Below are 576,716 nucleotides of genomic sequence, written 5' to 3'. Positions count from 1 at the left end.
CAACCATATCTAAACCTAATCACTTTCCAAAGCACCAACTCTAAATGCCATAGTTTAATGACGTTTCCACCCTCTTAATACCATTAACACAAGATTTGGGGATTGCACTCCTGTAAATTCAAGGGGGAAGGGGCACAAACCATATTCAAACCATGGCATGTGCTATTTAAAGATGATCTTTTTTATGTGTGCCTTAAAGGGATTACTTTGAAGATTTTAATTTAGCCAAGATGTGGAGTTTTGGTTTAGAGGTTATGAAGTTTATGGACGTAATTGAAGTCAGGATTCTCAAGGCACTTTGCAGACATTGGAGAACACAGTGCTTTCTGGCCTTTCTTTCTTTTCTTAGTCCCCATTGGAAGGTGCTGCTGCCTGGAGGTTAACCTGTTAATCCAGAGTGCGGACACCTGCAGTGAGGTGCTATGGGCAGAGGCAGTGCCACAGTCTTTACACCAGTTATGGCTTCTGCATTTGATAGGAAGACTATTCTGATGTCTCAGGTAATAGGAATAGAGTTCCCTACTTCATTTTTTACTTATCTGTGAGTGATATGGGCATGTGGATGTGACTCAAGATTAGAGTTTAGCTGCCCCAAACCTTCTTGCTTCCTTGAAATAAATGCAAGCGGATTTTAAAATGTTAGGATTATGGCAATAAAGTCCAACCTGTCCAACACCCAGGAAAAACCAACTTCTCTGAATAGCTAATGGGTAACTATCATAATGTCAGGTGGTGGTTGTTGATTTTTTTTTCTCCCAACCCATTTGGATGAAAGCTGATGTAAGGGCACCAAATCTAAGAATATCCCTTCCACAATGACTGCAACAATCACAATGATTGCTAACATCCAATGAGGATGAATCTCCTGTTGCACACAGACTAACGCAGGAATACTGTTATTAACACATCAATTTGACAATGAGGAAACTGAGGCACAGAGGATAATTTCAGTCACTTGTGTAAGAGTTCAGCTTGGGCAAGGGGTGGACCTGGTCTGGAGCATTGCTCATATCTATCACACTGGACAGCATCCTGCGGTCAGCCTGGGAGCCCAGGGGCTGCTATGAGGATATGAGTTCTCTCACCTGCCTGGCCCCAAGGCCCCTGTGGCCCTGGCCATCTTTCAAAAGAAAAATCCCATGATCCTGTTCTCCTAGAAAAAATTATGATTTTAAGAAAAGCAAATAAATTCCATCCTTGTGAGGGGTTGCAGTATCTACTTAGAGTCAAAGCCAGTGGACAATACTCTCAGATGCATAGGATATCCATTTTGGATGCTTGGAAATATTTTTGACATAGAACCTAATTCTCAGTCCTGTCCCCAACAAAGCAGAGAGCCTATGCTAACTGCACTTTCATTCAGTGCTCCTCTCATTGAATGTAGCTTTTTATGAATGTTCTCACTACACAATCCGAAACCTCAAGTGACTGAAAAGATTCGGGGTTTGCCAATATGTGGCTGCAGATGACCCAAGTATAAGCCCCGCCCCCACTCAGAGGTTCCTTTCCTTGAGGTCCTCTGCCCACTTCTCAGACTCCTGGGTGGGACCACCTGTGCTCCTAAATTCTCCAGACCTACAGGCCCAGGCTCATTTCTTTTTGGCCAGGAGCCCTTCTGGAGATTCCCAGGCACTCCCAAACCTTTCCCCAGGACACATACTCTGTACATGCAGGGAGGGGTATCTCCAAAGTCTCAGACAGACTGGGCACGGTTTTGTCTGCAGTCTCCTTGGCACACAGATTGGGCGCCTAGCTCTGATTTCAATAGGTAATTTATCTTCCACCCATTCCATATTTTGGAGGGAGTCCTAGTTTTTTTCTCTGGCATATGATACTGTTACCTGGATCCAGGGACTGTTCTTTTTTACCTTGTCTGGAAACTGGTGAGATCCATCTCTGTGACCTGTGGCCCCTTGGTTGAAAGCGCAGGGTGTTTAGCTGGTCAGCCTGCAGAGCCTGGCCTATACCTCTCCCCAACCAGGTAATGCAGACAATGGCTCTCCACCTTGGCTGCAAAGGAAAACTCTTGCAAATTTCTAAAAATACTGATGTACGAGCCTAGCGAGATGCTTTTACAACCTCCCAAGTCCTCTACTATCAGGCAGGGATGGAAACCCCAGACCTGAGATGTCAGCTGATCTCCATTAGCACAGGAACCAGAGGTTGTCAGCCTGTCCAGCCTGGGGTGTAAATGGGACTGTGGAGGTAAGGCTGACTCTCAAGCTTGTCCTGCCACCTCCTCAAGGAGGACAAACATCCTTCCCAAGTACAGTTTCTCTCGGCTCTACCAGAAGCTACTCTACCACCAATGTGCAGAGACTTGTGTTGTCAAAGCCAGAGAGGACCTTGACAGAATTGAGATCAGACAACTGGAGGTCAGGGAGCACGCCATCCACACATGTGTCAAATGCATAGAGCTTCCCTTGGAGCTTAGGACCTGGCCTCCTGAATCTCTGGGTTCAGCAAGGAAAAGAACCCTCAGGGGTGCCTGACTCTACTCATCACCCACAGAGAAGCAGGCCTCTGTGGAATGGGGTGATTAAGGACTCTTCTCCCAGGCTCAGCCTGGAGTTATCTGAGAAGAAGGAGAAATATGGCCTCAAAGGCCACAAAGATGACTCACCCCTAAGCATTGCTCTTGTAAAGGGACTTACCAATCCTTCCTTCTCCAGTAGCCAGATGGGAGGGAATGTCCATAGACATGGTGAGTGCAGAGGCCCTGAGCCTTACCTACATCCTGCCTTCCTTGCCTTCTCCACCAGTGCTCTCATTTGGGGCCCTGTGGTCCATACACCTCCATGACTTTGCACAAGACATTGTAGATTCTTGCCTGTCAAGGTTTTCTATAGCCTCCTCCTCAAACAGGACTTTGATCCCACTTGTCAGTCCCTCTAGTGTATCTGTATGACTGTCTGCTCTCCCTTGATGCTGAGTTCCAAGACAGGGTCTGGTATTAATGAATTTTAGAGCCATTCAGTTCCTGGAACCAGGCTTCTCCCACAGAAAGTGGTCATGAGAGTTTGCTGTGTTAAGGGACACACACAGTCTCCAGGGGACAGGGAAAGACAGTCATCAGCAACAGAGACATACGTGCAGTGTTATCACTGAGGCGAAGTCCTGTGGGGCTCCGCCTCCAGGAGAGACCCAGCAAAGCAGGAGGAGCTTCTTAGTCCTTCTGACATAGGAACTGACCCTGACTGTGCCCACAAAGGGCAGAACCAGTGAGCCAACAGGCCTGCCCAAGTGTGGAACACACTACAAAGGCAGCCCCGCATGGGGTCCTTACACTGGCAACTGCTGCTCCTACAGGGGAAGCTGTCACCATAGCTCCTCAGCCTTTTGGCTAAGATTGAGTGTAATATCTGTTCTTATCAGTTTAATATCTGATATGACCCCTATCCCAGGATAATATATTAAATGGACTTTTGGAAATAGGAGATAGATCCAGGCACAGTGGCACATACCTGAAATCCCAGTGGCTTGGGAGGCTGAGACTGGAAGATAGCAATATCAAAGCCAGCCTCAGCAACTTAGTGAGGCCCTAAGCAACTGAGAGAGACCATGTCTCAAAACAAAAAATAAAAATCAAACTGGGGATGTGGCTTAGTGGTTAAGCACCTCTGAGTTCAATCCTAGTATCAAAAAAAAAAAAAAAAGAAAGAAAAAGTTGGGTAGAGTGGGCACCAGAACACTCCACTCCATCACTAGGAAGATGCTTGTCAGAACTGGAAGCAGCTTCATCTATCTATCTTTAAAATGTAATGATCATTTCCACTTCTCTGGTTCATTTGGGAAAAATATTAAAGGAAAATGAAGATGATGTCCATATATCCTAAGGTCACATAATGTCTATGAAACAGAAACAAATAAAATTCTATTTAAGAAAAAAGAATCACTGTGAAATGTTATGTGGTGAAGATGCATTTTTCTTTGCTTACTTAGCCTTGTTTCCATCTACCAAAATTATTTAATTTTTACATCTGAGCATTTTTCTGTGATAGAAGTTATGGACTTTCCACCTGACTCCATCCATTTCTCTTCCCTGTTTTCTCACAGTCCTGTGCCAAAAAAATAATAGTTAAGCCCATTACTGTGCTTCTTTTGTCAGCCAGTATATTTTATAAGGACATCTAAAGGTCAGATGTTGTCATATTTTACAGTCTGAATAACCAGAGAGCTGCTAAAATTTGAGAGAGGAAACACCAGTGTTCCTAAGCACAGAGCTAAATGGAAGACTCCCTGGGGGAGAGGAGTGGGTGTCTTTTACTTACCTTTGCCTTTGTTCTCCTTTGTTCTCTTTTTACAAGTCTCTTTTCCAAGTCTGTCTTCCTCTGTATTCTCCTTTTCTTCTTATCCCTTTCCCCTCTCCATCCTGCCCTCTTCTCTGTGACTGCTTTTCTTTCTTTGTCTTTTCCTTCTGTATCCATTCTGTACCATTGTCATCCCTTATAATTGAAACTTGATACTTGCATCAATCAGTTTTCCATTACTGTGACAAAATGCCTGAGATAATCAACTTAAAAGAGGGATATGTTATTTTGGTTCAAAGTTTGAGAGGTTCCAGTTCATGGTCACTTGACTCTATTGTCTTTGAACCAGTGGTGAGGCAGAAAATCATGATGGGGAGTACATGGTGGAAGAGGCTGCTCACTTCATGGCAGCTGGGAGCAAAGAGAGAAAGCAGAAAGTACTGGGGTACCAATATCCTGTTCAAGAGAACACCTCCAATGATATAAATTCCTTTCACTAAGTCCCACTTCCTAAAGGTTTCCCACTTCCTAATAGCACTACAGGATGGGAACCAAGACTTTAAGACATGGACTTTTGAGGTATATTTATCCAAACTACAGCAGTACCCCTAGTTTTTTGTTTGTTTGTTTGTTTTTGGCTTAGTTCTTTGTTTTTATTTTGCTGTTGTTGCTTTGTTCTGTTTTGCCTTTTATATTTGCTCCAATTTCTCTATAGTTTTGAAAATTTTTTACCTTGTGTTTTTAAATGACAGCTTAATTATACAAATTTATGGACTATAATGTAATGTTTTGACATATGTACACATTATAAATGTTCAAATCAGGGTAATTAGCATAGCCATCATCTCACACATTTATCATTTTTTCGTGGTGAGAACATTTGGAATCCTCTCTTCTGTTATTTTGAAATATACACTACAACAGTGTGTAACAGTAGTCTGCCTACTGAGCTAGATTGTACTAGAATTGGTTTCTCCTGTTTAAGTGTCATTTTGTACCCATTGCCCAATTATGCTCATGAATTTTAAAATGAACTCCCTGAGGTGCCTGCCTGCGGTGTCCATCACATTCAGTGTGATATGACCAGACCTGCCAACCCTCCAGGAACTGTCAGGTGACCAGATTCCACCTTCATGGTGCTCTCCATTCTAAGCCCAGGGTTTGTAGCTTGTTGTCCCTCATCCAACAGTTTCCTCACTTGCTCTGTGTACAAAGATAGGGGAGGGCTGTATCAAGAAGCTCTCTGTGTGAGATTTGTTCCAGGACCTTTCATATACCAAATTCATGGTTGCTCAAGTCCCTCATATAAAATGTTGTAGTAGTCACACATAACATATGCACACCCATGTCCTTGAAATCATCCCTGGAATGAGATACCTAATTCAATGCAAATGCCATGTGAATAGTTGTTATTCTTTATTGTTTGGGAGACAAGGACAAGTATAACAAGTGTATATATGTTCAATATAGATAAGATTTTTTAAAATATTTTGCAACATGTGGTTGGTTGAATCCATGTGTATGGAACCCACGGATAGGCAGGGCTGACTGTATGCTACAAAATATGCAAAAAGGAGGGAGCAAATCCAGAAAGAGTATTAGTAGTGTGCTGGTAAGCCAGATCCCCATCACTGCAAAAAGTACTGATGTGTAGCAATTGCCAATATGTATGTTACAAATACTCCCACCATGACTGCCTGTGATTATGGTTTGCAAAACTCTCAAATATTTAGTCATAAACTTTGGAGAAAAGATGGAAGGTGGCGCCTATGTAGAGTCCAGAAAATAAGAATCTTGTGGGAGGATTGGGGGTGTAGCTCATTCACTCTTATCATGTGAGATGCCCTGGATTCAATTTCTACCACCAAAAACAAATAAACAAAAGATTCTTGCATGGAATGACAGCTATCCCATGGACCAAGGGGCAGCCAGTCCAAGTTGGAGCAGGTGGATGTAGATTTCCAAGATGGGTTTCCAAGAGCATATAGCAGAAAATGAAATATCAGGCTGAGCATTTTGAGGAAGAAGAAAAAGAGCTTAGACACAAAGAAAATCTAGGCTATGTAAAGATCCATTAAAAATTTCAGGGGGAAATGTAAAAGAAAACTATGGAACATCCACTGCTTAGGTTAAGAGGGAATGACATTTGCATGGATGCAAAATGCTAAGATTAGTCAATGATTTAACTTAACAATGGACACAAAAGCACTGGGGCAGCAGGGGAGAGGCAATGTGTGCTTGCTGGGGAGGTGGCAGGCACAGCAGCCAAAGCCAAGTCCATGTTCATCATGGGAAATATCAATATGGTCTGAACTTGGTAAGCCCAGAGGTATCCATATAAGAAAAGTTTTTGGAAATATGGAAATGAATGCCAGAAAAAAATTGTTAAAAGAACAGAAAGATATTGCTTCAAAGAAAGTGAAGTAAGAAGTGCAGGGCAAGAGATAACCCTGTGTCTTCATAAAGCTATTTACTGGCACTTAATTTTTGGTTAAGCACAAGTTTGTAACACCTTCATACTATTTTAAAATTTATTTTTTATTTTTCTTGTTTTGATTCTTTTTTTATTTGTTCTTTTTAGATATACATGACAGTACAGTGTATTTTGACCCATTATACATACATGGAGTATAACTTATTCTAGTTATACCCACTCTTGCGGTTATATAAGATGTAGAGTTTCACTTGTGGTATATTCATATATGAATATAGAAAAGTTATGTCCAATTTATTCTACTGTAAAATTTTATTTTTAACTGTTCACATAAAAACATTCTTTCTTATATTCTACTAAAAACTCAAAATAGGCAACATACTGTAGCCTTCCTATTTGGACCATAATTATTTGATATTTTCCCTACCTGGCCTCCCTTCCTCCCTCTTTGTTCTTTCTTTCTAATCCTGGAATTCTGAATGCCTTTCTTTGGTGTGTGAAGAGAGGAGACAAGGACAGGGAAGAAACATGCCAACTCTAAATTTTTCCCATCTTTTATTCTCTGGATTGCTAAGAATTCACTGAGGTCCATTGACTTCAGATTAGTATTCATATGTGTTCATGACTTTTTCACCTAGCATTTTATTTTGATTGGAAAAAAAAAAAAACTTTCTTTTTGTCTTTTCCTTTGCACCTTTATCTTATTTTCAAGTTCTTCCAATCCGTCAAGTCCACCATCCATTCTTTGGGGTCCTACATCCCTGGAGATCCCCTTCCAGAGCCAACAGCCCTTGTAGCATTTCCTTCCTGAATCCAGTCTTTTCCTCTTCCACTTTGGGATACATCTTTGGGGACCTCTTGAAGAAGCAGGTGTGAGTCCTTAAATGTATCTAAGATCGTCATGCACCCTCAAACTTGATTGGCAGTGTCTGTGAACATAGAATTTGAAAGGATTTTTCCTTCAGAACTTTGGAATTGTTTTCATTGCTTTCTGACATTCCAAACTGGCAATGCCAGCGTGATGTCAATTATATTCTTCATATTGGTTACTTTTTTCCTCTCTGGAAGATTTTTCCATCTCTTCTTCATACCCAGTGTTCTGAAATAACACCATAATATGCAAATGTAATAATTAAATAAATTTAAATATGGGAAGTACCTGAAACAGTGTCTGGAACATAGTAAAGTGTTCGGTATAGTTGGTGGCTGTGGTGAGGGAGATAGTGGTTACGGTAGTAGTAGCGATGGTGGTGATGGCAAAGACGGTGATGGTGGTAGTGGTGATGGGGAAAAAAAAGAGGTAAATCATTCATTGGCTCTTAAAATTTCTACCTAGAAGTGACCTACATCATTTCTGCCCACCTTTTAACAAAAACAGATCACAGGGTGATATGTGACCTCCAGTGGTCTGGATGAAGTACAACCCCTATTGTGTCCAAGAGGAAAACTGGTAAATGCCCATTCTCTTCAGTCATATTCCTGTGAAATGATTCCACCCAACTCCGCATCTGCCATGGAAACTCACACCTATGCCCCTCTGTCAGTGGGAATGTAACATTCTCCTGCTCCTATGCCTTCTTCAAGGTTCTGGCACCTTGTCATCTTTCAAGTGAGAATTGGGCATGAGACAGGTTGCTCCAAATGCTGAGGTCACATGTAGAGTTCTCCCAGGGACCCTGAAACTGCCCTTCTTTTGGCTGGTAGGTAGAGTTATACAGAAAGACCTCATTGGTTCCCTATGAAGGGGAACAAATAAACAGTAGAGTCCTTTCCCCTTATCCACTGGGGGGACATTCCAAGACCCACAGTGGGTACCTGAAGTCACAGATAGCACTAAACCTTATATTTACTAAAGTTTAAATATCCATAATAAAGTTCAATTTATAAATTGGGCACAGCAATAGATTAATACTAATAATAAAATAGAATGATTATAACAATATACTATAATAAAAATTATGTGGATGTTCTCTCTCTCAAAATATGGAATATTTCATAATTTTCAGAACAGAGCTGACCACATGTAAGAATAGAAAGTGAAACAAACAATAGTTTCATTCATCTACCTGGAGCTGGATGGTAAGTTGTCTCCATACAGGTTTCACAGTTGTGGTCTTTTGCCTACTTCTTTCAGCCTTTGAGCATCTCTATTTGGACATGAAGACTCATTTATTAGAAGGGATTAGAATTTTCAACTTGTCTCTTTCAAGAAGTCTCTAGAATCTTTGAATATAATTGAATCTGAATCTATTATCACCTTCACCAGGCAAATTCCAGATTCAACATAATAGTTCTTCCTTAAGTGACAAACACATATACATAGGCATACATCATACATTTTAAAAACCTCACCTCATCAGATCTTCCACCCACCTCATGATTTTAGAAGAGTGCTCCCAGGGTGACATAGAAGTTGACTTGGCAGGAGAGACTGGATGCTAAGGGTCTAAAAGAAAATTGAAGTTACCCTTGTAAGAAATTATGAAGGTATGAACTGCATATTGGAAGCAATCAGAAGAGAGAAGATAAAGAAAAACAAGAGGGTCAGGATTTCTTTGTCCTTCTCATGGTATATTTAAAATTGCAAATCTATAGAAAAAAAAATATATATATACACATATATGGATATAAACTACAAGGTAATAATAAAAATATAAAAATTTTTTACATTGTGCATTGGTAGTATTCTGAGCATTCCACCACCCTGAATTCTTTTAGATTATTAGAGAATAAATAAGGCAAAATGTCATTTGAGGGGTTAAGGAAAAGAAACCTTTTGAAGGAAGCTAAGGGGGTTCAAGGTCTCAGGCAGCAAAGCTAAGCAATTTATGATTCCTGAAAATGTATCTGGTTCCAAGTTTTCTGGCACTTAAAGTCAAAGGAGACCCCAGGTTACAGAGATTTAAATTTTTGACAACAGAAAACAGATGCCTCCAATTGTAAAGACTAAATATTTCCTGAAATGGAACTTGCTGAAGAATTTATTGCAAGGCTCCTTGTAGTAGACAATAAATTCCACCACAATTTTACATGAAATATTATTGAACATCTTCGTACAGAACTCCATATGTGCAGAGGACGTGCCAGGGAACTCTGCTCAGTGGTGTCTTTAGTGACCTCAGCTCTGGGAATTCTCACGAGGTTGATGAATCTGAGAGTCTCAGGAGCAGGCAGGAATGTTCCCGCTAACACAGGTCTGTCCAATCTAGCACCGCAGAGTTCAGCTCATACCCAGAGAGGAAACCTTCAAAGGACTTTCTTTATTCAACATGTGAGGAAGCCTGTGCTTTTCCTAAATGAGATGGAAAGTCATCCAACCATTTTAATTAGAGAAAAGATAGGATCAGACTTGTGTTTTAGGAGGATCTCTGGTTGTACTGCAGATTAGTAATTAGGGTAGGAGGTGGAAACTAGAGGGAGAGAAACCAGAAAAGCAACTTTTAAAAGATGGGAGAAGAGATGGTAAGAGAAGTCTGAACTGAGGTAGAGCAGAGTGGATGGATTTGAACAGAATGCAGGAAATAAAGTCAACAGAGCAGAATCTAGCAACCAATTGGAGGAGTAGATGATGGAGTCAGAGTAGACAAACGACTCTGGTCTAGGCCCCTGGGTGACATGTGTGGTCTACAGAGAAAGGCACAAGCAGTCACAATAAGGGGATGAGAAATGCCAACAGTGTTGAACTTGAACACTGAGGTTTAGGAAAGAGACTGGGGCTGGAAATCAGTTCCAATCTGCAACCTTATCTAGCAGGTGATGGGGCAGCCTTGGGAGCAGGTAGTAGGGGCATCCTGGGCACCTGTGGAGAGTGAAAAGAGCCTGTGGAGGGAAACCCGTCTAGGGGAAGAGATGTGAGAGCCAACAGAAGAGCCACTAGACCCGCAGCCCCAACCCAGGTGAGACTGGTGTCCCAACCTTTAGGAAGACTGAGTCTCAGGAAAGAGAAAACACATTCCAGATGACTCAACAAGGACTGCAAAGTGGCCGGGGTATCCTCCCAAGGACAGACCCCCAGCAGCTTCCAGATCTAGGCCATGGGAGAGACATGGCACTGCATCTCAGTTGGTCAGGATTTAGGGCCCTCCCCACCGCCATCGCTTCCCAGTCACGTCCTCCAGAACTTGACAGCCCGGGACTCAGCTCCTCCCAAGCCTCCCCTTCCAATTTGCCTGGACTTAATCTTTCCATTTTCCAAAATCTACTCCCACCCAATGGCAAAAGGACAAATAAGCTGAGAAGCATAAAATTATTTTAACAGATTAGTTCTTGGAAATGACTCATTTAAAATATTCTAATAACTAGCCAGGCTCCATGGCACATGCCTAGAATTCCAGCAACTCCCACATTTGAGGCAGGAGGATGGCCAGTAGGAGGCCAGCCTCAGCAACTTAGCCAGACCCTATCCCAAAATAAAAAAAATTAAAAGGAGTGGGGGATAAATCAGAATATATATTTTTAATGATTTAAATTTTTTAATGATTTAAATTTTTAAATGATTTTTTTCTTTGAAAAAAAGAAACTGAGGTGTTAGGACTTTCAAAATTTGAAATGAAGGTGAAAATTCTAAGACAAAATTTTGTTTTTGTACTTATGAGCTTTCTATAATAAGACTTGCTAAAAATATCCAAAGAAAAATAACTACGAAAGAGCACTCCTTCCATTAAAACACACCCTGCTTTTTGCTTTTTTTTTTATAATAAGGACCAGCATTGTGAATTTTCTAAAAGTCATAAATTGTTTTGATATTTTTAGCAATGCAATAACCACATGTTTAATATGAGTAAAATATGACTGAAAAAATTATGTGTTGCTCTTGGAAAAAACTTGATTTTTCTCCCTGTGTCTAATATAAACCAGTGTATTTTTCTAATATAAAATGCAAAAAGGTCACATTTAATGGTACAAAATTACATAGCAAAAATATAAGTAAATAATTTTATCTTTTGTCTTAAAAACATTTCACATTTAAGAGCTCTGTAGAAACTAAATTAGGTTCAAAGAAAGCCAGTTAATCTTCAAGCATTATAGAAGGGTGCACAAAAAGCACAAGCCAGCTATTTCCATCTGGCCTGCAGGCCTGCGCTACTGCTCAGGAAACCTCACACCAGGAGTCTGCAGTTCTGGCCACTGGGAGTTCTTGAGTGTCATGATGCTGGAAAGTTCACACATTTTAAAAGCCATTCTCTCAAAAAGTTTAATGTAAGAAATAACGGATGACTTGTGAGTTAGTTGGTAGCACATCTTTTAAAAATGGTTTTGAAGATAGAATAACAGAGAGAGAGGTCAATGTTATTTTCTTAAATAAAAATAGAATTTTTAAATTAGATTATATGATCCCTTAGATTATAGTGGTTTGGAGATTTTACATGACAAGGGAAATGTGTCTTTAAATTTAATTGATCAAAAAACTCAGATAAACAGAATTTCAGAAGTGTTCTCCAATTATAATTTAAGGAAAGGAAATGAAATGAAGTTTTGTTTAAATTTGGACTGGGTACCAGAAACCTGTCTATTAATTCTCAAAACAACTCTATAAGGTAGGGATTAGTGGTCCCGTATTACAAATGAAAAACACATACAGAGAGTCAAAGTAGGCTTTTTATTTTAACTAAAACAATTTATTTACCTAAAATAACTAAATATATAGTTAATGTACATAAATGACAAATAACTAATATATAACTAATAACAAATAGAACTATAGGTAGTTATGGTTTACACAGTTAAGTTACTAATTTTTAATCATACTATAATTATATTTCATGTTTATATAAAGTATCAGTAATTATAAAGCTAACTATATTCACAATAGAGCTACAAGACACATTAACAATCATCTGGTCTAATTTTCTCTCTCTCTCTCTCTCTTTTACATTCATCTCACAAATGGAACTAAATGTCTACCATGTGTCCGATATTTCTACATGCACTATAATAAGAAACTCTTAAAATCCTACCTGATGTCTGACAATACCAAGTTTTGGGGCAGATGAGAAGGATTTGAGAAATAAACCAGCGCAACAATTTCACAAACAGTTTAGCATTATCTTTTTGGGGTAATAAAACATCTCATCTGAGGTGTCATAGTCAGAAGTCTAAGCAGACCATTGGAACCAGGGTAGCATTGTGTCTAAAATCCATCATCCAAAGGAACCCAAGTGTCTACCAACAATAAAATGGATAAATAGAAAGGGGCATATGCATGCAATATAGTCTACTGTCATGAGAATGAATGAACCACATTCATAGACATGGATGAATTCATCTTCCAAACAAAATTCAGCAAAAGACTCTAGAATAGGGGGGTTCTGTATATAAATAGGTGAGTTTTATTACTATAAATTTCAAAAAATAAGCTAAACTAAACTGTTTAGGGATACCTATGTGACTAGGAAACTACAAAGAAAAACAAAAAGATAGCATTCAAAAATCAGGATGGTGGTTGCTGCTGGGTCAAGAGTTGGGGAGGCTGAGGCAGGAGGATCACAAGTTCGAAGCCAACCTCGATCATTTAGCAAGACCCTAAGCAACTTAGCGAGACTCTATCTCAAAATAAAATATAAAAAGGTCTGGGGATGTGGCTCAGTGGTAGAGCACCCTTGGGTTCAATCTCCAGTACCAAAAAGAAAAAGCAAATGGGGAGGCAGTTCAAAAGAAACTGTCCCAGCAGGTCTTTGGTGATACTGATAGTTTCCTGGGATTTGCATGATTATTTGTTCAGTCACACATCTTATGTTTACACATTATTTGTGTTTTATTTCACAACAAGAAGATTAATAAAAATGCTAATTTCATCCCAAATGTATATGTATGTACCTTATGAGTATATGTATACATATATATGCATATATATAATTATATATATTATATATATAATTTGTGTTCAATAATTACTTGTGGGTATAGATATTATATATAATTTTTGCTTTTGGTTCTTTAATTTCAATGGTTACCAAATTTTCCACAATAAACTATATAATAGTGACTGCTAAAAATGAAGGAAAATAGGCCTATCTTGAACTGGCCTGGCTCATGGTGGCCCTCAGGCTGGGATACTGAAGCTGGGATGCTGAAATTGAGGAAAAGAGGTGAAGGAAGGCCAACATTCCTAGGGAAGATTTATGACTTTGGCTGGACTAATAAAACTACCTAGTGACTTGCTCCTGGCCCGGGACTAGCTTTTGTGTCCTGGGATAGTTGAGGAATGTTCGCTATGTTTTGACAACCATGAGAACCCAGCAGGCAGAGGGACACCAGAAGGCTGCAGAACAGGAGCTCTTTGTGTGTCCCCTGCCCAGCACCAGGAGGCCTTTCTCATCTCTCTTCTGATTGTTTGGAATCCTTTTAGGACAGTGCCTGGATCCAGCCACAGCTTCCTGGAGTTCCTGAGACTTATCCCTTCTTTCTCCCAGTCCCAATGACCTCAAGATCATGCAAGCAAAAGATGCCTGGATGGGTCTGAGGAAGCCAGTGACACTAAGGCTAGGTTACTCAGTTGTGAAGAGGAAAAACAGGACACTAGGACCACAACTTTATTCTAAGACAAACAAGTATTTAAGGGAAACTTCAAAGTTTAGTTCAAGTATTAAATTATGAGCAAGTGTGTTTATTAGAAATCATTTCTCAAATCACCCCAAAATAAGCTTCATAAAATTGTCAGTAATTAACCACATATTTTATAGTGAAGTCACCAGTTAAAATGTACCAAATGGTGGTCTCTATACATACTTGTGCACCAACTGCCAAAAAGAAAAAAAACAAAAAACTATGTCCTTTCAAGAATGACATTTATTTCTATAAATATTTACAAAAGAGTTATTGTCTTCTCTGGCCAGGATCTATTGACTTTAATCATATTTTTAAATATTTTCAGACAATACATTCTTAAAATATCCCTGTCCAGGAAAGAAAGGAAAAGGAAAATGAAGAAAATAAATTGAGAATGTCATCAAGATGGCAACGTAGGAAGTTCCAGTTCCAGTTCTCCCGCCTCCATAGAAACACGGATGTAACAACAAAATTGTTATAAATTACTTAAGAGAAATTCAGAATCCAGCTAAAAAGTAGAAGCACCCTGAAGGAACAAATTTCACTCAAAACAGTGAAATTGATATGGGTAGGAAGAGTGATTTCACTTTGTCCACATTAGTCCCTCCCCAAACAGGCTTAACTCAGAGCCCAAGTTTGCCTCACCTGTGATTTCTCCTACAGGGTGTATGCACTGGGGTGGGAGTGAGATCTGAGGGTGCTTCTAGCTGCCTGGCCTCTCAGGGAACCCTCAGGTAGACCAGCTTCTTTTTCATTTCATACCAAGCTGAACCACCTACAGAACTCAGACCCCTGAATTAGCTAGAAACAAAGAAAAGAGAAAAGAGGCAAATGTCCTTGTACAACTGGTCTTGCTCTATGTGATCAGAGAAAAGCACAGAACTGAGGCTCTTCTTCCAGGAGGGAGGTGAGAAGGTGAAGGGAACCTTGTAGCCCAACCTTACAGTATGCTTCCCAAAGGGTTGGTCTCTGTCTCACCCCATGGCAAGCACTGAAAATGATGAGAACCTCTTCTGGTCAAAACAAGTCTAAGAGAAGTAGCTGCTTCTTTTTGTTTGTTTGTTTTGTTTCGTATTTTGCCAGATAGGGGATCGAACCCAGTGGCCCTCTACCACTTAGCTACATCCCCAGTCTTTTTTTTTTTTTATTAAGTGTCTTGCTAAGTTGCTGAGGCTATCCTCCAACTTGCAGTCCTCCTGCCTCAGTCTCTGCAGTTGCTGAGATTATAGGCATGTGGCATCATGCCTGGCAGAGCTACTGCTTACAATGCAAGAGTTCAAAAGTAGATTTGATCAAGGATTGTGAGAGTCTTAAAGGAAAAGATAAAGATAAAAAATCAGGAAGCCTACTTAAAGAAATAATTCTGAAAATTTCCCAAAATCTGGGAAGGAAAACGAACATCAAGATTCCTGAACCTGAAAGACTTCAATAGTTGAACATTAACGTATCTACATTGGATACATTTTAATCAAATTGTCAAAAGTAGAAGACAAACAATTTTGAAAGCAGCAAGGGAAAAATGACTCATTTAATACAAGGGAGCTCTCATAATACTATCAGTGGATTTCTTCGCAGAAATCTTGGAGGCAAGAAAAAATGGGAAAATATATTCAAAGTGCTTAAAGATTAAAAAAAAAAAAAAAAAACCCTGTCAACCAAGGTGTCAACCTATACTCCTCAAAGCTCAAGAAATATTAAAGAAAGTTCTTCAAAATGAAATGAAAGAATGGTAATTAGCACCATGAAAACATATTCCAGTATAAAATTCACTGACGAAGCTGAGTATTATTCAAATACAGAGTAATATGATGAGAGTGACCCACAAATCCTTTTCAACTCTAATACATAAAAGACAAAGGTATTAAAAATAACTTCAGCAATTTATTAATGGAAGCACAATACAAATTATATAAGTTGTGATTTTGCAAAACATGAGGGAGTGTTAGTCAACTTTCTGTCAGTGTGACAAAATCTGAGATAAACAACTTGTAAGAAGGAAAGATGTATTTCAGCTCACCATTTTAGAGGTTTCAGTTCATGGTCACTTAACCTAGTATTTTGGGCCCGTAGTAACACAATACACCAGTGATAACAGAAGTACAGGACAGAGAAATTTGCCCCATGGTGGCTGGGAAGCAAAAAGTGAGAGAGGAAGAAAGTGGAATCTCAGTGTCCCCTTCAAGAGATGTCCCCAGTGACCCATCTTCCTTCTACAGAAATGTACTTGACCCACTGGAGCTTTGGGCAAGCACATTTTCTCTTCTATCTCTTTCCAGGTGACAATGAATCAGTCAATATGAACTGAAGAGTCTCCTGCCCCTGGGATCTAAAACACAACTTAGGGGCATCCAGACTCTCAGACCCCTTCTCCTTGGCCATAGTACTGTATTGTGCTTCCCACAATAGACACAGATACCCTGGACCATGAGAAAGAATCTGAGTCTTTTTCACCAAGGCCTGACAAAGCCACTGCTCTAGTCAAACCCATGCTCAGGGCCTAACATGATTTCCATGGGTAGGAAACCCATCAGTAAATAACTGCACAAGACACCTCGTGGAGGGAATGTGAAGGAAAAGGCGTGCCCCACTTAGAATACAACATGCCAAGGAAAATGGATCCACAAGAGCCAATAGGGCCATGGTCCACCTCCAGTTCTAGATCCACCTCCCATTATGATCCCTTTCCTTCTGACTGTGAGCCCTTAGTTTCTTTCAAGACTGCATTTGTCCATAAGTCCAAGCCAGAAAAGTGGAATTGTAGAAAATTCTTGGAGCAGTACAAATTTAACCTCCCAGCATCTTGTAAGAGAGAGTCCAGATACCTCACAACTCTAATCAATTCTAAAAAGTTTCCAAAAACTCAACAATGACCTTACTTGCAACCTTCATAGCATTGCTTTCCTTGGCCAGATTTATGCCAAAACATCACATTTCAGGGCTCCTTGGGGAGCAGTGAGGACTTCCCCCAAAAACCATACAGATGTTATACCTCCATAAAAATTCAGAAAGTCAAAAGGGGGATCTGTGAATAAATCCAAGGGCATTCTTCAAAGGAAAATAAGCCAAGGGTGAGAAAATGGCAGAATTTGCCAAATGCTAGCAGCTAAGAAAAGGCAGAATTACAATGCAGTTCCAGGCATTTGGGGACTCATTCCATGAATTATATTTTAAAATAATTATTGGTGACAAAAATGAAATACTTTGTATAAATCTTATACAAGATTTTAAAATGTACATCTGTATATGAAGAAAATAAAATTTATGAAAACATTAAAGAATATCTGAATAAATGAAGAGATATCCCATGTTCATGGACAGTTTTTTTTTTTTTTTTTTTTTTTTTAAGATTGACAAGGAGATCAATGGAAACAGCATTTATTTGGAAAACAAAAAATTGCAAGTCAGATATGCAGAATTAGGGCAGCCCTGGATAACTTGTAAGACAAACACAGAAGTTTTTACGATAGAAATTTTCCACAGTATTTGTTTTGACTGGGAAGAATCCTAAACTATTCTGGTTTGTTTGTTAATTAGGGTACTCTTAGTAGAGAGATGTTGAAGGCTGGCAGATACTGACTTCAACTGTCTATCCAAGTCCACTGGCATACTTGGTGATTTAGTCTTTAGTAGGTGTGAGTGGAATCCTCTCCCCTACTACTTCAGAAAGTCTTACCCTTACTTTCTTCATTTCCTTTCACAATAGGGATATTTAATATTGTCAAGACATCAGTCCTTTCATACTTGAACTTTAGATACAATGCAATTTTAATAAGGAAAACCCACAAGTTAATTTGTCCATATTGACAAGTTGATTCCAAAGTCTATGAAAAAAGTTTAAAAGAAAAAAAAAAAAAAAAAAAAAAAAAACCAGAATCACAATCTGATGTTGAAGAACAAAGTTTGAGGACTGACACTACCCAACTCTAAGACTTACTATGAAATTACAATTATAAGATTGTGGTGTTAGTGAAAGAATAGACAAATAAATCAGTGGAACAGAACAAAGAATCCAGAACAGATCTTTTGTCAACAGATCTTTGACAAAAGAATAAAGATAATACATTAGAGAAATGATAATCTTTCAATAAATGATAGTGGGACAACTAGACATGCACATACAAAAAAAGAGAATCTACACAGATTGTAATCCCTTAACAAAAATCAACTCAAAATGAATCATAGTTCTAAATGTAAAACAAAATTCCTAAAAGGTAACATAGAGAAAGATCTAGATAACTTTGTCATCAAAATGACTTTCTAAATTTGATTCCAAAGTGAAAGAATGAAATGATAGGGTGGGCTTCTCTAAAATTTTAGAGTTCTGGTTTGCAAAATACAATGAGTGGGAAAAAAATCCACAGACTAGGAGAAAGTAATGGAAAACACATATCTGATAAAGAGCTGATGTCCAAAATATACAAAGAATTCTGAAAATTCCACAATAAGAAAACAACAACCCAATTAAAATGGGGATATGACGTGAATAGGCACATCGCCAAAGAAGATATATAATAAGAAGGTGTATAAAAAGATGCTCAAAACCACAAGTCATCAGGTAAATAGAAATTAAAACAACAATGACATACCAATATATACCTATGAGAACAGCTAAACCCAAATCACTGACAAAACCAAAGCTATTGAGGATGTGAAATGACAGGAATTCTCATTCATTGCTGTTGGGAATGCAAAATGGAAGAAGGTTGGTGGTTTCTTACAAAATTAAACGTATGCTTACCATATGATCCAGCAATTAAGTTTTTTAGTATTTACTTAAAAGAGTTGAAAACTTATGTCCACACAGAAACCTGCAGATAGATGTTTATATTGGTTGTATTCACAATTGTCAAATCTTGGAGGAACCAAGATGTCCCGTAGTAGCTGAATAGAGAAATAAACTATGGTACCACCAGATGATGAAATATTCAGGGGTAAAAGAAAATATACTATAAAGCTATGAAAATATTTGGAGGAAACTCAAATATATATTACTAAGTAAAAGAAGTCAACCAAATAAAGTTACATACTGTGTTATTCCAAATATGTGACATTTTTGGAAAAGGCTAAACTATGGAGACCATCAAAAGATCAGTGTTTGCTGGAGGTTTGGGGCATGAAAGGATGAAGAGGTAATGACAGGGACTTTTAGAGCAGTGAAAGTACTCTGTATAGTGCTATGATGGTGGGTACATGTCATTATACATTTGCTAAAACCAATAGAATGTACAACACAGAGTGAACTCCAATGTAAACTACGAACTTTGGGTGAGGATCAGTGGATATACAGTCTTCATTTGTAACAAATTCACTACTCTGGGCTGGGAAAATATTGAAAATAGGGGAACTGTTGAAGGGTAATTCTCTGCACTACCCACTCAATTTTTCCGTAGAACTAAAACTGTTCTAAAAACTAAAGTGTATTAAGTCAGGCATGGTGGCACACACCCATAAACCCAGCTACTCAGGAAGCTGAGGCAGCAGGATCACATGTTTGAGACAAGCCTTGGCAACTTAGCAAGAGCCTGTCTCAAAATTAAAAATTAAGAAAGAGTTGGGGTTGTAGCTCAGAGGTGGTGTGCCCCAGGGTCCAGTCCTCAGTACTGTAAAAATAAATAAATTGCTTTATTTTTTTTTTAAAGTAAAACCTAAAGACATTATATTTATTCACCCAATCCTTTCATTCATTCTTTTGTGGCAGAAATAAATTACTGATACCACTTCCTGAGGATGGGGGCTGGAGACGCCCCACTCTGGTTCAGGTACCAGCACTGAGACAACTGGTGCCTTTCAACTCAGTGCAGGGAAGGGACTCGCCCAGTTGCAGAACCATTCTTGAGGCTCTGGGATTTAAATTCCTGTTGGCAGCTCCTGTCATCAGGGAGCCTCTGTGTTTTGATCCTCACTTTGATAGGTGGGGCTAGGGAGCTTGGCTGCTGTGCAGGCAGCAGAAGGCAGGAATTTTTGGCCAGCGTGGAGGGCTACTTACGGGAAGTGCAAACAGTGCCGCATGGCTTGGGAGGTCTTTTCAAGCAAGCCTCAAGTAGGGGAAGTCCAGGTAACCTGATTCTCTCTGAGCTTGTGTGGAAGGGTCAAACTCACCCTTAAATGCAGTATCCTGGGAATTTCCTAAAATGTAAGTGGCAATTCACAGGACTCTGTAGACAAGCACTCTTCAGTCCTGTTACAGGTAAATAGATAGGGTCACTAATATCAGGACACCAGGTTATCAGACCCCATTGTCACTCAAGGAATGAAAGTCACTGGGATCACCCTGCACTATGTCCCTGACACTGGAAAAGCATAGTGTTAAGCATAATAGCTGGTTGTCTCATCAGCCTCAGACAACCGTCAGCACCTTGGAGAAGAGATAGCAAGAATATGAGATCCAGACCAAACAAGCCCTTACCTCAGTTACTTAACCTCTCAGATGTCAGTCTCTTGGTCTGGAATCTGGGTAACAGTCCCTCCAGGACACTACAGGAGTGTTGGTCAATGTGTATAGATCCATGGAGAATTCAGAGACTAGTGAAAATCATTGTTGTTCAACTTTTAACTAAAAAGCATGTATTCCCCATATAATAGTTTTATTTTCTTTGTTTTCTAGGATAATTTCAAGTAGGCAAATACTACTTCTAGAGCATATAGAACTAATTTTTGCAAGAGTGTATCAGTACCTGTTGAAAAGAGAGTGATACAGCCAGCATGAGGAATTTCCACTCATTGTCTGAAGTGCCTTGGTGAATACAGTCTGGAGTCAGAGGGGCCTGGGCCTGACACCAGATTTCTTCATACAGCAGGTCACACCACCTGCAGGGCAAGTCACACCACCTGCAGGGTCTCATTTTCCAAAAGCATAACAGGATCAAGGGGGACAGAGTCTGCAGTGATCCCAGGAGAGGACATGCACAAGTCACTCACCTCCAGAGTAGAGTCTCTCAAAGATGCCCTTTGGAGGGATGATCTCATCTTAATGGTCCCAACTCTGATGTGTCCTAGTTCCTGGGTATGGTGCTTCCCCCCTTCCCTTATACAAAAATAGACATACAATACTTGTGGTACCATGGTGTCCTCAGGGGCCACAGGACTTTTTCAAAGGAGAAAGATCAGTCCGCCTCCTCTCCTTGTTGTAACTCTCAATGCACTTGACAGAATACTGTACCCTGGGGAATGGCTGGCTTTCTTCCTTCTCTTTCTAGTCAATAGCTTCACCCTAACCTGTCTCCCTGTGAAACTATTTATATGTTGATTTCTTGTTAGTGGCATTTGGGTTTGTAGATTTTTCAATCCAAAACTCTAGATGAAGACCTGAGAACATTCATTATGCCACTAGGGAGGGAAACAATCCATGAACAGTGGACAACACAGGAAAAACAACATGGCAAAGAGCGTCCCCTGACATTCAAAGGCATCAGGAAGCTTTTGGGCTGGGACCAGTCTCACAGATTTCACCCAGGCCTGGAGTTTGCAGTGAGGGCAACGGAGCCCCAAGTTACAGCAGTGAGACACGACCTGCTGCTCATGTAACAGTCTGCTGGCAGCTATGCCAGGACTACCAACTGAGTGTCATGTTTACTGGCCAACTGGTGTTGGAGAAAAGGCAAGTTCAAGGAGGTCACTTTTATGATCCTTAGTGTTTCACAGTGCCTTGACACAAGGCTTTGTCCATGATTGTGGGGACAACCCTGCAAAGGCATCAGGGTATTTCTCTACTTGACCACTTGGCAGAGCCTTTGCTATGCCAACATGCATGACAAGGAAATCCTGACCAACAGAGTGCAGTTGTTGTTCCACACCCTGGGCGCATCCAGAGTTTAAGATTTCTGTAAATTCTGGCAATCTTGGGTTACAGTGGCAAGGCAAATGCGAAGAATTACCTCTGATTCTAGGAACCTGGATCACATCAGATACTTTTGTATATGAAAGTTCTTGTCTCCTGAGTGTGGCAGCCTGACCCACCTCTACATGCACTCATGTGCACACACACATGCATATACATGTATCTCATCCTTATAGATAACAGATTTATGAAAATGACATTGCAAAAGCACAGTCATCTTGCAGTCACATGGCAGCCCATACCAACATGATCCCTCTTGCCCTCTCCTGCACCAGCTTTCTTCCTTACCCTCCCCCTGGATTGACCCTGTGAACCCCATACTTTTCTCACTGTATCTACAGAACAAGTTCCCTCCCTGGTCCCTTCTCCCAAACTCATTTCTGGAACCACTTTCATAAACACCAGATGTTCTGCTGGGCACAGAGGCACATACCTATAATCCCAGTAGCTGGGGAGGCTGAGGCAGGAGGCTTTTGAGTTCAAGTCAGCCTCAGCAACTTAGTGAGGCTCTAAGCAACTTGGGGAGACCCTATGGCAAAATAAAAAATAAAAAAGGGCTGGGGATGTGGCTCAGTGGTTAAGCGCTCCTAGGTTCAATCCCTGGTACCAAAACATAAACAAAAACAAACAAACAAACAAACAAAAAACAGACGTTCTGCAAATTTTGGTTTGGGATCTCTTCATATTCTTAAAATTTATTAAGACCAAAAGGTGCTTCTATTTATTTGAGCTATATGTATTAGCATTTGCCATAGTAGAAAAGAAAAAAATTAAACGTAGTATATTTACTTAATTAAAACAGCTTAAAATCACTTACATGTTAACACAAGTAACAGTTTTTTTTAAAGAAGTAAACAACTACATACACCAAAACCAAACAGCATAGTGAAAGAAGTGGCATTTTTTCACATATGTGCAAATGTTTTTCTTGGAGTCAGGGGGGATATTCAATCTGCTTGTGCATTCAATCTGTCACCATATATTATTTTGATGAAATAGATAAAGAAAATCTGACCTCACACAGATAAGTCATTGGAGCATCTAATGGTATTGTGGATATTTTTCTTTGATAATGCACCAAAATTTGAAAAGCAGTAGTTTCTTAAAGTTTAATGGCAGTAGAAATCAGAATCATGTTATAAATTTTCCTAGTCTCTTACATAAAATCCATTGGCCTCTCTAGTGCTTTGAATATGTATTCTCTGATATGTGGATGCTAATTCATAATAAGGGGCAGGGGATGGGGAAGAATAGAGTTACTTTATATTAGGTAAAGGAGAGTGAAGAGAGCAGAGGGGGTATGGGGTTAAGAATGATAGTAAAGTGAAACAGACATTATTACCTCATGTATATGACTGTATGACCAATGCGATCCTACAATATGTATAATCAGAAAAATGAGAGATTACACTCCACTTATGGATGCTCTATCAAAATGCATTGTACATACTGTCATGTACAACTAATTAGAACAAAAAAAATTTTTTAATTAAAAAAAAAACGAATTTGTCACATCACCTCTAGCTCTTTGGGAAAATGTCCATTCACTGAATTAAGCATAACTTACAAGTGTTGACTCATTTCATTATTTTATAACAAAGAGAAAAATAAAACACATTTATCTCATTCTCACATCCTCATCAAGAGTCTTCACATATAGAAGCTTCTAATCTTATAGTGGAGGTTATAAAGTAACCAAAATACTAATTTTTTATTTGAAAACTTGAATGTTATTGTTATTGTCTTCAAAACATTTTCAGTTGTTTTTCTTGAACTGATAGCTTCATCAGAGCTCATCTTTGAGAAAAGGTGAACAAGACCCAAGTCTGAATAGCTATGCCCTGTCAGTCATTCCTTCCCAGAAAAGCTCAGCAACTCCAGTGCCAAAACCAGGACTGTGCAGGTGCATCTGTCTAGCCAGTCAATGCCCTTCCACAAAAAGCAGAGGTGCTTTCTGTGCCCTTCTCATTACATCACATAGAATTTTTCAATAAAGACTTGTACTCAGTAATAATGTGTACTATTTCATTAGAGACTGACTTCATAGAGGTCCTTGGCAGACACAGGCATCAACTCTATCAGTGACCATTGCTATGCACTGTTCGTGGTAATGTAAGCACAATGAAAGCAAGGGACATGGTGTACGCAATAACTCTGACTACACAGTTCCCTGGGAAGATCACTGGGACCCTGGGCAATCTGGATCCCCATACTTTGAGAACCACCATCTATGCATGACCATTGATAATCTTTCGACATCTAAAGGGTTTTGTACATGTGAGAATCCTAATCAGCATGTCTCATCAAACAGGATTAGACAAGGAGTAGATATCATTTGTTCCAGAAGTTGAAACCTAGTAAGAAAGCACTTCATAGCCACAGAGCTCTCACAAGTAGAGATAGCCAGCAATATAGAAATATACAATCCATGGTCCCTAGGGCAGGGCCAGGAGCAGTCTTCAGGGAGGGTATGCCCTAACCTTTCTATCATGCACATGAAGGGAAGAAGAGGGCCAACAGGTGACTTTAAAGAGTAATTTAGATTTGGGCCTGGTGGTTTGCACTTGTAATCCCAGTGAGGCAGGAGAATTATGATTGAGACCAACCTCAGCAACTTAGTGAGATCCTGTCTCAAAATAAAAAGGGACTGGGGACATAGCTCAGTGGTTAAGCCCCCCTGGTTTCAATCCCCAGTACCAAAAAATAAATAAAGAGTAATTTAGAGTAAGAAAGAAGTTCAAGCATATTAGAATTTTCAATTGCCTGTTAAATGGCTACAAATTCCACAAGGGCAAGTGTATCAATCAGGGTTTACCAGAGAAATAGAACTGATAGAGTATCTATAGCTGTACACACAAGATTAATTATGGAAATTGCCTAATGAGATTACGAAGACCAAAGTCCCACTATTTACAAACAGGAGAACCAGGAAAACTGATCTTATAATTCAGTTCAAGTCCAAAGGCCTAAGACCCTGGAGAACTGATATCCAAGGGCAGGAGAAGAGGATGTCTGTACCTAAATAGAATTTTCCCTTCTTCCACCTTCTTATTCTATCCATGCTCCCAATTCATTGAATGACATGCACCCACACTAGTAAGGGTGCACCTTCTTTATTCAATCTATTGATCAAAATTCTAATCTCCTCTAGAAACACCCTCAGACACACCCCCAAATAATGTTCTGCCAGCTATTGGGAGTTTCCTGAGCCCAAATTGACACATAAAATTAAATGTCTCAGATCACATCAGTTTTTCTAGCTGCTTTTTTCCTAAGCATCTAGCACTATAACTAACATAGAAAAACATTTAACATTTATTTGTGCTGTAAAATGGAAATGAAAATTTTTTCAAACATCTTGAATCAGGCCCTTTACTCAGGGGTTATGTTTCCAGTTCAAAATTCTCTACAGTTCTTGTAATCACGGGAGATATCTATGGCTGTACTCATTGAATATACGGGCACGTTGAGTCAGAATTCTCAATTTTGTTCTTTAGTGCTGGCTGTGTCTCTCTCTAAATGAATGGCCCTGTTCCAACATGTCTAGAATGTAAGGTTGGGCTGGGAATATAGCTCAGTTGGTAGAGTGCTTGCCTTGCAAGCACAAGGCCCTGGGTTCAATCCCCAGCACAACAACAAAAAAAAAAAAAAAATCATAGAATGTAAAGTTATGAGGCTTCTGGGTTATACCCCAGGGCCCAGCATAAAGCAGACCCTTAGCAGACCCAAGATTCTGCATGAACAGGAATGGAGGCTATATCTGGCTCTGGCTCTTGGGAGATGCTCTGGGTCAGTGTCATGGCTTCTCTAAGTCTCAGGGCCTCACTTTTCCTCCTCCCACAACCTCTGGGCCTTCCTTCGACCAGACCAAGTTGGCTCAGGGGAAGGTATGGGGTGGAACTTTGGGCCCCAAGGGAAGTGCCTGGCACACATTAGATGCTACATCACCAGAGCAATACAGCAAAATGGAGTTGAACAGACTGCATCAACCTACCCATCTGCTGGCTTGTTGAGCACTAAATTCAAGTTAGATAAATGGTGGAATGCCTTATTTCATTCTACCCATGCTTTTACTTGGGCTCTAAAATGCGTCCCTGCTTACAACGTTTCTCCATCCCCCACCTGTTCGTGCTTGATGGAAATGATCAATGGATATCTAGGTTTCTTTTATTTCACACGGCCACAAGTTGTTCCTAGTTACAATGGCCATTCTTCAATCTGCTTTTCCAGCTGAAGACATGGCCACCACCAAGTCCCTTTGGCTTCCCCCAGGCCTTTGTGGGATGCCCCTTTGATGTGTGCTTTCTCATTTGTTTCAACACCACCACCAGATTCCTGCAGCCTTGCAATCCAGAGACCAGCTGGGTGGCCTTGCTCTTTTATGCAGAAGTGTTGAGAAAACCCCGTCAAACCCTGGGATAATTAGCCTTTATTGTTTCTCATTAAGAGAGATTGTCACTCAGCACAGATGTGACCCGGGGGATGGGGAGGCTACTTCTCCAGCTTCTTGCATTTCTCTTACCTGGTGGGGTAGGAATTTAATTTCCATTTTCACATTCTTTAGATGAAACAGAACCATTGTTTCCCCAACAGGATAAGTTTGTGTATTTTTTTTTTCAAGAAACATAACCATAATCCAAATGTTAGATGATATGGTTTGGTTCTTTGAGGATAAGCAAATAAGCTATCGGTGGGAGGGGGGAGGTAAAATAATAATGATGAATTTATGATCCTCCCACAATCATACTGACTGGTAATGACTTTTCTTTTTAGCTTTTATTTGGAGATCATTATAGATCCACAGGAATTTGCAAAGAGAGTATAACAAGTTACCAAGAATATATCATCCAGAACAAATCCTTCCACACCCTAATATGACGTGAAAGCTGGGAGATGGGCAGTGGTCAATGTGTGTGTAGTTGTGTCTTTATGATCTCTGAAGATTTGTGTATCCACTGCCGACTCACATACAGGATGGTTCCCACTTCACGAGAATCCCCCTCCTTCTACCTCTTAAGAGGCAGGCTTCTCCCCAACCCCCGGCAACCACGAATTTGTTTCTCAAATATCACAGCAAAAGGCAAAGCAAAGGAATGCTGAGTGTAGCCAAAGGCCTGAGGAGGCAACTCACCAAAGAGGACATGAAGGTGGCAAATAAGCACATGAAAAGGTCAGTGGCATCATTGGCCATTAGGAACGTGCAAGTTAAAAAAAAAAAAAAAAAGAAAAGAAAAAAGACATGAGATGTCATTGCTCCCCTCTCAGAATGGCTAAAATGAAACAGGGAAGTCACCAAATGCTGCTGAGCATGGGGAGATACTTGACTCCTAATATATTACTGGTGGGAATGCAAAATAGTACAGCCACTCTGGAATTTACTTTTTTACTCACATAAATATTTTTAGCTTTCATTCTATCACACAAATCTCTCCAAATCCCAGGTGATGCAGCCTTACCTGTAACAAGTGCTTTTCTAGAATTAAGTGCAGTAACAAAATAAGGCCCCCACTGTCTTGACCAGTCTCACACAGATGCTATGACCCTGATGAGTCTGCGTCAGGCCTGAGCACTGTGTTCTCAGCCAACTCTGTGGGGATCCTAAGGGACAGCCAGAACTGGGACCCACAGATCCTTTCAGAAGGCCCCTCAGAAGCAGACATCACTATGACCCTCAGCATCATCCACCACCACCCTCCCTCTCCCTCACAGACAGTGTACTTTCTGGCTCTGTGCCCAACCCAAGGGGTTTGTGCTGGTCATCAAATGCCATGGCTGCTCACACTTCCATGTCTTTCTATGCTGTTCTGATACTCAAAAGTCCCAGTCCCCATTCTGGCTCCACTCCGGCCCAGCTGCCCCTGCCCAGAGAAGTGTTCTATGTCCTCTTCTACCTGCCCCAGGTCCTACCCCTTTCTCTGCCATTACATGCACCATTTTGAATTTTAGTTGCCTGTGGAAACCACTTTCTTCCCCATTTGTTTCTCAAAAGCAGGGAGCCCATTTTACAGCTCCCATGTCCCCAAACTCTGGTACACCAAAGGCTCTCAGTAATGTTGGTAGGATAAGTCCTTAGTGATCCTTCTGAGGACAACACTCCACTTGTTGAGGAAGCAAATGGAAGGGTGAAACCCAGATTCCTGACCAACACCCCATGAACATTTTTATTCTCACAAGATAATGCATGATGCCTGGGGTAGGAACCACCCCCCACCAAAAACATGACAGTGTTAAAAAAATTGACTGCTTCCTGAGTCCATCATTTCTGCTGATAATGTTGGTGCTACAACTTTCCAGATGCTTTGAACAACTTTAAATTTGCATGTTGCTATGAGAAAATGTCAAGCTTAAGCTAAGAATAAAACCAACATCCAATGAAGAAGGCAGGAACTCGAAGTTCAAGGCCAGCTGAGCCTCGCTGTAGGTGAACATTCAAGGAGAGAGAAGCTGATCTCAGGGCCGCACCTGGGCTATTCCTGCCCAGCTAGCCAATGGCCACTCTCATCTGCATTCTGACAGGCACACTGGGACTCTTGCTGATATATATATATATATATATATATTTTTTTTTTTTTTAAATGTACCCAAACTGTTTCTAGGGTGAAAATAAGAAAATTTAGGCATGTTATGGGTTAAAACATACAGAAGCTAAGGTTATTACAGATAAGAAATGAGAAATAACATCCTACAGAGTGATTTACAATCTTTGTCTATAAAGGCCAAGTAGACTTCAACCAGAGAGACTCTGTTAAAAACACTCAACCATTGTGTGAAAAAAAATATTCCATAAACAATTTGCAAACAAGTGTGACTTCGAGCCATGGAGATTCATCTTAATATGTTTTGGAAGCAGATTTAAGACACGCTAAAGAGTGAGGATGACAGCAGCAATCACCACAGTAAATTTGAGCCTAAGTTTTCCAAAACCTAAACGATGTACTAAATTTTCTGAACTAATGACTTCAATGGTACACATTCCCTATTTCCTGGAGGAGGTTTTCAGGGAACTTATATCACTTTGGTATCGCTCAGGCCTCTGCACAGAGTGGTACAGGAGAGAGACAGTTGCTTTGAGCACAGATTTCACCAAATGCAATATACTCTCTGGCCTTGGAAAGTCTCAGGAAGGGAACGTAATGTTATGAGCATAACCTTGAATGGAAAAAGAAAGAACCAGAAGATGACACAAAGGGTTCTGAGCATTTCTAGGAGGCTCCACATAAGCTCTACTAAGCAATTCATCACTGGGGGATGCATGCATTTTACGACTTATTTTTCAAGTGAAATGAAATGATAAACATAGATTTCAGGCTGGGGAACAGCTTGGGCAACTTTGGGAGCGACACTGAGTGGATGTTAGTGCCATTCACTCACAGTCACAGGTCAAGTCCTGGCTGCCTGACTTTGTTATGAGGCTATATAAGGTACATACGGTTCATGAATTACTTCCCATCCATTCCAAAATAACAGGAGGCCATATGAACCTAACTCTGTGTCATTTCTGTCAGAGGAGAAACTACCACCTGTGTCCTTGCCTTTCAAGTGACCTTTTCACTTTAAACACAGGCTACTATCCACCTCTTTTTCTATTGTGACCTTTTCCACACAGGTGCTTCCAGGAGGCCAGGTGGGCACCAAGGTCCTTGAAAAGCACACAAAAGAAAAGATCACTGCTCTGCAGCTGCTTCAAGAGAAAAACTCCACTGTGTACCAGTTTCAGAGGACAGGCAGGTGGACAGCACCTTGACATGACGACTGGTTTTTCTTGCTTGCTGCTATGTACCACTCACTCCTGCTACTTCTCTGGAAGGGGTTCCTGCACAGCCCCTGAGGCTATGTTATGGACTGAATTGTGTTCTGCCAATTGAAATCTTAAACCCCAGGACCTCAAAATGTGACTGTATTGTGGGCTGGAGATATAACTCAGTTGGTAGAGTGCTTGCCTTGCAAGCATAAGGCCCAGGGTTCAAATCCCCAGCACCGCAAAAAAAAAAAAAAAAAAAAAAAAAAAAGAATATGACTGTATTTGGAGAAAGGGTTTTCATTGATTTATTTTTTTTAATTTATTAGTGCATTATAGTTATAAAAAATGGTGGGGCTCATTTTTACATATTCATAAATTCATATAACATAGTTTTCTTCATTTCAATCCCCGTACTTCCTCTTTCCCTCCTCTCTCACTCCCCCATCCCTTTCTTCTACTCCATTTGTCTTCCTTCTATTTATTTATTTTTTCTAATTTTTTAAAATTGATGCATTATAGTTATATAAAATTAGAATGAATTTAGATATATCATGCATGCACATAGCATACTTTGGTCAACTTCATCCCTGAATTCTTTCTCTTTTTTTCCCCTCCTCCCTCTCCCTTGGTACCCATTCCCTGGGCTTCTACTCCACTGATCTCCCTTCTATTTTAGAGACCTCCTTCTTATTCCTTTTTTACTCTCTAGTTTCTGTAAATGAGAGAAAACATTTGACCCTTGACTTTCTGAGTCTGGCTTATTTCATTTAGCATAACGTTCTCCAGTTCCATTCATTCACCAGCAAATGACATGATTTCATTCCTTTTTATGACTGAGTAGAACTCCATTGTGTATATATACCACATTTTCTGTATCCATTCACCTATTGAAGGGCAATTAGACTGGTTTCATAACTCGGGCTGTGGATTGTGCTGCTGTAAACATGCATGAATCACCATAATATGCTCATTTTAGTTCTTTTGCATAAATACCAAGAATGGGATAGCTGAATCATATGGTGGTTCCATGTGTAGTCTTTTAAGAAATCTCCACTTCTTTCCAGAGTGGTGGTACTAATTTGAAGTCCCATCAACAATGTGTAAGTGTACCTTTTCCCCAATATCTTCACCAGCAATTATCATTATTTGTATTCTTGATGGCTGCCATTCTAATTGAGGTAAGAAGGAATCTCAGTGTAGCTTTGATTTGCATCTCCCTGATTGCTCAGGATGTTGAACATTTTTTCATGTATTTATTGGCCATTTGTATATCTTCTTTTGAGAAATGTCTCTTTAGATCCTTTGCCCATTTATTGAGTGGATTATTAATTGTTATGTGTTAAGTTTTTTGAGTTCTTTGTACATCTCTGGATTTTTTGGTTTGTTTGTTTATTTGTTTGTTTGTTTGTTTGTTGGGATTGAACCCAGAGGCACTTTACCACTGAGCCACATTCTCAGTCCTTTTTCTATTTTCACTTTGGGACAGGGTCCATTAAGTTGCTTAGGGCCTTGCTATATTGACCTTGAACTTGCAATCCTCCTGCCTCAGCCTCCTGAGTCACTGGGATTAGAGGCATGTGCCAGTTTACCCAGCTCAAATTCTTTATATACTCTGGTTATTAATCCCCTGTAGGAATTGTAGCTGGCAAAGATCTTCTCTTATTCTGTAGTTTCCCTCTTCACATGCTTAAATGTGTCCTTCTCTGTGCAGAAACTTTTTAATTTACTAAATGTCATTCCATTTGTTAATTGAAAACAGGATTTTTTAAAAAGGTCACTTAGGTTATTTAGGTTAAAAGGGATCATTAGCCTGGGTCCTACTCCAATAGGACTGATGTCCTTATGAGAAGAGAGGATCAGAACATATGACCACCATTTGAGGACAAAAGGAGAAAATGCCATCTATAAGCCCAAGAAAGAGGTCTCGACCCTGCCAACACCTTGATCTTAGACCTCCAGCCTCTAGGACTGTGAGAAAATAGGTTTTTGTTGTTGAAACCCTAGGTCTATCATCCTTTGTTGCAGCAGTTCCTTAGAAAACAAAGACATTCAATCACTTTTCTCTATCCTCCTATGGTCCTGGACAGACCCAAGTCATGGTTAAAAGCTAACAAGGGTTCGAATCTGTTCCTTCCACTCTCCTTCACTAGATTCCTTGAACTTCCAGTGCCTCAGTTTCCTTATCTGTAAAACTGGGATAATGTAACTGTCCTCAAGAGGATTGTTGTTAAGATTGAGTTGGTGTGAAGGTAGGATAGTGTCTGACACAGAAAAGCACTAAATAATAATGTTGGCTATCATTATTTTCAATAGAAAACTTTAATTCATTAAGCTAATATTTATTGAGCATCTACTATGCCCTAAGGACAAATTGAACTATATGACACTTTCCTGTACATTTATTGGCATTTAGTTGGGTGGGTCTAGCCATATAAAACACCTGGTCTGAAACAGTTGGTCAGTGTCCTCCTAGTTCCAGAAGCACCCAGAGGCAGGGTGCTGGTTTCACCCATCACTGCACCCAAGGGGCCTACACAGTTGCCAGTGTGCAATAGACACTCAAAACTTCCTCAGCGAATGAAAGTTGGAGGTTCATCCATATTCATTGGGTCCAGAACTTTTATCACTGTCATTCAGAGGAAGCTCAGAGCTGCTACCTTGCAGATCTGGAGTAGGGCTGGGGTGGCTCTTATTAATTTGCAACCCCTCCTTCTTCCTCAGTGCCTAGGGCTCCAAGATTTTGGTAGAGCCTTCCAGACTCACTCTTTATCACGTGAAGATACTAAAAGGCCAGCCTAGGAGAGATGAACCTCACTCCTGGACCTTGGCTATATTGATTTAACCTTGTGACTCACATTAAGGGAACATGGGCCTTGTGTTTTCTGGATGAACAGTCTTTTTCTTCTCCCACTTTGCTTTTCTGACTCCAGACTTTCTGGTCAGGCTGCTAAGTGGTGGTAGCATTCACCCAGAAAGATGGCCCTGGGAAAAGAGAAAGTGTAGCCCCCAAAGAAGAAAACCGAGTAGGTTATAGATGAAAAAAGGTATTGTGAATAACGGGCAGAGGCAAGAACAGTCACAGAGCACTTTCTGGGGAAGAAAAGAAGGATGGAATCCAAAGCTCAGGTTGCAGGATAACCTAGACAGGCCCAGTGCCAGGAGGCACCAGGAAGGAAGTCAGACACATCTGCCTGAAGGACAGGAGCAGAAGGTGTGTGAACGAAGGGGACTGCAGCTCAGAAACTGGACACTGTGTGTGCAGCGTGTGTGGCAGGTAGAGTCGTGGCCCCTGAGATGTCCATGTCCCAACCCCCACAGCCTGCGATGTTTCCCTACATGGTAAAGGAATTCTTCAGAGGTGAGGATGTGAGTTTGTGATGGGGAGAGTATCCTAAATCTGCCAGGTGGGCCCATTATGACTGTGAAGTCCTTAAAGTGGTGAGAGGAAGGCAGGGGATTCAGAGCAGCAGATGTGGCGAGGGAAGTAGAGGTGAAGGTTATGTCCCTCCAGGCTCTGAAGACGGAGGCAGGGACCACAAGCCAAGGACACAGGTGACCTCTAGAAGCTGAAAACGACAGTGACGTGGATTCTCCCTCAGAGACCCAGGAGAAACACAGCCTTGTTGACACCTTGATCTGAGCCCCATGAGACCCATTTCAGACTTCTGATCTCCAGATCTTGTCAATAGTCAACAAGTGAGCCAGGCACAGTGGTGCACATCTGTAATCTCTCCACAACTCGGGAGGCTACACTGGGAGGATCTCAAGTTCAAGGCCAGCCTAGGAAACTTAGTGAGACCCTATCTCAAAATGAAGAAAATAACAAAGTCTGGGAGTATAGCCCTGGGTTCATTCCCCAGTACCGTAAGTAAATAAATAACTAACTGTGGGATAGGATCTTAATTAGAATTAGAATACCGTGTAGGTATAAAATGTCAAAATACACTCTACTGTCATGCAGATCTAAAAAGAACAAATAAAAAAATAAATAAATGAAATTTAAAAATAAATAAATCATTAAATGTAGAATTTTTAAGCTACTAAGTCAGTGGTGGTTTGTTGCAGAAGCCACAGAAAACTAATAAAACTCCCAAGGTCAAGACCTACGGGATTAGAGAGCGCCAGCGATCTGAATTTTTAAACAAATTGCAAGTATTTCTGATGATTTATCCGGTGGAAACCCTGGGACCACTGACTGCAAGAATAAGGACATGATGAATGTCACTTTGGTGAGATGTGAAGACAGAAACCCACAAGAAAGCAAACAGTGGGAACTCACTCAGCACACTAGGGCAAGTGTCATCTTTGCTGATGACAGAAGACATTTTACTTTTTGGTCACTTTTTTTTTTGGTTACTATTCCATAATTTACTAATACCTTTGAAGAAAGAAAACAAAGGATAAAAATTGTGGTTAAACTACCTGAAATGGGATATTCTTTTTTTATCAGAATCATTGAATATGGGCATTACCCAGAGAATCAGGGTGTGTTTTTAAAACAACCATTTATATCCAGTTCTAACAACAAGTGATTAAAATGCTCAATAAAAGAAAAGGAGAAGTTATGCTTTATTTCATGTCTGGTGAAGCACACAGACACATGGAATAGGGTTTTGGGCTACAATCAAGGAATAATCGGTTTTATTAAAAATTCTCATTCTTCAGAGATGCAGTCCAGTTTGGTGGCAGGACTTGAGATGGGTGATCCCAGGCCATCCCTCTCCTGGGGGTTCAGCTCTACCCTGGAGAAATCTGGTCTTATGCTAGCCCTCAGGGAGAGGACTTGGCAGTAAGAGGATAGCTTGTAGGGCATGCTGGGGAACACTGAGGCCCCAAGAAGAGGTATCAGACACTAGATGTGAGATGCTAAAGACCCAGCTTGGGACCAAGCCCACCTGCTTCCTGCCCTTCTGCAGGAAGAACCCAGCACCTGAACTCTTGGGTGTGCTACTGAGTCTCTCCCACCCACCTCTCCATGTCCAGAACCTGCAGGAACCCAGTTTGCCCTTCAGTTCCCCACACTCTAAACTCACTTTTTAAAATTCATTCTAATTAGTTATACATGACAGTAGAATGCATTTTGACATATCACATAAATGGAGTATAACTTCTCATTCTTCTGGTTGTACATGATGTAGAGCTACACTGGTCATGTACTCCTACATGTACATAGGGTAATAATACCCGATTCATTCTACTACCCTTCCTACCCCCATACCACTTCCCCTCCCTTCACTCTCCTCTGTTTAATCCAAAGTACCTCTATTCTTCCTTAGGACGCCCCCATTGTAACTTAGCATGTGCATATCAGAGAAAACATTCAGCCTTTGGTTCTTTGAGATTGACTTTTTTCACTTAGCATGATATTCTCCAGCTCCATTCATTTACCAGCAAATGCCATAATTTCATTCTTCAATTATGTGTGTGTGTGTATGTGTGTGTATATATACATATATATATACACACACATACACACACACACATATATATATGTATATATACATATATATAACATTTTCTTTATCCATTCATCTGTTGAAGGGCACCTAGGTTGGTTGCACAGTTTAGCTATTGTGAATTGAGCTGCTATAAACATCGATGAGGTTGCCTCACTGTACTATGCTGATTGTAAGTCCTTTGGGTATAAACCTAGGAGTGGGATGACTGCATCAAATGGTGGTTCCATTCCAAAGTTTTCTGAGAAATCTCCATACTGCTTTCCATAGTGGATGCACCTATTTGCATTCTCACCAGCAATGTGTGAGTGTACCTTTTCCCCCACATACTTGCCAACATTTACTGTTGCTTGTATTCTTGATAATTGCCATTTTGATTGGAGTGAGATGGAATCTCACCATAGTTTTGATTTGCAGTTCTCTAATTACTAGAGATGTTGAATATTTTATCATATATTTGTTGAACAATTGTATTTCTTCTTCTGTAAAGTGTCTGTTCAGTTCCTTAGCCCATTTATTGATTGGGTTATTTGGTTTTTCAGGGTTAAGTTTTTTAAGTTCTTTATACATCCTGAGATTAATGTTTTATCTGAGGTACATGTGATGAAGATTTTTTTCCCATTCTGTAGACTCTATCTTCACATTATTGATTGTTCCCTTTGTAGTGACGAAGATTTTTTAGTTTGATTTCATTCCATTTATTGATTCTTGATTTTACTTCTTGCACTTTAAGAGTCTTGTTAAGGAAGCCAGTTCCTTTGGAATGGAAACACCATTTGACCCAGCTATCCCACTCCTTGGCCTATACCCAAAGGACTTAAAATCAGCATACTACAGAGATACAGCCACATCAATGTTCATTGCTGCTCAATTCACCATAGCCAGATTGTGGAACCAACCTAGATGCCCTTCAGTTGATGAATGGATAAAGAAACTGTGGCATATTTATACAATGGAATATTACTCCGCAATGAAGAATGATAAAATTATGGCATTTGTAGGCAAATGGTCGAAATTGGAGAATATCATGCTAAGTGAGATAAGCCAATCTCAAAAAACTAAAGGACGAATGATCTCGCTGATAAGCGGATGAGGACATATAATGGGGGTGGGACGGGCTAGCATTAGGTTTAGGGTTAGGTTTAGAGTTAGGCTAAGGAGAGCAGTAAGAATGAAGGAAAGAAGGACTGTGTAGAGGGAAAAGAGGGGTGGGAGGGGTGGGAGTGGTGGGGGGGAGGGGAAAATATAATAAACATCATTACCCTATGTAAACGTAAAAAAAAAATAAAAAAATTAAAAAAAAAAAAAAAAAAAAAAAAAAAAAAAAGGAAGCCAGTTCCTAATCCAATGTGGTGGAGATTTGGGTCTACTTTTTTTTCTATTATGTACAGGGTCTCTGTTCTACTGCCTAAGTTCTTGATTCACTTTGAGTTGATTTTTGTGCAGGATAAGAGGTAGGGGTTTAATTTCATTTTGCTGCATACGGATTTCCAGTTTTCTCAGCACCATTTGTTGAAGAGGCTACCTTTCCTCTAATGTGTATTTTTGGCACTTTTGTCTAGTATGAGATAACTGTATTGTGTTTGTCTCTGTGTCTTCTATTCTGAACCATTGGTCTATCTATTTTGGTGCCAATACCATGCCATTTTTGTTACTATAGCTCTGTAATATAATTTAAGGTCTGGTATTGTGATATGTTTCACTTTTCTTGCTAAGGATTGCTTTGGCTATTCTGGGTCTCTTATTTTTCCAAATGAATTTCATGACTGTTTTTTCTAGTGCTATGAGGAATGCCATAGGGGTTTTAATAGGAATTGCATTAAATCTGTCTAACATTTTTGGTTGTATGGCAATTTGATAATGTTAATTCTGCCTGACCAAGAGCATGGGAGATCTTTCCCTCCTCTAAGGTCTTCTTCAATTTTTTTCTTTAGTGTTCTGTATAAACTCACTTTTGTGTTACCAGCACTCAAAGTCCACTCACAAAGTCCATTTAGTCAAACACAATTTGAATACAGACAATTACTTGTAGTTGGAGGCAATCACATATACTTGATTTCTTTTTGCCTGGATATCCACTCACACAGATGAGCTCCTGCTGACCTCTAAGAGGGAAAGAACTGTAAAAACATGATGTGATGAAGTCTTAGGGAGGAAGTACCAGGGGAAGGACAGCAGGACCCTGTTAATACTGAAGGGGACAGAGATGTGTTCTTGAAGGGGATGTATTAAGATCAGGACCCCTCAATAAAAAAACTCTTTTTACATATCTCAGAAGCTGGAAATTTTAAGGCATCACTCTTCCTAAAATGTTTTCACAATTATCATTGGTTATGTATCATTATAAATTTGAGTTTTCTCCAGAAATAAAATAAATTCTAACAACTAAAATGCATTTTTGAAAGAAACTGAAGATGAGAAAAAATTCTTTGACATATCCTTCACCTTTCTAACTAAAAGGAAACAAGACGGAAAAATGATCTGTGGAATTGAATCTGTCAAGTTAAAGGTCCAGTCTTTTCAGACACCAGATAAAGCAACTCACACCTCATATGGTAGTGTCATTACTTGTCTTCTGAGGAATCTCCTTCCTGCTTTCCATAGTGGTTATACTAATTTACAATCCCACCAACAGTGTGAAAGAGTTCCTTTTTCCCCACATTGCCTCCAACAGTTATTATTATTACATTCATGGAGTGAGATGAAATATCAGTTGTAGTTTTGATTTGCATTTCCCTGTTTAAAATGTTAAACATTTTTCCCTGCATTTTGTTGGCCACTTGTATTTCTTCCTTTGAGAAGTGTCTACTGAATTCACTACATAGAAAAGAGCAATATTTCCCCTGTTGTGTCTGGCTTCTTTCTTGTGACAATGCCCATAAGCTCCATCCATGTTGTTACATAGATCAGTAGCTTTGCTCTTTTTCATTATTATGTATTATTATGTGGGAACGGAACAATTTATTTCCTTTTTCAATGCATTCTCCTATGGATGGACATTTGACTTGCTTCCAGTTTAGGACCGTTATGAACAAAAGTGCTGTGAACATTTGAAAAATCACAGTTAATCTACCCTTGGTGGTGCTGTAACAGAACAAGCATGTCCATCTTTCTCTAAGATTTCTGGATCATCCCTGTGAGCTGATCTCTGAGCTTGAGGGCTGAATTTCCCCACACAGCTATTATCCCTCCCCTCACAGTTGGTATCAGGGAAGTGCAAAAAGCCTCATACCCAGCACCCTCCCAGAATGCCACCAGCAAGCAAGCTGGGAAGGGGTGGGGGGATCTCTGCAGAGAGTGGATAACTTTAGGCTAGGCATATGTCCTGTTCTAGCTATTTATTTCCTGGTGACTGCAGTGTTGTCCAGAAACTTCTCCCTTTCAGACAAGGTAGATGCCAACTGCCTGTAAAAGTAGTAAAATGAAGATGAAATTTGATATAATCACCATGGTAGTGATGGTACTCCTGGGCAAGGATTCCTAGCTTGCTTTCTCTGTAATAGTGTAATGGTGAAATTTTGGAATTAAGCTATATCAACGACAGGGAAGAAGAATAAGTAAATGTGGCAATTCTTGCTAATGAAAGGCTAAGTCTTAACTAAAAATGGTCACAGTGCATGCCACCTACAATAGAGGGAAACACCCAGGATGAAATGCATGGACTGCAGACGAATGATGACCTGGGAGAAAGGATGATAAAGTGGATTCCCTAGGAAGCATGTGGAGCTGGATTCTGGGTGAACTTCGTCTCACCTAAACTTTGAGTCCAACTATTAAATTGTTCTTACCTTTAATGGAGATGGGTAGGTGTCTGTATAAAGTTCTACCTTTACACTATGCGCGTCACAGGAAAATAACAGCAGGATAAAGCTAGGCCTCCCTTACGTATTAAAATGTGAATTGTGTTGTGTATATCTGCCTGAAAAGATATATAGAAACTTTTAAAAAAATTACTCTAATATCATTTTCTCTGTAGCATTGTTTCATTGTGCAGCCCCCAAACACCCCCCGGCCCCGGGTCCTGCACGGTTGGTCTCCGTCGGTTGTAACTACGGCTAACTGCTCACTTTGCAGTCCTCCAGTGCCAGACTACTTCAGGGTCAATCAGGATCGCCCCTGGACCCTGGAAGGGGCAGAAAATCCAAGCTTTCTCTCCCGACCGGGACTGGCCCTTTGCATGGGCACACATTTCCAGTCCCCCGCTCGCAATTGCAGTCACCGAGCAGCAAAATCGGGGTCTCCTTTCCTTGGCTGGAGAGCAGGGCCCTCAGCGTGTCCACTCAAGCTACTGCTGGCTGAGGTCCGCACGAATTGAGGTGGAGGACTGAGTCGCAAGGGAGAAAGAATCCCTGAGGGGGCACAACTGGGGATGGAGATGCCACTGGGTCTGGAAAAGGAACCCAAGGGGAGATGCTACGGCAGGGGCGTGGAGGGTATGGGGGAGGAGACGCTGGTGGAGGAATGCGCAGGTCCCCCACGAGCCCCTCCGTGGGCTGCACGATGAGCGTGAACTAAAGGGAACAGGAACTACACTTGGTAGCTCCGGCTCCACAGGCTGCTAAAGCATTGTGGCCACAATGCAGGTTAGCGGGAGATACCTGCCTCGTGGGCGGGGCGAGGTGGCGTCATGGGGCTGTGTGCGCTATCCAGGCTCTGGGTAGGCTCAGGTCCTACAGGTACTTCTCTCTGGCTGTCTTGAGTTGTAAGGGCTGGGAAAAGTTGTTGACAAGGAGCCAGTTCTCAGGCGGCCTGAGAAGCTCTGGGAAGAAAGATGGGAAGGTTCGGTCTTCCAGAACTTCAAGCTGAGCAAGGACATCTTTGGTGGACGAGGGAGGGGTCCTCTAGCAGCCGCAGCTGCCGTTACCACCTACAACCAGGATCAGGAACTGAAGGCCCAGTTGGGACTAGGACTAGGGTCACCCTGGTCCAACTCAGCTAGAGAGCTGTCCCCAGCGGGGTGCCCAGTGTGTGCAGCATCTGAGACTACTCTCCTGAAGTGTAACGGCGCTTCTGCTAAGAGCCCTTAGGTACACCACCTCTGGACCGGAAAGATCCAGTATTTTCCAAACCACCCACCTTCTCTGGATGATTCTGTGTAGACGTTGGGCAGGCTCAACCTTGAGCAAAAACAGTGATTGGACTGCCTGGATTCCCCCAGGCTCTGAGCCCTTCCAGGCGTTTGAAATGCTGCCTGCATTCCTCTCAGGGGGATCGGCATTAGTTATGTGTGAGGCAGAGGGGTTTTAGTAAATCACTGACCACCTGCTTTTCCACCCAGCCATGGAATTTACATATGAGGCTGGCTTCTGAGCACCCAACCCTACACTTAAAACTGAATAACTGTGTAGTCTTTGATAAATTGCTTAACTTCTCTGAAGCTGTGTGCTCACCTGCACAGACACCCAGTGCATCTAGGAGAAAGTTAAATGCAATGGCATAACACAAAGGTACCAAGCACAGTGCTTAGTGACTGTGATCTTCCTCTCCCGTAAGTGCAGGGGAGCCTTTTCCTTAAACTCCAAATGGAAGTATCTGGAAAAACCCCAGTGAGAACCCCTATTTCCATGAAATGGGAGAGGGAGTGCACTGAACCTAGAACCACACTGCCTGCAACATTAGTTCTCTGAGGGACTCTCCTGTGTACCAAGTTCTTAATATGGCAGTGGGAATATAAAAATGAATGTTGCTTCTGCCCTCATATTGCTAATGGTCTGTGGTGGAAGAAGTTTAAAAAAAAAAAAAAACCCGGAACACAAAGAGATAAATGCAATAACAGCCAATACTTACCAAATACTTGGTGTTCAGTGTTACTTTCACTATATCATCTCAATTAATTATCCACAACAGACCTTCAAGAAATTCACAATTATTAATCCCGTCTTACAGATAAGGAAAGTAAGGCACAGAGATGTCTCAGATTCAATAGCCACTGAGCAGCAAAGTCAGCTGTAGATCAGGCCACCTTGAGCTCAGCACATGCTGTATTTGGTCTCTATCAAATGTGCTTTATGGTTCCATGACCAGTCCATCAGCCTCCAGAGGAGAAAGGTTTAATTCTACCCCACAGACTGTGCTCAAGAGAATGAAAAGGATTGTGGTGGACAGAGAGGGTGGGAAAGGTATTTCAGACAGAAGGCACAGCGTGGACAAGGGTGTAGTGGGGAGAAACTTCAAGGCCTAAGGCCTGGGCTGGAGAGAATGGGAAAATAATCAGGCCAAGGGTGAGATGGGAATAAGTGCTTCATACATCCAATTGGCTTCATTGTGGGAAAGTAAAAAATGTACACTTGAAAATGTACATTTCTGGGAAGCCAGTTCTCTCTGGCATCACAGTCCAGCCCCCAGTTCCCACACTGTCTCTGTCTAGCAGAAAAGCCCGTGCTTGCCAAGAATTCCCTAGACTTATCTTGAGCTCATGAACTAAATTTATTGGAAACAGTTTCACGTCCATAGTTGAAAGTGCAGTTTAGCCAGCCAGAGATATGGAAGCCCAGAGAGGAAAACTAATTATTCATCGTCACACAGAAAATTGGTGATGAAGATAAGAATGCAAGAGACAGAACTCCCTCAGTGCCTTCCAAGAATAGTTTGGACCCCAAGCAAAGGAAGCATTGAGAATGTTAGTACAACGCTCTCCCAACCTTTCAGGTAAGTGTGATTTTCACAGTCCGCAAAGTCATTTAAAAAAGAAAAATCCAGAATGTATAATTTGGACCCAATGAACCTCCGGTGTCTCCACCTTTGCCTTGCAGAGCAGGAGCCTTGCACAGGTTTATTGAGCTGGAAGTTTTAGAAGGCCAGGCCCCTGGCTTTTAATGCCCACAACATTCCTACACGGCAGGCATCACCCAGGAGACTTTGATGAAGGGATCAGAGTTGTGAGCAGCTAAATAAGCAGGTGCCGAGCAGGAATTAGAAGGCACATATGGGGCCCAGATTCTGTCAAGGGCACCTATTGGCCTCTCCTAAAGGAAAAAAGGAGAGAGAGAGAGAGAGAGAGAGAGAGAGAGAGAGAGAGAGAGAGAGAGAAAATCCTAGGAGGATGTGTAGGACAGACAAATCAAGCCAGCCCCCAGACCCACTTCTCCTCCCTCCTGAGGTCAGGTGGCCAGAAGCCAGTTCCCAGCAACTCATTTGCCTCTTCCCACCCCCCACTCCCGTGCTGCCCCTCATTTCCCATCATTGAGCCCTGGACTAAGACAGAGCATCTAAGCCACCTATGCAAAGGAGTCAAGAAAAGGCCAATCACCTTTTCTTAAACGTTTCAGTTCACATACCAATACTTGTACAAAATAAAATAAAATAAATTTCAAGACAAAGTGAATTATCTCAGAAAGTCAAGGGCTGTACATATATGTTTTCTCCTATGGGGAAGTTAGAGAGAAAAAAGGGAAAGTAGTGGGGGAATCTCATGAAATTTGAAGGGAATGTATATTTAAAATAGAGGAAGGGAACGGAGGGAAAGGAGGAAAAAGGAAGGAAGAGGGATTGAAGAATGAAATTGACCAAATTATGGTACGTGCATGTACGAAAATGATGCAGTGAACCCCACTATTGTGTCTAATTATAGTACACCAAAAATTTAATGCAAAAAATTTTAAAAAGAAAAAGTTGAATTAAAAACCAAAAATCTGCAAAATCCAAAATCAAATGTTTTAAATTAAATTTCTACTCTTTCAGACAATTGTAGATTTATATGCAGTTGTGAGAACTGCATATACATGGCACCATCTTGCGAAATGATCACATAACAAGCCAGTTGGGGGATTGACAGTGGAATAGTCAAGATGCAGAAGTTCCCTCACCACAGGGTCCCTGCTGTTCCTCTTCTCTAGTCACATTCTTTCCCTCCTTGCCCAAGTCCTGGCAACCACAAATCTGTTGTCCATTTCTGTAATTGTGTCATGACAAGAAATTTACAGTCTAGGCTGAAAATGAGGCAAGGAAAAAAAAAAAGCATCCAAATTGAAAAGAAAATAAAATTTTTTAAAAGATCTGTATACAGATGACACATTCCCGTCTGTGGAAATCTCTAAAGACTCCACAAAAAGACAGAACTAAAAAATTCAGTAAAATCAACAAAATCAACACACGAAAATCAGTTGCATATCTATACACTAACAATGAACTATCCAAGGAAGATATACAAATAGCCAATAAGCACATGAAAAGATGATTTCAACATCACTAATCTCTTACCATCAAAACCATGGTAAGATACTACCACACCCATTGGGACTAATCACAGTAATTGTGGTGGGGGGGACCTTTGGCAAGGATGTGGAGAAACTGGATCCCCTTGTGTATTGCTGGTGGGAATGTAAAATGTTGCAGTTGATCCATAAATTCCACTTTGTGGTAGATAAGAAAACAGGGTCCCAAACAGTAATGTGTACACCTTGCTCATAGTAACATTATTCACAATTGCCAAAAGGTGGAAACAATCCAAATGTTCACTAACAGATTAAGAGAAAAAAGGTAGTATACCCATACAATGGAATATTATGCATCCTTAAAGAAGAATGAAATTCTGACACATGCTACAGCGTGGATGTACTTTGAAGACATCATGGTAAGTGAAAGAAACCACAATAAAGGACAAGTACTGGATGAGTCCACTTATGTGAGATCCTTAGAGTAGTGAGATTCATAGGACAGAAAGTAGAATGGTGATTGTCAGGGGCTCAAAAGAGGAGAATGGAGAGTTTTTAGTCAAGGAGAACAGGTTTTCTTTTTCTTTTTTTCTTTTTTGGAGAGGGGTACTAGGTATTGAACCCAGGGGTGCTTAACCAGTGAGTCACATTCCCAGACCTTTTTTATATTTTATTTAGAGACAGGGTCTCACTGAGTTGCTTAGGGTCTCGCTAAGTTGCTGAGGCTGGCTTCAAACTTATATTCCTCCTGCCTCAGCCTCCTGAGCCACTAGGATTACAGGTGTGTGCCACCATGCCCAGGTGACGAGTTTTCATTTGTGAAGATGGATCTGGACATGGATGTTGAGGATGGTTGCTCAACAGGGTTAGTGCTACTGAACTGTCCACTTAAAAATGGTTCAAGTGGCAAATTTTAAATTATGTGTATTTTACCACAGCAAAAGAAGGACATTTCAAGAAGGCATTTGTTTTTAACTGGGAAGCAGCCTTCCACCATAGAGATGCATCCATTTATTTAACCTATTGAAGAACATCTGGGTTGTTTCCATTTTTTGACATTTACAAATCTAAAAAAGCTGCTATAAGCAATTAAATATAGGTTTTCTGTGAAATATGGCTTCATCTCTATGAGATAAATATCTCAAAATGCAGTTGCTGGGTCCTATAGTAGTGACATGTTTAGCATTAAAAGAAACTGCTGAGTTGTTTTCCCACATTCCCTGTACTGTTTAACATTCCCGTGATAGTAGACTGAGACAAACATCATTACCCTATGTAAAAGTATGATTACATGAATGGTGTGAATCTACATTTTGTACAACCATAGAAATGTAAAGCTGTACCCCATTTGTGTACAATGAATCAAAATGCAGTCTGTAAAAATAAAACTTTAGAAAAAAAAGATATTGCAGAACAGACTAGAGAATGCTTACAGTCATTTCTTATTTAAAATTCTGATATTTGAAAAGAATGAGAAGTGTTAAAGAACATCAAAGTTGGAAGGGGCTCTGGGGCTCATTGACATCATTGTTTCCCTACAGTGAGTCATTTATAAAGAAATTAAAAATTAAAATATTATAAAAAGCTTCAAATTAAAAACAAAAAAACAAAAAAAATACATGCATGAGGGTCTAGTCTGTCCACATCCTCATTAGCACCTAGTGTTGTCACTGTTTTTGTTTAACTGTAGCCATTCTGGTAGGTGTGTAGTGATAGCTCATTGTGGTCCTGATTTTCATTTCACCCATGGCTAATGACGGTGAACATCTTTCATGTGCTTATATGCCATTTGCACATCTTCTTTAGTAATGCATCTTTTCATATCTTGTGCCCATTTCCTTGGTATTGTTTATTTTTTTTTCTGTCAAGTTTTGAGAGTTCTTTATCATTTTAGATACTAGTTTTGCTTTAGGCTTTTGGTTTTATGACTATTTATTCCCAGTCTATAGTTTCTCTTTTCATCCCCTTAGCAGGAATGTTTTAATTTTGATGAAGTCAAATTATATTATCAGTGTTTTATTCTAGAGATCACACTTCTGTTATCAAGTGTAAGAACTCTTTGCCTATCCCTGGATTCCAAAGATTTTCTCCTATTATTTCTTAAAAGTTTCCTAAGGTCACATTTCATGTGTAAGTTCAGGATCTATTTTGAGGTAACCTTTGTATAAGGTATGCTATGGTTTGATATGGTTTTTGTGTGTTCCCCAGAAGTTCATGTGCTGGAAGGTTAGTCTTCAGGGTGTCAGCATTTAGGTGGAAACTTGAAGAAGTGGGGCTAGTGCACAGTAAGTCAGTCATGGAGAACTGCCCGCAGAAGGGATTCACACTGGTCTTCCACAGTGTTAGTTCTTGTGAGGGAAGGCTGCTATAAGGCAAGGCCACCTCATTTACTTGATCTCTTCTATATGCAGTCACGTTGCTTTTCCACCATGTTGTGACACAACCAGGCAGCCCTTGCCAGGATGCCAGTACCATGCCGTTTGGACCTTCCAGCAATTAAAATTATAACCAAATAAACACCTTTACTTTATAAGTTACCCAACCTCAGGTGTTTTGTTATAACATTACAAAATGGACTAAGAGAATATATGAGACTTTGGTTGGGGTTCATTTTCTTACCTAGGCATGTCCAATTTCTCCAACACTATTTGTGGAAAGGCTGTCTTCCTTCCATTGACTTGCCTTTGCACTTCATCAATAATCAGTTGGGAATATTTGTGTAGGTTTGTTTGTGTGTTCTCTATTCTGTTACATTGATCTGTGTGCCTGTACCTTCATTACTAGCACACTGTCTTGATTATAGTAGATAGTAAGTCTCAAAATTGAGTAGGCTGATACCTCTAACTTTATTGTCCTTTTCAAAATTTGTCCCTTTTCATGCAAATTTATAGTAATTTTGTCTACATCAACAGAATATCTTGCTGGGACAGGTATTGCAGTAAGCCTGTGTCTACATCTTTACTCTGTTGAATTCTTAGTCCATGAACGTTTTAGCATCTAGCCGGGTATGTTTTGTTAAAGTTATACCCCAAATATTCTTCTTTCTTTTTTTTTTGAGCCATTGTAACTGGTATTAAATTTTAAATGTTAGTTTCCATGTGTCTGTTGCTGTTATATAGAAATAAAATACTTTTTAATTGATTTTTGTTCTACAAGCTTGTTAAACCCATTGGTTATAGATGTTTTGTGGATTCCTTAGGACTTTCTATACAGATACACATGTTATCTGTTTATATGGACAGTTTTATTTCTTCTTTCCAGATATATGCCTTTTATTTCCTTTTCTTGCTTTATTGCACAGGGTCCAGCTTTTAGAACTTTTAGAGCAGTTGTTCTAACCAGTACCCAATCTTAGGGGAAAGCATTCAACCTTTCACCATTAAGTGTGATGTTATCTGTTGGTTTGTATATGCCCACCTCCTCTTCCATAGCCTCTTCCTCTGAGAGGGAAGATGCAGATAGTTGAGAAGGATAATTCCAAGGATGGTAGTCCATATCCTGAGTGAGGCAGAGTGTATGACCCAGCTGGAGAAGACAGTCCCTGAGCTCAACTATTTATATACCCAAGTTGAGTAGCTTCAGAGAACTTGCCCAAACTACTAGCTTTTTGGCTTTACAACAGCACATTCTGGTCAGGCATGGTGGCCCAGGCCTGTAATACCAGCTACACGGGAAGTTAAACAGAAATATCACAAGTTCAAATCCAACCTAGGCAATTTAGCAAGATCCTGTCTCAAAATCAAATTTTAAGAGGTCTAGGGATGTAGCTCAATGGTAGGGCTAGCATGTATGAGGCCTGGGTTCAATCCCCAGTACCACCAAAACAAAAACCAAACAAACAAAAAACAACACATTCTTAAGACTCAATAAATAATAATGTTGCTATCTTATTATAGTTACTGCTTTTACTCAAAAAGCCTAAGAGTCTCACTGCTCTGAGAATGAACAAAGACATGTGGTAGCCAGCAGCAAATTCCCACCTTGTGGGAAGTGTGTACAGGGGCCCTGGTGGCTCAGAGTGAGAGACCATCCTATCCTCCCTCTAGAGGACTGAGAGAGGCTGCATTTAAACTCAGCCCTGAAAGAGATGTAGAATGGATTGAAATTCATAGAAGACAGGAAGACCTACCGGGCAGGGGAATGGCAGCTTCAACCAAAGCAAAGAGATAGAAGACAGGGTTTGCATATCTGTGAGGCTTTCCAGGAAGCCAAGACAGGGAGTGCCCAGGTAGCTGGTGAAGGACAATCTGGGAGAAGCATCCAGAAAGATTGCTTAGTATAGCATGTTTGACAACCCAAAATGACAATTCCTATGTAATGTAAAATTGTTCTCTATTTGGTTCCCATTTTTCTTGAATAATGTACCCTGTCAGAGAACGATTGTCTAGATGTCAGTAAGAATTCTTTCACTTGCACCCAACTAAGGTCATTTTGACCCACTTCCCCTTCTGCTTATGATTTTAGATCTCATGATGTTAGTTTGTAGTTTTGAATCATAGCAACAGACACTTATGATTAATGTACTGACATGCTTTACTTATGGTATAAAAATCCCTGCAACCCTACGCTCGGGGCTGTCCTCCTAATAGCCATTTTAGGCAGGGTGAGACAGTCAGTCAGTGGCTAATAAAAACTCTTAAATTTGGACTTCTCGTGGTGATCAGTCTGTTCTTAAGTTGCACCCCACAACAACGTGTGTGGGAAACAGCATGCATAGCCAACCTGTTATGAAAATGTGTGTGTGTGCTCACATGTGCTCATGTTCATGTGTGCTGTGTGTGTGCATATGTGTGTTCATATGTGGCATGTGTGTGCCTCTGCACTCATGTGCATATGCACAGAAAGACATCAGGAGTGTGTCAGCAATTCCCTTAGGGAGACATGTTTACTGGTTTCTTATTTTTCTTATAACTTGTCCTAGTTCATTCAGGCTGCTACAACAAAATGCCATAACCCAGGTGGCTTATAAACAACAGACATTTCTCACAGTTCTGGAAGTGAGAGTCCAAGGTCAAAGTGTTGGCAGATTCAGTGTCTGGCGAGGGCCACTTCCTGGTTCATAGAAGGACAGAACTATGTCCTCACATGGGTGGAAGAGACAAGGGAGCCCTCCTGGGTCTCCTTTATGAGAGCACTGAATCCATTCATGCAGGATGAACCTTGAGAAGTCAAAGCACAGGTCACCTGGTTAGGAGGGCACCAGCCATCATGGGCATCACTGAAGGACCCTCCAAGATGGTCCCATAGCTTTTCCCTTTGTTCTGGTCTTGACAATATCTAAAGAAGGGAAAGACAGTCAGTGAGGTGGTACACACATGTAACCTCAGCAACATAGCAAGACTCTGTCTCTAAATAAAATATTAAAAAGGGCTGGGGATGTGGCTCAGTGGTTGAGTGCCCCTGGGCTCAATTCCCAGTACCACAGTGGGAGGAGAGGGGAAGAGAGGGGAGGAGGAAAAGAGGAGGAGGAGGAGGAGGAGGAGGAGAGGAGGAGGAGGAGGAGGAGGAGAGGAGAGAAGAGGGGAGGGAGGAGAAGAGGAGGAGCAGGAGGAGGAGAGGAGGAGAAGAGGAGGAGGAGGAGGAGGAGGGGAGGAGAAGAGGAGGAGGAGGAGGAGGAGGAGGAGCAGTAGTGGGGAGGACAAGGGGAAGGGGAAGGAGAAGGAAGGAGAAGAGGAAGACAGACAACTATCAAACCCAGGTAAACCCCAACCAGGGCTGAATCCACTTGCATATTGTTTTCTATAATATGTGCCTAATAAAAATACCTTCCTCACAGGTTTTTTCTCCCTCCCCCACTTCAGTTGACCACATAATAAATGTTCAATAAAATTTACATCCATAGTGACTCAGGTTAATTGAATAACCACCTCTCCTTCCTCCATTGGGTGTTAATGGCAGGACAGAGCTCCTCAGAGCAGGCATCTTTAACACACATCAACATTAGCTGTCCCAAATCCCTATTGCCCAGGCCAGTGGCCAGGGAGACACAGAAACCAGCCGAGTGGCCCAGGCAGCCAGGAGAAACAGAAAACCTGTGGTGAGAGCCTGAATGTTGGAGATGTTAGGCAAATGAATCTTCTTTTCCCTCTCATAAGAAGACATGTCCAGTCTCTTCACTTCCTCTAACAAATACTAACACCGAACCCTCCTGCTTCCAGGTTGGTGGGAAATTCAGTGTTGCCATTCTGGGGGCTCCCTTTATCCTCCTGGGCTACATTAAGGTCCTGGGAGAGTTTCCAAATGTTGTTGATAACAAACATACAGAAAAAGGCACAAAAAAATCATGAATTATCATGAAGTGGACACACCCATGTAACCAACTCCCAGGTCCAGAAGGAACATCTCAATAACTGCCCAGGACCACCCCACAGTTCTTCCATTGTCCACCCCTCCCGGTCCCCACAAACAACCATCTCCGAACCGCTGGCTCCCTCCCGAAGGTCTGACCGAGCAGCCTTTTACTGTGACTTGGTCAGGGTGCCCTTGGCATCCCATCCCGCTGCCTGGACCACCCATCCTGCCACACCCAGGAATTGAATGCTCTTGAACCGGAGATGAGAAGAGTACAACTCAGCCTAGATCCCAGCCCAGAGGTGAGGCTTGGGCCATACAGCCAGGCTTCCTCAAGGTCCCTTGGTGCAGGAACATGGGGACAGGAACCTTGCCACAGGCTTCAGGTGAACTGCATCACTGCTCCCCAAACAGGGCAAACCCTGATTCCCCAGGGAGGGAGCCTGTGAGTTCTCACACTTGAACATTCCCTGAGGCCAGGGCTGGGTTCCTGTGGGAACCTCAACAGTCCTACAATTTCACTCAAGTCCTATAATTTTCATCTATTTTAGGGACCTGTTACTCAGAATGTGGAAATGCAAACAATGTTTTACAGAGTTGCCATTTTACTCTTGTGAGTTTTGTGGGCTGTGATTAGACTCCATGGGCCCTAGGGGGTAGCTAAAGGGACTGATGGCACATTTTAGGCTTATTCACATTGATATTTATTTATTTTCAGTGTTGGCAGTCGAATACTGGGCCTTTCTCAATGCCAGATGAGACCTTTACCAATGAGCTAGATCTCCTAACCCTGGGCTTATTTTTAAACAGTAGACATTAATAAACATTCTATGCTTTTCCATTCATTTTAATTTTTCGTTTTTCACCAAAAGTAAAAATACTCTAACATTTGTAGCTGGAGTGAGAAGAAAAGGGAGATCATTGTAATAGTCAATGTTCAAGAAATGTTAGGGTGTTAGGGCGGGGTGATTGGGAAGGCTGGTCCTATCTCAAAGGAATGGCCTGGCCCATCCCCCAAACTGGGATCTTATCATATGTTAATATGCTCCCTTTCAAATAATCCCTTCAATGAAATGATTTGGTTCCAAATGGTACAGCTATCATTCAAGTAGTGCTCTAATTCATATTGTAAGTCAAGATGTTTTAGATATAATTCACTTGGTCACCAAACTCACCTGAAGTAGCTACAAAGGGTCAAGTAGGTAGCAGGTACTATAGGTGGGAAAGGCTGATTCCCTGCTCCTTCCCAGAGCTTTCTGAAGAAGGCTGATCACCATGCTCTGTGCTAGACCAGGGAGAGAAGCCAGGAATGTGGATGAGGTTAGTAAGGTCTCATGTTCTTGCTTCATCTTGTAGAGACCCCAGGCCTCTAAGCCAAGCCCCGTGGTGGGTCTCAGCTCCTCCCTTCCTATGAGTTAGGTGATCATTCAGGTGAGAAAAGGGGAGGAGAGACTACAGGAGCCTGGGGACCTGAGGAGGTTTGTGGAAGAACTGAGGTGATCCCTCTGTGTTTCAAATCCAGAGTCGAGGATATGTGGTAGATAGAGATTGTCCATGGGCTGAAATACAAGAAGTTAGAAATAAAAATTTTAAATTATGTAATAAGAGAAAAGTTATTAAACAGACTCTGCCTGTTTATTCTTTTTAGTCTCACCTGACTTGGATCTGGCTCATTTTTAAATGAAACAGCAAACACGATCATCTCCAAAGGACTTGGAATTCCCATAGAGGCCTTTGTAAATCTCTTTGAATTCCCTGAAAACTATATATGGAAAGGGCGATCACATGTTTTATTTTAAATCCCAGTTTCATCCCCTTCCAGCATGGTAAAAGTTTAAGAATAAGAAAGAAAATGTGCAGTTGCTGACTTTTAAAAAGAGAGAAGCAGCAATATTTGTGGAAAGCATTAAATACATAGAAACAAATGAAACCTCACAAGTACCCTTGGGAAAAAGCCTTATTACCCCACTTTATAGATGAGAAAATTGAACCTTGGGGATTCTAAATGACTTCCTCCAGAATGGAGAGGCATGATAGAGCTCGTATTTTGATTGAAGCAATCTGGAATCAAATCCCACACTCTTGGCTTCGACTCCCATCCCATTCTTCTCTTTCTCTTTGTTTGCATTGCTGAGGACCCAACTCAGAGCTTCACATGTGCTAGGTAAGCACTTTCCCACTGAGCTACATCCCAGCTCCTTCATTCTATCTCTTAAGTTCGTTTCTCAAACCTTTTCCCCAGAGAACCTCTAGTTACTGAGGCTCTGGGAATAGAACTGGCTATGCAATTCAGATTTGTCCAACACATGCATGAAATATTTCACATGAGTCATGGCTTATTTTATAAAATTCTTGTGAATTGGGCATCTAGGCCATCATTCACATGGGTTTATTTTGAGGTTTTATGTTGAAATGATTGTATAATAACTAGAGTTCTCCTGAGAAAAGTGGCAAACATTTAGAGGTGCCATACTGGAGCCTGCTGACTTTAGGGATTTTTTTTTTTTTTTTTTTTTTGAGGGCAGGGTGAAAGTAACAGGGTCATCTTAAGACCCAGCGTTCCGCTGAGTTACAATGAGATTGCCCAGTCATAGCCTCCTGGGGAAGAATCCTAGTTGGAGGGAGAGAGGCCCAGTGGCTGTGTGTTGTGTTGTCCAGTTTAGCCACTTGGAACTGTATAATTGTGGATGGTTGGCTTTCTGAAATTCAATTTCTGGTCTGTTAAGTGGGGCCCATTACCAGTCCCTGCCCTGCTCACATCATGAGTTTTCTTGAGAAGTCAAAATGAGATTGGTGCACATAAAAGTGTTCATGAAGATGATTTTTTTAAAATTCTTTGATTCTGACCCAGTGGAGTGTTGCTCAAGGCAGGAGACAGACCCCTCTCCTGCTGTGGAGTTGGCCCCAGACATTACCCACTGAACCTCAGGACAGCTGTCCCCAAGGTTGTTCCCAGGGTTGGCCCAGACACAGGCAGGGTGGCTGGTACCACTTCCTCACACTTACCCAGGATTAGGGTCCACATGCAGCAGCGAGGAGTAGAAGTAAATGGGACAAAAGAACAGCCTGAGAAAGACCCAGCTGAGCTGATCCCTGGTGGAAGGAAGAAGGTCAGGGATGAGCTGCCCAGGCAGAAGGCAGCGCCTGCTGAATGCCTAGTCTATTCCTAATTGTCACAGCACTACTGAGGAGGGCACTTCTGCCATCTTTAAAGCTCAGAACACACAGATGCAGAGCAGCCAGTACTTGCCCATGGCCATAAGCTACCACAGGACTAATGTGGATAGGACTCAGTTTCCTCCTCAGCTATTGGTAAAAATGGGTTTCCCCTGACAGAGCCCATGTCTAACTTCAGTGATGGAACGTGAAGTGAGGAGAAGCCTTCCTGCTACCCGGGGATCCCATCAACCGGAGGCTGCCCGCCCCTCAAGAATGGTACTTGGAAGATGAACTTGGTCCTCAACCACTTTTCCAAGGTCATTCTAGGCTTAGACAGGACTCCTTCTCCAAGTATCTGTGTGTAACCTGAGAATTTCTTGGGACCAAACCAGTTTGCTCCTCTTGGGACCTGCAGAATACCACACAGGGTGAGGCAACAGTAGCTCTAGGATTGCAGCATGGAGTGGGGGCTGAGGGTGACATTAGGACTTCCCCAGCCATCTGTGATGGGAAGTGAGGGACTCCAGCTTCAGAATAAGGGCAATGGCACTCCAGCAATCCAGAAGCACATCCGGGTCTCTGTAGGGAAATTTAGAGTGGACACTTCCTTCCCTCAATGAACTGGCATAATTATGGATGTGGAGAAAGTCTTCTTTGCTGGTAGAGAAAAACCTTCAGCTCCTGATTTAACACTCACCAAGCACTTGCAAGGTAGGGAGAGGTCACTGTGGGGACTGCAAAGACAAGATGGATGTGGTCTCCTCCTTGAAGAAGTGGTCACCCAAGGGAAAGACAGGATGCATGTCTGAGCCACCACATACAATATGCTGATTCCCCTGCATTCTTCAAGGTGACCCATGAGTTTCATTTCATATTATCATGATGAACTCATAAATTTTAAAGTAACTGAAATGCCCGGGTCTTGAGCAGTATTTTTTTCTCTTTCGATGCGATGCTCAAATTGTTCCATCTTTGGCCATGGGAAGCCTCTCCTAGTTGGATTCTGAATCCTTTGGCAAACACCTCGTACTCTGAAAGAGTGTCCTTCTTTTACTGATAGGATTAAATGTTCCAGGTTCAACTTAAGACAGGAATCAGATGTACTCTAAGGTATCGATCGTGTTCAGGGGAAATGGTAATTGAAGATTGGAGAGGACAGACTGGTTGGGCCTGGTCACTCACCACATGGAACTGGTATGGCTTGGGACCGGGAGCTTGGTCCCCACTTAAACAGTATTGAAAAGTAGTGGAACCTTTAAGAGGTGGGCCCTATGGGACCTAATTAGTTCATGGAGACTACCCTTGGAAGAGATCAAAGCCTGTCTGCAGGGAGTGGGTTAGGTTTCTTGGGACCAGATTAGTTACTCTGAGAGTGAACTGTTATAAAGCAAAGCTGACACCTCTCATAGACTGGCTCTTCTGCATGCACTGCTCACCACTACCACACACACTCCTGCCATGCAATACCATCTGCCACATTATGAGTCAGCATGGGGCCCTTACCAGATGGGACTGCTCAGGCTTGAACTTTTCAGACTTGAAATTATGTGCCAAATAAACCTCTTTTCTTCATAAATTACCCAGTTCTCATGTATTTTGTTACAGCCACAGAAATGGACTAGGACAGGAAACTACATAAATCTATGTGGAGATGATTGACACCTACAATTCTCCAAGTTTGGGGACCAGAGAGTTATAATTGGAAAACTACTTAAAATGTACATTACAGTACTCCACCTTCAAAAACTCTAATTCACAGGGTCCAGGGTCAATGCCCAGAATATATTTTAAACATATTCTTAAATAATCCTCATGGACTATCAAGAGCAATTATCTCCAGCAGAAAGAAGCCTCAGGAACCATTTAAGGCCATTAATGAGGTAGCAAGTAGGTGGATCCTGTTGGTCTTTATGAGGACCCAAAATCCCAAGACATTGCCAACAATCGCTACCTATGATATTTTAGGCTGGACCCATGAGTCAGCATTTCAAGAAATTTTCTCCCTCTTCCTTAGATAATTTTGTGTTTCCATTTCCCTGAAGTGGTGAGGAAGGTGGATATTTTACTGATTTCTTTCAAAACCCAATTTTCTCATCATCTCAAATCTCCCTAACTGTATTTCTAAATTAACTGACAATCTTCAGTTAAGAGTGCTTCAGATGTATTTCTTAAACCTCAGTACAACCTTCTCAACCAAGAAAAAAAAAAAAAATGAGGAATCTTGGCATAAAACCCATGTGTCTCTTGTGGTTTGGTTTGATGAACTCTCACTGAAACATGAAACCCACACATCAGTCTGGGTTAAGGGAGGAACACAGGACTCAATCCCTCCCAGAGTGTCCTGAGACTTTCCCATAATTCGGGTCTCTTTGGATCTGCCTGGGAAATTAGAATTTGTAGTCATTTCTGTTGTCAGTGAGTTTGTGTGTGTGTGCGTGTTTGTTCTGATTCTGGCTATTTCATAATCCAGAAACATACCAGCTTCTCTCCCTTTAGGGTGGTCTTACCCTGAGGATGAGGATGGAGACAACTGGGACCCTCTACTCATAAAACTACAATGAAATCAACAAGGTTTTCAAGACTAAAATGGACTGCCCAACAAACTGTGACTGAACCAGACTTTCACTCCTCCCATTCTTTCTCCCTCCCTAAACTTTCCCAGGGACCTGATATGTCCCAAGTTCAGGGAGGGGATAATGCTATGTGCCAGGTAGCATCTTCTCTTTTGATAATAAGAAAAGGGCAATTTTTCAGGGATTTCTGATTATAAAACAAAAGACAAAATTTTTTTAAAAATCAAAAGTGGGCTCTGAAATGATGGCTGTCTCAGGAGTGGGGTTTGGGTCCATGGTATGAGCTCCTTCAGAGCAGGGATAATGGGATTGGTCTTTGTTTTGCTATGCTTTTCTGAGCTCCAAGTGCTTTGCACAGAGCTAATGACAGCAAATAACACGAATCATAAATGTTGACGTAATTGATAACTGAATGAAAGTCTCACTTCATCTGTTTTTAAATCACTAAATAAATCTAGTCCTGGGACCTTATCACCCTATTTCTAAATGCCTCCAGATAACAAAGATACTTTATCTGTTGGTACTAGGGATTGGACCCAGGAATGCTTAACCACAGAGCCACACTCCTAGTTTTTTAAGTGTGTGTGTGTGTGTGTTTGTGTGTGTGTGTATATATATATATATATATATATATATATTTTTTTTTTTTTTTTAGTTAGAAACAGGGTCTCACTGAGTTGCTTAGGCCCTCACTAAGTTTCTGAGGCCATCTTTGAACTGGAGATCCTCCTATCTCAGCCTCCTAAACTGCTGGGATTACAGGGATATATCACTGTGCCAGGCAAAGACACTATTTTGACAGGGCACCAATGAGACAGTATTGTCAGATGAAGATGCAAAGCTGAGAAGGACCCTGCCCCAGGCCACTTGGAAGCAGCAGTGCTCACTCCTCTGTCATGGGACCATGACCTGTTTGCAGTTGTTCCCTGACTGTGTTGAGGGAAAAGAAAGCATGACCACTATTGTCCTATTATCTCTTATACTACCTGATATTGGTAATCTTTTCCTTTTGTACATCCCATGAGGTTAGCTTGTTGAGAGGAAGACCATTGTAGCATTTGTCCAAGCCAAAATCATATTGACTGACAGCCAAGTGCATGGTGTCTTGTGGCTCCCTGAACCATGGGGCCATTCTACCATGTGGACAGACTTGTGACAAAGGAGCAGAAAGGCAATTGTTGGCTTAGTGGGCACTGGGGGACACTCCATTCCCAGACTCAGGCAGGCCCTGCTCTGTCCTTGGATGCACCCATCCTCAGGTGACTGACTTGTAGAAACAAGATAGCAGTGGTCCCATGAGGAGAATAGGACTCCTTATGACCTCCTGATACTGACTATGGTGGTCTTCACCCTGTGTTCTTCCTCGTTCTCACTTGACTGGTAGACTGACAGGTAGACATAAGTTCCTTTGGAAGTCCTCTGAGGTTACTGCATGGGCAAGATGCTTCCTCATAGTCACTTCAAATTAGGTGATGTCAGGGTGCCTGAGCAGGACAGGTGTGGAATAGAGCCTTTTATTCGGGGCACAGGTCACTTAAAATCTCTCCTTTAAAAAAAAAAATGACTGGAGGCCTGGTGTAGTGGACCACACCTACAATCTGAGCAGCTCAGTAGGCTGAGGCAGGAGCATCAAGAGTTCAAAGCCAGCCTCAGCAAAAACGAGGCACTAAGCAACTCAGTGAGACTCTGTCTCTAAATAAAATACAAAATAGGGGGCGTGTGGCTCAGTGGTCAAGTGCCTATGAGTTCAATACTCAATACCGACTCCCAAAAATGACTGAAGATGTAGCTCAGTGGTACAGCACTTGCAAAGTCCTATGTTTAATCCCCAGGGCCAGAGAAAGGAAAGGAAAAAGCCCTTCTTTGAAGGGGTTGTTCTGAGATTCCAAGACTTGACCTGAGACTGAAATGCCTTGGGAAAGTTTAGGAAATGTTTTTGAACTCAGAACAATTTCCTTACCATGAGAAGAAGGTCCAGAAATGCTGTGCTTTGGGTCTTTTTATTTTCCATTGTAGATAAAGTATTTGTTCTCCACCTGAGCCTTATAACACAGGAAAACAAGCCAACAACCTCACATCCAAAAGACACTACCTAGAGATCGTTTTGAGTTGGTCCTGTGCCCTTCTCCAGACTCTTGTTGTCTTTACCATGGATGCTCAAGTTGTGATCTGCAAGCCAACAGCACTGACTTCATCTTGATGTTTATGATGCTTCACTATCTCAGGTCCCACCTCAGGTTTCCTGAATCAGAATTTACATTGTAGCAAGATTCCCCAGGGAATTTGTGTTAATGTCAAGTGCAAAAGGCCCTGCTTCAGAGGACACAGAAAGTTAGACATGGACGCCCTGGGCTTGAGTTGTGGGTCGTTCATTTTTTTTTTTTTTTTTTTTTTTTTTTTTTTTTTTTTTTTGTGGTGCTGGGGATTGAACTCAGGGCCTTGTGCTTACGAGGCAAGCACTCTACCAGCTGAGCTATCTCCCCAGCCTGGGTCGTTTACTTTTTAGCTATGTGTATTGGACATTATGACCTCTCTGAGTTTGAGTCTTATCATTAAAATAATTAGAGTACTCATCAAAAACTTTTTTTTTTGTACCAAGGATTGAACCCAGTGGTGCTTAACCACTGAGCTACATCCCCACCCCCCTTTTTTTTTTATTATTTTTTTATTTTGAGAGAGAGTCTCGCTAAGTTGCTAAGGCTGGTTTTGAACCTTACGATCCTGCTGCTTCCGCCTCCCAAATCTGGGATTACAGGCAGTGTGGGCCACTGCACCTGGCTTCATCAGAACCGTTTAAGGTAACAACAAGAGAAACAAAATTCAAACAGACATAAGCGAGGAGGGAAGTTAGCAAGATTGCAGACTAAGATGCTCCAGGTTTTGTCCCCACATAGAAACATTATAAGAACAAAAGGAGACTGGCTAAAATAACTTTATAGAAGCTCTGGGAAACATTCAGATGTCTTCAGCAACCAAGCAAATTCCCAGTCAAGAAAAAGCCACATTCAAAACAATAGGGAATTTGGTGGCATTTTAACTTGCCCTCGTTACACCCTTTCCTTGGCACGCTGTGATTGTGGAGAGCCACAGCCCAGATCCCAATTCTATCTTGCAAACCTTAGGGAGCCAAAAAGACTTTGTTGGCAGCGTTACCATTGGGAATGCCTGTGGATAGGTCTGTATGTCACTTTAGTCACCTCACTCAGAGTTCAGACAAAGGAAAGTGTTAAAATTTGGATCCCAGACTGGAAAGGGCACAGCAGGCGACAGACACTGCTCACAACAGCTTTAAGGGGGCCACACACCTGCAGGTGCATGGGGGAATGGAGGAACAGAACCAAACAGCTAAGGCTCCCAGAAAAAGCTGGAGTAGGACCTGTTAGGAAATAAAGATATATAAAAACAGACGTGTGCATGGGAAGAACAGGGAGCAAATGGCACACACACATGCCAAGAGTAGTGGTGTGCTCTGAAAAGACCTTAGAAGGTTTTATGTCTTCACCTTGGGCTGAATTCAAAGCTCAGAAACTTGCCCTGTTAATTAGCCAAAAGTCTTCCCAGTCTACAAAGACTGGGAGAGATTGAGCCCTAAAAAAAGAAGAGCTGAGCATGGTGTCACACACCCATAATCCCAGCTACTTGGGAGACTGAGGCAGGAGCTTGTCAAATCCCAGGCCTGACCTCAAAGTAAAATAAAAAGGGCTGGGGATGTATCTCAGTGTAGAGTGACCTAGGTTCAATCCCCAGTGCCAAACAGAGAGAGAGAGAGAGTGAGAGAGAGAGAGAAGTGAAAGAAGTAACTCAAAACAATAAACCTAAATTTTTATCTGAAGGGGTTAAAAAAAGAACATACCAACTTTGGATTATGAAGTGGGGAGGGAGAGGTGGGGTGGGGCGGTGAGGATGGGAAGGATGGTGGATTGAGATGGACTTTATTACCCTATATACATATATGAAAAAAATAAAGAATTTTTAAAAATAGAATTACAAAGAAAAAAAAAAAAAAAAGAACATACCAAACCCAACTTTAACAGAGGAAAGAAGGAAGGAAACAATGGAGTTCAAAGAAGAGATAAGATAGAAAATAGAAAAGGAAAATTAACAAAACTAAGAATTGGTTCTTTGAAAAGATCTACAAAAATGAGAAATCTGTCACTAAATTAAATAAGAAAAAAAGAGAAGACTTAAATAATATTAGAAATGAAAGAAGAGACTTACAACTAACTTTACAGAAATAAAAAAGATTAAAACATCAGTGAAATTAAGGACCCAGAAGGAAATTCTCACATTATAATCAAATGATTTTTAACAAGGGTCCCAAGACAATTAGACAGGGGAAAGACATTCTTTTCAAAAAGTGGTGCTGGGAAAGCTAAATATACACACAAAAAAACAATGAAGTTGGACCGGGACCTTACACCACGTACAAAAATTAACTCAAAATAGATCAAAGACCTAAACAGGAGAACTAAAACTATTAAACTTAGAAGAGAACATGGAAGAAACACTTCATGATATTGAACTTGGTAATGATTTCTTTGATACAACACCAAGACCACAGGCAACAAAAAAGAAAAATCACAAATTGGGCTTCATCGTTTTAAACTTTAGTACACCAAAGGATACCATCAACAAAGTAAAAAGCCAAGCCACAGATTGCAGAAACACTTGTAAAAATCGTGCAGTTCGGTAGCATTAAGTATATCCACATTGTTGTGTAACCATCACCACCATCATCTCCAGAACATTTTAAATTTTGCAACACCAAAACTCTACCCATTAACAGTAATTTCCCCTTTTTCCCTCCCTACACTCTAGAAACCATCATTTTACTTTCTGTTTCTATGAACTTCAGTCCTCTATGTATGATTAAGCATAATCATGTAGTATTCATCCTTTTATATATGGCTTATTTCTCTAAGCACAGTATCTTCAAAGTTCATCCATGTTGTAGTATTTTTTCAGAATTTCCTTCCTTTGTAAGGCTGAATAGTATTTCACTGCACCCATACACCGTCTTTTGTTTATTCATTCATCTGTCGAAGGACTCTTAAGAAGTTTCCATCTTTGGCTACTGTGAATAATGTTGCTAAGAATATGAACATAGTTTTGCATACATACCAAGAAGTGGAACCGATGGATTATATGGCAAGTCTAAGTTTAAGTTTTTGAGGAAACACCAAGCTGTTTTGCACAGCAGCTATACCATTTTATATTCTCATCAGCAATGCAGAAGAATTCCAATTTCTCCACATCCTCGCCAACACTTGTTATTTTCTATTTTTTAAATAATATCCATCCTAGTGAGTGTTAAGAGGTGTCTTACTGTGCTTTTGATTTGCATTTCCCTGATGATTAGTGATATTGAGCTACTTTTTGTGTGCTTAATGGAAATCTGTATATTTTCTTTGGAGAAGGTCTATTCAAGAACTTTGCCAATTTTTAAACCAGATTACTTGTTTCTTTGTTGAGTTGTAGGAATTCAATATATATTCTAGAATATATTGCCTGGGGAGGTAGCTCAGCAGTAGAGTGTCCCTGGATCTAATCCCCAGTACCAAAGCAAAAACAAAACACCAGGCATAAGCACAGAGGGGATTTGTCCCATGTCTCAGAGGAGAGGGATGCAATGAGACTGGTCTCAGGGTCTTGGGGACCCAGATGATGTCTATAACATATCCCTGTCATGCTTTTCCTTTTATCCTCATATCTTTCCTGTACCCCATCCCCAAAATATTGACTGAACAGCTCTCTGCATCATGACCACATAATGCTCCCTAGTTGTATAGTGTCTGGAGAGAAGAGGATTTTTCTTGTACAAAACATGGGTCTAAATACCCAAGAAGGAATTTTAAACAGCGGGGCACTATGATTGGAGCTCGTGTACACCATGCAATGGAAAAGGGACAGATCCCCAAATGTAAAAACAAAAGGGAGAAGAGACAAACAAAGTACAGGCAAAATCAGCAGCTTCTACAAAAGGCAAATGTGCAAATATCTACATCGTTCCTTCTCTCACCTATGACTCTGCCCAAAACTTCTAATACTCCCTTAAATAAGAGTGGTGAAAATGGACACTGATCTTAGACGAAAGTTTCAGTTTTGTCCCATTCAGTATGATATTGACTGAGAAATATATCATCAGATACTTAGCAAGATGTGTAGCACTTTTGCTATTTACTGAGTGTCACTAGAGTGCATCAGAAATTGTCCCTGTCCTCATCACCTTGAAATGAAAGAAGACAGACACAAAGAGGAAGTAGATAAACAGTAAGTAAAGAGAAAGTGCAGAGCATTAGCGTGAGACTCAGCACGACTGGAGATAAAAACCTTACCCTCAAGGGTAGGGACCAGGGGCATTACAGGAGCCTTTAGGAGGAACGTGACTGACCCCAGATTCAACCCGGGCCCAGGGAGTATAAAGTAAAATCATTCAGTTGGCTGCCCCATTATATGTCTCTGCTTTAGTCTGTGCAGAGATTTTCTAAAGAAGTGGTGTGCAAATGATCTATATTCAAACTTAATTGTATTTTAAATGGTGGAGGCATTTGGGCTCCAAGGCAGTTATCTTGGTAGTCTCTTCCATGACAGATCTAATGATCACTGTGCAACTCTGCCCTATCCACAGCTGCTGATTTCACCCCTGCAACCCTGGAGCCTGACATGGGCATGACTCACAATACCGGCTCACAAACACGTGTCTGACCAACAAAATGACCGCTGCTCTCTGAGCCTGCCTGCCTGGTTTCATGTGCTGGGGGCTCTTCAGCCGTAATCACAGCAAGGCTGTGTCATTTTCTGCAGAATCTACAGGAGAATGTCCTTTCTTTACTTGTATTCCAAGGCCCTGTTGGCTTCATGAACAATCTGTTAAGGGACAGCAGAAGTGTTCTCCAGATTTCCCCCATCCTAGTCCCACAATTTTATTTTTCCTCAAAGAGATGCTGCCAAAGGAGAGAGAATTGGTTCTATTCACATGGCCTTGGAGTACTGTCTTGCATTCCACAACACTCTCAGGTTACAGCCGGAGGTGGGGCTTCTTTCTGGGCCAAGCTGAGCAAGTGAACAGCCCATCTGGAAGTCTGAGCCATGGAGGGGGATGTCAAACCAGGCGAGGACTCAAGAAGAGCAGGGGTGAGGGGGGTGCGCGCGCACACACACACACACACACACACACACACATGCACACATGCACACACATGCTCACAAATGCACACTTATATACACTCACACTCACCCACAAATTTCACACACCTACACACTCACACATATACACATACACATATAGATACAGATACACACACAGGCATACTCATACTTGAACATACACACAGACACAGACAGACACACATACGTCAGGGGGAAAGGGGGGTCTAGACTGTGCCTGACTCTACCTCATGCCTCACATACACATCACTTCAATGTCCTGGCAGTGCTTCAAGATATGTGTTATTAGCACATATTTTGTAGTTGCAGAAGAAGCTCCAAGTCCCCAAGCTGTGAGTGACAGCCCTGGAGTTCTTCAAGCTCTCTCACCTAGCTCTCTCTTGCTTTATCAGCCACTCGAAAGTCCTGTGCTTTATGAAGTATGCTTTTGGCCAATATCCAGAGGCTCTCTGCCATTTATTCAGATGTGGGCTGCCCACTTTTATAGAGTGGCTCCTTGACGTAAAGATTATTAAGCTGGAGTCAGCACCAACCAACTCATTCCAGAAAGAATATTTTATTCATTTATTTTATTTATTTATTTTTATTTTATTTTGCAATACAGGGTATTGAAACTGGGGGCACTTTATCTCTGAACAACACTTTTTATTTTTTTATTTTGAGACAGGTTCTTGCTAAGTTGCTGAGGGTCTTGTTGAGTTGCCAATACTGGCCTCAAATTTGCAATCCTCCTGCCTCAGCCACCTGAGTCACTGGAATTACAGGCACTTGCCATACTTCCAGCAGAAAGCATACTTGTGTAATTTATGTAGAACAATTATCTTTTTGCTTTTTTTTTTTTTTTTTTTTTTTGCAGTACTGGGGATCAAACTCAGGGCCTTGTGCTTTCAAGGTAAGCACTCTACCAGGTGAGCTATCTCCCCAGCCCTAGAACAATTATCTTAACTCACAAACAGGCTTCTCTCACTGGGCAAAGGACAGAATGATCCCCACACAGTTGGGGATCTTGGGCCTGCTGCTAGACAGGGCACCAGCGTTTAGCCCCCTGCATGTCCATCACACTTGTTTTGTCAACCATGGTGCCTGCTGTTCCCCATACCTGTCCCTCCTGTCTAGCTGAGCAGAAGTATTCCTTGTTTTCTGTGCAATTCTGACCTCCTCATCTTTGTTCCTACTTTTTCATCTGCATGACTTGATGAGAAGGGGGGAGACAGAGAGGAGGAACTTTATCCAATGTCTACAGATCCTTCAGGCCTTCAGAGTTAATCCCCCGACAGCAGGTGTTCGAAGACTCTCTTGCTCCCCCTGGGAGGTGGCCTCTCCCTCTGACTAACCTCTTTTTGGGATTCAAAAATACTACCTCAGTTGGGTGCAGTGGTACATACCTATAATCCCAGCAACTGTAATCCCAGACTGAGGTAGGAGGATTTCAAGTTCAAAGCCAGTCTTAGCAACTTAATGAGGCCCTAAGCAATTTAGTGAGAGCTTGTCTCAAAATAAAAAATAAAAAAGAACTAGGGATGTGGCTCATTGGAAAGATGCCTCTAGATTCAATTCAGAGTACAAAACAAAACAAAACAAAACAAAACAAAAAACCCTACTTCCTCTGACCTGGACTGATTTTAGACAGAGTGAGTCATGGTTTATCTATGGAAAAAATTTAAATGTGCTATTAAAAAACTAAATCAAAACTTTCTTTTTCCTGGATAATTTTGAACTGTTGGACCTCAACCATTACACACACTGGACTTCCACCAACTGTCTCATGCACCTGACATCCACTATCACACAGCTGATCTCCGACTTCACACATTAGGTCTGTAGAGTCATGAACTCTATAGTTTATGTTCAGGTGCTTTAGAGGAAGAGGAGAAGAAGTAAAAGTAGAAGGAAAAGAAGGAGTAGAAGAAGGAGGAGGAAAAAGAGGAGAAGGAGGAGGAGGAGGAGTAGAAGGAGAAGGAGAAGGAGAAGAACAAATGTTACTAATTACAGGATCTAGGTAGGAGATACGAGGGCTGGGGAGATAGCTCATTGGCACAGTGCTTGCCTTATGGAGGGGTGGGGAGATAGCTCAGTTGGTAGAGTGCTTTGCCTTGCAAGCACAAGGCCCTGGGTTCATATCCCCAGCACTGCAAAAAGAAAAAGAAAAAAAAAAAAAAAAAGGAAGTTAGGTAGGAGATATGAAGTTTGTGCTATTGTTTCAGTTTCCTATACATTGGAAGACCTTCATATTTTAAAAGATGGAGGAAACTGGGCCTGTGATCCCAGTGGCTCTAGAGGCTGAAGCAGGAGGATTTCGAGTTCAAAGTCAGCCTCAGCAACTTAGCAAGAACCTCTCTCAAAATAAAAAATAAAAAGATCTGGGAATGTGGTTTGGTGGTTAAGTGCCTCAGGATTCAATCCCCAGAACCAAATATATATATGAAAGATGACTGACAAATACCTTATTATATGGATAAGGACATAAAATTCAATAGATACTGACTGATTACTCTCTTGCACTGGGCCTAGGTCTTCAAAGTTTGTTTGTTACTGGTTTCCTTCCTGAGTCATTTAAAAAGTCCTTTTGGCTTTTGATTGGAAAATTGGAGAATGCCGACCAGGCGAGGAAGGAGGTGGCAGGGCAGGCGTTGAGCAGCGAGGCCCGGTGGCCACCACATCTAGAACTCATACCACGCACATTTAAATGGAGTCCCCACCTCTAAACTTAGTTCTTTCTATTTATGAAACTTTTGAACATAGAAAAGTTGTTTTTAAACTGGCTCTTCTACGTTAGCTGGGTCTGCCCAGCCCCAAGTCTTCCAGCACAAACTCAGCCGGAGCCCGGAGGCACTCAGGCATCAGAGTGTTTCGTTCTCCTCTCAGTGACAGCCATAGCTAATGCCAAGGCAGGAGAAAGATGCATTCCACGCCACCGGCTGCCAGGGACTTGGAAAGTGTTTCTGTTTGACATGGCCTTGAAAAAAAAAAAACGGGAAAGTCTTGGCCTCTGAAGAACCAAGCGGGAATGATTCTGCTTCAGCTTCAGAATCATTTGGCGTTGCTTTTCTTGGATGACTGGCTGTGTTAAAAAGCTCCATTTCCCCTCAGACACAGTCTGTTGGTGGCAATCAGGGAGACTCAAGCAGTTGGAACTTGCTCCTGGTCCCCAGGCTGGAATGGGAGTTGCAGAAGGACGTCCCCACAGTGGAGTGGGCACCTGGCCAAGAGGAGTGAAGAGGAAGGTCCCTAGGAGTTGGCCCTCTGTGGTAAAGGCAATGGCCTGGTCTAACCTGGCTCTCACTGCCTGCACTGGGCATGTGCCCTGTCTTCTCAAAGGCCAGGCAGCTATCTCCTTGGGAAGGTGGCTACAGGCACCACAGTGGCTTTTGGTAAAATAGAAGCAACAATTCTGGGTTCTATAAGTCTCCTGTTTGTTTAAGGTTGACAATAGACTCAACCAAACACAGAAACACTGAAGGGGCCAAACCCTTTGGAAGCTGAATGTACTGGCTCTTTCTACTGTGACCCACCTCACCCAGGCTCAAGTCCCACTCCTGCCATTTTACAGCCAAATTCTTCACTCAGAAAAAAGGTGGCACTAATGTTGCCTCCTAGAGGTGGCACTTGGAGGGGGGGCAGGGTGAAAGGGGTAACTCTAGAGGTTCCTGGACAGAGTTGGGGATGTCCCTGCCTCCCTCCTCACTCCCCTAGCCTCACTTCCTTCCATCTTTCTCTCTGTCCATCCCTGGCTTGGCCCTGAGCCCTTTCCTGGGCTCCCATGCTCTGTCCAGTCTCCCCAGATCCCATCCATGGGATGGGACAACCCAACACAAACCCACAAACCACCTGCCACCCAGGCAGCCACCCCAGCTCTGGGCAATCTTGTCAGAGGCTGTCAGTCCATAAATGGCTCTCACCTCAGCTTCTCTGTGTCAAAAACAAAGGCTCTCCACCCAGTGCTGCTCCCGCAGGCCCACCCCTCACCTGGTTTTTCTCAGAGGACAAGACCTAATGACCTCACTGTCAATGTCTTTGTCATTAGCAAGATTCCAGATCGGCTATGAGGGAACAAGGCACCAGGCTCCAACATGATGGAGAGACAGCACATTCATCTTCCTTCTCAGGGACCATCGGAGACCAGTATGTGAAGTTCAGGGTCTAGAAGCACACACTCACAGGCCGCAGCAGGAAGGCCCATGGAGTTCTGTCTATGACAGTGCTGTTACCAGGGAGTATGGAAGGGGCTAAACTTATGTCACCCACGTGAAGCAGATGTGCAGAGAAGACACACCAATGCTGCCCCATGGGGAGCCCATGCAGCCCACCAAGAGAGACAGAGAAAAAGCCCCAGGTGAAAAATCATTCTACCTGAGCATTCACTTTCCTGAAGACTTTACTAGTTCTTGGAAAATGGATACCTGTTGTGGACTGAATGTGTTCCTCGAAACCCATATGTTGAAGCCTCAACCTCCTAAGTGATGGTACTGAGTTGGGGCCTCTGGAAGGTGATTGGGGTTTGATGAAGTTGTGAGGATGGTGCCTCATGATGGAATCAGTGTCCTTATAAGAGGAAGAGGAAAGAGGTCCTCAGTGACCATTTCCCTTCTATGTGAGGATACAGCAAGAAGGTGGCTATCCACAAGGTAAGAAGACACCCCCATCAGAAACCAACCATGCTATCACCTTGCTATTGGACTTCTGGCCTCCAGAATGGTGAGCAATAAATATCTGCTGTTTAAGTCAACCGTCTGTAGTATTTTGTTATGGCAGCTCAAGCTGACTAAGATCATACTTCAACACCCATCTTTTAGGCAGCAGCTGGCAGGTCTCATTTGCCAAGATGAGATGATTATACACTTAGTTAAACTACCTATTCATCCCAGAAGAGACCCTCACCCAAGACCATCATGGCTTCCTCCCTTAGCCCAGCACCCAGTCCAGGTAGTCCTAAAAGGGCTTCCCTAAGGAGCACGAATGGGGCTAGTGTCAAAGTTAATAGTAATAATAATAATAATAATGTGACTTGATGTGGTGCAGCTATGATGGCCTAGGACTGGTATGAGCATTTCACATTCATTTTCTTTTTTTGCAGTGGTACTGGGAATTAAATCTAGGGCCTCACACTTGGTAGGCAAGCACTGAGCTACATCCTCAACCCTTTTTATTTGATTTTGAGACAGGGTCTTGCTAAGTTTCCCAGGCTGGTCTCACCCTTGTGGTCTTCCTGCCTCCATCATCCAAGTTGCTGGGATTACAGGCATGCACCACCATGACCAGCATTTACTATCTTTTTGAATCCCCATCGTGACCCTAAGAAGAAGCAGTATTGTCTCTGTTTTGCAGAAGAGGAAACTAGGACACAGAGACATAAATTCTTTGTCTAAGTTCCCACAGCAAGTGTTGCCAGAAGAACCAGGTTTAATGCCCTCATGTCTCTGTCATCAAGCTAAATGCAGTGAACAAAAATCAGAGGGAAAAGTTCATTGATCAAGGTTTCATTCTTTCCTTCCTTTCTTCCTTCTTTCCTTCCTTCTTCTCTTGGAGGTGAGTTTATCACTTTTTGATGGCACTTTTGAAATAAAAAGAAGGCAAAGACGGATATTAAAAACAAACAAAGAAAGAGAAAACCAGTTTACCAGCTCAGGGGAACCAAACCTGGGGACAATGACTTGAATCTTAAGAGGTTTTGCAGAGACCATAATAATGTCACTTCCCTGTGTGGATACCAACGACCTCCCACCCACCTCACTTCTGCCCTCATAGAACTTGAGGGCTACCTCAATGTGATTTTCAAATGTTGTTAGTTAGATGCTCTGCTGTCAGAGGTCCGTGCACCTACTGGCCCCAGCAGCAGCTTCTGTCCACGTCCCCCTTATCACTCACACATACAGAGCATTTGTCCTAGATGAACTTGGAGCCCCTGGTGCCCCCCACACTGCAGCCACACAGAGGCTGCTCTGCCCCAGGCCTCAGTAACTGCACCTCGGTGTTCTCAGCCATGAAGGGGGCCAACAGGCCATGCCTTAAATACTTGTTTAAAACCAAGTAAGATCAAGGCACAATGATCCTTCAGTAAATATTTCTCTCCTTCTCTCTCTGATAAGATGAGACACCTTTTACAGACTTGCCCGGAAAGGGCTAGAGGATGTGGGGAGATGTGTATCTTTAAGATAGTCCTTTGACATAAAGGGGATTTCTGTGTGAATTCAAAGTTGAAGCCTGTTCAGTTTCACTATCGCTTTCCATGGCATTGAACACTGTTTCAGTTCCCTCCTGCACCCCCATCTTGCCTGCAGAAGCCTCTCACCTGCTGTCCCATCTTGCCCTACTCCCTTCTGTTCTTGCTAAAATATGCAGCAAGTGGGTCGCTCCTCCCACCCCTTCTTCAAATCCTTCCCATGGTTGCCCTCTGCCCTCCTCATGAAGGTCACAGCCTCCCGTGACCCAGCATGATATCAGGTAGTCCTCCTGGGTCTCCCGCTACCACAGCCTACACAATCCACCTCCCAGAAGGTCTCTCAAACTCATTCTTTTCCCAGCCCCAAGAGCCTATAAACGTGGAGGCTCCCAACTCCTATCCCAAGACAATGTCAGACTTCATCCTCAGGCTCCTATTCCACTGTGTCCCTCCCTCCTTAGGGTGTTAATCTCTCTGTGCTAGCTGTTCATTCATCTGTCTCCTAACAACTCCCCCATATGACTTCACACCATAGCTGACACTTGGTGGGTGTGCAAATAATCTGTGTAGGGAGACAGGCTAGTGAGGAATTCGCTCAGTGCCCTGCACTTGTGCCTAATGGCCAGGCTAGAGCCTGGGTTCTTGTCCCCTGTCCACACTAGAGTCCTTCACAACACTTTCCTCTTTACTAAGGATCATTGAAAAGTTCTAAGTCTCTTCACATATTAGCATAAGTGGGCAGGTGTTTACATAAGTACAGTTTGGGTGTATACTTGGCCTTGTGTGTATATTGATGGGATTTATCAAGGAGACTAGTACATTCTTGCTTCATTACGGACTACCCTGTCACTTGGTGGCTTAAAACAACAAAATGCACCGTCACATAATTTCTGTAGGTGGGGGACTCGGGGAGGCCTGGTTGGTGGTTCTGGCTCACATTCTCTCTCCTTCAACTGTCAGCTGGGGCTGCATTATCTGAAGGCTTGCTGGGGGCTGATTACCTGCTTCAAGTTCACTGATGAGGTTGTTGGCTAAAGGTCTCAGTTTCTTACCACATTGGCCTCACCATGGAGGGACTTGTGATGTATATAGCTGGCTTGTCCCAGAGTGACAATCCAAAAGAAAGAGTGATCCAGATAGAAGTCACAAGGCCATCTTAAGCCCTAGACTCCAAGTCACATACCACCACCTCTGCCTGATACAATGCTTCACAACTGAATCTAAGAGTTCATCTCCAACTTGAAGGGGAGTTGTTTTAGACAGCTTTTTCACTGCTGTGACAAAAAGACCTGACAAGAACAATTTTTAGAGACGGAAAAGTTTATCTGGGGACTCACAGTTTCAGAGGTCTCAGTCCACAGAAAACTGACTCCATTGCTCTGGGTCCAAAGTGAGGCAGAACATCACGGCAGAAGATTGTCGTAAAGGAAAGCACCTCAGGACATGGCCAGCAGGAAGCAGAGAGAGACACTCCTCACCATGGAGGAAATGTATACCCCAAAGGCATACCCCCTTGATCCCACCTCCTCCAGCCACACCCTCTCTACCTGTAGTTATCACCCAGTTAATCCCTATTAGGGGATTAATGCACTGATTAGGTTGAGGGTCTCATGACCCAACCATTTCACCTTTAAACTTTCTTGTGTTGTCTCACACGCAAGCTTTTGGGGAACACCTAATATCTAAACTACAACAGAGATGAATTAGGTTTTACCCCTTAAGGAAGGAATAACAAAGAAGTCATGGGCTAACATTTTAAATCCACAACTAGTTTTCCCAGAAAAGGAAAATGTGTGTTGAATGAAATAATGATTTCATGCATTAAATATATTGATCTTTTGCAGTATTTTATAGATTTCAAATACAAGCTTATTTTTCCCTTCATATTTGGGCACCTCTGCAATTAGGAGCCATTTTTCCAAAAACAAGCCTACTTTCAGCGAAATGTGGTATTGTACTTGGGGTTTCATGCCCAGCATTGGTGCATTTAACCATTATATCAACCCTAAAGGGAGGATATGAAGAGGGCTGTGTTGAATGTGGACCCTGGGTTTTTGTTTGAGACATTGGGTAACTTGTCTGTGTCTAATACCTGGACCAGAACAGAGCCACAGATATGACCCCAGAGGACTGACATCCATGGTCCTTAGTCTTAACACTACATTGTTATAACTTGGTGGTAAAAAAAAAAAAAAAAAAAAATGTTAAGAAGACTCCATTTCAATCACTTCTTTCCATCCTTCCCTCTCAACCTCTTTTGTGTATCTCTTCAACATTTGGACATATCCCGTTAGCTTTTTTGGCCACTTGTAAATTATTCAAATGCCAATTCCAAAATCAATGAAATCTCATCTCCCCCTTTCTTGCAATACAGATACCTGTGGCTTGAGGGATGGTGTGAGGTTGATCTTTGCCAACTTCACTAGATTGAGTAATGCCTAGAAAATTGTTAAAGCACACTTCTGGGAGCATCTGTGATGGTGTTTCCAGAGAAGATTGGTATGTAGGACACAGCATGGAAGACCTGCCCTGATTTAGGTGGCACCATCCAGTAGGCTGGGGCATGAATGGAAAGAAGAAACAGAAGAGGGAAGCTCACACACCTGCACCGCAGACTCTCCTGGAGCAGGTGTGGTTTTGCTGCGGTCATGTCCCATGGACATCAGAGACCAGATTCTTCAGCCTTTGAAGGTAGATTTGCACCAGCAGCTCTCCAGGAGGCTTCCAGACCTTCAGCCTAGAACTGGAGCTGCATCATTGGTCCCTCTTGTTCTTCCAGCTTCTAGAACTGAATGGCTACTGGTTCTTCCAGTCTTCTAGCCTGCACACTCCATGTGGGACTATTTAGCCTCTGATCATGTGAGCCAGTCTAAGGAATCCTCTATAGTAAATATCTACTATAAATATGTATATACATATGTGTGTGTGTGTGTATGAATATTTCATATTTTTTTTATTTCTGTTCCTCTGGAGAACCCTGATACAGAGGTTAAGAGGACAGGGTAAGGGGGCTGGACTTTGCTCCACCCCTGGTTCTGAAACAGCTTCTAACCACCTATGCTCTGGGTTCAGTTCTTCTAAGAATGGCAGAAGGGAGCAAATGCAAGCTCTTCAAATACCTGGACATTTGGTATTTGGGACATTTTTTTTCTCTCTCTGTTGTCAAAAACTGCATCTCTGGGTCACACCCTTGGCAACTGATTCTCCTGTTCAGATAAGTCTAAATGCTGTATCTCTCCTGCCAGTCTTTCCAAGGCCCAGTGCTTGCTCCAGGGTTCCCCCTCTCCTGGCTGACTAGCTTTTCCACAGTTGCTGGTTGCATGGCCCCTTGCTTGGAGGAGAGAGACTCATTGGCAAAGCAGAAAGCCAACTCATTTCTGCACTGCCCACCTTACATGCCACAGGTAGTCCAGGACCCTTACACACCATAGGTCAACTAGTGCAGATACAGTCCCAGTCCTAGCTGCCAGATCTCCCTGCCTAAGCACACATTCAATGTGCTCATGATGTACAGGTATCCCTTCTTCCTTCCCACCTCCTCCCCTCTGTGCGGGTCCCCCAACCCCAACCCCAGCACCTTGAAGAATGTTGTGGAAGTGGACCAGAAGCATTCCAACAATGTGGTCTCCCCAATGCTGTCTCTTCTCCCTTCCATAGTCTTCCTTGTAGACTGTTCTCCCAAACTGGGAGAACAGTCTACAAGGAAGACTCTTCTGCTTAGATGGCCTCAGAAATAGAGGAGCGGTTAATGTTCATGCCCTGGGTTTAAGACTGGGTCCATGAAGCCACTTCTTATTCCCATTTGTCATTCATGTGGCATGAGGTTGTACTGGAGTTTACTGGACAAGGATGCCGAATGGCATGAAAAGCAACCAAACCTACCAGGTAATGAACCCACCAGGCTGGGCTGCCCTAGGCAGGCCTCCTTTCTAACCCACATTGAAAGACTGTGTGGTTACAGGAGCCTGGATCCAAGGTGAGCAGCTGAGGGGTGGCTGAGGGTGATCAGGAATTTTAGGCCCTAAGCAGCAGGCTTAGTCTAGTTTCTGTTACTATAGATGAATGCCACAGAATAATTTATAAAGGAAAAGAGGGTTTATTCAGCCCATGGTTCTGAAAGGTGGAAAGTTCAAGATTAGGTGGCCACATCTGGTGAGGGAGACTGCAGCTGTTGGGTAACCGCAACTCCCCTGGCCACTGGCTCAGTTCTCACAGACCTCTCTGAACTTAGCTCTACCTTCCCTCTGCCCCTAGCCTGGGCCCCACCTTTAGCCTGCACTGACCCTTCGCTTGCCTGACTGGGAGAGCTTCAGATCAATGGGACATGTCAATCTCCGCTCTCACCCCAGCCCTGCAGGTATAGGCCTGCAGCAGGGCTGTGACCCTGACCCCCTCAATGCTGTACTCAAGTGCTAGGAAACAGAGTGGCCCTCTTATGTCTGAGCATGCCCAGTCACTTTCTGTACCCTCCCATCCCAATGGGGTCACCCACCACAATGGCAAAGCCCTGCTCAGCAGTGACATCAAGATCCCAGAGGGGAGGGAGCCAGTGTCCTTCAGCACATGCCTCTCTCTCTCACCTATGCCTCGCTTTTGTCCTCTTCTTCTCAGGGACCAGAAGGGGTGACTTTTCCTCATTCCTTTGGGTCACATCCTCCTCTGACCAAAGCACCAGAGACCAGAGCAGAGACCTCATAATGTTGGGAAAGGAAGAAGAACCACCACCCTCTAGGAAAAAGATTTCAGGGAGCACTCTCTCTATACCAAGCCCCTTTCTCCTGCCCAGGTCTCATGACTTGGCCTCATGACTATAAAGGCTGCCAAGTTACAGGGCTTCTCAGAGAATTAAATGCCATGGTTTAATATTTACACTGTGGCCCCTTTCAAACGTAGTCCATGAGGATTCAACTTTGCATAAGTATTAGTGAAACCCCTCAAGCAAGTAGGATTTAGCCCAGACTTTCCTGTTTGAGCATTAAGATGATGATTTCAGTACTAAAGGTATGGTTCAGTGGCAGAGCACTTGCTGGGCATGTGTGAGACCCTGAGTCTGATCCCCAGCACTGAAAAAAGTAAATAAATAAATGCTAGTACCAAAAAGAGAAGCTTATCATTTTGCACACTGTAAGTGCTTATGCAAGACAGACCTTGAAAATATGTAAGCAGTATAATCTAACTCATGAGCAGATCAATCTCTCCAAATCCACATGCTTATCTCTTTGTGATGATATCAGAGGAGAATCCTTTCTTTCCTTCTTTCTGTGAGGTATTCCAAATGTTCTCTGATTAGTTCTCTGATTAGCGCTCAGTTTATTTTTAAATTGGAAAAAAGAAAACCCCAACAACTTATTGAAAATGACTGCAGGAAAAATGCCCTGCACCATTTATAGGCAATTTTACAATTTAATCACCAGAACTTGGGCTGGAGGGAAAAGTCTCACTTCCTAATTTGGGGAACTCTTGCCCAGTGCCTGGAAAATGATAAGGGCTAAAAGGACATTTCCTTCCCTCTCCTCCTACCCTTTTCACCACTCCTTTCTGAATATTCATGAGCCAGCAGCAGAGGCAGGTGTTCTGAATGGAAAGAGCTGAGAGGTTGCCTGGCCACCTTCTGTTTGCACTGCAGCTTCTCTGCTACTGTCCCCCATTTCCTCAAGCCCCAGGCCTGCTTTCTCAGTCTGGCTGGCTTGTGTGTGTGGATGCTGCAAATTCCAAAGGCTGAGCCACCAGAAGAAACCAATCTATGGTGGGTCTAATGGACGCTACACGCTCCCCTGCCCATTGAGCTTCGTGGAGTCTCACTGTAGAGCCAGTCCAATGAAGCCCCCAAAGTCTTGAGAAGTTCAGCAGGGGCACATGCAACCACTAAGAAGTGCTCAGTCTGTGTCATAGGCCTGACTTCGGGGTCACGTTTTTCCTTATGTACTGCAAAGGAACACAACTTCTTTTCTAAACACCAGTCAATATTCAATTGCCACCTTCATGCCAAGACTCGTGCATTTCTTTTTCTACTCGCTATGTTATACAGTCCCTAAGACCTTGTCTTTCTATCTTTAATGTTCCCTCAATGAGCCCTTCTGGTATTCAGGCATAGTTGTGCACTCCTATATTCCAGAGACTCGAGAGGCTGAGGCTGAAGCTTCACAGGTTCAAGGCCAACCTAGGCAAATTAATGAGAAAACCCTATCTCAAAAGAAAATAGAAAGAGATGGAGATTGATGGTAGAGTGCTTGCCCAGCATTGTGCAAAGCCAGGGGCTTAATCCCCAGCACCCCTGCCCAACAAAAGGGCACCTCTGGGTCATATTTTCTTAATATCAGTGTGCTTTGTCAGTAACAACGGAGGATGGGTAGGACAAGGTGGAAAGGCTTGGACTGAAAACAACTAATTAGTTTGCCAGCTAGTATTGTACACCAGCTACCCTTGAGAATCAGAGCACAAAATGGAAGGCATCACCCAGGGGGAGCACCTGCTACCCACAATCTCAAAATGTGATCTGCAGATGTCTAGAAGCAGAGAGGAACCATCATGAGGCAGAGGAATCAGAAAACCCAAGGCAAGAGCCAGGCCACAGGAATCTCCTGTTCTGTGTACTGAGCAAGCAGGTCCCATAGGTGAGGACCAGGAGACAGGCAGAGCTATCACAACTTTTGGGGTAATAGACCAAAAGGATATGCCAGTGGAGGTGATTGGGTTGATGAAAACGTTTGGCAATAGTTTAGTCTCAGAGATGACCAACACTCACTGAGCTGAGGCAATGCTGACAGATCTGTGTGCATCACCTCATTTAATCCTCTGAGTTAGAAGATTGTGCCTCCATTTTACAGATGAGAAAAGCAAGGCTTACTGAGTTTAAAAATCACACAATGAGTTACTTGCAGGAAGAAGGAATCTCACCAGCTTCCAGTGCCAACATGCACTCCACTCCCTCACTTGTCTATGCAGAACAGACCCTGCTCCAATTAATCAAAACATTCAAAGAGAAAGAAAGAGACAATCTGGAGCAGCTCCAAGTCCTCTTACTCACAAGAATTTTGGAGGTCAGTTTGCCCAAAGCTGTGCTGTACTTTACACACATACACACACACACACACACACTTCCGAATGTATACCATATATCGGTATGCACATAAGTATATGTATAATATGCATACATGCACAGGCATACATATTGAATATATATCATACACTCTCACTTGTATATGCTCAGAAAGTTCCAGAATGATACTGAGTACTTCCAAAGGCTGACACTTCAGAAAAGACTTAGTGGGAATTTGGGTCTATCAGAGAGGAACTTCTATTTTCACTCGATATCCTTTCTGCAACTTCTGGATTTTTATTGTGTGCCTGCTCTACTTTAACAACTGTAGAATAAAAATAAAATAAGTCATAGCTCTGAACTGAAATGTGAAGGAAGAGAGAAGTGTCCCATGAGATTCACTGTCCATAATAACTTGGCAACACGTGGAACAATGTGGAGACTGGACTACAGACTATGTTCTTAGAAAGCTCCAAATAGTGACTTCATTGCTGCCTCAGAGGAGTCAGGAGTATTTCAAAAACAAATGTAAACAGTTGCTGTGAAGGCCCTTGACTTGCTTTACATTGGCCAATGAGGCCGCTCTGAGCAGATCTTTCCAATCTCTGAGATTCCTGCAGTGAGCCCGCGGAGGTCAGCCTAATGGGTAAACGAGATGAAGCAGCTGCTTTTGATTGTAGAAAATCCCCCAACCAGGTCCCAAAATGAACAGAGCTATTTTTGAAGCTGTAGTGGAGCCGGAGCTTTTCAAACTGCCGGGAGCATGCTCATGGCAGGTCAGCTTTCTGTCCCTTTGCTCCCTGTTTCCTACAGAAATTGAGCACTAAATATCCATCCTCATGAATTGCTTCTCAGGCACTTCCTGACCTCATTTGTGGAAAACAAAACAAGATGTTTTTCAGAACCTGCTAATGTTGAGAGAGAAATCTAAACCGGTCTAAAGAACTCCTGAGACTAAAAAAAAGTTAATGTAACAGTCCTTTCCTGTCCATAGTTGGTAGCTTCTGCAGTGTTTTGATCTGAAAGAGAAAGAGATTGGGAGAAAGAGAAGGTGAGGGGAGGAAGGGAGGAGAAGGCAAGAGAAAGAGAAAAAGAGACAAAGAGGACAGGAGGAAGGGAGGAAGGAAGGGGAGAGATAAAAGAGAAGGAAAAGAAGGGAAAGAAAGGGGAGGAGAACTGAAAGAAAAAAGAGAAAAAGGAATGAAGGATGGGATGGAGGATAGGAAGAAAGAGAAGAGAGGGCAGGAGGAAAAGACAACAAGAAGAGAAAAGCACACTTTGGTTTGGCAACTGGAGGTGAACTCCTCAAGCCCACAGTGTTTGAGGCACAGCTTTGCCTATCCAGCCCCCTCCTTCAGTGATATTTTTTCTGCTCAGCTCTGAATCCTCTTGACCCCTGCTTGTTCAGCTCACAGGAAATAAATCTATCCTCATCTGGGGGGATTTAAGGAGCCCTGGTCCCACCTCTGGCATTCCCCTTTAAGCCCTGCTCTTTCTGCTTCCCCTTTGCCCTCATTTGCATAAGTGGCCCATCCTGAGGCCCAGGCTTCCCACAGTGAAATTTCAACCCCACAGACCTGACTGGCTCTGCATTCTTGGAGTGGTCACCATTGCTGCCCGCCCAATGACCATCTCCTCCTTGCTAAGAGAGTCCAGTTTTGCTCAAGAAGCTGGGGTTCTGTGCCCCCAAGGAGTGGGGCTCACTCAGTCCTAGCAGGTGGCAGGTCTGGGTGGTGGGACCCGAGTTAAGGCAGCTGTGGGGAGCTTGAGGGGTGTTCTCCTCGTCCTTGCTGTGTGACCAAGAATGGGACACAACTTCTGTGACCCGTGGCCACTGTCCAGGGTGTGAAGACCAGAGCAGCTACAGGCTTCCCATGGCCCTGGGGAGCAAGCCAGGGTGTTGAGAGGAGACAGGGAGAGGACAGATCTGGCAGCGGCTGCCCCCAGAGCTCCCGGTAGGATTCCCACTCCTCAGAAAACTCAGAGAAAATCCAGTCCTTGCAACTCAAAAGGAGAAAAAAGGACTCCTCCCGTCCTTGAAAGGAAGGGAGGGAAGAAAGGAGGCAAAGAAAGGACCTTCAATCTTCACAGTTTCTACTGGTTTCCTTCCCCCGCCTCCCCATTTTCATAGCATGTTTTTGCCTTCCACATTTTAAATTGGTTCATTATAGTTGTACGTAAGGATGGGATTTGTTGTTACATATTTGTACATACACACAATATAACTATATAATTTAGTCAGTATCGCTCCTCAGCGCTGCCCCCATCCCTCCCCTCCTTCCATCCCCTGGTCCCTTTCCTCTACTGATGTCCCCTTGATTTTCATGAGATTCACCACCACCACCACCACCTCTCTTTTCTTTTTTCCTCTCATTTCCACATATGAGAGGAAACACAGGGTCATTGACCTTCTGAATCTGGTTTATTTCACTTTATGGTCTCAAGTTCCATCCATTCTCCTGCAAATTATGTAATTTTCTTTTTTTTTTTTAATTAATTTGTGTGTGTGTGTGTGTGTGTGTGTGTGTGTGTGTGTGTGTTAGTTACTGGGGATTGAATCTAGGGGCACTATACCACTGAGTTACATCCCAGGCACACTTTCTTTTTTTTGGGACCTGGTCTTGCTAGGTTGTGAGGCTGGCCTTGAACTTATGATCCTCCTGCCTCAGCCTCCCCCGTCACTGGGATTACAGGTGTGTACCAACACACCCAACTTACTTTTTCTGTTTGATACAATAAGATTTCCAGCTTTGAAAGTGGGCACGATCATGGAGGCAGGGTGGGGAAAGGAGGTTGGGACACCGGACACGTTGATACCCAATAGTAAAACCAAGAAGGCAGAGGTGAGAGTGGCCTCCTTGAACCTGAAAACCAAATTTCATCTCCTTAAAGTCTTTTTCCAGGTTTTCCACATGCTTTCTTCCAGTAATCCTCCACTTGGACAAAAACTATCTTTAAAAAAAGTCCCCAAATGGGAGGACATGGGAAGTCATTTTGCATTAAAATGGTCACAACTAAAACACCCACCAAAGAGAAGGAAATAATGGCATGCTCCCTGGTGGAGTGCTACGCCTCCTTTAAAAGGAAGTTTACAGAGAGCCCTTTTATGTAATATGAGGTGAAAAAGAAAGATTCAAAAATTAAATGATCTGGGGGGCATGTCTCAGTTGTAGAGTGGTTGCCTAACATGTGTGAGGTCCTGGATTTGATCCCTGGTACTGCAAAAACAAACAACAACAACAAAAATAAAAGTACATTACACTCAGCTTTGTCCCAGGAACTAAACCCTGATGCTCACTGAGTTTTTACCTCCATGTGGTGGGAAAGTAAGCAGTTACTATGATTTCTGCACAAGCCACATTCTCCATGACTCTCAGACATGGCAGCAGAGATTTCTGTGGAGTCTTGGGAATGAGCTGAGGAGCTCACACTGCCAGGTGGGCTTGCAAGTTAGAGATGCACCTGCGCCACTGTCCCACCTCACAGAAGAGCAAGGGTTCCTCTCCCTGGTTCCACATCTGTGCTTTTCAGGGCTCACTATCCCCATCTCTCCCTTCCTCTATTCAAACACATCAATGAATTTTTCCCCCCTAGGGAATCCTGTTACCATTTAACTACTATCTTACAATCCTTTGCCACACCCACCAATTACTAAATTAATATCTGAATCATTTGCCTATTTTTAATTTTGATATTGTGGATTAAACCTAGGGGCACTTTACCACTGAGCCACATCCCCAGTCCTTTTGAATTTAGAGGCAGGGTTTCACTAAATTGCTGAGAGTCTCTTAATTGCTGAGGCTGGCCTTGAACTTGCAGTCCTCTTGCCTCAGCCTCCCAAATCCCTGGGATTAGAGGGTACCTGGTGGATTGATTGTTTGCCTTTTGTTTTAGTCACCCTTTTTACTACAGTGACCAAAAGACCTGACAAGAACAATTTTAGAGGAGAAAAAGTTTATCTGGAACTCACAGTTTCAGAGGTCTTAATCCATAGACAACCAACTCCATTGCTCTGGGCCCAAGGTGATGCAGAACACCACGGTGGAGGAGGAAATCAGCTCAGGACAGGACAAGAAGGAAGCAGAGAAAGAGCTCTGCTCACCAGAAACCAAATATAAACCCCAAAGGCACAGCCCCAGGGACCCACCTCCTCCAACCACAGCCTACCTGCCTATATAGTTCCTACCCAGTTAATCCCCATCAGAGGATTAATCCTCTGATCAGGTTACAACTTTCATAATCTAATCACATCATCTCTGAATGGTCTTGAGTTGTTTCACACATGGACTTTGGGGAACACCTCTTATCTAAACCTAACAGCTTTTAAACAACAAACTTTCAAGCCTCAAATGTCCAGGCTTCTCTGCAGGCAGGCCCTGCTTTCTGGACTCAGCCACCGTTTTTCAGTTGGTATGTCTTCATCTCTTCGTAGTTCACTGTTTGCTGGGAATTATTCTGACAGTGACACTATAAGACATCAGAAACACCATGAGGACAGGGTTGGCAACCTTTCACCTGGGGAATGACCACTTTGAGTGTCCAGGGACTGCAAGAGTGCCTGCGTGAGACTGATCACACAGCTGCACGTCCCCGGGGCAGAACACAAGCACGGGTTCTGTGAGCACCCTCAGCGCTGTGACACCGCCGGCATGTGCAGCGCTAACTGGAACTGGCCTATGCCCAGGAAGATCCTGCAGGCAAGCCCTTGTGGGCAGGGAAGAGGCTGACTGGTACTGGCAGAGAAAGGAGGCGCCTGAGGAAATGGAGCCTGCAATGAAACTCCTCTCGATAAACAACCCCCAGCTAGGAGAGCATAACCCACGCTTCCCAACGGGAGCTGCCCTTTTCTACTGTTGTGTAATTACAAAGATGACCCAAATGTTTGGGAGAGACCACACATTGCTTTTCTGGTTGTATAAATACAAACGCAGCAGCTACCAGAGCTCCTAGGGATATAAATGAGAAGATAAGGAACAGGTCTATGCAGGGGGAGAGGGCAGCTACCCACCCCCATTAGCCCCTGCAGCCCCCCATTGGTCTCCCCACTGTTACACCCTCCCCACCCATCCCCTGTGTCTTGAGAACCATCCGAAGGCAGCACACTTGTCAGCCTAAAGTAAGCAAGGAGGCTTGGGATGGGGGTGGGGGTGGAGTCCTCTTTCCTGGCATGGGGCTTTGGAAGATTCTGATCACTAAGAAAGGATAAGACTTCTCAGGGGCACTCAACCACTGAGTCACATCCCCAGTCCTATTTTGTATTTTATTTAGAGACAGGGTCTCACTGATTTCCTTAGCACCTGACCTTTGTTGAGGTTGGCTTTGAACTCTCGATCCTCCTGCATCAGCCTCCCAAGCCGCTGGGATTACAGGCATGCACCACTGCACCAAGCCTTATATTTTTGCTTCATGTTTGTAGTTTGCAGGGATGCCATAACAAAGTACCACATTCTGCATGGCTAAAACAACGGGCATTTATTCTCTTGGAGTTCTGCAAGTTCAGAATCAAGGTGCAGGCAGGACTGATAGCTCCTGAGGCCTCTCTCCTTGGTTTATGCTTAATTAGCCACCTTCTCCCTGCGTGTTTACATAGTCACCCTCTTTTTGTTCTAATCTCCTCTTGCTTTAGGACACCAGTCAGATTGAGAGTTAGGGCCCACCCTAATGACCTAATTTAAGTTTAATTACCTCTTTAAAGATCTTATCTCAAATTCAGTCACATTCTGAGCTACCACAGTTAGAGTTTCAACACTGAAATTTGGGGAGACAGAACTCAGCCCACAGCAATATTCCAAATTTCTTTTTCTTTATAAAATACTATTGGGCTAATAATGTGGCTCATTAGTAGAGTTATTTCCTACCATGTTGGAGACCCTGGGTTCCATCCCAGTACTGAAAAAAATTAATAACAATAACAATATTGAGGGCTGGGGAGATAGCTCAGCTGGTGGAGTGTTGCCTCACAAGCACAAGGCCCTGAGTTCGATCCCCAGTACCGCAAAAAAAAAAAAACAACAATAATGATATTATTCATAGCTACATGCGATGGCACATCTTATAGGAGGCTGATGTGATGGCACAGCTTATAGGAGGCTGAGGCAGGAGAATTGCAAGTTCAAGGCCTGCCTCAGTAATGTAGTGAGGCCCTAAGCAACTCAGTGAGACCAGTTCTCCCACCCCTCATCTCTCTCTCAAACAAAATAAAATGAAACAAAATAAAACAAAAACAGCAGAAAGCAAAAAAGGAGAAAAAAAAAAGGTGGGGGATGCTTGGAATGTAGCTCATTGGTTAACACCCTTGGGCTCAATCCCTGTACACCCCCTCCAAAAAATTGTTTTCATTAAAAATATAAAGGATTGCCGGATGTGCTATCTCATGCCTATAATCCCAGCAACTCGGAAGGCTGAGGCAGGCGCATCTCAAGTTCAAGATCCACCTCAGCAATTTAGCAAGGCCCTAAGAAATTTGTGAGACCCTGTCTCAAAATAAAAAATACAAAGGGTTGAGATGTGGCTCAGTTGGTAAATGCCCGTAGATTCAATCCCTAGTACCAAAACTAAACAAAATAAAAAGGGTTGGCGATTTTATTTAGTGGTGGAATATCACTGGGTTTAATCCTCAGGACCACAAAAAGAAAAAAATACTATTTATAAATTTTAAAAGTTAATGAACATATGACTGGCAATTGAAACCTGAGGAGAAATCCCAGCCTAGCTATCCCTGTCTTAATCAGAGACACAATTTACCCATGGGTAGTAGCCATCAGACCACCACAACTATGATCAGTAGATACTGTGGCACAGACCAATCCATGTTCCTTCAGCCAGAGGACGAAAACCCAGCAGAAAGCAAGCTGACCTGCTCATTCACTGTGCTACCGTAGATGTTTCTTCTCTTACCTTTGATCTTTCTTCTATCCTACCCCACCACAGAGCCCTCTTCGTTTTCAAAACTTTGATCAGTCCTACCCACAGTTCAAAGACCCCTGACAGCACCTGGGATCCACAGAATAGGCTGCTTCCTCAATGCTACATTTAATAGTCGGAATTCTCCATCTTTGTCCCCACTATCCAAACTGTGATGGAGGGCTTCCATGCTTCTGGGTGAATCCGCACTTTAACTTCTACCAAGGCACATGCACAAAAGTACCAAGGGAATAAAAACCATTTTGCTGGAGAAATCACCTTGACTTTGCTATTCCATTGCTTCAGTAGTTTATTATTTATAACAGATGACATTTCTCAAACACATGGTGAAGATACTGTGAGGGGGCTTGGGCCTTGGGTTTTTTAAATACACGTGTGGTGGAACACTGTTTACCACTCAACCTTACAGGGCCTGACACTGTGCAGAGGGTACAGACTAAATACCATGAAGAAACCAGAAGGCTCACCCCAGAAAGGAATGTTGGCAAGAGAAATTATTTACTTAGAGGTTGACATCTAGGCTGGTTGTTGGGACTTTCCACGGTATTTCAAAGAAATTTGGCATCCCAACTATGTGGCAAGAGCTGACCAGGGTGAAAAAGCTGCTTCATGTCACTTGTTTGGAGAAATGAAATCTGTTTTGTTTGGAAACATGATCCACAGTTAAGTCAAGTAGGAGTTGGAGAAGGTTTCACAGGGATGCAAAATCCAGAGCAGTTCTTCTGTGACCTATAAGGTATGGTACTCAGAAGCTAAGTCTATAAAAATATATCACGTTCTTGCAAAACTAATATAAGCCCATATTGAAATACTAGGAAACAAAAGGAAAGCCTAACATAAAATGAACAATTAGGCCAGACACAGTGGCACACACCTGGTAATTCCAGCAGCATGGGAGGTTGAGGCAGCAGAATCACAAGTTCAAAGCCAGCCTCAGCAACTTAGTGAGGCCCTAAGCTACTTAGAGAGACACTGTCTCAGAATAAAACATAAAAATGACTGGGGATATGGCTTAGTGGATAAGTACTCCTGGTTTCAATTCCTGGTACAAAATAATAATAATAACAATTGTCTATAATCTCACCACTCAGGGAAAATTTTGGTTATCACTGATAGGACCTTTCTTGCTTCTAAGATCCCTTCTAAGCATGTTTTTATATATGCTTATATATATATATATATATGTTTTATATATGCTTTTATATATATATGTCTTTTCTGCATAACTTTAGATAGTTTGAGCAAAATCTTCCACTAAGAAGATTCTTTGAAGGGTGCTTATCATTTCAATTACATGATGACTGAGTTCATTCCCAGATTCCCCTTGAGAAACATAGACAATAATAATAGCTTCCTCAGAGGGCTATGTCAGTCCATCTGTTCTCTCACAGTTTCAGAGGCTGGGGGTCTAAGACAAAGTGCCAGTAGGTTCACTGTCTAGTGATGGGCTGATCTTTGCTTCCAAGATGGTACCTATTGCTGCATCCTCCAGAAGGGATAAATGCTGTCTTCACAAGCAGAAGATACAAAAGGAGTGAAAAGGAGGTTGAACTCCTGTCAGCCTTCTTGCAAAGGCACCTAGTCCCATTCAAAAGGGAGGAGGTCTCACGTGACTCAATCACCTCCCCAAGGCCACACCTCCCAATATTTCGGCTTGGAGGTTAAGTTTCAACATGCATTTTGGAGGGAACACCATTATAGAAACCGCAGTTGGTTATTAAGAAGATAAATGAGTTAATACCTTGAAAAAGTACACACTACTCCCTACCAATAGTACATCCTCAGGAAATGTTTACCAATTGTTACATTCTTCATAATTAGGAACCATGAACATCTTTGCTCCTAAATCTCAGGTGGTCCCTCTAATAACTTTCTTGGGATAGAATTCTAGCCTTTGTTTCATCAAGGATTCATATAAGGTCCAAAGCAGGAAATCACCTCATTCTTTTGGGGAGCCGAATGGAAACCAGGGGAGGTGGTTTAGTTCAGAAGTGAAGGTGTCAGAGGACAGACCTATATCCCTGGAGGTCACTGGCCACCTTGTGTGCGGAAGGAATCTATTTAGGAAGTGGATGAGGCTGGTTAGGTGTCTAGCCCCCTTCCCAACAATCCTGCCCTGGCTTTGGACCTCACTTTTCAATGTCCATTCCTGCCTGTTTCTGGGGCAGTTGACAACAACAGGCCCCTGCTTTGATGAGGCTTTGTCTGCTTGAGTCCCGCACTCTGTGCTGGTGAGTCCCGAATCTCTGCCTGGCATTGCCCAGTTCTCTGTTTGAATCTCTCCGGTGGCTTTGATTATCAGTCACGGAGCCCATGACCCAATCTGATAGGGTTTCAGAAAGCAGACTTCAGGATCAAAGAAGGTGATGGCCAGTGCTCCTGGAAATCCAGTTTTGCTTTTTCCATTGTATATTGCATAGAATCTGACCTAGGGCAGGCCTGAGTTCAGCCCCAGATGGCTCCTTGCTTCCTGAGGTTTTGAATAAGCTGGTGGTGAATCACATGGACTGTGAGCAAGACTTATTTTGGCAGAGGTCTCAAAAGGCAGTTCATTCATCATCATCCCCAAAGGAACATACCTAAAACCTCTTTCAGTCACTCCCTCTGGGACACCCTGTGCCTCAATTTCACCTCCACATGTCACTAAGACTCCTCTCTTATGAGGCCACTGGCAGATGGTCTCTCAGGCAGGCACAGGTGTGAATCATCTTTACATACCCAACAAACATGCTTATGCAGGTATCTCCAGGCAGGGCTGTTGGTCCCACTGTCCCAGGGAGGGGCAGGCAGCACCCACACACTATTCAATGTAAATCATATTCCTGGGGTTGGGCAACACAGATTGGCACTGATTTTAGTGCTCAATAAACTAGTTGTTAAAACAAGGTGAAATTATAGAGGGAACTCATCTTCACCTCTTACCCTTCACCTGGAGGCTGGAAGTTAAAATCTAGACCATTCAGTGCTGTGTTAAGACTACTTTCCCTTTTTTATTTTAGCCAACGCTTTTAGGTAGCCACCAAAGGTCCAAGAGCAGTTTGCCTTCGATAAGAGTCTACAGGAGTTACCACCGCATCCTTCAGAGTGGGACACTCAAAAATAACCCTAAGATTTCAAATTGTCCAGCTGCTGTTAATGCACATCAGTGGCATGCATGATACATTCACAGGACTAAACCCCAAGTAGAGAAATCACCTCAGGAAAGAGCCTGGCATAGGGGAAGGACCCGGAAAAAGAACTTGGAGCCTGCCTCTGACAAGTTACTTGTCCTATGACCCCAGTTATTTCACCCATGATTCACTTCCATGGAGCTATAAATTAGTGGTTTTAAAAAAATAGAACATTTTAATCAACCAAACTAATACATACAAGAATCTCATTATTGGATAAACAAATTGTCTTTCTTACAAATGAATGTTTGTTCAATTCAGAACACTTCTCACACTGAGGGAAGGTGAGAGCTTTAGCTGAATGCAGATGCTTGGGGAGTCCGGAGGCTGAAAGCTGTGGGCAGCTGCGATGGCTAATTCATCCCTCCATTTGGTTCTGGTGGGTAAGATTAAGAAAGATTCTTTTTTCCCCCTCTGGTGCTGGGAATGGAACCAGGGCCTTGCACATGCTAGCAAGCACCCTACAGGTTTGAGATTGTCATTATCACTTTCTGGGGTTTTCCTATGCTACATGGGAGTTCTCTACTTAAAACAGATCATGAAGCCTGCAAGGTTAGGAAGGAAGATTTATTTTAACCTGAGACCATATGATGGCTTGATGAGGACTTGTAAAGGTCCCATAGCAGCATTTTAACCATCCATGGGGAGCTGCTCAGGTGCTCCAGAGGTACATTGCTGGGACCTGCTGGATTTGGATTCCTTTGTGTTGGCCTAACTTGCTCTAGCAACCAACAGCAAGGTCAGGATTCATCTGCTATAAATTGTGATGTGTACTTGGCAGGTACCTGGCTGTGAGGAAATATTTACTGTTCTTCTTGACTGAGGCTTCGGATTGGGGAAAGGAAAGTGGGTCTGAGATGGGGGCACCATTAACTGTTATGTTTCTTCACACTGGACTCTGAAGAATTCAAAAGTGAAAGGAAAATAGTAATGGGGCTGGATTATTTATTGACTTATTTAAAAATTTGTTGACTTATTTAAGAACTCCTCCAGAGTTCTTTTAGGTTTCTTTTAGGCTGGGATTGTGGCTCAGTGGTAGAGTGCTTGCCTAGCATGTGTGAGGCACTGGGTTTAATTCTCAGCATCACATATAAATAAATGAATAAAATAAAGGTCCATCAACAACTAAAAAAAAAAAAAAGAATGCTGCCAAAAAAGCAACAATAACAAGAGTCTCCCAATTAATGACAGGATTGCCAGGAGCTTGAAGGTATATGTAGATATGGTGAGGGGGATTTAATTTGGAGTCTTCAGAGTATAAAAGCTAGCAATGGTTATATTGGAGTGATGCTATGTTTAACAAGATAGTAAATGTAAGTTTAAAATAATCTGCTCCAGGGAGCTGGGATTTCTTGGGTGAGGTTTGGCAGCCTCTGAGCAGGACCCCTGTGCTCATTCTGGCTTTCAACTTGGACAGACACTGAGGCAGAGACTAGGGAAGAGAAATATGGATCTCTTAAGTGATCCAGCAGGCGGGATCCATGGCAGCTTCTGCAGGGCCTTGCAACCTGGATCGAGCGTGGGAGGAACTCTAATGCCCTGTGTGTGGAAAGTGGATTTTTAGTGGCCTTCCTTTAAAATCTCTTTAAGCACAATACCCTGTCTTGCATTTAGTACTTTTAGTTGCATTTCAGGTCGTAAAAATATGTTCAGTCCAAAAGTTTGTGTCCAACACCCCCCTACTCCAGGCCTGTATGAAGGGGTTCTGCAGAGCAGGGGTACTTGCCCCTTAGTGCAGCCAGAGCTGGGACCTCACGGCACTTGGCCCAGCCAAGGAATTCGGCAGCAGACTGGAATTATTTCCTTAAAACTGCCAGGAATACGCTCAACTAAATTCTTGAACTAGTTTAAAATCTACAGATTTATTTTTCCCCCAATGAAAGACAGTCTTTAAATAGAAAAAGAGGCTCAGGTTAATAATGAGAGCTTCAGAATAACAAAGCACTCCTCTTAAATATATACATATTCTTTCCTCAGGTGGTAATTACAAAAACATGGAGAACCTCTTTCTTAGAGCACATTCCTGGACCCAGCCCTGGAATTTAGAGGATCTGAGCTCCAAAATCTAAACACTGAGCTGTCCCCTCCCCCAGAGTTCTTTTAGGTTTGGAATTCCACACCTGAGGCAGGAGGTGGGTTTTTTTTTTTTTTTTTTTTTTTTTTTTTGGTTTTGGGAGGAGCTGGGAGGTGAAGGTTTCATCAACGCTAAGTCAAGCAAAACTTCTTTTGCTGGGGAGACAACTTTGCTGTTCATTTTTCTTCCACAGCCCTCAGCTGAAGGGCTGTCATGCTCAGGGGAAGGCAGGCCCCTTGGGAGCAATGAGGTGGGATGGAGTCACCATGGATAGCATTTGCACAGGGCTGAACACTGTTTTAAATAGCAGGTAACTTGTATTGATGGATGTTTTATTCACAATAGCCTGATTTGGATTGGTACTATTGACCTCCCCATTTTTTTTTTTTTTTTAATAAAATAAACTGCTTAATTAGCACAGAGGTTAATCAACACGTGCCAAAGACACACAGCAAACAAGTGGGGCAGTGTGACACTTCACACCCAGGTAAGCTGCCTGACCCTAGGTTGTACATCCAATGGGCTTATTCTTAGGTGAAGAAGTCAAAGTTGTGAACATGGGTGCCCCCACCTTGGCAGAGAGCCCTGCTGGCAGAACTAAGGAAGGGTGAGGCAGGCTGCCTTTGTGGTGGGTCCACCCACTCATCCAACACAGGAAGGTTATACAGCCTCAGGACCCAGAACAAGAGGTACAGTGCCTGAAGTCAAAGAAGGGCCTCCAAGCCATCCTAATTGCTCATTGCCTTTACCCAGCCTTTCTTAGCTGGGTACCAGGTTGAGGTTTGGAAGTTGGCACATCTCTGAGTAGGTCTAGCCATGGTAGAAAAGGTTTTGGGATCCCTCCCAGGAAAACCCAGGAGTTGAGTCCTTGTCATTTTCTTTGAATGGATTGGGGAAATATGATCTGGATGAAGCTAAGTGATAATGTTTGATTGAAGGAATATTTTTAGGTCTGGGTATGTGTGGGGAAAACTTAGCTGTAGAATGGAGGGATGTAAAGTCAGTATGCTACTTACATTCCTATCAGAACAGGATCAGAGACCCCCTACCAACTATCAGTGAGAGGGCGTTGCAGGGACTTGGGCACAGGGGCAGGCATGGAAGTGGGGAAGGTGTAGCTTTTGGGATCCAGGATAACATTTCTCAACAGAAGATGGCCCTTTGTGGCCAGCTGTCATTTCAGACCACACTCAAAGTTATCCACAGTACTGCCTACCTGGCCCAGCTGGGTTTCTACCCCACCCTCATCTTGCTTGTTTTTGAGGACAGGATGCCTGAAGGCCAGAAGTTCCTCTTCAGGTGGGCTGGCCAAAACTGGTTGGATCTGAGATGCCAGAGTGACCAAGGGTGACCTCTAACTTCATCAAAATTTCATTGCCATACTAAATGGCACACACACTGGCCATCACACTGACCACTAGAGACACCAGACCACATAAAGAAGAAGAATAGATGACACCATGTTCCGAGATGTCTCTGCCTGTTCCAGGAAAAGACACAAATATTCCTCCCCCGTTGGCCTATCCACTCCTCTCATTTCTGCTGCTCTATCTGTGACTTCTCAACCCTGAGTTGGAAAGTTGATTTGAGGGATGGGTTCCAACCTCTTCATTCTTTGGCCACTGAATAAACTTGGGCTGTTGGTGTTCAACTTTGGTTCAATCACACTGAGAGGAAAAAGATTTCTTTTATGGGTTCTCTCCCTTACCAAGCAGGGTTCAAGAATTTTTTGGTAACATTCCCACCTCTGGCCAATCTCCAAGGCCCATAGGGCCAACAGCACCTCCCAAACAGCGCCACAGTCCAAGGTTGGCTGAGTTCCCTTTCGGCATCAGGCATAGTGCAAAGGTCTTCAGGATCTCAACTTATCTAGTTCTCATCAAAATCATGTGACTTGGGATTTTGCTTTTGTTTTTTTTTCTTTCCTGGTACTTGGGATTGAACTCAGGGACACTTTTCCACCAAGCTTCATCCCTAGTCCTTTTGATTTTTTACTGAGGCTGGCCTTGAACTTGTGATCCTCCTGCCTCAGTCTCCCAGATTGCTGGGATTATAGGTGTGTGTCACAGTGCCTGACTGAGCCTTGAGTTTTAACAGCCTCATTTTACAGATTAGAAAATTGAGGCCTGGTTGGTGGCATAGCTCATTGGAAAAGCATGTTCTTAGTGGCAAAGAATACATAGGGTCCTGGGTTTAATCCCCAGCAAAAATTAATTAATTAATTAATTAATTAAAACAGAGGTAATTGTGGTGTGGCTCCAATCTACTTGAATTCAAAGGACCAAGCTAAGCCAATTTATTGTCTGGTCCCTTCCTTCACATTTCTTTTGCCCCAAGCTTCGTAATGTCCAGCCTAGGCCACCAGCAGCCTCCCATGGGTGCTCACCTCCTGCTAGTTCTTTTTTTCTGTACTGCAGATTGAACCCAGGATCTCATGCATGCTGGGCAAGCACTTTACCACTGTGCTACATCCCCTCCTCTAGTTCTTGTCTCCTGCCCCATTCCCTCTGACTGCTTCCTCCCCATGCTTGCACAGGCCCAGGAACTGCCCCTTGTGCCCACACCATGCTCTGCAGGGCTCCCTGTTTGGCACTTGCAATCTGCCCTTCTTCCATTACATTCTCTCTAGGACAGCTTGCCCTGCCAACTCTTGCTTTTCAGCTGTTCCAGAGTTCTTGGGGAGATAGGTGGTGACCTCATAGTAGTATCATAACTCTCTTAGAAAGGCCTTCTTACCAAGCAGAGCCATCCCTCCATCCAGTGGGCTGATTTTCATAGAACCAGGTGATCCTCATAATTGGAAGTGGGTAAGCCAAGGTCGAGTGAGCATCAACCAGGATAATACAGGAGACAGCTAGCATTGAGGGTGGAGGTTGAGGGATTCACCAACAGGAAGATTCTGGGATCTCAGATTTACCCAGCATCACTCTCAGTGTAGTGATCCTAGAAGCTGGGGACCTTGGGGTGCCCAGAGCGAGGGCTCCATGAAGATGTGTTGAATGAACATATCAAGCCCAAGGGCCTGGTCCTCTGAATCTCAGAGTCCACTTCCCAGGGAAACAGCTGTAACTTAAAGATCCTGAAACTGTATCTGTTCAGAGGGTTCCTAGGACACACCTCTGCAGAAGTTGGTGTGTGAGTACATTTTGTGGGGGAGCAAGGTACTGCATTACGGAGAGATTTCCAGAGAAACAGAACCAACAGAACCAATATGGAGATCTATGGGATTTATTATGGAAATTGGTTCAAGTGATCATGGGGGCTGAGAAGTCCTACCACCTGCCATCTGCATCCTAGAGACTCAGGAAAGCTGCTGGTGGTTTGAGTCTGAAGATCTGAGAACCCGGCACACTGATGTCTTAGCACAGGAACAAAATGGATGTCCCAGTTCAAGAAGAGAGAGACTTTGCTCTACTTCTACATTTTTTTGTTCTATCCAGGCCCTGACAGGATTGTAGGATGCCGATCCACACTAGTAAAGGTGATCCTCTTTGCTCAGTCTACCTATCCAAGTGCCAATCTCTACCAGAATTACCCTCACAGTTGCCCAGAGATAACGATTACTGGCAACGTGGACATCTCTTAGCTAGGTCAAGTTGACACATACAATCAGCTTTGACAGGCACCATAGTTTCATAGATTCACAAGAGGTTCTGGACACAATAAAGATGAAAGGCCCCTGGCTGAACCTGGCAACTATAAAACTGAGTTGTGGGTGTTTGGGAAAGGATTTGTGAGGGTTTGTGTGTTTGGCAAAAGAGAAGGAAGAGAGGACAGAGTAAGATGTCTAGTAAGAGTCTAAGGGGGCACTGAATCTTAAGGCAAAGCCTAGGCCTGCACTCAAACACAAACCACAATTGCCTTGCAGAATGGCAGAGAAATGTAACTGCATCTTGTATAGTTTCTTCTGTCTTTCAGTTAATTTTTGGAAAATACTTTTTTTTTTTTTTTAATTACTGGGGATTGAACCCAGAGGTGCGTAAACACTGAGTCATATCCTCAACCCCATTTTTGTATTTTATTTAGAGACAGGGTCTCGCTGAATTGCTTAGAGCTTCACCAAGTTGCTGAGGTTGGCTTTGAACTCATGATCCTCCTGCCTCAACCTCCAGGGCCTCTGGAATCACAGCTGTGTGCCACCATGTACAGCTGGAAAATACTATTTTTCAGTGAAAGGAGAAAGAAATAAGAAAAATATCCAAGTTATCATTCTAGGAATACAAAATTATGAGAATTTTGTCATGGCAAAGACCATCTCAAAACAATTATGAGCTTCCAAAAAAACTTCTAGAACTCCTACTGGGGAGGAGTAAGAATGAGCTGAGGAGAGGGGCTCAGGAAGGAAGGAGTTTGGCCAGTGGATCCTGCACAGACCAGACCCCTACCCTGATGCGGGTATTGGCAGGAATGGGACATTCTTGGCAATTGGTAACTTTCTTCAGTTAAATTGGTTCTACACTTTTGTTTTCAACTTTGAGATATTTTTGGAGGTCTAAGGATGGAAAAAATGCACGATCTTTTTTTCAGATAATTGCTTATGCCCTGTTTTTGTTTAAGTTTTTGGAAACTCAAAATTGTAGGCTGTGAAGTGGGGAGGCCCTGGAACCCAGGAAGGCTCTGTGGAGGGCAGCTCTAGAAGGGTCAGGATCAGGTCATGTGTCCAGGGCTGCTTTGTTCTTACCTCTGGACAAGGTGTAGGGAATTGAGGGACCAGCCATATAGCTGAAGCACAGTACACAGGATTAACAGACTCTAACTTTTTTGTTTGTTTGTTTGTTTGGCAGGGGGACACCAATGGGGAATATAAAGGGCAGACATTGCATGCACTGTCATTCAAGTCACAGATGTTCCAGAAATAAGGGTACAGAGTCAGGGAAGTCAGCCCCATCTGGTTAACTTAGCATGGGTGGGGAAGTGGGGTTGGAAGGACCATCTGGCTTGGGTGAGGGTGGAAGATGAGATTTTAGGGGAGGATTCCTAACAGGAGGGTGGGGGGACCCCAGCATGCAGTCCTGCAGGGTCTTCTTAGTTCTTTTTAGGGATTGAACCCAGGAGAGCTCTAACAGTGAGCTACATTCCCTTTTTATTTTTTATTTCGAGATAGGGTTTTGCTAAAGTCGTCAAGGGTGGTCTTGAACAGGAATTCTCCTGCATCAGTTTCCTATGTTGCTGGGATGATAACAAGCATGAACTACTGCCCAGCTGCATCGTCTTCCCAGTTCTGGGCAAACTTACCAGCATTAGCTCCTGCAAATGGACATCTCAACACCTTATGAAATTCAAATTCCTGTAATCAATCGGCCAACATGACTGTGGCATGGTGGGAGCTGGGTAGCACACTGTTGGCTCCCAGTGGAGAGATGTTTAAGCAATGATTCAGTACAGCAGTTATAAGGAGGATGGTGCAAGCAGGCACCTGGGCAGAAATTGAAAGAAGAGTTAGAAGGCTGGATGGTCTTGGATCCTTATCAGGCTCCACCTCCAACCAGTAGGGTGACCTTGGGCAAGTTACCTAGGATTTGGGGCCACTTTTTCTTATCTATACTAAGTGGATTCGAATAGTTCTGGCCTCATCTCTGTTTCTAGGTTAGCTGATTGTGACCTATTCTCCACCTTCCCTTAAGGTGGGCTGGGGTTTCCCAGAAAGGAGGGCTGGGGTTTCCCAGAAAGGAGGGAAAATGTCTGCCTTTTTTCCTAGAGCCCAGGACTCAAAGCTCAGGAAGCCTGTGCTTCAGGAAATGAATGCCAGCTCCTTCTGGGAAGAGAAACAGTGCTACTACTTTCCAAAGCTTGAATGGGTAAGTCTTCCCAAAAAGCTGCTCTTTCACCTTCATGGCATTGGAGTAGAATTAGTGTGCTACAGGAAATGTGGGCTTGGCTGCCTGTTATTTCCTGGGACCGACTGACTCTGGATCCAAATTCTCCAGGTTTTTGATGGCTGCTTTTAAAACATACTTATAAAGGATGATAGTTTTTGCCCCTTCTCTACTATCCCCAACAAGCCTGATTTTTTCTGTTTCCCAAAGGGGCAGGGATGAGTCGAAGATCTTGGAAAGGGTTAGAGCATTCTGTTACTGAATCTGGAACAGTTCTTGATATCTTTGCTCCACACCTAGCCCTCATCATGCTCCATGTGGGATTCCAAAACCTTTGCTCCAGATGGTAGATACAATTGCTACCCCTCTTCTACAGGATGTAAGGTGGGGGGTGTTTTCCTGAACTGTCTTCTAGGTGTAAGGGGCTGTGTATCACCACAAGAAGAGTTAATGAACCTTCCTTTGTGACCTCCCTAGAGGAACAGCACTTCTAATTTCTGCAAAAGAGCATGAGTTTTATAGAGACTTTTATCAAATGGCATGGTGTCCATTCCCCAGATTTCACAAAGGGGAAACTAGGGCTAAGTGACTGAGTACCTGACCATGAATCTTGAGGATGGATAATCTGTAGCCCTTTTGCTCTTTTGAGAATCCCTCTCCTGGGAATTCTTTCTTGTGTACCTCTGGCCTGCTTAAATCCCGCTCTTTTGTCCTGGCTCATTGTAAAAAGTCATGTGACTTTTAAAGTCTTTCTTGACCCCATCCATCCATGAACTGGACCTTGGGGGGACTTCTAAATTTTCATGGGCTTTCTTGAGAAGGTTGTGCTGCTTTATGTATGCACTTCCACATTAGACTGTAAACTACAGGAGGGCAGGGCCTGGTAAGTCTTCTTCCCGGTGCGGCGGGGTGGGAGGGCTCACAATAATTACAAGTGCTCAATGAAAGAATGAACAGGTTTTGTGGGAACCAGGACTCGAATGCACCTTCCCAGGTGCGTTTCCACCGACCCAGAAATTTCTGGCCTCCTGAATAATAAGAGTCTGGGCTGTTTAGTGGGTCTATTAATTTCCATTGCCCACTACTGCCAGGGAAGAAAGGTCCTGGGGCGCATCCCTAGGAGCAGTTAGCCGGGCAGGCAGGTCCTGGAAACGCGCCACATTGTTAGGGTGATGAGGCCAGGTGACCAGCCGGGCCCTGAGAGCGGGCTGTGGCGATTGCCCGCGCCGCCTCGAGGGGGCCCTGCCGCGGGCGCGGGCCGCCAGCCAGGAGGACGGGCCCGCCCGCGCTCTGATCCGCGCCCAGCCTAGCTGCGGCCATCGCCTGGCCGGACCGCGCCGCGGGCTCGCCCAGGTACTGGGGCCGGGAGGCAGGGGAGACGCGGCCACGCGCCACCGCGCTCTTTGTTTCGGGCCCTGGCGGGTTCCTGCGCCCTGGACACCGGGACCTGGCTCTGGGCGCGCAGGGTTCTGGAGCTGGGGCGCTGGGACGCCGGGACCAGGTCAGGGACGCGCAGGCATCAGGAGCTGGGCGCAGAGACAGCTTAGGGAGCGGGGACAGAGACACAGGGGGACCGAGGCTGGGGCGTACGGGGTCCGGGACCTGGGGCGCGCAGTCACAAGGTTTGAGGCGATTAGAAGACGGGGCTTAGTTTAAGTAACAGGACAGAGCTGTGGCGCAGGCCAGCTCGGCCGGGGTCGGGAGTTCGGACCGGCTAAGCCGGGGTCGTAGGAAGCGGGCCGGCTGGGTCAGGGCCCGCGGCTCCTGGGCGCCCGCGGGCGGGGACTGATCGGCACTGTCGCGGTCGCGGCGGGTGGACTTCGCTCCCTGGGACACGTTCGGAACTCCGCGGCGAAGAGCGGCTTCTTGGGGCCGCGATGGGCAAGCTCGGGACTCTTCTCCCGCTCTTTGCAGGCAAGTGACCTGGTGCGTTTCTTTCCTTTTCGTGGTTAGAAGGTAGGGGGATCCTCCGCGCCTTTCCATCCTTCTGAAGGAGCGGGAACTGGGAGGGGGTGCCGGGTCCGGGGGCCACCTGTGGCACGCGCCTTCTGGCACGCCGGCGCTGCCTCTGACAGGCAGGAGGAGGAGGGTCCCCAGGTCGTTGGGGTTTCTGAGATGCAGTGCCGCGTTCTAACCAGCGAGCCCAGGGTTGTTTGCTTGACGTGATTTGAGAATGTGTGTGGCGGGAAGAGAACCAGGAGCTTTCTAGCCTTCTCCAGACAGTGCCAGCAGGTGACCCGGAGTCTCCAAAGTGATTGGAAAACAAAAAGCGCCCTCCAGGGTGTGGGGTCAGCGGGACCACTAACGATGGTGGTCACAACCGCTTGGGAAGATCCCCAGGGTCTATTGCAGCCCATCCACACACTTTTATTTTCTGAGATTATTTTCTCCAGTTTTTCACTACTTGAATGTATGGTGACAGAGGGCTCATAAAATGTACTGAAAAGTATGAATGCAGGTCAGATCTTGTGTTAATATCCCATAGCACTTTAGAACTAACCCTTTTGACATTTTGGTCTATTTCCATGTGGCTTTTGGTCTATGCGTATTCTTTTTTAAAAGTGCTTTTTAGTTCTTTCCCTTTTGAATGAGATTTGCCTGTCCGTATGATTTTGGTTTTGACCTATTTGGGGCCTGTGAGGTTATATTTGCAAATCAATCAACAAGTATTAAGAAAGGACTTTCTGTGCTGAGGCCTTGAGGGCCAGGAAGGGGATGGGGAGTGGCTGCAGCTGGAAGGTGGAAGAGGCAAGGCCAGTACCCAGAGCAGGACCTGCATGGAGAGGGGGAGGGGACCGCAACAGAGCTAGGTGCTCCAAAGCTTAATGGAGGAAGAGACCAAATCTTCAGGCAAAGTAATGGTGACCTCCTAAAGTAATAGAAGGTACTAATTACTTGCATTTACTAAATGCTTTGCATGCTTTTATTTCATTTTACCAAATTGACAACCCTGGGAAGGAGTTGGGATTATTATACCACTTTACAGATATGCAAACTGAGGCAAAGTAGGGTCAAATAACATCCCCAAGATTTTGAAACGTGGTGGTGCAGCTCCGAATTCCTGGACAGGACAGTGGAGTTTTTGGGCTGTTCTCCTGGCTGCTGCTGCAAGTCTGATAATTGGATTCTAATGCATGTCTGGACAGCCCTTCCTCATCTGAGGCTGCCAAAGCTATCAGCAGCAGCGGTTGAATTATTTCCTTAAATACCACCGAGAAGGTAGAAAAAAGTAGTAGCTTCAGGGAACTGCATGCTCCTAAATGCAAATTGATTGGCTTTTTACAAAGTGTTGCTCTGGCACCTAATGTTTTGAAATTGAGCTGCTTGTAAGTGTGACCCGAGCGCAAAAGGGCATGAGGTCAAAATATGTTCTTGGGCTGCAGGAGATGTTGCCCATGAGATAACAGTGACCTGGGAAGGAGGCAATGAGGCAAGTACGGTGAGTGAAAGAAGCCAAAGGGGAAGATTTCTGATCTTCTGTCTGGCAATCACAAAATGTATCTATGCAGGATTCTATACACAGGACCCATTTTACAGACCAAGCATATTTCTAAAGCCCTGGAGTCATTAGGGGGTCTGGATGAACTCAGCCCTCTGGCTCTGTGTGCTGCCTTCCTTTCTAGGATCAGCCTGGAGGAAACTCCCCACACACATATAGGGGAAGACTTTGTTCTCTCTCAGTGACTTGGTATCTGAACTTAGGTGGGAGATGATGGTTTTGTCTTTCTGAGAGCAGGAAGGCCTGTTTAGATCCCTACCACTTACCAGGCAGTCAGAGACATTTGCTGACCGAGTGCTTCAAGAGTTCAAGAGTCCCTGTAGACTTCTCAGGGAGGGGGCTCCTGTTCTGTGGGACATTTGCTCCACAAGGCAGAAACTGTGTGGGAGGATTAATGGGGTCTGGACTGAAGCTTTCCAGGAGGTGCACTGACCTGGGAACCCCTGGCCCTTTCCTGTAGGCCTCTGATAAACAGCAAAATGATGGGAGGTCATCAGCTTACCTGTACCATACAGGTGGTAAGCCAGCGCTGTCTACCAGGAGTCCTTTGTGGCCATCCCTGTTGATCTAGATTAAGGGAATCTGGTTAATTGGTTAAGTATGCATTTGATTACCTTAGAGCTACTTTGTTTCTCACAGGGTGCTAAAAACAGTCAGAGAATAAGTATTTCTTAAACCTCATGGTGAAGCCATGAGCAGAACCCTGTCCTCATCTTCACAGGAATCTCCATGCAGAAGTGGTAAATACCCTTCTGTCTTGCTGCAAGGCTTGTGCACTACATTGTAAAACACCAAGGGCTGGGGATGGAGCTCAGTGATAGAGCACTTACCTGGCCCTGGGGTTGATCTACAGTGCTGCAAAAAATAAATAAAGATAAAAAAAAAAAATGCCAGTAAAAATCACTCCAACGAAAATGCCATTGAGCATGTGTTCACTCTTAGATTCAGCAAGCATTTTGGATCCTGGAGCATATTTTATCCTTACCCAGGTCCATGTCCCATGCACAGTTCTTGGGTGCAGCTCAGGAGCAGCAACGTTGATTTCCACGATGTCTGTTTCTTATAAAAGCAAAAAAAAAAAAAAAAATAGGATCTCTGTTTCCTGAATTTTCTAGTTGAACTGTATATCAGGAATGTGTTTAATGCAGGTCCACTGTTGTGGTGTGGGACATAGTGCTGATCTGAGAGATCCCGGAGTATCCTGATGTATCCATGTGGTGTGTTTTACTTGAGGTACATCCTGCTGTCTGGCTCCTATTCTCCTGGAAAGCCTCCAGGTCCCCCTGGGGACTTTTTCTGGAGAGGAGACCAGTAAAGACAGGGTCAACAATGATCAGAGCCATCCTGATTATGTGTGAAGGACAATGCAAATTAGGAGCCCTTGGAATACCCTGTTGTGTCAGGGGAGGAGATAATTCTTGACGTTCATCATAACCACCCCTAGACTCTTAAAAAGAATTATGCTGATTTTTTCAAAAAAGTGGGTAGTAATCCAGTATTAATATGTTTTGTCCAAAGTTGGCAAAGTGAATGAGAAATTGGTGATCTAGAAATTTCTAGATCCTCTGATCAGGCTTATGAGTGCTCCCTGAAGAGACCACCCTGGGAGAGGTTCTCTTTCTGTCTCCGTCCCCTGGACTGGGCAGGAAGCTCCCAGGAGCCCTCTGCAAATGCTTGAGTACCCATGCCAGCTTGTGATGCTTTCTATCCATGATCTGATTGTTGTTCAACCATGAAAGTCATTCTAATTGTCTCCTTTTTCTGCAAGAGGCCCTGAGGGTTGGCAAGCTTGAGTAACTTGCCCATATCAAGGGATGGCAAGTCTTGAATTTGAATTCAGGTCTGCAGTGCTCAGAGCTCTTGCTGAGAAGGAGGGATTTCCCCAGTCGCTGACTCATGGCCCAGCCCCTCAAGAGCCACCTTGCCCCTACTTGAGTGGGCAGTCCCTGGTTCCAGCTCATGGCATCCGCTAGTCTCTGCAGCCCGGCTCCAGCCCCAGCTGCTTCCTCGGACACTGAGGCCAATCTTTCTTCTCTTCCTTCCTCTCTCAGCTCTAATTATGGTGTGTGTTAAGTTGCCGGCCCTTCCTCTTCCTCTTCTCTTTTTGGAGAGATAATCACATTTATACACCCTTTCCAGACCTGACTTTCATCTTCATTTTTTTTTTTTTTTTTTCTCTTTCCTTGCGGTGCTGGGGAATGAACTAGAAGACTCCTCAGAAATCCTGACTGCAGCTGCCCAAGTGGCATCCAGGAAGTTTTTTTCTTTTCTTTTTCTTTCGGTACTGGGGATTGAACCCAGGTGCACTCTGCCACTGAACTACATCCCCAGATCTTTTTTAGTTATTCTTTTGAGACAGGGTCTTGCTAAGTTGCTGAGACTTGCCTTGAACTTGTGATCCTCCTGCCTCAGGCTTGCGAGTCTCTGGGATTACAGATGTGCACCACCAAGTCTGGCACCCAAGAAGTTTTAACAAGGGCGTCCTGCTAATGATTATGAGCAGTCCTCCTTTCCAGGCCACACCCATAGCACCAGGGGACCTTTCCAGGTGGACCCAAGCGTGTCCTCTTTCAGTGTTTTTTGGCAGAAACATTGTGACTGTGGCCCCTCTTGTGTGTAGATTTTATGAAACGTCTATGAGAACCAGTTGGTTTTTATACACCAGAATGCGCTAGTTGCAAGAGTCAAAGAAAGAAATTGCTGAGGAATTGGTGGGCAGGGCCGTTCAAGGCCGTCTGCAGTTACTTCTCTTTTTACAGGATAGCCCAGCCCACTCTAGGCTCCTGGGAGTTGGTTATTTCCCACCAGAGGGTTCAGGAATCCACGTTCTCCCCATTACCTTAGAGTACAGCTGCAGTTTGCAGCATTTCACTCACTGTGGGCCGCACAATAAACTGCGCAGGCCCACATCTGGCCGGCCTGTTGGCCCTGGGGCCATGCTGGGCCATTAGCCAGGGCGTCTGAGTCTGTGCACATTCCTTCCAGAACAAAGGCCTCCCTTGGCCTGGTCCTGGCGTTCCTCTCCACTTTGTAATCCTCACCTTTCCTAGAGATTTCCCTGGTCACCCACCCCTCTCCCTACTGGCCATTTTGGAAGTAGATCAAAGGTGTGTTCAGGCTGAGAGGCAGTGAAATAGTCCAGGCTCTGGCATCTCACAAACCTGGGACAAATCCAGCCTTTGTCCCGAAGAGGCTTTGGTCATTCCTCACCTACCACCTGGGATGCACTCTGCAAGGGATCCTGACCTTGGGGTGGGAACCACAGCAGAGTGCTCTTTTGTGTGACTATGGCCCTCCCTGCTTGCTGGCTCCAACCCCAGTGCTACTTTGGTCCTACTGAATTCCCCTGGTCCCAGGGATCTGAAGAGCACCCTGCTTGCTACCAGAAAGACATCCCCTTTCTTGGAGGTGTTATCTGATTCCCATCTGGGGGGTGGGGAGGACATGTGGTGACTGGATGACACAGGGGAGGCCAGAGTGATCGATGAGTTTGTCCCAGTGATGGGACAGGTGTTTCCAGTTTGTCTCCTCTGGAAAGGCCCGCAGAGTCCAGTGGCCAGGGGCAGGGGAAAGAGACTGTATACACGTGGTGGTTGGGCTGTGTGCTCAGCTCAGGGAGGCAGGTGGAGACCCAGGCTGGTTAAGAATGTGTTTATCGCTTGTTCTATGGAGGGGGTTGGCCAAGGTTGTCATCTGTTTACTCAGGGAGTAGCAGACACTCTCAAGAAGCAAATGTATCTTTGCTTCCTAACTTGCTTTTTGACTATTTTTTCTACAAAATCTTAATAGGTGCTCACTGTAGGCCTGCAAAAGGTCAAAAAAGGCTAAGGAAGCAGGAACAACGTCCTTTAATTATCTCTGTTCACCTCCGTGTTAGTCATTTTTCCATCAATGTGATAAAATACCTGAGATAATCAACTTAAAAGAAGAGGAAGTTTGTTTTGGATCATGGATCATGGTCTTAGATATTTCAGTCCATAGTCAGTTGGCTCCACTGCTTTTGGACTTCTGGTGAGGCAGAACATTATGGCAGGAGTAGGTGGTGGAGGAGCTCCTGTGGCTGCCAGGAAGAGAAGAGAGAAAGAGGAAGGGGCTGGGGTTCCAGCATCCCCTGGAGGGCACACCCCAGTGACTTAATTCCCTCTCACTAAGCCCTATCCCTTAAAGTTTCTGCCACCTCCCAAGAGCACCACAAATTGGGATCCAAGCCTTCAACACGTGAGCTTTGGGGTGAGGGAATTTAAGATGCAAACCATAATACACCTGAGGCGATAATTTTAACTCTCTTTGCTTTTGAATTTACCAAGCTGAGATCATATGGTTTGTGTTTTTGTATCTTGCATCTTAAAAATCACTGTGGCAGCGGGGCACGGTGGGGCACGCTTGTAGTCCCAGCAGCTCAAGATGCCGAGGCAGGAGGATCACAAGTTCAAGGCCAGCCTCCGCGAAAGCGAGGCTTTAAGCAACTCAGTGAGACCCTGTCTCTAAATAAAATACAAAATAGGGCTGGGGATGTGGCTTGGTGGTTGAGTGCCCCTGAGTTCAATCCCTGGTACCAAAAAAAAAAAAAAAAAAAAAAAAAAAAATCACTGTGGCAATATGTGTCTTTCCCAATCTGTAAATAACTCTGCATAAACAGGACTGCTGGTGTCAGTATGTGGATGCACGGTAAGTACTTGTGCTTAACTATTTGTCCATGGTCATATATGTCCTGTGTCTATCACTGTGCATATTTGTCCATGGTCATATATGTCCTGTGTCTATCACTGTGCATAGATCTTTGGGCAGATACTATGTAGTCATGTTCTTAGATTTCTAGCGGGATGTTTGGGATCAAAAAAGCACATTTTTTTTTTAATTGTGGAAAACTACAAATAATGTAAAATTAGCATTTGAACCACATAAGGTTGTATAGGTTAGTTTGCTTTAAGCACATTCACATTGCTCTACAGCCATCTCCACCCTCCCTCTCCAGAACTCTTCATATTGTAGAACTATAACTGTACACACTGAACATTTAACTCCTCATTCTCACCTTGCCCTACCTCTGGCAACCCCCATTCTACTTTCTGTCTCTATAACTTTGACACCTCCATGGACCTCATATAAGTGGAATCATATAGTGTCTGTCCTTTGGTGACTGGCTTATTTCACTTGGCTTAATATCTTGAGGTTCAACCATGTCACATATGCCAGACTCTCCTTCCTTTTTAAGGCTGAATAATATTTCATCTTATGGATGTGCCACATTTTGTTAGTCTGTTCATCAGCTGAGGGACACCTGGGCAGCCTCCACCTTTTGGCTCTGGTGAACATGGTATACAAGTCCCTGCTCTCAATGTTTGTGGGCAGATACCCAGAAGTGACCACAGCTTTTTGGGATTTCCCAACATGTTCAAATTGCTCTTGAGACAGTGTGGTCACTGGATCCTCACAGTTTCACAGTGTCTGCCTAGTGTCCCTGCTAGCCCCGCTGGGTTGGTGTCCAGAGGGTAAAAACCAGGCCTGCCGGAAAAGGGAGAGGGAGATTTCTTAACCGAGCTATTTTGACAGATTGTGTAAACTCAGTGATTAATGGAATGAGAAAGCAGGAAGAATGTCTTTCATTTAAAAAAAAAAAAAAAAAGCCTTCGGGGCTGCTTGGTTTTATTTTCAATTAAAAGGGTCTGATTTTGTTTCTGGAGAATGGTTTTAATTTGGATAAATGGTTCAGTCTGGGAACCACATGCCAGAGTCTATGATCTATGAGTGCAATTACGCAGGGTTTCCTCTGCTGCTTTTCGGAGGGAACAACACAGAACCTGGCCTTGCTCTGGTTTGGCTCTGTTAATGGCGCTGGCAGCCCCTGAGCAGTTGGAGTGTGGCGGCTTTTCTGATCAGGACAAGAAGCTTTCTGGGACCAGCACTGAGCATGGCCATAACGCCCTTGGTGGCTGAATCGGGTTAATTTTTAGCCTCTAAGAATGTGTTCACAATTCCAAGTCAGGAATGTCAACAAACAGGCCCTCCTTTTTGCCCCCTTGGAACATGTTGGACCAGAGTTACTGGCATCTTTTCCAACATGGGCATTTGCAGAATTGGTCAGATTTGGAGGAATGAGGAGGAGGTAGACCCATCCTTCTATTCACTTGAGATGCCTCACAGATCCGGGCCAGGCAGGACTGGGGGCCCCGAGGAGTGGGCAGAGGGTTGCTCTATGTGGGTGGGCAGCTTGGTCTTTTTTCCAAGGGGCTGTTGGGGTGAAGAAGGTGAGGGAGTAAATCCTGGGGGATTGTGGAGTGAGAGACATCTGGGGGAGGGACAGTGAGGGCCCAGGCTGCAGGATAGCAACTACCTGGCGTGTTCCTAGAGTCCCCTTCTGCAAAGGAGATTTGCAGAAGGCAAAGGGGGAGTAGAAAGATACAAGATGGGGTGTTCCACCCTTTGTATTAGGGAAACTGAGATAGAGCCTGGGACAACTTTCTATGCAATTTGCAGCAATTATGCTTGCAGGTCTAAAACAATGCTCACTGATCCAGGGGTCCTGTTGAAGCTTAGAGTAGAGGGGGGAAAAATGAGTGATCATCTGCCTACTTGTGGAGAGGCAGGGTGGGTATCTCTTGCCCTTGACCCTCAACAAAGGGCAGTTAGTTATTAGCATAATAATGGATGGGTTTTGGGAGGGTGGGCTCTAGTACTTGGGGTCCTAACCCCTTTTCTTAAGGAAGTGGAGATACGTGGTTGTATTAGTCAGTTTTATGTTACTGTAACAAAATACCTGAGGCAGACTAGTTTTCTAAAGAAAAGAGATTTATTTTTTAATTTAATTTTATATTTTGATCTGGGGATTCAATCTAGGAGCACTTTACCACTGATTTCATCCCCAGGCTTTTTAAAATTTTTTAAATTTTGAAACAGGTTTTCCTTAAGTTACTGAGACTGACCTCGAATTTGCCATTCTCCTGCCTCAGTCTCCTGAGTAGATGGGATATAGGTGTGTGGCACTGGGACTCGCTTAAGGTAAAGAGATTTATTTAATGTACAGTTTAGGAGGCTGAAAGTCCAAGATGGAGTGGCCCCATTGGTTCAGCCTCTGATGAGGCCTAATGGAGGATGGCATCACGATGATGGGACCAGGTCGGGGAGGAGGAGGTCATATCTTGAAACAGGAAGCCAGGTTGCAATTCAGGAGTTGGGCTCCCATGACAGCTACAATTCCTTCCCAAGGTAGCTCCCCCAAGACCTCACCACCTCCTTCTGGGCCTCACTTCTTAAAAGGCCCACCAGGTCTTAGTACTGTCACACAGAGGAATGAGATTCCAGCATGGGAACCTTTTGGGGAGACATTCAAACTGTATCCAAACTATAGAGTGGGCCTCATCTCTGGAGGACCAACCTGCATTAGGATAGAATATGAGACTCATTTCCCCAAAGCTTGGCCAGTGCACCTCAATTTCCTTGTACATTTCCCAGAGACCTTTCTCATTACCCACTGGCAAGGCTGTGATTTTAACCAGATTGTACTGATGAAAAATGTGGGTGAAATGAGTAACTGATAACACAGAGAATTGATTGATCTTGTTCTTTTAACTCTTGCCCCTGTCCCCATTTAAATAAGGATAATCCAAAGTATAGGTTATCACTTTTGTTTGTTACTGGAGATAATGAAACCATGAGAATGAAGATTCTACATTTTTATTTATTTTTTACATTTTTCTACATTTTTATTGGTGCACTGTAGTTGTACATATCGATGGGATTTGTTGTTACATGTTCGTACATATATACAATATAACAATATAATTTGACCATTATCACTCCCTAGCACTTCTCCGCTCCTTCTCCTTGGTCCATTTCCTCTACTGATCTCCATTTGATTTTTAGGAGATCCACCCCTACCTTTCTTTTCCTTTTTTCTCTCTAGCTTCCGAATATGAGAGAAAACCTCTTGACATTCTGAGTTTGACTTATTTCATTTAACATGATGGTCTCTAGTTCCATTCATTTTCCTGCAAATGCCATAATTTCATTTTTCTTTATGGCTGAATAAAACTCCATTGTGTATATACACCACACTTTCTTTATCCATTCATCTGTTGATAGGCACCTAGGCTGGTTCCATAGTTTGGCTATTGTGAATTGTGCTGCTGTGAACATCGGTGTGCATGTATCACTGCAGTAAGGTGACTTTAATTCTTCAGGGTAAATACTGAGAAGTGGTATAGCTGGGTCGTTATGATGAGTTCATGCCTAGTCTTCTGAGGTGTCTCCATACTGATTTCCATGATGGTTGTACTAATTTACAGTATCACTAACTGTCTAAGGTTCTACATTTTTAAAAGGCTTACATTCTCATTGTACCAAAGCATGGGATTATTTTCCTGCTCTTGTCTAGGTGTTTGCAGTGATTCTGTGTTAGTAGCATAGTGTGTATGTAATTATCATGTGGATGATTTCCTGAATTCCATGCCCCATCCTAAGCAACTCCTGTTTCTGTGCTGTCTTCATGTGTAACCCCCAGGGTGAAGGCTAAACTCCTCTGCATGATCCCTCAACTTAGGGTTGGTGATTTTTTTGTTGGTTTCATTTTGTTCTTTTTGTTTTTTAATGCACTACTGGGGATTGAATCTAGGATCTAGTGCAAGCTGAGTAAGCACACTGCCACTGAGCTGCATCCCTAGCCCAGGTCTGGTTTTTGAGCAGCTGATACTTGTCAATGTCTCTTTCAGAAGATTCCAATTCCACATTGGCTCTGATTGGTCAGGTATCTGGGCATCTGTTTGATTTTTCCTGTACTTATGGGGTGGTCTCTGCAGCCTAATGGTGAGGTGGACCCTTTCTTGGGCCTGCAATCAATCCCTGAGGAGCTGCTTTCCTCTCCCTGCTGGACTGAGTGAGGCAGGACAGAGTGGGAGGTGCTAATGCTTCTGCTAAATCAGGTCTTCACATTCTGGCTTAGCTCTTCTGTCTACTGTGGCTCCCTGGGGCCCATGCATAAGATAAAACCCAGCAACCTATGGCAGCTGCATGCTGATGGGGCTGGATGTGCTCTGAAGCCACTTAGTGCTGACCTTGGCCTTGTGGGTGTGCATTTGTGGCCAGGACTCTTGGTGTGTGTCCAGCTGGGGCCTGTCAGTGTTGAATTCAGTACCGGCCTAACTGAGGTCCAGACAGACTAGGGCTTCAGTTTTTGGTGCCAAGATGAGCTGGACGAATGAGTGGAGCTGACAGACTTTTGGCTGACAGTCATCTCTATTGTCCTGCGTCCCTGTGACCCCTGGAATTACTGCCTGTCCTTTCATTTATACATACCGGTTGTTTCTGCTGTTTCGCCTGTCGTCAGACTCATGTGCTCTGGGGATATCAGCTCTTCCGTCTCCTATGGTGCCAGATGGTTTTGTGCAAATAAGAGGAGGACTCGACTTAGACCCTGCTGGGGACAGTGGGTCCTGCCTGTTTGCCCTGGGGGAGCAGACTTTGCAGGACAAGATGGCACTTCTGTCATGTGCTCTCCAGGTGACCCTAGGAAAGTCCCCCTACTCCTCTGAAGTAATATGAAGATGAGGGTCAGTGGGAGGGACTTCACTGAGCTGTTAGGAGTGCCCAGTAACATTGTGCACTCCAGGGTTCCTCCTGCATAAAAACTAGGGTTCATTGCTGTTGCTTTAATTGTTTTCTGTAGTTATTCACCCCTTTGAGGAGCATTGAATTCAAAAGAAGCCTTTTTTCCTTTTATTAGTGCATTCTAGGCTATACATGATGGGTTCATTTTGACATAATCATACACACATGGAATTTCATTTACTCCATTTCAGTACCTGGTGTGCCCCCTTTTCCCTCCCCTTCTCCATTCATCCATTCTCCTTACTCTTCTCCTCTGGTCTTTCTTTTGCTCATTTGCATATTTATTTTTGGTTGGTACTTCATCAATATACACAAAGATGGAATTCACTATGATATACTTTATACGTGCACATAAATTAATTGTTAAATTCATCCCACATTTTCTCCCCTTTTCCCATCCCTCCCCGCTCCTTCTTCATCTTCTCCTTTGATTCCACTGATCTTCCCTATTGTCTTTATGATATCCCAACCACCTACCCTTTTTCCCTTATTTTGCTTTAGCTTTCACATATGGGAGAAAACCTTTGACTTTTGACTTTCTCAGTTTGGCTTCTTTCACTTAGCATGATGTTCTCCATTTTCTATCCATTGGATCAGCAAATGCCATAATTTCATTCTTCTTTGTGGCTGAGTGAAACTCCATTGTGTGTGTATATATATATATATACTACATTTTCTTGATCCATTCATCTATTAATGGGCACCTGGGCTGGTTCCATAACTTTTGGCTGTTGTGAATTGTGCTGCTACAAACATTGATGTGGCTGTATCACTACAGTATGCTGATTTTAGTTCTTTTGAATATATACTGATGAGGGGATAGCTGGGTCATGTGGTTCCATCCCTAGTTTTTTGAAGAATCTCCACACTGCTTTCTAGAGTAGTTGTACTAATCTGTAGTCCCACCCAACAATGTATGAGTGTTCCTTTTTTCCCTACATCCTCACCATCATTTATTATTTGTAGTCTTGATAATTGCTTTTCTGCCTGGGGTGAGATGAAATCTTAGTGTTGTTTTGATCTGCATTGCCCTGAATGGTAGAGATGGTGAACATTATTTTCATTATTTGTTGGCTATTTTCTTTTCTTCTTTTGAAAGATGTCTGTTTATTCTTTTGTCCATTAACTGATTGGGTCTTTTTTTTTTTTTTTTTTTTGGTGTTAAGTTTTTTGAGTTCTTTATATATTCTGAATATTAATCCCCTGTCAGTGGAGTAACTGGCAAAAATTTTCATCCATTCTGAGATTCTTTCTCCAAACTCTTAATCATTTCCTTTACTGTGCAAAAGCTTTTTAATTTGATGCCATACCACTTATTGATTCTTGGTTTTATTTATTTAGGGTTAGAGGTCTTGTTAAGAAAATCGTTGCCTGCACCAATATGTTGGAATGTTGACCCTATGTTTTCTTCTAGCATTTGCAGAGTTTCTGGTTGAATTCTTAGGTCTTGGTCCACTTTGATTTGGCCTAAAGAAGGGCAAAAAGGCCCTGTACCTCCATGTCAGTTCCCCACAGACTGATAGGATGATTGGAGGACTGTCAGACCTTCTGAGCCCCTCTCAGGTCCTTGTCTCCTCCAGGTGCTCTGAGTGGCATGTTGACCATCACAGGCCCACACTCCCTGTCCTGAGTGTCAGTTAGCCACATCCTTCCTCTGCTAACATACTCTGGGTTGGGGTTGCACACAACCCCATGTTTGTTGATCTCTCTCTCCTTCAAGGATGAGAACTAAGGCTGTGGCTTCTTCTTCTTCTTTTTTTTCCCCTAGCATGATAAGAGTTTTGGAAGGAGCTTAGAGTTGCTGTGAAGGTGTTTCTTCACTCTGAGCCTCCATTCTGTCCTTCAAATGGCAGAAAATTGACCTTCCTGACTGATGTACAGCATGTTTCATGTTGGGGGAAAGGCAATGCCATGCCAAGCTGGGAACATTCTAGAAGGTGGCCTTTACTAAACACACACACACACACACACACACACACACACACATTCTAGAAGGTGGCCTTTACTAAACACACACACACATACACACATACACACAGAGGCTTCCAGATTTTCCCAGGGTTTCATTCTTAGGATTTTGCTTTGCAATATACTCCTTTAACTTTCAGGACAGAATCATTTGTGCCTCCTTTTAGAGATTTGAAAATCTAGCCCAGTGTTATGTTCTTGGAAATTAGCCATGTTTCCAGTTACCGTCTTATTGAAAGTTGATGGCAAATGCCTGGTCAGAGCCCCTGAAGGCTCCCTGGCCAACACAAAGCTGTTACTTTACCATACTTGTAGCACAAAAGAATATTCTTTCTGGACAGAGCGTGTGGTGGAGTTTCCCTGAAATACATACAGTAAAATGGGAAGAATTATTTTCTCTGCCTTGCTTTCCAAATGAATTCCAGTCTTGATACAGACCCACCGGCAATGCGTAATCTCTTGTCTAACATTTAAGGGAAGGTTTTGTTCTCATAAAAGAATGCCAGGCGTCCAGCAGACCCGTCTTGGGAAAAGAATCTTTTCTTACAATTATCTGCTCTCTGCTGAGGCTACCCAGACCATGTTTGCAAATTCTGTACTTGGGATCAAATGCACTTAAGAAACCTGTCAGATTTTGCAGGTTCCTTCATTTGATGCTTGCGAGTTCGCCAGCTAGCTGCTGGGATGAGGAACTGGTGAGCTGATGGCGGGCAGCTTTGCCAAAGCGTGGGCTTTGTTCACCAGCTGTGGTGGGGAGACAGCATGTTCAGGCACAGGCTGTTGCTCTGTCAGCTGATCCATGTCCATCCCTGGAGAGGCTGCAGCCCACTGGAGGGCCATCATATCTGTCCGCTGGCGGTTGGCCTTGGACCTGGTAGAACACACAGCACCACGTCCTGGGGTTGCAGCTCCCCACTCCCCGACATCTGCCCGAGTTTCCATAACACACTGTTCTGTTTCCAGCTGCGTGAATGAATGTGGAACAGTGGCAGCTTGTAAACCTTGGGCTGGTTGCCGTGAATAGAAGGTACGCACCCCAGGGTGGAGGCAGCGGGCAGGAACGTGGCTGGCATGAATTATTGACTGTGTGTGAGGCCCGAGCAGGGGAGGTTCATTTGTTCCTTCCTTTGTTCATTCATTCCCTCCTCACTCGTTCTTCCATGCAGCTGTGTCCCTTACAAAGCTGAAGCTCAGTGGGTTAAGGCAGCTTGCCTGTACTCCCAGGGTGGACATGCAGGCAGGGACATCCTGGGTATTGCCCTCCTGAGTCTCCTTCTCTCCACTGCGTTTTCTGTGAGCCTCTGGTCCTGCACCTCAGGGCAAGGGCACTTGTCCCAAATATCTATCACTGCTGCTTGCTACCTATTCTCCTGAGGTTTAGGTCAACCCCTGCCTCCCCTCCCCCACCACCCTGGCCCTCTGGAGTCCAAGGCTTAGGTTTTCTGACAACTGGCTCTTCTTTGAGTGAGATCAGTCGCCTGCAGCAACCCTTCTTGGGCTTGAGTCAGAGCTGCTGGTGGAAGGTGCTGGGGGTGCTGCTAAGGGTGGAGCTCTGGTGAGGTGCTTTTGGGTACGAACAGCAGCAGGAACTCTTAGGAGGAAGCTTAGATGGCAGTTGCTGCCGGCATGTGGGCTGGGGAAGCAGTGGATGCTCTGAGCTTCCTTTACTGTTTTTTGGGGCAGCCTGTAGGTGCACTCACGTTAGGTCCACTAGAAAACTAGAAAACGAAGTGTTCTGAACCCGGCATCCAGAGATTCCTGACCTTGTCTCCTCTCCTCAGAGGATCCTGCCCCTGTGGAAAGGCCCAGCATTCATGGGGGTTGAGATCTCTGCTGCATTCCTATATTCTGGCGGTGCCTTTGAATGCTGTTGGGACTGGAGGCCAGGCACTGTGTTATTGACAGATGTAGGTCGGATTGACCTGGTGCAACCCCGCCCCATGTTGCGCAGGTCCCAGATCTCCGTTACTTCAGTGAGAAAGGCAGCGTGACATTTGGACCACCAGGCTCAGAGGCAGGCCGGCTGCCTGGGTCACACCTCAGATATATCTGTCTCATTACATTGTCAGGTTTGGAGCCTGGCCCTGTCATCTGCCTTCTTGAGGTCAGCGACAGAAGGTCTGTCCTGAGCGGGGCAGGCAGGGTGGTGAGAATCAAGGGGTTGTGGACATACCTCCATTACCCAGGTTCTGGGGAGTCCCTCTATCTTGGAAGGTTCCGGGCATCCTAAAGACTGGGGTTTGGGGTCTCTCCATCACCCAAGGGGTCAGGGTGTATCCTGAGGATCGGGGGTCCCTCCATCACAATTCTCATTATACCAGTCTCACTTCCTTCCCATTCCTGGGTGCTGGATCTCTCTGGCCACTTTGTGATCCACATCACAATGCTGGAGATTGGCTTTGTTCTGGCTGAATTTAGCATTCACTGGATCTGTATTTTACCACAAAGTGAAGAGGACATTGCAGATGAAGTATAGATCAGCTTTGTGGATGGTTATAGATTGTAAACTTTTCCCTCCTGGTTTTTATTTTGGAAATTGTTCACATTTTTGGGAAAGTTGAAATATGATAATGAACTCTTTATAACCTTCATTTCTATTTGCTCAGATTTTTCTCTTTTGTCATTTTGCCACATCTACTTTATCTTTTGTGGAAACGAATTGTACACACATGAACTATATCCATAAATACTTTAGCTGCATTACCTAGGGACAAGGACATTTTCCCATATTGCTCAACCTCAAGACCATGAGCACAGAGAAAAAAAAGTTTGTTTTTTTTTGTACCAGGGATTTAACCGAGGGGCACTTAACCACTGAGCAACATTCCTAGCCCTTTTAATTTTTTTATATTGAGACAGGCTTTCACTAAATTGCTTAGGGTCTCCCTAAGTTGCCGAGGCTCGATTTCAACTTGTGACCCTTCTGCCTCAGCTGCTGGGATTACACCTCTGCACCTGGTGAGCACAGAGAAATTTAATGTTGATTGAATGGCATAAGTCACCCAGATAGCCCAATTGTACTCAAGAGTGGTTTATTGCTCTACTTTTCTTTCTTTTTTTTTTTTTTTTTTTTTTGCGGTGCTGGGGATTGAACCCGGATCTACCAACTGAGCTATATCCCCAGCCTTGTCGCTATACTTTTATCCACTCAGAATCCCATCATTGTTTACATATTGCATTGACTATGTACTTATGCTTTGAAATCTGAAACCGAGTCCCTGCTTTCTTTATTTTAATACTATTATTATTTTTTTTCATTATGCTGACTCTTTAAAATTTTTCATTTTGACACCATTTGCAGAAATGGTAAGAAATAATACAGAGAAATGCCATGTGCCCTCTACCCATTTTCTTCTAAAGGCAACATCTTGAAAAAGTATTACAATGTCACAATCAAGATATTCACATTGACATCAAGACCCAAAAAACTGTTGACGTCAAGACACAAAAAAACCTGTCACCACAAGGAGCCTTCATGTTGCATCTTTATAGCTATGCCCACTGCCCTTCCATCTCCAAACCTCTTTAATCCTGGCCACCATTAATCTGTTCATTTCTGTGACTTTGCACTTCAAGAATGGTTTATATATGGAATTCTACAGTATGGGACCTTTTAGGATTGGTGTTTTCCACTCAACATTAAGTTGTTAAAGTTCACCCAGATTGTTGTATCAGTTTGCTCCCTGGCATGGAGATACAAAGCAATTTGTTTCACCATTCACTTGTTGAAGGATATGTGTTCAATGTTGTCTTCTAATCCATGAACATGGTATGTCTCTCCAGCTATTTAGATGAGGGGAAAATGTGTGGTTTGCAACATATGAATCCTGTACATGTTTTAGTAAGATTGATACCCAAGTATTTCCTTTTTTTTTTTTTTTTGGGGGGGGGGAGTAATTTCTCTCTTTTTTTTTTTTTGGAGTGTGTTGTTTTAAATTTTGTTTCCATGTGTTTATTGCTGGTATGTAAAAATGTAATTGACCTTTGTACATTTTCTTGTTTCCTGTAATCTTGCTAAATTTTCTTATTAGGTCTAGGGGTTTTGTTTTGTAGATCTGGAATTTTCCATGTAGATAAGCATGTTGATATGAACAGAAGGACAGTCTTATTTTTTCCTTGACATTGACATCCTGAAGGTCTGGAGCCAGTTTTCTAGTAGTAGTCATGTTTGTCTGATTCTTTTCTTGTCATTAAATTCAGGGTAACTAGTTTTTGTGAAATGATTTCATCATGCAAAGTACCTCTCCTTGCTTCACATGGAGAGATGCATTGTCTGTCTCTCATGTTATTGGCCATCTAAGTTTGATCACCTGGTTAAGACTCCCAAATTCCTCAATGTCAAGGTACATTTTCCACTTTGCACTTTTGATACCCTGAATATCCTGCTTCCTAACAACTTTCACTCAAGGTTTTTAACATACAAGGATGATCTCCACCCAAATCTGTTATTTTATTGGAGGTTATGAAATGGTAGCCTTTAACTGTTTTTAAGCACTTTAGAGACGTTTATTGTTTTGCACTTAGATTGTTGCTTATCAATTCCTTCTGCCTGGCTAGGAAGATCTTCAGTCTGAAGACAGTGTTGACTAGAAGAGAATTTTATTTATTGTGTTTATTCCTAAGATGATTTGCAAATCTGGTGAAACAAAAATGCCTTCAGTTTGCCTGCCTGCCTTCCTTCCTTTCTTCCTCCTTCCTTCCTCCATCCCTTCCTCCCTCCCTTCCTCCCTCTCTCTTTTTCAGTTCTGAGGATTGCCCATGCTAAGCACCTACACTTCCACTGAAGTATATGCCCAGCCCTTTTAAAATTATTATTGTGAGACTGGGTCTCGCTGAGTTGCTCAGGCTGGCCCCAAGTGTGTTATTTTTATGCCTTAGCCTCTGTCATGCCCAGCTACCTGCCTTGTTTTAAACAATCACTAAGGTAGTAAAGGGTTTCAGGTAGCATCATGTGTAATGGACATGTTAATATAGCTGCTTTCACGTGGAACACCATGAGGATATCTGAGCAGGGTTCACCTGCCAGGTATGACAACTCTCTGGGTAGCTCTGCTATTTCGGGATATTTGTCTTAAGTAAGTGGTTCTCAAAGTGCGGTCCAAACTAACCTCAAAATGGGGACCCTTGGAAATGCCAGCTTTGTGCTCCACCCCAAGTCTCTTGCCTTAGACACTCCAGGTTGGCTTGACAAGGCTTAGAGCCACTCATCCAGGTTAATCCTTCTTCTTATGTGTGATGCTAGTCTGAAATCCCAGAGAAACAGTTACATCAGATAGCTTTAAAGTTCCATTTGGCTTTTCAGTGCTCTCTACGTATCCTGTCAGACTGGTCAATTGCTTTCCCAAAGCCTCTCAGAGAAGGTGCAGAAAGAGCTGCATTTATGGTTTTCAGACTTAAGAAAACTCCTTTCAGTTCTTTGCGTCCCCAATTTGAATCTCTGTCCAAGATTAGGAAGCCCAGCAGAACGTGGGATTGGAGAGGGAGGTTGGTGCTAACCAGGGTATATTTTGCATATATTGTGCGTATTTTTAGCATTTGTTCCTATTTGACCTTGTTCCCCACTGACTGGCTTATTTGCTTCAGGAGTGAAAAAAAAATCAATGTTTTTGGAGGTCGTGTCCTTACAGGAAGTTCAACTGGTTGAGGCTTCATTTCTATTCTTCACCCAGAAGATGTAGATTAAACTTCTTTTGTATAGGGAGAGGTTTTTGTTTTGTTTTGTTTTTTTCTTTCTTTCAGCAAAGACGAGTCAAGTTGCTGAAGTCTCAGGTGTGGTGGGCAGCCTGGTGCACATGTGGGGATACCTGGGCCTTGTTGTGGGCAGGGGATGTGTCCACAGCAGAAGGTGCTATGAGGATGAGGGTGGGCACTGGCTGGCTGAGAACTTGGTTAATAGCAGGTGTGTTAGTTGGGTTCTCTTGAGAATCGGAACCATTGGAAATATTCATACACACCTACTCCTCCACTTAATATTAGGGCTGCTTCCCAATAAACCCATTATAAATTTAAAATATTATAAGCTGAAAATATGCTTAACACACCCAACCTACTGAACATCATAGCACAGTGACACAGGGCACTGTGGATTACAGGTGGCTTCCCCTTTGATCTCATGGCCAACTGGGAACTATGGCTGGCTACCCTTGCCCAACATCAAGACAGTATTGTATCGCAGAGGCCAGGAACAGATCAAAATCCATGATTCTAAGTATGGTTTCTACTTAGTGTGTAATGCTTTCATGCCACCATAAGTCAAAAAAATCATAAATGGAACCATCCTGCTTGGGAGCCATCTGTGTACACGTAGGAGGGAATTGGTTCACGTGATTTTGAGAGCTGGCAAGTCTGAAATCTGAGGAAGACTGGAAATGCTACAAGATTTTGGAGTTACAGTCTTGAGTCTAAAGGTTACCTGGGGAAGACTTCCTTCCTCTCCTGGGAACCTCAGCCCTTTCTTGTAAGGCCTTCACCTAATTGGTGGGGCCCACCCACATTATGGAGTGTCCTTTGCTTTATTCAAAGTTTATTGACATAACTCTTAATTGTATCAAAAAAGAAAATTCCTTCACAACAATGTTGAGACTGATGTTGGAGCATCTGGGCACAATGGCCTAGCCAAGAGGATACATAAAATTAATCATCACTGCAAGGAATCTGCACTAGACATTGTGGCATTTCCACTCATTAGTGTGGGTTCTCTAGACAACTGATTTCCCTTTAGTGATGTTAGAAGTTCTTTAAGCCCAGTGACTGTTTACTGATTTATGTAACTAGAACAGACAGAAGTAGTATGGACATCAGGCTTGGTTTGATCAAGCCACTCGCACCCTGTGGTTGCCCATGAACATCTCCCTTTCCTGCCCTTTGAGTTCTTGCATCTGCTCTCAGGTGGATCTTCTCATTCCTAAAAGATGTCTGCCAACTCTTCATTGGTGCCACTTTATGTTTATTTTCTATAGCATTCTGCCAAAGTCCCAAAACAATCCTGTGTCCATAGATGCCTAGTGCTGACAGCCTTAGGCCCAGGTCACTGGTTTTCCTAGAGTCAGTGCCTGTGGCAGAGGAGAGGGGAATTTATGCCATTTGGACAATGGGGGTAGTAAAACCACCAACAGGATCCACCTTGCTTTATGGCCTCAACCCATAGCTACCATGGGTTAGCACAGTGCCTAGCATGTGACCAGTGCCAAACACAGGGGGTCAGTTCTGGAGAAGCAGTGCAAGCCTTTGTAGGTTGATTTTGAGCAGAAACTGGGTGGGAGGTAGGATTTCCTCATGTTAGGGTTTGGATCTTAAAGGTCTTCTAACAGATCTGTGTTGAAGGTCTGGTCCCAGCTGGTGGAGGCCACGGGGAGGTGGTAGGAACTTTAGGAGGTGGGCCTAGTGGGAGGACACAGGTCACTGGGAGCATGTCCTTGAAGGCTGTATCTTGTCCTCTGCTCTTCTGTGCTTCCTAGCTGCCTTTAGCTGAGCAGCTCTGCTGTAGCCTTCTGCCACAATGTTCTGCCCTGCCGCCTGCCCAGAGCAATGGAACCAGTGGACAATGGAATGCAGCTTCTGAAACCATGATCCCAAATAAGTCTTTTGTTCTCTAAGTTGAGTTTTCTCAGGTGTTTTGTCACAGTGATGGAATACTGACCTCACACCTTGGTATAGGGTTAGTGCCTTCTAGAAAGAAGGGGCTTCCGGGCAGCAGAGGCCAACCACTTGGTCTTGCTGGTGAGTCCTGCTCTGTCACTCCCTGGCCCATGATCTAGGAGCTCTTGGCTCATGAACCCATATCTTAATGCTTTTTCCCTGAAAAACCTCTAAGAAGACCTTCCAGACGCACCTTTGAGAGCGAGCACTGAATGAGCCTTTTGTAGAAACATTAGCATTCTCAGCGCCCAGATGTTGTTGAATCTTTGTCTCACTGTCCAGCTGGTGTGACTCTTGGCTTGGAACCTTGGTCCTGGCTTAGGTTTGAAAAGGAGCCCCAGGCACAGGGAGCTCTGTGTTCCTGACAGAGCCCTATGCTGCTGGCTGCTGGCCTTGCTGTGCTGCAGCTGGACTTGCCCTGGGGACCCTTGTGTGCCCTGAGACAGGTCCTGGCCAAGGTGGTGCTTGGTCCAGTTTGCTGGTCTCCGACTTGATTCACTGTTGGGGGACATGACTTGATCCATTTTCTGTTGCAAGAAGGGGTCTCCAAAGCAAAGTTATTGTGGTTTGTGGTTTGTGGTTATTGTCACAAGGTTATTGTGGTTTGTGGTGACCTAGAAGTAAGGAGTATAAACCTGGGACTGGCACAGGTTAGCAGAAGTCAGCCCTCAGGGCTGGAGTCCAAAGTCTGTCAGCATTTGTGCAGAGATGTGGTGTTCTCTGTGCTTCTGTCCTTGGTTGGGACCAGGCAGAGCAGCCTACTGGGACCCGGGACATAGATGGATGTCTTGAACAGCAGTTATAAGGGTGCTTTCTATGTTCATCTTTGCCAGCCCCAAAATCTGTGCTACAGCTCACAGACTTCTAATTCATTTTCCTAATTTAATACCCTTCCAGTTTCCCAAAATGATATGAAAAACATGTAGAATATTGAAATAGAACTCATGGCAAAGGGAAATATAGATTTGGAAAGATTGAAGCCCATGGAAGATCAGCATCCAGCGGATATGGCATAAAGTCCCGGTGGCCACAGGATTTGGCTCTGAGCTTCCTGGCAGCCAGTGTGATGAAAGCAACCATTGAATTCTCTCATGGGGTCCATACGATAAAAGCAAATGAATCATGTAAACCAGATCACAACCACAACTACGACAATAAAACCTCCCCCAAATACATGGAAAATTTATTCCAGAGAGTAGAGATGTTTCTGAGGCTGAATCTTGAGGGGATTTAGGCCCCTGCAGGGTGCTTAGCCATAGGCAGCACCACCATAGTAGAGAAGTAGTACCCAGCTGTCTCTTGGCCAAGTTCACTGGACAAAATGTACCTCACTAAGAACAGCGTTCCAAGGGACCTAAGCATCCTGTTTCACACATTCAACTCTTAGGCACAAGGGAAGAAAAAGCTTAAAATGTTGCCCTTGACCTACAGAAGGATAAGCTCGGGTTTCGTGGAGCATGTGACTGTTCCAGGCCCCCGTGGTGTTTGCCCACTTGGACTTCACACCACATTCTCTGTCTGGGCAAGGAGCTGATCTCGTGCCTCAGTTTCCTCATGGTGTTACAGTGATATCTATGTGAAGTCTCACTCGGAAGGCTCTCCGTGACTCTGATCTGGCCCTGGGGGGTCAGGGGCCAGGGACATGGGGGTCATTCTGTGGGAGCACTTGTGACCCACCTGGATGTCACACTGCATCATACGGTGTCAGTGGTGTCCCATGTGGTTACCTGGTACTGCACAGGATCATATGCTGCCCATCCCCACGCCTTACCTGAGGTAGATCTGGCTGATTTGGGTTCCTCATTATGGACATGAGGCTCAGGGGCCTTCTCGGGTCTCTCAGACAATATGGTGTACACAGCTGGATTTGCAAAGCAGGTTGCGGGGTCTGCTTTCTGACATTGCTTTTGTACTGACCACTGTTGAGAAAGAGCAGCAGGGGGTTGTTACTGTGACTGCTGCTGTTTGCTGCTGTAAGCACACCTGCAGGTCAAGGTGAAACCCCAAGGGACAGGAGGAGATGACATGAGAGCTTGTGTGGTACCCACATGTCAGGACTGGGGGTTGCTGTGTGTGTGTGCTTCCTCCTTCCAGAATCTTTCATTATGAAAATTGTCATACATTTTCTATTTTAGTGTTTACGTTACTGTCATAGAATCCTTGGGGCTGGGTAGTTTAAAAAGAAACGAAGTTTTTTCTGACTCATGGTTCTGGGTCTTGGAAGTTCAAGATTGGGTACACGGTGGAAAGTAGAAGGCAATTTGGTGTGTGCAGAGGAGACAAAACACAAGAGGCGCTCACCTCAAAGCAACACATTCCCACCGTAACTGATCTAGACAGGAAGGAAAGGCATTGATCCCTCTTGATGACTTCATTGTCTCTGACCGGCCCCACCTCCCAACTCTGCCACCTGCCCCAGTGGAGAAGCAGGGTGACCGTGAAATCCACCTTGCAGATTTAACATTTATCAGGAGTTTGCCACCTGTGCTTAGTGTCCCTCTCTTCCCTCCCCTCTCCCCCATCCTACTGTGTCTTTCCCTCTTTCCTCCCTCCCCTCTCAGCCCCCACCCCAGCCTCTTCTCCCTGTGACAACCCCAGTCAGCCTGTCTCGCCTTTCCTACTCAGGCATGTGCACTTTCTAGAAAACACAGACACTGCTCACTTAACCCCCGTGCTTTCCAGGCACCTGGACGGGAACAGTAATTCTTTGGCATGGTTACCCACTTGCCAAGTTGATCAGAAGCGTAGATTGGAGTTGATTGGTTAGAACCAGGATCTTGACAAGACCCACAGACATCTCAAATCCCTGTGGACCTTCTGTTCTACAGCAGCTCTGCCCTCGACCCCGCCAGGGCAGCCAGCACAGCGAGGGCCTGGGATGGGCTGAGGTGGGGTGGGGCAGTGGGAGTAGCCCATGCCAGGACGGGCAAGGACCCGGAGGACAGCCCCTTGGAGCCTGGGTCTGTGGAACCCCTTGACTTTGATGGGGTCCTTGGGGCAGGGAGGGCTAGGGATGGAGGTGGCCTCTTCTCCCTGTCCCTGCCTGTGCCTCCCTTCCCTATGTTCCCAGCCCTGGGATGGGTAAGGGTGATGTGCTGCAGCCAGGTACCTTTGAGCACCAGAAAGTCCTGGAGTGCATCAGGATAGATACTCCCAAGACAAAAATGTCATCAAGTCCCTCTGCCTTGTCTCTTGGGGAAAGCTCCCATCCCGTTATTAAAAACCCAAGCATGTGTCTCCGTGTCAGTCTGTCTATTTAAGTATATGTTAAACATGGGACTTGATGACAGACATGGTAAGTCCAGCACATGGAAGCTACCGGAATCCCTTCTCCTCCCAGTGCTTCTCCTTGGACTCCTCCTGGGGAGATTTGTGTTCTGGGAGATTTGCTGTAGGTTTTCTCATGCCCAGTATGTGAAGGGATCCCAGAGGTCTTGGAAGTCATGCAAACCTCTTTCCTGCTCACCATCTTGGATGGTTGGTACTTCATGTCCCAAAAGGGCTTGGTCTGGTGCCCAGAGCTGGATTTTCCTGCCACAGTGTATAGGGAAACAGCCCAGAGGGTGGCCACACGGGCAGGATGGACACTGGGGAGGAAGAGTTGGGCTTACCCAAGAGGGGAGGAGGCAATGGATGCCAGGAGGGGACGGATGAGGGGGCATCTGTGGGCAATTCTGTGTTGATTCTTCTTGTCTTTTCCCTATGTCTGAGGAAGCCATCATTGTTTGTCCCAGTTTTGTTACTGAGACACTAAGAACCTGTTGGAATTTGGATAGTGATAGAGAGGTGGGCCTCTACCCAGTCCTTAGAATGAAAACCGGTGCCCTTCCTTGTCCTCGTACTGCTGCAGGGCGGGAGGCGCTGGGTCGGCCCCTTTGAAGTCGGACTGATGGACAGGCAGGGGGAAAGTGGGGACGCCCACGCCCACCACGACTAGGGAGTGTCAGACTGGGAGCCTTGCCTCTTGCCCTTGGGTAAGAAAAGAAAACAATGCTGCAGAGGAAGCCTTCCTGGCAGGGATTACCTGGGAGGTGGCGCAGCCTCTTTGATCCTCCTGGGGACCGGGCTTGCTGCAGCCTGCTCCTATCAGTGCAGCAAATTCCCTATTTCCTTTTATGTTGGGAACCCACACGGGGCTCTGATGCTGGATGCAGTTTCCTCCTCCTTGTCTGCAGGAAGCAAGGCCACAGTGTGCAGAGCCACAGTGCCCAGCAGCCAGGGGGACAGTGGAGGGTCTCACTGATAGCAGTCTGGAGGCTCTGGTTGGATGGAGATGAATGGGTTGGGGAAATGTCTTAGGACCTGCTCATCTCTCTGCCCACCTCCCACTCAGACTCCCCGGTAGAGCAGCCTTCCTGTTCATAGACTTCTGGAGAACATTCTCTTGAATCATGCATGTGATCCCTTAGCGCTCGCGTCATGGCTCTTGGGGTGGAATAATTCTTGTTGAAGGGTTTGCTTCACGAATTGGGTAGCATTCCTACCTCCTCTCTTTAAGTGTCTGTGGCTACTGCAATCCTGTCAATAATTCAAGAGTCCTCACCTTTCCAAATGCCCCCGAGCGACTCTAATTATTAGTAAGAGGAGAAATCAGTGCTTAAAAAATGAACTAGAAAAATCCCAGAGAGCATTCAGTCAATTGCTAGCATAAATGTTTTCTGTAAAACCTTCACTATTGGTATATGTATGTGCTTTCCTGGGTTGCTAGGTAAAACGTGTATGTATATGTATAGAGATTGCTGACAAAAAGGTGTAAATGACGTTGCAGAAACATACAGCCATTTTTATCAGACACTGTGAATATTCTTTTCTTATGTTTGATAGATTAAAATATAGAGCACCTTGGGTAGAGAGGGTTAAGGTGGGTGGTTAAACAGAGAGTGTTTGGGTGAAGAGGTTCTTTTGTGAGCTGGGCACAGGCAGAAGAGAAAGTTGAGGTGGAGAAGACCTCTTGCCCCAAGAGGTCCAGTCCCCAGGTGTGGCTATGCATGTTCTCTGTCACTGTGTGCCAGTAATGAAGAAGACGAAGTCAACCCATCCCTTAAATGAGACGCTTCGGAGTTTTCCCAAACACCCTGTTGGTCTTGAGGGTCGTGCTGACTGTGGACATTTGCAGGATGTGGCCAAGGTGGTCCTGAATCTCTGGCATGTTCTGGGGTCAGGGCTGCATCACTGGTCAACAGAGATAAGAACTGAACCCTCAATGGCCTCTGTTGCTACCCAGGGCTCACTCTGCTCCTGGTTATTCTTTATGGGGGCATCACTCAGCATGACAGGAGGATGGAGGACAGGTGGTAGGTCTCAGCTGGGGCCTTGCTCTTGCCAAATGCGGACAGATCCCTGCACTGTGAAATGCCAGGCAACATCCTGCCTAGGGAGTCGAGCCCACTGCACCAAAACAGCTGTGGAGTTTTGCCATTTGGGGCTAAATGCAGTGGTTTCACCATGGGCCTGGCAGGAAGTATGGGAGTCTGCACTGCAGCCCTTCGGAAATCTCATCCTCCCACCACTGGCCAGACCTGGAAGTGGCTTGGGCATAATGGTATGCTGTGGTACTTCACTGGCCTCAGGAGGCTCCGCCCACCCAGACATGCAGCAGAGCAGAGATGCTCCACTGCCCCCAGCTGCTTCTTGGTTGCAAGGCACCATTAATAGGTTCTTGGGCCCCAGGGAGTCTCAGGATGGAGGCACTAAGATCAAACTGGAGATGTCCTTGGAATAGCTAACTTTTATTTTATTAACTAAAGAGGATTTTTTTAAAAAATCACATTTTGATGTAAAAGTGTCCCTAGAATCTCCTTCAGTTGGCATTATTTTTCACTAGACCCTCTTTCTGCCCAATAGACTGGGGTTTATAAGAGGGTCCCAGGATCCAAGGAGAATCTGAACATGTGACCCACACCTGGAACTCTACCTGTTGGCCTTTGCCATTGTGTGTGTGTGTGTGTGCATGCAAGTATATATGCACATACCCCACCCACATTTGTATGTACCTGTGTGTGTGCATATGTGTACGTGTACATACAGGTGTGCATACACAGATATGTACATGTAAGTGTGCCTCTGTATGTATGTGTGTATACACATGCACCTGTGTATGTGTGCACCTTATTGATTTCTGAAATAGAGACAGGTTGCTTCTTATTTTTTTTTTTTCTGTTTTCAGGCAAATTATTCCTCACCCTCATGCATGTGCTGAACTCTAACTGGCTTCCTGACTTGGCAAGATTGCTGTTAATGCATCCTTAAACATTTCTTTTATTTGTCAAATCCCTGTTATTTTGTTAGAGTCTATCTCTCAGCCAAAATAGCCTCAGGAGAAAAATAACGAAAGAAGAAATGAATTAGGTGTGTCAGAAGAATGTGACAGGCTGGGGGGGAATATGCAGGTAAATATGCATGGGTAACAATGCGGCCCCTTCTCAATGCCTGTTCAAATGTTTCCTTTCTCCTTATAAAAACAGGCTAACACATGAATGCATGTTTGCAGGAGGCAGAGGGCTGCTCCCAGCCCCCAGAGAGACTGCTTCCCTGTCCTTGGAGGCCCTGTCTTTATTCACAAAGATACACTGTTAAATTTCTTTGCTCCATTGTGGACGTATCATTCTGTATTTTTTTTCCTCCTGCTAACATGCCTTAGCAGAAATGGTTCCTTGTTATTTCATGGTTTCTGCAAACGTGAGGATTAAGGGTTATATAGTAGTTTGTTCCTTGCTATATAGAGAGTATGTGTGTGTGTGTGTGCGTGTGCAGTGTGATGTCAGTCATCCGACTTCACCTTTCAGTTACTGGATGTTGTTTACTTTCCGCCTTGTCACTGTGTGGGGCAACGGTCTGTCTGTGGACAGGTCTTTGGTTCAGAGTTGCAGGTGTGGAGTGAGCAGAGCCGGTGGTGTGAAGGGTCCACAGTTTTCCCTCTGCATTGCCCAGTGACTTTTCATTCAGGCATCATCCCTCAGGACCACTCCTCAACTGTGGCTCTGGACACTGGCCTGGCCCGAGGCTGCTGTGCCCCTGGTGGCTCTGTTGGACTTCCAGGACCTTTGCCCTCTGACTTTCATATCCGAGGCAGCCGAACCTGGGGCTCCCACCATGTGGTGCTTCCTGTGCACACCCTTCTCTGCATTTGCTTAGGAAACATGGTTAGTGAGACAGAATCATCCTGTCCATCACTGAGCCTTGCCAGGCCTCCACCTCCGGATTGTGCCTAGGGTCCAGCCACCATCCAGTCTCAGCCACCAGTTACCTGTCGCTTACCTGGGCACATCCGAGGACTTTTTGTTGCACTTCCCCCATTTCCTCCCACCTCTAGTTCTTGGTCACAGGCAGCCCGAGAGGAAAATTGGATTTTAAATCACATCACAGCATCAGGGCACTTCCTTGCTCAACCTTTCAGATGTTCACACTCTGCCTGAGTCATAGGCCAAGTCCTCATGTTGGCCACAGGGCTGTTGGGGGCTGACTGTGGGTCTCATCTCATGCAAAGCCCCGCTGCTCCTCCCTCCGTGTGACATGCCCCACTCCCCGCAGCAGCTTGTCCCCCTCTATGACCTTGGTGTTCTTTATGCTTCTGATGTCACTGCCTCAGCCCACCTAGATAAACTATGAAATCATCCTTGATAGAGGAGCAGCCCATCCCCCACATGCTGGGCAAGATTATCTCTCCTTTCTGCTTTGTTTTATTTTTGGGCTGTAGCTTTGGGCACGTCTTGTGTACCATCTGTGCATTTACTGTCTGTTTCCCCGCTAGAATGGAATCTCCCTGAGGACAGGTGCTTGGATTTGTTCAGGTCTGTTCTTGGTGTCCAACTGCAGGATGTGGACACTGGGCCAGTGGTGTGCCTGGGGCTTTGGATGATGTGACTTCTCTGTCTGCTGTGGGGCAGGGACCCCAAAGGCACCTATGAAAAACAAGTATCTGTGGGGAGGTAGGCACTCTGTAGAGGCCCTACATGTTTGGAGATTTTCCTGGTGCTTGGAGCTGGTCCGGTGAATGGTTTCCATTGATTCTCCCAAGAGACTGAGCCATTCCTTGTCCACTTGGTGAGTGAGTTCAGTGCTTCCCACCTGGCCCAGACCGAGGCATGAGCGCAGTCTCACCACAGCCAAAGGTCTTTGGGGCACCTGGGGGTGGGGTAAGATTGAGAATGATGCAGACTTACGTCTTCTTTTGTAAGTTTTTTGCTATGCTTTGGGCATCTTCCCTGCCAATGAATATGATCTGAACCTGAGTGTTATTTTTAATGGTTGCATGGTTTTATATTTAATGAGTCCACAGATCCATGGAGACCCTATTGTCAATTTGTGTCTGTTGTGGGATGTGGATCTCTATAGGCTGATGGTTCTCCTATCCGTCCTCATGTTTAACTGGGGCAAGGGCTCTGAGTTCACCAAGCTCTCTCCATCCATTAGTCTTACTGTGACTGTTGCTGACCATGGAACCATGGTCGGTGTCTCTGTTCCTGTTTCTCTCCTTCCTTCTTCTATCCATTCAGCAATTAGCCCCGCGGTCCTCATCATCAGTCAGGCTGGGGCATGTGGGTGGATGGGGATGACAGTGATGTGGGATATGAGTGGAGTTTTGAGACTACAGATGTTCTGATCAGTATGTGTAAGTCCTGAATAGGTCATGAAGGGGTCAGTATGCCAGGACCCATCAGAAGAGTCATTCATTCATTCATTCATTCATTCATTCATTCATTCATTCATTCGATGAATCCTTAGCCTTGATATCAGCATGTTTGAACTAGATGAATGGGGTCCCTGCCCTCTTGGAGGTGACTTTCTCTAATGCACTGACTTCAAGATATCACATTAGGTAGTGATAAGAACACCAAAGCAAGGCAAGGTCAGGTAAGTGGGGGAGGGAGGATGAGTACTGGCAGAGGTGGTTGAACTGTTTCTGTATGCATCCTGCAAGTCTCCCTTGAGGAGGTAGCATTTTGGCAGATATTTGAAGAAAGGGGCACAAGCCAGGCAAGGATCTGGGAGTGAATTATGTGCATAGGGAATAGCATGTATAAATGTCCTGCAGCAACCAGTTGAGCAGGTTGGAAAACAGAGGGAGGTAGGGGCTCGATTAAGTTGGCCTGTGCAACTATGAGAAGAACTGTGGCTTTCTTTTAAAGGCTATAGATTAAAGGTAGGAAGATTTGTGCTGGGATCTTGTCCCTTCCTGAATCCTGTCTTAAGAAGTTCCATCTGACTGGCTTGTGGACATGGAGAGACGGTCAATTTACTGATGGACCAGGATGGTGGGGGAGTTGATGAGGGAAATGGTCTTGTTTGGAGTTTATTCTGTGGGGCTTTTTGATGAACTGCATCCTAGAGGGAAAGAGAAGGAGTGCCTACGTGCAGCCCTGAGTCTATAAGGAACTGGCGCTTCTCATGCAGGCCAGGGTACAGGGGAGGAGCCCTCAGACAAAAACTCAGGAGTTCTCATTTGCAAGGTTGACTTTAATGATGATCCAGGGACAGCCAGGGTAGGTGGAAGCAGACGATTCTGCTTAGGTCAGTGGAGGAGGGTCTGAAGTGGCATGGGAGGCCATCAGCTGATGGACAGGGGACTGGAGGATAACAACTGAGCGGGGCATGCACATAAAAGAGTGTCCAAAACAGAGCCTGGGCACCCAGAAACTTGAAGGTGCCCAAGGGAACAAGGACCCTCCTCGAAAGAGACACCCGTAGGGCCAGTGAGATAGGACACGGGGTCTTGGAGACCAGATAAAGAAATTCTGTCCGGAAAGAGTATTGTCACACATCACTGGAATTGGAATATTGAGAGGAACAAGTGCCCCTTATTGGATCTGACAAGCTGTAGCAAGTTAGTGACTGATGGGTGTTTCAGTGGGGTGGGGGAAACATTTGGGTGTCCTGGATTTGGGAGCACATAGAGTCATGGGACAGTGATTCTAGGTTGCTCTTGAAGGATGTCCAGAAGGGGAGCAGAGCAATAAACCAGAAATGGGGGAGGGGCTCCCAGGGGGGTCTGGTTTTAAAGATGGGTATGTCACAGCAGGTTGTATACTGCTAGGAAAGACAATGCAGGAAGGAAGAGCTGATGTCACGAGTGGAGACCCACGCCACTCGAGGTCACAGCTTGGGCGGCTGGCGTGCACCTTGGATTAGAACCTGATGGTGCTGCTGGGTGGCCTGTAGGGGGTTACTCTGTTCTTCTGGACTCTTGTTTTGTTGGGAGGTTTGAGTTCCGGTGTGTTGGTGCACAGAGCAGCTACACACCAATAGGTAAGGACTGTGGAGGGGTCGGTTGTGGGAGGCAGTGTAGACTTGGCCATGCTGAGAACTCCTTGTGGGCAGTGAACTTGACTTGCTGTTCCTCTGACCTTCACCTTCCTGACCTCACACAGAGCAGGGGCAGAGCAGCCAGCCAGCTGATGAATACTAGGGTGGTCCCCAGTGGCCCTGTGCTCATAACAAAGGACATCCTGGAGCTAGGAGGAGCAGCTCCCTATTCCCAGGGCCACAGGTGTCCTTACTTCCTGTTCCTTTCCTCCACCTGCCCCCTGCCCCCACACCCCCACCAATTTCAGCAGAAGCAGGCCTATGCATCTTATGTCTGGATATTCAGTGCTGCAAGGATTGCTCTGATTACCCCTGGAGGCCCCCAACAGTCCCCTTGCTTTTTAAATTTTTAGATCAGCTGAAGAACCGGAAGACATCACCAGGTGCCAGTCATCCTGTGTGTCCTGGGATCAAGTTATCACCCTCAATACCTCCCTCAACCCCACCCCCAACCCCACCCACCCCACTCCACCCCCACCCCATTTGTTCACAAGCCTCTGGCCCCTGTTCTGACTAGGGCTTGTGTACAACCTCCTTCCTTCTCTTCATCAGGGAGGGACCACCGCTGCCGCCCCCTCCCCCATGGTAGGCTTATCTTGTCTCTGCCCCCTCCCTCAAATAAACTCTGGAATGCATGAATAGAGAGATGATGGGGGGTAACCAGTTAATCAGAAATTCAAAGGGCAGTTGATTAGCAGGCCCTGCATTCCAAAGGCCCAGCCCTGGGTGCGGCCTCCTAGTGACAGTCACCTTAAACCCTGGTGGCAGTCTCTGTTGATTTATACACTTGTTCATTCCATAAGCAGTGTTTGTCTAGCAACTCATGGAGCTGGTGCTGAGGGCACATGAAGAGACCAACCCTGGTCCTGGCACACACAGTGTGAGCGGGTATGGGGCCACAGTAACTGGGGACATGCCTTTCCTTGCCAACCCTGGGGGACAGTGATGGCTGGAGGTGGGACTTCAGCTGCCTTTTTTGTTTTTCTTTGTGGTGCTGGGGATTGAACCCAGGGGTGCTCTACCACTGATCCCAGTCCTTTTGAAAATTTTTTGAGATAGGATCTCACCTGTTGCCCAGGCTGGCCTCAAACTTGAGATCCTCCTGCCTCAGCCTTTCGAGTCTCTGTGATGACAGACCTGCACCATCGTGCCTGGCAACTTGAATTGCCTTTTTCTTTGCTTGAGTAACTTTTTTTTTTTTTTTTTCTTTTTTTTTAATTGTAAACAAATGGAATACATGTTGTTTCTCTGTTTGTATGCTTGAGTAACTTTTAAAAAAAATTTAACAAAGGAGAATTAAGAGGCTTGTAAGTACTGTGCTATAGACATACTTCAGTGTTATTTTTAAATTATAAGAGCAACATGACACACTTTTCAGGAAACTAGGAATAGACTCTCGGACATCATCCACAGTCACTTGGCCCCTCCATGCCGTGCCGTCTGGGGAAGGCTTTCCAGACTCCACTGAGCAGATGTGTGCGGGGCAGGCTCTGGGAAGAATGTGATGAAGTGACTTTCCTCCACTGTGTTTTCAGTCCTGGGAACTCAGTCCGGTTATGGACAGTAGAGACCATGTGAGGTGGCCGTGTGTGTTAGGGGTGCACACGATGTGAATGCTGCTCCGGAAAGGTGACAGGGAGACCACTTCAGGACACCTCAGCTCCTCTGGCCACAAAAGTGAAAGTGAAATGCCCTGATTATGGGTCAGTTCTGGGGTTCTCTGTGCTGTGTATCTGAATGTGCTGAATGGCACGAGGGTGGAAGGACCAGCATGGACCTCTCACTTGGTCCTTATCTTGACCACTGGTATTCTTGCCCTCTGTGCCTCATGTGGCCCCCTGATGTGACCAGGGCAGTGTGCCAGGTAATCAGTGACAGCCCAACTGGCTTGCCTTGAGAATCCTGAGGAGTGCGGGTGTCCGGCTGCCCCTCCGCATACTGCATCCTGTTTCATTCTGACAGTGCCTCCAGGTGGGGTCATCCTCGAGTCCTGGGAGACTGAGGCTCAGGGAGGATGCATCCTGGCTGTTCTGTGGCTACTGGCTAGGACAGACACCTCCGTGACTACTTCCCTTCTGCTTTTCAGGTATGGATAGAGATTTTGATTTCTCTTTTTTTCTGAATTAAAACATGCCATGTTTTATACTGGAGACAAGCTTTTTAGGTTTTAGAGACGTTTCAGGAATAGAGTTGGTTAAAGTAGGAGTTGTTTTAAGGCATGAGTGTCATGCTCAGGGACCAATGCATTCCCTTGATGTGGCAGTACAGGTTGGTTGCTTTTTATTGAAGTTCAGCCTGTGGCTCTCTTGGAGCACCAGCTTTGATGGGACAGGGCCAGCATGGAACTTTGCCAATAGCATTTGCAGCTTGCTTCTGTGTGGGAAGAGTGAATTTGGAATGTGGCCCTGTACCAGTGGTAGGAGCCCCAAAGGCCTTGCTCTCTTTTTGGCTTCTCCAGAGCTGAGAACACAACACCCCAGCCCTTCCCGCCTCAATCCATCCTGGAAATTCATCCTCCAATTCACAGTGGTCATAAAAACAACAACAAAAAAATTTGCTTTAACAAACAAACAAAAACCATCCACTAATTAGCTAGAACTTATTACTGTTGATGAGAAAAGCCCAATTTGGTCAGAAACCAGATACTGTTTTCTTCCCACCTAGCCCCCATCCTGCTCTGGGCTGTCCCCTTTCTGCAGGGGAAGGTAGGAAGGTTGGTGGGAATTGTACCAGAGCCCATCCATGCCACATCTAGCCTAAGCCTCACAAGAGTTGTTGCGATTTTATCATCCCCATTAACAGAGGAAGAAAACTGGCCCAGAGAGATTAATGATAAACCTGCAGACACACAGTGACCAGAGGTTGGGGTTGGAGTCTGCTGAGGCACTCTTGCTTTTGCAGTCTGTCTGGCCCACATCTCTCCAGGCCACCCCGGTATGCCCCAGGCTATGTTTCCCTGTCCCCAAGTCCCTTTGCTTTAGGCTTCTAAACCCAGCTGCAGAGGAGAAACCCATGGGGAGATTTTGAAGGAATGTTGAAGTATGGAGCCTGCCAAGCTTGTGCTTTGAACATTAGGGGTGAAGTTGATGCAATGTCAGGATATTTCTAACCAGCTTTTCCAGGGAATTTTGAGGGACAGTGTGGGTGAGTACTGCCTAACCTGACCCTAAGAGCCTTTGTGGAGTTCCAGATGTGGCCCAGCTGTCATCATTTGCTGGCCTCTGCAGGTGACTATTTTGTGCATTTTAGTCTGTAAGGGAATTGGGGAGATATGAAAGGACTGGGGCTAATTGAACAGACTTACTGAGGACACCCGTTATGGTCTGTATAGCTCTGTTGAGGGACCTACTACCAGCTGGGCCAGCATCACTGTGGTGCTGACTGGGGTATCCGAGATCAGGCTGGTTTCCTCCTGCCTGGGGAAATGGCACAGGCTTTTCCTCCTCCTCCTCCTCCTCCTCCTTTTTTGTGAGTTTTCATTTCTAATTTGAAAAAAATGGATCCAATACATAATGATCATACATGTTTATGGAGCACAATATAATTTCATGTGTATGTTTGCGTGTGTGTGTGTGTGTGTGTGTGTGTGTGTGTGTGTTGCTGAGGATTGGACTGAGGGAATCATCATGAGTGCTAGGCAAACACAATACTGCTGAGTTATACCCCAGTCTCAAAGTGATGTTTTGACGTTCCAAGTATACATTGTGTAAGAATCCAGTCAAGGTATTCATCACCTTAAACATTTGTCATTCCTTTGTGATGAGAACATTCAAAAACCTTTCTTCTACCTACTTTGAAATATGCACTGCATTGTTCTTGATTATAGTCTCCAGTACACCAAGACACCAGAACTTCTTGTTCTTATCTAACTGTAACTTTGTACTTGGCGGCCGATCCTTCCCTATCCCTCCCTACCCTCAGCCATTCTGCTCCATATGTCCACGAGATTAACTTTTTTTAAATTCCACAAATGAGCAAAATCATGCAGTAATTGTCCTTCGGTAACTGGCTTATTTCACTTAACATAATGACCTCCAGCTCCATCCTTGTTGTGGCAAATGGCAGGATCTTATTGTTTTTATGGCTGAATAGTACTTCATTGACCGTATGAGCCACATTCAGCCATTAATGGACACCTCGGTGGATTCTATCCCGTGGCTAATGGCACAGGCTTTTGAGACTAAGCTGGTTATTAATCTTCCTGGAGCCTTCCACAATCTCTGAGTCACCCAGATTTCTATGGGGGAGGAATGCAGAGGGTCCCGCCACTGCCTGATGCTTACAGACGCTCAGGGATCAGCAGCCCACACTAGGCTTGAACCACCGTCTAGTTTTTCCTTGGTGTTCTAGAAAATGCATGCTTAAGCATCTTGATATAGTATTATTTCAGTACCAACAGCAATGTCTGTTTTCTCTGCTTTCCAGAGGAAGTGAATGTCCTCTCACCATTTTCTGCTGAAAACCCCAGAATAAGCCCCGGAGTCACAGATTTTGTGGTTTTGTTTATAAGCTAAACGTAGGTCTGTCACATTTGGAGTCCCACTGATGTCAAAGAAATGCAAGGCCAAGGTGGGAAAGTAGACCGTGAACCTCCTGAGCCCACGTCTTCCCTCGATCCTGGACACGTTCCTGTTCTTTGTTTCTGGTTAGGGTTGGATCGGGCAGCTCATCTTACATGAGACAACTGATTTGCTGGAGTTTCAGGGATATCCCTCTGTCCCCTTCTTGGTTCCTCAGAGTTTGCAGATGGGGACTTGAGGGATGTGAGCTCTGGGGTTATTTAATTCTGTCACCTCAGACAAGTCACTAAGGGCCTTTCTGGCTTCTAATTCTCTTTCCCTTGCTCATTTCTATGTGCAGAGTGAACATTTTGTATATGTTTACTGTATTTTATAATTTGATATTTGTTGTTCCAGTTGCCTACCCTTTCCTGCAGATACCAGGGGAGGGTGAGACTGTATTTGGGTGGACGCCTCAGTCTATTTGGGCTGCTGGGACTCTACACCATACCCTAAGGGTGTGTCAACAATGCACATTTTGTTGGGAAGTCCAAGATGGAAGCACTTGCAGATTTGATGACGGGAGAGGACCAGCTTCCTGGCTTATAGGTCTCACCTTCTTTTTTTTAATTATTTGTTCTAATTAGTTATACATGCGAGCAGAATGCATTTTGACTCGTTATACACAAATGGAGCACAACTTTTCATTAGTGTCACCTTCTTGCCGTGTCCCTATGTGGTGGAAAGCTCCATGGGTGTCTCGCTGGGCCTCTTTTATAAGGGCACTAATCCCACTTATGAAACCTCCCTCATGACCTAATCATCCCCAAAGGCCCCACCTCCTAATACATCACCGTGGGGTCAGGATGTTGACACATGATTTTGGAGGGGACATGGACATTCTGGCCATAGAAGTGGGACCCATTTTACCTTGAAAAGGGGTGCTGTGTGCACTTGTCAGGGGTGGAGGTAGGAGCAGGAGTGTGAGAGGCAGTGAGTGGGTTTGCGTTCTTTAGGACCTTTGTGTCCCCTTGGACAGGAGCCTGGAAACCTGAAGTTTCCGTGCTGATCTCACTGGTCTGGCACCTTGACTCCCATTGAAGGTGGGGACAAAGAAGCCAAGATGCTTCTGTCTCTACCCGTCCGTCCCTCCGCGTCCTCTTCCTTTGATAAGAAGGAAGGGGCTTTATCTATGGGGCTGGCTGGGGAAGAGGAACAAAGCTGCCTGGTTGGCAGGGTGAAGGGGCACTTCACCCTTTCTTTTGCTTCTTTCTGCACGTTTTTAATGAAGCAGCTGCCCTTGTGATCCGGGAAGGGGGAAGAAGTACTAGTGGAGGCTAATTTTGTAGGGAAAGCAGTTTTTCCTCACTTCTCAAAGTCAGGGGGAAGGAAATACACCAAGGGCAAGAACAGAGGGGAAACGGAGAACAAACGCATTTCCTCCTCCAATGCTGTAAGAACACCATGCTGAGGATGTCAGCAGTCACCATCTGTTCCTTAAAAGAAGCTCCAAGATGTGACTGTCACAGAATGCCAGTTGGCATGAGCCCATCGCCCTCTGAGACATCCTGAACTTTGTAACCAGTGGAGATATTTTGGTGAAATTGGGGAAAGAGATGGCCTTGCTGGAGGCCAGTGAGCACTTTGATTCATCACAGATCCAGTGAACTCTTGTGGGAATTTTTACAAGAAATGAGATTGTGTAAGGGACAAAGCAGTGTGTGTGTGTGTGGGGGGGGGGAGCGGCTGTTGTCCTGTACCCACCCTGAATGGATAACTCCTGCTTTCAGTCCACCCTCAGGGTCAGGCACATCACACACAGCATCTTTAGTCCTTGGTACTACTTGTGTGGTGAACTCATTGTCCCTAGAATGTCCCTGGGTGATGGAATGTGCCTGCATTCCCTCTCAGGGATTGCGAAGCAGCTCTTTGGCTGTCCAGTTTTGTGGGCTCCCATTATTCCTTGAACTCCTAGGTCCTCAGGCCCCCACATGTCCTCTGCCCCCAAGTGTGCATCATCCCCCTCCTGGTATTGCCTGGGTTGCAGGATGTCTTCTGGACAGGATATATCATTTTAAGTGAATGAAGTTACCTCTGTAACACTTTTCAGAGATTCAGGGAGTCAGGGCTTATGGAAATGTGGTCAGTGTCTGGAAGGCACACTGTCCCTCTGGGTGTGGGATGGAGCACAAACTGGCTGTGCAAGGACTGGGAGGAGGAGGAAGACCCTGAGAGAAGGGATGTGCCCCACATCTGTGCTTAAGCCAGGTGCAGGAGTAAGGCCAGCACTAGAGATAGTGCCTGGGCTTCCTGCTGCCCAGCAGGCCAGCTCCCTGCTTTTGGAAAAGGAGAGAAGGTCGATCTTGGAGAGTTCTGCAGATGAGAACTGGCCATGGCTTGTTAATGTTAAACTCTTTATATTAAACACAGACTCTTTTGATACCAGACACAAAGTACTTTCAAATATACTTAAGAGGCAGGTAGAAACCCCCACTTGGGCATCATTAGCCATCCAGAAGCATGACTGGCTGGGTGTCAGATATTATGTGGATGTGCATGCAGAGGATGGGGAAGAGGCAGGTCTCCTTTGCCTAGTGTTTGGAGGCCCCAAGTGCCTGGCCACCAGTGAGGGCTAGATCCAGCCAGGGGAGGGGCTCTCTGAACTCAGGTTGGAGGGACTGAGGATTTGCACTCCATAGCCCTCCTGTTTCCTTGGCCAACCTGTGCTCATAACCTGGTTCAGGTTATACCTTTCTGCAGGAACACCCTGTGGCGACGTCATTTTCTTACCTAGGAACTGAAAGTAGCACTGATCATGGCTTGTCCCATCCAAGGCCACCACCAGCCTGACTTTTTGACTTACTCTTTTCCCCTTTTATACAGTGCTGTGAGATTATATAGATACTGTCACTAAAGAGACAGATGTTAGAATATGTCTCCTCTCTGCTTGTGATGCCTGAGTGTCTTACCCCAAGACAGTGGAAGCTGGCTTTCACTTGCCCTTGGGAACCACGCACATCCCTCCTAATCCTTTCTGGGCTCCTGCTATTCTCCTCTTCCATCCCCCCACCAGGTGGGAAGATACTCTGACACCATGTAGACTTGCATTGTGTTCCTATTTATTTATTTTTATCAGCAGGGACTTGAGGACTCATGGATTCCTATTGTGATCAATGGACTGCAATCTAATATTATCTCAATTTTGATGTTCAAGTTGTTTGATGTTTGGCCAGTGGAGCCTCTTCAGATGGGCTCTTGTGTCTGGGAGGTACCCCCTTGAGCCATTCTGTGAGTGTTCCCCTGCTTCCTGTGCAAAAGGAAGAGATTGCAGGCTCTCTGAGTGTGACTGCTGCTGTTGGGGCTGCAGCCCTAGTCCTCTACTCCACTGTGGACTGAGCTGGGAATGTCACATGTGTGCACACATGTGTGTATACCCACATGTACATCTACTTTCATTTCATTTCCCCCCACTGTACTGGGCATTGAACCCAGGGGCCCTCTACCACTGAGCTACATCCCCAGCCCTTTGTATTTTTTAATTTTGAGACAGAGTCTTGCAAAGTTGCACAGGTTGGCCTTGAACTTGCCATCTTTCCGCCTCAGCCTCCCAAGTAGCTGGGATTTCAGGCATGCACCACTGCACCTGGCTCTGCTTTCTTTTCTAAATGTACCTACTCTCGAGATGAGAAATCATGACCTACAACAGTATCTCTGATTCCTGTGCATAACATGGGTTTGTTGGAATGCTCTTATCTCTCCTCTTAGGCATCCCCTTCTCCAGCATAAGAAAGGTGGCTCCCAGTGTTCTTCATGTAAGATTCCTAACTGATAAATCCTTCTGTATGTAACCAATTTCCTGTCACCTCTTACATCCCATGGGCCCTCGAATTCCTTCAGGTTTCACAGCAATTCCAAGCCAGTTATCTGAGGGCAAACCCCCATAGTGGCTTGCACCTCGTGTTTGTCTCCACCTGTGCCCACACTCAGACTGTCCTCTGAGGCTGTCAGGTGGTCCTCCAGATTGCGAATGTGTTTGTGGCCCTTTCTTCTCTCTTCTTTCCTTCCTTCACTGGTGCATTATTTTATGTAATAGATTCATTGAAGATGCTTCTTTCTTATTACCTCCTGTTGACCTGGGGTCCAGTCTAACTCTGTTTTGGGGTCCCCTCCTTTCCTTTTACTTCCTGCTATCCTATTCACTTCCCTGGACCTTGTTCTTGAGACTGTCTGCCTTAAACGTCCGTAATACTCCCTGTGTGTTAGCCACACATGTTTCATGAACTCACCAAATATTGTGCTTGATCCATCCTGGCCTTGGCCCTTTCCTGCCCTCCATCAAGTCAAGTCAGAGCCCACTGGTTGAGTTTTTATGGGTATATCTATGTTCTCACATGGTCTGAGTTCTTACCTGTGGACACTGTTGTCCCCTGCTGTGTACAGATTGGGTGGGGAGGATAAGTCAGCCTTCACTGCTTCCCTCCAAGTTTGAGCTCACATACTGCTCAGGAAACGATTCTGTGGGTGAATGAAGCAATGGATATCTGGGAGCACTTTCCAGTTTCCAGTGACATCCTGGGGTCATGAGAGGTCCCTCGGCCCTTTCCCAGGGAACCTCATAATGGATGTTTAAGTCTGTCTCATCATGGGCATGTGTCCCCAGTTTCTTCTGGGTTTTCACCCCCAGTGGAGTGATGCAACCTCTAGGCCTGATGCCTGATTTGCTGATATCTACTTTAGCTCTGCAGGCTCCATCCTCTGGAGAAAGAACTTCATTTTGTTCCTGGGGACCAGGTATAGTCAGAAGCGAAGGTGAGGCCACCTGGCCAGTGAAAAGCACAGTGGATTGTGGCAAAGCAGAAAGAAAACTGGAAGCTGGCCAGAAATTTGATGCTCACTATTGCCCACAGAGGAAGCAAGGCGAGTCTGCAGTTCAGGTTCTGGGTGGGAATCTGTCAGTCTCTGTAGGCGTTGAGTGCTGCATGCCTACTCTGGCTGGCTTTTCCTGCATCCCCCCAATTGGTACTGCTTTTAGACCCCCATGCTTCCCAGGGTGCCAGAAGGGTGTGGCCTGAGATGGGAGGTGAGTGACCAACAAAGGACATTTTCATTCCTTCAGCAGCACTATTGCTCCTGCGCAGTGTTGTATGTGGAAAATCCCAGATGAAGATTAGGACTTGCAGACTAAAGGCACGAGACAGATGACCCCACAGAAGGGTTATGGCCCCATGTACAAGGTCTGCTTAGGAATGGGGGATGATTAACCAGTCTGGTGGGGGTGGGCAGGCAGGCGGGAGTTGACTCTTCAGCTGTGCCCAGAGAGTGGCAGTTTTCAGCTGGAAAGGAGAAGGGAAAAACTGGAGTGAGTCCCAGGGCACAGAGCAGAAGAAATCAGGAGTATAATAAGACTGAGCCTGGTGCGGAGGGTTGGTGTAGGGCCCAGGGAGAAGGGGCTGGAGGGCTCCAGCTGCTGAAGGGATGGTGGGGAAGTCCACTTGGGCTTCATTGTTCTGGACTTTGGCCGAGAGACCTTGGCTATGACTGCTGATTCTCCCTGGGATTGAGCAGTGTTGAGACAAACTAGTTTGTTGTCAACTGTGAGATGTATCACATGCATGTAATTTATTACCACTAATAAAGAGCAGGAATGTTCTAAATGGCATACTCTTTTAAATAAGTACAAATAGGCTCAGGATCCTTAGAATAAAAAGTCTCCTTCATTGTTTGCCTTCTAATAGAGTGGGCATGGGCAGCACAGTGTCTGTTTCTTTTACCACGGTTCCCGAGTGGACCTCAGAGAGTACAGAGCCTGGTACTCTTGTTCAAGGAGCTTTATCATATTTGGAGGCTGTTTATTGCTAAATTCAGATTCCTTCTGCTGGTTCCCATGGGCACTGCAGTAAGGGTGATGGCAGAATCAGCTGACTTCTGAAAGAAGTGGTTATATCGCTCATGCCCCCTGATAGGCAGCAGAATTGCATTCCTTTAGGTCAGCTAGTAGATACTGCTTTGCACCCCACCTTGGGGTTAGATGCTCAGAATCCAAAGTAAATGCAATACAGATGTGTTCTCAGGGATCCCTATCTTACCTGAAGGACAGATGTGTATGTAGGAATATGACCGAGAGAACTAAAGTTCTCTGGAAAACAGCAACAACAAACACCCTGCCTTAGCATTTTCCTTCTTTCCCTTCCAAAATATGACTAAGAGAACTATAGTTTGAATAAGCTATAGAAAAAAATGAGCAATGATGAATGAATACAGAAAACTGAATGGAGGGATAAATATAGAAAAAGAGGAATAATGATCTCATTTGATGGGTTGGGGGGATGAGAATGTTTGTGTGTCTGCCCTGTGATGATTGCATGAGAAATTAAAATCCAGAATGGTGCATTCCGGGCAAGGAGGCATCTTTGGTTTTGCTTGTTTGTAGTTGAAAGTTGAAAAGCGGTCTTTCCATTCCACCACAGAAACAGAAAGATGGATATTTAGTGCCAGAACCTGAGAGGTTGAATTGATGACTGGAATTTGCACATGTGGTAGCCATAAAGGCCCTGCCCAGCCCACCCAGACTGCTCTCCCAATCTAAGGCATTTGAACTTGCAGATCTGAAGTTAGTGTTAGATCCCCAGAGGCTGAGCTCTGGGACACAGCAGGTCATTAGAACTGCCTAAGGGCTGGGCCAAGAGCCAAGGCCAGCAGGGCCCCATTGCTAGGGCTACACACTAAGCTGGCCTGAGGCTCTGGTGCAGGGGTCTTTTCTACAGAACTCCACAGACCTCAGGGAGTGGCTTCAGCTTGAACACTTCCATCTTCAAAGCAATCTTTTACATTTGTTCTAAGTTAGACTTGCCATAGAACTTCATCTTGTGGAAGGCAGGATCTACTGCTCTGGGAAAATGTGCAGGACCACAGTCCTGTGGAAGTTGCTTAGGCACTAGAGAGGCGTTAAAAGTTTGGGGGTCTCCCTTCTTCCCTTTTCTAAGTGACCCTTGCATTTTCCAGTTTCCCAGCCTGTTTTCCCCTACCCTAGTCCTTTAACTCCAGGTTTCTAATTTCATTCTAAAATCCCAGACCTAGAATGGAAACACGGGACTTGGGTTGTACTGTGTTTTGTCTGAATTTTCTGGAGCAGGATAGCACTAGGATGGTACCCAGGAGCAAGATGACACCCCAGGGTGCAAGGCTTGGGTAGTCATTTGCTTTTGAGCTTCCTATGAAGTCCCTGCTGTCATCCTCTTCCTCAAGCAAGGCTGACCTCCTTGTTTTTCTCAGTTGAAGAGGCAAATTGTTGGGGGAAGACCCCAAATAACACCCTACCTTTGCGTTTTCCTTCTTTCCCTTCCAAAAGTACTGCTTGCTGGGTAGTATAGATTACCAGTAGATACTGCTCATTACAGATGCAGGGTTTACTGGATAATAGTCAAGATTTTAAAATGCCCAAAGCCTAAGAGCCTGCCGGTTTTTTGATTCTTTTAAGCCTCTCGGTCAGCGTGTTTAGAGAGGTCTGAAATCCTAGTAAAGCCAAACCCGGAGCCAAGCGTCGGTAATTCCAGTCAGATGGCGGCTGGCAGGCGCCCCCCTCCCCTTCCTGGAAGGCGTTTCTTCACCCACTTTTCCCGTGTCTGGCCGAGCAGCCTTCGCCTGGGCTCTCAGAGCTGCGGTCTGGGGCGGGGGAGGGAGGGCTAATTCGTGTCAGATGGAGGGACGCCGCGCGGGGCCCGGCGCTCGCTCCTGGCTTTTGTTCCCGGCGTCTGACTTCTGACGGGCAGAAGCTGCCGAGGAGGCGGTGCGCGGCACCCACCGGCTGGCGGCCACCGAGAGCCCTTTCGGGCCTCGCGGGGTCGAACTTTTCTTGGGACTCCCGCACGCCGGGAGCCTCGGAGGCATCTTCTGACTCGGACATCGGCTGGCGAGGGTCCTATCCCGCGGGCTTTACGCAGGGGCGACCATGCGGCTGCGCGCCCTGACCCCCGGGCCGCCAGCTAGGTTAGCGCGTGAGGCCGGGGCGCGTCGGCGCCGGGGCCAGGTGAGTGTGGTACTGACCTGGGGCGCCGGGTCAGAGCTGCGCATGGTGCAGCTACCTTTGGGCCGGTATGCACGTGGGCCGTGAGACTGTGCGCGCGTGCCCAGTGTGCTCGTGCCTGTGTGTGTGTGTGTGTGTGTGTGTGTGTGTGTGTGTGTGTGTGTACGCGCGCGCGCTCGTGTAATTCGTGTGCCCTTGTCAGTGTGTGTTGATCTTGATGTGCTTGTCTAGCATGGTCGTCCATGCGACCGTGCCCGTGGGAAGTTTGCGCTGGACTAGGAGAGAGGGCCAATGGGGCTTTGCCTGGTGGGGGACCGCCCTGGGGAGCCCATATCTGGGTGGGAGGCAGTTCGGGCTTAACTCTTGCTAATCAAATTGCCTTTTGAAAACGTTTCCCCGGATTCCTTTCTCCGGAATGCAACTGGGACAGTGGCCATTGCGCAGGCTCACTGCTCCGCGCGTGTTTCTTGCACAGGTAAAGGACGCCTTAGGCTTTGCGCTGATGTGCAGGTTGCACAGAGGCGCAGAAGTAGTACAAGTTCCTAGGTCCGCGTGGGTACCACCGGCGCTCTGTGGTCCATAGAACGGTTTTCGATGGCCTTTGAATTACACGGAGGAGGCCGGTAGTTCCCCACTAGGTTCTGCCGCCCCTTCTCCTGGTCTAACAATCAGGCTTTTACTTTTGTTTTCTTGGCAACTATGAGGTTCTGAGGAGTGAAAAGTTGTCAACGTGTCAGCTAGTATACTTGATCTTAGTTGTGCAGCATTCTGATTCTCAGTTTAGCAGCCAAACTCGGTTGCTCCTAAGTGTGGGAACAATGTGTGTTGTGTGCATGGAGGGGATCCCTTCTGCCCCAGGTACTGGCCCCCTGTAGAATGAGAAAAGTCTCTGAGGTCAGCTCTGCGGATGTGGGGACTGTTTATGTCTGTTTAATTTCAGAGTAAATTTGAACTGAGAATGAGCTTTTGATCTGTGTCTACTCCCTAGAATGCAATGGAGGTTTCCCAGGTAGCCAAAAGCCCACTTAAATTCTGTTTCAATGGTGGGGCTGAGTATTTCCTGAAAGGAAAGCATAGCTGGGATTGTGGGGCTGTAGCCCTGTGCTATTGCTTGTGTAACTGTTTTGCCAGGGCAACTTTTAGCCAGGAGAACATAGCAGAGAGGTCTTTGCATGTTTTTGCATTTTGGCAGAGTGAAGCATGTGTGCGGAGCTCCTCCCTGCCCAATTTTGCAGATTTTTCCTTCTCAAAAGAGACTTCACCATCAAGACCAGCACTAATTACCATGTCCCCCTCAGGGAGTCCTTGTGGAACCAGCAGCCCTGTTGCTAGTCATCCAAAGTTTGGCTCCTAACAATTAAATGCAATTTAGATTCCTGAACTGAGCCTGCTAACTGCTTCAACATTGCTGTGGCTTCTCCCCACTCTGTGGGAGAAGCGAAAACACAGTATCAGGTGAAGACAAGGGCCACCTAATCCCGTCCAGTCTCCTTTCACAAGAGAGATGTTATGTACAGATGTGCGTGAGCAGATGTTATTACACTATCTTAAATGAACTCCTCAGGGGATCCAGCAATTGAAATAGCACCACAGTGCCTCTGCTGTTTGCTTCTTTGAGGTTTCTTGCTGTGGACCAGTGGGTGAGAAAGCTGCAGGCAAACAGTGCCTCTTTCTCCCTGCTTGGAATAAAGGTATTTGTAAGGCATAAAAGGTCACAGTATCCCTCCTTGGCCCACAGACTATGGCCAATTCATTTGGCCCACAAATATTAACTGAGGGTCCATGTTTCACTCTCTGCCAGCTGGGCAGGGCCTGCAGAGAAAAAATGGGAAAGAGCCTGGTGTCCTGCTTCTATCAAATTGCCATCTACAACAGGAGAGAAGTCATATAAACAAATAACTACAAAATGAGGGAGAAAATGTATTGCCAGCTGGGGCATTACGAAGAGGGATGTGTTTGTTATGTACTTGAATGAGAACTCCTGTCTGAATGATGCAGGGGTGAAACTGGTCCAAGTACTCTGTCCCTCATCCACTGTCTGTCAGGGTCTTGCATCATTATGATGGAAGTGCTCTGCTAATGTCATGAACTTCCTCATCAGATGCACCGTTAATCTTTTGCAGGGCACTGGGTACATGGCACCTGCTATCAAAAAGGCAATAAGACAGTTTCCTTTGAAATAATTAGACACAAACATAGGAAGAGATACATAACAACAGTGCCTTAGATGGATATAAATTCTTAGAGTACAGTCTGTTATATAGAGTTGTGGTTCTCTGTCTGGCCTACATTAGAATTATCTGATGAACTTTGAAAACATTCCAGTGTTCTGGTCTCACAACCCAATAACCTGATTTAATTGGTCCACGATGAAGCCTACATAGACCAAACTGTTTCAAAAACTCTGCCCAAGTTATTCCTCTGCACTGATGTATGGTGTACATTTAGTTATTTATAGTAGCTCTGTCAGGAAGAAGGAGGGAGAAGTAAGTTTTTCCATTTTAAAGAGATTATGACTTGCCCGTGGCTACTGAGCTTGTATTGCAGGTGGCAGAGTCAATGCAAAGGCTTCTGCTTGGTTTTCAGGGCAGTTTTCTTTTTTGACAGTCTTGAGTGGATCAACATAAACACAAGGAGAAACATGGTTAAGTGACAAGACTGCTGAGGAAACTGAATTGGTCAGGAATGACTTGGAGAAGGCTGGGTCTAGAAATGGATATCATAGAAAACTACCAGTTATTAGACAACTTGAATAGCAGGGAAAGACAGGGATGGTTCCAGAGCATACTTTGAAGTCAGATGCCTCCTTGAAATCCATCCTTTGCCAGTACCACTCCTTTGGTAGTGGGCTTATGGAGTTCTCTGTAGAGAGGATTCTGGGGCCATCTGGGGATTGTAGCTGTGATTGATTAGTTATGTCTGCCATAGGTGAATGAGTAAGGAGTTGTGGTCTGTGTGGTGAGTATGTGCTTTTCCTTTGAGAGAGAAATTGTTTCTCAGGGGAGATTTTGCTCTATTAAAAATCAGAAACTAAGGTATTCATTCGAAATCTTGGGCTTGCTAGTTTTGTAGGATACCAAGAGCACGTTTTAAGTGAAATTTGGCTTAGCATTTTAAAACTGAAGATATATTTTTTAAAATATAGTAGAGAATTTATCAAATTATGCACTTAAATGTGTACAGTCTTTTTTTTTTTGTACTAGGGAGTGAACCCAGGGTTGCTTAACTACTGAGCCACATTCCCAGCCCATTTTGCATTTTATTTAGAGACAAGGTCTCACTAAGTTGCTGAGGCTGGCTTTGAACTTACTATCTTCCTGCTTCAGCCTCCAGAGCCACTGGAATTACAGATGTGTGCCACTGCACCTGACTCTTGTGCAGTCTTCATAGCTGTTTTGGCAATTTTAAGTGCTTTGCATTTATACATGCATTTTACAATCAGTTTGCTAATTTTTAAAAGAATCCTGCTGGGATTTTGATTGAGATTGTGTTGAATCTATAGATTGTTGGGGAAGAATTGCATCTTAATTGTTGAGTCTTAACAGCCTACAAACATGATATAACTCTCAAATTATTCAGCAGTGTTTGTAGTTTTCAGTTTATATGTCTTTCGTATCTTTTGTAAGATTTATTTCTATATTTAATACTTTTCATACTATCATAAGTGTTAAAAAATTTTTTTTTTCAGTACTGGAGATTGAATTCTGGGATACTTTACCACTGAGCTACATCCTCAGCCTATTTTTATTTTGAGATAGGGCTTCACTGAGTTGCTGAGGGTCTCACTAAGTTGCTGAGGCTGACCTTGAGCTTGTGATCCTCCAGCCTCAGCCTCCTGAGTTGCTGGGATTACAGGCTTGTGCCACTGCCTGGTTTAAAAGTACCTCTTTAAAGGCTTTATTTGCAAATAAAGCTGGAATTTAGGGCTTTGATCTCTAAATTTTGGGGTGGGCACAGTTCAGTTCAGAACAAGCAGTTGTGAAATTTGGACTGTATTTAGACATTTGTTTATTTCTCTTTACAGTTCTATCAGTTTTTTTTTTTTATCATCTGAATTTTTGTTATTAGATACTTACATGTTAAAGAATTATTACGTCTTCTTGATGACCCTTTAATCATTAAAAAATGACTTTATCTTTGGTATCTTTGATCTGAAATGCACTTTGTCTTGTATTAATATGGCTACCCCAAATTTTCTTTTATTAATATTAGACTGATATGTTTTTTCTTACACTTGCCTTTTTTTAAAAAACAAAATCACTTTTAACTGAGATATTTAGAGTGTTTCTATGTATATGATTATCAAAATGATGAGGTTTAAATATATCATCATATGTAATGTGGTGAGGAGATATTTGAGTCTATTAATAATCACATGTGCACCACCATGCCTGGCTTCCCTCTGCTTGCTTTCTTGTTTTCTGTTGCTCCTGTGTTTTCTTTGTTGTGTGCCTTTTTGGGGGAGGGGGCATATTTAGATAAATTAAATTATCTTAAGATTTCATTGTATTTCCTTTGTTGGCTCCTTATCTGCAATTCACTATTTTAGCTGATGCCTTTGGGTTTGTAGCACACCTTTCTAACTGATTGCAGTCTGCTTTCAAGTGATATTGTATCTCTTCGTAAGTGCTATGAGAGTCTGGAAACAGTATTATTTTCTTTTTTCCTTTCCTGAGTTTTGTGCCCTTTCCTCACATACTTTATTTCCACGTATGTTAAATATTGCATTCTGTTTTTATTTAAACAACTAATGTTTTAGCGATCCTTCAATAATAATAAATAAATCTTACATATTTAACCATGTGCTTACCTTTTCTGACGCTCTTCATTCTTTTATGTAAAAAGTTGTATTTCCATCTATCGTTTTCTTTTTTGCCAAAGGATTATCTTTATTTAACGTGTCTTCTAATATATGTGAGCTAGTGATAAATTCTTTCCACTTTTTAGTTTTTGAATATCTTAGTAAGTTTATTCTCTTTCATTTTTACTGGGCACCAAGTTCTAGATTTTCAAGACTTCTATAGTATTTTATATTGATCCACTATCTTACATTTTTTTTTTTTTTTGTACTGAAGATTTAAACCACAGGCACTTACCACTGAGCTATATCTTCAGCCCTTTTTATTTATTTTATTTTATTTTTGTTTTGTTTTTAATACAGGGTCTCACTAAGTTGCTTTGGGCTTTGCTAAGTTGTTGAGGTTGACCCCAAAGTTGTGTCCTCCTCTTTTAGTCTCTCAAAATGAGAAGTCTTCAGTTATCCTAATAGTTGGTTCCCTGCATGTCATGTGTCTTTTTCTTTCCTCTTGTTACCCTTTTTTTTTTTTTTTTTGCATACTAGAGATTGAACGCAGAATTTCACACATTCTAGGTGGGTACAGTGGTGCACGCCTGTGATCCCAGCAACTCAGAAGTCAGAGGCAGAAAGATTGCAAGTTCAAGGCCAGTCTCTGTAACTTAGTGAGATCCTGTATCAAAATAAAAAAATAAAGAGTCAGGGGGTGTAGCTCAGTGGTAGAGCACCCTATGTTCAATCTCTAGTACCAAAAAAAATTAAATAAATAAATAAAAATAAATAAAAAGGAAAGAAAGATAAAGAACCTTGCACATTTTAGGCAAGTACTCTATCATTGAGCTACATCTCCATACCCCCTTTTTAAAATTTTTTATTTTTGAGACAGGTCTTGCTAAGTTGCCCAGGCTGGCCTTGAACTTGCCATCCTTCTGCCTCAGCCTCCCTAGTAGCTGGGATTGCACATGTGCACGCCATACTGGGCTTCTCTCTGGTTGTTCTCCTTATTGCTGAGTTTGAGCAATTTGATTATCAGTTGCCTTGGTATAATTTCTATCACCTTTTTTGTGTTAAGGATTTGTTGTTTCTTGATTGTCTGGGTGTACAGTTTTCTTCCAAGTTTGGAAAAATTTTGGCCATTATTTCTTCAAATAGTCTCCCTTCTCTGCTCTTCCTCTCCTTCAGGATTCCAATTGTGTGTGTATTCTGCTATTAAAACTCTCCCACAGCTTGGAAGCTCACTTGTTTATTTATTTAGGTTCAGCCATGTCTCTTTGCTTTATTTTTGGAGGTTTTTATTGTGATGTCCTCAAGGCCACTCATCTGATTTTTACAGTGTCTATTTGGCCACTAAACACATCCAGTGTATTTTTTCACCTCAGAGTTTTATATGTTCTTCTGTGGATGTTTAACTTGGGTATTTTTATATTTTCTGAGTTTCTACTTTTTGAACACATGCAGTGCGGTTATAACAATTCTCTTAATATCCTTGTTTGCTATTTTTGACATCCCCATCAATTCCAGTTTAGTTTTGATTGATTGTTCTCATTATAAGTTATGTTTTCCTGTCTCTTCAGGTGTCTGATAACTTTTGACTGGCTACCAGAGATTGTCACTTTTACATTAGGTGCAGGAAAATTTTGTATTCCTACAAGAATTCTTGAACTTTGTTCTGGAATGTAATAAAGTTACTTGGAAAAAGTTTGATCCTTTCTGGGTAGTGCTTTTCAGAGAGGGTGGGTAAGTCAAGAGCAGTGTTCAGTCTAGAGCTAACTATTCCCCATGAGTAAGATAAAAGCTTTCTGTTTTCTATCACTGTGAATTTTGAGGTTTCCCAGTTGGGCTATGGAAGCAGGCACTATCCCCATCTCCGTGTCAGCACTGGATACTATTTCCTCTAATCCTATTTGGTAGTTCTTTCTCCAACCTTGGTAGCTAGCTGCTCGTGTGCACGCGCGCGCGCGCGCACACACACACGGTTGTCAGTATCTGGGTGAATGTTTGAGAGAGACCTTATGCAGGTGTTAGGAGTTGTGAGCAGCTCTCTGTTTCGTGCTACTCTGTCTAGCAAATTCTTGCTGCCTTGGTCATCTCAGGGAGTATACTGGGCTCAGTCTCTTTCCTCCTTTTCTTCTCCATAGCCTGGAAAATCTCTGAAGGCAGATATCTGGGGCAACCTTGGAATTTATCTCATTTATTCTTCTCCTGGAGGTGCAGTCATGTATTGCCTAACAATGAGGATACATTCTGGAAAATACTTCACATCATTAGTCAACTTCATGATTGTTTCAATATTATAGACTGTACTTACACAAATTAAGATGGTTACAGTATGACTGGATGATAGGAATTTCCCAGCTTCATTATAATCTTATGGGACCACTGTTGTATGTGAGGTGTGTGTTGACTAAGGTCTTCTTACCACTATTCCTTTTTTCTGATGTGGTGTCTTAAAAGTAGTTGTTTTGGATGTATTGTGTATTTTTTGATTATTTCAGATGTAAGGATAAATCTAGTTCCTGGTACTACTTCTGAATCAGAAGTGGAAGGGTCTACAGATTTTAAAATAACCAAAAAAAAAAAAAAAAAAATGCTATCAAATGGTTTAACCTCATCTTCGAAACTATATTGCCAACCTCTCTTTAGTACTATCTTTTTAAAATAGAACCTTTCTTAGAGATCTTTACACAGTAAAATGCCAAACTTTCAAGTACACAGTTTAAGGACTGTTATTGTGGGTTCCCTCTGTAACCACCATCCAGAGCATGAGGCTGTACTTCTTCCACCCTGAAAGTTTCCTCACGCCCTCTGCAGTCAACACACACCCCTAGAGTTGATCATTATTACTTCTGTTAACATAGACAAGTTGGCCTGTTCATGAACATTCTAGAAGTAAACCATGTTTTAGTTAGCATAATGTTTTTGATATTAAGCAGTTTTGTTATATGTATAAATAGTTTGTGCTTATGTATTCCTGAACGGTATTCTGTTACATAAATATGCTGTAGTTCCCTGTCCCCCTTTCATCTTATGGTGTGCATTCAGTTCATTTCCAATTTGGGGTGCTTTTAAATAATGCTGTCCTGACCATTCTCATACAGATCATTTTTGGAAGTAGACACTGAGATCTTTTTAGTGTATATAAGAGTGGAATTTCTGGATCATAGGGCAGGTATATGTTTGGTTATAAGACGTGGTCAAATTGTTTTCCAAATTTCTTGTATCATTTGTTTCAGGTTCTCAGTAACATTTTATTTTCATAGTAAATTTTAATTATTCTGGTGGGGGAGTAATGGCCTCAAGGGATGCATATTATCTGATAGCCTTGGATACATTAATTACTGATAGAATGCACTATTACACATCAGCAAATAGGTGTAGGATGGCATTTGGTTACTAAAGCAAACTGAATTCTTCTAATATCATCAGATACAGCTATGAGCCTTGGCTCTGCAAATATAATTTGGTGGGTGAATAGCTAATTTCCTCCTAGTACTACTTCTTGTTAACCATGTTAAGGAGGAAGGAAATGCATGTCACAAACTGGTCTTACAATTGTTTTTTCTGCAGAAGAGCAAGCACATTGATCCAGAGAGGCTCAGACACTTAACTGGTGGTGATGTTGTGGCACCTTTGAATGCCTTTGAGGAGAAAACCAGTTAGCTTCCCTTTCACATCTTTGTACTATTTGCTAATCATTTCTTTAAGAAGAAAGAGACTATGGGAATCTGTATGAATTACTTTGTCACAGAAGTAGATGATGTCAACCTCAAGTCTGGAAGGGAATGGGTTATCACATAAGCTTGTGATAAACTATGGTTCATGTCATGCTCTGGCTGCCCCCACGCAGGGATGTGCAAGTTGGATGACAGAATCGCTGTCTGGGACTCTGGGATCCAGAACACTGACTGGGTGTCTGTGACTTGCCTTGGGAAGTTTAGCATTGCTGGAATGCTTTCTTGTTCTTTGTTTGCTTGGTGAAGTCCCTGTTTTAGCTCTTTACAAACTCTGCTAGATTTATTATCTCCTGAGAAGGAAAAGGAAAAAAGATACAAACTATGAGTTGAAGTGTTGACAGTTTCTTCCTTTACTTTTTCAGCCAGAAGAATTTACCACGAGTCTGCACAGTTTTAAGAAGAAGGTCTTTAAAAAATCCAAAGCCTGTGGAGTTTGCAAACAAATCATTGATGGTCAAGGGCTTTCGTGCAGAGGTGAGTACATGCTGATGATTCACTCGCTGTTTGAACTAGAGCAAAACAGACATAGCAAAATGAAAACATTCTTCCTGGAGTTTCCAAAAGTTAAACCATGAACTTTCCCTTTGTAGTGTATGTTCACCCTCCACCTGTACTTGGTAGGGACCTACCGTATTTACACAGATATATGCTCATGAGATTTTCCCAGAAAGAGCAGTTATTCCCGTAGGATAAGAGACAGCCATTGATAATTCATGATCTACTCTTTGGTCTCCTCTGTAGTGTTTGTTGGCTCACTTTATTCAATTTGACTTTCAGACCTTTATTTTTTGGTACTAGGGATTGAACCCAGGGGTACTTAACCAAAGAGCAATATCCCCAGCCCTTTTTATTTTTTATTTTGAGACTGGTTCTTGCTAAGTTGCTGGAGCTGGCCTCAAACTTGTGATCCTCCTGCCTCAGTCTTCTGAGTTACTGGGATTTCAGATGCTCCCCACCATGCCTGGCAACTTTCGGATCTCTTACCAAAGTTTGCAAAAGAAGTTTTTCTCTTCTTTAGAGTTAGGGTTTATTGTGGTGTGGCCCCTTGCAGGCTCTTTTACAAGTCCTGTCTCTAAACAGCTACCAGCTTAGCTACTTGATGCTTAAACATCATGAAGTTAATGGAATTGACTAATTCTTTAATTAATCTGCATAATGGATGTGTGGCTTGGTGGGTTAAGTGGGGTGCATCAAACAGTGGAGACTTGGCCTTTGAAGAATGTGTAGGTCTATTCTTAGACATTACTTTTTCTGTGGGTTTGGAGATTTCTGGAAAATTTGCTAGTGGGCTTCTGTGTTGTTCTCCTTGATTCTTTCCTCCCTGAGGCACCTAGTAGAGGGTCCCTTATGGCTGCTTTGAAGCAGATAGGAGGCACACAGCAGTCAGACTCAAGGGGCTGAGGATATGACTAGGGAACTGAAAGGGTCTCTTGGGATCCTTTCCAAGTTAAAAAGTCTAAGTGTGGTTGGTTCTCCTCTCTAAACCCCATCATGTCACTCAGTGTGGAAGAGTGGGCTCAGTGTGCTCAGGGACCACTGTCTCCTCTCCCTCCTTGCACTGCTTCCCTGGACTCCCATCCCCCAGGCCTGTTGGGTGCTAATTTCCTACTGAGTCCCTCAACCTCCTCCACTTTCTGCTCTGATGTAGCTCCTGTAATTCTGCAAGGCACTTGGCTTGGACATGTCCCCAAGCTGCAGGTGACTTGGAGAAGAGTCTGACTCTGAGGTTGATTTTCCTCATCTGTGACACTGAGGAAGCCCACCTAGCAGTGGACAGATCCTCTCTACATGGGCAGGGGTGTCCTGGAGGGGACTGATTGAAGAGCAGTGGTTATGGGCAGCCACAGGAACCTGCCTGAGATGTGCTGACTGGGTGCCCTGCCCCCAGGCCTGGAGGAAAGAATGAACCAGGGAGTGGGTAGCCTTGAGAAGAACAGGGACCTCTGGTGGCCCAGCAGAGGTGACCTTGTGGGGAGGGCAACCCCACTGTCCTTTGTGACTGTGACCTCCCTCTGGAGTATCCCTGGGGCTGAATCTAACCAGAAGTCAGAGGCCAGGGAGCCATCTGAGGAATTTTCTGCTGCTGGGCAGAGAACAGGGTCTTCAGTCTGCTCCCAGCCAGCTGGTGTGACATGGGACGATGATCCAGTACTTTCTGGCCTGTGTTTGTAAGCAGTGCTGCACTTCATGATATCCTGGTCGCTCTGAGCACTTTGGCCTGCCACTGGCAATTCCTGTGCACAGCTTGTCCAAGGCAGGAGGGTCACATCGGCCATAGCACAGTGATCCTTTCTGTTTGTACATGTAAGGTGATGAGAAATGGCACTGCTGTTCTCAGAGTAGCATCTTCCTCCATCAGGCTTGCCCCAGAGTGCCTGTGAGTGAAGACAGCAGTGCCCATGTGTCTGCCCTCTAGGGTCAGTAGGGGCCCTGCCCCACTCCAGAAATATCGCAGGAGTGGGGACTCTTGAAGACTCCCCATATTGTAAATCTTATTCCAATAGAAATAGTCCTATTTTAAAATTTGGATCCCCAAATATGACTCTTTGGTATGAGAATAAGGTCAAGGAGCATCATGGTTGAATGAATATGGCAGAGGCTACATCCAAGGAAGGGATCCCCTGAACCAGCATCTACATGCTCTGTGCAATGTGGGAAGAGGTGTGATTGAGAAGCAAAGACTGAGTTCAGACAGATGGGCTGTGCACTGCTCCTGACTCCCACATGGGCAAAGTATGCTCCTATTCAGAGACTAACATGTTGGGTCCAGTATAACAATTTTACCTTGAGGGTATTACAAGGGCTAAATGAGATGGACATAAGGCCTGCAGGCAGCTTTGTGGCAATCAGTTTATTCCTACTGAACAACCCCAGTGGAAAATGCCACGGGTGGTTCCATGTGTCTGATACCCACAGAGGGCAGATCCTTATGAATGAAAAGGCCCACATCTGGAAGATAAGAGGGTCATTGCCCTTGCCTGCAGGTTTGGGGTCCAAGGGAGATTCCAATGCAGGGGGTAGGTAGAGGGCACTAGGGAGGAAATGGCAGTAGTGGGAGCTATGGGAGGCAAACACATTCTGATTTCTGGGGAAAAGGGGAGCCACAGCAAGACTGTTTACAATGCAGTGGGTGCTGTGGCCTGGGGTGTACATGCCTGGGGGGACTTGGAAACTTCTCATGTTCAAGAAATATCTGTCATCTTCTCTCCTTGGGATAGTTTTATAGGCCTTCCCCATTCTGTGGACTTTAAAATCATGTTATGAAAATCCTCAATGGATTCTTATAAGGTAAGGTCAGAATATTTGTATTCCTCCCATTTCCCCCAAATTCATGTGCTGAAATCCTCATCCCCAAGGTGACAGTAATTGAAGGCAAGTCCTTTGGAATTAGGTCATGAAGGTGCCCACAATGGATTAGTGCCCTTAGCCAAGAGACCACAGAGAGCTGCCTCACCCCTTCCACCATCTGAAGACAAAGCCAGAAGCACCATCTATGAACCAGAAGGTGGGCCCTCACCAGACACAGAATCTGCCTTGACCTGGAACTTTTAGCTTCGAGAACTCCAGAAATATATTGCTACCATTTCTAAGCCACTAAGGCTAAGGTATTATTATTATTATTATTTGTAGCATCTTTGCTTAGACATCCTATTTTTGCACATAACTGTAGTAAGTATGTTAACAAATACCTTTTTTGGAAAGCTTCAGGATTCTATGTTCTAGGAATCTTTTGGACATGGACATGATCTTTCTCCTTTTCTGATTAAATTCAGTTACCATGTGTGGCAGCTGCTGTGAAATGTTTAGTGATGATCATGGACCTACCTGCCTCACAGAGATACCATCCTCTGTTCTAGGTGGACAGAAAAAGTCATGCAGGCTGAGTTGTCTGAGCACCTATGGTTAGAGCTGTGAGAGGAGCTCAGGAAGTTCCATGGAGGAAGTGAGGTCAGCTAGGTGGATCTGGGAGACCTGGTGGAACTTCCTGCCTATGCAGAGAGGTGTGGCTCAGAGGCAGCAGGTCATAGATGAGTTAGGGGTTCACCCTGGCCTCTGACTCTGCATGCATGTGAGAGGGAGCCTTGTGCTGATAGAGACTTTGGGCTTTTAAAGGGTGCCAAGGTATAAGGGCGCCAAGGTATAAGGGCTTGAGTCTTCTGAGGTAATGCAAGCAGCAAAACTAAGATCCTGCTTGCCTCTGAGAGAGCAGAGGATTCAGCATCACTGCTGCTGATCAGAGGTGCAGGCACCCATCCTTCATAGTACCTATGACTGGGACCTGCCACTCCTAACAGGCTGTGTGACCAGGCAGTGTGATAAGACAGTCCCATTCCATGTTTTGACTCCCCAATCCTGCTGGCCGCTCTGCACTTGCCTCACTTTCCAGGAGCCTAGGTCCATCTCTGCTGCCCACAGTGCAGACCTGCACCACTGCCTCCTAATCTGGCTTCCCTGCATCTGACCTCTGCCTGCCCTGTCTGGGATACCTGTGAAGTTTGCTCCCCTCTATGCCTCACTCTCCTCTCCTGCCTGAACCAAGACAACAGCTCTGGGAAACTAAACCAACCAGCACCCACCTGCTTCCAGAATGGCCTTTGAGGCTATGCCCTCTCCTGTATGTCCACCCTAGCTCCCCTAGTCCCTTGATTTATCTCTTCCATAGGGCTTGTTCCTGGCTCTTTGCTGGTCTTGCTTCTTTGGTCAGCACCCCCACATCCTTTGTGCTGTAACCGGAATCTCAGTTCTTCAGAAAGGTACCTTGCTGCCTTGCGTTTTTTTCTCCCAACAACTGGCCTTTTCCCTCCATAACTGCAGACCCTCAGTGGGAAGCTGTTGGGACTTTGTTGGACTGGCAGTGGTCCCTGCCACAGCAGGAAGTCCAGGAGGTCTGAGTGGCCGTTTCTGCTTCAGGGACCAGGGGTCCCTGGCGCTGAGTCTGCTCTGGGCATAAGGCAGTGTGCCATCCAGGTCTGTGGTCTTTATGTGTCTTTTAACACTTTAACCCCCAATATACTTTTATTGTGTGAGTGTGATGCTGGTTTATTATGATACTTAGGGTGACTGCCACGGTTTGAACAGGGTTTGCCTCCTCCAAAACTCATGGTGGAGTTGAACCCCTATTGTGAGCTACTGAGAGGATGGAAACTTACTCCAATGGTAGTGTTTAGAGGTAGGGCCTTTGGAAATCCTGAGTATTAGTACTAAAAAGGTCATCAGGGTAGCCCCCTGTGATGGGATGACTACTGGTGGCTTGGTAAGATGAGGGAGAGAGGCTAGAGGACACACCATGTACATGCGCATGTGCACACACTCATTCCCTGTGTCTCACCATGTGATGCCCTGCACTGTCTTGGGAGTTTTCTCTTAAGACAGTCATCAACAGATGTGGCTTCTCCACCTTGGACCAGAGCTATCATGGAAATAAACTTCTTTTTAGCTTACCTAGTCTGTGGTATTGTATGAATAGACACAAAAAATAGGCTAACATGGTGACCAAGGCCCAAAAGGACTCCTTGTCTAGTGGGCAGGGTGTGGTCCCTTCATGGGAAGTGTATTTGCAGGCACAGAGGATGGGGTGGTGGTTCTAGGGTGATGGGTCAGGCAGGGTGAGGGAACATAGGATGAGTTTTGGTTGTTTACAGGTCTCTCTGCTCTTGGACTGATGGTTCTTATGATGCAGTCTGGCTTCAAGGGCGTTGTAGGTCTTAGCATAGCTCAACAAGTGCACAGGGATTGTAAATTGTATGATGAATTTGGTCAGATACAGCCCTGACTCATGGATCCTCTCTTCTCTGGCAATCCATGTGAGATAACTCCAGATGTTATTTCTAAACATCTTCTCAGAGCAATTAGTGTGGTCAACCTCACCCTGAGGCCAACCCCAACGGAACCCCCACCAAAACTCCCTCTGATTTCCCTGAAAAGCTTGCATTGCCCGGCTCAGTCCTCCTTATTGGATTTTTCCAGTCCCAAAATGATGTATGACAGAATATTCCAGAAGCACAAGCAGGAGGAGAAGGCACCCAGGTCAAATTCCACCTGATAACTCTTGGCCTGATGGTGGTTATCCACTGCAAAGTCCCTCTCTCTGAATTCTGCTTGCTGTACCCAGCACATCACCCTCTCAGCAGCCTCTGCACAGTCTTTAATCCTGGATTTTGACCGAAATCCTTCCTGTTTTCTGAATCTGCAGCTGGAAAGAAGGTCTGGACCCCTCCCAGCTGTTTCTCAGAGGTCCAGGTTGTTAGGGTTTGAGGTTCCATGTGCCAGGGACGTCTGGGTCATGTTAGTTGATTTTACAGGCGATGATTTTTAAGACTTGTTGAGTAGGGTAGCCAGGCTGATAAAGCCAAGTTTTTGTTTTGCAGTGCTGTGAATCGGATTCTTCTGGAGTCATGGGGCTGTTATTTTCCGTAGTTACTCAGGGGAGTGTGATGTTGCCGTCTGGGTACTCACGGGTTGCCTGGGCCACCACCTTGGGAAAGACTGAGTGGAGCTTGGAATGCACAGCCTTGAGGCCAGGAGGTGACAGTGCTCATCTCACTGGGTTCGCATGGGCCCCATCAGCCCTGGGAAGCCCTGCTCACAGCACAGGGTCTGAGATTTCCTCTCTGTGGGACCAGGCTGGGTTGAGAGTGTGTGGGCAGGTCCTGCTTGCCCTTGATCATCCTCTGGGTGGCTTCTTGTGGCAGGAGCTGAGGTGCTCCATGCTGGTCACTTGCACACAGATGGATCCCAGCCACCAGGATACTGGGGCAGCAAGAGACAGAGGAGTTATGGATGGTCCTAGCCACATGGGAGGGTGGTGGCTGAAGCTTTCGAGGTGACATCCCTTGGCCCTTCCTGGTTGTCTGGTGTTTATGTAGTGATGAGCAATGCCTGTAGCTGAGCTGATGTCCAGGCTGATCTGCCCACATATGGTGCTGTGGGGGAGGAGGGATTGCATCCCTGATCTGCAAACATGTGTTTGAAGTAGACACGAGCTAATGGGTTTCCTAAGTTAGACTTTAGGTTCTTTGAGGGAATGGTGCTTGCTTTCTTTCCTTTCATTTTGATGTGTTTCTTGTTTGTCCAAAGTGGACATATTTTCCTTTACTCTTTTGGGATGGGGACTCTTTGAACAGGCAGCCCATGAATGTGGCCACAGATGTGGCCCCAAGAGGCAAAACCACAAACAGTGGAGGGGACCCTCATGGGCCACCCTGTCTCTGAGCTCATCCTCCAGACTATGACGGGCACTGTGAGGCACTTCTGGCTCTGTTCCCTGGCTGTTAGAATTAGGATGTAAGTCAAGGGACATAAAGGTACTGTGTCAAGTCTGTAATGCTTTGTAAACATTAGTCAGTGTACAACTGACTCAGCGACCTGTTAGTGAAGATTAAAGCTGCCGTTATCTGTTTATTTATTTGCTTATTTATTGCTGAGAGGTTCAGAACTTGAGCCTGAGATCCCCTGAGCCAGATAGATGTGAGTTCACATCCCAGCTCTGCTCCCAGGTTCTCCGTTCCTTGGTCTCCTCATCCACAGCACGAGTGCAGAAACTGAAGCCTGTCAAGGGCTTGTTGGCAGGGTTGCCTTTGTGTGTAAGAACTGTGGGACATAGTTAGAATCCCTTGATGGGTTAACAGTGATTTGGGGAAAAGAAAATCAGTGTGGAACAAATCAGAGAGAAAGGGCAAGACTGAATTTCTAGAAATAAAACTCTTGAGTGTTCTGGGGAGTGTCTTTTCATAAAGGACATGTCAGTGTTCTTGGAAGGTCTGGCATGAGTGAGAACAGCGAATCGATTCTGTTCTAGGGGTGGTCCCTGTGACATCATTGGTGAGGGTGGCTGTCTCATACAGCCTGCGTCAGGGGAGAGAGGGACACATGTGACTTGTGGGGGTTTGATTAACACCCTGAGCTGTATCCCCGTTCCAAGGAAATGGTGCTTGAGGTGCCAGCAGGCCTCAGTCAAGAGTGTTAGGGTATCTAGCACCCCAGACTGATGTTCCGCAAAGGCGTTTGTGAACAGAGAAGTTGTGAGTAGTGATCACATTACTTGATTGGTTGATCGATTTTGGTTAATGCCCCCAATAGCTCATCACATGGTGGGACCACCTGGATCTGCATGACCTGGCATAGGGCACCTTCTCTCTCCTTGTCACTCCAGATCTTTTCTGACCCTTGACATAGAACAATGGCCTGGACCCCTCCCTTCACCAACAGGCTCCTCAGCCACTTCGTCTGACTTTATTTTCCTGTAGCTCATGTCACCCTGGCCTTTTCTGATTTCCTGTTTATCATCCTTTCCTCTGGCACTGCCTTGCTTACTGCATGCACATTTTCTTTCTTCCCAGTTGTACCCAGCTACAGCTTAGTTCCTCCCTGTTGTGGGTGACCAGTACATATTTACAGAATTAAGGACTTTGTTTCAGTTGCAGATGCCAATAAATACCTACTGAATTATTGAGGGAATAAATGGTAGATAATGTTAGCTTTGATCTTTGAAAACACCTGGTTTGTTGGAGACGGTGAAGATTCCTGTGGTAAACCCCTTCCCAGTGTGCCTTACTGTCCCAAACTCTGGTGAGGCTAATGGAGAGCATTCTTGTTCTGTGACTGGGTTTCCCTAGTGGAGATTTTTAACATGGCAACCTTCCTCTATATTTCCTTTGTCCATGGTACGGCTGCAGGACATTGTGTCAGATTGCCCTGGTGGGAGGATGGTTTGAAGGAAGCTCTGGAGATGTGCAGGCAAACTGCACAACAGGGCTGGTGTTGAGAGATTGGGTCTTCAGGGAACACTAGCCAGGCTCCAGCAGGACCACAGAACTGACTGACAGCCTCTGACAATGTGAAGGGAGAAAGGCCTATGGAGGTGGATTGGTCTAAGTGGGGTTGAACAGTGAGCTCAGTTTTGTGCAAGTGTTGTGTATGTGTGTATCTTAACAGGAAATCATTCTAGCTGTCCTGTTTGGCAGCATGCTAAGGAGCACCCTTCCACCCTAACTTACCTGTAGATGGGGCACCAGCAGACTGTGGGGTGCTGCATATTGACTTGAGCGGAGTCACTAAGGGTTCGAGGTGCAGTGCCAGGATGTGGGGAACTGCACAGGTGGAGTACAGACAGGAGCATAGCAGTCAGCACTGGTTCCTTCAGAGAAACTGAGGCTCTGCATGTCTGCATCTTATTTCTGTTCCTCAGTGTTGTATCATTATCATTTGTAGGTTCAGCAGGTAATCTTTAGGATCTTCTCCTTCTCTCAGTATACTGTATAGAAAACCATAAAAAATTAGAGACAATTTTATAGTGTTCTCTATTTATAATTTACATTTTTCATTTGCATATTTGGTCTTTGTGGAAACATGCTACCTAGAGACAACAGGTATGTCCTTTATATAGGTGATGTAGGAAGTCCTGCATAAGAGAGATGTGAGGTTTTAGTAGAAGTGTCCCTTCTCTCTCTGGCTCATTTTGGGAAGCAGCGGAGCTTGGCGGAGGTGAACATAGGCTGTCCTGATGGGGTTCCTGGGACACAGATGCTTGAGAAGCAGAGGGTGACTCATGGGCTCATTTATAACTTGGTAAATATGTGTAGAGCATTGTATAAAAGATTCTGACAACCTCATCAGATCACAGCCTGGATTCCCAAGGCCTGTGGAGACATTTTGAAGAATAGCAGTTCCAAGACAACATATAACAATGTCAGGCCTCTTGGAGCCAGACAGCTCTGACGGCAACTGCTACAGTGGGAGCCAGGATTCTTAAACATGACTTTGGAAACCCCCGTGAGAAGAGGGCTGATGTGCAGTATGCAGACCCTCAGCTGTGGAGGGAACGTGCAGACAGGATCTGTGAGCCGTCGAGTCCAGGAAAACCCATGAGAAATGACCACAGCACACTCACCGAAGTTCTAGAAGATAAGCTGGGCTGGACGAGGAACCCGTGAAAATGCTGTTTGTGGGGCCTTGAAAGTCAACATCTCTTGCACTTGAGATGTCTCAACTTTTCACTTCTGTAAGCCATTGGATGAAAAATAGCATCTCCTTTTTATTATATTTTTCATCCATCTGCTTATTAAATTAGGCTTATGCCTGTGAAATTTCTGTTTGTTGAAAAAACTAGCCTTTTCAATCTTTGCTTGTTTAAAGATTAGGTTACTTTCTTCTTCTTGGTTTCTAAGACTTCATTATATTAGGAATAGTAAATGTTTTAAAAATATTAAATTAGCAAAACCTTTGCCAATTTCTGAAGATTTTTGAGCTCCAAAAAACATTAACATTTCTTATCTTTTCACCATATATCTTGCAAACATTTCAGTTAGGTTTTTTTTTTTTTTTTTTTTGGTCTCAGTTTGTTTGTGGTGTGTTTTACAAAAAGTTTGTTTCCTACTGTGCACAGAAGTTTGTATCATTTAGCCTTGATTATTGGAAGCGCTTCTACATATTAAATCTTTAAAGATTGTGATTTTTAATAACTACCCAGTATTTTATTTTTAGGTACTTTTTTCTTTTTATGATTTAGGTAATATATATTTTTTCATGTCAGAAAGAAATCTTTGTAATCACTCAGATCTATTGCTGATCACAGAAAGAGACATGGTACCAGTGGGACCTGGATCCTCAGGAGTGAACTTCAGCCTTCCAGGTCCTCGGGTCCCCGTATGGCAGCTCCTCATCCTGGGGTAGCCTTGGCAGATGGGTACTGTATTGGCTTAGCAAATGTGGAACTTGGTCATCACACCAGGCGCAAAAACAGCCTTTGCCCACAGGCTGATGGGATGTTTGAATCCAGCACTGTGAAGCATGTACTGCCCTTGGAAACCCTTTGATGGTGACTGATTCCTGCTTCTTAAATCATACACCCTCAGGTCTGCCTCCCAGGGCAGGTGACTTCCACAGTTTGCTTCTGTTTGCTGCTTGTAAAATGGGGTTAGAGTGTGCGTTTCCCTCTGGTCACTGTGGGAACAGGTGGGACAAGATGTGTAAAGACTGTGGAATGGCTTAAATGACCCTGTGGCAGCCAGACTTATGGGCTGTGTGGACTGGAGCCCCCTCAACCAGCAGGGCATTGGTTTTCCCTGGACTGGGAAGTACAGAGGCAGCTGGGCCCTGGGCAGTGTGCCTGGGCTCCAGCTCTGCAACATGACTTCTGCAGGTTCCTCCTTGAGGGGTCCAGCTCTGCATTCAAAGCTGCACATCCAGAGGCAGAGGCACTTTCCTTCTCCTGCATCTTTCACAGGAGTTGGAGAGACCTTCTCTGGAAACCACTGGGAGAATTTATTTCCTTTCTGGCAGTCAGAGTAGGGTCCTTCCCACTATTCCAAGGGACTCAGGTAAAGAGAGTGAATGTGGTTGTCATTGCTGATGTGAACGAGCCTTCCTCACACTGGAGTCTGCTAAGCTCTTAGAAAACTCAAAAGAAATTAGTTTAACATTAGAAGTGGAAACTGATGAATAGTTAAAATACTTAACTCATTTAAAAGAAACAGTAATGAATCTATTTTATCTTAATATAAGTTATGTTTTTTAATGAAAAAAATGACTTTTTCAAAACAAAAGAATGAGCAGAGGGCATTGTTGGGATTTTTTTTTTGTGTGTGTGTGCTTCCATTGTGCAGTGTTCAGCTTGAAGTATTGGAGAAATTTCAGCCCCATACAGATAGGTAGTTGGAAAAGGAAGCATTTTAATAACCTTTGGTTATTGTTGCATATGTTCTGTTTTGATTGTACATCAAAACTTAGCTGCCAGTTTCTTAAAGTTTAATTTCACTGTTGGAATCTGAAACTGCAACAGTTATTTTTTTTTTTTTTTTTGTTTTATTAGAATCCACTGGCCTCTTATGCACATTGATGATACCTAGCAGAGATCATCTTGCACTGATCATTTGGAAATTACTAGCCCTCTGACTTATGCTGACTTCCAAATGTTGAGACATTCATTTTACAATTTCAAGAAAGCATTCATATTTATTAATATCACTGGCAATTTTATCAGAAAAATCCTAGGAATTTTCAAGTTCCTGGTTTGGTATATACACATCTTCTAAAATTGAGTTTATATTTGAAATCTCAAAATTTTGCCACTGGTGTATTGTGACTGGCTCATATTTTTCATTTCTGAGAAACTGACAAGCACTCATTTCCGAATAGTAAAGTTTTTTGTCTCCCAGGAAGTTCTTTCAAATAAAAATGGCATTTTCTGAGTGTGGCTGGTTTATCTGACAACCCAATTGCTATACAAATTCTATTCCTGGATGCTGCGAAGTGCTCTCTGGGGACTTCCTCATTGATCTGGCAGAATAGTGAAGAGGTTCAGACGTAGTAAAATTCAGTTATCCAGATTTAGTAAAAGTAGAAATTTTTAGTTTCATGAGCATACTCAAGTGAAAATGGTGTGTCTTTTACATTGTGAGTGCACAGCTGTGGAGAACAGAATGGCAGGTAGCACACCTTGGTATTGCCTAAATGTCTGTGAAGGTGCTAGCCATTTTGTCTGCCCTGTCAACTGGAGAGAAAGGCAGCACATCTTAGTATAACTGTCAAAACAGTTTTGACCTCATCAGCCCCTGACAGGTCTTGGGCACCTCAGGGGTCTTCAGATGTCCTCTAAGAACCACTGGCTTAGATCTGGCAAGATGTAACCCTCCATCTAGGGTGATTTTTCTGTGACTCATACAGGGTTGGTGGGAAAGGCTAGACTAAATAAAATTCTGTGGGCGAGGAGGAAGTGGGCAGTGAGTGCATAATGGCCAGTATATTACACATCAAAGGAGTAAAAAACCTCTTTTTAAAATCTTCTTTTACATAGCAAGTCCATAATGGTTTTCAGGAGGTACTAGGTATTTCTTTGAGCATATCACTTTTCTGGATGGGTGTGGAGTGGCAGAGGATCTGGGCCCATTGGGAAAGGTGGCTCAGTATAGGACCAGTGAAACAATGGAAGAGAAGGTGCCGGTTGTTATGGAGGCAGCGAGGGCTGAAACAACTTCCAGGAGACCCATGAACCTGGCCTTGGGCAGAAGATTATGGTTCCCAGGTGTTCAGCATCCAGAAGCTGGGGAGAGTGTTAATGGAGAGAATGCCACAAGGAGGAGGAGGAGGAGTGTCGAGAGGGGAATTAAGCTATTTAAATGGAATGTATCTGCAGGACTCTGATAGCTTTGATATCCCTGACAGAGCACATGCCAGTACTGTTCTGCACTCTGATAGCTTTGATATCCCTGACAGAGCACATGCCAGTACTGTTCTGCATTCTGATAGCTTTGATATCCCTGACAGAGCACATGCCAGTACTGTTCTGCACACCTTATGTACTATGTACTGACTTTCACTGGTCTCCTCCATGACCATCATAGAGATGAAGCTCTGTCCTTAAACTAGGAAGAAGATTTGATGATTTCAACAGAAATAAAGTTGGTCAAGACTCTGAAGGAGCAAGAGGGAATGAGTAATGGTCCTCCCTTTTTTTCCTAGTATTGGTGGATTTTTTTTTTTTTTTAATGAAAGGGATGTATGGGCTGATCCTCATCTGAGAATCTATAAACCAAAATTGTCCAAAATCTAAAACTTGGATGCACTAACAGTTTCAGATTTTCAATTTTTAGAGTAAGGATTCTTAACCAGTAAAATCTTTGTGAATATTCCAAACTCTGAAACACTTTGGTCCCATACATTTTGAATACTGAACACTCAACGTATATTTGTCTTTAAAATAAACAGGCTTCTTTGCCCATAAATAAGTGAAGGTAGTGAGGTGCTGGGGTAGTTTCAATGAACATATTTACATAGCACATATGTTTTATACCCTCTAAATTTGAATCTGCCAATAATTGTTTGGGAGGCATCACTTGGAGAACACCATGTGGTGGACCCAGAAGTCATGGGTTAGTGAGTTGGTTTTCATCTGGGAATGGGGCTAGAGTCTCTTTGCTTTAGAGCCAGGACAGATTCTGCTCCTTAGGGGACTTCCAAAGGCAATTCTTTATTCTGAGAAATTCAGGACCATTTGTCCAATTGAAAGTTGCCTTTATAAACATTTGTAAGAGTTCTATATTTAAAATAAAGCATCATAACTACTGGTTGTGGCTTATGAGGACTTGACTGGAAGTGACCCAGGGACAAAGTGAATGTGTGCATTCTGTCATTTTGGGCCTGCATGCTTGGGAGATACATTTTGATGGGGAGTTGTATAGGTTTGGGGGGCCTCTTTTGATGGTGCCCTCCATGCCTGGAGGACCTGAAAGTGAACAGGCACAAAGATCCTGTTGTGTGTAGTCCCATTGGCCATGGGTCTCACATGCAGATATGGAATGGGCCAGGGTCAGTTCATAGCTGTTGGATGCATGAATCTTCAGATCTCTTCCACAAACCCTGAGTGTCCCATCAGTAAAATAGGCAAAGATGAATAGCTTCTTGCCAGGGTTAGCAAACACGTGGTAACAGCTGTGCAATTCTAGCTTCTAAGTACTGAGTGTATGTGTGCTGCTTATTAGTTCCACTGGTATTCTCATTGAGAGAATCAGTAATGCATAGGAGCCACCATCTCTCTGTGAGCTTGTAGTGCATCTAGAGTAATGGACCATGGAGATCACCTTGACATAACCAGTGTTGGGTCGGTGGCACAGAGGCAGCTAGACAGAACCCAGGAGACAGGTGCAGGATAGTCAGAATGAGGAGCTGTAGTAAGCATGTAGAGCACAGGGGGAGGCAAGGGGAGCTGCCAGCATTGGGTCTCTGAGGACATGGGAACGATGCCAAGGAGTCCCGCTTCCCTTGTAGTGGATAACACTTGAAACCAGGCTGGACACTATGTGTCAGAGGGGCAGTAAGTATCTGGGTGAAAAACTGAACCTGAGGCAGAGATGCCTGGAATCCCACCTGCATAGGCCATGGCCACCACCTCAGTTAAGTTACCCTCACATTTTGTCCCTTAGGGTGGTTATGAGAATCAGATGCAATGACATGCAGGGCCTGGTACAAGGTGAACCAGAGCTGGACTGGAGTGGGCTGGTGCCCATTTGCAATTTTGAGGACCATCCATGCTGCTGGTGAATGAGCACAAAATTTTAGTCCATATAGCTTATCAACTTGTAGGGTCCCCTGTCTGCATACCAGAAACAAAGGCCCAGGATCTCAGCCTTACCACCTGAGTGGTGTGTAAGATATTTCATGAGTTTTTTTTTTTTTTTTTTTTGTGTCCTCCATTGATCCTTAGCTCTCCCTTCAACAAGTAGTAGACCATCTACCATGAGGAGGTTACACCACCACCCTTCTCCATGGGCCAGAGACCTTTCTGGGTTGAGCCAGCCTGTTGTATAGATTAACTACTGCTGCATTATATTTTACCCCAAAAGTTAGTGCCTTAGAGCAGTGGTGAACATCTCTTATTTCATCATATCTGTGGATCAGGAATTTGGGACTTATGTAACTAGGCATTTCTGGCTTAGGTTCTCTTGAAAGGTGTGTCATCTGCCCTTGACCAAGGCTGGGACTCTGTGCTTCTGAACAGAACCCTCCTGTGACTGGTAGGCTGGGGCTGGCTACTTGCTGACTCTTGGTGGGAGGCCTTAGTTCCTCTCTATGTGGGTCTCTCCACAGGACTTCTTGAGTGTCCTCACTGCATGGTGTGTGGCTCTGCCAGGGCAGAGGCTGTGATGCCTTTTGGCCTCAGAAGTCACACCTTTCCCTTGTGCTATCTGCAGTGTCACACAGACCAGCAATGATTCACTGTGCCAGGAGCACCAGGATTATTGAGGCCATCTCAAAGGCTGATCTCCACTTGATGTTGTGGTCTAGTCATGTGCTTCTGGGCCAGTGTATGTATGTGTACCTGCGGGAAGTTTCTCTGCATGCATCTCTTCTGATTCTCACTCATCCAGAGACCTGAGGTCTCATCTGCTTTCTCCCTTCATCTTCCCTGATGTCATCTGTTTGGGCTTTTAATTTTGCATTGAAGCTCCCATTTGTTTCAATGGAAGTCTGTCTTAATTAGAAAATCTCTGGTCACCTTTGCCTGTTGTGTCCATTAGAAGATAAAGAATAAATAGTTGTTTTTGTCAATTTAGTACTTTCACAAACCTTGGAGGCGTAGAATGACAGTACCAAAAATAGATCTTGCAAAGATAATAAACTGACTAGTCACTAATAGAGTTTACTAACTGCCAGCACTGGGTGAGCTTATCTATTTTATCCTTGTAACCCTATGTGAATCTTTATGATTTCAGTATTTTGTAGTTGGTAGAGTGGCAGGATAGAGAGTGAAGAATTTCCTAAGCTCCCAGGAACTTCAAAGCTGCAAGCTGGGATTGGGGGCTTGTCTTCCTGACCTCTGAAGACTTGTTGTTCAGGCCGCACCCGCTTCCATGAATGAATGTTGCTTTGCAATTTCAAAAGCAGGGTCCTGTGAAGGATTCCATCTGACACCACGATAGCACCGTGAGAGGAAGTAGAGAGGCTCAGAGAAGTCCTGGACCTGCCCAGACCAATCCACTTGGTCAGAGGACAAAGATAGGGGACAGAGTCCAAATGGGAAACTCCAGTCAGGTGTCCCTGGTGTGGCAAACTTGGGGACAGTGAGGGAATGTATGTGATATTCCCCAGGGACTCCTTAGGGCAGCTGTGCTGGGATTGTTCCCATATCCACTTTATTTGCAAGTGTTTCCCTGTCCTGCTGCCTCTGCCAGGGCAGGCCTGCTCGAAGCCCCTGTGGAGCTACTCCTGGGGCTTTTATGCCTCAGCAGCCCAGCTGCAGCCTCTGGGCGGGAGGGCCTGTGAAATCCGCATTGGTTCCAGCCCTACATCTGCATTGTTGGGGCCTCTGATGACACAGGCCTCACTCCCTTCACACAATGGCCCCTGTTGAAGGATTCCCCTGTAGGAATTTAGACATGAATTTATTCTGACAGTCCTTCTTAGGTTGTCCGGAAGTGGAAGCAGTGTGGAATCCAAATGCGTGACTTTCTCACTCATGTAAAGGCTCCAGTCTGAACGCTTGGGGGGCATTTTCAAGTTTCTTTTCTTTTATTCAGAGAGCAGCAATCATTTCTAGGCATGCGTGAATGCTTTTTATTGCTCAAATGCTCTGCCTTTCTTCTGTAGGGGTCTAACTTCGCTCAACACACCCCTTGAAAATCCAGTATACTTGTGACCCTGCTCAAGAAATTTCCACTTGGGCCATCTGGCTGTGGCTAACAGACAGTAGTTGTAACCTGGTTCTTTCTGTTTGTTTTTGGTGCTGGGGACTGCACCCAGGACCTTGTGAATGCTAAGCATGCAGTCTATCACTGAGCTATACCACCATGCCTATCATTCGATGTTTTTGGGAGGTGGCGTGGGTGGGTACTGGGTATTGATCTCAGGGGCACTGGACCACTGAACCACATCCCCAGCCCTATTTTGTAGAGACAGGGTCTCAATGAATTGCTTAACACCTTGCTTTTGCTAAGGCTGACTTTGAACTCTTAATCCTCCTGCCTCAGCCTCCCCAGCTGCTGGGATTACAGGCATGTGCCACCATGCAGGACTCTGTATCACTTGATTTTTGCATGACAGTTCCTCACTGATTTCTGTCTAAATTCTGTCGTGGGTTCTACGTGCACAAGTTCCCTTGTGTCCAGGAGAGGCTGCCTAGGGGTCTTTTGTACTGGACTTTTTCCAGGAGTGAGAGAGTTTGGAGATGTAAGAAGTATTACTGCTCTCAGACTGCTTGACACACTCACATTCTTTTTATTTTTTCTCCAGCCTGCAAGTATTCCTGCCACAAGAAATGTGAAGCCCAGGTAAGCATTCCACCACTTTCCCATGGGAATTTTGGTGGTTGAGCTGGCTTTCACTGAATGATAGGCAGAGACGGGGGGCCTCTTTGGACCATGGCCATAGAAAGGAAACTCTTGAGGAAAGAGACAGCTTGTGGATACTTCTCCATGGGGTGTGTGCATTTCATCTCCAGAATAAACTGAAAAGCTTTGAAATCCACGTTCTAGAAAATAATTCTTAAGAATTTGATTTCAGATAAGAATTCAGTGATTTTTCTCCTGCCATGTCACCAGCTCCTTTTCAGTGACAAGTGATCCCTATGTTGGCAGGCGACTTCCTGGGGCAGAGAGGGGGTGGGAATAGACATGGCCCAGAGCATACACCTAGCCTTGAGGATGGTTATGCACAGAATGATTGGGTTTTTCAGCCTCTATGAAAATGTGGGAACCATGGAATAAGGAGGTACTTACACAGAGCTTGTGCGTCTCTGGAGAGGTTCAATTGCTGTGTGGCCACTGGCGGCCTGGCTATTCCTGGGCACAATTTGTTCTGTGATGAGAGGTGAAAATGGGGAACATTGAAGAAGGAGCTTATGGTTTTCTCCCATCAAGAGCTGGCACCTCCAGATTTCCTAGGTGTGCTGTACATCTCAAGTGGGGTCTCTGTTGACTGCCAAACCCCTCTTTTGGGGGTGTTGGGGTTCCTGGTAGGTTGCTCCTGTGGCTACAGATCCAGGGAAATAGTTTTATTTTATTTTATTTTATTTATTTTTTGCTTTTGGTACCAGGGATTAAACTCAGGGGCTCTTAACCACTGGGCCATCTCCCCAGTCCTGTTTTTATTTTTTATTTTGAGACAAGTTCTTGCTAAGTTGCTCAGGACCTCACTAAATTGCTAAGGCTGGTTTTGAACTTGCAGTCCTCCTGCTTCCGCCTCCAAAGTCATTGGGATTACAGGTATGCGCCACTGTGTCTGTTGAAATAGGGTTTTAGGGTCTTGGGATTTTGCTGCTCTTGTGGACCTCATGGGCCAGCTATTCTTGAGAATTCCAACCCTGTTCTCAGTGTCCCAGCAAGCTCACTTCAGGCTACCATGAACTGGTTCTCATGTGCATTTTCTCCATTTGAGGGCGAGAAGGCCAATTTCTTTCACCCTGTCTACCACACACATAGACAAATACCCACATGTATAAACGTGCACTCACATACACATACACATGCACTGACACATTTGTGGTCACATGCACAAACATACACACATGCACACTAACCCTGCGCACATTTGCATGTGCACTCACACAAGGTTGGAGGAACTAGACTGGTCTAGTCCTATTTCAGAAGATAAATGACTTCTTTTAAAATGTTTCTTTATGGAGCATTTTGATCATTTGCAGAGAAGAGAGGGTGGCTCAGTGTTGTGGCACACTTCTTACCCAGCCACAAACCAGCAGTCCCTCTGTCCCCTCCTTCGACTCTTCTTCCCAGAGATCACATGGGTGCTTTCCCCTCCTCATGGGGGCACAGGGAGCAGTTCTGCTCTCTCTTTCTGTCCTGCTCTGGAGAAGGCTTCCCCTTTCCAGCAAGGGTGAGCATTTCTTGTTCACACACACTGCTAGGCTGGTGGATTTCCGGCCGTGGTTTATTTTAGGTCTTTTTGCCTACAGACAGGCGTCTTTTGGGGTTACTGTACCCCTTTAGTCTAAGGGCTCGTGTCGCAGCAGTGCTTCTGAATGCATTGGTGAGTGAGGGACATCCTACCCATGGGATTGTATCTCAGACTTGGAGAGGTTCCCCTCTCCTCTGGGGTTTCCTTTGTGGTGACTCTTGTCCTCATAACTTGTGTCTTGTCACCAAGGGAGAGGGGGTGGGCTATTTGTCCTGTCACCTCCCCTGCTTCATCTGACTTTCTTGCTGGCTGACCACCCTGACTGGGGGCTGCAGAAATGAACCTACAACTGTTTCTTCCATTTCTGACTACTTAAGAGGTTGAATTCTTAGGTTCAAAGAATATTTCAAAAGCCTTAGCTATCACTGATGATGGCATTTCTAACCACAGCAATTGGCAGTTTGCTGAGGGATGGATAAACGTTTACTCCTATCAAATTCTGGTAGAGGGGAAATGTATCCACATCCTTTTTTTTTTTTTTTTTTTTTTTGATAATACAGCTTTGAATAGCAGGAGAGAATGCCACCAGAGATAACAAAGCACCTTCTTTTTCCAAAAATATAATGCCATCGTTGTTGGGATGTGAGGACTGTCAATTTCTCAGTAACCCCTGCCGAGCTCAGCATCTGGGGAAGCAGCTTGGTCTTTCAGGAACTAGAATGTGGTTTTCCCCACATTATTACACTTAGTTTTTGGATCTTTGATTATGTATGTATTTAAATCACATTGGTGTTTTCTGTGTCCTTGATTACTGTGTCTAAATTGCATTTGGGTTTTGGGTCCTTGATTTCTGTGTGTGTGTATAAATCATGTTTGGGTTTTGGGCTCGTCATTTCTGTGGGTATATGTATTACAGTGCAGGCTTCTTGAACACAGTTTGTCCTCAGATCTTTTGGGAACTTGTGAAGTTTTGGTTGAGAACGTGGACTTGGGTCTGACCTCTTGCTGATGTGCTCTGTACGCCGCCTGCTCTGAGTGGTTCTGAGGCTCAGGGTTCGTTTTGTCCCTGGAACGTGTGGTTGGAGTGTGGTGGAACTGACTGCCATGATCATTGTTCTGTGCCAAATTGTCACTGTCACCAGCTCTAGTACAGGCCTGTGGTGCCTCACTCACTAGCACTAAGGACATAGATTGTCCTGCAGAGGTGGTGACCACATCATGGGTGGGAGGCTCAGCAGGGTGGCTGAACCAGAGCTGAAACTCTTAGAAGTCCTAATGGATTGAGGTTACTCACTTCCTGAGCCAAGGGAAAGTATGTCCCTCAGGCCAGGATATATGGCTCAGTGGGCAGATGGAGGCAGAGACCCCACTTTCATCCCTTACAGAACTTTTGACTGAAATCAGTTTCTGAATGTCTACATCCCTCCAGATTCTTATGCTGAAACCCAATCCCCAATGTGGTGGTATTAAGAGGGAGGGCCTCTGGAGGTGATTAGGTCATGTGGGTGGAGTCCTCATGAATGAAATTCATGCCCTTATAAAAGAGGCTGCAGAGTTCTTGCCCTTTCTACCAAGTGAGGACACAGTGAGAAGGTGAAAGCAGGACTTGACACCAAATCTGCAGACACCTTGATCGTGAATGTCCCAGACTCTGGAACAGTGGGCAGACTCTGGAACAACTCCTGTTGTTCAAGTGCCCAGTCTAAGGCATCTTGTGAAAGCAGCCCCAGTGGACTAAAATAGGCTCAGATCCTCAGTTTATGTGCAAAATAGGTGAATAATACTCCTATAATATCATCAAATTATTAACTGTTGATCATGATAATATTAGCTACACCAATTCTAGAGAAGTCAACTCATCTGTGTAAAGTCACTTTGATCATTTAGATCTCAAAGGTTTTTCTTCCTGAGATGCTCTACTTGTTCATTTGAGTCACTTGAACTGTTTGAGTCTTGTGACTTGTTTTTTTTTTTTTTTAATTTTTTAAAAAAAATTTCTTGCTGTCAGTTGACTCATTTGCACGAGGAATAAAGGAAGTAGGAGAGGTACAACAGTTTTAGGAAGGCAGATGTTGATGAGGAGAGAAGGGGAAGAGGTGCTGGGGGTTGTCCCCACAATGTGAATGAGGGTGGGGTTCTGTGGACCATGACATGGGGATCCCATTTTTGCACCCTGTGAATGTCTGGTGCATCTGCTTCTATTTCTGCCCATGCTGCAACTCCTCTGCTCCTTAGAGGTGCACTTTATTTAAGGGATTAAGTGTAATCCTAAATCATCAGAACTCATACAGACCTTCAGATCACTGTTTTGTCAAGTTAAGACCCTCACAGGGGACTACTGTACACATGAATTCACAGAGCTGGAGCATGCACCTGGGAGGGACAGTGTTGAGCAGCCACCCCCTAGAGGTCCTTGAACACAGCACCTGCTTTAGTTCAGGAATTAGGCCTAGGCTCCAGCCACCTAGGTTCAAGGGTGCCTCAGATACCTGGCCCAACCTCAGCTTTTGCTGCCTGAGTTTGTGCATTTTATATCAGTGACACCATCTCTGAGATGCTCAGCCTTCTCCAGAGACCTTGGACAAAGACATATCCCTTGTCTTCCTTAGCTCTTTATCGGATGTTCCTTGGCCTGTGCTGTGTGTTTCTGTTGTATGTTCTTGTCACTTGGGAGTTCTGAGGCATGGGGTGAGCTATTCCTTTGCTGAGTGTTGAGCTACTGCCTGTGATGTCCCTGTTCTACCCTATTGTCTGTATCCAGATCCACCATCGCCGAGGTCCCAGAGCCTCAGTCTCTAGAATGCCATCTGCTAGCTCTAATTTGCTCAGTGCTAGGTCCTGATGGCCTGACCCTGTGGAGCTGCCATCTCCTAGCTCACTGTGTCAGACTGGTGAGCCATGTGCAATTGTGAAGGAGCAAACTAGGTGCTCAGTGATGTGTCAGTTCAGATCAGCATGTGCACCTTGACCTCCCCAAGGGGTGTTAAGAGGTAGGCTTTGTTCATAGGGCTCTCAAATCTTTCCCTAGGAACAAATGACCCTGTTTAAGTGATTTGATAATTATAAAGGAAGGACTGACAAATTTTTCATAAAAATAACCTGGGCCTGTGAGCACAGAGCTCTTCTGTTGTTTGTATGTTTATCACTTTCCCAGCTCCCATTTATGCCTTCTGTGACTTTGGGTCACATGACCTCCCTGAGGCTGAGCTTCTTCATCTGAAGGTGGAATGGGCAATCACAATTCAGCAGAAGGCTTTAGGGGAGACCTGAGGCACATGTCTGATGTCTCTCCTGTAATTGGTTTGTGATGTGTGCTTGGAGACATAAGTCAGCGTGGCCACCTGGAGAGGTGGCAGGCACACATTGAGCACTAGAGATGTTTCTGTCATTTCCTCACACAACAGTCTTCCGAAAGGTCCTCTCCTGGACCATCTTGGAAGTGACAGAGCCAGGACTGAAAAGTTGCACTTCCCAGTGAGGGCCAGGGCCCTGCCAGAGCACATGGCCCTAGGCCAGCCCATGCTGCCACCTCAGCAAATGTTTACCTGGCCTCCACCCTCCTGGCTCCCCACTATGCTGTGCAGGTGGAGGTGGTTAATTTTTAAGCTGCCTGTTCAACAGACATTTCCTAGGTGCTGTTCTCAGCAGGACACTGAACTGGGCCAGGGGCAGCTCACTGTCCATGGGAACTTCTGGCTTGCAGCCCTCAGGACCAAGTGGGAGTCTAGTTCTGCCAGACAATGGTGGCCTCCACCTTTGCCAAAAGTGTGTGTGTGCGTGTGTGTGTGTGTATGTGTGCGCGCGTGCATGTGTGTTTGTGTGTGTGTGTGTTTATATGTTTGGCAACTGACTTTTTTTTTTTTTTTTTTTTTGGTGGCAGCTGACTTTTTTTTTTGTACCAGGGATTGAACTCAGGTGCTCTTAACCACTGAGCAACATCCCCAGCCCTTTTTTATGTTTTATTAGAGTCAGGGTCTCGCTGAGTTGCTTAGGGCCTCACTAAGTTGCTGAGATGGTGTTTGAACTCATGACCCTCCTGCTGACTTTTAAAATTGCTTTTAAAATTAATTGAGGTTATGTTAGAGCAATTGGCAGGTTAAGAGGTAACTTCAGGGGAAAGTACAGAGAGCTCTGTGCTCTTTTCCATGTGCAGCCCTCCTACATCAAAATCTCCATTTGTTACAATTGGTGAACCTACATTGACACATCATTATTGGCCAAAGCCAAGAGTTTGCAAAAGGGTTGCTCTGGGTGTTGTTTTTCTGTGAGTTTGGACAAATGCATAATAAAATGTATCCATCATCATTGTATCATAAAGAATAGTTTGTACTAAAAACCCTCTGTGCTCTGCTTATTCACCCCTTCTTGCTCCCAACTCCTGACAATCACTGATCTTTTTACTGTCTCCATAATTTGACCTTTTCCAGAATGTAGATGAAATCATACAACAACATGGAACATTTTCAGATTAGCTTCTTTCACTTAGTGATATGCATTTAACTTTCCTGAAATGAGCTCTTTTCTTTCTTAAATAGCTCATTTCTTTTTAACATGGAATAATATTCTGTTTTCTGGATGAAATGTTGTTTGTTTATCCATTTACCTATTGAAAGACATCGCTCTTATTCCAAATCTTTGCAAGTTTTCGCTAGTGTCAGAAGAACCATTAAGCATCTTTAAGTGGTCTTTTGCAGGGGTGCACTTCTGTTCCTCTTCCCATAAGACTCCTTTCTGAGTAGGCTGCCTGATTGACTAATCTTTCATCCATTTTAGTTAGAAGAAAAAATATTCTACCCATGTTACTTCACTGAAGGTTTGTTTATACCTCTGGCTGTACTCCTACCAGGGACCATTCTTCCATGTGGGAATTCCCACCACAGGAAGTCTCAATCTGGACTCTGGGTTCATTCTTACAGTCAGTAAGCCATGTGTGACTTTTTATATATACATAAGTAATCATCCTTTATATAGGAATTAATGTTTTTAAGTGCAGAGTCATCTGAGTCCTCAAAAGGGGCACTGACTGTGGGCTTTGGGAGCTTCTTTGGACTGGGAGGTGGCCAGTAGGACATTCCACTGTTAGCACCAGCCACCAGCAGCTCTGGGCCTTGCTCCATCAGGGACTGCTCCTAGTACAGTCTTGGTGTGGGATCTTTGGTGGAACTCAGCTGGTATGGTACTACAGAAGCCACTGCATTCATCATCATGGGAGAAACTGAGGGTTTTGAAACCAATTATGACATGTGACCAGACTGGCAGGACCATGTTGGCTTTTCTGGTTAAGAGTGTAAATTTTACCTGATGATGACAGATTTAATCTTTAGTGTGGCTTAAGTTTAAGCTGTATTTGTGGAGGATTTACCAGCCCTGCCTCAACAAAAGGCCAAAAGGGAATTATAATCATGCACCACATAATGTCATTTTGGTCAATAGTGGACCACATCCATGATGGTGGTCCTTTGAGATCATACCGCCTAGTGAGGTTGTAGCCATCTTAGTTGTGGAAGCACCCTCTTTGGCTTTCACACAATGATGAAACCACTTGACGGTGCATTTCTCAAAACATATCCCTGGGGTGAAATGATGCATGACTGTATAATGCAAATACTCTTTTGAGGTAACACATTTGTTTAAATAAATACTGTAGTCTAAAAATCTGTTTTCTCTGAATTGTCAGTTGTCCTTCTGTATTGGGTTACAGTAAATAAAGGAGGCCTGAAATGAAATCCACACCTATTTGCCACTTCATTGGGCTGTATGGCAGTAACCTACTTGTCAGCAATGGTCCGTCTAATAGGCAGGAGGCCAGAAGTTGTGGCAGGTGGTGAAGGTGGGCCCCCATGTTTGTATGTGGCTCAGGCCAGACGCATGTGTCTCAAGACTGTGTTTGTAAAGCGAGGCTGCTTTTTCATGGCACTGTCATGGGTCACCCAGGAGAATGGGAAGCCATCAGTGAGCACAGGATATAGCTGCGAGTGTGTTTTATTTGAGCTAGGATGACTGAGGTGCCATGCCCTTGGGGACTGACTTCTGCACTTGATCCCTGTGACTTCAGACCATTTCTCACCAGAAGATTCTGTGCAGACTTAAATTGCTTGAAAAACAATTCCAGCAAGTGGGTTTGTTGGTTGAGGTCTACCCCTGACCCCACCCTAAGGTATTGATGGGGTGTCAGCCTGCAGGGGCTCAGTAAGGAGAGTATATATCCTCTGACCTTTGCAGCCAGGTTGTGATGAGAGAGTAAGGACACTGGAGAGTATGAGGCCTTGAAGATAGAATCAAATGCCACTTTTACAATGAGAAAACAGATGTGTGAGTGTTTGCTATAGCCCAGACAGACAGAGCAGTTGGGAGTGGTAGCTGTCACAAACAGCCCCTAAAACTTTGAGGACCCGTAAAAGAGGCAGGGAGGAGATAACAGTCCGGGGACTGGATTCTGACTGCCTTGTGTTAACCTCGAGACCTGAGGCTTGGTGTCTTCCTCTGGAAATTAGGGATGAAGCCCCTACCTGGGGGGCTTCTGAAAGCAGAATTTAGCCACTCCAGAAGCCCAGGACCTGGGGGCTTCTGCAAGGAGCTTTTTCTCTTTTTGAGAATTTTAATTTACTTCACTGATTTTGAGTCACTGAAGGTGTCTGCAGTTTCAGTTGCTAGGAACCCTTATTTCTGTAGTTCTTGGAAATTCTGAGAGTCAGACTGTTTCATAAAATATTGCCTTTACGTAGCATTATCAGTATGCATTTCATTTATTAACTGTTAAATGACAGGAAAGCATGGCGTCATGTTCAGTTCTCTTCATGAGAATGGGGTCTGTCAAGCAAATCTCATCTAATTGACCCTGTGCCTCTGACTCAGCCTGGCCCAACCTGAAAGGGGTTCTTCTGGCTCCTGGCAGAACAGTGGGCTCATCTTTTCTAGACACTGAGCCAGAGGACCTCTTGTCAATGCCGCCTTGGCTCTGGCAACTTGGGCCTCTCACCAGGGTGGCTCCATGACCTTCTACCTGCTCTGTGATATCCCACTTAGCTGCTCTGTGACTGCCTACTTAGCTCTCTCCATGTCCTTTTGCCTGGCCAGCTTTGTGGCCTCCTCCGACCTGCCTGCTCTGTGACTTCCCACCTGGCCAGTTCCCCTTCACCCTGCCCGTTCCCGGCATCCTGCCTTCATACCCACTCCACCTAGCTTCCTCAGGAGGACCTCTGTGGTCCTGGTCCACTGAGGCTGCAGCTAGGGTGACTCTGCCCAGTGTACAGCAGTGCTTTGGGTGCCTCCACCTGCGTAGATCCCCATACCCTGTCCCTCTCTTCAGAGGACTGTGCGTTATGTTCCCTGCTGTGTATGCTGTGTTGTGTGGACTTCTCCATCCCTCCTCTCTCCTCAGGCCCAGACCCAGCATCCCCTTTTACTGGAGGTGTTGCAGTGATAGCACCTGCTTCTCTCAGCACATTCTAGCCAGTGGTGTGCAGGTGAATTATACTTGCTGGGGTTACAGCAGTCTGATGTGTATTGTTTGCTGGTTTCCCTGGTGAAAATACGCCACTGTGGCTCCTTCCATGCTACGAGTGTGGTGTTAGTAGCTTGGAAATTTCCTCCAGATGTCACATTCGGCTCTATATGCTTTCCCCATTCCCGAAGTGGCATCTCTCCTTCCACACACCTGACCCCGGTCTGCCTTTCTTCTGTCACTGCCCTGTCTCCTGTGGTAGCCCCTATCTTCTTTCTGGAAAACTCTTCACTCTGAATGCCCCTTTGTGAGCTAATGCTCTGCTCACCCCTTTTTCTTGGACATACTTTGTCTTCTTCCTGCCTCTTTTTTTGGACCACTATTCATTATTTGAATTTCAGAATCTTTCACTGGTGCCTCCCCCATGGTTCTGCTGGCACCTCCTTCTCCTTGTCCCTGAATCCAGGGCTCTGGCCTTGCTCCCACGGCACCTCACGCTCTTTTCTTCCTTGACCCTTTGTCCTTTCTGCAAGTTACAAGTTCATGTGTCATGGTATGCTCAGCTGCACTTGTCTTACCTCCAGATGAGGATTCTGTCCTTGCCAGCTTCCCCCCAGTTCCCAATCCTGACTCAGCTGGAATATGTGCTCCAGTCAGGAGGCCTCAGAGATGCCCATTCTCCTTGGATGTTTTGGACACTGTGGGCAGTGCTGCAACTTGAAGCAACCAGTTAGCTTTTCATCATCTGTTTTCCAGTGTTGATGTCGTCTGCTCTGGTGTCCAGCAGTGTGATCTCCATGGAAACACATCTCAGGCATGTCTTTGCAGTCCTTGGGATGAAGCTGCATGGGATCTTGCCCCCAACATCACCTCCCACTGTCCTTCCCTCTGCTGTCTTCCAGAGCACTGAATTCAGTCAGGGAGAGATGCTCAGAGTCCCCTGATCCTGATCCTTTACTGTCCCTGTCTGGGTAGGACATCCTGGTGGACAGGAGAGGCCTCTGCCAGTGTTTACTTTAGGGCAAGGGCCAAGGATCCATCTCTGCAGGCTTCCAGGCATCCACTTTACCTGTGCAGCCTTCTCCATCCGCTGCCTCCTGCATTATTAACAGGTGAATCTCTGGACAGCCATGCTCGCTGAGTCCACAGAGTGAGTGCTGAATTCCTGACCATGAATGTCAAATGCACGTGCTTTCTGGTGTCCTCATGTGTGCCTGAAGGTGTTTGTGGTAGTCTCTGTGCCTGTATCTCACGTCTCTCTCAAAATCACTTCATGTTCTGTGCAGAGAAGAGTGTTTCTAATCAAGCTGCTGGCTTTATCCTTGTCTGGCAATGTCTGGAGGCTAGGTTGCCTATCAGAGTCCCATTTCTCCCTCCTTTAGCAACTTTTTAGCGCAGGACCAGAACACATAACTAAGCATTGAAATCCTCACCTTCCAGTTTTAACTTGTGAAATAAGACTTGTGGGTCACCAAGCCCCCGCAACCCTCTGTCCCACTTTCTGTAAAGCTGTTAATTTTAGGCAGGGATTCAGGAAGTGCCCACCCCCATTTTCTGCTGAGCACAGAAATAGCTCAGGTGGCGCTTTCTCCCCACCTCCCGAGAGCAGTTGGCAGGATTCATTTTTGTGTGTTTCCCAGCATTTTGACTCTTGCCCTCTTGTGCACTGCTGGTTTGCGTATCATGCAACTGCAAATTTCCCCAGAACCTTCTGAAACTGGCAGTCCTCTCTCTGTTCTTGATGGAGCCCTTCTTGATGGAGTCCTGTGGGAGGATCTGAGCTGTTAGCCCTCCCCCATCACCGGAAACTTTCTCCTGCTCAGAAAGGTTTGTAGCATAATAAACACATAGCACTCTCTTTTTGTGGAAGGGGGAAGGAGGCCAGAATAGAAGGTCTCAGTGACTAAAACACTGTACAGTCAGAAATTCTGATTTCGGAATCTTGATCCAAAACCTTTGTCTTATTGGAGATTTGTGACCTATTCATTTAAAAAGCAATTGGCAGGGAAGGGAGACTGGTCTGGTCCTTAGGAAACCTCTTAGAAATCTTAGCCCTGCTTAGGGAGGGCTGAGGATGGACTGAGCTAAGTGATATTTCCATGGATGGGTAGAAGAAGTAGCCTCATGGGTGTTAAAAGGTGGACCTGTTAGGACTGGCCTGCCAATCAGAATGGGCAGAAGTAGGGCTATGGGTAATCTTTAGGTAAATAGTTTAGGATCCCAAATAGAGAGTGATGTTATTAGCAGAGTTGAGTGAACCTGAGTGGAGGTTTAGCTTCAGATGGTGAGTTTCGTGGAATATGTTCATAAGGACATTCAGAGTTAGCTAGTTAGCAATGTGCAGCCTAAATAAAAATAATTTCTTTTTGAGATTTGATGATAAATTGTGAGCTATTAAGTTTTCTAATTTTTTTCTTTCTTTTTGGCCTTCCCTGGAGCAAAGGATAGTTGGTGAAGACTAAATTATTTATTTTATTATTCCTAGATACTTTTGATCAAATGTCTTTGAGGGAAATTTTCTTTATTACTCCTCTGTACAGAATTTATCATTTTATTCTTGAATAACTTCTATTTTTATGTCTTTTCTTCTTCATTAAACTGAATTCTTAAAGACAACTATTTATTCTTCCTCATCTTCCAGTGCTCTGAGGTGTGGTGTTCCTTTAGTCATTGTGGCTGAATGAGTTCATGAATGAATGAATAACTGGGAGGTTGCAACCACTGACCTGAAAAGAGTTTGGAGAAGGACTAGCCCTATTCTTTTCTTTCTTTCTTCTTCTTTTTTTTTTTTTTTTGTATTACAATGTTGGGATCATATGTAGGGCCTCATGCATGCGAGGCAAGTACTCTACCACTGAACCACATCCCAAGCCCTTTTAAAAAATTTTTATTTTGGAACAGGCCTCACTATGTGGTCTAAGCTGGCCTCAAACTCTTGATCCTCCTGCTTCAGCCTCCAGAATAGCTTGAATTGCAGGCATAAGCCACCATGCCAGTCTCTAGCTCATTCAGTTTTGCTGTTCCTTTATTAGTAACAACTGAGGATTATAAGGAAGTCACCTTCCCTCTGGAAGGACCATTTATTTTTTATTTTTTATTTTTTTATGAGATCCTATAATCCCCTCCCTGGGATGTGCATTTTCTCTGTATTATGATGAGCAAAACATAAGGGGAGTTGTTGTGGCTCAATTGTAGAGCACTTGCCTGGCATGTGTGAGGCCCTGGGTTCGAGTCTCAGCACCACATATAAATAAATAAATACAAGATCCATGGAAAACTAAAAAAAAAAATCACAAAAAAGAAAAGGCAAGTGGAAATTAGTGACTTGATCAGAGGAGTCTGCTGCTGGTTTCAGGTGGAATCTCATATCCTGTCTGGACTCTGGGGAAGCAGGAGGTGGCAGCGTTAGCTTATTGAACCACCTGTGGACCGAGACCACAGGTCCCACTCCCAGCAGGACTCTCTCCTGCTTGGGAGCTGCATGATCTTTCTCAGGCACGGCTCGTCATGTCTGCTGGTGGTAGATGTCATGCAAACCACTCACTTTTAAGGCCTCTGAAAACAGGGCTGTATTTTAAAGTTGCTGTCTCGCCGGACCTTTTCTTTGTGAGAAGAATGAGGGTGTTAGAAAAAGTCATGGGGTGGGGGGTAATGGCATTTCTGTGCACTTCTCTTAAAGGAAGAACAGATGCACGTGCTTCCTTTGTCCTGGAACTGGGAGGCAGCTCATTTTTGTCTTCCTCTTGATCGACTCACTCTGAACATGGTGATTATTTATGTTGTCCTTCTTTGCTGGAGGAGTTACAGCTGGGCCTGCAAAAGACCTGAGGGAGAACGTTCACCTCCCCATCTCCTGTCTGCAGAGATGTCCTGCCAGCACTTGCTGTCATGTAGAGTGTGAGCGTGTGTGCTACAACCTTATTTAAAGGTGTTAAAAGAGATGAGGCACATGCCTGCATTATCCTGCTGTCTCACTGTGGAGTGAGAGTGACAGAGGAGGGACCCTGGCAGTAGGAGAGCGGAGGGAGGCTCAGGATTGACTTCAGGATGAGGTCCCAGAGGGCCTCATGCCTGTTTCTGATGGTTGGCACTGCACTGGTGGATGTCTTGGTGCCCCCCTTGTAGGGCCTGTCCACTCTGGTTTCCCTTCAGCATGGTGGCTGGGTCCAAGAATGGATTCTTGAGGCAAAGGTGGCAGCCATAGGCCCCTGAGCCCGGCTTCAGAAGTTCTGCCTTATTCCCCTAATTATAACAGGTCATATGGCAAATCTAGGACAGACCCAGAATCAAGAGGATGGGGTGGACTCTACCTCTTGCTTGGGACTGGCAGTGACTTTGCAGAGGCCCTGTATGGTGCCACCATTATTGAAAACACAATTTACTTCTTAGGAAGTTGGAAATAGAATGCAGAGTTAATAGAGTGTAGAGTTAATCATCAATCTTTTCTAATTAGTTGAAGCATAAATTACTTACCAGTGTCATGTTGTACTTTATAAGTAATTGCAAATTGCATGTGACACATTTTTAAGTCTGTTAGGATGTAGGTGGTCAGGAGGGACAGTTTTGAGACTGCATTTTCCTTGTAATCCAGTTTGTTTTAATCCAATTCTATCTGATCCTTAGCATTTTATTTTATTTTATTTTTGGTACCAGGGATTGAACCCAGGGTTGCGTAACCACTGAGCCACATCCCCAGCCCTTTTTATTTTTTTATTTTGAGACAGGATCTCCCCAAGTTGCCTAGGGCCTCACTAAGTTGCTGAGACTGGCTTTGGATTTGCAATCCTCCTGCCTCCGCCTCCCTAGTTGCTGGGATTACAGGTATGCACTATCATGCCTGGTGACTTTTGGCATTTTAAATTAACCAAAAAAAAAAAAAAAAAAAAAAAAAAAAGGAAACCTTCTACTTTAATTTATGTATTTATTTATTTATTTTTGGGATTGGGGATTGGACATGCACATGTTAGGCAAGTTGTCTACCACTGAGTCAAATCTCCAACCCTTTTAAGGTTTTTTTTTTGAGACAAGAGTCTTGATAAATTGCCTAGGCAGGCCTCAAAACTTGCAATCCTTCCTCCTGCTCCAGCCTCTTGAGTAGCTGGGACTGTAGCTGTGCTCCACTGCTCCCAGCAAAGAAGACTTAAAAGACTGAAACTAAATATCACTTCTTAATCTGTCTACAATTAAGTTGGATTTATGACATTTTCTTCTGGTTTTACAGCAAACCATTAGCATTTTATCCATCATCACATGTAATCTTTGTTTCTGTTTTAAAATGCAGGAATCTGATAAGGGTTGGCTTGAGCCGTTATAGACCCTGGCTATGGTCTTGCCTAATGACTAAGGTCTTATCTTGCACTTCCCTCCTCTGTGGGCCCTGAACCTGTGTCAGCAGTGTCTTGACAGTGTCTGGCAAGGCCTAGGCCTCCCTGCTGTGCCCTGGTCTTTGAGACAGACTTGGCCACAAGACCACATGCTGGTCATTGAACAAAGGATCCCGTCATGCAATCCTGGCCTAAGCTTGAATACAGTAGTTAGTACTCTATGGGGTCCCCAGGGTGTACTTGCCAGCTCCTTCAAGAACTCTTAGGATTCCTATATCTGATCTGGGACCAATATTGATAACATAATGGACACAGAGCACTCATTTTGTGTTTTCATTCTATTGTATTCCCTATGAGCCGCGTGCTGTGGACTTGAAGCATGGCAGGCCCAGGGTTCTCTTGTGGGCTCCCTCCCTCCATTGGGTAAGGTAGCTACAACTCCTTTCTTTCCCTCCAAAGTTATTGGAATCATACATTTGGATTGGAAGAGGAAATTGAGGCCCCAGGAGGTGAGAAGAGGCAAGTTGGGAACAAAATGCTGGGGTGGTCTTTTTCTCTGTGCCATAGGCATGGTGGCTGTTTGTTACTTTTGAGAAAAACACAAAACCCTTTACAACAATTTTCCCTCTTTCTCGGCTGTGTTCCTTGCTTCGTGGCAGGCAGGTGGAGGAGAACTGCAGGCTCCTGTTTTCTCCCAGGGATTAGAGCAGGCTCAATTGGGCTTTAACACTTAGCAGGGTAACAGAGCTTCCTGAGGAATGTGAACCTAATTAGGGCTTCCAGGGTAAGCCTGACAAAGAGGACACAGAACACAAAGTTAGGGCGAGCCCTTGAATGAAGCAAAGAAAGTTTATAAAGTCCCCAATGCCTACATTGTGTGCCCTGTCCTTTGTATAGGTCCCTTGTTGTCTGTAGGCTCCTGGTGAAAGCCTGACCTGGGCTGCTCCCCAACCCTCTACAGAGCTTCTCACCCTAGGCACATTTCAGAAGCAGCTTTGACTGAAAAGGCTCTGGAGACATGCTGCCATTGCATGTTGTCAGCAGCCCTGGTGGGCCCCAAAGTGTTCTGAGAATGTTCCATGTGGACCAATCTTAGGTTGCCACTGGTCCCATCAGACCATTGTGGTTAGGGGCTGAATTGTGTCCCCTCAAACTCATGTGACAGTCCTGACCCCTCAGGATGTGACTGCATTTGGAGACAGAGGTATATCAGTTAGAATGAAGTGGTTAGGGTAGGTTTAATCCCGTATGACTGGTGTCCTTATAAGAAGAGTTTAGGACACAGACACGCATGGAAGGATGATCCTGTGAGGACTTGGGGAGAAAATGTAGTCTACAAGCCAAGGAGAGAGACCAACCCAGTCCACACCTGATCTTAGACTCTCAGCCTCTAGCATTGTGAAGAAATAAATTCCTCTTGTTTAAGCCCCTTGTTGGGTGCTTTGCTGCTGTGGCACCCACAGTGCGGAGAATGTCCCCTCTCTCAGAGTGTTATCGTTAGGGGAGGAGGAGATTTTCTTCTTATTATTCTGCCATCTCATTTATAACAAATAATAATAATGGTAATAAAAACAATTGAGCAGTTTATCTTTTCTCAGTCTTATATGTAATGGGAGAATAAAAACATCTTACTGTTTTATTGATTAGCAATATACAACATATGTAGTAGAACATGTAAAATAATAAATGTGCCTTCAAAAAGGCCCCTGCCCACCTTCCACCGGGAGTGCTGCTGTTCACAGAGCTATGACAGGTGACCTGACCTGAATTACACTGTAGGTACCAGTGGCGGTGTCTATATTCGTTTCTGTCAGGCCAGGGAACCAGGTGACCTCTGACCTCTTTTATGGTTTGGGAAAGAAAGTTTGCCTTTCTGGCTTCATGGTGAAGTTTCTTCATAAAGATAAAAAGGAGGTAAACTTCACTTCCAATTTTGTGCAACTTATCTTGTAGTTCACGTTATTATGATTAAAGTCATTTATACAATGATAGAACTTGTTCGTAAAGAGGCGCCTCTTGCTTTACTTAACTCAGCTTATTGCTTTCTCCCCATCTTTGAGGCTGGCTGGTGACTGACCCTGCTTTCTCCTCCCCTTTTGCACTTGTTTTGTACCTGATTGGTGGCTTTCTGTCTGTGTGTGCGCTTACTAAAAGCACTTTCGTGACTTGGTGCTGTTGAACTCATTCACAGTTCTGGAATCCTGGCATGAACAAGATTCACCCAGGTCTGCTTGGCTCTAGTGTGAGGAGAGTTCCCCTAGAACAGACTTAACCTGGAGAACAGGGAAAAAAAATAAAAGGATGGTGGAGAAAGCAACAGTGCCTAGGCTCCCCAGGGTGGTGGGTGGCTGAGAGGAGTCATGCTGGTAATGGGAGTGCCCTCTCAGTTCTGGCTCCACGTTTCTCTGGAGCTGTAGTGGCTCAGTCACGTGACCCAACATGATCAGAATTTTTTTTAGTGGAGGGGTATCAGGGATTGAACTCAGAGGATTAACCACTGAGCCACATCCCCAGCCCTATTTTTAAATTTTATTTAGAGTCAGGGTCTCACTGAGTTGCTTAGCGCCTTGCTTTCGCTGAGGCTGGCTTTGAACGCATGATCCTCTTGCCTCAGCCTCCCAAGCTGCTGGGATTACAGGTGTGTGCCACCCCGCGAAGTTTTGATGATTCATAAAAGGTTGAACTCAAATTTACCTTTATTCTATTTATACGGTAAATAGGGCATGAGTTGCAGCCACACGTTTTTAGAGAAACTGGTAGAAAATTATCACTCTTTATTTGACTTTGTGCAAAATAAAATATAATAGGAAGCAACCTCCAGAACTGAGTTCATAGCTTCATTGTTTCAGTTAGAGGGAGAACATGGCAAAGTGCGTATTGAACTGAGGTGTTCTTTCTCTCACTCAGGCCTTGATCTCCCAGGGGGAGCAGGGGGCAGTGGGACAGGTAGTTGGACTGGATCCCAGGCCTCTCTGAGTTGGCTCTGCACTGAGGCCTGGGGTTCTGCCTGGTTCTCTGGCAAGGGTGGCATTGGCCTGGGTGACAGTGCTTTATAGGGTGGGAAGCACCTGTTGGCCAAGCTGTCATTAGCTTTAGTGATTAAACTTGGTAAGAATGAACTTTGGTTGGGTATGTGTACACACACATGCTTAGAGTTACACGTAGACACTCATAGATACACCTAGACACTCAACGAGACAAAGACACACACACACACGTGAACAATTTCAAATGTACACACACATTCCCACCCACCCATGTACACACGAACTCAGCATTTTACACACACTTAGAAACTCACAGCACACTCAAACTCACAAATACATTGTCACACAGCTCTTGTCCTCCCCCGCCACCCTTTTTGTGGTATTGGTATTGAACTTGGGGTGCTCTACCATTGAGCTTACATCCCCAGCCCTTCCTATGTTTTATTTTGAGACAGGGTCTTACTCAACTGTTGAGGCTGACTTCCAACCTACTGATCCTCCTGCCTCAGCCTCCTGAGTAGCTGGGATTACAGTCATGTGCCACCACACCCTGTTATTTAATTTTTAAAAAATTTGTGGTGTTGGGGTCAAACCCAGGGCCTTACTTATGCTAGGCAAGTGTTATGCCTTTGAGGAACACCCTCAGGCCCCATATGCTTTAATGTACACGGTCACATTCAAACTCATTCACGTGCCCACGTACGCACACTCACACTCAACCACATGGTCCCAGGGATATGGTCAAGACTGGGTGGAAACCCTTGCCACCCCCTGCTTCCGTCCTGGTGACCTGCTGGCTTTGAGACAAGGTTATCGACACCAGCCAGCTCAGGCGCCCACGTAGACAGGTGTGGGCATGGCACACCTTGTTTGTTTGCGGTTGTCCCTGGTAACAGTAGATTAGGCCTCAAACAGAACAGAGAGAAGGCCATAAAGTGGCAGTCACATCGGCCTCTCAGAGGGGCCGCTATCAAGGGAGGGATAGGTCCTGGGGTGCCACAACCTGCAACTAGTGGCTCATGGCTCATGCCCCAGTGCCCGTGGCCCTCTCCTGGGATTTTTCCCTAGTTTTCCACAGGAGCTGCTGTATTCCCAGCCCCATCCCAATCTTGTCACCTCTTGTCATTCGACTCCTGAAGAAGTTTTCTGTAGTGAGGGGAGTAGTTCCTGTCAGCATTGTGAAGGTGCTTGGGACCAGCTGATGTCTCCTCCGTGATGTCCTATACATAGCAACTCTCTCTGAGACGGATCGTCTCATGCTCAGGATAAGATTTTAGGTTGTGGTGTGGACTCAGGAGAATGACCTGCAGACATAGCACTTGGCCCTCTGGTCACGTGTTTATGGGTTTGATTTGAGCCTGCACGTGGGGCTTGACCCATGCATCTGTGGAGTCAGGTGCAGCTCCGGGGGTACTGGGTTGGAGCATTTGCAGGACTGTTCCTGTGAATGTGGCAATGCCAGTCCCTTTTCCAAGTCATGTGGTTCTGACCACTGCTGCTCAGTTGTCAGGTCAGTCTGTTGTCCAGGAAGGGCAAAAGAGATATCAGCTTCTTCATGCTGAGGAAAGTCAGTCAACCTGAAGATGACCCAGGCTTATGGTGCTTCCTCTTATCAAAGAAAAAGGACTAGAGAGCCAGGGCATTTGATCAGAGCCAGAACTGAAGGTGGAGGAGTAAGCAGATGATGGGCTGTGTTATTCTGATCTGCCCCTGGGTGGTCACCCTCCTCAGTCACCAGACTCCATCAATGGAAGACGCTTCTCCTTGGTACAGGAGGGTTAGCTGGCAGATCTGCAGGTGGGAGAGCCAAGTGTAATGACTGTTGCTGAACCCCAGAGTCTTGTGGGCTCCAGAGGTTGGTATGCAGCCTTATCCAGAGAAGATGTGTGTTTCTGCCTTTTTAGTCAGGTTGAAGTACTGGAGGTGGCACCAGAGATCCAGCAAATGCAGCAGAGGAGACTGATCACACAGCTGCTCAATCTCTGTGTGTTTCTTAATGTTTAGACCAAGCAGACTGATCTGAAGCAAGATGTGAACATCTTGGACCTGGTAGTCTTGATCCATGGTTCTCAGTGTGGTCAGCTGTTCTCCTTATTCTAAGGGAGGAAAATCAGTATGGAAATAGCATCTATATTCAGGTATTTCCTCTCCTGGATTCTGGTTTTAGGCATTCTGAAGGAAGGAATCCTGAAGTGTTCCCTTGATCAGGCATGGTTTCCTGCAAGGTGGAACTTGAGTAGCCCCTTCTCACAGAGCTCATCTTTTGCTGGAGGGCACCTTGGGCACAGGCCAGGTGGGCAGTGTTCCTGCACTCCATCTGGCCCTTGGTGAATGCACAAACACACTTGACTTCTGGATTGAATTTTTAAGTGACTGTTTTTTAAAAAATAATTGAAGTTTCTGATATTTTTAGGACTTTTCATTCTTGCAGCAAACATGACTTTAAACAATTAATTTTAAAATTAATAGACTTTACTTTTAAGAACAGTTTTCAACTTTTAGAAGAATCGAACACAGGTCCCCATCTCTCTTATATAAACATATTGCATCCTGTGACATGTATTATACTTGGTGAGCCAATATTGATATGTTATTATTAACCTAAGCCCATAGTTTATGTTGGGGGTCACTCTAGGTGCTGTTCATTCTGTGAGTCTGCACAAATGTTAATGGCATGCATTCTACAGTACCGTACAGAATAGTTTCACTGCCCTAAAGATTGTGTTCCATGTATTCGCCCCTCCTTCTCCCAACCTGTTGCATTCACTGATCTTTTTACTGTCTCCATGGTTTTGTCTTTTCTAGAATGTCATATAGTTGGAATTGTATAGCATGTAAACTTTTCAGATTGACTTCTTCCACATAGTAATACTACTTAATGCTTTTCCATATCTTTTCATGCCTTGTTAGCTCATTTTTTTTCTTGCTGAATAATATTGCCTTGTGTGAAATATAGATAACTTCTTAAAGGCAGGGGCTCCTATTCTTTGCACACTTCATGTTAGCATATCACTCACACATGCAGTGAGGCACAAGGATGCATGTGTGCATTGAGCTTGTGTGATATTTGGGGTGATGTGAATCACAGTTCTGATGACCATGAGCTCTCCTTGACCAGAGCCGCCACCACCATCCTATAAATTTTCTCTCTATAATTCTCTATATTCCCAAAGCCATTTGTTTAGTTCTTGGTTTATGTTTTTTTGTATTATTATTCCCTTATCCATTCCTCAAACTTATATATATATATATATATATATATATATATATATAGAGAGAGAGAGAGAGAGAGAGAGAGAGAGAGAGAGAGAGAGAGAGAGCCTGAGGAAACAAGTGAAAAAGGTTATATTCCTGTCTGCCAGCTGCTATGTGTATGCAGAAGAAGTTAGTGTATGCCAGTTAGAGGGGAGGATGGGTGCCATGACAGAATACTCCTGATCCCAACAAGAATAAGTCAGAATCCTAGTGGAGTAATGATATTCCCCAGACAAATGAATGACCATGTGTCACATATTCCTTGAGGAACTTACTGAGTAAGATAAGCAAGAAAGCTATAAATAGTTGCCACAGTAAGAACCAAGGTCATACTGCCGCCCACTCCAAACTACAAGGACAATTTGTCAGATGCCTGGGGTTTCTCCTTTCCACATTTCCAGAAAACTCTTTGAGAATGAAGGCATGCCAGGGGTCTGGTGGTAGGAGAGCCAGGAGAAAACTGAGGAGAGAAGTAGCTTGGGGATTGGAAATGCTGTTTGCAGGTGTCAGGATCCTGGTCAGCCTCCCAGAGAAGCAAAAAGCAAGTTTGATCCCTAGCCCACACATGTCCCTTTGTACTCAGGAAGAACTCTGTTTTCCTGTAAGCAGAGAAACTGCTCTGTGCCAGCCACCATCATAAGCATCTCACATACTCTATCTTTTAATCTTTACAACTACCCTATGAGAAAGGAACTGTCTACATACAGTTTTCAGATGAGGAAACTGAGGCTTAGAGGGATTACAGGTCAATGTCCTATAGCTAGTAAGTGTCAGAGCAGAGAGCCTACTGAAGGCAAATCCTGAAAATGGGCTCTTTATCACCATAGGGTCAGTCATTCCTCATGCCTTTCTCTCTTCCGTTTGAGTTTTAGCTTTGGTTGTACTACTTTGCCTCGTATGTGTCTTTCTTAATGAGCTCTCTCTTCTTCAGAGGGCTGTGGTAGTGAAAGGAAACTCCTACTGTCTCATGTGCTGACTAGAGTAGCTACACTGACTTTACCACATTTAGACTCTGTTATGAGTTCCACTTATAGAAGTGGTTCTAGAAAAGTCAGTTCATTTTGTAGAGAAAGTCTGTCCCTGTGTGGGTGTGAGGAGTGGGGGCAGCTTGAAGACCACCCTGCAGAACCCTCTACCTTTTCTAGGTTCAGTTTCCCATGATCCCTGATGAGCAAGGGCTTGAATGGCTCAGAAGTTTCTGTTTTAAGCATCCATCAGTTCTTTGAAATTGAAAGTAAAATCCTGTCTGGGTGAGTGATGTGTATTTTTCTTGGGGAATTTTGTGTAATTTTCATCCCTAAATTCTCAGAAAGGACCTGAACTTTACAAAAGATAACAGAACCCTGGATTCTGTGAAGTTCAGGTCCTATGTGTCTTGCAGTGCTACAACTTGGTGACTAGGAAAGCAGTTAGAGGCAGTGTCCGCCTTTGGGAGCCTCCTTTGGCTATTAGGTCAAGTTTTTTTTTTTTTTTTTTCCTGAAAATCCATTTGCTTATTTCTTTCTTCTCTCTTCAAGGTGGTGATTCCCTGCTGTGTGCAAATCCACCTGGAACAGGTAAGTCTTTTGCATTGTGTTGAGAATATTTTTGTCCTCAGGTAGACTAGTTCTTGAAACTGCACTCTTTTGGGATGGTTTTCTGTCCAGATCTCTATAGGGACATTTGACCTTCTTATACTTCCCATTTCTTTTCCTTCAGAGGCGAGAATCCATGTGCTCATGGTGGGAACTTTAAAAGTTATCTGCAGGACTTGATTTCCCCCAGTCTGAATTTCTTCGGCTGTCTTGATGATAAAAACGGGAACAGTGACAGTGGCTGTCCCACAGGGTGTCTGTGTGGAAAGTGTGATGCAAGGGTTTGTGAACATTCAGGTCTGACACCTGCCATGTTTTTAATGGGTTCAAGGTAAACGCATGATAACACTTTCTCTTTGGATTCTTATGAGGCAAACATGAATTTCCATCTGTTCTTTAAAAGAAACTCCTTAGAATTTCATGTTTCCTTGGGTGTTTTCTTGGCCTCCATCCATTGGAGATGAAGTGGTTAAACTTTGTTTCTAGTGACTTATCAGGGTCCTGGACAATTGTGGGGTTCAGGACAGTAGAATACACTTTTTTTTTTTTTTAATTTTTTTTCTTCTTTTAAGATTTGTTATAATTAGCTATATATGACAGTAGAATGCATTTTGACACATTGTACCCAAATGGAGCACAACTTCTCATTCCTCTGACTGTACATGATACAGAGTCACACCAGTCTGCAGTCACACTGGTTGTGCAATCATACATGTACATAGGGTAATAAGTCTGTCTCATTCCACCATCCTTCCCACCCCCACACCCCCTTCCCTCCCCTTACTACCCTCTGCCCAATCCAAACAGACTACCTCTTATTACCAGTCAAAAGTGACCCCTGGGGAGGCCAATGTAAGGAGACTTTTGCTCCTGGGGTTTGTGTACTGCTCGCCCTGCCCTACCTCACCATGAGGGAAGGAGACCTAAGGGAGGGAGACGGCTGTACTTGCTGCCTCCTCCAGGTGCCTGCCAGGTGTGTTACTCTTAGCTCCTAAACTGGATGGGTGTCATGTCCTCAGCCCCAATTTTGCCACAGTCAGCATCCATTGCATTCTGCTGGGAATTTTGCCTGCCCTCATGCCTTACTATCTCTGTGGGCTGAGTTCAGAGGCCTCCAGACATGAGGCTGGTTTTAAACCCTTCTCTGAGGGTTTGGCTGAAGTGCAGTGTGGCAGCCTGGTGAATCTGAGTTCAGATCCTGGTTCCACCCCATTGCTGAGCCTGTTTGCTTCCTCACCCAGTGGGGATGCAGGGCTCCCTAACCTAGCTGAAGAAGAAGTGCAGGAAAAGGGGATGGGCAGTGGTCAGGCTTGTCACACATGCCCCATTCACAGGCCAGATGTCCTTATTGTGCTCCTTTTACTGCTATCACATGCTGTGGGTCTTCTGCACCTGTGGGAAAGCCAAATGTGCATTTAAGGTCATAGGAAATTTAAAAGCCAGAGCTCACTGAAAACCTAAATACCTACAAACTATGCCAAACACATGTATCAAGAGCTGAGGCCCTCAGCAGTGACTGGGGCGTCTATCCAGTTTTCCCTGCTGGCCTCAGTGCTGCCCTGGGCTGGCCAGCCACTTCCTCCCTTTCAGTCCTCTGTGGTGCTCATACCCAGGGTCCTGGGGTGTGTCTTTGTGTGCTCTTGGCTTTGATAGGCTGCAGTTTCCCTCTGTGATTGAGGGGAACCAGGGACTGTGTGCCACTCTGAGACCCTGGCTGAAGCACATTTTCCCCAAGGTCCTCTGTGGTTCTGCCCTGTACTCAGAGGCTTTCTTGTCATCAGATTTGTTGGTAAGTCCCGGAAATCTGTCCTGGTGGAATGCCACCGCAGTGCACCAGGTTCAAAGGGTCCCTGCAAGGCTGGGCCAAAAGGGAGGGGGTCTGACTTGGCCATTGGGGGATTGTTACTGGGTTCCTCAGAGTTCCTGGGATTTGGAGAGGATCCTCTCAGTCTCTGGACACAGCTTCCCACCCCAGTAGGATATACCTTGCTTTTAATAAGCCTGGTCACTGAGAGAACTGGCTCTTCTTCCAGATCAGTCTGGCCGCTGCACACTCCTCTTGCAGCTCTTTGTGTGTGTGAATCTATGTGTATTAGGTATGCATTGTTATATGTGTTTGAATATAAAGACGTGTATTATTCATGTACTTGTGTTATATGCATATATACATATATAAAAATGGGAATTATATAGGTACTTGTTTCATGTATGTGAATGTGTGTATTAAATATGTATTTGTTGTGACTATATAGATATGTGTAAGGTTTGTGTGTAATTGTTTTATATATATATGATTGTGCAGATATGAGTGTATTATGCATGTAATTATATGTATATGAATGTGTAGATATATATTTTGCTTGTAGTTGTTATAGTATGGGTGTGGATGTTTGTGTAATTGCCATATGTATATGAATGTGTGCATTGTATATATACTTCTTTATGACTGCATAGATATGTGTCTGCTATGCATGTAATTGTTATATGTATGTGAATGCATAGATGTGTATTTTGGATGTGTTCTTTTTCCACTTTTATTGGTGAGGTACTTATAATAAGCATATAAATGTGTATTGTGTAGTAATTGTTACACACATAAATATCTAGGCATATGTATTATGCATGTATTTGATGTATGCTTGTGAATGTATGTATAATACCTGTAATTTTTGTATGTATATGAATGCATAAATTTGCATTTTGTGTGAAATTGTTATATATGTGTGTGATTATACTTGTCATTATGTATATGTGTATGTGCAATTGTCATGTGTACAAATATATGTATGTATTATGCATGTAGCTATTATATGTATATTCATTTTTACATGTGTGCTCCTTATGCATGTAATTTTTATGTATACATGAATGTATATATACCGTCCTGATGGGGACAGGTTCTGAGAAGTGCTTTTCATCATTAGGTGATTTTTGTCTGGCTAACATCATAAAATGTACTTAAATAAACCTGGGTGGTATAGCCTACTGCACACCTAAGCTATATGGTAGAACCTATTATTAATTGTTTCCAGTGCTTCAAACTTTTTTGGTTAAAAACTAAGACACAACACACACATCAGCTTGGGCCTGAACAGGGTCAGAATCATGAATATCACTCTTCCACCTCCACACCTTGTCCCATTGGAAGGTCTTCAGAGGTAGGAACACTCATAGAGCTGTCATCTCCTATGACAAAAATGCCCCTTCTAGAATCCCTCCTGGAGGATCTGCCTGAGTTAACCATTTTATAAGTAGGAGTGCACTCCAAAATAAGGATAAAAAATACAGTACAGCCACCACATACCAGTCATGTAATCATTTCCTATCATTATCAAATATTAAATTTTTACTATTAAATTGTATATGCTCTACTTTTGTACAATTGGAAGCACAGTAGGTTTTTTCTACACCAGCCTCACCACAAATGTGTGGGTGATATGTTGCACCACTGCATTGGGACAGCTGCAATGTCAGCAGGTGACAAGAATTTTCTAGCTCAGTTATAATCTCATAGGAATACTGTTGTATCCAAATTGTCATTTTGTGTGCAGGCCATATAACCCATCTCGTACAGTGCCTGCCCCTCATGCTGGAGGCCTGGTTCGAGTCCCCAGCACTCTGAGATTGTGGAAATTACAAACAAATTGTCATTTTGTGGCATGTGACTGTGTATATGTGTGTGTGTGTGTGTGTGTGTGTGTGTGTGTGTGTATGTTTCCCTGAGATGACCGTGCATGAGTCCACTCTGTGCTCTAAGCACTTTGTGACTTTTCTAAATTGCTTTGACCAGCAGTTCTGTAAGTGTGGCCCCGGGCCAGCAGCCTCAGCATTGCCTGGAACCTGTTAGAAATGCACATTCCCAGGCCAACTAGTCCTGCTGAATCAGGAACCATGGGCTGGAGCCCAGTGATCTGTGTTTAAACAAATCATTGGGAAGGTCTGTGCAGCTCAACTGAGAATTGTTGCTGTGAGCTGGAGTGGGTGCAAGGGCCTTATGGGGGTGTGCTGGTCAGGTGTGGCCCTGACTGTGTACTGCCTCTCCTCAGCCGCATCTCTGCATGGCAGTGTGAGCTCAGAGACCCACTTCCCTTATCTTTATTCAGTGTGTAGCTTTTTCCCTTAAGCTGGGAAGTTCTAGCTTCCTCCTGCCTGTGGAGGAATAAATGGCAGGGTGGATACGGCAGCTCCAGCCCAGCTCTCACCCCCTTCTGCCTCATTGTGCTGGATGAGGTGGGATAAATTGATCCTCCTCTATCCAGTGGCACTTGTGGGGAGGGTTTGGACCTGCATGGTGTCACTTCTCAGGGCTGAAAGCATCCAATCCTTTTTTCTCTCAGGTCCCTGCTTGGGCCAAGGACCTTCTGGCACAGGGGTTCCCAGTGTTTTGGATTGGCACAAATGTAGAGACCTTCAGATAACACCCACTTTTGTGCAGGCCTGGGGAATCCCCTGGACCATGTGGTCCTGACTAGGCTACCTGAGAGCAGTTTTTATTTTCTCTTTGTTAACCATTCATCAAGCACCTGCTGTGTGGTTAGGCTACCTCCTGGGGCTCAGAAATGTGAAGAAACTCTCCAAGGTCACCCATTTGCTGAGAGGTCCTTGCTGACCTGCTCTTGGCTTCTTTGTCTGCTCATGTGTGTGCACTTTCTATACTTAGAGAGAAGGGACATATTCTTTAGTACTGCTTCTAAGTTTTTGTTGGGCCACATTTGTAAATCAAGGATAAATTGTGGTAGAAAAAAAAATACCCTCACATTTTGTTAGTAGAACTTGAGAGGAAATTAGTGGTTATTTAATGCCACTGTTTTGGGTCCAGGATTGGTGTTTCTGGGCAGGCTGCTTTGCACATGGATGAACATGATAGATGGAGGTTTTGGGTTCAGGTGTGCCCTTTGGACCTTGTCACATCATCCTGAGTCTTGGCGCTGCCTGAGCTGATGCACATGGGGATTCCTTCAGGGCCTCTCTGATTCCCTTCCTCCCCCTCTGACCTCACATGCTGTCGGGAATCATGGTGACTCCTGCCCTTGGACTCCATGACTCAGGCAGCCTTCTGGGTTTGGGAGCAGATGGCCTGCTTACTTTTTGGATGTTCCATATGTATCTATGGCTGGTCAGCTCTGAGACCACCCTCTGTTCCTTGGGGTGTGAATGTTCCTTCATTTGCCTGTGTCCTGCCCTTGGACCTGGCCACCCCACTCTGACTCATGCCAGTGGCCCTTCCTCCAGTAGGCTCCTTTGCCACCCACCTCTGCTCTGCAGATGTAACATGAGGGCCGGGAGCTGTCCCAAGAGGTTCCAGCATAGCTTCATCCCAGCATGTTTTAACACTAAGCGGCTGGGTCTGCCAGAATTCCTGTGGTAGCGCGGGCTTGGGGCATGATTGTTTTGAAACTCGCTGGCATAATTCGCTGGTCTCGGTAGGGAGAAGGTGTTAATGGCCTATGCCAGCCAGACTTAATGACTGCCTGTGACAGCCCACGATCAACTGTACAAGCATCTGTCACCTTGATGACATTATGCCTGTGAGTCTTATTTGTCTGTGGGGCTTTTGTGACCACCTGGTGGTGTTTCAGACATGAGGAGGGAAGAGTGTTTTCCCATGCCCGTTGTGTATTGATCTAGTGATTCTTTACCTATGATGCTTGTTTTTCTGTTACTTCTCCAGAATCTTCTCTAGTTTATTCCTGTGGCTTACAATAATGGGACGTGAGGTTAGAGTAATGCATGTGCTGGAAAACGTCAGTCATTGTGGTTAAGACTAGAGGCTGGGGCGACCTCCCTTTGTAAATGTTAACATAGCTGATGAAGCATGCAGGCAGGCTGAGAGTTTCCTGGGAGCCAATGTGAAGAGGAAACCACAATTAGTGACACACGTCTTTTCTGAAAGGGGGGAAAAAAGCAGAAACTGCAGAGAAAATATGCTATGTGGGAAATTATGAAGGGTATTACCTAAGGTAATGGATGTGTCCTGAGCCACAACTGTAAGACAAATGCTTCTGCCTGTTCACAGGCACAGTGCAGTGATTGTTCTAGAGACGGTTGTTTCAGAGACAAAATATAAAGGACCAGCAATAGCTTTATGATGTGCTTACGTCATACCATATGTTGTTCTAGGTAATAGGATCCTCAGTGATGAGAGAGGTAGCTCTGCTCTTAGGACTGAGTCACAGCCTGTGATCCAGCTGTTCTGTAGATCTACACGTGCATGTACATGTATGTGCTACATTTACACACAGGCACAGAATGTACTAGTTCATATGAGTGAACATGGGACTAAAGTCAGGTCTGGAACCATCCAGGCTGTGAATACTGGAGAACCCCATGACCTTGATCTGACTGTTTTGTGGACTCCACATTCTGCGTCTGTAAAATGGGGTTCCCATTTTACAGTTCCTTGGGGATTACTGTGAGATTGGAACGAAATGAAGTATTAAAATTCTCAGTGCTACTCAGGAAATACGTGATGAATGGGAAAAAGCCTGACTTGCTGTTTCTTGGATTTGAGAGGACAATGAAGTCCTTTTAGTTCTGCAGGCCTGGCTGTTTGTTTTGTGTTTTGATCTTCTGCTCTTGCCATCTGATGGGACAGAACCAGTCTGATGAGCCACAGACGATGTCCTCTGCCTCCTGAGGCTAAGGGCACTAGAATAGGTACTCTCCATACCTCAGATCCTGTGATCCCTTGATTGGAGACCAAGGACAAAGGAGCTCAGGGAAGGGATGGCCTGTGGTTGGAACAGGGATATTTGGCATATGTGCTTCTCTGCTTGGTAGTTGCTGGTGTGCAGGGTTGTTTCCTTTGACAGCTGCCAAACTAGCAGATGAACAGTGGCCTAATAGCTTTTTGTTGAAGTTCTAATGGCAAACATTTGGCTTTTGTCCATCTTACTTTTACCTTATCACACGTCACCCAAGGGAGCTGGTTCCTATCCACCCAGCAAGGAATCCTGATACTCTGAAGTGTAGGCATGGCCTTTGTTAGGAGACCATGGAGTCCATGTGTCTGATCTGGTTCCATGCCAGACTCCTGGGTCACCCCCAGTGTCCAGGGAGCGGCCCTGGCACAGCCAGCCCTGAGGATGTGCACACTGTTTACCGAGTGGCCACCGTCCTTGAAGAAGGCCTGGTTCGTGTTTCAGCCTTCCGGTGGCCTTCCAGTGGCGATGTGTGGGAGGCAGGCAGAACAGTGCCAGCTGCAGCTCAGGAACAGGTGCAGGGAACCTCGTCCAGCTGCTGGCACACACATTGAGTGCTTTTGCTGGTTTTTCATGCTGGAGGAGAGGTTATATCAGAATAGTTTCTGAGTCATAATGGCTTTGCTTCTCTTTGTTTAATTAAATTGAAGCCAAGGTACTGTTTCCATCAAAGGTGACATCAGGAGTCAGGTTACACTGTCTCAGGCTGGAGTTTTCAAACTGGGTTTTACCAACTATACCCTAATACTGGTATGCATGTGTGTGTGTTTGTGTTGTGTGTGTGTATGTGTGTGTACATTGGCACCTTGTTCAGTAAGGTTTGCTTAAACTCTCTAAACCACATCAGAGCAAGGTGTCCTGAGTAACGAGATCAACACGAGGACAAACTGTGACTGTTTAGATAACCTGCTTGTGACACATTTCATCTTTGCCTCTTCCACTAGTGGCCCGTGATAGAGTCTCACAAAACTTCAAGTTATATTCAGAAGGAATGCCCACCGAGTGGATAAGTAGAAACTTCTGATGAATGAAAAGAACTTTCTTTAATGGTACTCCTTTTATTTCATTGCAAATTAAACAGCAGCAAATTTCAGCTAAAACATCCAAGCTTTTCATTGGTGCTGAGTCCAGTAATCCACGACGGTCATTCAGGTAACCTTGAGCTCATGGGCTGTATTACAGGTCTGTTCTGGTGATCCCTGAATGCAGTGGTCTCTTTGAATTTTATCACAGAAGACTTCACAGAAGTCTTGTGCATGGATTTCTGGTCTTCATGGGCTTAAGTTCAGGCATTTGATTGGACAGTGATTATTTTCTACTTGTAGGTCATTTCCACCACTGTGGTAAATTTCAGAAAAACAGAACCACTGAGCTATATACCACAGCAAAATCATAGCTGTGCAATTATCACTGTTTTTTTGGAAAATCACCTATATATGTATACCTGCATGTCAGGATCCACCACTGCTCTTGTCAGATTCTGTATGTCTCATTAGGAGTCTTCATACAAACAATGTATCAGAGTCCCCATGAAGTCACATTGTATCAGGCCAACAGAGAGGTACAAATATCCTTCTTCTTTAACCTCTCTGATCTCCAGGAAGCAGAGAAGGAAGGCTGGAGAGTCTTATTGGGTCAAAGTCCAGCCATTCCATTTTTGTCAGTAGAACCAGATTCCACATTTGTGGCTTTGACAAAAGTCAGGTGACACCCAGAAATTTAAAACAACAACAGCAATTAAAAAAAAAAACAAAAAAAAAACAAACAAACCCACAGTGATTTCACCTTGACACTCAGTTATCCCAGAGTGATGTTGTAGTTATTCTGCACACACAGTATTGAGGTATTGAAAGGCACCACAGAGGATCCCTGTTTGAAGGGAACAAGTGGGAAAGGAGGATCCAGGAACACCAAGCAGGCTGGGATTGACAAGGGAAACCAGATTAAATCCAGGAGGTGGTGACTGGAATGAGGTCAGAAGACTAGATAGTGTGCACAGGGGACGCCGGCCACTATTCTAAGCCTCAGCCCCTGGGGAGTACCCATCCTTGTTTGGGTGTGAGCCTCAGGACCCACGTCCCAGCCGCTGTGTCCTAGGCAGCCTTGGATCTCTGTCCTGTCTCGTCTTCCCAGCCTCACCCCAGGGAAGGTATGGGTGCTGGTGCCAGCTGGTTCTTTTCTCCTAAGAGCAAGTACAGGCTGACAGAGTGGCCAGGATTCACTGTGGGAAAGGAATGGGGAGGAGAATGAGGTGCACATGACCTGAGAGATGGTCAGGGCTCCCTGTTCCCAAGATCACTTGCAACCATTGATTTGAACAGCACAGCCCCTCGAGGATGGACCAGAGCAGGCCCCACTCCCTGGACTGGTCTGATACAGACACATCTCATACTTTATTTCCAATTCTCTTTTCCTATCTCCCACTTGGTTCCCAGAGCCCTTTGGAAGGACTGGGGTCTGAGTCAACATTAAGGTACTGGATAGAGAGCTTGGGTGGGGGTGGGAGTTTAAAGCCATAATCTTGAACGGTTTTCAGATTCTTATCTTCTTAACTCTGTGTTTCACCCCCTGGAAGGTTTCTCTTCTTTATTTCCCTGCATTTGTGACTCACTGACGGGTGCAAAGTGTGTACTGGCAAAGAGAGGCAAGCCCATAGTGCATTTTCCAGTTAAACTCACACCTGCTTTTTCAGGTAAGGAAACTGCAGTGAAAGGCAGGTTCAGAAACAAATACAGAGCCTCTCCTTCTGGGTCCCAGATGATGCGTCTGTCGTGATGTGGGGGGTAGAGTCATGTTACCCTGAAATTCACCCCATTTCCTTTTGTCGGGAGAATGAGATTCCGCATCTGTGGCTTTAGCAAAAGTCAAGTGAGACCTAGAAATTCAAAACAACAACAACAGCAGCAGCAGTGATAACAATAAACCCCACACTGAAACCTCAGAATATGATCTTATTTGAAATAATCATGGAGATGAAGTCATTCTGAAACAGGATGGGCCAAAATTCAATGATTCATATCCTTATAAAAAGAGGAGAGGACACACAGAGATACACGGGGACAAGGCCATATGACGAGGGAGGCAGAGGCTAGATTGCAACAGCCATCCTTGGAAGGGACAGGAAGGATCCTCCCTGCAGCTCCCACAGGGAGCATCGCCCTGCCCCCACCTTAATTTCAGATTTCCAGGCCTCAGATCCTTGAGAGAATAAATGCTTGTTTTTGAGGCTGCCCAGTTGCCGTACTTAGCTATGGCAGGCCTAGGAGCTACATAATTGGTAGCTCCTTCACTTCTGTCATGCTGCTTCATTGTTCCCCATGCATTTCTAGAACTTCTCCTTGGCCTTGAGTAAAGAGGAAGCTGTTCCAACTGCAGGGCAGCAACTCGACCTGAATAGGAACCAGCAAACAGTGACCATGGAGTCAGAGGGGCTCCCTGAGCAAGGTCTGAGTGGCCTTTCTGTCAACTTCTCAGATTATTTGCATGGAACATATTTTCAGAACTGCAGAGAAACAGCAAAGAATGTCTGTAGAAATGGTTTGATAGAGGAGCCTTTGGTTATTGGGCAGGGCTCCTAAGTCCATTGCCCCAGGACTTTTGCAGGAAAAGACTGTGGAGCTTTCCTAGCCTGTGGGAGTCCCTGGCTAAGTCAGCAGGAACCCAAGGATGGAAAGGGAAGCCTGTCTGTGTTCCTTCTAGGACTCCGTGAATGAGTTGTACCAGGACAACCTGCTGCTCAGAGCCAGGCCTATTTTCATAGATAGTTTCAGGAAGGTGCCCTGATCTTCCCCCACCAGCCCCTGTTTCTAGCTGTTCCCTGAAGGATCTCAGACTCACTGCCCCCAGGCCACCTTGACCCAGCAGGCCCAGATCTCAGGGAATGTCTGTGACTTTCCATCCCCGCCTCTTTTAACCACAGGCTAAACTTTGATCCACGCTTTCTTTGATTTCACCATCCCTTCCCACACCTAAAATAACATCCCGTCTTTGGCTGTTTCCAACTTGGAGGGTGGGAGCTGCCTGGATTTCTGGGAAAGGCAGCTCTGTGAGTTTTCCCATCAGCCTTCACATTTCCTTCAGAAGCCTTGTCATCCATGGCCCACCGGACGCCTTTAGGTCTCAGTTCGTTGACACACCAAAAAACTGGGGAAACCCTCAACAAATTAGAGAAAACGCACTCAACTGTGCTGAGCCTCCCACACGCACGGGCCTTCTGCCTTTGTAACTGGTATTTGAAAGCCTGAGGGGTAGGATTCTGCCCTGAAGCTATTGTCCCACCTCTGCAGGTGGGGGAATTGTGAGACATCTACAGCAGCCACTGTGTTAACCCTGGGGTGGTGTCGGCTTACATTCAAGGAACACAAAGCCTTAGCTAATGATTAAAAACCTGCACTGGGCTGCAGGCCCCGTCACACCTGCGGTGACTTGTCTGTGCCACCAGGTGTGTGGTGCACCCATGGTACTGGATTCCTACTGCCCTGGCCACTAAGTGTGCATGTGGGTTTAGCGTTGGAGCCCTTTTTTGGGCCCTCCAGGGAGAAGTGGGGACCTTTGGTGCTGGCAGTCCTTGACCCCCAGGCCCACCTCTGCCTAGTCCCTCTGTGACTTCAGGTCAACTCAAAGTCACTTCCACTTAAATATTGATGGCCTTCTGCAGATCACTGCCGGTGGCCTTTCTCTGAGGCACCCACTGATGAACTGCACCAGGTCTGATGGCAGCAGTCCGTAGTGTACAGGGACCACCTGATGAGTGGTATTTTTAGATTCTAGCAATCACACATTTTAGTTTAGAAAGGGCTCTTTTTTTAATTTAATTTTGATTCATTGTACACAAATGGGGTACAACTATTGTTTCTCTGTTTGCACACAAAGTAGAGTTCCACCATTTGCATAATCATACATGTACATAGGGTAATGATGTTTGTCACATTCTGTTTTTTCCTTCCCCCACCTCCTTCCCACTCCTCTGGAAAGGGGTCTAGTAGGCTGTGGCACATTGGTGGGGAGATAGCAGCAACTACTGAAGGGGAAAATCAAGTGCTTTTTAATTTATTTTTTTTAATGTGCTGAAGCTCTTGTTTGGAGAGACATGTGACAGTGTAGTATTATAAACCCTGGGTTGGGGGAGGCATTTATTGGTACAGCACTTAAATTATCTGTGCTTTACTCAGCAAGTAGACCATGTACCATACATGCCAACCTTACCCCTGAGTTCCCATCCATTCCCAGAAAGCGGGGCCGGTCAGTGTGGGAGCTCCTGCCCAGGTTCCTCCCTGCCTATGTGGGCCTTGTTCTCTAGCCTCCTTTCTTATCTTCATCTGGGGCGTGAACGACTGATACATGGTCTCCTATGTTCAAAAAGGCTCTGTTCAGAGAAGCAGGTGCTCATGGCAGTTTCCTGGAGTTGCTGAGAGCACCTTTGAGCTTTCTGGGAGGTCACTCCCTCTGTGTTGGCATGTCACTGCCATCCCAAGTTCGGTGTCTCCCTGTCAGCTGCAGGGCACCTCCATGCTGGAAGTCAGGAACTGTAGTAGCCTGTCCGTCCTCGTGGCTGCTGTCACAGTGGAATTCTCCTAGTGCACTTGTAGCAGATTTGTTTAGAATGTGTACTTCCCCTTCAGTATTAGGTAACACTTTTTGTTAAAAAGGAAAAGAGCTTTCGTTTACTGGAAATCATGTCATGTTGGAGGCTCAATTACACAAAGGGAAGAAGGAGAATCATGTTTAACTGCATGGGTACTTTCCAGTTTGGTGAAAAGTTTTCTCCACTTGGATAACATTGTTTACCAACGTGGTGACCATGACATTCCCCATCCTGGTTTTTCCCCTGGGCCTTGGGCATGAGGGGCAGCCGTGGCCTGTCATTCTAGAATGAACCAGTCCTGGAGAACAGACTCATGGTAGCAGGATCCCTGTCCTTCAGATGGACAGGGAAGGCCTGGGTTCTGATCATATCCACTGTTAGCTTTGTGATTTTGGACAGGGGTGAAATTTTGATCTATGCAGCAGGCTTAGAAAAGTACTATGTAAAATAATAGCAATACTCCTTAGTTACTTTAGTGAGATGCTGGGGAACCAACTCATTCTAGAAATTGGTCAATAAAGAGAAGTAGTCAAACACCTGTGTCCGCACCCCCACTGTTTTTGTAGTGCTAGGTAATTGCCCTTCCATGCTAGGCAAGCGCCCTACCGTGGAGCCACATCCCCGGCTAACCTTTCTTTCCTTCACAAACTATTCCTTAGGGTTTCCAAATGGAGGAAGAGGGAAAATTTTACTGAAAGAGGAATTCTAGCTATCCATATTGAAAAAATGATTGAGTTAAAATATTGTCCTTTTCAAAGCCCTCATAACTGAGTCACTGGTTCTCAGCCCTGATCCTGAGCGACCTCCACTGTCACAATAGGGAGGGCATGTGCCTCCTCCCAGGGAAGAGTATGATGCCCCACTGTTCAAACCTTGCCCCAAATCAATCCAGAGTCAGACCAAACCGCAGAGTTATATGCAACTGACAAGAAATCAGGCGACAGAGCAATCTGTGATACTGTAACACCAAAGGGGTCAGCAAAATCAAGAGCAGGGGGAATTCTAATGAGAATAAATGAGCCTGATATTTTTCAAATGAATTTGCAAAAAGAGGAGGAAGAACCTATATTGTAAAGGAACTGAAGAGACAAATAAACATTGTAAGGCTTTATTTGGATCCAGTTTTTTTTTTTTTTAAGGCAGTAAAAGTAAAAACAAAAAATATGATGGAGAAATTTGAATATTGACTATCTTTCATGATATTAAGGAATTATTTTTACAAAACGTGTATTTAAAAAAAATTTTTTTAGTTATCAATGGACCTTTATTTTATTTATATGCAGTGCTGAGAACCAAACCCAGTGCTTCACACATGCTAGGCAAGTGCTCTACCACTGAGCCCCAGCCCTAGCCCACAATAAAGGTATTTTTTAAGGTCCTTATCAATATATTCTTATCTCTATATATCTTATCTATGTATATTGAGATATTTGTGGACAAAATGATATGAGTGAGATTAGCTTTAGGATGTCCCAGAGATGTTTACAGATGCGGTTCACTGGGGATACTTTGGTCACTGTGGGTGGTGCCTGGGCTCCTGGTCCTAGTCTCTGCTTCCCAAGGTAGGATGAAAATGATGTGCATGGGTCCAGAACTTTAGGTGAGCTGGGAACCAACCTGCAGGGTCCCAGGGAACGCTTGCTCTGTTATTAAATAAATGCATACCAGTTTTTCCTGAACACTGCACCTTTCTTCTCTTATATGATTCTCTTTCATTTCCTGATGGCTCAGCACTTAAGCCAGTGTGGCCTTTGGCTGTTGACCTCTGAAAGATCAGACCTCTCAGCAGTACTGCTACAGTGGGTGTTTGTGATAAAGTCTGGCTCTGAAAATCTGCTGGAATCCCCTACTGGGTAATCTGAAATTTTTCTGTTTTCCGAAGTGGAAATATTTACCTCACAGAGCCTTTAAAAAATCATTCTAAATAAAGGTTTGTTTCAAATGAGCCAGGTTAAGTCTTACCGTTTTTCCCTGGGAAAATTCTACACCTCCTTGGTTAGAGGGATTCACCTTGAGATGACTTTCTCATGGAAAGAAATGAGGCCAACGTGCAGATATTCAGGGAGACCTGATTTTGACTGTATAGAATGAAGAATTTTGGAAAATTCAGACAATTAAAAATGAAGTAGTGAGCTCCCCATCATTGGTGCTATTTAAGCAGAAGCTGGCAGTGTTGTAGAAGTGATCAGCCCCTGGATGACTGGGGTACTGAGGAGAGGGATAGCCAGGGATGCTGTAAGGGAGGAGGAATCAGCATCACGTGGTAACATGGTCCTGAGTACAAACCTTTTGAATCAGTGGGTCTTAGATGTGGTCCAGTCCCAGCAGCATCAGCATAAACCTGGAAACTCACATATTATCTGTTTTCACCCCGACTTTAATGAGCAGTAAACCAACAGGAAACAAAGTTTGGATCCTGGTGTTTTGTATCACAGAATGAATGGGGTGGTTAGCTGGCTAGTGATTGATGGGAGGTCTAGAGAGGCCACAGGGGTGCGACCCCAATTATTTGGTAACTTAGAGGGCAATTTAGAGTTTTATTCCATTTAGTAAGCCAAAAATTCTTGGATGGAGATGTGGCTTTCATGAATTCTGCAGCTACTTCCCTATTTTACATGTCTGCCCTTGAAGATGTCTTATGTTTAATTCTACACTCACAGTCTTGTATTTGCCCCTCCCTCTTAAAGAGTCCACTCCCCAAATGTGAGAGATGTACTTTCCATTTTTTCCCCCCTAGCTCTTGTATTTCTAGTGGGTAGTACACACAGTACGTGTTGGAAAATAGCAATTGAAGTTAGTGTTCTGCAAATCAGCTTTCTCATGGATGCATCTGCAAATTCTCTGATACCTGCGTTATTACATGAAACTGACTGTTACAGCCTGTAGGTTAGATTAGATCACCATCCAGGTGATTGGAATTTACTAGATGGAGGGAGAGTTCAAAGTGACTGGATGCTCTGTTTTCACTGCTATAACTCTTCCTTCTTCAATACTTTACAAGTTCTGTCAGGTTTTCCTAATTACATCAATCATTTTCACTTGTAAGGTTCTTGTCTGCCAGCCTGTTTTTCTTACGTGTATTCAAAAAGGTGAAGGTGACCTTTTAGGTGGAGTCAGAGGACATTTCTGCTACCCTCTTGCTCAGGTTCAGCTGCATACAGTCTCAGCCCTGCTTCCTGTAGGGAGAGGGCAGGGTGATATTTCCAGGCCCCCTCTGTTCTTCCAGAGAGGCTGGAGATGCTCATTGTTGTTTGATTGCTTTCCAAATGATCACCACACATCTCAGACCTTTGAGAAGGTGTCTCAGTCAAAGTGGGGAACCACAGGCTGGGGTTGTGGCTCGGTGATAGAGCGCTTGCCTAGCATGTGTGAGGCACTGGGTTCGATTCTCAGCATCACATATAAATAAATAAATAAAATGAAAAGGCCCATTGACAACTAAAAAAAAGTATTAAAAAATGTGGGGAACCATAATAGTATCATGAGGGGGTGACTTAAACAACTGACATTTATTTCTTATAGTACTGATGGCTGGACATCTGAGATCAAATTGTGGGTGGGGCTGGTGTCTTTCAAGGTCATCTCTCATTGCTTGTAAATGACCTGTTTCCCTCCCCACCCCCTATGTCTTCATGTGGTCATCCTTCTGTGTGTGTCTATGTCCTGTTTTCATCCTTACATTGACATCTGTCATACTGGATTAGAGTTCACCCTAATTACCCTGTTTAAACTTTAATCACCTCTTTAAAGACCCATGTCTCCAAGTTACAGACACAGCCTGAGATTCTGGGAATGAGGACTTCAAGATGGGAATGTCTGAAGAATGCATTTCAGTTCTTAACAGGTGGTGATACGAGGTCATGGCCTCTAGGTGTGTGTCCTGCCATTCCATGATTTGGGGAGTAATAAGTTATAATCTTGGAATTGTGGTCTTGATCATGGAAAATACTAATTAACAGAATAGATGGCTTCTTTCTCCCACTGACCTGTCTCTCCCTCATTAATCCATTCATTTTATAAATACTTGCTTCTGGGGACCTCTGGTGCCATGTCTGCCTCGTGCTGGGGACACAAAGGTGCAGAGGGATCTCTGGTGATGGAAATTGCACTCTAGTGCATTCTGGTGGCATAGTCTGCCTTGCTTCTGAGCACTGACCCAGGGAGAGGATGGGGATGTCATTTGCATTGAGTGTTTGTTGCTACCTTCTCTTTCCTGCCTCATTCTTTGGGTTGTTGATTTCATAACTACCCAGTCACTTCCATGTCCCTTTAACTTTGGCTGGACAGTTCCTTTTTAGGAAAGGTTGTCAACTATGCTCACATAGAAAAGGGGGTCATGAACCCTACACTTTTTGGATATTTCCTGTGCCTCGGGGTGACATATCTGCTTATGAAAGTCATGAGACCTTCTGCAGGAGCTCTTGGTGATGTGAACCCAAAGAACATTGTATCTCCATGTGTTTTTCTGGGACAACCACAAGGATATTGGAAATTTTAAACTATAAAATAGTTCTCAGAGCATCATTCCTAAGAGTGAAAAATTGGAGACAAGGTTCAGAAATAGGGGGGTATTTTTCTCCAGCTGGATAGTTGGATACCACACAGCTGTTAAAAATTACATTGCAGAAGAAAATCAAATGATATGAACGTGGAATAAAGTAAGGAGGATCCATCCTGTGACTAATGTGGATTATGTTGGGTTGTGAGGGTGGTAGTGTAAGACTGGACCCATCTGAGTCTTTTTGTAGGTATCTATTTTCCGAGTGTGGTGGTACCCACCTGTAATCCCAGTGACTCAGGAGCCTGAGGCAGAAGGATCATAAGTTCAAGGCCAGCCTCAGCAACATAGAGAAACCCTCATCATTAATGAGATCCTGTCAAAAAAAAAACAAAAACAAAAACTGAGAATATAGCTAAGCACCCTTAGGTCCAATACTCCCCAGTACCAAATATTAAATAATTAAATAAATAAAAATTCTCTGAATTTTTTTTACAAGAAAATTATTTACGTTTATCATAAGAAAGAAAATAAGGGAGGATTTATTTTTTAAAAAGCTCCTGAAGTTTCTTAAAGCTGTCTTCCCAGTAACAGTTGGGACTCTAGACTGCAACTGTGGCAGGGTGGGGGCATTAGAGGGGGCTCCTGACTCTCAAGCAGTGAGCTGGCACCCATGGGAAGGGATGGGGTGGCCGCATGTTCCCCCTGCAGAAGGCTGTGTCTGTGATTCACTTCTGTGGCTTCCACTCTCCATTGCTCTCCTCAGTGCAGACTGACTTTATCTTATTATTATTTTCAGATCCAATTTGTACTGGACAACTGACCTCTCAGAATGTAGGAAAGCATGGGGAGGGGGAATTGGTGCTTCCAAGAGATTCCAGTGTTCTAAACCTGGCCTCCCGCCCCTCAGTCACATCCACACTGAAGCCCCTGAGTGGAGGGCATGGATGTCACTGTTTTAAACTGCACTGTTTTAAATGTGTCCAATGCTCAGCCAGTGAAATTGCCCTTTGGCAGCACTGAAGGTGACTTTCTATCCACAGGTATTTGGGCATAGTGGGGAGGGGCAGCTGGCTGTGGGCCCAGGGACCTATCCTGGATGGATGAGGTTTCTGCTGACTAACTAGATGACCTTGACCTTTAAAAGGGAACATTTCTGTAAGGAATTGAGTAAAATCACCCTTGTGATTTTTGTCTAAGTCAATATGTTACATATGTGGTATGCTGACATTATTTTGTCATGGTTAGGCATGCACAGTGCTCCAAGACCTCTCTCTGTACCTTTTCTGGTTCATCCGTCTGAGTCTGATTATTCCAGGCTGGTCCAAGTAAAGGTTGTGCTGTCCACGACAGAAGAGTTCTTTCACTCTTGGTTCTAAAGTAAAGGACCAACTTCACCTTTCTTGGGACAGGGTAAGATGTGGTCCTGACCTGAGATGTGTAATGGTCTCAGTGTTCCCTGGGCAGCCCTCTTGCCCAGCTGGACAGGCCAGACAGGAGTACATTGGACCCTCCAAGGTCCTGTGACTGTTGTGCTCAGGGACAGGCTGGCTGCAGGACTGGGGTCTACCTTTCTGGCCCAGTTTGCCAACATCTGTGGGTCTCCAACCTTCTTGGTGGCTTCACGGCTCCCCTTGGTCCTGTGTATCATGCAGATAAGATCCTGTGTCTGTCTACTGGGGATTTGGGGTGCGGCATAGTTCCTCTGATGCATGTCTGTACTGTGCTTGTGGGATTGGCCTCCAGGCTCAATGCGGGACTTCTGCCAGGGGAACAGGACATTGGAGAGTGGGCTTAGCACAGGCTGCTGACCCCTCCCACAGTGGAGAGCACTCAGACCTCAGTCCCATTACAAAAGTGTTCTCTGCCTTCTAAAGAAAGCTGTTCTTCCTCTGCCCTGCTGTGTTCTTCATCTGTGGGTGATGAACCCCCTGTTTGGTTATTCCTGGATGGTCACCACCTGCGGTGGGGGACTCTCCTTTGCAATCTTTCTTATCTAATAGTCACATAATAATGTTACATATTTAGGGTAATCAGCATAATGTTTCCAGATATGGTACAACTTATAAAGATGAAATCAGGGTAATTAGCACATCTGTCACCTCACACGTTTATCATTTCTTTGGGGTAAAAGCATTCGAAATTCTATTTTCCATCTATTTTGAAAGATACATTATTATTGACTGTCATCAGCCTATTGTGCTATGAAATGTGGAAACTTATTCCTCCTATCCTGCTATAATTCTGTACCAGGTTCTTGATGGTGTTTGTGAGAGTTCCAGGTTCCCAGGACTTGTGTGTTCTCTCTCAACATGAAGTCCTCAGGGTCACATGGCCACCCTGGCTGCCGCCCTGTGGAATGCAGGAGCTTCCCCATCACTCTGTCTCATTTGTAAAATGCAGGAGTTAGACTAGGACTCAAGATGACCACCTTATTTCAGGGACTAGGCTGGTGACAGTGGGCGGGGCTGGTGACACCTGTGGGACTTGGGTCGTGGTACTTTACTGATATCATCTCAGTCCCTGCTGGGTTCCTGTGAGGGCAACAGGATCAGCCCATTTCACAAAAGCGAAAACTGATGCTTGAAAGATTTGAAAGTCCTGTCGATGTCCTCCAGTCTGATGAGTGTGGCCGGTTATCCGAATCAGGACAGATGGTCCTATTAAGGCTCCCAACCCCCACTACCCTCTGTGCTTCCCGCTTCAAGGTGGACAGATGAGGCCTTCCATTTGTCCTTATCTTGAGGTGGGGTCCCTTTGCATCTGGCCTGGAAGGTGACCACATGTGACTAACTAGCAGGCACTGCAGTGCCCAGTGAGGAGGGGTACAGGGGACCTGAATGGTGCCCTCCCCACCTCTCTTCCCACGTCATGAAATAATCAAGAAAAATAAAACAACATAGGTACATGTAAGGCATAGTTATAAAATGAGCACGTGCACGTTTCCCTGTCAGTTTCAGGGACACGACTGACTAGGTCATGATGAAGTCGGGTTTAAGCAGCTGCAATGGGTGCCTCTGACAGCCAAGGACAGAGGCTGGTGTTCCAGACTGGCTGCTGCCTGATTGCTGCCCTTCCTCTCCGCCCTGAGTGCTAAGTGACAGATTCAGCCCAGCCTCAGGGAGGTTGGGTGCCCTTTAAAGTCCCCGCTGTCACCAAGATCCATCCTGAGTGGAGTCCAGCCACAATCTCCCTTTTTGTTTTGGTCTCCAGGAAACTCAGAACCGGTCGAACACCTAGTTCCTTTAGCTGAAGAACTTTTATGACACAGTCCGCTCCACCCACCCCCCTCTCGCTCTCTCTCCTCCCTGCTCCCCCCCCCCGCTCCCCCCACTTTCCGTCTTTGACCCTGGATTTGTGCACTTGTTTGTTAGTGTGTTTTTAAAGTTTTCCATCGTTTTTAATGAATTTATTGATGAGTCATCTCAAATTCTGCTTGGAATGAGGTGGAACAAAAATGAACTAAAGAGAGAAACAGAGAACAGGCGGGAAGGAAGGAGAGGGAAAGGGAGGCAGGTAGATGCCAAGCATTGGGTAAGCTCTGGGATGCAGGGGTGAGCACCTGCTTTCCCAAGAACTTGTGGGTTTTTTTGTCCTGGGAGTGAACAACCACGGCTGTGCCTGTGTTTCTGCACCTGTGGAAGGTAGATCTACCTGGAGGCTGGGTCTGGACTGGTCACCAGAAGGATGCAGCCTGCTCAGCTTCCTGGTCAGGCAGCTCTGCCTGGACAGCACTGCTCTTTTTCCACAGGCCCTTGGGAGGTTGGCCCGCAGCCTCAGGCTGCCATCGTCCTTGCCTGTGAGCAAGCATGCGTACTCACCTTGGGGCTGGGCACACCTGCCTGCTACTTCTGCCTGTGATCTTGGAGCCTCCACACTTGAAGGGCTCGCCCACTTACCGAGGCTCTCCAGCCACCCCACTTTGCCTAGAAGAGGAGGCTTAGACTTTGACTAAAAGCAGCAGAAGGAGCCATGCAATAGGAGGAGCTGCTTCTGGAAGGAGCAGCAGCCCTAACCACACAGCCCCTGCTGAGCACAGTGAGTTCCTGCCTCCCAGCCGGCAGCCTCCCAAGAGGTGAGGGAGGCCTGCTTCGCCTTTGAGGACAGCCCTTGCTGCCTTTCCTGGGAAGTTTATTTTCTGAGAATAGCAAAGGGAAACATCATATTTTGTTGTAAATGCTCACTTCTCTGTTGCTTCTTCGGCCAGGGCTTGCCTGCCCCTCTCCTTGTTCTATAGACCTCAGTCCCCTCATTCCATATGGTTCTAAACTAATTAGACCTCCTGAACAGGTGTCAGGATTCTGCAAATCTTGGTTTACAAATACTCATAGAAATAATCCCAGTCTGAGCTAAATGTTGTTTCTCATAGTTGAGCTCAGTGGTGAAATGTTATTTTAGTTTCCCAGATTGAGTTGAGCATATTTTAGTTTCACAATTTCTGGAATCACTGTTCAAGTTTAAGAGAAAAAAAAATCCAGTCTGGTAATTCTGATTTATTATTATTATTATTATTATTATTATTATTATTATTATTTTAGTATTCCCCTTCTGAAAGGAATAAAGGGTCTTACTGACTGTGTGACTTCTGAAAAATCACTTACCCTCTCTAAGCTTTTTAACTTCCCTCTGTTAAATAGGGGCTGCAGTCAAAGCTACACTATGGTGATTATTGAGTCTACACTAGACTGAAGAATAATCTGTGGGGAAAAATTCATTTCGGGAGCCTACCACCTGCCTAGCACATAAATAAAATGATTGGATTAGTGGCTAATATTTATTTAGCACTTATCTTTGAAGCTTTTTACATGTGGTTTCTTACTTAATCCTGCCAATAATGATATTATTATCTCCCCTTCTCAAATGAGGAAACTGAGTCACAGAGAGGTGCATACATTCCCAAGGTTAGATAGCTAGTCAAAGAGTGGAACTGACTTCCAACCAGGGCATTAAATTGCCAAGCATGTATGCATGTCCCCCTTGACTCTCTCTGCTGGGGAGTGGAGGAATGAGTGAATGGACACATGAATGCTTTGTCATCCAAGTGTGGCTGGTTGTTGCCTTTGAAAATGGTTCCCATTTTATTTTATTTTTCCATTTGCCCTGGGAAACAAAGCAGAATGTGCCGAGGTGTCTCAGCCAGGTCTGTGTAATTATCCCCACCCCTGGTTCTGGGCTCTCTGTGTCGTATCACTGAGCCATGAAGTCCAGCTTCCTTGTGGCTTTGGCCACTGCTATTGTTCCTTTTCATGGAGCCATGGACAGTGCAGCCTGTCAGCACTGGTCAGGCTGCTGGAACAGTGCACAGGCCTGGTGACGCTGGGGAAGCTGGCATTGGTCACATGTTCAGGCCTTGCCCAGCTTCTTAGCTTGGCATGCAGAAAAGGGCTTTCTTTCCTATCTCTTCCCTAAAAGCCCACGGGGATGAGGGGAGGCCAGCAGCTGGGTACTGGTTTTCATCTGCCCTGCTTCATGGGTCTTGGCTTCCCAGAACTTTGTTGGCTTTGGGTGAGTAACAGTGAGAGCTGCTTTGGCCAGCCCTGCAGAGTAGAGACCTGCTCCCTGTGGGCAGCCTGTGGGATGGGGGATTCAGACATCTGCTCCTTGTTGCTCCTGTCAGGGAGGTGGGATGTGAAGAAGACCACTAATTGTCTTGGGATGACAAGAGAAAGCTTGAGTAAGAATAGGTTATGGTAGCCAGGACCTGTGCAGACACAGGATACCAAGCCCAGCTCAGTCCATGCAGAAACCCCACAGTTTATAGCTCTGCATGCCTACATCACACCTTTGTGCTTCTGATCTGCTCAAACTAATACTTAGGCTCATCATGTTCCCTGGGCGATGTCTTCCTACATAAGCTGCCAGTTTTATTTTTTGCATATGCTCATGGAGTCATTGGAGTTACCAGTAGAACTCGGATATGTGGACAGTCTGTGCTTTGTGCTGTGGGTGCAAGGGCTTTCATATAAGGGAGCAGAGTTGTGAGGTGGTACAGAGAATAACTGAGGCACACTGTGACAGGAGGCCAGCTCACTAAGGGACTCCCGGGCCAGGCCATCCTTCATCCTATGACAGTGAGGCGCCTGTGAAGGACGCTCCATTTGGAACTCTGTGCTGCATTAATTGCACCACACAGATGGTGCTTGCTGCAGATGAGCTACGTGCCCCCAGTCTGCCTGCCACCTGCAACGTTGCACCCATTCAGGCCCCTGAACCTGTGTGTACCTGCTGTCCCATCTGCATGAGCAAGCAGCCCATAGCTTCCCCTGAGGCCTGACCTTTCCCACCTTGTAGCAGGATGCCTCTGAGTAGTTCTCTCTAGGGCATTTAGCCCTCTCTTCTCTTTCTCCCTTGACAACACCATGTGACAAAATCCTAAAGAATACATTGTTGTAGATGCTAATGATGTATTTATTCAGTGTAGACCCTGATGTGCAAAAGGCCTCACTGCTATACCTTCCACAAGGACCTTACTGAGAAGGTTGTTGTAATTATTAGCCAATTTTTACCCATTAGGAATCAGAGGCACAGGGAATGTGGGGAACCTACCCAAAGTCACACAGCCTATTCATGGTGGGGCATAGATAAAAACCCTGGCCCTGCAACTCCATGTGACAGGATCTTTGTCACTCATTCTGCTGGTCTGTCTTCTACATGCCAGGTGGCCCTGCTCCCTGGGGCTCTGGATCTATGCCATGTTTGGTCCCTGGAGGGAAACTGATGGTCTGAGTCATTGGGAGCTGGAATGGCTCATTATGGCTATGTATTCTGGGCCATCCCTGGGTGGCTCTGCACTGACAGCCTCCAGGGCTGGACTCCAGGTTGGAAAGACTTTTAATGTTGGTGAGATGTCGGAGGGTGGGCATGGGTGAGCAGTTTAGGTGGGGCAGCTGCACCCAGCATTCACCTGTTGTGGTCCAGGCCTATCTCAGTACCTGGGTCAGACTTCTCTAGGCTCTGCTTGGTATTTGTGACCATCAGGACTTGCTACTGTATCATTCTTGGGTTAGATTTTTTTTGAAACATTACTTTTCACAGAGGCCTATAGGAAACGAGGAATATAGTGCTCAGAGATGGTTATTGGAAGCCCAGAACGTACATTGAGGTAAGACTGACAGTCCTTGTTGGTTTGGGCATTGGTAGCCTTAGGTGTGATAATAGCATCCTGGCCTCAAGGTCCTACAATAGCTTCCCCTACATTCTCAGAGATATGTCCCTAGACCTCTAGTGGGTGCCTAAAATTTCAGGTAATATCAAACCCACAGACTTCTTTTTTTTCTACTATATGTATATATCTATAATAAAGTATGATTTATAAAGTAGACACAGTAAGAATTAACAATAATAGTAAAATAGAATAGTTATAATAACATACTGTATTAAAACATTGTGACCTCTCTTTCAAAAAAACTTTCCATACTGTGCTCACCCTTCTTTGATGATGTGAGATTATGTAATGTCTGCATGATAAGATGAGGTGAGGTGAGGTGATTGGCACAGACTCTGTTAATGTAGCACTGGGGTACTATGTAGATTACTTGCACATAAACTCCATGATAACTTTGTAGGTTATCACATAATTGAAATGGCTAGTGAGTGACTAATGGGTGAGTAGCATATACCATGTGGATATGCTGGACAAAGAATGATTCATGACCTAGCTGTGACAGCATGAGTTTTCATCATAGTATTCAGTGCAGTTTAAAACTAATTAATGGTTTGTATCTGGAATTTTCCATCCAATATTTTCAGATTATGATTGTCTACAGGTAATGGAAATAACAGAAAAGAAATCATGGATAAGAGGAACCCCCATAGAGGTGCCTTTTCTGTGAAATATCAGTAGTTATTAGCCTATATCACTTTCTGTGCTCTATAGTAAAATTTTGGGGGTGATGGTCTCCTGTGATGTATTGACTATACCTTGTCCTTTGAAAAGTGAAAGTGTCTGCTAATGATACTGGTTAACCTGTTATAGGAATAGGTCTAGGTCTGGATTCAAGGCATTGTAGGATGTTTGGACGAGCCATGGTTCTGGGGACATGGCCCATGCCTTGTGACATTGGGCACCTTGTGCTGTGTGATGATGGAGTACTTTGTGCATCCCGATGGGCATGGAGTAGGTAGGTGGTTGTTGGATTTCTCCAACCCTTGTATCATGGTACTCACGTCTTTAAGCTTGTGGTTTCTTGGCCACAGGGTGGAGATGCTCAGTCCTTCATTCTTCACTGCAGCTGTTAAACACTGAGCAGTTACCTTCCCGGGAGAGGGAGACACTGTACATTTCAACATGGGCACCTCACGGTAACATACAGTGCAGAGCTAGAGGAAAGTGGCAAGTGCATATTTGTAAGCATCAGATGATTCTGAACATTTTGTCTCCATATCATGAATGTCCTCATAATGGGGACATCATTGCCCCATTCCACAGATGGACCCATAAGTGCCCTGACCCAAGGTTCCACAACTGGTGGATGGTAGGATGCATAATCATACTCCAGTCTGCCTCATGCCAGATTCTGTTCCTGTTCTGTGAGCATTTAGAGATTTTGGATTTGTCAAAATAGTCAAAAATGATGTAAGTGAAAACAAAACCCTATACCTGCCAGAGTTGGGCAGGCTGTTCTTAATGACAAGCTTGTCTCAGAACTAACCTGCCTCTCAGGAGTAGGGATATGTGGGAAGCTTCCAGATCTTGCCTCTAGAAAGGTGCATGGAATGTACTGGAAGCTCATCCACCTTGGAGGATTGGGAAGTCTCTGTGGGACCCTGGGACTTTATGGGTGGTTTTGTTGCAGAGTGAGTGGTGACCTGTCCTTCACGTTCCCCCCAGTGTCTGTGTGTGTATTGGAGGCTGCTGGACATTTTGGTGAGCATGTGTGCTTGTTCATGGCCAGCTGGTGGCCAGCAGGGTGTTGATAGTCTGGCCAAGAGAGCAGCTCTATTGAACCCTGTTCTGAAAACATTCTTAGGTAACAGTCTCCTGAGAATTTCCAGTGACTTTATCACTCCTAGTAGTGCTGCCCTCGGGACTCCTGGACCCTCATAATCTCTTTCCTCCTTATGTGGATGTGCTTGGTTCTCCAAGTACCCAAAGATCTGCACCCAAATGTGCAGAGACCTCTGAACCCCAGACCTTGCTTCTCAGAGGGTCTGCCCTCCTGAGAAAGAAGTTGCAGTTTGTGATGGGAAACATTATTCTCATAGAGTAACTGCACTCAGTCTCACTGAGAGCCCACCTGCTGGTCTTGGCAGTGGGGTGCTGCGGGCTGGGGGACTGCAGGGTGATGCACTGAAGCACGGCACAGAGGGTGGTCCTCCATGGGGCATCGCACTGCAGGACAGGGTGCTGTGGGACCACTGTGAACAGCAGGCTTTCCAGCAAGCCCTGTGTGAATTCCTAATCCAAGGTGAGGTAGGGACACGAACTCGCCCTGGAAGGATGAGGATGATAATGTCCCAGCACTGCAGGGATGCAGAGACCAAGCCTGAACTTGGGCCCAGCCATCTGATGTGGTGCCCTTGTCCTTGGCTATGAGATCAGTCTAGTTTCTCCCAATGAAGAATGTCTTTGCTTTCATGCTGTCCAGCCTCTGTCCCCCACCCTGTGTGTGACATGCAAAGTGTGCACAGGGTTCTGTCCCTCTTACTAATCGTGACATGTGTTGATACAGAATCTCATGCTGATGGCACTCATTATCCTCCCTTGAGATATAGATGGCCTCCTGGGTCTCTAGCTGCAAGTTGCTATTGCTACATTTGTTCGAAATAACAAACAATAACATCCTTAGTGAAAGAAATTAATAACTTCAAAATTTATTAACTTTTAAATTAATAATTGCAGAGTCCCTTTGGGCAGTTCACCTAATTCTCTGATGGTGACCCTCCTCTTTGCATCTTACAGACTTGTGGGTTCCAGGGCTAGAATGGCCCCCGTATGCTTGGTCTGCGGCAGTCATTTTATCAGAAGTGATTGATGAGTAGGGAGGTTGGTGACCTCCTGTACCCACAGCGTCACATGACTGGGATGGGTGTCTAGGCCTTGCTGGGGAGGCTCCTGAAAAGGGCAGTGAAGCCTGGAACTGGGTAGTCCTGGCTGGGTTGCTGTTCTCAAGTTTAACCTTAGCCAGGATTCTGGCTCTGCCTGTCCCTCCTCCCCCCTTTTGTTTTAGCACCTGTGGAAATTGAAGGCTGTGATAAGCACAGGCCAACCAGGACACAGGTGAGGGAGGCGTGGGCTGGTCACAACTGGCAGGAGACTTTGCTACCTGAATTTTTTACCCTCAGACAGAGGGCACCTTGTGCCTCTGCCTCATGGGAACTCTGCTCAGGGAAGGTTTGACTCTGGTCGCTGTCAGTGCTGGTGGGTTCATAAAGCACAGCATCTTGGGAAGGCTTCCAAGGATGGGAACGCTCTCTGCTAAGCATCAAGAGAAAGTGGATTGGCCACACAAAGCATCAAGAGAAAGTGTGTGGGATTGGTATCCACTAGTAGAGATTTTCCTAAATCTCTTGTAGAAGGTTAGGATTCAGGGTTTTTCAGGAGTCAGGATATTTCTTTAATAAATTTTCAACAAGTTAGTGTCTCTTTCATTCTAAGAGCATGAAATACACTGTGGTGGATGAACAGGGATATGTTAACTTTTTGTTGCTGTGACCAAAGTACCTAACTAAAACAACTTAGAGGGGGAGTATCTATTTGGGCTCAGGGTTTCATGGGTTTGGTCGTGGTTGGCCAATTCCATTGCTCTGGGTATGAGATGAGGCAGAACATCATGGTGGAAGGTTGTGGTGGAGGAAAACAGTTCAGCTCAGGGCAGCAGGCAGCCGAGAGGCAAAGCACCAGGGACAAAATATAAATGTCAAAGGCACACCCCAGTGACTTCCCTGGCCACACCCCACCTGCCTATAGTCACCACTTAGTGAGTCCATTCAAATTATTAATCAAATGGGTTACAAGCTCTCATATTTTAATTATTTCCTCTCTGAACATTCTTACATTAACAGGAGCATTGAGGGAACACCTCAAATCCAAACCAAAATGTAGGTTCAAGTGTAGGTGTTCGCTTTACTTTCAAATGAAGATGCACCATGACACCATATCCCTGTGTCATCCTGTGTCACTGACTAGAAGGGTGTTTGATAAACTGCTGGCCACCCTTACTGTTGAGTGTGGGGTTTGGCTTTCCTCATCTTAGTTTAAGTCAGAGCCTCCTGAGCAACTGAGGGGCGTTCTAGTGCAGGGTGTTACAGGCGGCCTGCCATAGGAGCAGCTGCACTTAATTCCCAACATAACCTGCGGGTAGTTCAGAGGGATTCCAGCAGTTCAGATCTCTAACGCTGGGTTATAAGGGACAGGTCAGTTCAGCCGCCATTTCTTTCTTCTCTCTGTCACAACCCTAGAATAGATCCCCCTAGGAATGGCCTCTTCCCCTCATCAATGCTCATTCGACGTGGGGCAGACGAGACAGTGCACGCGGTAGACCCTGTGGGGTGGAGGTTCACAGGTGCTCATGCTGTGTCACTTTGTGATTCTAGGCATACTGTCTTTCCAGATCCTCCTGTCTCCACAGGGATAGCAGTGCCTGTGTCACAGGGCTTGGGCTGGGATCTGGTAGCTGCTGAGTACCAAACTGATCTTGCAGGTGGCTAGGCCTGGGCTTGTGCTTCCAGGCAGGGGACGTGTGACTGGCACACATTAGTCTGGGACTGGGGTATATAGGAGCATTCAGCTCTCTGTGACCTTGGAGGATGGTCCTCAGGAGCACCAGGTCTTGCCTCTCAGTTTTTGCTGGGGGTAGATTTAAAAGTAGGCTGACGGGGCACAGTGGTGCATGCCTATAATTCCAGCGGCTCAGGAGGCTGAGGTAGGAGGATTGCAAGTTCAAAGCCAAGCCTCAGCAAAAGCAAGGTGCTTAGCAAATCAGTGAGACCCTGTCTCTAAATAAAATACAAAATAAGGCTGGGGATGTGGCTCAGTGATTGAGTGTCTCTGAGTTTAATATCCGGTAGATATTAAAAAAAGTAGATTGGGAGTGGATTGAGTTCCTCCCTGCCACCCTCCCACCATCCCTATGTAGAAGCTGGGGAAGGCGTTCCTCTGGGTGGTGTCCTGGGCAGTAGGTGGCCATGTGCACCTTAGGCGGAGCCTTTATAGTGGAATGCTTTGCTTATGTGACCTTTGTAGAGTTTGATGCTCTTCCTGACTTTGGGCCAACTCACGATATAGGGACTCCAGTGGTGGCAGCACAGTGAAGTTTCCTCCTGTTGACCTCAACCTTTGCTATTATGTAATTCTTGATTTAAAAAAATATTGTTTGGCAGTGATTGCAATGGGCATGAGTTAAGGTTTTGAGCATAGAGTCATTCTCAGAGGACTCTATTGGAACAGAATAGTCTTTGCCCCTGTCTGACTGCCCCCCACCACTCTGCAGCTGAGGAATAAGTCTTGGGTTCCCCCAGGGATACCCATATCCTTGTGCATCCTCAGACCTTTCACCCTTTTCTCCTACCTCCAGGGCCCTGTATAAGGGAGGATGGCATCCTCCACACCCTGTCACGCTGGTGACACCTCAAATCCAAACCAAAATGTAGGTTCAAGTGTAGGTGTTCGCTTTACTTTCACATGAAGATGCACCATGACACCATATCCCTGTGTCACCCTGTGTCACTGACTAGAAGGCAGTTAAATGCTGGCATTTAACAGTCACACATCTTCTCTGTGTATTTGTAATCTTGGAATGAGTGAGAACTAAGTGGTTTGGCCAATGAGTTATTGTAAATTCTGTTGATGTTACCAAACAGTAGGAATCATGGTAAAATTATGAGCGTGATTTAAGCTCTGAAACTATGGAATACTTGAAGAAATTGAGTAAGTGGGTATCTATCTTCGTTTTCTATTTTATAACTGAATACCACAGACTAGGTAATTTATAAAGGGTAAAGGTTTGTTCCAAAATCAAGGGGCTGCCTCTTGTAAGGGCGCTCTTGCTGTCAGGAATTCTCTCCAGAGTCCTGAGACAGCTCAGGATGTCACTCACATGGTGAGAGGAAGCGTCACATCCAGGAAACAGCTGAATTGCCTGTTAAGAGCAGACCTGCTTTCCAGATAAACACTTGATTCATTAATCCTTGACTGAAGTAATCCATTCATGAAGGCCAAGCTCTAATCACTTCCTGAAGGTCCTGCTTGGTCCCACCTCTTAATACCTCACAATGAGGATTGAATTTTAATGTGAGTGTTGGTGGAGACAAATCATATTCAAAACATAACATTGGGTTCCGACATGGCCTTGCTAGATTAGTGACTGTCTTTTAGCAGCCATAGAGCCTATTGTCAGGTTGTGACAAGTTCATCTATGATCCAGGACCTTGGTAGTTCAGACCCAGGCCATTTTCTCCTTGGGGACTTTAGAAACTTTGACAAATGCAACTTTTTTTTTTTTTTTTTTTTTTTTAATGTAAGTGGAACCCTTTGGTTAAGCTGAGAGTTTCTCATGTGGGGATTGGTTATTTATGATTGCATCTTAAGAGCTTTAAATTTAGCCTTACTATACATTAAACTAAACAGACTCCTGGCATGTCATTGTCTTGCCTTCTTGTGGAATTGAATACATTTTACTGCATTCAGTTGGGCCCTGTGCTAAAATCCAGGGTGTCTTAGCTAAAATTCAATATATTCTTACTAATTGCTGAACTCTTAATCAGCTGTATGTGATTATAAACCCTCAAATCTGCCCATTTTACAGATAAGAAAACTGATGGTGAAGGTGGTGGCTTAAGCCCAGGTTCAGTGCAGCTCCAATGCCTGAGTCCCAGATATTTTTTCAACTTTATTAACTCATTCATTTTGTTGTTGTGACGTGACTGTGGAGTCTGGAGGTCACCCATTCTCCAGCAGGGCAATGACTGTAGTCACATGGTTAGCTTGCAAAATGACAAAGTCCCTGTGCCAGTGATTTGGGTGATTGACTAGGATTAGTGCTGAGTCCAAGAGAGATGATGTCACATCAGGAAGCAGCCTTGGGGGTTGAACTGGGAGGAAGGGTCTGGGGCAGCAGGTCCAAGTGGTCTGACTGGACTCTCGCTGCAGGGGATGGCTCCATTCAAGCCACTGTTTCCTCTCAGCCAGCACAGAGTTTGAATGTGATTCTAGTTTGGTGAGAACTCTCCAGTTCCAAGACCTTTTGACAGCACCCTTCATTAACTGCCTTGCCCTGAAGTCATCTAATTTGGGACAGAGGGCATGAAGCAGCCCCTTGAATGGTGAGCAAGAGTACTGGATGCTGTGCTGGGAGCTGGAAGTGCCTCAAGGCTGGCTGTAGGCATGGTGGCTTTCTTTCTCTATTTTACTCATAATCTGTGCTCCTAGTAGAAAAGAGTGCATGTAGAAGGAAAATAAGAAGGAAATGATGTCATGATACATTTCAGAAACAGACTACTGCTGAATCAACCTGCATTCTGATCATGTGTCCACATGTGCTGTACCTGTGAGTGTATATGTGTGTGAAATATTTGCAGACAGTCCCAACTTACAATGGTTGGACTTCGTTCTGACTGGACTGGCAATGTTTGGAACTTTGTGATGTTGGCGAAGTGAAAGGTATTCATTAGTAACTTACTTCACATTTTGAATTTGGATTTTCTCCTAGGCTAGCAATATGTGGTTTGACCATCTCTTGAGGATGCTGGGCAATGGCAGCCACACCTGTTCCCAGTCAGACATGTGTTCACAAGGGGAGATGACTGACATTACACAGTGTTGCTGTGTCACTAAGCCAGGATGTACGTAAGATTAGGTGGATTCAATGCATTTTCAACCAAGACATATTCCATTTGCCTGATGGGTTCATCAGAAGTGACCCCATTGTAAGTTAGGGTGTGTCTGTGCTCTTCTTTCTTTGCTGATGGTCTGTCCTCACCTTTGGTAGTCCTGTTTGCTGTTATATTTCTCAGGCATGTCAGTACATTCATCATTTTCTATAGAGCAGCAGTTTCCTCTTGGGGCTCTTTTCCTAATGAAATCTATACATAATGCTCAACTCCTATCCAACTCTGCCTTTTGGAGTTGTCTGAATACGGTACAGTGGGCACCTTTGTCCATGCCAGACCTTTCTTTAGGATCTGTTCCTTGCATTGAAGGGTCACATGCTTCCATATGCCTTTTATACCTTCTAAATACCTTTTACACACACTGTCAATGTCCTCCAAAATGAATCAGTTTGCATTTCACCAGTGCTTATAAAAACCTTTTTTGAAATTTCAGTTTTTACTGTTCTAATAGGGAAAAAAAAAGATCATATTTGACTTTGTTTAGGCTGAACCCTGAGAGGCTTTAGGTCAGGGATTCAGTAGGATCAGCAGAACCTGTCTGGAGCTTCCCATGGCTTTTTGGGCATGGGGGAGGGTGGACTCTGAGGTCAGGGTGGCAGGGCATGTATACTCAAGAATCTACTGGGTCAGGTTTGTCTGGTGGGGTCAACTTGTGGCAGACAGAGGTCCAAGCCAAGAATGGAATGATCTCAATGACCCCCGAGACAGCCCTGTGAGACTGACCCTGTTACTGTCTTGACTTCAAAAGGGAGAGACCAAGGAGAAGAGTGCCTGGGGCTCACCCAGGGAGAAGGAGCGGGTAATGTGGATTTGAGAATGCTCCCCGTACCTTGGTTTATAGCAGAGTGTGTGCTGATTCCTGCTTCTATGTGGGAGGCCAAAGTGCCATCTCTGGTTTTGGAATTGGTGTTTAACTTTGGGTCAGACGATTCCTGGAGAATTTACTTTCTGTCTCCTTACTACACTGACTGGGGAGCACCAGATATAAGTTAGGGGTGTTTGAAGTGTTCATGTCAGTGAGATTCAGGTAGAAGTTTAAAGGCCTCTGCCTGTGAGAAGGCCCTGTGCTCCCTTATTAAATTGTCACCTAGCTTGTGACAGGAAGGGTATTCCAGAGTGACATGCTGTGTCTGCTCTTCTCCTTCCACTTGTATGGTCTTTGATGTGACCTCTATTTCTCTGTGCCCCAGTCTCCTGATTTCTGAAATGCTGAAAGTCATTTTTACTCATTAAATTGCTGGCCGTCACTCCTGAAGTAGTGTGCTGGTGTGACCGTGGTGTTTATAACATACCCTTTGCACATGCAGGCTAGAAACTGAACAGTTAACGTAACCTGCAGCTTTTCTCCCTGTAGGATGGGCACTTTAAAAAGAGTAGATACAGTTGAGAGCTCCAGAAGGTCTTTGGTTCTTTGAAGTAAACACCATTTCCCGTGGTATAATGGCAGCAGTTGATTGGACACCTCCTGCGCAAGAGAGCAAAGATGCATTTCTGCCTGCCCCAACCTGGCTAGAGGGTAGTCTGTGTTCCCTGTGTAAACCCTGTCCTCCTGCCAGTTCATGGAATCATGTCACTATGTGACCTGAAAAACCTTAATAGAATGGAGACCTTTTCCTGCAGGTGCTAAGGCAGTAGTGTCAATGTTTGACTTACTATTGATGATTAAACTGTGGGACAGCTGTCATTGTCCCTTCTTGGTGGTGTAAGTGCCATGTGGGCTGGCAGAGAAGGAGACATCAAAATGATCCGTGTCTTGTTATTTGCAGGCCCCAGGGAGCTCCGCACTGTCTTCTTCTCTGTGCTGTGATAAGCCTTCTCGGTGAGTGTCCCCGTGGGTAACACTCCTGTGTCTCTGGTGATAGATTCATCTCCAGAGGGGAGACTTGGACTTAATTTTATTCTGTAGTAATCTTAATTTCTTTTTGAGTTTTAAAAATAATAATCAAGATGATAGACATGGATTTCATGCCTGTTTCCTGAATGTGATCTCTGGCCTTGGAAGCTTAGATTCTGGAAACACTCAGGATCGTCTTCTTTTTCTTTCCAGTAATGAGGATTGAACCTGGAAGTATTCTGCCACTTAGCCACAGTTCCCATTCTTTTATTTTTTATTTTGAGACAGGCTGGCTCAGGCTGACCTTGAACTTGCCATCCTCCTGCCTCAATCTCCCCAGTAGCTTGGATCACAGGCTTGTTCCTGGGCTATGATTATCTTTCAATAGAGAATTTTATTGCCATGACCTGACTGTACACAGTGTAACTCCTATGGAGGGTTCCAGAGTTGATTAGAATGCACTAAATGTGAGCTCCTTTCAAGGAGATGTCCCAGGACCTCCCGGAGCCAATGATCCACAAAGCCTTAACAAAAGTTTGTTTGTGTAAATTGTGATGACCCCAGGAGGCACATTATTTTTTTGTTTCAAAAATCAGAGTTCAAACCCAGCACGGTGGTGCACACCTGTAATCCCAGCTGCTTGGGAGGCTGAGGCAGGAGGACGGTGAGTTCAAAGTCAGCCTCAGCAAAAGCGAGGTGCTAAACAACTCAGTGAGACCCTGTCTCTAAATAGAATATAAAATAAGGCTGGGGATGTGACTCTGGTCAAGTGTCCTCAGTTTAATCCCTGGTACATGCCTCCCCCCCAAAAAAAAATCAGAGTTCAAGAAAATCAGATTTGATCTTTAAAATAATACAGATATTTATCATCCATATCTGATGAATAAGATAGAGAAAACTAAAAAGCTCTTGATAAATGTTTAGGTACCAATTTGAACACATCAGCTATAGAAAACAAATTTATTATTTTTGATATTTGATGTTATATCTTTTTTTAGGGTGTGATAATAGCATTGCATTTTAAGTAAAAAATGCTCTTTTCTGTTAACAATTGTTACTACAGGATTTTTAAGAGAATTTAGTATCTGAGATTGCTGCAGAGCAATAAGTGGTAGAAGACACCCCCGGGCTATTGTCAGACAAGGATTGGTCCTGTATTGATAATTTTAAAGTTGGGTGATAGGTATGTTGGGTGATAGGTATGAAGGTTGGAGAAATAATTTTTTGTTTTTGAATTTTTCAAAAAGAAGAAGGGAAAGGAGAAAAAGAGACATGTAGTAGGAGTGGGAAAGAAATAGCAGCAACAGTCACAATCTAATACTGTTGGGAACCTCCCCAGGAACTGAAAGCACATTTCCCGTGACAAACTGTGACCCTCTGGTTTCATCTGGTGTCACTTCTTGGGTGTGACCCAGTGCCACCTCTCCTGGGCACTGCCCTCAGACCTAATGTCATTAGGGGCCCTTCATGAGTGAGGGACTCAGCGCCTCCTGGGGACCCGTGGGATCGTGGTGAAGCTATGCTGTCAGGAGGCCCTTGTCTCTGGAGTCATCTTGGGCTCCTGGGTCCCTGCACAGCCAACCCTCCCCATGTCCTCAAGTTCAGCTTCCTGGATATAACTTGGATATTTCTGTGTACCTTCCTCCTCCACTTGTTTTCATCATACCTAGATACCTGCCTCAGCCACCTGTACCCTGCATACAGGTAATCCCAGCAGAGCCTAAATAGAAGAGAGATCCAGTCTGATATAAGCCAAGGAACTTCTTTGAAATAGAGGAAAACACTTCAATTATGTGACCACTAAAATTCTGCCTTGACTCATCTCTCATGAGGGTCTGGCCTGGCCTCTTCCCTCCCTGTCTCATCATGTCCTCCATGATCTAACCTGTCCACCTTACCAGCCTCTTCCTTGGCCGTATGTCTCCTGGGAGGCTACTTGCAGACAGGGGCTGCTCGCTTCTATTGACAGCCCTGACCTCTGCCCATACCATCCTTGCTGTCTGAAATGCTCTTCCTCTAACTGCCTCTTACTGGCCCCTATGTCTCACAAGAGGGTTGAGGCTTTCTTTCCAAGGATTCAGTCTCTGAGCAAGCTCTTGGGGTGCCTATGCATCCCACCATCCCCTGTGCCCAGTATGCTTTCTACCCAAGCCCCTGTGCTGCTGCTGTGAACTTCTCTACTTATTTCCTGCTAATACCTTGTATCAATCCAGTCTTGCCCTGCAGGGAATTATCAACCCAATCATGGCCTGCAGGGAATTTTAGAATCATTACACTCCTGTGAGTGGAGAAATGCGTCAGAGATGTAACAGTCAGATTCCCAGGATGCCTGCTAGTCCAGTTCTCGTGCAGAAACGCGAGAGGGTGAGTGTTGGTCCTCTTTCTCTTTTCCCATTTGTTCACTGGTCTTTCTTCTCTACAGGCTTGCAGCCCTAAGCCCCACCATGGAGGATGGTCATGAGCTGGACCTCACCTACATCACAGAGCGCATCATTGCCGTGTCCTTCCCTGCTGGCTGCTCAGAAGAGTCTTACCTACTCAATCTGCAGGAGGTCACTCGCATGCTCAAGTCCAAGCATGGCGACAACTACCTGGTGAGCAGGCAGGGTTCTCTGTGCCCATGGTGTGGTTCTGGGGGCCCACGGGGAGATGGGTCTTGGGCACCAGTCCCACAGTGGGTACTCTGAGCAGCAGGTGCTCACAGGACCCTCATTTATGACAGAGGACCAAAATCATGTCCTGACTCACACAACCAGTGTAGCAGGGTGATCCCATCCTTTGCCCATCTGTGGCTTGCTTTGGGGAAGTGTTATCTACCACACAGGTGGCAGTCATGGACTCTTGAACAGATGGTCACTTCCTCTGTTCCACACTGAGGGTGCTGTCTCATTAGGGAGTTGGCTCCCCAGTGCCCCAGTGTATCCCTTAGCCAGCCCCCTCTGGCTGGTTCCATGTGCAATCCCTGATATCAAAAAGCAACCCTGATTGTGGCTCTCCTCCTGTGTACTGGAAGGCATTAGGGCAGGTGGCCAAGAAAAAAAGATCTGCCTTGGGGCAAGCAGATGACTTGATTTCAAAACCCATGCCTGATATTGGTGGAGAGAGCCCAAATTTAGGCAAAACATGGAAGAACAGCTTCTCAGCCAACTTCTCCCTCCTGCTACTCCCTTGTTATCTGTTCCCAGGGTTGCTAGCCTCATGGACTCTCTTCTTCCTTCTGCTGTTGTAATTGCTATTGGGATTAAATTACAGCCTGCAAGCACCTTCTCTTAACTTGCCGCCTTATCTACTGTAAAACTAATCTTACTGTAGCCAACAAGGGGCTATTATCACCCTTATCACTTTTCTTCTCCATGACTAGGCTTGGGAACTCATGCCACAGAGTGGACATTGCCTCTATCCAAATCAGAGCAGCCTGGCTCACCTTTCCACAGCTTCTAGAACTGTCTCCTCTCTAGGGAGGGACTGGATCCCTTCCTAGAGGCCCCCTTTCTTTCTCCCCTGAAACCTGTCCAAGCTATGACCTACTCAGACAGGGAAGTGGACAGAGAAGGGGTGTCTCAGTCCTCAAGGTAGCCACACCTCTCATCAGGGCTCCCTCCTTTCCAGGCTGCTTCTGTTATCACAGAGGTGGTCTCTTTAGGACCTCAGCTCCCTCCTTGGGGAATTGCAACCCAGACTTATCATCCTAGCCCTTGCCCTTTCTTTAGCAGTTCCTCCCTCCTCCCCAGCATGGGGAGTCCTCACCGTCCTAAAGAGAAGATGTGAAAGCCCAGGCCCTTGATGGCTATTGACTGGGTTTGGGATTCATTCTTCCCTTGTCGCTGTGTGGGACTTTTACAGGGGCAAAGCTCCCCATGGAGACTGGCCAGGTTGGTCTCTTATTTGCATTGAGATAAACATCTTTTTGGAGAACTTGAAGAAAAATACACACGTGTGTATTGTGTAGACTCTAAGTTAAGCTCCAAAGGGCAGGGCTCATCTCTTTATCCATATATATCTGATGATTGGATTTGAAAACAAAATAGTCCCTGAACTCAAATCATTTATGAAGGACGTCCGTACTGATGTGTCTTGTCATGTTATACTGTCATGGGCCTTCCAAGGAAGGGAAGCTGCATCTCTGATGATTCATTCTAGCAGGGCTGAGATGGGACCAACACTGAGTAGAACCAGGAGGTTAAAAATGAGCCATGCATCCTAAATCACTGCAAAGGTGACCTCTATCATGTGGGAGAGCTGACCTGGACAGGCCCCTCCTCTCTGCTTCCCTTAGGCCTCATCTCTGAAGTGAGAGGGACATTTAGTTACTCTTTAGGCCCTTCTCTGCTGGAATATTCTTTTTATTATTTTGCTTTACTTGGGTATTTAGCAAGATTCCACAAATAGCTCTGATTTTTCAGTGTGCTTTTGGGTGGAGTCTCATGACTGGTCCGGAGCTCAGTGCTTCTAATGCCTGAGGTCAGCCCCATAATGCAGAGGAGAGACTGCTCTCCCTACAGCGTCTCCTGTCCCCTGAGCGAGCCTGCAGTCCAGAGCAAGACCAGGAAAGCTGTGCTATATATTTGTATATATTCTATGTATTGGAATATTTTGTAACCACTAGAAATTTTTTGAAAAGTAACATCGTAAATTGCCTATTTTAGTGCTAGTTAATTAAAGCATAGACTTTATGTAGGAATTTAGAAGGATTCATGTATGCCATTCTTATCTTGCTTATTTTGTGTTTTGTTCTATGACAACATACACATCTGTGCATTTCAATCTTTGACAATCTTTGATACTTCAAAGGCACTGTATAAAATGCACTTGTGTGTTCTGCTTTTGTCTCTGGGATTGATGATTTGTCTAAAAGCTTTTCCTCCCTTTTGTAGGTATTAAACCTTTCAGAAAAGAGATATGACCTTACAAAGCTTAACCCAAAGGTATGAACTTTATTCTTTCTATTCTGAGTTTTGTAAAATGCTTAGTAATACTTGTTCTGCTGGTGCAAAAGTAATTTGTTGCAGGTCTTTATGGAATGTGACCTGATGAGGGGCATTGGGTCCTATTCATATCTGTTGGTTATTTTTTAATTGAAATTGTTGGTCTTAGTTTGAAATAATTATAGATTCTTAGGACAACAATAATAAAGAGAGGTCTCGTGTACCCTTCACCTGGTCTCTCCTAGTGGTGGCATCTTGCAAAACGAACACAGGTTGAGCCTCCTTACTCTGAAAATCTGAAATCCAAAGAGCTTCAAAATCTGACTTTTTGAGCTCTGGCATAAGGCTGCAAGTGAAAATCTCATGAAAATTGTTTTCATGTGCAAAATTATTAAAATAATTATAATTGTTAAAATGATTGTATAAAATTATATTTGAGCTATATTTGCTTAAGTGTATATGAAACATAATTGTATCTTATTTTATATATTCAGACATATGAAAACCTGAAAAAAGCCAAGTCTAAAACACAACTGGCTCTTTGCATTTTGGATAAAGAATATCCACCTCTAGTAAAGAATGAATGCCAAGAAGGTGACATTGGTCTAGTGCACAGACCTTGATCACATTTCACTAGTTTTGCACACACTCTTGTATGTATGTTTGTGCATGTGTGTCCATATGCACATGTACTTTCCTGCCACCTTCACAGGTATATAGGTGTGTGTGATTACCACAATCAGGATGTAGAAGGTTTTCATCACCACAAAGATGTCTCTCTGCTATCTTTTCCCCTGCTTCTTTCCACCTCTTTAGAGTTACAACCATCACCTCTGTTTATGATTACTTTCAATAACAAAAATTTAGAGAAAAATTTTAGGACTATGTAAGTATAAGTGTAAGTGCATTATATGTGCATATGCACCCACTTGTATAAACATGTACATTCTATATGTTGGAATATTTTGCAGTTACTAGAGTAAAAATGTACAAATGAAGCATTCCCTAATCCCCAAACCCCAAATCTGAAGTTCCAAAATCTTAAACTTTTTGAGCATTGTGTCAGTGCCCAAAAGTTTCAGGTTTCAGAGCATTTCAGACTTTGGGTTTTGGGATTAGGGATACTCAACTGCTAAAGTCTATTCAAATATTCTAAAATTTGGAAAGCTCTGAATTTGGAAACATTTCTTATTCCAAGTATTTTCAGAGGGATCCTTAACCTGTAGTAATATAGTACAATGCCTATTTAAATACAAGTCAACAAAAATATAATGTAGAATTTATGTATCATAGTGTCTTGAATATGCTAACTATACATAGTAGAAACCAATGAGTTCATTGAAATGTCATAGTAGCTATGTCTGAACAGTTGGCCAGGGTATGTGACTTTTTGCCTGCTTTGGCAGTTTTCTCAAGTGTCCAACCCATTGCAAACTATTTCTACTACTTTTAGCCTAAGAACCCTGCCTTTCTTCGTTCTTAAAAAAAGGAAATACAAGGAAAAGCAACACCACCATGTGGCCACCTTGAGTTTTAGGTCTGGAGTGCGTATCCTTTGCTTAGAGCTTCAGCTTTTGTGCAGAGTGACTGGATCAGTGATTTTCTTTTTGCAACCAAACAGGAATCAAGGGTTTTTCTTCATGGGCACATACCTGTCTTTAGGGGAGTTCGTTTGTGTTCCAAGCCTATAGGATAGGCCTTTGTCCCTGTGATGCTCTTGCATCCCCAACTCTGGTTGTTAACCTGAGGGAAAAATTTTAGCAGTGGCTTGGACCAAGGATTCCTGCTTAAATCTTGGAGGTCCTTAGTTTTTCCCTATAGAACTCTGCACCATTAGTGCCTCCAAAAGACCTTTCTAGAATTGTCAACCAGGTGCAGAAGAGCAGATCAGCCCCTGGCAGAAGCCTGTGGGCCGCTTGACAATTCATTTTCTTCTCTGCAGTGAGGGAAACTGGCCATGATGTTCAATGCTTTTCAAAAAAGGACTATGCAGCATTGTTCTTTAATCTCGAATTGTATTAATAAGTGAAAGAAATCATTAGAGATGACCTCAGAAGTCTTCAGGAGAAGGAAACCAACACAACTCTTTCTCTGCAGATCATGGATGTGGGCTGGCCAGAGCTGCATGCACCACCCCTTGACAAGATATGCACCATATGCAAGGCACAGGAGTCCTGGCTGAACAGCGACCCCCAGCATGTGGTTGTCATCCACTGCAGGGTAAGGGTCCCCACCTCCCACACACTCTGGGGGGCTAACTAGATTCAGTGATTGGAGGAACCCTTTGGAAATCAGTGCTAATTGCAAGAAGTCACTGAGCCACGTTTCCACACTACTTCCAGCTGGTGGGACAGGCTCTACATGACTTTGCCATTAGGTTCTTACTTGTCCTTTAAAATAAAGGAGGAGGGGGAAAAACCCCCAAAAAACAAAGAATTACTGAATCTGCAGGAGGAGGAGGAGGAAGAGGAGGAGGGGAAGGATGAGGAGGAAGAGGGGGAGGAGAGAAACCCACCCCCCAAAACAAAGAATTACCTGCAGAGTTTGGCTTTGGATTTCATAGGATTGGGTCTCTGGTGTTGTTGGGCTTACAAAATAGTACCCTTAGCCCTCCATTCCATTCCAGTTGATGACCTCAGTTTTTTAATGAATTGAAAATAAGTTTTATAGTTAAAACACATGGGTCCTCAGGGATGAAATTACCACAAGACATCTTCAAAATGTTTCTTTTCCATAAGCAATTCTGAGCTCTCTGTTAGTAGACTTCATCAGGAACACACTGATGATTTTTCACAGCGATGTACGTATTGCTTGCACTACTCTGTTGTCATGTAAACCATTTTTTAATCACTCCAAAAACAGGCCATGAGAGATAAGCCTTCTTTTAATTTGAAATTGCTGATGTCCATGTTAACCAAAGTTCATCATCATCATAGCTGCCGGGGTGGAATTGCTGACATTGGCCGGAATCCGCCAGCTTTGCAGAATCTGTGTCCTTCCACACATGCCAGGAATGGCTAACATAGCTGGGCCTGTCTCAGCCTGGGCAGGAGCAGAGTGAAGGGTCAATCTGCCACTTCCCCCTCTCCTGTTGGATGCAAAGTGTGGAGCTCTGTGGGTGTGTTCACTCTCCCCTCTCTCAGCCACCTTCTGATTGTGAATTGAGCAGATAGGCTGGGCTTCTTTGAGGAGATTTCATTCACATCACACCCTCAGGTTTGGAGTTACTGTTGAAGAACACCCACAGCAAATTTGTGCAGTCAGAAATTCTGTGACTTTTGTTAAGATCAGGCCAAAATTGTTCAAATCCAAAAGACGGTTGCCTACACTAAAAGCTGTAGTTGGGGGAATGTAGCTCCGTGGTAGAGCACTTTCCTGGCATGCATGAGCCCCTGGATTTGATCCCCAGCGTGGCCAAATGACAAGGCAAAACAAAACTAAAACCACGAGCTGATTCTGACTACCACTTGATTTCCTACCACCTGTGAGCTAAGAGAGGTTTTTTAGGTGACAGTTGCATGAAGTTTCATATGTGGAGTCTGGACACCCTCATTCTTTATGCATATCACAGCTGCTTCCACCCACACAGTGGTGGTGGATTTGAGGATCTGCACCAAGACCACATAGTCCATGAAACCTAAAATATTTCAAGACAAGGTTTCATATCAGGGTAATCCTGGCCTGGCAAAATGAGTTTGGAAATGTTCCCTGCTCTTCGGTTTTTTGGGGAGAATTTTAGGGTTGGGATTATTTCTTTAAATGTTTAGTAGAATTCTTCCATGAAGCCGTTTGGCCCTGAGTTTTTCTTTGATAGGAGGCTTTTTATTTTTGTTTCAATCTCCTTGCTTATTATTGATCTGTTCATATTTTATATTTGTTCATGAGTCAGTGTTGGAGGTTGTATGCTTCTAGGCTTTTCTTCTAGTTTATCCATTTAAATTGTTAAGCATAGAATCGTTCATACTAGTCTCTTGTGATCCTTAATATTTCCATGCTGTTTCCTTCATTTTTTTTATTTGAGTCTTTATTAATCTAAAGTTTTGCTAATTCTGTTTGTCTTTTCAAATAACCAACTCTTTGCTGCTGTTTTCTATTGCTTTTTGAGCCTCCTCTTTTCTTCTACTTAGATCTTTGTTAGTTCCTTCCTTCTATCAACTTTGGGCTAAGTCCTTATTTTTCTAATTCCTTGACGTGTAATATAATGTTATGCTGTTTATTTGAGAACTTACTTCTTTTTTGAAGTAGTTGATTGCTATAAGCTTCCTCTTGGAACTGTGTTTGCTGTGTCCCATAAATTTTAAGTATGTGTGTCATCATTTTTGTTTGTCTCAGAATATTTTAACTTTTTTTTTGACCCAATAGTTGTTCAGGAACATGTCATTTAACTTCTGCATATATGTGAATTTTCCAAGATTCCTCCTGTTACCAATTTAAAGTTTCATTCCATGGTGGTATGGAATGATTTCAGTCTTCTTAAATCTGTTAAGACTTGTTTTGTGGACTAACATGAGATCTGTCTTGGAGAACATTTTGCAGTCTTTTGAGAAGACTGTGCAATCTACTATTGGATGGGTTGTTCCAAATGTCTCATAGGTTGATTTGGTTATTGACTTTCCATCTGGATGTTCTGTCCATTGTTGAAAGCGAGGTATTGAAGTTCCCTTAGTTTTTATGTTGCTGTCTCTCTTCCCGGAGCTCTCTTAGCATATGCTTCATGTGTCCATAACTACTGCCACAAAAATGACCGATGGAAGATATCAGCAATGATTGTCACAACTTGTGTGCCTGCTTTTGGCTAGAGTGTTATTTTTTTGTAGATGAATTTCTGTCCTCAACTGTAATTTTATGTAAGAAGCAAACATGTTTGTAGCTTCATAGTTAATAACTCAATATGCTAGGATTCAGTAACAGAGGATTTGTCAAGTTCCTGCTTTGAGTGTCTATCAGGAATGCCCTTAACTTTCACAGGACAGAAAGAAGAATAATCCTGGTGACATTCACATGATTGTTGCTTGATCGTAAGTTTGACTTGAAATTTTTATTCCTTTTCAAGAATAGAGTTAGGGAGCTACATACCAATGACTCTGCAAACTTCTTAAAAGATCCAGGTAGAACATATTTTAGGTTTTGTAGGCTTCCTGGTCTTTTTGCAATTCCTTAAGCCTGTTGCTGCAGTCGAGGTGGAAGGATCTTTAAAAGAAATGGGCATGCTGTGTCCCCCTCAGACTCAATGGGTAGACACTGACATTCTAACTTCATATAATTTTCACATGACTCAGAATCTCATTCTTTTTTAACTTTTTCTTCGGTGATGTAAAAATGTAAGAAGGATTCTTATCTCTCAGGTTGTAGGAAAAGGGGTGGTGGGCAGAGCTGGCTAGCTGTGATTGGCTCACTATTATTAGTAGGTTACGGAAGTGTGTTTTAGAATGTGTTGCCTGTGGGTGGGCACATCCTGTCTCATGGCTTCCCTTTCTGTTGCTCTTGGTGATATTGACCTTTGCACAGGGCTTTGCCTATCTGTGGTTATGATTTGAGGTGTTCCTTTCCCATTATAGCACCTTCCTGGCACAGTGGTCCTTCTGTGTATAAGGAAGAAGCCAAGTAGGGATGCCCAGGAGCTTGGGTGGTATCAGGCACCAGGGTGGTGATGCTCCCAGCTCACTAGAATCTGCAGTCCTGACATGTGTGCAGCCCTGGTTGCTATCAGCCCGTGAACAGGCATTTACTCCTATTTCACCTGGGTAATTAAGTCATGCTAATTGCTGCAGTTCCTGGCACAATTTTGTCCAGCCTAATTGGGAGGTGGTGAAATGTCTGTCTGTTGCTGGATGAGTCTGCCCTGCAGGGCTTCTGCAGACACCCTGATTGACACCTGCTCTTGCTTTGGGGCTCCTGCCTGCAGGTTCCCTGCTGCAGAGGCTGTGCTTGAGTGGGACTCTCCCCTAACAGGGAGGCAGAGGGAACAAAGCTGGCCTAACCACTAAAGCAAGTTCTCTGTCATTCTGTTCATGGTGAAAGTTCTGTCAAATTATATTTCTGAAAGCCGTGGATTTCCAGAGAACATTTGTTCATCTTTTTTTTTCCTGCAGGGCGGGAAAGGGCGCATTGGAGTGGTCATATCATCCTACATGCACTTCACCAATGTCTCGGCCAGGTAGGATGGAGATGAGAGCTCGTCACCATAGGGTGATGGACATTGAGACCGTGTGGGATGGAAGGTGGTCTTCCTGGGAGTTATCCTGAATATATTTCCTGTCCCCAGACCATAGTGATCTGTTCATAAAACCCAGCTTCCAGAGAGTTTTTCACACTATTAAATGACAAAGATATTTTCCTATTTGGGGCTGTATATGATGGATGCTGAGGATTTTCATGGAGTCATGAAAACTAAATGAACTGAGTCATTTACTAATAAAAACAAAAACTAATAAAAACAAAAGGCAAATATTGCTATTAAAAGCAAGAACTGAGTTCTCTTGCTAGATTAGTTCATACCTTGTAAATAATGATGGGGACAACTGTGATTGTTTGCATACACTGGGCCTCTGAGAAGTACACTGAATGTTTTCCTATTCTTCCTGAATTTTCCCAACTAACCCATGAGGCAGTTATTACTACTCCTGTTGCACAGATGAAGAAACAGAGGTTCAAAGACATTGGGCAGCTTTCCAACCTCTTGAGTGGGAAGCCAGTTTTGGCCAGTTCTCAGGAGATGGGATAGTAACTGTGGGTACTTTCAAGGAGCTACCAAGGCCCCTTCTGCTGGGAGTAACAGATACTGTATAGCCACAAGGATCTCAGCTTTGGTCTAGCCCTCTGGCATTGGTCAGCCATGGTATATGTACCCTGATAGACTTTCCAAGTCATGGATATCCATGTATACTAAAATTCAGTTTGGACAGTTGGGTTGGGGTGTGGTTCACTGAGCATGTGCATGTGCAAGTCCCTGGGTTTGATCCCTACTACTGCCAAAAAAAAAAAAAAAAAAAAAAAAAAAAAAAGCAGAAAGAAAGAAAAAGAAAATATCATTGCTTGTGGGTTTTGTGTTTGTACCTCCCCTGCTTCTCAATGGTCACCTTGTGAAGCCTGAGCTACTCCAGGCTGAGGAATACAAGCCTACTCATAGAAGCCAATGAACCTTTTCCTTGCTAGTGCAAAGGAGTGAAATTTGACTTTCAGAGTGTTTTCTCTGGAAACAAATTGGGGAGCTGGTGCCTGCCAGGGAGGAAACCCAAACCCCGAGTGAAAATCAGAGCCCCTCTGGGTGAGAATGAGCATTTGTGTGTGTGCCAGACACATTGAGATTCCTGGTCACATGGACCCCTCAGTTAAGCCAAAGGTATTTGGTCAGAGACCAAATTTAGCTTGGCTGGTTCCAGACAGAGACCACCCTGAGCACTTCTGCCCCACAAGGCAGTTCTGTCTGAAACGAAGTTCTGCATGCCGTGGGTGGTGCTGGCACTCGAGGGGAAGCATGGAAGGAAGCTTTACTCGTTTAAAGCACATCCCTGGTTCTCTGCCTAAAAACCCTGCCTTCCTGATAGCATCGATGTGTCTAGCTGCACGTGGCAGGCAGCTTGCACAAGTCTTTCTGAGCCTCAGTGTTCTCTTAGGGACAGGGAGTTATAGCTGAACCTCCTGAGTGTTGTGAGGATTCCATGTCACTGCTTGCAAGGTGCTAAGAACGGGACCAGCACTCAGGCGTGAGCTGTCACTCATGCTGCTGTTTTCAGTAGGAGTAACGGGATCAAGTGCTTTCCGACTAACTGGTCTGACACCACAGCACTTTCTGTGACTGCTTTTCTACATTAACGCTGTTTCCTGAATACCTGCCCCGGTATCGTTTGAGCAGCAGTTCAGCTCTCTGTTCCACAGATAGAGTGTTTTCTGTATTTAAGTGTTCGCTGGTTTTGCCTGTCCAGGTTGCATTCCATTTTTCTTTAGAATTTAAGTCGATTCTGCTTACTCTGTCCTCAAGAGCTTACCGTGAACACACGCTCATATTATACATCTTGGATGGTTCCTGTAATGCTCCCCCTTAGGTTATATTTTGGAACAAGAGTGCTCAGAGGAACATACGTACTGGTTTAAGGCCTTTATCATAAACTGCAAATAGCAGGAAACAGAAACTTCCAAGACACGAAGAACACTCTTATCAGCACTATAAAAATATGAGTTCAAAAGAAAGCCAGAAGTGATTAATTATATTATTATTAAAACTAATAATATAATTAATATTGAAAAAAAATACTGGCCAAGCTTGGCACTATAATCCCAGTGACTTGGGAGGCTGAGGCAGGAGGATTTTGAGTTCCAACCCAGCCTTAGCAATTTATCGAGGCCTTACGCAACTCAGCAAGGCCTTAAGCAACTCAGCAAGACCCTGTCTCTAACAAAATATAAAAAAGGGCTGGGGATGTGGCTCGTTGGTTAAACACCCCTGGGTTCAATGCCCAGTACCACCCCGCCCCCCAAAAAAAGCAAAATACAAAAACAAAAAAATCATTGGCCAAAATGTTTTCTCAACATTTAATTAAACAAAACTACGCCTAATAGTCAGTAAATGTATATGTAACTCCACGTTTCAACTTAAATGATGTATCTACTCTATGTAAAATATTCGGTGCTTAATTGGACCCTTCCGTTTTGGGACAACTCCAACAACCAAATTCCTTGTTCAGACAAATACAAGCAGCAAGCCCTTCGTTATACAGCATTCAATGAAAGTCAATCACATTAACTTTGACTTTGAATATTTTTACTTTGTACTTCTGCCTATATCACTGCATAATTTTTCTGGGTTTTTAAGTTGTCCAAAATTTCTGAATATATTATTTTTTTTTCTGGAGGGCCACATATACTATTTTCTCAGGAGAAGGCCCACACTTTTGTCAGATTTTCAAGGAGGCCTTTGGCTCAGCTGTTAAGTCTCAATCAATCATGTCCCATGATTTATGCTGAAGTCACTTCAGAAAACCCAGGAGTGCCCCTTAGTGGGGTTTCCAGAAGGTTCTGTGAATAGTACTTATGGGCATTGTGGAGCTGGAGTAGAATGTCAGACATGTTGCTGGAAAGCAGGTTCCCTCCTGCAACAGTCACTTCAGAAATGTAATTATGCAACCCTGAGGCCTCAGACACCTTTCCCGCCCATCCTGGACTGCCCCATCCCCAACCCTTCTCAAGCCTGTTCTGAGAAGCATCTCTGAACTGAGTGTCCCACACTTACCTCTTGAAACTTCACAGGGGTATGCTCTGACATGTTCTGGACTCGCATCTCATATCTTTGTGGTCCTGAGGCTGGGTCAGCCACCTGCCTGCTGAGGAGTCTCAGCCAGTTCTCCTGCTGAGTGTGTGGCACATCTCAGTGTCACACTGTTGGATAGGTGTTGTATTTCAGATGGGAGTTCAGACCTTTCAGGTGTGGTTCCCACTTTAAGTTGAAAATATTCCTGCAGGGAAATTAAGTCTAAGAAGAGATGCTTGACATGAGTGTGCACAGGTGAAGTAAAAGCACAGAGTCTCTGGTGGGAGCTGGTTGCCCTGAACAGGCACAGGACATGTGTCCCTGGCCACTCAGCCTCATGGAGACTGGTAGTTCCACCAAGTTGACTCCGTCTACCTTTCTGCTTCCCCAGTGCCGACCAGGCCCTCGACAGATTTGCAATGAAGAAGTTTTACGATGACAAAGTTTCAGCTTTAATGCAACCTTCCCAGAAACGGTACGTATCCATCCCTGGAGCCCAGAGGGAAAAGATGAATAGGTTATCACCTTTAGACAAATGAAGGCAAGGGAGGTTCGTCCTCTAACCTGACCCTGAGCAGTGCCCCTGAATTGTGCAGAAGAATATGAGGAAGGGGCTCATTCTGGCTAATATGAAGAAATGAGCCTCCCTCTGGGTCTGGTGAGAGCCCCCGTGCTACAGTTCACTCTGAGAGAGGTAGACCCTGCACCCCATCTCCTCACTTACAGCAGGGGGTCTTCCTGTCCTGCAGCCAGTGAGTTTTGATTTCCATGATCATGTTGGAACTTGTTTTTGCCTGCTAGATTGGCAGGGTGGGGGGTGGTCAGTGAACCCGTTCTGTAATGGGCTAGAGGGTGATGCTTCATGCTTTGCAGGTTGCATGGTCTCTGTTATTCTTGTTCTAAGACAAAAGCAATCACAGACAGAAGGGAAGTGAGTGAACTTAGTTGACTTCTAGTAGAATTTTACTGACAGGAACAAGGCTGGAGGTTGAACGACCATGTGTCAACTCCCGTGCACCATCTCCCTGAAGTCAGGAAGAACTTCTCTTTGATATTAACCACCATTCCCTCTGTCTTGCTCCGCATGACCCCTGAAAGTGCTGGGGAGTGACCATGGTGGAGTGGGACTTTTTTCTTTCCCTGCCTGCCCTGCTGGCTGAGGTCAAGAGGAACTTGAGCAGGGCAGGGTGTGAGACAGCGAGAAGCACCATCTCCTGGTCTCTTCCAGATGCGCTTCCCGGCTGATGGCAACCCGTCGAGCCCAGTGATAGCTGCATTGCAGTTTTACTTTAAGGCAAACAGTAGACAATTTTTCCAGGAATTAGCAAGGCAGTTGAAAAATGGTTTTCTGTCTTGGAGATGGGATGTATCCCGGCCTTTTGTACACAAGTCGTGATCCTCCACATCTGTTTTCTCTGTGAAGCCAAGGGCTGTGTCAGGAGACATGCAGAATGATTTCAGGGACTGCCAGAGGCGCCTTCTGCTTCGCTTGGGTGTCTCGAAAGGTCTGGGTCTGACTCTGCTCAGACTGGGACATGTTGGAGGAATGTGGGCTACATGTGGGACTGTGGGTAGGAGCCTGGCAGTGTCTGAACAGCAGACCCCCCAAGGAATGCAAGCTGTGATACAGAACCCAGTTTGTTATTAGTATTATAGTTAAATAGCCCTTGTTCTATTTTGAACCATGAAGTGTTATTTCTCCACTGAGCGGTTCCCAAAATGGGAATATATACGACCTCCTGCACAGTAGATGGGACATCAATAAGATGTGAGCCATATGAATTGTCTAGTACACACCAGGGAATCTGTTTTTTGTTCTTATTACTTACTGAACCAGCAACTTTTTAATAACATTAAAAGAATGTGGGGAAGGGGAATACTTCTCCCTTTAACATGCCCACAGCTTTGATGCAACTGCCTGTTGTACATTTGTAGTGACAAAATGTCAACTTTGCATCCAAGCCTAATGCCTTGAACCCCAAGATCAGGGGAATGCCCCTATTCCTTCATCTTTTTCTGCTACCTTGTTCAGTGCCTGCATTAGAAGATGCTCACCAAATAATTATTGAGTTTGTGTACAACTGAATGCATGTGTAAGAGAAATCTGGAGGGATGTTGGAGACCAGAAGAATGTGCAATGACAGCCTTTATGGGAGCAGGGAGACTTCATTGTCCTGTAGACAACAGGTGGACAGAGGATTCTCTGCAGGCTATTTTAGGACCGAAGCCAAGAAATCATTTCAAATTCAAGCTCATACTAATCATGCCTGAGAGTGAGTGATAAACTTAGGATTTGTGACTGACAAACTTCAAACACTCAACAGCAACTTCTATAGCAGCCACTGGCAGAGAGATAAGGAACCTCCTCAGAACCTTCAAATTATTAGTATAGTTGTCCCTTGGTATCCACAGGGGATGGTTCCAGAACCCTCATGAGTTCTGAAATCTGCAGATGCTCAAGACCCTTAAACAGATAGGCCTTGTATTTACATGGAACCTACCTACATCCTCTTGTCTACTTGAAATCACATCTATATGACTTATAAACCTATACAATATAAATGCTATGTAAATAGTGGTTGACATTGTATATTTTAGGGAATAATGAAAAAAATCTGTTCATGTTCAGTACAGATGCAGTTTTTTTTCCCACTAATATTTTTGATCTGAGTTTGGTGGAACTCATGGATGTAGAACTTATGGGCATAGAGGACTGACTGTAATTACTTTTTGGATTGGTGAAGATATGAGCTGAGTGACCCTTCATAGACAGAGCTGAGAAGGTGGTGGCTGTTGAGAGTCAATTTCAGGCAGGGGAGGCTCTCCGCCTTATGGGGGAGGGAGCCCTGGGGCCAGGTGCAGGTGGTTTTCTTTCCCTTCCCCTGTGGCCAGCAGTGGGCATGTGGTCTTGGGCTCTGGGTCCTTCTTTGGGAGCTTGTGGAGAAACAGAATTCTGCCTCTGCACCTTGATCCTCCTTATTTGAAGGAAGTGACCTTTTGTGCTCTTTTGCACATAGACAGCAACCTCAACCAGGCTGTGTCAGTAGAAATGGAGGCTGTGCCCATAGTGTTGGACAGGAGCTGGTGGCTTCTGAGCAGGGAGCAACCTCAGCTTCCTGAAGGACAGCTGTTTGTCCCTTGTGGAAAGGGATGACATCAGTGGCCTCAGCTAAAGTCAGCTCCTCATGCTCTTGCTAACAGGAGCCTTTGGGTGTTGTAGAATGCTCCACATTTACATGAAAATGTAAAGCAAGCACTGATTTTATTCTGAGGTCTGGGTGCACATTCGACCCATGCAGGTCCGGCATGTAATGGACCATCTTATCTGAGTGGTTACTGCAGGACTGCCCAAGCTAATGGCCAGGAGCCCGTGGACTCTGTACATTGGGCAAGGGCCCTCGCAGGTAGGCCTGGGGAGGAGCTTTCTCTAGTGTTCAGGGCTGCCAAGTGCTAGAGGGAAGGAAGAACTGTTCTAGACAGGGTGACTCAGGATATAAAATTTCGGTGATTAAAAATAGATGAACCAAGAGAGTAGGGGACAAATGACCAATGCACTCCTGGTCTTGACTCATAGCCCAGCAGCCATTGAAAGATCCCACCTTAACTCACAGTTTGTCAGTTGCCAAATGTGCCTCATTTGTACACCCTCAAATAGTACAAGATGCATCATTAGAGCTGCTGTCAGGAAACTCAGGGCAGGTGCATCTCTGAGCTATGAGGTACATAGGGAACCAGGGCATGCCAGGCAGGGTTCAGGAAGGGAGGCCCAAGGTTGCAGGAGCATCAAAGCTGAAGGAGGGTTCAATGCACATTCTGGTCACTACTGCTTTGTCATGTCTCATGAGCACCCTGGTGATCAGACATACCTAGTGTAGAAACTTCCCTCTGAGTGCACAAGGCTGATGCCTGGAATTCAGATAGGAAGTCACATCTTTCGATAGGAAGTCACATCTTCCAGGCCCATGATAGTCACAGGTGGCCTTCACCTTGGAGCTGGGCTACTAAGAGGGGACTTAAGAGGAGACTCTTGAGGAAGAACAACTAAGGGACTTTTGAGGTCAAAGACCCTCTTACTGTTGGTGTGGGAGGTGCTGTGTAGAATGGAGAGTGAACCTTAACTGTTCCTCAGGCCTCCTGAGTGGGAGCAGAAAGTCATGGGCGGAACGAGTTGCCAGGCCTGCGTCCTGTGGCCCCATATGCTAGCCTGACCTGGTGTGGGGCTTGGGGAATGGGTGAAGAGGCTTCCCAGGTGTGGGTGCCTGTGCATGGGAGATGCTCGTGCCTCTGTGTCCCTGCTGTTTATTGAGAGGTCACGTGGGCAGTTCCTAGCATTGTGAATGGAGCCCCTGCCAGGGCTGTGACCCTCTGGGGCTTGAGTGGATAACCACTTTTGGTTGTTCAGGAGGACAGGGCCTCCTGATTGTCTCAGAAGACAGTTCCCTCCTCCCTCCTGGCCTTACTGAGACTTCTGCAGTGCTGAGGGTGCTGGTGCGGAGTCTCAGCCGCTACCCTTTGCAGGTACGTGCAGTTTCTCAGCGGGCTCCTGTCAGGGTCAGTGAAGATGAATGCCTCACCCCTGTTCCTGCATTTCGTCATCCTGCATGGCACCCCTAATTTTGACACTGGAGGAGGTGAGTCACTTCCATGGCATGAAGCCTGTGATTTGCTAACCTCTTATGTTACAGCCTCCCTCCCTGATTATGTGACATTCAGAATCTGTCCCTCAGCTTCCTAGTTTTAGAAGCAGCTCTGTCATGTGGACAGAGCTCCAACTTTGTGGGACTGTTTGAAACAATTGATCAGAAGTGGGATAGGCAGCCAATACTCCTGTTCCCAAGTAGAAGGAATCTGGAATGCCATGTCATCCTAGGCCAGCAGTCCTGTGGGTCAGCTATGCACTTGGTCTCGAGGCTCACACAGCTGTGAAAGGAGCCAACCATGAGAGAGACTACCCAGCTGCTTCAGAATTCCATCTTCTCCCTCTTCCTTAAAGTGATCCTAACGGAGAACACCTAACATGGGACTGGTGTTAGGACCTTGTTCCCTTGTCCCTATTCCCATGCAGGTAGTATGTGGCTGGTGTCAGGACCCTATCTGCTCCTCCCTTGTTCAGTTCAGATAGATGCCTACTCATCAGTTTCATCTTTTTGCAGTTTTGAGAATCGAACCTAGGACCTTATGCATGCTAGGCAAGTGTTCTATCACTGAGTTACATGCCCAGCTCTTTTTTATTTTCTTTTGAGATTGGGTCTCACCAAGTTTTTCTGACTAGTCTCAAACTTATACTTCTCGTACCTCAGCCTCCTGAATAGTTGGGATTACAGGTGTGCGGCACTGTGCCTGACTGAGTTTCTTCCATTTTATTTTATTATTTATATATTTTTAAAATTTTGTAGTTGTAGATAAACATCATGTCTTTACTTTATTTGCTTATTTTTATGTGGTGCTAAGGATTGAACCCAGTGCCTCACACATGCTAGGCAAGCGCTCTGCCACTGAGCTGTGTAGCCCCAGCCCCTCTTCCATTTTTAAAATATATCTCTGTCTTCCAGTTCCCCTGGTTATCAGTACCAGAGGGACCCTGCTGAGGAGAAAGTGAATTTTGAGCCCTCCTGGTCTCGCTATTTCGTGCCCTAGTAACCCTTTGGATAAAGGTCAAGCTTTCTTTCTGCAGGCTCACAGGACCGGATCTGGCCTCCCAGTGAGGCCTACTGTTTCCTGCAACAGCTGGATACTCCTTATGCTCACTGAGTGTGGGCGACTGTGGGAGACTGTTTCCCCAGTCTCTCTGACAACCCGTGCAGTCTCTGATCTCCCTGTGCTTGTCTCTGTTTGTTGCCTAGATTCTGATCCCATCTTTACCTGGGGTGTGTCTTTCTTTCAGTGTGCCGGCCCTTTCTGAAGCTCTACCAAGCCATGCAGCCTGTGTATACCTCGGGGATCTAGTAAGTGCTGGAGCTTGTGCTGTGGCATCTTGGATGTCCCAGGGGATTGTGGTACAATCTGGCTGCCTCTCCTCTGGGAAGAGGGTGTGGGCAGGGGGACAAAGAATTCCAGGGAGCCCAAGGAGCATGCAGAAGGGAAAGCCCTGGGGCAGGCCATTTTCTGACACACACAGGTATCCTGTCCCTGCCACTCAAGTTGGCTCCTTCAAGGGGGTGAACACTGGAGCCTTCAGTGGAGAGAGGGCCATTGCTGTTTGGAAGTGGACATATTGGAAAGAATCTCAGGACAAGGTTCCTTCATGATTTTTCTTTCTCTCCCTTTGCGTTTTAGACAAAAGATAGCCACACACATCCTCAGAATTTCTATAACTTTCTGAGCTTCTGTTTGTTTGTGTGGATGGCATTATATGAGCATAAATGGAAAATTAGTAAAGGAAATAAGTATTCTACTGCTCAGACAGAGACATTGTCCCATTTCTGGGTTCACAGTGGACCCTACACATGTTGATGACACTTTGAAAATTGTACCTGCAGCTTGTTGAAACTGTATCCAACTCTACCTCCGCCCCTCCCTCCAAGGCTGCATGGTCTTCTCCATAATTGGGCCCCTGGGGTAGGGTCTCAGTCCCTTCAGGTAAGTCACTGACCCTGATGTTGTTGTAAGGTCTCTCCAAGGCCTAGGAACTTTCTTAAGCCTTTTGGACTCATTTTTATAGAGCGGATTCTCAGGAATTAGATTCTGAGTTAATGGGAACATTTTGTGTACATGTTCTTTTCTCAACATGTATTCTGTCTACAAAAATCAGGCAGTTGCATAATGATGTACCTTCTTGTTTATCCCAAAGCAATGTTGGCCCAGAAAACCCCAGCAGGATCTGCATTGCCATAGAGCCAGCCCAGCTGCTGAAGGGGGACATCATGGTGAGTGCCCACTGTCCCAGTAATAATGACCCAAAAGGAAGAACATATTTTACCTTAAAATAGTAACAGCCCCTATTTTTGAAACCCTCCCTCCAAAAAACCTGTAGGAAGATAGAAAAGCAGCCTTCACCTTAATGCATTTGCTTAGTTTTATGAGTAAAGTATTTTAACTAAAGAGAGGGAACAAATCTTTGTCCTTTAGTGTCCTTGATTGTAGAGCCATTTTATGTATGTAAACTTGAAAATTAAGTCCTAAGATGGTGACTGAACTTCTGAACACCCCCATTTCCTGACCATAATTTGTAATCTTAACATGATCATAGGCCTCCTAGGGTGTAGCTGTAGAAATAAAATAGTGTTTAGCATTATGAGCCAGAATACTGGTGTTATTATAGCTTGGTTGAGGATCAAAACACTGATTTCTCCAGATAATTTTGTTTCTTAGGTGTGTTCATTTTGGGAGAAGATTAATCGTTATTATTATTATTATTATTATTATTAGGTATCTTTTTATTTTTTGTTTTGAGACAGGGACTTGCTAAGTTGCTTAGGGCTTCACTAAGTTACTTAGAGCCTTACTAAGTTGTTGAGCCTGGCCTTAAACTTGCCATCTTTGTGCCTTAGTCCCCGAGACAGTGGAATTAAGATGTGTGCTGTTATACCCAGCACTCTTTTATCTATCTTGAATACAAAAGAATTTATACACGTGAAATAATTTTAGTAAAGATTTCATCTGGAATAAGGAAAACCTTTAAGGCATATGTATAGCTGCCAAGGTGCATAGAATAACTTAGATATGATCTTTACATGGCCTTGGCAGACCTGCTTGGATAAAGGTTAAGTGACTCAGGAGTTCACTTTGCAGTATACATAAAAGGCTCCACCAAAATCTTTGAGGATCCTCATTAATTTCCTCCAAAAGTTTGTACTTTAAAACTCTTCATTAATAGATGGACAGAAATATCCACCTTGTCCATTCCAGATTTTCACAAAAATGTAGGTATAATAGCCCAGTGGTAGAGTATGTGCTTATATTGCTCAAGACCCTAGGCTTGAACCTCAGCTCTGGGAAAAAAAAAAATATCCATAAGGATCATAAGGATAGAGACCCTGGAGATATATTCATACCTTTTGTATGCCCTCTGAGTCCTGCAACCTCAGTCTGTGCTGCTTCAGAGGGTGGAATTCTTCAGGTGGAGAAGGCACCTGAGGGGGCATGAGGGTCAGTAAGTAAGTAGAGTGGCCATGTGGCTGAGCCCTAACGTTGCTCAGCATTGTGCTGAGCACCGCACAAAATCACCTTCATTCCCATGACAACCTCATGCAAGAACTGCACTTACGTTTCACAAGTGGGAAAGCTGAGGGTGGAGGTGGTTACTCTTGTTTCCACAAGCTCATTTTTCAGCCCTTCTATTCTGCTGCCCCAAGGAGAAAGGCCTGTAGTTGGAGTATAGTGCAGGCTCCCTGCTTCCCTGGGGTTAGGAGAGAGGGACAGGGCGAGGAGGGGAGAGAGATGCTCCCCACCAAGTGCTGCTCCATGTTTCCTGCCCAAGTGTGCAGTGCTGGCCCTGGCTCCAGAACCCCTGCAATTTTGGACAAAGGAGCTGGGCTATTTATTTATTTGCTCACTTATTTCAATATTTAGGATTGGACCTAGGAGAACTCTACCACTGAACTACAAGTACGGCCATTTCTATTTTGAAACAGTGCCTAAGTTACTCCAACTAGGCTTGAACTTCTGATTCTCCCGCCTCAGCCTCCAAAGTAGCTGGGATTATAGGTCTGCAAGCCTTTATTGAGTACTGCTTTGTGTCAGCACTAACCAGGCTTTACACAGCTGTGGCTCTAACCTCTCTCTAGCTCTGGAACAGGGTCCAGTGTTCCAGCTTCAAAGAAGAGAACAGGAGAGGCTGGTGGGGTAGGATTGGCATCTGCCTGTCATCATGTTTTGCCTGCCCTTTGGTTGTAGGGGGATTACTTTGGAGTTGGCTTTTTTAGGGGGGCAGCTCCCTGTCTTCAGGAATTAGTTGTTAAAGCCACGTCCCTTTAGGATGACCCACAGGAGATGACCAAAAACTACGATGTGGAGAGTGACTCTCAGTCTAGAATGTGTGGCTCCCTGCCCCTCACCACTCCCCAGAACAAGGGCGAGTGTTCCCCTCAGATTCCCAAGCTGGTGGCTGCAAGCTTCTGAGACCAGTGTGCAGTCTAATTGAGATGCCAACTGCCCCTCCCCTTTCCCTGATCCTTCCCTTCTTCTCCGTCCTCCCTCTGCTCTCTCTCCTCTTCCTTTTCTCTATTCTCATTCTCTTCACTTCCGTTCTCTCTTCTCCCTTTGTGATTTTTTTACCCAATAGTCTTTTTTGGAACACTTTGTCCTCTTTCGAGTCTATGGGCTTGACCCTAGGCACAGGAAGGAAGGGAGGGGGAGAGTGATTTCCTTGTCCTGGAGGAGCCTGGTGGAGACATGGGTTGAGCGTTTGGTTTGTTTTTACTTGAAGACTACCTGCCCCTAACCCAGAGGGGCCACCATAGGGTGAGGCAGAGTAGGTTGGGTAAGAACACAGGTGGATGTGACCTGTGACTTAGACATCAAGGTGCTGGACTGGAAGGGTGTTACCAACAGAGGGCACAACCTCCTGGCCTCATGGTGTCCAGAGGAGTCTTTTGCCTTTGCTAGAACATCTGTCTTTTTGAGGAAATTCAACATCTTGGAAAGGAATTCTTGCATATTTCTCTTTTGGGAAGTGAGGAGCACACTTAGGTTTGTGAAGATGAAATGAGTGAACTCACTTAATCTCCCAGGACAGTGGGTGAAGGCCATACCAAGATGAGGCTGAAACATTGTGCACGCCATCGTCATGACCAAACAGACCTTGGCTTGACCTTATGAGCGGCCGCTGCCTTTTCCCTTTACTCCTCCACCATGAACCTCCTCCCACTGAGCTGCATTCCAGTCCTGTCCCGCCCTGTAGTGGGCACTGCAACCCAAGCACGAGGTCTCAGTAAATATCACGTGTGCCTGGCTGTGGCCACTGGAATGTGGCTTTGAGCAGGCAGTGCAGCAAGGAGACTGTCTAGGTGGGTGGAGTCTGTGGGTGGAGGTAGCAGTTGGCACTTGATCAGTGAGTTGGATCCAGGAACAAACTGGGTGGGGCAGAGGAGGAGAGGAACCTGAGTGGGTGGGAGGGTTCTGGCTCTCTGGTAGATGTGCCTGGGCTTGGCCCCCATCCTGGTAAAGTTCCTGGGTGTCCAGGGAGCTCAGGAAGCTGAGTGCTGTCAAGCTCAGGAAAGTCCAGTCCTGTGTGTTGGTATTGCTGGGTGACGTTGGGATAAAAAACGATGTGTGCTGGTCATCCAGAGGTCACAGCAACACAGCTCTGTTTATGTATCAGTGGCCCACGGCTATTTGCAGTTTTGTTTGTAAGTGGTTTGTTAACCAACAAGTAAAGAGGTCATTGCAACTACTCTGAAAGCAATGATTATTTGAACTGTTGCAAAAATTGGAGTCAAACTTGTGAGTCCAGTTGGTGCTGAGCAGAGAACCCCTGAAGCTCAGGCCGTGGTCAGGAGGGCCAGGGAAGCTAGTATTTGTTAATACCTCCTCTAGAGAAGTTCTTGGTCAGCAGAGAGAGACTGAGGCCTATAGCAAGCAAGGCGCTGAGTCAGCAGGAATGCGAGTCAATTTTGAGGGTGACTGGGGCATCATGGAAAGGTCAATTCCACTCAGTACCTAGGGCTCGTGCGGTCTTGGACTGGGGCGAAGGGCCCATAAGGCTCTGCGTGCCATATCGCACAGGTGGGTTTTCAGAGGGGAGGGGTTCAGGCTTCACATAGGGAGCAGGGCACCAGGACCCCATAAGGATGTGGCATCTTCAAGAACAGGCTGATGTTTGAGAATCAGAGCAGTCAAATTTGGAGCATTTCAGGGAGCAGGAAGCAGGTAGAAGGGGTTGGGGGCAGGTTCCAGGTGATCCTAGGAGTAGGTTGGGCCTGTTCTGGGGGTTCCATTGACTGTAAGGCACTCACAGGGACAACCTTGGCAGGAAGAGGGTCAGGTGTAGGCCTCACCTGAGAACAGATTTGAGTAGTTGTGGAGGTGAGACCCAGACCCACCATCCAACATGGGCATCTTCTGGAAGGACATTGCACTTGAACTTGAACATGAGTCTCGGGTGGATATTGTATTAGGATGAAAGGTCCTTGCTGGTGTGGGGTGCTTCTGAGTGAGGAACCCACCCTCTCTTCTTGGTGGTCTTCCAGTCCAGCTTGTTCTGCTCAGACTGCTTATATAGAACACCACAGACTGGGTGACCTATAGTCAACAGGAATTTATTTCTCCAGCCAGAAATCCACGGCCAAGGTGTTGCAGATTCAGTGTCTATTGAGGACCCACTTTCTGATTCATAGATGGCTCCTTTCTGCTGTGCCTTATGTAGTGGAAGGGGTGAAGCAGCTCTCTGGAGTCCCTTCTATAGGGGTACTAATGCCATTCCTGAGGGACCTAACCTCCTGACTAATCACCTCCCCAAATCCCCACCTCCCAATACTGTCACTTTGGGGGTGAAGATGTCATCACATAGATTTAATTTTTTTTATTAGTGACTTGTAATTATACACAATAGTAGAACTTATTATATCATATTTATTTATGCACATAACAGTTGGATCAATCTCACTTCCCAGTATCTTCTCTTTCCCTCCCCTCTTCCCTCCCCTGGCCTGCTTGCTCTACTGACCTCTCTTCTATTATTGTTATTTTAATTAGTATTGTAATTATATATCCATGTATATATACAATTGTGTATATATATATGGAATTCATTATGGTACTTGTACATGGACATAACATTGTATGGTAGAGTTCATTTCCCAGTACCTCTCTTCCCTTCTCCATCCCCTTCCTCTACTCTATTCTATTTTCATGAGACCTCCCCACCTTTTTTGATTATTCCCCATCTTTTCCCCCCCTTTCCCTTGGTCTCTCTAGCTTCTGCACATGAAAGCAGACTTTGAGTCTAGCTTATTTAACTTACCATGGTATTCTCCAGTTTTCTTTATTTACCAGTAAATGACATAATTTTTCTTTCTTTTTTTTTTTCTGGTACCAGGGATTGAATCCAGGGGTGCTTAACTACTGAGCCACATCCCCAGCCCCTTTTCTTTTTTCCTTTTTTATTTTCTTTTGTATTTTTAAATTTAGAGACAGGGTCTTGCTGAGTTGCATACAGCCTCGCTGAGTTGCTGAGGCTAACTTTGAACTTGTGATCTTCCTATCTCAGTTTTTCCAAGCTACTGGGATCACAGGTGTCTCTCACTGTGCCTAGCTAATTTCATTATTCCTTATGGCTGTTTAGAACTCCATTGTGTTTATACACCACATTTTCTTTATCCATTTGTCCCTTGATAGACACCTACCTGTACTATAACTTGGCTACTGTAAATTGCACTACTATAAATAAATACCGTTATGCATGTAACACTATGGTATGCTGTTTTTAGATCTCTGGGGTAAATTCCAAGGAGTGGAATAGCTGGGTCATATGGTGATATGGTGGTTCCATTCCTAGTCTCTTTTTGGGGGGTGGGGACGAGTACTGGGGATTGAACTCAGGGGCACTCATCCACTGAGCCACATCCCCAGCCCTATTTTGTATTTTTTTAGAGACAGGGTCTCACTGAGTTGCTTAGCACCTCACTTTTGCTGAGGCTGTCTTTGAACTCGTGGTCCTCCTACCTCAGCCTCCTGAACCACTGGGTTTACAGGAGTGTGTCACTGCACCTGACATTCATTCCTGGTCTTTTGAGAAATCTCCATACTGCTTTCTAAAGTAGTTGTACTAAGACACAGTCCCATCAATAATGCATAAATGTATCTATTCTCTTCTCATATCCACCAGCAATTAATGCTATTAGTGTTCTTGATGGCTGCCTTTCTACCTGGAGTGAGATGAAACCTCCGTGTAAATTTTGCTTTGCATTTCTCTGATTGCTAAAGATGTTGGGCAACTTTTCATATATTTGGTGCCCATTTGTATTTCTTCTTTTGAAAAGTGTCTATTTAGATCTTTGTCCATTTATTGATTGATTTACTTTTTTGGTGTTAAGGTTTTTTTATGTATATATGCTAGATATTAATCCCTTGTTGGAATAGGGAAAATTTTTCTCCCATTCAATAGTAGGCTTTCTTCACACCCCGAATTGTTTTCTTTGCTGTGCAGAGGTGTTTTAATTTGATACCACCCCACTTACTGATTCTTGGTTTTACTTCTTGAGCTTTAGCAATCTTGTTAAGGAAGTTGCTGCCTGTACCAATGTATGGAAGTGATGCCTTAGGTTTTCTTCTAGCAGTTCCAGTGTTTCCGGTCTAATTCCAAGGTCTTTGATCCACTTTGAGTAGATTTTGGGGGGGGACACACACGTTGAGTCTGCAGCACAGGCTGTCACCTCTCCACCTGTCCTGCCCTCTTGCTTGCCCTGTCTCAGACTTTCCTGACTCTTTCTTGGGCCTCACTGTGGTTTCCTCTGCTGGCCTCTCTCACTGGCACCTTCACCTCCAACTTGGCCCTGGTGTTCCTCTTTCTTACCAAGTCTCAGGAAAAGACAGTGCCCAGACATCCTGTTCTTTGTTTGCTGCTCTGCTCAGTGGTGGTGCCCTCTCCCTCTCCCCACTGGTGGCCACGGTGGCATCGTCCTCGGCCTGGTCTGTGATGCTCCCCTCATGAGCCCTGTTCTTTCTGATGGTGTCTTCTAGCCTGAAGTCCCCAGGAGCCTTCCCCAGCTGCTGCCCCGACCTTGTGTTCTCTAGACTGTCCCTCCTGCTTCCCTCACTCCTTGTTGGCTCTCGCCTGCCCCTTACTTACTTCTGATTCCGACTATTGTGGTCCTAGCCTATTAGGATCCACCAGCTGCCCAGAGTGCCCTTTGTCAGCCTCATCTTTCTGTCTGTAAGCTCTGCAGGGACTCCCCACTCACCCCCACCTCTACACTCTAAACTTGAGCTTCATCTTTGACATCTTTTGTTTTCCCCTCTCACAACCCCGTGACCCCATATCTTACCAGCTGTGCAGATTTGATGACTCAGTGAGTGCTGCCTCTGGTCACCTCTCTGATGGCTCTACAGAGGACTCCAGACACCCATTCAGTTCTCACTTGTGAACTCTCTAACCTGTCATTGTGCCCCTCAGAGGACAAATGGACACTCAGGTGATGTCTGAGAAGCACAAGCAGAAGGGTAGCTGCTTGAAATTACTAAGTGTGATCAGGGGCCAGCACTGTACCCTGCCCATTGTCATTCCCACCTTATACCCCAATTCCCATGTATATACCAGGAGCCTTTGGTTGAAGCACAGGATCACTGGGCAGGGTCACACCCCCAGCTAGTCAGCTGAGCCATATTCTCTGAAAACCATTAAGCTAGTGAGCCATGTGCCAGGTAGCTACTGGCCTTCCCTGTAATGGGTATGGCCACTCCAGGGGCTGCATGGATGTGATCAGCAGTGGATCAGCCTCTCCAGTGTGTCTGTCAAAGCAGAAGCCAGAGGGACTTGGAGACCTGGGGAGAGGAGGACTGGAGTTCAGGTATGAGGTTCAGCTGGGGGCTCTCTGGAGGTGAATGTTTCATGCCATGGGGGCACCTCGTCCATGCATGATTTGTTGCCAGTAGAAATGCTGGCAAACAGGAGGTTCTAGAACTTTTCACAGGAGATAATTTTTGATAAGATAATTTCCTTCCTGCACCTCTTTTCATTTCTCACATGGAATATTTTTAGGCTTGCTTTATGATTTGATTTATGCTTCCTGTGTTTATGATTCCTTTTTGTACACTCTGCACTTGTTTCTGCTGTGTTATCAGATAGGAGGCGGGAGATATGGGTGACAACTGAGAAGGGTAATTTTCCATCACAGAGAGTAATTTTTCCTTGCACCATCCATAGAAGTGGTTAGAGGTTTAGTAAGTTGTCTGTCTCTAAGAAGCCTAAAAGTGCTTCATACTTATTGTATTTTTCTGGGGTTGCTCTGATGAAGTGACACAGACTGAGTTACTTAAATATCAGGAATTAATTTTCTCATTGTTCTGGAACCTGGATATCCAAGGTCAAAAGCCTGAAGTGGTTTGGTTTCCTCTGAGACCTCTCTGCTTGGCTTGCAGATGTTGTCTCCTCACTATCTCTGCGTGGCCATCCCTCTGTGTTTGAGTCCTAATCCTTTCTTTTAAGGACACCAGCTGCAATTCATTAGGGCCCACCTTAAGGGTCTTGACTAAATTACCTTTATCAGAATAATGTCTCTAAATACAGTCATACTCTGAGGTCCTGAGACCTTTGACCTGTGAATTTGGAAGGATACAGCTCAGCCCACAATGCCTCTTTTCATTCACTAAGCCTATTCTAGAATGTTTACTAAGATTAGTAGTGGAATCAAGTGTGATTGATCTCCCTGCATCTTTGGCTATAGTTTGTCACTAGCATTCACTGGTGACCAAGTACCAATAGCCTGTGGCCTACATAATGTGATAAGGTGGATGTGAAAGTAAGACACACACAGAACTTACTCCCAGGAGTTTAGATTCTGGTTGTTCGTTAAGAGGAGCATAAAGATAACTAGCACAATTAGAGCTGAGAGTGTTGGTTTTTGCATAGACATAAGAGTTGAAGTCAAATTGGGGTGGAAAAAGACTCTTTTCTGGGAGTCTATAGGGTGTGTCTTCAAGGCAGATCAAACGGTGGCAGTCAAGTGTCACAGCCAATGATCAAATCATAGTCTACGGAGCCTGTGTTGTGCTGAAGCTTAAAAATTCCAGTGCTTTTGGTTCCACATGGAAACCACCTTAGGGGCCAACACGGGGAAGAAATGATGCTGCAGCTTGTCCCTTATTGCCAGGACTCACTAGAGAGTGACAGGAGTCTTCCTTTCTCACCGCTTGAATCGGTTCTGGTGTCCTGTGTTTTTAAAAGGAGTCCCCAGTTCCTCCTCGGTGGCCTTGCTTCATCTCCAGGTGAACCCAAATGGCCACACAAGAGATGGCAGCCATCCTGCTTTCACTTCCCCGCCCTTCACTTTTGTCCTGCAGCTGCAGTCAAAACCTGAAGTCACACCTTAATGTTGCATGTGGGGAAATGAGTTCCTGAGGGCCTTTTCTGTGTCAAATTCAAGTACACAGGTGGTTTCATTTCTCAAGAAGAATTTGGCAATAGCTGTGACTTAGAGAGGGTCCTGAGGAGCAGTGTTATGGTTTACATGTGATGTCCCCCAAAAACTCACGGGAAAGACAATGCAAGAAGGTTTGGAGGAGAAATGATTGGATTATAGCCTCAACCTAATCAGTGAATTAATCCCTGATGGGATTCACTGAGTGTAACTGGAGGCAGATATGCTGTGTCTGGAGGAAGTGGTTCATTGGGGGCGTGGCTATGGGTATATATTTTGTATCTGGAGAATGGAGTCTCTCTCTGCTTCCTGATCACTGTGTGAGCTGGTTCCTTCTGCCACTCTTACGCCATGATGTTCTGCTTCATCTCAAACCTTGAGGAATGGAGTCAGCCTTCTATGAACTGAGACCTCTGAAACTGTGAGCCCTCAACTAAACTTCCACCTTTAAAATTGTTCTGATCAAATCTTTTAGTCACAGTAACAAAAAAGCAGAAAATGCATGTCTAGATTTGCCAACTGAAGATGCCAGCTCTCTCTGTCTGGATGTTTTCTTAGGCTGCCTCTGTGTAGCAGAAGGTGGGAAGTCTCTTCCCAGGCTGGCTCACCATCCTTCGCCCTCCTCCTTCCAAAAGCCATCTTGATCTCTTTCAGTGAGTCAACCAGCTTTGATTTTATCAAATCAAATTGTGGGCTCAGATAAATTTGTCTTTCCTCATGAAGAACTCTGCATTGAGACATGTTGGGAAAGTCAGTCACTCCTTTGACTCCAGGGGTTAGGGGATGATGCCATCCATTCCTGGTGATAGTGAATCAACACTGATCTGCCATCTGCCTTGGCCTCCTTATGGCCTGCTCTCCCCATGGCCCCTCTTAACTGCACCCCTGACCCCTTCTGTCTTTGCTATGTACTTTTCTTACAAAGTCAGATTTTCTAATCCATTCCTCCAAAAAGGCAGGAACTCAAGAGGATCAGCAAATATGCTGTTGTCAGGTAAGAGGCAGAACGTTGGTGAGGGCAGCTCTGTCGTTATGTAACCTGCTCAGGAATTCACATGGGCAGAAGCCCAGCCGGAACCTGGCAGAAAGCCATGGGCCTGATCTGGCTTGTCCCCTCTGGGGCTCAGTGTGCAGGTCCAGGGTTTGTAAGCACTTTTCGGTCCATCTTGCTCCATCTTGCTACCCTTGACTGGGCAAACCTAAGGCCACTTGTATTTTGTCGTCATGGTTGCTGGCCCCATGACCTTGCTCCAATGACCGGAATTGTAAACACAGGTAAGTTCTCCTCAAGAGACTGCAGAAATGCATAACACCTTCTTTTATTTCTTATAGGAGGCAGTGATATAAGATGAGGGCGGGTGGAAGTATCTCTCTGAGACTTACCTAAGGGAGGTCTGTTGTGTTCATAGCTTTTGTATTTTGTGATATTCTTTCTCCTCATTACACCAGGGCTCTTCTAGACCTGGGCCAGCTCTTCATCTATTTTGTCAGCTCAGCACCGTAACTTAGTTGGGTTTTCATGCACAACCAGTATCTGCTTACTTTCATTGTTTTGGGGTCATGAATTACAATATTGCAGCCATTTGAAATCATTTTCAGCTCCAAGGGAGACCATGGTTCCTGTTGTCCCTCCTGATGTGGGTACAGTGATTGATGGCTTAACTATCTTTAGTATTCAAATCTGTGGTTACAGCTTATTCCCTGAAGATTCAGATTCCTCAAAGCCTCCTAAGGCAGTTCCAGGAGCAGAATTGGACAAGAGTGTGACTCTCATTTCTGATGGGAATGCTTTAAGGGTCCTGCTTTTTTTAGTTAGAAAATTTAAGGGAAGTTGGATCTGAATAGGCACTGCCCTCCACAGTGGCTGGCATAGGGGGAGGAGAGTGGGAACTGACTGCATTTGAGGACTGCTTCTGAATGTGGGGCAGGCGTTCCTGGGATTCCTACCTTAACCTGATGCCCTTCATCCAAGGTGTTGTTTCTCCTGCTGTTGGAGAGTTCGAAATAAAATATATCCGTGTAGCTTAAGGGTGAAGCAAGCCTATTGGCATGTTGGTTGTCTGTGAACACTTGACTGATTCCTTCCTTGCACGAGAATTCCACATGCTGGCTTTAGATTTGGTATACTCTCAGAGTAGATGGGTCAAAGCAGGGCTTAGTGTCTAATCATCATTGTAGTAACCTCCAGTTAGGGGATAGGCATGTACATGTGCACACACACATGTATTTATATATATTTTTAAATTTTATTTTTATTTATTTTATATATATGTGTGTGTGTACATATATATACACATATACACATATACATATATATATATATATATATATATATATATATATATATAATTATTATTATTTTTTGTGTGTGTGCCAAGGATTGAACCCAGGGGCACTTAACCACTGAGTCAAATCCCCAGCCCTTTTTTTTTTTTTTTTTTTTTTAAAGACAGGGTCTCACTAGTTGCTTAGGGCCTCACTAAGTTGCTGAGGCTGGCTTTGAACTTGTGATCCTCCTGCCTCGGACTCCTGAGCTGTTAGGATTTCAGGTATACACCACCACACCTGACTGGCATAGGCATATCCTTATGCAACTGTTGGAAAATAAAATTAATCCAAGGTTTCCAAATTGTATTGTCAGACAATAGGAGGGCAAGTTGCGTGCAGAAATTCCCTTGTAGGTCATTACTCATACAACATTTTTGAGTACCAAAGACCCTCTCTTCAGAAGCTCATTCCCTTTAAGTGATAGATCCAGCACCCTTAAATATCTCCAGAGGATTGGTTCCAGGATTCATGTGGATACCAAACTCCAAGGATGCTCAAGTCCCATACAAAATGATGCAGTACTTGCATATAATCTACACAATCCTTCCACATACTTTAAATAATCTCTAGATTACTTATAATACCCAATACAATGTAAATTCTACATAAATAGTTGTTATACTGTGTCCTTTAGAGGTTAGTGACAAGGAAAAATTATCCGAACATTTTCAGTACAGATGTAATACTTTTCCTCAAATATTTTCTGTCTGTGGTTGGTTGAATCTGCAGGTCTGGAACCCCCAGACACAGAGACCTGACTGTACATATAAATAAAAGTAACCGATGTCACAGATAGTTGGAATTACAGATTGTATTTGTGTATGCATTTAATCTGTATAAATAATAGGCCAATGTTACAATGTCCATTTGACAGTCAGATAGTATAAAGTCCACACAACCTGCAACATGCCCAACTTCTGAGGGCTCCCAGCAAGTTGGCCTGTCAGTATTGGCACCCAAATGCTACTGACGTGGGTCTGTGACAGCATGTTGACAGATGCTGCCTGTCATTTGATACACTGTTGGCTGTTTCTTATTTTATTTTCCCATACTGTGAAATCTTGACTGCAACTCAGAATTGTTCCTGATGCAGATATTCTAAAATGTGAAGGCAAAGGATCAGCATATTCTAGAAACGTTCTGGAAAGATCCAGGTAAATAAAACTACTAAAGCCAGAGGGCTGAAGGGGAAATTTCAGAACTCCAGCCATTCACTCCAGTCTTTATAAAGTGCTTGCACTACCTTATATCTTAAAGGGAGGCCTTTGGGGCCTGTGAGAAGCATAGTGTTGTTCTTTCTGTTAAGTGTTATGAACTCCATTCTGATCTCTGGCCACCAGTGCTACAAATATTTATTGACACTGACAATGGATAAGTACTAATCCCTCTGGAGGTGACCTTGGAGAGACCACTGAGGCAGAGTCTTAGTTGGTGGGATGTTTCATCTCCAGGTCTGACCTGCTTTGCTGGTGATGGCCACTGGGAACCAGTACATGGAAAATTTTTTCCTGGGTAGGGAAAATAATGCAGTTTCCTTCTTTCCATGGCAGTTGTTCCTGAGTTGGTCAGGAGGACAGGAGGGGGTGCTGTTGTCTCCCCTGATGGATCAGAAGTAGTTTATTGTGAAGCAGGGCTTATGTATAATAGGGGAACATTGCCCCAAATACCCACAGAACCCTTTAGGAAGGACCCAGGCAGCAGTTGTGCCTGGGGATAGATCACTTTCTACTTGTTAAACCCTGGAGTATTTGAGACATTGTATTATGATAATTTAGAATTTTTAAACAGGAGACTCAGACCTGCTGGGGAGAAACCTGTGCCTGAGGGAGATGCCCAGCCTAATGGGGGCCCAGCACTGCCCCCCATTTCCTCTTTGCCTGGCATGTAGAGGGAACTGAGATTCCTGTCTGATGAGTCGCAGTGTTTGGGTGTAGCTGCCTGTGATAAGCAGGCTTCATGGCTTCTGGGGGTAGGTGGGCAGGAGTCCACATGATGGGAGACTCAGGCTTGGAACAGGCTGTGCATACTTGGGATGGGTGCAGGATGAGCTTCCCTGTTACTCAAAGCAGATGGAAGAGAAGAAATGCTTCCTGAGAAAAGAGCTGGACCCCATGGATAGTCCACTGGCACCCGATACACAGCTGTGCCTAGAGCCCACCCTGTGCCTATGTTCACCTGGCCCCACCCACAGGCCCCCTGTTCTAGGGAGTCCTCCCCAACTCCATGCCTGTACAGTCTAGGTCTGTCCCCCTCAATAGCTATTTGCTTCCTGAGATCTTGTTGTTTCTCAAATCTTTTTTCTCCTAAGTATTTATAAAATTCGAGAGCAAGACTGGCTTGAATTTGGGTTCTTTTTTTTTCCTTTTCCTACCCTGGTCTCCCCTTATCACTCTCCACTTCCAAGGCAGTCAGTGAGAGAAAAGCCGTCATCCTTAGAGACCAGGTCGTTGTGGATTAGACCCTGTCTGGCTGGGAGAAGCTCCCTCTTTCTCCAGGCCTAAAGCATTTGATGATCATTGTGGTGAGTGTGGGGCATGAGTGCTCAGAGGAGGGGTGAAGATGGTCCCAGAATATTCTGGAAAGTTTACTGCAAGAATGGTCTTTGATTGAGTCTTGCTGAAGAGCCAGAGATTCCCAGATCAGGAGGAAGATTTGGGGCCAGCATACCTTGGCTGGAAAGCCAAGTAAAGTCTTAATATTCCTTCCCAATTCTTGTTTGCTGACTGCAAACTCCCCTGGCCCAGCCTCTGGAGGCCAGTCCTCTGTCTGCATCACCCGGATTTACAATGTCCCTGGCGGCACCTGACCATGCAATAAATGCTCAGCTTGTATTTGTCAACAGGGAACATCCCCCAAGGTCTTATTTACATTTTTTTCATTTATTTATCATACTGTTTCCTTGTAGATAGTAGAACAGTAAATAACTTCTGGATCCGTCCAAGGGGTCATGGTTCTCAGCATCCTGGGCTGAAGCTCTTTGGGCTTCCTTTCCTTTAGCTTCTGTGGGATGATTTCCCTGGTGGTGGGATGATGGAATATCACCATGCATTCTCCTGTGACACTGTTCACATCGCATTTCTGTATTGCTTGTCATTCGTGTTTGTGAAGCTTGTCCTACTTCGAAGCCATCGTTCACCAGAAAAAGTCTCTTTTAGGAAAAGTGGCTGCCCTACTAACCAGCCCTCTCCCACCCCCAGCTTCCCATGGGATGATGTGCCTTCCCCGAGTGCTCTGTGTTCTGAGAGTCTGATATACCTCAGACGTCCTGGGGACCCTGGCAAGGTGGTACTGCCCCTGCCATCTCCCCACAGCATGTGGCCAAATGCCGGGAGGCCCCTGGTGTCAAGATGGTCTACGATGCTGGGAGCTCTGCTCACCGTCTCCCAATCACCCCTCCACCGTGTTTATTGGCATGCCACCCTGGGGCTTGATCAGCACCCCAGGGACCTAGTGAACCACAAACTGTATGACTGGGCATTGCAGCCTGAGTTCGGATCCCAGCAGGGTGACTGTGAAAGTTTCTCCTAAAGCAATTACTTACAGGCCATCCAGACATTCAGGCACAGGAAACTAAATGCCTATGTTTTCTCTTTCTCCTCTCTCTCGATCATTTTGTCTGTCTCTACTTCTCCATCTCCATCTCTACCATCTCTCCTTCTCTTCCTCTCGATTTCTCTCCCTTTCTCCCTGTCTCTCTTTCCTCCCTGCTCTGTGATGATCAGCCACTTCCTCTTGGTGAAAATGGAAAGGCCTTAATTCAAAGCACAGTTTAGATGAAAGAAAAAAACGCCACCACAATCATTTGTTAAACTCTAGGGAAAAGAGGCCACCTAATTTTATTGTTCAGTTGACACAGTCTTGTGCTCTGCAAGGGTTTGGGCGTGGCCCCCCTGAGAACCGAAGGCACCGGTACGCCGTGCATGGGGACTTTGATTCCCTTGAAACAGCACAAGGATCTTAGGAAGCGTCCTAAGGGTTCATCCCCGCAGCAGCAGCAATGTGGTGATGTCTGCCACCAGCCCAGTGAATGTGAACTTTCCACCACGACAGTTCAGAGGGTCCATGTCATGCACACCAACGTAGGCAGAGTGCGGTCCTTGCTAGTTCCATACTCTTATGCTCAGTAATTGCCTGTTTTCTCTTTCCTTCTATAACCAGGTAAAATGCTACCACAAGAAGTACCGTTCGGCCACCCGCGATGTCATTTTCCGCCTGCAGTTTCACACTGGGGCCGTGCAGGGCTATGGGCTTGTGTTTGGAAAGGAGGATCTGGACAGTGCCTGCAAAGGTGAGACAGAGCTGGTGGCCTCACAGTGGACGGAGGTCACAGGGAACGAAGCACCTGACCCTGCCCGGGTAGGTGTCCTCCCAACCCTCTCCTCAGTTCAGCCTGCTAGCAAGTTTTAACTTTACTGATTTCAAGAAAAGCTGACATTTGATCTGTGGCAGAAAAGAGTTCAGGGAAGCTGGAGATGCTCTGTGCCATGAGGTGTTTCCATTGCGGCTCTGGTTGGAATGTAAGAAGAAAATCATCTCTGCTTTTGTAGCTCATCAGCTCCACATGTGTTTTTTTCAGATGACCGTTTTCCTGACTATGGGAAGATTGAGCTAGTCTTCTCGGCCACACCTGAGAAGATCCAAGGTGGGTAGCCAGGCAGGATGCTTGGGCAGCTGGAGGTTGATGCTGACTGAGGCAGGTGTTGGTCCTGGCCTCCCACCTCTGTACATACTTGGAAACTTTCATAATCAAATTTTTAAAAGTAGGATACTGGATAGTGGGGAAGAGGCAGTTCAGAGACAATAAGGCCCACTTGGGTCAGTAAGACCTAGAAGTGACATGACTTGCCCAAAGCCACTTGACTGAAGAGGGAAGGAACTCTTTAGGGCTCAGTGGTGTTCCTGAGGGTCCACCTTCCATATACTGGGAAATTATACTAAATATTTACTTTTGTCCTCAACAAACCATGAACATTTTAGAAGAGAATTTTAAGTACAATAGACTACAGGTATCTAAGTGCTAAATAAATTCTCCTGTTTCATAAAAACATTTTTAAAAAAGCAACCCTTCTATCATCAAGGTGATAAATGAAAGTTCCACATGCATGAAAGTTTTAATTCCCTTTTAACAACCTGAAAAACAGTCACCCTTTTTCTAGGCTCACTGTCAGATTTAGACAGGAACTATTAAATGCAAGACTTGCGTGTTAAAGTTCCTGTTGGCATCTTTAGAATGACTAATGGCAGGAATATGGACTTAAGAGCCAAGAGTCTCAAAGTCATCCTTTCTGAGACCAAGTGACACCCAAAGGCACCCCTGTGTTCCCCCCTGTAAGATGATTCAAGGGCCTCCCTTTTGCAAAGTGGCACTCAGATCCCCAAGCCTGGCACAGTGCATGAATGACCAGTGTTCACCTTGCCTTTCCACTGAGAGGTTTTAGCTATTGTCAATAATTGTGCCTGTATCTCTGATTAGTGCCGTGGCATGTGGGGAGAGGGACTGTGAACACAGAGGCTTCACTTTCATGCTCCAATTCGGCAGCTCAGCTGCCCTCATCCCTTGGGTCTGATGGATGACAGAGGTGCTGGACTTTGTTGGGACTAATACCCTGCTGTGTCCCTGCAGCATGTGAGCATCTGCACAACGACCACAGAGTAATCGTGGACTATAATACAGCAGACCCGTTGATCCGCTGGGACTCATACGAGAACCTGAGTGCAGATGGAGAAGGTGCGTGCTGTCATCTCCCATGTACTGGCTGGGAGGGAGATGCGGGGAAGAAGGCCTGTTCACAGTTAGCTCAGAAAAACTCTGCTGTCTGCTCAGAAGATGAAAATCTCCCCATATTTCTAAACACAATTCTTTTCTTTTCTTTTTTTTCTTCAGTGCCAGGATTGAACCCAGGCCACATCCCCAGCCCTTTTTTCTATTTTATTTAGAGACAGAATCTTCTAAATTGCTTAGGGCCTTGCTAAATTGCTGAGGCTGGATTTGAAGTTGCGATCCTCCTGCCTCAGCTCCTGAATGACTGGGATTACAGGCATGCACCACCATGCCTGGCTTACTGTTATATTTTGAGGGTGTTCATGAGAAGCAGGCTTGGTGAAGTTGGGTAATGGTGGTTACTGTGAGCCTCCTCACCTGATGGTGTGTGTGTATGTGTTTCTCTCTCTTCCCTCTCTTCCCATTTGAATGTGGGGAATGCCAGGCAATAGTCACCGACAGTTGTCCTCCTGTTGTGTAGCCCTGGGGGTGACAGACCTTTGGACTTTGTTTCTGTTTGCTTGTTATATAGGTATCCCTGGGTCTGTGGCTGTATCATTCTGATCTCCATTGTTCTAAGACTGTCTCACCTACAGTGTTCTCTGTTCATCCATGGCTTATATAATGTGGGTCACAAGTAACACATGAAGCAGCAAAGAAACAAAAGGACAGCTGCCTGCTGGGATGACTGAAAGAAACAAGTGGGGGTGGATTTCAAAGAGAGGAGGCAGGGCTTCTGTGGTCATTCTGGTCTTTCATCTTTCTCAGCCACTGACTGAGAATCATTCCTGTTTTGGGGGAGTACATTATTTATTTTGGTCAAATTAGTTATATCCAGATGCACAGTATTTAAAAGCCAGTGTAGTACCCTTGTGGACTGCTTAATTTCCAGTTGGGAAGTTAGTATCTGTGGACTGTGCTGGGGGCACCTTATTGTATGTCCCTGGGCATCATGAGGCACTGCTTTGCTTGTGCTGGGGAAGTGTATGTGCTTCCTAGGTTGTGTGGGGTGACATTTCAACAATAGAAATTATTACAATGCCAAATATACCAGGACCAGAGGAGGTACCCAGAGATGGAATGCAAATTCTGAGGGTGAAGTTTGGGGTTTCAGCAGGCAGATTTTTGTAGAGGAGACCAGCCTTTCTATATAAGGTATATAGAAATTCTTTCCTGGTGCCAATCGTTCAGAACCCCAGGCCTTTAAGATACTTACATATTAAAACAATTCCAACTAAAAGCTTTTGGAAAATATTTGTATTATGTCTTAAAGATTCATAGTTCATACACAAATCATAAAGGCTATGAGGCAGATCCCTGTCACCTTTTCCAAAACTGGATGATCAATTTTTTTTTTTTTTTTTTTGTGCTGGGGATTGAACCCAGGGGTGCTTAACCACTGAGACACATCTCCAGCCTGTTTTATATTTTATTTTGAGACAGGGTCTCACTAAGTTGCTTAGGGCCTCACTAAATTGCTGAGGCTGGCTTTGAATTTGTGATCCTCCTGCTTCAGCCTCCCAGGCCTCTGGGATTCCAGGTACGTACCACTACACTTGGCTTGGATTATCAAATTTTTGACAGCAGAGCTCTTTTCCAGTGGCATCTATTAACATGAAGCATCACTCTTATCTGTCGATTGCCCTGTGCTGTCTTCTACTAGAGGAGAGAATATAGATGGGTTGGCCCCTGGAGAAGTGAGTAAATAGCCCAAGGTAAGAAGAGGGAGGGACAATTTGAAGAACTAGTCAGTGTTACTGAGGTTGGCTAACTCAGAATCCTAAAGTAGGCCCAGGAGGGAGGTTCTGATGGGTTCTGACGGGAATGACTGGGTTTTGCATCAGAATTGGCCAGCAGGCCATGTGATGAGGCTGCGAATGTGTGGTGTGGGGAGTCCACCAAAGTACAGGGCATGTGGCCAGGATCTGCTTGCAGTTGTCGTGCACATGGGAGTCTCTCAACATGGGAGCTCCCTTGTTGCTGAGGGCTTTGTGAGCCTGGAGGGGCAATGATCATGAGATGAGATGGAGGCTCCTGAGATTGTAGGTCCTGGTTGGATGACCTCTGTGTTCATGTTCTAGGAGGAGAGAGGTAAGGAGTCCAGTGTGTGGTATGGTCCCCTTGGGTCCAGCATGAGTGGGAACTGCTGCCAAGGAGAGCTTCACATTCACTACTCCATAGGCACCTGAGCCCCTGTCCCTTCAGGTGCCTTGAGCTAACGGGGCCCCAGGTCACATAAAACAGCAGTGGTGAGGGAACCACACTGGTTTTATATGGACAAATCAAAAACAAAGCAGTTGAGTGTCACCCCTCAGGGGTCATGTGAGAGTTCACAGAAAACGTATGAAAATGTACATGCACACACGTGTGCATGTGCATGAATCCTGGGTTGTGTTTAAACTTTTAAATGGTTTATAATGAGCAAAGGTTTATTCATAGCTCATAGTTTCCAAAGTTTCAGGTTGCTTAGACCTGTCGTCTCTGGGCTTGGTGGGAGGCAGAACCTCGTCATGTCAGGGAGCACGTGGCAGAGGAGGCTATCACGTCACAGGAGGTGGCTAGGAAGCAAAGAAGGAGAGAGGAAGGGGCTAGGGTCCCAACATCCTCTTCAAGGGCACACCCAGTGACCTAACTTCCTTCCACTAGGCCACACCTCCTTGACTTCCACTACCCCCAGTAGCTCTACTCTCAGGACCATGTCTTTACTGCATGGACTTTTGGGGGGACATTCCAGATGGAAATGATAGGTATGTACATTATAAAGGACTTTGTGACCAGTTGACGGAGTCAGAGAAGCTGAAAAAGCAGAGTACTAAACACTCTTGACCAGAGGAAACATCTTCCTGTTTCTTTGGAAGGATATGCCACTTGACTAGTATTGTTTTGGTCCATGAACTAACTTTGCACAGTAAGTGTGGCCTGACCATCACTTAACATGTTCTGAGAAAAATCCATCCTTAGGCAGTTTCATGTTGTACAAATGTTAGAATGTATTTACATAAACCCAGATGGCTACAGTATGACTAAGTGACATAATTTTATGTGACCACCGACACGTGCAGTCCATTGGTGACTAGGACCTTGTTATGTGGCACACAACTGTGGTCCAGTTAGAGGACTGTTGAAAGATGTGTTATATAAGGTTGCTAGGCCTCTCAGTCTTGTGGGTTCTCCTGGCCAGTGCCAGCCTTGCCCACCTGTGTTATCCCTTTTGGTACTTCTGCTCATTCTCAGGGTTCCCAATTATCGTTCCTGGAACACCACAGGCAGGCTTCACAGGCATGACTCTGAACCCTTGGAATTGTGGTGTCAGTTTCTTTGACTATACTTCAGGAAATCCGGGAGTGGGAAGGAGGTGGATGGAGTGAGTTTTCAGCTTTTCTTCTTGTAAATCAATTCATGCTTGTATCAGTACTTTTTGAAAATTCAGACTATTGAAAAGAAAGAAGGACAGATCACCTTGTGTTACCATTAAGAGACGCAGCACTTGTCTGGTATACTTTAGGCATGATTTTTAAATGTTCTATACGTGTTTCACCATGGAACCAACCCCAGGGTGTTTTATAACCTGAATTTATTTTAGTTTTTATTATTTTAGATACTGGGGATTGAACCCAGGGGGACTCAACCACTGAGCTACATTTCCAGACCTTTTTTTATTTTTCATTTTGTGACAGGCCCAGCCTGGTCTTGAACTTACCATCCTCCTGCCTTAGCCTCTGGAATCTCTGGGATTATAAACATGCACCACCACAACTCACTGACTTGAATTTTTTACTTAACCCAACTGTCTGAGTATTTGTGGGCATCTTTAAATTTTCTCTCTGCCCTGATGGTTGACTATACTGTGTTCTGTTAATGGGATTGGCATAGGGGATCTGATCTTATTGCTGTGCTCCTCTGAGGCTTGTGTTGTCTTTGTTAACCCAAAGCCAAGGCTACCATGACATCCCTGCCACCAAAGCTCTGTAGAACCCTCAGGCTGTGGGGGTTCCAGCTTTGGGTCTTTCTGCAAAGCCGTCCTCTAGAAAGCTTTCTCTGGAAAGATGGAGGGCTTGAGTTGTTCTCCTCATCCCCAGCTGTCCAACCTCTCAGATGTGGAGACAGCCTTCTCTGTCTCATTTCCCATGTGAGGTCCCAGACTTGGGTACCTGGACAAAGCCTCAGCCCTGGCAGGCAGCAAGTAGAGTCTCAGCTGCATTTCTTGCCAGAGCCTAAAACCTGTGCAGCATTAGTTCTTAGAGCTGTCTGGAGCTTTGAAGAGTAAAGGAAGGTTTGGCAGCCTCTAAAACGTTTTCTTTTAGCTGGAAAATGATGTATTATAGCACTCCTGTCTACACCCACCCCTTCCTCTAGCCCCTACTGGTTTAAAAAAAAAAAAAAGTTGACTTAAGCAGCATTTATCTCCAGAAACCCTTGCTGCCCTGGAATGGGGCCCTTTGCAGCTGCCTTCAACGGGGGCCCTTCTTAGGAAAGTGCTGCCTTTTATGTCAGCTGAATGCTCTGCTTTTTATACTAAGAATGGAGCGAGCCTTGAATCTGTCCCAGTGTGGGCAAGTGATCACAGATGTTCTGTCTTCGCTGTGGAGGGGCACACGTGGTTGTGGTCACTCCTGTCTTCATGAGTCTGTGGTCCTGGTGGGCAGTAGCCTGCTCTTTTTGCAAATCATGGTGCCAAGTCAGCATTTCCCAGGGCCCTCACCTCCCCTAGGTGAGTGGAGAATGTCTCAGAGCACACAGTGTGGCAGCCTGGCAGTACTGTCTTATTTGATCCTCACAAGGAACTTCTGAGCCCACTTTGGAGATGAAGGGAGTCATTCTAAGGGAAATGGAAAGCCGGGAGCAGCCAGGAGGCCTGGTTCTCTAGGTTCCCTGCTGTTGGTGATGGCGGGTGCTGTTGCACAGTAGATTGTCTCTCGTGTGAGAGCACACCAGGCAGAGCTTTGACTAGTGCCTTTCCTCATTTGGGACTGTGAGTGTCCTGGGTGTCACTGAATGTCACACCTTGTCACAAAGAGAATGGGATTCCTACCTGGCAGGATGTGACTGCTGTGTCAGGGTTGATTTGCTGTCATGGGCTGTGCCCCACAGCAACTTATCTCACTGAACTTGGAATGTTGCCACCAGGCAGATGATGGGCAAGATGAATCCCCCCTCCCAGTGTGTCCCCCTCCATGACCCAGAGTGATGAAGCCTCATGTCTCATTCTTTACCTACATGTGCAACATGCTATTTGGGGGCACTGTCCCTGGATTTCTGTCTCTCCTGGTCTGCTTTTTTTTTTTTTTTTGCAAGTAGTCTAACACTTATCTCTTCTCACTGTTGGGCTCAACCCCTTCACACTGGGTTCAGCATGGCTTTCTGCAGAGTTCTCAACACCTCTTATTGCCAGACCACTGTAGAATGTCTCATCTCTCATGGAGTCTGTCCTTGGCACTGGAGACACTTCCACATAGAGATTCTCTGTTTGCTCAGAAGAGTCACATGCTCACCTGGTTATGGTGGTGCACAGCTGTGATCCCAGTAACTTAGAAGGCTGAGGCAGATCACTGGTTCAGGACCAGCCTCAGCAACTCAGTGAAACCCTTAATAATTTAGTGAAATCCTGTCTCCAAAAAATAAAATGGGCTAGGGATGTAATTCAGTGATCAGGTGCCTGTGATTTCAATCTCCAGTATCAAAAAGAACTACATGCTCTGCTTGTTCAATTACCACATCTGTAAGATGGAAAATGACCTTTTTAAAGTAGATGATCCTCAACATGTCCTCCTCCAACTCTGAGCTTTTTATTATAGTATGTGCAATTTGTCTTTTTTATGTGTCAACATGAACTTATTGTTAACTATAGTCATCCTTCGGTTTCCATGAGGAGTTCCTTCCAGAACACCTCAGGATACCAAAGTGTGCAGTTGTTTAAATTCCTTATTATCAAATGGCAGTGTTTGCATATAACCTATTCCTGTTCTCCCATATATTTTAAATCATCTCTAGATTTCTTATGATACCTAATGCAAAGTAAATGTTAAATATGTAAATTATTGTGCACTATCGCCTAGAAATAATTACAAGGAAAATGTCTAAATGTTCAATATAGATGCATTTTAAAAAAATAATTTTGATCCGACATTGGTTGAATTCATGGATGCAGAAACTGCAGATATGGAGGGCTGACTGTGCATTATATATATATACATTAATAGTTCCCATAGGATGCCCTTAAGCTGTTATTGGCATATGTCATGAATTAAGAAAGAATGGAGGAACGTCTACTCTATCTATACAGTTTGGTAAAATTCACAAAGAAGATGACCTTTGCAGACAGGAAGTAAGGCAGAATTCAGAAGGGGGCATGCCTAGCCAAGGACAGGGCAGGGGAGAACAGGCATCTTTACCCAGCAGGAGTGCCTCAGATCTGACTAGAGCCAGATGTGTGTTCAAGGAAGCTGCAGGGCAGTGTGATGGGATGCAGGATTCATGGTTAGTAAGTGTCATTGTGCTGAGCCCATCTTCTGTGCTAATTGGCAGTGAGGTTCCCAGGAGCCACAGGACTGGATGATCCAGAGGCTAACGCAGGACCAGAGGATGTCCTACAGGCGACAGAGTCTAAAGAGCATGGAGGGTAGTGACGGGGTTTCTCTAATGCTCCAGCTGAGAACCAAACCAGATCTGAACTTGGGGAAGCTCTGGGGTTGAAGCGACAGCTTCAGGTACTTGAGAGGTGGTTGATTAAGCTTTGCACAGATCCAGAGGAAGGGCAAGTGGCAGGAAAACTTCAGGAATGACTGTGAGTTGGACATGAGGTTTTCCAGGCTGCTTCTTTGCCCTTGGTTTCTTGCTTTGACCTAGAACTTTCTGGCCAAACCTTGCCAGTGCAAGGTGAGCAAAGTGAGGGTCCCAAGCAACCCAAGGTTTGGGCTCTGCCACTTTAAGTGGATACCTTTATGAACATTCCTAGTGCTCAGACTTGGCTTCCCAGACAACCACAATTGTTACAGAGCTCCCGCAGCGGCTGCTGGAGCAGACAGTCTACGGGGATTCAGATTTCCCCACATCCTTTGCAATAAGGTGCAGTCCTGAAATGACTACACCTTCCCCTAGGACGCTCTGCCAAGCGCTCAATAATGGCTGATTAGGACAAGTTAGGTCAAGAAGTGCTGGCCACAGTGTGTGTGGAGTTGGCTGTGGACATGCCCTATCACGTTGCGACCAAGTTGCCATTTTGAAAGTGGATTTGAAAGCTGTTCTCCCCAGAAATTGTTTTCAGATTTGCAAAAGCAAAATAAGTTTTGACACTCCCCGGGAGGAAGGGGCTGCTGGAATCTGACAGACCAACCTCACACCCTGGCTCTGCTCTCTTAACTACTTGGGATTTCATTCTTCCTCTTGTCTATGCCTTGGTCCCTCCTGGTAAGATGGGATGCTGCTTCTAGTACATGCAGAGTGTATCTCTTCTTTGTGTGGTATTTGGCCACTTGTGAATGTTTGATTCTGTATCACACAGAGGAAAATGTCTTCAGATCTTTTCTCTCTTGACCTAAATAACAGTCAGAGAGTCTCCAAAGAATATAGCATTGCCATGGGACTAAGTATGGCATAGTAAACAATGAGCATATTCAGAGAGGAAAGGAAAGTTTTGAAAAGCAAAAATGAGGTGGATCATGTGAGATACTTCGAAGCCATAATCCTTAGTAGTAATGATTGATAATCAACAGTTGTCCGACAGATGTTTTTGCAGAAGGAATTATTGTAGAAAGTACTAGTGACCTCTGTGCAAGGTTGTGGCTGGCAGTTTTTATTTTGTCATTGTTACTATCAGAATCGTGCGTGAGAACCCTTCCTTCATATCCTCTTAACTTTATTTATTTTCGTTAGGGTTCACACAAGTGATACATTTTGATTCTGACAACCCCCAGGCAAGCTTTTCTGAGCATTACTTGCTTAGACATGAGAGGAAAAGCAGCCCTCATGAGGCATCTTAGGCTGGGATGAGTGATGATGGGCCAGATGGGTGCTCTAGGTCTCAGAAAGCTCCCTTCCTTCCCTTTCCTCTCCTCTCTTGATTGTAAATCAAGGCTGTTACCCCAGGCCCCATAGCACAAAAGGTCCCTTTGCAGTTATATAGTGACCCAAGTACTGAGTCCTGCTGAATATCACTTGATTGGGGGTATGAGGCACAATGTGGTCTGGCAGGTAGGAGTGAGGGTTGTGGCTCCTTTAGTGCCATACATCCTTTATGTTGAGAACCATAATCCAGTTCTGGGCATACTACTTTTTTAAAATGGACAGAACTAGTCAGAGAGGGTGAGTTTGATATTGGGACAAAGGAGTGGTGCCAGGATCTGAGCTGGCATTTTATTAAGCATCTGTTACTTTTCCAACCTAAGTGGTATTTGAAAAATATCCTGAAAAAAATATGTCATCCTGTACTGGTTGCATTCAGTTAGCCTGCGTGAGTCCCAGTGATGACTCCTGGAGTCATATAGCTTTTCCTGTGTGAATGAGGTACTGCTTTGACACTTGGTCCATGCATAAGCCCCATCACCCTGGGACTCTCTGGTGCCCTTGCTGGGTTCCCCTGTACAGGGTGTCCTGTGGGTGTAGTGGGGACTGGCAGGTGTGTAGTTTGTCTGTATCACTGCAGCTACTGTGTCTGAGTTCAGCAAGTCATGCATCTTTATTCCTCTCTAACTTTCCTTTCTGGATTTATGATCAGTATCTCTAGCACTCTTTGATGACTGCACCCACTTAGCCAACACATGCACAGTGACTCACACTTCTGCCCTACATTCCTTCCCCAGAGTTGTGGGTCTTTGGACTCTGATATATACCCTTGGGAACTAGTAGCTTAGTTATTGTGCTGGTGGGTTTGCTGAGACATGCACCTGGATGTGGCCTCCACCATGCTGTGCCTCTGGGGCCCTGATTGCACAGTATCACATTCCATGGAACTGCAGACCACCTGTGGCAGCCCTGGCATTGTGAGGTTTGTGCTTTCCCTCTTCTTTAACAGCTTTGGCTAACATCCTTCAGCCAAGCCCCCCTTCTGAGTGTTCTCTTCCACTGTCCTGGCCTGGGTTGACTGCATGGTGATGCTATGCCACACCTGCAGAGTTTCTGTCTGTGTCTTCTGTGGGGAGAGCCTCTTTTTCCATTTCCAGGAAGTCAGGTTTACAATCTCATTTCTCCTTTGCATAGCCTGCAAGTACATTTCTCATTTTGCCAAGTCCAACTTTAAATATTTGATGAAGGGAACCTAAAGTATGACAAAGAATGGGGCTAGGATTACAGAAAATTGGGGGCTGTTTTCCTCATGTGCTTATTAAACTTGTGTGCCTCCCAACCCTTGAGCAGCCTCACCTCCACCTTTGGCTGGAAGAGGAAGACTCCATGCATGTTATTTCTCTCTTTTTTTTTTTTCAGGCTTAAAAAAATGCCTGGGGAGGCCATTTATTTTCTTATTTATTTTGGTATTGGGGATTGAATCCAGGAGTGCTTACCCACTGAGCCAGAGTCCCAGCCCTTTTTTATTTTGAGACAGGGTCTTGTGAAGTTGCTTAGGACCTGTTTTCGTTAGCTTTTTTGCTGCTGTGACTAAAAGATCTGAACAGAACAATTTTAAAGGAGGAAAAGTTTAGTTGAGGGCTCACAGTTTAAGAGGTCTTCGTCCATAGAAGTTCATTCCTTGGGGCTTCAGGTGAGGCTGAACATCATGGTGGGAGAGTGTGGCAGAGGGAAGCAGATCACATCATGAGAGACACTCCACTCTCCAGATATAAAATATATACCCCATAGCCACGCCCCCAATGAACCCCTTTCTTCAGCCACACCCCACCTGCCTCCAATTACCACTCAGTTAATCCCTTAAGGGATTAATTCACTGATTAAGTTAAAGCTCTCCCAACCCAATCATTTCTCCTCTGAATCTTCTTGCACTGTATCACATGTGAATTTTGGGGGGATACCTCACATCCAAACCATAATAGTCTTTACCAAGTTGCTGAGGCTGAATTTGAACTTGTGATCCACCTGGCTTAGCCTCCTGAGACACTGGGATTATAGGTGTGAACTACCAGGCCTTTCAAATCATGCATATATGACTGTATCACACACTCCTCTCTTTGGAGAGTGTTGCAAAGTAAAGAGGAGGCAAGGACCCTAAGTGGAGGGGAAGGTGGCCAATGCATTAAGGGCAAAGGGAAGTGTTTGTATTAAAAAAAAATTACTCAATGGGACAATCTCTTTGACTTTTATCCTTTGTCTCTTCAGGGACAGGCATCCCATACCCAGAGGTGCATACTCAGCCCTGCTACTCCAGCCCATGAAGGCTGTCTGGACCAGGGAGACACAATCTACATGCATGTTCCTTTAAGGAAATGGTTCTCCTGCCATTTATGGTGTACTTTCTTGGCTTAGCAGTGTTTTGGGGGTCAATAGCTTTCAAGCTCTATTTCTGCAGCTCCAGGATTCCGAGTTGGTACTTGGGGAATAGACCTATTCTCTCCCCATCCAACCCCTGCTGAAACCCTCCCCAGCCACCATCCTTCCTCACCTTCACATTAGATTGCACATAAAGCTTTGTTTGAAGATCAAATTAAGCTGAAAGTCAAAAACTACTGCCCTGTGTTCCTGGCACTATGGGAAATTAAAATTGCTTTTAAGTTTTCACAAAACCTTTGATGTTAAACATACACAATTGCATATTTTCTTAAATACTCTCTGTACTCTCTGCAAGCCCAAGAATAATTTTCATTCCATTACTGTTTTCTGAGATGTCTTGAAAAATAGGGCATGAGAGCAGAAGGTTCAGGGTAAGGCAACCAATGAGTATGTTCCTCACTTGAGTCATTTTGAATCATTTAATTTATTTAGCACAGATTGTAGAGGACATTTATTTGTTTGTTTTTGGTAAAGCAGCCAGCTTTTTCTTTTTTTGGTGAGGGGGCTACACGGTGGATTGAACTCAGGGGCACTCGACCACTGAGCCACATCCCCAGCCCTATTTTGTATTTTATTTAGAGACAGGGTCTCACTGAGTTGCTTAGCACCTCACCTTTGCTGGGACTGGCTTTGAACTCGTGATCTTCCTGCCTCAGCCTCTTGAGTCACTGGAATTCCATGCGTCACCCCCCACTCCTGCCCCCCGCACCTCGAGCGCGTAGCACAGCTAGCTATTTTTTGAAGATCAGGGTCATTTCAATGTCAGTGTGTGACATGTAAGAGAAGTGAGCTTCAAAGGATCTTTATTTTGTGAAGGGTAACAACCTTAGTCCCCTGTGTGGGTAAAAGCTGTATCTGTCCACTCCACTGTGGGCCTTTCTCCCCATGGCTGCTGCATTGGGTGGAAGATGCATGTTGGGCAGAGAGAGGTTGTAAACTTCTGGTGTGCTACTCTGTCCAGCTATATGGGTAGGCCTGGCATGAATGCTCATGAGCCAGAGCAGGCCTCCAGAGGCCACTTTGTTGTGTGGATGGGGGTGTGATTGGGGCTAGTTGGGAAGAGGATGCTCATGTCAGGGCCCAAAGAGGATGAGCACCTGGTGATGGAGCTAGCAGTTGCTCTGGCTGGATTTGGGAGCTGAGATTTAAATGATGAGGATCTGAGTGATGGATGAGAAGCATAGGAAACACTGTTGGCTGCAAGGAATGGGAAAGTAGGTCTCGGGTACAGAGGAGAGTGTCCTAAGAAAACCCTGGGGAACCCCATGCATGTCCTGCTCTCTTGAAGGATTCCAGATGGGGTAGACACTTATTTGTAGGAAGCTTCTTTCACATACCAAGAGCCAGACATCTGTCTGCTGTTTCTTTATATGCACATAGTAACAAGTTGGTTAACAGAGATGGTGTGCCCTATGATGCTTGGTCTTGGGGACTTTATTATGGAAAAATGAAATACTTTAGATTCATGTAGATAATATTCTGTGGAAAAATATACTATGAAAACTCAATACTGTTTTTTTTAAACCAAGGAGCTAAGAATTAATTGTTACTTGGGATCTGTTTTCAGTGCAGTTATACCAATAGTTAAGGTCGTATTGATATTTGAGGTTGACTGTGGGGATTCTGCTGAGATTTCAATAGCCATCCTTAGCCACTGGACTAGGAACTGAGTGTGAGAGGCCGCTGGGCTCTTAGCAGGGATGAGACAAATGAGTTAGGACCAAGAGTTATGACCAATCCAGGTCCTTTACTGAGTCGGGGGTTAGAGGCTATGAGAAAACCTTCCTTCTCTCAGTATTGGGGTTCATTCTTCATTGTTGTACTTTTGAAATGTCATTCTCTTTTTAATCATAAGTCAGAGGACTTGGGAGGTCACCTGGGAAGCAAAGTCAGGGTGACCACCTTCTGGGGAAAGCATGAGAGAAAACTAGGGGTGGTTTGGGAGTGGTCTCTCCAGGACTCTGGGGTACAGTCCTCCTCCCTTCCTCCTCTCACTGAGCATTGAGAATGCTGGGTGCTATATATAAAGTGCTGGATGGGATGGGTGCCCATAGCCCCATGCAAAAGCCAGGACACTACTGTAGCTACTGACTGTTGTCATCAGAGTTTGCCATTGTGGGGTGCTGGTGATGAGCCACAGTTCTGAGCATGATTTATGTTAACACTTAATCCTGACCACCCCTGGAGGAGACAGATGACTTGGTGCATCCTTAGAGTGGGCCTGGCCAACCAGCTGTGCTTCTTCCCCTAATACATGCAGGTCAGCATGGGCAGGGACTGGTCAGAGCAAGTGGGCGTGGTGCCTGGTGCAGAAGTATGGATACAGAAGGGGAGGAAGAACTGGGGATGAGTTCACAGGCCATGGCCTTTCCACCAAAGTTAGAGGTTGCTGTATGGATAGTGTGGTGTGTCCAGTGATGCTGCAGATCTGACAGGGTAGAGCTTCTTATGATTTTGGCAGTGGCCACATTGGAGGAGGAAGGCAGCAATGCCCTCTGGGTGTAGATGGGTCATGGAAGGAAGCACAGTGGTTGCCCTTGGTGTGAACTTGATGCTGAAGTTAAACATGCATCAGTTATGACTTCACCATCCTGAGGGAAGGCCCGGTACACATGGAGAAGAGTTAGAACTACTTCAGAGTTCTAGTGGCCATGTGGGATGGTAGAGGCCATCTATCATGTGAGAAGAGCTCAAAATTTTTGAAGCATGGTGGCAAGTGAAGATTATGTCATAAGAAATGTTAAATATGAACTGAAGAAAGTTCTCTGAAATCTGGAGGGTTAAGGCCAGGGTCCCAGTTAGATGTTGGTTTCCCAGGAGAAGCCATGGAAATGCTTGTGTTGATGAGCATGATTCAAAGCTAGTGGTGAATGTGAGGACAGGTGGGGATGTGGAATGGTGACCACCAGGGCTAGAGAATGGCAGCCTGAGGGAAGACGCAAGTTTCCAGGGAGAAATAAGTTTGGGGTGGATGTATCCCGATGCAGGGCCCCTGTGGGGAATGCCAAGGCCCCGGCAAGACCTGGGTTTGGCCTGGTGGATGAGAGTGGGGAAGGACCCTGGAGCAGATACTGGGGCTCAGTTTGGCGGATTGTCAACTTAGAAGGATGAGCCAGTAGAGAAAAAGTTCAGAGAGGTTCATGCAGAGGGAAACTATGGAGATTGAAGGGTCAGGTGACCAGAGAGACCTAAATGTTTTCAAAGTAAGTAGTGTTGTACGTTAGAATCAGAACTGTCTCCCAGAAGACATGGTGGAGCCAATTCCATGGGTTTTCTTCTTCCTCCTGAGTAAAGACTTTCCAGGAGATCTTGCACAAACCCTCTTCCTGCAGTCTAAAGAAGCTGTACCCTGATCCTTCCAATGGGTAGTTTTCTTTTCACTTGGAACCCTGAATACAAGGGTGATCTGACTGCAGCATTGGTCACCTCTTGGCACCAGCTTGGTTCTATTGCCAAGAGAGTGCTCAGAAGAGAGTAACTTCTCCCTCCTTGGATGTCATGTGTCCTAGGTTCCATGCAGAAACCCCTCGTCTACTTCAGAGTTAGAACTTGTGGCTATGTCTCCCTCAACCCTGGGTGCTTTCCTTTAAATCTCTGTGTATGTACATGTACACATGCATTTGAGAATGATTATCATTGTTTTCTAAATGTGCCCTTGTTACCATGTGGTTCCTAGCCTTAAGGATATTCTTCCTTTTAATTTATTTTTTATTAAGATCAAATCCATGAGACATAAATTCACCATTTAAATCACTTTAGTGATATTTAGTACATTCACAAGGTTGTGCAAGAGGTCACCAGTATCCAGTTTCCAATCATTTCTATCACCCCAGAATGAAGCCCTATGCCATTAGCAGTCACTTCTAGTTCCTCCCTTGCTCAGCCCCTGGCAACAATTAATCTACCTAAGGATTTTCCTCTTCTGGACATTTCTCACAAATGGAATCATCTCACAAATGGATGCTTTGTGATGCACTTCTTGGATTTGATTTAAGTTTTCAAGGTTCATTCAGGTTGTATGTCCTTCCTTTTTGTGGTTGGATCAAATTGTGATTATTCATACATCAACTGATGGGCATTTCGGTTATTGCCACTTTTTGCCTAATATGAATAATGTTGCTTCAAACAAACATGGTTCTACATGTGTTGACATTAGGATATTCTTAAACCTTTTCTACTTTTTAATTTTTTTTCTTTACCACTGAGCTACATCCCCACTCCTTTTGATTTTTAATTTTGAGATAGAGTCTTGCTGAGTTGCTGAGCCTGACCTTGAATTTGTGATCCTCCTGCCTCAGTCTCCTGAGTCACTGGGATGACAGACATGTAGCACCATGTCCAGTTGTACTAATTTTTGAAATTTCTACATCTTTTACCATCCAAAATAGTATCATATGTTCTTCAAGTCTTCTGTCCCACATGGGCAGCTTATTTTGGAGCTATTGAGAAACTCATTTCAGTATTTTCTTCATTAGAAATATTATCCCATGCATACAAAATTAGAAGTTTTCAGGGTTAAGAGGTTTGGGGCCTCTCAAAACTCTCTGAGCCACAGAACTGCCTTCTGGCCAAACTTCAGCAAAGTCTCAAGGACCGTGTTGTTTCATGAGAAGTTAATAGTAACAGTCTGAGCAGGCTTCATGTAATCAAAAACCCACTGTTGGGGAACATATGAAAATGAGCATTTTGACATGCCTTCTCAGTGGCCACCAGCAACACAAACAGCAAGGTCTGAAGCCAAAGTGGTGCTAGCTGCCATATAATTCATGAAGACTTATAGCAGTTTATTTATAAAGCTATTATTGACATGAGGAAAATTCACCCGCAGCCACACACACACACAAAGACAAACCTCAAACCCTAACATAAATGCAACCCAGAGCAACATTAAAGGAAGTATCCCTTTGGAAACATATAATCCTGGAACTTCTGTTGGAAATGGACAAAAGAGTCCACTTGTCAGGGTACAACTATTTTTGCTCACTTACTCATCATTAATACCTTAGCTGTTGTTTTTCTTGGACAGTTTTGTGATGCAAAGCTCAACATTCGAGATGTGTGGACTATGGAAGGCTGGGTCCCCCAGCCATAGCTGGACATAGAGTTGGGTCCAACTTGGCAAGACCTCAGGAGAAGCATAGACGTTCATTTTAGTCCTCAAATCAAGTTATTCAAATATCTGTTCCAAATCTTTTTTTTTTTCTTTTGATGTGTATTCTTTGAAGGGAGAATATGATCTGATAAGTTGGTCACTGCCTTTTTTGCGGTGACCCTGATGTTTGTAGATATGGGAACAATGAGTTGCTTCCCTTGATAGGAAGATGGATTAGTCAATACCTTTTACAGAATGCCAAATGTAAAAGAACTTCTTGCACAAGAAGTGCATTATGTTGTATCATAAAAGAGATCCTTTCTCCCAAGGGTGAACTGAGTTTATCTTGATATCTTTTAAAAAATGTGTGCCTCTGTGGTGTTTTAACCAGGTGATTTATTGAAGACGTGTGTTACCTTCCGCCTGCACTTACAGCCCAGGCGTGTCCTGTCTCCCCTGCAGGCTGATTGAGTGGTAGCATTTATAGGACTTCTCATGTACTGTGGAAATCTGAAGGATGTGTGTGGACTTCGCTTGTGTGTAGTAGCGTGTTCTGTTCACTTAGAGCATGTGTAACCAACTGTTCAGCCAGAGTGAGGGGTGAGCCATTGACTGAGGCTCACCTAAGGTGAATATAATGAGACCTGAGCTGAAAGGGATCTGCTACAGACACCACAAAAAATATGCTGTGTGCAGTTAACATCGGCAATGTAGTCTCCACCACATCGAGCGTGAAAGATGGAAACAGCTCCCAGGAGTTGGAGGAGGTTTGGCAAAGATTTCCTGCTGGACATTTTGAAGAAATTAAAGAGAGGCCGAAACAGTCGTTAGTGCTGGCTCTGGATGTCCCTTTAGAAGTTTCTGTAATGAATGCAGAAGTCTGAGGGACTCTTTGGAGGAGTCCTTTTCCCCGCCTCCTCCGCCTCCACAGTTCAAATTTCACTAAACCTGATTGCACCAAACCCCACCCTTGTGTTTACATTGCACTGGTCTTTTTGGCAGAATCAAAGTCCCTGCGTGGCCAACAAGATTTTTTTACCTTCTTCACTGGCTGGAGCAGGAGGCCACGGGGGCCCTGGGAGGGAGGCGGGGCGCCCCAGTCCCGGGATGCTGCTGCAGGCTTTCCTTGAGGAAAACTGCAGCTGACAGTTGCAGACTGAAAGAGCCACTGCATGTTTGGAAGGAAGGTAAGCAACGTGTGTGCATGTGTGTTCCTTCTGAAAGGCTCTATATGCCTGAAACTGAGCTGTGTGCTTTATGAGACTTGCCAACGTGCCAAGAGGTGGTGCTGACTGGAGATGGGGGAATCTTGGCGTGTAATGTGTAATAATAAGCAGAACAGAAGCATTAACCCTGCATGCCCTTCAGGGCTAGTCTAAGAATGTCTTTATTTGCAATCTAAAAGAGTGTAATTCACCTACTTTTTGGGGGAGAGCTCAGTGGTGGTCTGATGTAGCATGTTTGGATTTTCTGGTTGACTCCCTGACTGACTGACTCAGGTTATAAGACTGAATGGATGTCCTGTTTTTCTCTCTGCTTGGTCAGAATGTGTTTCCCATTTAAAAGTGTTCCCATGGAGCTGGGCTGTGGGGTCAGAAGACTGCCAGGACAGGTGCCAACTCCAGGGCCTGCCCACCTCTGGTGTTGGGCATGAGGGGTCTGCCCTGTACAGCTACCCTGGTCCTCACCGATGTGTGTGTAGCGGGGGGGCACCTGGGCTGTCTTTGGGACCTGCCTGTCATAGCCCATGGAGAACCCCCAGTCCCCCTTTATCATCACATTCCAAAGCCTCACCCAGGAGACCAGAGTGCCTGGAATCCACAGGCTCCTGAGCCACTCCTGGCTGAAGTGGGGCATGGGGCACGTTCCCTCCCTGGGAGGCTGCTTGTGGCTGGACGGGCGTGTCTGCATGGAGGGGCCCTGCTCCAGTTTTTGCTTTTATTATTTTTTTTTCCCCCTGCTCTACATTTCTCAAGAATTTACAGCCTGCCTGGTTTTTAGCAAGCATGGGCGCCAAGCTTAGCGGTGCTGGCCAGTGAAGGAGTTTTCAGCGCCTTCCTGGATATCTCAGCCTGGTGTGCTGCTGCCACCAGCTACAGGTGTCCTCCCTGCCTTCGATGGCTTGCCTTGAAGCTCAGAGGGTCGATTTGTATTTTGGGGCTCAGGACAATAAGGCTGATACACCAAGAGGATGATGTTTTAGAAGGGAGTCACTTCTGAAGAGAAATAAAAGTAGGGAGAGAAATAGAGGTTGCTTTCTACAGAATAGAAGTTTATTACCATCTTAGTGATTAAAAAAAAAAAGAATTAGAGGAAAGGGGCACATTCCACCCCACCCTCTAATATATTGAAGCCATAGAGTCTCTTATTGTGTAGATTAGAGTTGATATTCTTGAAGGCCCAAGCATAGGCATCTTTTCTTAGCTCTTGACTTTATCTGGAATTAAAAATGATTCAGTACAAACTCAGAAAATCTTTAATTAGCACAGGGGCAGAATCCTTTTGTAATAAAATAAAAGCTAACCTTGTTTCAGTGTGAGTTGATAAATGCTCTAATTATAAATGTCCACATGGAAAAAGAGCAGTTTTTGCATGTGTGAGCCATTTATGTGTGTGAGACCAGCTAGGTAACACCAACTTCCCCTAAAATGGAACCCACCTGGCACAAGCATCTTCTGATGGTAAAGGGCAGGTCTTTGGCACCTGCAGCTCCCACCAGGCCTGAAGGGAGGAGGTACCTTTGGGATATGACCAGAGCTACCCACATTTCCCCACCCAGCTGTAGATCAAGAGGGTTCATTAACCTCCAGAAGTAACTCCCTTCTAACTTAACACTGTTTTATGTTCTGGGCTCCAGTCTGGTTTTCAGCCCTCTTGTCTTGGTGATGGACTTTTCCTTGTCCAGGGACTGAAACCTGGACCTTCATCACCAGCACTGGTATTGCCTACTGGCTGTGCCACAGCCTGTGGTGTCATACCCATATGTCATAGAGTTTGCAGGTCCATTGCAGGTGCTGCAGCCCAGCTGTCAGTTGACTTAGCAAGTCCAGAAGAAACAGTTCCTAACTACTGAGATGAGGTCGGATGACATTGATGGGATCCCAGGGTACAACTTCAGGGTCTGCTGAGCCACCTTGTGCCTACCCCCAGGGAGCAGGCCCAGTCTCTGTGCCTGTTAGCCTTATGACCTCTAAGGGTCAGCAGAAGAGCCCATTGCCTCCCTAGCTTTTTTTGAGCCAGATGAGGCTGTAGGCAGAAAATGTGAACACAGTGGCTGCCCCACCAGCCTGTTCCTGTACTTTTATCCATGCTGTTACCAGTCGCTGAGGGTACTTTTAGAAAAGTGTGCAACTTGGACACACTTCATAGGACTTGAGCCCAGCAGCTCTGCCACAAAAACCATGTGTATAGACAGTTTGAAAAATGGATGCCTGGGACAATTTGAGTCATGTGAAATGATGACTTATGGAGCTTTTTGACAAATAAGAAATAGATCTTTTGCTAACATAACTGCATATAGATTCATGTTTAGAAGCATTTCTTCCCCTGAGCTACTTGGACTCAGGACTTGGACGGGTATGGAACACTTTGTTTCCCCCATTTCTGGGCCCAGAGTGGACACAGATATGAATCATAAGTGAGTTCTGGGAATTCTCCACTCGACAAGCTAGGGAGAAAGTGCTCAGTGCAGTGTTGACCCAGTTCTGAAGCATGCCCTGCCCTTGGCATGGTTCTCCTTATATCCACAGTGGTCCTGAGAGCTATCTCCAGGTTAGTTGTCTTCAGACAAGGAGAGTGAGGCACAGAGAAGTTGAGTATTACACCTGAGTTCACACAGCTATGGTCAAGCTGGAACTCAAGTCTAGATAGAGTATGCCAGAAAGTCTACAAGGGAGTGAAGATGTGCACATAAATCACTCCAGTGAAAACATGTAAAACACTCTGCCACAAGAGAGTCACGAGGGACCCTGTCAGCAAACCCAAGGAGAAGGGTGTTTCTGCTGTCTCAGGAATGTAGGAAGAAGAAGAAAAGTTCCTGAGGAAGGAGGTGGAAGAAGGAGAAAGAAGGAGAAGACAGGGAGGAGAAAGGGCAACAGGGGAGGCAAGGAGTAGTGAGGGAGCCATAGCAGCATGGGACCCATCCCATTAGGAGTCTGGTATCTGTCTTGATCTCATGATGATTGTTATCATTGAGGTGTAATGTATGTTCATTCTCTTGAGTGACAGTTTTCTAAGTTTGACAGCCATTCAGCACTGTGGCTTCTACCTCAATCAAGACAGAAGCCTCACATGGCTCGAGCCATCCCTGCACCCCATTGCAGTCTTCCCTTATGCCCATCTGTGACCCGACTCTCCCTCCCCAGAATGTCACCGACATGCATCCAACAGTGGGAGCCTTTGAGCCTGGCTGCCTTCGCTAGGTGAAGTCTTTGGAGATGGAGACCATCTATCTGCTGTCTGCTAATGGTTCTCAAGAGTGAAGTCTCCCCTGCCTCCTAGATGCTCTTCCTGGGAGGGCTGTGGCTGTCAGGGTCTTGCTGGGGGAACCTATGGCTGCCTCTGCTTGTCACACTGTTTGGATATGATGAGTTGACTCAGCTAGGTGGCCCTGAGTGAGTCATTTGAAGGCAGCCTGGAGACAGGACCGTCCATAGCCACTTTTGGAGAAATAGTCTGTCCCTGTGGGGTGTGGGTGCAACCCTCCCTTTGGTTAGCTGATTTTTAACACACCCGTGAGTAGATGTCAGTAAGTCTGTCTTCCGCCAGGAGAGGAAAAGATGTTTTGTTATATTTTGGTTACTTTTGAAATATTGTGTGAGTACCACTTACCCTCCAAAAAGCCACCTTTTATAGGAAAGGTGGGTGGGGAGTGGTCTCCTGCAGGTGGAGGTGATGGGGATGTCTGTGGCTGTAAGAGTTGTTTTCTAGCAAGACGAGATGTCCTTGCTGCCCTTTCTTTTCCACACTGGTTCCTTTTCCACACTGTAAACCTTAGTGGTGTGCCATGCAGTAGTAGGTCTTTCAGTGCCAAATTTATGTTTGTTTGATTTTGAACAAGATCCTAGCTGCAGGGAAATCGTTGCAAGGCAGTGTACGACCACCTTTGAGATGACGGCCCTTGTCCTGGTTGGTTCCGGCTGATGTCGGCACACAGGGAAAGGGGGCACAAAATGGGAGGGTTTACTCTGGATGGGGACGTGTTAAGGTTCTTATTCTGCTTCTCTCTGTAGGTTCCTGGCCAAGTCCCTTCCCTGACTCTGGGAGCAGGTTTTTCATCTCCAGAATGAGAGTGGGTTCAGACTGGCCCATACTCCCTTTTGAGTCACAGCAAAAATTTAAAACCTGACTTTAAATATGGCTGGCTCCCACATCCTCAGGTTCAGACTCTAAGGAATCAACCAACCGAGGATCAAAAATATTCTAAAATAAATTACTTCTATACTGAATATGTACCTTTTTTCTTATCATAATTCCTTAAACAATAGAGTTTAACAACCATTTTCATAGTATTTACATTGTAGAAATGATTTAAAGCATATGGGAAGATGTGCATAGGTTATATACAAGTACTAAGCCATGTTCAGTAGGAACTTGAGTCTCTGAAGATCTGGGTGTCCATACAGGATCCTGGAACCAATCCTCATCAATGCCAAGGGATGACTGATAGGAAAAGACACAAGGCTCAGATGAGTGACTGGACTCCATATCCTAGGACCCCTGTCCGTCCTCACCTTCCCCACAGCACCGGCAGCTTTTGTGGCATTCTGGGTTGTAGAGACAGAGAGAAACATCATAGGCCCATACCCTCCCTCACCCAAGGGGTACAGTGGGGTAGAGTGGGGTTCACTGTCCCTTCTCTTGAAGCCACTGAGGTAGGAACCCCAGCCCAGGGACACACGTGGGTATATTTGATTGGCCACTTTATTTCTTTGGTCTTGATACAGAAAATGACTTTCTGTGTCACTTTTCCCTATCAGAGTTATGTTGTGAGGAGACCTCTACCATCTGGGGAAGACTGGCGTCCTTCAGGGGTTAACCGGGATGTCTGGGGGCTTCCAGCAGTGGGATATGGACTCCCGTTAGGTTTTTGGTAGAGGGACTGTGGTTGGCCATGTGAGGACCCTACCCTCACTCCCTCAGTTACATGTCTTCTCTGTTCTCTTCATATCTCGCTTATCCTGCAGTTTTTACGACTGGTCTTAGAAAGTAAAACAACAGCCACGGTGTTTAGATGAGGGGCCCAGTGCTGCACACAACTTAGCAGCACTAGCTGCACAGGCAGGAAGATGGACATTTGTAAGGGAGAGGAGAGACATGTCCCCAGCCCTGGCTCTCGGACCCTGTGTGGGTTTGTACAAGGAACAGCCACCTCAGCAGGGAACTGGAAATGGCAAACTGCATGTGACCCTTTGCTGTGCACCTGCTGTTTGCCAGGACTCTGGCTTGTTTATCTTCATGTCTTGGTTGTGAGCACACTGGTCAGAGTGTTCACACCTCCCTGGCATCTCTGCACCCTGCTCGCTAATCCATGAGCACGCAACTTTTTTGTTTTCTTTAAAATTTTGAAACTCTGAGGTGGGGTGACTTCTGGTACTTTTCCACTTTTGTTCTGTGTCATTTGAAGACCAGCCAGGTGAGTGAGGAACCATGGCCGGCTGGATCCTGGCTCACAAGGATGGCCAAACCTGGCTTTGCTGTTGAGAAGCCAGTGTTTGGAGGCCCAGAGAGAGTGAGACCTGGTGCTATAGGTAACCCAGGGCTGAGGGCACCTCCACCTTTAGGCCCTCATTGTTGTGTGTTTAGTTTTGGTTGTTTGGGGTTTTTTGGATTTGTTGGTTCCCCGCCCCAACCCTGCAAAGGCAGCTGAGTTCATTTCTAAAACACCTTTCCAGGTTTTGTCATGTGAGAACAAGCCAGAACATTCAGTTTCTCTATTACTCAATGTCCACCGGGTGCCAGGATGGTTCTCTCATGCTGAGGTCCCAGAGGGAGCAAAACAGAGGAAACTCTGCCTCAGGGAACTTCTCTTTCAGTTCTGTGTGTGATGAGGTGGATGAGGGTGTGTGCCATAGGTAAAATCCCAGGAAGAATGAATGGCAGGGAGGAGCATGCTGAGGATGTGTGGGAGCCCTGGAGGCAGAGCAGCAAGAGCAAAGGCCCAGGGGCAGGTTTGTGTCTCAGTGGTCTGGGAGCTGCAATGCTGGCAGTGAGGGAATGTGTCCAGTGAGGGGACATTGAGCCTTGTCCACTGTGAAAAGACTGTCCAATTGTAATCATGGGTACCCTTCTTAGGGTCCTACGAGCAGGATACTTTGTAGATACCTATTCTCCAGTTCTTATATCCTCATTGAAAGATAGAAATAATTATTCCATTTCATTAGTGAAGAACCAGGGGCTCAAACATCCTAAATTCATGATCAGGAACATACAAATGACAAATTGGGATTCCATCTTGAAGGATTGAAGAGTAACTTAAGTGTTTCCTTTGTCCCAAACAGAAGTTCAGGTCCTTCCTCTGGCAGAGCACTAGCCCTTTACCAGAAAACAGGACGGGAACAGTGAACGCTAGGGCCCCTCTCTGTCCTTCCCCCTGAGGCTTTAGGGTACAGGGGGGTGTTTGTGAAGCTCTGGGAGAGCCTCTTGCAGTTCCCTCCCTTTAGAAAGGTCTGTGTTCCTTCACAGTGATTCAGAGGCTCAGGCAGTTCCAGTCTTGAGATTGTATCACTATGATTTTCTTGTCCTGCAGATTTAACATTTGTAGGGCATTTTCTGATGTTGAAAGTTATATATGTGTTGAATAGGAAGTTTATGAATGCCCAGTGTGGTCTTTGTCCCTGCATGGGGCTCGATGGCTCCACTTTGTCCAATGACTGCTGGCCTCTAGGAAAATCCCAATATTCTTCCTGGGCTGTCAGTATTCTGCCTGGGCTGTCAATATTCTGCCTGGGCTGTCATATTGATGAGACCTGGTTTTTCCCTAAGGCTCACAACTGCACCTGGCCGGGATCTAGTACATGGAAATGATCTTTTTAATGTATCTATTATTTTAAGATTTCTACTGCTAGAAAAATGCCAATAATAAAATTATTCATGACCTCTCAGCCAAGGGAATATCCTGCTTTTTATCATTTTATAGGTCCTTGTTTATGTGCTGTTCTTAGTAAGGGATTAGCCAACTGATCCTACCTCAGAATGATTAACAGGCACATTTTAGCTGCATCCCAGTTTAAATTAGAAGAAATTTTTACAACTTATTCTTGAGTTCCTTTTAAAAAAAACAATACAAAACAAAACATCATGCCAGTTAATTGAGTGTTAGGGAAAGGTCGTATTTATGACTTTATGGAAGCCATAAACGTAGAATCATAGCAGCATGAAATCTGTTCTGTAGTGAGCAGCCTGGTTTGAACCCTGTGGCTGTGTGGCTCAGTGGTCTGTGCTCTGGCTGCCGTCCTGGTCCAGGGGACTGACTAGTCCAACAAGCATCTAGTGCCCACTGCTACAGTAGGAGTCTCTGAGGTTCTTATAGAGCAGAAACCACTTATCAATGTTCTCTCCTCTTCTCTACCTCACACTGGACCAGGAGGAAGAACCCATTTACCAGGTCCTCTGTTGTTAAGTTTTCCTAGCAACAGAGCACCCTGGAGTGAAATCAAATTAAACTGGTGTTTACTCTGAGCTTTAAAGATGCTCATCTATGTGCACTGTCATTTCATTCTCAGGTCAGCCTTCACGTGGAACCCTCCACCCCCCACCCCCCCATTTTACAGCTGGGAAGTTGAAGGTCAGGTGAACACCCCAATTGGTAAAACCCTGAGGGCAGGTCTATGGGGAGCCAGGACTTGAAAGGTCTGTCTGGTGCCAGAGCTTTCTCCAGGGGCCATTCACTACACAGCCTTAGTGATTCAATAAATAGATTACACTGTGCACATTTGAACCTTTGGAGGTGACATTTGCACATGGCTTCTATTTTGGGCCTCTTTCCAGGCGTCCCTTTGTCTGGTTTGCATAGAACTGGGTGCAGCAGGTGTTTCAGGCTCTGCCAGAGTCACTTACTGGTCCCTGGGCAGGGCCATATGACTCCTCATAGGCAGGGCCACTGGGAATCTCGAGGGTGTGTGTCCTTCTGGCACTCTCCCCAGAGGTAGGCAGTGTGGGGCTGCAGGAGCCCTCAGGCTTCAGAGCCTGGGTTCTAGGTTCCCCCTCTGCCTCCTGACAGCTGCTTGATCTTGGGCAAGTTAATATCTTCAAGCCTTAATTCATTCTAGATAAATAAATAAAGTTCACTTGTTAGGTCATACTGTGAGACCTTACAGAAAGTGTGTAATGGGTCTGCTCCGTAACAGGTGCTCAGTCAATAGCATCTGTCATTAATGTCCTTATCTTAAATTAATCCCATGACCCAATACAGTATATGCTTATGTCAACAGGTGCTCTGTCTTCAAGTCTTTGTTCATTTACAGCCATTTTGTGTTTCATTTTTGCCCCCAGATCCTCCCTCTCCCAAGCTCTACTTTAAGATGAGGATCAGACCTTCCAATCTAAACTATACCCCTGTATTCTCCATCTTATGCCCCTCTTCTCTGCACACTGTCCCTTGAGTGCCACAGAAGAAGGAAACGCAGGGTTGTGTGTTCTTGGGGCTCTGTGAGCTCTTGGCATGGCATCCTAATACCTCTCCAGACCATGTCCTGCCTTGTCTTCCCAACCATCAACCGCTGACCTTGCTCATATGTCCAACCTAGAGCCTGAGGGCTATAAGCCTAAGGGCATGCTGAAGGCAGGTCCCTCAGAGTGGCTGAAGGGTCACAGTAGCTGCCAGGCAGTGGTGGCTCAAGTCTCAAATTCCAGGTGCCCAGACAACTTGGGTTTCTGCCATCTGTAGCTCCCCTGTTGTGGAATGCCTGCAATTTCACAGTTGAGAAACTGAAGGAGGGTGGTGGAGGCCTGCGGGGTGAGATGTGCTGACTACAGACTCCAGCTTATTTTAGGAGGCTCTTGCTGTGACGCACCATGTGTGGCCAAGGCGATGAACCGCTGCCAGTCAGCAGATTGTGGCTTGGGAGTCTCTGTATGTTGCTGCCAATTCCCTGATTAATAACAGCAGCAGAGGGTTCAGCTCTTCCAGCATGAACCACAGGCCTGATTTCTGTTTTCCTGACATTCCATGTATGGGGGTCGTTGTGTGGAATGATATGTATAACAAAATCATCAGGCACCTACGTGGCCCAAAGATGTTAAGAACGTGTAGGATCCATTCCTGCACGTTCCCTTTTCATTGGGTTGCATGTTTAGATTTTAGCAGATTCCAGAATGTTGAGAGGACAGCAGGTTTGTTGATGAAATAGTCGACTTAATGAGGGTTTGTTACTCGGCACTTAGCTAGTAGATTATGAACAGAAGTTCTCCTGTCTTAGATGCTTAGTCAGTTCTTGGGAACTTATGAGCTGAGTGGGGTCCACTTTCCAAATAATAATGACATTAGTCATGAGTCCTCCAGGCAAAGTAATTTCAAAGGATGAAGATTCCCTTAGCTTCATAGAAGGACAATTCGTTTTGCCTAGAAAGGTGAAAGTGATTCTAGCATCTGAAGGTTCATTGGCATTCACTCTGCAGAGGATCTGTGGAACTTTGGGACCACAGAGGAGTGTTTGTCCCTGGTTGTTGTCCGTGCTGTGTATTGAGAATTCATTTATCTGTTCAGACAAGTACGTGTGCCTACTGTGAGAGGCGAAGCTTCCCTTCCTCCCTGGCTCACAACCTGTCCCCTGCTTTCCTCTGCAGTGCTGCACACGCAGGGCCCTGTTGACGGCAGCCTCTATGCCAAGGTGAGGAAGAAGAGCTCCTCAGATCCTGGCATCCCTGGCAGCCCGCAGGCTGTGCCAACTGCCAGCAGCCCAGACCACAGTGACCACACCTTGTCCGTCAGCAGTGACTCAGGCCATTCCACTGCTTCGGCCAGGACTGATAAGACCGAGGAGCGCTCAGCCCCAGGAGTTCGGAGGGGCCTGAGTCCCCAGGAGAAGGCTGAGTTGGACCAGCTGCTCAGCGGTTTTGGCTTAGAAGATTCCGGGAGCTCCCTCAAGGACATGACTGATGCTCGCAGCAAATATAGCGGGACACGCCATGTGGTGCCTGCCCAAGTCCATGTGAATGGAGATACCACCCTGAAGGACCGGGAAACAGATATTCTGGATGATGAGATGCCCCACCATGACCTGCACAGCGTGGACAGTCTGGGCACTCTCTCCTCCTCTGAAGGACCACAGTCAACCCACCTGGGTCCCTTCACCTGTCACAAGAGCAGCCAGAACTCCCTTCTGTCTGATGGCTTTGGTAGCAATGTTGGTGAAGATCCGCATGGTACCCTTGCTCCTGACCTGGGCCTTGGTGTGGATGCCCTCTATGAACGCGAGCGGACGTTTGGAAGCCGAGAGCCTAAGCAGCCACAGCCTCCACTGAGGAAACCCTCTGTGCCCACCCCTACGCAGGCTTATGGGCCAAGCAGCTATTCCACCCAGACCTGGGTTCGTCAGCAGCAGATGGTGGCCGCTCATCAGTACAGCTTTGCCCCCGATGGGGAGGCCAGGCTAGGCAGCCAGGGTGCAGCAGACAGTTCCAGCCTTAACCAGACACAGCCCCGGCTTCCGGTCACCCCAACCCGTGGAACCAGTAGCAGAGTGGCCGTCCAGAGAGGCATTGGCAATGGGCCGAATCCCCCTGACACACAGCAACCCTGTCCCAGCAAAGTATTCCAGCCCAGGTTTCCAGAAGACAAGGTTGTGAATGGGACCAGCCTGGACCTGAATGCGGGCCCCTCCCCAGGCTCTCCCACCCTGGACATAGACCAGTCTATTGAGCAACTCAACAGGCTGATCTTGGAACTGGACCCCACCTTTGAGCCCTACCCCACTCACATTAACACCTTGAACAGCCTGGCCAATGGCCCCACGTGTCCAGACGGCATGGGAGGTGGGCTCCGGGCCAGCAGCAGGCTGCCTGACCCAGCCGAGGGCCCCAGTAGGAACACTGGGCGGCAAGGTAAGTCAGCATTCCATTGCACATTGATTGACATATGATGAGAGATAAGCCAACTGGGTGGCTAGTTTTGGCCAAAATTTGTAGTGGGGGACATTCCTTTCGTAGTTTCTAGTGTTACAGAATTGTGACCTAGGACCAAAATACTACTGTGCCACCATAGACCTTTGGTACACGTATTTGAAAGGTGCCATTAGAATGCTGCCATTAGAGCCAGTGCAGGGCAGGGATCAGACCCAAATGGTTGAGGAGGGCTGACTGTGACTTCATTTCACATTTGCTGGTTGTATCTGCTGGAGCTGCAGCCAAACTGCCTGATGCAGATTCCCCTCTGCCTCCTAAGAGCTGTGGGCCAGTATGTAGCTTCTCCAAGCCTCAGTTCTCACATCTGCACCACGTGCTTAACAGTGAAACCTTTCTCACTCCAAGAATGTTGGTAGGTTAATGAAGGAAGCGTATTTACCCCATCTACGAATTATAGGTTCACCCCTGTGCTCTTCTTTCTATTGAGCCTCATCCAAGGCTAAGGTGAGTATAGCCAACCCTATGGAACCCCTTGGCCTTCATGTTCCCCCCGCCAACATGGAGAATATTTGATAGTAACCTGGATTGTTCTGGAAGAGTGCCAGGCACATCAATGGATCTGAAGGTTGGGGAATGAAAGAGAAATAGTTGGACACATGTAGCAACCTTGTGGAAACAAGTTGCATTAGTCAGAAATGTAAAATGTCTTGATTACAAACATACATCTGAGTTGACCATACTCTGTGTAGAGAGACTTCAAGACTGGGATTCACCAGAGGTTCCTGTGATGGATAGGTGTGTCTGGAGGTGTAAAGGAGTATGCATGTGGAGTAGAAGGTTGAAAGTGGGGAGGGATCCCAGAAAGGGCTCAGAGGAAGCAGGCTCAGGAACTTGGGAGTTGAGAATGCAGCCTGGGACCAAGGCAAAGAGACCAGGCAAAGAGAGGCTACCTGTGCATACTCCCTGAAGCATGTCGGAGTCAGCTAGCTGCAGGGAGGCAGGAACTGTGGGAGCCCTTTCCCCTTGGAGCAGGGCACTTTGGGATCTAGGGCAGGACCTTCTTACCCAGCTTCAAGACCCAGGAAGAGCCAAGGCTGGTAGTAGTTAGAGTGATCTCTGTGCAGGGGTGCAGAGGAGACATCTGCTAACTGTATCATTGTTGTGGGATATATCAAATGCTCCCTGTATTAGGGAGGTATAAAGGCCAAGAAGACCCAGAGAGTTGGCTGTGGGTAGAGGCTCAGCAGGCAGAAGGGCACAGGGATTAAGCTGGGGCATCCTGAGTGAGGCCTTGGAGAACAAAGGCCACAGAGAAAAGGTTTGTTGTAGAAGTTCTGCACAGAACCATTCCTGAAAGAGACTGGGCAGATTGATGGGGATCTATCCTGGGGGCCACTGAGCGGTTGCAGCAGGTGGCAGGTAAGAGGGAAACTGAGTGTTATCAGGGAAACTGAGTTTGGTCCTAGGTCACATATTTCTTAATTGCAAAAGGCTATATTGATGACCAACAGAAAACAAAAATTCCTAGATACTAGCAGGGAAACTTTTAAAGTATGGTGGATAACCAACTGATTTTGAGTCCCTGGAACATCTTCAGAAGATTGGGATGCTGAGTGTTATCAGGAGGAGAAACCAAGACCTGTAGGACAAACTTGGGCTTAAGAGCATGCACCCATGTGGTGCTAGGGACTCTTGTGTGGTCACCTTTGGGTGTGTCTGGGTCTAGAGTCAGCTGACTCCTTAGAGGTACTGCCTCTCCAAGTAAAGGTAAGAAAGGTAATGGAAGAAAGGAATACTTACCATTTCCTCCCTCCTGTCTCCATTTCTTTGTTGGCACCCTTAAATGAGACTGTGAGTTTCACCTTAGTACATCTAATACCAATGAGGGAAACCTCTGTGCCTTTGGGCATACGTCTGGTGTCTTGGTGTGGTGGCCCTTTTCATCTTCTCATGGACCCTGGTTAGAGGGGCCAATCCCTGAGTTACTTTCACATTTGCTACTGTATCATTTGACTACATGATCCTCTCAGGTTTGCACAGGTCAGGTGAACTCAGTCTGTTCCCTCTTTGGAAGCAGACAAGTGAGGATTGCAATCTAACTCAGGTCTGGGCCATTCAAGGCAGAAATACATACTTTGTAGACATGACCCCAGCTTCTGTGATGAGTATTGCTACCAGTTGACTCTGTGACTTCAGTGGTAAGGGACAGAGTGTCTTATATCATCTATGAAAAGGAAACCCTACCCCAGTGTTTGGTGATGGAAGCGGGTGGAAATGCCAGTTCACATCACCTATCATGTACTGGAATCACCAGTGAGCAAGGGTGGGCTGGTCTGAGTAACTTGCACCATGCACATCACCTCTGGAAGGTAGAAGGAGCTGGAAGAGCCTCCCCCAATTAGGTTGTCAGACTCTACAATACAGCCATGTAACAACCACAGTTCAGGTAGTAGCAGTGACCAAGGACTTGGTCCAAGTTGAAGCGTTTAGATTTATTAGCTCATTTAATGCAATACATTCAAGAAGTTCTGGGTTTGAAAAAAGGTTTTAGTGGGAACAAAATCTGCATTATGGCACATTGTATCTTAACAGAACTTCTGAAAAGAAATTACTTGGAAAAATTGGAATTACAAATCTTATCTCTGGGATGAAAATATCAACTGAAATTTGGAAGAGGCTGCAGGCATCTGTGCATGTGAAAGGGTCTTTAAGGCTCAGGGTCCTGTGCAATGGCCTCATGAGGTTACTGTTTTCTGGTGGACTGAATTCAGTCCTTTGGAATTCCTGTTCCTGTTGTAACAAAACAAGTGTAAAGCCTGGGATTTAAGAAGGCCACTTCCTTTCTCCTTCAATTGGCTGTTTTTAAATTACTCAATAAACTTATTACTTTAATAGCTGGCATTATGATTTTAATTTTAAATCCTTTTTAACTTTATTTTTAAAATAATTATAATTTTGAAATTAAAGGACTGCTATTTCAGTAGACTAGTAAAATTCAGTGCTTGATTAGTGATCATGCAGTTTTAAAATATTTGTTAAATTTATTCATGTTCAATAGGCATCTTGGGCCATTGCTCAATCTTTTTTGTGTCTTTAGCACTATAGAGATTTCAGAAGATTAGATATATGCAAACTGAATAGGGACCATTGAGATCTTCCAGAAATTTGAAAGTGACCTTCTTGTAGGAATTTTGTTGCAAATGAGCTGCTTTTTCCTAAGCAGGATTCATGGACCTTGAAGTGTTACTCAGTCCTGGGACCGGGGCAGAGCTTTTGCATACTGTTCCTCCAGCTGGCTCTCTCTTTGGGCACAATCTTCCTGTTTTAAGTAAGCACTTTGCTGGGAGTTGGAGGAAGCCTTGTGACATAAAATAAAAAGGCCTGGAAGGTACTGGTGGCCTCCAAACACCCTGTGCAGCTGGCTTTTGGATCTCATTTGAGGATATCTCTTCTTGATAGAAATTCCATCAAAAGAATGCTTATGTCTGTTTCCAGTCCAACTGGGAAGGGAATGTTCCTTTCCTCCTTGGCAGGTAGGGAGAATACTAGAAACTTCTTGATGTTGATACTTCAGTACATTCATTTATATTTCTTAATTGCAAAAGGCTATATTGATGACCAACAGAAAATGAAGATTCCTGGATACTAGCAGGGAAACTCTATTAAAGTATGGTGGTTAACCAGCTGATTTTGAGTCCCTGGAACATCTTCAGAAGATTGGGATGCTGAAAAACCTGCACTTCGAAAGTGTTCAGGGGGCTTTGTCTGTGCTCATTCCCTCTGTCAGCAGAGAGGCAAAGATTGCTTGCTGTGGTCCCTAATATGTGTTTCTCAGTTCCACTATGCTGAATAGGAAGGGACCAGCAAGAGTAAAAAGAGTCATGTGTCCAGACTAGTACAATCCCTCATTCCTACATCATTGTCTATGAGACCAAGCCCCATTGACATTGCAGCAGCTCCTGATCACAGCCCACCTTAGACTCACACACACAGTGAAAACTGTAAAAATTCCCCAGGCATTGTATCTTCTCCATGTGCCCCTCCTCCCTGGCAAGCCTTCTATCCCAGCCCTGGATGCAAGCTACCACATATCTGTCTTAATTCTGGCCATAGGTTAAAGCTTGACACTGAGACAGCATCCTAAAGTTAGTAAAATTCTTTACACTCTGCAAATGGTGTCCTGAAAGCAAGAAAGACTTCTAGTTGTAGTAGGGAGTTGGGAATAGCTTTGCCCAGTGCTCCTGTGGACCATTGCATGTTCTGCAGAACTGTGCAACTTGACATAACACCAGCTCTGCAGGCAGCAGCATTTCCACCATGGGTCTGGTAATTTCTGAGATGAAAATTATATGTGGAAACTGAACATTTCCTGAAAAATGTCTCTTTCATACTGGCACAGCAATAATGTGCTGCTGTGGCTACTGTTGCTGATTGTAATGGTGGTGATATGGTGATGGGTATGATGATGGTAATGGTGATTATAATGATGATGGTGGATATGGTCATAGTAGTGGTGGTGGTGGTGGGGGGAGTGTTTTGAAGATGGTGATGATGATTGCAACAGTTTGGATTTTAAGTGTCCCCAAAGGTCCACATGATAAATACTTGCTCCCAGAAAGATGCTACAGGGATGTGGTGAAACCTTTAAGAAGTGGGGCCAAATGGGACATCTGTAAGTCATTGGGGAGTGTGCCCTTTAAGAGGGTAGTGGGTCCTTGTATTTTCTTCTTCCTCTCTTTTTCCTGTCTAGCCAGGAGGTGCTGGTTTTACTCTATTGCACCCTCTCGCAGGACCAAAACAACAGGGCCACTGCTCATAAGCTGAAACTGTGGACCAAAATAAACCTTTTGTCTCTGTAAGGTAACATGCCAAGTATTTGTTATAGTGACACAAAGCTGACTAACACAATGACGGTGGTGGTGATGGTAGTAAGGGCCTCCACTCTGAGTGCCTTCCTGTTCCAGGCTCTTTCATGCCCACCAGGACTTCCATATGACTGGCTCTGCATCCTCTGGTGGTGCTTTTTTTTCTGCTACACTCAAACATTTTTCCACCAGCCAGAAAACATCTCAGGGGCAATGCCCATGACTTGTGAATTGCTTCCTGGCATGTAGTAAGAACTTGATAAATGTTTATAAGTAGAGAGCCATGGGACAGATGGCAATGCAGGTGCACCCTCAATCCCTGCCCTGGGACCTAAGTTGTTCTTCTGCGTGGGCACTGATGTGAACACTGTCTTGGGACAGTATAGGGTACCCATCCCTGCCCACAGGACAAGAGAGGAGAGGGGCTGTGCAGAGGTGAGGCATCAACCTTGGTGACAGGTTGTGCTACTGAGTGCAGTATTGTATTCCCTTGAAAAGTGTAGGGAATTGGATTTGGGGGTATTTTACTGCTCTCTTGCCCTGGCTGTGCTTCAGTGAGAAGCCCCCTGGATGCTGCTACTGTGACCCCTCCTCTGCACCCCACCACGCTCCCAGCCTCACTCCAGCCTGCATGTGGGTGGGTTTCTTGGATCACATCCTTCAAATGGGGGAGATTTCAATCGATGATACCTGAGTAACAAGAGCTGTGACTCAACCTGTGAAATTTACGATTCCACGGATAGCAAAAGCCAGCTGTTTTTTTTCCATACCTGGAGGGCTTCTTGCTTCATGTTGTCAGAATATTTGATTCATGTTACATCAACCTCAGCCCTACGCTGACGGGAACCTGGCAGGCACATATTCTTGCAGATACGCCTGGGCCTTCCTGCTGGTGTTTTCAACATTCCTCAGACATGGGCGTCTGCTTCATTAGCACAAATCAGATCCCTGTTTACACAGGAGACAGTTTAGAGCCACAAAAGGTACCAGGTTCCAATTACTCTTTGGTTATGATTGAAGTCGAACGAAGGCACAAAGTGTAAGTGCTAGAGGAGTGCTCAGAGAAGGGATGAGAGGCCAACAGACACGTGGAAGAGGACAATGGCACACAGTCCCATGGCACTAACACTGGGGTGTCACTGCCACCACTGAACAAGTCAAAGAATGTGGGGGGGGGCACACCGTGGGAGCCTTGCAAGCGCGGCTGAGTGAAGGGATCCAGGCCAGGCAGATGCTGGAGGAGAGGCAGAGACAAGGTGGGGTGGGATGAATGGTGTGGTGGGGTCACTGCTGAACCTCCACTATCAGGTAGGGGCGTCAGGGAATGAGGCCGGAGAGGCAGACAGACTCTACCACAAAACCCAGCTTGGCTTTTTCCCAGAGGGCAAGCCACGGGGTCCTGGATAGGGCAGGACTATGGTCTTGCCTGCTCATCTTCTGATGAATGTCACTGGATGCATTGATTTGATTGAATGAGCGACAGCCAAGGTCACTGACCTGTTTCCATGAAGGACCTTGCTCTGTATTTGCTACCATGGGTAAAACAGGCTTTTTTTAAGCTTTCTCTCAGCAAAGGAAACTATCAGCAATGCGAAGAAAGAGCCTACAGAGTGGGAGAAAATCTTTGCCAATCATACTTCAGATAGAGCACTAATCTCCAGAATCTATAAAGAACTCAAAAAACTCTACACCAAGAATGCAAATAATCCAATCGACTAATGGGCTAAGGAAATGAACAGACACTTCACAGAAGAAGATCTACAAGCAATCAACAAACATATGGAAAAATGTTCAAGATCTCTAGTAATAAGAGAAATGCAAATCAAAACCACCCTAAGATTCCATCTCACCCCAATTAGAATGGCGATTATCAAGAATACAAGCAGCAATAGGTGTTGGCGAGGATGTGGGGAAAAAGGTACACTCATACATTGCTGGTGGGGCTGCAAATTAGTGCAGCCACTCTGGAAAGCAGTGTGGAGACTCCTTAGAAAACTTGGAATGGAACCACCATTTGACCCAGCTATCCAACTCCTTGGCCTATACCCAAAGGACTTAAAATCAGCATATTACAGAGATATAGCCACATCAATGTTCATAGCTGCTCAGTTCACAATAGCCAGATTGTGGAACCAACCTAGATGTCCTTCAATTGATGAATGGATAAAGAAACTGTGGTATATATATATATATATATATATATATATATATATATATATATATAATGGAATATTACTCAGCCATAAAGAATGATAAAATTATGGCATTTGCAGGCAAATGGATGAAATGGGAGAACATCATGCTAAGTGAGATAAGCCAATCTCAAAAAACCAAAGGACGAATGATATCGCTAATAAGTGGATGAGGACACATAATGGGGGGTGGGAGGGGTTAGTGTTAGGGTTAGAGTTAGGGTTAGGGAGGGGGGCAAGAATGGAGGAAGGAAGGAGTGTATAGAGGGAAAGGAGGGGTGGGAGGGGTGGGGGGAAGGGAAAAAATAACAGAATGAATCAAACAACATTACCCTATGTAAATTTATGATTACACAAATGGTGTGTCTTTATGCCATGGACAAACAGAGAAACAACATGTATCCCATTTGTTTACAATAAAAAAATAAAAATTAAAAAAAAATGCAGCAGTAAAAAAAAAAAAAGGCTTTTTTTTTTTTTTTCCCTTTATTAATGAGCTTCCTGGATGTGTTTGAGGGGGATGGCATGTTTAGTGCCATAAGAGTTTGAAGAAGCATTTCCTGCCTGGAGGTTAGAATTGGTCACACTATCTTCTCTGATCTTCGAACCTGATATTTTAGAACTTGAATATTGACAGGCTATACGTATATGAGTGCATATTTAATAATGGAGTCAATTGTGCTACAGAGAGCTCTGTGCATTTTCAATTTTGAAAAATGTTTTAGAATGAGAAATACACTGTCTGTGCTGGGAAACCAGTGTGCAGCTGCAGTCATATCTAAGGGTCCATGGGCGATGACTTGCAGGACCCCAGCAGATGCTCAAGTCCTTTGTAAAATGGTGTAGTATTCTCATGATAACCTGCTCAGTCTTTTCTGTGTACTTTAAGTGACCTTGAGATTGCTTCTGACATCTCAAATGGTGTGCATAGTTGCCATTCTGTATTGCTGAAGGAATAATGATAAGAAAAGAGTCAACATTTTCAGAATAGATGCAATGTTTTTCAGATATTCCCAGCAGAAGTTGATGGAGTCCATGGTGGAACCCTTATATGTGGAGTTATAACTGTACTTTTTTTATTGCATACAAATATCATACAAGTATGATATTTGAGAGTTAATTAATTATTTCTGTTTACCCCAAGGACCCTCCTTGAGGAGCAGGCAGATTTGGGTGCTGTATGCTGTTACCTTGACAAGTGCTGGGAGGAAACCCCTGAATGGTCAGGGGCAAGACAGAGAAGTGCAGGAGAGGTCTATAAGGCCTATAGGACGTGGCTTCCAGGACATGTCCTACTTGGGATGCCCAGGTTGGCTACAGCAGTGGCTCTCAACCTGTCACACCCAAAGTTCTGTTTCTATATCAAATGTCTTATGAAACCATCTTTACTCTCCTGAAATGAAAATCATAGTTAATATAAACTACTCTGCCTCACATTAAAAAGTAAATCTAACACCCTAATACTAAAGTTAAAGGACAAATGAAAAAGTAATTTATAATAAAATAATATGCATTGTAAACTGAAAACCTTTGAGCTGACTCACCCTAGAAAGCAAAAAATCACTCTTCAGGTTTATTTTATTCTATATTTTTTATTATGGCAAAATACCCATTAAGCACATCCACACTATTGTATGACCATCACCACTGTCTAGTTCCAGAATATTTTCCATCTCCCTAAATGGAGACCTCTTAACCATTAGCAATCCCACTCTATCTGCACCTCTTCATCCACAAACCCTGGCCACAACTAATCCACTTTCTGTCTCTGTGAATTAACCAGTTCTGGACTTCTCACATAAATTCAGTGAGGGCCATGTGGTCCTTCTTTGTGGCTTCTTTAACTTGGCATAATGTTTTCAAGGCTCATCTGTGTCTATCAGAGATTCATCCCTATTCATGGCTGAAAAAATTTCCATGATACAGATAGACCACAGTTTACCCCTCTGTCTGTTAATGGGCATTTGGGTTTTGTCTGCCTTTTGGCTCTTGGGAATAGTGCTACTGTGAACACAGGCACACAGTACCTTTTTGAACACCTGTTTATAGTTCTTTGGTTCATATCTCTGGGAATGGAGTTGCTGGGTCGTGGTGTAGCTGTGATGAACTTGTTGAAGAGCTGCCTCTCAGATGTTTCAAAGTCACTTTGGAACATGCTAGGCCTCCACTGTGGACAGCTGATCTCTAGAAGCTCCACCTTCTGTGTGGCGGAAACATGCTGGTCTGTTTGATCCTGTAAGGGGCCCTTGCCCTGGGAGGACGGCCTCCTTCACTCAGGGAGAACTGCCAGTTTATTGAATCTCATGATGACAGTGATAATATCCTCTCTCCATCATGATGGAGAGGTTATGCCAATTCCATAGGCTTGGTGACAGAGTAACATGGTCTCATTTCAGATCATACCACATGTTCTCTGTGTCATGGCTTGATTTTGCCTCACACCAAGGAGCCAGGGCCTTGGATGAAGGGTGTGCCTCCCCTCCATGCACCCCCAGTTGCTCTCGTGGGTAGAGAACTGGGAGCCACTCCTGGCTCCCGTGGCTTCTAACAGAAGTCACATGAGCCACTGATGCTCACAGTCTATGAACTACTGGGACTACCTCCAGTACCACCCTCACCCCCACTCCTGTGCCCTGAAACCAACTCTGGTGCACCCTCCTAAGGAGGGTTATGAAGACAGTGAGATCACAAGATTCGGGTGGGTGGCGGGGAAGGTAAATTCAAACGGACAGAAAGGAATTGAAATGCAGTACTAAAACCCTCTTAGTGAGGTCTTTAGGTTAGGGCTGCAGCTCTTTACCCCTGTGCTCTGAGTTACATTTGTCTTATTAAACACAGGAGCCTTACTGATATTTCTCGTGGGATTAGGGCATGCTTCCTGAGTTTGGGAACATTTCCCTTTTAAATATTTATTTTTGGAAGAAATGATGCTATTCAACCTATCACTTCTGTTTCCCAGTGGAAAGCATCTTCAGTTTCAAAATCTGGAAAAAAAAAAAAAAAGATTTCCCCTTCTCCTTCCTTTGTTGCACCTTGAGTCCCCCACCCCCACGCCCACGCGCGCATCCTCTCAGGACCAGGGTTAGAAATCCAGAAGGATCGTTGCAGAGGGAGACTGCCCTGCATGGGGAAAGCTCTTTTCACCATCTGTCTTAATATGTCACTTACCACTCAGTCCAGTAATTTTCTAGCTGGTTATACTGTGGAGACCTGTATGTCACCCTGCTCTTGTATAATACACCCTTCAGGTGAAGGAGGCTGAGAACCAATTCCTATTGCAGTTTGCAAGGGCAGAACTCTTGGAGCCACTTCTGGGAGCATTTAAGAATAGTGTTTGAACTTTCCTTGTTATACCAGTCCTTTCTCCTTTACTCTCTAGAAGATGCATGTTTATTTGAAGGAGCTAAAATCAGGAGGTCTCAAACTAGTCAGGAAGCAGCCTTTGTTCTCTCTTGGTTTTTGCATCTAGAAATCCAAGAGTTTTCAGACCCTACTGTGCATGCCTCTGTGATGCCAGACTTGGTTTTTATTTGATCCTCTAAAGATAAATCAGCAGCTCACCGGGCTTTACCTTCCAGTGGCCCAGATAGAAAAGGAAGGTCATGTTTTAAAACAGACCATGTTCTAGGATGCCATAAGTTTCCATCTTTTCTTTTTTCTTAGTTATTAGTTATTGTATGTATTTAAGATCTTCAACACAAATCTTTAATACACGTATCTACACACCGTGAAATGATTACTGAGGTCAAGCAAATTAACATATCTGTCTCCTCACATCCTTCTGTCTGTGTACCTGTGTGTGCATGCACTTAATAAGAACATTGAAACTCTATTTTTTTAATAGTGTGTTATATACTGAACCTTTGCTGAGACAGGAGATTCCATTCATTCTTTAGAGCAGGGGTTTGCTTCCCTGGCTGCAAGCTAGAATTGCCCAGGGAGCTTTCAAGAATGCAGATGCCAAAAAAAAAAAAGAAGAATGCAGATGCCCAAATTGCCAGAGGTGGTCTGCCTCTGGCTCCAGCGGGTGGCAGAGTGAATTGGCCAGGCAGGGGCCCTGGGTGTCAGAACTGTTTTAAAGGCTCCCTAATAATTCTGGTGTGAATCTATAGAGACCTTCTATGGTTTGGTTGCCAGTTAGAAACACTGGGAATTTTATAAAATGCTGACCATGAGGTCCTACCCCTGGAGGCCCTAACTTCCTAGAGAAGGGGTAAAGCCCGAGCTGTGGGATTTTAGTGTGACACTAATGGACAGCTGCCTTCAAGAACCACAGTGCTATATTTGTGGTTTCAACTCAGGCATGTGTCCCAGTCACCTGGAGATCGGACCCATGTCTTGTTGAGGCTGGAGAAATTCCCTCCTTTGGTTCTGGTAGGACCAGAATTTGTGACCCTGCTGTAAAAGTAGAGGACAGTCAGCAGTCATGTGTCACCCATGAGCTGCCTTCCGCTGTGCATGGTGGCTTGCTTTCATCAACACTGAGCAAACAAGGTGACCCTGCAGTGGAGGGGAATTGGTGATGTGAAGTGTCAGCCAGGGCCACATGGTTATCAACTCCTAGGCACTTAGCTCTCCTCCCTCCTGTCCTTCCCTCTTCTACCCCAGATCTAAGTCTAAGGGCCCCAGATCTGCTTTGTGCTCAGAAAGATCAGATGTTCACAGTAACATGTGAATAGCAGAATTCAAGGAAAACAGGTGCTCCTGAGTGATGCCTGAGTGGGTGTTGTACACTTGATGAATATTTGGGAGCTCACTGCATTTGGAGGGAGGTGTAGAATTGTCATGAGGCTTTACGGGTTTTTTTCCTTAAAATATAATTTTCTAGCTAAGTGATCTGAGAACGCCCCCTCCCACATTTCCATATGCTTAGTGATAAATTGATGACAGTGCAGACCTCCAGGCTAGGCTGAATTCAGTCCCGCATGTAAGTTCTTAGCACAGTACCTGACACTCCTGATCTGGATCTCCAACCTCAGGACTCTGTAAGTAATGCAGCCCCTTTGTACCAGGCATCCCAATGTCCCCAGACAGGGAACCTGAGACTTCCTTTCCCTGTTGGGAAAATTGACACGGTGGCCTTGCTTGAGATGCTCCAAAGCCTGGACAGGCCTGGGGCCAAAGCTGTCTATATCCTGCTCCCACACCTGTTCATGCTGCTTCTTTCCCATATGTAACCCAGGTCACAGCCTTGCCTTATCACCATGGTCTCAGCTCCTATCTTGGCAGGGTCTGCAGTGACACTTGCATGGCTATTGACTGGGCCATGCTCTGCCTTGATCCCTGCCTTACCCACAAATTACAGTGAAACCACTCACATGAGGAAGTGTGCTTGTGTTTTGGAGTGGCAATGAAGGGGAACTCCCAGGGACATGTGTCCTGTTGAATAGCTTGTGGTCAGGTGGATCCTGAGTGTGTAGTATCCAGTGTCTGGAGGGAGGGAGTCCTGCGTGATGACTGCTGAATGCTCAGGAAGGGACTGGCTAGGGAGGTGGGTGGCATGCAATCATGTAGCCATAGCTGATAATAGAGAAAGCATGCAACTGACAAGGGAGGGCAAACCTTTCTGTAAACTCAAAGCTGCAGCCTGTCTCTCCCTTCCTGCGGAACCCAGATGCATGGAGAGTCCCTAAAATAGTACTTATGGATGGAGTTACCAGTCACCATGGTTTGTGTTCTGTGAGGTCCAAAATAGTCTCTAGAATCTGTGCTGAGCACTTAAGACCTTCGTAACCACCAGAGCAGGGTAAGGTTTCCTGTTCCCTGGCTGGAAACCAGAAGGGAGGCAGGTGCAGCTCTCTACATCACCTGGGTACCTGGCAGGCAAGGGGGAAGAGAGAGTCAGGTGGGCCCAGCAGGTGTAGGTTTCCCAGCCCAGGGTTCTGGAAGCAGCCCTTTGTCTGCAAAGGTTTCCATGCAGGAGCTTGGGTTTTGTCACTATTTTTTCTTGGTTGTTCTTCAAAGGAGAACTTTGGGAGAGGGGAAACCTTGCAGAGGCTCCCTTGATCAGGCACAGCCCCTTCGTCTCTGTGTCAGCCCAGTTCCTGGAGGTGACAGTTAGTCATACTATAGAGCATCCAGCACTCTGTCTCATGAAACCTTTTCTTTCCCTAGATTTGATTTCTTACCAAAAAGAAGAAATAAGTGTAGTTGTGACCAGTCATGATGTGGATGTTCTGCTACAATTCTGAGAGTGGTTTTCAACTATTTTATCATCAACTCATTAAGTATTTCTTTGCTCAAATGGCCAGTCTTCCAGGGTCAGAGTCAGTTCTCTGCTGGAGCCCTGAACTCATTTTTTGTTGTTGTTGTTGTTTTTTTTTTGTTTTTAAATTTTTTATTTTTTCAGACTGCATTTTGATTCATTGTACACAAATGGGGTACAACTTTTCATTTCTATATCTGTACACAATGTAGATTCACACCATTAATGTAATCATACATATACATAGGGTAACACTGTCTGTCTCAGTCCACTATCTTTCCTTCCCCCAACCCTCCCACTGCATTTCCCTCTATACAATTCAAAGTTCCTCCATTCTTCTCTTATTCCCCTCACCCCACCCCTGTTATGGATCATCATCCACTTGTCAGAGAAAACATTTGACCTTTGGTTTTTTGGACTTGGCTTACTTCACTTAGCATGATATTCTCCAACTCCATCTATTTACCAGCAAATGCCATAATTTTATTCTTCTTTATGGCTGAGTAGTACTCCATTGTGTATATATACCACAGTTTCTTTTTTTTTTTTATTGTAAACAAATGGGATACGTGTTGTTTCTCTGTTTGTACATGGAGTAAAGGCATACCATTTGTGTAATCATAAATTTACATAGGGTAATGTTGGTTGATTCATTCTGTTATTTTTTTCCTTCCCTCCCACCCCTCCCACCCCTCTTTTCCCTCTATACACTCCTTCCTTCCTCCATTCTTGCCCCCCTCCCTAACCCTAACTCTAACCCTAACACTAACCCCTCCCACCCCCCATTATGTGTCCTCATCCACTTATTAGCGATATCATTCGTCCTTTGGTTTTTTGAGATTGGCTTATCTCACTTAGCATGATATTCTCCAATTTCATCCATTTGCCTGCAAATGCCATAATTTTATCATTCGTTATGGCTGAGTAATATTCCATTGTATATATATACCACAGTTTCTTTATCCATTCATCAATTGAAGGACATCTAGGTTGGTTCCACAATCTGGCTATTGTGAACTGAGCAGCTATGAACATTGATGTGGCTGTATCTCTGTAATATGCTGATTTTAAGTCCTTTGGGTATAGGCCAAGGAATGGGATAGCTGGGTCAAATGGTGGTTCCATTCCAAGTTTTCTAAGGAGTCTCCACACTGCTTTCCAGAGTGGCTGCACTAATTTGCAGCCCCACCAGCAATGTATGAGTGTACCTTTCTCCCCACATCCTCGCCAACACCTGTTGTTGCTTGTATTCTTGATAATCGCCATTCTAATTGGGGTGAGATGGAATCTTAGGGTGGTTTTGATTTGCATTTCTCTTATTACTAGAGATGTTGAACATTTTTCCATATGTTTGTTGATTACTTGTAGATCTTCTTCTGTGAAGTGTCTATTCATTTCCTTAGCCCATTTGTCGATTGGATTATTTGCATTCTTGGTGTAGAACTCATTTTTGACACATATAATGTAAGGTTAGCAGTGAAGGGAAAGAGGTGAGGGACTAATGGGAAGGCAGCAGATTGCAGAGGGATACATGAGGTTCCAATGCAGCCCTCTGACCCCCAAGGTCCTGCTAGTAACTTGAAGCCAGAGAAGGTGTGGCGAGGTAACCTCTGGTGGTTCCTCCAGACTCAGGGCAGCCCTTGAGAGGGCAGGCGAGCAGAGGGGCAGTGAGTGGTGCTAACAGTGAGCCTGAGGCGGGGACAGGAAGCATTGTCTGCTTCACACGTGGGTGATTTCATGTTAATGCGAAGGGTGTAGTTTATGGACTGAAACAATTGAATTACTTTCTCTGGGAGCACTCATGAGCCAAGTCTCAGAGTGGAAAAAAAATGAACAAGTCATGTATCTCCTTGAGATGTGGGACTGTTCACTAGTCTCTGAGGTTCCAGGGAGCTTGATCTGCTTCCAAGTGTTTTTATGTATTTTCCAAATTGTCTGCAATGATGTACATTAATTTTACAATCGGAAAAAAAAATAGTAGTACTTAAACCTATAAAGAAGCCAGTGTCGGGGCTGGGGATATAACTCAGTTGGTAGAGTACTTGCCTAGCATGCACAAGGTCTTGGGTTCAATTCTTAGCACCACACACACACACACACAGACACACACACACACACACACACACACACACACACACACACGTGCCACTATGCAAGAGAGGGTAGAGCAGGGAGATCTTTGGCCAACCACTGTGGACTCTTCTAGGTTCATGTGAGGAGTAAGCACTTCTCTGTGCAGGCTCCTAACCTGGGAAACAGGGTCACCAGTTCACCCCCCACCTCCTCATCCCTCTCTGGGCTCACCAATTTAATAAACACACCAAGGCCTTAGGGCATCTCAGCATGAATGAATTCTGGAGCTGAGTAAGACTTGATCCTTGTCCACACCTACCGGGAATAGGTGGTTACTCCTGTATCTATCCTCAGAAATGAAACTGAGAAACCAGGCATGGTGCCACACACCTGTGACACCACTGACTCAGGAGACTGAGTTAGAAGGATTGCAAGTTCGAGGCCTACCTCAGCAACTTTAAGAAGAGCCTGTCTTAAAATAAATAAAAAGGGAGATTTAGGGATGTAGCTCAGTGGTGAAGAGTACCTGGGTTCAACTCCAATTACAGGAGGGGGAAAAAAAAGAGAAGAAATGACACTGAGAAACCTTGAAAGGAGGCAACAGTACAGATTGCTCAATTATAAGAATCCCCAGGAAGATATATATTTTTTTAAAGAAACAGATTCTAGACCCCATCCTATTAGCCCCAACATAAGCAGAATCAGATTTGATCAAGAGCAAGGACCATGGGTATCTGTGGAATAAATGCTGTATTTCTGGTGTGGACATGTAGAAAGTGCATGTTTATGTTTGGTGCTAGGATTAGGGTATATTCCCCTCCAGAATTTCTCATTGCGATGAATCAAGCTACGTCCTGCAGGCCAAGCTCTGCCTGGAGTCGTCACAGATATGTGGTTGTCAGAGCTCTTGGTCTGAGGCACCCAGGGCAACAACATCTGGCAGGTTCCCTCTGAGCTCAGCTGTGTCTGTCCCAGCACTGCTGGGTGAGTCCTAATGCTTCCCCGCTCACCGGCTCTTCTGAAAAGAGTACGCTGGCTTCTATGCACTGGGTGCTTCAGGGGCTGCTGCCTGGCTTACCTAACTGAGAGTCCTAGGATGCCCCTGGGTTTTCAAACTGTCTGCATCAGCCCTGGTGTCTGCCTAGAGCAATGCTAAACAGCAAAGAAGAGTTTTAAAATCAGGTTTTAATCAAGGGTCTCTGTGCTTCGCTGTGACAGAAGCCCCCTATAACCCACTTGTCTCACTCCTCACAGGCCCCATCAGTGATGATCCCCTGGGCGGAAGACTCCGGAAACGGAGCCTTGGACAGTATGATAATGATGCTGGGGGCCAGCTCTCCTTCTCCAAGTGTGGATGGGGAAAGGCCGGCATGGACTCAGCCACAAGCCTAGAGCCATTTCCCTCTCCAGCAGACATCAAAGAGGTACGTGCTAGGCCTCCTCCTCATCTAGTTCCTTCCTACCGACTTTCTGTTCTAGGGCTCAGGATGACACCTGTGCTTAGCCTCTGAACACAACTACATAAACCTCCTGCACCCACCTTCTCTTCCATCTCACACTCACCATTCCTTACCTACAAGCAGGTGGTTTGATTGGGTGCACAGGTGTGTGGTCAGACAGCCTGAGTGGGGATTCTGCTGCGCCCAGAGGTGACTTCGAGTGGGCTGCCTCACACAGGTAGCCTGAACCTCTGAATTCTGATGCATAGAGTGGCCACAGGTGTGAAGCCTGTAGGTGGGTTGAGATGGCTCAAGACAGAACAGGCCTGACCTTGGCTGGACTCCATGTGTGGACAGCAGTCAGTAGCAAATGCAGACTTCTAGGCCACCACATGGGGCCCTGAATGCTCTATCTAGGACCTTTGGGAACATGTCCCCAAGAGAGTCTACAAACAAGAGAGTCTCCTGCCTCATCTGGAAGGCGTAGTTGAGGCTTCTGATCAGAATCGGAGTAGGACAGGTCAGCCTACTCAAATGATGACCCTCTTTATTTCTTCTCAAGTTGAAAAAAGTTGGAACCTACAGAATATTCAGGAGGAAAAGGTCATTTGTAGTCTTAATTCACAAATAAAACCCATGTTAATATTTGGAATATTTCTTCCCAGCCTTTTTTCTGTGCTATGCACTTAGCTTGCTGTGTCGTTTTACGTATCTGTGGATGTACCGTAGTTAAGGATTAACTTTTAGTCAGCACTACAGTGCACTTTTCCCCTTGCTATTGCAGACTCGGTCAGCTTCTTCTAGCCATCGTATAATACTGTAGTAAAATGGTTGACCATAAGATACTTGATCATGTTTTTCCTGTTGAACATGAAAGCTTTTCCCTGTTTCCATGGCTGCAGGGGGGATGCTGGTTTCCTTCTCTTTGTCTCCCCTCTCAGATGAGGGCTCAGGTCCACCAGCCATTGTGGAGGGCTGCAGCTGTGCACAGAGGACTTTCTCCTGACTCCCCATTCTTATATTCTCCCCGTGTCAATTTCAGACGATGATCACCGTATATCCCCCAGACCTCGACATGATCGATGGTAGGATTTTAAATAGCAAGGAGTCTGCATGTTCAACCCCAGCATTTCCCGTGTCTCCAGAAACACCATATGGTAAGAAAGAAGCAAATTAGCTGGGTGTATCTTGCCACCACAAGGAGGAAAGTGATGTGCCCCTGCTGCTCTCTCTTTTCCAGTGAAAACATCTCCACGCTACCCTCCATTCAGCCCTCCTGAGCCCCAGACAAGCAGCCCGACCAGTCTGCACAAAGGAGGACGTGGTAAGAATTCTTCCTGCTTTGGGTGTTTGGAGAATGAGGCGTCTCTGCTACCACTTTTATGAGTGCTATTTCCACTAAGACAACTCCTGAGTAGAGGGATTGTCATTGAGTTCAAATCTAAAAAGCTTGGGTCAGGAGGGGTCTTGCCAGGGAAGATCTTGGTCTGTGGCTGTCAATGCACTCTTGGGTGTGGCAACAATACAACACCAGATTGCTTCCTGGCATCCTGCAGGAGTGTTCCTGTTCAACACTTCCATCCTCCACTGAGCCATATGTTTATGGCAAGGTAGGGGGGCCCATTGGTAGTTTAGCATACATAGGTGCTTTAATCTTAATGGTTGCTGGCTTTACTGGCCAGTATGGATTCAGAAAGAAGCAGCTAGAATGCCATCTCTCTTTCCTGAGAAAGCTGGTCCTAGCAGAGAGGAAAGTCTTTACCTGCATTCTCCTGCAGGGACATCTCTAGATGCCATTGCCCCTGCTACCTGTCCTTGCACACCTGCCATGGCTGCTCCTGCTGGCCAATGCTTGACCCTTTCTCCTGGGTCTCCCTGGGAGACCTTCAGTATTCTCTGTTGTGTTCATCTGCACAGCTGGCCCATGGAGGAGCCATCAGTGGGGCAGGCATTAAGGGTGGCTCCTCAGCGCTCTTTCCAGGTGGACATAGTCTAGGTGCTTTGGGAGCCCAGGATGGGGCAAACTCAGGCAGGTAGGAGAGACATTGTCACCTAGAATCCCATGTACATTTAAAAATCATCCCTCTCTGTGATTTTGGATTGTTTATGCAGCTTTCTACCCTGGTGAGGGTAAGCGAGGGACCTTATTTATGGTTATTAAGCACATTACTTGTGAATGAGATACAATTAATTTATATTTAATTCTAGCCTCATGCCAAGGAGCAGCTGCAACAATGATAGCTGGTTCTTCTTACTCTCTTTGTCCAGAGGAAACCAAGTCTGTGGTTAATTTAATAAAGGGGCAGTGCTTCTGTTATCCACAGTGTATAGCAATTAAACTATCCATATTTCTCAGCAGGCAGACTGAGATGTAATGTAAGAAAAAGTGTACACAGCATTGCATTGCTGCATTTCTGCTTCATTATATGAGCACTACATCCAGGGGAGCATGGGTGTTTAAATGAGCTTTCGTGCATTGGACTTACACATATAAGGCTACACTCATGCCCTTCTTTGTGTTTATAATTTAGGTAGAGGTCAAGGGAGAAACATTCTCTTCCACCCCACACAGCTGCCTCCTCCTCATCAAGTCAACCACACTTGAATCCTAATTTGAACTTATATCGTGAATTTTAACTATAAGCCAGCTCTCTGGCCTGAAATTCCTTTATTTCCTGCAGCACCAAGACCAGGTTCATTCAAAATGCATAGATGATGAGCAGTGGCAGGCGAGTCCTGAGCTTGAGGAAAGAAGATATTAGAAAAAGCTTTCAAGTTCACTAGCAGCTCGTGATGCAGTCCTCTGGGATGATTCTGTTGAGCATTAATAGAGAACTGAGTCTCCACTAAACTCAAGAAAGGCCTAAGAAATAGGAAAGTGCCTCAAAGCTGACAGATATATACCAACTTGATTGATGGGCAGACGTGTCTCCTCATGTGGGCAGGATGGGGCCCTGCACACCATGTGGTGGATTTCATTGCAGCCCGTGCATCCTATGTAAATAGTCACAGGGAAGAAGTTGGGCTTTCCTTTTAAATATAAAAGCAGACACCATAAGAATGATTAATCTTCTGAATTTTTGACTCAAATGTTTCCAAGAAAGGTTGACTTCACATTAGTTCCCAAGCAGTACAGAGAAACATAATATTGGCTTAATCGATGCTTTGCTCCTTGAGCCCCTGAGCTTGCCTGAGGCTACCACCCAGTCTGCAAAGTTTAGCAGAGGTCGTTGGACTCCACTGAAGCTTAGTAATAATAACAGGAGCTCATAGGGCTTATCCTCCCTCTGTTCTTTGCAGGATGATTTTCTTTAACTTTGTAGTCATGGTATGAGACAACCACTGTTGTTCCCATTTTATAGATGAGGAAACTGATACAGAGGAATTGAGTAAATTGTCTGAGCCATACAACTACTTAGTGGCAAAGCCTGAATCTAGACCATTCAGCTTGACCATTCAGCCACTAACAGATGTCATGACTGAAAGAGTACATGGCAAAATTTGAGTCAAGGATGATTGTGACTCAGATACTTGGTGAACTCTATGAACCTCCATAAAACCAGCTGTTCCTCACCACTGTGTGGTCTTCATGTAGTATCTGTTGTATGTCTTCAATAATGCCTGGTCATATATCATTTGCATCTAAATACTGATGTGCATATGAATGAAATTGCAGTCTTACATCACTTAATGGTGAAAAAAATCTTCTGAGGAATGTGTCTTAGGCAATTTAGTTGTTGCGTGAACGCCATAGAGTGTATTTACACAAACTAAGAGGACTATGACATTGCTAGTCAATATAATCTTAGGGTCACCATTGTATTCCCAGTTTATTATTGACTAAAATGTTACTGTGCAGCATGTGACTTTGTTTTAAAATATCATGGGCGTGAGGCTGTGTTTCCTGAAGTGTGGATTAGACTTACTTTTTCCTATTCTTTCCATTAAGTATGGCTAAAAATCCCAGACAATATATAAAACAAATATTAAAAAACCTAAACGGTAAGGAGGAATATGCTGATTAGCCAGGAATGTTGGGTCAAGGGACTCAAGGTAGAGTATAGTCTAGACCATAAATCAAACTGCAACAGGGTAAAAAGAATTGAAACCATGCAGAGCATATTCTTTAACTAGATGGAATTCAATCCAGAAATCAGGAATGAAAGTAACATGAAAATCCTTTTTTTCTTTTTTACAGTTTTGTATTTTTTAATAATTTGTGTTTCTTATAGAAACAAATGAAAATTATAAATTCAAAATTAGGAAAGAAAATATTTAAAAACAGAAAAATACTGCAAATATTACAGATACAACCCAAACCCAATGTAAAAAGAAAAAACAAATCTTGATTAATTCGTTACCTGACTCAATTCTAAAATATACATTTTAAATTATGACTTGATTAACATTTCTGAACAAATAAATATTTTGAGATCAGGCAAACATTAGAATATTTCAAACACATTTTTAATAAACACTTGAAAATGAACTAACATCCTTATGAATATTCCATGAGTCAAAGAGGAAGTCTTTTTCAAGGGAAAATCTAAAAACATGTTGAATTGAATGAAAATGAACATGAAGCATAAAAATTTATGGGACACAGCCAAAGCAGTGCAGGGAGAAAAATTTATAGTAGTACATATATACATTGGAAACTAGAATCTGAAATGAATAGTTCAAACTCTTATTTCTAATGCCTAGAAAAAGCAGAGGAGAGTAAACTCAAAGAAGGAGATATTTAAATCAAGCAGAAATGAATGACATTGAAAGGAGAAACAATAGAGAAAATAAGGGAGAGAAAGAAAAAATTGATAGGAACTAGAGTAGCCAAAACAATTTTGAAAAAGAATAAATGGGAAGGAAGGACTTTCCTAATTTCAAGACTTAAATTGCTATACTGGTCAAGTATGTTGTTGGTGAAGGCACAGACACATAGATCAGTGGAACAGGATAGAGAACCCTTAGAGAGACGTACACAAATATGCCCACCTGATTTTTTTTTAATTTTTAAAAATTTATTCTAATTAGTTATACATGACGGTAGACTGCCCACCTGATTTTTTTTTTTTTTTATTTGTTCTAATTTGTTGTATTTCCACTCCTCGGTTTATACCCAAAGGACTTAAAATTAACATACTACAGTGATACAGCCACATCAATGTTTATAACAGCTTAATTTACCATACCTAAAATATGGAACCAACTTAGATGCCCACCTGATTTTGACAGAGGAGCAAAGGCAAGTTGTTGGAACAAAGACGACCTTACAACAAATGGTGCTAGGGCAATTGAACACCCATAGATGTGGCAATGAACCTCAACCAGAATATCAACTTATGCTAAAATTAACTTTAAATGGATCTTAGGGTTGTGACTCAGTGGTAGAACGTCTGCCTAGCTTGCCTGATGCACGGGGTTCAATCCCCAGCATCACATAAAAAACTAAATAAAGAAAATAAAGGTATTGTGTCCATCGACAGCTAAGAATTTTTTTTTTAAAGGATTTTGTATTTAAATGCAAAAAATGTAAAACTATAACCCTTTTATTAGAAAAAAAGTAGATTTTTAAAAAACGAGACTCTGAATCAAAAGCATGAGCCATAAAAGGAAAAACTGATAAATTAGACTTCACTACAATTGAAAACTTTTTGCTAATGGTAAGAGGCTATAAAGAGGATCAAAAGATAAACTATGAACTGGGAGGAAATATTTTCAAACCATCTGTCCAAGAAAGGTGTAACATCTAGAATATATAAAGAGCTCTCAACACTCAACAGGAAAAAAATAAATAATACAAGTAGACAAAAGACATGAAGAGACACATCAAGTAACAAGATGCATGGATAGCAACTGAGCACGTGAAAAGATGTTCAGCATCTTTACCTATTAGAAGAATACAATTTTTTTTTTTTTTTTTTTTTTTGACACTGGGGATTGAACCTAGGGGCTCTGGTTTCACATCTCCAGCCCTTTTTTATGTTTTCAGTCAGGGTCTGGCTAAGTTGCTTAGGTCCTCACTAAATTGCTAAGGCTGGCCTTGAACTTGCAGCCCTCCTGCTTTAGCTTTCCGATCAGCTGGAGTTACAGGCATGTGCCACCACAACTACACCCAGTGAGGAATACAAATTAAAGCCACAATGAGTCATCTCTACCCTCCTATCTGAACAGCTAAAATGAAAAATAATGACAGGAGCAGTTGCTAATGAGGGTGTACAGAAACAATCCCTCAGATGCTGTTGGTGGGGACGTTAAACCTTGCAGTCATTTTGGAGAACAGTTAGGCAGTTTCCTAATAAAAAACAAAAACTAAAGGGTCACCTACCATATGACCCACTGATTGCATTCCTGGTTAATTATCCCAGAGAAATAGACTTATGTTCACACAAAAACCTGTTTACAAATATTCACAGTAGCTTTATTCTAAATAGCCAAAATGCTGAAACAACCTAGATATTCTTCAACAGGTGAGTGATTAAAGAGGTTGTACATTGCTACCATGGAATTCTGCTCAGCTATAAAAAGGAAGGAATTACTGACACACATCCACCTGGATAGCTCTCTGGAGAGTTAGGCTGAGTGAGAAGAGCCATTACCAAAAGCTTATACAGGGCATGATTTCATTTATATTACCTTTTTTTTTTTTACATAGCAAAATTATAGAAATGGAGAACAGATTAATTTTTAGTCAGAGTTAAGCAGGGAAAGGGAAGAAGGAAAATGAGGGTAACTGAAAGGGTAGCAGAAGGTGTCCTTGTTTTGCTGGAACGTTCTGTGTCTCCACTAAATTAACATTATCATCCAAGTATAATTTTACAGGGTGCTAGTGTTGGGGGAATCTGAATTAAGAGTACAGAGTATTCTCTGCGTAATGGCTTACAGCTGCCTGTGAATCTACAGCGATTTCAAAATTTTAAAAATACCTGGTGAGTGTAATTGAGGCAGAGCTGGCAGTGAGTTGCCAAGAATGGAAGCTGGGTGAAGTCCACAGGGAGGCTGGGCCATTTTGCCTACTTCTGTTTTGTTTGGAGTTTTCTATAATCAAAAAGTTAAAATGTGAAAGAAATCCTTGGTGTTGAATACACCTCACTGTTGTCTACTCTGCATACTGAGCACTTCTTTCCTGGTGCTCTGCTGGGCCAGCAGGAGCCCAGGGAGGCGCAGCCCTGCCCTACGGAAGTGCAACTGGCAAAGCAGCAGTGGGATCCCATGATCCCAGGATAGGGCCCAGCCCCAGGGAGGACTGAAAGATAGGTCAGTGGATCTTGTTAGGAAGTCAGAGAGACTTAAGAGGAGGAGTAGAGTTAACTAGGAGTTAAAGGCAGGTGGAGGGGGTATTTGGGATGGTGAGGTAGCAGATGCAGAGTGCAGGACACGCTGGTGCAGCTCTGTGGCAGAATCAGCCCAGGACATGCTGGTGACCAGGGATCTGCAGGGGAGTGGGGGTAGGACCCAAGCCTGAGGAAGTTTGGCCAGATGAGCATCTTCTTTACAGGCCTTAGAAGGCAGTGGTATGATGTCCATAAATGTGAGGTCGGTGCCAAACCTCCAGGATGCAGAGTGGTGGTGTGAGTGGGCAGTCAGTCATGTAGTGTAGACCAAAGTGGTTTCATAACACATGAGAAGATGTCTGAGTATTGGATATTTATTTGGTGTGACCAACTGCTTTAATAGGATGGCTTTAGGCTTGATGATTGATTTTGTTGCTGTTACCATCATTGTCTGAATTATGTTCTGGCTTCTGGTTTGTTCATATGCAGTTACCATAATGCTGTCTACATAAAATTCCCTCCTACATCTTAGTACATAAAATATCATTTAGTACCAATTTAACATGAGTCCAGATGCGTGAGATCATTTTCCAGGCAACTAGCAAGAACAGGTGTCAAAATGAAACAGAGCTGAACAGTAGTTCGAGGTGATAAGGACACATTTTATTCAGGACTATTGCAGCCGCAGTTGTGAAGCTCAGCTCCAAAGGCAGCAAAGGTAACTGGGGGTTTACAGCCAAGGAAGAGAGTGGCAGGGTCAGGGCTGATGGAAAGTTACTTCCACCTTGAGACTTCAAGGGTAGGGGGCTTTTTGCTGAACTGGACTCACAGGATTTCTGCCAAAGGAAAACCAGGGGTTTAGAGGTGAAAGGTAAGGGACAAAGACCTTAATTAGATATCAAAGGTGATCAAATATCAAACTTGGGGTACGACCTAGCACAGTTCTTGGAAGAACAGAGCTCACCAAGATGGTTGTGGAAGACTGAACAGAGTCTCTCTCAGGACAGGACGCTGAGACCCAGTCTGACACTCAGGGTGACTCTGAATGTAGCTGTCACCTGCATCCAGGCTTCACATGCTCCTCTGTGTCTTTCTGAGTTCCCTGGGTACACAAGTTAGCCATAAGGCTTTAGTGCCAGTTGTCCTTGGAGCCAGCGTGGACCTGTTCCCTGTCACAGGCATACCCCACCCGGCCTTCCCAGAAACAAGCAGCCCTACCATAAACAATCCAGAGATACAAATGAAAGCAACCAAAGCATCCTTTAGATTTATTAATAGCTAGGTGAATGAAAGAAGGCTTTACTGAATGATATGAAGAACAGAAAGGAAGGGGGATGAGTACCCAAACCAGGGCTTGCCGGCACCTGCTAGGACTGAAAGCCAACTTTAGAGTGCCAGGGACTTTGTGAGCCAGTTGACATCTCCTGAGCAGCCTGAGATCTGCCAGTGCAGGGGTATTTTAACCACAGTATTTGGCAACTGCTCCAAATCAACTCTCCCCTTGCCTCGAGCTTCTCTATTATCCAGAACAGTAGAAATCGTACCACCTTTTTTTTTTCTGTTAAGTTATAAGCTAACTGTTGGTAAAGAACAAAGCCTAACATTGCTAAATAGATCTTTGCACTCTAGCATCTAAATATTTTGACAGCTTGTCAGTGTCAGAATTTCAGTCCCATCTCCAAGCTGGCAGGCTCTGTCATCAAAGCATGCTACTCTTAGAAACTACCTCCAGGCACCAGATTGTCCTTCCAGCAGACAGGGAAGCCAGGGTGGTCCAGGCAAGGTGGTGTCCGGTGGTTTCTGTCCTGGTGGCCATCTCTCCCTGGTCAAATGCCAGATACACACACCTCTTGGCTCTGATAGTTCTTAACAAAATGATCTCAGTCAGATCTCAGGCCTTCTCTGAGCTTTGGTATCATCTTCTGTCCAACAGAGTGAGCAATTCCCACTAAACCTGGTTCCTGTGAAGAGCTGACAAAACATGCAGCTCGGGTACCTGCTCAGACCTGACGGACATTCAGGAAACAGTCTGCATTAAATCATATTAACCACATAAGTAGCAAAGGGAAAGGTGATGCCTTAAGCTATGGAAAATCTGTGATGGCCATAGTGTTGACAGTAGCATAGGATGTTTAAGTCTGTGTTCTGCTGCTATAACAATACTACAGACTGGGTAATATATAATAAACAGATATTTATTTATCTCACAGTTAAAGAATCCAGGAAATCCTAGATGGAGGAGCCACTTCTGGTGAGGGACTTTTCACTGGGTCATGATATGGCAGAAGGCATGAAATGCAGGGAGGGAGGAAGGGAAAGAGAGAGAAAAAGAGAGGGGAGATGGAAGATATAGAGCTCTACCTTTAGGAACCCACTTATGAGATCACAGCATTCATCCATTTGTGAGGGTAGAGACCCCATGATCTAACCATCTCTTAGAGGTCCCGCTTCTCAGCACTATTATAGCAGGATTGTTTCCAACCCACAAAATTTGAGGGGCACATTCAGACCATAGAAAAGAACAGAGTTGGGGACAGAGAAGCTCCCTGGAGCTTCTCCCTCGGTGGGTAAGAGTCTGGGAAACCTGCTCTTCCTAATCAGAGGCCCCTCATACCCTGGGTCTGCCTCAAGTGCTTGTCTTTAAATGACATCATCTACTCCAGGAAAGTGATGGGCATTTGAGTACTGACTCACATAATTAATATTTCAAGATGAATTCAGATGTGGCTTAATTCTTCCAGGAGTATGTTGTGACTAAAGAGGTTGTGTTCTCATATCTTAATAATAATTTCAGGTTATTCTGAAATTGCTCCACTCTTGCATATTTTCTGATATTTCAAGCTTGTTTAAAAATGTCCTGTTTTGAACTATTCAGTTGAAAACATAATTTTAGAAATGGTATATTTAAAAAGATAAATTAGGAATGGCATTCAAATCAAACACACAAACACAATTTGAGTTACTTCACTGGCAGGAATTAAAGTGTGAGCTCATGTAAATTAACATTTTTATTAATTAAAGTGTTGGCAGGATATTGAAAAAAAAAAAAAGGTTGTGTTCTTGGGAAGGGTAGGGTACGTGTACTGGGGGTGGCAGTGGGAAGTCACCTGGGGCTGGTGTCTGTGTGTCCAAGGTCCTGAGAGGCTTCTTTCCTGTCTGATATGACACGTTAGGCTTCCCAAGGGCAGGGATCCATCAGGTCTTTCACCTGGGACCCTCCAGCATGAGCTTTCAGGGTATCTGTCTGTTGAACGCACTACCAGCCCAACCAGTGTACCCCAGAAACATGTGTGCTGGGGGACAGTTCTCTTAACTACTTAAAGTTCTAGATGTGAGCCCCAAAAGGAAATGCTGTTCTTAAAAATAAAAACATTCATAAGAATTTGAGTAAAGGACTCATTTAATCTGTCTTCATATAGGTAAAATTGAGGAAATTATGAACCATAAGATGTAAATTATTCTGTTGTTTCTTATTTGATACTTTACTATTATATTTTCAGGTAACTGAAAAACACAAAACCGTAATGAAACATTTGATGAGAGACATCTTAGTTTCTGATATATCTCAGCTTCCAAACTATTCCAAAATAGTTATTTTTAGTTGAGATAAAATTAGCCACTTGAAAGTGAACACTTAATTGGCATTTAGCACATTCATAATGTTGTACGCCATTACTCCTGTATAATTCTGGAACATTCTTGTCCCGCAACAGTTTTTTGAGTGCTATTTTGAATGCTTTTGAGGACTTTTGGCTTCCGTGAAAACGATTAACAGTTAATGTTCAGCCACTTCAAGAGAGTACCTTTTATATTTTGCTATTTTTATTTTGTGGGCTATTGTTCTGGAGAGTAGACTTGGGTCATTTTGGGACCTGGCTTCTAATCAGGTCATCTCTACTATGCGTCGGAGGCTTTGAGAAGGCCTGGAAGATGTGCTTCGGTTCGTCTGCATGTTCATGGGCTGACGGAGAATGTGGAAGGATTTCATCACTAGCTCAAGAGAGGGGACATGGTTTGGGTTAGTGCTATTTGAACCCCTTGAATTTGGTAGGTTTCAAAGGGCAAAAATGGATGATGTTTGCCAGAAAGAGGAAGAAAAGGAAGATCCAAGAATATCTTGAGAGAGAGAGAGAGAGACCCAGAGACTAAGATGGAAGGAGAGAAGACAGAGGAAGATAGAGAATATTTCCAGGCAATTCTTTACTTTTGCTTAAAAAAACAGAGTTATCATCCTTTAAAGATTGACAGATTATAAAATGCTTCCACCAGTCTTTCCCTTTTCTTCCTGTACTCAACTCTCTCTTCTTTTGAATTTTTATCAACTTTTAATGAGAATAATTATAATGGGGATAAAGCATGTACTGAATGTGGATATGTGTGATATTTATGGAGGCCCTTGATTGCTTTGAATGCACATGCTTATTTAGGTATACATGATTTGTCAGTGTGTACAGGAATGTATTGTCTGTTTACATGCCTGTGATAGAGTCCGCTTTCCCTTTTGTGCTAGAGCATGCAACCTGTTCAACGGTGACCCCCAAGTAACTGGCATGTGAATTAGCAAATGTTGCACCACTCTCCAGCCCAGACAAAGAACGTGAAAAAAGAACTACTTCTAAGTATATTTAAAAGTAAACAGCAGGGATGGGTTTACGAAGGTCAGAGTAAAGTGCCAGCCTATGAATGTGCCTTTAGGAATCTGTTCAGATGAGAACGTGAATCTGCTCCAAAAAAACACAAGGTGCTGGCATCCTTCGCTGACACCCACCATAGAGCAGTCCACTTTGGAAGATCCCCACATGAGCTGCAAGACTTCTTGACCATGCCAAATGTGTATTTATTTGCTTGCTTTTGGCTTAGAGGAATCTTTGTTTTCCTAATTTTATTTATCATCTCACTTCATTACCCCCTTTCTGTGGACTGGTCTTGAACATCAGCCTTAAAAGTTATTATGATCTGTTGCCAACAGAATGTTTACTCTTATCATGATTCTCAGCCCCACCACACGTCCCTGGGGCATGGTGAGAGATGGCCCTGTGTCTGTGACCTTGCCTTACTTACATATTCTCTTAAAACATCTTTTCAACTTAAGCAAAATAAGAATGTGTGTACTCCATGATATTGGGGGAAACACTCTTAGAAATGAGAGTAAATTTCAGCTTCAATATGATACCAGAAATGTGTCTTGGAAATTAGTTTTTTAATTCAAAATGTGCTTCTTCCCTGAAGCATTTCCAGAGTCCCATTGTGTATCCCCATGATGTTCTGTCCTTGGACTGAGAAGTGGGTTGATCCTGAGCCTGGGGCTTGTTGTACAGAGGCCAGACCCCTTCTGAGGTAGCCTGTGTTAAGTGTGGAACTCAGAATCCATTGCACACGCGGCCACATCTGGGGCCTGTGCCTGTCTCCCCTCAGCTGGGAACTGTACAGGACAGTGCTCCAGGTAGGAGAACTTCTAGAACAGGATGTCTTGGAAACAATTGGGTGTGGAGCTGGCCCCAGCACAGGACCGCTCTGAGGATGTTTCCTCACTAGAAGCATTTCCCCATGCCGCTGCATGTCTCATGTCCCCATCCCCAGGCCCTGCCCTCACATCCATCTCTCTCAGCCCCCACCCTGTGGTGCTGTTGGCCAGCTGCCAGTAAAAATGCCCTGGAGTTTTCTCGGGAACACCTGTTACCACTGTCCTCTCAGAACGCCCCACTGGACTGGACGCACTTGGAGGAGTGGGGGGGCGGGCGTGGTATGTGAGGAAGGGCTGTATGGCTGGAGTTGCTGAGAGACCTGGAGATTTTAACATTTTAATTTGCTCCTCATCATTTGTTAATGGGCAGGACCTGCTGGGTTAGAGCCCTCAGGGTGATAATAGAAGTGCCTGGTGCCCCCGGATTAGGATTCCTCCTCAAAAGAGGGACACATTAGCCTGACCATCCCATTGAGGTAAAGAAGTACCATATCCTTTATAACTCCTGCCATTTTTTAGTCTCCAGTTGCCCTTCTGTATTTGTAGGGATTGGTTCCCAGGATCTCCTGTGGGATCAACATCTGGGAATGCTCTGGTCCCTTCTGTAAAATGGTGTGGTATTTGCATAAAACCTCTCTCTCTCTCTCTCTCTCTCTATATATATATATATATATATATATATATATATATCCTCCCATATCTTTTTTTTTTTTTTTTTTTTTTTTAGTTGGTCCTGGGGATTGTAACCAAGGATGCTCTACCACTGGACTATATCCCCAACCCTTTTTAAAATTATTTATTTTAAGAGAGGGTCTCACTAAATTGCTCAGGCTGGATTTGAACTTGTGATCCACTTGCCTCTGGCTTCTGAGTCCCTGGGATTATGGGTATGCACTACTGCGTGCCAGGCTCTTATCACATACTTTAAGTCACCTCCAGTCTTCTACTATCTAATAACTAATGCAATGTAAGTACTATGTAAATATTTATACTATATTGTTTAGGAATAATGACAAGAAAAAAGTCTGTATCTGTTCATTACAGATACAATTTAAAAATATTTTCATCCATAGTTGTTTGATGTGGAACCTGAGGACTAGGAGGAGCCAGATACATATATAACATATTATATAGCACATGGATGGTCACTTTTGTGTGTGTTCATAACTGTAAGTAGAATTAGGCCTTGTCACTGTATGAGCACTTCTAATGAACCATGCACTCATACATGATATGCATATGTAGAGAGAGAGAGCAAATGAGTAAGTTTGCAAAAATCCAAAGGCAGGCAAATGCAAATGAGAATTTTTTTGTTTGGAAAAAACATTCCTATGCAGAATCATGATTGTGTCCCAGCATCCAGCACAGAGAACATCCTGGATAAAAGTTATATTTTCTTTCTTTTTATTGGAGGAGGGTTACCGGGGATTGAACCCAGAAGTGCTTAACCACTGAGCCACATCCCCAGCCAGTTTTATATTTTATTTTGAGGCAGAGTCTTGCTAAGTTGTTGAGGCTGGCTTTGAACTTTCGATCCTCCTGCCTCAGCCTCCCAAACCACTGGGATTATAGGCATGTACCCCTAAATGGGCTGGTGAGTTAATTTTTCTAAAGAGTGTACAGAATGAGGAAGATGACTTTTCCATTCTAGGGAGTTGAGTGCATCAGCCCTGCAAGAGTCCTGAGCCTGAAGCTCAGAAGGCACCCAGATGGTTGGGTAGCCTTGGACTGGCAGCCTAGTTGTGGGGCTGCTGTCTTTCCTTGGGAGGCTGATTCGTGCTGGATTTCAGGATTTTGCTACTTTTATGGGTGACCTGACTGGTGCAGAGTAGAGGCGTGGAGTATACAGATCATGCTCTATTGGGGTGGGGAGCAGAGTTTCTGCGTTGCCCCTTTCCCCAAAGTGTCTTTCACCAGCAGAATTGCTGACACCTTTAAATGAACCTTGAAATCATCCTAGCCCCTGGTGCTACAGCCAAGGAAAGGGAGAAGGCAGGGGGAGGTGGGGGGATGGGTGTTAAACAGATCCCCAGGAAGTTCTTAAAATGTCCCGGTCATTTCTTTGGCACAGGCACAGATACAGGGTACCCAGCCTCCTTTTCTATCCATCCTGGTGGGTTTGACAGGACCAATCCACCTTGTGGCATCGACAGAAGGAACAGGACCTGCCTTTGGGAGTGCCATCCCCAGCACAGCCACCCTTCCTGGACCTGCTTACTATGGCCTTGCTACCCAAGCCACCTTCCTCTGTGTTGGAGTTAGGGGTCACGGAAAAGGCTGGTCCTTCCGCCTCCACTGATCCTGCTCCATCTGTGGTTGGGCATTTCCTTTGCAGGAATGACTGCCCTCCCGATACATAAACAACTTGGAGGAAATGCCTACTCAGACCTGTGGGAGGAGAGTCCTGGGTGAGCCATGTCTCCTGGTGAGAGACATTTACTAGCTCACATCTACCAGGTTGGTGAGTGTGCCTATACAAGCTGGGTTCATTCAGTAAGCTACTCTGGAAGCATGCTATTGGTGTGTGTGTGTGTGTGTGTGTGTGTGTGTGTGTGAAGCTCTGTGATGCTAGCCTGAGGTTGGCACCTGCCCATGTACAGGAAAGGAAACATCCTAGGAGGGACAGAGGACCTTCTCTCCCAGGGAGAGCCTTCTAGCAAAACTGATATCCATTCTAGCATTTGAAGAATGATTTGGACTTTGCCAGACCCACAAGTTACAAGTAGCCTCTCTATGCTGGCCTTGTGGTCCAACTCTGTATAATGTGCCATGTTTCTAAGGTCAACACACACAGGACCCCTGTGTTTGGCCATGTGATCTGTTACAGTTTGATTTCAGGCCTCATAGAATACAGCACTCACTTCCACTTGACTGATAGAAAGTGTTCTGAACCCTGTAAAAATGTGGGATTATTTGTAATGGGCTTTGAAGAATATATAGGAGGTCATCGGTTGACTTGGGGGATTAGCCTCTCAGATAGAGGAGAGGAAAGCACATGAACAGAGAAGAAAGAAGAAAGAGTTATAGGGTGTAGATATTGTCAAGAACCTATTGGTAGAATAAGCTACCAGCCAGGCAAAGTGGACTGGAATGAGATCTGGTACAGGAGCCCACTGTGACCAGGAGGAAAATCTGCCAGGTCTGGGCAGGCAGTGACGAGTGGGATGTACAGTTGGAAAGTCCATTGGGCTTTCTTGGGTGGGGATGAAGTGAAGGGCCTGGTCAGGGGCAAATGGCCCCATCCAGGAGAACAGGCTCAGGGTAGTCCTTGCTGCCAGAGACTCCATGGGCCTCCCTGTCCTCTTGACTCCCCCAGCTGCTGTGGAGTCAGGCTGTCTCAAGAGGGGCAGGTATCAGAGTGTGACTGGTGAATCCTGCTGCTTTCCCTTAGATGACAGTGGGACTTGCACCTGTGACGAAGCTGTGATGGGTTTCAGTAGGGAAATTGCAAGAGCTTAAAGAGGGGAGGAGGAAAAAAAAAGGGAAAAGAAATGGAAAGGAAGCAAACTGCAGCCGTGGAGCGAGGCGGGGCCACGTCTGGAGGCACTGACTGGGCAGGCCGCCCGCAACAGCCCGCGGCAGCCCAACAATCCCGGGATTCTTTCCTCGGACCAGCTCTCCCGCCGCCCTCTGAATGGGCCTCTTTGGAGGTGGCCGCCCCGCCTCCCTCCCTGACTCCCCCGGGACAGGCCAGAACACAGAGCCCTGCCTGGGTGGGTGGGGGACGGGACGCCGCCGGGACTGGGACTCTGGAAGACACTCACCACATAGGGCCGCTAGGGACAGATTTTGCAGAGTGCCTGCGATAAACCCCATGTCATCGGGCCCTTCCATGGACTGACCTGGCCCCCAGGTGACCAGGTAAGCTGGACAGTGGGACTTGTGGGTGGCTGGTTCCTGTTCAGTCCCTGTGCTTCTGTCCTTTCCAGTGCTCCTGCACCTCTGACTACCTCCAGTTGCTGAAACCTGACCTGGGTTATGGGGGAGGGGTGAGGAGGAGGACAAGGTAGGATGCAGAAGCCAAGGGACCAGGAAGCCTGGACAGGGTTTGGGAAGAGAGCTGTCTTCCTGAAGTCCCCTTAACACTTGGTGACAGTTCTCAAGTCCCCAAGGCTTTGGGACAAAATGCCCTAGCCCTTGAGCCTGGAGGGTTTCTCCTTCCAGGGGAAAGTGTGCTTTTGTCTTTGCTGAGATTCACTGCAGTGAACAAAAGCCTGGTTTACAGATGTGCAGCTTTTCCGGAGCGAGACTGCTTCCCAGCACAGCACATTCTTCTGCGGAAGCAGATAAGTGAGCCTGCCTCATTCCAGGACTGTCACTGTCCACCCCCCAGCGCCCTGAGGGATTCGACTGGGGCTGCCCCAGGCAGGCACCATCAGAGGCCCAGAAGGCTGCTCCTGGGAGATTGGAGATCAGAGCACAGCTTCTTTAGAGAAGCAGTTGTTTCTACTACAGCCTGAACACAAGCATTAGGAACAGATGCTGGGGTTTAAAATGAGATTTACTGTTGTCTTTACCATCGTTGGAGCAATCAAAAAAACCAATATTTCTAAACAAGTCCATGCCTTTGAAACAAAACGTGCATTCTTTGAAGTAACCGGTTCAGATGATGTTAACAGAATCTCCTCCCTGAAGGTCTTCTGTTTCCTTCACTGTCCTCTTCTCTCCAGGGACTGAGGTCCAGAGGTCTCCAGGCTCTCGGAGTGGCAGGGACAGGGTGGGTAGAACCTGTGTAGCCTCCTGGGCATCTGTTCTGTCCTCCTGTGTGGCTGGTTTGTGGATTCAGCTGGTTCTGTGGGCTGACACAGCGCTGTATGTGTATTTCAGCCTGTGTGTATATTTCAACCAGCAGGATGGGGAAAGTTAAGGGGGGGGGTGGTGGACAGAACTCTGCCTTGTGAGAAAAGCTCAGCAGTAGGTCTGAGACAAGCCCAGGCGGGTCAGGGTCCACCCCATTCTTCCTGGCTGGAAGTCTTTGTGTTGTCCCTTCCAGGGGTGAGAAACTCCTGAAACCAAATGAAAGAGGATGTATGTCTTTTCAAAGGCTTCCTGTCCTTTTAATGCAATATATAGAAAGTCGTAATTTTCCATGAATTCCATAGTATGTCAGTATATTAAAAAGTGTGTGGCTAGAACAGAAATACTTTTCTAAGTCTCCAGGTGAGATGGAAAGAATCTTGGTCCATCTGTATGGACCGAGAGCTCAAGATCTCTGTTCAACTGCCCAAGACTATGGTGGGTGACTGCTGGCCTCTTCCGTGTTATGTTGGGGCATTTAAGTGGGAGTCACAGTGATAGGGCTGTAAATCATATACACTCAGGGCAAACCTGTGCAACAGGTTCCTTGTCCTCTCTAAGACAAGTATCATATTGCATTTCCGGGAAAAGAGGTAACTCCTGTGGTGGGGAGTGATTCTACTAAATTAAGTTGACTGAATTTGAGACCTTGCTAATGCAAGACAGGGTTGTCTTGTTGGCTTTCTTTGATCAGCTTTCTTAACCTCACCTTTCAAAATCTGTTTCGTCATCCATGAGATAGAATCATTAATTTGCATGTGAAATGTATTTAGGAGGGTTAAATGAGATAATGACTGCAAAGGGCCTGGCAGAGTGCGCTCGGCAAAAAGCTGCCTTTAAAAACATTGACATGTGCGATGTACCCAGGATTTGGCAATGCTTCTAAGAAATGTGTTATTTGAAAGCTGGCAGCATTTACATCTGTACCAGCAGCTACTGCAGCTTTGCCCTGAAATGAAAGTGAGACCAGTGGAATTTGGGATTGATGATCCCTCTGGTTCTAGGTCAACGATTGCCACAGTGAGGACTGTTTTTTGACGGTTGCTCTCTTGGCCTCTTTAGTATCATGTCCCTTTATTTCCCCTCCCTGTATTTAAAATAGTAATAATAATAAGAAGAAGAAATGTCCAAAGGCATAAAGCTGCCCAGCTGAGTTGGGCTCAGGACAGGGGGTGATGCGTGCTGAGGAATGTGTGGAAGCTGGTCATACAGCTGTAGGATGGCAAGTTGGGGCCAGATCCGTGTCCTGTGGTCAGATAAGGACATCACTCCCAGTTGCTTTTCATCAGACCCCCCCCACCCCCGAGATTGACTTTTGCCTGAGACATGCTTTAAATTGAGAACTGACCGAAAGGTCCCTGTCACAGACCACACCCTCTCTGTCTTCCTGTCCCATGGCCCACTGTCATTTTGCCAGGATATAACTTAGGAAATCAGGAAGCCAGTTCAGCTTCCAGCTCTGCCATGAGGAGCAGCATGACTTATGGTTTTGAGTGGTGACCTCTGTAGGATATTTGATTCTTGATTAGCCTCAGGTGTAGCCAGCAGATAGCTGGATGGAAAAGATGGACACCTTCTCAAACAGGTAACTAAAATTTAAAACAGGATTTCACAAACTTGGAGTAGGAGGGAGGAATGAGCCCCTAGCTGACCTGAGGACTCGGGTCATCTACTTCTTTAGGTGACCAAGTGCAGATGTAATGCTAGAATGCTTCTAGAATGCTATGGAGCTTCCTCACAGCAGAGAGGGAGTAAGAGAAAGAATGGTCTCCACCAAAGACTAAAGTGGTCATGGGAAATGTGGGTCTTGGATCTGCTTCTGTGTGCCACTTGGTGGGAGCAGACCAAAGTCACCGAGCCTTCTGTCCACTTCCTTAGGGCAGACCCTTGGAAAGAATGGGAAGAATCTTGGTTCATCTGTATCGACCGAGAGTTCATGGTCTCTGCTCTTGAAAGAGGATTATTCTATTTCCCCGGTGGACCCATCAGTTCTGCTGCCTTGTCAACTCTTTCTCATTACCAAGGTCTTAGTGGCCTTTGTAGCTAATGCTACATTTAGGCTGATGGAAATAAGTTAAATTGTCTAGTGCCAGTTAAAGGAAAACCAGAGCAATGAAGTTACTCACAGATTAAACATTATTCTTTCTTAGCAGAGAAAAATTTCAGAGACACATCCATGAGACACATTTAAAAAGTTATGGAGAGAAAGGCCATGTTCAGGCAATGAAAGACTACGTCTTAAAGATACTGATATTCCCAATTTTATCTACACATTTAATTCAATAAGACGTAAGTAGATGTGTGGGTGTGAGTGGAACTGAATATTCAAAATGTATTTAGTGAAGATCCTGAGTAGCCAAGATACAACTGCCAGATGCCAGAAACTAGAGAATTCAGGAAGTATGGCCTGTTACAAACTAGATGAATTGACACCTGTGTTAGTCACCTTTTCATCACTATAGCAAATTCCTGAGATAGCAAACTTACTAAAGATTTCTTTTGACTCAGTTTTGGAGTTTCAGTTAACAACTGTTGACTCCATTGCTTTCAGTCCTGTGGCAAGGCAGCACATCGTAGCAGGAGCACATGATGGAGTGAAACTGCTCACTTCATGGCAGGAAAGCAAGAGAGACAAAGAGGAAGGAGCTGGAATCCCATATTCCTCTTCAAGGGCACACCCCCAATGACCTAAACCTCCCACTAGACCCTGTCCCTTAAACATTCCACCACCTCTTAATAACTTCACACAGAGGAAAAACCTATAGCCCTGGACATTTGGGGAATACTTTTGGATTCCAACTATAGCAACTGATAAACAGAAAAAAATGTAGACCAGATCTCACATGAGGTGAACTTCAGTGATGATCAGCAGGGGAAAGAGGGAACACCCCATAAATAGAACTGAAAAGTTCCTCTCTCAAAAAAGTAAAATGGATTCCCTTTATACCACACACAAACATTGATTCCAGATGGATCAAGGACTTAAATGTCAAGTACAGTTCTTAGTGGAAAATATGGACGCGCATGTTTTCTGTTTGTTTCTCTGTTCCTCTCCTGTTTCTCTTTTCTTGCCTTGCTGTGGGTTTCTGAAAAGTCGTGGGGAATTCTGTCTGGATTTGTGTATAGTGTATATTTGTGTATAGTGTTTTTGAGTATATCGAAGTTAAGGTGGCTTCTTACAATGTACATACATAACTCATCATTGTGTACTGGTATCAGCCTTTTGCCACTTACAATAAAGTACGGAAATCTTATTTCAATCCCTCCCCACTTTTTTTTAAAATACTTTTGAAGTATTTTGTCTATTTACACCAAGTACCACATGCAATGGGGATCTCCTTTTTTTGTTTGAACCATCAGAAGTGATTTAGGTAACACATGAGAAGAAGGATTGATTATTGTACTTTTGTTCATTTTTACCCAGTCTGATAGTCTTCTTTCCTTTTGGCAGTTTCCAACCTTATGGTTTTCTTTCTGTGTAGAAAATTCCCTTTAGCCATTCCTGAAGGGTACGTTTGCAGACAACAAACTCTCATAGTTTTCCTTCATCTCCGAATGTCTTTACTTCCCTTCCTCCCTGAAGAATGTTTTTGCTGGCTGTAGAAGTTGCTTCTTTGGGTAATTGAATAATGCTGTGCCTCCTCTTTCTGGCCTACCTGTTTTTGGGATCTGTTTGAACCCATCCAAGATGCCTGAATTGTCAGGCAAACTATGATGCACCTTTGTTGAGAAGATATGCACAGATTTCAGAGGTGTGACTCTGTGACAATAGGGCAACTCAGAATTGGGGAGAGGAGGCCTAGAGAGGCCCTGGATGCTGTGCCTAAAGAATGTACAGCTGGTGAGGGGTGCATAGCACTTGTGCAGGCTCAGGACAGGTGTCCACTGAATGGCAAGCCCTGCTGGGCCCTGCCAAGGAGGCCTGAGGATGTGATTGAGCAAGACCGCCTCAGCTTTGGGGGATCCACACATCCCAGTGACTGACCATGTGCTAGACAGTACTGGGTCTGTGGCTACATTGGGGGCATCAGGGAGCAGAGGGCTCAAGCACATGCCCCAATCTGGGAGGGCTTTCTTGATTATGTGGACTCTTCAGTGCTTCCAGTTTGGACACTTGACTCAACAGTAAACATTTTTTTTCACCAACTTATTTAGAATATTTAGCCACACTCCTCAGTTGTATGTTTGTCACCACTAGACTTTAAGAAACCATTTCCCCACTCCCTTCCCCCTTTCCCTCTTCCGCATACTATTCCATTCCTGGTGGAGGTTGGGGGGATGGGAATTTCCATCTCATCTGATTTTTGCCCATTCTTTCCCAATCTCACATGCTTCCCAGTGTTTATGTTTTTGCTGTTTCCTGTGCTACATTCTGTGTATTGAGTCTGCATAATGTCCTGGGCTGGAGGAACCAGTTCTGAGGGATGTTGAATACTCCAAGTATACTTCCTTGTGCTGGAATCTGGTCTGTAAAACATAGTGATGTGCCTCTTGCCAGGAGAGCTGAGAGGGTCAGGAAGCGCTGGGTGAATGTTAGTTGCCACTGAATGCAGGGTGGATGGGTATAGTGGGGAGCTTCGTTGGGGATCACATACCCTGAACTGCCCGTTAGACAATGTTTGGGGATGTCTTTGGGTGATTCATGCTCTGCTGCAGACTTTCACTGGGCTGGCCCTGTTGGAAAGAGGATAGTGCTCAGTAAAAGCAGGTCAGTTTGGTCTATTTCAAGGGAAGGTCTTTTGGCCCCTGTTTTCTTCTTCTCCTCAGAGCACAATAGTCATCTCTTGAACTCCATTCCCATGGGACAGAGGTCATTCTGGGGGATGGGACTGCTAAGAGCTTCAGTTGTTGCAGAACTGCCATGGCAGAAACTGCAGGTTGCTGTCAATTATCTAATTAATCAGAACATCATTTGTTACATTTGGAACAATTTTAATATGCTCTAAGCTTTCCTGAAAGGCCAAATGCTGAGCAGCCTGGTAGCATTCCAGCAGTCCTGGTGGCCTTATTCATGAGGGTTTGGACTGGACTGAACAGGCTGGCGCAGCAGTGTCCTCTGCCCCAAGCCAGGGGCATTCTGCATGTTGGGGAAGCTGGATATGTCTGCGTGGCATTGACCAGGCACTGCCCACAAGATAAGTCAAGCCAACCGAAAGAGAAATAGCACCACGAAAAATCAAGGGATTGAAATTGACACCCTTACATCAATCAGCATGGGTAGCCTGCCTGGTAGGGACAGGAGGAATTAGAAACCTTCATGAAAAATATACAAAAACAAAAAGCAGCCATGATTTGGAAAGTTAAAACTTACCCGCTTGGGACATCTCCAGCTTGCTCCCAAAGCCGCAGGGCTGGAAATGATAAGAATTGGTGAGAAGGATGGAGTCATGGGCTGGGTCTTCCTTGTTCCTCTGGTCAGCTTGGGGTCCTGTGGGACCTGGGCTTTTGGCACTATTCACTCCTTCTGCATTCTGCCTTGGTCTGGTTAGACTGCCATTCTCAAGCCAAACTTTGTAAGGGACACTTTAGAAACCTGTGTGGCCTTCTCAGGAGCCAAGTTTCAACTCACATGCCAACCATCCTTCTTATTCCTACGTGTACCTTAATCCTGGACTTCCACACTCCAGGACTGTGAGGAATTAATGTGTGTTGTTTAAGTGACCAGTCGACTGTGTTTGCCTGAGCAGACTAACACACCAATACCTGGACTGCCAGTTCTCTAACCCATTGCACTATGTACAGAGTGAAAAGGAACAAGGTTTTGCTAGATTCAAGGTTGGGAAACCCAAGAACTGTGTTCAAATTCTATTGCAGGGATAGGTGAGGAAAGACACTGAACATCAGCCTCACCAGTGTAGACAGATGATGGTGTGCATCTTTGAAGTCCATCTAAGGGTCAAGTAAGTCCTTTAAGTACCATGCAGATAGTGACTGTTAGTAATACATTGATAACCTAAGAACTTTTCTGGAAAAAGATGAAATATGTTCTGAGTCTCCATGTGGGGAAAACCCAGCTGAAGGCAGGGGTTGTAGCTCAGTGGTAGAGTGCTTGCCTAGTATGTGTGAGGCACTCAGTTTGATTCTTAGCACTACATATTTAAAAAAAAAAAAAAAGGCAAAAGAAAACCCAGCTGAAACTCATTGACAATTCTATGTACCACTATGAGATTATGCCTAACTAGATTTAACTGAAGCATAGTTTTGGAATATTTACTTAACAAAAGAGTCATGATATTGCATCCACTATTGCTCATGGAGCTTCAGAAGCACTGAACAAAGTTACCATTGCCTGGTAGGGACCTGGCTTATGAAAGCTGCATCTTCAGTATCTGAAATGCTATGAGAAATCTGTTAGTCACCTGTTGGCCCAGGTACTTTATGGGCTGGCAGTGTAATGAATGCAGATCCCCTGAATGCCCCAGGTTCTGGGAGAGGAGGGCCCTCTAAGGATGTCTTCCTTGGACCCCCACTGAAGTCTTCCATAGCAATTAAGTTTCCCCACTCATGGTCAGAGACTTCTGAAGTTACAGATGAGCTGTTTCCCTGCATGATCAGTTTGAACCTGTCGGAACTTCTGGTGCAGGCATTATAAGGGAAAATGCTAGGTCCAGATTTCTTTGAGACTTCATGCATATAGTGATCTGGCACCACATTGAAATGATCTTTCCTTAGAAGAACTCTGGCAGAGTTCAGCATATGATGCATGTACTGCTTCTAATGGAAAGTCAGATTCTTTGGGAATTCTGTTTGAAGACTGAAAACACTAAAAGTTCCAGCCCTGTGGACAGATTCAGTTATGTGACTGGAATATTGCTAGGGATGAGATATTAAAAAAAAAAAAAAAAGGCAAAAGAAACCACCAGGACATTGTGGGTTCAACCTGTCCACCAGCATAGGCTCCAGCATAGGCTCTTATCCTCATGTTCTTTCCCTCAAAGATGCTGCTGCCTGCACAACTCATGTCGACCTCCACTCAGCCAGTGTTCCCAAAGGGACTCAGGCAGGTTCTCCCTCTGGTTTAGAGGTAGTTTTTTAATTTTTTTTATTGTTTGTTTATTTTGTTTTTCCTCAGCATAAGGAAGGCTTCCCCAAGGGAATTCTGAGGTTTCCTTTTTTCCCTTGTGCCACTCTGCCAACCTCACCGATAACCTGACCACCCTCTGCTGATTCATGATTGTCTTCCCCTGTTCCCTCTAGATGGAAGCAGACAGGGGCAGCCTCTTGCATCACTGAGACCACTTTCTGTTGCTAGACACCAGTCTCAACTCAAACTGATTAAAAGAATATGAAAATAAAGAACTATATATAGTAGTTTAAAGTGGAAGCTACCCAGTTGTCCATGGACACCTGATGAACAGTAGAATGTAGGACAGCCACACAGTGGAATTTTATTCAGCCTTTGAATGGAAGGATATTTTGACATATGCTACCACCTAGATGTATCCTGGGGAACATGATGCTAAGTGAAATAATCCAGTCACAAATGGACAAATCCTGTGTGATTCCACTTATATGAGTAGTAGTGCAGTAGAGTTTGTGAAGACAGAAAACAGAGTGGAGGTTGCCAGGGGCTTGAAGGTGATGGGAATGGAAGTTGTTTAATGAGGACAAAGTTTTGCAAGACAGAAACATTCTGGAGATGGATAGTGGTGATGGATGAACAATGAGTGAATGTACTTAATGCCACTGAATTGTGTACTTAAAAACGATTAAGATGGTAAATTTTGTGTTATGTATTATTTTATCATGACTTTTAAAAAATAACGGAAGTGTAGCTTAGCATTGTGGATGTGTCTCTGGCCTCAGTTTTGGTTTTGTGAGGACTCTGTTATCAGGTAGATGGGTCTTCCTCTTCTTTCTCCTCCACATCCTCACCTCTGGTTTCTCAATGTTGGCTCTATACTTGAACTCTGTGTGGTCTCCAGGTAGCCTCAGTAGCCCCACCCCAATGTCATCTTTCCTTAAAGTCCAGCAGGAAGGAAGTCTTTGTTTTCCTGAGAACATGAACCACGCACAGTTTTTAATGATGCTCATGTCTTGTTAAGTTGCTAAGGAAGGGGACTCATTAGTCACTTGGAGGAACTGGCCTCAGTGCATCCTAAGTGCAAAAACTACTTTAGAACACTCACTGTGAAGAAAAGGGGGAAAAAAAAACCTGTTTTCACTGTTTGAAATTCTCTACACAGCACCAAGTAAATGGGGGAATGTGTTTTCTTTCCAGTTTGTTACAATCAAAACCTCTGAATATAAATGGGACATCTTCAAATAATAAGAGAAAACAGGGCCCTGATTGTGACTAACTATTTTATCTGCATTTTTTCATTGCTTTTATGTTACTGGTTAAAACAGTGGCATGATTTTTTCTTTTTTTGAAGGGGATAATGCCATTTAGGATGAGAATTTACAGAAGGGCGACCTGGATGTTGGCAGATGGGGATTCCAACTCCAGTGTTGCTGGGGCCCTGACCCTGCTGGGGTAATGAGAACCCTGCTGGCTGCAGTGGGATAGAGCCAGTTTGTCATGTGATTTTGACCTCAGGAGTGACAAAAGGGAAAGTTCAGTACTGAGAAAGTATGTATGTATCTGTTTGGAGGCTACTCCTCTATGTTTGTAGAGCATCAATAGAGTTTGAGATGCAGAACTTTTTCACATCAAAAAAGTTGTGCACTGTTTTTTCAGTGCCTCGGCATGTCTAATTCTTATATCTGACTGCCTACTCATTTCTCTTTTGCTGTCAAAAAGATTGGTTAAATGGCTTGCTATTTGTAGACAAATAACAGAAGAATTATAAGCTAAGGATATCCTTTTTAAAAGCACTGTTATTGTCAAATCTCCCATACAAAGTTTTGCTTTTTTAAAACTAAAATTTAAAATTCTGAGCTAAATAGACCCTAGAAATCATCTAATCTGATTTCAGTGGGACACAGTGTCCCACGGATGGGAATCTTAGAAAAAAATCCAGAGATTGAGAATGTGCTCAGCACCCTGTGACTTGGGTGGAAGAGCCTGAATTAGGACTTAGAGATGATAGCTTTCCTCCCCAGCAACCTGAATTCTACATCTAGAAATATGGTGAAAGAAGGAGACAAGTGTTTGGTTAATGTTCCATTCTCAAAAGGGCACTTCTTGTTTCACTGCATAATAATACTCATGTATGACCAGGAGGAAAAGAGGTAGGTAGATATAGATATAGATAGATGATAGTAGATATTCTCACTCACTTCTTAGAGTTTACTGTGAACATGCCTGTGTATCTGTGGACCAGGGATTGAGACTGACTTTTTAGGTAGTTAAATAACTAAATTGAATTTTCTTCACCTGAATGGAGATTATAATATAATCTATATTTATTTTGTTTTTCATAAAGATGCTGTATGGTCATTTGGTTGATATTGGTTGATTATGGGTCAGTTGGTTGATGTTAAATAATGTATGATTGAATAACTTTCATACCTTTGTAAAGCATTCTTATAAAGTCAAGAAGACAGGAAAATGTTAGTTTTTCTCTGGCATCTTGTGTCCTGATTTTTGTTTAGAAATTATAGTTTCCTGTATCTAAGGCAAGAGTCAGAGCCCAGTGATAATCTTTGATGTTTGGATCCCTCAAGGATTTTAAGGTCTGCCTCCCCAGGCTCCAGGCTTGCAGGAGAGTGAGCCAGCAGCCCTGTCTGTAAGCTTCTGGGTCTCTTTTCTTCCTGTTAACTTATGGATCATGTCAGTAGCAGCCAGTGGAAAGCAAGTGGGGTCCAGCTTCCCACAGATCCTCCTGCAGCAGCTTAAAAGAAAGCATAAAAATAGACCATTTGGAAAAAAGCCAGTGACCCTCTCTCACCCTCGTTCTGGGTAGAGGAAGTGGGAGCAGAGAGAAGACAGAGTGCAGACATTCCTGAGGTCCCAGGAGGCCAGGCACGTGCCCCCCCCAAGTTCCGGCAAGCCTCGAAGGGCTGCCAGGCAGCAGCAGCCTCTGCCAGGCACCCTATCCCACCCCACTAGCTGGGGACACCAGCTGGTTTGGGGCAAAACCAAAAAAGTGATACGAGGCTGGGCTTCTAAACACTGACAGCATAATGCCTCCTCCTCTGTGTTTGAGCAGCAGAGGGAAAATGTGAGATTATTGGGAGAATTAAGAACAGAAATGATTCTGTGCCAGAGGGAACTCAGAAACTAAAAGGAGCATCTGTTCAGGGCCCACCATCCTATTGGTAGAGCAGGGCCCTGACTTGTATGGGAATGGGTCTGAATGGTGTTCTGTGTTGACATAGGTCCTTCCCATGCTGTGGAAACTCATCTTAGCAGGGAGGACAGCAAGGCAAGAGGAAAAGGCATTTGGCAGAAAGAAGTCAGCCTGCCCCAAAGATCCTCTGAGTCATTGCTTTAAGGAATCATTGTACTCACTATGGTATCCTTATGTCCCCTTCTCTGAAGCAGAGACAGGCTGTGCATTGCTAATGGCAGAGGAGAGTCCTTGATGTCCTTTCCACTTCAAAGGGGGCAGTAGAGTTAATGGCTCCACAAATGTCCCATCCAGATGGAGGTTACACCTGTTCCGCATAAACTCCATTCCTGTGCTGAGTCATTCCCAGGCTCCTTTAGGTGCAAAGCTGGGGAGGCTGAGACCTGATGCCCTCAGGACAAGGAGCTTAGCCCACTCACCATTCACATTTTTGACATTTCACCTGCAGTTTAACGGTGAACCTCACATGTACAGGTTGAACAACAGTAGTGGCAATATGGCTGCAGTGTAGCTCAGTGGCAGAGCTCCTGTCTCTCATGCACAAGGTCCTGGGTTCCATCCTCAGCACCACAAACATAAACACACACACACATAACAGCAACAATTCTGCCTGCTCTTGAGGTTTGTGAATTTCTAGGAGTGAGGTTAATGTCTACAAAAAGGATTTGCAGTCTGTGTCTGCTCACTTAATTGGGGCCTTTATCTATTCTTGGGGCGAGGTTTTCAGGGTACTGCCTATTTTGTGTTCTCTGAATTTCCAGCAGGGACAGTGTACAGGGGCACCAAACTCTGTCTCACTTTCCTCACCTATGGAACAGAGGTACACACCTGGTGGGATCCTGTAGCCCAAAGGCAATTGGAGAGCTAGTGCCAGTACTGTGCATGCACAATGCAGGTACTGGGTAAAGTGGAGCTGCCACTAATGCCCACTTTGCTGCCTGCAGTCCAAGTTATTGGACTTGGTAGTAGCTCTGTTGATCTGGGGAAGTGGCCACATCCTACTTACCTGTGAAGTTGAGGTCCAGGTAGTAAGTAGATTAATTGCTGAGGTATTAAGCTGTGTGGCAATTCCTCTTTACTTGTGTCTCTAAGCGTAGGCAGGGGCCAGGATTCTGCAGAAAAAAATGATCCCAGAAGCCCAGGTCTCTCTGTGCTGAGGACTTGATATAAACATGGGATCTGGTGCTTGGACAGCTCCTTCTCCACATGATAGGTTAACTCTTGTCCTTGAGCCAGGGACCATATAACAAGAGGGAACCACACAGCCCAGTGCCCCCAGAGTTAGTGCTAATAGAACTATAAACAAAGCCACTTTCATGGGAAGTGCTGTGTTTGCTGTTTTCTGGGACAAGCACTGTGATAACAGAAACACAGTGAGATTTTATTTTCCTCTGGCCTCCCCTCATTTGGTGAAAAGCTCTGGCACCACATGAGTGTGTTTGGGACTTCTGCATCTTGGCGTACATCCCCCAGATCCTCATGGCGCTGGGAATCAGTAACAGGGATGTGCAGTGCCAGGGATTGCCCCTGTGCTGCATGGGGAACTCTTAAGAGCAATGTCAGTTATGGCCAAAGGTGCTGCATGTTGTTCCATTCCACACTTGCTCATGGAAGATCCTAGGCACATGCATTAGACTCGATAAACAGTTTTTCTGATTCCAAAGTTTTATGCTGCTGTTTGGAGTGGGATCCATCCCTCAGTTTACCCATTCCTCTGAGCCAGGCCCTGGGGCAGGATTTGCACATTATCCTCTGAACTTTTCCTTCTGACTGTCCTCTGAACTTTTCCTTCTGACCTCTAAGCCTTTGCCCATTTATCCATTCATTCATAGCATCCGTGGGTGCCAGTTTAGTACTAGGAGTGTAGGTGGGGTGGTTCCTTCCCAGGAGCTGACATTTAGATAGTGCTCATCAAGCCTGTGTTACCAATTAGGTTCATCAGAATCCCATCCATCCTTTCTGGTTTCCATCAAATGCCACTTCCTCCAGGAAGCTTAGCAGACTCCTCCAGACAGAAGCAAGTGTTCCTGGAGGTCTCTCTGAAACCCATAAGCTGCCTCTTCCATGCAGGTCTCTTCCTTGCATACATCTTAAGGGCAGGACACAGTTGCTTGGTATCTTGTTCTGGTTTCTCTTTTCTGTTTCCTACAACCTAAACCGTGTTGGCAGATATTAATACTCAGCAAATATATCTTATATGGAAAATAAGTACAGGTGAACTTAAATGAAGTTATTTTATTATAAGAAGAGAAGTGAGGACGCAAAGGGATGGTTTGAAACATCGAACATCCTTGGTTTTCAATCCAAAGAATTGAAGAAAGGGTTTGGAAGGCCATTCAGTTAGTAATTAGTTCGCCAAACATTTATATTTAAATATTTACTGTGGGTCATCCTGGGGCAGGGGCAGTCACACAGTTGTAAACTGACTCTATCTGCTCCAGGAATTTGCAGATAATTCCGGGCAGGAGGCAGGGTCATAAGCTGATTGCATGGACAGCATCTGCTAGGCCTGGCCCTGGTGTGGTCATGAGGTTTTTACGTTTGAGGGCAGGAGATGGTGCATCCTCATCCTTGGAGGGTCTTATGGAGGAGTTTAAACAAATAAGACATTAGCACTAGGCTCTCCTATAATGAAAAACTTTAGTGTTGAAAAAAATAACATTAAAATTGGTGTCCTGTCTTTTCTTCCAAAATGGACAAATCATTGTGTTTAGGGTTTGTCTAATTTTCAGAAGCTATAATACTAAATGCTTGTGCATTTTCTTTTAGCTTCTCCTGCTTGAGTATCATGGATTCTTTTTTTTTTTTTTTCCCTTGATTCACAGTTCAATATATTTAATATATTTTGGGAAATTTTCAGTAAATATCTTTTCCAATGTTGCTTGTTTCATTCGATGTTTCCACCCCTTCTTGGACTCCAGTTGCACGTAGGTTAGAAGTTTTCATCGTGTTTGTTTTTGTGCTCTTCTCTGTATTCCTCATCCTCCTCCCTCTCAGTGCTTCTTGCTGCACATAATCATCTCCCCCAACCCCCTCCACTCCTCACTTCCTCTGTGTCGTCTAGTTGACCGCCGATAAAAGCCTTGTCTACATGCTCATTTCATTTCACTCTAGGCTCTAGGGTTTCCATTTGATTGTTCTTATGGAGTCATTCTCTTTGCAAAATGTGAATTGTTCTGTCTTTACTTCTTACCTATCTTACAGTCTGTGCTTTTCTAACTCCAATTTTTGTGTCATCGGTGGGTTTTTTTTCAGGTGGTTGTTCTTCTCCCTTGTCTTGGTTTTCACTGTCATATTTAGTGGCATGGCTAATTTTTTATTTAAATATTTCATAGCATATAATAAATCACAGTGAGATGGTAGAGACTAGAGGGTATTATATTCCCCAGGGAGTATACGACTTTTCATTCAGGTTGACCAGATCCAATCAAGGCTGCTCTGTCCCTGGAACTCTTGTTCCTGGTTCATAACCCTTCACAAATCTCGCCTCAAGATCTCTCAGTATGGGCAAAGGTCCCCCTCTGTATGTGCACCTCACACTCCTAATTTAGTTACCTGACTGCCCAAATCCTTGCTTATAGTTTTAGCTTCTCAGCAGCCATTTTTTGTCTTGGTTACTAGGCAGTGGTCCCCACCTTTGCAGTTCAAGACTCAGGGAAATTTGCTACAAGTCCCACTTCTCTGCCTTCTTAACCCTCCCAGTCCTGGCTGCCTTGATAGTTCTGAATCCCCATTTTAAGCTCCCCAGAATAGTATGATTGCAGCTCAGGTTTGTGCCTTTGTAGTCAGTGGGGTTGTCACTGCAACTGAGTCAACAACTCGGGAGGTTGGGGGCCAAAGGAAGTTTAAGGATGCCTGACTGTCTTGGTGTTGTAGGGCCTGGGCTTATGGGGAGTGGTCTTGCTGTGGAGAAGGGTCTTGCTGATTTGCAGAGAAAGGCCCTACCCTTTCAGTCTAGGATGCCCTAGATTGAATGTGAAGAGTATAGCCCACTGGTGTCATATGGTGCTGGGCCCTGGGGGACCAGCCCACTGGCCCACTGTGTTCCTATGATATTGCAGCAAGGATGCTGACACCAGCTCAGGTAGGGATTTGGACAGCAGCGTGTGGGGGCTGAGTTGGCCATCTTCTCTTTTGGAAACAGTGATAGGTAATGGTAAACCTGCACAGAGTGACATGGAATGACCTCCTTCAGCCTGTGTGTGACACTGTGGCTCAGTAGAGCCACAGCAACAGCAAGATTCAGAAATTACCTTCCTTGAAGAACACACAAAAGGGATGAGATTACAACCCCTTTCATTTTGTTTTCTCCCTCTAGAACCACGAGGCTGCCCTGAGATTCTCAGCCACACCGTGGGGATGTCAGAGAGCCCCCTCGGACCCAAACCCACGATGCTTAGGGCCGATGTGCCCACAACACCCAGTTTCCAGCAGGCCTTTGCATCTTCCTGTACTATTTCAAGCAATGGTCCTGGCCAGAGGAGAGAAAGGTAGGAAAATGAACCTATAAACTTGACACAACTCACCATACAGCCCAGAGTGCTGAGCTGAGGGTGGGAAGAGGGATGTGGAGGCTGGAGCTGGGGCCCAAGAGGGTTCCCTACCCAGAGGATGGCATGTATGGGTCAGCTGTCAGGGCTGTGTGTAGGACACGACTGCTCAGGAGGATGTGGTCTGTGTACTGGTGTGTGGGAAGATACACAAAGGAAATGTAGGAAATTCAGTCACAGAGGGATTGCAAGAACAGAAAGAAATAAAAGGGCCACAGACAAACAAAAATGGCCTCTTTCTGCTTTATAAAGTCAGTGACCTTAGGGAAATCCATAAGCGGGGCTGCTCCTGTCACCCATGATAGAATATATTCAATTATGTTTATTCTATGAACATAGCTTCCCATGTACATTCCTTTATTTAACTTCCTTTCTCATTAAAATAAAGAGGTTCTTAAAGGACTTGCCATCGCAGGTAGGTCCCCATACCCAATGTTTGCTTATTTAAATATGTGTATATTATGTGGGTTATGTTTTTAGTTGTCTTTTTATATTCCTGAATATATCACAATTTCTGATATAGTTGTCCCTCCTTATCTGCAGGGAATGTGTTCTAGGGTTCTCAGTGTGGATGCCTGAAACCATGGATAGGACCAAACTCTACATGTATTATTTTTTTCTATACTTTTGTACCTTTAATACAACTTTTCACGTGAAGAAAGCATTTTACAACTTATCCTTGGCATATGTGAATTGCCAGCATAACTACCCTTGCCCTTTGGGGAAATTATTAAGTAAAATAAGGGTTTCTTGGACACACAAGAAATGATGATATAGTATCAGTCAATTGTATGACTAAGTTAACTACTAAGTGACTACGGGAAGGTAGCATATACAGCACAGATACACTAAACGAAGGGGGGCGATTCATTTCTAGGCAGGATGGAAGATTGTGCAAGATTTCATCACACTACTGGCACTCAGAATTTAAAACTTACCCATTATTTATTTCTGAAATCTTCTATTTAATATTTTCAGGTCAAAGTTGGGCCTACATAATAGAAACACACTGCTCTGAATGGCACTCAGAATTTTAAAATTTTCAATTGTTTACTTCTGGAATTTTCCATGTAACATTTTTAGACAAAGACTGATCCTGGGTTGCTGAAACACACATAAGCGGGGGTGGTACTTTGTCTCCTGAGCCTTGACATCTGCTTCCCCAGCCCTGTCCTTCTGATATCTACTGACAGTTTTTCTACTGATTTTTTTTTTTTTTTTTTATCATTCATGTTTATTACCTTTGGAAAGGTTAAACAATATTCAAGCATCTTAGATATTTAGGTACAAGGGGATACTGTCATTCACAAAGTTTTTGGTGCCTTTCCTGAGATGCCTTCATGTACCTTATGTTCTCTTGTGTCTTTTGAACAGCCAGCCTTCTGCAGAACGCCCATGGGTGGAGAGCAGTCCCAAATCCACTCTTTCCCTGCTGGGAAGCAATCGGCCCTCTGGAAGTCCCCTTGGCACCAATGAGTTCTCCAGCCCCGGAAAGGACTCCCCAGGCCTGTCCTGCTTCCCATCCTCAGAGCTCCAGGCCTCTTTCCATAGCCATGAGCTGTCCATGGTGGAGCCACAGGACTCTCTGGTCCCCACGAGCAGCCAGGCCTTCCTGGGCTTCAGCACCAACCCAGTAGGGAGTGGTCTTCCACCTGATGAGGACCCAGGAGCTTTGCTGGCCAGTTCCCATGGAGCATCTCCAGCCCCTGGTCCCCCACTGACAACAGCAGGGCCTGCCGACAATGGCTTCCTGTCCCACAATTTTCTTACAGTGGCACCTGGACACGGCAGCCACCACAGTCCAGGCCTGCAGGGCCAAGGGGTGACCCTGCCTGGGCAGCCACCCCTCCCTGAGAAAAAGCGGGCCTCAGAGGGGGATCGTTCTTTGGGATCAGTTTCCCCCTCCTCTAGTGGTTTCTCCAGCCCACACAGTGGAAGCACCATCAGCATCCCCTTCCCAAATGTCCTTCCAGACTTTTCCAAGCCTTCAGAAGGGGCCTCACCTTTGCCAGGTATGTGTTTCCACCTCTGTATGTACACTAAGGAAGGGTCTGGGATTTATCTTTTGGGCTTACCCGAATGTGCATCTCTAATGTTGGTGCCCTGCAAGAAAAGTCCAGAGCTATTAAGGAGCCCATGAGTTTGCTAGCCCCAAACCAGATACGGACATGATGCTTCTCATTAATTCTTCTGGGCTTCTGCACCTTAGGTTCATCCCAGAAGTAGAAAGGGCAGACCGTTGCAGTGGTTCTGTTTTCCCTGTTACTCACAAACATCAGTCTTTGAAGATTAGTTTCTCTTTTAAATTAAATTGATTGATTCAGAATTTAATTATGAAGTATTTCAAGTGCATAATTATAAACAACACTGACCTTGCTGTTTGCATCCTACCTTTCTATGTATTTTAAATATGCATTGCAAAATCCCAAAGTATCATGTTGTGATGTTCTGTCTTATAAAACAGTAGCTGTCTCCTCCGACTTACTAATTTCAAATGTAGTTCCTTCCCCAAAGAACATTCACATCCTCCTTCATCCCTAGGCATGGGATTTGGATTTGTAGGAATATCATAGATATGAAGGTATAATAAAAAATGTCCTTTGCAATCACCATTTTATAATTTTGTTTTATAGATAGTCCAGGTGATAAACTTGTGATTGTGAAGTTTGTTCAAGACACTTCCAAATTCTGGTACAAGGCAGATATTTCAAGAGAACAAGGTATGTGGGAAGGGTGAGTGTTAGGGGTCGCTGGCTCAGTTGTGGCTCGCCGGTAGCTCCCAGAAAAAACGCTCCGCAGATACGAGATCTCACGCAAAAGACTTTATTTATGGGGACGGATAAGGTCCGCTGGGGTGGAAAAAGAAAAGAAAGAGAGAAGATGGCATATGGCTTCTCCCAGATATTGGAATTTCGCAGGCTGGGAGGAACCAATCGCGGAGGAGAATTCTTGCAGACTGACTGATGGACCAATAACATGTTAGGACATAACGTGGGAGGCAGGAAGATGACGGCAGCGTAAGCCGGAAATTCCTGTAACGGAAGAGGCAGGCGGAGCGCAGATTGACAAGCGTTAGGAGGCAGAAAATTCCTGTAACGGGAGAGATGGGTGGCTTTATACCTTACAGTGAGGGCTCCCTCGGACATTAGTCCTCCTCAGTGCCCAGGCTCCTGTGTGAAGGGGGAACCTGTAGGAGCAATATCTTGGTGCCATGGCTGAGGCCTGGATAGTCACAACAAGGCAACACTTTATTTTATTACATGCCTCTGGGGAAAATCCCATGGCCTTTAAGTTTTTATAGGAAATACTTGGTACTAATGAGGGAGTTGGTGAAGGATGGGCACCAGCTCTCAGCATGCCAACATTCAGGGTATAATTTCTGGCTGCTTCTATGAGCCAGCAGTTTGCCGGTGCTGCCAACCGATGACTACTGACTTGCCCATGTCTCCACTGAGGAGTGAGGTCCTGAGCCACAGAGGATGAGGGTCAGGATGGAGGGAAAGGTGTCAAGAAATTATTAATCTACTCGAGCAACTGAGTTATGTTTTTTTTTTTTTTTTTTTTTTTTTTAGTTTGGTACTGGGGAATGAATCCAGGAAAACCTTCTACCACTGATCTATATTATCAACCCTTTTTGATTTTTATTTAGGACAGGGTCTCACTAAGTTTGCCTGGGCTGCCCTGAAACTTATGATCTTCTTGCTTCAGCCTCCTGAGTCATTGGGTTTACAGGTGTGAGCTACCATGCTCAGCAAGTGTTGTTTTTTACCAGAATATGAGTAGACATTTCAACAGGAGGCTAGCAAGCCATTCCCGTGGCTATCCCTCCTAGAAGCATGTGTTAGTCAGCTTTGAATTGCAGTGACAAAATACCTGAGATAAGCAACTTAAAAGGAGAAAAGATTTATTTTGGCCCTTTCAGAAGTTTCAGTCCATGGTCAACCAACTCCATTGCTTTTATACCTGTGGTGAAACAGAACATCTTGGAGGGGAGCACATGGTAGAACAAAGCTGCTCACCTCATGGGGTCCAAGAAGCAGAAAGAGAGGAAGGGGTCAGGGTCCCAATATTCCTTTGCAGGGCGTGTCCCCAGTGGCCTGCTTCTCCAACCAGGGCCCACATGCTAAAGGTTACACCACATCCCAATAGCATCATCATCTGGGGACCAAGCCTTCAACGAACTTTTGGGAAGCACTTAAGATCTAGTTCATATCTCGGCAGCCCCTTGGTGATGAGTGTCCATTCTTTAGACGAATTTTACAAGTCCCCACTGCACCACTGCTCTGCCCACAGGGAGCTGCTGCCCTCATTCCTGGAAATCATTTTGATGGCTGGTAGAGCTCATGGAGCCTGGTGCATTCTTCAGAAGCGTTGGTGTGCACAAGGCAGGGCCATGTCCCGGTGGCTGGGAGATGGGTCAGGATCCCTAGGAAGCAAAATGAATCTCAAGGGCTGTTTGGTGAATGCTGAACTGCAAAAGAGAATTGGGTAACTTAAAGCAGTGAGAAGTAGAGAGGTTCCCATAGTTGGTAAAACGCCCATTTGGCTACTCCATGCCTGTGTTTTTCTTTTTCTTTTTTTCTTTCTTTTCAACTTCGGAAGAACATCATGCTCCCTCCTGATGATTATGTTTTAGAAAATACTGAAGTGACCGAAAAATAGCGCTGCCCAACTCTCCATTGAAATTCTGCTCTTTGATTATGTAGATGATAGAAATTCTAAGAATGTGAATTTCTTCTCATGAGCTCAATGAAGCTATTGTTATTTTAAATCGAAGGGAGGTGGGGGGAGAAAGCCCATGATCTGGGAAGACTTATTTCTTTGAACTGACTCTTGTGAGAAGCTGCCCACCAAGTCTGAGGCCTCCTGGTGGGCAGATGGCCCTGTTCTTGTTGCCACCATGCCCCTCTGAGGATTGCTGCCTCTGATGCCTCCACAGCTCATCCAGCTGGAGGTGCCTGCTGAGCACGGTGTTCTAGAGGATTCTGCACAGACCACCCCATGTTGGCACTGTCCTCTAGACATGATGGTGTGCTGGGCTAGGTCACTCCCTTCTCACTGTGCAGTGTCACTGAAGCAAAGGGATTCAGGAGAGACAGACTAGGCTTGGAACTCACCATCTGATTCCCTGGGAAGGTGGAGATGGCAGGGCCTGCTTCCTAGGGTTGCTGAGAGAGGTGCTAAGAGGAAAGGAACCACAGCTGCTGTCACCCACCAGATTCACAGTAAATGGTAGGGGTATTGCCATCTGCATTGATCAGCTTTCTGTTACTATAACAAAATCCTGAGGCAGTTAACTTGTAAGAAAAAAGATTTATTTTGTCTCTTGGTTCTGGAGGCTCTTGTCCAACATTAGGTTGTCCCATTGCTTTGGGCCTCTGGCAAGGATAGCGAATCACACAGGATGGGAGCGCAGTGGAGCAAAACTGCTTGCATCACAAGCCTAAGCACAGAAGAGACCAGAGGCCCACAATCCCCTTTGTATGCACACCCCTAATGACCTAAAAACCTTCCACTGGGCCCTACCACCCAGAGTTTCCACCACTCCTCAATAGTACCACCCTGAGGACCAAGCCTTCACCTCAGGACCTCTGGAGGACATTCAACATTGAAGCTAGAGCAGTATCATTAGCCTGACCTTTTGCACACATTTAAGAAGCTTTGGGTGGGCTGGGCGCAGTGGTGCATACCGGTAATTCCAGTGACTTGAGAGGCTGAGACAAGAGGATCACAACTTTGAGTCCAACCTGGCTAACTTTCAAATAAAAATCGAAAGGGTTGGGGCTGTGATAGCTTAGTGATAGAGTACCCTTGGGTTTGATCACCAGTACAAACAAACAAACAAAAAAACACATTTGAGTGAACCTCATCTCAAAACAGCTAACATGTGCACTAGTTGGTGATTTTTCCAATTCAGCTCTAAAGCATATTTTCCTCCATTAACTGTGGGACATACCTTTTCTAAGAAAGTGACAATGACATTTCACAGAGATGCAGAAGAGAAAAATCAAAACAAGCAGTCTCTGTGGAGTGGAATTTGTCAAAAGTTACTGTCACGAGAAACTTTCTTGGGGTTTTCCAAGTTGAAAATAAAAATGCCTCAGGAGGACAAAGGGATCATGAAGTAAAATTGAAAGAAGTCATTGTCCCAATTGTACCATCTCAGACCATTGTTTCTCTTGTCTGTGAAATTAGTCATTGCAGGGAAAGAGTATGAGAAGGTAGGCAGTGACTTACCTCCCTGCCTCTGCATGGGGAATGTGATGCCAGTGGAGGGCAGAGCACTTGCCTGCTATATTCTATATGTACGTGTTCCTTTTTCCAACTATAGCTTGCTGAGCGCTTGTGTTGGGCAGTTTTCTATTAGTGTGACAAAATGCCTGAGATAATCAGATTAAGAAGAGGAAAGGTTTATTTTGTTCAGTTTCCAAAGTTTCAGTCCATGCTTCTTGATCTTGTGTGGTTGAACATTCTTCCAAACCATGGCAGCCCCTCAGCCTATTTCTGTTTCAAAATTAGTGAGTGCAAAATTATACTTCAGCTCCCCTTCACCGGTGCATGAGGACAGGGCCCTTTGTGCGTATGTGGCCCTGGCTTCTGAGGATTTGTTGGGAAGTCTAAAGTCCTACAAGGTTGTAATAACCACTTACCACCAGGCAGTAAAATCATGACTTTAGTAACAAAAGCAAGCTCTGGTGAGGCATATTAAAATTGAAACAACAGCAACAAAAAGTTTCTGTAAATGATTATTCTCCCCTATTTTGAAAAAGTAATACATGTTCAGCCTCCAAATGGATGAAATATATTATGAGAAAAAAATGCACTGGGACACAGAGTCTGGAGGCTTTTCCTTTGCATACCCAGGTTCCATGCCCACTTTGGCCACATCAGCCACACTTGAATCAGGTGGCTGTAGCCGGGCTGGCTCTGACAGCACAGTAGCAGGCATGTGCTGTGAGATCACCTGTTCTCTCCTTTCTGTCTTCTCCCTGATCAACTGCATGGACAACAGGAAGGGAATTTGCTGCATCCATGGTTTTCTTCTGTCCACACTGAGGGAGTCTGGCTGGGTTTTTACTAATCCAGTTTGGAAAAAGAGATGAGAGGAAGGGACTGCCTCAGTCCACTTTCTGCTGCTGTAACAACATCTGAGAGTGGGTGATTTCTAGAGTAGAGGTTTATTTTGACTCATGATTCTGCAGACTGGGAAGTCCAAAGCTATGACATTAGTGTGAGTTATGTGCTCCAGTATCTGCGAATTAACCCACTTCCTGAGAGAGCATTCTTCTGTTTATTATACTGTGAATCAAACTTCAACCTGAATCTTAGAGGAAACAAACTGTATTCAGACACAACAGGGGCCATCCCAAGGTCATGAGTGGGCATCAACATTTGTCCACTCTGCAGTCGTTCATGCCTTTCTCCTCCTCTTCCTCTAGCCATTACCATGTTGAAGGACAAAGAGCCAGGATCATTCATCGTTAGGGACAGTCACTCCTTTCGAGGAGCCTATGGCCTGGCCATGAAGGTTGCCACACCTCCTCCTTCAGTCTTGCAGATGAACAAGAAAGGTGAGTTCCCCTGGATCTGATCTTTTCAACTAATTGATTCAGAGTGTCTGTTGGTTTATTTTGATGCAAATAAGGTGGTAGATGACTTAGAGCAGTACTCACAGGTTTCTTTAGTATATATTTTTTCAGGTATGTTTTCCTAAGTACTTACCTTGTTCAAGACATAATATTATTTATAAGTTCCATTTTCTAACATTTTGAATAGGTAATCCATCCCACTATTTAGAAATTGGAAAAATAGAACGAGGCATCTACTAAGGCACCTGGTTTCTATTTCAGCCCTGTTCACCTCACTACCCGCTTTCCTCCCTTGGAGAACCATTGGCAATACGTTCTTGTGTGTCTTTTTACTGATTGTATATCCAAATGTAGGCAAGTGTGCATTTTCCTCTTTTTTTTTAATTATATAAAAAGTAGCATATTATGTGCATTCTTCTTTATGTGTGTGTGGTGGTAGGAATTGAACCTCAGGCCTCACACATGCTAGGTAAGTGTTCTACCACTGAGTCACATCTCCAGCCTGATGTACTGTTCTTATATCTACATCTGATAGAGTGTATTTAGATTGATTTATTGTGATATTAGTACAGGTCTAGGGTCATTTGATTATTCCTTCTCAAGGAAAGGACTATGCCTTTTTACTGGTGTTGTTCCAGCACATTCTTCAAGGCAATAGTAGGATCTGAGTTATGTTTAAGGATAAAGTAACCTTCTAGTTGTTTGCTTTTTGTTGATGTCATTTTCTTTTGTTGTTTTTGCTGCTTTTTGTCTTGAAATACAACCAAACCTAGAAAAGTTTATAATGTCTACATGTACAGTCAAACATGATTCTAAAGCAAATATGCATTTAACCATAGCCCAAGAGCAGGAACCTGTCAGGAGGCTCCGTGTGCCCCTTTCTCCTGTGTTAGAATCCGGCAGCCCCACTGTTTTGAGGAATTCCATGATCCCAGACTTGATCCCATGTTGCCCTTTAGGCTGCCTCTCTGATCTTTCGATATGTCCCCATTAGTCTGGGAGCAGTCCCGGCTTCTGAAACAGCAATCATGTTTCTAGTTTGCTTTGGACTTCCCCTGCCTCAGTCATTTCTCCACATCCCTGGTGCTGTGTACTTGGGTAGGGTACCTAGGAACCAGGATCTCATCACGATGTGTCCACTTTGAGACCAGTGTATCATTGCCTCTTTCCGGTGCATGGAGCTGGGAAGCATGCTATTTCTAAGACTTCATGAGCTCATCCAGATGCTGCTGATTCAAGTACAGTATCACAAGGCTGTTTCTTACCTCCTCCATTCCACCTTTGTATGGCCCTCCACAGCTCGAGCCTTAGCTGCTAACAGTATGAATACATTCACTCTCCTGCTCTATCCCCCATACACACTAAAGTTCAAATTACTACATCAATACCATTGCAGACAGTAAACTACTAAGTAAAACGTAATGTTAAAATGTGTTTACGTTAACTGCCAAAATTGTCTATGTTTATCATGAAATGAGAAAACTAATGCAGTATCAATTCTTTTGTTCTTGTTTTGATTCGTTATAAGATTCCCTTATCATATTTTAAAGATTGTTTATAACTGTTCTCATTGTTTGTATCTTTTCCATCTTATAAATATATCGCAGTCTGTTTATTCCATTATTTGTGGAGTCTTGGTTTTCATTTTCAGTTTATTCTTTATATTCTTTTTTTTCCCCTCATCCTGCATTTTTTACCCCTGTAAACATTCATTCTTCTTTACAACCCCACCACAAACTCCAAGGAAAGGAAAAAGATTCTTTTATCCTCCCTGGGATGTGTGGGCTGGGGAAATATCATCTAGTCATTAAGAAGGTGTGTTATTCCATTTATGTAACAAAATACCAGAGATAACTGACATATAAAGATAGAAGATTTATTTTGACTCATGATTCCAGAGGTTTTAGGCCATGGTCTATGGGCCCCATTACTCTTGGGCCCATAGTGAGGTAGAACATCATAGGGTGGGGTACATGGTGGAGCAAAGCTGCTCAGTGGATGGCTGGGACATGAATAAGAAAAAAAAAAAAAAGAAGAAGAAGAAGAAGAAGGGACCAGGCCTTCATTATCCTCTACAAGAACACGTCTTCAGTGACCTAAATACCATTTGGCCCCACCTCTTAAAATATCCACTACCTCCCAATCTGGGGACTAAGTCTTTAATACTTGAACCTTTGAGGAATATTCTAGATCTAAAGTATAGCAGAAGAACTCAGAATAAGCACAGATATTAGAACTTACTGTATTAAGGAAAATGAGACAGATGCCTGGATCCCTCATGCTGTTATGTTTATACCTGAGAAAATTTATCCAGATCCTTAGGTAGATCATCTGCTTGAAGATTTGTGGAGAAAATGGCCTTGGAGTTAAATGTTGAAAAACATGAAGATTTAGTTGTGGAAGGGCTAACCTCTGGCATGGCAGAGATGTTTCCAGAAAGTCAAAAATGGATTCCTTCTGGCAAAGGAAGTGACATGTGAATGAAGGCGTGGGAAATTAGGTTGAGAGGGCACAGGAAGCTCAGTCAGAGCACAGACCTGAACCTATAAGTACTGACAGGGTCTTGAAGTTAAGGAGAAGGAGACCTGCATAGGATGGGGAGAAGAGCTAAACATTAGAAGATTAAATTATAGAGCACCCAGAATTCCAGCATAAGAAGTTCAAAAAAATGCTACTATTGAGTGGAAATGCAAACTTTTATAGCTGAAGAGCTTAATTAGTCCTTATGGTTGACTGTTGCCATGCCTTATTTGGAAACTTGCTGGATGATGATTACAGCAGGAATAAGTATCAGGATAAGAACATCTGGTGAGTAGGTAGAGACGGGAGGTTAACATGGTAGCATAGGCACAAGTGGATAGCAGCTCTGGAATTCTGCTTGGCTCCTTGGTTTCTCTGGAACATTTTAAGGCATTATCTTTTTTTTAAATACAGATGGTGGTATATAAGTTTTCGAACCTCCAGGCATGCATCCAGCCTCAGGTGGACTTTGGACTCAGTCTGAAAATGTAGGCAATGAAATAGAGGATATGAGAAGAGCAGACATCAGGAGTGCCAGGATTTGTTAGTGAGGTTATATCTGGCTGCTGTGTTTTCACTCAGACCCTGGATTTGGTATTTGTGTTCACAGACCAGGGACAGATTTTAGAGAAGTGTTTACCAAACTAGTGAAGAGCTACAGTGAGTCACCACCACCTCTGGCCACCCTGAAACAGGACAGCTGTAGCCATTCAGGGCACTGCTTTGCAGAGTGCCTGGCCAGGAGGATTTCCACTGGACTATTTCCCACAACTGGCATCCAGACCCTTGCTCAGAATCCCTGGTAGTCTGGAATTCATGAGGCATTCTCCTCCCACAGCTCAATAGTTGCATGTCCTTGTCCCCATTTTATTCAATGCAGCCTTTCATGGAATCTCATCATTTCCTTTTCTGTAAAGCTTTACTGCCTGTGAAAATGCTGACATTGTTATTAATATTTTTCACTTAATAGACATCATTTAGGAGCCTACTACAGGTCAAGTTTCCTTTATCTGAAATGCCCAGATTCACTAGTGTTTTAGATTTCTTTTTTTTTTTTTTTTTGAACCGGGAATTCTTGCAGTGTGTTTGAGGGGCCTCCCAAAGGCTCTTCTGCCTGCCACATGATCACTGTGGGGGTTCTCTCCATCCACCTGGCTCATCTCACCACCCAGCTACCATTCTTAAAGTGATTACCAATGCAGTAGATAAATTTCTATTTGGAAGGAGCCTTCTCAGGTATAGCACCTTGCATTTGTGCCTCAAATTTCCCTCTCTCAAATCTTGCCATGCTTCCATTTTTTTTAATTCTTCATTTTTTGTTTTTCATTAGTGTATTTTAGTTATACGTAACAGTGGGGTTCATTTTGACGTATTCATAGATGCCTATAATAAATATGCTCCATTTCATTCCTTAGTTCTTCCCCTTTGCCTCCCTACCTCTTTCCCCCTACCCTCTTTCTCTACTTGCCTTCCTTCCACTTATTTATTGCTTTTTTAATTGATGCATTACAGTTGTACATAAAAGTAGAACTCATGCTGATATAGCATAATATATGTCATACATGTACTTAGCAAAATTTGTTCTATTTCATGGTCTATTTTCTCCCTTTTCCTATCCTTCTTCCCTCCCTCTCTCTCCCCTTCTTCTGTTCTACTGTTCTCCCTTCTATTTTCATGAGATCCCCGTTTTATTCATTCATGTATTTAGGTATCAGGGATTAAACTCAGGGACACTTAACCACTGAACCCAATCCTTTTTATTTTTTATTTTGAGATAGGGTCTCACTAAATTGCTTAGGGCCTAGCTAAGTTGCTGAGGCTGGCTTTGCCATCCTCCTGCCTAAGCCTTCTGAGTCACTGGGTTTATAAGCATGCACCACCACATTCAGTGATTCCCGTTTTAAGTCCTTTCTTCTCTCTTGCTTCCATATATGAGACAGAACATTTCAATCCTTGATTTTGAGTCTGACTTATTTCACTTAGCCTCGTGTTCTTTGGTTCCATCCATTTACCAACAAATGATGTAATTTCATTCTTCTTTGTGGCTGAGTTAAACTCCATTGTAGACCACATGTTCTTTATCCACTTGTCTGTGACAGGCACCTAGCTGATTCCATAACTTGGCTATTGCAAATTGTGCTGTTGTAAACATTGGGATGCTTGTACCACTTGAGTCAATTCATTTTTTAACATTTCATACCATAGCTGGAGATTTGTCCAATGAACTTGTTCGTCATTTTTTGATCGAGTGTACCCCGAAGGGAGTGCGGTTGAAAGGATGCTCCAATGAACCATATTTTGGTGAGTCACGTGAGAGATTTCTCTCTATATCCTGAATACTGGGGGCCTGGATTCCCCTCTGCTGGCTAACCTGAGATTTCAGACAATGGTCGTGATGGTTCATTCATATTTCACTCCCTGGTTCTGGGGAGTCTTCTGATCTGAAATACTATCTCTAAGATAAACTTGATGTACAAAGTTTTGTTAAAAGCTTTGTCAAAAGCAAACAAACAAAAAACACTGGACTAATACTAGAAATTACAGATGTCAGCAAGGTATGGTCTTATTCTGCACACAGATGAGTCCTGATGGGTTGGACCCCAGTGTCATCCCATCCCAGGAGCACTAAGAGGCACATAGGGTTTGAGCAGAGCATCCTTTCTTACCTGTACCTTGATAAGCCACTGCTATTTCACAGGATTGCTAGACAGGCTGCATAAGCCGGCTGCACAAGGCACCAAGAGAATTAAGGCCTTGACATTATCCTGGCCCTTTTAGAAGCACCATGCAGGGATGGTGTATGTGGTACAAGCTGCAGTTATCTCATTTCAGATCCAGACTACCATATGATTTATTATTTATGCTTTGTCAATGATGTGTCTGTGCTAGGAATCCACTGCAATTCCCTCTACTTACTTCTTAGCTGACTTGTTGAACTCGTTGCTTCTTTGAAGTTTCCCACGATAATGGAACATATTAGTTATGAAGACCTCAAGGCTCAGACTTTGCAGTGTTTTCATTTCAGCTGGTAGGGTGGCTGAGCACACATCAGGCTGAGAGGTTGTTTGCTTCTGTTCTCTCCACAGGGAGTCTGACAGCTTTGGTGTGCCAGCATTCCATCACACCCTTGGCCTTGCCCTGCAAGCTGCTCATTCCAGAGAGAGGTATGGACTAACGCTGAGTAGGGTCAACTGCAGTGGTCAAGGCACACACTTCCAGGGATCTGAGGAAATCCATTAAGAAAAATCAGCCTCGATTTCTTTTTTTGGCGGTACTTGGGATCGAACTCAGGGCCTTGTGCTTACAAGGCAAGCACTCTACCAGTTGAGCTATCACCCCAGTCGAAGACTAGATTTATATTCCTGACATGTGTTCTGTGCATAAACCCAACAGAAGAACCAAGGATTCAAGTCAGGGAGAAAGGAGGAGGCCCCACTGCAGCTGGAAACACCCAGACATCTGTCCATCATGGATTCCATTAAAGATTTCCAAGCAGCTACAACAAAAGCAAACAAACAAATCCTCAGACTGAGGGGCCTTCAAGGTCATTTGCATTTAATTTTAATGATTCCACAGAATGGGCAAAATGTTGATATCGTTGAATCCAGGTGATGGCTGAACTGTTTTCTTTATTTTTGTATTTATTTGAAAATATCCATAGTGAAAAAGTTTTGAAAAATAGCACTCAAAGAATAGCAGGATGATTTGATGGTATTTCCCAGCTTTGCTGAGCAGTCTCAGTTTCACATAAAAATGTGACTTAGCTTTTGAAATTTAATTTTTCATATAAATCATTTCAGAGATCAGAAGCAAACTTTGTGGGACCATGTCATCCCTAACATTGTTTGAAATGTGATATTGCTTCTGTGGGCTAGATCATGATCCTCAACAGAAACTCTGAACTCTGGGAGACCATTGCATGTCACCGTCTGGGAATTCTGTCACCAAATTGACTTGTTCCTAAGGGTTCTTTATTGGGGGCAGCACTCATTTCTATGTTTTCTCTTCCCTTCCTGCAGATCCATTGGAGGAAATAGCAGAAAGTTCTCCCCAAACAGCAGCCAATTCAGCTGCTGAGCTGTTGAAGCAGGGAGCAGGTTAGTGAATGCAGCTTCAATTTCCGTGTCGCCTGGTTGTTGGGCAGAAAAGGAGTTCAGTGACACAACTTCCCTTTCCCTCTCATTATTCGGGTTTCCTTCTTCTCTGTGGACTGTGAAGGAAGTTTCCTTTTATAGACCATTGCACAGAGCTGGGTGGGGAACAGCTGTCAAGAGACAGGACCAGGAATCACAGGCTAGGAATATTGTTCTGACTCAAACAAGACCAAATTCAGTAGAATAAATGTCAAGTCCTGTATTTAGTTTAAGGGAGAATGTAGTAAGACAGGATGTGGGGAACCTGCCTTGCCAGCTGCAAATATAAAAATGTTCCAGAGATGTGACTCAACAATCACTCGACATGAGTCAACAGTTGGACCCAGGCTTCCATGAGCTTGGTGGGAGACACCACCCAGAGCCAGACCTCCACAGGCCAGGCCACTTCTTTAAAGCATTTTTACTAATAGATTTTACTTTTTAGAGCAGTTGCAGATTCACAGCAAAATTGCAAGGAGAGTACAGAATTATCTTGTACAGATGCATGTCCTCCCCCATTTCCAGCATCCCCCACCAGGGTGGTGCAGTTGTTAAAACTGATGAATGTTGATACATCAGAAACTAAAATACAGTTTACATTACTGTTCCCTCTTGGTGTTCTGACTTATATGGATTTGGGAACATGGGTATGGCATGTATCCATCATACATACATAAGGAGTATTATCACCTCCCTAAAATTCCACTCTGCTGCACCTCTTTATCCTTCCCTTCTCTCTAATCCCCAGCAACCACTGATCATTATACTGTCTCCATGGTTTTTCCTTTACCAGAATGTCTTATAATTGGAATCATACAGTATGTAGCCTTTTCAAACTGACTTCTTGCACTTAGTAATATGCATTTAAGTTTCCTTCATGTCTTTTCATAGCTTAATAACTTACTAATTTTTAGCATGGAGTAATATTTCATTGTTTAGATGTACCACAGTTTACTTATCTGTTTACCTACTGAGGATCATCTAGGTTGCTTCCAAGTTTTGTCAATTATGAATAAATCTTGAGTAATCATCTATATTCAGGTTTTTGTGTAGATAGAAGTTTCAGTCTTCTTTGAGTAAATACCAAGGAGTATGATTGCTGGATCACATGAAAACAGTATGTTCAATTTTGCAAGAACTGCAAATCTGTCTTCCAAACTGGCTGCATTCACACCAGCAATGAATGAGTCCTCATTCCACATCCTCACCAACTTTGGCTGGTGTCAGTGTTCAGTTCAGGATCATGGTTATTCTAATGGATGTGTAATGGTATCTCATTTTAGCTTATATTTCCCAGATATTGTAGAGCATTTTTTCATTTGCTCATTTACAATCTGTATATTTTCTTTGGTGTAGTGTCTGTTAAGGTTTTTGGCTCATATTTAATAGGATTGTTTTCTTTTGAATTTTGAGTACATTATATATTTTAGATAACAGATTATTAATCAGATTTGTGTTATGCAAATATTTTCTCCCAGTCTGTGACTTTTGTTTTTATTCTTTAGACCACATTTCCTACAAAGCAAAAAAGTTTTAATTTTAATAAAATTAAATTAGTTTTTGGTATCATATTTAAAATGTCATCACCAAACCCAAGTTCATCAAGTTCATGTAGTTTTTCTTCTCTTATTTTCTAGGACTTTTATAAATTTTGCATTTTTTGTTTGGGTCTCTGATCCATTTTGAATTAATTCTTGTGAAAAGTATAAGAAAATATTTAGATAGTTTTTTATGGGGAGTGGAGTTTGGAATTGGAATTCAGTTGTTCTCACACTATTTGTTGCAAAGACTATCTTCTCTACCGTATTGTCGCTGCTCTTTGTCAAAGATTAGTTGACTATATTTATATGGGTCTATTTCTGGGCTTTATATTTTGTTCCATTGACATTTGTCTTTTTTCCAAAATATCCTTCTATCTTGATTATTGCAGTTTCATTAGAAGCCTTGAAGTTAGGTAGTATCAGTCCTCCAACTTTCCTTCAATATTGTGCTTGCTATTCTGGATCTTGTACCTTTCCATATAAACTTTAGAAGCAGTTTGTTAATATCCACAACATAACTTGCTGAGATTTTAATCAGGATTGCATTGTATCTACACAAAGTTGAGAAGAACTGGCATCTTAACAGTGTTGTGAGTTCCTGTGCCTACAGTTCTTTGATATCTTTCATCAGAGTTTTGTAATTTTTCTCATGTAGATCTTGTATGTAGTTTGTTAACTTTTACATAAGAAATTTTGGGGGTGTTAATGTAATGCCAGTGTTAAGTTTTCAATTTCACATTCCCCTTGCTTATTACTGGTGTGTAGGAAACAATCAACTTTTGTATATTAACCTTGTATCCAGCAACCTTGCAATTGCTTATTAGTTCCAGGGCAGGCCACTTTTGCAGTATTAGGTGCAGTCCTATTGGCTCTAGTTTAAGAGAGTTGTGAACAAAGCAGACAACATTCTACTGTCATGCTTTTACAGAAGTGAAGGATGAACACAGCTAGAGAAGACATTGGGTCCTGCCGACTTCAAAGCTGCTTTCTGTCCATTGGAAGTCTTTCATACTCTTTCATTTTACTGTCAGACATGTTGGAAGGAATTTCTGATTCTAGTGAAAGTTTGAACAAGAAATATTTCAATTTTGGGCCACATTCCTGTGTAGTACTTTATAGCTATAACTCCATAATGAAGATATATGAAATATGTGTGTACTTCCTTATTCTTTTCTCTGTACATTTTGTATTATTCCATCTAGTTTTTTTTTCCTTTAAAATTTTACATCTCTGTGCATATTGCCCAGCAAAAGTAAAATTACTTAAGTTTTAAGTAGAACTGAGAAGATGTCCTTAAAAGATAAATTCATATTGTCTCCTTAAAGGATCACTTATCTGTGACTTAAACAAAGGTCACAGGAGCTTGTAAGTGTGCTAGAATTTGAATTTCCAAAATGAAAAGTTTAACTGTGTTACTTCCTGAGTTCAATCCTGGCTCTGCCGCTCAGAGTACTGATCTCTGATAAATCACTTGACTATGCAGACCTGAGGTTTGCATCTGTTCCGTGGTAATAATAATCTGTCCCAACACAGCAATTGCAAAGAACAAATGAATAGACATTGAGAAATGCCTTGGAAGATATTCTTCTCGTCTAAGAGGAATATCCTTTTCTAGGCAGCCAGCCTGATTCTCTCAGCTGTGAGAGTGGATCCCCTTTTAGCATGACTGGGTGCGGTAACTATGGGAGGCAGTGGGTCCCACACTGGAGAGAAGCTCAGAGTCCCCAAGTTTGTTTTAGGTGATTTCTGGAACTCCCTCCAAAGCTTATAGCCGCCTTCTGTTAGAGTGTGAGCATGGTCTTATATGCCTGGTGTCCAGAATGTGGGGATTTGCTAGTAGACTCCCCTATATGCAGTTAACCCACACACCTCACCTAGGAGATGGGCCTATGGAATTGGATCCACTCTGATTCATTTGTTCATTCAGATCCATCCTTTTAAAATGAATTTACAAGCCGGGCACAGTGATGCATGCCTGTAATCCCAGTGGCTTGGGAGGCTGAGGCAGGAGGATCGCAACCTCAGTGAAAGCGAGGCATTAAGCAACTCAGTGAGACCCTGTCTCTAAATAAAATACAGATGGGCCGGAGGTGTGACTCAGTGGTTGAGTGCCCCTGAATTCAATCCTTAGTAACCCCCCCAAAAAATGTATTTACAAATTTAGAAATTTGTAATTAGTGCAATTCCTGTTTCAAGAAAAATATCGAAGAAGGATCATGGTGATGGTTCCAGAGCATTTGCTCTGATCCAGCTAGATAGTGTGCCTCCCTCACAGGGCCTGTGTGGGTGGGGCCATCTCATCCCATTTAACCGACAGAGCACCTGAAATGGTGGCCTGAACTCCTGAGAGGTGGAGTCAGGCCTGGGCATCTTGCTTCTGCCTCCAGCAGCTTCTATATCTTAGGGACACAGCTTTGCTCTTTCTGTTCCACACCGTTATCCCTAAAGCACCTTCATCTGCGTTCTGCTTTTTGTTTATTATTTTCTCATCACAAGCAACATTTCATGTTTCTCCTTGAGTTCCTTGTTATCAAGATGGGTCAGTTAGCTGACCCATCTAGTAAAAAAGTACTATAGTAACCCTTGTTTTTAGAGATCAAAACGTTCTCATGTCATTTTTAAGTACACTTTCTCATCTTTTTAAATAACACATAATACGTGCCAATAACTTCGATGTTGTTATTTTGTTTAAAGCGTTAGTCTTCTTAGAGATAAGAATTCATTCAGAATTTTCTTGTCTGATCTAATAATCTGAATTGGGCATTTACATATGAGGCTTAAGTTATGACTGCTTTGAGTATCTTCCCTTTAAAAATCTCTTATTTCTCTAACACTTGGAGAACTCTGAATTTCCATGCAGCACCAGACTGCTGACACAAAATCAGGACAGCACAGTGAGTACCCCCAGGGAGTTCAATCTTTGCGGGGGGGAAGGGGGGGTAGTTGTGGTTGTTTAGAAAAAGTGCAAAACAGCCATTATATCAAGTTTGTGGAACTCAGCTGGGTATGGTATCTCACATCTATAATCCCAGGGACTCCAGAGGCTGAGACAGGAGGATCACAAGTTCAAAGCCAGCTTCAGCAATTTATCAAGGCTCTGAGCAACTTTCCTTTTCTCAAAGGAAAAAAGGCTGGGGATGTGATTCAGTAGTTAAGTGCCCCTGGGTTCAATCCCAGGTACCAAAAAAGAGATTGTGGAACTGTTCCAGTCTCTAATCACTGCAAGTGGTTTATGCTTCCTAAAACAAATTTAATTTGTCATTCAGTTCACTCAGGATCCTAGTCTCCTGGACCTACTAAGGTCCTTTGAGATCATCGTGACTATGTTCTTCATTGATTGAGCAAACCAAGCCTCAGAAATATTGATAGAGTCACAACAATGGGAATAAACTTTTAATCCCATTCAGTTTAATTCCTTTTCATTTGATACTAGGCCATCATGACTTTGTTTCAATCTTGAAAACAATTTCAAATTGTGTTTTAAGCCTCAGTTCTTAATTGTTTCTTGTTGAGAGAAGGAATGTTGGATAATCCTGAAAAGAAAGGCACTTTTACCAGACTTCTGATAGATTTCCTGTAAATATTGTGGTAATATTTTTTAGTATAATTTCTTTATAAAAATCCTATGTGAATCCCCAGCACCGCAAAAAAAAAAAAAAAATCCTGTGTGAATCCCCAGCACCGCAAAAAAAAAAAAAAAAAAAAAAAAAAAAACCTATGTTTTCTTGAAGTTAAAGAGGGAACTACAGAGATGAAAGGGAACATGAATTACTCATAGACCTTATACCCCTTATGGCTGCTGAACTTTGGGAAGAGAATAGATGTAGACAGTGTTCTTCCAAACAGAGCCCTCTCCTAACTTGCTAATCAAACTTGTCCATGTTACCTCCCCTACTACTTGGGATGGTCCCACATGTACAATTGTTATATATTCCTTCCTACCCTTTGCATAATGAATTTACTCATGGTCTTTACAAACATAGTGCTGGTCTCATTTTTTAATGGCTATGTAATGGTTCATCATGTAATTCAACTTTTTATGGTTATCCATCTAGACTGACTAATTTTCCAATACTATAAACAATGCTAAGAGGACCATCCTTCTTTTCCTTTTTGTTTTTTTAATTTTGAATTGTTGCCTTAAGAGAAATTCTCAGAAATAATACTATAGGGTTATAATTTGTAGACCTATGATGTTCTTCAATATTATGAAGTTGCTTTCCCAAAGTAGTCTAGCAATTTACATAGCTCCCAGCTGTGGGTCTAAAGGACACTTGCCAGTTTAACATCTTGAGACATAATGAGGCAAGCCAAATCTTGACCCCTCACCAAGAGCACTTGTCAAGTGGAAATGGATGGTCCTGGGGTAAGCCTGGCAGGATGAGCATGGCTCTGACCCTGCAAGTCATCTGTTATCTGCTGGAGAGAGTCAGGGCTTTGAGGGGAGTTGGTATTGACACACTGGCATGTCCTCAGTAGAACTGCCTCCCCGGATGTATGTTGAAAAGTGGCAACATCTCTTTCTCTGCTTTGAGGAATGACTACATGGCTCCTACATTTCAGGAGCCGTATTCTCCAAATGCCACACTCCAACTAGACTCCAGTCAGTTGGGCCACTCCTACTCAAAAGCCCTCTGCAGTGCCTATAGGAGAGCACAGATCTCAGTCCTGGTAGCCTGTGGTTCCATGGGAATCTGATTCAGGTTGTGCCAACTCTGGAATTTTTATAGTAGTTAGATTAAAATTCTCTCCCTACTCTCCCCCAACTCTCTCTCTCTTCCTCTCTCTCTTTTCCTCCCTCCTTCTCTTTTCTCTTTTATAACTGCATGATAACTATTAAAGGTATTCACTCTCCTAAAATCTGTTTTCAATTTCCCAGGCTTCCTTCCAGCTTCTGTTCATAGCACATATGCTTTTCATTTTACAGTTCTAATCATAGCAAAGATAGTTTTTATTCTGTTTTTCCAAGTACCTGCTAACTGGTTTTCCACGTTGCTATATAATTTTCATGATTACCATTTGCTGGTTGCTTAGTATTTCATTGAGGGGACTAATTTAACCCTTCTCTTATTTTTGGACATAATCTGTTGACAGTTTCTTTCCCTGCATTGAATATGTGGCACAAACATCATCCCCTACAGGTTAGTTATTTCACATGGGTTTGGGATATTTCCTTTCTGAATCTTTTTAGAAGTGAGACCTCTAGGTTACTTGTTGGCTTTGTGGAGTCTTCTGATAATATTGTCAAATTGTCAACCACAGTGCCCAGAGTGCACCAGCACTTCATAAATGCACCTGATTCATCAGAGCTTTGCGAGCACTGAGTGGGGGCAATTATAATTTTAAGGACTTTTGCCAATTTGCTGCCTTTCCCAAGAGGTCTCCGGTAAACCACTAAGCTTGAGTTCTCCTAGAATGTCTCGTTGCCTAGATACTGTAAGATGAGTGTCCTAGTCAGCTCAGGCTGCTTTATCAAAGTACCACAGACTAGGTGGCTTATACACAGTGGAAATTTGTTTCTCATGGTTCTAGAACCCAAATGTCCAGGATCAGAGGGCCAGCATGGTGGGGTCCTGGTGAGGACTCTTCCTGGCTTATTGAAAACCTCAGATGGTAGAAAGAGAGTCAGAAACCTCTCTGGGGTCTTTTATATGAGGGCACTAATCTCATACATGGGCTACACCCTCATGACTTAATCACCCCCAAAGGTCCCACTTCCCCAAACCATTATCTTGGAAGTTAGGGTTCAGAATATGAATTTTTTTCAGAGACATAGACTTTTAATCCATTGCACCAAGTGGTAGTGCTGGCCAGTTGGATGGGGTGGAAGTTATGGAGAAGAACATTTTTTTCTGGGGAAATCTTTGGGGAGTGACCAATTTCTACTTGCCTCTCAGCATCTCTGTGGACAAAAAAACATGCAGATGTGACAATGGCCTTTTGAAAGAATGCAGCTGTTGTCATGATAAGTACGAGGATTATCCTGGGGCCTGATCTGTGGCTAGTGGCCTTACAGCAAAACTGCCCAGTAGTCCTCAAGGACTATTACATGAAATTTCTTAGTGCAGGTCCCTACCCTGTGCCTTGTAGTTAACATTCTCAGTAAACACTGGGCTCAGTCATAAAGACTGTGTCCCAGCACAATCACAGTTACCTGCTCATAGCATCTGGGAGACTGCGCATGTTTTTTACTGTCTCTGGTTCTCAATTTCCTTATCTGTAAATCTTAGGGCTGTGTGTGGGTTCTTATTAACATTGGGCATTAGGTTCAGCTGAAAGAAATGAAAATAATTGTTTTTGGAGGAGAAACTTCTTTTTAAATTTTGCTATTGGGACAGTGCCATTTCAGTAATTACAGGGGTGAAATATCAAGCCATTTTTCATGAGAGTAAAAAGCAAAGTTAACTTTATAGAAGAAAATTAATATCCCAGACAAAAGCCCCATATTGAGTGTGAATTCAGAAAGTCCCGTTGTTTTTGTTTTGTTCGAGATACTGGAAATAAACCTAGGACTCCATTCATGCTGGTCAATCATTGTACCACTGAGCTACACCCGCAGCCCTAGTCTGTTGTTTAAAAGCAGTGAGAGTCACTTGTCTCAGTCTTTTGAGAGAGTTTGCTTCTGAGGTTGCGGGTGGTCTTCTGGTGTCTGCTGCCTTCCTCAAGACAGGGTCTTTCCACTTGTTCTTCCCTTCTAGGGTCAGTGGGGCTTCTGTCTGAACCCACTTCAAACTCTCACCACTCTTGGATAAAGGAAGGGGCTTCATTTTTCTGATTAGCTTGTCAATGTAAATCCCAGTCCCAGTTTTCCTTCCCTGTCCTGATCACTGTGTGTGCTCACTGAAATAGAGGTTTCCAGATTCTCTGTATGTCTCAAACTCTACAAATGAGCTGTGAATTATAGCCTGTGCCTTAGGAAGAAGGAACAGGTGAGCAGCTGACATGTGGCCTGTGCTTTGACTCCCAGGACATCTTCAGTTACTGCCACTTTCCCTGGCTCTCCCTGTGTGGTCCTGTTTACCAGTGCACCTGCCAACAGGCATGGCCCCTACTCATTCCAAGGCAGAGAGAGGGCAGAGCGGCTCATAGGATGCCTGACCAAGAGACAGCTGCTCAACTCAATGCTGACCATGCATGTCAGTTGATGCATTGGTTTGGATCAGGGAGAAGTGTTTTATTTTTCTGTATAAGGAAATGCTAGAGGACTTTGAGCTGGAACTTCTTCACCCATGTTCCCCACACAGAAGCTGGTGTACAGCAGGGCAAGGAGTGAGGCAGGGCAGTTCTCTTCTATCTTGGTCCATGCTCTATTGCTGTAACAGAATACATGGAGGAATATCAAGACTGGGTAATTTACAAAGGAAAGAGATTTATTTTGCCTTATGGTTCTGGAAGCTGAAAATCTAAGATCATAGAGGCAGCATCTCCTCAACCTCTGGTAGAGGGCCTCATGCTGTTTCAACTCATGGCGGAAAGCAGAAGGGCAATTGGGCAAATGCAGAAGGGAATGCAAGAGAGTAAGTTGAGGAAGCAGAAGTCACTTTCATAGCACCCCACCGTCAAGATGATGAATGGCCCAGTCATTTCTAAAGGCCCCCACAGTGCAAATCAGATTTCAACATGCATTTCAGAGGGGATCATCTATTCAAACCATGGCATGTTTCCAGGGGAGAAGTCCTTCTGTGTCTTTGGCCACAGGAGACCCTGGTTTCCTGAGGTGAATGAGCTTCAGGCAGAGCCTGAATGTTCCCACCTTGGATCTGACTTCACCCACATTCCAAAGTCCCTTGTTAGCTCTTGCTGCAGCTGCAAGGATGCAGGCCAATAGGGAGTGCCAGAGTCGCCAAAGGCTTATTGATGCCTAGTCATTTTCTTCGCCCAAGGGGAGATGACCAAGAGAAGACCCCCAAGCCCTTCCCTAGCAGTGTAGAGTGCTGGGACACAGGCAAACCTGTGCTCTGAGCGCATGGGAAGCCATCCATTTTCTCTGCAGCTCCTTTTGAATACCTTTCAGCACTCTAAACAGAACAGTTATTTGAATTCCATAGTAACAGTCCCTTCACTGTGTTACTTGGAGGACCTCAAGTCCTCCTTTCCTATGACTGTTCTGGGCTTTTGTGTTCAATCTGCTATCCAAACCCCAACTAAGGCCAGAGAAGCCACCTCCAGGCCCCCCCAGACACCAGGTTTAAATTTGTAACAGGGTGAATGGAGCATTTCTCCCTCTGGCTGGGGGGGGGTGGGGGAGGGGTATAAAGCTGGGCTGTGCTCAGGTAACTTGTTCATTCTCTGCCTTGGTACCCGGGCAAGCATGTCTTTGGGTGGTTCACTGTCTACTCCTTCAAAATTGGAGCAGAGGACATTTGTTTTTAGAATTACCCAGCACAGGGTACATGTGCAAGATGTTCAGAAACTCCGCATCCACATGCCAGCAACCACACCTGTGTGTAAGTAGATCATATATCACCCTACAGTCACCGCTAACCTGCATGCCCTTGGTGTCTTACAGCCTGCAACGTGTGGTACTTGAACTCTGTGGAGATGGAGTCCCTCACTGGCCACCAGGCAGTCCAGAAGGCCCTGAGCATGACCCTGGTTCAGGAGCCTCCCCCAGTGTCCACGGTGGTGCACTTCAAAGTGTCTGCCCAGGGCATTACCCTGACAGACAATCAGAGGAAGTGAGTGCTACTGGGAGGTGGGGAAGAATGTGTAGGGTCAGGGCTGCTGATCCCAACTGGGGATGTGACCTTCTCCTTGCTCTTCTCTAGTGTTAATAAATCCCAGGGCTCCTTGAGGCCATTAGTAATCCAGCCTCTCCTTAGGCTATTGCCTGTCATTAAATAGGTCTCAGGAACCTCACATAAATCATTAGTACCTCTCCTAAAAGTTGCATACTCAGGAATCAGTAAAATTAAAGAAGAAAGATATTTGGTGCTGTGAATATTACCTCTGAAACATTTGCAAATGCAACAATCTTTTACTTCATTACTTTAAAAATACTCTGAGGCTTTGATTAGAATCTACCGATTGTGGTGGTCATCTGCTTTCAGATGAGAGTATGATCTTGATACATACAATTTTCTTTGGTGGAGTTGAAAGGACTCTGGTTCAGGTTGTTACTGCTGTCAGTTACACTGGATCACATGTTTACCAGGGACCAGCAGGGAACAGTCACAGACTGGTTCTCCCACTGACCCTCCTTGAGATCTCTTACACAAGAAGCCTTTGACCTCAGAATCAATAGCATTGCAGATACAAATAACAGGCATTAGTTAAGAAATCAGCATTGTGTGACTAAGTAGGAAGACAGGATATCAACCATGGACACAGTGTGATGGCAGGACCCCTTGGAGCAGACCCATGTGCCCACCGGACACCATGCAGATCAGCTCAAGCCCTCTGCCTATGATGCTCTCCTGGCATCTCCTGTAGTGCCTGCTCCAAGACCAGCTCAAGCTGGATGATTTCTTCAGCTGCCCAAACTTCCTGGGAAATTGACAATGGAAATTTTCATCCTAAATCAAAGTACCTATCTCAGAATTGAGCCATTCAAATAAAAACAGCACTGGGCAAGTGCCCTGCAGGACTAAGCAGCATGTGGACTCAGCCCTCGAGAACTGAGCCAGTGCTCTACTGGACATCGCCTCGAGAGGATGCAGACTGGTCTCACCTTGCCTTCCCTCTTTACCAATGAGGAAACCAAAGCTAGGAGACATTTAATGGTTTGCCCACAATCAAAAGAGGCTGGTGGGACCCTGTGTCTATCTCACACCCTCCAATTCCTTAGGACTCCTTGATTAGATCCCCACCTTCCATGCAGCTGACAGTTTCACCCTATATAGTACTTCTCTTGCCTATTTCGGGAACCATTCTGCTCGACTTAACATCCTCTGATGATTTGCTAGTGAGCATACACTTCGTTCATTCTTTCCAGATGACAAATGTCTCAACAGGTTTACCTCTATGATTTTCACATATGGGGAAATGGGAGCGTCTACCCAGAGCAGCAGTCATCACCCTGTACCCCAGTAACAGGAATGATCCTCTCTCCCCTACATATCCACAGGCTCTTCTTCCGGAGGCATTACCCCGTGAACAGCGTGATTTTCTGTGCCTTGGACCCACAGGACAGGAAGTAAGATATTTGCATTTTTATTAAGCAAGACACGTGCTTCATTTCACCCTTTAATTTTAAAAATTAATGCAATTATTTTCTCTTTAATTCATAAGGTGGATCAAAGATGGCCCTTCCTCCAAGTAAGTTGCCAGTATTTCTACCATTCTCAATCTGTATTTATAATTGTAGTCCAAAGTTGAATTCTGTTCCACTTTCCAAAGAGAATTCCTTATGAGAAAATAACATAGTCACGTCAATGGGATTGTTTGCCTTAAAAGAAAAGAAACAGATAAAAGGAAAAGTATTGTCATGGAGTGAAGGCTGGGTGGTATTAACAGTTAGTTGTGTGCTGTTGGCTGGCTGGGCAGCTTGCACAGTGGACCTCCTGGGATGCATGCAGTGAGATGGATTATTCAGGCTCTTCAGCCATTTTGGAGCAGGAGTGTGGCAAAGTAGAGCTGAGGTCCTTAGAGCTAGAAGGAAGAGTTCCATGCTCAGCATACCAAAAGCAAGGGAGGAGTTGACATCACTCCATTGCTTGGCAGGGGCTTATTCCCAGCCCAGCATTACCCCTGAGCAGACTGAGGGACCACATACCTCCCACTCAAGAAGCATAACAGCAACCCTCAGGTTGGCTTCTTCTGCATAGTCTAAATGGAATGGCAACACTTGTCTGATCACAGATCTCCTTCCTTAGGATTCCTGTTTAGGTTCCTCATTAGTCTAGAGGGCTGATCAGTGATCCAGGCCTCCCCCAGCCCCCTAGAGGGACTGTATTCTGGGCACAGTCTGTCCTCTGACCGGCAGGGTAGCATGGGGCTTTCATCTGCTTGGAATTTGCGACTCCATCAGGGTTACTTGAGTGCCCTTGGCCAGTCCCTTCTGTGGTGTAGAAACTGTTAAACTGAAACAAAAAGTCCTTCATTTTTCCAAGAAATAGAAGAAAGATCTTTGCCAGAGATTTAGATTTGGAGAATGGTTGTTATTGTGTTAAGTTTAGGACTCCTAAAAGCCTATTAAGATAATGGCTTCAATTCTTAGAAAAATAATTAGATGTGTGTTCTTTTTAAACAGCTTCCTGAACTCGGCATAGTTTGCAACCGGGGCTTGTGAGGCCTGAGAGGAGTTCTTGGAATATTTCCCCTCTGACCTGGGGGTGGGGGAGTCCAAGTCTGAGAAGGACCTGGGGGCAGCTGGCATCATCTCAGGAGGCCCCGAGGCCCCACTGCTCCCCTTGGGGTGTCCAGTCCTGCATGTTCAGCTGGAGCTCAGGAATCTGCCTGAACAGTGCCTGGAGGATCCCAGCCTTGAATGGGGAAGTCACTGTGGAATAAGTTGAGCCTCAGCTTTGATTCAGGGCAAAGAGCTCTCACTCCACTTCTCTCAACTCCAGCTCCTGCCCTTAGAGCAGAGCTCCGTCATCTTACCCATAGGTCCATAAGTGCTGGAGGCGAAGTGTGTGGACAGGCTCTTGGCCAGTGCTTAGCACATGGTAGATTTTCCATATGTTGAAGTCTCTCCCAGGGACGCCACTCGTAGCCAGAGAAAATGAAGTCTTATGTGCATGTTTGTCCTCTGCAGGAGGTCAGTGGGCCCTTCTAACCTGGACTTTCCTTTTGCAGAGTCTTTGGTTTCGTGGCCCGGAAGCAGGGCAGCGCCACAGACAATGTGTGCCACCTGTTTGCAGAACATGACCCTGAGCAACCCGCCAGCGCCATTGTCAACTTTGTGTCAAAGGTCATGATTGGCTCCCCAAAGAAGATCTGAGAGTCCCTCATAACCCAGACCCACTGGATGCCTCTCACAACCCTCAAGAGGGCAGTGGGGTCAGGTGGGGCCCCCAATTTGTACCAAACTGATACTTGTGGCATTTTAGGCCCAGGAGGGGAAAGAGGATCTTACAAACAGGAACAAACAACATCACCGCACATTGGCCTTTCTTGAAAGTAACTTCTTGTCCTACACATCTCTGCAGCCGGGTGCTTTCTGGGTATAAGGAGCTGGGCACAGGGCATGCCTACCTTGGGTCCAGAAGGCTTGGTGGGCCGCAAATTCCCAGCACATCGGCATCTGTGAGGATGAGGAACGCCCAGCACTTCACTTAGCAGGGAAGCTGAATGACCACAGCACCCTGCCATCAGCAGAAGCACCCCTGCCCACGAATGCCCAAGGCCAGTGGTCTCCCTCACTTTGGTCTTCCCACAGCAGAGATGTTGACAAAACTGAGAAGGGGATGCATGTTTGATGAAGGTTTGCGTAGGTCAGGCCCTTCTGGAACACAGCGGGGACATGAAGGAGGCGACGGAGGTGTGGACTGTGAGGATGAGGGCGGTGGAGGAGCAGGGGATGTCAGACCCCACCCACATGTGGTGACGACTCTACGCTCCTGCTTCCACATGGCGAGCAGGCCGGGGAGGACCCTGAGGGGAGAAACAAGAAAACCGAAGCAAAAAAATGCCATTTCTATGTAATTTATATTTTACTTATGCCAAATTATTTATAACAGTTTGCCATTGCTATACTGTACCAGTGTCAAATGCTGCAGCCGGCCAAGCTGTGACTTTTAGGAGGCTCATCCTCCTGTGGGACACACCACAGGCCCCTGGGTCCTGAAATAGAAGGTGAGCTGTGGACTCAGGGTCATGCCCTCAAGTCCACCATCTGTGGTGCTGCCAAAAGGTGGTCTTGCCCCAAACAGCCTACCCCTGCACTTACTCACCGTTATATCTCCCAATGGGGGATGAGCTCCTCTCTGACGGGGAAAGTCTGGGGCAGGGGTGTGGGGGTGGGAAACTCTGGGGTCAGTCTCAACATTCCCTGCTTGGGCTTGCTAGGGGTCACCTTCAGGCCTGAGCTCAGCTATTGTCAACTCACCACGTGCTCTCAGCAGCACCTTTGACTTCTTGGTAGGTTCCTGTGTGGCATGACATGCAGGGGCAGAAAGGAGGGAAAGCATGAATGCTAATGCCTAGCGGCTGTTTTGGATGCCACTTTGCTACATCTTCTCAGCCACCCAATTGGGTGTGACTTTCAATGCTTAGATGTGCATTCCAGTGCAGTGCTTTCCCACCTGTGTCTGTCAGCCACCAGAGGTTAGAAGCTGATGACCCTGGCACTTCCCTGAGCGTGAGATGGAGCTGGGCCACGTGGCACAGACCTCCATCTGCTTTCCTCAGAACCCGGTGTGGCCTGTGGGCACTCTGGTTGTCCCCATTGTGACCCATTCTGAAATTCCTGTTCTTCTGTGCTTTCAAAAGTTCAGTCCTAGCTAGGAGTCCACACAGATATCACAGACGACAGTTATCAAGCTGGGATCTGGAAATGTGAATGGCGGATTCTCTGTTTTAAAGTGATAGATAGAGGAAGATGTAGCTACTAGCAGAGTTGGAACCACCTGAATCATGATGAGCATCATTGTGTGTGTGTGTGTGTGTGTGTGTGTGTGTGTGTGTGAGAGAGAGAGAGAAAGAGAGAGAGAGAGAGAGAGCAATTGGACCACTCCACTCTCAGCTCCTATTGATGCACCAAACACAAGTGCCTCTTTTCTGTGCCAAATGTTTGCCTTGGTCTTCAGAGACCTCCTTCCCAGAAGCATACTAACATGGCTATTACAGACGATGTGCCAGCATTACCCGGAGGCCCTGGTGTCTTCAGTGGAGACTCCAACATTTCAGCTTTTCATCCACTGCAGGAATCCAGATAAGGGGAGCTGAGGTTTGTGCTGTCCCAAAGAGGTTCCATATCCTGTAGTGGTTTATACTCATGTGTAACCTAAAGGGACAGAGAGCGATTAGAAATCAGAGTCCGACACTGTGCAGTATTCAGAAGCACAACCTATGGTTGAATTACAAAGACACTGGGGCCTCCTGCAAAGGTCCTCCTGAAGCACATGTAAGAAGCCTTGCAAATTTTCTTTTTAAAGTGACTGACCAGTGTGTTTTTCATTCAAGATAAATGTGTTCAAGGGCATCAAGGAATTTGCTTAAAGCAAAGAGCTTCCTTGGAGGAACCAGAGGAAGCCAGTTTCCAGTCTCCTATGAGATGGCGCAACAGGTTTCTTTCTTCCTCATGTGTTTGAAACAATGAAACGAGTCCCCATCCACAGGCTGTACCGTGCACTCAGAAACAAGGGACAGGAGTATTCTCCAGTCATTTTGTTCCTGGGGCTCCAGTTGGGCACAGGCATATGGTCCTGGGAATAAATGCAGTGGATTCATAATAGCGATGCCCAACACTTAGGATAACCAGGATCCTTTAACCTACTCATTAAACATGGTATTGTACTCCTCCAGTGTTAAGCTATAACCGTGTTAAAAGTCACACTGCATTTATCCTCAGTGTCAAAGACCTTGTAATGTCTCCTTATCTGCCTTACCTGTTAGCGAGTATTTTTACTTTTCCAATATTGTAAAGAATATATATCCAGTATGTAAATGAATGTTCTATAAATCCTTTGTATAGTCATTTTCTCTGCTTTAAATATCATCTCTATTCAGAGTATAATAAAAATTATGAACTTGGTAAGCTTTTGTGAGACAGGCATTTATGTGCCCCACAGTGTGTGTCGTAAGTGTGTACGTCTGTGTGTGTACGTGTACATACATGAATGTGTGTAGGTGGGTCTGTACATCTGCATGTGTGTGGATCAGTGTTTTTATGGATCAGTGAATTCAGTTATCAGTGCACTTATGTTTTGTTTTCAAAAATATATTTTAAGATCACTGGCCAGACACTTTCAAAGATTATATTCAAAGATTGAAGAAATTAATGACAATGTGCAGTGTTGATAAGTACTGACATGTGCTGATGTTGTTATAAGTCCCTCACATACACCTGTTGCTGGAAGACGCCCTGGGCTGCCCCCACTCCCCCCCCCCCCCCCCCCCCCCCCCCCCCCGCCCCACAGTGCCTAGTACCTGAATACTGCAAGTCTGGGGGATTCACTTATTCTTTGAAAGATGGTAGCGACAGCCCAGCCCAGCCCTCAGGCTTTCCTGCAGGGTTCTCCCCTCTCCATTCCCTCATGGAGACTCCTCCCTTCGTCAGTCCCACTGGTTTGCTGCCCTCTCCTCCTGAGACAAGGAACAGGATACAGCACTGCCCAGTAGTCTCTTCCCCTGAACTCTGAATCCAAAGAGAGGTGATGTGTTGGGCTCAGTTTGGTCATGGATAGATCATGATTCCAATTAGCTGCCACTCTCTCCACCTCCACATTTTCTAACTACATTTTTTTAGCTCAGAAGGTTTTTACTTTTCACTGTGATGAGACACAGGAGATCATTTTATTGTCACTGCATTTGGGTCAGGATGGTGGGCTTAATGGTTCCAGTGCTCAGAGCAGAGGGGACAGCAAACAGTGGTAGGTTAAATTTGCCCAACAGGAAGCTCCAGATAGGTCCCCAAAGCTGCCTCGATCTTAACCAGTGTCACTGTAAGGCTTGAAGGTGGATGGGGCATTGATTTGACAATCATTTATAGAATGTGATTTCTAAAAACAGTATTCATCACAATGGCCAGACTCATAGGGCACACCCAAGTCCCTAGGTCCACACGGGACTGTCAGACCCAGCAGCCATTAGGCCTCAGGGGGACAGGGCCCATACTACAGGAGTGATGGCTTCATCTCTCAGCGCCTTCTGCGTGATGGGTACCTGGACCATCCCCTGGTCATCAGTCTATTGTGCAGTGCTTGCTTTGGACCGTCCTGCTAGGGAGGTCAGGTCTGCACCTGAGTCATGGGTTCTGTGCCTCATCCTAGAGGTCTGTGTGACTTCTGAGGAGGTAGGATGAGCTACCCAATGGCCTTGGGGGAATTACATTAATCAGAGCAGGGGCATTTGAGCAGGTCTTAGAGGGACCTGGGCAAATACCAGAAAGGGATGTTTCATAAGACAGAAACTGGCCTAACTAGAAAAATGGATGAATTGCAAATGGCATTAAAATTTCTGAGAAACCCAAGGCTGTATTTTGACACCAGAACAAGGGCAATAGATGGGTAAGGGTGACCTCGCCAGAAATCTGTCACAACCAACATGACTGGAATGAGGAGAGGGCAGCAAATGGGATCCCACCAGAACAACTGATCTTACCCAGGATCCTCTGTCTCCATGAACCTGAAGCTCCATTCCTGTCCACAGACTCCAAACTAGCTGAGGAAGCAGAGAGGAAGCTATCACAGCAAGCACTTGACCCCCAGGAGAGGACAGTCTCCCCCAGGCAGAGGGAGCACCCCACAACAAATCCTGTGCCAGGAAGCCTCTTCCAAGCCATGTGCCTGAAACTCCCCTACCCCACTGACACCCTTTCTGTCCCTTAAGCTGCCCCAGCAGGGATCCCAAAGGGCACCAGGTTAACTGAGCAGATCCACACCTCTGAAAAGCTCAGATGATTAAACTGTCAATGGGATCGTATCCCACAGAGCAGGCTAACAAGATGACCTCCTAAAAGAAAAGATTTAAGTAGGATCCAGAGTCTTCTTATAAAATAGGTAAAATGTCCAGGATGCCATAGAAAAGTACCCATCATACAAAAAAGAAAGAAAGAAAGAAAAGTGATAGACAATTGATGCCCACCAACATCAAGATGAATCTGATTCTGAAATCAACTGGCAAGGACTTTAAAATAACCATCACAAAAATTGATACAAATTCTTTTGAAATTAATAAAATAAAACCATGGTGAGAAATGTAGAAGCTATGAAGAACAGAATGGAAATAATAAGTATAATAATACAAATATAAAATCTAACTGGATGTATTCAGTAACAGAGTGGGGATGACAGAATAGAATCAGTGAACTTTGGAACATCAATAGGATCTCACTCAATTTAAACAACAGAGAGAAAATTGACTTTTAAAAAATGAACAGCCAGAGACCTGTAGGATGGTAACAAAAGACCCAACATCCGTATCATACCAGAGGAGAAAAGAAGACGATAGTTGCTAAAAAGCATTTGAAGAAATAATGGCTAAATATGCCTTAAATTTGGCAAAAGATACATCTATAGACTATAAAAGCCAAGTGAACTCCAATCAGGATCAACAACAAACAAAGAAAAAAATCCTTGTCAAGAAATATAATTGAACTTCTGAAAACAAAAGGCAAAGAATAAATCTTGAGAAATGATGGATTACATATTAGAACACACCAATTTGAATGGCAATGGGTTTCTCCTCTCAAACTGCAGAGGCCTGACTTTTTTCCCTTTCTCTCTCTCTCTCTCCCTCTCTCTTTTTCTTTTTTGGTACTGGCAATTGCACTCAGAGGCACTTTAACAGTGAGCTACATCCCCAATCCTTTTATTTATGTTTTTATTTTGAAACAGCATCTTGCTAAGTTGCTAACGCTGACCTGAAACTTGTGCTCCTCCTGCCTCAAATTCCCAAATCGTGGGGATCATAGGCATGTGTCATTACTCCCTGCTGGCCTGAAGTTTTTCAAGGACTGAAAGAAAAGAAACATCAACTGTGAATTCCATATTCAATGAAACTATCCTTCAGTAATGGGGAAATACATTCTCAGATGAAGAAATATAAGGAATTGCTAGCAAACCCACATTTAGATTGACAATAGATGTTCTTAAAACAAATGATATGGTAAAAGAGAGAGAAAAACAGGACCCTGAAGCCTCAGGAAGGAAAAAAGAAAAATGCTGAGCTGAATTGTGGGAATGCAATTGCTATGGTTTGATCAGAGGTGTCCCTCAAAATGCCCAGGTGATAGAAAATGCAGGAGTGTTCCAAGGTGAAATGATTAGATTATGAGACCTGTAACCTGATCAGTGGACTAATCCATTTAAATGAATTACTAGGCCGCAACTATAGGAAGATGGGACATGACTGGAGGAAGTAGGTCATGGGGTTATACCCTTGGGGATTATATGTTGTCCCTGGTTCCTTGTTCTTTTGTCCCTGGCTTTCATGAGCTGAATAACTTTCTTCCACCCTACCCTTCCTCCGTGATGTTCTTCTTCACTTCAAGCCCAGAACAAAGGAGTTGACCAACCAAGAATAGAACCTCTGAAACCATGTGTCCCAAGTAAACTTTTCCTCTAAAATGTTCTTGTCAGGTTATTTTGGCCACAGTGAGGAAAAGCTGAATTATACAATAGATGCCTCCTTTCCTCACAGGTTTTAAGAATCATATTTGATGACTGAAAAAAAAGCGTTATCTGATACTCAAGACTATGATGTTTATTAGTGGGAAGGATAAAGGAGCCTAAATGGAAGTGAAATTTCCATAAGTCAACCCAAATAATAAAATGTCGATGCCAATAGACAGCGATAAATCACATAATAGCCAGAGCAGCTGCTACAAAAACTCTACAAAAAGATATATTAATTGCACTAAATAAATCAAGATGGGATCTTCATTTATGTTTGAAATGTTCTCGTCTGCTCCAGGAATAGGAAAGGATAGAAACTGAAAAAACAAGAATGAGACAAAAAATCAATAAAATAACAAACTTTAGCACTAAGATATCAATAATCACCACAAAGGTAGATAGTCAAACTACATCAATGAAATTAGACTGGAAGAGTGGGGTAGAAAAGACCCAACTATATGCAGTTTTCAAGAAAATTCAAATTCAGTGAAATAAGTAGGTTGAAAAGAAAGCCTATACTACATATGTGACCATTAATCAAAAAAGCAGAAGTCATTCGTATTAGATAACTAGACTTTAGAGCAAGGAAAATTACTGAAGTCAGAGTCAATGAGTGATATTATACAATGAAAAAAAAAAAAAAAAAAAAAAAAAAAAAAGGTCAATCCACCAGAAAGACATAAGGGTCCTAAATAAGTGTGCATCCAACAATAGAGCCTTAACAAATAAATTAAAATCTGATAGAGTTAAAAGGAGAAATAGGAGGTTTCAAGATGGCGGACTAGAGGGCGGCTGCATTTCATGTTGCTCCAGGACTCAAGATTCAAAAGACGAGACAGTGAGTGACTTGGGACCAACTCAAAGCCGCCGGGTGAGTCTCTCCCATTGGGGAGGCGTCCCGGATGGGGCGGTAGCCCCGGAACGCAGGGAACTTTGTGAAGTAGAGTTGCCCGGTGAGACACCCCTCCCCCTGCTGGAGCAGTGAACATGGACAGCGGGGAACTTTGCAGAGGAGGCCGCACAGCACAGCGCTTGGTTTCAGAGCAACCTGTCGGGGCTTCGGTGGCTGCCAGAGGAAGAGCCGGGCGGCGAGCTATTTGGACTCAGCAACCGCCTGAACAACGGGGGGGGGGGGCTGTCCTGAGGAGGTGGAGGTGCGCAGTGAGTTGCTTGATCTCCAAGTGCCCACACAACACAGGGTGGCTGCCTGGAGGAAGAGGCAAGCGGCGGGTCACTGGGGCTTGGAGCATATGAACGAGGCTCCAAGTGGCTGCTCAGAGGACAGGTCGCATAGCCAGGCGATTAGGTGCAAAGCACGGTCCGGTCCGGGGACCTAGGCGCCTTTTGTTGAAAGAGCTACACAGAGACAAGCTGAGGGGCAGAGCGAAGGTTCCAGGACTGCGGGCAGCTTCTCTAAGGAGGGACAACCTAAGGAGACTCGTCTGCGAAGGGTGAGGCTCCCAGGCCCAGGAGGTAGGTCTGGGACCCTGGGAACGTTGCCTGGAAAGGCTGCCTTGCCCAGGCGGCAAGATACCCTTCTCCCCACTGGAGCAGTGAACACGGACAGCGGGGAACTTTGCAGAGGAGGCTGCGCAGCACAACGCTTGGTTTCGGAGCAACCTTCCGGGACTCCGGCGGCTGCCAGAGGAAGAGCCGGGCGGCGAGCTATTTGGACTCAGCAACCGCCTGAACAACATGGGGCGGGGGGCTGTCCTGAGGAGGTGGAGGTGCGCAGTGAGTTGCTTGATCTCCAAGTGCCCACACAGAACACTGGGTGGCTGCCTAGAGGAAGAGGCGAGCGGCGGGTCACTGGGGCTTAGAGCATATGTATGAGGCTCCAAGTGGCTGCTCAGAGGACGGGTCACATAGCCAGGCAATTAGGTGCAAAGCACGGTCCGGTCCGGGGACCTCGGCGCCTTTTGTTGAAAGAGCTACACAGAGACAAGCTGAGGGGCGGAGCGAAGGTTCCAGGACTGCAGGCAGCTTCTCTGAGGAGGGGCTACCTAAGGAGACTTGTCTGCGAAGGGCAGGGCTCCCAGGTCCAGGAGGTAGGTCCGGGACCCTGGGAACGTTGCCTGGGAAGGCTGCCCTGCCCAGGCAGTAGTTGTGGACTGAGGGGAACCTTTAGGAGGGGAACTGACCAGCGAGACCTCCCCACGGGGTGAGTCTTCCCCGCCGGGTGAGGTTTTCCCACAAGGACAGTAAAACCAGAGACACAGGCCCAAACAGGCCTTGCCTCAGCCCGCAGCCTAGTTCCCCTTTGGATGATCATTGGTCAACAAGTAGAGGCACCTCTGCCCACTAGCAGGGAATATACCCCACCTGAAGAACACCACCCCTAGAGAGGCAGCTTCCTTGGGGAGCACCGCAGTATCAACTTCCTCTAAGACTTCAGGCTACTGAAGGATAAGAGGGGATACACTAGCAATCTTCAGGGACATTATAAGTCAATAGAGGAAATCTGCAACATCTCAGCAGTCCACTGATACCTGAACGACATGAGAAAACAAGGGAAGAAAATGCCTCAAACAAATCTGGATGTTACATCAATAAAATCCAATGACAGCATGGCAGAAGAAATGACAGAAAGGGAGTTCAGAATGTACATAATTAACATGATAAGGGAAGCAAACGATGAAATGAAAGAGCAAATGCAGGCATTGAATGAACGCACCAATCAACAGTTAAAAGAGCAAATACGGGAAGCAAAAGATCATTTCAATAAAGAGTTAGAGATATTGAAAAAAAACCAAACAGAAATCCTTGAAATGAAGGAAACAATAAACCAAATTAAGAACAACCAATAGGATAGAACACCTGGAAGACAGAACCTCAGATATTGAAGACAAAATATTTAACCTCGAAAACAAAGTCAAACAAACAGAGAAGATGGTAAGAAATCATGAACAGAATCTCCAAGAACTATGGGATATCATGAAAAGGCCAAATTTGAGAATTATTGGGATTGAGGAAGGCTTAGAGAAACAAACCAAAGGAATGAACAACCTATTCAATGAGATAATTTCAGAAAATTTCCCAAATCTGAAGAACGAAATGGAAAATCAAGTTCAAGAGGCTTACAGGACTCCAAATACACAAAATTACAACAGACCCACACCAAGGCACATTATAATGAAAATACCTAACATACAAAATAAAGACAGAATCTTAAAGGCTGTGAGAGAAAAGAATCAAATTACATTCAGGGGGAAACCAATACGGATATCAGCAGATTTTTCAATCCAGATTTTTCAATCCAGACCTTAAAAGCTAGAAGGGCCTGGAATAACATTTTTCAAGCCCTAAAAGAAAATGAATGCCAACCAAGAATCTTATACCCAGCAAAACTTACCTTCAGATTTGACAACGAAATAAAATCCTTCCATGATAAACAAAAGCTAAAAGAATATACAAAAAGAAAGCCAGCATTACAGAACATTCTCAGCAAAATATTCCATGAAGAAGATATGAAAAACAAAGAAGCAAATCAGCAAAGGGAGGAGATATCCTAAAGGAACTCTCAAATAAAGAGGAACCAAGTCATGTCAAAAATAAACAAACAAATGAATAAAATGAGTCAAATGACCGGGAATACAAATCATATCTCAATAATAACCCTGAATATTAATGGCCTGAATTCATCAATCAAAAGACATAGACTGGCAGATTGGATAAAAAAGAAAGATCCAACAATATGTTGCCTGCAAGAGACTCATCTCTTAGAAAGAGATACCCATAGACTAAAGGTGAAAGGATGGGAAAAAACTTACCATGCACATGGACCCAGCAAAAAAGCTGGGGTATCCATCCTCATTTCAGATAAAGTGGACTTCAAGCCAAAGTTAGTCAGAAGGGATAAAGAAGGACATTTCATACTGCTTAAGGAAACCATAAATCAGCAAGACATAACAATCATAAATATCTATGCCCCAAACAGTGGCTCACCCATGTATGTCAAACAAATCCTTCTCAATCTCAGAAACCAAATAGACCATAATACAATAATACTAGGTGATTTTAACACGCCTCTCTCACCACTGGACAGATCTTCCAAACAAAAATTGAACAAAGAAACCATAGATCTCAATAACACAATCAATAATTTAGACTTAACAGACATTTATAGAATATACCATCCAACGAAGAGTGAATACACTTTCTTCTCAGCAGCACATGGATCCTTCTCTAAAATAGACCATATATTATACCACAAAGCTAATGTTAGCAAATACAAGAAGATAGAGACACTTCCTTGTATTTTATCAGATCATAATGGATTGAAATTAGAAATAAATGAAAGAGTATAAAACAGAAATTACTCCAACACCTGGAGATTAAACAATATGCTATTATATGATGAATGGATAACAGAAGATATTATGAAGGAAATTAAAAAATTCTTAGAGGTAAATGAGAACAAAGAAACATCATATCAAAATCTCTGGGAAACTATGAAAGCAGTACTTAGAGGAAAATTTATTTCATGGAGCACATTCAATAAAAGAAGTAAAACTCAACAAATAAACAACCTAACACTACAGCTCAAAGCCCTAGAAAAAGAACAGACCAACACCAAAAGTAGTAGAAGATAGGAAATAGTTAAACTCAGAGCTGAAATCAATGAAATTGAAACAAAAGAAACAATAAAAAAAAATTGACAAAATAAATAGTTGGTTCTTCGAAAAAATAAACAAAATTGATAAACCTTTAGCCACACTAACAAAGAGAAGACGAGAGAAAACCCAAATCACCAAAATTCGGAATGAACAAGGAAATATCACAACAGACATGATTGAAATACAAAACATATTTAGAAGCTTTTTTGAAAATCTATACTCCAACAAAATAGAAAACCTCGAAGACATCAACAAATTTCTAGAGACATATGAACTACCTAAACTGAACGAGGAGGACATACACAATTTAAATAGACCAATTTCAAGTAATGAAATAGAAGAAGTCATCAAAAGCCTACCAACAAAGAAAAGTCCAGGACCTGATGGTTTCTCTGCCGAGTTCTACAAAACCTTTAAAGAAGATCTCATTCCAATACTTTTCAAAGTATTCCATGAAATAGAAGAGGAAGGAACTCTCCCAAATTCATTCTATGAAGCCAATATCACCCTGATACCTAAACTAGACAGAGACACATCGAGGAAAGAAAATTTCAGACCAACATCCTTAATGAACATCGACGCAAAAATTCTGAACGAAATTTTAGCAAATCGCATACAAAAACATATTAAAAAGATAGTGCACCATGATCAAGTGGGTTTCATCCCAGGGATGCAAGGTTGGTTCAACATCAGGAAATCAATAAATGTAATTCACCATATCAACAGACTTAAAGTCAAGAATCACATGATTATTTCAATAGATGCAGAAAAAGCATTTGATAAAATACAGCACCCTTTCATGCTCAAAACACTAGAAAAAATAGGGATAGTGGGAACATTCCTTAACATTGTAAAGGCCATCTACGCTAAACCCATGGCTAATATCATTCTAAATGGTGAAAAACTGAAAGCATTCCCTCTAAAAACTGGAACAAGGCAGGGATGCCCTCTTTCACCACTTCTATTCAATATCGTCCTTGAAACTCTAGCCAGAGCAATTAGACAGACCAAAGAAATTAAAGGGATACGAATAGGAAAAGAAGAACTCAAACTATCCCTATTTGCTGATGATATGATTATATACTTAGAGGAACCAGGAAATTCCACCAGAAAACTCTTAGAACTCATAAGTGAATTTAGTAAAGTAGCAGGATATAAGATCAATGCTTATAAATCTAATGCATTTTTATACATAAGTGATGAATCTTCAGAAAGAGAAGTTAGGAAAACTACCCCATTCACATTAGCCTTGAAAAAAATAAAATACTTGGGAATCAATCTCACAAAAGAGGTGAAAGACCTCTACAATGAGAACTACAGAACCCTAAAGAAAGAAATTAAAGAACACCTTAGAAGATGGAAAGATTTCCCATGTTCCTGGATAGGCAGAATTAATATTGTTAAAATGGCCATACTACCAAAAGTGCTATACAGATTCAATGTAATTTCAATTAAAATCCCAATGATGTACCTTACAGAAATAGAACAAGCAATCATGAAATTCATCTGGAGAATAAGAAACCCAGAATTGCTAAAGCAATCCTTCACAGGAAAAATGAAGCAGGGGTATTGCAATACCAGAACTTCAACTGTACTACAAAGCAATAGTAACAAACACGGCATGGTATTGGTACCAAAATAGACAGGTAGATCAAAGGTAAAGAATAGAGGACACGGACACAAACCCAAATAAATATAATTTTCTCATACTAGACAAAGGGGCCAAAAATTTGCAATGGAGAAAAGATAACCTCTTCAACAAATGGTGCTGGGAAAATTGGAAATCCATATGCAACAGAATGAAACTAAACCCATATCTCTCACCGTGCACGAAACTAAACTCAAAATGGATTAAGAACCTCGGAATCAGACCAGAGACCCTGCATCTTATAGAAGAAAAAGTAGGTCCAGATCTTCAACATGTCAGCTTAGGACCAGACTTCCTCAACAGGACTCCCATAGCACAAGAAATAAAAGCAAGAATCAACAACTGGGATAGATTCAAACTAAAAAGCTCTCTCTCAGCAAAGGAAACTATCAGCAATGCGAAGAAAGAGCCTACAGAGTGGGAGAAAATCTTTGCCAATCATACTTCAGATAGAGCACTAATCTCCAGAATCTATAAAGAACTCAAAAAACTCAACACCAAGACTACAAATAACCCAATCGACAAATGGTCTAAGGAAATGAACAGACACTTCACAGAAGAAGACCTACAAACAATCAACAAACATATGGAAAAATGTTCAACATCTCTAGTAATAAGAGAAATGCAAATCAAAACCACCCTAAGATTCCCTCTCACCCCAATCAGAATGGCGATTATCAAGAATACAAGCAACAACAGGTGTTGGTGAGGATGTGGGGAAAAAGACACACTCATACATTGGTGGTGGGGTTGCAAATTAGTGCAGCCACTCTGGAAGGCAGTATGGAGATTCCTTAGAAAACTTGGAATGGAACTACCATTTGACCCAGCTATCCCACTCCTTGGCCTATACCCAAAGGACTTAAAATCAGCATACTACAGAGATACAGCCACATCAATGTTCATTGCTGCTCAATTCACCATAGCCAGATTGTGGAACCAACCTAGATGTCCTTCAATTGATGAATGGATAAAGAAACTGTGGCATATATATACAATGGAATATTACTCAGCCATAAAGAATGATAAAATTATGGCATTTGCAGACAAATGGATGAAATTGGAGAATATTATGCTAAGTGAGATAAGCCAATCTCAAAAAACCAAAGGACGAATGATCTCGCTGATAAGTGGATGATGATACATAATGGGGCGTGGGAGGGGTTAGTTTTAGGGTTAGAGTGAGGGTTAGGGAGGGGGGCAAGAATGGGGGAAGGAAGGACTGTATAGAGGGAAAAGAGGGATGGGAGGGGTGGGGGGAAGGGGAAAAATAACAGAATGAATCAACCAACATCACCTTATGTAAATTTATGATTACACAAATGGTATGCCTTTACTCCATGTACAAACAGAGAAACAACATATATCCCATTTGTTTACAATAAAAAAAAAAAAGGGAGAAATAGACAAATCCACAATTATAGTTGGGAAGTTCAAATTCTTCTCTCACCAACTGACAGAATAATTCTATGGCTTGAATGTTGGTGCTCCCCCCAAACATACTCCACAATCTGATGGTACTAAGAGGTGAGGCCTTTGGGAAGCCATTAGGTCATGAGGAGGGGGCGCTCAGGTTGGGATTAGTGTCCTTTAAAGAAGCCCAAGCAAGTATCTTTGCTTTTTTCACAACGTGAGGAAATAGCCAGATGGCACCAGTATTAGTAATGGGACCCTAGCAGATAATCTGCTGGTGCCTTGATCTTAGACATCACAGTCTCCAGAGCCATGAGAAAAAAAAAAAAATGTCATTGTGTTTTCTTTTTAAAATAAGCCATCTGTTCCATGACACATTGGGAGTATTTTATATAACAATGATTTTAAAATGTGGAAGTAGCTTCGAAACTGGATAATGCATAAAGGCTTCAAAATTTTGATGTACATGTGAGCAAAAGGCTCCTGCTGTTCACAAATCATTACAGATGATTCTGGAGAAGGCACAGAAGAAGAGGGGAGCCCTAGAGGAAGCCTTAGTGTTAGTCAATACCGAAGTGGTTGAGAAAAGATACTCAAGGCCATTCTGATGAGGTCTCAGATGGAAATGAGAAACGTATTGGAAACTGAAAGAATGACAACCATTTCTTCAAGGTGGCAAAGAGCTTGGCTATACTGTGCTTATGTCCTGGTACTTTGTGGCAGCTGGAACTTGAGAGTGATGAAATTTGGATCATACGTAGGCTGAGGAAATATTTCCGCAAATGTTGAAGGAGCAGCATGGGTTCTCATGATGGCTTATAGTAAAATGAGAACGAGAAATGGTTTAAAGATGGAATTCATAATCAAAGGGAAGCAAAACGCAAATGATTTAGAAAATTCTCAACCTGATCATATATGGAAAAATGAGAAATCAAGTTTGGGAGTGAACACCAATGGTGTTCATTTAATGTGATCATTTAATAAGATTATTATGATCAGCAGAAGCCAGGTGCTGCTCATCAAGATGGTGGAAGAATGACCTGAAGGCATTCTGGAGATATCCGTGCTGCTCCTTCCCATCATAGGCTGAGTTTCCATGCCTGAGAACCATGTCAAAAGAGGGGTTCCTGGGGGACATCAGCTTTACCTCAAGTTCCTGCTCTTCGCTTCTGTTGCAGTGCTCCTCAGTTGGGGGACACAGGCAGAGACCTGCTACAGGGGTGGAGCCACCACAGAGCCTCTACTAGGGTGATGCTCAGTTGACCTATGAGCATGATGACCCCAGTGTTCCTAGGCAAGCACTCCAGCAGGAGAGAGCCTCAGTAGTGAGACTGCAACCCACGAGAGTTACCACATGGCTGGACTCAGCAAAGTCACAGGGCCAGAGCTGCCCGAGGACCTCGGTGCTCAATTTTTGCCCTGTGTCCATAAGTGGGGATATCAAATCAAAGGAGGTTATTCTCAACAACTAAAATGAATGTTGCTTGCCCCGTTAGGTTTTGGACTTGGGAGCTGTTATCCCTTTCTAATTGACTGTTTCTCTCCTTGGGAAAGGAAGTGTCTATCCTATGCCTATCCCACCACTCTGTTTTGGAAGCGTATCGTTTGTTTGATTTCACAGGTTCACAGTTGGAAAGCAGTTGGCCTGAGGATTTAAAGCCCATTTGAGTCTCACCCATTTCTGAATCAGATGAGTCTCTAGACTTTTGAGTTAATGCTGCGGGGAATTAAGACTCTGGGAGGTATTGGGATGAAATGAATGTATACTACATGTGAGAAGCACATGATTTGGGGTAGCCAGGGACAGAATGTCCTGGTTTGAAAGTTTGTATCACTTCGAAATTAATATGTGGAAACCTAAAACCAATGCAATGATATTAAGAGGTGGGGTCATTTGGAAAATCTTTAAGTCATGAGAGTGGGATCCTCAAGACAGGGATTAGTGTCCTTATAAGAAGACCAAGGGAACTTTTTTGCTTCTACCACATTGTGAGGGTGCAGCTAGAAGCTGAAATCTATGAAAAATGGGCCCTTTCCAGACACTGAATAAGCTGTGTCACCTTGATATTGGATTTCCTGGCATGAAGAACTGTAGGGGAAAATGGTTTTTTTGTTTTTTTGTTTTTTTTGTTTTTTTTTTATAAGCTACACAGTCTATGATATTTTTGCTATAGTATCCCAAGCAAAATAAGACAAACTACTAAGAGGAAAAGCAGAAAGGATGTAAGGATGTAAACAAAAACAAAAACAATCAGCAGATAATGATGATGATGATGATTTTGGTACCAGGGATTGAACCTGGGGTCCTTAATCACTGAGCCATATCCCCAGCCCTATTTATTTTTTAGTTTGAGTCAGGTTATCACTAAGTTGCTGAGGGTCTTGCTAAGTTGCTAAGGTTAGTCTAGAATTTGCTATCACCCTGTCTCAGCCTCCAAACTGCTGGGATTACAGGCATGTACGACCATGCCCAGCAACCAACAGATTTTAATTGATACATCTAATGCTCCACAAAGCTGCAGAAGAATGTATCTTTTTCAAGCATCTGTGGAAAATTCATTCAAGTAGATCATATTTCCAGCCTTAAAACAAAGCCCAACAATTTTTAGAGTTCCTATCATACGGAGCATGTTCTTTGAACATAATGGAATAAAACTTGAAATCAACAACAGAATGTCAAAGAGAGAAAATTTCTAAACATGTGGAAATGAAACAATATTCTTCAAAGTAATCCATGGTCAAAAAGGGAAGCTTCAAAGGATATTTTTAAAAATACATATAAGTGAATGAATTGTATGGAAATGACACAAATCAGCATCCATGTGTTGCAGCTAAAACAGCAATGAGAGGGAAATTGATAGCACTAAATGCTTATACTACATTTGAGAAAAGATCTCAAATCAATAACAAGATGTAGCTTGGTTAGGGTTGGGGAACAGTGAGGTTCCTTGCCTTCCCCCTGCCCTGTGCAGTTCAATTTACCCAGTTCACAGTACTGGAACCCTGTGGTCCTCTGATGTTGTCCAGGGTCTCAAAGGCCTTAATATCTGTAAGCAAACGCAGGCACCCCTTTAAGGAGTCTCAGAAATACTCAGTGCTACTTTATATGGAGTTGCTGAGGCCTGATGACTTAGGCATTATCAGTTGGTCAAGCAACAACACATGAAACCAAGACATAACCACAGGCCAAAAAAGTCAGACAAAAAGACTACTTGCTATATAATTTCATTTACATAAATACCACAACCAGGCAAAACTAATCAACAGCTGTAGAGGAGAGAGTGGTGGACTTTGGGGAGAAAAGAGGAAAGAGACTTGAAAGGCACTGACAGTTATGTTTCTTCATTTGAATGTGTTCAATCTGTGAAAATTAACTGAGCTCTTCACCTATAATTTGTGCATTTTTCTCTGTGTCTAATTTCCAAACTTATTTAAAGAAAAAAAAAGAAAAGTTGTTGCATCATTTCATCCACAAAGGCTGATGAACTTCCAGCCAATCACTTTTCAGTGGTTTTCATATTAGTGAAGCCAGAACTGAGAACAGGTAATGTAGAATAGGAATCTAGTCCAATCAAGGAAATCTAGGCCATCTGAGTCAGGGAAGTTGGAGACCGCCCCTGGGAGAATGGAATGTCAATGTCTCCAGAGCCCTTTGATCAAAGTTTACCTGACTATTCTACCCCACCTGGCTTCTGAAAGGGAATTGCTAATTAATGCCCCCTGGGCCCCAACCTGCCTGGATCACTCCATGGGGCCCTTCCCCCTGTACATCTGCCTCTCACCTTTTTGCCATCTCATCAGCATCTCTTGGGCCTACTCACATAGGCAGGAAGGAAAGAGATAAGGCGGGGAGAGCACAGGAGACTTTAGTCTATAAAAAGGGCAGGGAGTTCTCACTTCCTGGGATACCAGACCACCAGCATGGTCCCCTTCTCCCTCATGGGAGAAGTCTATGCTACTACCTTTAAATAAAACCTGCTTCGTATGCTTGCCTCGGCGTGCTTCTCTGGTGTTATACTTCAACATTTGAGGAAGCAGAACTTGTCACTGGCAACTGGCGGTATCATTATGATACCAGGTCCTTGCCCACCAGCTACGCTACATGGCCAGCCTTGGGCTCTCTCCTGGTAGAGGCTGGTTCTGCACTGCAATGGGAGCTATTTGTCCAATTTGTGTTGAAAACTGAGAAGACAAGTGGGGAAGGAGTGTCAATCAAAGTTGACTTTCTTGGCAAAGAACAGAGGGAACACTGTTAGATACCTGAGTTACTATAGGGTGGACACTGGGAAAGTGTCTCTTGCCCAGGGGAGACACTTCATGGGTTCACAGACAATACCAAGTCTCTTTTCAGACACCACATTGAGCAAACATTAGTTGATTGCCTACTGTTTGCCAAATGCAGTGCATATACTATAGTTATGGCTTGTGTCCATGCTGTCCTCTACTAAGGTGAGCTCCAGGAACCTCCAACCTGGGCACAAACCTGAGTAGGCATAAGTTGAAACATTTGGGCCTGGATAAATAAAATTACATGCTGTATAAGTTGATATGATTTACCCCATATACTAGACATTGATAAGTCTGCAAACAACCTCACCCTGGCACACAGAAACTGGCTTATGATTAACTTTTTGGAGCCACAATAGCCATGCCTACATTTAAGGGCTTGAGAAGAGCGAGGTGACCTGAACTGTTTGGATGTGAATACTTGGGGGCAGCTGAGGGGCCCTGTGAGGGGAGGGCAGAGTCTGTCTACTGTTTTCTCCTCCAGGGTTCACTTGGTACCTGGCCCACCCCCACTTACAGATCACAAAACTCAGTATCAGAAAAGTTTAGTACCTTGGCCATGGTCAGGAGACAGACATAGAAAGCAATCAAGAAATTGGTTTATGGTTTAAACGGCTGTTGTCCACCCCCAACACACATAAGCTGTTTTTAATTTTTTTATCTTTTTGGTTCAATTTCTTTCTGTCTCAGGGCACCAGCCAACCAGTAAGGAATTCTGTGAGAAATCAGTCTGCTGGATTGCAGAATCTGTTGTCCTTAGGAGGGTACAGAGATGTCTTCGTGCACTCACCCCCAAGGCACAGAGACACTCATGAGGCGTTTTGGCAAAGAGGTTCCCTCTCACATGTTGCCCTCCATTTTGGCAGTGAGGTTGGAGCTGGTTGGGTCCTCAGTGTGGCGGGAGTTGTACTAAATGGAGGTGGTGGGTGAAAACATCGTGAGGCGGTCCTGCCCCCTGGTGGTCATCCCGGCTTCCTACAGCAGAAAGGCTTCAGGAACCTTCAATAGACCAAAGATGCCGACTATGCACATGAATTTGCTACCTTGAATGGAGTGCTTGTGAAAGGGCAAATAGATGAAGTTATCTCAGTGATTAGGAGGGTGGATTCTGGAACCACTTTGCTTGACTTTCAAACTGGGCTGTACCCTGGATTCAATCTAGGATTCTGACAACTTATTTAACTTTTCCAGGCCTGTTTTCACATGTCAAATAGAAAGCATACCCGTGTTTGCATGCCAAGATCATCATGAGGATAATGCACCTTGCATTGTTAGAATGGTATCTGACAAGGAATCATTCCTTAATAATATCTAGGTATAATTGTCTTTTTTAAAATAGTAAGAGTTTACAACCCTTATTAGATCCACACAGTATTTGCAAATATCCAGCATTTCATACTCTGAAAAACTGAGACCCATTTCACCAAAAGTGACTAGTTATCCTCTGTAATGCTAACCTCCTAGAACAAGGTGCCACTGATACCGCCGTTTACCGGTGACGAGTTCTGCTCCTTCTAATGTTGAAGATTGAACACTAGAGAAGCACGCCAAGGCAAGCATATTAAGCAGGTTTTATTTAAAGGTAATAATACAGACTTCTCCCGGCAGGAAGAAGGGGGCCATGGCTGATGTTCTAAAGCCCCAAGAAGTGAGCGCACCCTACATCTTTTATAGGTTAAAGTCTCTTTTGTTCTCCAGTTTTCTCCCCCCTTATCTCTCCTTCCTGCCTAAGTGACTAGGCCTGGTTTTGCATAAAGTGAGAAGCCATGGACAGGGGGAGGGCCAAGGTGATTCAGGCAGGCAAGGGCCCAGGGGGCATTAATTAGCAGCTCCTTGCTTGCAGTCCTTGATAAAGGCAGGTAAATTTGGTAATCAATGGGCTCCGGAGATCCTTGACATTCCATTCTTCCAGGGGCAGTCTCCAACTTCCAAAGGCAGATGGCTTCATGGCTTCATTTCCTCGAATTGACCCGATTCCCTATTTCTACACTAACTACCTGTCCTTAATTCTGGCTTCACCACAAGCCTCTCCAAGAAAGGGTGGGTCTACTGTGCTGGCTTAGATGGAGAGGGTCAAGATGAAGTCCTCACTGCTGGGGCTGAGACAGCTCCCACCCCTAAGTGATTGGGGCCTCTGTGGTCTCCCTGACAGCACACACAGTAGCTGCATGTCACTGAGGTAAGTTCCTATGGGTCAAGAGAGGGAACCATTCCCCCTTTCCTTTGGTACACCCTTCTTTCGGCTCCAGAACCCTTGTTTCATGCTTACTATCTGAATAGAAGTGTAAAGAAATGCTAGGAGAGCAAACAAAATATACTTCCCTTATGGGATGGTGAAAATTGAAGTAATGGTGAACTGGCACAGATATGTTAAAACCATTGAATCTTGCATTTCAAATAATGACTTGTGTGTTATATGCATTATAGCTCAATAAAGCTCTTAATTAAGAGGAAAGAGAAGGATACAGCTGTCTCAGCATTTTGGCAATTGCTGGAGCATCTGGTTGACAGCCCAGCAGGGACTATGGTCCCAAGTGTGAGAAATAGAAAGTCCTATGGTCCATTTTCAGAATATAGCCTTAATTGGTTCCAACTGTTGGCATTTTAATTATAGCCCTTCCCTTTGCCCGCCACAATTTTAAAATTAGCCAGTCACATAGATTGTAACCCGAGGTCCAATCAGGGTGAAGGGCAGTGCTGCCTTAGTAATACAAGCAGGAGGACGGCACACCCAGCTGGCCAGGTTCTGTAGCTGGCCCTTCTGGCAGGAGTGAAAAATAAGTATAAAGAAGGAGGGTTGGTTTCTGAACGGAGACCCAATAAGTTATGGAGTACTACTTATATGTAACCCTTATTGTGCATTTACTCTGTGAGAGGTTTCATTTGATGAAGTCCTCATGACTACCCATAGAGATGGTGTTGAGAATAGGGTGACATCTGTAAAACCCCCCACAGGAAAGAGTGCACAAACACTAAGGAATGAGAAACTATCTTAATCACCAGGATGCAGGTGGTTGCGACAGCGCCCTCAAGAGCCAATACAGGACAAATAGGACGTGCTGAGCCCCTGGGCTTAGATACCTACCTGTCTGAGGAATGTGCAGCTGCCCGAGAACCTTATCTATCAAGGATAGAGGGGCCTAGCCCTGACTCATCTCCTGCATAGTTCACCCCCTCCCTCTGCCCTTCTTCCTCCAGGTCCATTCATTGCGCACCCAATGAGAATCAAATAGATTGGTGGGACCCAACCAAAGAGGACTAATGTTTAGCTGTTCAAATGTTAACCAATAATATACAGGTTTTTGTGCGTGAATGCTTGAAAATCTCTTAAATAGAGTCTTTCTCACCCCTCAGGGCCGCTCCCCACTCAGTCATTGTATTGTTCTGAGAGGCTGGTTGCGGTCCAAGCTCGAGCTTGCAATAAAACCTCGTTGTGTGTCCTGCATTATCGTGTGTGCACTTTGACTCTCTGGGGATCGGTCGATATTGAACCCCAATAATGGATATTACAAGGTAGAGTTCTCCTGCAGAGTTGAGAAAAGGAAGGAAGCTCAGGCAGGCAACTGTTAGCAGAGCTGGAACTCAATCCAGAATGGGGAGCAAGGAGGCTGTGGACCCTGTGTGCAGCTCCCCGGGACTGCAGGTGCACTCCCTTCTTCCCCCTTTTCTTTTCCTCTTGAGGCCTCTCCCACCTGAACACACCTCCCACCAGGGTCTTTACCAGGGAAGCCCTTCTCTCTTGTGGTACTTTGATATAAATTCCTCCAAGTAGGATGGCTCTGTTAAAGGCATGAAAATATTCCTCTTCCTGAACATTACATCAATCTGCAGCCTGATAATGTCATTCCAAGGACCCCCAGGTGCTCAGAGGAAGGACATTCCTTTGTCCAGAAAGAATGCAAAGCAGCAGCCCCATCTCCCCACACACCACCTGGTCTCCCCTCCCCTTCTAGCCAACCTGAGGTCCCCAGGCCCACTTGCCACGCCCCCTTTAGTTTCCAGCTGTCTTTTATTTTTTAAATCATTCCTTTTTAAAAAACTTATTTGTTCTTTCTAGATATACAGGACAATAGAGTGTATTTTAACATATGTAGAATAAGTATAACTTGTTCCAGTTAGGATCCCATTATTGTGGTCGTGCATGACATGGAGTTACGTTGGTTGTGTATTCATATATGAACTTAGCAAAGTTATGTCCGATTCATTCTGTTGTCTTTCCTGTTCCCTTCTTCCCTCCCCTCCCTTCTTCCCTCCCCTCCCTTCTTTCCCCTTTGTCTAATCCAATGCACTTCTTCTTCCCTCCCTTGTGGGTTAGCATCCACATGTCAGAGAGAACATTCGGCCTTTGTTTTTTTGGCTTATTTCACTTAGCATGATATTCTCCAGTTCCATCCATTTACTGGAAAATGCCATAATTTGATTGTTCTTTATGGCTGAGTAATATTCCATTGTGTCCAGCTATCTTATCTAATTTCCTTTGTCCTCAGCCTGGAAAGGATCTACTATTCCCTTCCTCTCCTCCCACCATCCCCATAATTCCTCTCCTGGATGTTAACTTCTCAGCCTTTCCTTTACCTCACCATTCCTGTTGGCTAGTGTCTCCAAAAAGGAGATTTCTTATACGAGGTTGACACCTCATATAAGAGTAAGGGACATACAGCTGCAGGAGGGAACTTTGAAAAGGGGAAGGGCACATTACAGATCCCTGGCTCAGATACCTACCTTGGGGATCCAGGAAAACACCATCAGCCATCACACTTATGGTGCACCCTCATCCAGGGAAGAGAAAGAGGCACATGTCCCAGGCAAGGTACAACAACAAACACAGTCACTTACCAGGGTAAGAATGTGGAAGGAAACAAGAGATTACTTGTGCTATGTTCTTTGTATCTGGGAGAGGACTTCTGCGCTTCCCATCCTATAGGGCTGAAAACAGAGCTGTCTGAAGATGCACCTGCTGGCTTTGTGGAAGCCCTGATCCTGGAGGGGGTAGCATGGCTGCCCTGAGGTATGATTTTCTCTGGTTTGGTCTTGATATCTCTTGTAAAAGAGAGTGGCTATAAATGCCAGCCCTGACCTGATGGGACTCCAGGGACTGACTGGCCATGGATGTTTATAGTGCACCTTTCATGGGGTACTTCTTTTTCTTGCAGAACACTTAATGCCTAAGTGTCCCTGAACAGATGTCCCTAGCACAGGAAACATGTGCACACCAGCAGATGCCCTTGTGGCCCTTCTCTAAACTGTGTGTACTTACTCCTATCAAGATGGCCAACACGAACAATAATAGGAGTTGGCACACAAGCAATAATAGGTGTGGGGGGAAAGGCACACTTGTACATTGCTGGTGGAGTTGCAAATTGGTGCAGCCACTCTGGAAAGCAGTATAGAAATTCCCCAGAAAACTTGAAATGGACCCACCTTTTGACCCAGTTATCCCACTCCTCGGTTTATACCCAAATGACTTAAAATTAGCATAGTACAGTAATGCTGCCACATCAATGTTTATAGAAGCTCAATTCACAATTACTATATTGTGGAACCAACCCAGAGGCCCTTCAATAGATGAATGGGTAAAGAAACTGTGGAATATATACACAATGGAATGTTATTCAGCCATAAAGAAGAATAAAATTTGGCATTTGCAGGTAAATGGATGGAAATGGAGAACATCATGCTAAGTGAAATAAGCCAATCCCAAGAAACCAAAAGCCTAATCTTTTCCCTGATAAGTGGATGATGATAAGTGGAGGGTAAGAGAAGAATGGAAGAACTTTAAATTAGGTAGAAGAAAATGAGAGGGAGGAGGGCGCAGGGGTATGATAGATGATGGAATGAGATAGACATCATTACCTATGTACATGTACGATTACATGTATGCTGTGAATCTACATTGTGTGCAACCATAGAAATGAAAAGTTGTACCCCATTTGTGTACAATGAATCAAAATGCAGTCTGTAATAATAATAATAAAAACAAGATGACCACTTCCTAGGACAGCCTTATCCAGGAAAGGATTAGGTCTGGTGCACCACACTGGTACACAGAGGAGACAGCACAACAAATACATGACATAATAGAAGCAGTGTGATCCAGACAGAAGAGGGCAGCATGCTTGGAGGGGCCAATAGAAATGGGGAGTAGCAGTGCAGTACACACCTGCTCAACCAGCAAGAGAGAGAGAGAAAGAGAGAGAGAGAGAGAGAGAGAGAGAGAGAGATAGTTTAGAGTAGGCTGGCAGATCAATGACAGCCACACTGTGATTAAAGTGGCTGTCACTGTGGCGTATTTGCACAGTTCATGAGGTCTGCAAGTTCAGTGGGGTGAGTCAGGTAGTCTTTGTAGCTGTCCCATAGGAACGTGGTCACCAGGAGGCGACTGTATAAGGGAAATATCTGGAGCAAACACATTGAGGAAGTAGGGGGAAGAGGAGAACAGGAAGCTGTGTCCAGGGTGACTGAGCCTTCCTCTGGTATGAAAGAGTTAACCTTCATTCAAAATGGATGCCAAGGCCACATAAAATTATGAGCATTGTCGGGGGCTATGCGGAGCGGAAGGTGCCAAGATGGTGCTTGGCAGCCAGCCAGAGGTTGCTTTGATCACATCGGCGGTGAGGAGGTTGATTGGCATAAGCACACCCAGGTGATTTGTCATTGGCAGTATCCAATTAAGTCCACGCACACAATGTGTGCACAAGTGCTCCTGATCATGCCTGCTCATTTTGACCTTTACCATGATTGGGCAGCTAGCTCTTGCCTAATCTTTGCATGATTGGCATCAGCCCTACCCTTCGCCTCCTGGAGGGGATATAAGTCGGCTCTCCTTGAGCGCCAAAAAATGGGGTTTTTCTAGAGGTTCGAGGTTCATCAATAAACCGTTCTGAATTCAAAAGCCTCGCTACTCTTTTGTCCCCCGGCCAAACTGACTCCGCTGGACGGCGTCAAGCATTCCCTCTACAAGCTGCATCTTGGGATCTTTCTCCACCCCTTACTCTACTGGGACCTGGTGATTCTGGGCTAGTAGGTCTGCAGTACAGATCAGTGTGCCCATACTTGTGTCTGGGATCTTCCTTATCACCTTCAAACTCCAATAGGTTAGTGACATGCTGTGGGCCTAGAGCCACAGATCTTCAGGGGCTTCCTGGATCCTCAAGCAACATGGCAGGGCTCAGGCAGGGCCTGGGTTCCAGGGACACCTGTGGACACCAGGGACTCCCTAGGGCTGGGGTGGGGGTGTGGCAGCAGCTGTTAATAGAGCTTGTACCTACCAAAGTCAGAAAGTGGCAAGCTTGAAGTCACACTCACCTCAATTGAAAAGAAAATGAAGTGGGCAATGCCTTTTAAGTAACTGAACTGGAAGCTCCTAATTCTCAGCGGCTAGTGGGGTTGGCACTGGCTTGACCCAACATACTGAATCTGAGCGTTTTCCTTTCTGGCCTTTTCCAAAATCATTTGGAAAGACCCCTGGTCTACTCGCTTGTCTTTATTGTCCTTATCTGGGGACACAAACACAACTGAAGGAAGATCTGTGAAAAAACAAAAACAAAAAACTGGTCGTTGAAGTTGTGTTACGATAATTTTTCTCTCCCCCCCCTTGAACTTTCAAGATGGGCCATAATGCTAAAACTATTTTAAGGAAAACACTTAATGCCTGAGTAGGCACCGCGACGCACTTAGGCGGAGTCTGTAGGAAGGAACCCGCAGCCTCTCCAGACCAGCGCCTCTGCAAGGACCGTAGCTCCCCGGCATGGCCAGAAGGCGGCGAGCGCGTCCTTCCCTTTCGCGGGACTGAGCTCCTGAGGAGCAAAGCACCGGGTGTCGCATCTGCCAGCTAGCGCCCTGCTCCAACCCCTGGTACTCAGCTTGGCATCTTGGCCAGGTGTATATGCCCCTGGTGTGGGTAACGTTGGTGGGAAGTCTCCCCTGGCCTGGCAGTAAGACTGCTGGGGAGTCGCGGAGTCGGGTTGGGGGATTCTGGAAAGGATCTGAGGCCAGGGAGCGAAAGGGATCCAAGGGAGAATGGGAAGAGGCGGACCTCGTGCCCACGCAGCCAGATGCCCGGGTCATCCCTGGTGCACCACGCTCACACGCTCGCCACGTGGCATAGCGGGATGGGCACCTCCGCAGCACCACTTCTGTGAGGGTGCAAGCTCTAGGGATTCTTAAACTCACTTATATTCACGACTTGTCTCCACCTTGCAAACCTCAGAGCGATAGCAGCTCGGGAGCGGGTGGGGCCGCGGCACTGGGACCCCTTCCCGGGAAAGGGGCTGACTAACCGGCCCCCACCTTCTGGCTTCTGGGGGCGCTCTGATCTCCACCGCTTTTCAAGGGCAGTAAGAAAAGCGTTGCAGAGAGTGGTGTGGCTCTAAAATACAAAAAGAGTAATCGTAAGCAATCAAGGCGTTGTAACGTGCTAGAGGGCTCGCTTTGTAGCAGAGAATCAGGAAATGTTAGTCTTCCTTTCTCGCTGCAGGGACATTTATAATTCCCACAGCAGGAAGGCAGTCAGTCCTGGTTAGGTGGCTTCAGAGATGTGTGCTGTGCGCCCATCAGCTAGTGTCCTGTAGTGTACGAAAAGGAGTAGCAGGGCGGGAGCGAGAATGGGCGGAGTCCCCGCGCTGGCCTGCGCAGCCTGCGCTCTTCCAGGAGGCCTCACTCTTTCCCGACAGGAGACCACACTGCCCTTTCTGACTCCACCTTTTCACCTGGCCCAAGGTCCTTATCTCCTCCTTCCTCAGGAGGTGAGCAAAACTCAGGATGACTCAACTGGTAAGTGGGCCCCATTTGTCCAAGTGGACACCTACTGTATGCGTTCACAAATGGCCTGACACCCTCCCACAGGGACTTTTACTAAGAGTGAAGTCTTGTCTTGAGTCATCCCGCTGAGCTCCCCAGAACCCACAGTGCTGAGACACCTGTCCAGTGATCCTGGGTATTAGTCCACCATTTCTCAGGACACCTGACACCGTTCCCCTGTAACAAGTAAAGACCTATCAAGACAGTAACTTTGGCATCACAGAGTGGCCATATTTCAGTGTATTAGCTATTCATTATTTAGCTTAGGCATCTACTTCCTGGGATCATCTGATTTTGAGACCCTGAAATAGTTATAGAAAAATCAGGGTAAATTTTTGATTCCTTCCCTTTTACTTTTAGTTTTTAGTAGTTCACACTTCATTTTTTAATAATTTTCCAAATATGATCAAGTAGAGCTGATTACTTTGAACATCTTTTGAATGCTGTGATTTTCATTATGTGTTTCAGCCCATTGCTAGATTGCTCAATTTGTTGTATGTGTGTGTGTATATGCATGTGTCTCATAGTTGAACTGCTCAATTTTGACTATACATAATGTTGATAAAACAACTAGGTAACAAGAGCCATGACAAGATATATTCCCTTTGTCCCAATGTTCTATATCTGGGTATCAATCCTAAGGAAATCATAAAAACACAGATTTCCACAGATTTTTGAAGAAATGTATTGGGTGAAGCCTTAAAGTAGTGAACATTTGGAAATAATCTCATCATTCAACACTTGTTCAACAGTTGCTTAGCAACTATTGCTAGCACTCATGGTATGACTCTTTGATAGAATCTCATATAGTAATCAAAATTGTAATAATTAAAGTGATGTTTTTTAGCATCTTTATTGAGGTAGAATATGCATACCATAAAATTCACTTGCTTTTAAATATGTGTTCAATGACCTTTAGTAAATTTATGCAGTCATTCAACCATTACCACAATTTAGCCTTATAATGTTATACTCAACCCCCAAATTTCTTCATGCCCAATTACAATCAGTCCCTGTTACCATTTTGATCTTTGGCAACCCCTGATTTGATTCGCTTCCTGTCTGTATAGACAGAATTGTAAAATTTTCATATAAGTAGCACTATGCAGTATGTGGTCTTGTGTCTGGCTTCTTTCACTTAGCATAAGTTTTTGAAGTTGTTGCTTGTATCAGTTGCCCTCATTTTTTTTTTTTTTTTTTTTTTTTGATACTGGGAATTGATCCCAGGGGTACTTAACCATTGAGCCACATCACAGTCCTTATTTTTTTTTTTAATATTTTTTAGTTGTAGATGGACACAGTATCTTTATTTTATGTTAATTTATCTTTTTTATGTGGTGCTGAGGATCGAATCCAGTACCTCACACATGCTAGGCAAGTGCTCTACCACTGAGCCATAACCCCAGTCCCCCACAAACCTTTTTATTTCATTTTAAAATTTTAATACAGGGTCCCTCTAAGTTGTTTAGGGCCTCACTAAATTGCTGAGCTTGGCTTTCAACTTGTGAACCTCTTGTGTCAGCCTCCTGAGCCACTGGGCTTACAGGCATGTGCCCCGGCTCCTGGCTTTGCCCTCATTGTTTTTGCTGAGTAATATTCCATTGTATGGATATGCAGTCTTTTGTTTATATGTTCATAAATCAATGGGCATTTGGATTTTTTCCAATTTTCAGCCATTATGAATAATGTGGCTTTGGACATTCGCATACAAGTCTTTCTGTGGACTTATGTTTTCACTCCTCTTGGGTGCATACCTAGAAGTGGATTTTCAGAGTATGATAAGTGGGTAGTTAACTTCTTTTGTTTTGTTTTGTTTTGATACCCAGGATTAAACCCATGTACTCTTAACCACTGATCCACCTCCCCAGCCCTTTTTATTTTTATTTTGAAACGGGAACCTCCTAGTTCTGGGGTTGGAGCAAAGCTAAGGGTTGGATCTTGCTAAGTTACTTAGGACCTTGCCAAATTGCCGAATCTGTCTTTGAACTTGTGATCCTCCTGCTTCAGCCTACCAAGCTGCTGGGATTATAGGCATACACCACTGTGTCCAGTGGAATTTAATTTTTTAGGAAGTTGCCCAATTCTGTCCCAAAGTGACTGTAGCATTTTATTCCTCCAAGCAATGTTTGAGGATTCCTGTTGCTCCTCTTCCTTTACCAGTGTTTGGTGTTGTTAGTATTTTGGAAGTTGGCTATTTTAATTGGTTTGTGGTGGTGTCTCACTGTGGTTTTAATTTGCACAGGCACTTAGCTCACTTTAAGAGGCTGAGAAGAGTCGCTGGAGGAGGAAAACCAGGACATGCATGTAGGATAGGTCTCTAGTTGACCTTGGACCAACCCAGTTCTCCCCCGTTCTCACCGTAATTCTCAAGAATAACTAGGAAGTGCTTAGTGTGAGTGTAACATCCTGCAATGAGGGGGAAGCTGGAAGGAACAGCCCCAGCCTAGTTCTAGTCCCCTAGGAACAGGATGTCCTTCAGAGCCATAGCTCAGCATGTCATATAGTCACCTAGGGTGGACTGCGTTCAGCATCCTCAGCAGTGGTGCAAGTAAAAAACACACAGAAGAGACCCCTTTCACCCCAGGCAGCTTTCCTGAGCTCTGGTAGATCAGTTCCCAAGAAATCCCAGGCTTCTGTAACAAATTGGCTTCATGTAACTTGTGTGTGGATGCTCTGCCGTACCAGACAGGGACGAGTTCAGGTGGTAAACCAGTGCACAGTGAACCTGTTTCACAATATGTGAGGTACAGTGACAGATAAGGTATGTGAGTGGGAGGCTGGGAATATAGCTCTGTTGGTAGAGTGCTTGTCTAACATGCTCAGGCCCTGGGTCCAATCCCCAGCAAACCCCTCCCATACACACAAATGTGAGTGGGGCATTCTCAGTGATCATGGGACTCAGTGGTCACCTTGACTCTGGTTGCCCCCTCACTCCATCACCTCATCTCCAGCTGTGTTACTCTGGGCAAGTTGCTTAATTTCTCTTTCCTTAGTCTTTAGTCTAAGATAGTAAAAGACCTGTCCTCAAAGTGTTAACATTATTAGATAAATCCTTGTTGGTCCCTGGTCTTATCTTTGATATAATGAAGAAAGGAAGGGAACCTGTACATAGAAATGATGATGGCCTCTGTAATGATGAGCAATTTAATTTTCAAATAATTTAGAACATTTAAAAACACTTTTGCATTATGTTCTACACTCTTTGATGTCCTAAGGAGAACTGGTCTGGAGAGTGAGATCTGTGACTACCCTGCTCAGAATAAGGTCAGTTATTACTGTCACCTTCTACTAAAATAGTATTGAGTGTTCTTAAAACTAGAGACTGGGATTGGGAATATAGCTCAGTTGATAGAGCCCGGGGCCCTGGGTTCAATCCTCAGCACTACAAAAAACAAAAACAAACAAAAAAACTAGAGACTGTCTTGGGAGACAGGTACTAGGGAATTACCTGGTTGACCATGTGGTGGTAGGCAAGACCCTACCCCTCCTCAAATCCATTACATGGAAAAGAAGGAGAATCTGCTAGTGCTGACTGATGACAGTAATGATAATTGTATATGACTTTATTACTAACAATCTTGATGTACCTTCCTGACTGCCTACAGTTTGTTTTTGAGGAGAGAGGGTCTTTCTTCCCTGACCTGGGAGGATGTTATGGTTTGGATATTAAGTGTCTCCCAAAAACTATTGTTTCAATGCAATAATGTTCAGAGGTGAAATGATAAGATTACGAGGGCTATATCTGTGGATTGATTCATTTGATGGATTACCATTTGAAAAGACAACAATGTTGTGTGGTAACTATCGGTAGTGGAGCATGGCTGGAGAAGGCAGATCACTGGGGGTGTGCCCTTGTGGATAATATTTTGTCCTCCTGATTCTCCTCTTTCTGTGTTTCCTGGCCACCTATCTCTCTCTATCATGATGTTCTACTTCACCTCTGACTGGAGCAATGGAGTTGGCTGACCATAGACTGAACCTCTGAAACCATGAACCAAAATAAACTTGTCCTCCTCTGATTTGTTCTTGTCGGGTATTGTGTTCACAGCTATGAAAACCTAACTAACATGGAGGGGCAAAGCTGGGGCATTGATCCTGCCCCATGAACACCAGTCTGCCCTACTCCCGAGGGCAGGGAGGCACTGGTTCTACCTATGCTGGGGTTTTCTCTTCTTTTCTCGCATGCACATATGGCCCTCTCTTGTTTCTGAAATATGGTGATATTTATAGTATCAGGAGAAATGTTCCCAGTGTCTGGTGAGGGCAGCACTCAGGAAGCCTGCAGGATCCCAGGGAGTTCTGTGATGAGAGGCAGCATAGACCCTGCACAGTGGCGGTTGGCCTGTGGCAAGAAGCTGGCTGCCTACCCTTGTGATCGGAATTTTGGGGAAAGGTGTTCAAGGAGTGGTGGGGACACTGGAAACGTATGCAGGGACTTTGAGAACTGGGGCACCAAGCCAGCAAGTTCCAGAAATTCTGAATTATAAAGAGAGAAAGAGATTTGAGAGGGAGAGAAGGGACCTCAGTCCCTGGCCCCTTGGAACTGAGTCCCAAAGAGAGGAGGAGGGGTAGGGCAACTCTGTCAGAGCAGGTCCAACCCTATTCTCTGCCTTCTTTTCCCTTTGCCTTATAATTATCACCTGTGCAGTGGGCTCTGCCCAGCAGATGCCTGTCAAGCATGCCATTTCTTTGACGACTGTCCTTCCTTTCCTTGCCAGAAAAACTAGAAGGCACTTATCTTCTTGCCTCCCAGGAAGCTCTCCAGACCACAGGCTGCCCCAGGATGGGCTCTGGGATTCTGTGTAAAAGGGCTCATGGAAGAGAATGTCAAGAAGCTATTTCAGGAGCTCAGTTTACATGGAAGGAATTTTAATTAGAGTACTTAAATTGACATGGGGGCAACAGGCTGTTATGAAGGGGCCAAGACATGTGTTTGACCTGCTACTACCATGCATTCCCATTTGGCAGCTGGGAACAAGAATAGTGCCTCATTGTGAGTGAACCATCAGTTCCTGGGGGGATGATGTTAATGACAATCTTACAAGAAAGTTGTCAGAAGCTGCCACGTTGAGAGGCAGGGCCCTTGAATTTCAACTCCATTTTGACCATGACTCCTTAGACAACCTCACTCACTCTTTCTTCATCTATCAAAGGAGAAGTTTGGGCTCATTAATCTGTGAGGTGCTCCTGCTCACTATCTGCTATGCATAGGGGTGCTCTGAGTGGAGATGTGTGTGGCAACTCTGATGGGGTGGGATGCTGCATGTCATGCAAGGACCCCAAGTCTCTGAGCAGATTACCTATAGCTCTTCCTAGGTCTCTGTGGGGTATCAAATCCCCTTTTAGGACAAGTTGATTATTTGTTTTTATTCATGCACCATATTTCTGCTAGTGAACCAAATTCTGTTCAGTGTGGTTGTTTGGCTTTTATTACTTGACAGTTCTCCAAAGACTTGTCGTTAGGACAAGAGCCATCAAAAGAGATTTCTTCTATCTTTTGTATCCTAAAGCTTTAGTAGCAGGATTTTTCTTGTTTCTTGGCCTCTCTTCTCTTCCTCAGAAAGCAGCCATTTCTCAAAAGCCACCAGTCTGTGGTATTTTCTTGAGTAAGTACACATTTTAAGATGGCAGATAAAAATGTCGAGTTGGAAAGAAAGAGGGAAAATGTTTGACTGGTTTTGACTATCTGAATTTTATGACCTGTTTCTGGAAAGTGTCAATTACTAATGTAGCTAGTGAACTCAATTCTGAAAGGTGCTTCTGCCAAGGCGGGGAAGGTCTCCAAGAAAAAGCTCAGGCTGATTTGCTTTCTAAGTGCTGTGAGAGACACCCAAATGGACCTGTTCTACGAAGGGCAAGGGCCTGATTCCTGGGCCAGGTGGGTTCTGTATTTTCAGCTCTTATTAGTCCATATCACAGAAGCCAGCCAGCTAGTACCACCGCTGCTCAACAGAGGCACATTTCCTACCAAGGGTGGCCTGTCCACTGCAGGGCAGTGGGGTTGGCGTCTCCACACCTCTTCATTCTGAAGTTAGGGAAAAAGGACCTCTCTATTCTGGGGTACTTATTCTCAGAGCAGAAAGATAAGAAAGCACAGGATTATCTTGGTAAATTCCTCTGACGGTGATCATGTGTGTTTTGCCCTCTTTTCATATTCCATTGACCACATAGGTCACGCGGTGAGAGCTTCCACCCAGGGCTGGGAGCCTGCTCTGTCCATGTGGCAGTGGGCAAAGGCTCTGCTTGCACAGAGTGGGTGGTGAATTAGCTTGGCAATACTACAAGTTCCCCCGCCCTCTTGCAAAGTCTATTGGCAGAAACCCCAACTTGAATGGTCTTAATACAAAAGAAAAGAAAGGAAAAGGGAAAAATTGAAGAAAGAAAAAACAGAGGATCATCCAAAGCACAAGTCATTTTGTCTTTTTCATGGTTTGATCTGGAACTGATCACTGCCACCATCTCAATTTGGTTTTATCTTCTCTGAACTGGCCTGTCCCTGTGGCCTTCACCCCAAGTAAGAGAGCTGCAGCCAAGTAGGTCCAGCATCCTGTCAGCTCCCTGAGAATGAAACCTGCACCCAGAAGCACAACATTTTCTACTTCTTTTTGATTCTGATTATATTGACCTATCTGTGATCAGAAGCATTCTTTCTGAATATTCTTTTTTTCAAATGAATGTGCATAAATGGCTGTCACTGTGAGTGAGGGACTGTGATATATACTAATAAACCTCCTTGTTCCTAAACATCATCCATCCTGTGTCTTCTTGGGGGTCTCAGGATTCATGCTTCCTTCCATTCTTTTCCCCTGAAAATGGACTTCACAACAGATCTCTTTCTTTCTCTCTCTCCCTCCCTCCTTCTTCTTCCTCCCTTCCTCCCTTCCTTAAAGCTTTTCATTTCCAATCAGTACAGGGAAATTCAGGCAGAGAAATTGGTCACCATCTGATTACTTCTCAAGAACTGCCCACTCAATATCTGAGTGAAGACTGGCACCTGGATGTGTCCCCATAAAGATTCACATGGCTTTGAAATTAAATCAAGCAATAATATATTTGAAATGCCTTTACTTTTTTTTTTTTTTTTTGGCAAAAGCAAAAGACATTTTCTTAAGTTAGTTCCATACCATAAATAAAAAATAAATAAGATGAAAGAGCAGTGTTTGCTGGGATATAAAGGAATTTTTTGTTGGAGACTGAATTCCTCTGCTTTTGAACAACTCATGAGGAAATCAGTGTTTCTTCCATGTCTCTCTTTCTGTAGAGTATTCCATCCTGAATATTGTCAGAGAACAGAGTTTCAGGGACACTAGATTACAAAGATTAACTTTGGAAGAAGAAAGAAGAAAGGTAAATAAAGTCAAACTAAATAATGTGGTCTGTCTAACCAAAGTTTGTGAATACCAAGATGCGTCTCAGGACCCTGACCAGCAAACAGGAATCCCCATCTGTCCAGGCCCTCCTGTGAGAGAAGCCAATTAGTTTGACCAAATGTTTGCCAGTTCCCCATGTGGCATGGGGCAGGTATCGGAGGACTGTTGGAATAAATGTGTCTAACATCACTCCATGCCAAGCTCTGCCTCATCTTTCTTCCTGGTGTTTATTTTCCTAGTATCCTAATCATACACATTTGTTTATGGAATTCTTGTCTGGTCTGTTTTCACCACAGGAATGTCAACTCTTCAGAGCTGGCATTGTTCCTTGTTGAATTTCCTTAAGCTAGCACAGGGCTTGCTCACACTGGGTCCTCATTGACATTTGTTGACCAAAGGACCAAGTCCAGGAGTGTCTCATCTTGCTGGAGACATCTCTGGGATGGGGTGATGGGCTGCGCTTTCTTACAAAGCAAGCACTGGGATTTACTGAGCATTTACTGGATGGCAGGCAGTGTGCTAGTCTCATCATTAGAGTTTTAGAACCTTTGTAACAACCCACAACCCATTGGTTGCAAAATACAAAATCTGTAATTTGTCTTATGCTGCATGGAGGAAAGACTCCTAGATGATTCCAGGGGAACTGGGCAGGAATTATTAGAGATCAGGATGATTCTGTTGGATGGCAATAACAAGAAAGATAGCAAGGTCCCTGCTGCTGCTGTTTTACTGTGACTGTTGCTACCGGTCATAGGTTTGCTGAGGAACAGATGCTATACTGAGGATGTGAGATGATGACTCCCTGTGATGTAAGAAGAGGCTGCTACTGAGGGGAGAGGCAGGCAGTTGTATTCGTCTGCTGGGTCTGTGTAGCAGAACATCACATCACTTTAATAAGCCATTTCCCATCTCACAGTTCTGGAGGCTGGAAATCCAACATGAAGGTGTCTGCAGGTTGGATTTCTCCCAGGGCCTCATTCCTTGGTTTACAGACAGTGTCTTCTTCCTGTGACTTCACATGGTCTTTTTTCATGTGGCTGCACCCCCGGTATCTCTTCTCACACACCCTGTGTCTCTTCTTCAAGGCCACCAATTCTATCCGATTAGGGCCCACTCTTGGGATCTTATTTAACCTCATCTACTTTTCTAAAGTCCCCCCTGCCTCCAGGCACAATCACAATAGTGGTTAGGACTTCCCACTAATCAATTCTAGTGCTACAATTGTGTAGATAACAGTTATTAAACAATATGGCACTGACTGGGAAGGAGAGGGGGCAGGGCTCCAACTGACCCTATGGGCAGGTGAAGGGGAGACCAGCATCCTCCCCTGGAAAGGAAGGAGAAACAGCATCAGCAGAGCAGCCCTGAGTGTTGAGGCACAAAGACAGGAGCTGGGCTGAGGGGAGTGGTAGAGTAGCTGGGGTAGGAGAAGGAGCGGGGATGCTACCTGTGGAGCATCAAGCATTGTGAGAGAAATATGGCCCATTGAGAATAAGCAGCCTGGTAATGGGGCAGGGACGTGAGAGCTTTCTGAAGCCTGACCCTCTGTTGCACTTCTGCCAGGCAATGCCTGAAAGCCAGCCCTGAATCATTCCAGAGCTCAGCCCCAAAAGCTCAGCCCTGGCCCTTCGGGCCATGTCACGACCCTACTCCTCAGGGCCCATCAGCTGAGAGCAGAAGAGGCCCTGGTCTCACAGCAACTTTGCAAAGAGGTTGCAAAATACTGAGTGTGCCTGTGGGAACCCGGGCCTCTCCCACCTTTCCTTTTTTCTGTAAACAAAGAAATTGCCAAAATAGAAACTCTCTCTCTTGTCCTTCTTTCAAAGGGTGATAACAAGGATGATCCATCATTTTTATTTCATGTGGTGAGCAGTCACAGAAAGATGGACACTCCTCTCCCCATTGGCTATGTACTTTTGTCCCCATCAACAATTGCATCTGGCATCTACTAATGTTTATCTCAACTTCATAATTAAAGAAGAATGTTAAGTGTGCAACTCAGTTCTATTCCAAATGCTGGAAAGATCTGGAACACTATAACCCCTTGAGAAAATCTTAGGGAAGGAAAAAAAAAAACACATTTACAAATAACGAATTTGGAAATAACAGCATCTTAGTTTGGGACACATGTAATTTTCCTAGACTGTCTTTATTTTATTTTTTCAAATAAGTATTTTCCAAAAAAATCAACAAAAAGAGGTCAATTGTAGTAACAATTTCAGAATAGCTGTTAGAAACCAAACAGAGGAAAACATCTGGAGAGGATAGATAAGAGAATATGATAATCTGCTTATTTTTAAAAAGCGACTGATGGATAAATACAAAAATGCAACCACACAACTAGCCCTATAATCATTATGGTCAAATTATAGAATTTTAACATAGAGTTTTATAGAGAGAGGAATACTGGTTGACAGCTGTCATGCCCAGCATGACTCATTAAGTTCTGTGACAACCCAGGAGAAGGTGCACCCTATGTTTGCTGTCAAGGTGGCTGTGGAATTCTCCACAGATCACAGGGCTGGTGGGTCTTTGGAATCTGTCTCTCTGGGCTGTGAAGCATATGCTTCCCCATGCTGGCCTGTTCTACCTGGGACAGCCCCATGCTGTAGGGAAGGGGAATGGGCGACATACCTGACAGGTATTTTAGGCTCCAGGAGACTTTGGAAACAAGAAACTTTGGCCTGGGTGGGGACAAATGCACAATGTCAACCCAGATGGCCTACTCAGAAATATCCTGCTACTCAGAACCCCCTCCTGCCTCTCCTCCTTCTTCAGGGGTTGGAGGGCTATAGTCCTGTGTCCCAGCTCTCTTTGCTACTGGGGAGGAGGCCCAACTTTGTTCTGGCCCATAGGATGCAAGAACAAGCTTGCAGGTGGATCCAGGAGAACTTCATAGTGGGCTAAATGGGTTAGCTCCCCCTTGGCCTTAGCCCATCTGTCTTCTTCCCTCCTTGAAGAAGGGCAAGAGACCTGTCGGTACCCTGCCCATCTGGTACACCCAGGGATTCCTGTGCACACTGAGGATGCTGCTGCAGGAGGGGAGGGGAAGGATACCATTGACTTCCAGACTTCCACAAACCCCTCACTTGCTCGAGCTTCCTTAGCTTAGATTTTTCTGTTATTTACTGCATAGTAAAACTCCTGAGTGACACAGGTGATAAATTTAAAAAGAAAGAATAAAGAGTCCCAGAGAAAGAATTCATCATGAAGAGAGAAAAGTGGGACCCATGGCACCGCTAAAGGATTCTGGGAAAGTTAGCACTTGCCATGGACACAAAGCCATCTGGGGTCTACACAGCCTTGTTGTGGGGTGTGACTCCAGCTGCAGGTAACCTAGGTGGGAGCCATCAGGCACCTGCCAGTTCCCTGAACATTGAAAGACTCCGTGGTCTTGGGAGGCATGCCAGAGATCAACTCGTGAGAACAACCCGAGTCACAGGGAGAAGGCAGCAGAGGTCAGAATGGTTGGGGTGAGGCCCATCAGCAGTCAGAATGCAGATGGTCTCACAGCCCACAATGGCCTCCATCATGTTAGAGGATCCCCATTCTCAGCTTAGGCCATAGGTGTCTCAGGGTTTGTCCCTTGCACATTCTCCTAGTGCTTCCACCCCTGCTCCCATGAATGTCAGTTGCATCTTGCTGAATTCCTTGCAGTCCTCCAGCACCGTGCTGTGATTCCCCTACCCCTTTGCAGGTTGTCCTCTCTTGTTGCAGCACAGTTTCGACTCCTTTTATTCTTTAAGACTCTGGCTTCCTTTGGGCTGACTCACTCATCCCCTGTTCACGAAATGTGTCCTTTACTCTGCAATGCAAGGCATATTTGCATTTGTGAGGATGTGTGAGATCTTATTTATTTATTTATTTATTTTGAATTGTTAACCTTTAGAAGAGTTAAGATGCTCCTTTTTCCTAATGTAAGTAAATGTAACTTAGTGGGCAAAGGTGAGCATGGATTATGTGTTGGATTGTAGAAAATGAGGCTTGGGAAGTTTGAGGGATTTGCTAACAAGTTGACAGTAGGAAGCTTGGCATGAGCCTTGGTGGGGCTGGAGTTTGTTCTGCAGAAAACAATAAGCAGCTTAGGAGGGAGGGAGCTGAGGGGCTTTGTGGAAATGCAGTGTTGGCAAGAGAGAGAGAAGCAGGGGCTGAGTCGAGGGACCTGCAGAAAAGGTGGCCTGGAGGACTGTCACAGCCCACCTGATTTCAGCTTGAAGTTGTCTTCCTGTGGGGCCCAAGGAAGGAGATCTCCTTCACCCTCAAGAAGTGGTGGTCCATGACACAGCCTCCTGCTGGTGGCCGTTGTGGGCATCTAAGATCAAAGAGTTGGGTGGGGATGTGGTCTGGCAGAGAAGACAGCAGAGGTCACCGGGGGAAGCCTGTGTCCTCAGAGCATCTCCAAGCATGTCGCTGCTTGGATACATGGATACAGGGCATCAAGCCCTTTTTATTTCAGTGCCAAGGGCAGTGACCTCCTGGGGGTAGGCTGAAGAAATATAGTCAATTGATGGCAGGGTGACATAAGTAAGAAAGAAAAACTGAAATCTTATCTACCATGTGCATAAATCAGCTTGGAAAGAACCAACTCCATTCCTCTTCAGGACATGTTTTTTGGGGAGGCACAGAGAAAAATACACAACCTTGGCTCCAACACACTCCAGCTTCAGCTCTGAAAGCAAGTGGTGGGTGGGTCTTTAATCCTTGGGTCACCCTGAGGTCAAACTCTACATCCTACCATGTACCTGTGTGTATGGTGTATGTGGTGTGTATGACATGTGTGGTGTGTGTATCTTGTATGTGTACTTGGGAATGTGTGTGTGTGTGTGTAGACATGCTTCATTTCCTAGATTAAAAACTAATGAACAAAAAAAAATCATTTTCTGTTCATTTGTTGTAGGATCTTAGAGAATGACCAGTGCAGGTCAATATGGACAGTGTCTCACCTAAGACCGTCCACTTAAGCCTCCATTTCTGTATCATGCACTGAACACAAAATAGGAAGATTTGGGGCCTTAGTGTCTTCTGGAGGGTGGGTTCCACCCAGCAGTGAGGTGTCTCGGAGCCCAGTTCTAGATAGACACTGTTTCCATTCCATTGTAACTTGAAGCTTTGGTTTTGACACACCTTGGTCTTTTAGGTTAAGTCTTTTTTTTTTTTTTTATTATAAACCAATGGGATACATGTTGTTTCTCTGTTTGTACATGGAGTCAAGGCATACCATTTGTGTAATCATAAATTTACATAGGGTAATGTTGTTTGATTCATTCTGTTACTTTTTTTCCCTTCCCTCCCTCCCCTCCCACCCCTCTTTTCCCTCTATATGGTCCCTCCTTCCTCCATTCTTACCACCCTCCTTAACCCTAACCCTAAACCTAACCCTAACCCTAATGCTAACCCCTCCCACCCCCCATTATATGTCCTCATCTGCTTATCAGCGAGATCATTCGTCCTTTAGTTTTTTGAGATTGGCTTATCTCACTTAGCATGATATTCTCCAATTTCATCCATTTTTAGGTTAAGTCTTGATCCTCCTGCTCTGGCTCTGATTTTTTTTCCCCCCTCAGTCTTTTTTTTTTTTTTTTTTCTTCCTTATCCAAAAGTAACCCAACTCTCAAAATCTTTCTAACTTGGCTTTGCTTTGCTTTGTTTTGTGGGTAGGATTTTCACAAGTAGCTAATGAAAAGCATGTTAGAACCTGGGTTTTCAAATCCTGGAGTGGCATGTAGTGGGAGCTTCTGTATGATATGTTTGCACTTGAATTTCTTATTGTCATAGACCTGATAAAAAAAAGCTGAATGTAACTAGATGCATTCTATTAGTTTTAAATAAATGTCTTAAGAAGGAGATGGTGTTATCGAATGGTCATGATATACTTAATACTAGTATGAATATCAATGACCTCTCAGGCATTCAGGAATGTTCTACTTTTCTAGAATCTTTGTGTTTCTGAACTCCTTTGGACCAGTTTGCCAATTGCTACTGAAGAACTTCTGAGAATTTGACAGAAATTGTATTAAATTTATAGATCAACTTAGGGAGAATTGTTATCTTTTTTGGGGGGGGGTACCAGGGATTGAACTCAGGGGCACTCAACCACTGAGCCACATCCCCAGCCCTATTTTGTACTTTATTTAGAGACAGAGACTCACTGAGTTGCTTAGTGCCTCATTATTGCTGAGGCTGGCTTTGAACTTGAAATCCTCCTGTCTCAGTCTCCTAATCCACTGGGATTACAGTCATGTGCCACCATGACAGGTTGAGAATTATTAGCTTTAGACTTAATATTGGATCTTTCCATTAAACATGGAATATCTTTATTTAGATTTAAATTTCTCTGAGTATTTTGTAGTTTTCAATGTATAGTGGTAGGTTTGTTCCTAAGTTTATTATTCTTTTGGGTGCTATTGCAAATCAAATTATTTTCTTAATTTCATTTTTAGATTATTCATTACTAGTATGTAAATAAAGTTGATTTACATATTGATCTTGTGTCCTGCAATCTTTGTATACTAGTTTAATCTAACAGTATTTTTTACTTTTATGGAGTACTTAGAATTTTTTTTGATTGGGAATTTTTTAAGAAAATTAATTTCTTTAATAAATGCAGGATTGCTCAGGTTATTTCTTCTTGAGTAGGTTTTGGTAGTTTGTGTTTTTCAAAAAAATTGCTGTCTTTTGTATTTTCTAAATAGATTTATTAGATTCATAGGCAAAGAACTGATTTTCCTTATTGGTCTTTATAGATTTAATTGATTTTTAAAAGAACCAGTTTTTGTTCCATGGGATTTCTGTATTGATCTGCTGTTTCCAATTTCATTGATTACTACTCTTATTTTATTCTTTTCTTCCTGTGTTTGATTTGAGATTTTTGGTTTTCCTTTACTAGATTCTTTTGGATGAAGTTTAAATTACTGCTTTGAGATCATTCTTATTTTTTTAATTATTATTTTTAAAATTTTCAAAAAAAATTTTACAGACTGCATTTTTAGTCATTGTACACAAATGGGGTACAACTTTTCATTTCTATGGTTGTACACAGTGTAGATTCACACCATTTATGTAATCATACATGCACATAGGATAATAAGGTCAGTCTCAGTCCATTATCTTTCCTTCCCCCACCCCCTCTGGCCCCATTTTCCTTTACACAACCCAAAGTTCCTCTATTCTTCTCTTGCCCCCCACCTCTTCTCTTTATGTATCATCATCCACTTATCAGAGAAAACATTCAACCTTTGGTTTTTTGGGATTGGCTTATTTAACTTAGCATGATATTCTCCAACTCCATCCATTTACAACCAAATGCCATAGTTTTATCCCTCTTTATGGCTGAATAATATTCCATTGTGTATGTATACCACAGTTTCTTTATCCATTCATCAATTAAGGGCATCTAGTTTGGTTCCATAATCTAGCTATTGTGAATCGAGCAGCTGTGAACATTGATGTGGCTGCTTTACTGTAGTATGCTGATTTTAAGTCCTTTGGGTATAAATCGAGGAGTGGGATAGCTGTGTCAAATGGTGGGTCCATTCCAAGTTTTCTGAGAAATCTCCATACTACTTTCCAGAGTGACTGCACCAATTTGCAACTCCACTGGCAATGTATGAGTGTGCCTTTTCCCCCACATTCACGTCAGCAATTATTATTGCCATCCTAATTGCAGTTAGATGAACTCTTAGGGTGGTTTTAATTTGCAATTCTCTAACTAGAGATGATGAACATTTTTTCATATATTTGTTGATCACCTGTATATCTTCTTGTATGAAGTGTCTGCCCAGTTCCTTAGCCCATTTATTGATTGGGTTCTTTGTATTTATGGTATAAAAGTGTTTTAAGTCCTTTATAAATTTTGGAGATTAGTGCTATATCTGAAGTGCATGTGGAAAAGATTTTCTCCAACTCTGTAAGCTTTCTTTTCACATTATTGTTTCCTTTGCTGATAAAAACATTTTAGTTTGAATTCATCCCATTTAATGATTTGTGCATTGATTTCTTGAGCTCTGGGGGTCTTGTTCAGGAAGTCTGGTCCTAAGCCAACCCATGCTTATTTTTTAATATAAGCATTTATTACTATAAATCTCCCTCTAAGCATTTCTTTAGTAGTATATAGCAGTTATTTATATGTGGTATTTTCATTTTCATTCATTTCAAAATCTTTTTCTAATTTCCCTGGAGACTTTTGTTTTGACCACTGCATTATTTAGAAGTGTGTCATTTAATTTCTACAGATTTGGGGATTTTCCCAGAGTTCTTTTGTTTTTCATTTCTAGGTCAATTCCATTTTTGCTAAGAAACACGGTTCATATGATTCAAATGTACCACTGTTGTTAATGTCTGTTTTGTGGGGCTGGATAAATTCTGTGATGGTGGATGTTCTGAGGGCTCCTGGAAGGGGTATTCACTGTTGTGAACTAAATTGTCCTATAAAACTTTGCTTCTCAAGTTCTCTCCAACTAGACTCAATCTCTAATGGAGCAATAAAAGAGTGTAGAAATGAGGATCTGACATAACTCTTTGCACACCAGGAGAATTTTCTCTGATCCTCTATCTAGAGAGATGGGATTTCTATCAAAGGTTGAGGTGATTTTGATACTTCTGCCTCTAAGACAAAGCAGATCCACAACTGACTGCCCTTGGGACTGAGGAAGACGGACAGAGAGAGAGAGAGAGAGAGAGAGAGAGAGAGAGAGACACCAAGACAGAGAACAGACAGAGAAAAAGAAAGAAGAAAGGAAGCAATAGTTCCCATGTTCTTCAGCTTATAGGAAATTCTTATCATGTTCTTTAGTTGTAAAGATGGTCTTCTTTTGGAGTTTTTATGAATTGCGTCTGATACCCAGATTTTTTGTTGCATCTATGCTTCAGTCAAGGCTGAGAGGTGAGGGAGGAAAACATCTAAGAGGAAAATCATTACTGTATTGGTCATTTGGGGTTTTGACTTACATTTGGAATCGACCTGCTGTTATTTACTTTACAGAGCCCTCAGGGAGTTGCTTTCTGTATTTTGCCCAGAGTTTCCACTGTAATCAGTAAAGAGATAGCCCCAAATGACCTTTGTGTCCCTTTTTGGAGCCAGAAACCCAAATCTCCTCTTATCCTGTACTAATGCTCTGCCTCTTTTGTCTGAACAATATATATGCCTCTTGTCATATTAAAAACATATGCAAATGATCTTATAAAAGCATATGATGTACTGGGCATGGTGGCATACACCTATAATCTCAGTGACTGGGGAGACTGAGACAGGAGGGTCACGAGTTCAGTAGCCTCAGTCACTTAGCAAGCCCCTTGGCAACTTAACGAGAACTTGTTTCAAAATAAAAAAAAATAAGAAGGGCTGAGGGAATGTAGCTCAGGAGTAAAGCACCCCCAGGGTTATGTCCCTAGTACCAAAAAAAAAAAAAAAAAAAAAAAAAAAAAAAAGGAAAAAGCATAATATGGTTTTATTGTATTCATCAAGGTGAAGCTAGTTGATAATGCTAACAACTGTAAGAAAGTTTACTCTTGAGTTCATTTTCATATATATTTCCCATTTCTGGATAGACTACATTACACTTCCATGTACAAACTTTTAATTGTGTCTCGACCTCAAGGTAAAACCTCAAGGATGCAAGATCCTGATTCTCCTTCATTTTCTCCCTCTATTTTCTTCTCCAGGCAACTGACATTCCCAGGTGAAGTTTTCATCATCACAGAGAAAATGTTGGTGTAATATCATTGATAATTCTTCTATTATTCTTCCTTCTATCCCTCATAAATTTTTGATTCCAAATCACTAATTTTTGTTAACGCTCTCATTTAACAAATTAAATCAAGATAACAAATAAGTGATGGGGGTAGCTGCCCCCTTTCTTTTTTTTAAGTAATACAGTTGTTTTTTTTTCTTTTTCTCATATTGCTTTATTGAGAAATAACGCACACACACAGTTGTACACATTTAATGTACACATCTTGATAAGTCTGGACTTACGTATCTACATACCATAATACGATCTCTACAACCAAGTCACTACATGTATTTATCACCTTTAAAAATTTCCTTGTGTTCTATTATGGGTGTGTGTCTTTCTTTCTTTCTTTCTTTCTTTCTTTTTTTTTTTAAGAACACTTAACATTAAGATCTATCCACTTAACATATTTTAAAGTATAAAATAACATATTGTTAACCATGGGCAAAATTACCAAGAGGTATTACCCAACACCTGCTAAAGTGGTTATTTTTTTAAAGAAAACAAATGTTGGAAAGAATGTGAGGAGTTGGAACCCTTAGGCAAAATAATTGAGAGACCATGAAAACCCAAATCCATGTAAACTGTAAAACAAAACTCAAGTTTACCCGATCGGAAACTGCCAACTAACTTCTGCATTAGGAATTACTACTGGAATGATCCAAAAAGCCCACCTTCACCAAATAATTTCTTTGTCTTGTTTCTGTGTTGACCCTATAAGAACCACCCCCTCCTCTCCACTAGGCACTTTCAATGGGACCTCACACCCTAAACTGCATATGGGCTGGAGCTCTAGAATTTATGAATCTCTGCTCAAATAAACTCTTTAAAATTGTAATATGCCTATGTTTATTTTCTAAATACCTTTTACACAGTTGGTGGGAATGAAGTTTGGTGTCATCATCATTCCTTGGAAAAGATAAGCAATGCTATAGAGTTGATCTTTCCTAAGTGTGGCCAGGCCTCCTGTAAGTCAAAGGCACACATTCACAGAGAGGCAGGAGTCAAAAGTGCCATCTGACCAGGAAGACACCAACAGGGTGTCTTGCTGAGCCTCTGCTTCTTGCTATACCATATCATGGTAGTCGGGCTACCATCAACATTAAATTAGATAATGTGTGTGAAGCAGCAAGTAGCATTTGCTTGACCCATTGTACAGGTTAAAAATACATATCTAGTTTCATTTCTTCAAAGCAGCCGATAGTCTTGTTTATTTCTCGTGAGCAGCCCCACTGTTGTAATAGTACACTCAGTTCTTGTCTTTGGGTCATTGACCCCTAGACATAACTATGACTGAAGGTATGATAGAAAGCCTCACAGGGGAATTTTCATCTACCACATTATGACAGAAATTGCATGAGTATCTGAGTGGTCACAAAATAATGTTGTACCTAGAAATTGATCTAATTAACCCAAGATAATTCAAATGTTTAGAATAGGCTGGGAATTTGTTCAGATTTCTCTCTTTCTCAAGAGTTCTGGCACTTGTTATTCTGGAGGGAAATACTACCAGCAAAGCTTCTCATAGAATTTCAACACTTCAGGTTACAGTAATCACTTGGTTTGTGGAAAAATAAACTCCCCAACTCCCATGATAGCTCATACTTTGTTCTTTGGACTCAGAGATGAGCTTATCCATTAAGCAGAGAACAACATTCAAATAACCATACTGATCCTTTCTTGACTTCTCACTGGTGCAAATGACCTCTGATTTTATTTATTTTTTCCATAGTTTTTACTGGTGCATTATAGTTGTACATAATAGTGGGATTTGTTCTTCCTTTGTTGTTACATTGCACACAATATAAACATATATTTTGAACAATATCATTCTGCACTATTTCTCCTTTTTCTCTCCTTCTCCCTCCCCCTAGTTGACCTCTGATTTTATTAGTTGACCTCTTATTTTTTTCTTTATTGCAATTCCATCATCACTCATTTCAGAGTGTGACTTTTCAGTAATTTCTTATTTTCTTTATGGTCTTGTTCTTTGTACCACTTGATCATTGTGTCACTACTTGGAGCTTTATCCAGAGAATAAATGTGTTGTTTTGACCCATCAGAGTAAATATTACAGAGGAACAAAATTATAAATTTATAAAATATTAGCGCTGGATTGAAAGGTGAAATGTTTTATACAAATTACCAAAGCTTGTTTATGGATGAGTCAAAACCAGTCTGGTTTTCTATCTATCAACCTTATTCAATTTTTTAGATATTTTGGGCAATCTTAATGCTCTTTCTGCCTCACAACCTGCAACCCATACTAATAAGTAGCCATTGTAGTCATGATTATAGTGACATAGGCAAGTGGGAGACTTGTCAGCCTCATGAAGTCTGTGAAATATTCTTTATATCATGACATATCCTGGCACCATTGCAGCTGGTTAAGTGTATCTCGGACATAGAGCAAAAGGATGCATTTCACTACACTTCTTTCAAAAATCTCTTCTCCCACTGAAGATGCTATAATATCATAGCTCATATTAAAGCATGGAGGTATTCCAGGAAGATACAGGCATGCTAGTAAGATCTTTGCTCTAAATTCAGATCACTGTCATTAAATTCAAATGCAATTCTTGAGTTTTTCTCCATGTCAAGTTTAACAGGTCATAATCAGTGAATTAACCTATTTGATAGATTAATAATTTGAAAGGACTACTGTAGTGGGTGGTAGCTATCGGGAGGTAGGGTGTGACTAGAGGAATTAAGTCACTGGGAACCCGCCTCTGGGGATTATATATCTTGTCCCTGGCTCCTCACTCTCCCTACTTTCCAGCTGCCGTGAGGTGAGCTGGTTATGCCATGATGTTCTGGTTCAACTCAGACCCAGAACAATGGAGTTGGCCAACCATGGACAGAACCTCTGAAACTGTGAGCCACAATAAACTTTTCCTCCTCTTAAAAAAAAGTTGAAAAAAAGTTGAAAGGTTAAAATCATCAAATCTGTATGTCAATTATTATTTCATTCATTTATTTATCCAACATGCACACTAATGACTAGTCCCAGGTTTTCTGCTCGGTGCTGGGGACAAAATGATAAGCTATAGAAGGAAAGACACTATTTCTGTCTCTCAATTCATATGCTAAACATCTAACCCCCAACATGGGTATATTTGGAGATGAAACTCTAAGATGATAAGGGTGGGGCCTTGATCTGATAGGATTCTTTCTCCTCCCCCTTTTCTTCATCTTCTTATTGTTCTAGTAGGACTTTTTGTTCTAGTTCTTCTTGTTCCTCCTCCTCCTCCTCTTCCTCTTGTACTACAAGGATGAAATGCAAGCATTTCCCTTCAATTCCTACAGTATTTGAAAATTAAGCCCCCTCTTTCCTCCAGGAAAACAGTCATTTCTTTAATGGTGAAGGGTTCAGAGTTTAGATGTATTGTACTGACAGATCTGTGAACAATTTGCAATAAAGACCGAGTCCGGATCGTGCCAAGCCTGGGAGAAGCAGGGTGCAGAGGGGAGGTTATCTCAGAGGGCAATTCTTGGAGTGGTGACCTCCTGGGTTTCTTCCTCTCAGGGAGGCAGGAGGACATGGTGCATTAAGATTGGTGAGACTATAGATACCCAGCACACCAAGTGGCACTGAAGAGAGTCCCATGTCTGATTAGGTTGAAGGGACAAGCTCTATAATTCTTTGTAAATGTTATAGAGAGGAAACTTCGTCCTTTGGGATATTCAATCTATTTAACTAACTGTCAGCAAATTTTGTTGATTTTTAGAATTATTTTATGCTATTGATGTTATCCTTAGCTATTTTGAATAATTTCCCCTAAAATATTATTTTCAGAGAGTCTGAGATGTTTTATTAAAAATATCTTTTAAAAAATTTTAAAATTTGTTCTAATTAGTTGTACATGACAGTAGGATACATTTATACATTTTGATAGATCATACATAAATGGATTGTAATTTTATTTTTCTGATTGTAGGAACACATCGGTCATGCGGTATATGTACATGAGGTAATAACAGACGCATGACGGTATGTGTACATGAGGTAATAACGTCTGTTTCATTCTACTATCATTCCTACCCCCATGCCCTTCCCCTCCTTCACTGGCCTCTACCTAATTTAAAGTAACTCTATTTTTCCCTATCCCCCCACCCCCACTTATTGTGAATTAACTTCTACATATCAGAGAAAACATTTGGCCTTTCATTTTTTGGGTTTGGTTTATTTAATAAGAAAGTGACACATGGCTCAGTAAAAAATGTCTTATGTCTGGGCCAGAAAATAATTGCCAGAAGGTGAAGACATAAAGAACTATAATGATGACGTAGTGATGACGAAGCATTTCTACATATTCTCCCCCTCCGGAGTGTGTGAGAGTGCCCTTTCAGTGGACAGAACCCAGTGCCCCTGCTGCTGTTCGATGTCTCTGAGGGAACAAAATTGAATACTGAGGCTTTCCTGAGAAGGCCCAATCTCACACAGCAAAACTGATACCATTTTTGTAGGATGATAGCAACTGTCTGTATTTGTTTGAAAAGAGTTCTGTTTTGCTTAAACATCAGAATTGAATAGAAGATTGTGGTCCTGGCTATGCCTCAGGGAACCCTGCCCTTAGAGCCTAGAAGGTTTGAACTACAAACCCAAGTAGAAATTTTGGTTCTTGGCAGGTTTCCTGAACCACATAACATGAACAAAATCAGGCTAATGTCCTCAATGGGCCCACAGGAATCAGTCTGTGATCAATTAACAAAGTCTGCCCCAGATGAAAAGGAGGAGATGTGACATGGGGCAAACACTTGCCATCTAGGATAGAATGAGTATTTGATTATTTGTGCCAGTCCAATAACTGTCCTCAATGCTTATCTGTCCTGTAAATTTATCCATGTTGTAGTATGGGTCATATTTTCCTTTCTTTTTAAGGCTGAATAATTTTCCACGTCTTGTATGTTTTACAAAAATGCAGGGAGAACACACTATTTATAATTTGTTTGCTTTATTTATTATTTATTTTGCTTTTATGCTCATATGCTTTCTATTATTAGTTATACCTTTGTTAATTTTAATATAACTTTTTTCCCCTCATGGCTTTGGTTATAAACCTGATGAAAGATAAAGAGAAAAGTGATAGAGATAAAATACGTGTCACGCTTTGGTTCATCAAATGCCCTTCCGTCTCTCTGTTCTAATGCAGACCGGCAGATGCTGTGGCCCTAGGAGGCTGTCCTACACAACTCTGGCTTTCTGGAGACTCAGTTCCAGCTGGTGACAGCTGGTTTCTGGGGCCCTGTTTTATCTTTCCAAAGTGGGACCAGTGAGCGATGAGTCACCCCCGTCCTCAGGACCCTGGAAACACCCTCTCCAACAGTCTCCCTGGAGACTCTCTCCCTGTGGCGCCTTGTGTCCCTGCCAGGAATGTGAGTCTGTGTCGCCAGGGAGAAGGGTGTGGGTGTGGGGATGGTAGCAGTTGGGTTATTTATTGCCATGACTGTTGAGCAATGGCTATGTACTGTTGGGGAGGACCTTCCCTGGGCCTCATGGCCATGCTAATTCCCTGTCCCTTTTGTCCTGAGCTCAGGGTGGCCATGGAACTGCCACAAAGGGCGTCTCAGAATAAGGACACAATCTTAGCTCCTTCCGCCTCTGTCCTTCTCAGCATGGGAACAGTAACAATGGAAAGAAGAAGCTGCCTGCAGGCTGAATTGGCTTGGGGACCAGTGTACTTCTGAGCAGAACTTGGTGTCAGTCATAATAATTTTTCCCCCCTCTCAGGTCCTGAGGGCTGTGTTAGGATTCTGGGGGGCAAAGACTGAGGAGAAAGAGTGTTGTGCTCATGTGACCACATGCCCACAGGTAACCTGATGTCGGGGGTAGGGCATGGATATGGCTAGGCCCTGCACCCTACAGAGATGCCCCAGGGAGGCAGGGATGCCCAGGACAGGGTAACAGGGCAGGCGGGAGCCCAGTTTCAGTCTGTGATGTGTTGGGAAAAATCTGGGCTGTGGAGACTGCAGTGAATTCCACTCAAAGGTTCTTGCACAGGGAGGCAGAAATGGACATGGTGCTTGGGGGCTGATGAGTCTGTAAGAATGAATTCGGGGACCTCCCTTGCCAGTAAGGTTGTACACTGTGTACCTGGAGAAGGTGGGACATTCTGTAAGTAATCAGGGACATATAAGTCATACTGCTGATGGCGTCCTCTTTAATTTCCCCAGAGAGGAGCTCTGGGAGATGTAGGTTATTCTCCCAGCAAATTAAGTAGGTCTTGCTAGGCTCACTTTGCAAATGGGGAGGCAGAGTGTAGGGAAGTGATTTGCCCAGATTTGCACAGCTGTTCAGAGGCAGAGTCAAGATTTGTCCTTACAGTGGTTTGTTCTGAGTTCACACTCTTCTCTTCAGCAGAGCCTGTCTGTGTTTATTAGGCTTGTAGGCAGGTTCCTGGAAGGAGAGACTCAGTTCTCAGTTAACTGAGTGTCATGACTTGATTAGGGGTGAGACTAATAGGAATACCTCAACGTACCAAACACAGAAATATTTACCAGGTCCTATGTTTCACGCCATTTGCTAATTAATGTCTCGAAATGCATTGGTTATTGTTACCTTGTAAAGTTGCTACTTGTGGTACAATAAACGGAAGCTGGGACGCTGAAGTCTGGTAGATATGGAAATGGAATTTATTTTAAAGCTCTGTGATTTTGAGGCAGTTATTTTAAAACCATCAATCTCATTTGCTTTGCTGGTGAAGGATATAACTGTTTCTCCTGTGTAGTAATTGAGATAAAGTGAAAAAAAATCACCTTGCCCTAAGTAAATAATTAAAAAATTTTGGATCTGCCCTTGCCCTTTCCTCTACACTCTTCTCACTGAAGTATTTCTTAAACTATGAAATATCTCTCCTTGTCTGCTATATGATCTGCTCTCTGTATTACTGGGATGGCCATGGGAAGGCTGGGTTTTCTCTCTCAAGAAGAAGGCCCAGTGGAGAGAAATCAGCAGAGTGGAGAAGCTTAAGAAGTCTGAGTTCTGATGTGACCCAAGGTATCTGTGGCCCTGGGAAACCTGAACACAGCAAGAGTTCACCCTATTTATACAAAGACAATGTGCCCCTCTGTAGTCACCTGCTCCAGGGACTCATATCAGGCATTTGCTGATGTGTAGGATGAAGACTCCAGCTTAAATCTGAAAGATGAAGAGTAAAGCTGGTTTATAGGGTCAGGGACTAGGTTAGAGGCCCAGTTCTTCACTTGAGGTCACCTGGAGGGCAGTCTTGGTGGGGTGGGAGTTGGGGGCATCATGATCTAAGAGCTACATTTTCATCAGAGACATCTGGGCATTCAAGGTTGTGGCTTATTCCAGCTTCTACAAGGGGAATATGCTTTTACTCCAGGTCTTGAAGTTGGAAAATGCTCTTCTGGCTTCAATCAAATGAAACTCAGCTCATAAAATATGAAGAAACAGAAGACATCCAGCTTGGAAAGAAAGAAGAAAAATGATCTCTGTTTTCAGAAGACATGATCTTGTATATAGAAAATCTGAAGACAGACACAAAAACAGTTAAGAGAGTTCAGCAAGGTTGTGGGATAAGGAATAAATATACAAAAATATATCATCAATGCATGATCCAAAGTCAAAATTAAGAATATTTCATTTATAAAAATTAAAAAAGAAATAGACTAGTTATTAGTAAATCTAACAAAAAATTGCAGGACTTGTACACTGAACACCACAAAACATTTAAAAAGTTTTCAATAATGGAAAGATAGCTGTGTTCATGGACTGGAACTTTATTTTTTAAATTTATTTTTTATTTTATTAATTTTTTACTTTGTCTAATTAGTTGTACATGACAGTAGAATGCATTTATACATTCTGATAGATCATATATAAATGAAGTGTAATTTCTCAGTTTTCTGATTGTACGTGTTGTAGGATCACATCAGTCATGCAGTCATAAATGTACATGAGATAATAATGTCTGTTTCACTCTACTATCATTCGTATCTCCATACCCCTTCCCCTCTCTTCATTCCACGCAGGTAAATAGTTTTGAAATGGTGAAACTTTCCAAGTTGATCAACAGATTTAACAAAACTCCTGTCAAAATACCAGATGCCTTTTTTATTTCCAGCAGAAATGAACAAGATGATTCTAAAATTTATATAGAAATGCAAGGAACTCAGAATAGTCAAAAGAATTCTGAAAAGGAAGAGCGAAATTGGCAGACTCCAACTTTCTGATGTCCAAACTTTCTATAAAGGTACAGTTATCAAGGTCATTTGGTATTGGCATTAGGGAAGTCGTGTGGACTAAGAGAATAGACTTGAAAATCCAAAACAAACAAACAAACAAACAAACAAAAAAACAAAAAAAAAAAAAACCCAACCCCAAACCTATGCAATCAACAAGGATACGGATATAATTCAACAGAGAAAATAGTATTTTAAATAAATTTTGCTGGAACAACTGGATACCACATACAAAATAATTAATTGGGCATAATAACTAAAAAATGAACCAAAGACCTAACTATAAGATTAAAGCTGGCTGGCATGGTGGTGCACACCTATAATCCTGGTGGCACAGAGGACTGAGTCAGGAGAATTACAGATTCAAAGCCAGCCTCAGCAACTTAGCAAGGCCTTATGCAACTTAGTGAGACCTTGTCCCCAAAATTAAAAAAATAAAAATAAAAAGGATTGGAGATGTGGTTCAGTGGTTCAGTGCCCCTGGGTTAAATACCTGGTTAAAAAAAAAAAAAAAACAAAAAAAAAACAAAAAAATAAGAGTAAAGCTGTAAAACTCTTAAATTCTTAGGAAAAAACATAGGAATGAGTCTTATTGACCTTGAATTAGGCAATGGTTTCTTATTTATGATGTTAAAGCACAAACAACAACCTATCCCTCCTTAAAAAAATCGCTGGGTATCATCTGGATTAAAAACATTTGCACTTTAAAGATACTGTCAAGAAGGTAAAAAGATAATTCATAAAATGGGAAAAAATACTTGTAATCGTATATCTTAGGGTGAAGTATCCAGAATATTTAAAGAATTTTTTACAACTCAATAAAAACAACAAAAAAGACAAATTGCTCCATTTAAAAATGGGCAAAGGATTTGAAAACACACATGCTAATTAACACATGAAGAGCTACTGAATATCATTGGATATTAAAGAGATGCCAATCTAAACCACAAGGAGATACCACCTCACACCCCTTAGTATGACTATGGCAAATCACTGGGACCCTCTTTCAGTGCTAGTGGAGTGGAAAATGGTGCAGATGCTTTTGAAAATTGTCTACCAGTTCCTCAAACAGCTAAGTGTACTGTTATCATATGATCCAACAACTCTACACCTAGGTATGGATGAAAAGGAATTGAAAAAAATATCCACACAAAATCTTGTGCATGAAAGTTCTTAGCAGCATTATTTGTAACAGTCCAAAGTTAAAACAATGATGAATGGATAAAAAAGTGGTATATCCTTAAAATGGAATTTTGCTGAACCATGGAAAGGGATGGGATACTGACACATGCTCCAACAGAGGTGAGCCCTGAAAACACCAAGACAAGTGAAAGAAGCCAAACAGAGACGGCTGCATGTTGCATGATTCCATTTATATGAAACATTTAGATTAGGCAAATCCATAGGGAGAAGAGTTAGATATGTTCCGAGGGATGAGGTGGATAATATAGAGTGACTGCTAGGGGCAGTTTTATTTTGGACTGATAAAATATTCTAGAATTAGAGGGTGATGCTGGTTGTACAATTCTGTGAACACACAAAAATCACCAGGTTGTATACTTCAAAGGGTGGATCTTATGATACATGAATGATATTGCCCTTGAAAAAAGAGTGCCAAGGGAAAGAAGATAGGTATGTTTTGAGGAAAGACTCAGAAGTTAAGATTGGGCCAAATACTTCTCTTTTTTTAAAAAAAAATTTATTTTAATTTCTACAGACTGCATATTGATTAATTGTACACAAATGGGGTACATCATTTCATTTCTGATTGTACACAATGTAGATTCCTTCCATTTGTGTAATCATACATGTACACAGGGTAATGATGTCTGTCTCATTCCACCATTTTTCATACCCTGCCTCCCTCTCATTTCCCTCTACATAAAGTTCCTCCATTCTTCTGATTTGTATAGGGAAAAAAACCCTAATCTGATTAGCATAGAACAAAAAGGAAGAAACTGAACATACATTTAAGACAACACAAAATTCCTATCAACACAACATGCTTCTCATTAAGACACATAATGGGATGGCTATCTCTCCCATACAGTTTTTAGAAAGGTAGTAATGCATTTCTTTGTCACTTAGGACAGAACTATGTAAAGACAAGGGCATTTCTTTGAGTCACTGATTCTATATTGAAGACAGAGCTTTATTTTTAATTTTTAATTTTTTGAGACAGCTTTAGTTTGTTTATTTCTCATATTTCTTGTAGAAAGATAAAAGACACAAAATAAAAATGAAGTAGAACATAAATCTCTCATAATTTCATTAACCTTAAGACAAATTATTATTAATATAAAACCAAATTTCTTTCCATTTTTTGTTTGTTTCTTTATGTAGTTGAGATCATATTGAATAGGCAAGTCATATTTTGCACACTTAGCTTAATAGTATAACATAATCATTTTCTATGCATTTGAAATCTTGCAATTATTATTTAAGGAACTGCATGCTATGCTACTACTAGATGGACATTGTTCTGATTATCTATTGCCACATAACAAGCCACCCAAAATGTAGTAACTTAACAGAAAAAATTATGACAGAATTTTGTGGATGATTGCATCCTCTGGATAGGTTCTCACATGGGATGTCTGAGGTGGTCACTCAGGTGGTAAATGAGACAGGCACCATCCAAAAGTTCACCTGGGCTGCGTGCTCAAGGAAGTCCACTCTCACATTTGGCATCTCAGTGAAAGTGACTTGAGTAGCCAGGCATTATTTCTTATCTGTATTAGTCCATTTTCTATTACTATAACAAAATACCTGAGGCTGAGAACTTTAGGAAGACAAGAGTGAGGGGAGGGAGTCATTTTTAACAACTTGCTTTCTTGAGAAATAATTCAGGGTCCATGTGAACTAACCTCATCACTTCCAAGGGCAGTGCCCCCAATGACCAAACAAACTCTCACAAGGCTCGCCTCTTAATACTACCATGCTGGGGTCCAAGCTCTCATCACATGGACCCTTGGAGGACAAACCTCATCCAAACCATGCACTCACTCTTTAGCCTTTAATATGTCTGCTCAGAATCCCTCACAAAATAGAGGTCTCAGGAAAATCAGATGTTGGACACTGAGGCAGAGGGTTCATTTCCCTCCTGACTTAGCCTCAGAAGTCACATGGAACACTTCGATCTCACTGTCCTGATTACACAGGACTGGCTGACATATACTTGGAGGTGATGACACAAAGATAAAAATGCAATGAGATGTGGTTCATTGCTGGCCCGTCTTTGACAACTATTGGGTAACTTTATTGCAATTATTTTTCTGTTATTAATATGCTACAACAAACTCTTCATATCTCAGTTTATGTTTGTGCTTAGAAACACATTTTTAGGACAGTGGTCTACCTGTGAATTAATTCCTCAGGAATTTACTATTGGAGATGCCTCAGGTACATTTTAAGTGCTAGGCATATGAAGATGAAGACGAATGTTATGCACCTCAAATCCTCAAAGGATTCAGCCTACAGACGCATTCATTTTAATCACAGGTATGTACCACGAAGCAGGACTCACAGCTCTCTGATTGGCTGTTGAAACCCTGTGCCTTCAAAGCATCAGCTAGTACATCTGTGGTAAATCTACACTAAAAATTGCCTATGACTAAGTGGTAGTCGTGTGTATGAAACCGTGGGTCCAGATCTTCACAGAGAAGATAACTTTCATAAAGTCCTTGAAACTGAGCAGAAATTCAATGGAGAAAGGAGGGTACATGTAGTGTCTCATGCAGAGAAAAGAGCCATGGTAGATTTTCTCCATATTTCCTGTTATCCTTCATTTTCTTTCTTTGTTGACTGTTCATGTCTAATCCATATGTGCGTGTGGGTGCAGACATGTGTTTCCTTTGGATATTAGGGTGTGATAAATTTTGTTTGAGATTAATTAGTGCCTATTTTGATATATGAAGAGCAAATAATTTTTTTGGTATTTTTATATAAATGGTTTAAAATTTTTGGGACAGCCAATTTATCATTTTGTTCCCATTTTAACATACTTTATTGTTTTATAATTAGGATGTCTTTCATCCACCATAAAACTGTCATTTCTATAGCAAATTCTAGATTGAATTCTTGAACTTATTTGGAAATTTATTTTGGATGTAATGATGTAAGAAGCTATTCTTTGTGTTGCAAATTGCAAGTCATTTTCTTAACATACTTTGTTCCATGCCCCATTTCTCTTCTAATGGATTCTTAAGCCTATAGGCGATATCATAATATAGGCAATACTATAATATTATAATATATGTAAGTTCATATATATGGTGATTCGTGTAAGTATTCATGCACATATGTATATCTATTTAAGAATACATATATATTTTATTCTGCCCATTATTCTATTAAATTCTGATAGAACGAAAGAAGAGTCTGGGTCTCTTCTCTCATTAACTTTAAAATTTTTTAATTTGCATGATAATTGTACACATTTAAATTCCCTTCACAAACAAGATTCAATCTATTGCTTGCCTTGTGATTCTCAGAAAACCCCATCTATGAGACCTGGCAGCACCCTCCTTCCTATACAATTAATCACACCACTGGCGGATGCAGACCCACTTCCCCATTCTTGGACAATCTTTCTTAAGGTGGTTCCTAGAAGAAGGTGAGACTCAGGCATCTCAACTCAGTTCTAATCCCCAATTCCAGGCTTGTGCTGCAGGCAGAGACAAATTTAGAGAAGGAGTATTTTTTTCAAAGACAGCTAGTTTTGAGACTCACCCTAAATGTAATTTGCTAAATGCTGGGAGGGACTGGAACTGATTAGGGACAGCATGCAGAAGCCTTGGCGCTGCCCTCCCTGCTGGAGCCTGTGCAAAAGCGTGCAGCTTCTGCGATATGGCATCGTGGTAGTTCACCACAAATATGATTCCTAGAATCAAGACCGAAGTTCCTAGAAATCAGTGGTTTGGGGCGGGCTTCCTTCATGCTACAAATAACCATGATAGGTTGCAGCTGCCTGAGGTCAAGTTGCTGTGTGGGTGTCAGGGTGGAGAGGTGGGGGTGTGGCAAGGGGAACAGAGGAGGAGCCTCATCAGAGGCTCACACTGTCATGGAAGGAGCTGGAGTGCTGGTGCCACACCTGGATGTAAGCTGTGGGATGCAGGCAGGCTGTCTGCAAACTATGGGAGGGAAATTGACTATGACCACACTATGACCACACTCTAGCAACTGTGTGCCGAACTGGGTCAGGTGTGCTGTTAGGCATGAAGCTAGGCATCCTGGGACATTGGCAGCCCTGGAGAAACAAGGAACAGAAATGGAAGGAGGAAGGAGGCTGACATAAAGAGCAAGCCCAAGGGATGGCCAACCCAGAGCTTGGAGACACACAGCCATTTCTGTCACTTTTGAAATTGGTGGTAATACCAGGGGAATATTGAGCAATCACCATGAATAGGACTTTATGCTGGACACTGCCCATTCACTTTGATCCCTTGCCTCTGTCTCCCATGAGACATCACTAGGCATGGGTCATTGTGAACACATTATGGTTAAGGAAACCGAGGCTAGGAGAGGTGAACAACCTAGGCCACCCAGAAAGAAGGGAGGGGCTCTATAAACTGGGGCTGGAGAGGGCCTTATCTGTGGATCCTGCTGCCTCCAGCAGAAGACTGCTCAGCTGACTGGGTTCCAGCCATTCTTGGTCTCCTCTCCACCCTCCCACAGAAGCTTACTTTTGCTTTTTTTTTTTTTTTTTTTTTTTTTTTTTAATCACTGGGAATTGAACCCAGGGCTTTGTGCATGCAAGAAAGGTATTCTACCACTGAGCTATATCCCCAGTCCCTACTTTTACTCTTTGATTGTAGCAAGGTTCACACCTCAACATCTTGCGGGTCTATTGTAAGGATGAAATGTTTGACAACAGGACTTTACACATATGTTGCTATCTCCTAAGAAGGATTCCCTAAGTGGTTAGCACTCTTGTTACTGCTCTTCATAGTCTAGATGACAATAAATGCATCAGAATGGACCCTGTGCATTGTGGGAATTTGCTTCCCTCACCCCTTGACTCTCTTGCTTGGGCTCAGCCTTCACCTCTTTCATGGGTCATAGACCCATCAGAGAACCCTGTGGTTACATCCACAGGTCAGCACAGGCGCTGAAGACAAGAGCAATCACAGTGGTTCTGCAGATCCACAGTGGAATTGACAAAGGGATAAGAATGTTTCCCAAAGGTCCAGTCATAAGACACTTTAAGAAAGAAGCTCCAATGCTGAAGTTCTGATGTGGGAGCACTACTCTTGCTTCTTGTTTTCTTTAGGGAAAAGCTGGAGAAAATAAATTTCCAAACACCCTATGCAAAGATATCTCAGGATAATCGGTCAGAGGTGCCACTTTTGGCTACAACTTATACTAACCAGTGTTGCTCCTTAAGACTGCCAAGGATGCTAACCCACAATGGGATGGGGTGGGAAGAATAAAAGTTCATTGGATTAGACAAAGGAGTATGAAGAGAAGGGAATGAGGATGGAATAGGAAAGACAATAGAAATAATCAGACATTATTTTCCTGTGTTAATATATGAACACATCACCAGGGAAGCTCCACATCATGTACAACCATAAGAATGGGATCCTAATTAGAATAAGTTACACTCCATGTATGTATAACAGGTCAAAATGCACCCTACTATCATGTATTGCTAAGAATAATAAACAAACAAAAAAGAGTGTTGTAGATTTTAGTCAACACGTTCAAAGGTTTTCTTCAGCATTTTCCTAAGGCAAAAGTGATTTGTTCATCTGGGAGAAGGGAGCTTATCATTTTTACTTTATTTTCATTCATGTCCACAGGTGAGAAACATGAATTGAGAAGATTCGATGGCCTGTTTTTTATGCAATGGTCATTTTGTCACGTGGTGACTGTTTAATGGATACTTTTCTGCTAGGGTTTGTAGTTAGAGGTCATTTTTCTCTTCTGGTTCTCAGCTTGGAGTTTTATAACAGAAGACAAGAGAAAACATGAAAACAGAAAACAAACATTTCTAGAAAATAATCCCAGAGGAAATAAGGAGGGATGAGACCAGTACTGCAAGACAGTTCAACAGCTTGGAATTGACTAAGGAAACACAGTCAAAGAAGGAGGCAAAGCACCAAGACAAACAGGCTGGTGAGATAGCTGAGGTTTTAGATCTTCTCCTGAAGGGTCTCCCAGATGTAGTACAGTGCCCGCCGAGCAAGGTGTCAGTGTGCTTAAGGAATCAAAACCAGGTTGAGTTTGTAGAGAGTGAATCTTATAACTTTGGTGTTGGTTATGGCTGAATCATGTCCCTCTCAGAATTCATATGCTGCAGGACCTCAAAAAGAAAGCATATTTGCAAATGGGTCCTTTAAACAGAAAATTAAATTAAAATGGGGTCATTTAAATGAGACCTAATTCCATTTAAATGTCTGTATAAGAAGAGGAGATTAAGATGTAAGACACAGACACACACACAGAGATGACCATATTAGGACACAGGGGAGAAGACCCCATCGGCAAGCCAAGGAGAGCCTCAGGAGGAATCAGTCCTGTCTACACCTTGACCTTGAACTCCAGTTCCCAGGCCGTGAGAGAATGTTTCTGTTGTTTGAACCGTAGTAATTCAGTAGTCTGTAGTAATTTGTTATGGCAGCCCCTGGGAACTAACACAGTGACAGAAGATTAATTATCTTTGAGAGAGATCGCTGTGACAGAGGGTGGGGAGAGGCAGCATTTGGGCATTAATCCTCACCTCACCATTTTTTATGCAGCTGAGAAGTTGAGTCAGAGGTTTCCTCCTGGGTATATTGTCTTATCTCCTCCTTCCTTTAATCAAGTCGTTAAATTTTGGTTGATTTTAAAGTATTGTTCAGCTCCTCGTGAGGTACCCCATCTAGATCCAGTCTCAGGATGTGCTTGACGGCAGTAGGAATGTGCCATGTTACTGGCCACTTTGACAGGGTCTGCTCAGAAGTTCCAGGCACTCTTCAGCCCTAACTGCTCAGGGTCTGTGGTGTGTTCTGAGGTCTTCTTGGCTTACCCAGGATGCCCACTCCGGATGTGGTCACATGGTGCAGCTTGCAGTGAACAACTGGAGGCCACAGTGGGCTAACCTCAGGCTTCATGCCTGCATGGTGGGAGCTGCGCTGCTCCTGCTGACCACCCTGGCATGTGAGCAATGATGGTGGGTGCTCTGGTGCCCTCCTCCTTCTGGGATAGGCAGACATGATCGGAGATACCTGTCATTAATAGCATGGTTTCTGTGCTTTGGAGTCACTTCCACTTGGCAAAGAACTAGAATGATGTGGAAAAAGAAGCACCTCCTCCTGAAGAGATCTTGGGGGATCCAATACTATATACGGTGGGGGTCTTTTGTGAGGATAGATTGGAGGACAGGAGGCTGGCTGGGAGAAAGACTTTTCATTAGCAGACCTCAAACTGGTGGTCCTCAAACTGGTGGTCCTCAAACTGGTGGTCCTCAAACTGGTGGTCCTCAAACTTTTTGCACACATGAATTGTCTGATCCTCAAACTTTTTGCACACATGAATTCTCTGAAGAAATTTCAAAGAACATTTTAGTGCAGGGAGGCTGGGCGGGTGCTGGAATAATGCTGTGGTGTGAAGACTCCCTGGGTGACCATATTGGAGGAACACTGCCTCAGCAAGTCTTCTTGAGTTATGTTCTCTTGCCCAGGCAGGGTCTTTATAACCGTGCTTTGCTTAGGGCCACGATGATGTATCTCTATGATTTAAGGAAAGGGTAAGGTACAGAATAGACCCAGAATCTAAGTCAAAAAATGCAGAAGAAAAAGAGTACAGTTTATGTTAGCTCATATACCAAAGTTCTTACCCTGCATAACCTAAAAACTCAAGTCCTAACTTTTACATGGAGACAGAGGGCAAATAGAAACAAATAGCCAAAAAAAAAAAAAAATTGACAAAATAATAAAAGATGGGGAAAAATCATTAAAGCAAAAGTGATTTTAAAATTGAATAGAAAAAATTGTATGTTAGCTTTCCATTAATGTAACAAAATATCTGAGCTAATTAACTTCAAAAGAGAAAAGGATTATTTTGGCTTGTAGTTTTGGAAGTTTCAGTTCATGATTAGGCAGACCCATTGCTTTTGGGACTGTGGCAAGACAGCACATCATGGCATAAGTGCATGCCCCAAATCTGCTCACCTCATGGTGGCTAGGAAGTGCAAGAGGAAAGAGGAAGAGACCTACAATTCCCTTCAAGGACATGTCCCCAGTGACCTAAAATGTCCTAGAAGGGCCCACCTCTTTAAAGTTTCCACCCCCTCCCAGTAGCACCAAGCTGGGGACAAGCTTTTAACACATATGCCTTTGGGGATTATTTAAGATTGAAACAATAGCAAAATGGAAATACTAAAACAAATAATGAAAGGAGAGTGAGTTAAAATAACAAATTAGAAAGAGTTAGCTAAATAAGCATCTCCCCCAAAGCAGGGAGAGATGAGAAAATCTAGTGAGATAAAAAAAAATTGACCCAGAAACAAATCATAAAAGAATTAGAGTTAGGGGGGTGGAAGAAAAAGAAAACAACGATACCTGGAACTGAAAAGGAGCTAAATGAACATAACACATGATAAGCATAGGCCAGTAAATATGAAGTGACAGTAAAACAAAATGGCTAAAGTAAAACTGATAACCCTGAAGATCAGCAAGATGGTGTTAAGGGAAGATGCAAGAGGGAAAACAATTAAAAAACGCATAATTCTGAACCACAGAATATGGAAAACATGGCAGAGTTACAAAGATCTGAGTGTTCTTAAGACAGAATAAATATATCCCCAAAGATCAGGAAACAAAAAAAATTGAAAGGAAAAAACCTCAAGATGAAAGCCAGCAACTGGAAGGTGTCCTTGTCTGGGTCCCTAAGTTGGGATGGCCTATCAGAGCTGGACATGGGCTCAGGCCTTGGCTCTGAGGCTTCCCCTGGGCATCTGCAGACTGAGATGATACTTCAGGTAGTTGCAGCCACTGTCAGGAGAAAACACAGAGTAGAAAGCACTTTCACTGCCGTTTGGTGTGGTCCTGTTCGCAGAGGAACCGCGATGGTTAATTTTTATGTATCAGCTTGGTTGGCTCATGGTACTCAGTTTTGTGCACAAATAGTAGTCCAGATGTTGCAGTGAAGGCATTTGAAAGATGAGATTAACATTTAAATAAGTGGACTTTGAGTAAAGTACACGAACTTCCATACTGTGGGTTGTAGTCCCAGAGAGACTGCGGTTTCCTGGAGAAGCAGCAATTCTGCCTCAAGACTGCAAGACAATAATCCTGCCCAGGTTTCTTGCCTGCCAGGCCTCCCATGTGGATTTCAAATCTAAGACTAGCTCAGAACAGGATCTTAGAAATCTTAGCAATGGGCATACACAGGCTTTCCCTACTAGACGTGAACTTGGTGTTCTTCTCCCATTGCCCAGTAGAGTTGGTTGTCAAGGTAAGTTCCCCACCCTGACTTCATGCCTGACTTCCAGATGCATTCATTTTGGGATCAAGAGACCAAACTGGGTGTAACCCCAGGGGACTGGCAAATCCTTTCAAAATTTGGGAAAGCATGGAAAGTAAGCCCAAGTTGGAGGCCTGGAGAGGCAGCCTTGGGTGCTGACTAGACTCCACAGCATCAAGCTAAATGCTCTCAGGAGGACTGGACATGGAAGAACAAAGACAAGCCAGAGAAGAGAGTACCACAGGGGCATTTGCAGGCCACCTGTGGGGCTAGGTGAGTGTTTCTCAGGGTGGTGTCAGACTGAGTTGAAGGTGGAGGCTGCAGATGCCCAAGAGTCAGATGCTCTGTGCTGAGGTTCTTTGGGCAATGTTTACCAGAATCCAGAAGGCTGAAATCTGTAAACCTCTGCCACATGGCCATGTCTTTTCAGGACTTAATTTTTTTTTTTTTTTAATTTAACAGTGTGTCTACTAAATCAAATAATTACTATTTTAAAATATCCCTTTTCTTCCAAGTGAATGTTCAACCAAGGCCCCTCTGTAATTCAAATAATTAAGTTGCAAAATATGCAAAAAAGCAGGATTTGTTCTGAAACCAAAACCACAAATTAGAATTATGAGGAAAGAAGTGTTAGGGAAATGTTTGACACCATGGCCTACTCATGACAGCAGTGACTCAGACAAATAGAAATTTAACTCCTTTGTGTTCGTGGTAGAGATCCCTGAAGCCCCCTTATTCTCCCTTCTGCACTTCCTGCTGGCACATGGAAGACTGTCCTGTCCAGCCCGCTTGGACATGTATGGAACCTTGTGGTTGCCTCCAGCCACAGAGTGAGAAAGGAGTGATCCTGTGACACTGTGGTCTGCAGCAGAGAGGTGCTCTCACCTGCTGCGGTGGCTATGGAGGTGGGGTGCTGGATACCATATCCATTCTTTGGAAGCCAGCTAGATCTCAGAGTCATGACTTGGAAGTGGTTGCACAACAGTACCACCAGGACACTTCTGAAATTTTATCGAGTGATGAGTGAATTTTTTTTGTTATATGAAGTCACAGAGATATTGGGGCTTATTTGTTATCAAGCACAAACTAGACTTTCTTGACTAATCAAGTTTGATGTGATATGAGGGGTGTGTGCAATCAACACCACTAACTACTAATTGAGCATTCTACTTGCCTTTTTTCTTTTCCACCTTTTCATTGTTGAAAAAAACTCCTTAGCAAGACTTTCAGGGCATTTCAAACTTATTTTTCCCCTCAGCCTACTTTTCCTTTTGTTATTCCCAATACTAATGATCTGCAACCCAACTCTTCCACACACCTTCTCCTTTACTTACACATTACATTTGTCCTTCTTTGATCATCATCTCTGTTTTTCTCCTCCTACCAACACATATTCTCATGTTGTAATCCCGTGTTATAATTCTGTCAATAGATAATGCATTTTTTACTGTGTTTACTAAATGAGCATTTCACATTTCACCTTCAAAGTTGAAGCCCTTTGCTATTCTCAGAGATTGATTCCTTAACTCTCTTTCTTCTCTATTCTGGAATTGATCACAACTCATGGTGGTTGGTTAATGGTCTGCTTCTCTTTTCTATTCCACAATGAATTCTACAGGTAAAATAGGAATGCAAGATTAGTGTAGCCTGGTGCCTGAAGCATGTGGCATTCAAGGATGGCTAGGTTTGAAGATATCCTTTTCTTAAATTTTTGGTAAGCTGTAGAAAAAATGATAGTCATAGTTGTTGCCTTTCTTTTCAGACATGCTTTCTGTCTTCAAAGATTTCAAGTCAGATCTTGGCGTTAAGTTTAGTCAAGTGACATAAAGTTTCGTTGTGTTATCTTTAGCAAGTTAACTACCATGAACTTTTTAGTATTTTAACCACAAAGCATGGAAAATAATACCAACCTCAGTGTCATTCTAAAGATTAATACTCTAATAGGATGGCTATTAGAGTCAATATGCTTCTTAAGTGGTTGATATGATAAATTTATTTGACTGGGATGTTGAATATGGGTTGTCTGAGTCTTATCTCCTAAATATGCTGGTTCTGATTGTTCTTAAACTGGTGAGAGTCAGCTGGGTGTGTACCTTGCTCAGAGGTGAAGAGGGTGTGCTGGGGTTGAAGGAGCTCTGGTTGGGTCTGACTGGGCACAGCCTCTTGGAGTTCCCTAGCTCATAGGTGTCTGCATCTGGGAGACAGGTTGTCTGCTGAGTGTTGCTGAAATCCTGGACTGACTGCCAGCTTATTCCTTGATCTGTGTATGGCATTCAGAAACCAGAGCTACCTCCTGGATCTCTTTCCTTTAGCTGCACAACTCTGGGAGGGATAGGCGTCACTCTCTCTCCAATTGGTGTTGCCGTGTGTGTGATCTGTTTCTGCATGCAGTGGGTGGAGGTGGCTGAGGGAGAGTAAGACCTTTTCCTCTGACCTTCCAGAACATGGTTAGACACCAGGCCACTATGAATGTCAGTGGAGAGACTCATTCTCTCTCTGATTATTTCCCTGTGGAGAGAGATGTGAAGTTTGTCATCCGGAGGAAGATCTTGCCCTTTAAGTGGCAGGTCTATCCCTCAGAGCCCTTTGTTTCTGGGAGTCTCTAAGAGGACCTTAGCCAGGAGCCAGGGAGGCCTCCTGCCTTAAACCTGGAGATTGATATTAGTTGAGACTAGTTAAAATCTTTAGTCATTTACTAACCCTGTTATCTTAACCTCTTCTTAACCTCAGTTTCCTTGATTGCATGTTGAGGTTAATATCAACTATTTTTCAGGGTAATCATGAAATTCAACCAAATTATTTAGAAAATGCCTAATGCATGCCTGAGGCTTTGAGAATGTGGAAATTTCATGGCTATTTTATCAGTGCTGTTCTCTTCTCTTGAGGATGCTGCAGCTCAGCACCCCACTCAGACAGGTAGATGCAGGCACTTGTCAGCATGAGGCAAGGCTGCTGCTCCTGGCCCCCAGGTGGACCACCTGGGGTGGAGCACTGTGTTGAATTTGTCCCTCACCCTGAGGACTTCTCTTATTCATTAAAGGCTGATCAAGTACAGGGTACCACAGGATATTATAGCTGAGTACAATCTTGGATCAGTGCCACTGCTATTTTATTCTTGCCATTCTCCATAGATGTTCCTAAGTTCCGGTAGAGATATAAAATTTGCCTTCCTTAGAACTACCAGCACTGTAGAGTGATGGCTAATATTATGTGCTTATGTTGGTCCAAATTTGGACTTTTATGCTAAAGCTCCTAAGAGCAGGTAAGTTAAAATATTTGCGTTATCACATAGTTTAATTTCCATCTGATACAATGCTTGACTTGACGTTACTGATTAGATGTTTGACTTTTTTAAAAAAGAGAACTGTTTCCTAGAGCAGTTCTACCGTTTTGCATCCTTAATAGCAATGGATGAGATTTCAATGGCTTTACATCCTCACCAGTCCTTGGTTACCCATCCTGTCAGTCTTTTAAATTAATTTTAGATGTGCCGTGGGTGTGTATTTTTTGCACTTTTAATTTTCATTTTCTTAAAGATTAATGACACTATTTATGTGTTTAAATGCTATTTGTATGTTTTATTTCATGAAACCTCTATTCAAATCTCTTGCCCTTTTAAATCAGGTTGTTTGTCTTATTATTAATAGATAAGTATTCTTTTTATATTTGGGAGAGAAATGCTTTATCAGAAATATTTTGCATTTTTTTTGTGTCTCATAACCTGATTTTGGTTTATTAATGTGATCTTTTGATAAGCATAAGGATTTAGTTTTGGTAGACTCCAATTCATCAATTTGTTCTTTAATGGATTAGGCTTTTTGTGTGTATCTAAGAAATTACTGCCCAATGTAAATCACAAAGATTTTCCTCCTGTATTTTATTTTAGAGGTTATGTACGGTCTTTCATTCATTTGTTGTTTTTGTTCTTTATGGTGCAAAATAAGGGCTGAGGTAGGTTTGTTGCTCCAAATTCATATCCAGTAGATCTGTTTTTCTTTGTTCAAAAGATGAAACTTCCCAAATTAGATTACTCTGGTCCTTTTGTTAAAATGAACACATGGTATATGTGTGGACTTATTCCTGGACTGTACTCTGCTCCATTGAGCTAAATATCTAGCCCTAGATCAATGCCACACTTTCTTGATTAATCTTCTTTTATATTTTCTTGAAATCAAAAAGTATAATTCTTCCAACTTTATACTTTTAAAAGAAATTGTTTTGAGTCTCTAGGTTCTTGGCATTTCCTAACATGTTTTAGAATCATCTTGGTAATCTCTGGAAGATGCCCTTTCTGTGATATTCCTTTGAATTTGTGTTGAATTTATAGATCCAGTTGGAAGAATGAACATTAACAATATAGTCTTACAATTTCTAGGTTTATTTATTTAAAATTTCATCAATGTTTGTAGTTATTAGAATATAGGTTCTGCATATATTTTATGGAATTTACCTTTAGAGGTGAATATTTCTCTGGTGCTATTGTCAATGATACTGCTTTATAAATTTCATTTCCAGTGACTTATAGAAATACAATTGTTTTTTTGCATATTGATCTTGTAGTATTTGACTAACCCTGATAATTTTCCATTCTAACAGCATTTTTGTAGGTATTTTAGGATTTTTTGCATAGTCATGACTTAATTCTTTCACTCCTAGAATTCTTTCACTTTATTATGTCTCATATTTCAATCATTTTCTCATTTTCTCCTCTTTTCCTCCCTTTCTGTCCTGTCATTCTATTCTCTGTCTCTGTCTCTCTCTCTCTATGTCTCTCTCTCTCTCATTGGGATTCGAAATCACTGAACCACATCCCCACCCTTTTTATGTTTTGTTTAGAAACAGGATCTCACTGAATTGCTTAGGACCTCTAAGTTGCTGAGGCTGGCTTTGAACCTGCAATCCTTCTGCCTCAGCTCTTCGAGCCACTGGGATTACAGGCATGTGCCACCAAGCCAGGCCTTCTTTCTTATTCTTTCCTTTGTTCTGGGTTGGTCTTTTTGTGCAATGTGTAAAAGTGGTGAAAGTGGTAACCTGTGGCTTGTTCCCTATCTTAAGGGGGAAATACAATCTTTCCTCAGTGTTTCTGGGGACTGGTTCCAGGACTATGAAGGATATCAAAGTATTCAGATGCTCAAGTAATTTGTAAAAAAGGTTGCAATATTTGTATAAAACTTGTGCACATAACTCCTATATACTGCATTGCATATGATTTTTATTAGTGCTTTATAATTATACATAATGGTGGGATTCATTATGTCATGTTCATACAAGCACATAACATAATTTTATCAATCTTATTCCCTGGGAACTTCCCTTTCTTTTCCTTCCTCTCTCCCCCTGAATTTGCTTGCTATATTTTATTCAACCTCACTCTTCTTCTTCTTCTTCTTCTTTTCATTATTATTATTATTTGTTTGGTACCAGGGATTGAAACCAGGGGCATTTAACCACTGAGTTACATCCCCAGCCCTTTTAATTTTTTATTTTGAGACAGTGTCTCTCTAAGTTGTTTAGGGCCTTGCTAAGTTGCTGAGGCTGGATTTGAACTTGTGTTCTCCTGCCATGGCTTCCTGGAATTATAGGCATGCACCACCATGCCTGGCCCTTTTATCATCATTATTATTACTATTATTTTAATTAGTGTACTATAATTTTATATATAAAGGGGATTCATTGTAGAATATTCATACATGAACGTAGAATATTTGTGTAGATTTTGTTCCCCAGTGCTTCTCCATACCCTCCTCTCCTCTCTCTTCTTGAGCCCCTTCCTTTACTCTATTGGTTTCCCTTCAATTTTTGTAAGGTCCCCCAACCTTTTAAAAAATTTCCTTTTTCCCCTTTCTAACTTGTGCATGAGAAAAAATATTTGACCCTTGACTTTCTGAGTCTGACTTATTTCACTTAGCACGTGGTTCTGAAGTTCTATTCATTTAGCCAAAAAGGATAATTTCATTCTTCTTTATGGTCGAGTAATACTCTGTTTTGTATATATAATAAGTTTTCTTTATCAATTCATCTGATGATGGTTACCTAGTCTGGTTCCATAGCTTCACTATTGAGAGTTGTGCTGTTTTAAACATTGGTATGCATGCATCATTATAGTAAGCTGATATTTAGATCTACTAATAATCCTATATGGTTCAATTCTTCTCTAGAATACTTAAAATACCTAATACAATATAAGTGCTATGTTAATAGCTGTTATATTGTATTGTTAGGAAATAATGACAAGAAAAATGTCTGCGTGTATTCTGTATGGATGCAAATTTCTTTTGAGAAAAAGGAAAAAGAAAGTTTATTGCTTTGCTAGCAAAGGAGAAATGCAGGGGACTTCTGTCCCAAAGGCTGTGATTCTGCCCATCAACAGGAACAGGTTTTTTTTTAAAGAGGTGATTCAAATGTGTTCTCTGTTGGAGTTGTAATTTACTTTTTAATTTGGGAGATAGTCCTTTCTGATATCTTCTGCTACCATCCCCAAAATCTGGATTACTTCATTCCTATGGTGGGTGTATACTCAAGAATGGATAAATCTGATTAAATGGGGAAGAAAGGAAATCCTGTTTCCCCTGAAATTAGAGAGGGGGAGAATTAGGGAGGAGCAAGGAGAGAGGAAGAGAAAGAAAAAATGTCCATTTTAAAAATAAGTCACAGTGTTAGAGTAGCAAGGTCCATGTTCAAAGCATAGAGTGCACCATTGTTATATTTCCTAACTGTCAATTTCTACGTTCATTTATATGGAAAAATGGGTGACAACTTCTCTAAGCTGCTTCCTGCTGAAAGGGGGTGAAGTTGAGGGAAGTAACCCAAAGTCTTTGTTCTCTAACAGGTGGAACATGGACAGTTAAGGGCATTCAGCATCAGAGCAGTTCAAAGGATCACAGTGGTAGATGGTAGGTGACTGGACAAGTCATACATAGGGCAGATATCATGCTAAGGCAACAATAAACAATACAGCAAAGCATTAATTTTTCCTAAACAATTAGCACAAAAGCAATTAGTATTTCAGCCAGTTTCTGAAAACAGTGAAGATAGTAACTCATAATCGTATCAGTGAAAAACAGATCAAGTTTATCAATGTGGTAGGTAAGGAAGATTTGTAGGTCTACACATCAGGCTCAAATTAACTTAGGGTAAACTTGTGACTCTAGAGTCTTTTGAAATCGTTGTTAGGCACTCCCACACAAGAACCCTTCCTTTATAGCCTCCAGCTTTACTTACTTTTGGTAGAGTGACACAAGTGTATGTCCTAAATTACATTAAAAATATATGTTGTTCTTACTTTTAAATGTCCATGTAGGCTTGTGCTCAGGCTATAGGATAATGCTCAGTCTATACTCTCCTGCCAGGTGTTTAAGATCAAGTAGGTCAAACTAACCTTGTTCCTATCTACTCTTTTTTAAAAAAAATTTAGTTGTAAATGGACACAATATTTTTTTAAAAAAAATATTTATTGTTATGTGGTGCTGAGGATTGAACCCAATGCCTCACACATGTGAGACAAGTACTCTACCACTGAGCTATAGCCCCAGTCCACTGTTCCTATCTACTCTTAAGAGTTAGCTGAGATTCCTCAGAGACCACTCTTGAGGATGTGTGCCAAGCCTCTTGGCTTCTTTAGCTTTCCTCTACCAGTGGGCCCATCTGGCAGGATGGGTCAGAGTCTTGCTGACCACACATGACTTCTCTTGGAAGCACCAGGGACATTTCCCATCCAATGACCCTCCTCTTTGCAGAGTGTGTACTGGTTAGTTTCCTGTTCTTTAGGGTCCTCTTGATCTTTCTGATCAGCAGATTGGGTGACCCACCAGAGTTGCAGTGCCCAGAGAGGAGTCCCATCATTCTCAGGGTCCTGGCTGACCTTAGAGGGCAAGGGTCAAAATATTGGCTGCTTTTTCCTAGGCCCTTTTACTTCCTTGACTTTGGTCTCCAAGCTTTTGGTTTTAAATACATGGCAAATCAGTTTCACCAGACTTAAAGAGAGAGTAACAGGTTAAAGCTTCAATAGCTATAATTTTATCGTTACTCCTTTCATTTAATTGGGGTTAGTGTTAGTACTGGAAATCAGCATTATATACTATCTGTCCTATAGATGATGGCTTATAATCACAAATTACCCCAGTTTTTTTTTTTTTTTTTTTTAAAGCAGTACCTCTGTCAAACACTAATAGGCAACAGTTATAAAGTTTACAGGGAAAGTACAAAATGAAATTAACAGAGCAAAACCATATTCAGTTGTGTAATAGTTATGAACCAAGAAAAAATGACTTTTATAATCTTGAAACTTTACTTAGTTATGTATTATATCCCTGTTTGAGATTACAGTAATCTTTACAACAAAAATCAATCTTTTGAACACAACTGTAAATGAGCTGAAGTCTAGCCTCGTTTTGAGTAATTCTAACAGGGAGTAAGGTGGGAGACAGAGCCTCATCTTAGGTAAGTTAGGCTCTCTATAAATAACATTACAACATTACATCTGAAACATGAATCAAAGAAAGGCTAAGAGAGCTTTTAACTTTCTTTTTGTGGAAAAAGTGGCAGAATGCTTCCATGTTTTACAATGTCACCTTTAAACAGATCAGACTGTCCTTATTAGATTTCAAAAAAGCATTTAAATTCCAATTCCTGTGTGAGTAGTAACACAAAATTGTATGTATAACTTATTGAAAATAGGTTACTTTATCCAGTTATAAAACATCAAGTGATATGAATCAATACCAACCACATTTGTTATTAATCTGAGACTTTTGTTACAGGTAATTTTAGTTTGGAGAACACCAACTTGGCAAAATGCTCTCCTAAGCTTTACATTTAACTAAGCTTAATTTTTAAAGCACAATTTAGAATCCAGAGTGTATGGTAACAATAATCACAGGTATGCATGAATTAACAAAAATCAAAGGATAGTCTTAAATCTCTTACACATTTAGGAAACAGTGTTAATGGTCAGAAATTGACTTAGTCAAAGCAAACAGATATAAGACAGTCTTCAAATGACAGTCTTCAAATGTGGTCCTTCTACTCAGATACAATTTATAAAAGAGAGCACTTCTTGGTTATCTTGCTGGTAAACTTACATAAACTTTCATTTTATAAACTTTTACATAACATTTAGCCAAAGCTTAAACAGATATTGTTCTCAGATGCATACATATACCTAGTCACATATATTTAGGGTATCAACAATGTTGTTATAATCTAAGCAACAGTTGTTGGTTTAACCAGTTATAAAGTAATCATTTATGACTTTAAAAGACGTACAAAACCTAATTCCTTTAAGACTTAGTTTCCCCAAGTAATAAAACCTAAAAAATTTGACAAAATTATCTTGATAGATAAGAGCAGATCAATGTTTCAAACTTTGCTTCATATCGGTACATTAAAGTTCAAATAATTTTGACTGTACTAATTTATAAGCCAATTTAATCACAAACACAAACTTTTAGAGATTTACCTTCCATAAATCTTCTGTGACCTACTTAAACATTCAATTTACATCCTTAGTTTTGTCCTCTTTCATCTTGGACTTTAACCCAACAATATTACTTTACCAGACAAAATACTTTCTCATTCAGAAACATTTCTTTCACCTTCTAATTTTCTGTACTAAGATGTATTTCCATACCTATAACTTTCTTTTTTCTGTTCTAGTTTCAGATCCTTTCTTAAATTCACATTCTGAAACCTTATGAATGTTATCTGTGCCTATAATTTACACAACAAATTTCATCCTAGGAGAGGGATCAGACAACCTGGCACATACAAAAACTGTCTTAATCTTTTCTCTCCCAGGTGGCATTCAAGGAGTTGGAACGCAGGATATTTTTGAGCCTGACCTGTCTGCCTTATCATTATCATGATGTCATCAACTTAAAGCGAGTTCCCTACTGTCAATTGTACCCAGAAACTCCATTTGGACCTTTTTCTTGTACTAGTCATATTGATATGCAACAGAGGAGGCCCTTTCCATCTTTTTTCTTTAGGCTTCCTTGAAGATCCTTTTCAGAGACTGCCTACAAAATACAGGTTGGCCTTTGTTTCTTTATCTTTTCTGGGTGCAGTCATTTATTCTGTCAATCTCCCCTAGCATTTAGTTTGATGGGATACTGTTATAGCAAGAATTGTTCTGCCCCTGTCATGAATATCCCCTGGCCAAATGAAGTGCTCTCTAAGATCATTAAGGAAGAGACTATTCCTGCCCCCAAGTCATAAACTGACAATTCTGGAACCTATTGCCATGTCATTTGTGGCCAGCAGCCCCCACTCTCCATGGGGCAAAAGGAACAGGAAGGCAGGGCAGAGGCCAGGCTCTTTTTGGCCATTTTCCTTCAGCCAAGGCAACTTTTCTGGGATTTAAATTTATTTTTTTCAGTTTAGGGCTAGTGTTCTTGACCACTTGATCTTGATCTGCAGCTGCCTGGGACCAGGCTGAGAAAGAGTTCTGGGATTGCCAGCACTAGGTTATAAATATTGAAATCTTTTTAACCCTTTCTTCTGATGTCCTTGCATACCAGAGGCATCTTCAACTTTCTGACAGTTCAGATCCCTTATCATGCAACTGCATAAATGTCCGTATATATAGAATCTCTTTCATGTACTTTATCCGTGACAGACCAACTTCAATATCAAGATAGATATCAAAGACCAGACTATAAGACAGTAAACCATCTTTCTCGTAGGCAGGTTTATACCTATAGGTGGCCCATTCAGTCAAGATCTCTCTGCTCAAGAGACTGCCAGTAAGAACAATGCCCATGTCTTAAGGGCCAATACCAGACATAAAACAAAACGAAACAAACAAATAAACAAACAAATAAAACAGATGAGAGAGGGTCACCAAAACTGGGGCTGACAGTTTAAACTTTAAAACAGACAGACCTGCACATACAAATTTCTTCCACTTGCTTTACCTTTGACATACCAATTCCAACTGCGAGATTGTATAATAATCCAGAAAACTATTCAAAGACCAGATCATTACAGTGTAGTATTATCTTAGACAGGCTTATACCTATAGACGGCCTTTTCTTTAACTTGCTTTACCTCTGACAGACCAACTCCAATTGGAAGATTGTACAAAAAAGAAACAGTGAGAGATAACCAGAGAGGAGCCCCCAAACCATGGCCAACAGACAGGAACCTTTAAATTGACCAGCCAAGATCTTTCCCAAGAGACTACCTATATAATCAGTACAGTACTGGCCATGTCTTAAAAGGGGCAGTAAGAGATACAAACAAAAACACAGACAACCAGAGGAAATTCCCAAACCCAATGCCAACAAACAGATGAGAACTTAGAACAGATCAGAAGGATCCCAGGTACTTGAGTCCCACTTAACCATGATGCCTATACCAGTGGCGCCACAGATGTCCCCACAAAGAGGGACCAGATGTTCTCATGAAGAGGAACCAGATGTGGAATCAAGCATCTCAGCATGCACACAGGAGACTTACCAAATGACCAATAATATTGCAACTTCACTGAGTTCAGTTTCCTTTTTCTGAAAATGGACCATGATGGAGCAACCTCAACTGTTCAAGGAGAGAAGGTGGGAGTTCCCCAAAGCAAAAGGAGCTTTGGCAGCTGTTGGGATGGTCCCTGAGTCCCTTCCTTTACTCACAGGAATAACTCATCCATTTCAACTGGTGGCAAACTCACCCATCCTCTAACTTTCTTGCAGTTGGCTCTCAACAAGTACACCAGCACTTTGAGTGCTCAGCATGGAAGTGAGGTTCCTTGGAGAGTGAGACTGTCCAAGAAAGCTGGAGCCAGGGCTGCAATCGGGTCCCACCTGGGGTACTAAATTTGTTGCCAAAAGCTTGGTTCTTGTCCCCAGTACTAATGCAATAATGAGAACATGGTTTTAAGAAAGAGGGAAAAGAAGCTTTATTGCTTTGTTAGCAAAGGGCAAACACAGGGACTCCTGTTCCAAAGACTGTGATTCTCTGGACCCAATTTTTTCCTGATTATTTTCTAATCCTGGTTGACTGAACTATGAATGTGGAACCCATAGATAGGGAGGCCCGACTTTAGTAGTTTTCACTTAATATGATGTTACTTCTAGGTTTTTGTTAGGTTGGATTTCTCAATTTAACAAAATCCCCTTTATTCCCAGGTCACTTGGAGTTTCTCTATTACTTGTGTATTGAATGTCTTCAAATGATTCTACTGCATCCAGTGAGATGATGTCATGATTTCTTTCATTACTCTGTATAATTAGTTTACAGTGATTGATTTTCACATCTTCATTAGGCCAATAATCCTGGGACAAGTCCACTTGGGTTATGATATATCATACTTTTTATATATTTTTTAACTTGATTTAGAAGAATTTTTATTATGACTTAGAAAAAATTTAATGCTTTCAGCTGCTGTTGGTATCAGAATAATGCTGGTTTCAAAAATGAATAAAGAAATGTTCCCTCCCTTCTCTGATATGGAAGAATGTATATTAAATTGGTATTATTCTTTCATTAGGTATTAGGCAGAACTTACCACTGAAGCCACATAGATCTAGAGTTCTCTACCTAGGAAAGCTTCAAATTACAGCATTAATTTGTTTTAAAGAGGTAGAACTATTAAATTTATGTGTTTTTCTAGGTTAATATTTGGTTGTATATTTCAAGGAAATTTTAAAATTAAATATATTGTCATAAAGTCATTTGTAATATTTCCTTATCCTTTTGATGACTGTAGGATCTATGGTAATGTTCAACTTTGCATTTCTTATACTGGTAATTTGTGTATTCTGTCTTTTATTATTTTGTGATCTATCTAACTAGAGACTTATTGATTTTACTGATCTTTTTCTAGCAACTAGTTATGGTTTCATTGATTTATTCTTGTGTATGTTTATTTTCTAAGCTACTAACTATTGATATTCTCTTTGTTAGTTCCTTTCTCTGCTAACTTTGGACTCAATTTGTTCTTTTTTGAATTGCTTAAGTCAGAAGCTTAGATCAATGATTTAATGCCATTCTTTTTCCTGATCATGGTAAATTCAATGCTATAAATTTTGCATTAAGCTGTTTTAGTTCTACTCCTGATGTTTTTATATATTGTGTTTTCAATAACTTTGAGTTGAAAATGTTTATAAACTAACAGTATGGATTCATCTTTGACATTTGATTATTTAAAATAAATTTTTTTTTTTTTGTACCAGGGATTGAACTTAGGGGAACTCAAAAACTGAGTCACATCTCCAGTCTTATTTTGTACTTTATTTAGAGACAGCATCTCAATGAGTTGCTTAGTGCCTCACTTTTGCTGAGGTTGGCCTTAAACTTGGGATCTTCCTTCCTCAGCCTCCCTAGCCCCTGGGATTATAGGCATGCACCAGCACACTTAGCTGACCATTGATTATTTAAAAGTTTATCCTTTTAATTTCCAAATATTTGCTGGTACTCTGAAAATCTTTCTGTTATTAATTTGTAGTTCAATTTATTGGTAGTCAAAGGAAAGTATTTTATGAAATTTCAATCCTCTCAAAAGAGTGAAGACCTGCTTTATGGAACAGGCTGTGGCCAATGTGGGTGAATGTTTTGTATGCACTTGGGGAGAAGGTTTATTATGTTATTGTTGCGTGGAGCCTGCTGTAAATGTTGATGAACTCAGGCTGATTGGAACTTATTTATAAACTCAGGCTGATTGGTGGTGGTCTTAGCCTCTTTTAACCATAAGTACTTCATGTACCTTTGGGTCACAAGGTTCATGAGAACACCTTCCCCTGCAGACTGAGTGTATGACAGATGTTTCTATCTTTCTGGTCTCTGATGGGCATTCAACTGAGTCAATTGATAGGTAAATATCTCATATTCTAATTCAAGATATAAGACTTCCAAAATCCCTAATCCTTTCCTAAGTATGTGCTTTTTATCAGTATTGGGAATATGATGCACAGTATTGCATCTCATCTTGAAAGTGAGCTGTATGTTGTCTAGTGAAAAATAAAGAGGTCCAGATATTACAGACCACATTCCAGCAGAGAGCTGTAATACTTCTGGTACAGCAGCTCCAATTGGAGTCACCACACTAAGTTTCTAATAATCTGTAGTCATTCTCCAAGAACCTCATGATTTCTGCAAAGGTCTAATTGGTGAGGTAAATGGGGATATGATAGATATCATAATCTCTCTGTCTTTCAAGTATTTTAGTGTGACATTAATTTCAGTAATTTCCCCAGGGAATTGAAAGTGATTCTTGGCAGTATTACTTCCAATTTACTGTCTTGAATGGGATTAGAAATTTCAAGAAAAATTACTAAATATTATTTCTAAATGAATGCAAGAGTTTATCAAATGAATCAGTAATGGTGGCATCATCGAGGTATATGCTATTGATAAATGTAAAAGCAAGGATGAATCTTATTGTTTCTTTATGTTGGTTGAAAGAAGCAAAAAAATGTACATGTGTATAATTCCATTGCTATGAAGTCCACAAAAGACAAAAACTAATTAATGATGCTAAATATCAGAAAAATGATCACCTTTACAGAGGAAGTTGGTTGTTGACTGGGAAGAGTCTTGTGGAAACTTTCTAGGGTGCTGTTCTAAATTTTAATCTGGGTGGATTTATACATAATTTTTTATATATAAAAAATCATTGAGCTACATTGAGATTAGTTTGTTTATTCACTTTAACAAGCTCTATAAAAAGTAAAATGAGAGAGAAGTAGGAAGAGAAGAAAGGAGTGAGGAGGAAAGGAGAGAGAGTGAGAGAGAAGAAGTTGAAGAAGAGGAGGAGGAGGAGGAGAGGAATGGTGTAAAAGCAGTGTTTTTTCATTGTTATTATCTTTGCATTGTTTTTATCTTTTCAGTTATAGTTATTCCATATTAAACATGCTAAATGAAAGAAAGAAGACAAATTGTCTAATTTCTGGGGCAAATGCCAGGTGACATGAGGACTTGGCAAGTTCATATCTGGAAGGACTGAGTGGTGTGGAAATATTAGGTGATGCTAATCTCTTTACACTGTACTCCATGAAGTGTTTATTCTGTATTTCCACATGGACCCAGAAGAAATGACCTCAGAACTTTCATTTTCCACTCTTCCCTCTTCCATAGGTTGACTTCCTCTCTGTTGCAGGTGCTACCTATTGAGACCTGCAGCCAGCACGGATATGATCATTGATGGCACTAAGGTGGGTTTTGGTGTAGCAATGCCGACGTGCTCCTGTCCTTTTACGCCAGGCTTGCACAGTGTCTCATGTAGACGAACTTCTATCTGCAGAAGACAAATCTTGGTGAACATGATTCAACAAAGTTTTCAAAGTAGGTGTAGCATTTCAGTTTTGTTTCTTTCTCACCAGTTTTTATTTGGTTGAATGGAATGTGAACATTTTAAAGACCTGGGGGGGTCCCCCCACCAAAAAAAAAAAAAAAAAAAAGAGTTTGGTGGATATAATGCAAAGGAGAGCCTTTCATGGAAGCTGGGGACAGTGAAGTCCAGAAAAAGGGCAAATAAATAGGAAAATGCCCTCAGGGGCGCCTTGGGAGTGGAGACTCTGAGAGCCCTCTCCATAGCACAGGTTGGTAGAGCTGGGGCTGACGAGGCAGTGACAGCTGCTGGCCTCTGAGTGCTGCTTTGTGTCATGGACGAGCTCCAGGTGCCTGGCAATTATAACTGGAATGTCATCCAGAGCTCCGCCAGAAGATGTGTTGTTGATCTTGCTGATTTACAGCCCTTAAAGCCAAAGTCATCCAGATTTTTATTACATGACTAGAGATGACTTTAGTGCTTTAAATTCCCACCTACTGTCCCTCAGTTTTCCAGTGCTGATATTTGCCACGTGGAGATCAGGTACACACGTACTTCACTAGACCTTGGCCCCAATTCCTTCTGTCCTCTGGTTTTAGCTCTGCAAACTATTGGAGCTATGGCAACCTCCTGCAGGACAGCAGAAAAATCTGTCGACCTGGTGGGTGAAATCAGAACTCTGAGCCACAATCTGCCCCAGGCTCGCTGCCCAACAACAGGACTCTAGATTTTAGCACTATGACTTTGAAAAAAAGGCAGATCCAAGAAAACAAAGAGAAACGTTTCCTGAAGTATAGAAAACACATGTTCTGGTCATCGCAGCCCATGTGTCACAGAGAATGTGCCTTTAGCTACAGCAAAGCAGGCAGTGCAACCAGAGAGGAACACTCCAAACAAATGAACACTAAAAGTCTTCTAGGGATACAGGGAGATTCTGAGCACTCCATAGGAAGTCAAAGCTTTGGTCCACTCCTTATTTATATTCCCACTGCTCATACTTCAGCCCTGAAGTCATCTGCTATGGGGTGGATATGGTCTGAGGGTGTCCCCCAAGGGTTTATGTGAGAGACATTAAATCCCCATTATGAGGTATTAAAAGGTAGAAAGTTAATCCAACTCTGGGGTTTAGTGGTAGGGAAATCAGGGTTACATAACGACATGAAGATGGAGCCCCTACAATTGAAATGTGGTAGCTTCATAAAAAAAGGGAGTGGAGAGAGAGAAAGAGACAGACAGACAGACACTAGAAGACACACATATGCTTCCTATTCTTGCCATGTGATGCCCTGCACTTCCCTGGGACTCTGCCAACAGGATGGCATCATCAGAGAGGCCTTTTGCACCTGAACCTCCATAAATGAGTCAAGATCAACCTCTTTTCTTTAAAAATATTTCCCAGTTGCAGGTATTTCATTATGGTAATGAAAAAATGGACAAATATATAATCCTTCACTCTGAGTGTGCTTCACTATGGAGAAACTCTTCCCAGAATTTATATAATAGGTTGATAGATAGGTAAATAAATACAGTTATTAGGTCACTATGATGAACTAAAAAGCAGAATATAATGACTGAGTTGTGGACCGAATGTTTATATTACCCCAAATTTATCTGTTGGAAGTCCTCACCCACAATGGGATGGTATTTAGTGGGTGGGAACTTTGGGTGGTATTTAGCTTTAGATGATGTCATGGGGTAGAATACCATGATGAGATCAGTACTCTTATAAGAAGAAGAAGGTTGAGGGTGTAGCTCAGTGGTGGAGTGCTTGCCTAACATTTAAGAGATCCTGGGTTTGATTCTAAGTACCGGGGAGAAAGAAGAAGATATACCAGAGCTTTCTAACCCTACCATATGATATAACAAGAAGGTACCATCTGAAATCCAGGATGTACCCACCCCAAAACATAACCCTGCTAACACCTCCAGAACTGAGAAATAAAAACCTATTTGTTTAAGCCACCAAGTCTGTAATATTCTGTTAAAGCAGTCCAAGTTGACTAAAATGATTATAATAGTACCAACATGAACAAAGATGATAGCCATAAACATTTACTGAGAATGTGGGTGCCAGGCATTAGGATAAACATTTTTTATGGTTCTTCCATTTAAATCTTACAATAGCACTGCTCTATAAGGTTGCAGACTATCCCTATCTTACCAATGGGAACTGGTCTGAGAGAGTTAAGTTGACTTGAGAGAAGAGTGTGGGAAGCCAGGAACAAAGAGAGGATGTATCTTGTCCTGGAATGTGAGTTATGGGGAATGGTGTAAAGGGAGGCTGCAGAAGGTCAGGGCCAATCTGAAGGGTCTGGTGAGCTGTCTGGATTTTAGCCTGAAATGTTCTGGACATTATTAAATTGCACTAAGAAGGGTTTGGTGGGGGTGCATAGTCAGAGTGGCATTGCAATTGTTGCGTGAGGAATGAATTTGAGCTGACGATAACATTAGGCAGGGGGCCATCATGATCAGAGGAGATGGTCGTGGAGATGAAGTGCATTGGGTCAGACTGAAGACATAGGAGAAACATGATAAACACAAGGTAGGAATGCTCAGGGTTGAATACTTATCTCTGGTTAAACAGCATCATGGATTTGCTCAGTACTCAGTTGGCAATTTGTCTCAAGGGATAAAGATATTTTGCGTTGAATGTGTTGAAATTTTAATGCATGGGGGACTTCTAGTGAGGAGTTAGAAATGCTCTTCAGAACCTGGGGAGAGAAGCCAATACTGAAGATACCCATGGTTAGTTAATAATGTGTGGTTGTGGCAGACACTAGAGAGGTGCATGTGTAGACTGTAAAATAAGACCAGAAGGTTCCAGGTGAAGCCTTGGGGAGCCACTACTTCAGAGAAGGACAGGGAGAGGGCAATGATACCATACCAAATTGGTCACGGACTTAGGAAAAATTGGGAGGAGGTATGTGAACTTCACCAGCTGGGCTCTTATGTGCTGTAAGACAATCCACTCCAGAGAATGTAGAATTTATTTCTTAATTCTTACTGGAGCCATTCCAAACTTTTTATGTACTTCTCACACTCCTCATCTGTCTTCATCTGCTTGGGCTGCCATAGTTTAGCACCAGCAGCTGGGTGGCTTAAGCAACAGAAATTCATTTTCTCACAATACTTCTAACCAGAAGACCAAGGTCAAGATGTCATTAAGGTAGGTTTCTTTGAAGAAGTCTTTCTTCCTGGCATGTAGATGGCCACTTTCCTGCTCACATGGCCTTCTCTTGGTACATGCAGGGGCCAAGAACAGAGGGAAAGAGTCAGCAAGAGATCTCTAGTGTCTCTTTCTTCTCTTACAAGGTCATCAGTTCTACAAGGTTTGGTCCCACCCTTTTGACTTCATTAACATTTTTTACCTCCATTAGGGCCCTATCTGCAAATACAGTCAAATTAGGTGCTAGAGCTTCACCTACAAAGTTTTGAGGAACAAAGATCAGTTTATAACACTGTCCAACTCACTTAATTTTTGTAGAGAGTCTCACTAAACAATTGAAAGAAATGCCCTGGAGTTTGTAGGAGGAAATAATGTTGACCTCACATTAAAAAGCAGGATTAGCCTTTGAAACCTGAGTTCTTCTCTGAGATGGGAGGGAAGAGAAGAAGTGAACAAAAAGCAGGGAAATAATAGGGAGAACGAGGTGTGAAGGAATTTCATGTCATCTTTGCAAATGACTTTCTTCTTTCCAATGCATTTTTAAAAATTTGTTGTATCTATATTGAGTGTGCATCCTTCCCCTAGCATTGTATTGACTTGTTGTCACAATAGATCACTTCCACTGGGAAGGTGGATTTTATGTCATTTCTGTGATTGGAGCTTGGGGAGGGACCCAAATACCTTAGTCAAGGTTTCCTTACATTATGAATTCATAGGTTCACGGAAGGCATTTAGACCTTAACAATAAATTACAGCACAGTACAATCAGCGTGTAATATCTGTGCATCTTGAGAAATAATAAAACATTTGTTCAAAGTCTAATGATGTGTGGCCTAATGATTCAAACAGGAAGGACATTTTTGAGGTGGCTTTCTCCTTGCTGTCTGTCATCACGATCAAATTTAATAGTACAGAAAGAATGGCACTTGTCTTAATTCTCTGCTGGAATGTTAGAATGCCTCTTACTGCTTGATCATCTCTTGGCTATGATGAAGGCAGGTGAATTGAAGAATTCTTGTCTTCTCTATAAAGTAGACAAAATCTAGGTAGTTTGGGATTGCTGGTGCTTGACATGGAGATCATGGTCTCACTGGAATAGCAAAGAGACAGAACTCTTAGAGAAATTCATCAGCAGTCTCTTGTTGGTGCATTCTTATGTGTAGAAACTGAGGTGATACAGCCTATAAAGCTTTCATGAAAATTTTGCACTTTAAGCTACTTATTTAAGATCTCTTGTTTAACTTTCACAGACTTTTAGCTATTATTGGATAGTGAAATTTCTGAAGACCAGGAAAGCTAAATGATCCTTGTTCTAAGTTTTTTTGGAAACTTCCAAAGACCACAGATGCTGGAGAGAGGGGAGCAAATGAAGTGCTCTGGATGGAAGTCTGTATTTTAATCACATCTTTAAGCACGAGTACCTTATGAAGGATTAACCTCAAAATCATTACCTGGCATCTTGACCTTGACAAAAAATGAGATAATACTCCCTTACGTACATTCCTGAGGTGATTCAAATTCCTATGAGACATAGTGAAGTATTCATGAGAATTCACCTATCTTGGAGGTTCCTTCATGCTTGGTGTCCCTACTAAGAGTTCAGATCAGTACATATAAATGATAAACTGGAAACTTGTGTTTGAGTTTCTTCTTATTAATAATATCAAAATGATTTTTGAAAAAATCATGACTCAAAAAGCCAATCATATGAAGAAATGCCAAATAAAGTGAGTGACTGATAATAATAAAATTTTCTTCTGTGGAATTAATCCCATGAAATTTTCTCTAAAATTGGTCTCCATATCAGGGATGTTTTATTCTCCTAGTATCCTGTGATTCCTCAAACTTCTTGACTGTGAGATCCTTAGGGGCAGAAACTGCCTTATTTGTCTTTTCATTTCTGGAAAAGACAGTAACTTTGTATGAATGAATGGATAGACCAGTGAATAATGTGAAAGTCGGGTTCCAATGCTTCCCATCTCTATGGTGATCAGAAATTGAGGTGTGATATTCTTCTTGATTTTTTATTCTCACGAAGTTTCATTCCTCCCATCCTATCTCCACTTCAGCTACAAATACACCACTGACCAAGTGTGTTATTGCTGCCATTTGATTGTGTTTCCCCAAAATTCATGTGTTGGAAACATAATCCCCAAATTCACATGTTGGTGACCTTTGGAAGAGAAGCCTTCAGGAGGTAATTAGGGTTAGATGAGGTCATAGGGATGGAGCCATTGTCATGGCATTAGTGACTTTACAAAAAGAGAAAGAGAGACTCTCCCTGGCACACTCTCTCTGTCTTACTGTGTGATACTCTCCATCATGTTATGATGCTTCAAGAAGATTCTCACTAGATGTCATGCTCTTGGATATTACATTGAGATGCCATGGTCTTGGACACCCCATTGTGCTGAACCATGAACTAAACACACCTCTGTTCTTTGTAATTACCCAATAGGTGGTGTTCCCTTGAAACAACTGAAAACAACTAAGATATGTACTAAACCTTTGTGTTTTATATTTCTTATCTTGAAAAAATGGAAAATAAGCTCTTTCAAAGTTTTTTGAATATGAGAAATAGCACATGTTATATATTTAGCCCAAAGCTTGATATGTAGCAGGTATTTAGCAATGGAAAAAAGCAATTAATTCACTCTCGCACATCAGAAAAAGTGCAGCTTCAAATATGGGGGCATTTCTGCTTTATCACCCCTCACATCTTTATCGTAGATGGTTTCAGGTTGGAGGAATGACACAGAGGTTGGTTTAGCATCTGGCAAGTATCAGTGTATTTCCAAACATGCATACCTCACACTTGTTTATAGGAGGAAGTGGTGGCTGACACAGTTGGCAGTGTCTAAATTATTTTCTAATGGCTTTATGGCATGCTTCACCACCACAGACTTGCTTGAAAGAGCCTTTCATGTGAAGGCTGCCTGGGAGCTAATTTTCACTTACTTATGGTTTTGTTGGATCAATGGCAGGCTTTGGTTAACACAAACCTCTGCTCTCATCTTAGTAAAAATCCTTCTTATTGCAAGGGGAATGCCAGTTCCTACATTTAACCTTAGCTGACCTCTACCTGGAGCCCTGGATGTCATTGACAGCAAGAAATCTGGGTCTGAGGGTTCTTCGACTTGTGACAACTTGAAATGAGTTATATGATCTTCAGAAGGCACTGTCACCAACTCTGAGGTCATTCAGCTGAGTGCCTGAAATCCAGCAGTTATGGTGGGATATCTTCTTGCTCCTGTAGTTCCCAGAGAGCTCCCAGGCCATGTGCAATGGCCAAGAGGGGATTAAGGGACATGTCACATCTGTTTAGCCAGACAGCTGGAAGATTAACTGCCAATTCTATCCTACTTTTTCTGTACACATGAGTAAAAAGGAACCACAAACCAGATATCAGTTTTCTGTGAACAATGACTTCTTTAGAAATAGAATATAGCTGCTCTGGTTTATTGGGCAAGCCAAGCAGAATGTATGGAGAGTGAGTTTCATAACTTGATTCTTAAAGTCTGTGAATTCACACCTGCTTTGCATAGTGCTCTGCCATGCAGCTGATAATGATTTTAGTGTGTGGAAAGAAAAGTGCTATTTTGATTTTAGAAATGTACATGTGAGAGATGATACTGATATATCCAGAGAGATCACCAAAGCTTTATACACATTCTGCATGCTGTGCCAGGGAGTTTTAGATTTTCTACTAACTTAGTCCACCTTCATGGAATTATTCCCTTGTGTCTGAGGAGGAAGTCCGCATCTTTCTAATTCAAAACCACAATCTCTTTCCAGCCAGTATCTTGTAACCTTGCTGCAATTGTTTATTAATTCTAGGGTTTCTTTTATCAATTCTTTCAGATTTTATACATATATGATCATATCATTGTCACCCAAAATAGATTTGCTTCTTAAAGCTCCTAAAATTTGTCATACTTTATTGTAGTCATATGCTATCAAGAGTCTCTTCCTCACTTATAAAGGTAGGAATCACCCTGTAACTCACTCTTAACCCCTAGGGATTAAGTACTTAACATAGAGCAAGTCAAGAGATGGACACTGTTTAACCTGCATGCCACCACAGCCCCTCTGCCCCTGCCACCTAATCAGACATCACAAGTCAATCTCAGAACTTCCAATCACAAAGAACAGATAGGATCTCCAAGTCTTTCTCAGTGCCAGACTTCAGGCAGCACTATCGTGATATTTAATAAATATGTTGCCCTATGCTGGGCTCCTGTTCTCACCCAAATGGTTGTGCTGGAAAAAAGATTAAATGAACTGTATCCTAGATAGAGGTAACTTGGTTTTTTAAATTAATTTTTTAAATTTCTTCTAATTATACATGACAGTATAATGCATTTATTCATTTTGATAAATCATACATAAATGGAGCCTAATTTCTCATTTTTCTGATTGTGCATGTTGTAGGATCACATCAGTCTTGCAGTCATATATGTGCCTGAGGTAATAATGTGTGTTTCACTCTACTATCATTCCTACTCCCTTCCCCTCCCTTCATTCCACTCTATCTGATCTAAAGTAACTCCCTAGCCCTGGCCCCCTTAATGTGAATTAGAACTTGGTTTTGATTTATCAAGATGAAGAGAGAAAACATTTTCATTGGATTTGAAGTTTTTTAATGGAAAATAAATAGGGATATGTTGCAGATATGAATTATAGCCAAGAGAAAGGCTAGAAAATACATAATAGGGAAAATGGTTAGGAAAAGAAAAGCCCAGAGGAGGTATGGCAGTGTTACAGTTTGAATTGTGTTCTCCCAAAAGATGTTGAAGTCTTAACCCACAGTATCTGCAAATATGACCTCTTTTGGAAATATGATCTTGCAGATAATCAAGTTAAAATAAGATCATTAAGGTGAACCCTGATCCAATATGACAGGTGTCCTTTTTCAAAAGGGGAAATTTGGACACAGAGACATTCGCAGGGGGGAGATGATGTGAAGACACAGGGGGATGATAGCCACCTTTAAGCCAAGGAATTCCTGGGGCTATCAGAAGCTGGAAAAGGCAAAGAAAGACTCTTCTATTGATTTCAAAGGTGGAAGTATTGTCAACACCTTGCTTTCAGATTTCCAGTCTGCAGAACAATAAGATAATAATGAATTTCTGTTGTTCCAAATTACCCAGTTTTGTGATACTTTGTTGCTGCAGCCCCAGGAAATTAATATAGAGGTTGATGTATAAGCCAGAGAATGCAAACTCAGAGGCCAGCAGGACTCTGGCTGATAAAAATATTAATGATGAGAATGTGTTGAGAGATAAATGGCTACAGACCTTCAGCCTCAGTCCGGAAGTAACAGAAGAGGGACAAAGAATTCCTGTAGGGCTGTGCATGGGCTAAAGAGGCAGTCACTATTCAGGTGAAGTCATCCAGTGGCGGATATATGAGCCCCCAAATTAATATTGCTTTGTGATTTTTTTTTTTTTGCTAACATGTAGCATAAATTTAAAAATTGGAAATCCCAGAACAATGCGGTACAAGTCAAGAAAAGAACATATGTATGAACTTGGTGAAGCTTATGCATTGAATTTTATCTTATGGATGAAAATGCCTTGTTTGGTTAGACCATTCTATTCTGGTCTCCTTTATATGCAGTCAAACTTAATCCTAATTGATGTTATCTGTTGGTTGCAGCATAATCTTTAAAGTTAGAAACCGTTATCCTATTGGTTGACTCATGTGGGAAAGAGATTCTGGTTTTGAGACTTCTGAAACAGTGAGCCCCTAAGTAATCTTTTCCTTCTCTATGATTGTTCTGGTTGGGTCTTTTAGTCACAGCAGCGAAATAGTTAATTAAAATAGAAACTGATACTGAGAAGTGGGGTTGTTGCTGTAACTAACCTAACTTTGTGGTTCAGAAACTATTGAAGCTTTTTGGAATTGGTGGGAGGAATTTTGAGCTGCTTAGCAGTGCAGGCCGGAAATGCTTTAGTGGAGCTGAATGACTGATTTTTATGGGAGTTCAGAAGACCAGAATGCCAATAAGACTGTGGACAGTGAAGACAGGGTTCAGAAGGGTTTAGAGGAAAAGGAGGACATTGGTAATTGGACTAGTAGTCATTCCTGTTATGTTCTGGCTGAGAAATTGTCTGCATTTTGCTCCTGTCCTGAGACTTTCTGTGAGGCTGATTTTAAAAGTGATGAACCTGTTAATCTGGTGAAAGAAATTTCTAGGCAGCATAGCATTCAGATTGTGATATGGATACTGCTGGCAGCTTTTAGCCAAATTTATTGTGATAATCAGAAGAAGAAAGCAGAGCAGAAAGATTTGAAAAATGCGAATTTGAAATGCAGGAGAAAACTAGGGCTAAGGAAGTTATAGTTGTTAAAGACATTACTTCCACTAAAGAAATGCTAAAGACTTTTCTCAGAGACATAAGAAAGATGGCTTGAGGTCATCTCTGGAGCTGGCAAGACCACACCCATCTGAAGCTCCAGCTAGAAAAGGTGAAAATTCTCTTGAGAAGAAACCAGTAGGGCACCCTTCTTTCACAAGGGGGTGCCTAGGAAGTTTTTCAACATGCTCAGCCACCCAGACACTCAGAGGCTGCTGCAGGGTTCCTGGAGGCTTGGCTACTGCTCAAGATGGCAGCAGACCTTATTGTCAATCATGTGGTGATGGTTCTGCAGGAATGCAGGATGCTGGAGTTAGGGGTTCATGATGGCTTCCACCAAGATTTCAAAGGAAGGCCTGGCATGCCAGTGAAGTGCAGCAGGGTGACAGTCCCTGTTGTATCTCCTGAGAAGTCAAAGTGTGGAGATATGAAGAGGAAGCTGAAGCTGCAGTGGAGACCCCCAAGATTAAGAAATGCCAGTAACATGGGCCCTCGTCCTGGAAAAGCTGCAGGAAATGAGCAGAGATAAGCCAACAGAAAGGTCACTTGCGCTGCAACATACGAGGCCACAGGAATGGACCTACACAAGCCCTTTGGAGAGAACAACACGATGTCATGTGCCCCAGATGCTGGACTTGGAGCTATAAGACTTGTTTGCCCAGCTGGATTTCGGTCTTCTTTTGGTCCTATCCCTTCTTTCTATGCCCCTAATTTTACGAATGGCAATGATTACTCTTTATCTATTGGATACTTGTCAATTGCTTTTAATTTTATAGGAGCTCACAATATGAGATTGCCTTGAGCATCGTGAAGACTTTGAACTTGAACTTTGAGCAATCTCAGATCTGAGACCATGGAAACTCTTGGGAATGGACTAAATGTATTTTGCATTGTCAGATGAGTGAGAGCTTTTGGAGGCCAGGGGTGAAATGTTATGGTTTGGATGTCAGTTGTCCCCCAAAAACTCACATGTGAGACAATGCAAGGTTTGGAGGAGAAATGATTGGATTACAGTTTTAACCTAATCGGGGGATTAATCTCCAATGGAATTAACTGTGTGGTAATTGGAGGCCGGTGGGGTATGGCTGGAGTTGGTGGTTCATTGTGGGTGTGGCTATGGGGTATATTTGTAACTGTAGTCAGTCTCTCTCTGCTTTCTGATCATAATGTGAGCTGCTTTTTCTCTGTCACACTCTTCCTCCATGATGTTCTGCCTCACCTTGAGCCTCAGGGAAAGGACCTGGCCTTCTATGAACTAAGACCTCTGAAACTGTGAGCCCTCAAATAAACTCTTCTTCCCTTAAATTGTTCTGGTTGAATCCTTTAGTGACACTGAAACAACAGGTATTGCTAGTGTCAGAAATAAAGGAGGAGACATCACTACAAATCCCATGGACAGTAAAAAATAATAAAGAAATACTATAAACAACTCTTTACACCCAAACTTGATACTCTTTATGAAATGGATCAATTCCTTGAAACTCCCACAAAAGGAAAGAGTCAAAGAGGCTAAATATATTAAAAACTGAATTCAGAACGTTCTAAAACAGAAAGTACCAGTTGTTATGGGATCACTAGTGAATTCTATCCAAAATTCAAGAAAAAAAAAAGTATGCCTAATACACTATAATCTCTGTCAGGAGATAGAAGCAAAGGGAAGACACTCCAAGAAATGTTAAGTGAGGGTAAAGATAAACAATAGCACAATCATATCAATAGATGCAGTAAAAGCATTTGCCAAAATCTATTAGTAAATGAGAAATAGAGGGAACTTTCTCAACCTGGAGACCTACAAAAATCCTACATCATAGCAATAATAAAATTGAAGCTTTCCCAAGTTAGCACATAAAGCAGACAACTTGATATTTCAGAAAAAATAGGAAGATGTTAAAACTGATTTTTTTAAGTGGGTTAGAGATGTATGTATCTCAGGTAGAATACTTGCCTACCAGGTATGCAGTCCTGGGGTTTAACCCCCACCCCAACAAGATGATTTTTTTTTAGAAAGAATGATTTCATGAAGTAATATCAATCATTGTATATAGATTATAAATAAATCATAAAATGCATTGAATACTATTAATATAATAGTATATTATATTAATATATTATTATTAAAATTAATATTATTAAATTATTATATTAATAATTATATAATATTATTATAATATATACTATTAATATCAAACCACACTGAAGGCAAGAATGTGAATGCAGGTCCCTAAATCTAGCCATCACCAATTGCCAGGGAAAAGGCTCATTACTACTGGGCTGGGTATAATGGTGTTGAGGATCAGAGACTCCTTTTCCACATGTATGCCTTGTTTACCTTATGTAGTTTTGTGATTTGTATAACGAGATGTTCTGTCTATAAAACTAGACTTGACTTATTTATAAGATTAGGACTTATAAGACCTTGACCTAATCTTATGTATTTACTTACTCACTTGAAGCATAGCTTTTAAGCCATAATTTAAAAAGCAGATATCTACAGGGAATGTTGCTTTCCTCCTATTTTTTCTGAATTATCAGGTTATCTGCTTTACCTACTAACTTGGGAAAGCCTACGGAGGGCTGATGCTCTCTGCTCCGTCCTGTGCATCCTGGGGTGATAGGCAGCGTGTAGTGTGTGCTCTGGCATGGAGTGCGATGGTATTACCCTGACATACAGAGCCCTTCCATCCAGAGCCGCACCCTAGGGGCCTCTGCTGGGGCCAGGGCCCTTCCTGAGCCACAGTGGGGAGTACCTGAAGCCTGGGCAGGAGAGCCTGGATCCTATTCAACTACTCTAGTGAGTCAGGCCATGGATTTCTTCATACTGCATCTTCATCACAGCTTCTATTGGAATAATATTCTGTGCTAGTTTTGGGGTTTGAAAAGTAAGATATGATTATTAATAGGAAAGGAATGAAGGGAACAAGATGGGAGATAAAGAACCTGTCAACCAGAGGACAGTGTACCAGCAGTAGTTCCTCCCAGTGACCTCATTTCCAAAAGCCATTAGGAGGAATTGCCACTGTTCTCTCTGTTTGAGCTCTGATCTCTGATCTCTGCTTCCCTCAGGAGCCCTGTCTTACTTTGTTTTTCTTTTTCTTTTCCTTTCCTTTCCTTTTTTTTTTTTTTTTTTTTTTTTTTTTTGGTACAATGAAGGACCACAGAAGACTGGGTAATTTACAAAGAATAGAGTTGTTTTTAACTCATGATTTTGGAAGCTGGGAGGTGCAAGGACTTGGTATTGGCATTTGTTCAGTGTGTTGGGGGGGGACAGTACTTAATGCATTATATGTGGCAGAGCGCATCATAAGGTGAATCAGAGCAAGTGTGCTAGCACAGGCCTCTCTTCCTCTTCTGATAAAGCCACCAGTGCCATCATGAGGACCTCATTCTCAAGACCTCATCTAACCCACCCTAATGACATCTCAAATGCCCATCTCCAAACACCATTATCATAAGAGTTTGGGATTAAGTTTCCAACACTGGAACTTTTGAAGGACATTTTCAAATCATAGTAAGCCCATTGGAAATCTTGGGAGCTATCTTCATGTTTGTTGCTATTTTAAGGCTCTTGGCTAGGCAAGAGCCCTTCCCTTCCCTTCCCTTTCCACAGAACAGCTTGGAGCAAGCTGGACTAATCACACAGGACTTACAGAAGGCCCAGCTATGACGAAGAAAACCATAGCAAGTGACCTGCATCCTCTTTTCTCTGATTCTGGTCTTCCTCAGTGGCCCCTCCGGATGAAGTTCCCTGTGCACTGAAGTGCTTCATAAATGAAAAGGAATGAAAAACATAACAGGATTGTCTCGATTTGATGCTCTTTGGAATTTAAAAAATGTCTTGGGGTGAAATTCACATAACATAAAATGAACCAGTTTAAAGTGAACAACTCAGTGGCATCTTGTGCATCCAGGATGTGGGATTTTAATAATTTTAGTAACTTTGAATCATTTGTCTAGTCCAAGCCATATGCTATGAATCTGGCATGTGTGTGTCATTTAGCCTGGGTGCTAGTCTGTGAGAAGGAGCCCTCCTTAACCTGTTTCCCTGATGAGGACCTTGAGGTCTAACCTTGTTCAAAGCTGCATGGTTGAAAGAGGAGAATCCAATCCACTGATTTACTAACACTTCGGTGTTTTGTTTTGTTTTTCTTACTCTACTATGTTGCAGTTTGGGATAAAAAAATTAATTCTCTGCAGGGTTCTAACCTGAGATAAAACAGAACGAATCCGAGGACCAAGTAGCTTCTCACCCCTGACCTACTGCACCTACCTCCCACGTTGCAGCCTGAGGATGGGGCTTAGGCAGTACCCTGAGTGCTGAGCGCCTTGGCATCTTGTGGATTCACTTGGCCTCTGATCAGGGAACTTCTCTACACCCTGACCTGCCAGGCCAGCCTCTCTTTATGTGGGTAAGGATGAAGACTGGGGCTTTGGTCAGTGCCACCCTGCCTGCAGCAGACCTCTGGGTACTGTGCTCTCTGTCCAGTCCTTTTTTGGTCATGAGGAGCTGCAGAATGGGGACCACAGCTGGTCACTGCCTTGAGGCAGAGGCATTATCTCCATCTGGTCACTGAGAGACTTTTAAGCAGTGCCCCTCCCGTTGAATGTTGCTGTATGGTTCACATTCTCTGTGCTGCCTACATGATTGCTCATGCAGCCAGATCACCCTACTGGGGAAAGGTAAACTGTGGATGCCAACATCAGATGAGGGGGGATTGACTTGAGTAGAGGAAGGGGCATGGAGAGGGATGGAAACCAGATCAGACTGTGAGGAAGTAAGGAGAGAATCTTAGGTGCCTTATGACAGAAACAAGCCCCACCTAGAATCTGGGGCCAGAGGGCAGCAGTATGGGGGCCAAAGTGATGGGATTAGTGGATTCTCTGTATGATAAAGGGGGCTTTTGAGAAAATGTGCCAGGAACTGGAAGGGAGCATTGTGCTTCATTACTAGAGTTGATGGGCAGAGCATACAACATACCTACTGGGGGATACCTGGGGATGTATCTCCTGTACCCATCTACCTGAGACCTTTGGCCCCCTCTTTCTTCTCTTGTCTTCTCTCCTCCCTTCTCCTACCTTTTTCTCCCTTCCTCTTCCCTCTTCCTCTCCCCTATCCTCTACTCTCTGACTCCCACTGTGAGGAGAAAAGAAGTTTGTGGGGGCTGTGCAGTGCTGGGGCCAGCAGCTTGCACCTGTCAGAGTACAGCTAATCCCTTCAGCCCATGGTTTTTATGGCTAACCTAATGCTGCATTTTCAATTATTCTGGGGTGAGTGTGAGGGATCCAGGGGCCAGGAACAGATGTGTCCACCTGGGTTGAGGCTGGAACCCTGTGGACCAGCTGAGGGTGGATTATAGAACCAGAGGCCAAGACAAGCTGAAAGGGTGGGTCAGTGTGGGGGGATTCTGTTTCAAACCTGATGAGTAATCAGATTCCCTTCAAGGACCTCTGCAAGGAAAGCAAATTCCTAGGGAAATTGAGGGGCATAAACGCAGGCAAAGAAATACCACTTAGAAACCTGTTAACAAATTCTATGCAAAGGTACCACAATTCAATTTAATTTTTTGATAATGGTAAGATGATATAGTAATGAGAGTAAAATAAAAAAATAACCCTGACTAGTACTTAAGGAGAAGAGCTATTTGGTCAGATTTGGTGGGATTTCCCTGGTTGGCTATGGCAGCAACATGCCATGCACCAAATTCCAAAACTGACTTTGTGTGAGGATCAGTGAGAAACCTGCCTTCCAGAATGAATAGCAGTGGTTCTGATGTGATTTAAGGAATGTTTACTTTAGTAGCACTACATTTCTCTGTCTTTACATCCACAGTAGAATTATTCTCTGGACTGAAAATGGGGACATATGACATGAAGAATTACCTTTGTGCTGCTTCCGAAGTGCCAGATATAAATTAGAAGATAAAATTTAGTAAGCTAAACTCAGAAAGTCATGTGTGGGAGCTAAAAAGAAAAATAAAAAGAAAGAAAAGAAAGGTTATAGGGAAATCTCATGAAAATCAAAGGTAGATCAGTAGAATAGAGGAAGGGGACCAAGGAGAGGGAGGATTGGGGTGGAAAGGGGAAATACTGGCAGATGATATTGGCCAAATTATATTGTTAAATTAAGTGCTTGTATGAATATGCAACAATGAATCCTGCCATTATGTACAACTATAAAGCATGAAGAAAGAATATGGGAACAAATGCTGTTCCCAATATAACAAAAAGTTGTATAATTTAGACATAAGATGCTAAAATTTGTAAGAGACTCCTCACTGCTGAAGGTAAAAATTGGGAGAGTTCCCAAGAGAATTGAAAAGTGCTCCCTGTAAGCATTATGGTTGCAGCCAAGGTTCTAGCTGCCAGAACACGAGGTCTGCCTTGAGGACTGGACTTGAACCCAGTCATCAGGGAGGTCCCTCTAAGGAATTCAGAGATGGAGATCTTGGACCAGATCCAGGGAGGGAGGGAGGAACAGAAGCTCTGGGGGTTAAGAATGAACTAAGATCCTTGCCAACCCTTTAAACTGAATTGCTGGGATAAGTGGGATTCATAGTGATGGGTGCATGAGCAAGAAAGAGCTCTTGTGGGGCTACCTGGTCCCTTAGGCCAGATCCTGGTGGAAGAGGAAAAGTGGAGGATTGTACAGTTTATCCTATTGGCAGTCTTCTTTTGCATGTCCAGTATTTTGCATTTTAGATTCAGCTTTTGTAACAAACTGAGTGAGACTTGATGGAACAAAAAGATGAAAAAGATGAGTTTGGACAGAGTTTCATTTTATAACATGATCCCTTTGCCTTGCCCGGTCCTGTGCCATCTACCCCAACTCTCTCTCTCTCTCTCTCTCTCTCTCTCTCTCTCTCTCTCTCCTTTCCTCATCTGTCCCATGGCCATACCTCTTCTTCTGCCTATCTCTTGCTCTCTAGTCTATGGATATTTTTATGGGATCATGAAACTTTCATGTATAATTCCCCAGTCTTAGTGTAGGCAGTTCTTTTTTTGCTTCTGACAAAGAAGGATTGAGGGATTTTAAAGTACTGGATTTTATAATAGATTCACAGATGTTTTGGTTTAAATTTTGTGCTTGTTCTGCCAATTGCTTTATGAGCTTTTAATGATTACTTTTTTGGAATCAGCAGAGAAATAAATAAATTACAGATACTTTCTCAAGAAAGAAACTCATCTACCTTGAATGCAGAACCTGCTGAAGCTCTTCCTATGGAGCTTGCTTTCCCTGGGGAGTGTGGAATGAAGAAGAAAGCAGGCCTTCAGGAAATAGTAGAAAGACTTTGCAGGGTCACAGGAGACAGTGCAGGGAGGTGCCTGGGATATAGCCAGCTTATTATCTGATGAGGAAACTGCAGACTAAAGCCCGATTTTGCTCACCCAAAGTCAAACACTTAGTATAGGCACTTGAGCCCTAAATGGGGTCCACAGATTTCCCTCCTTGTTGGTTTTCTGAAACCCAGAGTGGACATAGTAATTTGGAGGACATAGTAATTATGAAGGATGCTGAGTTGCTGTGTCCTGTCATTCACATGCTCATTCACTCATTCAGTTTAACATACATTTTCTAAGCACATTCTGTGGGCATGCAGACCTAAATGGGATGGGGTCCCCTTCTTAGGAATGGTTCTGGATTTAATGGAACAGGTAGAGATGTGAGTGACCAGTGAAAACTTAGAGGTAGAGGAAATCTTAAGATTTTACAGAAAGGGGAAACTCATATTTTGGAGGGTTTGGAGGTAATTTTTGCAAAAGGTTTGAAGTTTGCTGGATGGGAAAGCTGTGGAAGAGAAGAGAGAGCATGGTTGAAAGGGCAGACACTTCTAGAGATGGTGTGTAGGGTAGGAAGTGACTCACTGGGGCTGGAATAAGGGAAGAAGGTCAGGGGTCTGTCAGAGGATGATGCAGGAAATGTGCATGGATACTGTAGTACTTGAAGATCTGCAGTTACATTTTTTCCCTTTGGCTTGAGACTGTTTCATGTATGAAAATATAGCAAGGACTTGCTGTGCACTTGTCAACAATTTATACCTTGGGGATAATATATCCCTCAGATTCTACTTTGAGGCAAGATATCATAGGTTCAGGGTTGAGGAGAGCTGAAGGATATATGCAGGTGGTTCCTCCAGGTAGCAGGCAGACACAGTGTGCTGATGGTTTACTGGAAAGGGAAATCCATAATTGGAAAAAGGGAGGAAATAGGGAAGAAAGAGTGAAAACCTGTGAGATAGCACTGGGGACTCCATGGTCTCCGCGGGCCCATCTCAGCCCCACTGTGTATTGGAGAAGTGCACCAGGAGTGGGAGGAACCAGGCCTTATGTTCCCTCTTGTCTGGCATTTACTCAGGAAGTATGCTTATGACATCTGTGCTTGGGGGTTGCCTGCAGGGGAGGCTGTCAAGAGACCATGTCCTTGCAACTGGGCCTCAAGTCCCTCTCCAAGCAGGGTCTGAGTGACCCAACTCTGTGTGGTTCAAATGAGACACCACAGGGTGAGAAAAGATGATCACAGGAAAGAAGGGAAGACAAAGTTGAGCTTACCCACCACCGAGTCTAGGTTTCTACATTGCCTCTGACACAGTGACTAGGCCAGCTGTTCCCTGTCAGATTTCTTTGAGAGTCTGTTTCTGTGAAAGGTGCTCTGAGGGCCTGGTCATTTCAAAGTGATGTCTGCACTCAAGGAGCAGCTTCCAGAACTAGAACTGTGCAATCAAGTCCCAACACATACAGATTTAGCAGGAATCTTGGGCAGGAGCCTTAACGAAGGCAGGAGACTGCCCTACAGGAGGTAATCCATGACTTCCGAGAGCCCATGCCCCAGAGCCATGTGAGAACTGGACCTGGAGTGAAGAGCGGACAGTAACAGAGAGACCAAAGGACAGCCGGTTTCTCTCAGAGCACAGGGTTCTGAGCACAAACCTTCCAGCTCTGAGACGGGCAGTTTTCTTCATGGACAGAAAAAAAAAAAAAAAAAAAGGAAAGCAAGGAGTTTTATTCATGCCTCATAATGCAAGAGTGCAAACATTAAGTGGATGTCATTTAAAGGTGGATGTAAATATGTTGTGATGGGGTTCTCGTTCACTGGGTAAGTCTGAAATGTTCCAAGGTCCACCTGAATTGGCAACTTTCCTGAGACCCTCCCCACCGTAGGTGCCTGAGGTCCTGTCTCTGAGACCCCCCCAGTGCCCCATGCTCCTCTCAGCCAGACCTGGGACACTGGTTTCCTGTTTGGAGGCTTTGCTCATGACTTCTTCCTCTCTTTCTGCAGGTATCTGTCCAGATCTTGGCCCAGAGGATTCAGTAGTTTTCTGTGAAATGAAACAGGCTAGTGGTGGCCATAATCAACTTGCATGAGTGACAGCAAACCATTTTAAAGTCCTAGCATTCAGTCCAGAGTCACATGCCAGGGTGGCTCAATGACAAGTCACCCAACTTTCTCCAAGTTTCAGGTCAGAAAACCTGAGTGTGGACAGGATGGAACACTACAAATCAGAAATGGCAAATGGACTGCTATGTAGAATAATCTGTGTGTCTGCATGACAGGGCAAGATTGGGATTAGTGATCAACACGCGGATATGTTTTTCATATCTTTGTTCTTAATTTCCTTCTTGTGTAAGAGGAAAATTAGTTGGTGTGTTTTACAGATCTATTAATCATGTGTTATGCTTGTATCAGATATGTCCCAACATGAATGACTCTTATTATGTTTGTGTTTTTAAACTACTTATAAGTTAACTCATTTATAATCAATTGTGAAATGTCTTTTAAATAGAGTATATAAACATGTAAGTACTTTGTAAAAAATATTAATTATATTAATAATGAACAATAATAGTCCCTATAGAATTTCCTACAAAATATCCTTAAAAATCGTATGTGGACCTTCCCAGGGCATTCTTAATTGTCCTTTCCTCCCCAACCCCAACCCTGCACTGGGCTGACTTTCATGTTAACTACATTTCTTTGCTTTATATTTGAATTTCACATGTATATTCTCAAAAACAGTAAATTGCTTAATTAAGTCTACTAAGCTAAATTTTACGTGAACTTTAAGTACGTGAAATCACACTTGGTGCATTCTGATTTTTTGCACTCAATGATATGTTTTTGAGACTTATCCTTATGGATAAGTCATTTATTTTTTGAGTCAGTTGATGTTCTCTCATGAGTTTTCTTCCTTAATCTGTAGGGTTCACATACTTCTATTACTCCAAAATATTTCACATATGCCACTGTCTGTTTATTAGTTTTGCTCTGAAGCACTGTTGGGTTGTTTCCTTCATTCTCTCACTTCGATTGGGCAGAATACTATTCTGCACTTTCTGCTGTCCACCCCACACGTGAACCCGAGTGTTTATCAGGTACGATAACCATGTTATAGAATCTGTACGTGATCCATGTTACTAGATTTGGTTGAACTGACTCCTAAAGGGGTTGGCCCAAGTTACCCTCTATTCAGAACTGAATGGGTGTCTCCACTGCTCCACTACTTCATCACTGTTTCATGTTCTCAGATTTTCACAATTTTGTCAGCTTGATTGCTCAAAGTGGCACTGGACTGTGGTTCTCGTTCACATTTCTCCCATTACTAAGGATCCCCTTGAGGATTACTGGAGAGAGAGATGGAGTGGCTGCCATTGTCTGAGTCAAATTCTGTAGAATGGGGAGGGGTAGGAGTGGGAGTTGGGGTGAGAACACAGACTGATCCAGTGCATGTTCTTTCTGCTTTTCCATCCTGTTTGTATTGGCTCAATTTCAGTCTCTGAAGAATGACCTCCATTCTTACTTGTTCTAGGGATTTCTGTTTTCCAGAAACTGTCTATGAAAATCTTGGAACTTCAGGAGTTGTGATTTTTCTTTAGGAAGAAAATGAGTCCTTGTTTCTGCACAGAACATCCTCCCAACAGGGGAAAGTGAACAGTGGTGGGAGAGGTCTGCAAGGCACCAAGACTGTGCATGAACTTGAAGCACAAGCCGTGGGTGTGTGGGGGTGGGGCAGGGGGATTCCTATCAAGGCAGACTTTTGAACAGGAAAGGAACTGAGATACTACCTGCTCCAGCCTCCTTACCTGATATCTGAAACTTACCCATTTCTCCACCCTCGCTGCTTCTCTGACCCGATGCACCATGGAATCACCCTGACCTAGCACCTTGTTTTCTTATCAAGTTTTCTCTACTGAGTTTGCAAATATTAATGCTGATAATCCAGAGCCTGACTGGGAGAATCTTATCTTACAAAATTGTATTGAGAGCTTCTGCTAGAGTAAGTGAATTCTGACACTATTGCAGGTACTCAAAAGATAGTAGAGTTGTTCCTCGTTATCCATAAAGGATATGTTCCAGGACCCTTTGAATAGGCTCAAATTCTATGGAGTACTTGAATATAGCTTATGTACCTCCTTCCATACACCTTATTTTATTTTTTAGATTTAAATTTATTTTAAACTGATTTGCAAAAACATAGAAATGGCACCTATTCATGGGGTACCATGTGATGTTTTGATACATGTACACATTGTGTCAATAGGTTAAACATTTCTATCTTCTCAATATTTATAATTTATGACAAAACACTCAAAATTCTTTTTTAAAATATTTTTGTGATATATGGTACACAGTTGCCATCACCCTACTGTGCAATAGCACACCAGAACTACTGCTCCTACCTTTGTACTCACAGGTCACCCTTTCTCTGTACCTGCCTCCTGCCACCCTAATCCACATTATTTAAATTATCTCTAGATGTCTTATGCTACCTCATACAATGTAAATGCTATGGATATAGTTGTTTCACAGTATTGTTTAGGGAATGATGACAAGAAAAAGTCTATACATGTTCACTACAGATGCAATCCCCAAATATTTTCCATGTGCAATCAGTTGAATCTGAGGATACAGAATTGACCTAGGAGGTGGACTGGCTGCAGCTAGTGTAAACCAAGGTCATGTTTTATTCAATAAACATTTATGAGTGATTAACATTCTAAGGACGGGGGACGCAGTGATGGATAGAAGAACCTCTTGCATGCTGGAGTTTTCTAGTGGGAACAATGACACATTAAACATGCAAACACATGATTTCTGATAGTGATTGACAAGGAGGATAAAGTCAGGAAGTAGGACAGGACACCAACCAGGACCAAGGCAGCAGAAGATCAAAAAGGAAGGCAGAGAGCATTCAGGGCAAGTGCCCCTGGGTGTAACCTCCATGTGTTCAGGCACCCAGAGAAGCCAATGGCCACCGTGAGGGTGAAGGATGGTGGTCACAGAGATGCTCCAGCTCCATATGTGTCCCTAGGTGTCAGAATGATGGAGACAACTCTCTGCTCTTGCCTGACATCAACGTTAAGTGTTGGGGTTCAAAGCTAAACTCTCCAAGTGCTCCCCCTCCATGTTCACCTGAAGGTGGATGCTGGAGAAGAGGAGAAACTTTCCCTCCTACCCTGAACAGGAAGTCAACTCACCATACCTGCCACAGGGTACCCAGCTCCCATCCCCAGTCCCTACTGGTGTGTCATCAGAGGGACCCCACACCACTTGAAGGATTCTAGGATGCTGTGCCCGTCATTCTAGGATTACCACCTGCTTCTCTGCCTGTCTAATGGACCTGTGGTTGTGGTCCCCACTTCAGGACAGGATGTCCCATGAGGTATGTTTACATATGGGCACAGTTTCCTGGGTTTGCTACTCATGATTGCCATGGGTGAGCCTGTGGAAATAAGTACTTGTCTAATTTTTTTTTTTTATTCTTTGAATTGCATCCTGATACCTGCATGGTGGGCACTAGAATGTTATTGCTGAATGAATATTCAATAAGGGCAATTTCTTGAACATAAAGTTTTTAAAAGATGCTGAATTAGAAAAAAGTTAGTAATAGTGGAATGATTTCCCCAACTATCTCAAATTTTACCTGGATGGTGACTCCCTTCCAATTTGGAATAGCTTTAGTTGAAGATGGTGTTTGCATTGGTCTTTGTGTTCTCAGTCTCCAGCAAAAGGGCTGATGTGCACATGTACAGAAGGAGAGAGAAAGGGAGAGAGAGAGAGAGAGAGAGAGAGAAGACACAGGGAGGGAGGGAGGGAAGGAAAGGGAGAGGGAAGAGAAGTGAGCAAGAAGAACTGTACTTACTATGTTCTCTCTCAGAAAGTACTTGGCAAGCTGGAAGAAACTCATGTGCCAATGTTTGAAAGTTATAAAAAGGGTTCTTTTGGATTGAATCAGTACAAATGCCAAATTTGGGAAACTGGTCAGGGCTTGATGTGGGCACAGTGTGCTATTCCTAAGGCAGAAGACCCTTCCCTTCTCTTCTGTACAAGGGGGCAGGGCTTGGAAGAGTGCAGATTGGAAAGTACAGGTGAAGACACACTGTCAGGTCAGACAAGGTAGTAATTTGCAAAGAAAATCCATCCATGCATTCAGCTATGTACTGCATTTGGAAAGCTGCTGTTCTTTGTGGGCATTATCAGTCAGGTGGAGATATAGCTGGGAGCTGAACTGAGGGTAGAATTAGAGGTCACCAATGTAGGTGACCCTTTTAATTTGATGATGAAGAGAGTGAGGCTTGGCCCTTCATCCTTTTCCCTACATTACAGCTACTTCTCACACAGTAGACTTCTGAAACACAGTTCACTGAGATTCTTTTAGCTTTCAGTAGGAGGGGAGATGGCCTGGCCATGGGGACACACCCATTCTCAAAGCCTTTTAACATGGAAGCATGGAATGTCTGCACCAGCTCCTCACTAGCTTCTTCTCCAAAGGTGAGATGTTCAACCTGGAGCTGCTCTGCTCTTACCAGAAGTGCCGGAAAGAAAGTTCCTGAAGATGGCATGTTTCTTGCTTTTGGTTAGATTCATACTGTTCATTTTGTGCTGTGATTAAGTCCTATCATCAAAGAACTCTGGAGGGACCATATGCTTTCTTTTCGTGCAGTTCCATCTTTGAATGCAGGCAGACATTGCAGGCATTATAGAAGACAAGTCAGTTAAAGGCATTACGGTACTTGCCATGAGGTCATTGGTTAGCTGTCTGTGACTACACTGCCTGTGATCTCAGTGTAAAGACCAGGGGAAGAACCTCTCTGACTTCCATGTTTAGCTTGCTGGGTTTCTTTTTAGACAACCAGTTAGTCTTTGTGTCACAGATGCAGAAAGTTGTGTGACTGACTCTGGGGCTGTGATGCGCTGGCTGCTCTATTTCACAGCACAGGGTGCCCTCTTTCTTGTGCTATATCCCTACCTGTGGTCTTCCCCCTCTTTCCTTTGTCCTGGCCATTGAGTCTGTGTGAGGGTTCTAATTCATGTTGAGCCATTCAGTTGACAATGGGAAGGTTTCTCCAAAAACTTTTGCCCTTTTCTTGCTTCCTCTTCTCTTTCTTCCTCCCAGACTTTGGGTAGCTCATATTCTCCCTTGCTAAGATCCTTCGAGTTCCTTCCACCTTTTAACTGCCTCTGACCTAGTATGAGGCGTTGATAGGCGTTGGTTTGGGATTCGACAATTCAGACTCACTCCTAGGTCAGATACTTATTAACTGGGCAACTTTGAGTTTGTGGTTTGGCTTCTCTGAGCCTTAAATTTCCTAGTCTGTCAAGGAAGGTGGACTCGGCCTTACAAAGACTAAGGTAGGGGAAAGCAGTCACCCCATGGCTGATCCATTATGTTTGTGCTAGCATTGCCGATTGTCCTATCAATCAATTCCAAGACCATACCCTTTGGCGGTAATCAGAACCTCTCTGTCCCAAGATCTGTTCCTTAGAATTCAAAATAAAACAAAATAAAAACAGAAGCCTCTCTCTACTTCCTTCCAGCAGATGGCCGTCTCGGACCAGGAATCTCTGCCTACTGCCTGGGAACTGCTGTCTTGTAAAGAGATTTGTCTGAGAAAACTCATTTGTTTTTTAAGTTATATGTTTGTGCAGAACTTGTGTCACAAAGAGGAAGCACTTTCTCTCAGGCAACTGAATGTGAATTTCTCCCCGGTTTTTGCAAAATGTCTGTGATGCCCATTGAGGTCAAACTCCTCTGGTTTTTCTATGGTGCTGCAAAGTTTCAAGGCACACCCACGTCTGCAGAAAGTCACCTCAAGGGACATTTTATCTAAGGTTCTCTAAGATGTGTCTTTCTATTGTTCATCCTGATTTTTATCTTGTCATTTTCTTGGCAAAAACAGTCTTTGTTTATGGTGACAGCTGTGATTAGGCTCACCAGGTGGGGAAGGGGTTGGGTTACTTTCCAGAGAGAGAACAGAGAACATCTGGTGCGGACATGCTGATGAATCTGCACTCAGCTGCCATGAAAAATCTAGGAATGGGTGGGGGCTTTGGGAAGATGTTTGTTGGCTCCCATAGCTGGAGGGAGGGAGAAGCCCAGGGAATGGGGCTCCTTTCTGGATGGATGGAATTACAGGTCTTAGGGTTCCTCTCCCCACCTCTTCTCTCTCTCTCTCTCTCTCTCTCTCTCTCTCTCTCTCTCTCTCTCTCTCTCTCTCTCTCTCACCATCCCTCTCTCCCTCTCTCTCCTCACTCATTCACAATCCATCACTCTTCTTATCTTGGCACAGTGGTACCCAGACAAATGGATCCCCCAGTGTGGTGCGGTTTGTAATAGTGGAAGAGGAATTCCACCTGAGGAACATGCTCTGTTCTCATGTTTCCTCTGCACTTGGGGTTTACCTGTCCTGTGTTCTGTGCAGAGCAAGGAGCCCCCTACCACTGCCTGCCCATGCCATCTGTCTTGTGAAATGTGTATGACCTGACATGTCACCTGAGATACACGGGCTGGTCCAGCTTCCACATTGGGAAATGAGCTTTATCTCTTATCAACGTGGTGTGTGTGTGTATGTGTGTGTGTGTGTGTGTGTGTGTGTGTGTGTGTGGTGTGGGTCAGAGAAAAACCAAGAGGGAACTGTAGAAGCCCCATAGTCCCCAACTCCAACACACACATACGAGAAATAGTGACTGTCTTCCTTTCACAGTAGGATGCCTTACTTCCATCATGGGTTCCAGCCATTCACATCACCCCTAGGCTCTTAACTAAAGTGATTTAAATTCAAGCAATGCACTCACTCTAAGCTTTCATTCCTCACTAAATTGTCCATTCACTGTTTTTGTGTGTTGCTCAGGTAGGATGTAGAAAAAGCAGTAGAGGTGGTCTCCAACCTACAGGTCCCCAAGTCAGTCTGGTTCATCTTCAAAGCATCAGATTTTCCTTCTCTGCCTCTTGCTTCTCCTGCAAGGATGCAGCTTCAGGTTGCTGTACCTGCCTTTCCTACTGGTTCTATCTCTGTGATGAGTCTTCATGCTCACCTTACCTTCCAGCCACTCTCCATAAGACTTATGTCTTTACTTCCTTTGTCTTCACATGTGTGGGTTTTCTCATGTGCTGTTTAAATGACTTCCTTACCTTAAATTATTAGGTAGGGGCAACTGCAATCCTATGGTCTCAAAGCCCAGAGGCCAGGCACAGAGACTACAGAACTTGGGAAGCCATGGCTTAGAGTGTGCCTTGGCCCGCACCTTCCAGGCTACCCTGTAGGGAAAAGACCTTCGTGGCCATCAGATAGTCCTTATCCTCATGGGTTGTCTCTCTTAGTTGACTGCCGAGTCTATGCTGGCAAGGAACAAAGACTTTGGTCTCCCCCACCACCAAAATCCCTACAAGGAAAGATAAATTAAGAATAAGAAAATGAAAAAGAAGTATTCATTTATTTTGTCAAAATTCTGTGAGAGTGGACTGACCTCACCATTGAGGTCTGTTTCCTCAGGGACCTGTAATGAGCTCTGGACAAGAGTCATGGTGAATTATACGTGTCACTTTAGCTAGCCATGGGTGCCCCAGATTACACATTATTTCTGAGTGGCTTGTTAGGGTGTTTCTGGGTGAGATTGACATTTAAACTGATGGCTATGATAAAGTAATTGTCATTCCCAACATTACTGGCATTGCCCAGTCCCTTGAGGGTCCAAGTAGAACAAAAGGCAGAGGAAAGAGGAATTTGCCCCATTTTCTTGCCTCAGTGCTGAGCTGATACCCTTTATCTCACCTTCTACTGCTCTCAGACAGATGTACACCCTCAGCTTATCTGGCTCTCAGGCTTTCGGATTTGGGTTGAGTTACATTGGAGGTTTTCTTGGGTCTCTATCTTGGACTGAAGGTCACAGGACTTGTAATCCTCCATACTGATGTGAGTCAATTTCTTGTAATAAATGTATTTATGTGTACATGTATTTACAGTGGGTTCTCTGTATCTTAAGGTTCTGCATCTGCAGATTCAACCAACTGCAAAACTAAAACATTTGGAAAATAAATAATTTGTGCCTGCATTGAATATTTACACACTTTTTTCTTTTTTAATTTTCAGTACTGGGGATTGAGCCTAGGGTCTTGCACATGCTAAGCAAGGGCTCAGTCAGTGAGCTACATATCCAGTCCTTTTTATTTTATTTGAATTTTTTTTTTTTTAAGGATAGGATTTTCCTAAATTGCTGTGGTTGGGCTTGAACCTGTGATCTTCCTGCCTTAGCTTCCCAAGTAGCTGGGAATGTAAGTATGTGCCACTGCATCCGGCACACATTTCTTCTTTACTTGTCATTATTTCCTAAATAATATAATAATTTACATAGCATTTACACTGTGTTAGTGTTATAAATAATATACAGATGATTTTAAGTTCATGGGATGATGTACGTAGGTTATATGCAGCATTATGTCACTTGATATAATGGTCCTGAGCATCCCCCTGGATTTTTTTGTTTGTTTGTTTTTTGGTACCAGGAATTGAACTCAGGGGCACTCAACCACTGAGCCACATCCCCAGCCCTATTTTGTATTTTATTTAGAGACAGGGTCTCACTGAGTTGCTTAGTGCCTCACTGTTGCTGAGGTTGGCTTTAAACTCTCCATCCTCCTGTTTCAGCCTCTTGAGCCGCTGGGATTACAGGTGTGTGCCACCGTACCCAGTTCCCCTGGATTTTGGTATGTAAGAGGGGTCCTGGAATAAATCTTCAAGGGGGGGATGACTGCATTTATGTATATTCACACAGGTATACATGTATATATATGTAGATATATATTGTATTGGTTCTGCTTCTCTTGAGAACCCCAACTGATACAGTGAGCTGAGCTGAGACAAAGCCTAGGCTATGTCTCACAAAGTCTTGTTTGACAGGACCCAGCTGTCCACAGTCCTTCCCTCCAGGACCTGAATGCTTACACAGTGGCCCACGGGGCCATGCTGTCACCTGGGCTCACGCGGAATGCTCTTTTGACTGAGCTGGGGTTCTACCCAGATAGAATGACTAGAACTATTCTGTAAGGAATAAGTGGTGCAGAGACACTCCTGCACCAGTAATCATGCAACTTTCTTCCTGGACATTTTACAGCACAATCTGATGGACCATGTCACCCAGCAGCAGGATGGCAGAGAGATGCTGAAGAAGAAGGAGCTTTCAGTGATTTACATACAAGAAACCTAAAATTTATGGGGATTTCAGGATCCTACTGATTTTGATTATAAGATATATCAAATTGCTTATTTTAATTCTGTGTGCACTTGGCCAAATAGATTTGTTGGTATAAAGTTATATGTGGTCCCAAGTGTTTCTGGGTCAGATACGAAGTCATAGAGTGATTCTAAAGCATTGGTTTCTGGATTTTCTGTGCTCTTAAGGATATATCAGAGACTTATGACTCCGATAAGTATAAAACAAGGGCTTGTTTAAGTAAACCTTTTCAAGTTTCTTGTTTGATGTTTAATTGTATGATTTTCAATATTAATTTTTGGTCTATATGACTTCTTTTTTCTTCCAGACACTTAACTGTATGTTATGGGTTGAATAGTGTCCACCTCCAAAAGATGTTGAAGTTCTAAGACTCCCCAGTATCTGTGAATGTGATTTTATTTGAAAATATGATCAGATTAGCATGAAGCCGTTTGGGTGGGCCTTCTTCCCTCGTGACTCATCCTTTTTCAAAAGGGAAGAGTATATGAAGATGTCAAGAGAAGATGGTTACCTATCAGCCAAGGAGCGAAACCTGGAATGGAGTCTTCCTTAACCTCTTTTTTTTTTTTTTGAGGCTTTCCATTTTTTTTATTTTCATTATGAGAAATTCTTTTTAAAATATTTTTTTTATTTTTACAGACTGCATTTGGTTCATTGTACATAAATGGGGTACAACTTTTCATCTCTGAGGCTGTGCAAAATGTAGATTCATACCATTCATGTAATCATACATGTACACAGGGTATTGATGTCTGTCTCATTCCACCATCTTTTCCTTAGCCTCTTAAGAAAACTGTGACCCTGCCTTGATTTCATACTTACAGACTCCAAAATTGTGAGACAAGTACTTTCCACAGATGAAACCACCTTTCTTTATTATGGCAGCCCTAGAAGACATATACACTGCTTTATCCTGACGGTCCATTTCTGAAAGCTGGCTGCAGGAAGGTCCTGCCCTGAGAAAGCCCTCCTATAGCACTGTCACAGCTAACCGTTCATCTACCTCAGTAAGATCTTTTTTTTTTTTTTAATTTATTTTTTTTTTGCGGTGCTGGGGATCGAATCCAGGGCCTTGTGCATGCAAGGCAAGCACTCTACCGACTGAACTATCTCCCCAGCCCCTCAGTAAGATCTTGAATTTGCAGTTTCTGTAAGGTATGGTTCAGGGAGGAAGAAACTATGTTATGCATTTTATATTATATACTTATTATAGCTCATCTGAGTCTTGTTCAAATATGTAAACATTGAAAAGTCCATTTCATGTTATTTCTTCTGATCCATGAGGACTCTTGTTTGTTTCTTTCATCTTTTCCTTCAGTCTTTCTCCTCTCCTTACTCTTTTTCTCCCTCCAACATGATCACTGCTATCGTGCAAAGATAATTTCTGTTGATTGTTCACATCCTTGAGGAGTTCACAGTTGTATGGAAGAATACAGATGCATCATCATCTAATCCCAGCTCTCCGGTGCTGGGAAGATGTGTTGGGTGCACAATTGCATCCTCCTAAACCCTCTTCTGGGAGGGTATGAGAGGGATCCCAAACATGAACAAAGTTTTAAAAACTGCTGACAGAGAGCTGAAACAGAGACTATGATAAAAGCCACTGCAGGATGCAGAGTCTCGCCATCAGATGTCTGTGGATGGAAGAGGGTGAAGTACTTTGTGTACCATTGGCAATTCTAAGATTTCTCAAGGTATCAAATATTCCTTTACGCTTTTTCAAAGACATAGAAGTTTATTAAGGGAAACAGAGGCACATTCAATGGAGAATGTGGACTATCTTTAGAGGCTTTTGGGGTAAAGCAATGAACACACATTCCAGGGAGAATGGAGACCAGCTTCAGAGGGAGAGTCAGCCTCCTTTGTATTTTTATTATGCCCCAATTCTATTTTAAACTGTATCTTTTTTTGGTCATTTAAATATTCCTAATTTTTGTCTATTATAAATTCATTACATGCAGAAAAAAATGTATCTGATGAATTTATTCAGTATAACTACATTTATTCAGTACAACTAAATTTCCATGCATTTGACCATTTGTGCTTTAGCATAACTTACTTTGGTGTGATCTTAAAATATTAAAACTATCAAGTTATTTTACACCTCTTAGGTCATCACACTTAAGAAGAAAAACACACATAGACACATGATCAGGAGAGAGTGACTAAAACTGGGTCTGGTTGTCACAACAGCTAGGAGTGTGTATTTGGGGAAAGCCACACCCTCCATGTGCCATCATGGAGGTGAGATGGGAAATACAGGTAGCATAACCGTCCAGTGTTGGCACTGAGAACTGACAGAATGTCTAGAGTGGAGTAAAGCCCTTTGGAATTTTTACTATGAAAGATGGAAAGTTCTAAGCAAGGCACATTGTCTCATTGCCCTGGATTCTAATTCTAATGAGTCTCCTATTCTGTGGTTGTTGCTTCATTTTGTGTTTTTCTTTGCTGTGCAGAAGTTCCTTAGTTTGATGTAGTTCTACTTTTCTATATGACTCATGTTGTCTGTGCTTTTGAGGTCTTATTAAAAAAATCCTTGTCCAAACTATCCTAAGCAATCCTAAAATCCATATGAAACTGGAAAGAAGAGATCCCAAATAGTGAAAGCCATCTTGACCAAACAACAACCACAACCATCACAACAACAACCATCACAACAACAACAACAAAGAACCAACAGCAGAGTTGGAGGTATCACACTATCTGACTTCAAAATATACTACGAAGTTCTAGTAACCAAAACCAGCATGGCACTGGCATATAAATAAACACATAGAACAAATGGAAGAGAATAGAGAGCCAGGAAATAAATTCACATTCTTATAGTCAAATGATTTTCCAAAAATATGCCAAATACATGCAATGGTGAAAGTACATTTTCTTCAATAAAGTGTGCTGAGAAAACTGGGTTTCCACCTTCAGATGACTGACATTAAGACCCTTTGTATGAATTTCAGGATTGTGTTTCTACTCAGTTAAGAATGAGTTGATCAGTTTCGATAGGGATTATGTGGAATTTGTAGATCCCTTTGGGTAGTATGGTCACTTTGACAATATTAATTATTCTAATCTATGAACATGGGGCATCTTTCCATTTATTTGTATCCAGTTTGGTTTCTTTCATCAATGTTACACAGTTTTCCTTGTAAAGATTTTTTTCCTTCTTGTTAAATTTACTCCCAAGTATTTTATTTTTGTAGCTGCTATAACTGGGATTGTTTTCTTGATTTCTTTTTCAGATAGTTTTCTATTACTATACAGAAATGCTACTGATTTATGGGTATTGATTTTGCATCCTTCAACTTTGCTGAATTCATTTATTAGTTTTTACAGTTTCTTGATGGAATTGTTTGGGTTTTCTATATATATGAATATGTTGTTTGCAAATGGACAATTTGACTTATTCTTTTCCAATTTGGATGCCTTTTATTTCTTTCTCTTGCCTAATTGTTCTGGCTTGGACTTTCAGTACTATGTTGAATAGAAGTGGTGACAGCTTGAAAGACAATAATAGCAGAGATATTCAACACCCTACTTTCTGCAATGGAGAGATCATCCAGACAGAAGACCAGCAAAGAAACATTGGCTATAAACTGCCTGAGAGACCAAATGGACCTAAGGGACATTTATAGAAATTCCATCCAACAGCTGCAGGATTCACATTTTTTGTCAAATGCACATGGAACACTCTCAAGGATAGATAATATGTTAGGACACAATGCATACCAGAACACATTAAAAATATTGAGATTGAATATTTTTACTGCCCACAATGGGGAAAAACTAGAAACCAACAAGAGAAACTTGGGAAAATTCAAATACATGGCAAGTGAATAACAGGCTTTTGAACAACCAATGGGTCAATGAAGAAATTAAAAATGAAATTAGGCAATATTAATTTTCAATAAATCTAAGTCCTCCTTCAATTAACACTGTAGTCTTTCACACATAATATTGATACCACATAACAGAATCCTCAATTCCTCCCTTCTGCTTGTTATATAATTTTCATCCATTTTGTATGGTATAATCACCTGATATATTGTTACTACTATTACTTCAAAATTATCTATTTTTGTTGTTCTGAGGATCTATCCCTGATCCTTGCCCATGCTAGGTACATGCTCCACCATTGAGCTACAACCCAGCCCCTCAGTCATCTTTTAGATCAATTAAGATTAAGAAAAATAAATTATTTTATTTTCATTAATATTTCTGTATAGTATACTTCCTTCCTTTGTTTATAACCAGTACTGTTATCTTTCTAGCTGAATGACTTTATTTAAATATTTCTTTTTTTTCCTAACTCATTTGTCATTGGTTTATTTCTATGTTAGTAAAGAGAATTTTCAATACTGAGAGTATGAAATGACGTGTCATTCATGTATAATGAGGATATTTGTCTATAATGAAGACATTCAAGAATTCCCAAAGCACTTGAACACACATCTGTATAATTTCTGGACTTTCTCTCTCTTTCTTGTGGCCCTTTTGGGCTATACTGTTTACTCATGTTATCATTTCTTCCTGAAACATTTCTTTCAGGGAAGGTCTGCTGCAATGAATTCCCTCAGTTTTTGTTGTCAAATAAAGACTATTTCTCCTTCACTTTTGAAGAACAATTTCTGCAACCTACAATTCTATATATTGGTGTGCTTTCCATTTCAACTTTTAAAATATTTCATTCTCACCTTGCTTGAATGGTTTCTGGAAAAAATTCTGCCGAAATTCTTACTCTTCTGTAGGTAACATGTTGCCTACTCCTGCCCTGGTTGACTTCAAGAGTTTTATTCTTTGTCTTTGCATTTCTACAGCTTAAATATGATATGCTTAGATATAGATTTTAAAGATTATTCTGCTGGTTGTTGTCTGAACTTCTTGGAACTGTGTAGTTTGATCTCTGTCACTGATTTAGAAAATTCCCAGCTATTGTTACTTCAAATTTTCTTTGGATTCATTTTCTTCTTTTTTCCCTCTGGTATTTAAATTATGCACATATCTTGTGTTGTTTTCCTACAGTTCTTGACATAATACCTTTATTTTATTAATTTTTCTTTATGTGGTGCTGAGGATTGAATCCAGGGCCTCTTTATTTGCAAGGCAAGCACTCTACCACTGAGCTACAACCCCAGTCCTTAAAGTTTCTGTTGAACTTTTTTTTGTGTAAGAATATTTATTTATTTTTATGTATTTACATCCATACTAATAGCTACCATCTGCGCATATTATGATAAATAAGTGGATCAGGCATTTTCAAACAGATTAATTTTCATTCTCTCATTTAATTTTTGAAACAATGATTTGAGTGGGAAGTAGAACCCAGAGCTGCCCTCAAATCTTGGCACATTTCTATCATAGACACTGTTTCAGTCAGCTCTTCTGTGCTGTGACTAAAAGACCCAAAAAGAACAATTTTAGAGGAGAAAAAGTTTATTTTGGGCTCACAGTTTCAGAGGCTTCAGTCAATAGACAGATGGCTCCATTCATCAGGGCTCAAGCTGAGGCATAACATCATGGTGGAAGAGTGTGGTGGAGGAAAGTAGCTCAGGACATTGCACCAAGAAGGAGAGAGAGAGAGAGAGAGAGAGAGAGAGAGAGAGAGAGAGAGACTCCACTCACCAGATACAAAATATATATACCCCAAAGACATGCCCTAATGCCCACCTTCTCCAGCCATACCCCACCTGCTTTCAGTTACCACTCAGTCCTCATGAGGGGATTAATTCACTGATTGGGTTAAAGCTGTAATAAACCAATCATTTCACCTCTGAATATTCTTGCATTGTCTCACACATGAGTTTTTGGAATACTTAATATCAAAACCATAATGGGTACCACCACATTTTTAAGTCTAGCAAGCATCTAAAGGCTTTTCTGTACTCAGTGAAGTTGAACTCCAGGAAAGAACATGAGAGATGTTGCAAAGAAAACTCTTTTCCAGTTCAGCTTTGGGGAACAAATGCAGAAAAAGTCCACAACCTGTGTTTTAAATAAGCGAATGGTGAATGCATGGTATTATGCTTTGGGTGTTATTCTGATTTTGACTTCATTAGATTTGTATTTGAGGATAAGTTGAATTCAGGATAAAATCACAGATTTCAATTTCACACTTGGACCTCAAATAGAAATTTTTGGAGTATAGTTTTGGTTTTCTCACTTTACCACTTCTTTGAACACCTTGAAAACTGAACAGGCCTTGTTTCTTTAGTTTTAAAGTTCTTTATGTTGAAGAACATTTGGGCTCGTAACAGTGCAAATCTCTGTAAGTTGCCGTGAAAGAAACAAAAGTTTCGTTAATAAGTAGTCCCTAAAGTGAAAAATTACTGATTTTCTTTGAAATCTTATCATGACATTTTAATCATTACAGGGATTGAGTCATCTCTTTTTTTTCCTGATGAAGCTATCCATAAAATTATTGTGTTTTATAGAATATTTTCTTAAACATCCTAGTACAAAGTAGTGAACATTTTTATTCTCGACAAAACAGAACAAGATGGCACATCATTATTGAAAATAGAGAAAATAATATTCAGAATGAAACCAACCTTATATATCTACTATAGTTTTGTTTTCTATATCAATATTTTTCCATCTAATATTTCATGTTTTCACAATTATCATTATTATATATATGTAATATAGCATTATTACCATAACCATTGTATTTTCTTTCCTTTTCTTTTACTCTAGTGATCTTTCTTTTTACTTATTGTTTTTTAAATTGGTGCTTTATAGATAAAATTGGAATTCATGGTGGAATATTCATATACATACCTGGTATAATTTGGTCAATTTCATTCCTCAGTTCTTCCCTTTTCCTGTCCCTCCTCTCTCCTGTTCAATTCACTTCCCCTACTCCTCTGATCTCCCTTCTGTTTTCAAGCAATTCCCTCCCCCACTTCTTTCTCTTTCTGCTCTACTTTGATGTATGAGAGAAAATATTTAAACCCTTTTTTTTTTATTTTGGTATGGCTTATCTCACTTAGCCTGATGCTCTTTAAGTTACATCAATTTACCAGCAAATGTCATAATTTCATTCTTTATGGGTGAATAAAACTTTATTATATATGAATACAACATTTTCTTAGTCCATTCATCTATTGATGGGTACCTGGGCTGGTTCCATAACTTGGCTATTGTGAATTGTGCTGCTATATACATTGATATTCCTGTATCACTATGGAATGCTGATTTTAGTTGTTTTGGATAAACACCAAGGAGTGGGAGGGCTGGGCTCATTCTTTGTTTTTTGAGGAATTTCCATACTGCTTTTCAGAGTAGTTGTATAATTTGCAGTCCCATCAACAATGTATGAATGCACCTTTTCCCCTACACCCTTGTCAGCATTTATTATTATTTATGTTCTTGATGATTGCCATTCTAATGTAGGCAGGATGAAATATTAGTGTAGATTTGATTTGCATTTCCTTGATTGCAAATTTATTGAACTTTATTTTTTCATGTATATATTGGCTATTTGTATTGTTTTTTTTTGATTGGATTATTTGTATTTTTTTAAAATGTTTTTTTTTTGAGTGCTTTACCTATTCTGGATATTAATCCCCTGTTATAGGAATAGCTGGCAAAGATTTTTTTCCATTCTCTAAGTTTGTTTCATGCTTTTGTTTCTTTTGATGTGCAGAAGTTTTTACTTAAATGCTATCTCACTTGTTGATTCTCGGTTTCATTTCTCAGGTTTTAGATGTCTTGTTAAAGGTCAGTGCCTGTGGCAATATGTTGGAGTGTTGAACCTATGTTTTTCTAGTAGTTGCAAAATTTCTGGTCTAATTTCTAGGCCTTTGATTTACATTGAGTTGGCTTTTGCAGTGTGGAAGATAGGAATATAGTCTCATTCTTCTAGATATGGATGTTTAGTTTTCCCAGCACCATTTGGCTAAAAGCTATATTTTTTCCCACATATGTTTTTAGCATCTTTGTGAAGTATCAGATGACTGTATCCATGAAAATTTGTCTCTGTGTTTTCTATTATACTGCTCTTCATGTCTGTTTTGATGCTAATACCATGTTGGTTTGATGCATAGCCCTGTAGTACAACTTGAGATCTGGTACAGTGATCAGTGATGCCGTGGTGTTGCTCAACTTGTTCAGGATTGCTTTGGTTATTCTGGGTATTTTATTCTTTCAGATGAATTGTAGAACTGTTTTTTTTTTTTTCTATTTCTGTGAATAATATTATTGATATTTTGATGGGGTTGCACTGAATCTGTATAATGTTTTTGATATTATGGCCCTTTTGACAATATTAATTCTACTTATCCAAGAATGACAGGGCTTTCCATATCTTCTAAGGTCTTCTTCAATTTATTTCTTCAGTGTTAAATAGTTGTCATTGTAGAGGTCTGTAATCGTTAATTTTGAATTATCAACTTGTTTGAATTAGAGATACCAATGATTAAGAGGTTTCTGGGTGTGTCAGTGAGAGTGTGTCTAGGAATGATTGGCATGTGGGATAGTGAACTGAAGTTTAGACCCTCCCTAAGCTTGGGCAGCACCATCCAATAGAATGGTGGCTTGGATGGAATAAAAGTTGGAAGAACAAGGAAGCAGCAGCAGATGCAAGTTCGATTCTTCTTGAAGGGGTTCTTGATTGCTGCTGTGAGCCCCTGAGAATATCAGACTCTAGGTTCTTCACTCTTTCAAAGCAGATTCTGAGAGTGATATTCTAGGGAGTTTCCAGAAACCTTCGGTCTTGGACTAGGGTAGCATGGATGATCCCTCTTGTTCTGAGGCGTTAGCTTCTTGGACGGAAGAGCTACTGGTTCTTCCAGTTCTGGAGCCTACAGACGGCCACTGTGGACTATCCAGCTTCTGGCAGTGAAAGCCGATGTATTAAATCCCCCTTTTATAATCATACTTCCTGTCTATTCTATTCCTTTTTGTTCAGTGAAAAGACATATTTGCAGAAAGAATTAAAAAACGAGACCCAACCACCTGTCATTTACAAGAAACTCAACTTAATAGACAAAGACATCAACAGATTGAAGGTGAATGTATGGAAAAATTAATCCCTGACTAATATGAGGTCTTTCACCTCTTTGGTAAGATTTAGTCACATTTTTTTGAGTTCATTGTGAATTGGAATAGTTTTCTTTCTCAGACAACTTAGTATTGAAGTATAGGAAAGTTATTTATTTTTATAGGTTGATCCTGTATCCTGATACATTGCTGAATTTTCTAATGAATTTTAGAAATCTGTTGCAATTTTTTCTTGGTGGGGGGCAGTCTTCTAGTTATATTTAGAAACAGGTAATTTGGGCTTCTTCTTTTTCTATTTGTGTTCTTTTAATTTTCATCTCTTGCCTGATTTCTTTGGCTAATTTCAAGAACTATATTGAATAGAAGTGGTTAAAATGGACACACTTGTCTTGTTTCTGATTTTAGAGGAATTGTTTTCAGTTTTTATTTGTTCAATATGATGTTGACTTTGGGTTTGTCATACATAACCTTTATAATGTTGAGATAAGTTTTTTCAATTTCTAGTTTCTCTAGCATTTTTAACATTAAGAGTGCTGGATTTTGTTAATGACTTTCTTCTGAATCTTTTGGAATGTTCACATGATGCTTGTCCTTTATTCTATTTATGTGGTAAATTACATTTATTGATTACTGTATATTGAACCAACCTTGCATCCCTGGAATTAAACCCACTTGATCATGGCATACTATCTTCTTAGTGTGTTTTTTGAATGATGTTTGCTAATATTTCATTAAGGATTTTTGCTTTCATGTTCATCAGAGATACTGGATTAACATTTAGGGTCTTAATATTTATAATCATTACATTGTGTTGCCTGGGTCAGTTAAAAAGTATGAAGTGAATGTCTTTGTCTCTTCTGATTAATTTTGGCTTGAAGTCTAGTTGTCAGATATGAGAGTAGCTACACTTTACTTGCTTTTGATTTCCATTTGCATAAGACATTTTCTTCCATACTTTCACTTTCAACATATTGAAGCCTTTGCCTGTAAGTTGTTGAGTTTCTCGTAAATGACAGGTGGTTGGGTCTTATTTTTTAATTCATTCTTCAAATATGTCTTTTCATTGGACAATTTAGACCATTTACAACCAATGTTATTATAGAGAGATGATTACTATTTCCTGCCATTTTGATTTATTTCAAATGCTTAATTGAGACTTGATTCTCCTTTCATTGACTATTCTTCTGGTGGATTTCATCCATATGCTGACTCTGATATTTATTTTCATTTTCTTCCACCTGAAATATTTCACTGAGCATGTTTTGCAGTGCTGGTTTAGTGATTATGAATTTTTTTTAGTTGAGGCTTCTTGTGGAAAGATTTTATTTCATCTGAGGGATAGTTTTGCTGGATATAACAATCTTGGTCAACATCAATTCTCTTTCAGGGTTTGGTGGATGTTTTTTCAAAAACTTCTAGATTTTAGGGTCTGGATGAGAAATCTTTAGAATGTTTAATTGGTTTACCTTTAAAAGTGGCCTGCTGGTTTGTGGCTTTCAAAATTCTATCCTTATGTCTATAATGTGTTTTGGAGAGGGTCTTTTTTTTCACATCTATTTGAGGTTCTAAATACATCTTGTATTTGGAATTTCAACTCATTCCCAAGGTATAGAAAAAATTTCTGATTTTATTTCATTGAAGTTGTACATTCCTTTAATTCGTATTTCATTGCCTTCTTCTATGCCAATGATTCTTAGATTTGATCTTGTATGAGCCCAGATTTCTTGAATATTCTGGACATGGTCTGTCAACATCTATTCATTATTATCAACTTTAATTTCAATATTATATACTTTGTTTCCTATTCCTGAGAATGTGTCTTCCAAGTAGTCTAATCTATTGGTGAATAATTCAACTGAATTTTTAATTTGATTTATTGAGTCTTTTATTTCCAGGATATATGTTTGGTTCTTTTTCAGGATCTCTGTCTCTTTATTGACATAATCTTTCCCTTCCTGTATTTTAGCTCGAAGTTCATTCCTTACATCTTTTATTGTTCATTGAATATATAACTATGAACTTTCTAAATTGTTTATCTGACATATCCTCCACTTTGGTGTCAATGGGATCAATCGCTGAAGAGTTGTGGGCTATTTGGGGTGGTTTGTTCCCTTGCTTTTTTATATTGTTTTTATGTCCATGCTTCTATTGTTCTGATTATCTGTTATACTTTATGCTAGGGACTATTTAGTGAACTTCTTTATCTTAAATGTCCTAGGCTGGGTGAATATGCAAGTATTGATACTCCCACTTAATGTGTGTCCTCTGCTATGTCCAGTATTTGGCACCACTTAGTGAAAATATACTGAACATTATTAACTGAAATTACTTCTGAGTAAAACCATGTACTAATAAACCTTAGGAAAAAATACTTATTGAAAATATTCTTCACAGTTTCTCTAATCCAAGTATAAGATTATAGTAATGTTATTGAATAGGTTGAGAAATTAGATATTGAATAGTAAAATTACTATTATACCATACAGAGGTTGAAATGAGAAGAAGAGAAAAAAATGGACAAAATGGACAAATAAACAAAAAGAAAAAAAGAAAAGATAGAAAATTCAAACTAAGATAAAAGGAGGAAAAAATGGGGTCTATTTGGGGTTAGGACCTGATACTGTGAGAGGGAAGAGAGAGACTACAAGATGCAAGTATAAATCTGAGTTAAGAAAGTGAAGTTAGAAAGAAGAATTCCAGTTAATGCTTTAAAACATTAGAAGAAATACAATCAACTGGGTTGTGAGCTGCAACATCAAACAATAAGGGTACATCTATCAATTCAAAATGAAAAGTCATATCTGTTTAATCAAAACTGGCATTGTAGTTACTTGTGATAATGTGTGTTGAAGTAGGGAGATTTCTTGTTGAGGCTTTCTGACCTGGATTTCATTAGGATTTGAGAGTATAAAAAGATGCCCACCACACCTTGACTTTACTTAAGTTGCTCTGAATGTGAAGGTACTGATCACACTAGTTCACAACTGATACAATTCCAGGAGACCCCCTCTGATCTTTGTGGGGTCCAGGTACCCAGATGGTTCCTAATTTTAATTGAGAGGTGAGATTACTCCCTATTAGGGGATGCAGTCTTGTGTGGTCTCCTGAAGAAAAGTTCTGTGAACCCAGTGCTGTTTAATCTAGTGTGGGCTCTACCTGCTTATATTTTGGAGTGTGGGGTGTGGTATTCTAGGGTAGATGTATTATAGGCTGGTTGATGTGGTGCTGGGTGGCCTGTGGGGGTGGTATAGGGATGCCGCCCCCTCTGGAGTGCATAGGTTGCAGGTTGGTGGGCATGTGTCTGGGCAAATTATGTGGCGGCTGGTGTCCAGGATGCTCCTCTATAAGTCCCTTTAGGGGGTCTACTGCCATTGTGTTCTCTGATGGCTGCTTGGGATTATCTCAGTGAATGAGAATTAAGTTAACTGGTAACTCTGAGACTCACAGCTATAGACCTTGCTGGAGGTGCTAGGGCACAGGAATTATTTTCCTGGTTGCCATTTAAAAAAAAATAAATTTTACTTGTTCTAATTAGTTGTACATGACAGTAGAATTCATTTATACATTTTGATAGGTTTCCTTTTTTTTTTTTTATAAGCTAGTTGTTATTGGTCAGTCTGGAGACTTGAATTTGCATGTTTGGAAGATGCTGAGTTTTCTCCTGTTTATTTTGGGTCCAGGGGTCTAGGGTGCAGGGCTCAGAGCTGTCACTGAATACTGGGGAATGCCTAACACCTGCTCCCTTCCACAGGGACTTCTTCATAGAGGCATAGAGCTTGATGGCTGTCTATATCTGTGGGGCCTGTGAATGCTGGCTCTCTGTGTGCAGTCTGGCACAGAAACTTTCACCCTGGCTGATAAAAATCACCAGGGTACCATTCCCATGACTTGGGGTAGAGTGTTAGTTAGCCTTCATTTGAGCTCCTATGGCTAGTGGCTGTGAATCACTGAGCACCCACTCCACTCTGTTAGGATTTCTTTGTAGCAGTACCACCTGAGTGCTTGGTAGCTTTCTGCAACTGTGGGGCCTGTGAGTGCAGGTTCATGTGGGTGTTTTGTGGCACAGAAGTCTCCATCCTGGCTGGTGCAGATCACCAGAGTTTTACTTGTCACTGTCCTGGGGGTGGGTAGGATGTCAGTTGGCTCTTCTTTAGCTGAGATACCCATTCCTCTTGTCCAAGGTGAGTGAAAGGGGTTTTGGTAACATTCAGCTAGCAACGATCCCTCTAGAAGTTCTTTCTAGATGAACTACTGAGACAATGCATTTCAGAGGTATTCCCATGATTTTCTTTGTTACTCTATGTAGATTGGGAGAAACTGTATTGATTTAATTTCTTCTAGGGAGACTGGCTAGCCGTGGCCTCTACAAAATGGCTGCCTTGCTTCACACAGCTTTCAGCCCACAATTTGGGCTAAGCTGTGTGATCTTAAGTGTCTTTGCTGCTCCTGTCCCATTTTAACTTGGTCTGCTTTTCTTCCCAACTGTTGTTGGGGAAATAAGCGTATAGATTTTTTTTTCCACTCTCTCTTTGTCTCTTTGTTATCCACCCCGCCCTTGACTCCACCCAGGTCAGGGTCAGGATCAAGGAATTCTTTCCATATTTTCTGCTCCAGTCACCACATTCCACATCACTCCAAATCTCAAATTGTCCAATATTGAATTTTAAAGTGTTTGCTCTCTCACCACCTCTCTGGTCAGCTGTTCTTCCACTGCTTTGTTTTGGGACTGTGGTGGAGTCAAGCGTTGCTGCCTAGATCCCCTGTACCATCTTCTGAGTTCCACTGAGCTGTCTTTAAGATGGCCTGTTCTTGATGATGTCCAGAACTCTGATGAGCTCATTAAAGCATTCCTGATTTATCATAATGCTTTTTATTTCCATAATTTCTTTTCATTCTTTCCTAGAGTTTCCATCTCTCGGCTTCCATTAGTCATCCATTGCACGTTGTCTTTTTCCAAGAAAACCCTTGCCCTATTAATCATAGTTATTTTACATTCCCTGTCTGATAGTTCCCAAATCTGTAACTTATTTGAGTCTGGTTCTAAAGATTGCCTTGTCTCTTCAAATGTGTTATATTCTTACCTTTATCAGGATTTGTAATTCCGTTGTTGAAAGTCCAACAGGTCATGTAGGTAAGCAGAACTGAGGCAAATAGGCTGTAACCTACTTTTATACTATTAGAGCGCTGTTGGTGGGCTGTCAGTGTGTCTCTAGTATTTTAAATCTGACAACACCCTGGCAACTGAGGATAAGACAGAGAGAACTAGTTTTGCATGGCGATATCAAATACAAAGGTGAAAAAGTATCAAAGGAGTGTCAGGACAAGAATCCTGAACCCAAATCTGCCCCCACATCCCTTATCTTAACTTCTTTTCTTGACTTCTCAAAGAAACATGCCTATGAATTCAAGTGATGAAATCATTGTGTATGAAGAGAACTTCTTATCTGGTATTCTGGTACATAAAGGAGTGTATCTGCTTATAATTGCATATTTGCATTTCAGTTCACAAACTCAGTTGTGTAAAAAATGTAACTAGTTTTTGATACCTGGACACAATTTCTATTTTGTACCCCTTAATTTCTGACATCTATTGCTTGATGACTTAGGTTTTCTGTAACCCCTAAGCCCCTGGGATGCCCCGGGTTTAAGAACTAGTGATTTAAACAGTCATTACCTGCCCTGGTGGTCATGGAGGTATCCTTCATTCTTCCTATTCTTTTAGTCATTAGCACACATAGTCACAGTAATGTTTGTTCACGTTCTGACCCTTTTCTCTTTCCCAGTTTAAACTTCTGTGTCTGGCTAAACTTCTTTATATTCTCATGCTATTTTAGGGCAGACAGAAATCTGTGTCAGGCTTTGGCAGCAATTTGTGGCTATAAGAAAGCCTTTGAAGTTATCCCAGACTGTTCTAGCCTGCTGGTTCTTACCAGTCTAGAGCAGGCGGGGGCAGCCCTCAAGGCTTTGCCGCCCCTTGGAGCTTCAGCAGGAGAGGCATATAAAGGTCACTCTGCCCTCAGTTCTTCAAGCTTGTCCAGAATGTTCTTTTCTTACCCTAGACTTGCCTTGGGGTGGACATGGTTTCAGCCCCTAGGTCAACAATGCCACAAAAGTTTCCTGTGCTTTCTTGCATTTTTTTTTTTCTTTCATGATTTGGGGATTTTTTTTTTTCTTTCTATTATGGAGGGCAGCAGAGTTATTTCATACTGTCTCTCCTGGGCATCCTCAGGGAATTGGTTCTGAGAGAGCCCATGAACACCAAATCCTATAGATGATCAAGTCTTTGATGTCCAATGGTGTAGTCTTTTGTATATAACCTACTCACATCTGGGATTACTTTAAATCATCTCTAGATTATTTGTGATACCCAATACGATAAAAATGCTGCACAAATATTTGTTTTACTGCACTGCTACAATATAAAACTACTTGTTTTTGATTTGTTTTTGGTCGAGTCTGTGGGTTTAGCATACCTATACAGAATATTGACTGCATTTTTCTGTATTTGATGACTTTTGAGATTTAAAAACTAAGAACTGGCTCTTTGATGTTGTGTTCTGTTATCAAAACTCTTCCCTGGGACAAGATATATCACCTTATAATTAGAATGTCAAAAGATTTCTTAAAGACCTCTTAAGGAAATATCAAGATTAAAATACAATTCTATTAATATGAAAAAAAATAGTGTTCTCCATCTTTGATAAGTGGATAGCTTAAACTCTAAAAGAATGACTAATATTTTGATCTATAGATGACTAGGACATTAAAATGCCTGGCATGCCTTACAATTATGAGAACTAACAACATTGAAGGGTCCTATGTAGTCATGCATGGAGAAAATAATGATGTTTTTGAAAAAATTTAAATAATTCATTATTTTCATTGCTGAGATGAAGTAAGTGAATGTGGAGGGTCACAGAGAGTCCTGAGAAATGTTTAAACATCTATGAAAGTGATGGAGTGTACGTTGAGACCTGGGAGAAACCACTTGATCTGGGTTGTGAAGTAATATGGCAGAAAAATGGCTAGCAACTGGCAGAAAAATGGCTAAAATAATAAAGGATTCCATTTCTGTGGACCTAGAGTGACCCAGACGCTTCCCTTGGATCTTCATATGATGATAAAAATAACACTTACTGAAACTTTAACATGTGTTCACTTGGCCAAGTGCTTCCCAGGGCCTAGTTTATTTGTTCTTCACAACCTGAGAGAGGTTAAATAGGTTAAATAAATAACCAAACACCTCAGAGAAGGTAGCTAGTGCAGCTGCTTCAACCCCGGTCTGTGTTACTCCCTTGGAGTGGCCCTCCTGTTGTCAGGGAGACACAGATGGGATACTATGGATGTGACACTTGTGTTCAGAAATTGAGCTATCACCCATGTAGTGCCTTTGCACTTTGAGATTTCAACATATTTGCAAAGAGCACGTCTGGGTTTTCAAGTACCAGACTGTACAACTGTGTTTAGACAATGCACTACTAAGCAAGACATCATGTGATACGTGTTCTTGGGAGGAGAGTTGTTATTTTTACATTTTGACCTTGTGGGTTTTATTGTTAATTAACCATTTTACAAAATCTGAGTAAGGATTTCTAAATTCCTGAGGGGAAAATTCTTTCCATCCCTGTTTTAAGTTCGACTGGACATTAGCCTTTGAACTGCTCTTTTTCCCTTTGAGTCCAATGAGCTGTTAGGAGACAGATCAAAATTGCAGAGTTCCAGGGACTGTACGGCTGCTGGGATGTGAGTTGGGGTTATGTACTGTTTGGAATATTATCAATTCCTTTTAAGAGCTGCTACGCGATATCTATATCTAAATGTGATATGCATTTATTAACAGGTGTTCACATGTGAAGGAAGGGACTGGAAGACAACAAAGTCAATGCCATGCCATTATTTCAGATTTATGTTTTCATAACTTTGTTATTAAGCTTGAAGAAGTTTTCCTTTTGTTTTTATTCTGAGAACATTGTGAATTTTTTTTATGAAATAAAATATATCAAATGAAATTTTACTCTGAATTTACATAATCTAAAAAAGAATGTGGTAAAGTGGAACACAGAATGGAACCTTTCATACTCTACAAATTTCTCACCATGTTACCTTCATTTTGGATATGTTAATTCCGATTTCAGTGAAAAAAATGAAGATAATTAGCTAAACAGCCTACAATTGGGTACTAGTTTTAAGATCTATTATTTTCTGGAAATAAATCCACTGGGAGAAAATAGGGCATTCTTGAATCCTGGGTTTGAGAACCAGGCCTTTTGTCTCTGGGCTGTAGCACTTTGGGCCAGGTCTACATCTAACTGACCTCAGTGTTCATTAATAAAATGGTGAAGTAGAGTGGTCTTTGCCTTGGTGCTCTTTGGACACCCTTTAAATGCCGAAATTGTAAAATTTATTGTTCTACTATTGGTATACCATTACTTTGTCTCACATAGACCTTTATTGAATATAAAAGTATACTTTGTAAACTCTTTATTGTAGTTTGGATCTTGAATCTCTTCCAAATTCCCATGTGCTAAAGGCTTGGCTCCCAGCTTTGCATTATTGGAGGTGGTACAAATTTTAAGCAGTGGAGCTTAGTGGTTGGTGTTTCAGTAATTGGGAGTTTGCCCTCTAATGCAGTAGTAGGACCCCAACCCCTTCCTCTTCCTCTTTTTTTCTCACCCCTGGCCCTGAGGTGAACTGCTTTGCTCCTCCACAGGCTGCCACCATGAGATGCCATTGTAGATCTAAAACAAGAGTCAATTAGTCATGAACTGAGCCCTCCAAACCTGTTAGCCAAAATAAAACTTTTCTCCCTGTAAGTTGTTTGACCTCAGGTGCTTGTTACTGTAATGGAAAGCTAACTAACACAGTTACATTCATTCACAACTCTATATCAAATATAAGTTTCATACACAGGAATGATAGCATTACTTTAAGTGGTGCATTATTGGGTTTATATGTTTTGCATATTTTAACTCTATTTCCATTTTTCAAGTGCATGTGTGTCTCTGTGTGTATGTATATGTATGCATGTATATGTGTTTGGAAATAAAACATTGGACATTTTCATGGTGTGGGTTGAAAACAATTTTTATTTCTATACACAAAACCAGAATCTCATAAAACTATTGGCATCTAAAAATAGAATTTTTTAAAACCTTACCAATAAGTAAGACTGATGAAGAGTCTTACTAGTCTCTGGGGATTGTAAGGGTAATGTGATGTTAATTTTTATGATCATACATGCTCCAGGAGAATTTTGACATTTATTAAATGTTTATAAGCTTTAAATAAATACTAAGTATAGAAATACTAAATATTTCAACCATCTTTCTGTATTCTCCCCCTTTTGAATAAATGGATTCAAAGAACACTTTGTAAATAAAAATTGAAACAAATTAATTATCTATGGTACAGCAGTAATGACTGCTGTATTTTTACACAATCACCACTAGCATTTATGATTGAGCTGCTAAATTCATGTTTTTCTTGCTGAAAGCTTTTTTTGGATGAAGTCACACAACCAGCCTGGCTCACGTCTGACTTCACTCGGTGTTATATGCCCATTGTGGATGACCTTTTATTATGCTATGTTGCTGGTGGGGCTGGGAAGTCAGGCAGGCCTTGGAGTGTGTTCTTTACACGTGCTGTCTTGTTTCTCCGCTCCAATCTATGTGTGAGAGAAATTTAACTTGAATGAACTAAAGAAAATGTATTTTGAAGAAATTTTATTCACAACAACTGGAAACCTATAACCAAACTACACATATGTACTGAGCGACTGTTCTTCTTCTAGGGTTTGAGGGCAGAAAATAAAGAAACCCCTGATAAATAGAGCCCCTATCATGGTGGAAATTATGGCAAACTAAAATAACAACACTGTACTTTAGAATTAGGCTTTAAATTATTTATGTTGATTCATGTATTCTTTCACTGCTTAACTCATTCAACAAATATGACACATGGTAGCAGACTTCAGGGTAGGAACATTTGATTGGGATGAAAAACTTAGATGTCTAGACTGAATCAAACCACTTGCTGTGTGTCTTAACGACTTACAAGTTTCTCACACATCTGCTGGTTCTGCTGAGGTCGGCTGGACTCAGCTGGCAGGTTCTTCTGTCCTTGCAGCTCTCCTGCATGCCTGAAGTCTGGTTGAGTGTTGGTTTATCTAACATGGTTGCATTACAGACAACTGGTTTGCTATAACTTGGATGCTGGATGTTCCTAAGGGCTCGAGTATTAAAGGTAAGGTCCTCAGGGTGGTGCTATTAGGAAGTAGTGAAAACTTTAGGAGATGGGCCTTAGTGAGAGGTTCCTAGATCTTTGGGGTATACCGTCAAAGAGGATTTTTGGATCCTGGTGTCTCTCTCTTTTTCTGAATTCTGGCTCTGGGTATGACCATTTTACTTCTACATATGCTCCTTCCAAGATATGCCACCATAAACTACCCTTACCAGAAGGGGTCAATTAAGGCTTTATGACTTTTCACCTCCAAAACTGTGAGATAAATAAATCTTTTCTCTTTATTAGTTAGTTTCCTTGGGTATTTCGTAGTAGTAATGTCCAGCTGACTAATACAGGCCTTTTCTTCCACAGGTTAGCTGTTTCAGATGTTTCATAGAGTGGTGAATTAACTGTAAAAGTGACTTCTGTTTCCCATTCTTTCCAGTATCCAAGTTATTGGCAGTGGGACTGTGGAGCCCCTTTGATCAAGAGATGAAATAAGATTTTCCATGTCCTAAATCTGGACAAGGGAATGTGAGGAAGTGATGCTATACACTTCTGACTGTTGAATACTCTTCATTTTCTCTTGCTTCTCTACTTTTATACTCTGTCCAAACCTGGTCCATAGACATATGTAAACTGTCTTCCCAAAATAGCAAAGCTACATAGCAGATCTCCAGTCAATCCACGGTTGTTACACAGAATGGGTCCTGAGCCTAGCTCATACCGTCAAGCTGCCTGGATGAATCACAAATGCGAGTGAAATCAAGTGCTTATTGTTATGTGCTGCTGAGCAAATTTGTTTGGTTGTTCCTTGTCAATCTTGTGCAACAATTAACTATTCTGTGTATGATTTTTACGGAAGTTGTTATCCTCTTTACTTGTGGTTTCTGCCCTTGGACTGCAGATGTTGGTGGGAGAGGCCTGGGTGACGTGTCTGATGGTACTCTGTGTGACTGTGGGAGAGTATATTACTGATGGAGTATCACATTGTAGGATGCCTGTTATCAACTCCTTATTGTTGGAGATTTTAGGTAGCAGACAACAGGGGAGTAAGATAAACTTGCATGCCACTCCAGCAGCACCCATAGTTATTGATTTATCACTATGTGTTTGAAGTTATTGCCCATTTAAGTTCTCTCTCTCTCTATCAATGGACAAAAGGAAGAATAGCAGAGGAATAGGAGGAGTCATATACAGGCTGATAACCTGAAATAAACATTGACGAAAACAAACATAAACTTCTGTGATTTGGCCTGTCTCCCCTGCCTGCCACACCTCCAAAATACCAGCTGTGTGAGATCAGAAACTATAGATCATCACAACCTCATTACACCTAAACTTGAAAGTCACACTCTGAAGAGAGACAACAATTCACAATGACTCTGATTGGATAAAGGGTTAGATTGTATGTTTATGACTGGTGCCCCATGTACCATGCACAACCTCATTTTTACATGTATGTCACACAAATAGAGCAAAAGGCTTTGACATCTGGTCCTTCTTTTTTTTTTATTTACTTTTTTATTGTAAACAAATGGGATACATGTTGTTTCTCTGTTTGTACATGGAGTCAAGGCATACCATTTTTTTTTTTTTTTTTTTTTTTTTTTTTGCGGTGCTGGGAATCGAACCCAGGGCCTTGTGCTTGCAAGGCGAGCACTCTACCGACTGAGCTATCTCCCCAGCCCCATCCTTTGGTTTTTTGAGATTGGCTTATCTCACTTAGCATGCTATTCTCCAATTTCATCCATTTGCCTGCAAATGCCATAATTTTATCATTCTTTATGGCTGAGTAATATTCCATTGTATATTTATATACCACTGTTTCTTTATCCATTCATCAATTGAAGGACATCTAGGTTGGTTTGTGGAACCAACCTAGACATCTGGTCTTTCTTAACACCCTTCTTTTAATCTGGTTGGTCTGCAATTTTAGTGTTTATTGGAATTCAACCTTTTGGGTTTTCAGTATCTGATAAGCAACTGTTTGCAGGCTCTGATCTATATATCTCATCCTTTCCAGCCTGAGAGAATTATCTATTCTTTCCTTACAGGAAAACGTACTCCCTTCTTAGGCCCTCAGCCTCACACCATTCCTGCCCTGACTTCCATCCTTGTTGGCCAAAGAGGTAGGATAGCATGTGCCTCTCCTGAAAGGGCTCCTGAAATGACTGAAGTGAGGTCCAATGGAGTTAACATCAAGTGCCAGAAACACAGTAGGATGCCAACATGATATACTCAAGGATTCTGTCCTTCTAATGCAGAAGGAAAACCTGTGCATGATTTATAGATTCATCCATAGTTTTTGTTTCTGTCTCCCTCCCTTAAGAGTGAATTAACATGGAAGTGAGACTCTGGCATGGGTTCTCTTTGACAACTCCCCCTTGTACTAGCAAATAGAACCAGGGCTAGCCTCAAGGCATGAGCAGGTGACTTCCTTTAGGCAAGCCTTAGCTCTAGCCCCATGATTTGCACACGGACCTTGCAATTTATGAAGGAAAACAATAATTCTATTAAAGAAAGAAGCATAAGTCAAAGTCTTCCCCAACAAACTCCAAATTGCTGAAGATAAGCTAGCAACGATAAAACTAAGATGAAGATGAGAAAAAAAGAATATGTATAATATTGTCATGATTTCTTACTTTCTTTTCCATTTGTTTTAGAGATGATGGGTAGTTGAAAACTGTGTCTACTCTGAAATTGAAAATAGTATTTAAGAATTGTATCTTATCAATAATGCACTGACAAATACTATTGATTTTCTGATTTGAAATATTTCTAAACCCTTTGAATAGTCTAATTTATAAAAGCTGTGCTAAGGAAATTGAGGCATAAATATATCAACATATATGCGTTTATATGTGTAAACTTGTTCTAAATATTGTGGAAAATAGTAACAAATTGGATTAAGCCCAAATACTCAGCAATAGAAAATTACTAAATAATACATAGCACATCAAAAAATAAAATATTATGTATTTATTAAATAATTTTTATGGATATCTTTCTTTTATATCTTTACATATGTTTTCCCTGTGTATCAATATTGTTATACAATATTCAAGGTGCATTTATTTGGTGGTAGGATTTTGAGTAATTTTAATGTCTATTGTATGGCAGAAAATGCATTCTGTAATTTCAAAACTAAAAAACTATATATGTAATATAAAATATGAATGTAATAACTCTTCTTAATCAGGAAAAATAACAAAAGAGGCATTAATCTTTTGTACAGCTCTACTTGTCTATTAAGTAAAATAGCAATTCTATATAGGAAAAGTACAGAAAGACAAAACTTGCATTTTAAACTGAGACAAACTTGGCAGAGCTGAAGTGCACATACATAGTTATTTTCACATGGCTTAGTCAGAAAAGTCCTTCTGGCATTGTAAATATCACGGTTCTCTTTTCAAGGACACTCTTTGTGAGCAGTACTTTCTTGGCATTGGACATTAAACAATTATTAACTGACATGTTGCACTTTAATAGTTTGTGGTCTGAGCTCTAGTTTATATAAAAAGTTTGACCACAGTTCTAAAACACCTCATCATTTATGTGGGGAAACTTGTCCTAAGAGCTAAAGCATCAAAACCATTGGCTGGCCACTGTTAGCCCTTGATGCTCACTCCCCTCCTGAGGCCCTTCTACAAACACCTGGTGTTTGGAGTTGGTTACACTTGGCTGCAGATTTTTACTACATACAGCAAGTTTGTGGAGAAAAATCTCCTGATTCAATCAGGAGTACCAAGCAAACAAAAGGTAACTTTTCATAGAATGTTTTGAAGGCAACAAAGAGACAAGCAAGATAAATTATCCTGACATGAAGAATACTTCTTGTATAAACAAATAATAAATCTAAAATATTTCTGGAATATTAAAAATAGCACTTATTAAACATATATATAAACATTGCATTGTACCCCATAAATATATACAATTATTATCAATTAAAAATAAAATAATGAAAAAAGAAAGGAAAAGAATAAAATATTTTCTAATCATTGTTAGTTAAAATATTTGTTTATTAAAAGATCCCACACCACCATGAGCAAGTAAGATACATCCCTGGGTGAAAAAAAGGAAAGAAAGGAAAATGCCATTGATTATCTGAATAATTGAAGATTTTAACAGTCCTTTAATAGTAGAAAGTCCTTGAAGAGTTACTTTTTAAAACATGTATTTATATGAAGGTAACAAAATTTTCCCAAGTTTGATTTGGGTATATGTGGCCTCTACCTTTGCTTTGGTCTTCCTACACTGAATGCATTTCTTTCCAACCTGATTTTATTTAAACTTTTACTAAACTTCTAGAAGAGTGCATTAGCCAGCTTTCTCTTACTGTGACAAAATACCTGAGAAAATAAAATTGATAAGATAAAAAGTTTATATGACTCAAAATTTCTGAGATTTTAGCCCATGGTAACTTGTTGCTTTGGGCCTGTGGCAGCACAGTACATCATAGCAGGAGCATGTAGCAGAAGAATTCTGTTTTTGTGGTGGCCAGAAACTAAAGAGAGAGACAGGAAGGGTCAGGGTTCCAATATTCCCCTAATGACTTGACTGCATCAACCTAATGACCTAACTTCCTTTCACTAAGCCCCACCTTCTAAGGGTTCGACCATTTACCAAAAGCACTACAAGCTGGTGATGAAGTTTTTTCACACATGGGCCTTTGGGGATGAAACCAAACCTGAAGGAAAGAGTTCCCCATGTGCTGCCTCTGCTAACTGATTTCCTCCTGAGACTTCGAGACAAATGAATCTGACTTCTGTATTTTGTTATACAACCATGCAACTGAAAATGCTTCCTCAAAGGTAACTAATTCTCATTTTTTCTCACATTTGACTTCCCTTCATTATTTTCCTACTCTGAGTGTACAGTACTTTCCTTCTTTTGGTTTATGAAACTCTGATTGCTGTCTTCTTCCTTTCTTTCTCCCCCACACCCCTTAAAGGGCATTAATCTCAGCTATGTGGCTTTAGATTACTCTCTTCCTACATTGTATATCCCTTCTAGGTCATTTCAGCCTCTCTCTTGACTTTCACTTCCATCTTTGTCCCATAGCAGACTAATACATATGTCACCCAAATTCACTTGTGAGCACCAGGTTAGCACTATCAATAGCCCCCATGACATTTCCAACAGCATATTCCACAAGAGTTCAAAATGGACTCATCACCTCTCCTAGAAATGTCTTGCTTTTTACGTGGTCATGAAAATAGCATCCTCAGCCTAAGACATCACTCTTTCTGAAAGCATCCTTCTGCCTCACTGTGGCCTTCTCACTTATAACCTCATCTTTTCATTAACTCTGGCTCTTCATTAACTCTGACTCATGTTACTTCTGATTTGTTGCTGGCTTTATCTATTTTTTAAAATATTTTTGCTCTGTACTGCCTTCCTATTTCTTTCTTAAATTTTTAAATTTGTTTGAAATAGTTATACTTGACAGCAGAATGCATTTCAACTCATTGTACATAAATGGAGCACAACTTCTCATTTCTCTTGTGCACACAATCATATTGTTCATACAATCATGCATGTATATAGGGTAATAATGTCCATCTCATTCCACTATTCTTCTCACCCCCATAACCCTTCCCGTCCCCTCACTCCCCTCTGCCCAATCCATAGTTCCTCCATTCTTCCCACTCCCCCTCCTCATTATGGATTAGCATTCACATATCAGAGAAAACATGTGGTCTTTGGTTTTTTGGGATTGACTTTTTCTCTTAGCATAATTTCTCCTTTTACCTGCAAATGCCATACCACAGTTTCTTTATCCATTCACCTGTTGAAGGACATCTAGGTAGTTCCACAGTTTAGCAATTGTGAACTGAGTTGCTATAAATATTGATGTGGCTGCATCACTGTAGTATGCTGATTTTAGGTTCTTTGGGTAAAAACTGAGGAGTGGGATAGCTGGGTTGGTGGTTCCATTCCAAGTTTTCTAATGAATCTCCTTCTGCTTTCCAGAGCGGTTGCACTAATATGCAGTTCCACCAGCAATGTTTGCATGTGCCACATCCTTGCCAATACTTGTTGCTTGTATACTGCCTCCTTGTTTCTAACCATTATTTGTTAATTCATTAATTTCATCAAATTACCAAGAGAGCCTTTGATTTCATCTTTGTGCTTTCCTATACTTCCTCTTTGACTGAGTAGTTTAATTGTCCCAATATTTTTCAAAAACAGGGCTGGTCATGCTACTCAGTCACTTGACTGGCTCCCTGCCACCTGCAATATATGGAATAAACTTGAACTAGACTGTTCTTCAGTCTCTTCATGATAGCATCCAATCTACCTTCCCGTTTGGTGTTCTCTACATTGTGGGCAACTCCCCCCGCCCCATTCCATTGTTCTTTTGTTCCCTTTACTTGAAATATCAATTCCTTTTTCCTCCTTTTCCTGCTTGTTTAATCCAATTCACCCTTGTTGACTCAAGACAATCAACTAGGGACCAAAGAAATACTGGTACTTGGGGACTGTGGTCTGAGTCCATTTAATATGCTGATTCAGGACATTTGGCAATTCTTGTAATTGCAAAACTACTTTCTTAAATAAAACTACTTCATGATATTTTTCAGCTGTTCTTGTGGGGGAGAACAGGGAACACCACCAAATAAGATGAACACTGAAGGGAAATGACAGAGAATGACAAAACTAATATTTCTGTGAAATAGAGTGTCTTTTGTTATACAATGCATTTTTAAGCACAATCATGGGATTAGTATTGTCAATAGAATTCTAAATAGAAATAATTAGAGCCAGTTTTCCTAAGAGTTATTTCCTAAGGAATTTCCATTACTGCAATCCAGATTTAAAAATAATTCACAGAAACTGGCAAAGGGAAATAAAGGAGAAGCTTATCATCCCCATACAAATACAAAATCCAACAAATTCATAACAAGTCAATTAAACCTTATTATAAAGTGACATGCTTATTTTGGGAGAGATGCATATAGAGAACAGGAAGAAACTGTGAGTTGGTATTTTGAGAGTCATATTTACCTTTTCCAGCAGCTAAAGAAACATGTCATTTCCTTCCAAGGGGTCCAGTTTTACAGTCTAAAAGACAGGTGATCTTTAAGGATTTTCAACTCTAACATATCATGAGTGTTAACTTTCTTCAGGGAAGTTATATTTGTACTAATTGTCGTACCCTGGACTCATATTTGCCTGAGATTTAGAAGTAAATGAGCTATGATCCATTAACCTTTCCAGAAGGAAGGAGCATGGTGCACACAAGTTATTTTCTTCTAATAAAGGGTAGTCTGCAGGTGGCAATGTACCAGACGCATGAACCAGAACAGGAGCCAGTGTCTAGTACATTGGAGGAGTAATGAGTCATTCTACATAGACTCTACTTGTAGGTCTGCACTGGCCTAGCAGATGATGTCTAGTGGTAAGGCTCAGGGTTCTGTCCAATGGCTTCAGTAGAGGCATATCAAAATGTCGCAGTAAACATTAAGATGCAGTGTCTTACCTTTCCATGGCTGCCATTCAATTTATACATTTGACTTAGCCTGCATGACTTATACAGCACACCCTTAATCTCTCAGAGTTTTGGAGGACAGAATTCCATAGCAAAGGTGTTGGCAGGGTTGACTCCTTCTGAAACCTCTCTCTTTGGTTTGTAGATAGCTATCTTGTCTCTTCACATATTCTATGTGTATGTGCCTAAATTTCCATTTTTATAAGGATACTTGTTAGATTAAGGCATATCCCAATGACCTCATTTTAAAACTTGGTTACCTCTTTGAAGACATTTTCTCCAAATAAGGTCACACTCTGAGGTACTGGTGGGAATGAACTCAACATGTGAATTTTTTGGTGAGGATCATAATTCAACATCTAACACCCAGTGAAAGATGAAACAGACTCATGCTTGTTCAAAATAAAGGGGGTCATTATCTTTTGAATACTGAGTTGAAATAATGAAATATACCTAGGTACATATTCAAGCTTTCAATATACTTGTTATGAGCCATGTGATGCTGCTGAGCTAAGAGAACTTTGGTTTGTTCATCTGCAAAACAGGAGTACTAACCCTAACACCAGACATTCATGAATTTTAAACCTAACTTCTAGGAAAGCAGTAAAAGAAAATACACAGGGTAATGGTTAACTTCCTTATTAGGAAGCACAGGCTAACCTCTTATTATCTTGGAGGCATACAGTTGAGAATGATTAGTTCGACTCTGATAGAGTTAATAAAGAAGAAATGGAAAATTAGGAAAAATTTTCTTGCTTTAATTGTAAGTAATGGAAACCTTGTCAGAATTTAATCTTTCTAGATCTTTTATGAATTCTTCACACTGCAGAGCTATTTACCACAGGTAATGACTCAACACAATGGGGAAAAAAACTTTAATTTTTTTTTACTTGTCACAGTATTGTGTGTTTGACTCATTCCTGAGGAAATAAACAAGATTTGATTTGGGAAAAAAGGATTTAAAAAAACCCAGAGATTGTGATCACTTGCATGCATTTATTTTACTTGGCTTTGTGTTGTTTCCTTAAGAAGGCATTCTATTCCCACAAATAATTGTTAGGTGCTTTTAAACACTAATTCTCACCATTGGTTATTTTGACTAGAATTTTCATGAAGATATTAAAATTCCAGTTTTGAAATGTTCCTTGACAAGCTTTCCTGTTAAAGTCACTTCAAGTTTTATTTGTCTATTTCTTTCTGATTCAGGGGTAAAATATGAATACTTAATACAGCATCCAATTTGAATATATTCTGAAACAAATTACTGTAGAAATTAAGATGCACATTGAGAGACCATGTTGTGAATAGAACCCAGGCACTTGAGTCAGGTCAATGTCTTTCCTTTTGGAACAATGATAGATATCATTTATATGTTGTTTTTGTAATGCATCTGGCATTTCTAAATGATAGTTAATATTATCTTAATTCTGTGTGAGAAAGATAAAGATCTGATAGGTTATTTGCACCAGTTTATCAGCTAGCAGATAGTGAAAACACATCTCAGATTCATTTTGCCAAATCTAAGTTTGGTGCTCTTTAAATTTCATCAGGCATGAACTCCACTTTCTGGATTAGAAGAAATTGTGCAAGAAATTTAGGAACTTCGGGAAGGAAAACACCTTTAAAATGAGCTCAATGTTTCAGGAATGTTGATCTTCAGAGGAGTGGATGATGATGAATTCAAGACTATCAAATGAAGCTGTTCCCTGGATCAGCTATAGACACAGGGAGAAATAAGACTGACAAAACTGAACTAGGAAGCCTCAGGGATTTTTAAGACATAACAAAGGATTGAATGTTCATGCCATCAGAGCCCTAGAGAGAGGACAGAAAGAATGGACAGAAAAAATACTTAAAAAATACTGAAACTTTTTTGGAAAGGAACATATGCCTACTGATTTAAGAATTTGAGTAAACCTTAAACAGAACAACCTCAAAGAAATTCTCTCCACAGCCCATCAATAAAAGGTATGAAAACTAAAGACAAAGAACAATTTTTGAAAAGTAGGGAGAGACAAATGAGGGATTACCTGTAAGTGAAAAACCATGCAAAGGTCAACAGATTTCTTATCAGAAACAGGAAGTCAGAAGAAAGTGACACTGTATTTTTCAATTACTGAAGGAAAGACTTGTCATTTGATCCCCAGGGAGAATAGGCTTTAGTAATGAAGAGGAAATCACAACATTTTCTGATGAAGGAAGACCAAGAGACTCTGCTACCAAAAGCCCTAAACCAAAATAATGACTAAAGGAAGTGCTCAAAATAAGAAATGATAAAAGAAGGAAGGTTGGACATTAGAGAATTCAAGGAAGAGAAAGAGTTAATGGATCAATGTAGTTGACTTTCTTCTTTCGAGTTTTCTTAATTATTTTTGATAGTCAAAGCAAAAATTGTAACACTGATGTAGTTTTCTGTGTGTGTAGAGAAAATATGTAAGTTGACTGTATCATACATAGGGAGTGTGAAAGATCACCACGGTAAGTTTTCCATAATTCCCTCAAACGGCTACGGTTTCCAAACTCCAGTGAGGATGTGCAGAACTGAATCTCTTATATCTTATTGGTACACATTTAAAATCCTATGGCCACTCTGGAAAAATCATTTGATGGTTTCTTTAAAACACTAATATAATATGCTAATTTTAAGTCCTTTGGGTATAAACCGAGGAGTGGGATAACTGGGTCAAAAGGTGGGCCCATTCCAAGTTTTCTGAGGATTCTCCATGCTGCTTTCCAGAGTGGCTGCACCAATTTGCAACTCCACCAGCAATGTAAAAGTGTTCCTTTTCCCCCACACCCACACCAACATCTATTATTGTTTGTATTCTTAGTAATAGCCATTCTAATTGGAGTAAATTGAAATCTTAAGAGTTGTTTTAATTTGCATTTCTCTAATTACTAGAGATGAGCACTTTTTCATATATTTATTAATATATCTTCTTCTGCAGTGTCTGTCCAGTTCCTTTATTGATTGGGTTCTTTGTATTTTTGGTGTAAAGTTTTGTAAGTTCTTTATAAATTATGGAGATTAGTGCTCTATCTGAAGTGTAGGTGGAAAAGATTTTCTCCTACTTTGTAGGCTCTCTTTTCACATTATTGATTGCATCCTTTGCTGAGAAAAGGATTTAGTTTGAATCAATCCCATTTGTTGATTCTTGCTTTGATTTCTTGTGCTTTGGGAATCTTGTTAAGGAAGTCTGGTCCTACACTAACATGATGAAGATTTGGGCTTACTTTGCATATTACAGTAATGCAGCCACATCAATGTTTATAGCAGCTCAATTCACAATAGGTAGATTGTGGAACCAACTTGGATGCCCTTCAACAGATGAATGAATTAAAAAAAAAACTGGTATATATACACAGTGCAATATTATTCAGCCATAAAGAAGAATAATATTGTTTTGCAGATAAATGGATGGAATTGGAGAATATCATGCTTAGTGAAATAAGCCAATTCCCAAAAACCAAAGGCCGAATGTTTTCCCTGATAAGTGGATGATGATACATAATGGGGGTGGGGGGGTGAGACAAGAATAGAGGAACTTTAGATTACATACAGTGAAATGAGGTGGGGTATGAAAAATGTTGGAATGAGACAGACATCATTACCCTATGTACATATATGATTACACAGATGGTATGAATCTACATCCTACACAACCATAGAAACAAAACGATGTATCCAATTTGTGTACAATGAATCAAAATGCAGTCTGTAAAAACATAAAAAATTTAGAAGAAGAAAGCCATATTAAAAAAATAAATGTCAACAATAAAAAATTTTGTTGTAATGAATAATGTCCTCTTTACATGCCTCTTTCCTTCATCAGCATGTACGTTTCTGGAAAAAAATTGTCTTCCTCATTTTTAGGTCTTCAGTGCCAGTAAAGGATATAAAATGTAGTAGATATTTCCTAAACATTTTTCAGTGAGTTTTTAATGAATAAAATAAACTGTACTTTTTGCCAGTTAAACAAAAAAACACTAATATACGTTTTTCATTCAACCTAATGGTGTGGCATACTTAAAGAAATGAAAACCTCTGTTCATACAAAAACATGTAGATGAATGTTCATAACAGCTTTAATTTGGATTGCTCAAAACGAAAGATGACCCATGGATCCTGTAATAGGTGAACATTTAGAAACTATGCTGCACCCATAGCTTAGGGCATGACCCAGCAATTCAAAGCAGGATGCACACAGCAGCATGAATGACTTTCCAAGGCACAAAGCTGAGTAGAAAGGGTCAATCTTAAGAGGCCACACAGGACTTCATTTTTGTGACATTCTCAAAGTAACAAAACACTGAACACAGAGAATAAATTTGTATTTTCAGGGATTTTGGATGCATGAGTGGGGAGAAATGGGTGAAACACAATGACCGTGGTAGTTAAGAAGTAACACAAGAAAACAGAAGCCTTAAAATCTGCTTAGAGGAGAAAATAAAAAGAACACAAGAAAGATCTTGGGGTGGTAGGACAGTTCTCTGTCTCAATAGCTGTGGGTTGACATGAATCTGCACAGGGCATACAATAACGTGCATTTCATCAGTGTCAATTTCCTGGTTTTGATTTTGTGCTATAGCTATGTAAATATGGAGGGAACTTGGTATGGGGGATGTGGAACTGCTTGCAACATTTGAATTTAAAGTTATTAAAATAATTTAAAAAAGAAAAACTTAAATTCAGAAGAAAATTGTCCTTAGTGTAGCAAAATTCTTTTTAAATAAAACACAGACACATAGGCTATCTAATACATAATTAATAAATTTGATTATATTAAAATTGAAAATATTTATGTATCAATCATGAAAATGCAAGTTAAAAGCTGTTGAAGATATTCTCAATGAACACAATTAATGAAAAAAAACTAGTATTCAGAATAGTGTTTTAAAATATCCAAACATCACTATGGAAAGTACAAACCACACAATTAAAAGTAGGAGAAGCTGTGACTAGTCAGCACAGAGAAGATAATGTGCCTATTTCCAAGAAATGTCTGAAAAAAGCAGCAGCAATGGTGATAGAGAAAATACAAATTGAAATCAACATATGATCCCATTTCATATTCATTTAATTGGCAAAAGCTCAACATGTCCCGTTATCAAGGACTGGGAAGAGTTATTAAGCATAGCTGTTGGGTTTGTACATTATGGAAACATTCCCTAAGGCAGGCTATTGTTACTTCCTAGGGCTGGTCATGTGCATATCCCATCACACAGGAAATCTACACCTACCTAAGAGAAAATTTTGTACACAAGACAATGCATGAGAAAATCCACAGCAGTACTGACCGCAATAGAGACATGCTGGAAAAAAACTCAAATGTTCATCTCATTTTATGAGAGAGAGGGAGAGAAAGAGAGAGAGAAAGAGAAAGAGAGAAAGCGAGAGAAAGAGAGAGAGAGAGAGAGAGAGAGAGACAAAAGGACAGCTCTTTGATATGAATTGAGAGGGAAAACATTAGGATAATTGAGGTCATCCCTAGCTTGGTTGAAGATTGGTCAACAGGAAATCAAACCAAAGGAGGATTTTATTTCTAGCCCATGTGTGTGTGTGTGTGTGTGTGTGTGTGTGTGTGTGTGTGCAGGGTTTTGCCAAAAAAGTCTTATTTATTCAAACTACAGTCTGATGAAATACTAAATGAAAATCGATTCTGAAGTCAAATGTAGTACTTTCTTTTTTAAAACAGAAAACCCAAAACAAAAATAGAGGAGATGTGCCCTGGAGTGGAGCCTGTCATTTTCCATTATGTGAATTCAGGTGTATCAGTTACTGAAGTTTGTGTCAGTCTGGGTGGGATTCCACTTTTGGGGACTCACAATGAAACTTTTTGTTTAACCTTTGGTTTACTAAAAATTTGAGTTTAATAATGTTCAAAATCATTATTCTGGTTTGTTCAATAATTTATGATTCAAAGTTAAAGTGTCATTCAATTCACAGTTGAAAAGGAAGCATGTAATAAAAATGTTTAAAAGTGCCAACATAAAAAGAAAGAGAGAAAATGAAGTTAGAGCTAGTTAATGTTTGTGATCTCATCATAGATAAAATGGAAAAGAACTATCTGGTTAGAATAAAATTATAGCACTAATAAATTGTTGAATGAGAAAGGTAAGTTAAAATGGCAATCGTGATAGAATATGATTAGGTGTAATTAAATGAAGGGGCTCCCATGTATCTCTTTATCCATGACTAATGGAATTGAAATTGTTGGCACAGTTACTACTCAGTATGCCAGGAGTGGGTTCAGTAAATCCTGCCACACCAAACAAACAACACAAGAACAAAAACAAAAGTCAAGGAGGATGACTTCTCTCTACATATAAGCCCTAAAATATAATATTTCTGTTTGTGAATTTCTGGGATGAAATTACATAATAAAACAAACACCCATTAGTAAACATGTTATTTTAGCCAAGCGATCAGCCCAGATGGGATTTGAATTTTATTTGAGTGGACATGTGGCAATGTCACTCAGAAATAATGGTGCAGTGCTGACATATTGCATCTGGAAGAGATGCTACTGAGAATTATATTATTTCTTTGGGAAGAAATCATGGACAAATTATCTCTTGGACTGCAATTACTTCTGTTTTGGTAGTGATCCAGGAGAAAAAAAAATTAATTCCAAGGGTGAATATTAGTCTAATGTGAGTTATTAATTAGAAAGCAGGTTGTCATCATAAGCCTTCTGAGTTAAAATATATTATTTACAAGACTAATAGAAATATTAAACTTTTATTTTTAAAATTTTTTTCACTTGTTCTTTTTAGGTATATATGACAGTAGAGTGTATTTTGACATATTATACATACATGGAGTATAACTTATTCTAATTAGTATGGGAAAAGTTTCCCTCAAACATTGATGGTGGGGTGCAAATTGGTGCAACCACTCTGCAAAGTAATACAGAGATTCCTCAGGAAACTTGGAATGAAACCACCATTTGACCCAGTTATCCCACTCCTTGGTATATACCCAAAGGACTTAAAATCAGCACTATAGTGAGGCGGTTACATCAATGTTTACAGCAGTTCAATTCACAAAAGCTAAGCTATGTAAAAACTAAACTTTAAAAAAATTAATTGAAATATACCTCTCCAATTCTATTCGCTTGATGCTTCTATTTTAGTTGGTGGGAGATGCTACTATTTGGCATTTCATTTGATTTCAAAAATTGGCTAAAAGCCAATCTAATTTATGCATTCATACATAAAACTGCCACCTTCCAGGCAACCCAGTTTATGCTAAGTTGTGGTTCTCCCTCAAGATTTACAACTACAGTCAAGCTCCTGTTGGATATGCGCAAGCTGTGGAATGGAATTGAGGGAATAATATTGGGAGGTGGAGTGTTGAGAGTGTACATTCTATTGTATTTTGAGAAGTAGTAATTTGATTCTCTAGGATAATGCTTCTCAAAAGTTTCCACCAAAATATATCTAAACAGAACTGAAGTGTGAATTTGCGCCACCAGATTTAAATGTTTACTCCAAGTGAAAAGTCTCCTTGAAACTTCATTTTTGAAATTCACCTTTACATTCTGTAAAATATGGTTGACTGAAAATATTGTTATAGCACAGATACCAATTAGAGCAGCTGCAGTCTCCAAGTCATTCAATAAGATGTACACCATAGAGTTGAATCCAAGAACAGGAGAGCAAATGTGTTCCAGAGTAAAGTCACATTTCAGGAGTATGGTGGAGACTGGTGAGGAGCAGTTAGAGAGATAGGGAGCAAAATACCAGAGAAGAGATTCCTGGAAGAATAGGAAGGAGCCAGTCACTGTAGCAGATAAATTGGAGATCTTGAGGAAGGCAGGAGCTGACATGAGGCCACTGAACTTGACAAAGAGGATAACTTTGGGGCTTGTGGAATGATTTGGCAGAGAAAAATGTCAGAGAGTCATGGAAGGAGTGGAGTCTAGTTGACTCCTCTCTACTGGAATTTGAAGATGAAGAGGAGGGAAAAAGGAACCTGAAGGAGAGATAGATCCAAATCAATGTATTGAGCAAATTGACTGCATGTAAGATAAATATAAAAGTCAGTTAAATATATCGATTGCAAAGAATTAAAAATGGGTGAATAGAAGTCACCTTTGACACTGACTTCATGATGTATCAAATACTAAGGAAAAAAATTAGCCAAAAAATGCCAGATATTTACTAATATGTTAATCTCTCCCCAAATTTATGAATCAGTATTGTTGGTATTAGTGTTCTTCATTTACACTGATGAGATGACTCTAAAATTTATAGAGAGGATGTGTTCATGGGGAGTAACAAGAGGATGAGGATATAGAATGGAAGAAATTCTTCTCTGATTATTCCTATCTCCTCCACAAAGAAAATGACAATGTTAGCTGCTGAGGAGGGAGGGAACTGTTTTTCAGAACCTAATCAGCTGCCACCCACCTTCACCTACTTAAATCTCAGCCTCCATCCCTGCTCCCAGATGATCTTCTGGGTCCTCAGTGCTATCACTGTGGTTCTGAGGTGCTTGTCACAGTGGCCTCCCCAGGCTTCCTGTCCTGAATCTCAGGCTGGAACTCTTCTGCTCCTAGAGGAACCTGGGGATTCTTGTTTGTTGCCCATGTGGGTGAGAGTTGCTCCTTCATGCTTTTTTGTCATCATCCATATCTCAACCCCCCTTGCTTTGCCCCTGGAGTCAAGGGGTGGTTTATCTCTTTGGCTTCCACCTGCAGTCTGTCAACACCTATCTTTCCCTACCTGCTGTAACAATCTATCTTCCTTTCTGCTGCAAGACAATGACATGTGAGACATTCTTTATCCTTTACTTTTCAGGTGATTTCCACATTGAACATAATTTCTACCATGAAACAGTGGACCAGCCTGGAAAGGATTTAAATAAAAGGGTAGTCATAACATTGAGAAGATTACTTCAAAACTGGAAAACCATATGCAACAGGATGAAATTAAACCCCTATCTCTCACCCTGCACAAAACTCAACTCAAAATGGATCAAGGACCTCGGAATCAGACCAGAGACCCTGCATCTTATAGAAGAAAAAGTAGGTTCAAACCTTCAACTTGTTGGCTAGAACCAGACTTCCTCAACAGGACTCCCATAGCACAAGAAATAAAAGCAAGAATCAACAACTGGGATAGATTCAAATTAAAAAGTTTTCTCTCAGCAAAGGAAGCTATCAGTAATGTGAAGAGAGAGCCTACAGGGTGGGAGAATATCTTTGCCACTCATACTTCAGATAGAGCACTAATTTCCAGAATCTATAAAGAACTCAAAAAACGCTACACCAAGAATACAAATAATCCAATCAACAAATGGGCTAAGGAAATGAACAGACACTTCACAGAAGAAGATGTACAAGCAATCAACAGTTATATGAAAAAATGTTCAACATCTCTAGTAATAAGAGAAATGCAAATCAAAACTACCCTATGATTCCATCTCACTCCAATTAGAATGGTGATTATCAAGAACACAAGCAACAATAGGTGTTGGCGAGGATGTGGGGAAAAAGGTACACTCACACATTGCTGGTGGGATTGCAAATTAGTGCAGCCACTCTGGAAAGCAGTATGGAGATTCCTCAGAAAGCTTTGAATGGAACCACCATTTGACCCAGCTATCCCACTCCTTGGCCTACACCCAAAGGACTTAAAATCAGCATACTACAGAGATACAGCCACATCAATGTTCATTGCTGCTCAATTCACCATAGCCAGATTGTGGAACCAACCTAGATGTCCTTCAATTGATGAATGGATAAAGAAACTGTGGCATATATATATATATACAATGGAATATTACTCCGCCATGAAGAATGATAAAATTATGGCATTTGCAGGCAAATGGATGAAATTGGAGAATATCATGCTAAGTGAGATAAGCCAATCTCAAAAACTAAAGGACGAATGATCTCGCTGTTAAGCGGATGAGGACATATAATGGGGGGTGGGAGGGGTTAGCATTAGGGTTAGGGTTAGGTATAGGGTTAGGGTTAAGGAGGGTGGTAAGAATGGAGGAAGGAAGGACTGTATAGAGGGAAAAGAGGGGTGGGAGGGGTGGGGGGAAGGGAAAAAATAACAGAATGAATCAAACAACTTTACCTTATGTAAATTTATGATTACACAAATGGTATGCCTTGACTCCATGTACAAACAGAGAAACAACATGTATCCCATTTGTTTACAATTAAAAAAAAAAAAAAGAGTACTTCAGGAGAAGAGTTCTAGGTGAGGAGAAAGGCTTCCTCAGTATGGCATGGATTTGACAGCATCATTTCAGTTCTATTCTGGGCGTCCATTCTTCCCTGCATGAGGCGGTCAGCTCATTAAGTCAGCACACAGGATGGCCCCCATGAGTGATTCAGGATTGTCAAGGGAGGGACCTGGAAGCTCAGAGTTCTTCCAGTTTCAAGTGGAGCAGGAGTCACTGGTAAAAGGGAAATGCTGAGTGTGGGTTGACACATCAATGGGTGTCACAGGACCAAGATTCCTTTCTTCTTTAGGTTTTGATTGATTTACTTAGTGCTAGGTAAGTAGTAGTAAAATGTAAACCTGAAAATGTTAGAACAATCTATCCAGTTCAAAAGTACAATGTGTAAGAGATGTCTTTGTCTCTGACTTGCCCATTTTATAGCCCCGATTGTTCCCCTCATACATCCGTCACCCTCGCATCTCTATAGCAGGTTGTTTCATTCTATTTTTTCCTATTATTTTGTAGGCATGTTGATTATAAGCTGTATTTTTGTTATCCTTCTGCTTCAATCCTTTTTGATGGTAGAGGAAGATTTATTATATTATTTTACTTTTTAGTTTTTTTTGTTTTTTTTTTTAGTGTAATTTCTCATTCTTCTGGTGGTCGTTTCCATCCTTGATATAGCCCCTGTTCCAAATTGTGCTTGGTAAGTCTTACTGAGTGGCTGAATGGTTGGAAGAATAAGTGAAACTTAGAACTCACCACTAAGGACTGATGGCCAGTATTTAACAAGCTTCTGACTTAAGAAAACTCCCTTTTTTATTTTGTTCAAAGCATCGCCTTTATACCATTGTTCTCCCACAAAGCCTTACAGAGGGGAAGGTGGAAGGAAAGGCAATGGATATTTTCTTTGTTCCAATGAATGGATGAGATTTTGCCTGGCCTCCACCCCACTCTATTACCAGGCATGGGAAGTGCAAGTATGGACTGAGCATCTTGCATTCTCTGCATGCATTCAACAAGCTCTTTCGAAGGCCCAGTTGCTTGCTGGATTCTAAGACTTCAAATCTGAACAGTTGCCATCTTCCCATTGAGGCCTGCTCAGCTCTTCGTACAAAGGAATGCCATATTTCTGGTAGAGAGCAGCAGAAAATGCACTTTGAGGGTGCAAGTGGGGAACCAACTGTAGCAAAACATGTGGCAGATGGAAATTTTTAAACATAATTTTTAATTTTTAAAATTTATTTTTAATTGAAAAATACTAATTGTTTGTATTTATGGGGTGCAATATGGTGTTTTGGTCTATGTAGCAGAAAAATTCAATCAAATGAATTAGCATATCCATCTCTTCATCTACCTTTTTTCTTTTTTTTCATTGTGTTAGGAACATTAGAAATCTATTCTTTGGTAGATAACAATAAGAAGAAAAATGTTTTCTACTGCAGATCATGCTAAGGGATGCTTAGAAAATTATTTTACAGTTTTAATTCCTATTGGCAATAGGAACAGAATGGAGACAATTAAACTTCCCCTGCGGAAGACTGTGTGTCTATATGTGTGTGTGTGTGTGTGTGTGTGTGTGTGTGAACATGGATGAAAATAATTCCATGATGGCTTCAGTTTGTCCTCTTCTTATCTAAAAACTTCTTAGCCATTTCTAGTTTGGTATTTGTGTCTCCAGGTGAGGTTGCTACAAGCTGGACATTGTGGACAAATTTTACTTCTAAACACATTTTTTTCAATGGGCACAGCTAATAGCATTATCTCTATTTCTATTGGGAGTTATAACTATATTAGAAGAATCCTAAAAATATGTTTAAAGTGAGTAGCAGGGCCTAGACACATAGGAGGTACTTACTGAACTTGCAGGTGGTCTACCCATATCTACAGCCCTTGGCACACATCTGTGCCCTTTGACACAGTGAAGTGGTTTCCCCTAAGCTTACTTATTTCATTCCACAGCTAGTTAGTGTCAAAATCCAGGACCCAAACTGCACAGCTTACAATTACACTCCATGATATTTTTCTTTTTAAATTTTTTTTTTAAATTGTATTTGTTCTAATTAGTTGCGCATGACGGTAGAATGCATTTATACATTTTGATAGATCATATATAAATAGAGTGATTTCTTATTTTTCTGATTATATGTATTGCAGGATACATTGGTCTTGCAGTCATATATGTGTATGATGTAATAATGTCTGTTTCACTCTACTATCATTCCTTCCCTCATTCCCCTTCCCCTCCCTTCACTCCCCTCTACCTCATAGAGTAACTCTGTTCTTCCCTATCGCCCCACCCGTTATTGTGAGTTAGCTTTCGGATATCAGTGAAAACATTCAGTCTTTGATTTTTTGGGTTTGGCTTATTTCACTTAGCATGATATTCTCTAACTCCAGCCATTTACCAGCAAATACCAGAATTTCATTCTTCTTCAAAGGTGAGTAATGATTTTTACATTGCTTATTTGCTCACAGGTGTTTATTGAGTACCTTCTGGCTACTGAGATCATCCATAATTTTTAACATTGATCCAGGTCACAATCAAAATGAAAGTGCAAGAAAGAGTCACAAGTGAATGATTCCATTTTTAGGGACTTCTCGGGCATTAATTACATCCCTAACAATTTCCAAGAGACATTTGTTTTCCTAGCATTATTCATGGTCTTTCAACTGTAGAAGTATGAAGGCAGAAATTGGTACATCATTTCCTGTGGTTATCTGATGGGTTGAGAAAATGCTCATGATTTTTAAGATAAAATCAAATATAATTAAATAATAAAGACAACTCTGCAGTATTACGCACAAAACAAGTGTTAGCCACCCATAAGGAGTGCATTCTAGTTCCATTTAATTTACTTCTATTGACCAATCTTTCAAAGATAAAATCTGATTCATCCAATGATTTCAATAATACACAACTCCAGCTGGGTGGCAGCAGGGAAGATCTGAGTATTTTCTAAAGGCCAGATAACACCTGGTGATTAACTGAGGCACATGTGATTCACAAAGGTGACTTGTTGGCAGATGAGAGAAACAAGAGGGGGAAACGTGAATTCCTGCCCATCCTGCAAACAACACTGCTCTCAGGAGGGACTTTCTGAAGTGTGAACAATTAGAGGATCATTTATAAAATATAAAACCATTCAATGTGCTTACAATTTGTTTTCATGCAGAGCACAGTCGTTCGATTCTCTTGTTGCCCTGCCTTTCTTTTCACATATTCACGCAAGAGTTTGAACACTACTTCAGATTTCAGTTAGCCATTATGTTTGGGTCAGTGTGAGAATGCTTCTTTTCTTGCTAAGTAAGGTTCAGAGTGGTATTTTATAACCCAAATGAAGAATGACTTTGTGCATGCTGTTACAGAGCCTCATGTGTGGCTTGGGTGATTCAAGCACCAGTGTAGTGGTGTTCGAGTTTAAGTCTACAGCTTCGCCCTGCCATCAGTAGGATCCATGAGCAGCCATGGTGTAGTTAAATCCTCAGCATCTTTGCTTCTGAGTGGGTTGCTACCTTCCTGGCTGCAGGAGGGTCTCTGTGTTGCTGGCTTCCATTTTGAGCTGGTCTTGCCATCACCAAGTCTCTTTCCTGTGTGCTTGCCCTTATCAGGGCATCTTCAATAGTCTCCCCTGTGCCTCCAAGGGCTATTTCAAGCACAGCAGAGCACAAATGCCTGGTTTACATGTCATGAGGGATGCAGAAAGGTTAGTGCACTAAAGATAGACAGTCATAGGGTGTTTGAATAGACTTTGGTCACAGCCACAGCCTAACCAGAAGCTATGGCACAGTCTCTACTCCTGGGGCAGCACCTTCGGGCCAGATAATAGCTTAGCATTGTCTTATAAATTCAGGTCTTTTTTTTTTGTGTACATAAATCTTTTACTTCTTAAAAGGCAGAATATAAATAAGTACCCTTGTACGTATTTAAAAGTGTACAATTTGGTGACATTAATCATATTCATGATGTTGTGCAGTTACCACCACTATCTGGTTCCAAAACTGTGCATAAATCTTTGCCTAAATTTCAGATGGTTTCTACATAATAGATTTTTTTTTCTTCATTTTTTCCCTTCCCCCCCTCCCCTCCCACCCTTCTCCTCCATCTATACAGTCCTTCCTTCCTCCACTCCTGCCCCCCTCCCTAAACCCAACTCCAACCCCAACACTAACCCTTCCCACCCCCCATTATGTGTCATCATCCACTTATTAGCGATATCATTCTTCCTTTGGTTTTTTGAGATTGGCTTATCTCACTTAGCATGATATTCTCCAGTTTCATCCATTTGCCTGCAAATGCCATAATTTTATTGTTCTTTATGGCTGAGTAATATTCCATTGTATATATATACCACATTTTCTTTATCCATTCATCAATTGAAGGACATCTGGGTTGGTTCCACAATCTGGCTATTGTGAACTGAGCAGCTATGAACATTGATGTGGCTGTATCTCTGTAATATGCTGATTTTAAGTCCTTTGGGTATAGGCCAAGGAGTGGGATAGCTGGGTCAAATGGTGTTTCCATTCCAAGTTTTCTAAGGAATCTCCACACTGCTTTCCAGAGTGGCTGCACTAATTTGCAGCCCCACCAGCAATGTAAGAGTGTAGCTTTCTCCCCACATCCTCGCCAACACCTGTTGTTGCTTGTATTCTTGATAATCACCATTCTAATTGGGGTGAGATGGAATCTTAGGGTGGTTTTGATTTGCATTTCTCTTATTACTAGAGATGTGGAACATTTTTCCATATGTTTGTTGATTGCTTGTATATCTTCTTCTGTGAAGTGTCTATTCATTTCCTTAGACCATTTGTCAGTTGGATTATTTACATTCTTGGTGTAGAGTTTTTTGAGTTCTTTATAGATTCTGGAGATTAGCGTTCTATCTGAAGTATGATTGGCAAAGATTTTCTCCCACTCTGTAGGCTCTTTCTTTGCATTGCTGATAGTTTCCTTTGCTGAGAGAAAGCTTTTTAGTTTGAATCTATCCCAGTTATTAATTCTTGCTTTTATTTCTTGTACTATGGGAGTCCTGTTGAGGAAGTCTGGTCCTAAGCTGACATGTTGAAGCTCTGGACCTACTTTTTCTTCTATAAGATACAAGGTCTGTGGTCTGATTCCGAGATCCTTAATCCATTTTGAGTTTAGTTTCGTGCATGGTGAGAGATATGGGTTTAGTTTCATTCTGTTGCATATGGATTTCCAATTCTCCCAGCACCATTTGTTGAAGAGGCTATCTTTTCTCCATTGCATATTTTTGGCCCCTTTGTCTAGTATGAGAAAATTGTATTTATTTGGGTTTGTGTCCGTGTCCTCTATTCTGTACCATTGATCCACCTTTCTATTTTGGTACCAATACCATGCCGTTTTTGTTACTATTGCTTTGTAGTAGAGTTGAAGATCTGGTATTGCGATACCCCCTGCTTCACTCTTTCTGCCAAGGATTGCTTTAGCTATTCTGGGTTTTTTATTCTTCCAGATGAATTTCATAATTGCTTGCTCTATTTCTGTAAGGTACATCATTGGGATTTTAATTGGAATTGCATTGAATCTGTATAGCACTTTTGGTAGTATGGCCATTTTGACAATATTAATTCTTCCTATCCAAGAACATGGGAGATCTTTCCATCTTCTAAGGTTTCCTTGAATTTCTTTCTTTAGTGTTCTGTAGTTCTCATTGTAGAGGTCTTTCACCTCTTTTGTGAGATTGATTCCCAAGTATTTTATTTTGTTCGATGCTATTGTGAATGGGGTAGTTTTCCTAATTTCTCTTTCTGAAGATTCATCACTTATATATAAAAATGCCTTAGATTTATGTGCATTGATCTTATATCCCGCTACTTTACTGAATTCACTTATGAGATCTAAAAGTTTTCTGGTGGAATTTCCTGGTTCCTCTAAGTATACCATCATATCATCAGCAAATAGGGATAGTTTGAGTTCTTCTTTTCCTATTCGTATCCCTTTAATTTCTTTGGTCTGTCTAATTGCTCTGGCTAGAGTTTCAAGTACGATATTGAATAGAAGTGGTGAAAGAGGGCATCCCTGCCTTGTTCCAGTTTTTAGAGGGAATGCTTTCAGTTTTTCACCATTTAGAATGATATTGGCCATGGGTTTAGTGTAGATGGCCTTTACAATGTTAAGGAATGTTCCCACTATCCCTATTTTTTCTAGTGTTTTGAGCATGAAGGGGTGCTGTATTTTATCAAATGCTTTTTCTGCATCTATCGAAATAATCATGTGATTCTTGACTTTAAGTCTATTGATATGGTGAATGACATTTATTGATTTCCTGATGTTGAACCAACCTTGCATCCCTGGGATGAAACCCACTTGATCATGGTGCACTATCTTTTTAATATGTTTTTGTATGCGATTTGCTAAAATTTTGTTGAGAATTTTTGCGTCGATGTTCATTAAGGATATTGGTCTGAAATTTTCTTTCCTCGATGTGTCTCTGTCTGGTTTAGGAATCAGGGTAATATTGGCTTCATAGAATGAGTTTGGGAGAGTTCCCTCCTCTTCTATTTTCTGGAATACTTTGAGAAGTATTGGAATGAGTTCTTCTTTAAAAGTTTTGTAGAACTCGGCTGAGAACCCATCTGGTCCTGGACTTTTCTTTGTTGGAAGGCTTTTGATGACTTCTTCTATTTCATTACTTGAAATTGGCCTATTTAAATTGTGTTTGTCCTCCTCGTTCAGTTTAGGCAATTCATATGTCTCTAGAATCCTGTTGATGTCTTCGAAATTTTCTATTTTGTTGGAGTATAGATTTTCAAAATAGCTTCTAATTATGTTTTGTATTTCAGTCGTGTCTGTTGTGATATTTCCTTGTTCATTCCGAATTTTAGTGATTTGGGTTTTCTCTCGTCTTCTCTTTGTTAGTGTGGCTAAAGGTTTATCAATTTTGTTTATTTTTTCGAAGAACCAACTATTTATTTTGTCAATTTTTTGTATTGTTTCTTTCGTTTCAATTTCGTTGATTTCAGCTCTGAGTTTAACTATTTCCTGTCTTCTACTACTTTTGGTGTTGGTCTGTTCTTCTTTTTCTAGGGCTTTGAGCTGTAGTGTTAGGTCATTTATTTTTTGAGTTTTATTTCTTTTATTAAATGCGCTCCATGAAATAAATCTTCCTCTAAGTACCGCTTTCATAGTGTCCCAGAGATTTTGATATGATGTTTCTTTGTTCTCGTTTACCTCTAAGAATTTTTTAATTTCCTTCCTAATATCTTCTGTTATCCATTCATCATATAGTAGCATATTGTTTAATCTCCAGGTGTTGGAGTAGTTTCTGTTTTTTACTCTTTCATTAATTTGTAACTTCAATCCATTATGATCTGATAGAATACAAGGTAGTGTCTCTATCTTCTTGTATTTGCTGACATTAGCTTTGTGGCATAATATATGGTCTATTTTAGAGAAGGATCCATGTGCTGCTGAGAAGAAAGTGTATTCGTTCTTGGTTGGATGGTATATTCTATAAATGTCTGTTAAGTCTAAATTATTGATTGTGTTATTGAGATCTATGGTTTCTTTGTTCAATTTTTGTTTGGAAGTTCTGTCCAGTGGTGAAAGAGGCGTGTTAAAATCACCTAGTATTATTGTGTTATGGTCTATTTGGTTTCTAAAATTGAGAAGGATTTGTTTAACATACATGGATGAGCCACTGTTTGGGGCATAGATGTTTATGATTGTTATGTGTTGCTGATTTATGCTTCCCTTAAGCAGTATGAAATGTCCTTCTTTATCCCTTCTAACTAACATTGGCTTGAAGTCCACATTATCTGAAATGAGGATGGATACTCCAGCTTTTTTGCTGAGCCCATGTGCATGGTATGTTTTTCCCCATCCTTTCACCTTTAGTCTATGGGTATCTCTTTCTATGAGGTGAGTCTCTTGCAGGCAACATATTGTTGGATCTTTCTTTTTAATCCAATCTGCCAGTCTATGTCTTTTGATTGATGAATTCAGGCCATTAACATTCAGGGTTATTATTGAGATATAATTTGTATTCCCAGTCATTTGGTTCATATTTAAAATTTTTTACACATCTTGGTTCCTCCTTTATTTGACAGTTCCTTTAGGATAATTCCTCCCTTTGCTGATTTGCTTCTTTGTTTTTTATCTCTTCCTCATGAAATATTTTGCTGAGAATGTTCTGTAATGCTGGCTTTCTTTTTGTAAATTCTTTTAGCTTTTGTTTATCATGGAATGATCTTATTTCATCGTCAAATTTGAAGGTAAGTTTTGCTGGGTATAAGATTCTTGGTTGGCATCCATTTTCTTTCAGAGCTTGAAAAATGTTGTTCCAGGCCCTTCTAGCTTTTAGGGTCTGGATTGAAAAATCTGCTGATATCCGTATTGGCTTCCCCCTGAATGTAATTTGGTTCTTTTCTCTCACAGCCTTTAAAATTCTGTCTTTATTTTGTATGTTAGGTATTTTCATTATAATGTGCCTTGGTGTGGGTCTGTTGTCATTTTGTGTATTTGGAGTCCTATAAGCCTCTTGGACTTGATTTTCCATTTCATTCTTCAGATTTGGGAAATTTTCTGATATTATTTCTTCAAATAGATTGTTCATTCCTTTGGTTTGTTTCTCTAAGCCTTCCTCAATCCCAATAATTCTCAAATTTGGCCTTTTCATGATATCCCATAGTTCTTGGAGATTCTGTTCATGATTTCTCACCATCTTCTCTGTTTGTTCAACTTTGTTTTCGAGGTTAAATATTTTGTCTTCAATATCTGAAGTTCTGTCTTCCAGCTGTTCTATCCTATTGGTTATGCTTTCTATGGAGTTCTTAATTTGGTTTATTGTTTCCTTCATTTCAAGGATTTCTGTTTGGTTTTTTTTCAATATCTCTAACTCTTTATTGAAATGATCTTTTGCTTCCTGAATTTGCTCTGTTAACTGTTGATTGGTGCGATCGTTCAATGCCTGCATTTGCTCTTTCATCTCATCGTTTGCTTCCCTAATCATTTTAATTATGTACATTCTGAACTCCCTTTCTGTCATTTCTTCTGCCATGCTGTCATTGGATTTTATTGATGTAACATCTAGATTTGTTTGGGGCATTTTCTTCCCTTGTTTTCTCATATTGTTCAGGAATCAGTGGGTCATTAAGATATTGCAGATTTCCTCTATCGACTTATAATGTCCCTGAAGATTGCTAGTATATCCCCTCTTATCCTTCAGTAGCCTGAAGTCTTGGAGGAGGTTGATAATGCAGAGCTCCACGAAGAAGCTGCCTCTCTAGGTGTGGTAACCCTCAGGTGGCGTATATTCCCTGCTAGTGGGCAGAGGTGCCTCCACTTGTTGACCAATGGTCATCCAATGGGGAACTAGACTGCGGGCTGAGGCAAGGCCTGTTTGTGCCTATGTCTCTGGCTTTACCGTCCCTGTGGGAAAACCTCCCCCGGCCGGGAAGAGTCACTCGGTGGGGACGTCTCGCTGGTCAGTTGCCTTCCTAGAGGTTCCCCTCAATCTACAACTACCACCTGGGAAGGGCTGTCTTCCTCTGCAACGATCCCAGGGGCCCGGACCTACGTCCTGGGCCTGGGAGCCTCACCCTTCGCAAGCGAGTCTCCTTAGGCTGCCTCTCCCAGAGAATCTGCCCGCCGCCCTGGAAACTTCGCTCCGCCCCTAGGCGTGTCTCTGTGCGGCTCTTCCAGCAAGAAGCCACCTAGCTCCTGGGACCCTGCTCTGCACCAATCGCCTGGCTATGCAGCCCCTCCCCTGAGCCACCACCTGGAGCCCTGTACAATAGCTCCGAGACCCAGAGACCCGCCACACACCTCCTCCTCCGGACAGCCGCCCGGTTTCCGACGCAGTCACTAGGAGTCCAAACAACTCACTTCGGGTCTCCTCCTCCCGCCAACCACCCGTAGCCCTAGGCAGTCACTCCAAGTCCAAGTGACCCGCCCTGTTCCTCCTCCTCCTCCTTGGGGTAGCCCCCCGGGTGTTCAGGAGCGGTGGCTCTGAGACCAGGTGACTCACCACGCTCCTCCTCCAGGCAGGCCACCGGTGTTCAGGAGCAGTCGCTTTTAGTCCAATCAACTCACCACTCGCCTCCTCCTCTGGCAACCGCCTGTGGTTCTGATGCAGTCACTCCCAGACTAAGCGTCCCACCGCTCTCCTCCTCCAGGCAGGCCACCAGTGTTCTGGAGCAGCTGCTCCGAGTTCAAACAGCTCGTCACGCAGCTCCTCCTCCGGCAACCGCCCGCGGCTCTGATGCAGTCACTCCCAGGTCAAGCAACACGCCACGCTCCTCCTTGTCCTCCGGGCAACCTCCTGGCACTCAGGAGCGCCCGCTCTGAGTTCAAACAGCTCACCACGCAGCTCCTCCTCTGGCAACCGCCCGTGGCTCTGATGCAGTCACTCCTAGACCAAGCGTCCTGCCGCGCTCCTTCTCTTCCTCCGGGCAACCCCCCCCGGTGTTCAGAAGCAGTTGTTCTGGGTCCAAACAGCTCGCCACGCAGCTCCTCCCCAGGCAGCTGCCCGGAGCCCCAGCGGCTGCTCGATTCCAAGCGCTGTGCTGAGCCGCCTCCTCTACGATGATCCCAGTTGTCCGTGTTTACCGCTCCAGCGGGAGGAGGGGCGTCTCGCGGAGCAACTCCACTTCACAAATTCCCTGCGTTCTGGGGCTACCGCCCCATCCGGGACGCCTCCCCAACAGGAGAGACTCACCTGGCAGCTTTGAGTTGGTCCCAAGTCTCTCACTATCTCCTCTTTTGAATCTTGCATCCTGGAGCAGCGTGAAATGCAGCCGCCCTCTAGTCCGCCATCTTGGCCCGCCTCCTAAATTCAGGTCTTATTTTGGTCATACTGGCCCATACTGCATGTTTTCTTCTGTGCCCTGAAGAATCTTGGTGGCACGTTACTACTCTAGCCTGCCTCATCACTGGGGTAAGAGGGGATGGTCACATTCATGCTGGCTCTATAGATGGCCTGTGTTCCTTGACCTCACTAAGCAGAGGTTCCAAGGTCACCTTACCTGTGACTCTTGACTTTTGGAGAGAAATCGGAGCTGGCAAACAATTTAAAAGTCTTGAGGTTGAATAATACTGACAAAAAAAGAAAATAATGTCAAAATAGATTTGTAGGAGTTAGAATTCTTCTGAGTTTCCCTCCCTAACTAGTATAGCCTAAATGTTCATGTCCCCCCAAGTATATATCCCAGGGTAATGGTATTTGGTGGTGTCTTTGGGATGGAGTGGGTCATGAGGGTGGAGGCCTCATGATGGGATTAGTGCCTTTATGAGAAATGTGGAAGACATTTTTCCACCATGTGAGGACACAGTAAAGTAGACTTCTGCAAGTCAGAAAGAGAACCCTCTTCAGGAACTGAGTTGTTCACAACCCTGATTATACTTTCAGCCTCCAGAATTGTGATGGACAAAGGTATATATGTTCAGCACCTAATCTGTAGTATTTGTTATAGTACCAGAGCCAGCTAAGATACCCACATCAGTCACAATTTAATTGAGCATAGTAGTTGGATAAAATTTGCAAAGAATCAAAATTTAACACTTACTGGGTATATATTTCTACACATATTTTGCAGAAACCCTGCAGCACAGAAATATTCCCCTTCCAAATGAGAATTTGACAGCAGAGAGGTGAGATTTCTCTTGAGATCACAGCCAAACATGCATGGATCCTGAATTCAAACCCTGTGCCAAGGGATGATCTGTCCCATTTACATTCTGTTAGAGGTCAGAGACACCTGCCAGTGGCCTGGGTAGGGTACTAGACTGGTCATGAGGCAGACATCTTTGGGTTGAGCAATAATGATATACCTGCTGGGAACTTCTTTGTGTCTGACCTGGCTGGTTGGTTGTAATGGTTCTATTCTTGATGAAAACCTGCAGGAAGGAATTAGAAACTTGGATGACATTGCCAAAGAAGCCAGTGTTCTGGTCCCCAAACCTGCCACTTCTTAGTCCCTGTGTGGGCATGCACTGGATATTGATACGCTATAATCTCATTGAACAAGAGAAACCTTCAATTCTCATGAGTTCAGAACTTCTGGGGAAATGGGCACCTGGGTTTCATGTCCCCACAGCAGGGACCTGAGCAAGAGACTGTGGATTCACATGCCCACAGTTTCCACGTCACCTGCAAAATGCCCTTTCCAGCAACTCATTGCAAAACTTCTGGGAAAGGAAAAACACATCCAGTCAGATGTGAGATTGATAAATTGGTTGAATAAGTATGGGTCATGAAATCATAATGACAAGGAAAGAAAAAACAAAAGAAAAATACGATTAGAGTGCTAAATTTGAATGCAGGTAGAACAAAAACAAAGTCATTATAAAGTCATATGTTTTCTCAGAGTTTTGGGCTGTGTCCAGGTGTTTTCAATGAGCTGAATGGGCCTTAACAGAGCCAGCTGGGGGCCTGTTGGGGTCCAGCCACAGCAGAATGACTCTGGGCCAAATGGGTGCCCCCTGGGGAGGCAATTGAGCACACGCTCAGCCTTCCCTCTGCAGGGCTGGAGAAGAGCAAGACCCGAAATCTGGGCAGGAGACATGGACTCCCTTGGTGGGAACTGAAGTGACTTCACCACACTGAGGAAGTAGCTATTTTCTCAATAGTGTGACTAGTGAATGTCAAGGTTCATACCCCTCTCTGTAAGTCTTACGGCTGCCTGGGAACCACTTCCTGGTGAATCCAGGTTGACAGCCACAGTTCTCTCTCTGTGTGGCTATGGCTGAGTGTTCACTGTGTTGGAGCTCATGGGTGAGGGGACAGAAGCCCGTTTGCACTTTTGCACCTTTGCCCTTGCTACCTGCTCTCACAGGAATGCTGTTTTTTCTCACTTAGGAAAATTTCACTTTCACATACCACCATCCCCAGAATAAGCTTCAACTCAGTGACTCAGTGCAGCCCTGTGGTTGTAATCACTCACACTCCAATTAAAGTCATGCCCTCTCATCTGCCCTTCTGCTTTCCGTGTTCTCCTTACCCATGGTCTGAAAATATTAAATTAAAAATTCCCTTAATAAAGAATCCATTAGTTTTAAACAACTTTTACGACGGTACCTTGTTATATTGTTCTATTTTATGATTACCTATTGTTGTTAATCTCTTACTGTGTCTAGATTATAAATTGTTTTATCATAGGTATGTACATATAGGAAAAAGTACAGCGTATACACAGGGTTCAGTACTGAGGTTTTAACTATCTGTGGAATGTCCTGGTACATACCCCCTATTGATAAGAGAAAACTGATATAATTTTGCATATATATATCTTTAATAATAAAACATAGATGTCATTTATCCAGAACTTGCTATTGGCCAGGCACAGTGCTAAGCATTCTGCTCATATTATTTGACTTAATTTTTACAATACTTTCAAGTGGGCATTATCTTCATTATCACCATTTCATAGAGGGGTAATTAATGCCTAGGTGTGCACCACCTACCCACAGTCACACACATAAGAGGAATCAGAGCCAGAATTTAAACCAAAGCAAATAATGATCTCACTTATATGTGAAATCTTAAAAAAAAAAAAAAAAGAAACTAAAAGAAACAGAGAGGAGGGGGTGCCAGACAGAGACTATAGGAGGGGGAAATGGAAGAACAATGGTCAGACAATGCAAACTTTCAGGTATAGGATGAATGAGTTCTTGTGACCTAATATAAAGAAGATTAGGGCTGGGGATATAGCTCAGTTGGTAGAGTACTTGCCTCGCAAGCACAGGGCCCTGGGTTCAATCCCCAGCACCGCAAAAAAAAAAAAAAAAAAAAAGATTGACTATAGTTAATAATATATGATATACTTGAAATTTGCTGAGATAATCAATCTTAAGTGTTTTCACCACCACATTCTACCACAGCAACTCTGTGAGGCAGTGTATATACTAATTAGACTGATCACAGCATCTCCATAAATCAAAACATCATGTTGTGCACCTTTGATATATAACATTTTTATTTATCAATTGCACCTCAATAAAACTGTGAAAAAATACAATAAACTCAAACTATGTGATTCTTGAGACAACATGCTTTACCCTCATCCTGCCTACTTCCATCTTGGAATCCCACCCCTGACCACTCTCATGAAGTCTGGAATCAACCAGCCTAAATTTACTACCAACCTCTCCCAAATGTGGAAGTGCAGACAATCATGCAACCGAGAAGCCTCTCACCTCTGGCTTTAACATTCTCAAAATGAGGAGTTTCTTCTCATTCTGTGGTGTAAGCAGAGGGAACCAATGCTAATCTCCTTCTAGTGGTTCTCCAATCTCTCCTTTGCAGCCAGTGAGAGGACGGTCCAGCAAACCCCTGAGCATCCTTCTGGCTGGCTGTGTGTATGACTATTGGTCCCCACTGTACTGTGATTCTATAAGAGGAGAGTAGCATCTCAGGATTGTCCCTGGGGCTGACTGTGCAACAGAACCCTAAGGAACCAATTCCTGCTGATATCATTGATGCTGCTCATCGAAGGCCCATTCCTTAAGGAAAAAAAAAAATTAGCAGTTAAAAATTGTCAGTGTGAGACTATGGGCTGGAAGGGCAGGATTCTCTCAATTGCTCAAGTAGAGGGTGAAAACAGCAACAATAATAATAGTAAAAATGACTGAATGCCTGCTATGTGCTAGTTATTGTGTTATGGTCTCCAGTGGAGCATGAGCTCCTCACAGTAGCCCTGAGTTGTAGCACTGTGCTCCCACTTTATAGATGAGAAACAGGTTTATAAATTAGGCAATGTGCTATCAGTTAAAAGTTTAGGGGATTTTCAGATATTAAAGTACAAATGATTATTACCACAGGGCTAAATGAACTACTGCAGGATAAAAAGGGAGTCACTGAATTAAGGAAAACTCTGGGAAAATAGGTTGTTCTAATTTTAAAGGTCATGATTTAAAAATGATTGGAAGATGCCTTCATTCTCATTGTTGTGGTCCTTTCAGTCTGCCTGATTTATGGACAAAAGAAATGTATTTTTCACAATTCTGTAAGTTGAAAGACAGAGATCAAGGTACTGGAAGATTTGGTGCCTGGTGAGGCTGCTTCCGTCTTCATCGATGATACCTTCTTGAAGTCCTCACATGGTAGAAGGAGTGAAGGAGGTCTCTGGGGTCTTTTTATAAAGACACTAATCCCATTTGTGAGCCCTCTACCATCATGACTTGATCACCTTCCAAATTGCCACGTCCTAATAACATCTCCTTGGGGGTTAGGATTTCAGCGTGTTCATTTCTGGGGACACAAACATTGAGACTACAGCATATTCGTTCTACATTAGAGAGTCCTGGGCTTGGTAGACACCAAGACAAATGTCCTTGAAAGAGTATCTTCCAAGGGGCATGGCAGGGTGAGACTCCTTGGAAGGCTGCTTTAGGCTGGACAGGTTCATCATTCAAGGCTGACTTGTGGGAGAAGTCACCTCCAAAGTAATGCCTCCAAGCATAAGGCCAAGGAGGTCAGATGACTGGGTGACAGAGAGGATGGCAGATGGACCCAGGAAAAGTCTTCAGTCTGAATCAGACTTGGACTGGACAGAGCAAGACAAGAAGGATGGTTGAGAAGGACAAGAGACCTGATGGATGGAGCTGCCCTGAGTGGAAAGGGGTATGGCAGTGTGAAAACTGGGAATCAGGGCCCATGAGCAGTTTGGTCACAGTATATGGTTCCTATTGTCTTCTTCTTTTTTTTATTACTGTTGTTTTACTTTTTTTCTCTCTCTTCCATTACTGAAGATTGAACCCACCTCACATATGCGAGGCAAGACCTCTAGCCCTAACATACATCTCCAACTCACTTATTTTGCTTTTAATTGAACCAACCTCCAGTAACCAATAGATTGATATATGAAGTTGGATTTTTCTTTGCCTAGTCAAGGAGAAGGACAGCCATACTGGGCTCACTCCTATGGGATAGCAATTGGTCAGAGAGTCCTTGCCCCCATCCAAGGGCATAGCCTCCTCCTCCTGGGTGTGTTCAACTTGCACCCCCTGCCCCATACAACTGGAAGACTTCATAAACCTGAATGTTCCCTGACATTTTCACCTGTAATTTCTGCCCTGAGGTGTGTGTATGGAAGTTGCTGATTTCATAATGGCGGGTGGGGTGGAGATGAAGATCAGAGTAGATGAGGAAATCTGAGGATGACTGGGCTGTTGACTATGTCACCTGCATGGATCCTGTAGTCCCTCAAATGTGGGTAGGAGCTGGGGAGCTGATCCCAAGCCTCACTTAACTTGAGGAAGGCAGTTAGGATCAGTATGTAGTGAGGATGAATGATGATGCTTAAACTTCAAAAAGAGTTTCTGTTTTCATGTAGGTAGGAGAAAGCAAAGACGTTTCACAATCTACATTCTGTTCTCATGAAACAGAGAAGAAAAACAAATTTACTGGTTAATCGGCTAGTGGGTCACCATGTGTGTATAAACACTGCCTAATTGTTTTGTTCTTTTGGGTTTTGGGTTAAAAATTCAGTGTGCTTCTCTTAGGGGATTTTAGGGATTTTCCAAGGCCTATCTGAGTGAGAGCCAATCATTTGATAATCTTCTGTTTATCACTCTAAAAATATTTAATAGAAACTTAAGGAGCAAACTTGGGAATATAATAAAATAAAGCTTTTTAAAATTCAATATATATTTTCCATACCTTGAGTAGATTCTTTTCGGAAAGCAACAACTGTGATAAAGCATTTATTGTTTCAAACTTAAGCAAGTAACCTAGAGGTTACTTGTCATATTCAGGGGTACTACCTCATGAATATGGTGAAAATTACCTAGGTTTTATGCCATAAGTAATATTAGGTAACTTCTTTAGCACTTAACTGAGTGACAATCACTTCCTATATAAGTATACTGCACTAATTAAACATAAATAGAAGGAAGACAAGTAGAATAACAGAAGGGGATCAGGGAGAGAAAGGTGGGGAGAGAAAGGGAAAGTACTGGGGAATGAAATGGAGCAAATTATAAACATCTGTGAATATGTTGTGATGAAGCCCAGAATGGTATCGTTATAATGCACTAATTAAAGCATAATAAAAAAAAGAAAAAAGATGGAAAATGCTATATTCTGGTTGGGTACTTGGAAATGGATTATGGAGTCAAATTAGGTAATTTGAGATTTTAATAAAGAAGACATTGATAACTGATGATATAGTAATTATGGCCCATCATTTTGATTTACTACAATGAAAGAAGATTTTGTGTTAAAAAATCAATGAGTGATACACCACATTAACATCACATAGGAGGGATTGGTTATTACCATTTTTAAAGAATGTAGAAAAAGCTTTAAAAAATTCAATGTAAAATCATAATAAAACTCTTAGAAACAAGGAACAGGAGGGAGCTTTCTTTACTTGATAAAAGAAGCATTTTCATTGCAACCATTACAGTTGCTGGTGAAATGCCCACAGTCTTCTCTTGGGTATTGGGAGGGAGACGAAGTTGGCTGCTAGGGCACCCTGTTGGACTAGAGATTCCAGCAACAGTAGTAAGGCAAATAAAATTAGCAATAAATGTATGGACAGAAAAGGAAGGAAAAAAATGATATTCCCAGATGACACTATTATGATATAAAAAAATTCTGGAAGAATCTTCAATTTAATTATTAGAATTAAGTCAGTTTAGCAATATTAGCTTTGCATTGCCAGATAAAATATCAATAGAGAAAAATCAACTACATTTCCATATGCCAGTAGCAAAAAAGGAAAACAAAAATTTGTGTTAATCTACATAATTACATAATTCCACTTTCTCAGGTATAAATTTAATAAATGATAAAAGTACTTTTATAAAGAAGACTATGAAATGTGATTGCAGTTAACCAGCATATAATAAGTAATACAGAAATGTTCTATATTCATTAATTGGGTTATTTTTAAGATTGAAATATGGGAATATTTTGCAGTTATCTACTAACCAATGAGCCAATATTCCAGTAGGTCTTCTTGGGTTAAAATTTGACCAACTGATTTTATATTTTGAATATAAACACAAAAGATCCAGAATTGTCAAGCAAGTAGAAAAGGACTAGTCCATTAGGAGGACTTGGTAAATCTTAAGATTATGAGATATAGTGTGGAAGTTACGGTAGTGTCACACTTCTGAAATCATAGTAAGAAAGACCAAAGAAGCAAGATGGAAAGCTTGGAAACACACACACACACACACACACACACACACATACACACACAGGAGATTGCTTCTTTTTTTGTGTGTGTTTTTTTAAAAAAAGTTTGTTTATAACAGAGTGGTCCTTTACAGAAACAGAGAAAAGAATGGCCTTTAAAATATTAGATTCAATTCAATATTCACATGGAAAAGGAATAAAACTTTGTTTCTATCTTGCACATGAATAAATTCCTGGTGAACTGAGATCAAAATATGAAGAGCAAAACCAAAAGGCTTCTACAACACAATATAGCAGAATGCTTTCATGTCCTTTGGGCAAGGAGAGGTTTCTTGATAAGGGCACATAAGTAAATGCCAATGATAAAGATGGAAAAAAATGTGTACATTAAAATTAAGAACATCTGTGAACCAAAAGCCAGCCATTCCTAGAATAAAAAAAATGGTTTGCATCCAAAATATATAAAAATCCAAATGAATAAGGAATGTAAACAAATATTTACAAAACTAGATAATAAAGTATGCACTTCACGAAAGAGGACATCCAAATGTTCAATAAACATGTGATATTAATCTTTCATAAATTATCAAGGAAATTCATAATTATAGCACAATGTGATATCCTCCTCTCACACACCAGAGTGGCCAAAATAAAAAGATGAAAACACCATGTGTTAATGGAAATGAAGAACAAATGGAACTCTTACACATGACTGGTGGGAGTGCAAATTGGTACAAATACCTTGGAAAAGTGCTTGGAAATCTCTGCTTAATAGGGCATTTTTATACTTTCTGGGCTACCATTTTGCTCTAGGGTGGACAAGCAACCAAATGTGTATATATGTTCATCAAAAGACATGGATGGAATATAAATAGCAGTGCTGTTATTCATAGCCCAAACCTACGAACAAGTCATCTACTCATCTACAGTATTTCAGTTCCTGTACTTCAGTTCCTAAGAGTGACATGGGACTTCAAAGCCTGTGTGACCTGAAGCTTCTCTAGGAATTTTTATATTCATCTGGAAATTCTTTGAATAACTGAGTCATGAAATGTTCTCATTCAAAACAGAACAACTCACTGTCCCTTATCACAGGTACAGAACCACGATGGACCAGAATGCCCACTAGGGCCTCTGTCAAGCTCATGGGAGTGGAAAGTCGGGCCATAGTATCCTCAGCAATTTGTGTTCTACTACAGGGTCACTAGTGCATAGGGTTTTCCTGGAATGAGAACACCTTTTAGTGAATAAACCTAGAAGGGTAGGCTCTGTGAACAGATAGTGTCCCTTAAATGGACTTAGGGGGAAAAGAATTAGGGAGCAGAGGGGAGGTCAAGTAGTCAGTTGTCAAATGAATAACTATGTGCCTGCTGCCCACTGACTAGGGCATGCTGAGATGTCCAGCATCCTTACAGACGAGCTGGAGGCAGGGGGCAGGTGGTTCAGGCCCACATGCTCTGTAGGAGATCCATGGTATTTGAGAGCCACTACTATTACCTTGTCCCTGGCATTAGTCCACACACACCCATTATGCAGAAATAACATGCTCCCTACTGGCCCCTGAATAGCCTCAGCTTGCAGGTCTTGTCACATATTTGTCTGGGATATTTTCCCGCTCCAAGCACAGGATCTTCTTCTGAGTGTATCCTTCCCGCACCTACTGGAAAAGTGAGGCTCCTATATTTTCCTTAAGAAGGATGAACTAGCTGCTCAGATTCCTGTTGTCTAAAAGTATGTCTTGTTAATTTTCATTTGCTTCCCACCTAATAGGTGCTTGGTGCATGTGTTGATGAAAGAATATTCCAGAAAAAAAATCCATAATAGAAATACATTCAGAATTAAGTTTTCCTGACTGAGGGCCAAGATGGCGGACTAGAGGGCGGCTGCATTTCATGCTGCTCCAGGACGCAAGATTCAAAAGAGGAGATAGTGAGAGACTTGGGACCAACTCAAAGCTGCCGGGTGAGTCTCTCCTGTTGGGGAGGCGTCCCGGATGGGGCGGTAGCCCCGGAACGCAGGGAATTTGTGAAGTGGAGTTGCTCGGCGAGACGCCCCTCCCCCCACTGGAGCGGTAAACACGGATAACTGGGATCATCGTAGAGGAGGCGGCTCAGCATAGCGCTTGGACTCGAGCAGCCGCTGGGGCTCCGGGCAGCTGCCTGGGGAGGAGCTGCGTGGCGAGCTGTTTGGACCCAGAGTGACCGCTTCCGAACACCGGGGGGTTGCCCGGAGGAGGAGGAGAGGCCCGGCGGGTCGCTTGGGTCTAGGAGTGACTGCATCAGAGCCACGGGCGGTTGCCAGAGGAGGAGCTGCGTGGTGAGCTGTTTGAACTCAGAGTGGGCGCTCCTGAGCGCCGGGGGACTGCCCGGAGGAAGAGGAGGAGCACGGCGGGACGCTTGGTCTGGGAATGACTGCATCAGAACCACAGGCGGTTGCCAGAGGAGGAGTTGTGTGGTGAACTGTTTGAACTCAGAGCTAGCGCTCCTGAGTGCCGGGAGGTTGCCCGGAGGAGGAGGAGGAGCGTGGCTTGTTGTTTGACCTGGGAGTGACTGCATCAGAGCTGCGGGCGGTTGCCGAAGGAGGAGCCGCGTGACGAGCTGTTTGAACTCGGAGCAGCTGCTCCAGAACACTGGTGGCCTGCCTGGAGGAGGAGAGCAGTGGGACGCTTAGTCTGGGAGTGACTGCATCAGAACCACAGGCGGTTGCCAGAGGAGGAGGCGAGTGGTGAGTTGATTGGACTAAAAGCGACTGCTCCTGAACACCGGTGGCCTGCCTGGAGGAGGAGCGTGGTGAGTCACCTGGTCTCAGAGCCACCGCTCCTGAACACCCGGGGGGCTACCCCAAGGAGGAGGAGGAGGAACAGGGCGGGTCACTTGGACTTGGAGTGACTGCCTAGGGCTACGGGTGGTTGGCGGGAGGAGGAGACCCGAAGTGAGTTGTTTGGACTCCTAGTGACTGCGTCGGAAACCGGGCGGCTGTCCGGAGGAGGAGGTGTGTGGCGGGTCTCTGGGTCTCGGAGCTATTGTACAGGGCTCCAGGTGGTGGCTCAGGGGAGGGGCTGCATAGCCAGGCGATTGGTGCAGAGCAGGGTCCCAGGAGCTAGGTGGCTTCTTGCTGGAAGAGCCGCACAGAGACACGCCTAGGGGCGGAGCGAAGTTTCCAGGGCGGCGGGCAGATTCTCTGGGAGAGGCAGCCTAAGGAGACTCGCTTGCGAAGGGTGAGGCTCCCAGGCCCAGGACGTAGGTCCGGGCCCCTGGGATCGTTGCAGAGGAAGACAGCCCTTCCCAGGTGGTAGTTGTAGATTGAGGGGAACCTCTAGGAAGGCAACTGACCAGCGAGACGTCCCCACCGAGTGACTCTTCCCGGCCGGGGGAGGTTTTCCCACAGGGACGGTAAAGCCAGAGACATAGGCACAAACAGGCCTTGCCTCAGCCCGCAGTCTAGTTCCCCATTGGATGACCATTGGTCAACAAGTGGAGGCACCTCTGCCCACTAGCAGGGAATATACGCCACCTGAGGGTTACCACACCTAGAGAGGCAGCTTCTTCGTGGAGCTCTGCATTATCAACCTCCTCCAAGACTTCAGGCTACTGAAGGATAAGAGGGGATATACTAGCAATCTTCAGGGACATTATAAGTCGATAGAGGAAATCTGCAATATCTTAATGACCCACTGATTCCTGAACAATATGAGAAAACAAGGGAAGAAAATGCCCCAAACAAATCTAGATGTTACATCAATAAAATCCAATGACAGCATGGCAGAAGAAATGACAGAAAGGGAGTTCAGAATGTACATAATTAAAATGATTAGGGAAGCAAACGATGAGATGAAAGAGCAAATGCAGGCATTGAACGATCGCACCAATCAACAGTTAACAGAGCAAATTCAGGAAGCAAAAGATCATTTCAATAAAGAGTTAGAGATATTGAAAAAAAACCAAACAGAAATCCTTGAAATGAAGGAAACAATAAACCAAATTAAGAACTCCATAGAAAGCATAACCAATAGGATAGAACAGCTGGAAGACAGAACTTCAGATATTGAAGACAAAATATTTAACCTCGAAAACAAAGTTGAACAAACAGAGAAGATGGTGAGAAATCAGAACAGAATCTCCAAGAACTATGGGATATCATGAAAAGGCCAAATTTGAGAATTATTGGGATTGAGGAAGGCTTAGAGAAACAAACCAAAGGAATGAACAATCTATTTGAAGAAATAATATCAGAAAATTTCCCAAATCTGAAGAATGAAATGGAAAATCAAGTCCAAGAGGCTTATAGGACTCCAAATACACAAAATTACAACAGACCCACACCAAGGCACATTATAATGAAAATACCTAACATACAAAATAAAGACAGAATTTTAAAGGCTGTGAGAGAAAAGAACCAAATTACATTCAGGGGGAAGCCAATACGGATATCAGCAGATTTTTCAATCCAGAATTAAGTTTTCCTTAAAAAAAATTTAAATTTTCCTTGTTAGATTCATAAATTTGCTGTCATAGACTGTTAGTAATGTCATTATTCATGAAAAGGAAACATGATTTAGGATAGAATTTTTAAACTCTTGCCCAAATTGCTTATTTTTATCAAAATGTACTTTCTCAAATGATTAACTGTAGGAAATATTACATTTTTTATTTGAAGCTTTGAAAATAATTTTTCATAAAGTAGGCACTTGCATTGTATTATGTTCAATGTTTCAAACTGACACTTTTAATTGTTTTCTTTTGGAGAAAAGTAGAAATAAAAGTTATTTTAAGTGGAACATTTTAAAGTGATTGAATGGTTAGCATAAGCTGAAAAAGATGTGGGCTGATTTTATTTCACCACAATTTGGTTTGGAGATTTATAATTGTAAGATTTTGCAACCCAGATAAGAATTAAGCACTGAGATTTAAACAGCTCAGGTGAGAGTGAACTCTACAGTCTCAGTTTAATCCTGAAAGAGGCTGTGCTCCAGGGGAGTTCCTGGTGTGTATGCTAAAACCAGTATCTTCTAAGACCTCTAAGGTGAAGTTAACATAAAGTAATCTGAGGCTGCATTATTCAGGCAATTTCAGGTGATCTGTGAGATAGCCAGTGGATTCTAGAAAAGAAAGTACGAATTTTTATTAAAGATTGATGTTGTGTCTAATCCAGTTTTGAGAATAACTTTTAAAGCATACAAGAAAATGTCTCAGCTTTTTAAATGAGTTATTTATCAATAGCCTGTCTATCAGGGGTGGGGTAAATCTGTTTGTACTGGTTTGTGTCAGGAGTTAAGATTTATTACTCCACAAAATATACGAGTATCAAAGGCATTGGCGTCAGACGACTTCAGGTTTGAACCTGACATTTATTCAGCATGTTTTCACCTCTGAGGTTTCATCTTGGCTATAGGAGGAGCAGTATTTGGTTGCAGAAGGTTTGGAGTTGGTGGGTCTTCTGAGTGTGTGTGGGGTGGTGGGTTTGACAGGGGTCTTGCTCCCCTCCTTCCTTCAATTAGAGTTGTGAGTGAGAGGGGGAGCTCAGGTGGGCAAGAGTCCTTCACCTCTGTCACCCTGGATGTTACATCTTGGCTATGGACAGATGCAAGAGAGAGGAGTTTTCCATCTGCTGCCCTCTGTCTCCCCACATGGGAGGCCCTGCAGAGGGAGCGGGAAACACCAGAGACTGCCAGGATGCACCAGAGGGAAATGTGCATCCCCACCTGAGCCTGTGCCAGTTAGTGGAAGGGACTTACACAGCCTGACCTCAAAATACACTATAAGGCTATAGTAACAAAATCACACTGGACTGACACAAAAAGCGGCATGTAGGCCAATGGGACAGAAGAGGGAACCCAGGAATAAATCCATACACTTTCAGTCAGCCAATACTCGACAGAGGTACAAAGAACATAGAATAGTGAACAAAGGAGAGTCTTGTTAATAAATGGTGCTGGGAAAATTTAAGGCTCTCCTTATAGGCAGTGATTATGGACTGAGATTTCTGTGGGCTCACAATTTAATTTGCTGTTGCCCTTCCCTAAGGAGAGGCAGGAAAGACTAGAAAGAAGACAAGTGGAAGAAGCTGGGCACAGTGGTGCACAACTATAATCCCAGTTACTCAGGAGGCTGAGGCAGGAGGATCACAATTTGGAAGCCATCCTTAGCAACTTAGTGAGATCCTGTCTCAAAATAAAAAACAAAAAAATTTTAAAAAGGCTGTGGATGTAGCTCAGTGACAGAACATCACTGGGTTCAATACCCAGTACTGCAAAAGAAAAAAACAAACACACACCAGGCAGAACAGTAGAACATCCTTCCTACAGAGCTTTGACAACTGGAATGGCCCTGTGGTGAAGCTCTGGAAGCTGTCACCTGCATTGAGTCCTCATTGTCCCTCACCTGACCTTTGACACTAGGTGAACAACCCTGTTCCTGCTGTGTCCCAGCAATGTCCACCTGCCAGGAGGCCACATGAGTGGATGCACATGAGCCCTTGCCTGGGTCAGCAGTTGTCTGTCAGGGTCAGCCACTTCTATTATGGAAGTCTGTGGATGAGAGAATACTGGTCTCCAACATCCAAAATGGCCATATGTGGCTTACTCAGTTTGTGCTAGTGGTTACTGTTATTAATGTGTATGCATTTTAATATGTATAAAGTGTGGGGTGAATTTTTACTTGTAGGTGTGCACTATTATTCTTAACTGTTTTAGAATGTTTAATAGGGGTAAGTAACATTTGTATTCAGAATAATATATTTTACCAAAATTTGAATTAAATAATTATATTTACATAGCACAGAAATATGGAATTTTACCTCTAAGAGACAATCATATTGATTCCTGAGATGCCCCACACCTGAATTATCAGAAGTAGCTGAAGAGCCAGATAACAGGTGAGGAACTGTGAGTTCCATATTCAGGGGGTACTGGGCATGGAACATGTCCATAGAGCTTGGACAAAGGATTGATGGGCAAGGGAGTGTTGACTGGGCCCACTGAGTGGGACCTGACCAATAGGGAACTGCTACTGAGACTCAGGCCTGGACCAGGTTGACCAGGGAGTGGCCAAACCCTCAAGTTGCAGAGATAAGGTGGAGCCCAAACTCTGGAGTGAAGCCAGGCAGGACTTTTTTTGTTTGCTTGTTTTCGAAGCTATTTGTTTAAATTTTATCTAAGAAAAGAGGAATTTCAAGTTGATCATTTATCATATTTTCTTTTTCCCTCCAAAATGTATATAGCTAAAAAAATTGCTCTAGTAATAATCCATTAATTGTTCATAAATAAGATCTATTACTTTTTGGTGAACTTTCCTCCAGTATCTCCACTGTGAATGCTTTTATACAATTATCTCTGTTTATATATTTCTATATAAATTTTTATTCTATACATCCTGCTACATCTGTGGTTTCAACATCATGAATGCAACTAATATAGTATCAGAAATATTCAGAGAAAAAAACTGTGTCTATACTGAATCTGTACAATTCTTTTTACCTGTCACTATTTCTCAAAAAATGTGATATAACAACTATTTACACTGCATATACATTTAAATAGGTATCACATTTCCATTCTAGAGATGATGGAAAAATGTGCATAGGGTATATGCAAATACATAGCCTACATTTTATATAGAGGACTTGAGTCTTTGCAGATTTTTGTATCTGAGGAGAGACCTGGAACAAATTCCCCAAGGATATAGCACTGTTCTACTGCCACCCATCAACTGTATTTCCCTCACCTTCCACCAGTGGACTTTGAGATCCCATGGGCTGTATTTCCCTCACCTCCCACCATTGGGCTTTGAGATCTCCTTCCCTGACTGCATGTAAGAAAGGAGGTCCAGAAGCCTGACAACCTGCTGCGAAAGTCTTCCTGTAACCATATTTACCCATGCATCTGCCATGCAACCTCCTGTGGTATGTTCCAACTCTACTTGGTTGCTAGGTCATCCTCTGATTCCCTGTCAGTATGAGTCAGGTGAGTGAATTTGTCCCTCACCCACAGTGAGCTCTGTGAAGGGACCTCACACCTGGCTCCTAGTACTGGGGAAAGTCATTGAGGAGTACTTTTTATCTTTCTGTGCATTTGGAAGTCATACCTGGCTCTTGGAGCATTGTTCCCTGGCCTGGCCCACTCTACCATTCTTCCAATCAACTTAAGGGCTTAGATGCAGCCTCCCCAGGTTGGGCCTGCATGTTCCTCTGAAGGACTTGCCATTACCTGCACCCTCATCAGCTCTGCATCTTTCCTTTCCTTAAACTAGGGGATCCTGAATATTCTAGCTGGCCTCCCACCTCCACGCCTGCTGGTCCTGACTCATTCACTGCACTCTCCAGTGTCTGCTAGATTTCCTCATATCAGAGCCATTATCCATTATGACAGGGAACAGCATATCACAGGAGAGGACTGTTGAAAGCAGAATGAGTGAGTGTCTGTCAAGACAGGGGGACAGCCCACCTCATGAGAGCACTCAGAAGTAGAAGACCCTTTAGACACACTAAGTTGAATTGGCAAAATAAGGGGCAACATTTTCTTGACAAATTAAAAAACCTTCAGGGTGTCTTGGTTAGACATAAAGTCAAAGCAGTTGTTGAATAAATCAGAGTGCTTTCTGTACATAGTCTTTACAGTAATCACTCAAGAGACTTTATGTTACAACTTAACTTGTTTTCACCAAAAGTTCTCCAACTGATAATCCTTCAGTTAGTTTGTGGTTTCTCTCCATAAAGCGTAATGCTGTCCATCAAGCTCTTTGAGCATCTACATTTCCTACATTTTGCCTGTCTCAGCATCGAGTTTCAGAAGTCCAGGTTAAATGATGCCATCTTTCATACTTATTGCTAAGTTGCTTTCATGATGGTCCCTGCCAATTTACCCTGCTGTCCACTTAGCACTATACCAAGTGCCACTCCTACCACACCCTTCTCTGCTGTGGTTGTCCTGTTTTAGAATGTTTTGTTAATTTAGTCAGTGAACTAAGTATAAATCTCTGATTATTAAATTATAAAAAAAACTCCCATGAATTTTTAAAGTCCAGTTATTGGTCACCTATCAAAGAAATCTGTTATGTACTTACATGGTCTATAAATAATCTTGAAACGTTATTTTTATTTCATGTCTTTTAATTATTACATCAAATTATGCTGTGGTTGTCAGCATATTTTACACAAAGCATATTCTAGGATTTGGTGATATGCTTGTGAGGCTTTGGGAAGGGGGCGGGAAACAATTTAAAATAAGCTTAAAATATAAATGGGACCATGGCACATTGAAGTGAAAAGAACAATGAATATCCCCTAAACAGCTTGAAACAATATTGAAAACTTGATCTCATTTTAAATGCAATTGCATGGGCTTTCTGGAATTGATTTAATCGTTCTTTGAAATGTTTTGTCCTTACATTTTAGCACATACGTAAATACCCAAGTCAAAAATGCTATGTTAGAACAAAGAAACCAAGGTGCAAAAACAGTGTTCTTGGAGAAGTCCTCCAACTTAAACATTACCACATTGGCATCAAAATTGATTTTTGCTCAAAGAACTTCTTTTGACAGAGATCTGGGGTACTAAGACCCAATTTCAATCAATAACTGTTTGCTGGATTTAAAACATTCATGTTTTAGGAACTAAGTGTTGTGGCTTCTTTGGGGAATTAGCAGGACTCTGAAAATGGAGCAATTCTCTTCCATTTAAGTGTGATATTTTCTTTCTCAGATAATTTGCCTCCCTGCTTCTCTTGGATAGAGACATGTGACCAGGAAGACCATGACAATGGACAGGGAGTGACCTTTGCCCTGTGACCTCAGCAGAAGCACCCTCACCTGTCACTCTATTCACTCTAGAACCACCACTCAGCAGCTTGGAGGATGGATGTTGCAGAACTCCCTCCTCATGTGTCCCATGCAATAGAAAGAGCTTACCTCTCAGGTCCCAAGTAGAACATTTCTCCCATTGAATGGGGGAACCCAGATCAGCTATGGAAACTGGAGCAAATGGAAGGGCAGGGTGGAGCTCAGAGGATGCCAATGACATCAAGAGAGTCACTTTTCCTCTCAGACTCCCTGAGTCTGTGTTTGGAAGCATGGGGTTTGCATCAAATAACCTTTAATGTCCCATTCTGTTTATGACTTTCCATAATTACTCTCTTATTTACTGAAATCTTTGGTCTGTCTTTACTATGTTTATAGATTTTCATGGACACATGTAAAATAGATGATTTTAACTTGTTCATTTATGCCTCAAACACTTACTGGGCTTCTGTTCTGTAAAAGACACTCTGGTCATGTTCATGGGCACACAACTTCTAACACTTTGTTCCTGTTCCAGAGAGCTCATGATCCCTTGTGGGAAAGAGCCAAACCAATAATTTTGGCAGAACATGGTAAGTTCTGTGAGAATTGCATAAATATGTCCTAGAAATTTTGGGAGGAAAAGTATCTAATTCTGCCAGAAGCATTTCAGAGCGTCCACCCCTGAAGGATTTGCATCTGAGGTGAATCGGGAAGGATGGGTAGAAATGCCAAGTTGGAGAAAGGAAAATAGGTTGACTTGTTCTCTTTTCTTACATTACGGTTATGTGAGGATTTTTGCTATTAAAAACATCATAAATAGCTGAATATTGATATTGATATCTGCATCTATACATCTACCTCTATGTCTCTGTCTACTCCTACGTCTGTGGCAATATCCAAATCCATGTCTATCAGTAGAGAGTGGTTTGGACCAAAACAGAAGCTTGAAAGCTTGAGAAACCCAGAGTATGGTTGGAAGTTTGGAATAGTGGCTGAGTAGCAAGCACACCAAAGAGCCCTGTGAATCCAGGAGACCAGGGGTCCTCACACTTTCCTGCATGTTGGAATAAACCAGGTAGAAAGAGTTGCCCGAAGTTCGCTAGCCACACCCATCCTAATCTCTGAGTGGTACTGGCATTTGTACTTTAAAAATTCCCCAGATTTCCAGTGTAGGATGAGACTGGAGAACTAGTACCACATAATAAGGAGCCATTGAGATTTTTCTAGACATTGTTTCTAGAGTTCATCTTAGCAGGGTCCCTGGTAATCTACAAAGACAGGAACTAAAGTGAAGAAAGGCCAGTAGCAAAAGACACATCTACAGAAATCAGTTACAAATGATAGAAACCAAGAAGGAGCCATTGACAGTGTTGGTGAGGAAATCCATGAAGGCAGGGGGAAGCAGAGAGGCAGGAGTAGATTCTAACTTTGGCTGCATCCCTGGATGACCGTCAGTACCAGAAAGTGAGGCAGAATAAAGAGGTGACTAAAAGAGCTGCAGGAGGTGTTGCTTGACAATCTGAGGGGTGAGGAGAGCTCCTGTGAGATGTGTGGCCTGGAAGGAAGTGTCTGGGAATGTTGCTTTACAGGGGCTTGTCGTCTGCAGAGATGGGTACAAGCCTCCCGGAGCAGCATAACCTGGGAGACAGCTTCTGAACTGCTAAAACCATCAGAATCTGCCCCACCTGGGACCAGTGAGCTCAACAACTCTAACAAGGAAGTGCGGGGGGGGGGGGGGGCTTGTTTTTTTTTTTTTTTTTGAATACTTGCACACATCACAAAAGATTGTGCAAACCATTTAATGTGAATCAAAGGGATGGTTTGGCATAAACAATCCTAGCATGTCCATCTCATAGATCTTGAGGTTGGAGGTTAAGAGATGAAGTGACTCAGCCTGGATGGGGAAAAGACAGAGCAAAGGTCCATCCCTGCCTGCTCTTGCTGGCTCTGCTTTGCTGTGGGTCGATGCAGCAGGAGGTCACGAGTCCTCCCAACCCACAGGAGCTCATGTGCTCTCCCACATGAGCATCTGGGCTTTACATGGTTTTCAAAACCCATGAACCTAGAGAGTCTTAACTTGTGATTTGGAGGGGATTACATTGCCTTTCTTGTCTTCTCTTTGCTCAATGAATGTCTTTGGCCTTCATAACCACAGGAAAAAAAGGGCATGGATTCTAGTGTTCATTTTGATGGGAGACAAATGGAGAGCAGACATTCAGAAAAATAGAATCCAAATTTAAAATGTTATCTTAATCCTCTCCCTAAAGAGTCTGAGGCAAGGGCAGAACTAGATGTTTCTGACTCACCGTGATTTACCCTCTGCACATTTCTTCCCCATGTAGGACCTAGAATTGTTTAAAAATGTCGTGTCCAAGGACTCTGAGATAATCTCATCAGACTGTAGAACGTGGATGGGACAACTTGGCCAACTGAAGTGCAAAGCATAAATTTGCAGCTCTAAGTATTTTGCATTTGAATAGCTACTATATTCAACTTTTTGCACATGTATCAACTTCACAAGAGTGCCCAGAAGATACACTAAACATTGCTGGTTTTAAGAAAAGAAATTCAATTGTCTCTGCTGTAGGCTTCTTGGGACATGTGTTATATGGGTCTACTTTGAAGTCCCCCTTTTGGAGTTATGACAGGTGTGTGCATCTGTGTGTCTATGTGTGTTCACAGACACTAACATGGGAGTCAATCAGTGAGGGTCATGCTCATTTGAAACAACTGGCATCTTTATTTAGTCATTAAATTCCAGATCCTTGCCAAGATCTATACAATTACCAACCGTTCCAGCATCTGCTTTTCTTTCTTATTAAGGCCCCTGGGGAACATAAATAATTCCTGGTACAAGTCAGCATTTTGCAGAGTGCCAGAAATGAGTCTCACATTCCTGAGAGACTGTAGCAGTAATGATGATCCTTTTAGTGTCAGGGCTTCTGAGAGGCTTCCTACATTGATTCCCTTTGTCCTGTGTCTACGAAACCCCCATGCTCCCAGTTTCATGCCTGCATGGTGTCCTAGTCACCTTGCAGGGCTCTGGGCTATGGAAATGGGGTCCGGAGAAGCGTCTAGAGAGTGTCTCTCCACTGAGCTCTTGATTTTACCTTCTTCAAATTCCCCTTCATCACTTGGTTGCCTTGATTTCAAGGCACATGTGTTGTGCATTGAAATTTCAACTTCTCTTGACAATTGCTTTAACTTTCTTTTGTGGTCTTTCTAACACAGTGTATTATAAAATTGATCATGGAGCCCATACCTATAGAATCCTGGACAGGATAGCCTTAAAAGATGCCGGGACTTCATGACTCTTTTACCTTGAAGATGAAGAAACCTGGGTCCAGAGCAACTGTGGCTCATCTGGGTGATTATATTCTAGGAGGTGACAGAGAGTCTTAACAACCAGATTTGACCCAATGTGGTGCTTTCCATAATTCTGTTGAGTTCTGTGTTTAAATTGAGGGTAAAGAAATGAGAAGTCATCCATGTTCTGGATGGTCTATGAAGCAGTTTGCTCTAAAGAACACCCAACAATTTGGCCACTGAATTCTTTCCCCTGGTGGTTTCGCTTTAAGCCTGTGGTAGGGGATGGTAGAGGCTGGTCACTCAGTGGGGTTTAGTAGGGTCTGGTGCCCTCACTAACATTTCTGCCTTATAAACTTGTTCCTCTTTGCTCAGACCTCTTCTGGTGTCTGGACTCCATAGTTACCCTTTGGATTCTGTTGAAATGAAAGGGGCAGGCCTATGATAGTTTAAAGGAAATAATCATTTTCTCCCTGAAAAATAGGACCCACTTGCCTTGCAAGGAAAGCGCTGGTAGCAGGAGGAGAGGGGAGGGGAAATCGAGATGAGTCAAGTTAAGAAGTGGTTATGGATACTTAGATCTAGGATATAACTAGCAAGCCATGTGCGTGCATTTTTTGGAAATAAAAGGATAAATAACTTTTGCTAATTTGGCTAATTAGTTAATTAGCTAGTGAGTTAATTAGTGATGCTATGGAATGAAACTGCCGTAGGTAGTTTTCCATATCTGTCTGAGAATATTTTAGACTTTCGTTAGAGTTTAATACTTTGTGGTATCTCAGGTCGAATGACATCTTGTCTCATAGATTTACATGGCAGAGGATACACGAAATAGTATTCAGAAAAGTGCTCAAGCAACAATAGTTGACATGTCTGATAAATGACGGAAATACCCCTGATTATGTCTAATTTTCTGGGAGCTACCCAGGTGTGCAAATGTGTGTGCATACTAATGAACAACTCAAGCAAAAATACAGAGACAATCACACAAATATATATACACTATCCCCACCCATACCTACACTCACACATGTATACTTATTCACACACATGCATTCACATTCATAACTCACTTACAGGACTCATTTGCACAGATGTCAACACACATACATGTATTCACCTTCTCACACATGCATACATATGTACTCACACACTGTCATCAAACCCAGGCACATACACATACATACACACATTCACATGTATGCTCACAAGTGCACATAATGCAGTCACATATATTCATGCACACTCATACATACCATATATTCACACACTTATATGCACATTTGCACAGTTTAACACATAGCCTTCCACATACTCACACATAAAAATATATACATTCATGTATTTGCACACATGACATGCAGTCACTCTCAAATGTCAGGCTGCGACTAGATTTTCTATTTCTCTCATTATGGGATTTTCCAACTACATGTGCTTTTTGTATTCTGTCAACTCAGCATTTTGAGAAGCAATCATCAAATAACAGTTCTTATCAGATGTTTCCATTTTAAACCATGGATCTTTCCAAGGAGCTTCCTGGCATGTATATCTAATAAGACAGAAAAAGGATTTCATGGGAAGAAAGAGAGCATGAAAAATTCAAAATGATCCAAAGTTCAAGGTACTGTCACATCCCTGACCTAGGATGGCCAGGAGGTCTTAAAGACAGAGAAGAGCTGAGGAGAATGACAGAACCCACTGACTCCTTTGGGACACAGGTTCCTGGCACTTCCAGCATTGCTTTTGGGAGTGTTGTAGGAGCCCACCTCACAATGCAATTGCCTAGACCTGTCCCTAGTAGCGATGCTGCAGTGCAGAGTGATGGGGGCGAAGAACTTCAGCAGGAATTATTATTTCAAGGGCAAAACTTGGTGGTTGCCATTAAACTAGTGAAGTCTCTCACCATTTAGTTTATCAACTTATGTAGTGATTTATATCTCTAAAAACTTCAAATGACACAAATGATCACTGTTATTCCCCGTGAAGCCTTAGATGTTCTCACTGTAAAGCTGATACCCTGAATTCTCCAACAAAAGTCCGCTCCCACGTGTGACCCACTTATGTGACTGCAGAGTTCCCAGTGAGCGTCTGCTCACACACTTGACCTGCTGTCCCTACTTGACTCTCCCTCCACAGCACAATAGGAACTGATGGATGGGAAACGTCCTCTCTAGAAGGATCTGCTCTCAGCTGACAGAAGGCCAGTGGACTGGACTCCCCGTAGGTGAAGTGAGGACACGCATTTATTTTTCTGGAGAGAACATACTGTTTGAATCACAGTGCTCAGACAGAGCTCAGGAGCCTGGAAACATCTTCACCAGCAAGAAATGAGTCACAGAGGAGCAGGCAGCCCTGTTTGCCACTGCACGGCTGATGGATAAAGATAAGAATTGGAACCTCACGACAAAGGCAGCTGTTCATGGAGTTAAAGCACCAATTTCAGCACTCCGTGACCTCAGTTGTAATAACATGGGGAGACTGTTCCTTCCCAGTCATCTTGGTGGGCATTTGTTGGGTGCCATAGGTATGAAAGGTGTCTGCTATTTCCCTTCTGAGGTGATGCTGGGAGGGAGATGAACCTGCCCTTGGTCTCCTTTTACAGGTTGCAAAAACCACCTGCTGTACGTGAGTGTGTATGGAAGGGCTCATTGTTGACAATCACAGAGACACTAAGCAGAACAGTAGCTAGCATCCTGGCATGCTAAGTACTGTGACTCAGCCATGGTACTCATGAGTTCACCATTGTCCTCCGACATGAATACAGGCATTCAGGGGTCAGCAAACTGGTCACAGAAGCAGGTGGCTCAAAGTGAGCCCAGAGCAGGAGGCACATTAGGAGTTCTGACATCCACTCCTAATAACACAGAATAGGGGAGGTGGTTGAAACCTAGGGAGTTCTAGGTGCCCCCTGAGAAGATCCGGTCTGAAGCCCCAGGGTCGAAGTGGGAGTGAACTGTCAAGTTTTATGAGCCTCTGTTTCACTATAAACATCAGTAGCAAACACTCATGTGAAAAAAACTGCTGAAGTCTCCAGTTGGGTACACCAAGGGGGAGAGAGGGGCTGCAGCTGCCTCTCACCCAGGCACTGGAAAAGACCCTCACTTAGGGTTGGGACACCAGCTTGTTATGGCCAGCCTTTTCCCATTGCAAGGCCCCAAGCAGAAGTCTCTACTCACAGTACCCTGTGCCTCTGAGCACCAGGCCATGTAGGCAGAGGGAGGCAAAACATGAAAGAATGGGTGTTGAAATGCTTGTTGTGCCAAAAGACAAAATCAGGGAGTGCTGGAAAACTTAATTAAATCTTTAGTGCTGGGAAGATGAGTTCTGACGTACAAAGAATTTGGAGTAAGAGAAGGCAAATGTTCTGCATGGTCCATCCCAGGCACAATGCGTAGACCTCTACATGTGGGATTAGATGTGATCCTCACCATCCCCTGGTGAAGCAGACATTGTTCTTCCCATTTTACAGATGAGGAAACGGAGACCTGAAGGTTTAAGTCCTTGATCTGCTGATACAAAGAATGCCTGTAGTTAAGATGATGCCCAAACTTGGGTTTTGTGAATGTCTTTGATCAAATCCACACTGTGGGTTCATTTCTTCCTCTGTGTCAAATGCACTTGTTTCAATTGAGTCATCGCTTTTTTTTTTTTTTTTTTTTTTTTTTTGGTACAAGAGATTGAATTTAGATGCACTTGACCACTGAGCCACATCCCCAGCCCTATTTTGTATTTTATTTAGTGACAGAGTCTCACTGAGTTGCTTATCTTCTCACTTTTGCTGAGGCTGGCTTTGAACTCACGATCCTCCTGCCTCAGTTTCCCAAGCTGCTGGGATTACAGGCATGTGCCACTGCACCTGACTGAGCCATTGCTTTGTGCAATTGTGTCTCTACAGATTCAGAGAAGCACGACAGAGCTGGGATTCCTTCCTGCTATGTTCTCTGAGGAAGAGGAGGTGGGTGGTGGGTAGCAGCAATGGGGAAAGCCCAGAGCAACCGTGATTGGGAGGCTTTCCAAAATCATTTCCAAGGGAGAGGCTCCCGGAGCTGTGACTCACTGCTGAGGGAAAATAATGGGGCAGCGTGAGCCTCGATGGCCACAGCAAAAGAACTCAAGGGGAGCTCTTAAAGAACATGAGAGGATCACATCTGACCACCCAGGAGGGTGGGCTAGATGGTTTCTGGGGACAAAAATGGTTGGAGAGCGAAGATGATGAAGCCCTGGGGAACTACCATGGTTTGGGTCAGGAGAACGAAAATAAGCAAAGGGAAGTGGGCAGTGTGACCATTGTGTGTCAGGGAGCCCAGGGAGCACCTTGTAGGAATAGGTGTGGAAGCCAGGGAGGTAAGGGGACACAGACCAGGAGGAGCTGTGAAGATGGTAGTGAAGATTCCTCTGCTCTGCCTTTTTCTGGGGTCCAGGAGTGCCTTACTCTCCTGAAGAGACCAGCACATCGCCTCCTGTTATCCTGTGGGAAGTTTCTCCACAACCCACCCCACCCCTGTGTGTGCCTGTGAGTGAGACTCAGCCCCATTATCTTCTGTCCCCCTCACTTGAAGCCCATGAGGAAGAAGTGTTATTTGTTATGGGTTCACTGAAAGTAGCACTGCAGGCCAAAGGGGCCTCACAGTCATTAAAAGACCAGCTTTAGTTAAGGGCCAAGAGGAGCTTTGCACACAGCAGGAAAGGAGAGAAAGGAGAGACTGCACATTAGAAGCAGCAGGTAAATCTACATAAAAACTCTGAGAAATCTTCGGGGAGCTGGCCATTCACCCATAAAGAGTAAGATTCTTCATGGAGGAAGATGCCTGGAAAGCTTCAGGACCTTTGACAATTAGCACTCTGTAATCAGAGAACCCTAAGTTCACTGAATCTCCAGAACGGCATCATTTCTCAGGGTGCGGGTCTTTGACCACCTCCACAGAACAAAGACAAAGAAGTATATCAGGACATCCTAAGACCTAGGAGTATTTTCATCAGGAGTATTCCATTTTTTGCCATGTATGTGTTTGAAATATCTTAGACACTGCACAGGACATGAATGTCAGACTCTTGATGGGCAAGTATACTCTTGAGTAAAGTAAGTGGCTGCAGACCTCACATTGGAGGGAAGACACCATGGTGGTGACATAAGACAGGTTGTCCAGGTGAATTCAGGATGCACCTAGGCTGTGGTGCAGTTTGTGTTTTCACATCACTTCTACCGATGAGTGATATCATTCCCATTTTGAGACTCAGGAGTATGAGCCTCCTAGGTCTTAAAAGGTGACTCCCTCTTGCTGCAGTGTTGAGATGCATAGGAATTTTCAACTTCATTCCTTCATCCAAAAAATATCTCTTTTCACTACATAAAGTCACTTTAAGTTAAGCAAAATGTTTAATTGAGTGCTGAGAGTTACTGTGTGGGGAGATACAGCAATCTCAAGGCAAGTTACACTAGGGCAAATCCTTGATTTCTGGTTGATTAAGGGCTTGATGTGATTTTCCCTATTTGTATATATTTAGTAGGATAAAGAGGCCAAAAGCAAAGTCAATTTTATTGTGTCTTATTTAAAAAGGAAAAATATTTGTTAAAATGTGTTGTATTAATAAACTAATTCTTTTAAGATTATCATCCTTAAAGTCTTAGGAAAGTGGGAGAAATTTGCATCCTCTTGCCACTAGATGGCGACATCTGAGCGTGGAGTCCCAGCTAGGCGCTGAGGGTACTTGGATTCAACAGGGGCCTTGGGATGGTGCTCTGGAAGGCCTCAGCAAGTCCTCCAGCCAGTCAGAGAGCCAACTGGTTCCCGAATCCTAAAATAAATCAAGGAGGTCAAAGCTTCTATTCAATTTATACATCTCTCAAATGCAGTGCTACTCATACCCCTCTGCTGCTTAAAAAATTAGCAGGGTCTCTCTCCTGCTAAGAAGCTAATAACATTACCTGTTGCCCCTTCATTTGGATTCAATCCTGATTTATTGACAGTCTGTGTGCCCTGTAGTATACATAGAGCAGAACAGTGGCCTGGTATGGGGAAACTGCCACATTAGGTTTAATGGGACAGGCCATCCCAACCACCCAGAGTCCCTGGCTTCCCTCATCCTACCCAATTCATTCCTTGCTTGCTGTCTTTCATGTTTTCACCCTTCCTTACCACCACCAGACATAGCTCACCCATGCTTCCTTTCTCCCAGTGGAAAACAGCATTCGGTTCTGCTGGAGGGTTTATCTCTGCTCTTTCAGCTTTGGGGAATGTCCCCTGAGCTCATGTGGTCTCTGGGTGGCATTTAAAGTACATGCCCAGAGGCACTGAGGTCAGCAGAGTTCACTGCAATATTCACTGATCCATTGATGCTTCCGATACTCAATCACTCAGCAGCTCTTAGTTCTAGACACTGTACCACATCCTGGTGATGCCATGTGAATAAGGTCTGATTCGCATCTTCCAGAAACAAACCAGTGAGGTAGATGGAGCCATAGAGAGACTCCAACCTGGATATAAGCTTTGGATTACATATACCTGTGAGGTGGGGTGGGGATGACACAGAGGGAGGGAGCACTGCCCCATCCAGGACAGGGAGAAGGGGCAGAAGTTGGGAGAAGCAGATGTCAGAGTGCCTCCCCTCACTGGTCTTGGTCTCATGTGGATAAGCCAGGATCTAGCTCTAGTTCCCCATCTGGGTCATCCAAGACCTAGTTGTGGGTTTGGAAGGCATTGGGTCATGTAACCATTTGGTTCTAAGCTTTAGGTCTTTGAGTTAGAAAAAAAAGGTTCAATCCTGAGCTGGGGAAGCCATTAGTTTCTTTCTGGGGCTGGGAAGCCAAGATCTTATAATCAAATATGGCCATTTGCCTGAATTTTTCTTAATGAATGTGTTTCTTTGGTGAGTTTTATAGATAATTCATTCTATTTTGTGGAATAAATGATTTCAAAGAAAATTCATATTCAATTGTACTCTTGAATTTAGAAGTTTAAAAATGGTTAGATGACAAGGAGATTGAATAGTCATTGATTAAAGTGCTTTGTTAGATGTCTGATAGATGTGAGGCTGTTATGGGGTCTCCACATTCCTATATATTCTGGTTTGACCATTTTGACCTTGTACCAATTGTTTGGAGCAGTCTGCAGGACTCCAATGGCAAAGGTCATGCCAATACTTGGTCAAGTTTTGCTTTATTCTTGTCTTCACTTCCATCTTAGTCCATTCAAAATGCTATAAAATACCATAGACTGAGTCACTTATGAACAACAAAATTTATCTCTCACAGTTTGGGAGGTTGAAACTTCAAGATCAAGGTAGCTGCAGATCCAGTGTCTACTGAGGGTCTACTCCTGGATCATGGATAGTGCTTCTCAGCTGCGTCCTCACATAGTGGAAGGGTGAGGGAGCTCCCCAGGGTCTCTTGGTTACGGGCACTAATTTCATTTGTGAGGTTGGAGCCTCCATGACCCATTTACCTTCCAAAGGTCATATGGTCAGTTCTGTCAGTTTGGTAGTTAGGATTTCAATGTATCAGTTTTGGGAAGAAAAAACCATATGGATCATGGCACCTACCAAATGGAATGTGAGGTTGCACCCAAATTTTGTGCTCACTTCCCCAGCTTCCTGTCCAAAAGTGGCAGTCTCCTAATGTCAGAAGAGCGTGGATCCCCCAGAACAGGCATTGCTCTACGGTGGACTGAAGGACATAGAGAGTCTCACCTGAAGTCAATGGATGAGTTCTTTGAGGGACTCCCAGAGGACCATCCCAGTACATTGCTCTGAAATATTTCTCAAGAGGAGAAATTGCAATACCTTGGGGGAATCCCAGTCCACATTTCCTTGCTTATTTGAAATACAGATGTATTCATTTCCCCCTCATCCATTTATGGATCCCAAAGGGTAAAGGAACCATATTTCTCATTAAAGAAAATTCAGGCAGCAGTTTCCCATTGTCTTCCTTCTCACTTTCTGAAAATATGCAGCTGGTCTTGCAAGCACAGGTGCTGGGGTTTCTGCATGCACTGTTAATATCTAATCCCTTCATTCCACCCTCTCCCCTGAGATGGAGAAATCCTTAATCATGCCCAGGTTTTCAGTCTCCACTGTATACTTATATTTATTATAAATATACTTATATATTTTAATAGACCAAGTGAAAATAACTGTTACCTTGTGCTCTGCACCGTTTGTGTGAATGAGTCAAAGAATTATTGCACGAAACCTAAAAGACATCTCAGCAGGCAAATAGAATGCACAGGGGCAATGCACAATGGGGCAGGCATGATGAGGATGGTACCCAACAAAGAGTGGAAGGATTTGGGATCAGGGTTTGAGATCAAGCCTTACCCCACCCCCACTGCATACATCACCACTCAGCACCAGTTGGTTATCTGTACTAAGTGGGAAATTATAGCAAAAATATCAATGAAAACAACCACAGCTTTGTGCAGAAACCACTTCAAGGTCTGTGCTCAGCACTTTCTATTCATTAACTTACTATAACCCCAGGAGATAGATGACAGTAAACGAGAAAGGTGGGGTTTGAACTTACAATGCTTCTGTCTGATAGGGTAATTGGAATGTTTTTATATTCATAAAAGTAGTTATAGAGTGTGTGTGGAAATCTATGTATGAAAATAAAGGGATTCATGGAATTGCATATAGACTGTAAGTCAAACAGTCAGAGGATCCCTCATAAAGAAAAACATTGAAAAGTGAAATCATATTGCATGATAAATAGTGGACCATTGGTCTTGCTCAGTGCCAGTGTTCAGGTTGTGGGGAAGTATCAGGAGGGAAGGGGAGAATAAGAATGTACCAGACAAAGGGGCTGTAGGCCAAAATGGCAAGACTGTATAAAAATCAGTTTAGGAAGCTAACTTTGAACAAAAGTTCATAAGAAACTGAAATTTCACTGCAGATGACATTCAGCCTAAGGTCTATGAAAAATTTTAATCTTCCATAAACCTAGTAATTTTGTCCTCTCTACTTGCCTCCCAGAGGGATCCAATATGGAAGATAGGAACGGTTAGTTTTATGTTTTTTGACTTTTCAATTTTTCATGTAAAATATGTTTTTAACTTGAAGTATCTTTCTTAATAAGGCATCTAAATCTTTGCAATCCTTTTAAAGAGAGCATGTATGGACATTTAGATTGCTGCTAATGTGACTTCCACAATGTCACAACAAACATCTTTGTGAATACCTCAATAAGGAATACATATATGTTGGACAAATTTTTGGAGCTAATTTATGGAGTAGAAAGTAATGTGTATTTTGATAGATCTTGCCAATTTGTACTTCTAAAAGACATTGATAATTTCTACCCTAATTGAACCTGTAAACTAATATGCATTCATGCCATGGATAAATGTTATTGAGCACTTAAATTTTTGCTTATCTGGGAGGAAATATTTTTACTTTAATCTGCATATTCCTAATTACAAATAAGATGGAGCCTGTATTTAGTGCTTATTTCCTATTTGCATTTCTTTTTCAATAAATTATTTATTAATATCCTTGGATCATTATTCTATTTTACTCTGCATTTTTTCTTTTTGATTTAAAGCTTATTTTTAGTCTGGAAATTTAGGATAAATTTAGGTTTTGTGGTTCCTGAAGTTTAGAAAACTTGAGGAATCATATATAACAAAAATAATGCGAAGTTAAATAAGAATGTTGCTATTCATCTCTAGGCCTTTGCCCCGACCTTGGAATGAATTCATACAAGTTAGGTGGTCCTGGGCATAAGTGTCATTGACTTCAGGAAGGATATGACTTTTCCAGAATTTACCTCTTTGTTATGTTTTCCAGGAAATATTTTCATTGCAAGAACACTTTAATTTCTGTGTTTGTAAGCCTGTCAGTGTTTTCTATTATAATATGTCTTCTGGGGTTGTGGTTGGGGTCCTGTTTGGGTATGCAAATTACATGGGGCACCACTGTGCCTACCTGGCTTATATGCTCACCCCACTAATGTGGTGTGGGAATGAATGTTCTTGGCTTAAATGATAAAGGGGTGCCTGCAAGCTCCCAAATGCATAACTATTAAAACTGCTCCATAGTCCTCCCACTCCCAGGATCTCGTGTCTGAATCTTTATGTGCAGAATACTCATCGCCATTTCCCTGATTGACTCTTGGTCTGTGTTTGTCCTGTGTTTGTTTCTCTTAGATCTGTGTGTTGACTGACTTCCAGGAGTGTGTAAATGTTCTGCTTAGGCAAAGAGTATTTTTAATTTTCCTAGTACTAGTAAAAAGTTAAAAAAATACTTTTCTGTCATAATGACATTTTAGGTGGGGAGCAAAATGGTTGTCTTAGTTTGTTTTCTGTTTTTAAAAGAGTGTACTTCAGACCAGTCAATTTATTTGGGAGATAATTTATTGCAGTTCCACAGGCTAGTTGTACAAGATCAGGATGCTGGCAGGTGTGATGTCTGGAGATGACCCAGTTTCTGCTGCTAAGGTGGTGCCTTGGCCAGAGAGAACTGCCAGAGAGGACCAATACTTGTCCTCACACTGCAGAAGAGAACTAGCCAATTCTGGCGAGGCTTTCCTATGACAGTATTAGTCCAGTCATTGGATCTTGCCTAATCACTCCCCTGAGCACCACCTTCCAACACTGCTGCATTGGAGGTCCAGTTTCAATAGGAGTTTTGGAGGGGACACAGGCATTCAAACCATAGTAGTGGCTACACATTTTCAGAATGCCATAGGGTCAATCTTCTTGGGATTGAAATTAGTGAACCTGTCTCCAAATAAAAGGAAAAAGGGCTCGCTCAGTAGTAGGGTGTCCCTGAGTTTTGTCCCCATTATCACACCACAAAAAAAAGACATATTGTATTTCATGAGATTATTGTTTGTAATGTATGATAAACCAGAAACATTTTTTAACCTTAAAATACTACATATGTTTTTATAAGGAATAGATTTTAGTCCACAAACCTATACTCCTGTTGCCACACATGGAATGGAAACAAAAGCATCCTGGAAGAGGACTCTGTTACGTGAAATGCACTCTGAAGTTTCCCCTTCACTTCCTCTCCTCACGCTGCCCTCCATGTTCTCTTCTCTTCTCTCTCCTCATTATTTCTCTTTGGTTTATTCCACCTGATTGCAAAATGATGGCTTCAACTCATTTTCTTGAATTCACAACTCACTGACGATCCAGTTCTGCTGGATGGAGATAGACAACAGATCTATGAGATTACAGCTACCCCTGGTTGAGGGAAGATGGCCTTCTAAGGCAAGCACCTCAGCCTGGTGGCCCCCAGGAAACTTTGCTCTTCATTTCTTCCCTCTCTGTTCTCTATCTTTGCAACTTTCACATTCCCTGTTTCCTCAAATTGGCATCCATTTTTCTACCTGTCCCAAAGTCCAAGTTTGAATATCAATTGAGAACTTCTTTCTCCCTCTATAAGTTAGTGAATTTGAAAAAGAGGCTGGAATTTTTTCCCCCTCTTTAATGCAGATTTTTTAAAATGAAGAGATTGAATTGCCTTTCCTGTCTTCAGGATTTAGAGGATCCAACTCTGAGCTTGTGGCTAGTTGATATTAACTGAGGTGAGCTGTAGAACACAATACTTATGATGAAGTAGGAAATATTAATCTGGGCTGAGAGCTTGCAATACATCTGGTATGATTGCAGGAACTCAGTTTCTGAAACAGTTATTTCAGTGGTAAGCCTGTGTAGAGGAGAGAGGCTGAGACACAGGGAAGAGTAGGGGTTGAGAACAGCAAGATCAGTGCAAGCTTTTTAAAGACAAATGGGGTCAACTAAAACTCAGTTTCATTGAAAAAAAATTGTGTGGTACTGGGGATTGAACCCAGGGCCTTGCACATACTAGGCATGCATTCTGCCACGAAGTTACATCCCCATCCCTCAACTTCACTTTTTTTTTTTTAACTTAAGGCATTTACATTGCATAACATTTTAAACTTTTATTCTTTCTGCCGTCCTTGAAAGGAAGGAAATGCACAGCACATAACAGGGTTGTTTAAGGTCTGCAAAGTCTCTTGCTCTTTCCTATACCTTCCTCACTCCTTGACTATGCTCACTCTTGACCCTTCACTCCTGAGCCCTCCTGTCATGTTTTGGACTGTTCTCCCTCTCAGTATCTCCCTTCTCCACTCTGTTCATTCCCTCTAATCTTGGCCTAAACTGTGTGTGGATAGGAAAGGGTTAGGGTGAGGAGTAGTTTCATTTTTCTGAAAATTCAAGCAAGACTTCTGCTGTTTGCCAATCTAGGGCCAGTTTTGTTTGTAGCGTTACATGAAACAGTGATGGAAGGGAAGACCCCAGTGACAGGGTGCTCTGCTCCCCTTAGTCAGTGATTGTGAGTCATTTCCATATCCTGAGACTTCTATTATTCTTCCTGATTGAAATAGTGGCTATAATCCATGGGTATCAAATGAATTAGGCAGGCAAAAACTTAGGGTCTGGCACTCTACTTATACAGAATTTAAAGAATTGCCCCCATTGGTTCACCAGCCAGCAGAATAGCAAAGCACCTGGCCACCTGGATTGTGTAGCAACATACCATTTTCCTGGGGGATATCATCTGAAGTGTTCTTGCCCACAGATAGGCCATTTGTCCACTGGGGAATGCGGTTCCAGACAGAGACATAGTTGGGTACTTGGTCTTACATTGTAATGGACCAACACATTAGTGCTGAACTTTGTATGGGAATATTTTCCTTTTCAGGAGCTTTACCAGTGACTAATTTGAGTTTGGGTTTCCAGAGTCAAGTAGGATCACAATGAAGATGGCTCCAAGCCTAGCCACACGGGAGCCATCCCATCTACCCTGGAAGTGCCTCAGCTCATGAATCTCACAATCCTCTGGAGTCAGAAGCCATCCAGTTTGAGCCCCAGACCAAACAGATTATCACAAACATAAGCAAGATGGCAGGGTGCTCCACTGAGGTCAGGATGGGTCAAACCTCCTCAGACAAATGTCCGACTCCTGCAGTGTTTATTTAGTTTTACAACATTGGCGGTGCTCAATGAGGGACCAAGAGAGGCGTCAGCTGGACAGGGTTTTCCTGTCCTTTCCTCTGCCCTCACCAGGATACCATTTGTAATTCTTTATAAAGAAAACACATTTTCTGGGCAGCAGGGGGAATCCAATAACAACAACAACCAAAAAAAAATTTGGATGCCAGAATAAAATTGAATCATATCATCAAACAGAAGGAAAAATTCTATTGCAACTAAAATTAAATACATTCTTAAAACTTCTTAGTTATGTGAACAACATAAACGCATCATAAAGTCACTTTTCTACCAGGTGTCCTGGCACATGATTATAATCGCAGCTGCTCAGGAGTCTGAGGCAGGAGGATTGAGAGTTCAAAGTCAGTCTCAGCAAATTAGCAAGGTACTAAGCATTTCAGTGAGACCCTGTCTCTAAATAAAATATAAAAAAGGGCTGAGGATGTGGCTTAGCACCCCTGGGTTCAATCCCTGGTACCTAAATAAATAAAGTCACTTTTCCATACATTCATGATGTAGATTTTTTTTCTGGTCACATAATGTTTAATACACAATTTGTTCTTTCTATAACAATGGTCACTCTTGACACACATCTGATGAAATAGCATTCCTCTGGTTGAAATATGTAACTTGTACTAGAGGAACCAATAAGTCAAAACTGTCCTCAGATAGTGACGAATTAAGTGAAAACAATCAAGATGTAGATTTTAAAAGTCTTTTCATATGAATGATTGGTTCACTTGTTCAGCATGTCTTTCCTATGCATCTCCTAGGTGTTGGAAAAGACTGCAAGCTGGAGACTCATGTCTCTCCCCTTGGCAAGCACTTATCACAGGACACAGGACTGAAGTTACATTTTAGAGAGATTGATATATTTACTACACAGAGAAAAATAACCAGTGGTCTAATGTCTGGGAGGCTCCCAAATAGGAGAGGTGGGCTGAATTTTGAAGAGTGGGAATTAGATAAGCAGGAGAAGAGGAGGGGGTGAGTTCAGTAGAGGAAAGGACTTGCTCAAAGGCACAGGACCTTAAGACAGAAAGAACAGGACATATGCAGGGAAGGTCTAGCACCAGGTATTCAAGGAGCACTGGGTGTGTTTGGAGGTGACTTCAATGACTTTGTAACCATTATCTGTCATGACAAAGAGAGAGTTAAGTTTATTCTGAGAATAATAGTGGGAGTCTAGTTGTATAAATTGTAGACTTTGAAAAAGCAGGCCATAACATTTTAGGATCATCTCTTCATAAATACATAACTTGTCTTCATTGTATAATGAGGTTAGAGAACAGCTAGTGATGATAGAAGTGGGAGAGTCAGTTGTATGTCCTTTGTCTTCCAATCTACTGTATTTTCACAAACCAAGGAGAATGTTAGGGTAGTTGAGTGTGTACACATGCACCTGTGTGTATTGTATGTCCTATGGATAAGAAAAATCATTTCCACAGGGTTTGCATTTAAAATCTCTTTGAATCCATCCTTTATGTTTATGCACAAATAAGGTTTTAAATTCGGAGCTGTGATCAGGCCCATTCCTGGTGTAGAAATCATAGATCATCTTCCCAAATCTCCATGGCACACCCTGCTCCACAGTGCCTTCTATGATCTGGTACTTAACCAACTCTTCAACCTCACTCTCTGGTGATTCATCTAGTCCTTCTGAGCATTAGAAATGGTGCTCCTTCCTCAAGTCACCTTACTACTTTTGAGCAGTACACTGGCTTCTAAGAAAAAGCTTTATTTAGACAATTCATCAAATTTAAGTGTACAACGTGATGATTTTTGTGATTTATAGAGTTGTGCAACCCTGAGTACAGTGTGAACACTTGTATTTCAGAATGCTTCCAGTACCTGAAAAATACTCCACCCTGTCTTATTGGTAGTAAATCCCCACTTGCCTTTTGTCATTTCTTTGAAGTCATGCAGTGTATGACTGACATCTAGTAAAATTTATGTGAGTTTCATCCACATTCTGACAGTGGTCTGTTCTATTATGTTTCATTGTTTGGAATGCATCACTTTGTTTATCCATTTGCTAGTAAATGGACATTTGGATGGCTTGGACTTTTAAGCTATTATGACTAATGCTGCTATAATCTTTTGCATACACATTTTATGTGCATACATGTTTTAATTCCTCTTGGGTGTGGAGAATTGTTAGGCTATATGGTAACTTAGTTAACATTTTAAGAAACTTTCAAACTTTTCTGAAGTGGCTGCACTATTTTGCATTCCTACCAGTGATGTTTGTGAGCTCCAGGTTCTCTACATCCTAATCAATACTAATCATTGACTATATTTTAAATTATAACCATCCTAAGGGTCGTAGACTAGTGTATCATTATGATTTTGATTTGCACATTCCAAAATGCTAATGATGTTGAACATCTCTATTGATCTATGTGTGTACCCTCCAACAAATACCATACTGTTATAATTATGTAACTTCTTGGGAAGAAAGATTCCTCTATGTTATAAGTTTTTGTTAAGATTGCTTTAGTTATGGATTCTGTGCCTTTTCACACATATTTTAAAATAAACTTTTTCTATGTCTATAAAAACTTGCAGAGATTTTGATAGACATTACATTTAGATTATAGATTGATTTGGGGAGCATTGTCCTTTGTACTATGTTCAATCTTCTAATCCTGGAAGAAGGTATGTGTATCCACTCATTCTGTTTTTCTTTGATTAATTTAATCAGCATCTTATGGTTTTCAGTCTACAAGTCTTGTATACATTTGTTAAATTTACACCTAGTTGTTTCATTGTTCTGAACTATTACCATTGCATTTTTATTTCAGTTGCTATGTATTTAGTGCATTTGTGCCATTCATTCTGTTTATCATGTACTCTGGCAAGGGCATCCTAGTGAAGAGGAGGAAAAATGTGGTTCAGCCTCTACTTTTGCCTCTTCCTGACTCTGGATCCTGGGAAAGACACTGGATCCTCAAGTAACTAGTACCTACATCACTAGAGTGAGAAAAACTCAAGCTATATGTCATATACCAATTATTATTGGTGCATCTGTCTTTAGTAGATTTCTACTTTGGAATAGATATTCACATGTTTATCAAAATTCTTTGATGAACCATTTTGGATATGAAATGTAAAGCCCATGGAACGTGGTTTAAAAGGAGAAAGTCAAACAAAGTCACCTACCTATATTAAGAAATAAGTATAAATTTTTTAAAAAAGTATAAATTTAGAGATAGGCAGCAATGAAATGATAGGAGAGATCTGCACAACATAGTTGCCCATGGAAAATCCAATTCTGGGGTCAGGACTATAGAATAGAGCTACAGCTAGCTCTCTCTCTCTCTCTCTCTCTCTCTCTCTCTCTCTCTCTCCCTCTCCCTCTCTCTCTCTATTTTTCTATGTCTGTCTTATTTTTGTGCTGATTAATACTGTCTTGTTGTCCATCACTGTGAACTTCCATTAGAATCTGGAATGCCCAAATACTCCAGATAGATGGATAGTAGAGATGGGATAACTGGAGGGTTAGATGGGATCACAAAAATGGATCCAGACTCCATGCCTGGTGGGCAAGAGAAGAAAAATCTTTTGAATTGAAAGTAAGATAAAATTCCAGTTTAAGAATGGAAATTGAAACTAAGCAGTATAAGCAATCAGGAAGTGATAAAATCTTATTAAGGCAGGAAATTCATCCTGACTTAATGTAAATCTCTCAGGGCAGATGAGGTGGTGTAAATCAGCATCTGTTTTGTAAGAAACACATGAGAAATGTGGATGGAAATGTTCACCTGTGGGATGGTGTGTTCTCATGTTGACAGTCATGGTAGTCTGAGAGCATGTGCCAGTCCTGAACTGGGTGATGGTGGCCAGCAGGCGTAGTGTGATCTAGTCTCCTCAACTGTGATATGGGACAACACATATACTAACTTCACAAGAATGTGTTGAGAGGCAGGTGCTGTTGCTGCAGCCGCCGCTGTCATCACCTGGAGGTCTTTTCTCAGGACAGGGCTGCCTGACTACACTGCTACCTCCAAAGCTGCTGCCGCTAACACAACAGCTGCTGCCCTGAGGTTGCCTGGAGGTCTTCTCTCTGGGTGACGCTACCCCCACAGCTGCCGACCCCACCACTGCTGCTGTCATTGTCCCACTACAGCTTCCATTGACCTGCCCCTCGCTGCCACCACCTCCCAGAGGTCCATTGCCAGGGAGATTCCAGGTTTGGTTGCACGTGGTCACATCCATCTTGGGACACTGACCAGGGTCTGGGTACTGGGGAGCCAGTAGGTTTGTCACCACTGCCATCTTGGGGTGCAGCCACATCTGTCTGGGAACTCCAGTTAAGACCTGGAGGTCCAGTGTTGGGGTGCTTACAAGTTTGGCTGTGCCTGGGATCTTCCTGCTGGTAGTGCTGGTGGCTGCCATCTTGCTGCTGTTTCTCAGGGTTGCTCCTTTATGTGAGTGTATCCCTGGTGGTTTCTCTGAAAATTGGAGTAGGATTGAGATCTTGGGACTGCAATGTGACTGAGCCTGGAGTATCTGAAGCTCAGACCCCAGGGATAGTGACTGGGTCTGTGAAGGCCAGTCTGGGCCTGGAAATCCTGCAAGAAATCAGAGACAGGGCTGAGAAACATTTGAACCCTGACAGAGACCATTCAATTTTCCATTGAGATTTATTTGATTTTATTTTTTTAATCTCTAACATCTGTACTGCATTTGAAGCAAGGTATTTGTTATGCATCAGATTGTGGAGGGTGGTGATACATGAATGGTGTTTTGCTGTTGTGTTGTATTTTTATATTTTTGATTTTTTTCTTTGTATGTATTCTTCCTCTCACTCATCTATTTTCCTGGATTCTCTTTCTACTTTTTTTTTTCAACCAACAGCTAATATCTGTTGGTTCTTCTTCCACTCTTCCCGTGGTTTTCTACTTCTAGTCACTCTCTTCCTCCCTCATGAACATCATGTGCTACGCTACTTCTGTTCTCTCATTGTCCACCATTTGAAATTATAAACCTTTTAAACAAGTTTTCTGTTTGTTTTGTAGACAGTGGTTGAACTCATCATTTCTGTTTATTGCAAGAAAGCAAAAGATACCTTAGTGGGAGCTATTAAGTTTAAGGCTATATATTGTTTACCTTGGGTACTGGTGATTTTGGTCTTCCCCTTAAAGGTGAGGTACTGGACACCTTCAGGCAAAATATATGTCTACAGGGTAGAATCTATACTGCCTCAGATCCATACTGCTAGATGGGAAAACACACAAACAACATGAAAAAAACAAGGGAACAAAGTATCCCAAACAAACCAAGATGTTTCAATAACAGAATTCACTGACAACACAGTGGAAGAAATGTCTGAGAAGGGTTTTAGAATGTACATAGTTAAACTGATCTGAGAGGTAAAGGATGGTATAGAGGGAAATCAAAGAGAAAATAAAGGAAGTGAAAGATCAGTTTAAAAAAAGATCAGTGATTCTTAAAAAAAAATCCCTGAAATGAAGGAATCAATAAACCAAATTATAAATTCAATGGAAAGCATCATCAAAGACTACATCACTTGGAGACAGAGCCTCAGGCAATGAAGACAAAATATATAATCTTGGAAATAAATTTGACCATGCAGAGAAGATGATAAGAATCCATGAACAGAAATTCCGAGAATTATGGGATAACATGAGAAGATCAAATTTAAGAGTTATCGGGATAGATAAAGGAACAGAGATACCAAAAAAAAAAAAAAATAAAATAAAGAAAGAAAAGAAAAAAGGAATACACAATCCACTTACAGGACCCCAAATGTACCATGTTACAGCAGAAACACACCAAGACATATTTTAATGACAATGACTAGAATACAGAATAAGAATAAAATCTTATTCTTAATCTTATTCTTAAGACCATGAGAAAAAAAAATATGTATGGGGGAAATCAATTCAGATCTCAATGAATTTCTCCACACAGACCCTCAAAATTTGGAAAAATATATTTCAAGCTCTGAAAGAAAGTGTATTCCAATCAAGAATTTAATGTCCATAAAAATTAAGTTTCAGATTTGAAGATGAAATAAAAACCTTCCATGTTAAATGAAAATTAAAAGAATTCACATATAGAAAGCCTGTACTACAGAACATTCTCAAGAAAATATTCCATGAAGATGAAGTGAAAATAAAAGTGAAAATCAGCAAAGGGAAGAACTGCACTAAAGGAATGGTCAATCAAAGGAGAAACTAAGCCAAATTAAAAACCAGAAATAAATCTAAATGACAGGGAATACAAATCATATCTCAATATTAACCTTGAATGTTAATGACCTAAATTCATCTATGAAAAGACATAAACTGGCAGATTGGATTAAAAAACAATACCCAAAAATATGCTGTCTCTAAGATACTCACCTCATAGACAAAGATATTCACAGACTCAAGGTGAAAGAATAGGAAAAAACATATCACTCATATGGAGTGTATAAAAAAGCAGGGGTTTCCATCCTCATTTCAGGTAAAGTGGACTTCAAGCCAAAGTTAGTCAAGAGGGAAAAGAAGGACATTTCATACTACTTAAGGAAATTGCATATCGGCTAGACATAACATTTGTAATATTTATGCTCCAAACAATGGAGTATCTATGTACATCAGACAAACACTTCTCAATTTCAAGAATCAAATAGACCACAACACAATAATACACACCTCTCTCACTACTGTAGAGATCTTTCAAACAAAAACTAAATAAAAAAACTGTAGAACTAAATAATACAATCAATAATTTAGACTTAACAGACATATATAGGATATTTCATCCATCAAGAAGGAATACACTTTCTACTTGACAGCACATGGATCCTTCTCTAAAATAGACCATACCTTATACGACAAAGCAACTCTTAGTAAATAGAAAAAAAAATGGAGAAAATACCCTGCATTCTACCAGATCATAATGGAATAAAATTAGAAATCAATGATAAAATAAAAAATAGAAGCTATTTTAACATCTGGTGACTAAATAATACACTACTGAATGATGAATGTATAGTAGAATAAATAAAGAATGAAATAAAAAAAAAAGTACTTAGAGGTAAATGAGAATACCAATACAGCATATCAAAATCTCTGGGACACTATGAAGTCAGTACTAAGAGGAAAGTTTATTGCATTAAGCTCATTCATTAAAAGAATAAAAAATGAACAAATAAATGACATAACATTACTTGTTGAAGGCCTAGAAAAGGAAGAACAAATCAGCACCAAAATCAGTAGAAGACAGGAAATAATTAAAATTAGAGCTGAAATCAATGAAATGGAAACAAAAGAAAAAATTGACAAAACAAAAACTTGGTTTTTTGAAAAAATAAATGAAATTGATAAACCCCTAGCCATGCTAACAAACAGAAAAAGAGAGAAAACATGAATTACTAAAACGTGATGAAAAAGGAAATATCACAAGAGACACTACTGAAATACAGAACATAATTAGAAACTATTTTGAAAACTTATACTGCAATATAATAGAAAATATCAAACATCAATAAACTTCTAGAGACATATGAACTACCTAAACTGAATTAAGAGGTCATACATGATTTAAACAGATTATCTTCAAGTAATGAAATAGAAAACACCATCAAAAACCTACAAATCAAGAAAAGCCCAGGACTAGACAGAATTTCAATTGAGTTCTACAAGACCTACAAAGAAGAATTAACACCCATACTCCTCAAAGTATTCCCTGAAATAGAAAAGGAGGGAACCCTTCCAAACTCATTCTGTGAAGCTAATATCACTCTGATACCAAAACCAGACAAAGACACTTCAAGGAAAGAAAACTTCAGGCCAATATCCTTAATGAACATGGATGTAAAAATTCTCAATAAAATTCTGGCAATTCACCTACAAAAATCTATTATAAAGTTAGTGCAACATGATCAAATGAAGTTCATCATATGGAAAACAATAAATGTAATTCATCATATCAGTAGACTTAAAAACAAGAATCATATGATCATTCCAATAATGCAGAAAAAGTATTTGGTAAAATACAGCACTCCATCATGTTCAAAACACTAGAAAAACTAGGGACAGTAGGAGAATACCACAACATCATAAAGGTTATATATGCTAAATCTAAGACCAGCATAATTCTTTTTTTTTTTTTTTTTTTCTTTTTTTTTTCTTTTTTTTATTTTTTTACATTTACATAGGGTAATGATGTTTATTTTATTTTTCCCCTCCCCCCACCCCTCCCACCCCTCTTTTCCCTCTACACAGTCCTTCTTTCCTTCATTCTTGCCGCTGTCCTTAGCCTAACTCTAAACCTAACCCTAAACCTAATGCTAGCCCCTCCCACCCCCCATTATATGTCCTCATCCGCTTATCAGCGAGATCATTCGACCTTTAGTTTTTTGAGATTGGCTTATCTCACTTAGCATGATATTCTCCAATTTCGACCATTTGCCTACAAATGCCATAATTTTATCATTCTTCATTGCGGAGTAATATTCCATTGTAGACCAGCATAATTCTAAATGAAGACAAATTGAAAGCATTCCCTCTAAAAACTGGAATAAGGCAGGGATGCCCTCTTTCACCACTTTTATTGAACATTGTCCTTGAAACTCTAGTCAGAACATTTAGACAGATGAAAGAAAGAAATTGCATTGATAAAATAAGTAAAGTAGAACTCAAACTATCCCTATTTGCTGATGACATGATTCTATATTCAGAAAATTAAAAAAATTCCAACAGAAAACATCTAGAACCAATAAATAAATTTAGCAGAGAAGCAGGATATAAAATCAATATCCATAAATCAAATGCATTCCTATACATCAGTAATGAATCCACTGAAAAAGAAAAAGAAATTAGGAAAACTACCCCATTCACAATAGCCTCAAAACAAACAAACAAACAAAAAAACAACTTGGGAATCAATCTAACAAATGAGGTGAAAGTTCTCTACAATGAAAACTACAGAACACTAAAGAAAGAAATTGGAGAAAACCTTAGTAAATGGAAAGGTTCCCATGTTCTGGATAGGCAGAATTAATATTGTCAAAATGGCCATACTAGCAAATGTGTTTTACAGATTTAATGCAATTACTATTAAATCTCAACAACATTCTTCATAGAACTAGAAAAAGCAATCATGAAATTTGTTTGGAAAAAATAAGAGACCCAGAATAGCCAAAGCAATCCTTAGCAAGAAAAGGGAAGCAGGAGGCATCACAATATTAGACCTTAAACTATAACCACAGAGCTATAGTAACCAAACCAGCATGGTATTGGCACCAAAACAAACACATAGATCAATGGTACAGAATAGAAGACACAGACAAACTCATGCAAATATAGTTATCTCATATTAGACAAAGGTACCAAAAACATCCACTGGAGAAAAGGTAGCCTATTCAACAAATGGTGCTGGGAAAAATGGAAAGCCACATGTAACGAAATGAAATTTATCCTCTATCTCTCACCCTATCACTTAATTCAAAGTGGATCAAAGACTTACGCACTAGAACAGAGACCCTGTGCCTACTAGAAGAAAAAGTTGAACCAAATCTTTACTGTATTGACCTAAGATCTGATTTCCTTAACAAGACCCCTGAAGCTCAAGAAGTTAAACCAAGAATTTAAATGGGATGGATTTAAACTAAAATGTTTCTTCTCAGCAAAAGAAACAATCAATAATGTGAAGAGAGAGCCTAGAGATTGGGAGAAAATCTTTACCACATGTACCTCAGATAAAGCATTAATCACTAGGATATATATAAAGAACTCTAAAAACACCAAAAACCAAATAATCCAATCAATAAATGGGCTAAGGAACTGAACAGACACTTCACAGAAGAAGAAATACAATTGATTAACAAATATATGAAAAAATGTTCAACATCTCTAGCAATTAGAGAAATGCAAATCAAAACTACTCTAAAGATTTCATCTCACTTCAGTCAGAATGGCAATCATCAAGAATACAGGCAACAATAAATGTTGGCAAGGATGTGGGGAAAAGGAGCACTCATACATTGCTAGTGGTACTGCAAATTGGTGCAACCCATTCTGGAAAGCAGTATGGAGATTCCTCAGAAAACTTGAAATGGAACCACTATTTTACCTGGCGATCCCATGCCTTTGTTTATACCTGAAGGATTTAAAATCAGCATAGAACAGTGTCAAGTCCAGCTCAATGTTTACAGCAGCTCAATGCACAATAGCTAAACTATGGAACCAACCTAGGTGCCTTTCAATAGATGAATGAAGTAAATATGGTATATATACACCTAGTGGAATATTACCCAGCTTTAAAGAAGAGTGATATTATGGCATTTGCTGTAAATAGATGGAACTAGAAAATATGCTAAGTGAAATAAGCTAATCCCAAAGAACCAAAGGCTGAATATTTTCTCTGATATGCAGATGCTAATTCACAATAAGGTGGGGGGCACTCAGGAAGAATAGAGTTACTTTAAGTAGAGGGGAGTGAAGGGAGGGGAAGGGATATGGACATAGGAAGGGTAGTAGAATGAAACAGACATTATTGCCTTGTGTATATAGATGACTGAAAGAGAGATGTAATTCTACAACATGTACAGTCAGAAAAATGAGAAATTATACCCCATTTATGTATGATATATCAAAGTACATAAATGCATTCTACTGTCATGTATAACTAATTAGAACAAATAGTGTGTCGAGAAATAAAATAGTACAGTGCCTCATATCTATATGCTCACTCCTGATATTTCTTGTATTAAAATTAGATTTAATTCCCAGGAACATTAGTTTTTTTAATTGGACATCTTCTAGCTCATAGAGGAGTGCCTGGAACATAGCAGACAGTAGGAAATGTGCAGAGAAAAGTTTGAATTAATTTCTGACACATCAAATCCTCAAGACAATTATTGAATGACTGATTAAATAATTAAACTAAGCACTATAAACATCTGTTTTAAATTCCCAAATCCAGTTACATGAACTAACCAAACACTTCTGAAAATATAGACCTGAAAGATAAGAAAGAGTGCTCAAGATGACTTCAAGTTACCTGAAAAATATTGCCCTTAAAATAGGCATCTTCTATATGGAAGTGTCCCCAACCCTTGTACAACCTATCTGCTACTTCAAATGAGGAAGAACTCATTGGAAGTTTTGCAATTAGCTGGGTGTGGTGGCACATGCCTGTAGTTCCAGATATTTGAGAGACTGAGGCAGGAGAATCATAGGTTCGAAGCCAGCCTCAGCAATTTAGCAAGGCCCTGAGCAAATTGGTGTGATCCTATCTCAAAATAATAAAATAAAAAGGGCTGGGGATGTGGCTTAGTGAATAAGTGCCCCTGAGTTCAATCCACAACACCAAAAATAAGAAATAAAATAAAATTAGAATTGTAATTAATTTTAAACTAGTAGTCATTGTTACCTAAGGGAAACTATTTTGCATCTTATGGCTGTTCTCTTTGCAGATCATTATCTTGTTATCAAGGTTCCTATGATACAATCACTTGTAAATGAACGGGAGAAGTGAAAAAAGTAGCCTGTGAGTCTGAGATAAGTGAAGTTGCCTAACACAAACCAGACCTTTGACATTTGTTATTTACAGGGTCTTTTTATGATCAAAATATTTGCTTTTCCTTCCTACGACTTCCCAGAGAGTTTATCTTAACACATGGATCCTACCAGGGATTTTTAAGTTGAATAAAGATTAGTCACACAAATTTGCCTTGGTCTTTTCTCAACTTTTTCTGAAGTTGCAGCGATAGTGTTTTGCAAGAGGCCTCATCTTTGAGCTTAGAAAAAACTGTGGTCTTTATGTAGCTATTAGCAAACCCCTTACCCAACATGCCAGGATAAGGAGGGTACATCTGATTTCTTTGTGTCTGTAAGCCTTAGGAATGGTGGAATGATAAAGAAAGGACTATAATTTGGAGACTACCTGTAATGTGCAAGCCCTGTGGTTACCTTCATCAAAGAGTTCTCCAAATTAATTCTTAGAATGATCTTATGAGCTAGTTCCTAATGGCACACTCATTTGCAGATGATGAGACAGACTGCAGTTATATCAGTAGTCAGCAACCCAGAATGAGTCAGGTGAGCACAGCCAATTATTCAGAAGTTCACACCCGTTACAAAAAATATGAAAGAGAAATCATTCCATCCTCTGAGACTCCATTTATAATAGAAGTAAAGCAGTCATAATAGGCATGAGCTGCAATCTGGGTCTCCTTACAAGTGACTGAGGATTATGCTCTTGAAAAATTAACTGAGTTTTTCATGTTTGGAAATTAACTTGAATGACACCTCTTTACTTTCTTGCACTATTATGCTGATTATTGCTCTGCCCACATAATCAAATCTATGTTTCCATTAAAATGAATTAAACCAGACAATTGTTTTTTAATTAAAGACTAGTTTTCACAAAGTCAAATATTTCTCTTTTCTAGCAGACTTGTAAAGAAGCCACCTTTGGGTGAATCCATCTCATCTGATTCTTTTTAATTTTTCCAATCAGGAGAGAGCAAACCACACAAACCGTTTGTGCTCTAATTCTTCAGAGCACAAGTCCTCTAGTATTTTCACAGAAGCTACTTAGGTCCACCTGGTAGATGAGGAATCAGGAATTTAGATGCCCCGAGGAGACTGGAGTCAAGGTTTCAAGGTCCTATCAGGCTGGAGGTCATTGTTTCTAGCATTTACTTCCAGTAGGTAGTACCATGATGGGATTGGAGCCAACTCTTCCTTTGATGCTGACCCACTTGCAAGAGGTCCCTTATCAATGAGTTAGTCAACAGTCTCAGGACAGGTGACCTTTATCTCCATGTTCATACAATCCTAGAACAAAAAAGAAAATTTGGATTTTTAAATTTTCTAATTAAAAGTTAGAAAATATGAGTCTTTGCCCATTTTTTAAAGCTTGTGACTTCTCAAATCAAATTTTCAGTTTAAATGTGAGAAGATAAGTGCTCAGCTGAGAGAAAACACCTCAAGGTTGCAACACCTGCTTATAGATCTGCGTATGCTATAGATTCATGGCAGCCCCTACACATAGCTGAATGCTGGGAATGGCTTGTACTGTCCTGAAAAATACCTATCCCACGAGGCTAAAAATTGAAAAGAATTGGTTAAGCATTAAATTATTAAAATAAGATTTGAGTATTATTTGTTATTAGATTTTATGTGAATCAGAACTAAAAGAACAAAACCAAAAATTATCATATCTTTCAATGAAAATATGTATGCTTCATGCACTTTATGATGTGTGGCATCATAAAGAAACTAAAAATATACTCCAGGAAATGTCTTTCTTGTAAAGAACAGATAAGTCTACTTTACTATCCAGAACAGTTTAAAATTTGGAAAATTAAAATATGCAGACTTATTGAAATTCAAATGTAGCATAATTATCAATAAATTTGAAGTGGTAATCTCTCTAAGCCATGCCTTATTTAATACTTGCCATATATTTCTGACTGCAAGGGAATGCATTAGAAAGGGTTAAGGATATGCTATTGCAAAACGTGCCAAATTGATACGATGATTATTTCAAGCTGAAATCATTTGAGGAACTGTAACATTGGAAAGGGACATTTGGCCCGTCTTTTCCTACACACAGCAAGCCATGAAGGTGCCCTTCACATACCAATACTACAAAATAGCCTTAATCATCAGAGACTTGTAACTGGAGCTGCACTCATCTGAAATAAGTGAACTCTGAAGTTTCCCTTATCTTTCATGAGTTTCTAACCCCGCCCCACCCCCACAACACCAGAGACCCATGCGTCCTGCCATCCATTTATCATTCTTTGTCTGGAAAGTATAAATGTATCATGCTTTGATCATTTCTTTGGATTTCATTCTCTTGTGATAATCCCCTTGTACATGTAAATTTAATAAAGATTCTGTTTTTCTCTTGTTAATCTGCTTTTGTGTTAATTGGGTTCCTAGATCCAGCCAAAGAACCCACAAGAAAGCTAAGTTGGGGGAAGAGAGGACCTTTCTGTCCTGAACTTTCCAATCACAAGAATTGTGGCTGTCCCTGGGGCTCAGAGGCTCTGGCGTGGCTTCTGTTCTTAGCATTGTGCTGATACCACAGCAGGGACCAGCTTTACCTCTGCCTCTTGGGTGTGTCCCCATCTGATGGCTCCAGGCTGAGGGGGCATAATTCACCATGCATCCAATTCTTCCCCCTCTGCTTTTCTGCTATTGCAATCCATAAATACATAAAATGCCTATGTTTGACATAAACCTAACAATATTGTGTAATGGTAATTATTTTAAACCGCCTTATGAAAAGAAAAGCAGTGTGTCATGTGCTTGGTCTGTTGGGTAGCTCTGTGTGTTTTCTGGTGCCTTTGTCTCTTCCTGGGGATTCAGACTGCCTTTTTTCTGGTGTCATTTCTTTCCGCCCTGAAGGTTTTTCCTAGTGTTCCCTGTATTCTAGTTCCGAGTTCTTCAATCTTATTTTATCTAGGGATGACAATTTGACTTTCTATTATGTTAGCCAGCTTTTCATCACTGTGACCAAAATACGTGGCAAGGAAAGATTTATTCTGGTTTGCAGTTTCAGAGGATTCGGTCCATAGTAGGCCATCTCTGTTGCTCTGGCCTGAGGTGAGGCAGAACATGGTATAAGGGATTGGCAGAAGAATGCTGCTCAGCTCATGGTAGCCAGGAAGCAAAGAGAGAGAGGAAAGGGGCTGAGAAACATCTTAATCCTTCCAGGGCACACCCCCAGTGACCTACTTCCTCTAACTAGGTTACATCTCCCAGTAGCCCATTCATCAATCTGTGGATTAATCCATTGATGAGGTCAGAACCCTCATGATCTAATCACTGCCAAAAGCCCCACTTTGAACGTTGCTGCATTGGGACCATGTGTTCAACACAAAGCTTTTGGAGAACATTCCAGATTCAAACACTAACATCTTCTATGTGTAATATTAAAACTAGCCAGTGACTATACCTTCCCATCTTCCTGCTCTTATTCTCAGTGAATTCCACAAGGCCATCAGAGAGTCAGTTCTGCCCTCTGTACTCTCCCATGAGTTTCCATTTAGTGAGACTTGCCTGGAACTTAACCACCACTGTCATACCCTTATTTCCATTCACACTATCTTCAGTGATAGACTTTTTCTGTTTAATCTAGACTTTCTTGCCTGCATTTTCCTTACTGGGTTCCATTCAGTTCCTTCCCTGAGTCCTCTCCTTAGTGCCATTGTCCTGAAGAAGGTCTCTGGTGATTTTGGAAGACTTATGGGTGGGGACCGTAGCTACCTTACCCAGATTTGGTATGGTGCGTGGGTACCCCCATCCCTTCCATTGCTTTTGAAGGGCTTGTGTTTCCAGCCTCTACAGATAGGGTTCTGTTGTACAGGGTCTCTGTTCCTTAGGCCCTACAGGAGCTGTTTTCTGTCCTCTGTTTCCTTGGTCAGACCTCTGCTGCTGTGACTTATCCTTTCCTGCTCCCACATCAGAGCTCAGGGAATGTGGTTGTTTGGAGACGCTGATTGTAATTTAGATTTTAACAGATAAAAATCCAAAGATGAGAAGTTAGAACATTGTGGAACAGATAAGGGGACATAGTTTGTGGGTTTTTAGTTTTGCTTAATCTCTCTAGATGTGTTTTATGGGGGATTGTGGGAGATGCAGGAACTACCTATCTACTATTGCCACTATCTCCTTTGATTCTGATCTGCCTCACAAAAATGTTTTTACTTCTTGTCTTTGGATTTTTATCTATTGTCAATCTAAATAACAATCAGAGAAAGATTCTCCAAGGAATAACAATAATCATTTAGATAGAATAGCATTGCAATGGAAACACAGGTGCTATAGTAACTGTATTCAGGAAGGTTGAAACAAGGTAAAAATTTTACAGCAAATAGAGAAATTTGTGTAATTACTTGGAGGCAGAGCTCATTGGTTCTTGGATGCTCAAGGCCTGGGTTGGTAGAGTCACCTCTTTGGTGCGGGTTCCTGCTATTGCTAGGCAAGTGTTCCATTCAGGGCCTCTTGTCTGCATTGTTGCAATCTCACAGAATGTCAAAGATAATCTTTTGTCACAGAAGTCTGCACATGTGCAAGACTCATAAGGCATGTAGGCGAGTAGAATGAAAAGGAATCCCTTCCTGGTCTGGAGGAAGTCCTTGAGAAAGTACTTATCTCAGACCTACAGACATGAGCCATCCCCCTGCCTAAATTTTTGGCTGATTTTGTCTGAGTCTGAAAAGAATGATTTAATTTTGGTATCATTAAATTTCACACTATATAATCAAATATACAGATTAATTTTAAATTTTCCAGGATAATATTTATATTTAATGTCATTTTTAATGACAATTTCCTCAACTATATTGAATTATTATGTGAAATTGGATTTTCTGGCTGTCTCACATAGTCTTAGTATTAGTTAGAATAATTGAATGTGTATAACTTAAGAGCAACTCCTTTAAAACAAAGACAAATGCCATCTTCCCCCTAGTCTTGACATATGAATTCTGTTTATTTAGGCATTCATTTAGTATCTCAGTCACTATTTTGTGAGACTGCTTCTACAGTTTTCCTTTTCTAGTCTACAATGATTATATTTTGCTATCAAAGTTAAGTTTGCTTGATAAAATAAATGTGGTATTTTTTTCATATTTTAATAAAGTCTGGGAGGTTTTTGTATCTTTTCTTTCTTTTTTTTTAGCAGTACAAATGAATTTAATGTCTTGAACTCTTTGTGGTTAAAACCATGTTGGAACGTAGAAATTTCTTCTTGGAACACCATGTCAGTTTTGGTTGTTATTTCCTCTGAGTCTTTGAGAATAACCTAATTGCCAAATATCAAACAATTAAGAATAATAAGGAAACTCAGGCATTATTTGTATACCCATAGAGCACTAGGGTCTGTTAATAGCCCCGCAATGCAGATATCTGCTGGTGTTATGGGTGAGGAATCTAAGGGTCAGAAAGTCTTAATTGATTTATCCTATTCACAAAGAATAGTGGAGGAAAACTAGGGCTCGAACTTGAAACTCTTGACTGTGACTCTCGTGCTCTAGTTGCTCCTACCTTCAGCCAAGTCTGGTGGCTACTGTTTATGTTAATTATTTTTCCTTCCAAGCTGATAAGGAAATAGCTCAAAGAACAGAACATTCTTGATTGCAGTGAGGTTTCCTTCCAAGCCGTCTCTCGTCTCCACAAATGTTTTCCTAATTTTTCCACAAGTGAGTGCAGCTCCTGGTGGCCCTGGCCACTGACTCCTTCCTGTGAACGGTCTGGTCCATTTTCGTTTTGGTTGGTCTGCATCCTCCCAAGCAGTTGTTGTGTCTGAGGCTTCAAAACCAGGTGGCCCATTTCCCAGATATGTGGTTGGCCACTCTCTTCTCGGCGTTACCTCCACCCCCAAAGTCTGAAGTTCTGACCACATATTTTTCTGTATTACTTCTCATTGGCATTTCTCACAGTGTTCCAGTTGTTAATTGCCATAGAGAACCCTTGTGGTTAAACAGTTTTTCATAACACTTCCAACTGGTTGCGGTCAAGACTTAAGGAGGCATGGGTATTGTTTTCTCACATCTCATTATTGCTTACGATGGATCTGGGCTGTGAGAAATGTGTGCGTGTGTGTGTGTGCGTGTGCGCGCAGCACATGCATGATTCAATTCTGATGTCAGGGCGCCCCAGTGTACTGAAACAAGAGCAATTCCTGGGGTTTCTATCTTTCACAGCTCTCCTGCAACTTGTCCAAGTATCACAGTCAATGATTTCAAACATACCACCACTTGGTTAAAATTGATATTATTGTCCTTGACATGTCCTGGTAATAAAGAACGCTCTAGCGGTGGGAACTTCAAGACCAGGAAGTCAGAGTGCCTGGGTTCTGCTAAGGGCTCTTTTATAGTTGCAGAAGGATGCCTTCTTGGTATGCTCTCAGGGTGGCAGAAAAAAACCAAGAGAGCTTTTTGAGTTCTTTAACAAAAAACTTAATCCTATTCATAAGGTCACTACGCTTGTGAACTAATCTCTCCGAGGAACCACCTCTTAAAACTGTCACCTTGTAGGATTAGGATTTCAGTGTATGAATTTAAGTATATACAAACATTAAGTCCATAGCATCTGAGATTCCTTTTCTCATCAGTTTCATGGGCTGTGCGTCCTTGGTGCTTGAGCACCAGTTTATATGCATAACTCCCAGTAGTCCTTAACTAAATGCTAGTTGGTGGACGAGAATAGTCTGCTAATGGGGTGCTTGTCAAACCCATGTGTAATGACACCTGCAGCAGTCTTGGTGCAAAAGCACCCCTGGTGAAGAAGGAAGAGCCGAGTAGTGTGCTTTGGGGATGCCTGTTCCTTCATTTCTCAGACCCTTCATTTCTGCCTTCCTGTTCACATGGATATTGAGGCAGATAGTATGACCAACAGTCTTCTGACTCCCTCGTGAGGGCTAATTTTGGTGGCTCTCCCACAGCAAGCCCCAGCACACTTCTTTCCCCATTGTCCTGGCAGTTTTTGACAGGTGGAAGGTGGGGTGCGTCAGAACATCATCCTTAAACATTTGCAATCCATCACACTGGGGATTTGAGGCAATGTCTTCAGAATTAAAAAAAAAACAAAAACAAAAAAACTTGCCACATTTTCTCACCAAACTAAATAAGTCCAAGTGCAACCTTTAGAAATGTTTTACAAAGCATAATGTTTTTGTTTCTTTCCTAGGAAGTTCCTGTGATTCTTAAACATTTCAGGAGCTTTATGGTTTGCTTCTTGTTCTTTTGTTACTCGTGTCCTGGATACAGTTTGCATGTGGAGTGTAAACTCAATTGTATACTTCAGTTAGTTGTTGACTGAACAGAGACTGATCTGAGTGCTGTCAGGGCTTTATTTCCACATAGAAACTCATACACTGAAATGGTGGTGAAGGGCCCAAGGGTTCTTTTTTCCCAATCATTTACAGGGAGTTTAAGCTGATTTCAATCATGTCTGAAAGAATTATTTGTAATTCCATCTCCTCGTTTCACAGATGACCTAGAAAAAACAAATGTTTATACATATACATAAATGTATATATATGTGATATATATATAAATATATATATGTGATATATATAAATATATATGTGATATATATATAAATATATAAATATATATGCATATAATTTTCTATAGACAGGCTTTTTCTCAATTCTTTCTTCCATATAAATTTATTCTATGTTAAAATATAACAAGAATCAAAAGTAGTATTGCTTCTAGGTGAGCATCCTGATATTTTACAAATATTTAACTCGTCAATTTGCTGTTTGTTGACCCTCCTCTGATCTACTCTGATAAACTTCTCTACAGAAAGTGCTATGAGGTGGGAAATGCCTTCAGGTTGCCCTAGTAGAATATGTCAGCTAGCAATAATAACAGAATTTCTTCATCTGTTAATCTGTTTTTATATGCAAGCAACAGAAGAGTTAATTAAGCGACTAAATTGATTAGGGTCTCGGTTTCTTCACTTGGCAGTGCATAGGGGAGTGAGTTCAGGCGCAATTTCACCTCTGCTTTTGGGGCTCCAAATTGTCTTGTTTATAACCCTCTGGAACAGTGGCTAACAGCAGAGTCATTGGAGCCTATGTGATCAGCCCTCACAAGCTGTGTGGTTTGGACATGTTACTCATTCTTTCTTGAATTCTTCATCTGTACAAGAGGGTCATGGGGCTGCTGTGCAGTTTCCAGGAGTTAATCTATCTAAGGCATCTTTGAATAATAAGTGCTCTATGAATGTTATATCCCACAACCACTGTTTCCTAAAGCCATCCCCACACAGGCAGGTAATGAACCCCTCCCATGTGCCTGCTCAACTGAAGAAAGGTGAGTCAGGCTCTCTGTGGTTTGTACACTCAGAAGACCTTGCTTCTGGTCCAGCACATTGTCCTGAACTTGGACTTGTGCCTGACAATATTTTTAGTTTTGTTTTGAAAGAATTCCTAAATATTGTCAGAATATTATTTTCACACAAAGAAAGAATTATTAAGCACCTATTGTGGTCCTTATCATCAAGCACTGAGGCCTGAGGACAGCTGATAACCCTCTCTTACCTTTCTAACCCTCCATTTCTTATATTTATAACCCTCCCTTACCTTCCAGTGTAATGGAAAGACAGACATGGTAAATTTTGCTCTTGTGTAAAAATGTTCTAGAAAGATGTAGCAGTCAGAGAGTAAAGTGGGAAAGAGCAATGAACAGGACAATGAAAGAGGCAGGACACAGGTGTTGAAAAGCAACCCTCCATTACCTTTCCCTTTACTTATGGGACATGTGTGCCTAATGAGTACCTAAAGAGCTCCATGTGTCAGCCTCCAAAGTCCCCTAGGACTTAGATTCCTGGGTAAGAATGTGTCAGGGATGACCGTCACTGTGCATCTGGAAGTGCAGGAGCCCATGCTCACTTTTGAGATTGACGGATGCATGACCCAAGATGAATCCATCCTGTCCTCAAAAGTGCTGATGAAAAACATCCTCAGACTGGGATTTGGGGTTAATAGGGAACCTGAATTTCATTTTTAAAAGTATCATTGAAAAGAGAAAAGGAGAGGATGAAAACAGCCCCAGATAAAAGACAGGAAGAAGAGATAAAATGTCATCCTACTCTGGATTTGGAACTGTTGACAGGACAGGAAGTATAAACCAACCTTCCCTCTGAGGACAGAGAGTCTACATGAAATATTGGACAGTGGAGAATGTTCTAGAGCAAAATAGGAATGGAAGAAAGGAGACAATGTGTAGGCTTATTTTTTGGCTGAGTGAGGAATAATAGTGACATAAATCATAATGGTAGCAATGAAAAATAAGAATTTGAGGAATAATTGGCAGGACTTGCTGATATTGGAATAGAGAGTTTTAAAAAATTACTCCTTGCTTTAAATTTTGATCAAAGAGTTAAATGATGGTGGGGACTTTTAATAGGGAGGAAAAAATTTTCATTGTATATTGTTTAACTTTTTTTTTTTTTTTTGGTACCAGGAGTTGAACCCAAGAGTGCTTAACTGCTGAGCCATATTCCCAACCCTTTTTATTTTTTGAGGGGGTTTCTTGCTTAGTTGTTTAGGGCCTCACTAAATTGCTAAGACTAGCTTTGAACTTGCTATCCTCCTGCCTCAGCCTCCTTAGCTACTGGGATTACAGGTGTGCACCCCACACTCAGCTAGAATATGTTTTTGTTTACAATATGGTGGTTTGAAATAGAGAGACATAGTGCAAGGATTACTATGGTCAAATTAACATATCACCTCTTTATAACACATGATGGGATAAAAGCACCAGAAAACTGCTCTCTTGAGTAAGTTTCCAGTATACAAAACAATAATATTAACTATAGTCATCTTGCTGTGTGGTAGAATTCTAGACTTTTATCTTAAAAGCTGAAACTTTGTACACTTGGACCTACAACTCTCCTTCCATCTCACCCTGTGTCCCTGGTAACCATCATTATGTTTTGTTTCTATATATTTAACTTCTTTAGATTCCATATATAACTGACATTCTGCAGTGTTCTTATTTTCTGTATCTGACTTATTCCACCTAGCATAATATCCTTCAGGTTTGTTCATGTTGTTTTACATGAAAGGATCTTTTTTTACACCAAATAATATTTGGCCTTAAATTAATAATAATTCATTTCATACCTTTAATCATCATATACATCTCATTTTTTCTTTTCTCCATTCATCCACCAAAATCTGAGCGAGAACAGAGTTGAAGAAATTTCAGTTTCAGGCAAGTTTATTTCAAAATGTCGATGGGATGGTACAACCATCAGTTCTCCATTACTATAATGAAATACTTGAAACTGGACACTTTAAAAAGAAAATAGTCTTATTTAGATCATATTTTTGAGGATGAAAGACCCCAGTTACTCAGCCTCTGGTAACTGTTCTCTTGGCCAATGACATCATGATATGAGCCTGTGTGAAAGGAGAGATCACATGATGAGTCAGGAAGCCAATGTTGGGGATTAGTCTTGATCTTTTATAACAGCTGTCTCATAAGAACTAACTCAGGACAGTGTGCCACAAGTGACCTGGCTACCTCCTACTAGACCCCCTTCTTAAAGGTTCCACCACTTCTTAATCACATTGGAAACTAAACTTCAGGCCACAGTAGGTGAGATCTTCAAGGCTGATATCAAACAGGCAGTAGATCATTGTATTAGTCACCTCAGGGTAATAACCAGATATCACAGACAGAAAAGAAAAACAGCACAGAGTGGTTCAGCATAAATAACTTAAATTTATTCTTTCAGGATTCTGGAATCTGGATATTTGAGACCAAAGTGTAGGCTGGTTTAATTTCTGGCTGCAAGATGACATCTTCTCCCTGTGTGTTCACATGGTCTTCCCTCTGAGCATGCCCATCCCTGGCATTTCTGTGTGTCCAAATTTCCTCTTGTTATAAGGATACCAGATCAGATAAGGCCTATCCTAAGGATCTCATTTAAACTTATTTACCTCATTAGAGGGTCTGTCTCCAAAGCTGCGAGAAAGGATACAGTCTTGTAGAGAGAGAGGGAGGAAGCAAGGGAAGAAGAATAAGAGGAAGAGAGAGAGAGAGAGAGGGGAAGAAGGATGATGATGATGATGATAATAATAATAATAATAGAATAATAATAATAAGGGGGAGAGAAGGAAGAGTAAGATCTTTCCCTTTGGGTAAAGGAGGGAGCTCTCGATTCACAGGAAAAAAGAGGGACCACCAGAGATACAGGATGAAGACAGTGGAATGTTGTGCCATGATATTCAAGAGATGCTCAGAGAAAGGAGATGTGGATGACTGTTGAATTCTGCCAAAAGGGCAAGAAAACTTTGGTACATTTAGTAGCATGGAAGTCCTTGTTGGCCTTAACAAGGATACATTCTGTAGGACAGTAAACACAAAAACTGGATCACAAAAGTTAAAAGGATGAATATCATGTGACAATTGGTAAACCAAATGTGTGAAAATGCTCCTACTGAAGAATAACTAAATAACTGGTGAAGCATATCTATGTATATTAAAATCATACCATAATAGGTGGGAATGTTAAGTAAATCCTCAGAGGCTAAAGATTTCAGGAGAAATATAATCTAGAGAGATGAGAGGTGAGCTATCCTGGAAGTTCACTTGGTGAAAAAATCCTGATTCTGGGTTCACATGGGGCTGGGGGAGGAAAGGGAAATTCAGTCTATCTTGAGCAGAAGGAGAAGCCACATCACATAGATCATGCAGTCCAGTCCCCAGATGGGCAACAGCTGTAGGAATCATTATAGCCCCCTTCAAAGGGACACTTGGGGATGCATGCCTAACTTTGTCTTCAATTTCAAGGTGGATGTCAAAAAAAAAATAAAAAAGCTTTCAAGAAATTCCAACCATTACCTACACCAAAGCATGTCTGAGTTTAGAATCCAGATATTGAACTAAAATTCAATTTAAAATTGTCTGTGCTAACAGTGCCCTTAGTTAAAAACATTATTTTTGAAGAAATGGAGGAAGAAATGAAACTCCATGAGTAAGAGTCAAAAGAAACATCAGTTCAGAATCAGACCAACAGAAATGTCAAATTTTGTAATTTTTAGATGCAGAATGCTGAATATATATATATTCATGTATAATATATGAATATTCATATATAATATATGAATATATATCATATATATATTCATATATATGATAGAAGGAAAGAAGAGAGGGGTCCAAGTCCTAAACCCAATAGGGCATACAACATAATATTTTAAAGCTCAAGAATAATCTACTTTTACTCAATGTCCCATCTTCTAGGTATACCAGGGTACAGGATGGTCTTAGAGGTTCCATGTAGACCTGGCTCTATGTAGACCCACCTTGACAACTTCTTATCTTATATCATATATATTCATATATTATGATATATATATTCATATATTATATGAATACAATATATATATATTAAACGAAGTGCATATTGAAAATAGGAAGATGATCAGAGACAAACATGACATGGCAGATTTAAAAAGAACAGTAAAATATTTAGATATGAAATATATTCTGTTCTTTCAACCTCTATTAGCTTATATTTTATTCCATTTCATTTAATTAGTACCTATTTTAAGAGTTAGAAGAAAGTGAAAATATAAAATTCTGAAATCCACAAGTGGTTGCGGGTGTAACTCAATTGTAGAGCACTTGCCTAGTATGCAGGGAGGTTCTTGTCTTGATATCCAGGATCACAGTGGGGGAAAAAAAAGGAAGGAGGAAAGACAATATCCATATGATAGAGTTTAAGTACAACAGTTTTCTTTCCCAGAAAATAGTGTATTTGGGTGTGATTTTCAGGACCCATTATTTTTTGAATTTTTAATTGTCATACAAATCTATATACCTATTCATTTTCTCCTGAAATTTTTAAGAGCAATTAATTTTAGCTCTATACACTTTAAAAATAATATATTTTCTTATTTATTCATCTTTGACTGATACTACTAATTTAAGAGAAACTCTAAGCTTTTTTGATAATCATTATTTTCTTTAAGACTTTTGGATTAAATATAAGCTCTATTTTGCTGAGGACAAATAGTTAAACAAAAAATATCCAGATTCCATTGAAGATTTTAGAAACAAAAATTGATTGAGAAGATATATCTTGACAAAATAGTTCTTTGAAAAAAATTTATTACAAAATAAAGATGGTCTACACTGAGAAGTATCTGAGTAACAGTCTGGATGAAAAACAGAACGAGTTTCCCCTCATCTTCATAAAACTGTTTTTAGAAGCTAGTTTTCCTATAAAATTTGCTTCCATTAAAGAGCATCCTTTGCTCTGCTCTTGCTATTTTATTATTTTCTTGTTCAAAAAATCATGATTTTTTCCCCTTTTAGTATAGTTTTTAAATGCTTCTCTTATTTACAAATATATCTGCCTAAGTCCATTTGGGCTTCTCTAACAAACTGTCATGAACTACATGACTTATAAACAACAGGAAATTTATTTTTCAATTTTTGGAGACTGGGAAGTAATCAAGACATAATTAAGGTACAGGCAATTTCCTGGCTCATAGACAGTGCCTTCTTGCTGTGTCCTCACATGGTGGAAGAAGCCAGCCAATTCTCTGTGACCTCTTTTATAAGGATAGTAATGCTGTCCCATATCATCTCTCATATGCTCCATCTTCTAAAACTATCACCTTAATGATTAGGTTCTAACCTACAACTTTGGAGGAGACACAGTCATTGGAAGAATATAGTATTGTGTCTGTAGTTGCCCCCAAATTTATGTCCTTTCTGCGTGTGCAATATATTCATTCCATCCAGATAGCTTCAAAAGTCTTAACTTGTTTCAGCATCATCTTTAAAGTCTAAGTATGAAGTCTTATATAAGTCAGGTATTAGTGAGATTCATGAAAATTTACCCTGAATGAAATGGTGGGGGTCCAGTCTGGAATGGTGGGGGTGATTCTGGCCCCATGACTCACTAGACATTGCCTTAGTGACAGTGTTACTCTCAGCCTGTCCTTTGGATTATGTGCTAGTCAACTTTTAGTTACTGTGACAAAAATACATGAGCAGAACAAATTAGAGGAGGAAAAGTTTATTTTGAATTCAGTTGCATGGGTTCAGTCCATGTTCAGCTGACTCCACTGCTGAGGGCCTGAGATGAGGCAGAACATCATGGCAGAAGGGCTTGGTGGGAGAAATCTGCTCAGCTTATAGCAGAACCTGGAAGGGGCGG

At 42.9% G+C, this 576,716-nt stretch overlaps 1 protein-coding gene, 1 long non-coding RNA gene and 1 pseudogene across 5 annotated transcripts; all 3 read left to right on the top strand.

Moving 5' to 3' along the window:
- The first annotated feature begins 3,323 nt into the window (after positions 1 to 3,323).
- Positions 3,324 to 3,534, top strand: LOC124991995 (uncharacterized; annotated as a pseudogene).
- A 91,483-nt stretch (positions 3,535 to 95,017) lies between these two features.
- On the top strand, positions 95,018 to 366,611 carry Tns3 (tensin 3). 4 transcript variants are annotated; one of them, XM_047560438.1, is made up of 31 exons: positions 95,018 to 95,145; positions 148,216 to 148,327; positions 165,578 to 165,615; positions 187,725 to 187,763; positions 221,160 to 221,212; positions 223,650 to 223,821; positions 226,102 to 226,152; positions 228,250 to 228,372; positions 232,245 to 232,309; positions 235,791 to 235,874; positions 239,918 to 240,030; positions 241,284 to 241,344; positions 242,190 to 242,265; positions 257,902 to 258,031; positions 258,320 to 258,385; positions 259,367 to 259,471; positions 285,819 to 287,075; positions 303,686 to 303,855; positions 304,913 to 305,027; positions 305,111 to 305,194; positions 335,956 to 336,127; positions 337,562 to 338,199; positions 338,821 to 338,907; positions 343,627 to 343,758; positions 348,502 to 348,597; positions 349,383 to 349,460; positions 350,316 to 350,393; positions 360,480 to 360,648; positions 362,037 to 362,105; positions 362,201 to 362,227; positions 363,710 to 366,611. In XM_047560438.1, exons 6-31 carry the CDS (start codon positions 223,672 to 223,674, stop codon positions 363,852 to 363,854), a joined length of 4,341 nt encoding a protein of 1,446 aa, XP_047416394.1. In that variant the 5' UTR covers positions 95,018 to 95,145; positions 148,216 to 148,327; positions 165,578 to 165,615; positions 187,725 to 187,763; positions 221,160 to 221,212; positions 223,650 to 223,671; the 3' UTR covers positions 363,855 to 366,611. The 4 variants fall into 4 exon arrangements, with proteins under 4 accessions (XP_047416394.1, XP_047416395.1, XP_047416393.1 ...); XM_047560439.1 differs by lacking the exon at positions 95,018 to 95,145 and adding an exon at positions 95,275 to 95,293; XM_047560437.1 differs by lacking the exon at positions 95,018 to 95,145 and adding an exon at positions 95,537 to 95,706.
- Positions 366,612 to 390,821: 24,210 nt separating this feature from the next.
- Positions 390,822 to 415,796, top strand: LOC124990257 (uncharacterized). The gene is made up of 4 exons (XR_007109722.1): positions 390,822 to 390,927; positions 411,994 to 412,061; positions 413,209 to 413,431; positions 415,402 to 415,796. It is a non-coding gene; the product is annotated as an uncharacterized LOC124990257 (long non-coding RNA).
- The last annotated feature ends 160,920 nt before the right edge of the window (positions 415,797 to 576,716 follow it).

The sequence above is a fragment of the Sciurus carolinensis genome, chromosome 8, assembly GCF_902686445.1.
Source record: "Sciurus carolinensis chromosome 8, mSciCar1.2, whole genome shotgun sequence".
Taxonomy (NCBI): domain Eukaryota; kingdom Metazoa; phylum Chordata; class Mammalia; order Rodentia; family Sciuridae; genus Sciurus; species Sciurus carolinensis.
This window is presented reverse-complemented; position numbering and strand designations above follow the sequence as displayed.

Coding starts and splice junctions, on each gene's coding strand:
- Tns3 (XM_047560436.1), top strand. CDS start 139,250: ATGCGGCTGCGCGCCCTGACCCCCGGGCCGCCAGCTAGGTTAGCGCGT. Junction 232,310..235,790: donor TTCACCAATGTCTCGGCCAG/GTAGGATGGAGA, acceptor CTGCTTCCCCAG/TGCCGACCAGGCCCTCGACA. Junction 350,394..360,479: donor GCTGTTGAAGCAGGGAGCAG/GTTAGTGAATGC, acceptor GGTGTCTTACAG/CCTGCAACGTGTGGTACTTG.